Source organism: Brachyistius frenatus, unplaced genomic scaffold, assembly GCF_029030835.1.
Source record: "Brachyistius frenatus isolate BFR_SWC_R1_liver_20210118 unplaced genomic scaffold, ASM2903083v1 Contig_118, whole genome shotgun sequence".
Lineage (NCBI taxonomy): Eukaryota > Metazoa > Chordata > Actinopteri > Embiotocidae > Brachyistius > Brachyistius frenatus.
Genome location: NW_027210717.1, coordinates 142,811 through 719,526, shown reverse-complemented (window position 1 = coordinate 719,526; position 576,716 = coordinate 142,811). Strand labels below are relative to the sequence as shown.

Below are 576,716 nucleotides of genomic sequence, written 5' to 3'. Positions count from 1 at the left end.
TCTCTGCGTACAAGGTGCATTAAAAAGTTCCAACTGTGCCTGTTGCACATGAACGGAGCACATCAAAGTGATGTGCATGAAACAGGTGGAAGCTGTAGCTTTTGTGAGAAAGTATTCAAAGTAACGTTGCTTGATCACCATCAGCACCTGAGTTTAAGGTGTTTTTGTGACCAGCCATAAGTGTACATGTGGAATTTTACAATGGACCCAAAACCTGAGAAGAAAATACACATCGAATTTTATGCTAAATTTTTGAGGAACAGAAAGAAGTCTCAGGGAGCCACATCTGGTGGGTGATGGGAGGCAACAATTTTGTTGTTGCAGGCAAGAAAGTTGAGCAGACGTTTGTTTCGCCAACGCTGTCTCTGGGTTTAATTTTTTTCTTCTATTCTCATGTATTTTCTGATACATCAGATCCAAATCCAGCTGCCTCCCCTACACAGTTTATTCATCCACAGCAATAGAACTCTATGTGCTGGAACAATTGAATAAAGTGACCCAAAGTGAATGGGTCTTCAAGTTGTGAATTACAAACTCACTGAACTGTGTTCACACATTCATATGCATCATAAATTTCTAATGGACAAAGTATTAGAATGAGGCCAAAAATATTTTTTTATACTGTCAAATGATCCTCCCATTTCTGTACATGTTTATGCTCATATTCATTCATATATTTTCTTGATGTACATGTTCATTTGCATATAGAGTGGGCAAGTAAGATCTGATCACAAGGGTCAATAGAGAGACATTTGGGTCGCATGATCATGCCAGGTGTGAACTGCCGTATTTGAAGCTGGTCATTTGTGAATCAATCACCCCAGACATTTGGTGATGCCACGTGTGCTGACGCTCTTCATCTTATATTACAACTTTAAATCCATAGGATTTCATTATGTCAATTCCACTTTATTTCAGCACACTTTAACCTGTAAAAGGAAAAAACAAAAACAAGACAATTTCATCAAACCACATCACAAGACTTTTCATGAGAAATAGAGTCTTTCTTCAATAGTTTGATTGTTGTTCCTGGTTTGAATGAAATAACTTAGATACTTTGATTTCTATACGGGGCATAAATGAAACACCCCAGGGCCAGAGTCAAGTGCGGCACAACATCTCATTTCATTGTTCAAAGAATACTAACACATAAACTCAAAAAGCACCAGCTTCCATGCTTTCCATTTGCTATCTGATATACCTTGTTTTATTTTGCCTTATTTTGATTTAATGCTTTGTTGAATCAAACAGAAAATGTGTGACATTAATGTGGCGCCACTATTCATTTGGTAAATATGCCTTTTGTGCCCATCGCCCTGGTTCCATAGTTTGGGTGAGGAGCAGACCAACGTCTTCAGAGGCAGCGCCACAGTCTGTGGTTAGGTGGGTGTAGCTTCAGCATGTGAGCACCCATCTTTTTAAAATTTAAAAAGGAGGTGATTGGCAACTTTTAGTAACGGCCTGAGGGTAACATTTATTTTGACTGATTAACATGCACAGACATCCGTATCCTTCCTGAGAAAAGCTCACAATTTGTCCAGTTTTCAACAGAGGAGGAAAATGAGAGTTTCAGCATATTCTCTGTAATTCATAACAAATTCTTGGTTCCCTCTGTCAAACCATACAATCAAAGGCCCAGATTTGACTGAAACAACTGCAGCCCTTTTGTAGGAAAACCCACTTATTTGGTGATACAAGAGCCCCAGTAAAACATACTCAACCTTTAACTTCTTTAATGCTAACTTGAAAGTCTGCTATTGTCTCCCACCGGTTTCATTTTGGCGTTTGACACAGTGAGCCAGTAAAGTGATTCCCGTGCCTCTCCGCCTCGTTCCACATCTGCTGCATATCGTTAAATGGAAAAATCCAGGAAAAATATTTACTTCCAGCACAGCTCTTTGAGCTATATATACTTTTCCAGTTGTCCTCGGATTGATTGGGCTCTTAGAAATGGTGGTGGTCGTTCTTTGTGTGCAGCTGCCACAAATCAGGTGTCTGATTTTCATCAGCTGAGTCCATCCTGTGACAGATTTGTGTTGCACAGCAGCCCGTCGAAGGCACGGACCAGCGTAAAGACTGATACCTTCTGTCTTTTACCTCCACGAACACACAGACTTGAGTATTTATCTTTTAAAATGTTAACTATCATTGCTCTTTTCACCATATTACATACATGTTGGGGTTCCTATTATAATCTCCCTTTCTGCACGGACTAACATTAGATTTATCTTTCCAAACTCTGAAATGAGTATCTTAAATGAGGCATGTTATTCCTCCATCACTTTGGAAATTAAAGTTATACATTCAGCACAAATGTGTTTTTTTTGGTTTGTTTCCTCTGAATGGCCTCAGCATAATGTGTCTCCAACGTAGTGTCAATTCAATTCAGTTCAATTTTACCCATATACAACAATTCCCAGGAAAGCTAGGAAGGAAAAACTCCCCTTTAAGGGAGAAAAACCTCCGACACAGGGATAGAAAAACTCCTTTTTAACAGGAAGAAACCTCGGACAGAACCAGGCTCAGAGTTGGCCGGCCATCTGCCTCGACTGGTTGTGTCCTACTTCACAAAGAGCAAACTATGCTTAACCTATTAACCTCTTCGATATTTATTTGCTTTTTGTTTTTTCAACAACAGATAATTAGTTACAGGATTCAAAGACTTGAGTGTGGGTTTTTAGTAAATGAGAATTGCACTTTGTTGGAATGGACACTCCCAAATATCAGGAGTTGAGAGGGAAAGTGTATTAACAATATCATAAACATGGCTGGTCGAAACAATGCCTAAACTTGTGAGAAGACTCAGGTAATATTGGCATTTTTTCTGATTGTAAGTAGTTTTGGTGTCTAGACGTAACCGCAACCATGTCACATTTAATTCAAACCATATTCTTTTCCAAAGCCTCACCATTTTGTTTTTGGTGGCTAAACCTAACATAGCTGGCTTTTTAAGCCTAGGTGAGGCAAATCTAACACTGGCACGGTATCCTCTCGAGGACTGACGGGTGTAAATTCAGGCTTTCTGCATGTTTCTGGGCTGTGCTCATCCTCAGAAGCCCATTTTGGTTGAGACAAACTCCATCCAGCTAAATTAGTTTACAGCATGTTTTGATTAACCTTTGAAGCTTTAAACCTTTAGCAAGGTAGTGTATCTCATTTTGTAATTTTTCACCAAATTGTATGAAATATTATGCTACCAAAATCATTATAGGTCCAGTTTTCCAAGGAGATTTTTCTTATTCTAATCACATCCTGTACCTTTAAGTCATTGATTTACAACTCATAACCAAAACCAGCTCTTCACATCTGAAACAAGCCCGGCTTTGAATGATAGACAGTTCCTTGACCTTTGATTTAGATTACAAAATTAAATCAAAATGGATCTTTCACCAGTTAAATCCCAGATGACTTTCTTCTCCGAGGCAGGCAGTAAAAATCGGAGACTTTTGTATCAGAGCTGAATCTCTGGCAACTGCAAGTTTTACACAGAAAAACAAAGACCTCAGCCAGAACAACCCACTTAAACAATATGTCCAAGTGTGCAGGTATTTGTTTTACATTCATGCATGTTGCCATGGGTGCATGACTGTCTCTACTTCATACCATCCAGTTCTCAGCCAAGAGAAAAGAACATTGGCTGAGGACAAAAAAATCACTTGAACAAAGGCAACATAACATTTAACTACCTCCCTCAGTTGTGTCCTCGTCCTACCCTCAAGAGAATGAGTGAGGAGTTTAGCTTGATTCTAAGTGGCCTGGCTATTGCTCTGTGATTTGCATAATTTGTAAGAAGGGGACGGGGAGCCTCGGAGAGAGCTGATTAGAGAAAATGTCACAGTGGATTCACATTTCAGCAACAACTGATTGGACATGAAGCTTTCCAAATGAGCCTCAAAGATTCAGGAAAAGTCTTCAGATGATGAGCAAGAAAAGAAAAGAAATTGTAGAAGGAAGAAAAGAGGTAAAAAAAAAAAAAAAAAAAAAGGGTAAGCTGAAGAGCATTTTTATCCCGTTCTTATTTCATATAGGCATTAAATCAAAGCTCGCTGGTTTTTCAATGATCAGAAAGAATCATTCCAGGGTATTTATTACATATTATGAAGTAGAAGAGCTGCGCACCATGACTTTTATGTGTTCTTTATGTGTCTTTTTATTTTCATAGACTCTTTATGTCCCCAAGGCAAGTATTCACCCCAGTAAAAGGGTTCACACAGCTAGGCATTGGGACAAAATTTCAAGGGAATTATTGGACACGTCCAGCGTTGCCCCCCAAACTTCAAAGAGTTTCTTTTTTTATTATGGAACATTATTTCCTCTTGGAAAACATAAGTATATATTCTGCAGAGAAAGAAAGAGAGAAACTGAACAATAACAGCACACATGCTAACATTCGCTAAAACTGACAGACTCTTTGCTGGCAGGCCCTTTTTTTTATTTGTGCCCACGCTGCAACACTGGCAGTGCTTTCACACCTACTTTTTGCTCAGGACCAAAATAACCGGGCAGGCAGAAAGGTGCTTTGGACCAGTTTTGGGACCAAAGAAATCTAATTTGGTCCAACCAATAGAGGTGTTCTTAGTCCAGATCAAATAGAACCAAGGTTTGGTCTTTTGTTTTTGGATTGTTCAGACTTTCGGGCAAATCACAGGAAGGTGGGGAAGGTTATTGTCCCCCATTAAACCATAGAGGACGTAAAATCACTGGAAGACAATTAAGAATGAGTCACAGTAAGACATGCGGAGAGGAGGGGACACATTATTTAATCGTAATTTGGTCCAATATAGAAATCAAAATATAACTGGAAAATCACATTAAGATTAAAAAGCAGAAACATATTGTCTGAGAGGAAAATAACGGAAAAGGTTGCAATGGCAACACACTAATGTCAGACGCATACTCGTATGTTTATAGAAACAAACAAATGAATGGGAAGTACAGGGGGACGCTGCCCAGGTAGGTGATGATTACAGTACATAGGTACAGTATGCCGTGTAAAGGTCTTTAGTGCGCTTAAACGTGAAACCAAAACTAACTTGAGCAAATGACAAAAACATGCATCTTGGTTTGTGAAAACTCCCAAAGTTATCGTTCACCTCATTTCCAAGAGTGGTTCAATGTTTTATCAGTCACTTCACACCCAACAAATAGTAGGAAATCTCTAGATTTACTAATCAAAGACAAGAAAAGTTGCAATCTTAACAGTGTGGTGGTGGGAAAAGGAAAAATAAAAGTTGCTGCAGAAAATAACTTTTTTACATTTCTTTTCACACTACTTCATAAGCATTGATATCAGCATTATTAGGTAAACAATTCTCTGATCAAAAGATATGAAAGGTACAGTAAGCAAAGTATATTTTTTTCTTTTTTAAATCGTCTTTCATGAATTGAACAAACTCCTGCAGAAACAACCAGTAGCAGTTTCTAGCGTAAATACTTAAATAAATAAATACATGTATTTATTCAAATTTGTATAAATAATTAAAAAATAAATTTCTTCCTTATGAAATATAAAATATACATTTTGTCCACTTGAGTTCGTCATTATTGGCCCTGTCATTCAAATTGTGACCAATATCTATATGAACCATATTTGGTTTTCATCAGGACTTTAAGTACTTTCAAATCAGATGTTTGGGAGATTGATATTTATTCTTTTGGATAATGATATTTAACCTACTAAAAAAAAAATCTCTTCTGTGGCTTAATTTTATAGTTGTTATAGATAAGATTGTGTTCAGACCTCTTTCTTCTGGTTAAGATCATGTAGACATTTTCTTAAAAGGGAGTTAAGGTTGAAGGTTAAAGATCTTAAGTATTCCTCAACTGGTGTTTTACAAAACAGTGCAGAGCAAACACTTGATTGAAAAAGTATTTGAAGAAGAAAAAGGCAGAGAAAATGTCTTTCCATAATGCTGGAAGTCAAATCAAAGCACTGAAGAAATGGAGTCTTTCAGTACAACTAGCTGCGTAATAGACATACACACACACACACACACACACACACACACACACACACACACACACACACACACACACACACACACACACACACACACACACACACACACACACACACACACACACACACACACACACACATACACACACACACACATACACACACAAACACTTTCCCTCAGGCCATTTGTTTGTTCTGATGCACCAGATCAATTTCATTAATAGGAGATGACAGTAAACTGTAACAACATGGGTCAGATGCCATCCAGATTGGAAATCTGTGGCGACAGACGACCATGGTTGATGTCAAGCCTGATAAAACATTCCTCTTCTCTATATTACAAGTGTAACGGTGTGTGTATATATTCATCCAAAAACCGTGAGGTACAGGACGCTCAGCTCAGTTTTTGGTGTCCTCTGTAACCCAATTAATCAGGGCCTTTTTTTCTTCCACCATGGCGAAGCACACTAGTGCAAATTCCTTTAAATTGGTGTTTAGTTGCAGTGCAAATGACTTTTTCCACCCTTGTGGCGATTTGCAATTTTCGTAGACCACGGCGTGTGTCTTTGAAGATGCACCATGCAGTGGAATTTTCAAGTCATAGTTGCGCCTTGGCCATCCGCCACCTCAGACCCAGCAGCCCTTTTTTCATTCCCAGCCCTCCACACCTGCGGCAAGTTGTAATTTTTGTGTATCAACTTGACCCTGGCAGGCTGAACAGCGCAAAATGGGGTGTGTCTGTAAAGGTGCACCAGTGCAGTGCCATTTTGGTGTCTATTTTCTAGTGAACTTTCACTAACTTGGGCTCAGTATGGCACACATGTACAGACCTATCCAAAATCCCAGACAGGTTTGGTGCATGTCTTACGCATTTAATCTCAATTACATTATGCAAGACATGTTTGCCAACATCCAGGGTCTGTATACGATTCATTCATACGCCATAAAAAAAATGTCAGACTTTTTAAAATTTGGCTTCATTTCACCATGTACAACATAAAATACAACATTTAAAAAAAAATGAATTTTTATTAAATTATAATTTAATAATATACAATTTATAATATATTATAAACACGTTCCTCGTGTTCATTCCCAGCGGGACCACCATTGACGGGCTGGGCCTGGCTCAGGTGGGGAAGTCAAGTTGGATGCTGCTGGGTGGGAGAGAGAGGCTCTCCACCGCATCTGTCAGCCTGCCGAGGCTGGTGTCAATGGAGACCAGCAGCAGGTGGACACGACGCAGGCAGGAGTTGAGCGACCTCAGCTCCCTCTCCAGCATGTCAAACCCAGCTTGATGGAGGTCAAGGAAGGGCTGGTCCTGCTCCCTCCGCCGGCCCGGCTCGGTCGCCACCCAACTTCTGCGAGCCTCAGGCCGTCTCCCCCATACAGCACTTTGTTCACCCTGCTCCTGTGTCAAGTATCCATACTTCTCGTACTCCTCGCCCTCCTCCCGCTGCTGCTCTGCATCATCTCTTCTTCTTCTTCTTCTTCTTCTTCTTCTTCTTCTTCTTCTTCTTCTTCTTCTTCTTCTTCTTCTTCTTCTTCTTCTTCTTCTTCTTCTTCTTCTTCTTCTTCTTCTTCTTTTCTGATTACCATGGGTTGCATTCATTTTGTTTATTCCACCAATAAAAAAAAAAATGATTGTACAAGTTCTTAATATTATAGTTTCTCCAGCCTCTAAAAATCAACTTGGGTTCATCAAAATGAGTTGTAACTAAATAACGCAGAGGGGTAACAATTCAAAAGCATTGTCACCTATTCATCTTGTTTAGTAATCTACAGATGCTACGCCCTCCGCTGGGGTGAGTTTGTATCAAAATCATAGAAGGACAAAAGAATTTGAGCCAGACAAACAAAATCAAAGTTGGAAGTCACTGGAAATACTGAGAAGATAAAAAGGGCTGAAGGTAGCAACCTTTCATACCATTGCAATTAAGAAAAAGCCTTCAACTCTTCAAACACCCAATATACCCAAGTACAAAGTATAAAACACACACCAAGCATAGGGTGCAAATGACTTTGCATGCTGTAACCACAAGCTCACTCATTCCATTTGAAAGCAGAATAAAATATAAATAACATATAGAGGAATAAAGAGCTTCCACAATGTATGACAACATTAAAGATGCTGTGAAGTAGAAATGAAAATTAGTTTTAAGCTCATCACACCACACAGTTATGGGTTGTTAACTACCCATCCAAATTTGAATGGAAAAAAACACAGACAAGTTTGTTAAATTAAGGTTTGAAATGGTGAGAAAATCATCAGTCTTTTCTGCTTAGGACTGGGGGGCGTGTCTTGAAGGAGCTGAAGCTCCGCCCACTCCCTGGAAGGTGTTCAGTGTCCTGTAGGACAGTCCTGTGGCTGCAGTTCTTTTCCACACTCAGCGGTCCGTCTGACATCCAACCGCTCGGTGACTTTATGCGTGATGTCCCAATGGTCCTCTGTCTCTCTGGTGGACGGAGCAGCCTGCTTTATGAAAACAGAATCGAATTAGAATTTATTTGTCCAATGAGTGAAACATACAGATGCATATAAATCCAGCTTGTCCCCCTGAGCTGTAACACAGGAGTCAAACTGGACACCAGAGACAGAAGACAGTGAGTCTCCAACTACTTCTAACGCACCTGCATTACAATAGTGGAGATAATAAGAGAGGAGGAGTTGATTTAGTTCTGTAACGACTGTAACATGAACAACGCTGCATTACATCACATCAATTCATTACATCACATCAATTCATTACATCTCATCAATTCATTACATCACATCAATTCATTATATCACACCAATTCATTACATCACATGTTAATTCATTACATCACATCAATTCATTACATCACATCAATTCATTATATCACATCAATTCATTACATCACATCAATTCATTACATCACATCAATTCATTACATCACATCAATTCATTATATCACACCAATTCATTACATCACATCAATTCATTACATCACATCAATTCATTACATCACATCAATTCATTACATCACATCAATTCATTACATCACATCAATTCATTATATCACACCAATTCATTACATCACATCAATTCATTACATCATACCAATTCATTACATCACATCAATTCATTACATCACATCAATTCATTACATCAAATGTCAATTCATTACATCACATCAATTCATTACATCACATCAATTCATTACATCACATGTCAATTCATTACATCACATCAATTCATTACATCACACGTCAATTCATTACATCACATCAATTCATTACATCACATCAATTCATTACATCACATCAATTCATTACATCATATCAATTCATTATGTCACATCAATTCAAACTTTGAACTTGTTCAGGTCGAGCCGAAAGTCTTTCTCTTCTACTGATGTGCCTTCACCTCCACCTCCTCCACCACCTTCTCCACCTCCTCCTCCTACACCTCCTCCTCTACCTTCTCCACCTGCTCTCTGCAGCCTATCCTCTGGTCCATGTTCACCATCACCCCGACATGTAAAATACAGTTACATATATTATAGTTCCTTATCGTAGCTAGATGGACACGCATAAAAAAATCTGTCCGTCTCCGGTCCAAGTTGGTGAAACAATCCACCATGAAATGGTCCCTGAAGTGGCGTCTGTTGGTGTTAATCCTAAAGTCTCCTTTAGCTCTTCATGAAATCAATCCTCCTCTTTTTCCTTTCTTCATCAGTAGGACATTTAAACAACGATGCAGCGCTGCTTTGGAGGTTCTTGCTTCCAGCAAAGATTCACTTGCAGGTGGAGGGAGACGTCCTGTAGCAGCTAGCTGATGTACAATAACTATCTGACAAGTCAAACAGTTGTCAGTGAAATTGACATGGTGAGAACTTCATCAACAGTCCTGATGACAAATATCAAATGTAGAAAAATTAGTTTTATGTCAAACTTTTTTTTATTTTTATAAATCACATTTCAGAAAGAAAAAGAAGAAAATCAACAATGGGTCTCTAGTTGTGGTTAAAGGAAAACTATTTAGAAGTCCTTTTGGAGAGAGATTGAATAATTAAAATGTCCCCTCTCATCACAACCCCTCCTTCAATATTAGTTTTTCCTCCACCCGTTTAACCTTCTCCTGGAAAACACCGACTTGAACTCTAACTTGCATTTTCTTTTGAAGACATCAGGTCCAATTTACATAATTTCATTGGACAAAACTCCATAAATATAAATAAAGAGAACAATCTGACATTTACCACAAAAGAGTAAACCTTAAATAGACAACAAAAAGAACCAAAGAGTTGGAAGCGGAGTTGTTGTGCAGCGAAGCCTAAGTGAAAGTTAATGCTTTAAAGACGCCTGCAGAAGAGTTCTCCGCCATCCCATTCGAGTTTTCATAGATTCAAGCTCACCGAACCCTTCACACAAATCATGACATGCACCTCCCTCATTTAGGGGGAAAAACTGAGCACAAATAATACTTTCACACCGCCCCTCGGTAGATGGGAGCAAATCGTCCGCTGCCCGTGTGTATGGATTTAATCATAAGAGTCTGAGCTAGCGTGACTGCAGACTGCGAGTTATGCTCAGATCTCTTCCAAACATCAAATGCTCTGGACATCCATCACTCAGCCGCTACATGACATTTACAGCCACTGATGTGTTCGCCACTTTGCCTCCGCGTTGGCACTCTGAGCAATGTTTTCCACTGACAAACTGAGATACTGCAGCCACACTCTGGAAATACAAAGAGAAGTCTTCTGTGATAACTCTTCCAATAAAAGAAAGAATCAAAAGGATGATTTTTTTTTTTTTTTTTTTTTTTTTAAGTATTTTTCATGTAAAAGAGCCCAAACTTGTGGAAATGTTCTTACTCAGAAGTTGAAAAGACTAAAACCAATGCGGTTCATATTTGAGGTACATGTACATTTTCCTGATAATTCTTCCAACATAACACTGAATCTGACATCAAATTCAAATTAGTTTGTTTAAAGAACATTTTACAAGATGATACACAAAACAAATTGGATTTTTAGTTATTCTGTGGTTTTAGTTTGAAAGGGTGACAAATTTATTTCTTCAGTCATTTTTCTGGACTTGAAGAATCTCCTTTTTAAGCAATATTCCCACACGAACACTAAAATGGCTTTATATAACTGACTCAGTTATGACAAAAAGAAAGCTTCGACAGCTCAAATAACTCAAACACATGAAAAATAATTCCAATACCATGAAGCCTCAGCCACCAGCAATTAATTGTGTAATTTTTTTTAAGTGTTTAATTGTTTATTTTGGCATTTTCAGAGACACAATTGTAAAAATGCAGTTTTAACTTTAATTCACTCCATAACACCATTTTTGTTCTTTTAATCAAATAGTTTTTTCGCCTTTTGTTTTTAGAAAAATAAAATATTTTTATTCACATAATCACAAATTTATAGTTCATTTTAATGGGTTACTTTTGTTGTTTGTTTGTCTTGTCAAAATTATTCTGTGCTGTTTTATTGCTCCCTTGTCCGAACATTTGGAGGAAAGCAGGACACCAACAAAAATATGTCTTCTCTTCTAACTCTTTTCTCTTTTTCCAGTTCAAAATCCTGCCTGGCATGTGTGCAAAAGCTTAAAGCCGTAATGGACGCCCAGGTTGGGCCTTGCTGCAGACTCAAATGAAAGGCCGCGTGGATTTGCAACCCTTTCGGCCGACTGTTGTATTTAGTCTGACAATAAACTTGGGAGAGACAGAGGTGGAGGAGCGCCGAGCCTCACCAGGCCATGATAACACCTTGACAATTCAACACACATGTGGCGCGGCGTGCTGGGCCGCAGCCTCGGGGCAGAGACTCAGCCTGCATGTGGAAGAGGTTTTCCACTCAGCTGAACGGCCAGTACCTCCAATACGATGGCCCCGGAGCCAGATCTGACTCTGTGGTATAAGGCATCGAGGCCAGCTGTGGATTAACACAATTTGCACCTCCTCTCGGTGCAGGTAACACCCACATCTCCCCGTGGAGGTCCGACTCGTCACATTTAGCCCTTGGCTTCACCTTCACAGCCTTTTGTGTGGAAGCCAAAATAAAAAATAAAAAAAGAAGTAAATTCAGAGACATTTTGTACACAGAAAGACAGACATCTCTCAGGGAGCCAAGTTTTGTTACTGAAGATATTCCATTTACAAAGAGTAAATTCAATTCAAGCACCGTAATGTAATAAGAGCGGGAGAATCTAATTTAACTTCACTGCACCCCCACTGGTGTTTTAAAATGCTTTAACAACTTCTCGAGGCGTTTTGTTTCGTCCTGAGCGAGAGGAGACACTGTGGCATTCATACCCGTTTCTCTCACATCCTGCCATCGATCCATCACTTACGGGTGGGGACCCGAAACATAACAAGCTCATGATATCAAAGGTTGGGACATCTGTGTATTATATGTAGAGATACTTAAAACACCTGTCCAACTTTACACTCCACTTGACAAGTTTGACACGTTACAGGGGAGTTTTGACTTCCCTTTGTCTCTTATAGTTGATGATCAAGTCTATTAATTCCAGACTTCTTAATATAGTGATCAGTGAGTGCATTTCTACCAACAGCTTTAGAGGAAAGGAGGTAATGACTTGCCAAAATAAAAGCTGGTTTACTTGTGCAATGAAGATTAACAATTAACTTTGGTCAAATATATTCTTACAGACAAACACACAAAAACAGTCAGACACTGATTGACTCGCTTAGAAAAACTAATGAAAGCATACGAGCAGAGACATTAAAGAAAAAAATTTAAAGCGGAAGGGACTATTTGAAGGTGGACAACGAAACAAGGGGGGAGAGAGGGAAAGAAGTAAACGAGGAAAGGAAGGAAAAAGAGAGAAAAAGGAAGGATTGGATGAAGTGACAGAGGAAGGTAGTAAGGATGAGGAGCACAAGTGGAAGAGAAAAGAAGGAAAGATGAAGCAAAGGAGAAGGAAGGAAGGAAAAATGGAAGTAAACCAGGAGGTGTTTGTTGCTCCTACAAACAATAACCTGAGCTAGCTTTTGATGCTCTTTTTTTTTTCTTTTTTTTTTTTTGGCACAAAGAGAGAGGCCACGGCCCAGAGTGCTGACGAGAGGCTTAGCTGGTGCTGAGCCACTGTGGGCGGAGAATCCCACTGTGATGGCTGGGAGGTGTGTGTGGGAGGGGGGGGGCTGGACTGCCCTCTGACACAACAGTGTCACATGAGAGGGGAACCAACACATACAGAAAGCCTGCCAAACAGCTCAGGTGAAGGTAAGACACTGATTTTATCCACTTCATAACTATATTTATTTATACACAGTGTGTGCACTCTTTTGGTTTCTTCTTTTTCAGATGTTTACCTTTTACCCACATATAGACATCCACTGATTTTCCACCACGTATATAAATGATAGCAGCAATGTGTCAGGATTCGTTTGGACCTGCCGGTGATGAGCAGCACGGCTAACAGCTGAAAGCGTGAGCCGGCTATGTGTAACATTAACAAGTGTATAACAGAGGCTCGGTCAAATCTTCACCTTGTTTAGCATGTGCACACTAAATAGCAAACACCAGGTGTTCTAGAAAGTCACCTGGACAATGTGCTCCCAGCAGCCATTCAGCAGGTCTAAATGACTGACAGCTTTCACAGCACAGAGGCTCACATTCATCACACACACACACACACACACACACACACACACACACACACACACACACACACACACACACACACACACACACACACACACACACACACACACACACACACACACACACACACACACATACACAACCACGCTGGGGGGAAAAGACACCTGCAGTGAGAAAATAAAAAAGAAGATCCCAGTAAAAAGAGTGATAAATCATAGCAGTGCTGCCTGGTGGTAAAATCTGTGAAAAAATATATTCTTTTTTCACACTAGAAATGTTTACGCTAATTATAAATAGGTAAATGTTATTTACTAGATGCATCATTCCTATTTTGTTGTTGTTGTTATTTTGAAGTTTTTTTTTAACATCTAAATTAGAAACTTTGATTTTCAATATTACTTTAAACACCTTGTTCTTTAACTGAACTCAGGAAGCAGAGGTTTGTACAGTGTTTCTAGTGTGTAGTGCAACTTATAGTCACTCTATTCACGCGCTGTATACTGTAGTGTGTGTGCACATGCATTAAATGGGAGTCTGCTTGTGTTTTCATGCTCTACAGATGTTGAATGAAGCTTTTCATTCAGTATTGCACTGCCCTCAAGTGTTCATAGTTGAAAGCATATTGTGAGAGGAGCAGTGATGAAAAGATTTTTCCAGCTGACCGTAAAACCAGATGTACGATAAAGGATTGATAGTTTGATTGAAAAAACAAACACACACACGCAAAAATCTTTACCAATGGGTCAAATATAAACACAAGGGTTAAATTAGATTTACATGTCTCAACTAAAGTCTGATAAGGGGCTTATTTGTGACTTAAAACTCTAAAAACTGTGTCATTGCTTATATTACTATTAGTAATTGTTGTAATTCTAAGCAGTAATAATTAACACACGGTAGTAGTATTCTTTTATGTAGGTGAGTGTATTTGACACTGAATAACATGTTTATCAATTGTGGTTAAAGAGAATAAAGATGGTATAAAAGAGAGAAGTAATAGCAGTACTAGTAGTAGTAGTAGTAGTAGTAGTAGTAGACATGACTGATTGTAATACAGAATTATAAAGTCAGTTAATGTGGTGGATGTGGCACTACATCATCAGTGTTAGTAGTAGCAGTAGCTGTGGTATTGTAGCAGTTATGTCAGTATCATTATTGATGGTGGCAGCAGAATTAGTATCATTAGTAACCCCACTGCTTTCTGTTTTGGTTGTGGACTGTTCACAGGTTATGAGTGTCAGAAGAGAAGTTCTGCTGAAAGAATGAACATTTGTAATCGGTGAGTAAAACTGTGCAGAGGTCAGAAGCCGTCATCTGCTCTCTGTCTGCTGACCGTCTGTCAACACTGAAAACTTCTGTAAAGTCTTGATAGGGCTGGACATACAGCATTACTAATTTCCCTGTTATTTAAAAAAAAAAAAAAAAGTATGATTTTTAATGGACCTCATAGACCTTGTTCACAGCAGACATTTTGACTTGTTACTGTGTGGGAAGCACAGGTGTAGTAACGGTGGCTGCATTCCATTTAATTGAGGTCCTGCTGTTGTGCATGCCTGTTCACTGGCATGGCTTACTGGGACACTTAATTGAACTGAGCCATCATTAATAAACTGTGCATTACCTTCCTTTCTGTTTTTAGTAAGTCAAACATGGCTTTTAAATGACAAACTGTAAATTACATCACATCATAAACAAAATACATACAACGTACACTTGCCTTTAAAATGTATAAACACCTCAATATCTGCCAACATTGAGGGGCTTCACTGTCCTTAGCACTGCTTTTCCATGTCCATGTGAGTTTACTGGAACAAGAAAACGATGGGTGATGGGTATATATATATATTTTTTTTTTATATTTGGATTTAGCATGCAACAGGTTTGTATGGGACAAATCTGTGTTAGGCAGTGTAATTACTTGAAATGCATTCATTCAGTTTTTTACCAGTACCAAGTCATTTATATTTTCTTATTCTTTTAAAGTTTATTGGTTATTCATTTGTGAAAACTATTATAAATGATTTAATTATTAAGTGATACAGATGAGTCAATATTTCTTAATGGTGAGAATGATCACTTCAACATTATTAGTAGAAGCAAACACAGATGTAGATCTGCAGTAACACAGTGGACACTTTTTTACACACTTCTATTTTTAACTATCATATTAAAACATATTTCAGTGAAATCGAGGTTCATGAAAGAGTTTGTGTTTGTTGTTATTGGGTCCATTGCTATGTTTGTTGTTTTTCTAGTTATGCTGACATTCAATAAGAATAAGGTGCTTCTTCAGGAAATCCTCTCCACTTCTTTTACTAGTTAAGGTAGGTATTTATATAGAAGTGGAGCTTTATTTTCCATTCTAAAGGCATCATGTAGAGAACAGTCTTCATACACATATGTGCTTTCACTGAAAAAATCCTTGAGTAGCTTTTTTAGTCCAAAACTCAAGAATATTCCAAGTGCATTATTAGAAAGAGAAAATAAGAAAATTTCCACATTTAATAAACTGGAACTAAGCTGGTTTATAAGCGACTTAAATTGGCTTCATATTGTTTTTACATTTCTTTAATAGTTGTCTTTCATTTTTTTCATTCATTGGTCATTAATCATTTGTCAGTTGACCGATTGGTCGATTGAATTCAGATTTTTTTTTTTTTTTTTTGTATTGCTATAAACTTTTATTTAAAATTCTTCAAAGCATCACTGCTGTTTTCAAAAATTAATATGGTGTCTCTCACTGGCCATAATATTTATGTAATATGTCCTGTTCTTAATGCCGTAGAAAGTTGCATTAAATACACTTATTGTATTTTAACCTTCGTCAAGAAACTTGCATGGGACAAAAGAAAAACCCTTTCAAATTTGGAGCGAATCCACACATTCTTTTTTAAGTATCAAAGTAAAAGTAGGCCTACAAACTATGTAGTCGTGCTTCCTGTCAATGGTTTATTATTGTCTATTGTGTTTTCAGTTCAACTGTATTGTTGTATTTATGTGCATTTTTGTGCTGTAGTGGTTGGAGGTTTTTCTTATTTTATCTTCTTCATGTACGGTTGGTTACTGTCATTTATAGTGATGCATCATATCCCATAAGATTATCATGTGTTTGGATTGTTTCTGTTCCATAACCAAGTATCGTTAAAAAAAAAAAAAAAAAAAGGTCCACAAGCTCATAAAACAATACATTTTCAAGCCAATCCAAGTACCGTTTCAAATAGTTTATTTCACTTAAAAAGTAGGAGACTTTTTCAGACCATAAAAGAACATTTAATCCTTCAGTTTATCAGAAACATTTGAATTACAAATCCCCAAATTTGGACATTCGCGATTTTCACTGTACGTAAAGGGTATTAAAAACTGTAATCTCAAAATTAACTGGTAACTAAATCTGTCAGACAAATGTGGTGAAGTAAAAAGTTGCTTAAAATGGAAATACTCAAGTAAAGTAGAAGTAGCATCCCTCAAAATAGTTTTTCGACACAGTACTTTAATAAATGTAGTTAGTTACATTCCAAAATGTTCACGGGTACCAGTAATCCTGTGGAATCCGTTACACATTATACTGACGTTACAAATTGCTCAAACGTGCTCTGAACCGGTACGATTCCATCGCAACAATCGTGAATTCATCCAAACATACTGTAAGTAGTGGCTGCTGTGGTTGCACATTTCCATTTCATAGAGGAGTGGACTGTTGGCCAGGGGGAAGTCAGTGCTCTCTGATTGAGGGATGTGAAACGAACCAATATTTCTCCAGTTTTGTTCTGTGAGAAACTTGACGGCATTATTTGGCGTTTTGGCTACTTGCTTACGAGCTTTTAAAAACATTTGTAAAATAGAGGAGTTTTATACAGTCCCTGTATGCATGTGCTACCATGTCGGATAGTGTGTACACAGTGTGTAAATATGTATGCCCATATGTACTAATGTATGTTCCATCTGTAGCACAGAGCATTGCGTCAGACGCCTCTTGTCCTCACTATAGCTGAAGTCACCATCAGCACATTTCCAGCTTGTGTAAACACAATAAGAGCGGGGTTCGCCCCCAGGTCACGTCCACTGTCAGTGGCTTTCATCGTGGCTCCATGAAAGTTGGATTCTGATTGAAACAAAAGCAACACTGTTGACACGAGGACTGGCACAGGCGCAAGGAGGGGAAAAAAATACTCAAAGTAAAAGCGTTATTTTCCTTGCTCAGATGTCAAAGTGCGGTGGCTTAACTGGTGAGTTGTTGATTGATTGCGCTACATTTGCTGATAGGAGGGGAGTTTCAGTTTGAGCAGTGATGTCGCAACTTCAGTCCTTCATGGAGGCTGTGTCATGCGAGATGGGGGGATTTTGTTTGTGAAATATCAGTCACTTGTGGTAAGTCTTGAAGCTGTAACTTCATACATACACAGTCTTTCTTCAGTGTGTGTGCTGTTGTTGCCTCTGGCTTTGTCTCACATGAAATACAACAAACTCTTGTTTCCAGATGAAACTGGACGGGTACAAATATGAGATCTGACTGGTTGTGGTAAAGGCGGAAAAATTGATAAACATGTTCAAGAAAGTCAGCTGTGTTTTGTATTGAATGAGGAGATATTTTGGATCTAAAATGTCTTTGTTTGTACTCAGCATGTTCTTATTTATGGTCTGTCCATATGGTGAAATGTTTACCCTTACAGAAAAAAAAACACATGAACTTCACGTGTAACATTTTATGTGATCATGTGATTGTGCACATGAAACCTATATTTTGCCCATGGGAAACTTGGTTTTGGGACAATTTCATGGTGTAATGTGTTGAAATCCATGTAGCTTGTCATGAGAAAACCTTTATACATATTTTTCCCATGTTATCGTATGTTAAAACGAGTGGTAAACACGTGTCATACATGTGATCACGTGTGTCCCCTGTGGAAAAAAAATGGGAAACTTATTTTTTACAAGGGTAATCTTGATATACCATACACATGGTTGATTATCTCCTTGTGTTTTTTCTAGTATTTAATTGTAAAAGTATGACATTGAAACCTGATGAGCTCTTCTCCCACACAGAGAGGGAGGTCGCTGTGCAGAGATGGCTATGGTATGCCTGACAGACTTTGAGGAGTATGCTAAGGAGCATCTCTCAAAGGCCACCTGGGATTATTACGCAGCCGGAGCAGACGAATGCTGCACCAGGGACGACAATCTGCTGGCTTACAAAAGGTACACTGAGAAATAAATACATGTTCAAGAACATCACATGTGCACATAATTTGCCTTATATATTTAACATATTAAATATATGAGACAACACAGAAAAAAGAGAGTATTTTTGATGAAGTTACGACCACATTCGTGCAGTTATTGTTGAGTTAAATGCAGTATAAACCCTTTTGGACTCCACATTACACATCATGCCATCCTGAATAAAATAAAGTGGACACACATTGTCTGTTAGAATAGTTTTAATAGTGAGCTGCAGACTGTGTGAGGACACAGCCTGTTTTTGTGGACTTCAGACTGCTGTAATTGATTTCTGTATATGCAGCCCAGTATGTGCTGTTGTGATGCCGTATAATCACTAACAGGCTGTTCCACTTTACCCAGTGTTAATGCTGCAATGTTCCTCCAACCTCCTGTAGTGACTGAGGAAAGTTGCATGAGCACTGGGATCAATAAACAGGCTCATGATTTTTATTTTTTATTTTGTCAGGACTTTTTCTCCTGAGTCTCGTCATGCATTCCTCTCAGCTGTTGTAATATCTCCATAAAGACAGACACTTTTTTTTTCTTATGTTGATGAATCTGTACTTACTGAATGTTTTTTCTACAAGAAATCAGTTACCAGGGATTTGTTTGCTGATGTGTTTGGTTATGGTGTCAGTCTGGGTTGTGTCCTGAGAGTCTATTCACATTCAAAGATGTAGAACTTTTCCAGCAAAGCAAAGAATCTCATTACCTCAGGAAAGATTTTTCTATTTCTCAGCAGGTTAGTTTGAGTCCATGGTTCGATTAGTTTGAATCCAAATGAGAAAAAAATTTGCAGAAAATGAAACTTTTTACATTTTGTACACGACATTATACATTTTGAAGTGAAAGATTTTCGGTGGTATTTTTCAAATAGAATCAAATTGATGTGCTGTCATAGGAAACTAACAATAACTAAAAAAAAATTTAAAGTAAAATTTAAAGCAAAGCCCTAAAGTCGGGCATTGTGGCCATATACACAACAAAATAGTAAAACAACATCAATTTGTCGACTATGAGAGATATTGCCATGAGATTCATACTATAAAAGATATCCTTTCAACTTGAACTTGACTGATAAATCGGCCAGCAGAAAATTTCATAGAAGATAAAATGCTTAAAGTGTGTGTGTGTGTGTGTGTGTGTGTGTGTGTGTGTGTGTGTGTGTGTGTGTGTGTGTGTGTGTGTGTGTGTGTGTGTGTGTGTGTGTGTGTGTGTGTGTGTGTGTGTGTTTATAGTTAATAATAATTCACTTCCCAGTGAAGTTTACTTAGATTTGCTGGATAAAACAAAGACATCCCTGTCTGTTCTGTTTGTTTTATCCATAAACAGCTTCTCAGTTGTAGTGTTCATGTCAATATGGTAAAATTGCTGCTGTAATATGATCGTCACCCTCTCCTACCTTCTATATTTGTTCAGATTGTCATAACATGCCTTCCTAACAGATTGCTGCATTTTATTAGTTGTGATGTTATAGTTTCCATGTTCATCTGTACATCACACCCAGGATTCGACTGAGGCCTCGTATCCTGCGGGACGTGTCAGTGAGCGACACGCGGACCACAGTGCAGGGGACAGAAATCAGCTTCCCAGTTGGTATCGCACCGACAGCCTTTCACTGCCTGGCCTGGCATGAAGGAGAGGTGGCCACAGCTCGGGGTGAGGACTGTGTGTGTGTCTCTGTCGAAGTGTATGTTACTAGGTTTTAATCCAACAGTAATATACACAGCCAACACTAGATGGGAGCATTGCATTAATTTTGTGCTGTAAGGTGACGAATGCGGAACATCTTTTCTTTAATCTGTACAAACTAAAATCTTGTTTGTGATTCGCTTTTCATAAGACAATATTTCCTCCTTCAAATTAATTTAACCCTCAACAGGTAGGTTGCCTATTTGAATAGGCAGCCTACATAGTTACTGTTAAAGCAAAAAAAAAAAAAAGAGTCATAATTACAGTTAATTTATAAAACCATTGGCAATCCACTTCGGTGGAGCCACCTGACAACATACAATTACAGCTGAAAGGCCCTGGCGCTTACAGTTTTAATCTGCATGCATTATGCTTGATTTTAGTTTTTTTTATGATTTTCTTATTTTTATTTTATATATCCATTCTGGAAAAGTCAAACTGTGACAACAGCAGATCCTTTCTTATTTTCTGTCTGCATCTACTCAATAACATTATGATCCAAATAGGCTTATCAGAGTTTTACTGAGGTGTTGTATCATATCTTTTGAGCAAAACATCATGAATCAGTCTCTCTTGCTCTCTCACTCACTGGTGTAGCAGACTATCCACTGCAGAGTAACATAATTATCATTTGGCCCTGGTGCATATATTTTTCTTGGGTTCCTTCCCACCCATTTCCCAGCATGCCTTCTATCCTCAGTAACTTTTAAGAATAAAGAAACCACGTTAAATTGGTATTGGTGATTGGTAGAAAATATATGTAGTTTTGATAAAACATGCAGTTTTAGAATATTTCAATAAAGAAAAATGCAGATAGCTTACATAGAGGAGGCTGTGACTCAAAACCATAAGTGTACAAGGTGGGAAGGTGAAATATATACCTGTACATACACATTTCATGGCAACCATAACAAATTCAGAATTGCAAGTGACATTGCTGATTATAGTGAAGGCCTGTGGTAATTACCAACACATAGGCTACCTGAGCCCTAACTACCCTAGTTAATTGATAAGTTATATTAGTGATATATTAGTGGCATTGAGTACTATAATTAGCAAACAGCAATAGTAAAAATGTATTTACTTAGTGGATAGGTATCTCCTGTGCCATACATCAAAACTAGACTCTGTTGATGCCACTAAAAGGCACATAGGTGATCAGAAAATGTGTAGTTTACTGACACTAAAGCCCTCACATCTAGGTGTAAATCCCACCTTCAATGACCGCTGAAATAATTTCCTAACTTCCACCACACAGCCACCGAGGCCCTCAACACCTGCTACATCACCAGCACATATTCCACCTGCTCGGTGGAGGAGATCGTGGCATCAGCACCAAATGGTTACCGCTGGTTCCAGCTGTATGTGTACCGGGACAGGAAGCTGTCAGAGCAGATCGTGCATCGAGTAGAGGCTCTCGGCTACAAGGCCCTGGTCCTCACCGTCGACGTCCCCTACACGGGAAAGCGCCGCAATGACATTCGCAACCAGTTCAAGCTGCCGCCACACCTCAAGGTCAAGAACTTTGATGGCGTTTTCCAGGTAACAGTCAAAAAAAATTAAACATATTCTTCATACTTTTTAAAATCAAACAACATAGCAGAAAAGACTGAGTTAAGACAAAGACCAGCCTGAAAAGGTAAAAGGTAGAAAAGAGCAGCCGACAAACAAACAAAAAAGGTTTGGTTGATTCACCAGTTCACTGATGTAATATTGCATTCTTAAATTAGGTAACCATTTTATGTTCATACTGTTGCATCAGATGTTAAATTTTAAATGTCTTGTTCATTATTTTCAGACATTTCCTTGATATACAGTATATCCCCTGGTCTCACACCAAAACTTGTAATACACCCGCTGTCCACTAGAGGACACCATGTCAGAGTCATGTTTGCCTCACCTGGGGGGGAAATGTACATGCAAGTATTACCTGCGTGGAAGGATGTCATATGACAGTGGGCATGTGATGAAGGTCATGTGACAGAGGTCATACCAAGAAATACACAATGGTATAGTCCGTGCCAGAAGCTAGGTCGGTGGTGGTTGAAAGGATCAAACTCAGAATCGTCACTCAGGATTTGAGCTAGTGAAAAAATGATGTGGAATTTGTTTTAAGAAATCTTTTCCTAACCTGAGTAGTATTGGACCTAACCCCAAGCAAGATTTATTTTTCCTAAACCTAACCACATTATTTTTTGTTGCCGAAACCTAATGACCCTACGTTTCACGCCCAGACAAGGCAAAAAGGGAAACCGACACGATCTCCTGTAGAGGACTGATGGGTGTATTCCACGCTGTGGCATCACATTGGGCTAATCTTGTTAACTTTAGATTTCATTGTTACTCATTTCATTACCTTGGCACTAATTAAATACAAATTACTTATCACAAATTTCTGCATCAGAAATTATTTGTGTGACCTATGAAATATGGCCACACATCATACACAGTATATCTAAACACCAAGCGACTGGAAGCGTCAAAGTGTCCACAGTAGTTCAGGCATTATCAGTGACACCACCAGCTCAGTATATTTGTATACTAAGTGGACACTTACAGTTGTACTTGTACCACATGCACTATAAGCAGGAGACTGGAAGCCCAGAGGAGTACGGGATACCAGCTAATACCTTGGACCCCTCCATCAGCTGGAAGGATGTCTATTGGCTGCAGTCCATCACCCGCCTCCCCATTATCATCAAGGGCATCCTGACCAAGGAGGACGCCGAGCTGGCCGTGGAGCACAGCGTCCAGGGCATAATCGTGTCAAACCATGGAGGGAGACAGCTGGACGGAGGCCCGGCCTCGGTAGTAACTCACCACATTCATCACGACTTACTTCATACTAAGGACTATATAAAAGTATGCTTCCTGTTAGTATTATAGTGAAAGTAGTGGTAATGTTCATGGTTGTGGAAATACAATAAGAGGTAGTTGTACAATACACCAGAAAGCACCCAAATCAAAAAAATTGGAAGTGAAATAGACTTATTAAACTTATTAAAAGCAAAGTAGCAATGACGATACTGCATATTAGTGGCATTATTTCTACCTTTCTAATAAGTGTTGTAGCAGGATGAGTGCAAGTGATATTAGTACAAGGAGAAAATATATATGCTGTAAAATGAAAGTCAGTAGTTAGATTGTGAAGGTAGCACTCTTCCCTCAGAGCTGAATCAATCTTCTTTTCTAACTTGGAGAGAGAAAATTAGCGTTTTTTTAAAATGTCAAACTATTCCTCTAATGTTACATGGTTGCTCAAATAGTATTTAATTGTGATAAAACCAAGTCATGGATATCAAAGATAACTGTTTGTTTGTGAAACTTTCATACTAATAAAGCCCTTTGAACTGGATATTAAACAAAATACAATCACAAAATGTTTCTTATCCTGCAGTGCCTTACACTCAGAGATAGTCATTAGTTTTTAATTAATTTTGCCCTGGTTATATCTTCACCTGTGTTGTCAACAGATTGATGCGCTGTCAGAGATCGTGGACACGGTGCAGGGCAGGATCGAGATCTATGTGGATGGAGGAATCAGGACAGGAAGTGATGTACTGAAAGCACTGGCCTTGGGAGCCAAGTGTGTGTTCATTGGCCGCCCAGCAGTGTGGGGCCTTGCGTACAAGGTATGACTGATGACTCTGCTCTGTGTGTGTGTGTGTGTGTGTGTGTGTGTGTGTGTGTGTGTGTGTGTGTGTGTGTGTGTGTGTGTGTGTGTGTGTGTGTGTGTGTGTGTGTGTGTGTGTGTGTATACTGCGTGTTCTGATTATAACAACATATTAAGGTGTTTCTTTTCAGTGAGATGTTATTACTGAAAACCATCTGACGATCTTGACAGTTTCCTCTCCTGTCGAGCCTCAAACACACATGTACAGGCTCCACTGCGCCAGAGTCCTTAACCGTTTTCACAGTCATTCACATAGCTGTAGTTCGGGCCTCGTCATAATTTACAGAAATTAATGCCTCTGGGCCCTACTTTTGTACTTGCGCAAAACTGGTCTGAGCACGGGTCCAAGCTTAATTGCCATTCGGTACAGTGCAAAGGGCTTTTTTCATGCATCAAATTGCTATTTTCATGGATTAGCATGAACTACTCCAAAATGGGTAGAGCTGTACAACAAGGCGCGTGTCCACAAAGATTCCCTCGTGGAGTGCAATTTTGAGGTTTATTTTTTTACTTAGCTCAGGCCATTTAATTCATGTTTGTAAAGTAAATTAGGCGCACTTGACATTTCTGATGCAATTAATTTACTAACACCGCAACATCAGTTTGGAGCACATTGCTCTTTGAGTGTTGTTTATAAATGAATGACATTGGGAGCCTTGAGTCAGCGTAATTCACTTATGCTCACTTATCAACATTGTTCCAGCACTGATTTCATTATTGTGGATGAGAGTTCTTTGCTTACTTTGACATTTAATTAATAATGAAATTGCACATATAGTTTTGGGTTAAATTATCCACATTTCCCATGTGTAACCTGATATGCTGTCTCCGTTGCAGTGAGTGTCTCAGTCATTGATGATGAGTAGCTGATTAAAGTCAGTTGTGAACACCTTTTAATTCTCTATTCTTCTTATTTTACCACTGCACCTCGTTTCGCCACAGATGCACCTACATTTGTGTTAACTAAATTACCCAAAAAGTTGGCCACACCCACATGCATTCCCAGCGCACAGAACGTACACCTGCATTTGCGCTGCACCAAGATTGATGAAAATAAAGCCCTTTATCTGTCTTTGTCATTGAAAAAGTTAATCAATGACAAATGTAATCATTGTATTGCTAGATTGTTGGACTACAAATTGTATTTTGTCTTTTATATTAATCATATCCTGTGTGATCTTCCAGGGTGAGGAAGGACTGAGAGAAGTACTGCAAATCTTAAACGATGAGTTCCGTCTGTCCATGGCTTTATCAGGTATGTCTGAGATTTAACATTAAATCAGCTAAAAGGGATCAGTATAAACATGCCCATTTAATTTTGTGCCAAAAAATACAGCAATATTTAATCTCATTTTCATTCTATTTTTTCTATTTATATCTACCTATCTGATTCAGGTTGCAGGAACGTCGCTGAAATCAACAGGAACCTCATTCAGTTCTCCAAACTCTGACATGCCGGCCGAGGGCAGTACTGTGGACAATAAACAGGACTCACTGCTGAACCAAACCATTGGTTTTGAATAGAGCCTAAGATTTTATAATGACAAAAAAAATTACCTCAGAACTCATGTCTTTATCTTTCCAGCAAATACCGTGTGTCTGACATCCATGAATATGTATCCATTAAGGATTGTACGAGTGAGAGAGTGTGTTGGAAACGCTGAGGTGTCGGTGGCACATTTAGCAAGTGATTTACGAAAGTGTTTTTGCTTTTGAATTGGGAAGGATGGAGGCACTTATCAGGAAACCAACAAGTTTCTTTTGGTTTTATTGTAATGAATGCAACAGGTAATGACACACTGTACACTATGGTTTGAAATGCTGCCAGTGCTTGTCCTTGAATAAACTCCTGCTGAGATGACAATGGCCTGTTTGTGGGTTTATGAATATCAGGGGATGACAGGTGTAGCGGCAGCTGTTACTTTATGTGATTATATACTCAAGTAAAATTTTGTTTACAGTTTAATTGAAGGAAAATTCAAGTGCAATATTTATCATTTACTATCTGATCAAGAGTGTAAAGACGTTTTATTTTAAATTGCACACCTGAAAAGTGATCAGTAAATACAGTTTGAGCTACAAGTCAAATTCACACCGACATCTAGAAAATACAGTAAATTGTGCACTGCATTTTTAAAGATCAAAAGACCATTGTGTCTGTTGTCTCTGCAGAAGAGTTTGTTGTGTACGTTGCATGTTTTTAGCTTCCATTCAACACAAGGCATCATGCCATGAAACAAACACTGGACTGAATGATAACCTAATTTAGAACATACATGCCTCCTTATGTGATATCGTTCATGTGTTTTTCAGGTGATTAAATGCCTGCTGTGTGCCTGTGTGCTCAATTCAAAACTACAAAAGTAGCTTGTGAAACTTGTTGTTTCTTTCACAAGTGTTACGCTGTGCGGTGGATAGCATCAAAATGCGGAAAGAGGCAGACAGTAAGAAAGAGAAGTAGCACAGGAAGTAACTGAGGTCTCGGTTAAGCTACAGGAACAGTGATGCTCACTCAGACGCTTCAGTTCTCCGACTCCAGCTGGTGCAAGCGCGGCAGACATTTTCTACTCCATCTTCCTCTCAGGGTTCGGGGTCACTTAGACGAACAGGCTGGAGGGAGGCCTCGGGTCCAATCTGCTGAGGAGAATTTCTTCCAGGTAGGTCACCCACAGTCATCAATGTGAGGTACTTGCACAGCACATGACAATAAAGTACCTCTAATTCATATGTGCATCCTCAAGTGTGTTCTGTTTCAGCTGCACAGGAAGGTAAATACAAGCTGAATTTCAATTCTATTGTCTACCTCTGATGTCTTCTCAGCTGTCAGTTAAGATGGTGCTCGAGTCTCTATGCAATATATGTCACAATGTTTTATGTAAGAGGTGATTTAAGGTGAACAGCAGGCAAGCCCCGCTAAAACAGATTTATGTCTTTATATGCTTTATGAACATTCACTGTGAATTTGACAAATTTTATGATAAGATGCCACAAGGTTTGAGATTATATTTCATAAAAGTCCTTGACTCAGTGTGGTGGAAGGACATAAAGATGCCAAAAGTTGAACACAGTAAAACACCATTAAAGAACCCTTTTTTCCTCCGACATCTTATACGTTATCAAAGCAATCTCACAGATGTCCCACATATATGTCAACGTATTAATGTGTGAGGCAGTGAGTGACATCATTTAAGGAAGGCTGTGCTGTCGCATACATAAAATACTTTATTATCTGTGTGCAAACTAGTTTCATTATTAATTAAAACGCAAATAAGTCTAACATGCTACAATATAATGAAAGATTGCACTGCAGTTAAAGAGAAACAATAGAACATGCAACGGTGATAACAGGTGTAAAGAAAACTAGACAATGGTCTGAAAAATATGATGAAGAATGTGATGCATTTAATACTAAAGATATTTATAAATTATAAAGTGAAAGATTTTTGGTGATTATTTCTGTGATAAATGCCATTTTGCAAGGAGACATGTAAGATACTGGGAATATTGAAAAAAATAATTAAGTTCAGTAAAGTTAGTATCATCGGCCACTAAGCAAGGCCACATCAAACACACAACTTCTCAGAGTTTGAAATGCCGTCAAAAGGAGAACGCCACTGGGAAACATCGAGACAGTTCTGTCTGAATTGTTGAGTAGGACATTTGCTATATATTTGCTGATATATTTGCATTTAGTTTTTGTCTGCCATTATTGTAAAATAATTTAACACTAATGTTTTACTTTGGTGTTTATTGTTTTATCCGTTTGCTATATGTTTCAGTCTGTGTACCTTTCTGATTTCAAAGTGTATTTGGACCTTACAGTTTAGGGATTTTACACTTTGAATAAATTGATTAGTTGACTTTTTCCTCCCCATGTAGGAGGTGTCATCAGCGAAACAACAGTCGTCAACCCCAAGAGGCCAATGAAATGGGGTAAGAGACTTACAATAAGTGCATTTCAACCATGAGAGTACAAAACCCAGAACATTTCTTCTCTGAATGTTGCATATTTTCTGCCATATGTCAACACTCGTGTATATTATGTAATAGAAATGGGTTGAGGGTGACGTTATAAGCTACTGGGGCAAAATGTTGAGGTAAAGACTATTTCAGAAGATGATAGAAACAAATGCTACTTATTTAGAGATGAAATTTGTTAAGTATTTAAAACAGTTTGGGTCTCTGAATATGTACAATTGTAAAAAGTGTACAGTAATTAAAGCAAGTAGTAGCTGCCTAATACATTTGAATTGTGTCTATAATCATACTTGAAAAACTTAAAAAAAAAATAAAAAAAATAAAAATTCAGAGGTGTTCTGTAGATTATGGTTTGGTGGTGGGTTTGTCTCTGTAAAATCCATATACAAAATTTATGAGAAAATGTAATACATTTTTCTAAAAAGCTGTTTTGCGGGTGGCACCGTAGCGCAATGATTAGCGTTGTCGGCTCACAGCGAAAAGGTTCTGGGTTCTCTCCAGGTACTCCCGCTTCCTCCCACCATCCAAAAAAACAGGCATCTCAGGTTAATTGGTGATTCTACAAATTTCCCTTAGGTGTGAATGCTAGTGTGAATGATCTTTGTTTCCGTCTGTCTCTATGTGTTGGCCCTGTGATAGACTTACAACCTGTGCAGGGTGTATCCTGCCTTCGCCCAAAGTGAGCTGGGATAGGTTTCAGCCCCCCTGTGACCCTGTTCAGGATAAAGCGGTTATAGATAATGGATGGATGGAAACTGTTTTGTTTGTCAGGTCAATGGAAAAGGAAAATGTTTTGACCCACAATGCTCTACTATGAGTTTCTGAATTATTAAAATGGAAAACTTAAACACTCTTTAATCAAAAGAATTTAAAGAACTTGTTTATTTTCCTTCTCTGAGCATTTTTCTTTCTTTTTTTTACCTACCTGAGGGTGAGCACCTTTAGCAGCAAACTGTTTTAAGAGAAGTTGTGAACTTTAAAATGGTCCACTGTTTCCTTCTTTTCAGGTAACAAGACATGCAATACAAATCAGATAAGGGCCTTTTTAAAGTCTTATAGAGGAAGCAGATCTTCTTGTGGAAAAGAAGCTCCATTGACCACATCTTTTCAACTGGAGATTGTTGAGTCTAAGTCTTTGGGCCATAGACATAATTAGGGTTTGTAAATTCTACTGAAAGAAGTGGTATTTGAACACAACCTTTAAGGAAGTGCTGAGAAACAAAACATGGAGAATAAGTCTTCCATTCGAAACAATTACTGAAACTTTCAAAATAAACATTGGGGCAGTTGTTTAGTAAGTGTACTGTTACTACTCATGCACTGGTTTTGTCTTCGGTTGCTCGAAATTGATCGTACATACAAGGCTTATAGTACCAATCTAACATCCAACATCATTATTCTCCAAAGTCATATACCTTTGATCACCACTTCACAAAGTCACACAGTAAAGCACAACCTTTACTTGGTCTATGACTTGTCCTCTGCAGGGGAAACAGCGATGACACCGGACCGGGGAGGCTGAGCCGCAGACTGTCTCGTCTGGGCAGCAGGCATCAGTCCAGGGATCCTCCGAGACCTCCGGCTCAGCCAGAAAGACCTCCGGCTCCACCTCTACAACAAGGTGACTGCTTACTATGACGTTAGTGTCCAGTGTGCTCCATGCAAACACAGAAAAAATAAATGTAAACAAGTGCAGCAGTTGAGACAACAGCCAGATTCTTTATAGTTTTACTATCTTTTTACTATCTTACGTTAAAATCATATCAGTTTTGATAATTAGTTCCACCATAACCAACCAAAACACTGAAGAATTTATCATTAATAATATAATTATTTATTATAACACTGACAACGACCATTCTGCATAATAAGTATATTTAGTTTTGACACTGTAAGTAAATTGTTTAGCTAAATCTCTAATGCTTTCAATGTGAGATGTTACAGAAATAAACTGAGTTAGTTGTACGGGCATCAGGAAGAACATCAAACCAACAGCCATGAATGTTTAATTGTAGGTTTTCCAGTTCCATATACATTATACATGCAGCAGACTTTCCTCATCTCTCAGTCTCTGTTTTCCATTTGTGTTGCAGATGACAGGCCTCCTCCACCAGTCCCCGCTCCACCACAGGTTCCTGCTCCTCTCTCTCCACCCATCGAAACACCACCTAAACGCCCCGACAAAGCAACAAAGCCCAAGCTTCCTCCTCGGCCGCTGTCCAAATTTTTCAGTAGCACTGAACATGGAGCAGCTGTATTGCAGGTATGTGCAGCATTAGTTTGTGCATGGCTCATGGTTATGAGTTTATTTCCAGGCACAAACATGTAAAAAAATATATTTTTTTACATTTCAATTCAGGGTTAATTGCAAACTTGACTTCTTTCCTATTATACATTGAAAGTACTTGATGAAGCTTTTAACAGAATTTCAGCATTTTCAAATGAACCATAATTACTTTTGTCTCAAAGTAAAGACTACATTACACATACAACCCCCAATTACAAGGTGGATTTTATTTCCTTTCTTTAAAACAGTGAGTGTCATAAACCAACCTGGTATCACGCCAAAGCCTGCAATACACTCATCAGTCCACTAGATGATAATGTGTCAGTAACACGTTTTAGCATCATCCAGCCATTAAAAGTAAGGAGCCTTAGGTTTTAGGCACAAAAACCATGTGGATAGGTTGAAATTTGGTCAGTGTGGCCTCGACCCTGACCACTCCACACAGTGACACCCGACGTTGTCACTGTGTGGAGTGTTTATACACTTTCACATAACCTCCTTCTTTGGCTCAGGTGTGTAGTTTTCAAGCCCAGGCAAGTCAGAACGTGACACTGATACGGTTTCCTTTAGTGGTCTGGCCAATGCTTCGGTGTGATACCAGGCTGTAAACGTATTCTACATATTTTTCTCACAAGCTGTTCTCACTGCATTTTCACCCAAATAAAAGCGTATTTCCACCAAATCTGAACACAATTACCATAATAAAGAGACAGATAAAAATACAGTCAAGGCCACCGATTCCCTCAGCAGTTTCTCTACATTGTTATGAAATTGATTTATTCGTGTTAAAACGGAACGTAGTAATCTCTTTCTGGCATCCCATTCTCTTCTCCAAAGGGGTTTGATAGCTTTCGCGGAGATAAAACTCTCTGTGACGTCGTCTTGGTTCCTGGAGACAGCAAAGAAACGTTCCCGGTCCACAGAGTCATCATGGCTTCATCCAGCGATTACTTCAAGGCCATGTTCACAGGTTTGTTCTTCTATCTTATGTGACTAAAGGCAGACAACACAGAAAACTTAGCACCTTGAATTGAAGTCAGTGTGAAGTATTGAGTCCACTAATGTAACATAAAAATACAGAAAATTATAGTTGGTTAAAAACTCCTTTATGTAAACAGAAAGCATCGGAGAAGTGTTAAAAAGTAAAAAGCTGATTTGTGTTGTTGTTGGGTAACAGCAGGTTCCTAATGTTTGATCTGAGAGCACAACATCTATTCAATTGGAGGGAATGAAATCATTACAGCACAAAGACTAAAATTCAGCATACATATAGTATGGTACGATATTAGAGCAAAAGTATAAAACTTTGCAAAGGCCCTTGTAAGAGGGCAGAACGTGAGGAATGAAAACTGTTGTGATCTTTGTAAGGCAAAAATATGCAGTTAGTCCGTACGTTTTACATAAAAACTTAAGAACTGCCAGGCTATCGTCAGCATGCTTGAATGCTAACTTGGATAAAACTAACATCAACCCTTAATACTAGTGGTAAAAATATTTAATTTCACAACGTAATTTGTTAACATGTCTTTACCAGATGACATTGCAGCCTTGTATAATACTAAAGCATGCAATACACCACAAGAGGATATGGTTTCAGTGTCCTGTTTTAGCTCACTAAGGCGCGAAAAGTACACGCATGCATGACCATGGTCAAAGAAGGTGGTCGTGTGAGGGAGGTCATATAATGATAACATACTGACATAAGGTAACTAATTAAAGTTATATAATGTACATAACGTAATTTAGATTGAAATATAAAATGTGGTTTATGTATAATTACTCATTTGAACCCAAACCGTGACCTTTCCCTAATCCTAACTAAATAGTATTTAGCATGATACTGGGTTAAGCATTGCTACTAAAGTATTAAATATGCATTAATACACATAGATGCACATTCTACCTTGTGGACTTTTTTTTTTCAAAAAGCTATTTCATTTTAGAAAGTAAATCCAAAGTACAAACAAAATTCATGTTTTCACTGTGCCACAGCTCATACTTTCACTTTTAAATAACACAAGTAACAAAAGAAAAGAAGAAGTATGTGTGGAACTTCTGATTCACTTCTGCTTTAACTTCCTTTCAGTTGCAGCTTCAAAAACACATTTGACCACAAATAGTACCGTAATAAACTATTTGTATCATCCGCATGTTGTGCATGTCTGTCCTTGTATCTTGCTGACTGTGCACTTTAGCTTCACGCCTGCCCAAGACAAATCCTCTGAAATGATGCATATTCATGCTTTCACCTTGTCTTTGTCTCTTTGCACGTGGTTTGTCTTGTTCAGGAGGCATGAGGGAGCAGGAGATGAGAGAGATCAAGCTGCATGGGGTCACTAAGTCGGGTTTAAAGAACATTATAGACTTCATTTACACCTCCAAAGTCAGCCTGGACATGGGTAATCTCCAGGACACGCTGGAGGCTGCCAACTTCTTGCAGGTCATGCCTGTCCTGAGATTCTGCAATCAGCTTCTGAGCAGTGAGGTCAGTCTTACAAGTCGCATTAATTTATTAACTATATTCAGGTAGATTAGAGGCCTAGCTGCCCTCTGAGTGCTCTACATCCACACTGATGAGTGAGCAATGTTCATGATAGTCACAGCAAAAGAGGGAAGAAAATGTATAGCAGAGCCCTTTTTCTTATAATGTTAACAGAGAGGCTGTGGCTCAGATGGTAGAGTGGGTTGCACACTAATCAGAAGGTTGGTGGTTCAATCCCCAGTTCCTCCTGTCCACATGTCCAAGTGTCCTTGAGCAAGATACTGAACCCTAAGTTGCTCCTGATGGTGTGCTATCGGTGTGAATGTGCTCCTGATGGCAGCACCTTGCATGGTGATCTGTCTCATTAGTGTGTGAATGGAAAAAACATGTTAAAGCACTGAGACCAAAAGGTGATAAAGCGCTATACAAGTACAGACCATTTAATCTATTTTCTATGTTGTTCTTTATGCAGATCACTATTGAAAACTGTGTGGAAGTCGAGCACATCGCCACAGACTTACTTCTGGAGGATCTTCAGGATAATATAGGTGAGTGATACTCACTAGCATCATAACAGAACAATCCCTGTGATATCTGTAAAGGTACACGGACTGAGTGGAGGGTGTTATAAGTATTGAGCTTTTGTGTCCAGGTTGTTAAACTCCCTAAAACCAGACTTGCTTTTCATCCATCCATTGATCCCGAAACTATAATAAACTGTGTGTTTTTCATTATCATTGTTGACTGTCTTTTTCCTATCAAACCCAGTTGGGTTTGTGAGCCAGAACCTCTCGGCGTTGGTGCAGTGTGGTCGCTACCTGCAGCTCTCTGAGACCAGCATGGCCAACACTCTGGCCAGCAATTCACTAAAAGGTTTCTCCGAACTGGAGCTCTACCACATCGCCCGTGGATGGCTGAACCACGACCCTCCCACACGCCACTCCTCTGTACACACCCTGATGCGCCACATTCGTTTCCCGCTGATGAGCCCCTGTGAGCTGATTCAGATCTCCCAGGATGATGAAGAGGGAGGCGACTCCATGATGCGCTCTGAGACGGCTTGTGTGAACCTCCTGTTGGAGGCCAGCAACTACCAGATGATGCCCTTCATGCAGCCGTCCCTCCAAACGGAGAGGACACAGATACGTTCAGACGCCACTCACATTCTGGCACTGGGCGGTGTGATGCGGCAACAGCTGGTGGTGAGCCGAGAGTTGAGGCTGTATGATGAGCAGACAGGCCATTGGAGGGCCCTGAGGCCCATGGAGGCGCCACGCTATCAGCATGGTGTAGCTCTTCTGGGTGGCTTCCTCTTTATCGTTGGAGGTCAGAGCACCGACAGTTCACACATCACATCAAGTAGTCAGTTCAAACCACATGAGTTCATTTCACATGAGACTTTAATTTGGGATGATCCAAATCGATTCACATAAAATGTTATTGATATTGAGATATGTATAATATCAGTCCATGCATGAAACTACTTGATAACCTGAGGCATGTCTTATTTGAACAGGTGCTGTAGTCTTTAATATATCGAACAAGGCCCGCACATTTAAAATTAATAATCTAACATCGATTCTTGTTAACCTCACAGGTCAGAGCACTTACGACACAAAGGGTAAGACGGCCATCGACAGCGCCTACCGCTACGACCCACGCTTCAACAAGTGGCTTCAGATTGCTTCACTCAATGACAAAAGGACTTTTTTCCACCTCAGCGCTCTGAAGGGGAAACTGTATGCAGTCGGAGGAAGGAACACTTCAGGAGAAATTGGTGAGCTGCTCATTTGTTTTCATTATCATTTCATTTCATAAAAACTGACATACAACAAACATACGAGGTGAAACAAAAAAATAAACATATGACGCAGGATTCTTTTCTTGTCCTTGGATGAAAGAATCAGGCTAACATAAACTTAACATCCCCATGATTTCAACCAGACACGGTGGAGTGCTACGACCTGAAGAAAAACGAGTGGACTTTTGTGAGCAACATGGTGGAGCCTCACTATGGACACGCTGGGACAGTTCATGGGCACCTCATGTATATCTCAGGTAGGATCTCACCATTGGACACACAGTCAATGGTTATCTTTATAGTCTTATTAAGGTGTCTGCCATTTATGAAATAGATTCATGAATCCTTTGGATGGGTGCAAACTTTTCACTTATAATATTTTCAACTCGTGTGGATGCAGCGTGGCCTCAGTTTGTACCATCTAGACACCATATGATTGCACAGTGTCTAACTTTGTTTTATCTGAACACTCCTTTAAATGCAACTGTGGAGTTGTTTATTAAAACAGTCATAAAACACCATGATGATATGAGGTCATGTTAACACAAAGTTTCAGTGATTCAACACAAATTTTCAAAAGTTAAACAATGTTTTGTAACAGCCAACCCAATCTTATTCCAGGCATCAAATAGTCATGTCACCGCCTGCAGGCGTCTCAGATTAACAAAAGGTTCAGACTACTCTATATTTGTGTCTTTAACAATGATAACTATGACAGATTAGGCTATCAAAGTGCCATACATTTTTGCCATGTATTTGTCTGGAGACCAGCAACCCAAAAAGTATGACCCAGATCATTCCTCATTCACATTCATGAGTGAGTTTCTGTGTCATTGGTGAGGTGTTTCTGGACCCAAACACAGGCACACAGTCTCAGCTGACAGGCAGGATATAGTTCAAAAACAGTCTTTATTGTTCAAAAAAGGCTGGTACCTAAAGTCAACAAGTCAAGCGGACAGGTGACTGGCAGTGACTGGCAGTATCTAGCAGTATGGACCGACACTAGATGACTGCAGGGGCAGGGTACATATAGGTGATCAGGGAAATGAGCCACCTGCGGGTGGTGATCTGGGGAGAGTGGTGGCAGCTGTTGGGACCGGTGAGGGGCGTGGTCATGGGAGGTGAGGAGAGGAGGACACAGAACACGTGGGAAAATAATAACAAACAGACAGGGGAATGATAGAAAACATGAGGAGAGGTGATTGGGGACAAAACAGAGGAGCAAATAGTAGGAGCAGACAGGAACCCTGACATGAGGAGGTCAAGAAGTTGTCAATCATGGCTACAGAGGGACTGTATGTGATGTCATCCTATTGGTAGACAATATTAAACATGTTACATTAAATACATTATTAATTTAATACATTACGTTAAGGAAATAATTCACTTTCATTACTGAAAAGGAATCCACATTGACTTTTGCTTTCTCGTTGACTCAAACCATGAACACGACCAACCCCAACCTCCTCTCTACACTGACTTTATCACTTTTTCTACTCCATCACATGATGCCCTTCTTCAACCCAGATAGTCATGGTACCGATTCCATAGGGCACGAGGCTTAGCTCTCTGACACCAATGGCTTGTTGACAAAACAACAGGATTTGATGATCTGATAATGAGAGTGGAATGAAACTGTACACTAGCACAACATTAATGCTGCTGATTTAATAAAATACAAACAGTATTGTGAAGTCTTTGTGTCTGTATGTCAGTGCTTTCATACTCAATATGACCATTTTCTAAACTGCCGTCTCAGTTGTCAAGTTTAACTAAAACTAAATGGATCGAGAGCGATCATGATCACGGTCATGGTTTGAGCTTCATAAAGCTTGCCCTTGTGTTAAAAAGAAACCGATATCAGCTGATACTAATCATAGGCTCCATGCATGACACACAGCTGACAGTAAATGCTCTGTAGCACCTCTCAAAGGTTTCACATAGCTGTTCAACAATGCAAGGCAGCTTCTCTATTTTTTACTGACTGTTTTTTTTCACACTTCACATTAACACAACCATGCAAAAATAATTCTAGGTATTTCAACAAATGACCTTCTTTTTTTTTTGCTGCAGGCAGTCTTGTAATGGTGCAACCAGGTAATGGGAATCTGGTAAAGTCTCATAAATAAACAACTTAACCAATAAATTATGAAGGTCAATCGAGATATTTTAAAATGAGCTGGTTCTTCAGACGCAATGAATTTGTCAAACCACAAAGGATTTTATTTTTGTAGAGGATGTTCATCATGTGGCCTGGCAGACACCAATAAAATAATTGTTACTTCCCATAGAAAAATAAATCTTCCATTGTGTTTAGGACAATTTATCCTATATGCTGACAACCTACTGCCATAGACTGAGCTCTATTATTATTATTATTAAAAAACATTGGTACGTTTTACAATCAGATCCAACCAAATCCATGGGTTTGAAAGAATCACCATCAATAGTTCATAGAACAAGGACTAAGAGACTACTCTGTACATACTAATGTCAAATCATTTCTATTGGGAGGAATAAGAAGAGAGATTATACACACCTCCTATAATTATTGAGAGATACGTGAGGATAATTGTTCCACTCTGGTGCACTCAGAATGAGCAGAGCATTATCTATTCAAAATCATTGTTGAAAAACTGGCTGAAAATATTTTTGATGAAGCTTGAGGAGAACCAAAATGTTAGTGTGCAGGATTTAGATTAGACTGTAATTATTTGTTAAATTGTACATGATCACTCACAGATTTGTAATCATGTTACAAGTGTGTTTCAACTCAGCAGCTCAAAGCTGTGCACGATCTGTTGATTATAGTCACATCTCAAACGAGGTTATCTGCAGGCGAAAAGTTCCACAGGATGAGTAATAGACAAAACATGTGTTGGCTGACCCATATGAAACCATTTCCTGTTTAGATGCAGACTCTCATGAGCTGTTCTCACTCTGATGTAAGGTGAGTGTCAACCCAGGACAGAAAAAAGGCGTCTATAGTGTTGAGAGCAGAAATCTAAGTTTCACTTACAGGACTGAGAACCAGGAAACACAAAGGTCTGTGGTTGAAGCTGGCCACAGCATCTAGCAACAAAGTTAAAACCCACACTTCTCAGAAGACAGACCATGCTGGTAATTATTGTTAATTGTTCATTTGTAGAACACAGCAGATAGTAGAAAAGTACAGTAGAAACAGTATTACAGACAGTAGAAAAGACTGTATTTAAATAGTCTCCACCTGACAGTTTTTGAGCTGCAACTCAGACTCAGTGAACATATTCAATATAACTTAAATAGAAAGACAAACTCACTTAAATGTATTTGATTCTCCTCTTTCCTGTAGGTCTACATCATAAGGTAATTCAATGCGAGACTGCAAAATGCTAAATCGGAGGAAGAGTCCCATTACACAGCAATGAACTTATCGAAGTGTTGAGTCTAACATGTTAACACAAACAACTGCCTTGCATAGTTAACACATCCAGCAGAAACAGCTCAACATGAAAACTCCTGTCAAATGTTTCTGGCTTCATTGACTCATTGAAAGTCAGTCTGCCATTCAGACTGTAATATATAAGACCTGGTTTGATCTACCCACGCCTGACTGTCTCGGTGGGCTCTGTAAGAAACAGCTGCAATAAATGTAAAAAAGAAACTCCTCACGCCAATAAACTGAAAGCATGAGGACAAAACAGATGAAGATCAAAAGTCTCTCATTTTGTCTTCGGTGTGCTTTTATGGTCAAAATGTAGTCATGAATACTTGTAAAACACTCTGCAATCATATTGGAAAATATGTGCATCTCTTTTGAACATTCTTTAAAACTACATGCATGTTTCCATATTATTTGTGCCTGTTATAATTGTTTATTGATTTTTTTTATTTTTTTTTAGTTGGAATGCCCCTGTTTCCCTGGTCCTCCTGTTCCACTAACACTTGTTTCACTTAAAATAATATGCAGATAATTTCTTGACTATTAATTTAAGTCGCGAGCTACCCGGTAGCTCAAAGTAGCTCTCAAAAGAAAAAAGGTTTGAGACCCCAAATTTAAGTTTAGTAAAACAAAAGGGGTCATCACAATGTTCAAGATGTTTGCTGCTTGATCAAAATTTATTATTTGAAATTTGAAAAGACATTTAAATGTAATTTACACAGCGGGTTCAAATCCAAAAATCATTTGTACACTGACAGCATAAACAAAGAAGAGCAGATCACACCTCCTTTGATTTGTCTTGGCACCCTTTGTGCAGGTTAATCTCCAGGTTAGGAAGCCTGAGACCAAACTAGCTAAATGTATATACAGAAAAATAATTCTAACTTTCTTCACCAGCTGCTACAGCAGTTTGTACATGTATATAAAGAATCTAATAAAGTTATAATATATCAGTCACATTGGAATTTGGTATTGATATTAGTCCTTTTACGTCAATAAAATATCTTGTGTTTCTTCAACCACTGACTGTTCCCATGTCACACAGGTGGCATCACCCGGGACACCTTCCAGAAGGAGCTTTGGTGTTACGACCCAGTCGCTGATACGTGGAGTCGTCGAACCGACATGATGGAGCTCCGCGGGCTGCACTGCATGTGCACTGTGGGCGACCGACTCTACGTCATGGGCGGGAATCACTTCCGGGGCAGCAGCGACTACGACGACGTCCTGGGCTGCGAATACTACAGCCCGGACACAGACCAGTGGACGGTGGTGGCGCCGATGCCTCGGGGCCAGAGCGACGTCGGCGTGACGGTGTTTAACGGGCAGATCTACGTGGTGGGGGGGTATTCATGGAACAGCAGATGCATGGTTGACGTTGTGCAGCGTTATGACCCAGAGCAGGACGTGTGGGACAGGGTGTTCAACGTGCTGGAACCTCTGGGGGGGATTCGAGCCTGTACATTGACGGTTCATCTGCCGGAGGACTCGGTGGATGAGGCTCAGATACAGGAGTGCCCTCTTCCCACAACAAAGAACTGATCACCACAGACAAGGGGGGTTTCCAGCTTAGACCAGAACTGGCATGACAAAATGTAGCTGCAAGCTATTAAGATAGCAAAACAGGAAATAGTGAGGGATGCAAAAGTTTCATGTGTAAGCAAGGCTGGTTGTCTAACATTAGAATTCTGCAATTTGAAACTTAAACACATTTCTACCAAACACTTTTCTGCTTTTAGAGTCATTTCCTGTCCTTTTATTATCTGTCAGCCGCGTAGCATCTCTCCTGCTCTGCTGCTCGTATTCTGGCAGTCTAAAGTTTCAGTATGTAAAAGCCAACTGTCAATGTCCCCCAAATGAAAGGTCAAACCCAACCTCCCTGACGATTCATTTGACACAAGTCATGATCAATTACAAAGACCTTAAAGCCATCTCTTCACTTAAATTAAACCTCAGCATTAAAATAATGTTATAAATGGATACAGCTGGCACCATAACAAACACTGTCTTTGTGGCCTGTTACGCAGCTAATTTATTTACGCTGAAAGGGATAAATTGAATTCTCTGTTGGCGGACAAAGGAATACACAGTGTGGCTCATTCCTTGGTTTTTGGGGGGTTTTGGAAGATAGGCACAGAGTCATGAGATGGCGAACGCTGACAGTCATGCTTCCCCAAGTGTTGTAGTTGAACCAAAGAAAGCCAATGGACCGTTTATATCGGTTTTGATACCTTTAATAAAGCAAAGCGGTCATCTTAAAGTCAGCGCCCCTGCATATGGAACTGTGCCTGAGCTTGAGAGAAAATGTTGAGTCACTCCTGTTTGATACAGATCCATTCAAATGTAAGGAAAGAGAGCAAGAAGCTTCTAGATTTAGCTGCTGTACCATGTTACCATAATACAAGCTCAATCAGTCATTGGCACCAGAAGGATAAATGTTTGACTTGGTGTGTTTTGTATGTGTATACGCAGTGTTTCCAGATAAAATAAAGTATATATTTTAATCTTTATAGTACACTAAATCATGCATCATTGCCTCTCAGGCCCTACCAGCTCCTTCCAAAGCTACAAGCACATTGGCACATACATAAACACACACACACACATACACACACACACACACACACACACACACACACACACACACACACACACACACACACACACACACACACACACGCACGCACACACACACACACACACATTCTTGGGTGTCTGAGGTCAGTGAATGACGATAAAACTACCCTTGAAACGTCATCCTTCACCTCCAGATAAGACAACAAACAGCTGTGATATCAGCTGCTCAGCCAAGGCCTTCGTTCGCTGAAATTCAGACAGTTCACTACATCAGTGTGTGTGACACCTCAACTGTGGAGCTGACAAAACCTTTATCATAGAAAAGATGCCAAAAGCTATTTTGAATGCATGTGTGACATAAATGTTGCTGTCACCCTAGGCTCTTTCACCACAAACGAACAACAATCAGCCAAAGTACAATTTCTGACCTGTTTATTCAAACCCAAACAACCCCAATGACTATGTGCTCTCCTGCCCAGCATCTGAGCACCCGTCCCACGTCCAGCCAACCTGCTGCCCAGTGTCCCCAGGACCCCCCCATCCAGTGTCCTACCAGGTGCTTTTATGTGGCGAGAGAGACAGTCAGTGATTCACTGCAGCTGTGCTAATTAAGCCTCTTCCAGGCACAGTTCACTGAACCACTCCCCCAATCAGTCCCTCCTGCAGCTGAGCCAAACCATGCCCCACTACCACAGCATGTTTGCAGCACTTTTCAATGAGATGTCAGACATGAACTAATTTTACTTAATGAGTTCAAATATAGTAAATTAAAAGGTGTTAAACGTGGCTCAACATCATGATGCTTCATGTTCTAAACACTGAGGTGTAAGAAAAACATCGCCCCTATATATGATTCTATTAGTGGCTGCAACACTCAGAGTTTCCACCACACAGCCACCTGACCCAGTGTACCATTTACTGAGAAAACTGCAGCCGACTATAATTAATCACTGTGACAGAGAAAACGTGTCTGGCCATCTGTCAGACATATGTAACTTTGAATGGTCGAATTGTGTTTTATTTGGCTGACGTGGCCTTGTACCTTCCTCGGGGGTGGAAAGAATTTAAGTGCTTTTGTCATCTGCCGTATTGTAAACAAAGTCTCATAATATACTTGAATCACTAATGTTACATAGAGTGGATTCTTGGAGAGTGAAAAATCCAATGCAAAATGTAATGTGCAATAGCTGCCAAAGACGTATTTAAGTACAAAATTCAAAAGATTCAAAAATAGAATTGCTGCATTTGTGAAAGTGCCAATTTAACTACCAAATGCTCGGTTGGGTGATTTAATCCACAGAAACATCAGATATATTTGTGGATCTTGTTTGTTTTGTAAAATGTTCATCTGTACAGTTATAGCATTATAGTGTAATGATGTATGCAGCTGAAAAAATTGGAGACAGTCAAGTAAAGTAAGAGTATTATGGTAATGTTCTAGAATACAGTGTGATAAGCACAAAATACATGGACAAAAAGCAGAATAACAGCAATTTGTGGAATGTAACTAAGTTCATTAATTCAAGTATTGTACTGAAGCGAACTTAGATAGACAGACAGACAGACAGACAGACAGACAGACAGACAGACAGACAGACAGACAGACAGACAGATAGATAGATAGATAGATAGATAGATAGATAGATAGATAGATAGATAGATAGATAGATAGATAGATAGATAGATAGATAGATAGATAGATAGATAGATAGATAGATAGATAGATAGATAGATAGATAGATAGATAGATAGATAGATAGATAGATAGATAGATAGATAGATAGATAGATAGATAGATAGATAGATATAGATAGATAGATAGATAGATAGATAGATAGATAGATCGATAGATAGATAGATAGATCGATAGATAGAGGAACGAAGAGGCCAAGGTCCTTTCAGCATTTGTGTAAATGTAAACTTTCACAAACAGATATGTTTTCAATTTAGACTTGAAGATAGAGACGTTGTCTGCCTACTGATCTGACTGCTTTCACAAGAGAGGAAGCTGATAACTGAGGGTCCTGCTTTCCCTTTGTCCAAAACGAGTGTCTACAAGAAAGCGACTTAAAAAAGGAACCCTTTAACACTAAAGTCTTGCCTGATACCCATTTGCATCACATACTGAGTCTGCCCAACTCTTCATACAAAATACTCTTCACAAATAAATAACAGATGGAGGTTACATCTTCCGACAGCAGCTGTCCTTGGCATACTGTGTAAATTGTACCAGCCCCCTTTTTATCAAATTCCACAAGTCTTCTCATTCTTCCATGAAGCAGAACAGCCCATCCCCTTTTTCCACACTGCCTTGGAGCAAATAATGTTTTTTCTCGTAACTTTTGTGGGCTTACAAAAAGTAGAAGTGCTGAGGCTGAAAGGGCAGAAGGAGCTGTCACTCTTCCACAGACAGACCTCACAGAGTTGTATTTTTTTTTGTTCTCTTTTTCAGCCACTTCTCTTGAAAAGGCAGAAAGCCAGAAGAAAAGAGGGGCATTGAAAGAACCATTTGCAAAGATTTGTTTTAAAAGAGAGTATTGACCTGCGATGTCTCTGAGAGGTGATGTGTGTGTGGTGACGGGAGCCTGTGGATTCCTGGGAAAGAGGCTGGTGAGGCTGCTGCTGGAGGAAGAGAAAATGGCTGAGATCCGGCTGCTCGACAAACACGTTCAGCCCCAATTTATACAGAGTCTGGATGGTAAAACTTGTTTATTTATATATTATTCATCTATTTTTCTCACATGAAAATTTCTGAAATGATACAAAAATGTTAAAAATGCAGGAATACATTTGACTCATTTGTCCATTTGAGGAAAACACTTTGTTATACCAGCAATTAATTTAATGTATTTAATGATCTATTTATTACTATTTCCATGTTAACATCTATTAGACTCACTCAGTTTTAAAATTAATGTTAAATACTTTCTAGCCAAAACAGGCAATATGTAACAGTAAAAGTAAACATAATTCAAAATACAAGACACAATAAAAGAGTGTCAGCCTTGTTATTTTACATATCAAATAACCCTGCCTGGTGTTTTGTTTGTGACTGAGAGTTTATTCTTGATGTGTCAGATTCTAGAGGCGACACAAAGCTGAGTGTTTATGAGGGGGAAATACGAGACGCAGATTTCCTGAGGAAAGCCTGTCGAGGTGCATCAATCGTCTTCCACCTCGCATCCATCATTGACGTTACTGACAAAGTGGATTACAGTGAGATTTATGGGGTCAATGTCAAAGGTGAGGCTTTAATTTTAATCCACTGGAGCCTAGCTGAATTGTTGTAACTTATTTTTTTAATATCCAATAATTATGCATTAAAAGACATGTTATTTACAGTATATAGAACTGTATTGATTGCCTGATGCTTCATTTCTATTCACACCCTACAAATATTTAGTCCTATACTGATATTTCAAGCTACCTTCATTACTTACATTGATTGATGCATCAACTGCTGTCACCTCAACTCACTTCCAGTGACATTAACTTCATCCAGCCGACACCTGAACTACTTTCACCACTTGCACGTCATGTGAATTTTCAAACCACTTACTGCTCACATTACGACTCACACTTCAGCTGACAATAGCATTTCTCTGTAATTACACTCCAACTGACATTTCAACTCCTACAAGGACATAACTACGGTATAACTTCCATCAACTCGACTCCTATTAGTGCCCAAATCCCAACTTCCCTGTTAACAGACAGCATTTTAAGACATTTTAAGAGCAAGTTAAGCTTAAACAGCATTCAAATTTGTATCTGCCACTTCAACTTCTTTAAATGCTTACATGTAAACTTTTAACTTTATTCAGTTTGCCAATACAATGGACATTTGCATAATGGCTTTAACCCTTCCTACATACAGGTTTTAAAAAACAAAGTGAAATATTTCAGCCACAATTTGAAGGCAGCTTTGAATGAATGAATAAATAAATGAATGATATGACTGCCCAGTTTAAAAACAGTCCCCACTGAGATATCATACATAAGTAGAGATTCATTGTTAGCTGAAAAGCATCTTTGCATTGCAGGAACGCTTCTTCTTCTGGAGGCATGTATTCAAGAGAACGTGGTGTCCTTCATCTACACCAGCACCATCGAAGTGATGGGACCAAACCCCAGGGGACAACCGATAATCAATGGCACTGAGGACACCGTTTATGAGAGCTCTCTGAAGTTCAACTACAGTAAGACCAAAAAGGAGGCTGAGGAGAGAACCCTGCAGGCTCACGGTGAGGTGCTCCAAAACGGAGGCCGACTGGCCACCTGCGTCCTCAGACCGATGTACATCTACGGGGAGGGGTGCCGCTTCTTGCTGGGCCACATGTGTGATGGGATACGAAACGGGAACATTCTGTTTCGTATGTCTCGACCTGAGGCCCTAGTTAATCCCGTATATGTGGGCAACGTGGCCATTGGTCACCTCCAAGCAGCCCGCAGCCTCACAGATCCCCAAAAAAGAAACGCCATTGGAGGAAAGTTTTACTTCATTTCTGATGACACACCACACGTGAGTTATTCAGACTTCAACCATGTCATCATGTCTTCTCTTGGCTTCGACATCCAAGAGAAGACCATAGTGCCGCTCCGACTCTTCTACATATTCTGTTTCTTGATGGAGACACTGTGCATGATTGTCCGGCCTTTCATACACGTCGTCCCGCCGCTGAACCGCCAGCTCCTCACCATGTTGAACACGCCGTTCAGCTTCTCCTATCAGAAAGCCAAGAGCGATCTGGGATACATCCCCAGATACAGCTGGGAGGAAGCACGTAAACGCACCATGGAATGGCTCGCCTCACAGTTGCCGACGGAGAGAGAAAAAATATGGTCTAAATAATCCAAGAAATATTTGAGCAAAAAGTAGAAAAACTGTACAATGAGTAGGTTTCTGTATGTGCTTTTGGCCTTGTGTTTTTATTCATTAATAAAACAGGATTCAGGCAGTTAATAAAGCTTGCATGAGTCATTCAAAAACATGGCGATCATGACCGCACGGCTGCATTCACTTTAGTTTCGTCTGTACATTTTGCATATAATTACACACAACCTCATTAGAAACCATTTAAGATGGGCAGTTATCTTAAATAACTTCCCCATATGAGTGCGAAGAGGTTAGGGCATGCTAAATGCCTAAAATAATTTTGTACCAAAGGTTGTTTCTGTACTGTAGAGCAATGTGTTGTGTATACTAATAAAGTTCATAGGGAAAACATTATTGTTGATTATGTGTGTTTTCATTGTTACTTTCTTTATATGTTCCTTTACTGTCAGCTCATCAACTTATATTGCAACTTCATTGTCCCCAAAGTTAAGTGGATATGTGTGGGGTTAAAGTTATATGTTATATGTTTGTCATAATAGTTTTCACTTATTTTCAACCAAACTGTTAATTATAATTAAGCTCTGAATCATGTTAACACCAAATGATTGCCAACTGCAAGAAACATGCTTGACCTGTTTTCACAGGATTACCTTTGTGTGTTTGTGTGTGTCTTTATACGTTTATGTGTTCCAATAGTGGTTCAAAACCACTGTTATGGGGACATTTATGTATTTTGAGGACATTTATGTTGGTCGTCACAACTTTAAATGACAGTTTGAGAGTTAATAATAGTTTTAGGGTTCAGGCTCGAATTAGGTTTAGGTAAAGGTTTTGGTAACAGGATGGGTTTAGTTGTGATGGTTAAAGTTTGGGCTAGAGAATGCATTATATCAATGAGTGTCCTCGCAAACATGTGTGTGCGCACGTGCAAGTATTACTCATTTTGTGGGGACAAAACGCATGTCCTCATGATGTAAATCTTTCCATTTAAAGACTTGGTTTAGGTGTCCAGGAAATGACTGTCAACCCTTGCAATGTCCTCTGAATAGCCTGGGATGGAACAAAATTAAAGACTCTATTATTTTACAGTATATTTACAAAGGGCATTGATTATGTAAAAGAGCATTCACAGTGGAACAATCAATATTTATTGATTTACTGATTTCTCAGGGTTACTTCTCCTTACTTTCGCTACTCTCTCTCTCTCTCTAAAGCACACCCACAAAACAGTTAAGCTCACTCACACACCAACCAGCAGGCAGCCAGGCCAGAGTCCAGCATTTTAAACAAACAGCCATTGTAAACAAATGAGGTCATGGATTCATCACCAGGCAAAGACCTCCAACCACTTGTTGGTGTAGCACTAACCCAGTCTGGAAGAAAAAAAGAAAGATCACCCACTGATGAATGTGATGATTGAGTAAACAGGAGAACACAGGGAGAAGTCTGTTGTGGATACATTCAGGCTTAAGGTGGAGTTTTACAAGAAAAGAAATGCAGTGAACCCAGCAGGGTCTTTGGTTTTTGGACTGTTTTATATGGATTCCTGCATTGCTTCAAGCCTGCTGTTTCCCCGTTGAAGGCTGAATGTTTTTTCCAGAGAGCTAGGATTTACTCGAGCCAACTGCTGATCTCCATTCACCAATCTGGGGGCTAAACAGACCAGCTGAGCACCGTTAAGCACTAACTAAAACCCCCTGGCAGTTACTCTCCCCACTCCCTTCACTGGTACTAGAGAAATGCCGTGGGAGCACAAAACCATCCTCCTCTGTGTTTTGTCGATCTACATCACATCACTGGTGGCGGGTAAGTTTTCTTCTCATGAAGGAGATTTGTTCTGATGAATCACATCGCTATTTTTCATGCAATTGTTCCTTATATGTTTGCAAAGATGCTTGAGTTGAACAGAAAAACGGACTGAGCTATTGAGCTGAGCTATAACACAATACTGGTGTTACTTAACACTGCATTTTAATAATGCAGTCTTAATTAACTGCATTGCAATGATGAATCAAATATAATAAAATAAATGTTGACTGTATAAATGGATGACCTTTGCACTGCAAATATAGAAAAATACAAAGTTAAATGCTGAATTAAATACTGATGAATAAATTGAAATAAAGACCATCATATTTTTCTTGTCTTCACGGCTATGTTTGAATACTATATTACAACTGCTGTGTAAATTGTAAATAAAATAAGAATGTGATTATTTGCAAATCAAATAAACCCATATTTAATTAAAAATAGACCAAAGACAACATATTGAGGGCAAGATTAGGAGAATCTGGAGAAATCTCTGTACGCAAGGGAAAAGGATGAAAACCAGCAGTGCATGGCCGTGATCTACAGGCCCTCAGGCAGCATTGCATTAAAAACGGACACAATTTTGTAGTGGAAATCACTCCATGGGCTCAGGAACACTTCTGAAAATGATTGTCTCAGAACACAAATTTTTGCTGCATCCACAAATACAGGTTCAAACTCTACCATGCAGGTGCATTAGGGTAGCTTGCATATTTGGAAAGGTACCAATTAATGCTGAATGATAAATACAGAGGAACGCCATCCTCATTTCAGCAAAACAATGCTAAACTATGTTCTGCAGGTATTACAACATGCATGGCTACGTAGTATAAGATTCTGGGTGCTAAACTGGCCTGCCTGCAGTCCAGACCTGTCACCCATTGAAAACATTTGGCACATCATGGAACAAAAAATACAACAAAACTGCTGAAATCCAATATCAGGCAAGAATGGGACAACATTTCACTTTCAAAACTCCAGTGATTGGTCTCCTCAGTTCCCAGATGTTTACAGAGTTTTGTTAAAAGAAGAGGTGATGCAATACAGCGGTAAACATTCCTCTGTCCCAATTTGGAGAATTTGTTGCTGGCATCAAATTCAAAATGAGCATATAGTTTCAACAAAATCAAAAAGTATTTTTGCTTTAGTTATTTGTTGTAATTTGTAAATTTGTCATCTAAATGTGTTGTGATAAAGCAAAAAGGATTTCACAAATTATTCCTTTCTGTAACATTTTGCTGTGCCAATCACCACGGTGTTAAGTACACAACTTGAGAGCTTTTATTCCCTGATCTATTGCATGACTTCATCATGCGAGTGCATATTAATGATGCATGAGGGTAACCAGCCCAGTATCACACCAAAGCCGGCAGGACCGGCAGGACCGGCAGGACCGCTGGACGGACACGGAGGGGTGACAGACGGGTGACTGGCCGAATCTGGCAGAATCTGGCAGAATCTAGCAGGAACTAGCAGTATGGACCCAGACCCGATGACTGCAGGGCAGATATAGTCTGGTGAGGCGATCAGTGGAATCAGCCACCTGCAGGTGGTGATTGGGGAGAGTGGTAGCAGCTGCTGAGACTGGTGAGGGGTGTGGCCACGGGAGGTGACAGGAGGCGGGGAGACGAGGACACAGAACACATAGGGACACAATAACAAACAGACAGGGGAATGACAGAAAACATGAGGAGAGGTGATTGGGGACAAAACAGAGGAGCAGACAGTAGGAGCAGACAGGAATCCTGACAATTTAACACAAACCATGATGTTTTTCCAAAACACATTCGTCACGCCTAGGCGAAGTGAAATGTGACACTGACACAGTAACCTCTAGTGGACTGATTGAGGTGTATTACAGACTCTGGTGTGATACTGGATTTAGCTAACACAACTATCTGACCTGGTCGATATGACATTATGTCCTTCTACGCCCACCAGGTTTAGACAAGACGCAGGAAGATGATCAGTGCACCGAACTTAACAACACCACTTGGGCAGAGTACCGGCAGCTGGGAGTCAAACTGCAGGTCCTGTACTTGTTGTTAACAAGGAACAACATGGACTGCGCACACAAGTTCAATCAAGAGTCTCTAACCAGGCCGGCCTCCTACTTCAACGTCTCCCGTCCTACAAAGGTCATCATTCACGGCTACAGGCAAGGAACCAGTTTTCTAAGTCAGTTTCTGAATATGACAACAATTAAACTTCAGTTGAAAAAACATACACACTTGAAGTTTAAATGCTGTCTATTTAATCATAAATATTTAATGTCATTGGCTTGATATGGTTTTAGGCTTTTTAACATGCTTACCAAAATCAAAACTGACTGAGATGATTAATTTCTGGGGAGTCTGCTCAAACAGAAAGCTGTGTCCTTTTAATTATAGCTTTTAGTAAAGGGTGCAGTGTTGTTTACACATCTTTTAGATCTGCGTTCTCAGTTCTCAGTTTTTATTCTATAAACACTTGGCATATGCAATGTTTCCTATGTTAGGCTTTATGTTTTTGGTTTAAAATTGATTTCAACCCTTTTAAATTTAAACAGATAACAGAAAAATCAAGTTAAAAAACATTAGAAATAAATTCTGTTCAGCTTTTTTGCAGGCATCCTGAGCCCCCTGTAAGATAGTTTTTAAGCTTAATATTTAAGGGCACCAGCGTTGTCTTGTTTAGTTTTTCCAGACTTAATTGACTGTTCTGCAAACTGACTTGCAAGATTTCATATAACCTCACTATTCACTATCCCGCCCCATGCCATCATACCCACACAGGGCTCTGGGGAGCAAGCCGTCCTGGGTAAAAGAGTTAGCTCAGGCCCTGCTCAGGGCTCAGGATGTGAACGTGGTGGTGGTGGACTGGGTCTACGGCGCCTCCTTCGCCTACAACCTAGTGGTGGAGAATTACAAGGAGGTGGCTGTGCAGATCTCTGTCCTCATAAACCAACTACAGGTGAGAGAAACTTTATGAATTCACGTTTAGTTGCAGAATCTTCCTCTGTTTTACTGCTAAAAGAAATCAGCAAATTAATGTTGGATTACAGTATAAAGTCATTGACAATCTATTACAATTAGAAACCAAAATTATTGAACACAATAATGAATTTGTTCATAAAACATGAGCTTTAGAAATTAGTGTCGTATAATATTTTTAAAATACTAAATAAATAAGAGGATTTTTTTTTTTTTTTTTTTTTTTAAGTGCAGGGAATTAACAAGCTTGTATCCCTCTAGAACAACCTGAACTATCATCAACCAATCAAATTTAACTGAGACACATTTGTAATTGGTCATATACTACAAACCCCGCCTCTTTTATGTGAACAGGCTGATAGCTAGATTGAGAAGCCCTGGGTTAACTTAGAGCGTTAATAACCGCTGTATGACTACTTATTGTTTTGTTTGGTTTAGTAAAGCCAGATAACAGAATGATTTCTTGAGTATGTTGAACCTACTTGGGCCCCTGGACCCTGAAACTTAAACAAATGAATGGAATTCCACTATTTTATTATTCACACTCGTGCTTTTTTTTTTAGTGTGACACGTTAAAATGTCTCCTGTGAAAAAGATCTAAAGGGGTCAACAGTTAATTTTTGTCCGAGACAAGTCACCTAGTGCTACTGCAGCTGTAGACACTCTACAGAAGGTGCATCAGGTGAAAATAAAATTGACCAATGTTTTTGACCTGTCTATTCCTACAGGAACATGGATGCAAACTAGAGTCCTTCCACTTCATCGGGGTCAGTCTAGGGGCGCATGTTGCTGGCTTTGTGGGGACTTTGTTCGAGGGGAAGATTGGAAGAATCACAGGTGAGTCCAGAATACCTCCATTTTATTTATGTAAGTTTAATTGGAAACACTACAGAACTGATTGCAGAAAAGAATAATTTGAAAATGTTACTGACCGGATCTCAGTCCTGCTCCACCTGCGCCCACCTCAGTTTAAAAAATAATCCTCCCTTACTAGATACATGACCAAATCATAAGGGAGAACTTCTACAACACCTGGAAAACCTGGAAAATGCCAGGTGCCAATATCCTGCTGCTACGTCTACGGAAACAGAACAACAACCGTCCAGACAATGAAGGTCTCCACAGCTCAGACATCTGTCAAAGAGACTCTATGTGACCTTGGAATATTAGCAGGGTTCTTCAAAGGACAACAGCACTTTGATAAGAGGCTGTCTGAAGCAGTAGGGAGAGGCTCAGTCCCCTCATCCCACAGCACCAACACAATGCACCCACTGTTCACTTGTTTATACCAGGTCCTCTTGCCTGAGTGGGGAGGCTTGTGTTGGTTTGAAGAGGCTTCACAGATGCTGACTGAAAGAGCAGGAATAAATTTGGAAAATAATTATTGATTATTTGAAGAGTTTTCAAAAACAATCACTGAACTAAACACTCTCTTAAAGTACTTGTAGATTTCACTCGTGGTCATAAAGGGTGTAGCCGATAGATATTGCTGCAAAGAAGTTTCATATTCTGAAACGTTAATGCTTCACACACATCTGTAACCTGACCACACAGAAGACAGTCTCCATAGTTTCCAAGGTGGACAACCAAGCTCATTCTCGGACTAAAGCAAGATGTGGTACAATCTCCCCCTTATGTTCTCGAGTTGCATTATGGGGCAATGGGATGGGCATGAAGTATAAATGACTTATGGCCGCCAAAGTGCATCTATGAGTCCAACTGTGCCACATTCAAAGAAATTTCCTCAAAGAGTTCCCCAGATATTGCATTTACAATGATGGGACAGATGTGAGGTCTCAGTGACCTTTGACCAACAACATCTGTCCAGTACATTCTTGACTCCAAGTCAACATTTGTGCCAAATGTTATGTTATCTTAAGGCGTTCCTGAGATATATCAAGTTCACATGCCAAAATCATAATGTTTTCAGCCATGTCTGTTTCTGGAGTAGAGGCATAAAAATATGACTACAATGAAGAAGATTAGGTCATTAATTGGGGGAAATTGTGTATCCCTGTGGTGTCTGACTGAACCAGAAAGATTGTATTCAAAGAGTAAACCCAACCAAATTCACCATTTACTACATGAGTAATTTCTTTTATTTTTATTTATTTTTTTCCTCTTTCATGTGTCGCTGCTTTCTGAAAAAATAGGTTTTCATTCTCACAAAACAAAGTTCAGTCCTGTCAAACCTTACAGGCACAGAGAGACTCTATATAGTTCACAGCCTGTGACCATGAAACCAAAATTGGTTACCAGGCTCCTTAAATAGAAATTCTTGGGAAGTTCCCATGCCATGGGGAAACAATTCTGTAACTTTTCAAAATATAAAAGCATTATACAATTCACCAATGCTTACTTCTTTACAGTGGCCACAACTCAAGTTTCATGAAGATTTAGCTCCTTCATTGTCAAAGTCTTAAGGGGGAAGAAATCCCCTGAATTATTCCAAAGATTTTTACTATTCAAACCGAGTATTCCTCCTTGTTATACAGGCCTTGACCCAGCTGGACCCATGTTTAAAGGAGCTGACATCTTTGACCGGCTGGACCCCTCTGACGCTCAGTTTGTCGACGCCATCCACACTGACTCCGACTGTAAGACTACTTTAACTTACTATGATGCTCATTTCTTTCATTACCACCAGGTTGATGGATGAGGTTGCTAAAAGTGTTGTTGTCTACAGCAGAGGTCTTAGAAAGCATATGTTTACCCCCATGTGAGAAAGACCAACAGATCAGCTAGGCTAACAAATTATGGTGTTATTAATGGATGCTGTGGTGGAACCAAAAAGCCAGGGACACTCTAAGTATGTAATAAATGAGTGGAAAGTGTTTGGCTGTCGCGGAACTTGGTATTCATTTTGGCACACATGTTAACAGTTCAGAGCAGCCACAGACCCTCCATGAGACATGCAGTGGAAGCTAACTTGATCAACATGCTCAAGATTGTTTCATTTGTCCTCCATGTGCACGGCTCAAATGCCTTTGTAGGGAGGATTTTCTCTCTGATGATCAATGAGCCAATCAGCCTCAAGAAACTTGCAGCACAGAACTGTGAAAAAATGTAAACTTCAAATATCTGTAAACTATGACTTATCATGTAAGGACTTCTCTCTGGTTGTGCCAAGACATGCCAATTTTTGTCCCTAATTTGATAGAATTTTGGGGTATTTTAAACATCAACCATAAAATGCGCTATCAAAAATAATTTTCCACATCTCAGCTCCCGGCTCCATTTTTGCCGGCTTAGTGGGCTGATAGATATGTGTGAGTTCAAGGTTCAGACAGGATCAGTCAGGCTGAACTGATTCACACTCTTGGTAAACTGCCAGGCTTTTTATCTTCATTGGTTGGAGCACTTGTAAGAGCATTTCCCAGTATTGTCTGAAATTTTACAAACCAAGAAATCAATCAATTAACAGTGAAAATAATCGGCAGATTCATCTGTTATAAAAAAAAAATAATCATTACATAACAAAACGGTTCAAAAAGCTCTCCACCAACACAAGTGAAACAATTCCCAGCAAGTTATAATGAGGAAAGTACTTGAGTAAATGCACTCAATAACCCGCATGTGCCACAAATACACTCCAGCCTACCTGAGTAGGTTCTCCTTGTATAAAATCTGAAATACTTCATCGTTATAGTACTCCATCAACTGAAAACAATCACTTTGTCGTGACATGACTGAAAACTGATGGAGACAGAAAGAGGAGGAGTCAGTGACCACCGCAGGTAATTCAAAGACTTGTATTGACAGTGTTAACCTTAAAATATATTTCAACCTCAAAAGTACATTCACTTCATATTTTCAGAACCAAAATGATATATTTAGTTGAGCAATATAACTGAATTGATTGTATTTATTTTAAAAAAAAAAATAATCATATAAATTCCATATGATCTGTGCAGCACTTTATCTCTGTAGTGCATTAAGAAGTGACATATATTTTATAACCTGGCAAGTAGGAACAGGAGGCCGATAGCAGACAAAGGAGCCTTCTTAATGCCAAAACTGCATGAATAATTGCATTGAATCAATAAGAATGCATTTTTCTTTTTTCATTTGTATTGTTGGTCACCTATTGTTTCATGCTGTAAATATATTTACAATAAAGGTTGAATAGAAAAAATACAGGTCTAATTTCTTTAATAAAAAAAATAGGAAAATACATTCATAGCATTTTTGAGTTTTGCCTCAAAACAACTCCACAATGTCACCTCACAACAAGAAAATTCCAAGAAGAGTGATTTCACCTTTATATCCACTTCCATCATATCCAAATTAATAAAAAAATAAAATTAAAAAAATTAAAAATTGAAAAGTAAAGTTTAAATGTTAACCTGAACAAAATCTTTTCCCAACCAGACTGTGTTCATTTCTTCACCAATGTATTTCTTACTTTGGTTATTTGATTAAAGCTGTTTTCCATCAGTACGGTCACCAAGTAGAGTAGAACAATTACATGTCTATCAATAACAGTCATATCATGTGTGAAAAGACACAAACACTATAATTATATATGATAGTTCCTGATGAAAGTCACTGTGTTAAACAGATAATGATGAGCAGTGTGTCAGGCAGGCTGATAACTGACAACTTACCTTTTTCTTCTTACTTTGGTGAGAAACTAACAGAAAATTAAAGAGTTTAAATTGTCTATTTGTTTCTATTTGATTCTTTTTTTGATCTATGCATTCTGTTTACTGCAGTACTGAACTGTTCTATACTGACAGAACCAACCCGAAATATATTTCTTACAACTTGGACACCCAATGTTTGTCCTTTTAATAACATATAACTGATCTAATGAGCAAATACTAATCAATTCTATAAATTTTAATTCCATAAAGGAGAGATCATAGTAGTAGATAACAGTATATTGAAATGACAGTCTGAGTAATGAATTCAGGTGTCCAGACTCTGATGAGGAGAGGCTGCTTCATAGAGCCACGTCCCAAATGTCTGCAGGAGTCCCGCAGGATCTAGATGTTGGAGGAGCCTATGCACCAAAAAGAGAAATTCCCCTCTGTCGTTAACATACTTTGGGTGGCTCTGCATGAGAATTACACACAAATATGCTGAGACAATGAGTTTGCTCTTCCAATAATGTAAATTATCCAGTTTGCTCCAGTTTCTTGTGCTAGATAATTAAAGAACAACTGCCCACGTTGGTATTAAAACTCAGCAAATCAACACCATCTCTGAGTTCCCCCAACCCTATGAAAGGGGATTGTTGAAATTCTTGGGGGCTCTTTTCTTATGGATATAATGAACCACACTGAGGTGTAGTCTTCAAAGATAGCTAACCAGGCTGTCAGGGGTGCTATTACATATGGTTCATACATATGGTTGGAGAGGAGCCATGTAAAATGTAACTTGTTTTTCAGGCCTTAACTTGTATTTCTACTAATCATCACATTCAAAGCACCACTAACAAAATGTTATGTAGAGTATTAATGAGGTTCTCTTCCACGTCAGATTTCGGCATCTCCATCCCTGTCGGTCACGTGGACTTCTTTCTGAATGGAGGGAAGGACCAGACTGGATGTGGCCGCTCCAGGTTTGCCTCAAGTAAGTCCTGCATTAACACCTAAATAAGTGAGATCTAACAGCAAGAGAGCAGCTGTGTTTGTACTTTTGGCTGTAGTGTCCTTCATTTTTCATCACGAAGTTATGAGTGAAATGTAAATTCCTCATCAATAGATTTCCCTCCATCTGGATAGATTTTTAAATTACTACACTTTTGAAATTGACAGCCTTCAGACATCTGGGCCCCTTAGTGTTTCTGTGTTTTGTCAGTTCTTGTGTACTTTCCAGTGTACGGTTATGTGATATGTGACCACATGAGGGCCCTGCACGTCTACATGAGCGCGCTGAACAGCTCCTGCCCATTAATGGGAATCCCGTGCTCGACCTATGAGGACTTCCTGAAGGGACAGTGTGTGGACTGTGGCGTCTTCAAAGGGACATGTCCAGTGATAGGTAATAAAACACCTGGGAGTACAGCTGCAGTAGCTATGGTTTGCATTGTTATCGATTTTATGAATCATAAAGACTGTGAGTGACTATTTTGGGCAGAAGTGTTATTATAAGGCCTGACTCTGATATTAGTGACTAGTAGTGCTGTCTCATTTCTGCTGCTGTCAGTAATGCGCTGATAATAGTACTGTCACTGGTTCTATTGCTGCTATTGCAACAAATACATTTTATTCTAATAATACCATACATTTACTGTAACTATTTTTAATCTGACTCCCTGAAGCACTTCTAAAATGATCATCACATCTCATTATGTGTCTGAATTTTAATAAATGTATGAATTTATGTTTTCAATTCAGGGATTTTACATTTTTCATTCTCAGTTTAATTTGATGATATTTTAAAAACCACAATTTTGATTTTATAAAAAGTCAACAAGTCAAATAAGTTTATTTATAGGCTACAGTTCAATTAAACACAACAAAAGTTGACCAAAGTGCTGCACAGCATTAAACAAAATTAAAACAAATCAGATTGATGATCAGATAAACAAATAAGCTATTAAAAACAAAATAAGCCATAAAACAACACACAAGGATATGAGCAGTAATTAATGGACAATAAAAAAAAATAGAAATTAAATTGGGCCTAATCTGGAAATACAAGTGAGAATAAATATGTGAAAATAAACTGTACATTATTTTTTATGACACTCTGTATTTACAAGCATTGTCAGAACCGTCAGTCATATCTGAAGATGCTTATCAGTAAATGGTATCCTGTACAATATGCAGTGCTGTACAAACATGTTAGGCTTCATGCAAAGAAAAAAGTAAAGAAGCGCAGTTAAGAAGAAAATAAACAGATTAATTTGTAGCCCTGACAAAATTTGCTTTTTTACTTTTTTTATGTGTATTATGACAATACACATTTAAAAAAAAAGGAAAAAAGAAATAATAGTAACTATTAACTATTGATTATTTCTGTCTTGCTATCAGCTAGGACAACTTCTATAAGCCAGAAAGGTTTATGTAGGATATGCAGAACTCCGCAAAAGGTTTGGAAACTAAAAGTAAAGTGGGGGAGGCTTTCCAAAGATAATGCTATGAATATATTTATTTACCAATGAACTTCATACAAAATACAGTAAACAAAAAAAAAATCAGCACTAGTTCTCCATGGTTAACTTGTACATAATTTTGTTGTGATTTCAGGCTGTCTCTGTTTTAATGCTTCATGTAATCCCAGAGTGACTCCCTGATGTTGAGATCAGGGTTATGCGGGGGCCACACCATCCTGCTGCAGAGTGAATTTGAGACTGATGATGTTGTGTGGTGGATAAGATTGTAAACATCTAAAGTGCCAAAAAAAAAAATAGGAAAATGTTCCTTTAACTCCAACCAGTGACAACATAGACAGCAGACTGTATCAAAATTATTTAAAACTGAAACTTCAATGCAATAAATTAATTATTTTTCTGTATCATTCACAAATGAAAGACACATAATCTGCAGTCACAGTTATAGATGTTTCTATTAGAATAATGAGAGACAAACAGAATGATGAACACCAAACCCATGAAAGAATAAAAAAGTATAAACAAGCTTGTTTGGATCTCTGTTTAGTTCCAGTATCACCTGCAGATATGGAATCAGGCCACACTCAAGCAGCAGGTCTGCTGTCACACGGCAGCTTCTTAACATTTCAACTCTCCATTCTCCAACGCACACGTGACAGTTCATGTACATGTGACTTTTGATCTGTGACGTATGTACAGGAGGCGTGTAGTGTGACTCTCAATCAATGTGTCTGTGTGTGTGTGTTTCAGGTTTATCAGAAAACAGTGGGATAGCTATGTCTCCGATTCCCAAAGAGCAGAAACTCTTCCTCCTCACATCGTCTACGCCACCTTTTTGTGGTGAGTGTTGGAGTGTGTTTCTGCGACAACTGTTGGCTTTTTCTTTTCTTAAAGATTTGAAAAAAATCTATTTTATAGGTTTAGATTGTGCCACACTTGCTCACTCTTACCTCACAGAGAGAAATGTTGCTGCTGATATTATTCAGTCAGCCCATCTGACCATCAGAAACGGGATGCCACAGGGGTCTATTCTTGGTCCACTGTTGTTTACATTATGTATAAATAACATTATTCTTCCTAATCAACACTTCCCCACCTTTACTAGTGACTCTTACTATCCTGCCATTAAAACCTTGAATGGACCCATGTCATTCTGGCTGAGTCATATAAATACTGAGGGATCATTCAAGATTCATATTCAACACTTGATTAAAAAAATTAAAAAGGTTTTTCATACAAAATTAAAGACTGTCGGTCTCCCTGCAACTATTGTGCGGTGTGTTCTCAAAAACACTGACAGGAATTAGTTTTCTATATGGTGAAATAAAGCTTCTCACATATGTATGTAGTACCTGAAAATGCCTTTCCTGCTGTGTTGATGTTCTTCTGCTCAGCTCATCACATCCTGCTGGAGCTGGAAGTTTCTACTCTGGATAAGAGCGCCGAGGTGGAGGTGACACTGATAACTGAGAACCTGGGAACGGAGCAGAGGCTCAGGCTGTAGGTACCATGTCTCTGAGGCTTTTTTAAAGCATCTCAATGAACTCACTTTTTAATGTTCATGTATACGAAGCGTTCAGCTTATGTGTGAGGTTGTGATGTATTGAATTTAGTACAACGTGGTATAAAATGGAAAACAAATTTGAACATTACCCTCTGGTCCAAATTCGTTTTTTAAAGAGTATGCATACAGAATAGAGTTTGAACACTCACTGAGCACTTTGTTGGGAGCACCATGCTAATACTGGTTAGAGCAGGGATCTCCAACCTTTTTTTGTCTGAAAGCTACCTTGACAAAATGAAAGTGTCCGAGAGCTACTCATGTTTAGTAACATTTATTCACATAGCTGAGCTCCACCCAAATCAGATGAATTGGTACTCAACACTCATATTTTGTATCACAATCGCTTAAATTCAGAAGCATGTGGATGTTTTTTTTCTATATGCATTTCTTTATGTTGCCAAATGGTCAAAACTTAATATACACCTAGGATAGTTGTGATGTTCAGATTGCCTGCAGTGTAACTTTGGTCTCTCACTCAGTGACAGATGCTCACTTTATAGCTCTGGCCCCACTGTTGTGATCCAGCCGAAAATATTGTATTTATGTTATTTACCTAATTTATGAGCAGCTGTTTGTTTCCAGTTCAGTATGAGAGTCTCTGCTACACTTCTGTCCTCTGATCTCTGTGTGTCTCACTCCTCACCCTCAGACACAGGTGAAGGGAGAGAGGGGAGATTGTGTAATCGTTAATCAATCGTGTTGATAGCATTGTTCTCTCAAACAGTGTGTGGGAAACACTGTATGTTGTTTGAACCTTCCGCGATCTACTCAGAACCAGGTCGCAGGCTACTGGTAGTTCACGAGATATGGGTTGGAGACCCCTGGGTTAAGGCCTCCCTTTTGCTCAGTTCTTGGTATTGTGGATCCCTCCCTTTACTTAAAGCAACATTTAAACTCTCATATCAAACCAGAAGCATAAGAAGAGAAAAAATAATTGACAGCATTTTTTTCCCTATAATTTAGTTCTGGTTACATAACTCTAATGCCGCGACCTCACCCCTGAGCTTGTCAGCAGTTTCCTTGTGTGTATTTGTTTTCTCAGAAAAAGTGAATGGGCAGTTTTTATTTCAAGAGGACAGGTTCACTGATTTCAGTGAGATTCTCTCATTTGTTTTTGTTTTTTACTTCAAAGGAAGAGTGAATCCTCTATTTTCTAACTTCTATCTTGATAAGGATTCTGAAATTGAAAGACTAAAAATAAAGCCAACAATACAGCTTGTTGACTCGAAAAGAGTGAAAGCATACCAGTCTGTAGTAGTTCTATTCATCATAGGCAACAAACACAGCTGAGTAATAACTGTCCACTTTGATGAATGTTGATTATCTGAAAGCGTCTGGCTTGTCATCAGTTCTTATGACAACTTTTTTTCACTGTGTATATTGCAGTCAGACGGATATGACCGTGTACAGGACAGTGTTGGCTCACCCTGCGGCTCTGTGTGAGATCGACTCCATCTGGATGACAAACACAGGAGCCCGCTTCTACAGACAGGGAGAAATCCACGTCAAGTCTGTCTGTGTCTCCGAGTTTCCCTCTCTCAGGCACGTACAGTCTAATGTGGATAAAACATAAACACACACACTGCTCTGTTCAAGCTCCTCCTCGTAGAGTTTACTTCTCTGAGCACTGTAAAAGCTATTTGCAGATTCAGGCCAAACAGCTTCCAGGTTTCTGTTTCTGTTAAGGTAACACAAAAAAGTGAAACATACAGGCAACAGATCAGAAAGTTTGTCATTTGGGTTCTTGTCTGCATTGCTGACTGAAATACATGTAACTTAGAAAAATTATTTGAGTGCTATTTCAGTAAAAACTGTGTTTTCATGATCAAAAAGTTCAGAGTTTGCTTCTTCATGAGGGACAACAGGATTCTCTGCACCAATAGTATCGATGGATTTCAATTACTAGCAAGATTAACAGCAGGCAAAAAATATTGTTTAAATGTCCACAGAAAAATGTCAAACCTAACTTGCAGCATAATTAACTTCTCTCCTGTCCCCCGTTATGCTCAGCGTGTTACAAACACTCATACATTTGCTAAAAGATTTAACACACAGCTTCTGTTTCACTTCTTTCCTGAGTGACAAACTGAAGCAAATGTAGCTGCAGAAGTAGCTTCATCAGCTGATAATAGTTAACCACTATCAATTACATCACTATTGTTTTATATGCTACAAATAAGTATAAAGAGCCTTATCTGAATTGTATGGTTGAGGTCATTTACAAACAGTGTTGACATTACATAATTAGTGCATTGACAAGTTTGACAACTGTGAAATGTGTCTCCTGAAAACTAAACTCAAGATACCCCCTTCAAAAAATTGAACTGTAAATAATGTAAATAAACACTATGTCATACATTTCAACAGTCAAATAACAATATTCAAATGCGTGTCAAGAGTTTCATATTGGTTGGGTTATGGCAGGAAGGCTAGCTCATGTTTTTAGATTTGTAGCACAAGGTTTTACAATGAATATGGTAACCAATGAATTTAACCTTTTACTGGCAGTTTTTCCAGGAGAAGATTAAGTCAACCACTGAGTAGTAGCTTATTTAAACCATATATATTACTCTACAGTTGGTAAATGTAAGTGTTGTAATCGTGGGGTAATGAGCTCTTTGAAGTTACATATGAATTCACAGAAATCCCAGATTTCCCAGTTTTCCACCAGCGTATAATGTATTTTCAAGCATGTGTCACAGCAAAGCGTGTAATACACTTACCCGGCCACTAGAAGGATTGTGTGAGTGTCGTGTTTTTGCCTCGTAAGAGGTATCAGTATCATGTGCTTTAAGGAAACCAAACCCAGTGAAAAACCCATGTGGTTAAAAAAAAATAATAATAAAATATACTTTTAGTCTGAAGCTGTTTTGCCCAAGTTTGTCTTATTAGTTTGTTTTATTTTCCTGTTAAGTAGTATAATATTTAAATGAATGTGTGCTTATCTTTCAGGCACGAGGCGCCACTGTGTGTGAACAACATCCATATCAAACGAGGGGTTCTGTGGTCACATGACTTTGTGCAGGTGTGTAGCTTCTACTGAAGAGAAAGATCAACTCAAAAAGACACTGAAAAGACCCAACAAGTGCATCTACAATGAAATCACCCACATAGATACTGACGTGGAGTCAGATTTACATGTTCACCACCTTTGTATGATGTTTAGAAAAATGATCAGAGAGTTAAATCTCAGAGGGCGGAGCCAAAGAATCACTTTTTTTGTGAAGAGGAAGCTAATATACAGCAGACAACAATAAACTGAGAAAGTACAGTCAAGTCATGCCAGGCTAGCCCGCTAATCCATGATTGTCCAACATGACTGAAACTGGGAAAAAAGTGATTTACATTTGAATGTCTTTTTGCCAGCTTCTTTTTTTTTTTGTCATCCAATTTCTGCCTCTTAGCTCACTCCTTCCTCTGAGAAGTGTTTTCTAAAATAAAAGCTACACCTGTGATCTGGTACTTTACATCACCATGTCTGATTATGAATCTGCTCCATGTTGTCAATTTGTTTTGTATTTTCTCACAACTAGTTTTAGCAATAAACTGAGCAATAGAATGAAAACTGTACTTTGGTTTTCTCTGTCAGCGTTTGGAGGCAAAATCATTTTTTGCAACGCAAAATGGAAAACGTGCAGTACACATGGTGATGTAGTGGACTTCCTTAGTAGCTACTACTACATAAATCCATTCATAAAACAAACATGTGAAGCGTTTTTGTCTCTGAAAACCATGTGACATGACCCATGTGAACATGTGCTCTTGATACAATGGTGAACCTGGTATCACAGCAAAGCATGTAATACACCCTTCATACTGTGTCAGTGTCACATTTTGCTTTGCTTAGGCATGAAAAGTAAAGTACCTTAGGTTTAGGCACCAAAACTACTTGATTAGGGTTCGGGGAAGATCATGGTTGGGGTTAAAATAAGTAATTTTATACAAGTAAGATTACGTAAATCACATAAGTTTCTTGACGTACATTATTAAATAACATTATGTAAGCAAGTCCTGTGTTTGTTTTATCCAGCAACCCCCAACTATTGCCCTATGTGGACTTTCACACTCTTTGTATGTGTCACATGACGTCCTTCTTCGACCCAGTTCTGGCTGGTTATTCATGCATGGACTTTTCACACCTTGCCGAGGGTAAATGTGATGCTGACACAGAATCGTCTAGTGGACTCACAGGTGTATTACATGCTCTGGCACAATACCAAGCTGCAACGGTCAGCAGTCCATGTCTACAAAAAAGGTGAATGAATTTCCCTCGAGCTCATTGCCTCAAGACACAAAAGTTAAAAATCCTTTAATGCAAGGTGAAGTCAATGGGTGTCAGAAAGGCATTTTGCCTTTTGCACCATGACAAAGCAGTGTGTGCCCTGAATGTTTTTAGTTGTAGGCCTACATAATTAATCTGGAGTGTAACCAGGGGGCTGTAGACTCAGTGTTAAGTGATATTGTGACAGATATGACAGGAAGTAGACTGTCAGAAACTAAACATGTTCACTGCACGCCAAGAGCTTAATGGTGAAACTTGGGCCCCATGAAAGTACTTCATTTTAGTCTCATCCTTTGTTTTTTATGTTAATACCAGACAAACAACACAATTTAAATTATACACCTGTGTATTGAATACTCCATTAGTTACAAAAATTAAAAAACATGGTTTACAGGCATTCAATATATCACCAGAGAAGAACTAAGAGGATGTCTTGTGGATAATTTGGTGTCATGCTCTGAGAATAAGTAACAGGCTTCTTTAGACAGCAGACATCAGTGACACTAAACCAAGTCATGGTGCATTCAGATAATTAGGTTACAACAAAACATGACAGTAAAATGAAGAAAATCTACACTGCCGGCTCAAAGGTTTTGTACCATCACAACATTTTTTTAACAAAATAATTTCCAGGTCTGCAACTGATGAAGAATCGAGTATGATGATTATAGTTAATTAACAGTTCCATAACCTCTTATCAATTCATGTATTTGTTTTTGGATTGCTGCACAAGTTTTTCAAAATCATTAAAAATCAGTGTTGTAACCTTTCAAAGTTCAATAAAACACTGAGTGAGTCATTTGTGAAACAAACATCACGAGTAAAATTTTACATGAAATCAAGTGACAGTCTGAATCAAACAATTAAAGCTCCAACATCAAATATGAGCAGGATGAAACACAAATTTATCTGTTTCACTAACATACAATACATTTCTAGAACATAACATAAAATGTTAGACATTAAATTTGCTGGTAAATATCAAGGTGAAGGCTGTCTCCTGAGTCCTCCAGTGTCCGTTAATACAACAGTGTTATTATAATTTTATGATATCTGCACATTAAAAGAGGTATCAGCTGGTAGTGAAAGGTGGTCTCTCTCTATTGGCTGTTCTTTTTTAATTCACTCGGCTATTAAAGTTGAGATTTTGTAAATTATTGATTAACTGAGTCTTGTGACACGGCCTAAATGCAGCTTCAGGGACTTTAAATGTTGACAAGGAAAGTGTTCGGAAACACAAAACTATTAAAATGTCCAGATTTGGCAAGAAAATATTAAATGTTAAAAGGTATCAGTACAGACTGTCTGTACTCACTGCTAATTAAACAGTGGAGAGGAAGAACTCATGAGCTTGGTGCTCAGGACTGAAGAACAGGGACACAGAGAGAAAGGAGGAGACAGTGTCAGAGCAAGTGACGTGTGAGACATTCGTACTGCGATACTGTAGATAACATGGTGTTTCCAGAAGATACTATTCTCACAGTTTGGGGGTGTCGGTGGGAGCCAGCGGCGCTCTGCCCCTCTGAAATCGAGGTGGTAGATTCACATCACCATCCCCTCCTGCAGAATCAACATCAAAGCCGCAGTTAGGACACAAGTGTGTTCGTACTGATATCATATAACAAATGTGTTCCATAATATGTGACGAATCGGTAGATCTGTTTATCATCCAAGCAGCTTGAGCAAATTGAGCAAAAAATGGCCTTTTGCCTATTCACAGCAAACTTACTGCTATACCATATAAAGGTTAGAAACAAAGCTCAGTTAAATATATAAAAAAGACCACAAAACGCTATAGGTTTTCAAAAAAATTAATTTGATGCCTCATTAACAAAACAGACCTGCAACCAGACAGATCAAATGTTTAAAGCAGCGTGAACTTTCAAGAGAAATCCTGTGTAAACAGTTTTACATAAAAGTCCTTGTAGGTGCCGCTCTTTTCTTTTTCATATTACTTTCCATGTACTGAAAGTTTGTTTTATGTAAAAGAATCACCAAACAGCTAGCACAACTATGAACTAAGACAGGGCTGGAATAGCCATGAAAGGGGGACCTGGGGCATGAGGGCAAATGGACCCCAATTGACGTCTCCAATTATAATTTCAGTTTGGTCAAAATTTTATTCTACTTTTAATAATGATTTATTTAGGAATATTCATTGTGAAAACTACAATTTCATCTAAAATTCAAGTACTATAATAAGTCTACTTTGGCCTCAACATCAGGTACAAATGAAACAGCTGCCTTAAAGTGCTTCTCATTTAAGCTTTTGAGGCAAACTTGAGCTGGTTAGAAAAAAATCATTGATTCACACTGAACCTCTGGCTTTTGGAATCGCTGAGTGCCCATGACCCCATGGTTGTTGCCCACTTTGCCCCGTTGACTACCTGAGTGGTTTCACTATCCAACCACTACTGTAGGCTATATGCTTGCATGCAAAGAGTCAGAAACCACACACCAAATATTGACTGTTATTTTGTATATTCACATCATTAGTCTTTTCCACAAGTGTGAGTGTTGAACATAAATGCAATTGGCAGCTCATAAGAGCTCCTCCTCCTCCTCGCTCCTCCTCTCCTCTTTGATTCTGAACAACGGATTTCAGATTTTTTTAAATATGTTCTGCTGAAATTTAATTTGCAATACTTACTGAAATGCAGGGAAGATCACAAGTACTGTGTGTTTGTAAAAGAGGACTTTGACTCTGTTATCCAAGATTGAGAGTGCCGGCGGCTCCCTGCGGCGCAGACAGCAGATTTGTGAAATGTTGTGCACATCTATTCTCGCGTGTCCACTCGGTTTGAATCATTTGCCCTGTCTGAACTGACGCTGTGTGATTACTGTGGGACGGATTTGACCTGCTAGTTTACAGCCAGCCGGCTGCAATCCAATCCTGAAACTGACCCTCGTATCCAGCTATGAAATATGATCTTCCACCTGTGATTGGGTGAGGGCTGCTTTTGATATGTTAGGAAGGCAAGCGACGATGATGACGGGGGGAAAGGTAAACAGATAAGCAGACCGAAAGCCAAAGGGTGGGCACTGGACACACGGGATTAATAGCATTGAATTTATTTTAAATCCTCTAAATTTACAAACTCTAATCCACGTTAGATGAGGATACAGCTGCTGCCAGCCGACCTCCCCGCTTCTTCATCACCAGTCGCTGTTTAGAAACCCCCTAATTCACCACACACTCAGGGAAAGTAAGGCCACACACAGCGCCTGATCAAATGCCCGAAGCCGTGAAGAGTCCACACTGTGCTCATTTCCTGATAAACTGTTTTTACTGATTTATCTCCTGAGAACAAATTCAACTTTGCTTCTGTACCAAACATGTCTGTAAGCCTGGAAGCAGCAGAGCCAAAGTAAACACTAATGCAGGGCAGCTGGCACAGAGGGAATTATAATTTTAAAGCATGGTTTGAAAATAGGATCCAGAAAACCCTGAAGATGAGGAGGCCAGCGGCCAACATTTAATGTTAATCTCTGTGCGACAAATAGTTTGGTGGTTCAGTGAAATAATGCAATCGAAAGTATGACTTTTTTACTTTTACATGCAGAACACCAAGCAGCCAGAGAAATGGGATCCTCACAAGAGGAAATAAATAAGAGGAAAAGAAAAAAAAAAACTAAATCACAGCACAGGTTGCTCCTCACATCACCTATCATGATAGGGCTGGGCAATATTTCAGTGTTGATGTGTATTGATCATATGTCTAAAAACGTCTTGTTTAAATTATTGGATGCTCACTAACTAGTTTAAAATGATCAGAGTGAGTTACTGAGGTTTGTTCACTATCAAACACTGATGAAGTCACTTCAAACATCAGTTTCAGAACTTCAAATTTCCTTTTTATAAAATATTTTTTCAGATAAAGATCATGTGGTATGAGCAAAGTTTCAGAACAAGTACCCTGAAGTTGTTTTCTAAACCACTGTGGTCAACTTTTAACCTCTTTAAATTCAATTGTTTTAAGTAGTTCCTTTTTGTCAAAGAGGAACTCCAATTCTTCACTTGACTTAAAGTACCAGTAAAACCATGTAAATAATGGCCCCTTAAAAGTCATTCATTAAAAATCATACTTAAATAGAAGTACAGAAGTGTTATTTTTTACTATGTACTTCCAAAGTAAAAGTACTCCTTATGCAGAATAGACACTTTCACAGTGTTGTAAGGCTATTTTATGATTTTTCATATTGGTTTGTTAACATGTAAGCAGCATTTTAATGTTGTAGAGATGAGATGACTCAAATTCTAAGCCCTTTTAATTATATGTATATATTAATGGTTAATTTAATTAAATTTGATTTATAAAGTGCCAAATCACAACAAAAGTTATTTCAGGGCACTTATTATAGTAAAGTCCTAACAACATTATAGAAAGGAACCCCACAATGCAACAGTTCCCTCATGACAGCTGGAAGGAAAAAACTCCCCTTGACAGGAAGAAAAAACCTCGGACAGTGGTAGGAAAAACAACAGAACCAGACTCAAACTGCCTCGACATGTGCCTTTGAATGCTGTTATAATGCTTAATAGCTCTCAAATAAATGTAGTGGAATAAATGACATGTAGAGGAAAGGGAAATACTCATAATTAAGGTACAACAGAAAAGTACTGCTCAGATAAATGCATCTAGTAACGTTTCACTATTGTCATAAATCTCGAAATTGATGTCTAAAAATGACCTATAAGTATAAATAATCGCCCAGCCGTTTATCACACTGCAAAGCCGGGTTAGTAAGAGTTGTGCACCGCAGGCCTTTCATGCACGCACACCAACCCAACGCACCTCTTTGCCCAGGTGAGGTACTTACATGTAGCTTGGTGACCCAGTGTGTTAGCTCCAGCACCCTGCCCCTCTACCTCAAATAATCCCTCTCACTGCCATAATCCATTAGGGAGCCCGCCACATCAGCAAAATCCTCCAGGACCAGGCTGGCGGAGTCCTCACCAGAGGGCAGCTCCGGGTCAGATGCCCAGGGGTGGTGACAGCGGTCGTGCTGGGGAGCCTGGGGTTCATCCAGGGCCGTCTTTCGCGGTCCTTGCAGCTGGGGCTGGGCTGGGTCGGACGTCTGGTAGGCCGGCGCCGGGTCTTGGCCCTGCTGTTCAGTTTGCTGCTCCCTGGCGACGCCGCCGTCACTGCCGCTGCCGCCCTCACTGCTCTGCGAGGAGGGGACCAGCACGTGGTAGAGGCTCGGCAGGCGGATGTCCAGCAGCACGCCACTCTTGATGAAGAGCTTGTTGTTGAGGTTGTAGAGCTTTTCGGCAATGTCGTATCCAAGCATGACGGAGAAGAGGCGGGCGATGTAACGCTCCTTTGATATCAGCATGTAGAGGCGGCGGCGACGCCATGAGATGTAGCGGGAGTCTTCCTCCGCTGTCAGGGTCACCTGGGGAGTATAAATGAAAGACCTGAATATCAAGGGCTTAAAGGTACTCTTTGGGATGTTTGACCACTAGTAGCAGTATTGAGCAACATTTTTACTAGTGGGCCCTCGTTCTGTTTGTAAATATCCAGGCGACACAGCTTTGTGGTATTTTCCCGACTACCAGTCAGTTGCAATGCAGGGAAGAAGCTAATAAGTGTCGTCAATGTAAGTTTAAAAAAAAAAAAAAAAAATCAGCATTGCAAATGTTTTATGTAATAAATGCATCAACACATTTGTTAAACATCAAAGACAAACACAATGTATCTCAACAATTTCCAACATTTTTTACAAGCAAAAGTGGCGAACACTTTCTGATGCCAGCGACTCAAATTCAAGGAGATTTTGTGTAATTTATAATAGTAATATGAATATCTTTGGGTTTTACACTGTTAGTCAAGTAAAATAAAATATTTGAACACTTTTCCGCGGGCTGTGGGAAATTATACAGCTTTGTATCACTCTAAAGCGTGCAATACACCTGTCAGACCACTGGAGGATACCATGTTAATGTCACGTTTTAGCCTCGACTAAATGTGAAAAGTAAGCATGACCAGGGTCAAAGAAGGAGGTCACATGACGGAGGCCATGTGACAAAGTACAAAGAGGGATAAAGTTCGCATAAGGAGTCGGTGTGGTTGAAAGGAATCTGCCAGATTTACCACCCGGAGACGGGTGTTAGAGAAAGCATGAGAAAGCAAAAGTCTATGGATTTCTTTCTAATTAACATAAGTAAGTTCCTTACATAACGTAACGTATTTACCTTATGTAACATACACGTTACGTAACTTATGAGACTTACGTAATTTAAGAGACGCACGTAACGTTACTTACGCAAAATTACTTTTAAAACTCAAACCCTAATCTTTTCTTAAACCTAATTATATGGCTTTTGGTGGCTAAACCTAAGGCTCCCTAATTCTTATGCCTCTGCAAGGTAAAACGTGACACTGATGCAGCATCCTCTCATGGACTGATGGTGTATTACACAGTTTGCTGTAATACCAGGTTGAACTATAATGGACATTTTCACTTTTTGGGGCATTTTATACACAAAAAATGTATTTAGTTCCAGGAATACAAATAACAAAGTAGATGACAAATAGTTGCATTTCTACTTGTGTCCACCTCATCAGTCCGATACCAGGCACTGCTTTCCTGTTTGAAACCCTGTCAGCACTAGAGATAAACCTGAATGTCCAACAAGACCTCAAGACCTTTCTACTTTAACTGAACTAATCTAAGGCAACAGGATATGTGAAAGGCAATAGGACAACTGCTTTCCTTGTTCAGCTTCTCAGTCAGATGCTGAGTCCGATAAAAGGCAACAAAAGACAACTGGATCTGTGTCTGGTCTCTGTTTCCAGTTCATTCAGAGACAGCACTTCAAGTTTACTTTCACTGCCAGGCTTGGAAGTTTGAGCCTTACGTCCACACCGTTGTTAAAACACAGGTAGAAACTAGGTCAGTGTATCCTGAAGTGAACTGCATGCAGAGTCCCGTACCTGGAACTTTCCCTCCTCGTTTGGTCTGAGAGACTCCCACTCAGGAGAGTCGAGGAACTGGTGGCGGTGAATGTAATGCAGGAACTGGCCCTCCAAAGACACATTGATCCTGAGAGAGAGAGATACAAGGTTAAAAAGATGCAGGGATTAAGACATGATAATGAGTGCAGGGAGAGCAGGAGTTCACTTTGCAGGGCCGGGCTAAGACTCCTGAAGTGCATATTAGCATAAGCATTTTTCTCATGCAAACTAAAGACAGACTCTCTTCAGTTTTCTCTTCAGATAGAGAGATTATGCCAAGTTTTTTTCTTCTGCTAAGAGTATTTCTACACACCGATTAAAGCAATCAGGACCTTCAGAGTGAAGCTTTATTTTGGAGAAAAATGACTTTGTAGAATGAGATAAGCACACGAAACATGACGACTTTATTGGACTCCATCAAAAGATTTAGTTTTATTCTTCTGTCAGTGTGAGTTGAAAGTTGCCATATCAGCACTGTAAAATGTCTGCTTTGTTTCAACCACCTGACATCCACAGAGGGGAATCTCCTCCAGGAAATAATCCTTAAAACAAATCTTTGTGCGCTTCCAAACTCCGTGTGTGCCCTTGTATCGTATTAGTTGTTCATTTGGAGGGCCTCTTTCAAGGGGTAAAAGTTATATTCAATTAAAAGTCACTTTAAAGTGATACAAGTTTAAATGAAACAGGTATTTTGTATTGGAAAATCTTGAAATGCTTACTAGAGTGTCTGTTCATCACAGAGCCTGTTGTTGAGGCAGGCTAAAACTACTAGAAACCTTTATTTAGACTTTTCAAAACAGTGGGTGTTAATTAGCAGCTATTTTGCTCTGTGTTGTGGTATTAGTTGGTAGGGCACCACAGAGGGATTTCCAGTGGGGAGTCCCGAGCTAAAAATGTGACTGTACTACTGGTAGTGTACTTTTTGGCACATTCACTATATGATCAAAGTATGTGGACACATCCTTCCTTCAGTCTGGAGCTGTGATCTGTGGTTTGATTTAATTTGGATCTTGTTAATGCTCTGGTGGCTGAATAGGAAGAAATCCTTGAATCATATTTAAGGTTTTTAATTCTGGCCGAAAGTCATCTTAGATGAGTTGACACTGTTACAGCAGCAGATTAATCCCTGTTGTTTTGGAATGAAATGTTCCAACCATCGAAAAGCTAGGCGTCCACATACTTTTGGCCAGACATAGATTCATGAGGATGTCTTAGGAAGAAGCACGTTGAAACACATGTTGATTACGCAACAGTAAAACCACTTTATGAATCTGAAAAATTATACAATAAAGAACATAAAACAACAAACTTAACTGCCTTTAAAAATGAAACGTGTCCCTTGTTTGTTTGTTTGTTTGGATCGCACAGCTGTCAGCACTTTGGCCAACATTTAATTTAAGGTAAGAGGAGCGGTCAGTGTCTCCTCTCCTGTCTTGAACACAGAGATATCATTTAACCAGCTGGCAGCGAGCAGAGGGACAGCACACCAGTGAGTCACAGACAAAAATACTCTGTTTACAACATTTCTCTTGTGGAGACTCCAGGACTGTGAGATCGAATGCAGCTCTGCTTTGAGGATGTTTAGATGAAGAGGAGACATTTCCTGTCACGGCTTTATGCAGCCAAAATCTTCAACAGAGTCATTAATAGGAGATTACTATAAAATAATGGGTGTTCGTTTTTCTATATCTATAAGATAAATTGAACCCTGTAGTATAGAGGAACTGTATGCAGTGAGCACTGTCTGTTTTATGAATCCATGACTGACAATAAAAAATGCAACAACATGCTATTACTGTCCAACAAATCATATACAGTCATATACTGTAAATGAGAAGGAAGGAACTACCTTTAATCTTCTCCCACATCACACACATCACACTTCCCATACACTAGATGAACGAAATAACATGAACACCTGTACAATAATGCACACCCCTGAAGTAGCCTTTAGACTGTGTGAGTTAGGATTTTACATAGAAAACTAAAAATACCACCTTGTGGTTGTATGACTCCACTAAACCACTGAAGTTTACATCTATGTCTGTCCAGACTCATTCAGATGATCCATACAATCACCTCATTCACAAGCTGGACACCAAAGGTTAGTGTCACTAATTCAGTATCTGACCAAATGTGAAATATGGTCACAATATCGCTTTCTGTTTCTGAGTTATGGTGCTGAATGACGGCCTGAAAAGTGTTATTGCCGAATATTACGATGTCGCAGTGAAGTTGACCTTTGACCTTTTGGATATAAAATGTCACCACTTCATCATTCTGTCCAATTATACAACTGTGTAAAGATTTTGTCATAATTAGCGTATAAATTATTGAATTGAGGCCACAAAAGTGTTTTGTGAGGTCACAGCAAGCTTTGACCTTTTACCACCAACATACATTCAGTTCATCCTTGAGTCCAAGTAAACAATTGTGCCAAGTTTGAAGAAATTCCCTCAAGGTGTTCCGAAGACACCACGATGCCTCTGGCTTCAGCTACCGCCGGCACCGAGGCATAACACTGAGTAAACTACTCATTAGTGTGTCATTAGTATCTTTACACTGACCAGTTTGCGTGTGCGTAATAATCCAGGATATCATGACAGCATTCTAAAAGACAAAAGGTTGTAAAATGAGGACTTTTGGTTTTGATACTTCACAGCAAAAACAAGTCTGGTGTGTGTCGGTTCTCCCTGACGTCACTGTTGGAAGGTGCAACACACTTACAACAAGCAACCTGCTGCTAAGTTGCTCTCAAGGTAGACTTTGCTGATTATACCTCTACTTTTACTTAAAGCCGCGATAATCAATGTTCATATTAAGAAAACGTAACAGAAGGCACCCCTTGTAAAGACAAACTCAAAGGTTTATTGCCTGGCTGCAGTTTCTTTCAGTTTACCAAAACATTGTAGCCTCTTTAAGCTTGTTGTTTTGGTTTGAGAGACAGATATTTACTGTTTTGTTACCTTCTCAACACCCTCATCCGCATCATTTCCAGCTGCAACTGCTGCACCAAACAGCGGCCAGTGACTATCGCTCCATACATTAGTGGCTAAAGATTCAGATATTTCCCACATGGAGTTGGTGGAGACCAAAAACAGAGCTTAAAGGAGAGTGAATATTGAACTTGTATTAGTGTTTTCACATTATGATTTCACTTTTTGGTTGGTTCTATTGAAGCAGTTCGTTGTGGAGGTTTTCTTTTTGGTGTACAGGTATCTGGATTTGTGCACACGCAGGCACGCACGCACGCACACACACACACACACACACACACACACACACACACACACACACACACACACACACACACACACACACACTCCTCACCTCCCAGCCAGCAGAAAGGAGAGCTGGTCGATGGGCGTCTTGCCCTCCGCAGCGTACATCTGACCCGCCTTCAGCTCCACCACCTTGTTCTCAAAAGCACTTGCAATCTCTTTGAACACCTGGACAGGCACGCCCAGCGGCAGGTAGACCGCCTGGTAGAGGGAGGTCAGCTCCTCGCTGCGTATGCCCTCCCGGTGCAGACGGAAAAGGAGGTGGCAGATCTGCAGCAAGCAGGCCAGCAGCAGGAACAGGTTCCAGGTGAACACGTCCAGGCCGCACATGGTCATCCAGCCCCACAGGGTGAGGCACAGGAAGGCCGGAGACAGGAAGCCAAAGATGAAGAGGCACCCGTAGGCCCCGCTGCCCCCCATGTAGCCCAGGAACAGGATGGTGTTGCCCAAATGGTAGATGGCTCCTTCTGTGTTGTTCGTCCAGCCATCGCATAGAGGCGGAAAGAACAAGCTGTCCACCAGAGTCGAGTTGTCTGCGTTCATTTTTAAAACAAGCTCAAAGAGGCACAAAACAAAGTAAAAAGGACTCAAAAAAAATTCGAACTCACTCAAACTTGGTGCTAATTCTGTCTTATCAGCTGATACTGACTAAAAATGTCAGAGGTGAAGGTTTGTTCCCTTGGCGTGCAGCTGAATATTCTTCAATGTGAAGAAGTTCTCAAAGAAACACAGCTGGAATGGCTTCCTTCTTCTTCCTCTCCTCTCATCATGCGTCCCTTCCTCTCTCCTCTGGCTCCTTGCCCCGTCTTTCCCCCCTCCGAGTCTTCCTGTCGTCTTTCTTGCCGTTCTTTTCTGTCTGTTTCTCTTGCCCGCCGGCCTGCACTGCAGAGCCAACAGCTGGAGGAGTCAGGGATAAGGGAGGGGGGCGTTGATAGAGCCCTAGAAGGATAACCATGTTTGGAATTGAAACCCAAGGAGAGAGTGGCGGACAGAAAGCAGGCCTGCTACTTAACATAACAGAATGAGAGGGGGAGAGAGAGGGACAGGAAACAGGAGGGAGGAGAGGGACGACAGCAAGTATCTCACAGAGACTCACAATGTGTCACACACTCTTAAAAAAAAAGAAGTTCCTCAAGAGTTTCACCAAAAGTCCATGAGTCCAGTTTACTCCCAGGACTGTGGCTCCGCTGGGGCATATTTAGAGACACTGAAATAAGTAGGATGGCAGGACAGGTCAGATTTCAGGTACAGACACCCACACCCACACTCACCACCACCACCACTATTACTACTACCAGCACCACCACCACCACTACCACCAATACCACCACCACCACTACTACTACTACTACTACTACTACTACTACGACTACTACCTCATACAGTATACCACTACTACTACTACTACTAGTACTACCACCACCACCACCACCACCTCACAGATCCGAGTCTCAGTCTGGAAAAGTCAACGTTCACAGTAACATACTCATCTGAATTAGAAATTTCTGTTCTCTGCATTTTTTTTCCTGGTTTTTTTTTTTTTTTTTTTTTTACTAGTGTAATATAATAACAATACATTAAAAAAAAAAAAAATCATGTTAATTATGGCTCCAGACAAAAAAACGTAAGAACTAATGTTTTTCCTGCAGAAATAAAAGTTTGTAGATTTTATATAACTGTAAGGAAATAGCCCTCATGCAGTCTTTTATTTTAGGTTACAATCACACTTGATTTGAGAATTTTATTGTAGACATGAAAATTTAAAAGCGTGGATCTGCAAGTTACAGGAATTTGTATTATTTATTTTGGGCTTTAAATAGTATAAACATGCGCACTTCAGTTAGGATCTGGGATAGAATGTAAACCCATGCTAACTGGCCGTATACAGTCAGAAAGTTCAAAGATTGAATCATTATTTAAGCATATGATATAAATATCAAGTACAACTTAGCTGATTATGACAGGAGACAGTAGTGTGTAAATTCTGACTTAATGAAGACAGTGATGAATATTATATGATAGTTTACAGATTTACAGATTTACACACGTTCTACCACCAAGTGTTCACACAGGACCGTCTCGGTGACGCTTGAGTGTAGATACTTTAAATACTTCTCACACAACCACTGAGAGACTTTTGAAGTAATAGTATTAAGTGACTCCTCAGGCGTCCACGTTGTTGACTACTTATAGCTGCAATCACAGCAGTGCAGTCTTATTTAGCTGCATGCCACTTGTATAGTATTTATTTTAACTGTTGTATTTTTTATTTTTTTTTAAATGACACCCCTTCAGTTTAGGCAGAGGTTTGACCTCTTTGGAGTTGTACAAGCAAACCGCATGCATTAAAGTGTTGATTATAAGGTATCTTTAATACTGACAAGTCCAACTTCTCACTTGTAGCTTTGCTTGTAAAACCTGAAGTCACTTGTAACAGTGACTGTAGGTTTTATTTGCTTTTCTGCTACATGTTCACTATTTTGGCTGAAAATGAAAGAAACAGCAGCATAAATAAATTAGTTAATGTTTGTCAAAATAAAAACCCTATTAGCATTTGCATTGTAGCCGGCAGGTTTTGTGAATGTGTGAAAATAATGTCCACTGCCAGAGGCACACTTCAGCAGCAGCGACACACAGGAGACAAAGAATGCAGATATGCCAAGTATTGACTTTGCAGGGGCAGGAGTTATTTTTAAGCATAAGTGCATACCAGGGACAGCAACTGTGGCAAGCAAGTGTTTTCACTGGGAGGATAGACCTTCAGTACACTGACTACCATTAATGTCACCAAGAAAAAACCTGAACAATGAGTCTTATTGCATAGGACTTTTATTCAATTTCAGACAGCGTTGCAGACATTCACACATTTCTCAAAGTCTGCACACTTTATAAAACAATTTTCACACAGAGACAGCAAACAAAATGGAGCTAAAGAGGGTCATTATCACATTTCCCTTCCAGTGGCGGTATAAATAAGAGGTGGAAAGAAGAAAGGAATATCCAGGGTCATCTTCCACTCACAGCAACACACTGCAAGGAGATTAAAAAACACACAATGAGCATTTCACATTTCTACCACACCGTTACTCAAACAGTATTAGCTCATAGAGCAATGCTGTAGCTTATATTTTCTATCAAATTGTGTCTAAAGTGGAACAAATTCTGAAACAGATCAGACTTAAATGAGCTTTCCCCTTTTTGCAAAAATTGTATCGCAAATGAAAATTTAACGAGCCAAAAACAGATCAAAAATGTTCAGGCCTGGTTTTCCATAATCAAAAATACAACCTTCTATACAATTGTGCATTCATGTTGCCTCAGCCCGCTGTCCAAATATCGCTCCTTCACAAAGAGCAAGTGAACGCTGAGGCGATGCCGGCCGGGCCAGTCGGGCTGCTGAAACGTAAACTGAGCTGCATGGCCTCGGGCATGGTTCATGTGTAGCTATGAAGCACACAAGATACTTCTTCTTCTTCTTCCTCCTCCTCCTCCTCCTCTTCTTCTTCCTCCACCACCACCCCACTCACACATCCCATCCCATCCTGGCCCCTTGTTACATGATTTTCTAATCTGACGTTGTATTTAGAACACAACAACAAATTGAATCAACAACAGCCAAGAGACACCACTGACCCAGCAGGAGCATTTTAACCTGGCAACATAAAATACCTCCATTACTGGAAATATTTAAAACTACACCAAATACATTTTGGCATTTTAATGGCCTACAAACAGGGGAGGTGCTCATTTACACACCAGACTGACTCCATTCAGGCTGGATTTAAATAGTCAGAGCTCATTCAGCGGTGACCATGTGTCACCAGTACAAGCAAACGAGTTCTCTGCTTCTAGTATGAACAAACTTCTGTTTCTAAAACATGTCCTTTTAAACAGGTCCAGTATGTAGGATTTAGGAGGACCTATTGATAAAAAAATGTAATACAATGTTATTTTAATATTATTTATTCCCATCGGATATTTTTACTCTGGATTTATATTCTGGTAATTTCTTGTAACTAAGGAGTTTCCAGATTGATAAAGTACCGGCCAAGCTACCGAATATTCATAATTATGTTTTCATTAGTGTATAATCAAACCAAATCTACATAACGCGCCATGTTTCTACAGTAGCCCAGAACGCACCAAACAATCACTGGCTCTGGAGCACTGCAAGTTTCAAAGCCACCGTCTTGCATGCTTTAAAGGGAAGGGTACAAGGAGCGATGTTTAGTTGGATGCAAATCTGCAACCTCACCACTAGATGTCACTAAATCCTACACGTGCCCCTTTAATCTGTGTGCTCATGTGGCGCCAATTGGATATTTTTTGGTGGGCATCTGGGCGGATCAGACTTCCCCGAGCTGGTTTTCTGCTAGCTGAGGGTCAGATTAATGTCGACGCGGACAAGTACAACCTTCAGGAAATCCCTTATTAAGATAGCACGCAAGCCAACAGCTGAGGGATACAAATGGCCGTGCACAGGTGAATTAGACTTGCAAACAAGCTGGTGGGGCACTAAAAGCAAAAGTTGCCTCAGAATGTGTTCGACCTTGGAGTGGTTTTGTTTGATACTTACCACACACAAGCACAAAATGTGTAGTTAAATCTTGAACCCGAGTGCCCTCATGCAGTCTTTGTGCGCCTCAATTAGGTCTGTGCACTTTTCCTCTCCCTTTTCGATGATGCTGGTTGAAACAAACACGAGGTACGATTAAATATTTCCACACACAGCAAAGGGGGGCGGTTTCAGTCTCTCTGACCAGGCACTCACCAAACATCTCTGACCTTCTTGGTCTCGGGACAAGCGCAGCATGGCCTCAGTGGCTTCTTCTGCTCCGTGCTCTCAGTCACAGCAGCAGACTCCACGCTGGCAGCAGACAGGCTCGACATCTTCTGGCTCAACTACAGAATTGAGAAATAACGTTGAGAGAGAAAACTCATTCAGTGGGTGCATTTTCATACCAGCTGTGTTTCTAATTGTACAGAACAGGAGCCCTCATTCACACCACATGACTTCACATGGTGGGATGTGCAAAAGACCTTCTTTTCTTTTTTTTTTAGCAGAAGAGACATGACATGTAGAAGGAAGAGGACAGGTGAAACTATCCCATGAGGGCCCAGGTATTACAGTCTCACTGTGGCCATCATTAATGTAAATAAATGGTCATTTTACTTTCGTGAAAACTCAAAACATCTTTTCCGAGACAGCCAAAAGAATTTAAAAAATCAGATGTCCTGCAACTAATGTAGGAAATCTATAAAAAAAAAAAAGACACCAATCACGTATGTTAACTTCTCTTGCAGCAGAAGGTCAAACAGCTGCAGCCACAATCACACGTGGATGTTTTGGTTTGTTGATGTCCTGTTTGTGTTTAAACGTGTTCTTGTTGAATGAAGCAGTCAGATAACGAGTCCATCATGGTCAAAACACCAAACCTCCACCGGCTGCAGCTTCTCTGATGTAAAACAGCTGATTGTCCAGTTTAAACTGTGCTGATAGGATTGTTTATTACTCTGAGAACAAATCAATATGAATGTCACCAAATAGTTTGTTTTGTCCAAACAAAATCCAAGAGTTTGATTACAAGTGACATTTATGCAAAATAAAATCCTTGATTGTTGCTTCTTTCTTTTGAGGACATTCAGCTTTAAAAAAAAAAAAAAGAAGGGATTTAGTGTTTTATTTATGTTTTGTATAAAGTTGCTGTCAAATCCTCCAGTACGAGCTGAGCCCCGTTCACGGAGCGCTTCGTCAGTTTACCAGCGTTAGTTAACACGGCGGAGACGTTGCGTAACGCTCCGGTCAGCTAACGGTGGCTAACGGGGAATAAAACATCCCCGCGGATAAACGGCTCGGTTCCGTGAACCCAGGACGGAAGAGAAGCAGCTCAAACGACCCGCTGTGTCGTGTAACGCCGACTTACATGTGAGGAGGCCGACACGCGGACGCTTCACCTTCAAATGAAAACAACACGCGGAGAGTGAGCTCGCTCGTTCACTTCCTGGACCCGCTCACGTGATTATCAATGAAGGCTTCTGGGAAATGTCGTCATCGTGGCCGAGGCTGGGAGACGTCAGCTTATGTAAAAGCAGGTAACTCACGAGCCTGTGAAGCAGAGCCTGTCGGGAACCTGTGGAGGTAAGGTGAGCTGGCTAAATGAATGTCCAAGTCTTGTTTTGGGAAAAATAATCTGAAAGAGTTTTTAACCTTATTTTGACCTTTGCTAGCTCTGCTTAGGTTTTTTTTTTTTTTTTTTAGTTTTTTAACTAGTTATTATTTATCAATTAATTTATTTGGTCAGATTGGTTTATTATAAAATTCTGTCAAACCCTGTTTTCTCTTTTGAAGTAAATAATGGGTGCAAGTAACTATTCAAATTACAAATGCTGTCTCCTCCTATCCAACATGTAGTAACATCAAACCACAGACCATATAAAACAGAAAATCAGGTACAATCCTCACATTACCCACATTTCCTAATTAATTTGACATTATTATCATTATTAATGTAATTAAGTATGTTGCTTAATGTGGTGTTTAGCAAAAGCCGAACTAAAGAGGTGATATATTTTGTTTAAGAGGTAAGTTATACAGCGTTATTATAACTAAATGCACCATACTAAGATGTACCACAAGGCAATTATTTAAAGGATTATTCCATATATGATTATTGTAAAACTTTCTATACAATTCAATACAAATAAAATTAATGAAAAAATACAACTAAAATGAAAAGTATATATTCATAACAAATATCTTGTATCAAAACAGCTTAGAGAGTGCGAATACATTTTGCATCACAATAATCTTATCATAAGAGACTTAAAGCAAAACATATATATTTTCCCTTAGCTACAATTTAAAAAGCAAAGTGACTAAAAAAAAAGGTTTGAAATGTAATGCTGTTGACAGTGAGAGCATGTTCTTTTGAGCCAAAACCCAAAAGAAACTTACAAGAAAGAATTATGTTTGGATTATGCATAAGACATGACATTATCATCCCTGATATTTCTCGCGTATCTATTCGGCTGCTAGTTTGCGCACACACACACACACACACACACACACACACACACACACACACACACACACACACACACACACACACACACACACACACACACACACACAACTCACAAAATCCTCTGCAAATATTCTCTGACCTATAGAAAATGTATTTAATGAAAATGCATTGTCCTGCGGATCAGAACTAATAAATATGCCGTTACTGCATAATAAAAAAAAAATCAAATAAGCTTTTCTTAAACTGCCACTGTGTTAACAGTGAAAGTACACAGTGATGAATTATGAAACATGTTAATTCTCCTTTTTTTTTTTTTTTTTTTTTAAATGTAATTCTGTTTTGTAGACGGTTGCCACAGCCTCCTCGTTAAGTTTTCCTGCACTGTGATATTATAATCTGCAAGTAAACTTTGAATGACTGCAGATCGTTTTTGACCAGAGCCAAAAGAAATTCGGTTTACAATGATATAAAACAGAAAGGTTCTCACATTTGATGAGCTGGAACCAGGAAATATTTTCCGGTTTTGTTTGAGAAATGACTTCAATTTTTTATTTCTTTTAAAAATAGTTTTAGCATTACACTGTTTGGTCTTCCTGTGATGTATCACAGTGTTTTTACTTTGTATTGATAATTCAAAATATCTGAGCTGTAAATCAACCTCAGCCACCACACAGAACCGCTGTTGTTTGTACAGATACTTTTGTTGGGTATCATATTCTGTTATATAAGACATAGCTGCTGCTGGTGGGCACAATATACACTACAGGGGCTCGGGAGTTTTGCAATATGAAATATATTCATTTTCCATCCTACAGTACTGAAGGTGTGTGTGTGTGTGTTCACATGTCTACTGGGTCTACAGTGCGTCAGAACAGCAAAGCAATGCGTAAGCAGAAGCACTGAGTCACTTACTCTAGTTTAAGGGGCCAGCTGTGTGCTAGATAAATGAGCAAGTAAGCACATTGTTAATTTGTACTATCCTGTGTGACAGATTTGCACTTCTGTTTGAAATACGCTCCGCTGCAGTTCTTTGACATTCTTCCCACAGGATTATAATCCATATAGTGTGACACTTTAAAAAAAAATGAAAGTAAAATATACAAATGGTGTTGAAATAGCCTTTAAATTCTGCTTACTATTAAAGTCTATATTTGTTTTGGTGTTCCCTATAGAAATCTGCCCCCTGAAGGAAGAGAGGTGCTAGACTCCGGTACAAGTCGTGGCCTGTCTGCAGAGAGCTTCCAGCTGCTTCTGGAAAAGCACAAGTGTAAGCACTTTTAGTCTGTGTTTCTTTGCTCAGTAGTTGCCATGTCGTAAACAAATATTTTCTACCCATACTGTAGCATATTCCAAACAAACCATGATTTTGGATGGAAACAGAACTCGTCACCATGGACCGTACATACAAGTGAACGTAGCTGACAAGTGAGCCTCAAGCTGCAATACCACAGAGGGCCACTAGAGGTTGGTTTAAAAAAGCTTCCGGCTCCATAGACTCCCATTCAACTTGTCTCATGGAATACAAAGTTAATACACACAAGTTATTTCGGTGTTGTTAGCTAAAGTCGCTCCTCCTTATTAGTTTACTGGCAGCCCATCTGAAAATAATCACGTCATTAATCATTTCCAATCAGATCGAGTCAGATCCAACGCTTGCTTCCTCCCAGCTTGTCCAAATATGGTCACTACCGGCTCCAAGCTTCTCCGAACTAGCAAGATGGGAAAGGCCAATATCCGAACTCGAGGCTTCATAACTACCGTACATAAACAGGTGACGTCACCGTTGGTTGCCACTTGCTCATCACACAACAGTACACAAAACAAAAGAAAGTGTTTTCCAGAAATAAATTAACTAAACTTTTTTTTTTTTTTTTTTTTTTTTCATACAAAGCATAAGACCCAACCACAACAATTTCCAAACATGTATTACTTTAATGGAGGATGGTAATGATACCAGAACCCTTTACAGAGGTCCAGTGTTGAATTGGTAAAAGCAAACTATAAACACTTCCCTTTTCAAGAGCAGTTTTGGCTTCTCACTCATAGCCTTTACAATAACAGTATAGCAGGCTAATGTAAGAATACTGAAAGAAGCCAAGATGCAATACGGTAGCACACTGAAGCGTGTAATACATCTGACTGTCCGCTGCAGCAGACTGTGTCATTGTCACATTTTTGCATCACCGAGGTGTGAAATACAATGTGGTTCCATTTGGAAAAACAAACAGATTTAGCTTCTACTTTTTACGTGAAGCCAAAAATGTCTGTGTGACAGTATCCTCTAGTTGACTGGTGGGTGTATTACATGCGGTGGCCCGATACTGGGCTGCAAGAAGGATGTAGTGTGATGTTATACTGCCACAAACCCTTTGGGGAGAAGGTTGGGGTCGATGGTTTGACGTACAAAGACCATTGTTTGCATCCTGTCTCCTATCAACAGTAAATATTAGTTCCCTTAAAACAAGACCAAACAACAACAGCCATCATCAATAATCTCCTTCTTTTTTTTTTTTTTCATATACAGTACCTAACCAGACCTCAACTATCACAGTGGCAGACAAGAGAACACCCCCTGAGTCCTTGAAACAGCCATTCGAGTGGTTTTGGAAGGAAATAAATAATGACCTATTTTCATATTCAATGTTTTTCGTCTTATTTTGGAGACTTGGTCGGTTGTAAGGCCCAAGTTGACCCACATGCCCACTTTCACTCAGTCAGATCTGCTTGCCAGATCAACATTATTATATTATTTGAAAATCTAGTCTGGATTTATTGTGTAACACTTACAAGCTTCTGAAAGATAATCTACAATCAGTATGACATCCAACGATTTCCCAAAACCACTTTATTCTGTTTTGGGTCAAAATGGGGCTGAAGCCTATTTTAGGACACACTCAGAGGGAGAGATAATGTGCACCTGGACAGGTTGGCAGTCAATCACAGGGCTAACAAACAGCATATCACAATGTGTTTTCCAAAAGCCTTTCATTTGCAAACCTGCAAACTCTGAACTAAAAGATGTCACTCTTCTAGACGAATTGATCCATATATATATGTATATATAGATATATATATATAGATATATCTATATAGATATATTTATATCTATATACTGTATATACATATATATATATATATAAGTGGGAAAAAGCTTTCTTCTTGTGTTTCCTGTATCTCTCTGCTGCAAACAGTATACCACCGGGAAAGTTACAAGGATATAAGAACAACAGTAATCTCACAAAATGTCCCTGCCTTTATTAGACACATCTCATGCACTAAACTGCCCTGCCGGTAATTCATCTTCCCAACTGGCATTACCCTTAAAGTTAATCCCACTCTGCTGCCACATGCTGTAATGTCATTTTTGTTTTTCATTCATCAAACTTGCAAGCCTGCAACGTATCATCCAACGCCTTCCCAGAAAAAAAAATCCCATTGAATTTTAGACTAATTTGTTTACTTTGCATTTGTCCAAATTAAATATTTCACCCTCTGTTTTGTTTGCTGGTGCTGATGTGAAATGTGCAAACAAACAACACAGGAGCTGGCTCAGAGCTGCAAGCATATGTACAGCATCAGGTAACACAGTACAGGGTTTAATTACATCCCTGGTAGAGATGGCCCGGACTGAACTTATCCCTGCACACGCTGCCAGATGTCTACTTCACATGACAATAACTGTGATCCCGTTCACACACACGCACACACACACACACACACACACACACACACACACACACACACACACACACACACACACACACACACACACACACACACACACACACACCATTGTCTTCAGTATTAATGTGAGCTGGACCTTGCCCTCTTGACATGGCTTGATTCATGCGGGGATGAGACACAGATACTGAATAGTTGATGAGCTGGGAGAAAAAGAAAAGAAGTGCAGGGTGGGGTGGGGGCAGAAATAGCGAGAGGCAGGCGGGGAGGCAGGGAGGGAGGGAGGGAAGGATCGAGCAGAAAGGCGACTATCCACTCGTCTCGCTCCACACAGCTTCAATAAGCCCTGAGGTTGGGAGCCTTGATGGAAAATTACCTTGTGACCGAGAGGGGAGGTCAGGACTGGTAGAGCCCGACTCCACTCGTCCCAGGAAGAAAAAGAAGAAGAAGAAGAAGAAGAAGCAGCAGCAGCAGCAGCAGCAGCAGCAGGAGGAGCAGCAGCAACAGCAGCAACAGCAGCAGCAACAGCAGCAGCAGCAGCAGCAGCAGGGAGAGGATGATCTGTGCGTTCGGCTGATCAGAGGGGACTGAGCTTGGTCATGGAGAAACTAAAAGGTCCCACCACGGGATGCACTAAAGCCACCTGTGGATGGAGAGCCATGCTTCTCCCACAGCTCAACAGACAGTCCCTGTACGTGTACGGCAGCGAGATAGCCGTAGAGAAGGAGTGCATCCGGCAGCTGGAGAGCGGAGTCTTTGTCATTCACCCCTTCAGCCTCATGAGGTACTTCATATATCTGATAGATTCAGGCCAGTCCTGTCACAGCTCTTCCTCTTTTTCGGTCTGACTCTTTATTTCTGTAAATTGTTGTAGTCTTCATTGCTCTCTCACAGTCAATAAAGTGTTAACTTGTGCTTACTAAAGCTGAAACATGCCAATAAGAGATTTATCTATTATGAGAAAAAATAATGAGTCTGTTTTTTGATTCGTTGTTCAAGTTGTTTATGTAACAAACATTTTCTAGCTGCAGATTTCTCTACAGAAAATATAAGATTTTTAGGTTGCCGAGTGTAGCTCAGTTGAAAACAAAGAATTATTGTCACCTTGTGTGTTATATAATCAGAAAATTTAGTCGGTAATGAAAAAAATATCAGTTGAAGCCCTACTCTATATTACTTATATGTTGCATTGCTATTTCACATGTTTACATGCTATCATATTGTAATCTTGTTTGTCTAGACTGTAAATCTGCTGAGTGTCTTTTCTGTTCAAACATCAATTTCATGTGACGCAGACGTTTCCTGAGGAGTTCTTTATCATTTGAATCGAGGGAATATAAAGATGTGCGTTATCTACACTGATTATTAGTGCTAAACATTAGGTTTTACATTTGCTTAACAACAGCTGATTATAATTCTGATTTGTGTTTCATTTCTGGAAGCATGTTAGAAAACAGAAAAAGAGAAATTGTGTAATTAGTATAAAATAGAAAAAAAAAAACAAGTCACCTAAAAGAACAATTTACGGTTGATAAACAGTGCAGGAGAATTATAAAGTATTTTTAGTCTTGAAACTCTTGTTTTGTGAAGGGATTATTAAAATACTAGAGGATTAGGGGGAGATAAAAACAGCCGGATCAAATAACTTCTTTGAGGGGCATCTTTTCACAGCGCTCTGGTTTTGAATGATCTACGCAGTATTGTTATTATTAGACTGTAAGGTGATCAGATGGAGTGAAGACAGAGAGGGAATGAAACAATCGGGATCAGAGAGCAGAGGAATTTGAGCCTGGCAATCGGACCCCGGCTGAGAAGATGTGCAGTTACAGTATCAGAGTATTTAGTGTGCACAAATCAGCTTGCCTTACGGGCTGCTGCATGGCTGTCTTAATGAGCTCTTCTGGCAAACGAACTGACACTTTCCACTACGAACCCTCATGGAAAACGACATCTGACGCTTACTCGAAGTCACACGTGTGTGTGTTTTTTTTGTAATCATTTTCCTGTAGGAGTTACTACATCATGTGCATGATGGCAATCACATTTCTGAACCTGATCGGCATTCCCATGGAGATAGCGTTTCTAGACGGACACAGCGGGCTGGCATGGGAAGGTTTTAACGTGTTTTCAGACACGCTCTTTTTAATAGACGTGGCTCTGAATTTCCGAATGGGCATCATAGCAGAAGACGCAGAGGTGAGAGTGGCTGTACTCTATTTTCAGACACAATCTGGTGGACTATAATCCCTGCACAGACAAACGCATACAACCCATCTCTGCCCCATCTGTAATCTACTCAACACACGAAGGGCTAGATTAACAGTCTGCACACTCCGCTTCTGGACACAGGCAAAATTGGCACCTGCTGTTTGATTTTATAACAGGGATTATGATGTTTTGGATATAGAAGAAGCATGCCATTTCCAATTAAGTATAATGCAGACTTCGACCCTGTTTGTTTTCATCGGCTCATGTTTTGTGACTTCTATCTTGCCAATCACAAATGCCCCATCTGTGGTGTTTTCCTGTCCCTGGTGTTTACTCTCCACCACACAGGCATCTGGTTTCGCCAGATTTATTCTCAGTCTCATTCTCAGCCGATTCCTGCCCGCTTTAAATATGCATGCACGTGTTTCAGCAACATTTCAGCGACGCTGACAAACGAATGCGGAGCTTCTTTGAGCGGCCCGCTAATCTCATCTGACATCACTGTCTCCCTTAATTTTGGCCCAACTCCAAAAATATTGGTTCGGTTCAAACGTTAAATAATACATCTGATCGTGGCACGTGCTGCACAGCGTCTCCGTCCATCTGCTCAATCTGCTGTTCTCTTCTCTTCTGCAGGAAGCTATTCTGGATATCAAGCGGATCCGAGTCAGTTACCTGAGGACATGGTTCATACCGGATGTTATAGCAGCTTTCCCAATAGGATACATCCTGCTGTTTGCGGTAATAATGAACAGACTGTAGAAGCAGCAAAAGGCAACAGAGTTCTGCTGGATATGTCAGTTCAGGAAACAATGATGACCCGAATTTTACTTAGTGTGCCTGTGATTTATAATTAAAAGCTTCTGTAGCACTTAGAGCAGCAAGACAACTTCACACACATTAACTCAGGAGGAAGAGGTTATAAAATGAACACAAAAGATGGAAAAATTAACGAGATATTTTTAATTCACAATCAAACAGGACTTGCAGTACCAAAATGAGGACAACCCTTCCAAGACCAACAAGATGATGAGGATACTGATGTTTGTGCGGATCCTCAGCCTCATCCGGCTGGCTCGAGTGTCCCGACTGGTCAGGTTCTTCAACGAAGTGGAGAAAGTAAGTTCAAACTCCAGACAATCCTTAAAGCTCACCTCAGAAATTCAAATCAGCCAAATTTTCCTCCCTGCTGGTGCTTCACCACCTGGCTCCAATGACAAATCTGACTTCAAACGCTTTCCAATGTCATTTGTAAAACACGAGCTGACACGTAGCTCTGATGAACTCAGTCCGCCTTTTTCTAATCCGACAGTATGCAACACATTGGGCATCAAACAACAAATACCTAGGGCCATATTCATAAACATTTTACAATCCTCTTAGAGAGCAATCAATTACCTTCAGAGTGATTCAAGATTCTTCTTAGTGCAACTCTGCGCAACAAAAGGACAGAAAGCCTGATCTCCGTGAGGAGGTGCGGTGTAAACTCGTTACGAGGTTTGAAGCCTTCCCTTAGAGGACAATTGATTGATCCAAAACAATCCACTAAGTGTTATGGAGCAATGAAAATGGGAAGTGAAATGAGCCACGTCCTAATATGTCGGTTGCGTTAGTCATTGCTGCTGCACTGTTGCGTTTTCAACTTGGCTGATATATCCGTGCTGCCATCACTTTCACTCCTGGTTGTATTGTGTCGAGATGTAAGAATTTCTAATGAGATCGACCACAAACATCATCTCTGCACGATATAATTTGTAGCATTTCATAACTGTGCCTTCATTGAGCGTTAGAAGAATATTTCTCTGAACCTCGCTGTACTTCTTGCATTTTGTTTCACCGATGAAGAAATTCTTCAGCCTCTTAAAAGTCCTCCTCTCTGCTCCGAACAGTTTTTCACTTCAGGAGCTCTCTTCAGCGCTACGATGCTTTGTGAATAGCTCTTATCTTTACAAGGATCTACTCTCAACTTTAAGGGCAAATTCTTAGAAAACATCACAATTCAAAGAATCTTTGTGAATACGGCCCCTGAAGAACAGCATAGAGATAAGAAAAAACCTGAAGTCCACAGTAAGCTCATTATAAATACAATCTACAGTATCTTGGCTGTGACCTTGATTTTGCATGATGTATGTTCTCTGGACTCTGTGTGTAACTCCAGGCCATTAATAGACTACTGGTGACTGAAATAAATGCTTTCTACTGAATGTTACGGTGAAGTGCTACTTGCTCAGGATTCCTGCGAGCCCCGAGTGACCAGGACACTGTTACACTTTCTTTTAGTAGTTGTTTGCTTTTGCTGAGAGTGAACTGAAATAAGGGTTGTGCTCGGGGAGCAGATCTAGTTAGAATGACGAGGGTGAGAGTGCAACACTTCTCTTGGTCATGCTTTTGAGCGCACTCCAATTCATATCAGGTTTGTGGAGAATTTTCTGCTTTCTGAATTTAAAAAAAAAAGTTTGATAAATCACTATTAGAATTTAGTTTCTAATCCATTTAAATTGATGGACTTGACTCTGCAGTCCTATTTAGCCTTCTTGTTTTTGTCTATATTTCTTGCATTTCCAGATGCAGAGTTGGGAAATGCTGACTGGGCTAATCTTGCTCTGGTGTCCTCTGTGTCCTCGTTGATAAGGCTGCATTAGTTGCACTGGAAGTTTTGTATTATTGTACATCACTGTAGTTTTGGAGGTGTTGATGTTGAGACTTTGCAAATTTGTCAAGCTTCTCTGTCTCCTTTTTTACCCTGTGTTAGTCATTCGGGATAAAAATGTTTGTTTCGTTTCATTTAATTTGCTCTTAAATCAGGTAAAATCAGTGACATTGTTCTTAACGCATATTTGTGGTCCATTGTTCCTGTTTATGATAACAACATTGTATTACTATGTACTCATAAAGATATTGTTGAGATCTAGAAACACGGAGAAATCGCTAAACATAAGTCAAATGAAGCAGCAACAGAAGCAGAAGAATAATCAAACAAACTTTGGAGGAGAAAAAAGACAAATGGTAAAATGATTACCCCATCTGTCCATTGTAAATATCCATCAGTCCACCGATCAATGTCCCACTCTGACTTTGACAAGCTGTACTTACTGTAGATGTGTTCTTGCTGCTTTACTCTGCTAGTTGACATGTTTACCATAAATTAAAATGCTCTCACTTTCAATTTTAGCCACAAATGAAGTGGTTTAGATAATCTGGCTAAACTGCTGGCTCCCTTACCGCCTGTCTGATCGTCTGACTGCTCATGTTTCTTGCCCCATCTGACCTTGATGCATCACATTTCAATGACGTACAATGATTAGCCTGACTCCGCCAGACAATCGCTCACAGCTCCAGTTTTCTGCTGTGATTACAGTCTGAACACGCTATTCGCATTAACGTTCGCTCAGTCGCTGAAGGGTAAACCGTTCAGCGACCGGTGTCGCTGGTGAAGCGCAATGACTTTGAAGCTGAGGGTCATTTTTCTAAATGTAGTTGCAGCTGTGGTAGCGTTTAGGTGCGTAACCATTGGGTAAAGTTGCTGCAATGGTTTCAGAATAATCCAAAAGTCTGTGCACAGAAGGATGCAGCGACTGCAATCGATTTCCTGTGGAGCATATCCAGACCCATATAGTTTTAATAATGCAGTTTATTTGGGGCCTGTAACACCAGACTAACCAATGATGGTCAAAATTATGAAAATAAGACCTCTTGTACTAAACAGGAGTGATAAAAATGGTTTTAACTCTTTCTACTTTTTTTTTCTACAGCAAATCAAAGTCGAGAAAGGGACGTCAGGTTTGCGGAAAGAAATTAATAAATATATTTTTTCAGGGTCTGCACATCTTTAATCACCATGGCTGTTCAACACAAACTCTATTCATAAAGACTGGTAACAAAAACAAAACAAAAACACAAATTGCTGTAACTTAACCAGTAAGAAAATATATTAACTAGACATTTTAATGTTATTGATGAACCAGTCAGGGAGTAAGCATGTTGTTAATATACAGTATAAGTTTGGTACTGCTGACCCGGTTCAACCACAGGTTGCTGCTGTGATCTTGAACACGTCTCGGTTTAAGGATTTTCTTACCAAGTATCATGTCATCTTTTCCTGACAGGTGTCAAATGCAAACCTGGAGGTGGTCCGCCTGTTCTTCCGCATCCTGTCTCTCTTCATGATGATTTTCCTGCTTTGTCACTGGAACGGTTGCATCCAGTACTTTGTCCCCATGCTGGAGGAGTTTCCCACTGACTGCTGGGTCCGCAAAGAAAACCTGATGGTAAAACTCATATTAGAAGAGTGTGTGAATGCTGAAGGATGGCCTTTTTTTTTTTTTTTTTTTACTTTGTTCCCTCTTTCTCTTAGAATGCAGAAAATTCATTGTAAACTGTTTCACAATGGATAACACAGAACAAGTTCAAGTTCAAACCCTTTTTTCCAGAATGCCACGGTGATTGTGAAATACTCCTGGGGAGTTTTCCGAGCTCTTTCTCAGATGATTGCTCTCTCTTATGGCTCCATGGACGCTCCAACAAGTGAGAAATAATTGGTTTTGGTTTTTTTTATCTTCCAATGTTTAAAAAAATTAAAAAGAAGAGGCCCAGGTATATCACATTCTTTCTGAGATATGAACATTTCCCACTAAACCCGTCGTTGTTTTGTTCCCCAGATTATGTTGAAATGTGGATCGTCATGGTCAGCATGGTGTCCGGCTGTCTGATGTACACCGTCCTCGTGGCTAACGCCACAACCATGATCGCCAACGTCGACCCAGCCGCCAAGGAGTACAAGAGCAAGGTCCTCATGGGTGACACTTACTATCCTATAACAGCGAATTCAGCTCAGTCGTAAACAATTGATTTCACCCAGTAACACAAAAACAAGTAGAGCACATCAACCTCTTCTGTCTGTAGGTTATTCATTTGATGTTATTTTTAAGTTTATTAAAGCGCACATCAATCAACACATTTTAAAAACATTGTTCACATTAGATTATATAAATTTATAGAAAATAAACAAAAAGAGCCATTTTGAAATACTGAAATTATAAATTAAGAAACTATCTTTAAACTACTACAACAGTTCAATAAGTTTGGAGTAGGCCACTTAAAAATAGAAAGATCAGGGTGAACCAATGGCAGGGCGGTTAGGGTGTATTACACATCAAATATGTGGTAAAATGCCCCGAGGAGCCGAGTCCCCCTTGTTCAAGTGCTGGCCAGCTGGACCAAGCAGCAACCAACAGTGACATCACCCACTAATTTGTGAATGGTCGTAATAAAGCCTTGAGTTTGGATTTTGGCGGGCGCCATCTTGCTGGAGTGGTTTGGAGCCGGAAATGGCGAGTTGGGGGGGGAGCGAGCGGTGGATCTGACTCCATCTGATTGGAAACCTGCCGATACTACGTCCCGCCCACCGGTAGCTGTAACCTGACTGCACCACAGGCTTGTCAATCAAACAGACATGCCCCCAAAAACACAGGGTTTTTTTTAAGCTTATTTTCTAATTAAATTTTCTGATGGATTGCCAGAAAACTAATAAGAAGGAGCGAGTTTAGCTAATAACACCAAAATAACGTGGAAAATATGTGTATTTCATGAGAGAAGTTGAATGGGAGTCTTCGGAGCCGGAGGCTTTTTGCAGCCAACCTCTAATGGCCCTCGGCAGTATTGCAGCTTGAGGCACTTTCACATCGGCTTAATTTTTCAGAGCCAGAAGCTACGTCCACTTTTATATACAGTTGATGGGTGGGACCTTTGCAGCATGTCCTTCCTCTGCTCGCTGTCTCTCCCCACATTTCCTATATGTCTCGACCGCACCATCTGAATAAAGGCCGAATATAACTAAACCAATAATAGAAAAATATTGATTTATTCCTTTGAGTCCATACCGTAGATGTCACTTCTTGTCATATATCCTTCATTTATTATTAATCTACTCATTAAATCTGAGTTTTTGGACATACGCTTGAGGTCAAATCATTAATCCTGATTTTAAGTGCCAGCTCTAAAGTGAAAATATGCGATGATGAAACATGATTAAAAATGCAGCCCGGGTGGATCTCAGTACTTAGAAGTGTGTGTCATGAATTAAGTGAAGGCATGTGAATCAGGTCTGAAAATACTGTGACTCCTAACAGATGAGCCGTTTGGAGCACTACATGGCCTTCATGAAGCTCCCTCCGGAGCTGCAGCTTCGCATCAGCAACTACTACCAGGCCCGCTACGGAGGGAAGTGGTTTGATGAGAAGGACGTCATAAAAACAGTGTCCTCCGCTCTCAAAGAGGTACAGTAGGAAATAGACGCTAATCCTGGACTGCTTATATCTGATTTGTGTCAGTGCATTTCACATTGATAATGACTGCTGTGATGATTTAGCGTAACAGTCCAAAAGATATTCTATTAACTTTAACAAATTCTGCTCTACTGACAGAATGGTTCAAAATATACTAAGTCAGTCATGACTAATGATTGTACAAAGAATAATTTTGTCTTAGACACATTTTTTTCAGGTGCAGAACAAAATAGTGTTTCTTCAGTTCAGGATGAATTTAATTAAGAAGGTTTGTGATTCTGTGGAGCTTCAGTGAAGTCAAGTTTGAATAAAACTGATTTTAGATACAATAATGACGTGCAGTTTACTAACACAACAGACACACCGATTCAATGTTACCTGGTACCGTTGACTCATTTTGTATCTTGTTCACCTTCATATTAAAATATATGTAAATTAGCGTTTTCATTTCATTTTTTATGTCTGACCAGAGTCTGCTCGGTTCTCATCTAGTTCCTGCTGTTGTTTTTTTTAATCCGGGTCCTCGTTCATTATAATTGTGCTTCAAAATCATTTCTATTGATTTTACAGCAAATCCTGATGGTGATGTGCAGCCGGCTTCTGAGAAAAGTGCCAATGTTTCAGAACAGAGATGAAAACTTTATCAACTCCATCCTCCACAAACTGGAGTACGAGGTTTTCCTGGAGGGGGACGCCATCGTCCGGCAGAATGTCCCCGGAGACCGCATGTTCTTCATCGACCACGGCCAGGTCCTCATGGAGGCCGACTCCTACGAGAGGGAGCTGTGTGATGGAGACTTTTTTGGAGGTGGGTTGGATTCACTCTGGTTAATAACATTGTGGGAAATATCAATTTAACAGTACATGTATTATTAAAGTGTCAGTTCACCTAAATTACAAAGACCATATTTCTTCTCTTGCTTCTAAAGATTTCTGACCATGCAAAAAGTTTTAATCAATCTTTTGACTCTGCCTCCCCCAAAATACAATAAATGAATAGAATTTCATGTGGTGCTAAAAGCAATAAATAAAAAATACAATTTCTTCCAGATTAAATTTCTTATAGTGCTCACAGTTTTCACTTACCATAAAAAACTATTTTTTGGTAGAACTTCAATTCAATTCAATAAACTTGCAGAAGCATGTAGAGCAAAACTATGAGCCCCAATACAGAGAAATTGTAAAAAAATATGTGGAGATAAAAGAGAAAGTTGTTCCAGTCCAACTTGTTCAGAAGCCCTGTAAAAACCTGAAATCATTTCTTTTGTTGAACCTGAAGTTGCATATTGAAGGGATTGGACTTCATTGTGTGCCACTACAAACATCACACAAACACACATATTATACACATCCACAAGCTTTTCTTTATTTGCACATGTTCCATTTAGAAGACCATTAAATTAAAGTGAGTAAATCTATTTCTTCCAATTCGCGAGATTTATTTAATTCTCCAGCTTTAAGTGGAAGCAGGTCTTAATCTCTTTGGCAGCAAATTTCGGCAGAGTTTAGTGGTAAGCAAGCTTCCCCGAGCGAATCAGTGGATTCAGGTTATTTAGTTTAGGATTAATTGTCAGAACTCATCCCCGTCATTTGGGTTGACTCACTCATTAACCACGGTCTTGTGGTTCCTTCTGTTTGTACAGAGACATGTGTGCTGACCAAAGGCAAACATCTGGCGACAGTGAAGGCACTGACCGACTGCCAGTGCTTCTCTCTGTCTTGGGACGACTTTCACAAGACGCTGGAGGGCTTCCCAAATGTCAAGAAGGACTTAGATAAAATGTTGGAGCTCAACTCTGATGGTGGACTTGTGTAAGACCAAAAAAAGTACTCTGACTTTTTACTGTTCGAAAAGGACAGAAGCTATGCATTTCCGCTGCATTGTGGATATTTGACGGACTGAGACGTCCTCGCGTGGAGTTGGACACATATTCTCTGATGATATGGACAGTTTTAGAGCATATTTTCAGTCTAGGAATTATTCTGTCTTCTTATCCATCAGTAATCAGCAATAAAAATATAGACCTCAAAAGTAAATACTATCAAACTTTTGATCTCTTGAAGTTGCAATTTAGTATGGAAGTCAATGCATATAGTGACTAAGAAAGAATAGGCAAACCTTCCAGGGGAGTTCTGGTTTTACACTCCAAGTAGGGCAAGAAACACAGGCAGTGAAAGGGTTTAAATACACCTCCATGTTAGAGAAACTTATTTAAACAATGATATGCAGTCAAATATTACCCGTCTGTTAAAACATCCATCCCAGTGGAGACCAACCTCTGATTCAACTTAGTTTTACAGTTATTAGTGTTCCTGTGCAAAAAAAAGATTTATTTCCTGCATTTCAGGTGAACTCAGCTTCAGTTTTACCTCCAAACAGTCGTTTAGATAATCTGATTAAACAGTTTATCTGAGTGTCTGACTACTTGTGGTTCTTTTTTTTCTTTGGACAATGTTGTATCGCCCTGTTCCCACATCTTAGCAAATACTTTTAGTAGCATGCTAGTAGCTGTGTGAGGCTACAAAGCTGTGTTTTAAGCTCAAAGCTAATAACAACACACCAACCTGCCTCATTTCTGCAGGCTTACTGAAGCCTTTCAAGGGTCTCCATTGCCAATTTCAATGAGTTTGACCCAAAAATCAATGTGCGGTCTCTACTAAACTCCATGGTGACATCACAAATGTGCACATACTAGTGGTCACAAAAGCATGTGTAACTTGGACTACTTAGTCATGAGGGTCTTAGTTTTCCATACTCTGCCTTTTTACACATTCATTCTCTAATGCCAAAAACATCAAAGAGATAACAGCAGAATCTTGTCCAATTGTGAGTTTTTCTCTGAAAGGAACAAATAGTCCTGGAGAAGAGCATCATTTTGGAAATCTTTAGCACCTTAAACAGTGAGGATAAAATGTTATGCTCTGTTTTCTAATCTCGGCTGATAAAGCAGGTAGTTCAGACAACCCTGTTTCACAAAGATTTGGGATGCTTTGTAAAATGTAAATTTAAACAAAATGCTATGATTTGACAATCATCTAAACAGATATTTAATTGGAAATAGAACAAAGACAACAGATCAATTTTAATGTTTTGTGAAAAATATAATGCTATTTTAAATTTGATGACAACAAAAAGTTTCCAAAAAGGGACAGGGTCAAAAGAAGACTGGAAAGTTGTGTAACGGAAAAAAAAAAAAACATCTGGTGGAACATCTCAAAACTAATTAGGTTAATTGTTAACAGGTCAGTAACATGATTGGGTATATAGAGAGCATCCCAGAGAAGCACAGTCTCTCAGCATTAAAGGTGGGGATGGTGTTCACCACTCTGTGAAAGACTGTGTGGGAAAATAGTGCAACAATTCAGGGATAAGGTTCCTTTTTGTAAAATTGCAAAGAATTAGGGGACTTCATCATCTGTGGTTCATAATATCATTAACAGATTGAGATTATCTGGAGAAATGTCTGTACACAAGGGAAAAGCAGAAAACCAGTATTAGATGGCTGTGATATTTGGGCCCTCAGGTGGCATCAAATTAAATACAGACAACTCTGTAGAGGAAATCACTGCATGGGCTCAGGAACACTTCTGAAAACTTTGTTTGTTAACACAGTTCATTGCTGCATCTATAATTGCTGTTTAAAACTCTACAATACAAAGAAGAAACCAGATATAAACATGATCCAGAAGTGCTGCTGCCTTCTCTGGACCCGAGCTCATTTAAGATGGACTGAGGCGAAGTGGAAAACTGTCCTGTGTTCTGCTGAATTAAAATTTAAAATTAATTTTGGAATTCTGGGCTAAAGAGGAGAGGTACCCTCCAGCATTTTATCAGCGCACAGTTCAAAAGCCAGCATCTGTGAAGGTAAAGGGATGCATTACTGCACATGGCATGGGTAGCTTCCACATCTTGGAAGGCAAGATGAGCAATATGCTGAAGCAACATATGCTGCCATCCAGATAACATCTTTTTTAGGGAAGGCCTTGCCAATTTCAGCAAAACAATGCTAAACCGTGTTCTGCACGTATTATAGAGCATGGCTCTGTAGTACAAGAGTCCATTTACATTACATTTAGCTGACGCTTTTATCCAAAGCAACTTACAATAGTAAGTCCAGGTGCTAAACTGGCCTGACTGAAAGTCCAGATCTGTCTCCCATTTAAAAAATGTGGAGCATCAAGAAAAGAAAAAAATCAACAAAGGAGACCCTGAATTGTTGACCAGCTAAAATTCTGTATCAGGTAAGAGTGGGACAACGTTTCACTTTCAAAACTCCAGCAGCTTATCTCCTCCGGTCTCAAACGTTTACAGCGTATTGTAAGAATAAGAGGTAATGCAAGACAGTGTTAAACATGCCCCTGTCCCAACTTTTTTTTTAAATGTGTTGCTGACATCAAATTCAAAACGAGCATATATTTCTCATAAAACAATAAGAACTCTCAGTTTTAACATTTGATGGGTTGTCTTTGTTACATTATAATTTCATATTGGTTTAAGTGATTTGTAAATCATCAGTCTGTTTTACACAGCGTCCCAGCTTTTTTGGAAACAGTGTTGTTTTAAATTCACACTTAGCACAGCTTTAACACCTTGTTTATTCCCACGTATACAGCAGAACAGTAGCTGGATCCAGCCGTTTCACTTAATTCTCTTTGTCTGAAGAGAACAAGAGCTCTTTCCTGTCCTCAAAATAAACCATGCAGATGACCCAAACTCATGTAATGAAAGGTTGTCCAAGGTTAATGCACAGGGCACAACAGCCCAAAGCTCATTTGGTGTTTTAAATATGAAAATTAATGTTTTTATTATTCATTTTATTGTAAGATTTTGTCTGATTTACAACAACAACAAAAAACACGACTTGTGTTCTTGTTCCAGCTGGCATGACATATTAACTCATTACCAGGAACATGTTGATACATGATGTGTTATTCACAGTTAAACAAACATAACTGCGGTTCCTTTGCTTAACAAGGGCACCTGATTTACAGCAGGTTATGAGGTTATGACGGTTAAAAATATCCTTTTCTCAAATTAAAACCTACGACTGTGCACAGTTTGTAACGTGTTTATTTGACTACAGTCTGATTTACTTAAATTACGCTGTGAGGGCACATTTAGTAATTATTTGTGCCTTAGTGAAAGCACCAGGCTTTAAGTATATTTATGCAAATCAGTGCTTGAAAAGAGTAGTGCACAAACAAATCACTCCGTCAGCAGAAATTCAGCATTAAGGCTAATCTTTCGAGGTTGCCTCCCTCACACACTTAAGCCCCTTAATAAGTGGACTCTGGACAAATTTGAGATTCTAGAATGAAAACTTCATTATAGCCATGATTGACAACAAGCTTTTCAAATGGACAAACACTGTGCAAAGTCCCCTGCCCTTAAATTATCTCTCTTATTGTGTATTATAAGGGTTAAATGCTGGCACAATCCAGGTCATGCCTGCAATTATGTTTTAAAGATAATTATATAATTGCTTTTACATAACGAACAAGCCTGCTGCAGTTTCTGAGGTTCTCTCAAAGTGAACAGTCATTACGTATCAAGCTGGCTCTGTGTATCTTGCTAAGAGGAACGACAGATGGACAAATGGACACACAGTGACCATCCAGTCACTTTTTTTTTTCAGAAATAGCAGAGAGATCTAGACCTGATTTCATTCAAAAAAAGAGAAATATGTAACACTGATTGCTTCACATTTGAGTCACGTTGTTTTACAGTATTCAGACTTTCAATATCTGTTTTGATGTTAGGTTTGAAAGCCTGAGCAGCTCAGCCATCGCAGCTCCTTTCAGTGGATAAGAAACATTTACTCCTGCACTACTAGTGCAGGCAAAAAGGGGGATTTGCCGACTCAGCACACAAGAAAGACAACAGAAGGTCACAGCTCGGCTGAATTAAATATTCTGTTTATTTTCTAACCAAGAAAATAGATGCTGCATCCTTCCTTCCCCACAGGACCTTGATGTTTTTCTGTCACATTTATCTTTTTGGTCTGGAAACTGAATATTTAAACCGGTACAGCTCTGCTCCTCAATGCAGTTTTCTTATGAATTTGTCCCCTGGGGGATTGAGTTTATTTGCATTATTTTTATGATAATTTTTTTTTCTAATTCTTTGATCTGATGTCGTGTAGTCCCAGTTTTAAAAGGCGTTTGTGGGAATGTCCTTTTTACTCTTCTTAAAGAGAGAGACAAGAAAGAGAGCGAGAGAGAGAGAGAGAGAGAGAGAGAGAGTGTGTGTGTGTGTGTGTGTGTGTGTGTGTGTGTGTGTGTGTGTGTGTGTGTGTGTGTGTGTGTGTGTGTGTGTGTGTGTGTGTGTGTGTGTATTCATGTGTTTCTATAGTTGTGTGGACCAAAAAAAGCTTAAAAAACACATTTATGAGGACAAACATGTGAGGACATTTAAGATGTTCCTTATAACTTTTAAGTGCAATTTGATTGTTAAGACTTTGTTTTAGGGATCAGGTTGAGTTCGGATTAGATTCAGGTTAGGTCAAGGGTTGGGGTTAGGCACTTAGTTGTGATGTTAAAGGCTGGGATAAGGGATTAGGGGATACATTATGTCATTTTTTCTTTTCATTATAGAAAGACAATTTCTTCTGTGTGCCTCTGTGTGTGTATGTGTACTTGTATAGGTATCCTTGTGAGGACCTGTTAGACTTTTTGACCCTTGGAGCGAGGACATAGTGGCCAGTCCTCATTTTCAGTTTGTCTTTAAAAGAGCTGTTTGAGCGTTCAGATTTAATTTTATGGTTTAAGTTAGAATAAGGTTATTTTAAGGGGTTATGCATTATGCATGTCAAAGAGTGTCCTCAAATAGATGAAAGTACAAAAGTACATTTTGTGTGTGTGTTGTTAGATTGTTGTGTCACCTCGGGCTTGCATGCCGCTGCATAATGACTTTTAAAATAAGTGCAAATGAAACTTTAATGACCCCTGTAGGGAATGAGTTAATCACAAAGCCCCCTCCACCCTCCACCCCTTCACATTGTGCCCTGCACCTTCATCACCAACCTTGATGCAGGACTCCCTCAGCTGTAAGCGTTTGGGCTCGTGGCTCAGTGCGACCTCCTCCATGTATGACCTCAGCACTGACACTTTCATTAGATAATTGGAGAGCTGCCTCTCTTGCCGGTTGTCCTGCATGTACTGCAGGAACACTTCAGTATGACTGTCTCCAGAAACAAGCAGAGGAGGGAGTTTATTTTTAAGTAAAAGAGATGGGACATGTGATCAAAGGCAGGCACACTTGTAAAATAAGTCCAAATGTGGTAAGACTCACATTTAAAGCCCTGGTTCTTAAGCAATAATCTGTAATTCAGTTCAGTTTTATTGATGTGCTATATAAATAAAACTGAACTGAACAAGTCATCTCATTGCTGAGGACAGACACCCAACAACAGGAACAATTCCCACATGAGCAGCTTTTGGTGACAGTGTTAAGGAAAAATGTTATCAGGAAGAAACCTCCAACAGAACCAGGCTCAGAGGTAGGCGGCAATGGTGGCATATAAATGCATGGAGAGTGAAAGAGAGAGTAAAGGAGAGAAGCGCTGCATCATGGGAGGTCCCCCAGCAGCCTAGTCCTGTAGCATTAAGGTCCAGCACTAACTATAAACAAGGAAAGACTAATCATTTTCGTTTCTGTCTCCTTCATTTAAGCAGCTCTTTTAATTTGGAGGTTTTAATTCAATGAGAGTCAAATCAATATAAGTGTGCTTGTGTAGTTAATAGGTTGGACTTTCCATCATTAATGTCCTCTTTCCTCTATACAGTTAGCAGTTCCATTCTCTGAAACAACAAACCACATGCTCTCTTATGGTTGGGCTCCGTAGTACATTCAGTGCTTTTAAAAGGGAACTTATGGTGTGATGCAAATTTATTTGCAGTGTGAGAAGACCTGAAAATGACTTTTATCTGCCAAAGGGATGTCAAAATTCACAAAATCATCCAGACTTGAATCTTCTTGTCTATTTGCTGATGGAAATTCACATTATCTCTCATATTCTCACTCAAAAACAAACTACCCAGAAACAAACACTCTTTCCCTGAATTCTGTAGATGAATTCAGGGAAAAGTTGAGCCCTCTTAGCGAATCCAGGAAGGTCTTTTTGTTTTATCAATTTCTAATATGTGAAACCTTATGACATGAAATGGCTTCTGTGTCAGCCGTGGAAATAATCAAACAAAACAGAAAGCATAAGCCAGTTAATACAAAGTGTGGTAGCACTGAACAGATGTTTCAGCCAGATCATTTATCTGCATTTACATAATACACTTAGCATGATGAGTTCTGTTACAGTCGCGCATCTGTTTTGAAAAAACAAAGCAGAGGACTTTCTACTCTTCAGGGTTTCACTGTTTCACCTTGGACAGTTGAAGGGAAAATTAGCAGGGAAAATTTTTACCCCAGCATCGGTGTCCCTGATTTGGCAAGACACTGCTTTACTGAAGTCGCCTTAAGCAAGAAACTCACCAAACTTCTGTCAATCACAAGAGGAACCACAAGTAGGAAATGTAACTTACATTACATTACCTGTTAAAAAGACAGATAAGCAGTGGGCCCATGTACATGTACAGTGCATCCGGAAAGTATTCACAGCGCTTCACTTTTTCCACATTTTATGTTACAGCTTTGTTCCAAAATGGATTAAATTAAAAAAAAAATCCTCAAAATTCTACACACAATATCCCATAATGACAAAGTGAAAAAAGTTTGTTTAAAATTTTTGCTAATCTATTAAAAATAAAGAACAAAAATATAACACATACATAAGTATTCACAGCCTTTGCTCAATACTTTGTTGAAGCACCTTTGGAAGCAATTACAGCCTCAAGTCTTTTTGAGTATGATGTTATAAGCTTGGCACCTATTCTTGGGCAGTTTCTCCCATTCTTCTTTGCAGGACCTCTCAAGCTCCATCAGGTTGGATGGGGAGCGTCGGTGCACAGTCATTTTCAGATCTCTCCAGAGATGTTCAATTGGGTTCAAGTCTGGGCTCTGCCTGGGCCTCTCAAAGACATTCACAGAGTTGTCCCGAAGCCATTCCTTTGTTATCTTGGCTGTGTGCTTTGGGTCGTTGTCCTGTTGGAAGATGAACCTTCGCCCCAGTCTGAGGTCCAGAGCGCTCTGGAGAAGGTTTTCATCAAGGATGTCTCTGTACATTGCTGCATTCATCTTTCCCTCCATCCTGACTAGTCTCCCAGTTCCTGCCGCTGAAAAACATCCCCACAGCATGATGCTGCCACCACCATGCTTCACTGTAGAGATGGTATTGGCCAGGTGATGAGCGGTGCCTGGTTTCCTCCAAACCTTGGCAATCCGTTCAAAGAGTTCAATCTTTGTTTCATCAGACCAGAGAATTTAGTTTCTCATGGTCTGACAGTCCTTCAGGTGCCTTTTGGTAAACTCCAGGTGGGCTGTCATGAGCCTTTTACTGAGGAGTGGCTTCTGTCTGGCCACTCTACCATACAGGCCTGCTTGGTGGAGTGCTGCAGAGATGGTTGTCCTTCTGGAAGGTTCTCCTCTCTTCACAGAGCAACGTTGGAGCTCTGTCAGAGTGACCATCGGGTTCTTGGTCACCTCCCTGACTGAGGCCCTTCTCCCCCGATCGCTCAGATTGGCCGGGCGGCCGACTCTAGGAAGAGTCCTGGTGGTTCAAACTTCTTCCATTTACAGATGATGGAGGCCACTGTGCTCATTGGGACCTTCAATGCTGCAGAAATGTTTCTGTACCCTTCTCCAGATCTGAGCCTCGATACAATCCTGTCTCGGAGGTCGACAGACAATTCTTTGGACTTCATGTCTTGGTTTGTGCTCTGACATGCACTGCCAACTGTGGGACCTTATATAGACGGTGTGTGTCTTTCCACATCATGTCCAATCAACTGAATTTACCAGGTGGACTCCAATCAAGTTGTAGAAACATCTCAAGGATGATCAGTGGAAACAGGATGCACCTGAGCTCAATTTTGAGTTTAATGGCAAAGGCTGTGAATACTTATGTTCATGTGATTTGTTTCGTTTTTTATTTTTAATAGATTTGCAAAAATTTCAAAAAAACTTTTCTCACGTCATTATGGGGTATTGTGTGTAGAATTTTGAGGAACATTTTTTATTTAATTCATTTTGGAATAAAGCTGTAACATAACAAAATGTAGAAAAAGTGAAGCGCTGTGAATACTTTCCGGATGCACTGTATGCCTTCATTCACAGGGAGAACAATGATCTCACACTCGGGACACCAGATTATGAGGTCCTAAACAATAGTGTTGGCTTGTTGTCATCTGGAGTGTTAACAGGACAACTATATCTGAAATAGCATCGCTTCTTCAATACTAACAATTTTATTACGTTACAAATCTTGAGAGGAGGATGAGGAAAAAAGGATGGATGTGAATGTAAAACTAGCTTTACTCTTTCAAATGTTGATATACCTGCATAGAGAAAAATGCAGGTTCTCATGATCAGTTTTACTGTAAAATGTTCCATTTTGACACCATAGTTATATGAACTGTGCAGGTCATTTGTGTTAGTTTCTGCTGCTACAGTCCTGTTACACCTAATGGAAACTAACATAAGAATTTCAGTTTGTTCATGTTGCTCTGTCCTTGGTTCCTCCAGGTCTATACAGCTCCATCTTCTGGCAGCAGGGATTCATTATTTAATCACTCATCTAGGTTATTCCCGCATATAGAACCAATAAATACTAACCAATGCATTTAAAATAGCGACAAACATGACATAAGCTATTACTGAGGTCTATTAAAGTGTTGACATGGACCTGGAGCATAACTTTCCTTCACCATTCTGAGCAGGAGACCATTTCAATTCACACCCAAATACGCCCTCGCAAACTATTCAAAATAACATATATTGCATAGATATTGCAATTAATATGTATATTTGCCAGTAATGGGACCCTTTTCTATCCCATGTAATTATTTTTATTGACACAGAATTTTGATTTTCTGCAGATACATCCTTTTTTTTTTAGGTGGATGTCTTATTTAAAAGAATAAATCAAAGATAATTAATGGTGTATATAACCATAGTAGAAGTTGTAAGCCAAAAATAATTAGTTTATCATCTTTCAATAATGATATAATTGAAAATGATTTACAATGGCTATAAAAGTAAGACAAGATATAAACAAAATATAAAAAGATACCAGCAAGTAGTATTTAAAAGAATTAAAACAAAGTAAAACTGAATATTAAATTCAGATAAAATGGACCTAAAAAGCTTACACAATGGAATAAAAAAAACACACACACACACATTGTGGCTACAGTTTTATTCTATAAATATTAAGAAATAGTTTCATAGTAAACCAAATAAAATTAATTTTCAGATAGAAAAGTATTAATATCCCATTTCAAATAACTGGATACAAGTTTAGTTTCCAAGGGTGTGGCGCAGGCACTTTGTATGAAACGTTATTTCATCAATTGGTATTGTCTTGTTTTCCAAAACTTGTGAAAATCCCAAGTCCCAACTGTCAACACATAGAGGGCGCTAATGAGGTATTTCCAATACCGAGCACACACACAAATCCAAGAAGAAGAAGAAGAAGAAGCGCTTTCCGCTCAAAGCCGGAAGAGGCGCCAAAATCGAAAAGTTGTGTTTTTCTGCCAAAGGAGGAGTTAAACAAACGGCCTGAGAGCTGCTGACACTACAGGAATTCAAGGCATTATTACTCAGCTGAAACGCGCATCTGAAATGGACCCGACAACACGGTTCTTCTCCAAACTGAGAAAACTGGCGGTGACTGTGGATTCAGAAACGGTGAAGCTCCAACAGGCCTTTGAAAACCGCAACGACGACGGCGACGGCGGTGAGTGACGTCAAACAGGCAAACCCTCCCAAACGTGTTCAGGACATGTCCAGCTGGCTTCAGTGAAAACCAGTTTCTTCTTATTTCAGAAACCACGGCGAAAGCGATGCGAGCGTATCATGAAGTGAACTGTGACGTCGGGAAGCTGAAGGTAATGAATATGAAAACTGCACCAGACTCCGTTCATGAATCTGACGTTTTAAGGGAGCTGTGTAATGAAACATTAAAGCTGTTTCATAGCACAGCCTCTGCACTTACGTAGCTCAAATACGCCAGGACTACACTATGTTTAAGTTACTTACGCCGACAGGTTTCCAACAGTCATAGGTGCATTGTAACTAAGTTGTCTACATTTACTACTGTACTTAAGTACAGTTTAGAAATCATTTTACTTCACTTGAGTATTTATATTTGATGCTGCTATATACTTCAATACAAAAAAATAAACAATCCGTTTGTTATACTTGTTCTTATATGCAGAATAGACCACTCCGTAGTATCAGGTGCTGAAATTAGCTTTCAAAAGCCAAAAAGGGTCAAACTCACTGGTTTAATCTTATTTTTGATTTCTTTGTGTCCAAAGTTGTAAAATGTTTTAAGCAGCGTCTTTTCGCCATCTTTATGCCACATAAGGTTTGTGAAGAATATTAAATCTGTGGGCTTTTGAAAGACGCATACTGATCGGTTCTGTTCTGGCCTCATGCAGGGGCAGATCAGGGATCAGCTGGCTCAGCAGAAAGCACAGGAGAATGAGATGAGCAACTTCATTAAAGCCTGCAGAGTGATGGAGCAGAGGGTCACTAAGGACATCCAGACGCTGAAGGGACACTGGGAGAAATATGGGTACCAAGCTCCCTGCGACACCCAGAGGCCGTGCAGTAAGTAATTTGATTTTTTGATTTGATTTTATACACTTTATTAATCCCCGAGGGGAAATTTCTTCACTACAGCAGGGGGGCTCTCAGGGGGGAGATGCTGCAGCAGGCTGCCACTAGTGCGGCGCCAGGTAACCTGACCTGAGGTGCATGTTTTTGGATGATGGGAGGAAGCCGGAGAACCCGGAGAGAACCCACGCAAGCACAGGGAGAACATGCAAACTCCTCACAGAAAGGCCCAGGACCGGATTCGAACCCGGAACCTTTTTGCTGTGAGGTGACAGTGCTAACCACTGCACCACCGTGCCGCCCCTGACTGTATTTCATCAGTAATTCAATCTTTGAAAATGTTTATGAATGCGTGTTTTTGCACAATCCAGTCAAAGTGTGTTTTCTACTGTGACTTCCTTTTACACAGAGGCAAGCAGTCAGCAGTCGGAGGCTGAAGATAAAGTAGCAGATGAGGATGAAAGTGACTCCATGAAAGAAGAAAAAGAGGGAAGCCAGGAGGAGGACGGAGATAATCAATCTTCATCGCCTCCAACGGCAGAACCGCCTTTCACTGATGGGCTGCGCACCCCGCGGCTCTCTGACTTCGGTCTGTCGGGGATGCAGTTGAAAAGAACTCTGGCGCAGGGCTGCTTTGAAGCTCCCCCTATGCCTGAGATGCGCCTCCCTCTCCCCTCACTCAACACACCCGCACCGCCGCCCATGCCCATAACTCCCAAATGTGCCCTGCGGATGGATGAGGACGAGCCGCAGACACCTCAGATGCATGACTTTGGCATCTCGGAGTACACCATGTGTCTGAACAATGACTTCACTATGGATCTGTTTCGGAAGAATGCTGAAAAGAACAAAAAGTATGCATAATATAAACAATACTTAATCTATATAGACCTCTACTGGCAAAACACAGGGTTTGAGCTCTTTTAATAGTCACTGCTTTTTTTGCTTTACGAGTGTCTTCTTCTTCAACAGACCACCACAGAACATACCTGAACCCCCAGTGAACTCTGTGATGGAGAGTTTGCAGACAAAGGGTATGAAACTCTTAGAGCTTCCTCCTCTTCTGCACTCACTCAAAAGTTAAATCTATAACATTATGCTGCCTTTTATACACGTATTTTTATGTGTGAAAGCTCATTTTGTAAAGTGACTATTAGTTGTCTCTCAGGTAAATGTAGTGTATCTTGCCATCAAACAGCCCTTTCTGGCAGTAAAACTGCACCGTTACATTGCTTTCTTTAAAGAAAAAACAAGACTCCCTTGACAAAAACAGTAATTTTACCTCACAGAGCATGAGAGATAATGGTCTACCGCTGCCTCGGGTGGTTATTTTGTTTGCGTTACTGTGGGACCTTGGTGTTAGTTTTTGTCAAGGGAATCTGGTGGCTTTGAAGAGAGCAATATAACAGCTTAGTCACCTTACATTAAGCTCACATCACTATAGTTCCTAATGAACATACCTTAAAATAGGAGCTAAAAAAAAAGGCCCCAAAATAGATTTCCAAGAACTACAATGGCTCTCAGTTTCTGCAGTGCAGACTCAGGAGGAGGGAGGGTCCTTCCTACAACAGTTCTCAACCTTTCAAAGCTTTTCAGAAAACTAATAAAAGTATTTCCTTAGAAAGCAAACGTGTTTCTCTGTCCTTCTGTATGACATCATTCTTATGGCCGTCAGCTGAGGAGTTGGAGTCCCCGGAGCAGCCTGTGTTTTGTACCCCGGGGTTCAAGATCAGAAAGACAAACGGTCAGTGCTCCCCACCCGCGCAAGGCAACGGTGACCCAGAATTCCCCGGTCACCCTGGCAACCTGCTCACCACCCCTCCGGTTCCAGCGTTCAAAACCCCATACATGAACCGACTGGTCAGCACAAAGGTCAAATCAGTTACAGCTTCTAGCAGTGTGATATGAATTCATTTCCCCATCCCGACAACTTTCAGCTCAGACTTTGTGCCTTTTTTTCCTCTGTTTACAGAGTGCACGGCAGACCGAGCCCATTGCCATGCAAACTGCTGATGAAGGCCACACCTCCGACCCTACACCACCTCGTAACGTAGCAACCGGCTTCAAATGCAACCGGGAGTCCGATGTGCCGGACAAGCAGATGCCAGAGATGCCGAACCTGGAGTCCGTTTTGGGAAATTCTTTACAAAGTGTAAGACCAATGGAAAGTTTTTCTTATAGCCTCAGGTCACTCTGACTGCCGTGTCCCAGCTTTTACCCGACTATACTGTCTGAAAGATTAGTAAAGCAGAAGTGGCCTTGTGATTGAAGGCTGGTGATTTGCTGAAGTGTTCTAAGTCTCGGACAGAATTTGATGACCTTTTGGTTTGAAGGTAATATCTCAATATAGTTAAATATAATTTGAAGTACTTCTTTTTAAGGTGGAATATTCTTGATTATTGATTTGTTTTCAATCTATATTTAAAAGGTTTTTGACTCTGCTCAGTGAAAAGCTACATTAGACTCATGATGAAATGTTGCTTGATAATGATAGTGACTCTGTATAACACAGTTGTCTCAGACCATCATAATACACTCTATAGAGCAGGGGTCAACCCCCAAACTGAAAGAGAGTTGGAGCAGGGACCCCTACTATATATATTGTATAAAATGGTGTTTTATATTAAACTGGAGGAGTGCAGGAGGCTTGGCGGGACAGGTCCAAGCTAGTCTCGCGCTGTGAGTGAACCGCTGTCTAGCTTGAGAGAGCTCCTGTGTGTCGCTGAATTTATGCATTTCTGACTGAAAGATAACATCTTCTGCCTCCATTTATCCATTCGCTACAATATGTTGGATTCATGTTAATGTGTATTTAAAGACATTTAAATTTGTGGAAAAAAAATGTGAAAAAAAAATTGTTTAATCAACCAAAAATTTCACAGACCCCCTGCAGTACCTCCGCGGACCCCCTGTTGAAGACCTCTGATATAGAGGAATATATTGCCCAAATATGACACATTAATCTTTCAAAGAAACTGAAACACTTTCAGTTTCACAAAAAGCTAATAAGATTTAAAAAAAAATGGTATGAAAAGAAATCTGCAATAAGTAAAAAAATTTTTTTTTAAAGATAAGCTTTTTCCTTGTTGTTTAATCTTTGCTTGCGTTTTTACCTCTGTCATGTTCGCCTCCAGAGAAGTGCAAAAGCCCTGAAGATCAGTGAGCATGGAAAAGTGTCCAAAGACCCCTCTGTTAGCAGCCTGGAGCTGGATGGACCCACTCAGGAGTTCAGCTTGGGGACACCTCACATCAGGATGAGCTACGAAGAGCCCAGCACCCCGGAGATGCCAGACCTCAGCTCTGTCACACAAGACATCTGTAAAGTAGGTCATTACACCGCACATGCAGGTTTAATGCACCACACATCCCATCTGCTGCTGACAGTACTCTGTACCTGTATGATTAGATGCACTTTTTTTTTTTTTTTTTTTTAATTTTAAGATTTGTATTTTATTCCATTTTGTGGCATTTTTGCCTTTATTTCGATTCAGTAGTCAGGACAAAGGAAATGTGGGGAAACAGAGCAGTAAACATGCATCCGGCTTGAAATTGAAACAGAGACTCACTGCTGATGCTATTTACGCCAAAGTGGTATGCATCCTAACCACTTGGTTATGGGGTCGCCCCCAGACCGACACATTTTGAATGTAAAATTTAGAGCCTGTCTGATACTGCATGTTCAGGGCCGATACCAATATTGGGGAGTACAAAAAAAATAATCTGATATCGATATATCAGCAGATCCTTTAGACATTTACTGTATATACAGGAAACGGTAAACTTTACTGGGATTCTGATAATTATAACTATATGTAAAGTTATAAATATATAAAAACAACAAGCATTTATTTCTGCTATATGTTTGTTTAAATTTTCTTTTTTAGTTTTCATATTGGCCATTATCTGCCGTTGGCCAAATAACAGCAGATAAATTCTGGCGCCTGATAAATCGGTCAGGCTCTAGTCAAATTTAACATCCCTGTCCTACTTTTGTCATGTGCCTCTGATGTCTCTTTTATTTTGTAGCTCGTGTCCCAGGCAAAGAAGACAACCACAGTGACTGTGCAGCCGCATGTCAGACCAGAAAAAGGCAGACGCAGGTAACCTAATGTACCTCAAACCAGGGATTGATCCACTTAGAGACAGTTCTTTAGATTAAGCTGTCGATACCTTCATAAAGATTTTATGTATGAGTATCTATTCTTGAGTGGCAGACGTGACCTCTTTAGTCCACACCTAAGAGGCATAAAAGAACATTAATTTAAGATATTGAGGGATTTAGTATAATTTGTATATATTTTTAAATAGATGTGGGAATTGTGAGATGGCTATTTTTGTCTGTCCTATTTATTCCACTCATGAAGGATGTTAATTTCCTTCCATGTTGCTTTATTCATGCCGTCCTGATATAATTCATGCCTGTAGTTTTTCTGTCAAAGTCTTAACTGTAACACGTCCTCCTCCGTCCAGTCCTGTTCCCAGATATGAGGGTCTCTCTGTGGTGTCTGAGGAAGAGTTCCAGAGTTTACCGAACTACCTGAGGCAGATGACTCTGTACAACCTCAACCAGGCCGTCCACAACATCAACAGATTCATAGAAGAGCACCAAGGTCAGTGCTGCAGTCCACTGCACTGCTGAAGGAAGCTATTGTTTAAATATGTCTTGTTTAAAATAGAAGTCCCTTTGGAAGCACTGCTGGCCAATATAAAGATATTATGTCGATATTGTAATAGAAGATATGATCTTAGATTTAGAATATTGTAATATTGTGATATGACAGAGGTGTTGAATTACTGCATTACAGTAAGGAAATTAGTTTTCTGAATTTACCACACTTTTCTATTATTTACCCTCTTAATATTTAGATCCACATTACTGATGATTAATTATCAAAATTTAATTGTGTAAATATTTTGTGAAAGCAAAACTAATAATCCTCACAATATTCTGACAATATGAATGGATTTGGTCAAAAATAGTGTGATATTTGATTTCGTCCAGATCACTCAGGTCTACCAGACATTAGCCTCAGACCGCTAGTATGTAGTTAATGGCTGGCTTGGTCTAAATAAAAGTTTCAAATTACAAACGGTCACATAATGATTGTAAATGAAATAGAACCCACAGTTAATGATTCATGATGAATATAGCATTTGAAGTCAAGACAAAATATGCTTGTCATTATTCCTTTGGTCACAGATCTGTCAGCTCAGCTGTCTCTGTAGTTGTTGCTCTTAGCAACAGGATGTGCACCTGAAACTGTTTTTGGAAGATCAGTTTGAGTGTCTCATCAGTTTAACATTTATTTGGCTTGAATATGTTTGCTCTTAAAAAAATTACCATCTGTCTCTCTAAACCGAGCCAATACAGCACAGCACACCCAGTTTAAGCACATAAACCAATTCAACAAGCCAGATTTTACAGATTTACATGGATTTATTCAGGCAAACAATCAAATGAAGCAGTAAAACATGAAGTCGAATAACATTGAGCTCTTTTTGTTTATTTTTATTTTTTATCCTCTGATTGATTGTTTTGTTTTGTGGCGCCCTCTGCAGGAGAAATAACAGAACTTCAAATGGAGCCGCTGAAGAGGGTGATCAGTGTAGGGACCAAAGCTCCTATGTACATCCTCTGTCTTACGGAGCTGAAGAGGATGACGCATGTGGACGGAGTCAGGAACACCTCTGTGTACAAACTGATCACACACAACTAAAGGTTGTCCGAAGGTAGCCCGAATATCTTCTCATCTGGACTCCTGATAAACTCATTGTAGAGGTGCTCGACTCGGACTGTTGCTTTGGCTTCTATTAAGTCAAGCTGCAACAAAAAGAGGAGTCTGACGGGAAGAACTTCACCAGAGAAAGCAGGTCTGGTAGCTTTTGTATGTAAATTGTAAATAGTTGTGATGAATGGTGAGTCAGTAGTTTGTGCTTACATAATTTAGTGTATATACAATTTTAACATATTCTAAGTAACAGTGTAGTACAGTATATAAAAAGATATTTGACTTAAAAGATGTTAACTGATGATGGATAAAAGGTGAAAAAGTATAAACTCGTGGTCTGAACTCCACTTTGATTTACGACATACACACTCTTCCTCTGTGGTTGCAGCGTTAGTTGACCAGAGGAGACCCGGGCGTTAAAACATTCTCTTACATAAATCCAGAAACACACACTTGCAAGAGGCAGATATTTCACTCGTTCCCACAGTTCAACCTTGGATTTAGCCTGATTCCAGCCTTATTTTATTACCTTTTCAATAAAAAATTTTTTTTAAAAACAAACACAAAAGAGCAGTGAAACACATGTATATAAAAAGACTGAAAAAAGTGTAAATAAAGTACAACAAAACTCTCAGGACTCTTTTAATGATGTTAATATTTTATGAAAAAAATATTAAGACTATTTTATTCCTCTATTCCCCTAATAATTTGGTTGGCTTTGGATCGTCATCGCCCGATGGAGATGTCCTGGAGGGAGGGAAGTGTAGTCCCGGTGATGCCACTAAATCAGTAAATGTTTCCCGTTAATCTTCCGTCAATGACCTTGTTCATTAATCAGATTATCTGGGGGAACTGCGCTGTGTGGTGGAGGTCAGTAGGGGCCCCAAGCCAGAAACACATTTTTGTGAAAGGTTCACTCAGAAGTTCAGATCATGAAAAAAGCTCAGGAGCAAAGTCAACAGGCAGCAGGCAGGCATCATTTGGTCTTAGAGAATAGTTTGACTTTTAATAATGTGGCTGCAGAAAGGTTGTTGACCGTAGCACGCCTACTTGATGTTCATTCTTTATGCAGTATCATTGCATTGTGCTTTAATGATATGCAGTTGTCTGCTGTGAATGAAAGCCAGATGTTCCAGCTTCATGTGTACAGTGCTGAAACCATTCAGGGAGCCAAACATCTGCTAAACTCGCCACTTAACTGCTCCACTAACGTTTCCACCGGGTGTGGCTTGTTGTTTTTTTAGTTCCTCATATTCAACCACTGAAATGACTTAAGCTCCAGTTTGCATAAATTGTTAGACATCCGCGATATTTGGTCTAATTTGGTGTCATTTCATATCGCTGCTCCAGCACCGCGTGAGTAAAGATCGCATTTCAGTGACGTCGCGCTGATGTGGTCCAATCAGAGCGGCGAATGCAAACGACGGTTGATGACGGTCCTCCCTTCTTTTTCTTTTTTTTTTTGCCACCCTTTGGTCGGCCACCATTTTGGGAGTCAAAACACCCAACAAACAGCCGCGCACACCTCCACGCTTCTCCGTGGCCTTACTATGGTTCACACGTGTGTGGTGGCTGGCTGTAGGAACCGAAGGACACCAGGCACCACCTTATCTTTCTACCGCTTCCCCCGGGACCCCGAGAGGAAGCAGCGCTGGATAGCTGCTGTGAACCGGGAGGGCTGGGTGCCCAACGACGGCAGTCGGTTGTGTAGTACTCACTTCATCTCAGGTACAACTCGGAAACGAGGTCCTGATCCATGTTGACGCTCAGAGAGCTTCACCTTCGTCTTCATGTCAGCGGAGTATGATTTCTGATGGGGTTTTTTTTTAAATGTATTTATGTGCTTGAACTCGAGGCTCGGTTTCGTTTTTGGTTTAATTACAACGACGACTACACTTGATTTAGGAGTTCATTATCGATTAATTGCTTTACTATCGTTTTATGAGCCTGTTGTTAACTACTAGCTGGTCAAAACCATGTTAAAGTCTGAAAATGACTTACTCTGAATTCCAGCTAAAACCTGAAACAAATCAACTCCAGTGATAATTCATAGAAGAAATAAAAATCATTTGCTGTTGTGAGCCTTTGAATATTTAAAGAAATGTCAAACTTGCACTTAGTTTTTTACCAAATGTAAATGACCATGAATCTTCGTTTTATTAAGTTATGTCTCAATGAAATGCACCAGTTTTGATGTAAAGTTATTGTGAGGGCTGCAGTAACTAAATATTCTCCATCTAGTTGTTTTTTTATTTGTATTTTCTCCTCCAAGTCAGGATACATGATCATAGCCTGCAGAATATGATGGTGGCTTCATGGCTGCAGGTTTTTAGTGACTAAAACAGATACAAATTTAGTTTTTGTTTTTCCACGCGCAGGTAAACAGGTGAAGAATCCTCGTTCGGCAGATTATGTTCCCTCCGTGTTCACCACAGCTCCCTTATCCCCAGAGATGAAGGAGCCGGGTGCCTTAGAGGACAAGCAGGAAGCACGCGTGGAGGCGGCCAACGCCTTGTTGTTCCTCCAGGGACAGGGCAGGTCTGCGGTGGATGACCAGGGAGAGCAACAAAAGGACAGGAAGCAGGAGGCCGCTGTGGAGGAAAGCGCGTCCTCTTCACTCAGCACTGAGGAAGACGAGGATGAGGACGAATCTGTGAGTGACAGTAAGAAGGGAAAGTTCTCTCAGGCGTCGGATGCGCCCGTCAACTTCGATGACATCCTGAAAGCACTGAAGAAGGAGAACCAGGCCCTGAGGGAGTCTGTGGAGAAAATGTCCCTCTCTGAGAACTCTTTAAGGAACGATGCAGAGAAAGTCAAGTTTTACACTGGTTTACCAAACTACTTCGTCCTGGAGACGGTCATGTGGCTGCTGGCACCTCACATGGACAGCATGAAGAACGTGAAGCTCTCCAAGTTCCAGCAGCTGCTGCTGACGCTGATGCGCCTCCGTCTGGACCTCCGCAATCAAGACTTGGCCTACCGCTTTGGTGTGAAAGTCGGCACGGTAACCAGAACGGTGCACCGCATGGTCAACATCATGTCCTCCACTCTGGTGCCGACGGCTGTCTTCTGGCCCTCCAGAGCTGAGCTCCGGAAGAACCTGCCGGCAGCTCTGCGCGCCTCCCACCCTGACTGCGCTGTCATCATAGACTGTTTCACGGTGCCTTTTGAGGAGCCGGTTTCCTGGGGCAACCAGCAGCAGAGGGTGCTGCCAAGCTATCAGCGGGTGGGAACAACTTATAACGTGTTGAAATACCTGATTGGTGTGGCCCCACAAGGCGTCGTCACCTTTGTCTCCAGAGGCGTGCCGGGAAACGTCAGTGACAAGAGCCTGGCCGAGGGCTGCGGACTTCTCTGCAAGCTTCTGCCGGGCGACGTCGTGTTGGCGAGTCGAGATCTCGACATCGGCGAGTCCGTGGCCGCCCGCGGAGCCCTGTTTAGGATCGGCGGCGGCAGCTACCCGGGAGAAGAGATCGGGAGGTCAGAGGGCTCGCCGGCGGCCGACGCGTCCTCAGAGGCGGCGAGCGTGCAGAAGCATGTGGAGAGGGTGATCTGCATGGTGAAGCAGAGGTACGCCATGCTCACGGGCCCCGTCGAGAGCTCCTTCACCACCGCCCCCGAGCGCACGTCGAACCTCTCGACCTTTGATAAGATTGTGCAAGTAGCCTGTGCCTTAAACAACCTGTGCATCTCTGCTGCTCCACTGGAGTGATGTGCTCAGAAATGCCTCCTTAAAACCAGTCGGGCGCTTCGGTTCCCTTTACTCCTCTCCCACATGTCAACATCACCGCTACACAAAACCGATTCATACTTCAATTTTCACTCTCGGCGTCCGTCGCTCCCTCTTATCTGGCTCAGTTTCTACTTGGCATTAGCAGCACTCCTCCCAAATCCAGACAACACATTGCTGAGATATGATGTCATTCAGTGTCAACTGACAACGACGGGAAGACTTGCAAAGGATTTCTTTTTCTTTCTTTTTTACTTAAGCTCTGGACGACAACTGTGATCTATCTTTAAATTAGTCTTCATTAGCCCTTTGTAAACGCTGACGTATATGAACTGCAGTGTGTGTGTGTGTGTGTGTGTGTGTGTGTGTGTTCCCATTGATCCGCTCCTGTGTCGTGCAAGATTCTGCAAACATCCCCAGCAGCCAACTACTTTCATCCTCCCTCTGTTTGTGTTGAACCACAATACAATACACACAAGGCAAACATGTATGCTTCACCTCATGGGTCAGAGTTTAACCTGCTGGTTCACCGTGCAGGGACAGCTGTGCTCTCACACGGTTTTTCAACACCGAGTTGGCGGAAACATCGGGTGTCCTCTTCAGCAGAGCTTTTGTTATCTATGATTTATTTTCTACCAAACAAACAGCTCCTTCCTGCAGAAACGAAAACCTTAAAGGAGCAAAAAGGTTCCAACCGGAGCTCTGTAACTAACAATGATGTCAATATTCACCCCGCTGGCTGCACTAGTGTGAAAAGACTGCACAGTTTTTAAAAGTTAAACCTTATTTTATACAAAGCTCTTAAAATAATGTTCTTTGTGCTGGCGATTGTGGTTTTTTTCCCGCTCATGGTTCCAGATTTATTGTCCACAAGTTGATCTAATACGTCAGAAAGAAGCAGGACAATCTCATGAGATGTGGTTGCTGCTGTGTCACAGAGAAAAGCGTCATGTAAAGGCAGTTGTGTGCTGTAATTATCATCTTCACTTACATGCTTCTGCAATTCTTTACAGTCATGCAAATTATGTGATTTAAAGTTGTTCTCTGAGAGGAACGTGTCCCCGAAGGCTGGCAGTGTTTTGTTCCGAGTGCTTCTTCACACGCCGACGTGCTGATGGGGTTTAATTAACACATCGGCTCCAGCAGAGAATATCCTGATGTGTGATGGAGGAATTCTCCCCGGTTTTGTTGAGTGTGTTCTGTTCTTCGTGACGGGAACCGGTTTGGACCAACGAGCGCAGAGACGTTCCCCTTCGTTCCAGGACGCGGCTGGAGGCTGTTTTGTCGAGCGAACGTTTCGCAGCCTTTCGAATGCATCTCTGACCTTCTTTTTAATAGTTTTTTGATGCACACTATATCTGCGCCCAACAGCGGCCTGCTCATTCAGACGCCTCTTTTCATTTGTCCTGCATCGCTGGTGCCTTAGTTTGTAAAGCTGCTCCGAATCAGTTTTCTACAGATATTTATTTTTGCATCATATAGTACGCTTTAAACCTTTATTCTGGTTTAGCACCTAAACCAAATGTGTGTAAAGAGTCAGCACTCAAACATAAAGCACCCTTCTCTAAGCTTCACACGTGTACAGTAATTCATGTGCCCATTCATCTTTATGTGTTTTAACTCTCCCATTTAATGCGTATGAATTCCAAACAGTCAGTTTATCAGCGACGTGTCGAAAGGTTTAACTTTACAACAGTGTTTTTGTTGTCTTGACTGGCTCAGGGCCTAAAACTAATTGGGGAAAGGTTTTTCACACTACAGAGGCTCAGCTGAAGGTGCCGGGCTTTAAGAGGTGTGTTGCCTCGTGGTGGCGAGCAGCGCCGGGGGGAAAATGTGCCTTCTGTTCTCGGGCCTCTGGAGCTTCGGTGTGCGTCTCCTCCGACCAATAATGTTTTCACGGGCTCCTGATCTTCGCTCCTGGGCTTCCTGAAACGCATCAAACTATTTTGCTGTTGAATCGACGCTTTCCTTAGTTTTTTTTAACCAGCCACGGCTAACGTGCACCTTTCTTATTAAAATTATTAAAACCAGAAACATGAAGTTAATCAGCAATACTACGCTCGATATGTTTCTTCAGTATTTGCATGCTTTGGATGAACTTCCTTTCTGAAGTCAAGTCTCCGGCTGTTTTCCGAACGGCGTATTTACGTACTGACGCTCACTGCTTTGGGTGCATCGGTGTGCTCTCACAGACAAGTATGGACGAATGCAGTGCACCACAAGTGCCCGGATGATGGACTTCATGGACTTAAAATGGTTCAAAAATTGACGATGAAACACTGGACACTTTCCACCCTAAACGGCCGACATCTTGGCTCCGCAGAGGAAGGGGCGGGGCCACCGACGTAAAGACTTTTCACATTAAGGGTCTGAGGAAGCTGCAGCTGTTCCTGAACACTGAACAGAAGTGTTAATTTTCCACTACTGCTGCTGGACTGAAGACTCTGTGTTTATTGAGCGTGTTAAACAGAAAAACACGTTGATTTCTGACTCAAATAATGAAAGCTGCAGATACGTTGGCGGGTGATGTGTTCACATGCTGAGGTCATTTCCTGTCGGTGCAGAGCAGCAGATTGAAACAACACCGCTCAGTCAAAATTCCTGCTCTACACAAAGTACGAGTCCCAACATTGAAGAGCACTGTTTGTTAGCGTCCTACGGGACGTCTCATCTGGAACGCACCAGTACGTCCCTTAGCACCCTCACGAATACAGCTCTTCCATGTTAGGACTCTTGTGAGCGTCCTGCATGTTTCCCTACTCGAGTGTGAACGCTCTCGTGCACTCAAAATAGTGAGTGTTAGTACCGCAGTATGCCAGCAGAGTTTTACACTGAATACCACCTCGCTGCTGTTGGATAGAAGCCATTAGTGGGTTTTATTGAGTGTGTTGAGCAGAGGGCACAAAGACACGTTGATTTCTGGGTAAAATACTTAAAGCCGGCAGTTATGTTGACATGTGGTGCATTGAAATGTTATTTCAGTACGTGCAGAACAACACTACCCTGTCAGCGTTCAAGTACTACACCAGTAGGAGGACTCGCATGTAAGTCTGCATGAGTGTACTAAAATGAAGGATGTGATCCGTCTCACCGCACTGATGGCTGTAAACTGTCGCGAAAAATGTTGTTACACAGGAGAGATGCTGCTTGAGTAAATTAAGAAATGTCTTATTACAACTTCAGTTGATGTTCTCCTGCTTCTGAAAGCATGAAATGCAGCACTTTTTGTGTCCTGGAGGAGCGTTGACCAAATAGCAGTGTTAAGAATAGTTATGTGGTGAGCTGAATGTCGGTTGAATCTGTTATGTGCTTGCAAGATCACAAGTTTAATTTGTTTTTGTTTTTTACATGAGGGAGCTGATGAAACCGCCACACAGCTGCTGATTCTAAAATAAGAGCTTGGAGGTTGAGATGAATGAAATGGTAAATGTCCCTGTTTGTTCTCTGAGCTGTGTGTTTACCTTCGTGTTGCGGGTGCATGTGCTTCCATGACGTGAAACCGGGAGCGGTTGAGTTTCTTGTTTAGTTTTAATACGGCTTCTGTTCTGTGGCTGAAAAATTAAAGTTCAGGAAATGCAACAGCTTCTTCAATACTTCATAATTATGTTTACTGTTTGTGTACAGATATTTAAATGTGTGATGTCCTCTTTGTTCAACACTGTTATAACTGATAACATTGTTGGCCTTTATTCACTTCTACACTGATTTGTTGTCCTTGGCTTTCCCTCCAGGAGAGTAGTGACAGAGTAATGTAATGTACTGGTAGTTTTTAGTTTATCAAAGGCAGAAATGCTTTGGCGGAAGCTCCGCCTTGAATATGTGCGGTCAGAGAGGAGGGAAAAGGAAGATGTCTCACTCTCTTCCTTTTTAAAGTCACCGTGCAGAATTTTACAAAGTCAGTCTACCAACAAACTACTGCAGTCTTTATATATTAATTACAATTTTCACTTGACAATTAAATTTTGTTCTAAAGATTATTGTCAGGATTTGCTCTTTTAAAAACAGACAAAGCTTTATGTTGCATTTGTACAGACTCATATTTTAAGATGTGCACCACACAGCTAATGCATATCTCTTTTTCTCAAAGAACCAGTAATCCTGAGGTTTCCTTTTATTCAGAGCCGTTCTGCCTTCCCAGGTGACTGTGAAAATATTTGTTTGGTATCCAATTTTCTGATCACTCGGTTTCAATAAGGTGATTAGTTATGTTATGTGGTGTGCAAATATGCAAAAAAATTGTCCAATAAGGTATTATAAATGTTCAAATTTATAATGTGCTTAATTGAAGCTTTGACATTGCAGCTAAATAGTTCAATGATTAAAAAAAAAAAAAAAAGGTGTGGCATTTTGTGCCAGCTACAGCTTACAGTTGCTTCCCCCCCCCAAAAAAAAAACAAAACCTGCCTGCGCCGAGTTTTAATTGATTCCCTTCATGATATTCACATGACTGTTGAGTTGCATGTGTTAAAGCACTTCAATAATAGCGCCGAACTCCTAGTCGGGCGTACAAAAACAGCAAATCCACCGAAGTGACTCGTGTGTGTGTAATAGACGATCTTCGGCTCACTGCTGACGTGCGTCGGTCCGTCACGTGACCTGTGGAATGTTAACAATGCAGCGAGTGTCCAACTTTGTGCTGCATTTCTGCTCCTGCCTGGAGTCGGAGGGAGAAAATGGAGGCTCATTTCATCATATCTACCCCGCTCCTCCGTCTTCACTGAGCTCCTCCGCCGTGTCGACGCGCTCGGCAGCCGAGAAACGGACTTTAAAAGACGGAATTTACTCTCCAGATCTTGAGTTATTCTTGCTCCTTCTATCACATGGTAAGTTGAGAGTTAGTTTTTCTGGGGAGGGGAGTGGTGGGGAACTTATTTCCACGACTTGTTGCTGAGGAAAAAGCTCCGCTCAGGGTGTGTTAAAGTTGAAGGAACTGGGAAACTAAAGGGCCCCCCCCACCCCTCATAGTTTGAACCTCTTTGGGGTTAACAGGAGTACCTCATTTTTGTCTGCATAGGAATGTGTGTCCTCTCAGCCTGACAGTGAGGAAGGCCTTACAGCTACTAAACTGGGGTTTCCAAACTTCTTCTCGTCCAGGGGCCCCACTCAAAAAAAAATACACAGACACCATTTTGTAACGGTTTTAAAGCTTTGGTGTAAAAATGGAGAGTAAACTCAATCTGATTTATACATCAAACTTTGGTTCTAATTGTAAGTAATTGCAGTTTTCTGTATGGACCTCAATTTCGGGACGTCGACGGGGCCCAAGCCCCTTGCTGAGGACCACTAAAAGTTATGCAGATATAGTTTTGCTGCAAATATGTTGTGTGTCAAAACATCCTGCACTCATTTCAGTGTTTAAATGGTGTTGGACAGCATGCACAGCTGTGGAGCAACGAAACAGTTGTGACGTGTGGTTCAAAACAACCTGAAAAAAACAAACAAGCAAAATCCCTGTTTCTGTTACTGTTGAGATTTTAAAAAGGGTCCTTTGGTCTGAATTTGTTATTTTCACTTCATAGTCTGGCTCTGATGCAACCATGTGTTTCATTCAGGTGTGCTACTTACTACTACTGCTACACACACACACACACACTCCTTCTCTCTGACACACTCTTTCTGTGTTTAATAGCCAGCAGCTGTTGGTCAGATCAGTTCAGGTGTTTGATCAGTTCATCAGGGGCACATCAGTAAATCTTAACTTTTAATTAGACACTTTATGTTCCTGCCTGTTTTATTTCCTCTTGCAGGAGGTTGCTTTTTTTTTTTTCTTCTTCTTCTTTTTTTTTTTTAAACAATTGGACCCAGACTGGTGGTGCAACAGTGTGCTGTCAGGTATCAGGCCACAGCTGGATTTCATTGTCAGGCCCCTTAGAGGTATCTGTCAGGGGAAGAACCGCAGGGATGACTGCAGTGGGAAATCACCACCGGACCACAGACAGATGTGGGCAGATGTTGGCCGTTGAAGCGGTGTTGAGTGTTTAATGGTGAAGAAGCTTGGTGCGCAGTAGGATGAGAGAGTCACTGTGATGATCACGAGATGTAAGCTCAGGGATCGTAACCATGGGTTGTAATGGGATGCAGGTAGTTTTGAAAGCTAACGTTGGATCGCACATCTTTTCTGCTGAACTGTGTTTCTACAAAATGCGTTACACACAGAGATGACACATTCAGTCGCACAACTGCAGCAAGTTTCCCTCAATTGTCACTTCTACCTGCAGACATGCGATACGTCTTGGATGATATATTATCGAGGCAGTCTGTGCCGCTTGCTTTCTCTTCATCTCAGTTGCCCATCAAACTTGTCGGCAACTTTTCCGTTAGGAAGTCGTGTTCTGTCCCAAATACAACATTACCCTCCACATTCACTCAACTCTATCGGGCAGATAAGATCTTATTATCTTATTATTGATCTGCTAAGTGCTCATGTTACTGAATATTCTGTGCAGACCAAGACCGCCAATCATATTTTCTTTCCTACTCATAGTGAGAAGGGGCCATTATTGTCTTGTGGAGACAAACAGAGAAACTGCAGTACAGTCTGGTAAAAAGAGGAAGCGCAGTGATAGGATTGGAAACCTGTCACATCACGACCCAAAACACAAAACTCTCACTTAAATTAATTATCTTCAGAGTTTTTTTCCCCTTTGATTTTAGTGTAGTTGGCGTTTCCTTGAAGTCAACATCTGGTGGCCATCGGAGGAACTGCAGCTTGATTCAGATTGGCTTCGACTCAGGCTTGAATTGTTGTTTTCCTGCTAATGTAGGAAAGATTTTTGCCTCAGGACGAGATTGTTTCAAGAATTTCCTGTGCAAGTCTTGTTTTTCTTTTATATATATTTTAAATGACAGAGATGTGCTTTATTTGAAGGCCTCACTTCCAAAACAAGTGGAATTATTTTACTCACTTGCGTAATCTATTTTATAAAAATAAGATTTTAAAATAGAGTACATCTTGTTGCGTGAAGTGAAACGATTTCTGGGGAAAATTAAAGTTTCTGCTAGATTCAGGTGGCGTGTCATCCAATTCATAATCCAAACTTCGGTTTAGAGTTACCCTAGCGTTGGTATGTATTGGTAAACATTAGGGAATAAGTATGCCGTGCGTTTATGTGTCAATAAGATGTGTTTTTGGCAGAATAGTGTCATTTATACATATATTTTTCTGGTGGATTTTTAAGGTTGGACCTGTCCTAACGCATTCCCAAAGCCTATTCCCAGCTAGAGATCAGCCATATATCTTGTTTTTTGGTTTATTTTGGTGGGGGGAGACGGTCCCATGATTCAGCGGTGGCATTTTACTTGTACTTACTTGTGGAATGGAATGCTAATGCTCGGACACGGCGCCTAAAGCATCGCAGGAATGGCGACAAGAGATCCCAGAGATGGGGAAACATTTATGCAACTTGGCACCATTGGCCCTACCACCCAGAAATCTAAAAAAAACCAACATGTTTTTGTCTATACAAAGTTTTATCTGTACAAACAGTGAGGGCTGTGTCCTTCTCAGAAATGGCCCAAAGGGATGGAGACTTCCAGGGAAAAGGCAGAGGGGGTCCAGTGCAAGAGCTCTTTATGTTTGGCCGCTCTTTGCTCTGCATCGGCTGGGTTATAGCTCCTGGCGACATAGTTGACATGGTTATTCCCATAATGATATTAACATATTTTATATCTATGTATAGAATATCACAGCTTGGAGACATTTTCCACTTTAGCATTACATAAGACCAAACTCTAAGTTAACATGTTTTTTTTAATTTTTTTTATTAAAAACATGTCAACTTAAACAGTTTAGTGTAGCAATACTGTAGGACTCATCATTTTCAAGTTTTTTTAACTTCCGCTTGACACACGACATCATTTTTATGAGCATCATTCACTTCCTGATATGAAAAAGAAGCCAGTCAGAGGCGTGCGAGTCGGAGCGGATTTAAAACGCCTTATTCTGACGGCTATGAAGCTCCAGAACTTGTCCAAAATTCACAGAGAAAAGAAAAGTGAACTGATGCTGAATATTTGATTTGGTTTCTGCAAAAACTTTCTTCAGATTCAGCTCACTGCTTGCAACATTGATTGACCTGTAGTAATATGGACTCCCAAAATAACCCCTTCCCAATCGAGTAGAAAGCTGTAGTCCTGAGTGGTTCACACAAACATCTGAAAGCTGGAAACGCACGTCCCCGTTTATGATGAGGTCATAAAGCCTTACGACACCATCTTTACCACATATATCAGATTGAAACACCAGTTGTGGTGCAAAATTACATTAAGCATTAGATATTTTACAGCTGCAGTAGCAGTTTCTTTTGTGAACATTTTCAAGGTATGGTGATGCAGTTTAAGAAGTAGTTAACGCTAATTAATCAGAAAATGATTTACTCTGTCGGCATGTAATCTGATTTATTTGAAAAAATTGTGGAACAAACCAAATGAATCTCCAAATGAGTAATACTTGGTTATTTAGCATATTTTCAGCACCCACCGGCAAACAGCTCGTTCTGTTAAAATATAGTAAGAAACGCAGCAACACATTCTGCAGTCACAGTGGCTGTTGTAATAATACGATGAGGAGCCGATTTACTGCTGCTGTGGAACTTGTGATGCCGATGTCTCTCTGTACATTATGCTGTGAGAGCTCTTAGATATTAGTTAGCATGTAAACATGTGGTCATCACAAGCTGCAAACACATCTCGTTCCTACTTCCAGTGTAGATGCTGGATGTTAAACTGGCTGCAGACACGTTCTAGAAAAGACTGAATGCAGCTTCTCTTCACGCCTGCTGTGGTAGCTGGGTGCAGTACGAGACTGGAAAATGTCCAATAAGTGAAATGAGTAATGTGGTGAAGGAAATGCCTTCGACTCATCTGTTATTTTCATGCGTCAGGATAATTATCATGTGAAATTCTTGTGCTAATCTACCTGCCAACCAGCTTTTGAAATAGAACCAGGTCAATTAAAGGTTGATTGCTGAACAAAATGGTTGGAATAGTAGACGATGATTTAAAACCACAACCATGTCGAAACCTGTCAGATGGGGATCGTATCGAGCATTTTTTCAATATTGGTAACAAACCAGATCACATCACCTGCCAGCCAAGTGGAAATCTTCTCTGAACATATGTGAGGCTTGTGAGCCGCCCAGTTGGACAGGAAACAAGCTCCAGGGTCTTCTGTCAAGAGGGAAAGGTTGGCAAGTGTCGTGAGACTTTAACTAAGTGGAGTACAAAGACAAGGAAGGAAGAGATAAACATTTAAATGGAACAAAAACAAAGAAGAAAATAAATGATCCTCTGGGACGTCCCACCAGGTTTGGTTTTGTCTCTGGTACTTGAGCTCATTACCTCTTTATTATTTCATTTAACGCAAAGTCAGCGATTCAGAAGAAAGCTTGTTGATATTTCAACAGCCAAACAACTACAACCCTCCCTTCTCCCGTCCACTACCCTTTTTGTTTTTGTTCATGTATTTATTTACTTCAGTTTACGTAATGTACGTTAGAGCTGCCTTCGTGGGATTGCATCACCCGGGACACTTATTGCCGCCTGTGCGCAGCCTCGATGTTGTGGAGCTCCTGTGCATCATCCTGAGCGCCCCCAGTTGCTGATTGGTTGAAACAGTGTTGTGTTGCACAATCTGAGACATTTTTTGTACAAACATTTTTTCAGTGGCCACACAGAACAGCTGCTGCGGAGATATTTGCTAAATGAGTGGTTTGTCACACACAGCGACTCAAGTCGGGCAAATACATCTATTTTGATTGTCTAAATTAATGACCTCACAATGTCCACCTCTTTATTACAACAGAAGTTCGACCTATCGTGCCATTGCAGAGGTAATGCACTGCAATAACACTTAAACTACCTGAACCAAAATAAAGAAAGAATAAACGTATCCATATTTACATTTCTTATCTTACGAGCTACCTCATGTAGGTCTTTGTCGGTAGGTCAGTTCAAAAAGAAAAACTCAATCATTGCCATGAAATTTTGGTTCACATGTTCACGTCCCGCTTGGGATGAACATTAATACCTTTTATGATCAGTTAGTTTTTTTCATCGAGTGCATTAAACAGGGGGAATTGCTCAATCAGCAAAGGCTAGCTCCATAAAACACTAAAAAAGATGTTGACATTATTCTCATTTAACACCTCTAAGTTACCATTGTGAGCATTTTAGCATTTATCTGCTATAACTACTGGAGCCTGATGGATAAATTGGCAGATATGTTGGTGGATATGAAAACCTTTATTTACACGACTCAGTGGAAACAGTGAAGCTTGGTGTAAATTAGAAATTGTTGTTATTAGATTCCCAGTTACATTTGCAGTGTCAGGTTGGGTAATTGGGAGATTTACTGTCTCGGGTTTGTCTACAATCTTTTTCAGATACCTTTTCATCCAGTAATCAGTACATTTCTGTCAAAACACTGAATATTTTTAAGTAGTACAAATTGTAGACTTTGAAGATACTGAATGACAGAAACACTGGCATCACCACGAGCTTCGGATTCACGGATGAACTCAACTTGTCCCACAGTCTGTCCGTGTTGCTGCAAATTCTGCCTTTATAATCCTTGACATAATGCTCCCTGTCTTCTCATCATCTGTACCGAACACAGAAAAACTTTTCCAACATCCCCCTTCTCGTCGTGTCCCCTGAAGTGGAAGTGTTTCACGCTGACCTTCGTCTCCTCGCGTGAGGCTCCTGACAGAAACATGTGCATTTATTCCCCACGTCATCCCTCCTGCCCCGCAGGAGTAACGCTGCCGTGGCAGAATGTACGACATTATGTTCTTCTACATACGACCGTCAGATGGTCTTAAATGTCTGATCACAGGGGAGCATCACAGGCAGGGAGGGGCCTGACCCGCCGGCTTGTTTTGACCCCCCGCTGGAGCTCCGCGCTCTCACAAGGGTGTTTACCGATGACCACGTAGCCGAGGTATGCAGTGACAGGGGCGGACTTGTGCGACCGCAGCTCTGCATTGAGGGGGCAGGTGGTGTTTTATGACCCCTAGCGTTCCTGAATTATGCACAAGGTATGCAGCAGTGCATATGCACTACTTATACTGAATTTGACTCCCTGACTTCCAGGTAATAATAGTCTCAAAGTGATCTCATGTACTAATTGTGACATTTTGGGACCAACGGAAACATATTTAAAATTCCAATTCCTTCACCTTAAATTACAGCAGAGAGTCAAGAGGTTTTTTTTTTTTTTTTTAACCCCATGCTGAAAATTTGAACAGCCTGGGATGCATTTTGAAAAACATGAGCACTATTTATGACCGCTGTCTCCATGGTCTAACTCCATCTCTTTCTCCACAGGCGCAGAGTGGCATCATCATGGTTTGGCTCCGCGGTGCCCTCGTGACCGGCTGCATTTCCTGGAATAAGCTGGAACCCGAGCTTTGAAAAGTCACACCATGAAATGCCTGTAGTATCCCGCCTCGCCGTCATCAGCAGGAATCACAAACAACAAAAGTCAGACACAAACAAATACTGGACGTAGAGGAGGACTCCTAGAACTGTGCCTCCGACCTGTGCTCCTGAAGGCTCTTTATCTATTTAGGTCGGCCAGTGTGAAAGGGATCTTTTGGAGGGTGTAGACCAGCGAGTGCCAGAGTCTGTGTGTGTGTGTGTGTGTGTGTGTGTGTGTGTGTGTGTGTGTGTGTGTGTGTGTGTGTGTGTGTGTGTGTGTGTGTGCGTGCGTGCGTGCGTGCGTGCGTGTGTGTGTGCGTGCGTGCGTGCGTGCGTGCGTGCGCGCGTGCGTGCGTGTGAGTGTGTTTCCCTCTTATAATAGGTGCCTGCCCTGGGCACTGAGGCCATGAGGCCCAAGACTTTCCCCGCCGCCCCGTATGTGGGCAACACGAGGCAGCGGCTTCAGGAGATCAAGGAGGGCCTGAAGCAGCCGGCCAAGCTGGTGAGCCAGGCCCTGCACGGAGGCAGCTCTCGGACCGAGGGAGGCAGAGGGGCGGACTGCAAGAGCGGGAAAGACACGGCCAGCCGACAGCAGCAGCTCCGACCCCCGCAGAAGTTCAATAACTACCAGAATGCCCTGCGGGAAATCCGCAAGTCCCTCATGCCCTTCGCCAATGAGTCGGGTCCGTCCTCCGGGTCGGGACACCCAGCGGGTGCCGGGGAGGTGAATCGGCAGATGCTGCAGGAGCTGGTGAACGCCGGCTGTGACCAGGTGAGCCAGAGAGGACGAGGGTTTCACACAGCTGTGTGAGAATGCGCTTTGGTTGGGCACATTTTTTATTTTTTTTATTTACACCAAGATAACCATCTCTTTGGCATTCCTGCCTTGCAGGCAGTGTTGTAAATCAGACATAAGTCAGACTCATTTAAAGGTAATATTAAATTAACCGAATTAACTGGAAGAAAATTTATGAAAGCTGCCTTTATCCAAATCTTTTATCCCAATCAAAGTAAAATAAGAAATAAATGATTGTGAATGGGTGGGAATGTCCTCAAGACCAAATTATTTTGTGGACTAAACAAATGAGTCTTTATATTCCAGCTGTGTGGATGTTTGAAACACTCACAAGACTCATGCTGTGTTTTAAATGGTGTACTTGTGTTCCAACGGTCACCATTTTGAGTGCATCAGTGCGTTCACACTGTCAAGTACAGAAACATGCAGTGCACAACAAGGATGCACTCAAAACACACTCAAAACACCCTCAAAACGTAGTGTGAAACTCTGGACACTTTCCACCCTAAACGGTCGCCATCTTGGCTCCATAGAGAAAGGGGCGGGGTCACCAGTGCAAAGAATTTTCAAAATGACAGCTGTTGTTGAACACCACACAAAATTGTTTCTTTTTCACTACTGCTGTTGGACAGAAGAACCAGTGTGTTTATTGCGTGTGTTAAATTGAGGGCACAAAAACATTGATTTTGGGGTAAAATAATTCAAGCTGCAGATATGTTGGCGGGTGATGTGTTATGGTCATTTCCGGTCAGTGCAGATTGAAACAACACTACCCTGTCAAAACTCCTGCGCTACATAAGTAAGAGTCCGAACATGGAAGAGCACTATTTGTTGGTGTACTACGGGTGTATCGTTGCTTCAGTTACATAACACGAGGCCTCGAGTGTTGAAATGTTGAGATATCAGATGGATTTCCCAACTGGGCTGTTTGGCGTTCCCTCCTCTCTGTCCCACGAGGAATGAAAGTACACCATCAAACGTCTGTGGAGGAGGTGGAGGAGGAGGGGGAGGAGGGGGGAGAGCATTTCTTGGGAAGTGAGGGTCCGACTCACTCGACCTTCAGAAATCACTGCTTTAAGGAGTCATGTGGATGCTGTTAATCAGGGGTCACTTCACCTCCCATCAACATCAAACCACAGCATTATATCCTCAAACAATTGAAAGCATTATTATTTGACATATTTACAGCTTAAGCTTTAAAGGGTTAAATTTGTAACATGGTTTCTAAAAAACAGATGTAATGCTGTGAAATTGCAAAACGTCTTTTACACTCTTTATTAGGTTTAGTGTGAGGAAATATCAAATTCATCATATACCATGTCTTTGCATCAAAGCTGTTGCTACAATCTGCTGCTAGAGATTCATCCTGAAACAAGATCACTGAAAATGAATGAGGAAGTCTGTATTTTTGACTTCAGTGCCATCGTCACACTGAACTTACACTAGTTAAAGCATGTCTAGTCTGAACAGCAGCCAAAACACCCTCTGAGTCTTTTCTTTTTTCAGTATTATTCAGTCTCTTCTCTGCAGAAAGGTGCTGCGCTGTGAAGTGAATGAGGAACGTTCTAGGGGCGACTAAATCAAACGATTAAATCACAGCATGTCATCCCAAAATGCAGCCGGTCCAGTGACGGATCGGTAGGTGTGTTTAAAGGGCTGGAGGCCGGGCCCCGTGATGGAGGCCGAGCCCCGTGATGGAGGCCTGTCTCCGTGATGGAGGCCGAGCCCCGTGATGAAGGCCGAGCCCCGTGATGGAGGCCTGTCCCCGTGATGAAGGCCGAGCCCCGTGATGGAGGCCTGTCTCCGTGATGGAGGCCGAGCCCCGTGATGGAGGCCGGTCCCCGTGATGGAGGCCTGTCTCCGTCATGGAGGCCGAGCCCCATGATGGAGGCCGGTCCCCGTGATGGAGGCCGAGCCCCGTGATGGAGGCCGGTCCCCGTGATGGAGGCCTGTCTCCGTCATGGAGGCCGGTCCCCGTGATGGAGGCCGAGCCCCGTGATGGAGGCCTGGCCCCCGTGATGGAGGCCGAGCCCCGTGATGGAGGCCGAGCCCCGTGATGGAGGCCGAGCCCCGTGATGGAGGCCGGTCCCCGTGATGGAGGCCGGTCCCCGTGATGGAGGCCGGTCCCCGTGATGGAGGCCGAGCCCCGTGATGGAGGCCGAGCCCCGTGATGGAGGCCGGTCCCCGTGATGGAGGCCGGGCCCCCGTGATGGAGCACGGTATGTCAAGAATGCTCCGCTCAAGGCTGCAGAGCGCTGCGAGGAAGGAAAGGAGCGTTATGAGGCTGCTCCGTGCAGCTAAATCGATTGTAGCTTATCACAGCACCAAAGAGCCGCTGTTCGCTGGGTGTTTGCTGACTGTACGACCTTTGCTCTGCTTCTTGTTTCCGTGCCTGGACCGACTGCGTCCTACATTAGAGGGTCAGAGAATTACAGGTGGACACAACAGTCTTTAACTGCTGTCCCCTGGGATTCATGTTCATGTGTATTGTGATGATTGTCCTGACAAAAACTACTTTTTTTTTGTTAGCTGTGGATTTGGGCAACACACCTTCATTGTTTACCTGTGTTGAAAGACGTTTCTATTTATAACATTGACAGCAGTTATTTGCTTGTATCTTCAGTTCATACTTCTTGCTGGACTGGAATCTCGTGGCCATCGTGTTGAACCCCAAAGTCTGTCCTTGACTGAGTGATCAGAGGCTCACTATCGGTCAGCCGAATGCTGCAACTATCTGTTTCAAATGAAAAGCTCATCACATCTTCACTAAACCGTCCAGTAAAAGCAGAGAACAGAGAAGCCCAGACGTTCCTGCTCTCCACGAATTGTCCAAGCTCGTCTCAGAGGATCCGCAATTTCATTCTTTCAATCACGAGTTTTGGTGAGGGGTAGAGATGTAGACTGACAGTAAATAGAGAGCTTTAACTTATGGGTCAGCTCCCTCCTCACCACTACTGTCCGGTACAGTGACCACAGAACTGCTGCCGCTCCTCTCAGCCTAATGAAATGAAAAGCCTCCATTTGAAATGAGAAGCCCTCTGGTGTTTCATTTGAGGTCCGGACATATACTCGGTTTTGACCTAGTTTTGTTTTATTCAGTAGAAGGCCTGAGACACCAGTAAAGTCTCGTCCCTAGTGAAAAGGAGACTGCTGAACTCGGTCCATGATTTTCCCGGTAACACTTCAGCCCGGTTTCAGGTTCCCTCGTTGGTTCCCTGACAGGATGGCTGGAATTCTTTGCAAACTTTGATAGCACGGTATGTTTCTAAATGTAAACTCGAAACTTGGACGTAATGCTCATCCCAGTGACATGGCACTTTTACTCAAGTACAGTTTAGAGGTGCTCGTACTTGTTTCCATTTGTAACTAGGCAAATATTGTACTTTTTACTCCACTACTATTACTTCGCCAATTGAAAATATATAATAAAAAAAACCAAACATATGATATACTAAAGATTTAACCAGTTATTTTAATATATTCTTTGAGCTGATAGCAGTTCCACCAAAGAGAAAGGGGACTTTTACTTCAGACACCTGATGATACTTCCTAATGATCTGCCTGTTAGAGCAGTTGTGTCTAGACGGCTGCTTTATTCTTCAGACAGAATGTGCTGGCTGACACAAAGCAATGGTTGTTTTAAGAGCACTTACTGGACAACATGAGGATCAACACGCCAACAAACAGAAGTTGAAAGTTTCCAGGGTGCTTTCAGGAGCTGAGGGAAGAAACCCTCTCTGGTTGCATTGCTGAGCATTATAAAGCTTATGTAATTGTTGATGTTTTGGAAAGTGGAGGATTTTTCTGCAGCAATCCTTTGAGTGCAGCTGAAACATGAAAACCACACCTGAACGGAGCATGTTTTAATTGAACTTTCATATTCACAGCTTCCAGTCAAATCTGCTGGTTTTTTTTCTATTTATATGGTATCTACTTTTTGCTGTGAACACGCAGATATAAAACGAATAGAATAAGAAACCTACTCTTGGTCTGACAGGAGAGCATGAAAATGTATTTTGGAGGCCTCTGCTCATCCAGGGCATTTCAAACATCTGTCCAAAAAAAACTGGCAAGATGTTTGCAGGCCGCAGTGGCAGCCTCCATTCTGCGACCTCCATTGCTGCCACCATTGTGAATGAGCAGGGCAGGTCCAGTCAATACAAACAGGAAGTGAGCATTCGACAGCAGGGTGGAACAGTTCCTTCTGCTGCAGTCAAGCCACCACCCAACATGTCGCCTGTCCTCTGCTGCTTCTGCTCTGTCTGACTGACTCTGCTGCAGAGTCTTTGTCCCTGGTTGTGTCTGTACATTTGTGTTAATGTCTTTCCTCTGCTCTGACTATGAATGCTCATTCTGAATAATTTATTTCACTGGTTATGTGAAAGGACGAAGTACAGTAAATTCAGTAATGGCATACCAATCAAACTATGGATAATCTGGGCTTCAGCCAAAATAAATTCACATGTTGTACTAAAAGAAATGAGAGGATACAGAACAGCGTTTGTTCACAAGGATTTTTAAAGTGCATCATAATCAATGTTGAATTTCTGTTTTAAGCCAAACTGTTTAAAGGTTTTCATAATTTTTTTTAATAACGTACCAGTTGCACTTGTAAAGCAGACTCTTCTCAAGGGTTGTAAATTCACTGTAGACAGTGTAAGGATTTCAGCACTATTTTTATTCACATTTTAAGAGCTTCTAAGGTTGAGCAGTGACGGATCTGCTGCTTCACAAAACCCAGTGTTATCTTTTGAACCAGCATATTCTGATTCTGATACAGCTAATGGCCAAATGACTGACCACATGAGAATGAATGAAAGTCTGTTTTCTGAGTTCATTAATACAAAAGACAAACAAAATGAAGTAAGGAACCTCTAAAGGCCCTCAGTGTCCCACCAGTGCACTGTGAATCTGATTTGAGATATCCCACCCAGTCCCACTAGTCAGGTTTGCTGTCCCAGGTGCTGAAAGGTTTCCGCAGAATTCACAGGTAGCTTCATAAGGTTCTCCAGCACTCGCCTGATACTGAATGAAAAGTCACCTGCTCATCACAGAAAGCTCTGGACCTGCTGATCGGTGTTTGTTAGAGGATCTCATCCACCGTCCTGCCTCTTTTATTTGCTGATGTTTTATCATAAGCCCTTTTTTTTCTGCCTAATGTCGTGCCATCTACCCATAATTTCATCTATTGATCTTTTTGTTATTCCCACGACATTGACTACCTCGCTGATAATCTCTCATATTAATATTTATTCATTTCAATGGGATCAGATTTCTTTTGCTTTTGTGGTAGTTCTGTGTTTTTCATGGCTGGAATCACCTTAACACCTCATTTAAATACAACTATTTGTACCTGAGACACAATTACTCTCTCTCTCTCTCTCTCTCTCGCTCTCTCACTCTGTCTCTCTGTGTGTCTCTCTCGCTGTCTCTCTGTCTCTCTCTCTCTCAGCTGCCTCTGGTGTCAGTAGACCTTTTTCACAGCAGACATTTTAGTATGTCTTAGCAGGAAAAGCAGATGTCATTAATGATATGAGTGTCCTGATAAAACACGATGACACACTGGTAATATCTCACCTAATTGGTATGCAGTCATTTTTTGTTTCATGATGACACCAGAGCTTTTTCAACCAACATTTTAAACACAGACCACAGTGAGTCTTTATGCAGCTTTTTAAAAAAATCTTTTGTACACACTTCCTGCTCATGTGTGTGATAACCTATTAAAGATCTTAACTGTAATGGATTTAACCCCTGACAGACATCCTCCATGTTTTTTGGCCTCTGAGCTCTGAGTCTTTTTTTTCTCTTCTTGAGGCACATTCCAGAGAGCCATCATGGCCGCTGTATATCAGCTAGTTACCATGTCCTTGAGCCCTCCTCACCTTCTTCTTCACCTCTCCTCCAACTGTCCCCTTTTTTTTTATTTTTATTGTTTTATTCAACCTGGCTCTTATCAGCTAACCTCATATTCATCCACCTCTTTGTCTCTCCCGTCTTCTCCAGCTGTAAATTACGGAGCAATGTGGCTTGTTACATAATCTTTTTTTTTTTTTTTTTTTTATAGGAGGAAATGTTTTGGAGGGGGAGCGAGGGTGGGGGTGGCATACCAGGCGTGGAGATGACAGGGAAGGAAGTGAAGGGAAGGATTATTTATTTTTATTTTTTTAATTCCTTCCTAAGCTTTTGGGCCATCCTCACAGCAGATCTACTGTATGTGCAGGACAAACTGCAGCCGGACAGGAATCCTGTGCACATTAAAGCATTCAACGTGTGAGCAAACAAACATGGTGGTGTTTATGTAACGAGGCCAACAGGATGCGACTGTATGTGCTGCCTTCATGTGTTGTAAGCAGGGGTAGAGGACAAGGCTGTCCTCCGCCACGCTGTAATGATTTGTAAGTAAGGCGTAGCCTCACTTAAACGTGCTGGTGCACTTGTTTTACCTACAGAGGAGTTTTTGCAGCTCTCTACATGGGAAGGATGCCTGGATGTCTCTCTCTTGAACGTCCCATCTGCTTAGTGCTCCTGAGCATCCTGCATATGGCTTTGATTTGCCGGGTCGTTCAAGAATGTGTCTCAGAATTGGGTCAAAAATAAAGTAAAAAAAAAAAAAAAAAATACATTCTGGATAATATTCGCAAAGAGAAAGAGTGTGTGTTTGTGTGTGTAAGTCACATGTCAGAGCAGTTTGTGTGTCTGCGTAGAGTTTGTAGGCCGGTGATTATGTGTTTGGGAGAGCTCCGCGGCTTGCGGCCCTCGACCATTATACCATTATGACAGGAGTGCAAATGCGGCCCATGTATTTTCGACCAAGAGAGAAAGGAAGGGAGATCAGGAGTCTGTCCTGATTGCGAATAGCTTGAATTCCTGCTTCCTGGGCCGAGGAATGTGAGAGAGGAACATCTGTCGCCATGACAACCGGGGTCACCGCCCGCCTCCACACACACACAGACAGACAGCAACAGTGATCCAAGAGAGGAAGAGACTGACAGTGACAAATCCAAGATGGTTGCTGTGCTGATGGTTCAATAAATCTGAGTTTTAATGCAGCTTTGTGTCTTAGAGCTGTTTCATGTTCGCCAAGATGTTGGAAGTTGTTTTAAACAAAATAACTTGGGTTTATTACAAGTGCTGGTTTATTATTATGGGATAGAAGAAAATCCTATGACTGAGAGGAGGAGATGAGGACAGCTGTTTTGTCTTTAATGTTTCTCGTCATTATCAGTCTGATGGATTTTTTTAATTCTGTTCTGTCAGAGTTTTTGCCTTTTATTGATTACAAACTATTATACTGTGAATCAGGCAACTAAAATAATGATTCTCAAGAGTCATTGATTATGAAGCACATTCAGAATAATTAGACTGTTAGTCACAAGCAGCAACAGAGCAGTTTTAGCTGAGCACATAATTTTTTTTCTTTTAACTTCGCCACTGTCTCCATTACTTTTACATTTTAAATGCTGAACTGCATCTCCTCTTATCATGTATACACATGTTTGTATTTGTATCTATTTATTTTTCTTTCGTTATTTTATCCTGTGTTGTAATATGTTGATATTTATCGGCATATTTCCTCTCGGTCACTGAGGGTTTTAAAGGTGTATGTAGGCTCCATCTGAAGTGGTGGCACAAACGTTCATTCAAACTCTACAATGAACTGATTCGATTTTGGTGGTCAAAGCTCATTGTGACCTCGTGTCGACCCATTCTCATGTACTTGATATTTCTAAATTGTCTCGGGGGAACACCTTTACATTTGGCCGGGTACTAAACTGGTGACACTAATCTTTGGCGTCCACCTTCAAACTGTGATGACTGTATAGATCCTCTGAGCTGTTGCGTTGAAGATGCTTGTGAAGAAGCCAAACTTTAGAATAAATAGCTTATTTGCAGCAACAACCATATTTAAAGAATTGCCTCCTGTCAATCAGATTTATTAGCCACGCATGTGAACACGTATAAGGATTCCTTCAAAGTCTTTACTGCATATATTATATGAGTCTGGACAGACATGGATATAAAACTGCAACTTGACTGTTTGGCAGAGACATACAACTGTGAGGCGGTGATTATAGCTTCCCTCTCAACTCCTCTTTTTCTTTTTCTTTTTCCATGTGTTGAAATAAACGTAACACAAGAAGCTGTAGTTCATCTCCACGTCCTTTATCCGTATCACTCCACCTTCGAGTGCAGCTGTTCAGAACATCTAAAGCATGTCTGCCTTGTTCATTCCAATTCGTTTTGGGCTGAAGCTCAACTTTACTACTGGTCAGTTAACTTGGGAAACCCCACTACTTTCCCACTTCAGATAAGAGGGCTCTGTATTCGACTATTTCTGTAACTTTCTGAAACTGATGATGTCGCAATCACGCCCAGGACGGGTGGACGGGAAGGGCTGAACTTCTGTCTCTAGCTTTCCTTTTTTATTTGTCACTCAACAATTTGTGGCACTTTTCATGTGAACACAGAAAGAAAGGTGTCTGAAAATGTGCACCGTTTTACTTTCAAGGTATGCTTTCACAATACCTTTACACACCTAGGATTTCCTTTCAGCTTTCTGTTTACCATCTATTAGAGGACAAATGACAAAATAGAATACTTTTTAATGGTCTAGTAAGTGGTCTGGTAATACTATGTTCAGTTACCAAAGCAAAATTTGAAAGAAAGAGGATAGCAAACGAAGTAGAAAGACTGAAGAGAGAAGCACAAAATGTGACATTAGAGGGAGGCTCTGGCAGCCAGCACTCTGCTGGCTGCAGAGGAATGTAACAGACACACACATTTGCACTTACACACAGGAAACCCAGTATAAAAGTGTGTGTGTGTGTGTGTGTGTGTGTGTGTGTGTGTGTGTGTGTGTGTGTGTGTGTGTGTGTGTGTGTGTGTGTGTGTGTGTGTGTGTGTGTGTGGTCAGTCTTGTGTTCAGGGACATAAAATAATGTTTGTGTGTCTGAACATGCAGATGCAACAGAAGGCAATTTAAAAAAGACAGCAGGCTTGGACACAACTCTCTCACACACACACACACACACACACACACACACACACACACACACACACACACACACACACACACACACACACACACCAGGCATAGAAAGCGTGTGGCCTTGGCATTTCCTGGCTTTCAGAGCTGACTGTGCCCACAGTTGCTCTGAGTCCTGCTTTGAAACACGTTATGTTTGATTTAGTTTCCTCCTGACAAATAAAGGCAGCCAGTGTGTCTGAGAAACCGCAGAAAAAGTCGGGTCGCAAAATGGCTCCTCTGGGACGAAACTTCTCTCCAGTTGTTCTTTCATGTCCGTGCACTCTAAGGACAAAGACATATTTTGTTTCTTCTGTTGTGAGAAGACATTATAGACCTTTGTATTGTTTTATAATAGAAAATCTTTGATGTTCTTATCGAGGTATTTTGTGACCAACAATCAAGACGGTTACTGGTATCACTAATGCTGATATTAAATAAAAATGCGAGAGGGTAAATTTGTACATCACATTTTAAACAAAAATTCAACTCAAATGGCTTTAATTTAGACAAAGACAACATTTAAAACACAAGGAAGAGACAAAATAGCTCAAATGAATCAAAGTAAATATGGTAACATTTAATACAAAAAGACAAATAATACAATATTATATACAGTTTTGGTGATGTTACAGTCTAGTAATTGGCTTCACTTAATATATCACAGGAAAAATTTTACCGGAGAAAATAAAACTAAAGAAAGCAGGACAGTTGTTCTGATTTGAAAGCGTCTAAAGTTATTCTGGTTCCGCCCACCAATTTCTTACCACCTCTGTTGTCACTATGATTAAAGTCTGGAAACCCTTTTCACATGAAGGTTTTTTCAATCGCTCTTAAGAGCGGACCAATCAGTGACTGGGGCCGGTGGCTCTGTGACGCTGAAGTCGAGCTTTTGTTTCAAAAATGGCGGTGGTGGTAGAAGTAGTTGAAACAATATGAATAGTTGTAGTAAAGCCAGCGAATATCGAGGAATTGAAGCCAGAGCAAAAACAACATCTAACATGTAGTTTCCAGTATAGTTATATACACAGTGAATTTGGGTCTGATAAAACCAGGCTAATGTAAAGTTGCTGCCTGTTAAAGATTACTACAGCGTTTCTTCCATTTATGTGCAGCATTATAGTTAAAATGAAGTTATACCATTATAACTGTGACTTGAGGCACTGCTGTCTGACTGCTGGGCTGCCGAGTGATTTATAAACTTGCAGCAGCACTTAAAATCATTGAAAATGATCCTGAAGCCATTGTAAATATTTAAGAGGAGGAATAATGTGCTCAGCGCTGCTGGTTCTTGTTAGAGGTCTGTCTGCCTGCAGTGCTTGAAATGTGCTGCAGGTGTGGACAGGCGGTCACAGAAGTTAATACATCGATTTACTTATGTTTTCATAGTGGTAGACCACTGGGTTTTAATATTTAGTGTAAAACTACAGCTATATTTTCTTCTCAGGATTTAGTTATTGATCTGTAAATAAATGTTTGTGTATCTCGGTTATACATCTAAAGCAGGAGGTTTAAAACTGTCAGTTTGGTGTTTCATTTCCCTGTCACGGCCCTGTGCGTGTCTGAATTATTAAACACACCAAATATCATCTGTAAAAGGTCGAGGACTTAATCTAATTAAGTAAAGTAAAAAGAGGAATTCATTTGTTTCTGTTGTTCCTGCGTGTGGCCAGCAGGGGCGCCCGAACAGCTGTGTCAGAGCAGCTGGGCAGAGGTCTGAGTTGAAATGTCTTTGCAGTGAGGTCATATGCCATTCGAGGGGATTTCCTCATCTAGGTGTGGGTTGCTGTGTCTGAGAAGGAAGGACAGACTTTGTGTTGTGTTTGTCTCATGAGCTGATGTCCCGTTTGTTTACATGTTGACTTATGAAAAAGAAATGAAGTTCGGGAAGGTAAAGGCAGTTGTGGGTCAAATAATATCATCTACTTTGCAAAATATGCAAGACAGTGTTCCAATGGAGAACGCTAATGAGGTGAATTTAAGGAGGAGCTATTATTAGAAGAAATTGTGTTAATACATTGATATTACCTCATGATCAGCAGGTACATGAAGCCCTAAACTTTTTCACGAAAAAAGATGTCAAGTTTGGAGGCATTTTATTGGTTGGACTGTTACCGTGAAAACCGTGTGCTGCACATTGAACATGTATGTGCACATATAAACAACAGAAAAGGTACGAAACTACCGTTTCGCTGTGTACTCCTACTCATTATTACAAAGTAAACTGTTATTGATGGTATTAGTCTCTTTAGGATGGTTTCTGAATCATGAGACTTTGAGCTTTCAAACAAAGTATAATGTGATTTAGGACGGGGTTAACAGTGAGGGATACATTGCGTTTTGTTGTATAACGGAAAAACTAACAAATCAGGTCGTGTAAGTGGTGTATACAAACAGGAAAGACATTGTGCATGATATGACACGCTGTGTTAAGATCTGGGCTGATTCCCTGCGATGACCTATTTCACTTTCATATTAAGTAATGGAGCTGTGAATAGACACGAAGACAGTTTTGCTTTTGTTTCCCTCATTCTGGAGATGAAACCCAATATTTCAGATCATAAATCAAAGCCTCAGCTGATTATTGTGTCTGTGTAAAGCAGTCTGAGTGGAGTTTAAGATACTTTGCTTTAACTCAATACAAGACCCAGAAGAATGATTGATATTGTTTAATGAAAGGCCGTTAACTCCAAAGGAATGCTCTGCACGTCTGCTCCTTCACATTTTTTCCCGACCTTTCTCAACCATAAATTACACGGCGACTGATGCATAGAAAAAGGCCAGAGTGGTTAACCAACATTTTTCACATAGGTGACCTACATACCGCTGGCTTTTATAGTGACCCACCTGGAGCACAAGTCTTTGGGTTTGGGATGAGCTCCATGCGCTCCACCTGTGGGTGTGAGCATGGACGGAGAGGAGACAAATGAACTGAGATTTTACACAAACATGGAGAAGAATGCAATCGTCTTGATCTTCCGTCAAGTCTTCATCCTTTTTTTTATGGCATTTGAATGTTTTTAATGTCGTATGCAAAGAAAATCTGCCAGACTTTATTCATTGATATGGAACATTATTGATGTTATCTAAAATTTGAAATTTGGCTCCCAAAAAGAAACCTTTTAAAGAAATGTGCATCCATATTCCCATGATCCTTTGCACAACATCCATGTGTTATTGCTTGTTTGCCTGTGTTTTTAATTTCATTACCACAATTTGACAACCCAACAGTGACTCAAAATATAGGTTTCTTGATATTCACTGTGATTTTATGTCAGTTTTGAGTCTCTATTGGTTCTCAACCTCAAATTAACTAAACAAGGAAAGGAAGAACAGATGAATGCTAAAGTCTAAGATGCTCCAGTACATTTTGGAAAACGGTGCTCAGCGATTCTACGTTTCTGCAGTGAATGATAAATGGGCTAAAACTTGGACAAACTTCAATAAAGTCCATTAAAGCGATTGCTTCGTGGTCATTTTCAGCTTTCTACTTGTGTCACTGACGCCCACACTGGACCACACCCTGCTGCCAGGCTTCAGCTGAATCATTCACATGAAATAAGTGCCCCCATTACAAATGATCATGCGATGGTATTATAATTACCTCGGCTCAGAGTTTTCTTTGAATCAGGATGTGCTCACTCGTCGCCTTTACAATTTACATTTTGTGTTTTAATAATAAACCTGTCAGTCTGTTTCACTGCATATTTAATGTTTTGATCCTCGTACACTTACATTCCTCCCATGGTATGTTTTTGTGTGTTATTGTGACTGGTAGAGGAAGTCACTGGTATGTGAGCCCAAGTGGAGAGGATGCAGGTGCTGGAGCACCTACTGTTGTTTTTAATGTGTGGGTTTTTTATTGGTAGCTCCTACGTGGACACATTTAAAGCATCATTATATGTTCATGTGTGTTGAAGACATGCATATGCTAGGTTTCGTGTGTTTGGCGAGACTGTTTGCATGTGTTCAGTAATGTGTTTAAAAGGTAATAGGATTATTATTAAATTGAAAGTTAACCACTGTAACCATGTTTTTCTGGTTACTTCATCAGACAGGGATTAAAGAAAAGAGTTTGTCAAAAAAAATGTAACTGATCTTTTGTTTCTGGGTCCTTCACAGGAGATGGCTGTCCGAGCGCTGAAGCAGACAGGCAGCAGGAACATCGAAGCAGCTTTAGAGTACATCAGCAAAATGAGTTACCTCGACCCTCGCAATGAGCTCATCGTCCGAGTCATCAAGCAGACTTCACCAGGTACAAATACAACCTCGGCAGGTTGACTTTGACAAATGGATTTTAAATGCTCTTCATTTCGCTTCACTACACGTATTTATATTTATGTGCTCATAGGAAAAGCTGGCATGCCAAACACAATGGACCACCGGCCAACGTTGGAGAGTTCAGGTGAGGCCGGCGGCATGCCTCCGTATCATCAGATGGGGGCTCCCATGTACGAGGGGGCAGCAGGGTACGGCCCAGAGGGGGAGATGCCCCGAACCTACATGAGCGCTCCCCCTGTTATGAACTACATGATGCCCCCGTCTGGTGCAGCACAGGGCCCTGCAATGGGAAACCCAATGGGTCGACCTCCCAGTATGGGCACCTACCCACCAGTGATGGCCACCCAAAGCAACCCAGCCAACACCATGTACCCCCCAGGGGCTCAGCAGAAGGGCTACCCCGGCAGCATGGAGCAGCACGGGCCCATGATGAGCTACAACGTCCCTGGCCAGCCTCTGCAGCTGCAGCCACAGCCACCTGGGGGCCCCGTCCCAAGCCCGCACTATGACTACGGCCACGCCAGGGCGCACATGATGGAGCCTGCAGGCTACGGAGTCAAAAGGACCCCCTCCTTCCAGAACAAGATGGCCCCGCCTCCCATGGCACCTCCAGACAACTACGTCAACATGCAGGGGAAGGGCGGCATGGGTCAGAATGGGCCAGGAGGAGGAGGTGGAGGATACCCTGCTAATCTGTACCTCACCCCTCTCTCCCACCCTCGACAGGCCAGCCCCACCTCTCACCAGGTCCACATGATGTCCCGGTCCCCAGGTGGGGTGGCAGCCATGGGCCCTGACTTCTCAGATCTGCCGCAGGGCTTGATGACACCCTCCAGGGCCAGCCTCAACCTGGACCTGTATGAGCACCACTGGGCGGGGCCTCCAGGCCCTGAGGGGGCCCCTCCAGCCAGGCAACCCCAGCCCCAAGGTCCATTTAGAGGGGAGGTACGTGTCCCGAGCAGAACCAACTCCTTCAACAGTCGCTCTGCGGGTCCAAACGGAGTCCGGCCTGCGATGGCTGCACCCCCCACAGGTGGGAAACAAGACCCCTCGCTGGGTCCCCCCAACACCATCACGGCTGTAACATCCCCACCCATCCAACAGCCAGTCAAGAGTATCAGAGTGATGAGGCCGGAGCCCAAGACAGCTGTGGGCCCGTGTCACCCCAGCTGGCTGACTGCTCAGGCCCAGGATGCAACAGAACCTCTGGCCTACATGCCAGAGGAGACTTACTCACTGGAGCCTGCTCAGGAGCCACGCTGCCCGCCGCCGCCTTACCCCAAAAATCTGCTCATGTCCGGGGCAGCCGGTGAGCCAGGGGCCCTGGAAGGAGCCGGGGCCATGTGTGGAGCTCAGGATCTCAGCAGCACTGCTGCCAGAAGCACACGCAGCGGCAGCGGAGGGAGCGGAAAAGCCGAGGACAGCCAGCAGGTGAAGGAGAAGACAAAGATGGGGAAGGGAGAAAAAGGAGTGAAAGACAAGAAGCAAATCCAGACGTCCCCCGTTCCCGTGAGGAAGAACGGTCGAGACGAGGAGAAAAGGGAGTCACGCATCAAAACCTACTCGCCTTTCGCCTTCAAGTTCTACATGGAGCAGCACATAGAGAACGTGATGAAGACCTACCAGCAGAAACTCAACCGCAGGCTGCAGCTCGAACAAGAGATGTCCAAGGTAAGACAACACTTCACAACACAGTAAATGATTCTATGTGATGGCTATATAAGACTATACATACCTTACATAGAATTTGCATCACTGTTGCTATTGTATAGAGCCTTATAATGGACTTAAACTTTTGGCTTTACAAGGGAACATCTTTAAATTCAGTGAAACACACCAGTGATATGACGTCTCCGCCTATTGACTAGAAATTGGCAGATCATTTTTAAACGGATTCTAAAGTGTGTCTGAACACTTTTTTATTATAAATTCCAGGAAGCTGCTATGACCCATTTCAGAATAATATAAAATAACACAGTGTGTGTTTGACATCCATTAAAGTAGAAAATATGGCTTGCCCATTCTTAATGTCAGGAGTCTCCAACCTTTTTTCTTCTGAGAGCTACTTTGACAAATGAAAGTGGACACTTTAACATATTTTCACATAGCTGAGCTCCACCAAACCGGCTGAATAAACGTATTTTATGTGAACATCTTCATGATTGTCGTGACTATTTTGTAAGAAGGAACATTTGTCAAACAATCCAAGTTTAGATTAATACGTGAGGCATTTCAGCAGAGTAAACAGCCATCAGTGCACAGACATCCTGGATTCATCAGCTGAGTAAAACAATAATATAATGGCAGCAAATTATCCACTGTGAAGATGACCCTGTCTTGATTCTTGTAGTACATTTAAAGAAAACTAAACCGATGGCTAATACCAATGAAGATTCTCTTCAACATGTTTTGAAAAATGGTTGTAAAGAAAAGCAGTAAATGATGCTAAACCCTTAAAAAGCCCCGGTGCAGCTCTCAGGTCAGTACAGGAGATAAGTATGATAATGGACGGAGCAGTGACGCCTGAGAGGTTGTCATCCTGAGAATTCTCCCGCAGGACTTTGTTTTAGACAACAAGACCTTTGTCTAGGAACGAAGAGTCAGTGAGTTCCCACTTGTGTTTGCAGGGGCATGTCTTGAATTATTACTTTGGCTTCTGATCTTTTTCTTTAAAATGATTGAAAAGCGTTTTTAAGTGGAGAAACCACAGCTCGACCCAGACGCTTAAATAACAGTTCAGTTAGACAGCAAAAGGCAGAGCGTTGGGTTCAGCTCGCGCCACATTCCCGGGTCATTAATAATCATGGCAATTTGTTTCTTGATTTTAAGCCGTTTCTGCTTTCTGAAAAGGTTTGAGTTGTCATTATTTATTCTCCAACCTCTCTCCTCCCTGTGCAGGCCGGCCTATCGGAGGCAGAGCAGGAGCAGATGAGGAAGATGCTGAACCAGAAAGAGTCCAACTACAACAGGCTACGCCGCGCCAAAATGGACAAGTCCATGTTTGTCAAAATCAAGACGCTGGGTATTGGTGCTTTCGGTGAAGTGTGTCTTACACGCAAGGTGGACACTGGTGCACTTTATGCCATGAAAACATTGCGCAAGAAAGACGTGCTCAACCGCAACCAGGTGATTTTTTATTTGTATTAAAGTGTTTTGGTTTTCAGGACCAGTTAAATTGAGGCTTTTAATTATTCTTGTTAGGTTTGTACAGACAGAAAAAAGAGGCACAAACAGGCCAAACTAAGTACCTCCCTTATTGCAGGTGGCCCATGTGAAAGCGGAGCGCGACATCCTGGCGGAGGCCGACAACGAGTGGGTGGTGCGTCTCTACTATTCCTTCCAGGACCGAGACAGCCTCTACTTCGTCATGGACTACATCCCTGGAGGAGACATGATGAGCCTGCTCATCCGGATGGGGGTCTTCCCCGAGCCCCTGGCACGCTTCTACGTGGCCGAGCTGACGCTGGCCATCGAGAGTGTCCACAAGATGGGCTTCATCCACCGCGACATCAAGCCGGACAACATCCTCATCGACCTGGACGGACACATCAAGCTCACTGACTTCGGTCTGTGCACAGGCTTCCGCTGGACGCACAACTCCAAGTACTACCAGAAAGGTGAGGCGGTTGGCTTTAGTGCTCCTCTTGTGTTCCGTGGACAAACATTCTTAACATGCACCTGCACATATACAGTGCATCCGGAAAGTATTCACAGCACTTCACTTTTTCCACATTTTGTTATATTACAGCCTTATTCCAAAATGGATTAAATTCATTTTTTTCCTCAAAATTCTACACACAATACAGTGAAGCATGGTGGTGGCAGCATCATGCTGTGGGGATGTTTTTCATCTCTGATAGAGTCATATTTCATGTATATATCCTAGCATTAACCTTTAGTCTTTTTCAGGCAAAACTAAGTGAGCATGCAGGTGCAATCAGACTTACTGGTCAATCAGTGATTTGCTCAAGGGCACCTAAGAACTGCTGGTCATTGTTCAGCATCGTTTTTCACGTGAACATTGTCCCTCTTCGTCTGTGTCCAGGAAGCCACATCCGACAGGACAGCATGGAGCCCAGTGACTTCTGGGATGACGTGTCCAACTGCCGCTGCGGCGACCGGCTGATGACGCTGGAGCAACGCGCCAACCGGCAGCACCAGCGCTGCCTGGCTCACTCCCTGGTGGGAACACCCAACTACATCGCACCCGAGGTGCTGCTGCGCAAAGGTGAGCGAGAGTGAGACGGATAAGTGCTGCAGATACAGCTGCATGCAGCTATCTTAAAGTGTCTGGCCGGCAAAACTTCTAACTGGCTACTTAATCGTTACTCTTACTCTTTCCTGTTTGTTTGTTTATAAATAAACGATAAATGAAACAATGGCTGTGATGTTTAAGTGGCAACAATTACCTTTAATTAAATCCTGTTGTTTGCGCTCCTGTAGAGCTCCATTGTAGAGTTTTGTATAAATAGTTTTACACTGTTCATCAGGTCAGCACTTAAACATCAGAGTTGTTGTCTCATTATAGATCAATGAGCCTGTATAACTACTTCTGGTACTGGACTGATCTGTATGTTTGTGGTTTTACCACAATGACCTGACCTGTGTGTGTGTGTGTGTGTGTGTGTGTGTGTGTGTGTGTGTGTGTGTGTGTGTGTGTGTGTGTGTGTGTGTGTGTGTGTGCAGGTTACACTCAGCTGTGTGACTGGTGGAGCGTTGGAGTGATCCTGTTTGAGATGCTGGTGGGACAGCCACCCTTCCTTGCCCCCACACCCACCGAGACTCAGATTAAGGTCAGTGAAGAAGAACAACGTCCCTGCTGTGATGTCAAATTTAAATCACTGATTAATGGACCAATGAATGTCAGCCGTGTGTCACAGAGACGGTTTAGCTGCAGCAGCCCAGGACAGTGGAACAGGGCCACCTTATACTCTATATGCATAAACTGTTATGAGCAGGTATGACTGTGACTTCAGACATCGTGTTCACCAACAATTCATCAAACCTGGGCAGTATTTTCTCCTTTAGTTGTGTTTTTTGGGGCCACATGAGAGCAATGAAATCGGGTTGTACCAATTAATGACACAAAGTCAAATAAAAGTGAGACAGAGCAGTGTGAACCATCTGCCGGAGATGTGGTTAATGAAACAGTGAGGACATCAGGTCACAGCAAGCGCAATCATATTTTTATGTCATATCTCAAACCTGGCATGATAACAGGCTATAAAAACGATGTCCAATAAATGAGTCCGTGTGTCTTCTGGTAAACAGTCAGTCCATCCGAATCCTGGAATGCAGCCATCCTGACGGTTTAGAAAACACAAGCTGTTTCTGTAACAACGTGACAAAAAACAAGTGAAATACAAAGATGCAAAAGTCAAAGTTGTAGATGACAAGAAAACTGTCACCACAAGCTTCACTCAGAAGCTGCGCTGGATCTTTAAACTGTATCATACAGACAAATGTTCGATTATAAGTGGGGGGGGGGGAAAGTGGAAAAATGTCTCCTCACCAGAACTATATTCACGGTGTGAATAGATGGATCTGGCCATGCTTCACTGACTACTGTTTCCAGTCATTGCTTCCAAATGGGCGCAGAGCTCAGGTTTATTTTGAAACTATTGGAGCAGCCTTGAACCAAGTAGCATTTGACACATTTTATGTACCAAAACTCACCAAGATATAAACAACAGAGACCCTCCTCTAATATGAGCAGAATACTGCAACTGTTCGCATCGCTTCGTCTCAATCTGCCGCCGCCGCCATTGTTGGAACTACATTTCAAAACAAACACTCAACTTCAACGTCATTGCACATAACCAGCCCTGTGCTGAATGGTCCATCTGTCAGATCGGCTGAGCAAACGTGCAAACAGGGTTTCTAGACTATGATTCCTGCAAAGACTTAAACTGAGCAAAAGGTGGGCGGAGCCAGACTTGGATGAATAGTGGAAAGTCGCAGAAAAGTAATTGAGTGAACCTGAGAAGTTATTTCAGTCAAATACGGTTTCCGATATAAAGAATTATCTTAAAAGCTGAGAACCCTTCAGATTATTAACAGATATGTGTGATTTTGAAAGTATAACCGGCATCTGATTTTACTGTCGCTGTGGTAACCTGGTGTATCCCCCTGCAGGTGATTAACTGGGAGAGCACGCTGCAGGTGCCAGCGCAGGTCAAACTGAGCCCCGAGGCCGTCGACATCATCGGCCGTCTCTGCTGCTCTGCGGAGGATCGTCTGGGGGCCAACGGCGCCGGCGAGATCAAGGCTCACCCCTTCTTCTCCCAGACGGACTTCTCAAGCAATCTGCGGCAGCAGCCGGCGCCCTACCGCCCCAAGATCGCCCACCCAATGGACACGTCCAACTTCGACCCAGTGGAGGAGGAGGGCGGTCCCGGAGCGTGGAGCGACAGCGGCGACAGCACCCGGGCCTTGGACACGCTCTGCTCGCCGCACGGGAAGCACCCCGAGCACGCCTTCTATGAGTTCACCTTCCGCAGGTTCTTCGACGACAACGGATGTCCCTTCCGCTACCCGAAACCTCTGGAGGCCAGCGTGGGGCCGCCAGGCGTCACTGGAGCCGCCAGCGTGGGCCCAGAAGAGGACGAGGAGGAGGAGCAGCAAGACGAAGAGGAGGAGGACGATGATGATGAAGAGGAGGAGGGCGAGCAGGGGGAGGGATGTGAGCCGGTGTATGTGTAGAGCTGCACACGCATTCACTTCACGGTTCAGCTCGTGACCCTCCCGCCTCCCGCTGCTCGTCGTCTGTGTTTCTGTGTGTAGATGTGTGCATGCTACACAGGTGTGACTATCTGACATGTCTGGGTGTGATTGTTGAGCTGCGGGAGCAGGATGGGTGAACGTCGCCACCTTGTGGAATCTAAAGTGCGTCCGCGATGACTTTAAACACAAAACTCCCCTGACCCGGGACCAAGACACATTGTGTGTGACTGAATGCATCGAGGGTGAAGTGATGAAGAGCGAGACTCAGAGAGTGAACAGGTTGAATCACGGGAATGTAAGGATGTCTGGATTTCAAGTTAGAGAGCTGCTTCAGCGGTTTCCTGTCCCATTCCTTCCACCCTTGGTCTTACGGACGACTGAAACGCCTCCACGGTGACCTTTGACACAGGAGCTACTTCCTGTTCTACCTGAGCTGCTTTACACTCAAACATTGAGTGGAACCGGTTTACTCGGTGATTTCACCTCTTCAACAGCTGCTGCAAAATAAGCTACAAAGACACGCGCACGCACGTGCACACACACTCACGTCTTCCTTGCAGCTTGTGCTCAGTCATACAGGGTGAAAAGGGCGTTAGACTTCAGGTCCATGTCAGTGTCCCCATTCATTCATTCATTCAACCTTCCTCCCTCACATGTTGCTGTTACAGATATTCTTGTGTTCATAAAATTATCGATTCTGACTGTCTCAAAGCTCAGCCACAAATATCACCTACAGAGTCGGAGTACATAGTTTGGATCGGGCTCTAAAAATCCAGGACAGATTTAGTTCCCGCCTGATCGAAGACTGAACCACTGCAGCGTTTATTGAGCCCGATTCTTATTAAAGCGTCACTGTAGTTTTGACATTCAGTGAGTTTCCTCTCATAACAACAAGAGTTGGATCAGAGGATTTGAATGATACTTGTTTACTGGGAGGAGGGCAGGTTGTTAGCACAACACATACTTTCTCATTCTGTTATCTTTTTGTGGATAAAGAAGTAAAAAAAAAAAAAAAACATGAAACACAACCTGATTGGAGAAATCAGAACCGGATCTGCACAGTCCGTCGGGTCGGGTGCAGTCGAGCCGGACAGAGAATCAAAGCTTCAAATACGCACACGCACGCACACACACGCACACACACTCACGCACACACACACACACACACACACACACACACACACACACACACACACACACACACACACACACACACACACACACACCAAGATGCACAATTGTACAGCTATTTTGCAAAGATCAGTCCTGCAGTTGCTTTGTAACTTAAGCAGTCCTGAAAACAAAGCAACGTGTCCTTACAACAGCCAAACATGTGATAGTATGACTATGTGCAATACAAAAAATGACATTATATATAGTTTTCTAAACACTTAATAGCCTTTTGAAAGTTTAGTTCTGAAATGTACAAATATATTAGTATATATACATATATATGTATGTGTGTGTGTGTGTGTATGTGTGTGTGTATATAGATATATATATAGATATGTATATGTACATATATATGTATGTGTGTATATATATATATATATATATATATGTGTGTGTGTGTATATATGTATGTGTATATATATGTGTATATATGCACATGTATATATATATATATATATATGTACGTGTATGTATATATATATATATATATATGTATATATTTGTGTATATATATATATATATATATATATGTATGTATGTACATGTGTGTATGTATGTATACATGTGTATGTATGTGTATATATACATACACATATATGTGTATGTATATATATATACATATATATGTATATACATACATATATATGTGTATATATATGTATGTATGTGTATTCTCTTTTCAGTTACAACATGCTGCTTATTATTGTGGTTAATATTATTTACATTATTATTATAATTGTTGTTACATGTGTACCTGTTTGCTTTTGTCGTGAGTTCAATACGTGTCGGCTTCGAGTGTGTTTGAGTTTTGAAAGTACCGAGTGCCTTTTTCGAAGCGAATGTTGGAGCGTGTGTTGCCGCTCCATGATGAGCAAGACGACTGATGATGATGAAGATGATGATGATGATTATGCAGAACATTGGTGGTAACCTCCTCCTCACCTGCAGCCAGGCTGGCCCTTAATGCAGGGGAGAGGGGAGTGTGATTGTTTGTGGTTTCAGAAAAAGATGGAAGTCAGGAGACGAAGAGGAGTGAAGCATGTTGGCTTCAGGAAATGTTAAAGAATGAAAAGCTTTCTCTATTTTTTACAAATTTGCTAAAGTTTAAAGTTCAACAAAGAGTGTAGTGTTTGGTACATTTTCTTTTTATTTATCCAAAATGACCACAAGTTAAAGTGTTGTTTAACTCTGTGCCATGTTCTGTGTCAGAGCTCTGCTGCTCAGCTATCATCCAGAACCTTTCTGCTTCCTGACAATCAGTGGACAGTAAACGCTCTCTGTGTGTCCACCTGAACTGTTTTGGTCAAATAATACCAAACTGTTCCAGCAGTATTCTGAATTTCACTCAGTGGCCGGGGATGCTGAAGGAGTCGTCGCTTTGAGGTGACTCTCTGACAGTGATGGAAAATGTGCGGCTCCGATTCCTCACAGAAGTTTTGTTTTCGTTTTTGTTTTGCTTGACAATGTTTTGAAAATGAATATTTTCTGTAAATGTGCCTTTTTTAAACGGGAGCAGCACACGCTTCTTATTTCCATCCCTTTCATAGACCTCTTTTATCTGTTATTACTCTGGGGAAGTGGACAGAGCATACTCTGTTTCACATGCACACTGGCTTTGTTTACATGCAACAACCACTCTTATTCTGGTCAGGAACTCGCAGTAAGTAGAATTAGATATATTACATTTCATTTAGCTGATGCTTTCATCCAAAGCGACTTACAATAAGTATTCATGCAACATGCAAGATAAGGTTGAAGTTGAGGGAAAGCGGGCAGAGCGATAAATAACAAATCCTAGCATCAAAGACTGAAGAAATGTGTAATCTGAAGGAGACTTTTTTTCCCTTTAAAATCTTATAAAAACACTGTTCAGATGGCATTTTCCTGTCCATGTACTTCAGGTTGCTACATATTGTTTTAGGAAAGGGAAACGGGGTTTTCGTCTCTGTACAATGTTGCAACTCAGGTCTTGTTTAAAGTCATAAAGCTGCTTGTTTGATTTGACTGGAGGGGATTGTACAAGTTTTAAATGTCGCATCACAGACCAGCAGATTATACGGAAACTGTTTGTCATAAATGTGTTTAACGGTGGTTTAAACTGGACTAAAGCCAGCGTCCTGCATGTAAACACAGCCGGCCGTTTGCATGTGAGCTGCAGAGATAAACCTTCTGCATTGTGGGTGAAGCGCCTCAAGGCTGAGATTATTAAGAGAAGCAGGCGTCGCTCTGTCCCTCTTCCCCGTCCAGTTTTTCCCTCAGACGTCCAAACAAGACGTCTCCAGACCTCTCATTGACTGCGTTGCCAATCCACATCGACCAGGACGGACTGCTCCGTGAAACATAGCTTTATACCGAGTGTGTGAGTGCCACAAAGTGTGTGAGGTGTTTTTGTGTCTGAGGTTAGAGAGTGATGACTGACAATCTTTGACTGACTTTATGTCCTCACCTCTGATTTCCTCACTTGTATATCCTTTTCATTTTTGTATTTTTACTCTAAGGAGTCTCCGCTTGTCTTCGATACTCCTTAATGTATGATACAACTCTGTTACTCTTGAATTTATATTTATACAGATATACATATTTTTTTGTATCTTTTTTTCCCTTTTTTTTTTTTTTCAATTTCTCTCGTGCTAATGTTAAACCTCCATGTCTACGCAGTATTATAGATGATGTAATTTGGACAGCTATCTCTTTTTTTACATTTATGTATGAACTGAGAATTTGTACAAATGCTTTCACTGTCATTGTTTGTAAAATGTATGTATAAATTAAATTAACCAACTTGGACTTGAGTGCTTTCATGTGTGAAAGTAACATGACACAGCAGCTCTATTTCCATTTGAATTGTTAGTTTTGGGTCTTCTTAACATATTCAATCAGATTTTGGTCATCATTAAAATAGGGCTGAGAGTAGAATTCAGTTCTCTTAACATGTATATTAATTATGTTTAAATAGGTAAAAAAACTGTTGAGATTACATGTATTTTTCAACGATAAAAATAATCATCCCTACAATAATGCTGCTATATTGGAATCAAAGTATTTGGTCAAAGATATCCTGATGCTTTTTTTTTTTTTCTTCTTCTCCATATCACTCACTGCTAACTTGACACTTTACAGATTAAATTTGGGAAACTTGATCTAATTGAAAAGAAAAAAAAAAAAAAGGCTCTAACATTGTCACTTAAGTTCTATCAGAACATCTCTCTTTTTGACATTTTAAACAACCCATTTACTGAGCTACTTTTATATTTTTGAGCTGACATAATTCGATTTAGAGCGCGATCTTTTTAAAGATAACAAAAGCACAAGTCTTGCATTACAATTTTAGTAAAACTATCAGAACTACCTGTGATCCAGAACGGCCCCTTTCAGACTGGTATTGTTGCCATAGGATCCTGCTGTAATAATATGTCAGCTTATATTTTAATACTGCAGCTTGTGAAGAGAAGCTAATTTTAACTACATCATACAAAGTATATCAATGCATCATATTTTATGAAATCCTCATGTAAAATCTTAATTGGTCTACAAAGTCTAACTTTAATATTAATCAGACTAAAAAGTGTTGTATTGTCGGAAATAAGTCGCATCAACCAGAATAAAAGCACCAAAAAAAAGAATATTTTCCACTTCTGCTCTTTACTTAATTTCATGTTGGTGCTTCTATGACATTTATATTTTATATTTTTGAAAACAATTAAAAAAAAATCTTCCCTCACATTTAATTGAAACCTTATTTAAAGCTCAGCTTTGGATGCATGTGATTTGCTGTCGCTCGTCTTTATAATATGTGAATAAAGAGCGGGACCTCCCGTGGTTACGTAAACCGCTGAGAGCGCGCAGACGGGTTGGACCCCGCCGGGTACCAGCAGCGCCGGAATCCCACAATGCAGAGCGCATGGCGCGTCATTGGAGAGGGACGATGATGGCGGCGATCGGTGCACCAGAAGTGATCACACAGCTGGAAAGCGCTGCCAAAGTTTTAATGGTGAGGAACTCCTCGTTGTTTTGTAGCCGGGCGCGGGACGGCGGCTGCGTCCGGACTTCGTCTCGGCGGGAGTTTCGGCGGTTTCGGGGCTCGCGCGGCTGTTCGTTCGCTCCCGGTTTGTGTTGTTAAGCGTGTTCAGTTTTCACCGCGATGCGTGGCGCAGAGCCCTGCGGGCGGGGGTCCGTCTCCATCCCGCGAACGACCCGCTCTTCACCCGAACGTGTCCCCCAGCGGCTTGGGTTTTCTGTTTGTGTGTGTGTTTTTTTGGTACTGTCCCCTGTCCTCTCACCCTAAAATACGACCCCCGCCTCGGCCGCTGTCCGGTGGCGCTCAGGTTTCCAGAAACTTCAGCGGGTCGGTCTCTCTTCCAGCCGCCGCATCAGGGTCGTTGTTTTCGGCCCTCGGCAGCTCCGTGTCGTGTGTTCGGCTCTCGTTTAGATCGGTCTGGAGCTCCAGCTCCTGAAGCAGCCGGCTGACCGTGCGCCTGTCGTGGGCGAGTTGTCCGGCTGCAGCCCGCTGCTGCTCTCTGCCATCTTGTTTAAACTGCACCGCCGTGTTTTAAAAAGACAAAAGTGTGTGTGGAGGCCACAGCAGACACGCACGCGCTTTACTACGTCGCAGCGAGCAGCAGGTGTCCGTCCACCGGACAGGGAGCAGTGTGTCCGTCCACCGGACAGGGAGCAGTGCGTCCGTCCACCGGACAGGGAGCAGTGCGTCCGTCCACCGGACAGGGAGCAGTGCGTCCGTCCACCGGACAGGGAACAGTGTGTCCGTCCACCGGACAGGGAGCAGTGCGTCCCGTTGTTTCACGTGCACGTGTTGGTTGGCCACGTGAACCCGGACTTCAACAATAACTTCTATCACATTGTGTGAAATCGATTTATTGAGAGTCAGCTGAACAGGACGGTGTTGTTGTTGTTGTTGTTGTTGTTGGTGGTGGTGGTGGTGGTGGTGGTGGTGGTGGTGTTGTTGTTGTGGTTGATGTGACATCAGACCAGGTGGAGGTTGATTTCCTGCTGCTGCTCAGTGTGTCTGTGTTCACCAGGTCAACGCTGACCCAATGAGCCCATATTTTATGAAACAAAAACATGCTCAGCTTCTGTGCTAGCTGTGGGATGGAGATTAGCTGGGGTACACAGGAACCCTGGGTACACGGGAACCCTGGGTACACGGGACCCTGGGTACACAGGAACCCTGGGTACACGGGGTCCCTGGGTACACAGGAACCCTGGGTACACGGGAACCCTGGGTACACGGGGTCCCTGGGTACACAGGAACCCTGGGTACACAGGAACCCTGGGTACACGGGAACCCTGGGTACACAGGAACCCTGGAAAAGAGCACCTAAGTAGAACCTTTTTTCTTGCCCCCATTATGTGTCCTATGAACACAGGAGCCTGTGAGCGTGTGTCGGTAGATGTGGGGAGCATGGCACCCTGGGTAGCCCGTAGCCAAAGAGCCCTTTTTTTTAAAAAATTTCACTTTATTAATCCCCGAGGGGAAATGTCTTCACTACAGCAGGGGGGCTCTCAGGGGGGAGATGCTGCAGCAGGCTGCCACCAGCGCAGCGCCAGGTAACCTGACCTGAGGTGCATGTTTTTGGATGATGGGAGGAAGCCGGAGAACCCGGAGAGAACCCACGCAAGCACAGGGAGAACATGCAAACTCCGCACAGAAAGGCCCAGGACCGGATTCGAACCCTGAACCGGATTCGAACCCGGAACCTTTTTGCTGTGAGGCGACAGTGCTAACCACTGCACCACCGTGCCGCCCATAAATGTCTTAATAAGTAAAGACATTGCTCCGGGACATTATTATGTGCTCTGTGGAGCAGGAGGACATGATGTTGTGGACTAGGACTCTCTGATAGTGGAGATATCACGTTGTCAGCTACACAAGATTCTTCTCTGCTGATTTATTCATGCTTAAGATAACACTTGTAAATCTAATCACAGTCTGACTTCTCTCTGATGTGTTTTTTGTTCCTGTTTGACTTTAATTGTTGTACCCAGTGATGTTTACACACTGATAGAGCTTCCCTACATGCTTCCTTTGTTGGATAAAACACTAACTCCACCTCATTCAGCATGTTTCATGCAGTGTTGATGAGCTGTGTGAGTGGCAGCCAGTTACAGCAGCTCTCACTTTCTATTTATACTTTGTGTTTTTTCTTTGTGTGTTTTCCCACACTGGTCTCTGTTGTGCATACGCGTCTATGAATGTGCAACGAGTGAGATTAGTTTTTCTGTTTTTACTTTTTTGTGGCCATCTTACTTTATATGTACGTGTATTGTACATTTAGTCTTTTGTGTGCACCTCCTTGCGTTTCTTTGCTGCTGTAACAACTCAATTTCCCCATTGTGGGCTTAATAAAGTCCAAGTCTCAGTCTAAAGTCCATCGTTGGGAATCATAACGTGCAGAAACAAAGGGACCAACAGTTGGTTGGCTCTTGATTCGATGTGCTGTGGAGAGCTGATGTTTCTAACATTCAGCCTTCGCTCACAGATATAACTGTAATATAACATGTTACAGGCTAACTGACACATACATGACATCACTTTTCTCAACAGTTTGAACACGCACACACACACACACACACACACTTTTCTCATTCAACTTCTTTCCATTATATAATGAGGCCAAATTCAATGAGTGCAGCTTTAAAATGAATCATCAAGATAAATGTTCCATGTTATGTGATTCTATTTATCTTTTATTTCCATCATTAGAATCCGTACATACTGGTAATAGTCTTATATTTGTTGTGTGTCTGCTCTCTCATTAGTGTGTGTGTGTGTGTGTGTGTGTGTGTGTGTGTGCTCAGATAAAAAGCTCTGCTGCTTTCAGCCTCAGAGCTGCTTTTACTGCAATTAGACCTGGAATGTGACTTTCCTGCTCAGCTGTATCATGGCGACACTCCTCAATAAAAGTGTGTGCGTGTGCCTGCGTGTGCGTATTGCGCCTTCTCAGTTGTATTCATTGTGTATTTTTGTGTTGTTTGTGTTATTGTTTGTCTTGTTGGTACTTTGGAAGTTTGTCTTTGTGTTAAGAACAAACATCTTCAGGGCGATGTCGTCCAGCTGTGTGATTGATTGTGAACTAGCCAGTCATGTGCGTGTTGATACAGCAGGAGTATGAACGTGCCTGGTTTCATGGCAACATAAGAAACAAAAACAAAAAACAAGCTTTTAGATACTGAACAGTGTCGTGACTAAAATATCACTTCATTCGTTGCTAAATCTTGGTGCTGTTTCATACGTGAGGTCTTGGCTGTTCTTGTGTGACGTCGTCTGTCCTCAGCAGGAACGTTCACTCTGACAACGCATTTCCCCAAACGCCTCGCACGCATTTTACAGATGTTACAATACACGGATATGTATGTTGCTGCTCCTGCATCTTGTGGGAGTCACAACTAAGGAAGAGAAAACATTGACGAAAACGAACCCTGGCAGTGACATCCTGATATAAAATATATACCTTAATGAAAACATGCACATCTGTATTTCAAACCTTTTGCCTTTCTCATGGGTTTTCTTGGGCAACTTCACACAGCTGTGTTAGCACTATGCTAACAAGCTAAACCATACATCACAAGATTTATGTTGCTTCTAAAATGCCATATTTCAACAAGCTGAGGCTTCAAAGGAGAAGTGTTGGTTTCTAATGGGACTTTGATCAATGGAAACCTGGTCTGTAATTGTGTTTGTGTTTGACAGGCACCGCCGTCCATGGTCAGCACAGAGCAGAGGCAGCACGCTGAACACGTCTTCCTCTCCTTCAGGAAGTCCAAATCCCCTTTTGCCATTTGCAAGCACATCTTGGGTAACTATCAACTTCATCACTTGACTTTCACGGTGCTTTTTAATGTACATGATGTTCATTACCATAAATCTACTGAAGGTTTGTGCATAAATGAGAGCTGCAGAGTTGTGTGTTGCAGTACGACTTAATTATGGCGTTTATTCAAGTTTCAAATTTCAATTTCACTTTCCCTTCATGCAAGTGTTTCCTTCCAGTCTGGTCACGCACCTCCAGCTGTGATGTGTCGGTCCACCCTAACATTGTGTTGTCGTGGACCTTCAGACAGACAGAATGAGGTTCTCATCTGATGAGAGCTTCTGTCTGTGCTGTGGAAGTGGAGAGAAAACTACATGCACACTTCAGTATTTGTTTATTTATTGCAAGTCATATTGTCATCGCACATCGCAGCCTTTGCTGCTCTCGTATGATGCTATCAGACTGTAATTTGCTCCAAATCATGAAGCACATCAGCTCATTGCAGCTTAAAGCACTTTGGCCGTTTGCTTCAGTATGCTGTCAAACATCAATGTCAGTTTAAACAGTGAGTGGTTTTAAACACATTAACTCAGACAGATCTTGTGTTTAAAGGACGACCATCTGTTAACTGGAAGTAAACATAGTTTCCCCTACAACCTGTTTTGAACCATGACCTTTAAAACCAGTCAATTATTTATTCCCTCCTTATTTTTTACCTTCCTGCCCTCCCTCTCTCCCCTCTCTCCCTCCATCTCCCCTCTCTCCCTCCATCTCCCTTCCTCTCCCTCCCACTCTCTCCCCCTCCAGAAACCAGTAAGGTGGACTACGTGCTGTTCCAGGCAGCCACAGCCATCATGGAGGCGGTGGTGAGGGAGTGGATCCTGCTGGAGAAGACCAGCATCGAGTCTCTGCGGGCGTTCCTCCTCACCTACGTCCTACAGAGACCCAAGTAAGACGGAGGGGGAGGAAGGAGGCTTTAGAAACCTGTCTTAGAGAGGTTTTAAATATGTCGAACCTTTATTGATGTTCACGTGTGAGCGGTAGGATTAGCAACAACATGAATAGACTTCATCTCTTGTTATATAGGACTAAAGAAAAGACACTGCAGCAAAGTAAATCAAGAGGTTTTAATATTCATCCACAACTTTTTAAATCTGATGTATATATCGAGGACTGTTGATGAATTAAGCATAGGAATGTTTTATCAGATTTTAGCCGAGCAGATAGATTGACTATATGTTAGAAAAATGACTCAAGAGGCTCGGTTCAAAATCAAACACATCGGACATTTTGTTCTTGCAAGAAGGAACACATACATGCACCCTCAAAGAGAGGTGTCCAACAAAGAAGCCCCCCCCCCCCCCTCTGTAGGTCAGCTTTTATACAGTGGGACAAACAGTAGACCATCACACCTTTGTACCTGCTTTTGTATGGTAATACAGAGTTGGTTGTAGGTCACAAGATAGTCGTCAATTAGATGCGGAAAGAATCACTTGCAAATAAGACAGAAAACAAAGGAAACTTTTCGGGGCCTGAGACTTTCCGGAGCCACAATGCAAACAAGAGGAAGAAACAAATATTTCCTTTCCATCACTATACCAGGAGCTTTTTATATTCTGATTATTAGCCGCTGCATACAGCTAGGAAACTGAATATACGAGGGTCCATCAACATTTGTGATTTCACCAAGGACCAAATATTTAAACTTGAGCAGAGAGCAAACATCAAAGTTTGTGTTAAATATTTAGGGAACAGAAAGAAGTCTCAAGGAGTCAGAAGCAGCAGGTAGGGATGGTGGGGAGTGACCATTGTGTTGCTGGTGAGATTTTTCAATGCGCTGAGCGAGCGTGTTTTCATGTCTCTACCTGCTCCGTGCACGTCACTGGGCCACGCTCCATTTGTAGTAGCAGGAGAAACCTTGGACTTTTTGTAAGCACTTCATAGGGTTACTAACATAATACTTTTGCTTGTTTATGTACATCAGTAGTCACATTCATTACAAGCCAAAAAGGGACATATAGTCATACCGACATTAAAATATGCTCTGCATTGATTTGTGTGTGTGTGTGTTAGTTTATTGTACTTTTAAAAATTGACAAAGTAAGAATGTAATCTGGGTGGAATTACACATAACATGTGGAAGCAGCAGTTCATTTGTGTGAATGGTTGGTTCCACTGGTGGTGTTGATATTGATATATTGAAATTGGGTTTGTCCAAAGTCAGACGTTTCTCACTAAATACAAAGGCAGATGTATTTAATGTTAAATCTGTTTACAAATGTTGGAATGAGAGTGAACTACTGACGTGACATTTGTTGTGGTTTACTGGTTGGTTGGTTTGTCACGCGCACAACAATGCTGGCAGTAAACCCCCCCCCACCCCCCTCCCCTCCCTCTTTAAAAAAAAAAAAAAAAGAAATTTCACACACACATCTGCAGCCAACTCAAAATGACCACCCACTAAAGAACCACTGTTTTCTTATTGTAATAACCAAACGTGTCCGTGTTCCCTCCAGTCTGCAGAAGTACGTCCGTGAGCAGATCCTGCTGGCTGTGGCGGTCATCGTGAAGAGAGGCTCTCTCGACAAGAGCATCAACTGTAAAGGCATCTTTCATGAAGTGGGACAGCTCATCAGCAGCGGGAACCCCACAGTGGTGAGACACAGACCTGATTACAGCTTTTAGTGGTGCACATTTTACAGTACATGTTTTTTTAATGAACAAAGAATTTATCGTCATGAACATCAAGTAGGGCCAAAAGGAAGTCAGGTTTTTAATCCAGGGATTTTATATATTTGTATTTATTAATTTGGAGGTGTGTCAGTGAAATTTACGCATCTCTTTAAAGTGTGACTTTGCCTGAAAATGAACATTTAAAAAAAGTAAATCAAATCCCCGTTTTTTTTTTTTTTTTAACTCTTCCTATTTTATAAAGAATCTTAAGGTTTCAGGAAAACAAAATAAATCATCTGAAAGAAATGTACATACATTTATCTTGGCAACCATCAGAGAAGAAGAGGTTAACAGAAACGGGGTTACAGATTAATGTCAGAACTTGTGGAAAGAATGAAACTGTGTTGAAGCTGTGATCAGATTCATTAGATTTTGACCGTGATGGGCCTCATTTGTCGCCTGCTTCCAGACTTCCTGACTTGGATCTGGTTCAGATTACAGAGAGATCAGTCTAAAAAATGGCCAAAAGGCCACAGAGGCAAAAGCTCCAGGCTTATTCCTGTCATTAGAAGACGTTTAATATCGAAGGCATGCTGTCTCTGCTCAGGTCCTCGGATCAGATCTGATGTTTGTGTGACCTCATGACATAAAACAGATGATGTCACACTGTTGAGACTAAACATGTGTACTTATATGATTCAGCACATTGGTGTGACATGACAAAATGTTTGTCTCCCATGTGTAAAAATATATTCACATGATTTTGTGTCAGTGCTGCTGATCTTAATCCAGCAGGGGGCACCACTTCATCTGATTCTCAAAGCAAAAGGAAAAGTCAGCTGAGCTCCATGGAGGGAAACAAGTGCAGGTTTTTAATCACTTCACTGATGAACAAAACCAGACCGGATTAATTTATTTGATGTGGTTTCTTTGTTTAGACTGAAATCCTGAAACTATTACTTCCTAAAAGACATCCATCGTCCCTCTATTCTGTAGAATTTTGACCTAACAATAAATTTAGATCAAGTGTCTCCTGTCAGAGGAAGAAAGGAACAAGTCCTGAAACAGTCAGGGAATGAATCAACCTTTCAGTGAATCTATTTGAAAGAAAATGAAGCAGAAAATACCATGTATACGCCTGTCTTCTGTTTGTCATCGTCCATTGAATATCTAAACTTTGCACTGTTCATTCAAAACAAGTCACTGAAGGATGCAACTTAAATTAAAGTAAAGTTGGCTCAGTCAGTCCTAAAACAATTAGTATTCACAGCCCTAAAAGCTCCTTAAAAAAGTATCACCTGTTGAATGTATGTATGATTATTTAAATCTGGATTTCATCTTTGATCCTTGTAGGACTCTGTGTACCCTTCAATCAACTGACTGCCTTGTTGAAAATGGATTTGATGATAATTTATCTGTTTAATAACCAGTGGCGTGTTGACCTTCTTGTCATGTGATCATTCATTTATGGCTCGTTGCCTGAGTTATAATATTGCGTACTACCAACGTACAGCGCACAATACACACCCATAATTAACTATATATATATATTAAAAAAAACACAACAAAAATAATTTCAAATTTAACCAATCATCCATTACGAAATAATGTTCTGTTAAAAAAAAAAAAAAAGTAAGTGTACGTGTACGTTGATACCAATTTGAATACATATCTAAAAATGTATTTAAAAAAAAAAAAAAAATCAACATGTCCAAGTGTTATATCAGAAGGAAGTTTTCTCTGTGACTGAAACATCACTGCCTCATCTTCACAAGACAAAAACCAAATATTTTTCCAAAGGTTTCATTCTTATTTTCGGTTCCTCAGATCTTCCCTGAGCTGTCTCATCACCGACCACAACTTGTTCCATTGTTTTGCAGCTGCTTCATTTCATTTGTGTATTGTGGAACAAGAGTGTTGATCAAAAATCAAGCTGCTTACTGAGTGTTTATGCTTGTTTTTATAGTTCGTACACTGAGACGCACGCGTAATGAAAACAGAAGTCAGCTTGTTGGAACTGTGTTTTCTCCTTTTTTTGGTCTGGACTGACAATCGTTTAACTCTGTATGACCTTTGACCTCTGTGAACACTCGTTCCTCCTCCCTGCAGCAAAAACTGGCCTGCTCCATCCTGACCGCTCTGCTCAGCGAGTTCTCCAGCTCCAGTAAGACCAGCAGCATCGGCCTCAGCATGGAGTTTCACGGCAACTGCAAGCGTCTGTTCCAGGTTTGTTTCCCACCTCACTTTCTGTCCTGTCCTGTCTCCTCTCCTGTCCTAGACTGACAGTCTCCTGTCCTCTCTTGTCTCTAGACTCACCGTCTCCTGTCCTGTCCTGTCCAGGACTCCTCTCCTCTCCTCTCCTCTCCTCTCCTCTCCTCTCCTCTCCTCTCCTCTCCTCTCCTCTCTCTCCTCTCTTCTCCTCTCCTCTCCTCTCCTCTCCTCTCCTCTCCTCTCCTCTCCTCTCCTCTCCTCTCCAGGACCCTCTCCTCTCCTCTCCTCTCCTGGACTGTCTGTCTGTCTCCTGTCCTGGACTGTCTCCTCTCCTGTCTCTGGACCTTTCCACAGGCAGCTGCATTTTATTTCTGTCACTCACCCTTGTGTCCGTTCTTCCAGGAGGACGGCCTGCGTCAGATCTTCATGTTGACCATGGAGGTGCTGCAGGAGTTCAGCCGCAGAGAGAACCTCAGCACCCAGATGTCCTGTGTCTTCCAGCGCTACCTGACTCTGGCCAACCAGGTCCTCAGCTGGAACTTCCTGCCCCCCAATTATATCCTTTCCTTCTGAAATACCGCAGGTCTTACCTGGAAAGGTCACAGTCACACATTTGATGAAAGCTAGGTATGGAAAATATGACAGGTCAGTCTCTCACACCTACATTATTACTCTAATACAGTTTTGTGCAGTTTTATCTTCAAATTGCAGTTTTTCTACAGAGTAATGAGGCGTTGAAGGGCATCGAGTAAAATCTTAAGGCTCAGACAAATGCAGTGGTTTTATGTTTGCAGTTTCAGTCGTCACTTCTATTGGTCATGAGAATTTTACATTTTATGGCAGTTTAATCGCTGAAATCTCATGTGACATCATAATTTTCCAACATTGTCATTCAGGGTCAAATGAGCAGGTTAGAAGTTAAAACAAGGTGAACATTAAGGGCTCTTTATTTTTAAAGATTAAGGGCAGTCTAAGTGCAAAAATATGTTTCGACAGAGAGAAGTTTAGAAAAGACTTGTGCAGAGCAGGCAGGTTTACATTAAAAGAAAAAAAAAAGAGTTAGATTAGAGGTCAGGAGAGTGTAGGATGTCCTCATAAGTGTAGCACTTTGTGCGTACTGGTGTGTCTTTGCAGGCATAATTATTGCTGCATAGAGGACTATACAGTGACCCTATGATGGGTGTGTGCGTGCGTGTGTCTCTACAATGTGATGCCCAGGAATGCATATCTGTCCGTCAGTTTTACTTTGTAGTTCATCTCTTGAGCACACATCCATGTTATCTTTGCAGTTGTTGAGGGAACTTAGGAACTCTGTCTGTGTGTGTGTGTGTGTGTGTGTGTGTGTGTGTGTGTGTGTGTGTGTGTGTGTGTGTGTGTGTGTGTGTGCGCGCGCGCGCACGCGCAGCCAGGCTCATTACAGCCTAAATCCCGACAGCCTGGCATCCTCCCTGCCTGTCTGAGGGGGATCTGGAGTGGCGCTTGCTGCCAGCCAGGGCCATGTATCACTTTCAAAGAGGTGTCTGTGTGTCCATCCCCGCATCATTCCAACAGCACAGCACCCCCGCCTTGGCTTGTTGAGGCTCCCCTTGGTATTCCCGGCACGCTCGGTTCGATATGTGTGTGTTCTCAAAGACGCACCTTTAAGTCTTAAGGGCTTTTGCGATCAATTTTTAGACAACGGTTTCATTTTGTTGTAGTGTTGGGTGTCTATAGGAAGCCAGCAGAGCAGTTGGTGTGCATGTGAGGGACTTTTTAGATTGGGGTGAAAGTAGGTGACTGTGGACCTGAAAATAACTGAATATTAAATATATCATAAATTAGATTAATATAGGTCTAGTTCGCTTTGATTACACACACAATTTCCACTGTACCAAGGTGACTTTAACTTAATTATGTCAGGTGATTTTAGTGTTGAAGGTCAGTGAGCAGGTACATTTTACAGCAGGATGTTGGTGGCGGAAAAATATGAATTTGTCAAATATTTACTTCATTGGATTTTAGCCAGAACCAGATGTTTTACCAGGGTTTATTTCTACTTTTATACTGACTTTTAAACCAGATTGTAGGAGAATGTAAAGCACCACCAATTTATTGTAACCCAATACTGATATTTATACAGTAGATATTGATATATAGTGTGATTGGAGATTTTGCCATCTGTGCTCGCCGCTGCGCACATTTAATCTTCGTTTTATACAGAAGAGGTTGGTATAATCTTACTAAATGCAGCCAAAGTTCAACAGTCATTTTCTTAAATTAGCTTTTACACTTACACTTTTATTTTGTCAGGTTGACAACATCAAATATCTTTAAGTATGAATATCTGCAACCTGAAGTACATCACAAAATCATTAACTTAAAGGACTATGAAACAAAGATGGCTGAATGACTTTTAAATAAATTCAGGTCTCCTCGTGGCACCAGTTGCGTGCAGATAGAGCTGTACTTCTCCGGTTTCTCGATGTTGAGTTGTCATAAATGTTGAATGGACTGTCTCCGGGCCATAAAAATAGCAGATGAATTCCTTAAATCAAGAGGCATTCTCCTTGAGTTCGGGTGTGCATGTGAGTGTGTGTGGAGTCTCGGAGCGTCTGGGGTTGTTGTTGAAAAGGAGAACAGATTGATGAAGACCGCTGGGAAGGCTGGACGAGTGCGGCCGCCTGTCCACAAGTGTCCCAACACGCCTGAGGCGGCGCGGTGTGATGTGAACGTGTGCCAGGACGGGTGTCTGGGGAAGTGGGAAGGGAGGGGCGGGGGGTGCCCTCCTTAGTTGTGTGGCAGACAGCAGCCACCTTTCTCACAAATACACACCCACTCCTTGAGCAGCTCAAAAGACCCTTTTTAAAAAAGCTTCCTTCCCTGAGACGAGGCTCCCCGGGCATCGGTGCGACACCGTGTCACTCCACACTGGGCTTGACTCCGGTCGGGGTCGCGGTCAGGCCTCCAGGCTGTGGCGGCAGTCAGGTGCTGTAAATGGCTGTCTGAGCTGACAGACAGATAGATAACACCCCCCCCTCTCCTCCGTTTAGCTTGTTTAGATTTCTTTGTCTGTTGAGGGAATCTCTAAAGTCATCTACCAGTTATGTTGCTTTGTTTCCTCCCATCTGTCCTCCATCTCACTGGACAGGAATGTGTTGATTTCATGGTGTATCAGCTCTCTAAAAGTCAAGTTGTTTCAAATTAAAGCATGGCCTTCCCTGTGTCTTCCACGGAGGCACCGTTATGTTAAGTTATGTCTCTTCCTTGACTTGTATTTATATACTTTGCCTCATAAAAGCGGGCCGCCGCCTTTTGGATTGTTTCCATTCTTCTGGTGAGGGCGTAAGAAAAGCCCCATTAACGAGAAACAATTACCCCCCAGCAGCCTTATTCGGAGCTCTTCTTGTGCTGAAGAGACGCCTGTCAGCCCAACACTCATCTCAGAGTGGCTCAGCTTTCTCATTAGCTGCTCAGAGGTCAGTTTATATGCAGGCTGGCCCTCAGGTTAAGGTTAGGATTAGGAGTATGTAAATTCATGCTGGATGTTTGCCTTGGCCCTGACCTGTATGGAGAGTCTTTAACAACTCTCGTCCAAACAGGCCGGAGGGTGTATATTCAGATGCTTCAGATTCTGATGGACATTGAGTTAGTACATGTGTTTTCTGAGCTGAGATTTAAAGCGGATATAAGCAGGTATTTCTACTGTATTGTTGCCCTGATTTAAATCAGTTCATTAAGGCTTTTCCAAGAACTTTCTCTCGTTAAAATTATTAATCTTGTGTAATTGATTTCTGAATTTTACCGAGTACAACTTTTAGTAAAATTGGTCCTTATTAATATAACCGAGGTCCAACTTGCTGCTTTCATTCATACATTATTACTTTCTGTTTCTGAGGAAACAAACAAGCGTTGATCACCGAGGTACAATCGCTTTATCATTGGTTTCAATTCAGTAGAGGGAGAATTAATAACAATGGTGGTGGAGGGGGGGCCGTCAGTAGAGGGAAATGGGGAAAGAAGAAGGGGGGGGGGTTGAGGAGGTATTCCTGGACTGTTATTTCACATGGCGAGGCTGCAGAGGAGACTTAAGGCAGGATATATCACTTAAACCCCACCACGCGCCTTAGCATAGCGCTGCGGTCTTCGCGTGGCTGCTGGCAGACGCTCAGCCGGTCTTCCTGTGCGAACGGCTCCATCCTCGGCGAGGATCAGCCTTAATGAATAGAGGATACAGGAGAAGCTTGCTAATCCACGGTCCTCGGGCATCAAGGTTGTTCAGGCTTGCAAAATGTTCAGATTACTTGCCACGGGCTGATTGCTGGATATTTAAAACGCTCAATATCGAGTGCTTCGTCTGCAAATTGAAGTGTTAAAAATGAATCACAAACTCGCCTCTTGAGTGCAGGAAGGAAACAAAAAAGATACGACTTCATACTCACCTACATGCCAAAAGGACATGGAGTTGAATAGTCATATTGACACACTCACAAATTGAAGGCTTTAGGGCAGAGTAGCAGCCCTGAGCAGTCCCTCCTCTTCCAGGAACACCCTGATCACATTCACACCGTTCAATACATTCACACCTGGAAGCTCCCTGCTTCAACCAGCGTCTGTTCCACCGAGCTGCCGCTCCGCAGCTGTGTGGCTCTATGCTCATTGCTGTCGGTCTGTCCAGTGTTCGGTCCTCCACTTTCTTCATTTACTCTTGAATTACCATGAACTTTTCTACAAAGATCCGAGGTTTCTTCGGCAGTCCCTTAACTTTTCATCGATTCGCTTCACAAAGTTTGACTTAGCTGTGGTAGACGTATGATCTGCTAGCTTTACCGACACAGTTTGTACTGCACCTTATTTTAGTTTGTTTTTTGAAGGAGTTTGACACAGGACTTTGTGTGTAGTTTTCTTTCCATGTTTCTGCTTTTCGGGTGGTAATGTGTTCTTCTTCTGCTCCTTTTGTTGTTTAATGGCGGTTGGCGAAAAGCTTTTATGTGCATTAGTGCCCCCTGCTGGCAGTAGTAATGCATTGAAACCTGGTAAAAACTAAGGAAAATACATTTTATAAAGACATCATTAACGGAGCATAAGTTATTCATGGTTTTTGATTATTTGATGAAAAATCCTGACCCATATCTGATGCTAGCATTGTCATTGTGAGCATATTAGCATTTAGCTCAAAGCATCCTTGTGCTGAAGTCCAGCCTCAGAACGACTAACTAACTCTTGGTTTTGTTGAAAAGTTGTTGAAAGTATCATAGACTTTTCTGTTGTATTTAATTTATAGCTAGTTCACTTTGGGTCGCATGCGGTAACAAATTAAGCAAAAATTACGAGACAAAAATTCTTGCATTGATTTGACATTTGATGTGGTGGCCCACATAATTCAGCCTCTCTACGTTCAGAAAGGGCTCAGGCCACATTTTCTGTTTTGTAGTTGTGTGGTTATTTTCTGCAGAGGAGTGCACTCTGAATTACAGCCCATGAAGGAACGACTGATGGCTTTTTTATTGCAGCTACATTCCCTCATGTTTTGAAGTCGAGAGCTTTGTGCTGATGCACACTACCTGGGCTGAGGTTGACATGCGAGTCCATAAATACCGAGAGGACGTGTTTGAGCTGAAACGAGTCAGAATAAATAGAACGAGGGCAGGAAATGAAACGTATTTCTGTGACTGGAGGATCAGACAAATCTCCCAACAACACTTTTATTGCCATTTGACTATTAATTGGTGTTAATTAAGGTACTAGTGTGTGTTTATGTGTCTGCAAATTTGGCAACTGCACGTGAGAACTTTGGGTGTACGAGTCTCCTCACTTGTGTTTAATTGAAACTCTTGTGGTCGGTGGTTTACACTGGCTCTACTCTGACTCAGTCGAATGTGTTTGTGTGTGCTTGTGTGTCTGTTTGTCTGTCAGTATGTCTTATCTTCGCAGTGGAAAACTGACGTGTCACATTAGTTATTCTTGAGCCTGCTGGAACGGTTGCGGCAGTAGCAGGTGATGTCTTTTAAAAACCCACCAAACCACAGCCACATGTCCTCGTCACTCCATGTCCATTACTCATCCTGGAGGCATGTTCAACCCCCACCCCCATACACACACACACACACACACACACACACACACACACACACACACACACACACACACACACACACACACACACACACACACACACACACACACACACACACACACACACACACACACACAGACCGTCCACCTTTTAAAGAGTGGAGAGCATGGTTGAGGTTGTAAATTCACGTGTCAACTCGACAAGCAGATTTTCCTCCTACAACAGCTTGAACTTGCACTTATTCAGATGTCGCAGTTTAAACTTGCGTGTCTTTCTGCTGAAGATATTATGGCAGAAAATCTGCTCTTTATTTACGGTCAGCTTCAACCTCATTATCAAAACAAACCACATGCAGGTTACCTGGAAAAAAAATGCTGAAGAACAATTACACTCTTATAATTTTATACATATAGTATGTATTCAATTAATATTTAAAACAGCATTTAAAGGACTCTGTTCTGTATTAGTCAGATTGCTTTGTAAAGCTACGTCACTTTTTTCACTCAGGATTTTCTTTTGTAACTTCAAGCAAATAAAAATAAGATGAGAACTAAAATATTTCTGTAATCTGCACTATTCATATTTTCATAAGTGATTACATTACAACTCTAAGAGCGGATAGTTTTAAAAAGTTTTCAAATTTTTGTCCCTCTACTTTTGCCAATTCTTTAAATTTTACTGCAAAAGAAGACAACAAAAAACATAAATAACCACATTTGTCAAATTACATTGAAAACGTTGAGAAAAGCCGATACAAAATAAATATTTTTTGATTGCGAGAAGCACAAAAAAACCTGTGAAGTCCTTTAGGAACTGATACGTGTTTGGGAATCATACAGCTGATGCGTATCCTGACCAAATCATTTTTTTTCTTAATATTAAAAATGTTCTTAATCTTCTGCTCTTAATTTAAAATATTCTGGAATTCATTTTAAACTTTCTACATACAACAAGTGTTGCTGGACTTTCGGTCTCGACTGAACTCGTCCGGTTTCCCCAATGATTTTCGAGTGTTTCCGGCCTGTCAGACAGCATTACGTCTCTGTCCATCTGTGTGAAATAGCAGAAGAAGCTGTGTAGTTATCATTCCCGAGGTCTCTTGTGAGTTCAGTCTCTGTCATATGATCTTTAGGAGGGTTTGTACAACCTCGATCACTGAGGTGGTCCCTCCCCGAGGACACACACTCCACAGACACACTTGTTGTTGGACCAAATACTGTACGCACCCACGCCTTGTTTCCTTCCCTATCATGTCTGGATTCCTATTAACATTTGTTTTTTCTCTTTATGTCTGTCCTGCCCCTTTTTTTTTTTTTTTTAAATTCATGATTAACATGCAGGGATTTGATTCAGAAGGGTCAAAAGCAGAAAACTTGGTTAGTTTCATGAAAACAACATGAAGACAGTTAAGTTAAAGAAGGAAGCTTTTAATTGTGTAATTATAAACAGAAGTTTTGTAATCCAAATTAAATGGTTCAAAACTGGCATATCAAAAACAGTGGAATTAAGTCACTGCAGTCCTTCCTTATTCGATCTCCCTCTTTAGAAAGGTTCAGTTAGAGGTCTTCTGCCTCACCACAACTATTTTTAACAAGGTCTGAAAGCCAAGCATTGAATACACGCACGCACGCACGCACACACACACACACACACACAATCCCACAGACCCTTAAACAGGTGCCAACTTTTGTGCCGAAAAGTGCGGTGTGGTGTGTTGTGGCGGGGTGTGTGCATGGGGAGTGACTGCGGGCTGGTGTGTCGGAGGAATCTGTGACCTTGTCGGCCTCTGCCGCTGTTTGGCTTTGATCGAACATTCCTCTGGAAGTTTCCGCTCTCCGCTGTCACTGAGCCGCAGGGCAGGCAGACTTTTCTGTGTGTTTTTATGTGTTTTCAGTTAATGATGGGAGGAAAATGAGAGACTATGCTCTTTTTTTTTTTTTTTAGAAAATGTTTTTCGACAAACACGAGTTTACAGAATTTGAAATACGAAAACCCAAAGCAACAAAAGTTCAGATTATTATTGATGTTAGTTTACAGATATGGGTGGTTTTTTTAGAGCATTGATCTTAATCGCTTAATTCGGTTTCCAAAACGGAAAATAAAATACGTTTTCCTGTAAGTTTAACCTCACAGACCGACCAGTGGTCTGTCATTACAAACCAGATTACCACCGAAAGTTGTTGAAACCCAAATAATTGATTTCATTTGAAGTTCAAAAGTTTCCACAGATACCAGATAAATCAGATTTAAAGAAAATAATGCTGAGAATATTTTTTATTTGAAGGCCTGTTTGCATTTGAATTAGAGCTCAAACAGTAATAAGTCAATTGATACTATGAAAATGCCACAACAGCCTCCGTTTGAAGATTTGTTGCATAACTTTGCAAACCAAATACAATTTGAGTTTTGAATTTTTGGTCAGACAAAACAATATATTGAAAGCTGTCATGAGCTAAAGAAAATAATTTCAACTATTTTCTGATGTTCTCTTGACCAAACAATTATTTGGGAAAATAATCACCAGATTAGTTGATAATGAAACGAATCAATATTTGCAGCTCTGCTTTGATTATCTAAAGTTTTTGATGGTGATTATTAAGTGAGGTAAGAGTGAAGAATGTTTGTCTGCATCTCACAAAAACAGCAGAAAAAGGGCACCATTTCAGAGAAGAATCCCCTCATATAATCATCCATCAATTATTAAATGTATTTTCTGTGAGTAGACCATAGACTCTATTTAAAGGAATAGACTGATGATGAAATCTGATGATGTGCTTCAGCATGAGTCCTTCATCATCAGGAGAAGGATACAAACATTTTAATTTGATAAAGAAAAGACTCTTTATTGTGGCTAAGAGAAGCAGGAAGCCTTGGTTGGTGTGCAGAGTAGAGGCAATTTTATCAGACGTATCAGCAAATACAGAAACTTTCATGTTGGGTTTTCTAAAAGTTTATAGAATTATAGAAAAAGCTGTTTGGGGTCATTTAGAAATGCAATGTACAGTTACTTTTAATTATTATATTCCTAATGAAGTTAAATGATTTCATTTTGGACAAAGTTTATCAATAAACTGTAAAACATCCTGCCTGTATTACAGCTCTTTGTCATAATTGATTAATAACCAAAATATCATAATTCTTTTGTTCTTCCCATCTTTGGTATCAGCCCTTAAAATCCAGGATGGTTAAGGCTGTAATACCGAGTGTTGTGGCTCTGTGACATGCTTTCATTGAGGGGTGTGTGTGTGTGTGTGTGTGTGTGTGTGTGTGTGTGTGTGTGTGTGTGTGTGTGTGTGTGTGTGTGTGTGTGTGTGTGTGTGTGTGTGTGTGTGTGTGTGTGTGTGTGTGTGTGTGTGTGTGTGTGTGTGTGTGTGTGAAGAGAGTGGAAAGCAGCAGTAAAGAGGAGAGTTCCTGATGAGCTACGGAGAAAGCTGCTTGTGGGAGTGTTTTTTTTTTGGAAGCTGTGAATGAGGACAGGAAGTGTTGTGGCTGTGTAGGCAGGGAGTGTGGGTTTGTGAAAAAGCCTGTTGTGGGTGTATAGAGAGTCTTAAATGAGGAGACTGTGTGTTGTGGGGGCACGGAGAAAGAAAGACTTGTCTGGGAGAGAAGGGACAGTTGGAAAGTGATTAAGATGAAAAGTTTTTCTTGTAGTTGTTGGAACAGAGTTTGATTGTGTTGTGGGTTTAGATGCTAGTTTGTGATGAGGGCAGTGTGTGTTGTGAGGACACGCCAAGAGAGAAAGCATCATGTTAAGAGGGGAAAAAGAACTGTTTGGTTGAGAAAACAGGAAAGAGTGATCGAAGCATGTGTGATCGGGGCAAATAGAGCCCTGCTTTGGTGTTGGAAAGCAGAGCCAAAGTGATTGGCTGAGGAGGGAGAGGGAGTGTTTCAGGGGCAAGCAAGGAGTCTCGAGGAGTTCTGGCAGACGAGTGGACAGCGAAGGAGGCGAAGCAGCGCAGAGTCTCGGCAGGCTGCAGCGAGAGTGTCTTTCAAGATCCTGAGGACGCAGAGGGGAGAAAACGGAGAGGAAAAAAGAAGGGAGGGCCGATAGGAAGAAGGGGTGAACGAGAGGACAAGGAGAGAAGAGGGTGTCAGAGGGAGAAGTCAGAGAAAACGGAGGAAGGAGAAGGAGGGAAAAGTGGACAAGAGGGTGAGAAAGCAGGCGAGGTTTGCTACGTGGGGGGAAAAGCTGTGGCAAATGAAGAGCTGACGAGGGAGGAAGAAGAGAGGAAAACAAAACAGACGAGGAAGGGAGGGTGAGGTCATAAAAAACAAAAAACCTTTGTTGAATAAAGATAGACAGGCTAATGAGAGGAAGAGCTAGTTAACAAGTGACGAACAAGTTTCTGCTGCCAGCCAAACCACACACACACACACACACACACACACACACACACACACACACACACACACACACACACACACACACACACACACACACACACACACACACAGACCAAAATACCCATTGAGAGGCAGCTTAGTGACAGGAGCTGGTGTTTTTGAGTGTGAGTGTGGCACTCCTCCTCTTCCTCCTCCTCCTCCTCCTCCTCCTCAGTCATGCTGTTGTCGGCCTTAACTGACGGTGGATCACTGGGGCGCCACTACATCGCCATGTTTGAGGCCACGCAGAACGTCACGCTCAAGCCTACGGAGTCCTGGAGGGAAGCGCTGCTGGACACCCGCATCATGGACCTCTTCTTCACTGTGAGTATCCCACGCATCCTCCAGTCACTCACACCTTGGAGAGTCTCAGCAGGCTCTCAAAAGCTTTATTTAAAGATGTTTGCACCTTAAAGTCAAGTTTTTGCACTTTTTCAACTATGAAATGTTCAAAACAGGGCACTTTTGTTTTGTTGACAAAATTAGTCTCATTTAATTTAAACCACATTACAGGAAGTGATATTGAATTAACTTGTTAAAACTTGCAGAGGCCTTTGTCTGTGATTGTTTGTCTCTGTCCGTACTTCTGTTTTCTACCTATTATTCTGTCAGAAAGGTTGTTTTTCACGTTCTTCCAAAATCTTACGTCCTCCTTCCCCCTTTCTTCTTCTTGAGAGTTTTTTTTCCTGAGCTTTTGGTGGGTCTTGGTGGATTTATTTAAAACAAACAGAGACGGTTTGCCTTTTCATGTTGGGCCGAGTGATCTCGTCTGACCTCCTCTTTTTGGCGCGTCCTGAGTTTGTACTAGTTTCGTGGGTTTCTAGAATGCACCACAAAGTAGATTTATGGGCGCTTTGCAGTGTGGTCATGTTATTGTTAACCGCCCCGTGAAGTAACTGTGTATTTTTGTGTAGTGACTTGTGTGTTTGAAGAATCGGCCCACGCTGGCTAAAAGCACACGGTGTGGTAGAGACATGTGGAACAAACCGCTCGGCTCTTCTTCCATTCAGCATCTGTCTGAACTCTCTGGCTGCCCATCACCATATAAGCTGCTCCACCGCTCCACCTCTCAAATGTCTACTGCCGTATACCGCTACCTCTCTTTGGCCTCTACCTGTCCTCTTCTAAGTTCACACGCCCATCTTGTGAAGGCTTCATATTGAGTACGGTCTCAGTCCAAAATGTCAAATGTGTGTTTCCTTCCATACAATCCAAAGCAATTCATTTTCAATTTAATTCAAATTTATTTATATACCACCAGATCCCAACACAAGTAATTTCAGGGTACTTAACATAGTAAAGTCTTTACAACAGAACTGTACAACATTATACACGGGAACCCAACAATTCAAGTGTCCTGTTAAAGAGGGAAAACTCCCCTTTAACAGGAAGAAAATAGTCAGAGGAGCTCAGTGCATCGCTGGAGGTCCCCCAGCAGCCGAGACCCATAACAGCAGAACTATGGGATGGTTCGGGGTCACCTGAGCCAGCTACTATAAGCTTTATCAAAATGAAATGTTTTTAGGCCTAATTTAAAAGTGGAGACGGTGTCTGCCTCCTGAACCAGAACTGGGAGCTGGTTCCACAGGAGAGGGACCTGAAAGCTGAAAGCTCTGTCTACTATCGAACCTTTTCAAAGTCTGGGATCCACAAGCAGACAGCATGTTCTTGATTTGATTTTTAATACGTAGGTGAAAGAAAACAGTCCTGGAGACTTGCTTTGTGTGATTTGAAGGACAGATCCTCATCAGAGATGAATCCAGCATTCCTCACAGTGGTGCTGGAGACCAAGACGATGTCATCCAGAGTAACTATGATTGAATAAACAATTTCTGAGGTGTTTTGGGCCAAATACAACAACTTGTATGTACGGGTAATAAAAAGTGTAAATGCCTTTATTTGACATAGTAATATGTATTGTATTACACACACATCCTGCTGTTGTGGGTCATGTTCAAACACTTCAAATACTCCCTTTTGATTTTGTTTTTCTCTTCAGCCAAAAGATTGAAGAACTTTCTTCCTGCTTGTTTTATCTCTCTTTAGCAAAATCTCTTTGTACTACTACAGCAATTTTTTTTTTTTTTTCATTTCCCCCATAAAACACATGCATATTGCAAAACACTGACCCACTCATGGAGGCCTTTTGGGCCCTGACACACACCACCAGTCCAACAACACTGGGCATCAAACCAACTCGTGTTGCTTTCAAGCATGTTGGGAGATGTTGTTCAGCCATCAGCGATTCTTACAAGCTAAATTACATGTTACTCCCAGAGTAGTTTATTAGGAACACTTGTTCACCTGCTGGTTCATGCAACTGTCCTGTCCTGTCCTGTCCTGTCCTGTCCTGTCCTGTCCTGTCCTGTCCTCTCCTCTCCTCTCCTCTCCTCTCCTCTCCTCTCCTCTCCTCTCCTCTCCTCTCCTCTCCTCTCCTCTCCTCTCCTCTCCTCTCCTCTCCTCTCCTCTCCTCTCCTCTCCTCTCCTCTCCTCTCCTCTCCTGCTTTAGGCCATGAGCTTCAGTTAATGTTCACATCGAACATGAGAATGGGGAAAAATTTGACTGTGGCAGGATTGTTGGTGCCAGATGGGCTGGTTTGAGTATTTCTGAAAGTGCTGATCACAACAGTCTGTGGAGTTTACTCCGAGTGGTGAGAAAACCCCCAAAAAGCCCTCCAGAGAGCAGCAGCTCTGCAGACAGAAAGGTATGTTGATGAGAGAAGTCGGAGGAGAATGGACAGAAAGGCTGCAGCAACTCTGATAACCCAACTGTACAACTGGTGATGAGTCTTAATTTCTGCTGAGGCTGCAGATGGTCGGCTCAGCAGCATGGATCCATGGGCCCGATCTGATTTCTGTCAACGGTTCAGGCTGGTGGGATGAAGTGGGGAATATTTACCTGGCACCCTTTGGGCCCCAAAACACCAATCAATCATGGTTTAAACATCACAGCCTATCTTGAGTTTTGCTGCTGATCATACCTTTCTTTTTACAGTTTATACAGTTTACCATCTTCTAATGGCCACTTCCAGCAGGATAATGCAACATGTGACAAAGAAAATGTCAGCTCAAACTGGTTCAATGAACATGGCAGAGAGTTCACTGGCCTCCTCGGTGGTAGAATGGAAGCTTGTAAAACAGCAGGACAGAGTTTCTTCTTCTTTCAAACTCCAGCAACACTTGTAGTTTATAGAACAACGGAAATGGGAGACCAACTCGTTTCAGCTGGTGGCCTTCATCAGGGTCAACACCAAACAGTGCAGTTGCTGGAGTTTTCATCTTTGTAGAATGGAAGATTCGCAGCATGAAAGTGCAGCTGAAAAAAAATCTGCTGAATGATGGGACGCTGCAATGTCAGCAGAATCTCAAAGGAATGTTTCCAACGACTCGTGAGATCCACGACGCCGAGAACTGAAGCTGTCAGAACAAAGGAAGGTCCTATAACCAGTGTTAGCATGATGTACATAATAAAGTGCCTGGTGAGTGTATGTACTGGTGAGTTTTTAAGAGACTGAAACTGAGAAGTACAAAGTACAGCAGGTCATTAATTCTCCGTAAAAGTCGCTGTCAAAAGCTATTTTTTGTTATGAAATTATTTAGAGGTTTTTTTTTTAACTTTTTGCTGCATTAGAGAAACAGAAACTGGATGATTTTCTGCAGGTCGTAGTTTTAGTAATAAGTCGTGCTTCTAATGTTAGAAAATGCTTGGTGCCTGCACTAGTTCTCCTTTCTTTTGCTGCATTTAGAAAGGGATTTTGGAAAAACGGTTTCAGCTACATTATCATGAAATATTTAAGATTTCCTACATATTTTCTTCTTGTGGGCTCATGCACAGATGATACTTTAGAGTCCAGCTTTAGTGAGAGCCTTCTTCTTTTGAACGTGGTTTAAAAAGTTGCAGCAACAACACAATGATTTAGTGTTTTGATCTTTTTGTTTTCCAGTGAATCCCCCTGACATTTTAAAACACAGCTGCGTTCATTCAGTTGTCTTGTGTTCATTCTTTGTAGGTGATATTTATTCGGTGGAATAAATGTGTTCACAGGCTTGTTGGCTGCACACACTTTGTTCCCTCGCTGCCTCCGTTAGCTCCTTTTGATTTGTCTAAAGATCCCAACTGGTGCTTTTTCTCGGTGGAACAGTGATTCCTTTATGTTTTTATTTTTTAAGTCATGGCATCGGTTTGCATCTTTTCTCCAGGATTAGAGGCAGAGAAATGGTGTCTAGATCCTCGGGTGTCTCTGTTGCTGTTTGACATTGTGGTTATTTGCTTTATGCTCCCCCTCGGTTCAAAAATAAGGCTTTAGTGAAACCGAACATCTATTCAGAACCAGATTTACATGGTATTCTCTTGATTATGTGAGTGTTGGCACTCTTTGCCTTGAGCGTGTCTGCAGGCTTGTATTACTGTCTTTACTGTTAAATGGAGGAACACTAATTCTGTGTTTTCTACAAGCATCTATTTACATTCACTGTCAGTCTAAATTGAAGGCTTTTTTTTCTATCCGATCGTCACAAAGCAATCACAAATAGCTGTAATTGTCTGCGAGCAATGAATGTAATCAGAGATTTCTTATACAAAGGGACGTGATTGGCCGATCGCGGCCGTTTGCCTTGAATTAGAATGTTTGCCATTTTTCAGTCGATCCTCTTTGCTGCTGGAATCTGCAGGATGCGTTTTGTGTTGGTTTCAGTTTCCAGGCCTTCAGTCTCATCTCTCGCTCTGGTATTTCTAGTAGCTCAACTGTTTGTTATTGTAAGGCTGCTGTGGCGCTGTCAGCTGCCTGCGTGTGTGTGTGTGTGTGTGTGTGTGTGTGTGTGTGTGTGTGTGTGTGTGTGTGTGTGTGTGTGTGTGTGTGTGTGTGTGTGTGTGTGTGCGTGTGTGTGTGTGTCTGTCTCTGCGGGACGGTGTCACTTCGAGCTTGTGTGTGTGTGTCTTCAGTTTAATGGGGTCCTTTGCTGTCTCAGCTGCCGTGTCTCCTCAGCTGTGAGGGGTAACCGGCTGGCCAGGCTAAGTGTGTGTGTGTGTGTGTGTGTGTGTAGGGGATGCTCATAGACACGCGCCATCAGGGTCACAGTCCACAGCCGACCAGTGGCAGGATTAGAGCCCGGCCCCAGGATTAGGGGCCCCTGTTAACAACCACAGTAACCCAACCATAACACACACACGCACACGCACGCACACACACACACACACATCGCTCTGGGGAGTCTCCGTCCCTCTGTGAAAATCGTCTGCATTATGCAGTGTGTGGCAGCCATTTTCCCGCTCAGTCCAGAAAAGTGTTATTCTTACTCCCTGGGGTTTTTGTAGAAGAGCACTTAGCTCTTTTCCCACTTCAGCTGGTGACAGTTTATGGCTCTGAGATTCAGGGTAGGGATGATGGATGGAGAGACGAGCGTAAGAACAAGTGACGGGAGGGAAACGAAAGAAACGGGAGTGAAATGGACGAATAAGAAGGGAGAAAGTAAATCGAGGAAAACTGACAATGAATACACAAAGAAATGATCATCCCACCCTGCTGAAAGTCAGCCACCATCATCCCGTTCCCAAAAAAGCCAGCCATCAACAGTCTTAATGACTACAGGCCAATTGCACTCACATCAGTAGTGGTGAAGTGCTTTGAGAGGCTCCTCTCACCACATGGAGGCCAGCCTTCCCTCCTCCTTCGACCCTCATCAGTTCGCCACAGCTCTCCACACCGCGCTGAGTCACCTCCAACTCCCGGGAAGCTATGCAAGAATGCTCTTCATAGACTACAGCTCAGCCTTCAACACAATCACCCCTGACATACTCATCTCAGGAGGAGACGAGTCGGCCTACCGAGACGAGGTCCAGCGACTGATAGTGTGGTGTGCAGCAAACAACCCGGCGCTGAACACCACAAAAACAAAGGAAGTCATCATCGACTTCAGGGAGAGAAAAAAAGCGGACCCTGCTCCACTCGACATCAATAGGGACTGTGGAAAGAGTTCCCGACTTCAAATTCCTGGGAATCCACATCTCTGAGGAGCTCTCCTGGTCCACAAACACCACGGCGACAGTAAAGAAAGGCACAGCAGTGACTTCACTTCCTGAGACTACTCAGGAAAAACAATCTGGAAGAAAAGCTGCCGGTGGCGATGGAGAGCGTATTGATCTACGGCGTCACTGTGGCACGCCGGATGCTCCGCCTCAGACAGGAAAGCTCTGCAGAGGGTTATAAACTCAGCCCAGAAAACCATCAGCTGGCTTCTGCCTTCCCTGGAAGACATCTCCAGCTCACGCTGCATTTGCAGAACTCAAAACGTACCGAGAGACTCCGCCCACTCAGCACACCACCTGTTTGACCTGTTGCCCTCTGGCAGGTGCGACAGGTCCATCAAGGCTCGCACCACCAGACTAAAGAATAGTTTCTTTCTATCGGCCACAAGAACACCAAACAACAAAAAATAATGGGTGAGCCTTAATCCTGTTCTCTACCTCACACTCCAATTTTTATATCAGTGCAATATTCTGTTTACATATTTTTTTTACTCAATTATTTATTTATTTAAGTGCAATAAGCACATACGTAAGTGCTCCGACTTCTGCCTGAGACGTTTATGTATTCTGAATGTGTATTTTGGCTGTTGATGAATGAATGTGTATTGTGGCGCTGTTGTTTTTTATATGCACTGATCATGAGAAACACTCTTAATCTCATTGTATCCTGTACAATGACAATACAATTTTTTTATTTCTGTTCTAAAAGCAACAGACAAACAGTTTGGCGAGGGAGATTGAAAAGGAAGAAGGCCTCACTGATTGCGCCTACAAAATAAAGCTACTCTGTCTGTCGATTGAACACTTTGTGATTAGATAGCTATGAATCCCTCAAAGGGAAATGTTTACGTTACAGTAGAATATACAGGGCAAAGCAATAAAAATGACAATAAAAAATAAAGGTAGGAAAAATTATTAAATCTTTTTTTTTTGTAAGTGCACATTATATACAAATGGAAATAGAATAATATTAAACTAAACTAAGCAAAACAACAGTGCAATAAATTAAAACAAACAAACAAACAGCAGTTTAATTACAGCACACACCAAGTCGCTAAACAACAAAACAACAACAGAAACGAAAAGCGCGCATACAAACTGTAATTCTGGCCCCGGCAGGGAGTTTTGGTCTGTTTGTGTTTGTCTGGGTTTTTAGTTTCTCTGAGTGACGAGGCAGCGGCATCAGATCGGGTTTGAGTGTGCACTCGCATGCAAACGCAAATCATGCAACAGGATCAAATGCATCTGGTTTATTTCATCACGTCAGGTGGACACAGACACACTACAGTAAGACGTGCACACCAGAACACACGACATGTTCTGTAAATACTGTAACTACACATCTGTAATTATAAATCACACATTAACCCACTGACCTTTTTATGCAGACATGCTTTTGTTCTGTCAGATACACATTCAGTCTCTCATAAACAAATATTACGCACAAACACACGCACACACACAAATGTTTGTTGAATGGGAGTCAATGGAGCCGGAGCTTTTTGGAGCCAACCTCTAGTGGCACTCGGTGGTATTGCAGTTTACGGAAATTCTGCACCGTCCTCATTTTTCCGACCCAGAAGCTACGAACACTTTTATATACATGTACTATGCTCTGAACCCCAAGCTGATCCTGATGGCAGACGAGCACCTTGCATGTCAGCTCTGTCCCCATTGGTGTGTGAATGTGTGTGTAAAGTGCTTTGAGAGCGATTAGGTGAAAATGCACCATATAAGTGAGGTCCATTTACTCTTTACCATCTAATCCTGCCTCGCCCACCTTGTTGTTCTGTGTTCTCCTGATGGTGAACTCAAACATTTACATCAGAGATAAGGCCTTTATTTGCTTAGAAAAAAAACTGACTGTAGATTGGTCCAAAATCTTTAGAGATATACATTATATATGTGAGAAAACAGACATTTGTCAAATATGACAGATTTTGCTCGGCTGGTGTGTTTTGAGAAAATACACCACATAATAATAGACACTATATTGCTGTGATATAAAATTCTTTGGGATAGAAACCCTCCGCTGGTCCTCCCAAACATAGAAGTCCAAGAGCAAACACGCACTAAAGGATTACGTGTTTACCCAGTAAACACAATCAGTGTGGAGTGCAGCAACTGATGAGGCTGCAGCGGAGGCCTGCAGGCAGACAGTAACCCAATCTGAGAGAGAGTGATGGTGGAGCAGAGCGAGCAAAAGACAATAAGTTGGAAGCTCGGCGTTGATTTGAAAAAACAGAAAGATGAGCCTGTGAGCCCCCCGAGGTAACAGACACCAGGCTTTGTCTCCTTCTATAAATATCATTCCTCATTCTTGCTGCCTTCCTCCCTCTCTTTCTGTCCTCCTGCATCCTCTGGCTCTCAGTCTGTGTCTCTCTGTCTTCCTCCTTCATTTTGTGTCCCCTGTCTCTGCTGGCTCTGTCCTTCATTATCTGTCCTCTCTCCCCAGTTATATTCTGTGACTGTGATGTTCCTGTATGTTGAGTCTCCGTACAGACAAATTAGTCTTTTGTGGGGTTGGAGTTGAACCCAGTATTGAATCTGAACGTTCCTATTTAAATCAATTTAGAGTTTATAATTTAATGTGCACGTCATAATATATACCACCCGTCACTTCCTGTTTTGCCGTTTTGTTTTTTCTCTCTAGTCAGCCGGCCTGTTGTTTGTTCTGATGATGAGGAGAGGTTGAAAGGCATTGCTGACTGAAAATGAGTAGTTATTTTTGTTGAATGTTTTATTTTGAAAGGTTTCCTCAGTTCTGTTGAGTAACTTTATTGCAGAGAAATTGCACAAATTCCTGGAGGGACTGTTGTATAGTATGTCTGAAACTTTGCTCATTTTTAACAGACTGAGCGAAGACAGATAAAAGATTCAAGAAAAAAAAATTCTCGGAGCCTCGCAGCTCACTGTTTCTGCAGATTTGAGCAACCAGAAAATAAATCAGAAACAGAAATAGCTACTAGAACTCAACCCAAGTATGTGCCAGCAAATATTCATAGAAATTGTCAAGTACAGAAAAATGGGGTTTGTGGTGCTGTTGAACTGTATTTCCTTATAACGAAAAGTGTTTATTTAGCCTGCCCTCATTAATTTAGATGTCGTGGACAAAATAATGGGAACACCTGTCGATACAATTCAACCACACACTGCAACCTCCATAATGATCTCACAGTTGAAAGTTGGACTTATTGCAGGACAATTGTGTTAAACTGAGTGTACAGTATTTTTTATTTTTTATCAGTACCAGAACTTCATCTCTCCTTTATCAGCCTGATGATATCTTATTGTTGTGAAATACAGTCCAGTGCCAAAGTGAGTTGGCAGCTATGACAATGCCATAAAGAAGAGCAACTAATGCAGTGCTGATACCGAATGCATTGATTAATCAGTGGGCACAATCTGCTGTCATCTGACCTGCATGTTTAAAATGTTTCATATTCTTGTATCTTGTTCTCCCTCCTTCTATCCATCCCACACCCTGCATACTAACACACACACACACACACAACACACACACACACACACACACACACACACACACACACACACACACACACACACACACACACCGTTTATCTCCAACTATAGTCAGACTCGAGGCGACTGACATTACTCGCATGGCTCATTCGCCGGCGCAGCTGCTTTTTCAGAGCTCGCGCTGATCAGTCTTTTGGCCTTGCGCTGCCTCTCCCACCCCTCCCTCCCTCCCACCCTCCCTCTCTCTCTTCCTCTCTCTCTCACTCACCAGTTGCCCCTCTCGCCGCCTCCTCCCCCGTCCTCTCGCTCAGCTCTTCCAGAGGATGACTTCACGCTCTGGAAGAGGGCAGCAGCAGAGAGGACTGCCGTGGCTACACTACGTTAGCATCTGAGATCTCTTCCCAGCAGCGCGGCTCCCGACCAACCTGGCAGAGAGTAGTGCAGAGAGGGGAGGAGGAGAAGGGGGAGAGGCAGCGAGGAAGAATTTGGAGGGGAAGCAGGGAGAAGGGGAGAGTATTTGAGAAGAGGAAGAGGAGGAGAAGGAAGAAGCAACAAGGAGGTTGAAAGTTTAATTGCTTCAGGGATGGGGCCATGCGTTGGCTCAGTGTGCCGAGCCAGTGAAGAAGAACTCACTGTGGATTTAAGAGGATGACAGTTTTTGAGAAGAAGAAATAAGAGGAAAAGATCTCGGACCGGCTGCGAAGAGGAGCCTCGGCTCACGGCAGGAAGGCATCTGAGCTCCAGACGTGCGCATAGTGCTGTCAGTGGAAACACATGTTGCTGGGAGGCTGTGATGACTCGCAGTGTTACTGCTGCTACCTCGCTGTACGTCTGTCTGCGTCCACAGTAGAAACCAACAATGCCTCTTCTTTTGTCGGAGTGTGACAGCTCAGCGCAGACCAGCCCACCGATCCCACAACTGAGATTAGACTGAATTCGAGCGTTTCTTTCCCACCCGGAGTCGGATCTCTCCTCCGGGTTTGATTGAAGCTGTCTTGTTCGTTTGAGACTGGGGGTCACGCTGTCTGAAGACAAATCCAAATCAGTTCTCCAATTCAGGACGCCTCAGTTTGCTGGGTGGTGTGTTGCACCAGTGAGTATTAACTCTTCTGGGTATCAGCTGATGTGTTTCTGAAAGTGGTGACAGGACGATGAGGCAGGTTCACCTTTTCATTCTTGACCCCCGAGACTTTTCTATTTCGAGTTGGTATTCTTTACAGTGTAGGTTCATTTTAAGCTTCGCTGGCAAAAAGTTTAAAAATATCACCAGAGCAACGGTGCAAAATCATCATTTGTAGATTAAATTACCTTCCCACACTGAATGTAGAGGATGTAACCTGGATTACTGGGACGTAAAACAAACCGTCTCAACGTATCACCTGGAATCAGAAAGAAGGTCTTTAAAAGTTTTCAATGTTATTTACAAAACTCTTGGAATATTTGTTTCTACCTGACGGAAACTTTTGTAACCGAAGGAGGCTTGTAGGTCCTTTTTGGTAATGTTATAGTCATCGTTTGATGACATCAGACCATTAGCAAACACCGTCATTACTCAGCTACAGCAGCTAGAAAGCTCAGCAAACACTTTAATAAATGCTTTTAATTGGTTATTTATTAGTTTTCTGTCACTTATCTGAGCCCCAAGTCATGTTAATTGATCATATTTAAATGAATTCTTTTAATAGACTGTTAGGAAGGAGTGTGTGCGGTAAAAAGATTTCTTAATTAATTTTGTGAACGCCAAAGAAATTTGGGATAAATAAGGTTTGGTCATTTAAAATAAGGACAATATTACCGGTGGTGACTACAGTAGATGACCACAGTGTGCCAAACTTTCAAGATTTGTTTGTTAATTCACAAAAGAGAACAGCTCTACCTTGTGAATTAACCAAAATTGGATTGGTTCAAAGACAGTTTGACAAAAATCTCCTTATTCACCGATGCTACGTGTCCATATGTTGTCACAAACTGACTGCATGTGGACGTTCAGACTTGTGCTCCAACTTGCCCTTAAAATCCGACAATAAAACTGCTTTATTAAAATCAAGACTATGTTTTAGCACCTATACAAATGCAGTTTTTCAACATTTAGATAAAAATCATAAATTCACATTCAGTAATGTAAACATTCAGTTCAAATAGATAAACATAAAACCAAAAGCTGTTGGGACGACGTTAAAACTTGGCTCTCGCTAAATTTTCTCAATATCGGTGAAGGTAAAACATTTCGTTGCCCAGCTGTGTCACTTGATTTAGATTTTGTCTTCTCTTGTTTCTATGACTCCCTACTGCAAAAAAACAACAACCATGTAAAGAACCTGGGTGTTATCTGTGATTCCTCTTTTAAATTCGAGCTGCACATTATATATATCTGTTGTCAAAACCAGCTTCTTTCAGCTCTCTCGTGAGTTTTAGATCGGATGAAGTCCTTGCTCTCCTTTAAGTACCTTGACAAGGTCATTCATGCTGTTATTAGTTTGAGTATTGCAACTTTGTTTGTCAGGACGGGTTACACATTAATATCCTGGTTAAAGGGATGATTTTCAAATAGTATTGTTTGCATTATAAGTGTTTAAATGCAGCAGCCCGTCTGTCTGACCTGTTGCAGCTATTAGTTGTTCGTAGATCTGAACTGACTACGAGAGGCGACCGGGCTCTCTCTCTCTCTCTCTCTCTCTCTCTCTCTCTCGCTCTCTCCCTTGCAACTTCGAAACTTTGAACAACCTCCCCCATCAGATCAGATCATCAGCATGTCTACTGGTCTTCAGATCCCAGTTAAAAATCAATTCATTTTTACTTGCTTTTCCACTTTAAGTCCCATTCAGTTATTATTTATTTCTGCTTCTGTATTCTTGTGTGTTTAATTCTGTTTGATTCTGTGCAGCTCTCTGGACAGCCTCTGTTGTGTTTAAATGTGCTACATAAATATGTCTGACTTGACTAAAATGCACACAGAACATGTAACAAATTTGTGGTCCAATGACAAACAATAAAAGACCCAGACATCAACTAATTCAACAAGGATTTAGATTTTTTTTCTTAAATGTTACTAGTAGCACAGTTTAATTGGTTAAACCATTGTAAAAGATCTTATTGTCAAGAGACTTCAAGTGTTTCTGAATAGGTTGCTGCTCTGTAAGTGATCCTGACTTCCTGTGAAGCCATCATTTCTTTTTCTTTCAGACCAGATGTTTATTTATTTGTTTCCTCTTTTTTCGGGGACAATGCACATCGTCACCGTGTTAGCTAAAAGGCTAATTTTCACCTGTCCCATGTGGCAAGTTAAGAAAAGTCACCTCGTGTAATGTTTTTACTTGTTGTCCTGTAATGCTGTGACAGATTCTCTGTCTTTCAGCTGATACGGGAGTTTAGAGCTTGTACTGTTGTCCGTTATCGAAATCTTGCCCGGCGAGTATGTCAGCCAGATGTCTATCAGTCATGTCGAGTATTCAAGACACTGATTCCTCATGACTTCCTCTATATCGCCTTCCTTCTGTATTGCAAAGAGAAATAGGAAACTAGTCACCAGTCACCATCAAACAATCACCTGACAGGAACTGTGCTTTTTCAGTTAATTGTTAAAAGTCACAGTGAGCGGTAGTGTCTCCACTCATTTTACTGTTGTTCTCTTTGCAGTGCAGTGAGTCCATGGCAGTAACATTCACATACCCAAAATATTCACTGATTTATTGACGAGAGTTTCTGTCTTTCACATGGAAGGATTCCTCTTTAATACCCTGAAAACAGACTGATAAAGAAATGTTCTCCTGTCTTGCAGGTACACAGGAAGATCCGGGAAGACTCGGACATGGCCCAGGACTCCCTTCAGTGTCTGGCCCAGCTGGCCTCCATGCACGGGCCCGTCTTCCCCGACGAGAGCGCCCAGATCTCCTACCTGGCCCACCTGGTGGAGGGCCTGCTCAGCATGATCAACGGGTGAGTGTAACATGGTGTTGGAAGAATCCTGCTTAAAGTCCTTCACTGTGAACACACTTCTTGTACCAGTTTATGTGCTTGTCTTCTGGTAGTTAAGCTGGAATAAAAGCAGTCGGTCCCCTTTTTAGATTCTAGATGGTTTTTCATTTTGACTCTGACTGAGTTTCAGTCAAGTTTGGCAATAGGAGGGTGGATCAAAAAATGAGACTGCTCCTGTTGCACCGTGACAATCATGGAGCACATGGGCGCTATAACCAAGTTAGAGCGTTTGATCAACATAATGGCCTAATTTACATGTTTTTCTGTGATTTCTCTGTGGGCATTTGCATCAACTTTTGTGTCAAACTGTGGAAATCAGCAATGGAAACCCTTAAAATGCTTCAGAAAGCCTTCGGAAATGAAGCACTGAGCCTGGAGAGATTTGAAGGGGCAGTTGGTTGCTGACCAGGACCGAACAAGGTGCATCAGAACAGGCAAACAACCAGGTGTTTCCTTTCTTTTACATTCGCTAGCTTTTGTGTGTATTCATCCCTCCTAGTATCAGACTGTGGACTCTGAGTTCTGCTGTGACGTTTTGAGAGAAAACATTCAGTGCAAACGACCTGAACTGTGGCACGATGGCACTTTGGTTCTCCAATGACAACGCACCCGTGACCAGTGTGTGTTTTCCCACTTAAACACCACACTTGTCTCTTGGTACTCTGCAGATTTGGCTCTCTGTGACTTCTTTCTGTTCCCCTTTAAACTAAACTTTAATGTTTGCTTTCTGCTCGATTTGAGGTGCATGGTGTCATCACAAATACACACACGGCAACAGTCACAAGAACGTGTGTAACTCGGGTGATGTTGATCAAGCAACGTCAATTGGAAGACTTTTTTTTATACTTTCAGTCTGGTTAAAAACCTTCCTCCTGTGTGTGATTGCTGTTATCACTTCCATTGTCCATGTTGCCTGTGAAGAGAGCCTCTCCCAGCATGACAGAATCTACAATTGCAAAAGCCAATAAATTAGTGAACCAAAATCTCACTGTAGGGACGAGTAGGGAACAATTCTTTCTTTAAACAGCACTACATTTCTTCTGCTTTATGTTAGCAGTCATTTAACTGTAGTAATCAGTTACATTGATCTGTTTCTTGGTTTCCTTTGATAATGTCACATGTCTTGTGTGACATAAAGTCATTTTTTTACTACCTTGTCTTGGAAGGCTTTTATTTTTTCTTTCTTTCTTTTTTAGAAACAACCTGGTGAGATTAATTTAAGCCTGCTGATTGAAAGCAGCTCCCCTGTGGATGCAGGAAGCTATTACACGCCCAGCACGAGCTGCACCAAATTAGTTTCTCTTTGCTGAAGGATTTTTATTGTGCAGGGATATTTTGAGAAATTTAAAAACACTTTTGGGCATAATCATCAGATGAAGGCAAATGTACAAAATATCTGAGACTCTTGCTTTCTTATTGAGGCGTGCATTTGAGCTAAACGTCATTTTTCTTTACGGATTGTCATCATTTTGCTTACAACAATCAAGAGAAAGTGAAATTGTTGAAGCAGATTAGTCCAAAAAAAATGACTGTAGTGCTGCTCAGAAATTAAATGTGTAATAGAGGTTGCAACCCTGCATTTAGCACATTTAGTCTAACCTCAGTTGTTTATTTCAGTTCCATAACTTGGACTGTATTTTTTTTTTTTTTTTTTTTTTTTTTTTAAAGAGCAGTAATGTCTCTTTTCCTTGGCCGCCGTCTCAGTAGCCATTTATCTGCCTCCAGTATCGCAAGGATTTCATGTTTCTTAAATTCAGAGACTCAACAAGTGACAGAGGCCAACGTCAGCAGGAGTGTGACTCATGCTGGACCATCTCGGCTTTATTTACAGGAAGTAATTGCTTGTTGAGTCTCTTTTTTTTAATGGCATCTGCACTCTCTTTAGGAAACTGGCTTCCAGTTCGGTAACAAATCGAGTTTGTAAGTTATGTTTCCCGGCTTTCTCTAAAGCCAATCAAATTATGCCTTCGCTCGTCTGACAGAGACGCTGTTTTCAACCAGAGAGGACAAAAAAAACAACACTAGCAACCACCCAAAACACTGGTAAATACTGGGTATGGGTGTGTTTTTATGCATCCATCCTACAGTCGTTCTCTAATCTAATACAGGGCCTGTGAGCCTGTAATAAAACTGATGTGGACTGTTTCCCACTTCCAGCTGGAAGCTCAGCCTAATTCCTATTGGCATAACTGGTGTGACATAATTTGGTCTAATTTAAACCTCCTGGAGGTCTGCTTATCACTTACAAGCAGGCATCATCAGCATAATGTTATTTCAGTGTAGGGAAGAGTGACTGAGGTGTATTTGCTGTCATAGTTTTTCCAATGTGTATTACAACTTTCAGCATGAAATGAAATGAGCTCCTTTATGGCAACACAGGATTCTTTCAAAATCATTTTTAATCCGTGTGATTACGTTTCTTTTATCCATTAACACTTTCTTTATCGATGTATTCCACAAAACTATATTACTATATTATTGATATACACTGAATCCATACTGCACAGTATGAATAGAGCTCATTTAAAAACAAATCGTTGACCAAGTGCTTTACAAGTTAAAAATAAGAACATATTAAAACAAAATATAACATATTTGAAATAAAGAAGGGGAAAAAAATTGATGATCAGATGTAACAAAGTGCTTCACAATAAAAGACAACAGCAAAACACCCAGACATGAAACATACGAAAGGCAGTAAGTCCCCTAAAATAATTACACACAAAATAGAAAGATTTCTGCTCAGCACACATTTTTTTTAAAAAAAGAAGAAAATCTGAGTTAAAAAAAAAAAAAAAAGGGGGGGGGAAGAAACATCAAATTAAACCAAGTGTGAGTGAAGTGGTGTCAGAGCTTCTGTTCAGAGCTCTGTGCTCAGCATCTGTCAACGGTTTGATGCTGTGATTGATGATTGTGGTTTTTAAGGTGACGTTGTGAACTTGGCCGGGGAATTTTTGGCCTATTCCATTGTTCCAGCCTTACTGTGTCTTCATTACTCATAAAACAACAGATGCACTCAAATGCCGGTTGGTTTCTACGAGAATAAAATCTTTATATTGCTAAAAAAAAACAAAAAACTTTAGGAAGCAGTTTGATTCTGAGTTTTCTGAGAAAAGGAAATAACCTACACTTTACCGTTCGCATTTCATCCCTAAAGCTCAACTCCTTCACTACCTTCTCAGCCTTTTCACTGCGGCTGTTCTCCTTCACATCCTGCAGAGGTATAATTGCCTTTGCGTCATGGCTGTAATCAGAGCTTCTGATCTGAAGTAATGCAGCACTTTTTCTGTCCAGCAGAAATAATCTGACAATCTCACAGCAAGGAATCATTACGATACTAACTTGCAGGTTATATTTTTGCCTGGAGGGCCCCTGTAGCACCACGTAGGCTGCATTGTATTGTACAGTGGTGTGAAAAAGTGTTTGCCCCCTTCCTGATTTCTTATTTTTTTGCATGTTTGTCACACTTAAATGTTTCAGATCATCAAACAAATTTAAATATTAGTCAAAGATAACACAAGTAAACACAAAATGCAGTTTTTAAATGAAGGGTTTTATTATTAAGGGAGAAAAAAACAATCCAAACCCACATGGCCCTGTGTGAAAAAGTGTTTGCCCCCTAAACCTAATAACTGGTTGGGCCACCCTCAGCAGCAACAACTGCAATCAAGCGTTTGTGATAACTTGCAATGAGTCTTTTACAGCTGTGGGGGAATGTTGGCCGACTCATCTTTACAGAGTTGTTGTAATTCAGCCACATTGGAGGGTTTTCCAGCATGAACCTCCTTTTTAAAGTCATGCCACAGCATCTCAATAGGATTCAGGTCAGGACTTTGACTAGGCCACTCCAAAGTCTTCATTTTGTTTCTCTTCAGCCATTCAGAGGTGGACTTGCTGGTGTGTTTTGGATCATTGTCCTGCTGCAGAACCCAAGTTGGCTTCAGCTTGAGGTCACGAACAGATGGCCGGACATTCTCCTTCAGGATGTTTTGGTAGACGGTAGAATTCATGGTTCCATTTATCACAGCAAGTCTTCCAGGTCCTGAAGCAGCAAAACAGCCCCAGACCACCACACTACCACCACCATGTTTTACTGTTGGTATGAGGTTCTTCTTCTGAAATGTGGTGTTACTTTTACGCCAGATGTAACGGGACACACACCTTCCAAAAAGTTCAACTTTTGTCTCGTCAGTCCACAGAGTATTTTCCCAAAAGTCTCGGGGATCATCAAGATGTTTTCTGGTAAAAATGAGACGAGCCTTAATGTTCTTTTTGCTCAGCGGTGGTTTTGGTCTTGGAACTCTGCCATGCAGCCATTTTTGCCGAGTCTCTTTCTTATGGTGGAGTAATGAACACTGACCTTAACTGAGGCAAGTGAGGCCTGCAGTTCTTTGGATGTTGTTGTGGGGTCTTTTATGACCTCTCGGATGAGTCGTCGCTGCTCTCTTGGTGTAATTTTGGTCGGCCGGCCACTCCTGGGAAGGTTCACCACTGTTCCATGTTTTCTCCATTTGTGGATAATGATTCTCACTGTGGTTCTCTGGAGTCCCAAAGCTTTAGAAATGACTTTAGAACATTTTCCAGACTGATAAGATCTCAATTACTTTCTTTCTCATTTGTTCCTGAATTTCTTTGGATCTCGGCATGATGTCTATCTTCTGAGGATCTTTTGGTCGACTTCACTTTGTCAGGCAGGTCCTATTGAAGTGATTTCTTGATTGAGAACAGGTGTGGCAGTGATCAGGCCTGGGTGTGGCTGGAGAAATTGAACTCAGGTGTGATGAACCACAGTTAAGTTATGTTCTAACAGGAGGGGGCAAACACTTTTTCACACAGGGCCATGTGGGTTTGGATTATTTTTTTTTCTCCCTTAATAATAAAAACCTTCATTTAAAAACTGCATTTTGTGTTTACTTGTGTTATCTTTGACTAATATTTAAATGTGTTTGATGATCTGAAACATTTAAGTGACAGACATGCAAAAAAATTGGAAATCAGGAAGGGAGCAAACACGTTTTCACACCACTGTATATTCACCCAGATTATAATGTCTTCATGGCTGACATTGTTTCACTGGCATCAATTTGAATTGTTGCCGGCAGGTGTGTAGAAGCTGAACCCCAGAGGCTCCTCCTGTGATTCCTGCATCGCCTGCTTTTTAGCGCAGGCCATGAAATCAGGGTTCCCACGGGTCAGCATATTTCAGGGAACATCAGGGAATTTATAAAAACTCTTTTCCAGACAGGGAAAGTCAGGGAATTTGATTATTTTATAATAATATCAGGGAATTTAGTTTGCATGTTTAAATTTGAGTTGCCATTTATCAAAATGTAATATTTTCCATATATGTAGCTATACATTTATAACTGTAGTCAGTGTATGTTTGGTAGCATTAGTGGTCTTTGACAGAAAATTCTTTGATTTAGGTTGTGAGCTAATTACTGTAATTGTTCGATAAATCTTTTCCTTTGCAACCAGTATTTAGACACGTATATCTTTTCTCTTACTATCGGCACAAACAGACGGGCATGTGGCAGCCCGTTTTTAACAGAAATGACAGCAGCTTGTTTTTCTGTTCATTGTAGGTTGTAGAATTTCATCTTTTTAGTCAGTGAAATTCAGGTAATATGACATTTGACTTAGAGTGGTAATCACATCTTGCACTGGTTGTTCGGAGGCTGTTGATTGTTCCTGCTTCTGTTGCAGCCAGTAAATGTGTGCTGGGTTTGAGGAAGAGGCGTTGAAAGAGATTACCGCTCTGTTTTTAGCAGCAGGGAGAGGTGGCACTTACCTGAAGGTTAAGAGAGAAGCTGTATTTTAACCTGAAAGAGACAGCCGTTGTAAATCGGCTGAAATAAAAAAAGAGAAACTGTCTTCCCTTTCTCAGAAGTGATGTCCAAGTGTTCCTGTGTTTTCCACTCTTGTATAATAAATAGTGTGTCTTGTAGAGTCACAGATAATAATGGTCAATTTAATTGTTTGATCGGATATTTGAGAAAAATTCCTATCGGCAAATCTTCTGAGGTGACGTTTTTAAATGTCTCGATTTGTTCGACCAGTCAGAGAAATTCAGCTTGTTATGATATCAAACAGAGGCAGCAAACCCACTCAGTGGAGAAGATGTAAGCAGAGAATAGTCGGAGTTTCTGTGAGGAAACGTGCTATAATGATTTATTATCAGAATCATTTTCTGTTGATCAATTAATTGTTCCCGTCCTAGTCTCGACAGTAGAACCTGACTTTATACTTAATAAATATCAACCTAAGACACTGCTGAGAGAAAAGAAACATGGGTATTGGGTGGCCATTTAATGTTGCAGGACTTGCTGTGTGCATCTTTGTGATTCCTCTCCAATCTTTTGCAACAGTCAAATTTTAGTGCAGATTTTCTTAAAGTTCAGCCTCTGCTCCTGTTTTATCTCTAACTTGACCTACAACACTGTTTGATTGTGCTTTGTTTCTCAGAAATGTTGAGCTCCTCTTTACCAAATCGTAGCTGCAGTCAGTCAGTTCAGTTTCTAACGTGTCCTCACTCTGTTCACAAACACCCAGGCTGGTTCAACCTTGGATTTTGACCTCCCATCTGTTCCAATCAGTCTCTTTTTATTCAGAACTCTGAGAACTGCACGAATTAAAAAACAACAACAATATTTTCAATCAAGCCTCGTTCCTCAGGTCTTTTCTTCTAAAAGAGAGTTATGATGATTGCTAATTAGACTTTTTTTTTTTTTTAAACAGAGTCGTGTTTAGTAAACTGAAATCAAGAATATTTTCCATAGAAAAAAAAGTCATCATTCACATTTCTTAGTCAAAAGTGTCAAGGGTTTGATATCTAGATCTGAGTTATCATTGCAAAGCATGGAGACACAGGATCTATTTATATGGAATATCATTAGATAAATAGATTTTTTTTTTTTTTTTTTTTTTTTTTACTGTCAACATAATATCAGTCCAAAGTCCATTGTGAAGGAATGTTTATTCATCTTTGGGTCTCCCTGTCTCATCAGTCCAGTCTCTCTGTCTCGTCTAGTTCTCTTTGGGTCATGAGGTGTCCAATTAAACTGTGTTGCCAAAAGGCACGCTGTGTTACAGCTATAGACGGAGACAGTCTAGTGTTCCAAGGTTAACAAAGTTAGTGATGAAGCCGGCGCCTCTTCTTATCTTAAATGCAGAACATTCTGGGGGACAATATTAAGTGGACCTGGGATAAAACTCGTGTACAACTACCAAAACTACAATATATGTTTTTAGGCTGATGATACTTGACTCTACCTCCCTGTCCGTCAGTCATTTTTTCCAGTTAAGAGAAGATAAGACCCCCTCAGTTTTACAGTGGACACCGATTCAAAACGGACTTCATGCAAACCAAAACTAAGCCCTCTTTCAGAAATATTTCTGACTTGGAAAAACTAGTGAAGGAATGATCTCTTACTGGCACTGACCTTCAGAATCTCTTCGACCTTCAGAAAATTGTTTCAGACCTGTATTTTGACATTTTAATTACATTCTTTCAAGTAGCACACAGTCCAGTAGAGTTTGGAAAGCAGCTGGAATGCTTTTAATAATCACTGAGAGAAGAGGACACATTAGTCCTATTTTTTATCTCCCCACTGGCTTCCAATTGCTCCCAGAACACAGTTTATGATTTTATTGTTCAGGTATAAAGCCTGAAAGAAATTGGCCTCATTGTCTACTTTTGACCTATTTTGCCATCATGCTCTCTCTCTCTCTCTCTCTCTCTCAAAAAAAAAAAAGACTGCAACAGCCGTCCTCCTTAGAAATGCTATCTTGTTTACTGCATGCCCTACATTTATTGTGTAGATTTGATTTTATTTTTGATCAGGATGTGATTACGTTTAAAAAAAAAAAACTAAATATAAATACCTTAGTCTGGGAATGATGAACATGTTTTCTTATCTGTATTAATATTTTTGTAACGTTGTGAAAATCAAATGTGAAAATCATGTGAAAAAGGTCACTGAGTAATGAATTGAATTCATCATGTGATGCTTCACAGAGCTGTAGTGAGTTTCCGCTTGTTGTTTAGGAGTCTCACCTGCAACTTTACTGTTTCGTTCATTCTCACAGCTCTTGTAATGTCACTTTAAATTGCACCAGGAAGTTATTTTCTTAAAAACAACCTCCAAAAACTGTACCCTCTCTGCCAGTACTAATCACCAGACAAACACAGTTGGTGACTACAGTATTTAGTTGCCACAGCACCTGATAACTTCCACTGAAATTGGTAGAGACCCAAAACAGAGCTAAAAGAGTCTAAATATTTGATTTACATTGACCAGGTGGCCAGAAACACAGCTCCAAATGACTGATAATGCTTGTCTGTAACTTCAGGATGTGTAAATAAGCAACTGTTTATCTGTCAGTGTTGTGGTGACAACTTGTTACTGTTTCTCCCAACTGGTCAAAAAAAGTTGATGCAGGTTTAACAAAAAAGGCCACAATTCTTGTACTGTAAAAGTCTCAAACTTAAATCCTCATTTAAACAGCTCAAAAACTTGATGCTTCAGACACACTCCTTCTAAAAATGTAAAGTATTAAAATAAAATAAAAGTGATACAGAAAAAAGGATTCTAAGAGAATGATGGTGTTTACAGGATTTGTGTGTTAATGTGAGAAAGAGACCAGCTGAAGTATTTTCTCTTCATTTGCGGGTGTTTCCAGTCAGCATGGTTCTGATTTGAATTAAGGGGCCACACACATCATGTATAAATTACAGACACACAAAGTGCACACCAGCTCGCTGTCGGACCACATGACTAAGTGGGAAAGGGGGTCTCTATCTTTTATTTTTCTTCTCTCGCAGGCCCTCTCTCTCACTTTCTCCCCCTCTCTTCCCTCCTCTCCTGCTCCGTCTGTAATCACCTATTCTTGGAGCTTTTTTCCAGTTGCCTCATCGGAAAACCATGCGGAGCGGGATGGCCGATCTGCAGCGATTGAACAGTTCTGCTCGCAATTTAACTCCATCTGATAGGGGTTAGCTAGGCCTCACACAATGCTCGCCCCTGACAGCTCTGACCAAGGAGGGCTGTTCAAACACAAAGACAAAACAAAAAAAGGTAGAAATAGACTGAAACCATCGGAGGTGGTGTTTATTTTTTGTAGAAGATTTCTGTCATGGCTTATTTAGACCTTTATTTTAGTAGGTGAGCAGGAATGTGGCCTATATCATAGTATAAAAGAGGCATGCACTCATTTAGAGCCAGTGTGGTATTTCAGCAGGTTGATGGCATCAGTTGATCACAAATATATCGGAAAAGCTCACGTGTCTGCTGCTACATAATGAGAATCTCTTGTATGTCGAGAATATGTTTGAAGTTTGAGTTGGAAAAATGGTCGTCATACTATATCTGAGTTAATTTTAAAATGTAAGTACTAAGTTCAAACAAGGGGGCAGAATCAAAGAATACATGAGAACTCACATCAGGATCATTTATAAACAGTCTTTTCATCAGTTATATTGCCTCTAATGTTGTTAACAGTGTGTCAAGTGATGATGAACCTACATTTTTTTTTAGATATTTGTGTCAAGAGACATTTTTAAGCAGTTTTTGTGGTCTTGATAGCTTCATTAAGTGATAGTGTATTTAGTAGTAATCGTTTAGCTGATTAGAGCCACACTGCTTTGAAAGTGTGTTTTGAATCAAAGTTTTACACACATTTTCTGGGGAATATCCAAGCCCCTCCATCCTGGTTAGTTGTCATTTTTGTTGTTCATCTGTTTTTTTCCCCCCACCATGTTTCCTGTCTGTCGCTCTCACACATTCAGTTTGGACATTTGTTGCTTTGTTTTCTGCCCCTCCGTCTGTTCACAGTTTTTGTCATGTCGAATAAAACAGTCCTGTTGGTTTAATACAGATAAATATTTCAGAATAAGATTCTATAAGGGCTGAGTGGAAGTTGAGATTTTTAGTTAGATAGATGGGCAGCCTTAAGTTTGAATCTTGATCACTCATTGCATGTTTAAAAAGGAAATGTCACCTGTTGAAATGTGACATTTTTTCACACCTGATTAAATGTCAGCTATGAGCCTGAATTTTTATATATATATATATATATATATATATATATATAAAAATATGGTGTCATTTCTACCTCTTTTTATACTTTGTCTTTACATTAGCGGTACTGTCTGGATGTTGTTGAATCCAGATTACAATCCACATTAATATATTTTTTTTTAAATTCAACATCTAACTAAAATATGATTTTGTCACTTCACACTCCGATTTATTATTAAAGTCTCTTTGAAACTAGAAACCTGAATTCCAGCTGTTTTTTCTTCTATCTTGTACTTTTTGTGCTGCACTTTTAGGCAGAAACACCATAAAAATATCTTCAGATGCAGCTGCAGAAAACTGCTCAGGGGTCAAGTTGCCCACAAGTTTTGTTTAAGGATCAATTTTCATGCCTGTTTCCAAACCTCAGTCAGCAGCGGGAAAGTGACCCCAGTTTAGCGTCAGCATGGAGAGTGGGAGCTGCCCTTCCTCAGGCCAAAGCACGGGTTTGAAATCAAAGTGAAAAAAAAGGCAGTTTGAAGTTTGTTAACTGTTTCTGTCAAGAGGAGGAGGAGAGGATTTTTCTGCCGAGTGTAGTCTGACTGGCATTTTCACTGTTTTATTACCAAACTGCAGTCCATACTATATCCTGATTTCTCTTATGTCTCTTACATAAAGTATGTGGAGCTCTGGTCATTTATGTTTTAGCAGTCCTGTCTCAAGATCACATTTTATTATCTTCGTTCTCAGGATTGAGATCGAGGACTCGGAGGCGGTGGGCATCTCCAATATCATCTCCAATCTGATCACCATGTTCCCGCGGAGCACTTTAACGGCGCTGCCCAGCGACCTCTTCACATCCTTCATCAACTGCCTCACGCTGCTCACCTGCTCGTTTGGACGCAGCGCCGCTCTGGAGGAGGTGGTGAGTACGAACACACCTTCACCTGCCTCTCAAGTCAGATCCCTCCTCTCTGTCACACTGTGTGGTACATTCAGCCACAAACAATCCCAGAAGAATTTGAAGTCAAGTTTCTGTTCTGAGGTGTTGGTTGCTTGAAATACTTCATTGTTAACATTGCAGCAACTAACCAGGTTTGTCTTCCAAATGAAATTAGTGGGTTGAAATTAATGAGTGGTTCTTTTAGGCTTGTGACCCATTAAATGGATGCAATATCAACTTGGCACCTTTGGTCACCGTAGCAACAGTTAACAGGTTGTAAAAAGTCCATCCAGAGTCACTTTTTTTTTTTTTTTTAAAGATTCAAATATCTGCAGACCATAACTTTTTTTGCAGTTACTGTTTTTGTTCTGGCACACGAGTACAACGCTTTATGAAGTGCAAGAACTCTCTGGTTAAAAAAAAAAAGAAAAAAAGTCATATTTGATTATGTATTTAAATAGTTGAGTCTCGATTTGTTCAAGATTGGAAACCACCAGCCGAGCTACTGGTGTTGATGAGTCGGCTGATTTGATCACAGATGTTGGAGATGGTTATTGCAAGCTAGAGATGCAACGATTAGTTGCTTCATTGCTTAGTCAGCAGACAGAGAACTAATTGATTCATCACTTTAGATATTTTCAAGCAAAAATGCCAAAAAATATTAAATGAATATATTTTTACATGAATACAAAAAAAATGTCCAAGTTCAAGGTTTGTCTTTTCCATTTAACAATGTTTATGTTGATGATAAAAACACTTTTTTACTAATTACTCTCAAAATGATAAAATAATGCAAATTGTTGACATAATTTATTCATCATTTTCTGTTCCCTGCCTCAGCTGGATAAGGACGACATGGTTTACATGGAGGCCTACGACAAGCTGCTGGAGTCGTGGCTGACGCTCGTCCAGGACGAGGAGCATTTCCCCCGCGGCTGCTTCGTGCAGCCAGCGATGCAGGTCTTCAACTCCTACATCCAGTGTCACCTGGCTGCTCCTGACGGCACCCGCAACCTGGTGAGACTCCGCTTTTTTCCTCAGTGTACATGCGAAACACTGAACATTAGAAATTCCTGTCTGTCCTCTTCCCTCTGACATCTCACTTTTCTTTCACACTCCTTCTCTCTTTGTAAACCCTGACCCGCGCTCTCCTCAGTCGGTGAACGGCATCTCGTCTCACGATGAGGAGGAGATCAATGAGCTGCAGGAGGACGACAGGGAGCTGTTCTCAGACCAGCTGTCCAGCATTGGCATGTTGGGACGTGTGGCTGCGGACCACTGCATCCCCCTGCTCACAACGTAAACACACTGACAGCACATGAAGTCACACTTCTTTATTTAGATGATAACATTTGTTAAACCATTGGCTATAGTGTAACTATTTATGCAGTGCAATAAAAGTGCATGTAGTCGGTAACTGCAGCTAATTAGTTTCATCTCAGTTTGTTTCATCTGTATTAACATTATTTAGGATTTACAGCAGTGTGATTATACCACAGGGTGCTGTTGTGTTTCCCATTTTTCATTTGTGTTCAACCTCCTCGTGCAGCCTGCTGGAGGACCGGGTGACACGACTGCACGGCCAACTCCAGAGGACCCAGCAGCACCTCATGGCTTCGTCCGACCTCGGATCAGTGGACCGCAAAGTCCTGGACGACCTCTATGAGGACATCCACTGGATCATCCTGGTCTCAGGTCAGTAGAAAACTTGTGTCTTTGTTTTTTTGTTTTTTTTAAAGGACCCAGTGAGAACCGGGGCTCAGGCACAAACAGAGCCTGCAGTGATATTGTGCTTTTTTTTTTTTTTTTTTTCTGCTGTTTGAACCTGCAATCATTTTTATATCTAATAAAAAATGTTACCCTGAATCAGTACTCAAACTTCTGTGGAGAATTGTGTAACCAGTGTTTGTAGATTCAGTTTCCATGAAGACTTCACGAGTTTTAAAAACAAAAGACAGTTCACGAGAAGCTGTGTGATGTTCTGTTCTTTATTGTGCTCACAAAAGACTTTTCCAGAGCAGTACACTCCAATTTAATGACTTTATTTGTGAACAAGACGGAGGACGTGAACTCCACCCAGTCCTGCGGGTTTGACTCTCACTCGGCTTCATTAAAGGCGTGCACAGCCTTATGGTAGATTCCTCATCGTTAACTTCCCATATAGGCTGGTTGGACCACTTCTCTAAAATAAGACGCCTCTAAGGCCAAAATCTGTATTTTATTAACTTGGTTATTAAATGTTCTGTGTTGGAGTACACTTAAACACTAAAACTGGCACATTTATAAAAAAAAAAAAATTTAAAAAAAAGCCCGCTGCCACTGAGAAGTGTTCAGCTGTTGAGTTGCACCTGACCGTGACAAGGTTTTATAATGATAGAAAGCCAATACGAGTGCTCCATCAAGTGCTACTCTGGTATGTGAATTGTTGTCCCTCTGGTGCTCTTCAGTTTGGGGATCAAACCGTTTGAGTTGAAAACATACAGGTAGGAACCCGGCCTGATGAAGGCTGTGGAGGCTGAAACACGTTGGCTTGAGTTTTTACTGTGATTGAATAGCCATGACTGATTAAAGGCTTTTTAATCAATCACCCTCTTGAGTGCTTTAGATTTTGTTTCAAGTTTTCAACTTAATATGTTTATTGTTCATTAATCATAAAGACCCCCTCAAGGTAAAATCAAGATTTTAACCTTATTAACATCCATATAATGTTTTGTATTTGCTCGAAGACATTGAGTGAAATAAGCAGCGGATGCCATGGCTGAGCAGTTCTCCTGGGACAATCTTTAAAAACAGACAGGCGGAGTTTCACACATCACAAACCAAAGGAACCAATCAGGGTGGAGCTGTTTATGTCATCTAGCTGGAGCTGCAGGCGAGTGGCGGAGGGGTGGGTGGAGATAGAGGTGTGGACTATTTTCATTTTCATAGATCCACACATCCTGAATGGAGGCAAAGGTGCCGAGTTACATTTAACACACTTAAAGGTATTCTGGCATTTTTCTTATTTTATTTTTGATGAACAGAACTGAGTTTTTTGGACTTACATCAATGCCAGGAGATGGGCTTAAGGTGCAGTGGTTAGCATGGTCACCTCACAGCAAAAAGGTTCTGGGTTTGAGTCCGGGCCTTTCTGTGTGGAGTTTGCATGTTCTCCCTGTGCCTGCGTGGGTTCTCTCCAGGTACTCCAGCTTCCTCCCACCATCCAAAGACATGCACCTCAAGTTAATTGGTGGTTTTACAAATGTCCCTTAGGTGTGAATGAGAGCATGAATGGTCTTTGTTTTCGTCTGTCTCAATGTGGCCCTGTGATGGACTGGCGATCTGTCCAGGGTGAAACCTTTCTTCGCCCTAAGTGAGCTGGGATAGGCTCCAGCACCCCGTGACCCTGTTCAGGATAAAGCGGGTATAGATAATGGATGGATGGATGGAGATAGGCTTAAATTATTTATTTTTGTTTATTTATTGTTTAGTCTATGGTATAAAAAATGATGATGGATTTCCATCACTTTTTTTTTTTTTGACTTACCAACAGTCTAAAATTTACAAGATATCAAAGTTACTGCGATAGAAGAAAAAGAAAAGCAGGAAATATCCCAAAAGGAGAAAATAAAAAACAGAAAATTTGACAATGAAAATGACAAGTTTTTATGAAAATTGTTGCAGATTATTTTTCTCATGACTATCTTTAGCTCTACTGAAAAACTGCTATAATATATTTATATATATATATACATATATATATATATATACGCTATATATATTTATCTATTTGTTTGGCTCTCTGCAGGGTATCTATTAGCAGACGATCCTCAGGGTGAAACCCCGCTGATCCCCTCAGAGGTGATGGAGTTCTCCATCAAGCACTCAACAGAAGTGGATATCAACACGACGCTGCAGATCCTCGGATCACCGGGAGAGAAGGCGTCCTCCATACCGGGCTGCCATCGCACGGACTCCGTCATCAGGTACTGTCGCTGTGGTGTTCATATCATTGCTGGACTGAGGTGACGTGGCCTTGACAGGCTTACTGTAAAATAAAGATGTGAATTTAAGAGTCCGGTGATTCACTACTTCTCAAAGATGTGCTGTAAAATGCTGTCTGGACAATTAACCCAATCACAAGTTCCACTCAGCAGCCGTCTCAGAGCTTTCAGTCGGGTCGCCTTTGGCAGACAGAGTCGCCCACTTGTCGGGCAGTTGTAGCTTTAAAAATGTCAATGTTTTTCTGAGCACCTAAGGGAACTTAAATCAGTTATTAAATCACCAGTTCAAGTGCTGCTTCCACAGGATGGATCGTAAAGCCCACAGAGAGAGTCTGACCAGGTCACTTCAGATAATCAAAGGCATTTAAATTTACTTGTAAAACATTTTAGGTCATCAAAACCAAATTCTGTGTACATATTTAGTAGAAGTTGACTGATCAATGACACCGGTAAACTGATATTTGGAAGCGAGATATATTTGCAGTAAAAATAAAAGTCTTTGTGGCAAATTGTGAATAACAAACCCTAATGCAAAACTTAATTAAAGTGACTTTAAATAAATGAATGCCGCCACCATGTAATCTTATTATGAAGGAACATTGCACTTTGTGGTATTTATTGTAGAAACAAAAAGAATCATTTTATTGAAGCACCAGCAGAGCGTTTGATACTTGATTATAAAATGTGCTTTTCTGTGGCAGTTAAAATATACAGGCTGTGTGATATTGTGTGATGCTTAAAAAAATACCGATAATTATAAAAGTTAAATATCGGTCGGACCTTAATATTTAGTATCTTTTAAAAACTTCTCGTCTGTGAAGTTTAAAAGTTTAAGCTTTTATTATTTCACCTTTTTTTCCATTAAACAACCCAATGTGTGAGCTTGACCCTTAATTGTATGGGTGGAGGAACTTTGAAGTTTTGCACTTTGTATTTTTGCAGATATTTGTTTCAACACTTTGCTTCTTCTCTGGCTGTTAGATTATATTGCTGGTATTAAGGGCTATGATCTTTTTAGCAGTTTGCCTCCTCTGTGTGGAGTTTGAGGTCTTTGTGTGGATGGAGACTGCAGGACTGATATATTTATATATATATGACTCTCACTGGCATCGGGCACCGAGAACTGGATGGTCGACAGCTCGAGCCTCCAAACAAATTAAGAAAGTATGCGTTGAGAAGGTGAAAGAGTCCGAGCCTCACATGCTGCATACAGTAGCTGCTTCTCCGTCAACAACACAATGCTCTTGGTGAACTGTGAAGGTCTCTGCTTTGGATTTATGTAACAGGAGGACAGTTAAGCAAAGCATCCGTTTGAAAGAAATTTCTTTTTGACACTTTGTAATATCAACAAGTCAGGAACTCGCCAAACTACAGCTGTAAGTATTCCTGTGATGTAAAGAGATGGCACTTGTTTGTCTCCAGCAGTCCTTTGTTGTGACAGTTTGTCTCACTTAACCAGCCGGGCCTCCATAAAGCTCCCCAGAATAGATTTCCTTACTGTCCGACTTCCAAGTGTTGTCACAGTTATTGTCCCGTAAATCTAAAGATGGGTGAATTTCTCCATACTCACACTGCAGCCAGTAAAACACACTCACACTTATTGTGGTTGTGGTTTTAATGTGTCTTCAGCACAGCCTGCAATGCACTTAGCTCTGTATAACAAACTCTCTTAAACATGCACACACATGCACACATATAAGAAAACGCAGCTTAATAAAAGTGTCACGGCTATTACAAGGCCTCACTTACATGTAAACTGTGAGGATGAGACACAGAGGCGAGTCACTCAGACTCCTGAACCTCGTCTCACGGAGAACAAACTAAAAGTTGTTCATTCTTTATGAACTTGTGAAGTCAAATATTTCCAGATCGGACTTCAAAAAGTAATTATTTTCATTTTCATTCAATATGTTGATCAATAAAAAGCATCGGAGGGTCTGGCACTTCTGATGTTTTCTATAAAAGCAGAAATATCTATTTCTGGTTGTGGCGTTTTATTTAAACACCTGTTTGTTGTTGCTGCGTTTCACTGGGATCGTGCTGCTGCTTTGGGATGACAAGTGGCTCTTGTGAACTCTGGGTTTCTCCGTGCGCTTGTTGAACATTAGTACAAATTGATGGCAGTAAAAATACACCAAATGATAATTGAATGGACTCGAGTGTGCGCAGTGCATCTCCAGCGGCTGTTGTCAGACGGGATTTATTTTTTAACAATTAGTCGTGTGGCCTGACATGTGAGAAACCTTGTGTTGCTTGGAGCTTTTGGCTGTCACACTGGATGGTTGTGTGTTTGTGTGTGTGGGGGGATAATCACAGTGACGACAATAGGCAGTCACAGCAGCCAGAGATATTGTCTGTTGAAGGTCATTGTGCCTCTGTGTTTTCTAGATTGTTCATTATGTAGAGGTGTGTTTGTATGTGTATGTATGTGTACGTGTACGTGTGTGTGTGTGTGTGCGTGTGCGTGCGCGTTAAAGGGATGACAGCAATGGCTGAGGATTGCAGAGACGAGGGGCCGATGGCGTCGGGTTTCTTAATAGCAGGCGGACGACCCCGGCCCCGCAAATGTCAACGTGGTTTTGTTTTCTGCAAACAATGTGAAACTATGCACGGAGGGGGGCGGAGATGTAAGCTGCCGCAAGCCCGCTGTCTCTCTGTCCTTTTATATACTGTGTGTGTGTGTGTGTGTGTGTGTGTGTGTGTGTGTGTGTGTGTGTGTGTGTGTGTGTGTGTGTGTGTGTGTGTGTGTGTGTGTGTGTGTGTGTGTGTGTGAGAGACCGTCCCTCTGTCACACACAAGCAGCAGGATGATGACTATCGACTCAGATTTGATTATTGTTGGTATGGTAACATAATGAACCAATCTGGTGTTCTTATTCAGCAGTGGACAAGAGTGTGGTCATCACAGTGGAGTGATTAAATCTGTGTTTTGCTTTATATTGTGTGTAAAAAGTGGTAAGAGATATGCGTGGATGCATATTTAAACAGTGGACTTTGTTTTGGATGATGCACTGAGGTGCGTTTAATTCGCCTCCTAAAAACCTGCCTCTAAAAACGGACACTGGTGGAAGTCTGCAGCTTATTTCTGACAGAAAAGGGGAGATAATGAAGCTTGCATACACTACAGACCCCGAACAATACATCGGCTCGCCGAATTCATCAGCCAATAGTGGCCCGTCACAGATGTATCGATATAGTTGGCTTTTTGGGGGCCTTTTTACTACTGATGCATAAAAAGAGGCAGTTACAGTTACCAGTAAAGTTTGTCTCACTATCAGTTTCAATGGATCGGCCAGCCTGTTTTATTGTACATAATTTAGAGAAAGACGCTTGGGCTAAATTAGTGATTGGTCCAATTCTGATTTTCTCTCGTTATAAATTATCAGTATAGTTATTAAATTCCCAGAGAGTTTTACTGTTCAAGTACACTAATGTCAGTGTAGACAATAAACTGTAAAATATCATGCCCACATCACATTTCTTTCTCATGACATTTAAGGAATCATTGCAAAAAAAGACGTTGTGTTTATATATAGCATATATATAAAGAATATCAGCTGGTATGTCAATTAAATAATTTTTGATAATTGATATTGGCGTCAAAAAACTAGCATCAGTTGAGCTCTATACTCTATACTGTACATTATAGACACAATAACTTGAGCTTCCTATCTTGAATGAAATGTGTTTCTACCTGTTTTGTCCCATCAATCATCTCCTTTTGTCCTTTGTTTCTTCCAGTTCTAAATCCAGCTCCTCTTGTTTTTCCTGTTCTTCTGTCGCAGGCTGCTGTCGGCGGTGTTGAGGACATCGGAGGTCGAGTCCAGGGCGACCAGAGCGAGCCTGACAGAGCTGCTGAGCCCGCAGATGGGAAAAGACATCATGTGGTTCCTCAGACGATGGGCCAAGACGTATCTGCTGGTGGACGAGAAGCTCTACGAGCAGGTACGAGGCTTTCTACCCCTCTCATGTTCTCCAGAGCTGCCGTACCTCGATGGAACCGCATGCATCACGGTCAGCAGTCACCACATTACACATCCTGCTGTGTGTTGCCACTTCTTTTTCTCTCATAATATCCATAAATCAGATATTTGTCCTCCATCCGCCTCACGTTTGCCTCTGCCGCTCCACAGATCAGCATCCCCCTGAGCACAGCGTTCGGTGCCGACACAGAGGGAGCCCAGTGGATTGTGGGATATCTCCTGGAGAAGGTGATCAACAACCTGTCGGTGTGGAGCTCGGAGGCCGAGCTGGCCAACGACACCGTGGAGCTGCTGGTGACGCTGGTGGAGAAGAGGGAGAGGTGAGGCAGCGGTGGAGGGCTGCAACACAGTCCAGTGATTGATCAGCCAATTAACAAGCAATTAACTGGCACCTCCTTTATAATTGATGAAATGTTTTGATTCATTTTCTCAGGTCACAGCTGCTCTTGTGAATATTTTCTGGTTTCTTTGGTCTGTTATATTTCTAAACTGAACACATTTGGGTCAGAAGATATTAGAAGAAGCTTTAGGAAAATTGCCAATCTTAAAAAAAAACAACCTTGATCCTACTTTTCCCAAACTGCAACCTGGAGCCTGATTAATATATTGTTATGCTGATTTAATCAGCCGAAAGTGGCCCAATATACACAGTATATCGGTATCTGTGTAAATGGGATTTTACAGAACATATTGCAGAAAAAGGTGCTTATGGTAAATTAGAAATTGTTCTCTGTGTTTTTCTAAAGTTATTTATATTGATTAATCTCCTGGTGAAGTTTACTCTTTCAGTGCACTGATGTCAGTCTGCACAATAAACTAGAATATCCTGCCTTTTAATACATATTTTTGTCAAGTGTCAAAAGTGTCTGATAACCACACTGCAACAATGTGTGTATATACAATGTATATACAAAGAATATTGACCTATATATCTCTATCCAGTTTTTTGTACTCCCTAATATCAGGACCAGAAATCCAGTATCAGTCAGGCTTTACGACAACCAAAAGCATTTTTTATGGTTTCTCAAATATAATTATATTAGATTCACCGGGCTTGTTTTGTTGATCTGGTTTCTACTCATGTTGTCACTGATGCCTGAAGTCCTTCCGTCTCCAAAGCGTCAGCTGTTTTATGAATTAAGAGGTCCTGGTCTTTGGTCACATCATGGATTTGTTCTTAAAACATACTGGTTATTGCCCAGAGCTTCCATGAAAACATGGAATGGGGTGTTTACAAAAGCAACACAAAGCCTTATTATTATTAAGTGGTCAAAATGTGGATGTCTGAATCCTTTTTGTTTTAAACATGTGTAAGTACCGATGTTTTTGCAGGCTGATGCGGGTCACATGACATCATGGGACTCTCTAACAGCCTCTCTGCCTCCCCGTCCTCTCAGGGCAAACATCGTGGTGCAGTGTGAGAGCTGGTGGAACCTGGCGAAGCAGTTTGCCAGCCGCAGTCCGCCTCTCCACCTGCTGTCCAGCTCCGTGCAGAGATCCCTGATGAAAGCTCTGGTCCTGGGAGGCTTCGCACACATGGACTCTGACACCAAGCAGCAGTACTGGGCCGAGGTAACCTCTGCATACAATAAGGAGCGACAGCTGGCATTATTTGCTCAACTAATTTTCATGAAGATTCAAAAAAACATTTGTCATGTCACAATGGACCTGAAACTGGAGCAAAGAGCGCACACCAATTATTGTTTTTGGGGAACAGAAAGAAGTCCCAGGGAGTCAGATCCGGTGGGGATGGGTGGTGGTGGGGGGCGACGATGATTGTGTTGTTAAGGAACAGAAACTCGTAACATCACAGTTCAGACGCCTCAGAACATCACAGTAAACCCTCAGTGTTTACGGTCCGACCCTGGGGGATGAATTCACACTGACCAACCCCGTCAATGTCAAAGAAAAGTCACTTTGTTTCACTCTTGACCTGATGACCTTTTGCCCCTCCTGAAGTGTGAATGTCCCTCAACAAACTTCGCCTGACTCATTGCTTCAGTGCTGCAGATCTTCTGAATTATTTCAAGGTTCTGCGTCACCCATGTTTGACACAAAACTTGACGTGCACACTCTGCTGGAGTCCATGGTTAAATCTCAAATGCACCCTTACTCGTGCTCACAAAAGCACTCAAGCGATGAAACTTTAAATACGTACATACTGTGTTATTGCTTCCTCTACATTGTGCATCACTGTGCTGCACAATGTATGCAATGGGAGCCGTGTCTGAACTGTTTGGAGGCACCTCGTATTTGCACATCACAGCTAATATATAAAAGATGATTTTTGTTTGTGTCCTTTAAACTACTCCGAAAGCAGTGAGCCCTGCTGAGAGGTGTGGAGCTCCACAGACTCCAGGCAGATACCAGGATCAGGACTGATGGATGTGGTTGATAATATTCCTCCGGAGAGTCTTTCTCCCGAGTGTATAACATGATCCTCGTCGGGATCCTGGAGGTCTTTGTCTTAATAGGCTGACAGTAGTAAATGGGGGTGCAAAGCCACAATGACTCCAGAGTAATTACGGGGCTGGTGGGGGGGGGGGGGGGCGGCAGCTGTCGGTCCGTACAGCTGTTCCGTCTGGACTCTGAGAGAGAAGAGCGACAACTGATCAAACACTCCTTTGTTCCATCTCTACATCTCTGCTCTTTACTTGAGCTCCGAAAAATCACTTTCGTCCCGTTGACTCAAGTGACTCAGAGGTGGTTTGATACATTTGCCATAACTGAGTTCAGATAACAGTGATGGTCTTAAACTCACCAATGTATTCTCAAAAATCAAGTCCTTCCAGGGCTTCGCTGAGAACGTTTGTGATTGTTGCGATCAAAAATGCTGGATTTTTGCGGCGTATTATCTCCAAAATTGCGATGTAAAAAAAAATTAGTTTTTTGTGGTAAAATTGCAGAAATTAGAAATGTGTGGAGAAAAAAATTCCTGTGATAATAATCATGCTGCACATCACAGAAACAATTCAGTTCTAACTTTTTATTTAATATTTTATTGAACTTAGAGAACCACAGGGCTCAAAGTTACCAAAAAAACTCTTTACAAACTTTACAAAACACACACTCTGACTGTAATATAGAAAAGACTTGAAATTTGAAAAGACGACTTTATGTCGTAATATTTTCAGCACAGCTTCTGTTGTTAACCTTTTTTGCGGAAAAATCACGAGAATAAAAAAAAGAATTGCAAGCTCCCACAAATATTGCAAAGATTACTTGGATATACGTTAATTATTGCGACCTAATTTCAAAAGTTCTTACGAAAACAACTATTTTGTCTTTTCATTCATGCCAGAGGAGCTTAACTGTGACGTGAACACGATCCGACACATACGTTTATATTACAGATCGCATCGTCAGAGTGTCGAGCGTTTTGGGTCTTAAAATAACCCGACCAGCCTGGTTTGGTGCCACTGTAACGCCGTTGCTCTCCGTCCGTCCCTCCAGGTGCTCCACCCTCTCCAGCAGCGTTTCCTCAACCTCATCAACCAGGAGAACTTCGCCCAGATCAGCCAGGAACAAGCTGTCAAACAGGAAATCGTGGCCACGCTGGAGGCGCTGTGCGGCATCGCCGAGGCGACGCAGATAGACAACGTGGCTTCGCTCTTCTCTTTCCTCATGGACTTCCTGTCCAGCTGCATCGGCCTCATGGAGGTAAGAGAGAATCCACACCAGTGAAACGAAGCCTGTGTGGATGTTTCCGTGGATGTTAAACTGAATTATTGCAAAGAGTTTGATAAATAGCAGATAACTAAAGAAAACAAGGCGACGTGTCTGTTCACAGTTCAAAAGGATCTTTGAATTCAGTCAAATGAATCTGTTGGACAAATGTCAGTGTTTGTAATAACAAAGATGAAGTTAAAACTGAATCTTTTGTTTTTGTCGCCCAGGTTTACAGCAACACGCCCGAGACAATCAACCTGATCATCGAGGTTTTTGTGGAAGTGGCTCACAAGCAGATCTGTTACCTGGGAGAGGTGAGCGACGCTTCTCCGCCGTCTAACCTGCAAAGAGTCGAGATTAAAGTAGAAAGTCTTCTCCAACCTGAAGAGGATGGATGTTACTTTAAACATGTAACAGTGTGTGCAGGACGCAGAGTGAAGCTGCCTCTGTTCGACTTGTGGCTGTCAGTTCATTACTTATCAACAAAGGTCATCTTTCAGTTGATTTTCTGTGAAGATATGAAACTAAAAACTATCTTCAAATCAGTTGATAACTGTAATTAATGAAACATTTCATGCTTAACTTTCACCTCTGATCTTTTTCTTGTCGTCTTTTGAAAATATTTTAATTTAAGGAATCAGTGTTACGGGTTGTGAAAGTTAAACTTTGTAAAAATTTTACATTTTCCTCCTTTGGTTTGTTATTAGTGATAGAAAGTGATCTGATTCAGGGAAACTGACCTTTGGAGGAAAATGGGTGAGATGGATTCTGACTCATTTTATTGGTCAACTTTTCAGGGTAAAACCTTTGATGTCTTTCATGGAATGACTGAAAAAATGTTTGTAAAAATTTGGAAAATAATAATGTTAAAAGACTCCCAAACAATAGAGGAAGGGTTTTCATTGAAGCTTTGGGATACTCCGGCTGTTTTTAAACTTATTAATCGATTCTCTTCAGTTTAAAAGGACCTTGGGTGGCACGGTGGTGCAGTGGTTAGCACTGTCACCTCACAGCAAAAAGGTCCCGGGTTCGAATCCGGTCCTGGGCCTTTCTGTGCGGAGTTTGCATGTTCTCCCTGTGCTTGCGTGGGTTCTCTCCGGGTTCTCCGGCTTCCTCCCATCATCCAAAAACATGCACCTCAGGTCAGGTTACCTGGCGCCGCGCTAGTGGCAGCCTGCTGCAGCAGCTCCCCCCTGAGAGCCCCCCTGCTGTAGTGAAGACATTTCCCCTCGGGGATTAATAAAGTGTATAAAATTAAATTAAATTAAAAATTGTCGTTATGAGGACTGTTCAGCTTCTAAAACAAGTCGAATCTCTTCTGATGCAGCTTCGTCACGTCTGAGGAACGTTACTCAGCTGACATCACTTGTCTGCAGACAGCAGCCTGCGGACATTACAAGGCCATTTATCCGGCAGCAAGAGTCTAATGAAAAGCTTCTATCAAGGTGCATCATGAGAAATGCAGGATCCAATGTACTTGGAGCTTAAAAATAGGGTCTATGATTGAGCATATCTTCCCCTCTGCTGCATCAATATTAATTATTTGTGAATTTTGTCTCAAGCAAAAAGACAGATTTAAGAGCAACACAAATCCTCTAGAGAAATCCTTTTGCCTTAATTCAGAGAGTTCAGTCATTTGTCTGTCGGATCACCTCGGAGGACCCTTTAAACAAACTGAAAGTACATGGAAGCACAGACGCAGCAGTGGGAAGTAACATGAAAACTGAGCTGCAGTTTCTTCTCCCGTCGTTCAGACTAAATCCATGAAGCTGTACGAGGCGTGCCTGACGCTGCTGCAGGTCTACTCCAAAAACAACCAGAGCAGGAAGCGAAACGACGCCACGGCCGAGGAGGACCAGTACCAGGACCTGCTGCTCATCATGGAGCTGCTCACCAACCTGCTGTCCAAAGAGTTCATCGACTTCAGCGACACGGGTGAGTCCTCCGCATCTCTTCTGTCTCCAAGTATCAGTCAGGAGGAGAAATCCACTTGAGACTGAACTCGACCAAACTGCTGTGCGTTTCTAGACGAGGTGTTTCGGAACCAGGACCAGGGAACGCCGGCGTCCAATCGGACCGTCTCGGCGGCAGATGTGGTTCTCTACGGGGTCAATATTGTTCTTCCACTCATGTCTCAGGACCTGCTCAAGGTAAAACAACAGCAGTTAGATCTCTCCTCTCTGTGGGCTTGATAATCATCTGGGACAGTTGTGTTGTGAGCTCATCCTGATCCCGTCCTCTTTATGTCCCAGTTCCCCTCGCTGTGTAACCAGTACTACAAGCTCATCACCTTCATCTGTGAGATCTTCCCAGAGAAGATCCCACAGCTGCCGGAGGACCTCTTCAAGAGCCTCATGTTCTCCCTGGAGCTGGGCATGACCTCGTATCCTCTCGCTGTGTCAGCTGTCTTCATTTATGAGTGCAGGTTTAGTTGCTTCTTAGCTTTTATGGTTGTTCATTTAACTCGGGTATTGAGAACTGAAAGTTGGCTTCTGACGTTAGCTCAGATTCATACTTGTTTTTTTCTTTCTTTGATCAAACAAATTCAGGGTTAATTCACAAGTTAATTCAGGAGATGATGTTTATGTGTTTCTTGTTTGGAGAAAATTTTATATTTTCCCTTTTTTTTTTTTTTTTCTTTTTTTTTTTTTGAAGGAAAAAGAAAGTCCATTTTCCACTGCTGGTACCGACTTTATTCTACTCCCTTTCGTTTCAAGGATTTTATTTTCCTCTGCAAATCGTACCCCCTCAATGCGGCGTCGTTGCTATAGTAACGCTGCATGAAACTGCAGTGACATCATCCTTCATGTGACACATAAGCCAACAATGGAGAATATGGAGGGGTTGCTGCTCTTCATTCTTGTTTTGTGGCTGTTTGTCACAGTGAGGAGACACGCTTTGTTTCAGCAGAATCTGAAGGCAGAAAGATTAAAACCGCTAAAAGCAGAAAGAGAGGAAATGAGAATGTGGTTGTAATAGCAGCCTGACTGGTTATTAATGGCGGGAGAGCCTGTCGACATGGTTTGTTCTCCTTAACGTGTGTTTCCAGGATGAGTTCAGAGATCAGCCAGCTGTGTTTGGAGGCTTTGTCTCCTCTGGCTGAACAGTGCGCTAAAAACCAGGAGAAGGACTCGCCTCTCTTCATCGCCACCCGCCACTTCCTCAAGGTACGACACACAGCTGATGTCCGGGACTAAACGCCACAGAAAATACATGGGAGCAGGTGAATTGGATATGAAGGGATGAAGAAGAAATAAAAGTAAACCACAGCAGAGTCGACTTCACGAGCCCAGAACCACTAAAAACAGTCGACACACAACCTGTCTTCAAACTACACACTGTCAGTTTCACACTGTCGTTTCTCTGCGGAGTAAACAAACAAACAAACAAGATAAACAGTGTAAAATGGTAACAGGTGAGCTTACAGGTGCTGGTGTTTTCTCATCCTGAACCAGGCTGCTTCAAGTCTTTGTGCTAAGCTAAGCAGCAGCCAGCTGACTACAGCGTTGTGTTTACCACAGAAACACGATGTCACATCTGACTCGCCGCTCGAAAGCAAAGACGCGTTTTTTTTCTCCACGTGGAGCCGCTCCTCCTTCACAGAAAGGGTTGTTGGAAATGGAAACGAGAAGAGCTGGACATCCACGCCGCTTCAGCTTTTTCATAACGTTTCCTTCTGCCCCCTCAGCTGGTGTTTGACATGCTGGTCCTGCAGAAACACAACACGGAGATGACGGTGGCCGCAGGAGAAGCCCTCTACACGCTCGTCTGCCTGCACCAGGTGAGCGACCAACACGCTCCCGTCCTTCACAGACGATGGGCGACAGGTGATATCACCTACAGTTGTAGCGGGATGAATAGAGTTTATTCAACCTGATTAGTTTTTTGTTTTTTTTAATTTTATGTTCTGGCTCTTTACATCATGATTGAACTCTTAAACTCTTTTTTTTTGCTGCCGTCTCACTTATAAAAAGGTCTACTGGTTGATTGCCGAAACACTTCAGACCGACTCCCCAGTCAAGTAGTTATTAGTAGAAAAGTGGGGATGACTGTTCTCTGCCTGCGACGGGCTCACTGTGCAGCACGTTGTTTACCAAACAGAAACCAAACACAACATGCGTTTCTGCTCCGTGTTTAAATGTGACTCAACATCTTCTATCTAACATAACCTGCACCGTACAAACAGTAACATCCAACATCCGTCACAGGTCCGAGCTGCTCTCCGCCCCACTGAGGCAGACGGTTTTCACTCGTGACACGAGGCGCCCTCTAGTGGTCGGTCTGTGTAAACACAGTCCTGCACTGACTGGACGAAGTCTGTCACGTGTCTGAGCAGCCATGAAAGCTGTTTACTGCAATTAATGTCATTTATTGATCCCGACATCTCTGCGCGTGAACACTTAAAGACAGAAGTTAGAGATCAAAGTAAAGATGTGTTCATGTTTTACAGATTTTTGTTTGTTGGAGTGAAAACAGACCAATAATAAAATTAACATTTAAATAAAATCATTATTAAAATACAAACAAACCCAAATACAGTTTAAGTACAATTAGATGATACATAATATTAGCATAATAACAGTAATAATTCAGGAAATAAGAAAACCACTTAGACGTCGTGCTATAAAGGTTTGTTCCTCCAGAGACACTGAAACAACTTTTAAATCCTCTTTTTTTTTAAAAAAGTCATTTTTATTTTAATTATGAATTTTTTTCTTTGTTTTTGATGTTTTTGAGGGATTCTGATTTTGAGAATCAGAGTACATGAAAACTAAGACAGAAAAGTTCATTCCACTGAACCAAATCAACTTATTTTAATTCATCGACAGAGAAAAATCACACATCAAGAGAGATTAAAACACATTATAAGTCAAATAAGTCACATATGTCCATCTGAAAGAAATAAGGACAAATCAAATTCTCAGCTAAAGTATCCTGCACACATTGTAAAGTTAGATGAAGTCTGTCCTGAACCGCTGCCTCATGTCAGAGTGACGAAGACTGAGTCTGTAAATACGGAGTGATCGAGTGGACAAAGGGCAAAAACTAGAGCCAGTAATAAGGAAAAGAAATGAGTTCAAGGAAGTGAAAAACTGACGGAATATAGTAATTCTGATGTCTTCAAAGTCTAGAAATGGTTCATAATATTTAATCAGCACTTATAACTCTTGAAACTGCCAAACACTGAGGCTGTAATTAAGATGAGCAGGACATCTTACAGTAGGAGAAGAAACCTCTTCGTCACTGCTTCCTCAAACATGTCACCCAGCGATATCACAGCTGTGTTTAAATGGGACCTCCGCTCCTCTCCTCCGTCAGGCCGAGTACTCGGAGCTGGTGGAGACGCTGCTGTCCTCTCAGAGGGACGCCGTCATCTACCAGCGGCTGGCCGACGCCTTCAACAAGCTGACGGCGAGCAGCACGCCGCCCACCATGGACCGCAAGCAGAAGGTGGCCTTCCTCAAGAGCCTGGAGGAGTTCGTGGCCAACGTGGGGGGGCTGCTCTGCGTCAAATAACCACTGGAAGACCTTCTCGAATCACACAGCCAATCAAAGACGGCCGCTGCTTCCTCCCTGAGAACTATGGGTAGAAGAGGCGGCTGACGTCTCTGCCTGCTGGGATCATCTCACGCCTGAATGTTTGCTCCGTCTTCACCTCCTCGGATTTCTCTTCTTTTTATTTTTTTTTTAATTTTTATTTGTTTGTTTTTGTTTTCCTCTTCGTCCCACTACACCTACCTGTCCCGCTGCCCCGCCACATGATTGACAGACTTCAGAAGGATGATGTGGTGGTAACCGTGGAGACAGAACTACTAAGCAGACGGCAGTTCCTGCCCAGTTAGACTGAAGTGATGGAGCACTGACCGCCGTGGTGACGAGAGGCGGGGCAGCAGCGGACAGCTCTACGGTCCTCCTTAACCCCACCCTCCACCCCCCCTTCCTCATCATCATCATCATCATCATCATCATCATCATGTGCCTGGAGGCTTCTGGAACACACACACACACACACACATAAGTTGTCATTATTTAGGTTTTGGATGTTGTTTTTGGGTATTAGAGGGGCCATTTTGTTTCAGAATGCCATGGCAACCAACCCCCTAGTGCACGCGTGCACACGCAGACGTACACGTACAAACACACACATCACCCCGATCCTTCCCAGAGTGCCTTTGTTGTTTGTGTGTGTGCGTGAGAGAGAGAGAGAGAGAGAGAGAGAGAGAGGGTTCCTGCATAAGCTGACAATGAACGAGGACCGTGCCTGCCATTTGCCAAGAATACAACAGAGACAAACACACGTGCACACTAAGCGTTGCCATGACAACAGAGGTATGGCTGTCTTTGAGGTTGCTGAACTGAACACAGGAGGGCCTGCGACAGAAAACCAAAACAGAATTGTGTGTTGACTGTAAATATATAGATATAAATATATATAAAGTTTTCAACCGGGAACCTTCACAGAGAAAAACGACGGAAATGTTTTTATACGCCAGAAGACGGCAGGCAGAGTGTACGAGTACTAAAGAGGGAGCAACTTTATCGTGTTATCAAGTTTGATATTGTTTTTGTTTTTTTTTCTATTTGGATTGTAGTCTCCCTCACGGCCCCCCGAGACGGATCGGGCCTGGAGAGAGTTTTAGCAGGTTCATTTCAGTAGTATTTGAATTCTTCCAGCAGCACATCCACCGCATCACTCTTCATCACACACTGGATCCAAGCAGACGCTGCTGGACGTGAAGGACAGCAATAAGAAACCAAATGAAAAGGAGAAGAGCCAGACTCGTCCTCCCACGCAGCTCTACCCCGTCACTGTAGACCGCTGTTTTGTTAATGAAGTGTAAAAGTGTACATAAAGTTATTGTATAAAATCTTTTGGCCTTTTTCAGTTTCCTTTACAAACGCTGCGTCTGTTGTCAAATCTTTTATTTACTTCAGTCAGAAACAAGTCAAGGTATTGATCTTCTGTTTTATCACACAACATTCAGTCTCCCAGATGTGTTGACAGACACTCTTCAACACTCACTCAAGTTCAAGTTACTCAGCAGGTTCATTACCGTTTGATTAGTTTCATTAATTCTTACTTTTAATGCCGACAGTTCACTTTGTCGTTACACGATTCAATCATCAGGGATGTTTACACCTGCAACTGGTTTGTAGTTTACACCATTGAGCCCTCCACTATAAATTATCATGAATTGTTTTTGAAATGTACAACCATCATCATCATCATCATCATCATCATCGTGGTGCCACTTTCTGATCAAGCATCAACCCTTAAAGGGTTTTCAAGCTGTAATTGTCATATTAATGGTTAATAATCAGCTCAGCTTTGTATATATATATATATATATATATATATATATATATATATATATATATAAAGAACCTTTCATACAAACATGCAGCCACAAGTGTTTAACATTAAAACAACTTGCAGAAATCAAAGCAATAGATAAATATAACATTTTAAAAAAAAGAGGACTAAAAATTGTGGCAGTAAAGTGTTTTTATAATAAATAAAGAATCATCACCACATAACATTTTAAAAGCAAGGAGATAAACATTCTGACATTAAAACCATTAAAGAAACGGGTCTTTAGTTTCCTTTTAAAAACACGGAGGCAGTTTGGAGCATAAAAACAGAATAATTCCCTCTGTGGGACTTTTCATGGAACATAAAACTAAAGAAGATCTCTGATGTTCATAGAGCGGCGCTCAGTTATAATGATGTGCTGATCTAAAGTCATTCAAATAATTTGTATATGTCAAGCCATTGATTAATTATGGATTTTTTTTAACTTTTGGCTTTAAATTAAATTGTACATAAATGCTCATAAATCAAAATTGGCTTAATGTGATCAACCTTGGTGCACATGTTCAGATGCTCGATCGAAGCTTCGGCAAAAAGTTGATTTCTTATTATCCGCTACACAGATTCGTACGAAATTCAGGTCACACAATCGAGTGCCATGTCTCAGTTGACGCCTAAAATGTGATTAAATGATTGATTAAAGTGGTTCGTGACTTATAACAAATCTTCATTCTTAGCTATTTCATTTTCTTCATCTTGCTGACATTTTTTTCAGGGCATCCTTTGCATTGTGACAAAATTTTGGCTCACTGCAACTTGTGGTCAATTCAGAGGTCCAGTACTCTATTTTTCAAAACATGCTAAATTAATTAACACCTATATCTCTACAAATATTCATTCAAAGGCCACAAAAACTGACAGACATTCTCTGGATACTAGATAGATGTTTTCAAAGGGGTTCATTTTGGTCAAAACGGGGAGCCCGCAATGATATTAAATATCTGTGATTGAACTCTGATCATGTCATATTATTGTTAAACCTCTGACTGATGTGAATATTTACAGCTGCTGCAGCATGAATGTCCTAACATCTCACAAGTGAAGGGTCCTGGTCCAGGAGTGGGGTTTGAACCCCGGTCCTGGTCCAGGAGTGGGGTTTGAACCCACAGGGACTTGTGTCCATTGACCACTTGGCCATCCTGGTGACAGATCCAAGCGTGTCATAATTTCCCTCAGGTCACAGTAACGTGTTCAGTCTAAAATCCAAACATCCTCATATTTAAGGTTTTTTAAAACATTAATACTTGATTATCTTTAAAAAATATATATATATATATATATATATATATATATATATATATCTCATCACTATAATGGTTACCAATTACGTTTCCGTCCATCGACTGATCGATTAATCGACTAATCTTAAAACACAGATTATTATTATTTTTCCACACTCGACTGTTTTGTCCCTTTGCAGGAGCCATACTGTCTCCGTCGCGTCATCACTCCGCGACTGCTCACATGTTCACAACAGAGCCGCAGTGACGTGTGATCGGGACTTGTGGACTGAATATAACAGGATTGGGTCCAGTTCATATTCAGGTAAGTTCGCTTCTCTTCAGCATTTCAACCCACTCAGTGTTTCAGATTTGTTGATCAGACCTTTGTTTTGTTTTCCTCCACCTTGATCTGCTCCACCTTGATCAGCTCCACCTTGATCAGCTCCACCTGCAGCAGATCTTCACTATGAATGATGTAAAGGCTTCATGATTTAATGACGTGTCAGTCTGAGGGACCAAAACAGGACTTTGACCACAAAGCTTCAAACTACATTTTCGCTGCTGAGACTTCAGTACTTTTACTTCATGAATATCTTTACTTTGCTGTACTGGTACTTTTATTGAAGTAAAACATCTTCATACTTCTTCATGTCTTTTACTTGAATAAAGGCCGAATCTCCATCTTTAATCTACACAGATCAATGACACGATCATGAATGTGTTATTTCATTAAAGAGGTTTTATTAATCTGCAACACAAACAGCCTTCCTACAGCGTCTTCTTCTCGTTCAGGTGTTGACCGTCTTCTTCTCGTTCAGGTGTTGACCGTCTTCTTCTCGTTCAGGTGTTGACCATCTTCTTCTCGTTCAGGTGTTGACCGTCTTCTTCTCGTTCAGGTGTTGACCGTCTTCTCAGGTGTTGACCGTTCAGGTGTTGACCGTCTTCTTCTCGTTCAGGTGTTGACCGTCTTCTTCTCGTTCAGGTGTTGACCGTCTTCTTCTCGTTCAGGTGTTGACCGTCTTCTCGTTCAGGTGTTGAGCGTCTTCTTCTCGTTCAGGTGTTGACCGTCTTCTTCTCGTTCAGGTGTTGACCGTCTTCTTCTCGTTCAGGTGTTGAGCGTCTTCTCGTTCAGGTGTTGAGCGTCTTCTTCTCGTTCAGGTGTTGAGCGTCTTCTTCTCGTTCAGGTGTTGACCGTCTTCTTCTCGTTCAGGTGTTGACCGTCTTCTCGTTCAGGTGTTGACCGTCTTCTCGTTCAGGTGTTGACCGTCTTCTTCTCGTTCAGGTGTTGACCGTCTTCTTCTCGTTCAGGTGTTGAGCGTCTTCTTCTCGTTCAGGTGTTGACCGTCTTCTTCTCGTTCAGGTGTTGACCGTCTTCTTCAGGTGTTGACCGTTCAGGTGTTGACCGTCTTCTTCTCGTTCAGGTGTTGACCGTCTTCTTCTCGTTCAGGTGTTGACCGTCTTCTTCTCGTTCAGGTGTTGACCGTCTTCTCGTTCAGGTGTTGACCGTCTTCTTCTCGTTCAGGTGTTGAGCGTCTTCTTCTCGTTCAGGTGTTGACCGTCTTCTTCTCGTTCAGGTGTTGACCGTCTTCTTCTCGTTCAGGTGTTGACCGTCTTCTTCTCGTTCAGGTGTTGACCGTCTTCTTCTCGTTCAGGTGTTGAGCGTCTTCTTCTCGTTCAGGTGTTGACCGTCTTCTTCTCGTTCAGGTGTTGACCGTCTTCTCGTTCAGGTGTTGACCGTCTTCTTCTCGTTCAGGTGTTGACCGTCTTCTTCTCGTTCAGGTGTTGACCGTCTTCTTCTCGTTCAGGTGTTGACCGTCTTCTTCTCGTTCAGGTGTTGACCGTCTTCTTCTCGTTCAGGTGTTGAGCGTCTTCTTCTCGTTCAGGTGTTGACCGTCTTCTTCTCGTTCAGGTGTTGACCGTCTTCTTCTCGTTCAGGTGTTGACCGTCTTCTTCGTTCAGGTGTTGACCGTCTTCTTCTCGTTCAGGTGTTGACCGTCTTCTTCGTTCAGGTGTTGAGTCTTCTTCTCGTTCTTCTCGTTCAGGTGTTGACCGTCTTCTTCTCGTTCAGGTGTTGACCGTCTTCTTCTCGTTCAGGTGTTGACCGTCTTCTTCTCGTTCAGGTGTTGACCGTCTTCTCGTTCAGGTGTTGACCGTCTTCTTCTCGTTCAGGTGTTGACCGTCTTCTCGTTCAGGTGTTGACCGTCTTCTTCTCGTTCAGGTGTTGACCGTCTTCTTCTCGTTCAGGTGTTGACCGTCTTCTTCTCGTTCAGGTGTTGACCGTCTTCTTCTCGTTCAGGTGTTGACCGTCTTCTTCTCGTTCAGGTGTTGACCGTCTTCTTCTCGTTCAGGTGTTGACCGTCTTCTTCTCGTTCAGGTGTTGACCGTCTTCTTCTCGTTCAGGTGTTGACCGTCTTCTTCTCGTTCAGGTGTTGACCGTCTTCTTCTCGTTCAGGTGTTGACCGTCTTCTTCTCGTTCAGGTGTTGAGCGTCTTCTTCTCGTTCAGGTGTTGACCGTCTTCTCGTTCAGGTGTTGACCGTCTTCTTCTCGTTCAGGTGTTGACCGTCTTCTTCTCGTTCAGGTGTTGAGCGTCTTCTTCTCGTTCAGGTGTTGACCGTCTTCTTCTCGTTCAGGTGTTGACCGTCTTCTTCTCGTTCAGGTGTTGACCGTCTTCTTCTCGTTCAGGTGTTGACCGTCGTTCTTCTTCTCGTTCAGGTGTTGACCGTCTTCTTCTCGTTCAGGTGTTGACCGTCTTCTTCTCGTTCAGGTGTTGACCGTCTTCTTCTCGTTCAGGTGTTGACCGTCTTCTTCTCGTTCAGGTGTTGAGCGTCTTCTTCTCGTTCAGGTGTTGACCGTCTTCTTCTCATTCAGGTGTTGAGCTTCTTCTCGTTCAGGTGTTGACCTTCCTCTGGTGTCTGTGTGCAGATGTTACACAGCTGTTGGGACCCAGGTCACTTTTAACATGAAGACATTATTGTCTCTGTCATCTTTTCTTCTCTCTTTGAAATAAAAGAAGCTTTTCAGTCGTGCTGTGAAAAACGTGTCACCTGGAACAAAACCCACTGAAATCGATGTCTTGGTGTTCTCATACTTATAGAAGTTCAACAAAGGAAATGTAAGTCAAACAATCGAGGTGATGTCACTGCAGTCAAATGTGTAAAACTTCATCACAGACGTTTTCAGTGTTCACGTCCATCTTGTTTAGTTTGAACGTCGAAGTGCTGCTCAGCTCAGACATGACATTTATCCCCAATTCATTTATATTATATATTAGATATATATATATATATATATATATATATATCTTCAATAATCACAGTAACTCATCTTCACTGTTCTCCTCCTCCTCCTCCCCCTCCCCCTCTTCCTCCTCCTCAGCCATGAGTGACAGTGATGACGACGTTCCCTGTCTGTCAGCTCACACTCTGGCCGCCCTGCAGGAGTTCTACAACGGGACGGGGTCCGGTTCGGACCTGAGCACGCCCCCGTCGGCCCAGTTCGCTGTGGGAGCGCTGCAGGAGGACTGGGTGAGTTTACCGGATCCAGAGAGACGACGCAGAAAACAGACGCTCTGAAACTGATGGATGTTTGATTGTGTTTTCAGTGTCGTATAATCGCCTGAAACTAAGAATGATTGTTTTCGTGACCTCAGAATGACCCTTTCATATTCACGATGGGAGCCGTCATCATCCTGTCTTCACCTCCCCACTAGATGTCACTTGTCCGACTTACTGCTCCTTAAAATTCGCTGCATTACCAATAAAACAAAGATGCTCATAGTGCAGTAAGACAACATTTAACACGACATGCTCATAATATTGAAACCAGATCCTTTTAAAAATGAAATGAAATTGACTGAAAAAAGTTTGAAAACTTAAACATATAAACTGAGATGTGAACGGTTGAAGAATGTAGCACTGAATTTATGTGAAATTTTTAATGTTATTGATAAAGTCATTTATACAGTGTGTGTGTGTGTGTGTGTGTGTGTGTGTGTGTGTGTGTGTGTGTGTGTGTGTGTGTGTGTGTGTGTGTGTGTGTGTGTGTGTGTGTCCAGCGGATGAGTCAGTTCTGGTACAGTGATGAGACAGCGACTCAATTAGCTGAGGAGGTGATACGAGAAGCTGGAGAGGGAGGCAGGTAAAACCACACACACACACACACACACACACACACACACACACACACACACACACACACACACACACACACACACACACACACACACACACACACACACACACACACCACCTCTGTGTTGGGAGGCCAGCGGTCATTTTAAAACTCAGAGGCTGCGAGAAGATGAACACGCAGGGAAACAGAACACAAAACATTTCTGAAACACAACCTCAGACGAGGAGGTGATGCAAGGTGACATTTCTTGAGTTTTTAGGTGTCATGAACCCAAAAATATTTGGAAACCACAAGTAAGAGTGATACTGTTGTTCCTTTTGGAAGTAAATTTCAGCTTGTCTCGTAGCTTCACTTTGTTCTGGACTATTTTCTACTGAAGTGCACTGCATTCACGAATGTCATCTTTAATTATAAGAAATAATGAAGAGAAAAGTTTGAGGTGGTTATTAATCATCACGGTTCCTGAGAACAAGGCACCATGGGGTTTTTTGTTGTTTATATTTTGGTAAATTGAGTTTTCCAAATTCACTATTAACAGTTTGATTTTGCTTTATATAACTGAACATACTGCCAACTGTTATTCTACATAAGAAAACCTGATGAGTCTCAGTCAACTTCTGCCTCATTAGTTTATTAGTTATTATCTGCTGATTGTCAGAAAACGATCGGTGAGGATCAGGACTGAGACTCTGCACCAGGGTGTCAAACAACGAGGCTCAGTGTGTCTCCCCTAGTGGGACTCTGTATGCTCTAAATGTCGTGTGTCCTCGGCCTCTCAGGATAGCGTGTGTGAGCGCTCCCAGTGTGTACCAGAAGCTGAAGCAGGGCTCGGTGGACGGTTCCGACCGGGTGTCTGCCGTCGTGTTGGAGTACGACCGCCGCTTTGCCACCTACGGAGACGACTTCGTCTTCTACGACTACAACGAGCCGCTGTGTCTCCCGGCCCGCGTGGCTCCTCGGAGCTTCGACGTCGTCCTCGCCGACCCGCCTTACCTGTCCGAGGAGTGTCTGAGCAAAGTGGCCCAAACCATCCAGTACCTGAGCAAAGGCAAAGTGCTGTTGTGTACAGGTGAGACGAGGAGGAGCTCTGATGTCGGGACAGTCTGTGTGATTTGCGTCTCAAGAGTTCAGCATCTGGAGGTTGTATGTTCTCCTTGTGCCTGCGTGGGTTCTCTCCGGGTACTCCGGCTTCCTCCCACCATCCAAAAACAATCTGTATATCTATATATATACAGATATGTATAGATATAGATATATATATATATAATATATATATAGATGTATATATATATAGATATACATCTATATATATAAATATATATAGATATATATACAGATTTTAAAGCCTCTATATGTAGAACAAATGAGCCTCCCAGTGTATTGATAGGACATGTAGTTGCCTTAAACTAATATTTCCTGTGTTTAATTTTCGTGGAAATAATGAGCAGCAACAACTTCCTTTCCTTTCCTCGTCTCTGAGCAGCTTTTAAAGTGTTTCCGTGTCCTGTCCGTCCTACAGGAGCCATCATGGAGAATCTGGCCAAAGAACTCCTGGATTTAAAAATGTGCAGCTTTTTGCCAAAACACAACAGAAACTTGTCCAACGAGTTCCGATGTTTCGTCAACTATCCGTCGCGCCTGCTGTCCTGCTGAGAAGCCGAACCTCTATCGGGTCAGATCAGGAGGAGACGGACGGAGGCAGGACATCACAGACATTTTACTGCTGTCAACAGACATTCAGACCTGCGGGAAACTAGCAGCTTTGCAGTCAACAGAAAATTAATCACTAACTATTCTGATAATCAGATAACTGTTTGTCGTTAAGGATAAATGGTTTGAGCTTCTCTAATGAGGAGATAGATAGATAGATAGACAGACAGACAGACCGACCGACCGACCGACCGACCGACCGACCGACCGACCGACCGACCGACCGACCGACCGACCGACCGACCGACCGACCGACCGACCGACAAGATAGATAAGATATATAGATAGTTACTTACTTTATTATTGGATGCTTTTCTTTGTCACACATGAAGCTACACAGAATTATTTTTGGACAAAACAAAACATCTGAAGACATCAACGCAGGGATGTGGCAGATTCTAACGAGCACAACATTTTATAGACTAATTATTGATTAATCAAGAAGACAGTTAGCACTTTGTTGATGAACAAATGTTTGGTAACCTGCTGCCTTTCTATGAAAACATTTACTCAGTCCATGGATGAAAAAAAAAGAAAATGGTGCTTCATGGGAAATGTAGGATTACATGTTTTTGGAGCTAAAGTCATACGAGGGCCTCATCTGCTTTCATTTGGACCGCTGTTTCTAAAATCTGCTTTTTTTGTTCAGTCCCCCGGTTTTATGGAAGAACAACACTAAGTTGCTGGAGTACGTCTGAAGTTATAAACATCACAACAAAGTTTACGTTTCCTGCAGTTTACAGCAAAGCGGCGAGCTTCAGTGAGGCCCAATATTCATCATCATTTCATCTGAAGACTTGTTCTGCCGAATACACTGAAAGAGCAGCTTGAGACATGATTTGAGGGTCCATGTTAAAATCATGAGTGACCTGGTTCAGCTGAGCTCTGACTCTCATCCTGCTTAAAACTTATTAGCGTCACTGTTTAATCAGCAGCAGACGGAGGTGACCGGTGTTGACAGGAAAACAAAGTGAGTGAAGAAATGAAACAACTGAACCTTTAATGTGAACAGATCGTCATCCTTCCATCAGACACCCACAAGGATTAACAGAAAATTAAGACCTTTTTACATGTTAGATTTGATTACTCGTCAGAGAAGAAACAACTTTTTAGTGTTTATTCAGATAAGAAGCAGGAAAAATTCTTTTCTGAAAGGGATTTTTTTTTTTTGACATATAGCAGATGTGTTTATTTTCGTACCCCTTCCTTTCCTCTGAAGATCACACTGCTGATGTATAAATGGAACCAGATTCTGTCATAAAAATGCAAAATGAGAATGGAAAATGTACAAATGTTATTTGTTTTGAACAATTTCTGGAAGAGATGAGCTGGAATGTTTAATGACAAGTTGTGAATAACATAAACATGGTCTGAGACTTCTTCAGGGCCTGGTTATTGATTTAGATTTGGAAATCCTTTGTTTTGCTCTTCAAGATCAGGTAATCTTTCAAAGCAATATTAGACTGAATCACCTCGAATCAGAGACAAACGTCTCAAGATGATCAAATCTGGATCATCAGAGCTCTAAATGGGACCACAGATCTTAATATAGTGATCACTACCAGATATGTAAAACAGGTTGACTAGCCAGCATGTGGCTAGTAAAAGTATTTTAATATTTAGAGACAGGAAACAGCTCAAACATCCTCTATCCATTTTCAATTATTCGACCCAACAACAAATACATAAAAACAAATGTACGTTATTCACTAATACATTGTGGGTATTTAAAACATGGTTTTAATCATGAAAAGGTCGCTTGCCCTCAGGTCTCTTGTCTGTCTTTGGTTATCTGTAGTTTGTCGGAGTGATTTGTACCTCTGCCAGATGAATCAGTCGTTCTGAGTCATTCAGTTTCTCATTTAAAACGTGGCTCAGAGGCATCTTCATTTTTGTTTGGCAAAGAACACTTCCAGACTCTTTACTGAGCTCCTGTGCCAAGATTCAATTCTCTTTACAAAGTAGTCTAATGTCTTTATGTACTTTATCACTGTAACGGTTAAAATTATGTATGTAAATATAAATAAATGTACATAAACTACGTGATACAAATGTTGTGTTACACTTAGTCCCTGAAATCCTCCTTCGGCAGGGATGATGATAATCCAGATGTTTTTGGATCAAATGGTATCCCAGTCCTACAGATTTATACACAGACTGAAGGTTTGATGCAGATTAAAGCCAAAATTTGATTATGTCTTTTTGGATTTAATCAGATTTCAAAATCTTTTTTTTTTTTTTTTTTTTTCCATTTTCAATATTTGAGCCAATCCAATGTCTGGAATCCGATGATATCACTCATGAACACCTGGGCCGTGGTGATTTTAACATCTGCAGTTGGCAGTTTTGATCAGGTCACTGAGAAGGTGTTTTATTCTATCAGTCAACACCGTTTTATTTTCAGAGGTTTTCTTCACCCAAAATCAGAAATGCACACATTCTGGTGCATATTTAGTGGCAGCTGGTCGTGCAGGTAGTTTATGTTTAATGTGCCGAGGTTGAAATATCTCTGAAATCTCTGCCTCCGCCCCAGAACAATGGAGGGATGTGGTGCAGAAAACTTAAAGATGAATTTCTCTAAACTTGAGCAAATAAAACCAAAACTATCTGCAGAGTTAGAGTGCTCCGTGATTTTGAATGAAACAAATCTTCGACTGGCACAGTGAGCTGCAGAGTTTCATCTTGTCTAATCCAGATTTTTTTAAGCCTTTTCTTTCCAGTCCAACCAACACAACAGGTGTAGATTCAGTTTGTCTCATTGTACATCTTTTTTAAGTGTAGATATAAAAGGTACCATCACCCAAGCAAACAGGAAGTCTTATTTCAGGTCAAGATCGGTAATTAAAGGTCTCCATTAGCTTTGCATTGATCAGCCTGTCTCAATATTCAACACGCGTTAAGGCTTCTAGTTCAAAGGTCAGGTATAATCCCTTAAAATGTCACCAAGGAAAAAAAACAACAAATGTGGATCATGCGTAGACGAACTTATCTTTTGCACCACAGTCCTGCTTCCTTCAGGCCTTCTTGCCTACAGAGAAGAGCTGTCTGGCTTTGGGCCCTCGTCCCTCCAGGCTCTGGTTGCTGGTCTGTCCGTCCCGCTCCTTCTCCGGCAGCGGCACGCAGGTGCAGCCCACAGCGACCGACACGTAAATCTCAGTGTAGGAGTGTCGGCCGCCGACGCAGGAGCCCGTTCTCCTCAGGAGGACGGAGGGAGCGTAGACCGGAGCGCTGCGGTACTGGTCGCTCTCCTCCCCGTACGGTCCCACCAGGCAGCCCTTACACAAGCAGTAGGCCTCGGGGATGTAGCGGGGATATCTGGCCGGGTCGTACGAGATCCTGAAGAGAAATGAAATAACAGATGTTTCCTCAGAAAAAAGTTGATATTCTTTAAGCTGATTGCTGCATTCAATGCCAGAATTACTGGCCAAGCACACATAAACACATTAAGCTTCATCTGTAGGACCTGACCTACTGATAAAGCAAGTTTTTGTTCACCTCACCTGCCTTCAGTTGTCCCACAGTGTTTTCTTTAATGAATAGGAAACTGATACGATTTTCTTTAACCTTTTCCTGCTGCTGTTCTTTGAAATCAGAGGCCCGATTTACAAGAATAAAGCAGCTAAAAGGAGCGTTACGGCAGGAATCAAATACAAAAAAAAGTAGCATGTCATCTAATTCATATTTTTCAATGTCCCACAGCTACACTTTTGTATATTCAATATAACATGTTTTATTAAAGTGGTGCAATTCTACACAAATACACCTACACTTTTAATTACACATACTGGTTCAAAAAGCCTAAAGTCTGGCTGGCTAAGAATGCCTTTGCACAGAAATCATGTTATTGTCAAGATTTTGCATTTGTATCATCTGTAGTGTACATTTTGGGGATTTTTTTTTTCTGTTATGTCACTTCTTAACTACTTTAGAGTTCTTTAGTAGCCTGTGTGTGTTGAGACTTTCAGCTGTTGAATATACAAGGAAATGATCAAAATTAAGAGCCCTAATGTACCTGTTCTGAAAGAGCAACCCATCAAAACATGAATCACAACTTGCCTTTTCCAAGCAAGTCAGTCAGGTTTGTCAGGAACAGATATTTGAGGATACAAAATATTTTGAAGGTGTGACATTTAAAAAGGCTGATCTGCTAAGGAGGCTTTTCACATCTGAATGACAGTTTTATAATGACTCAGCCAGGGAGAGTGTTATTACATTAATAACACCTATCTGTGTATCCACAGCTGGAAAACTTTTGGAAATATTTTCATGAGCAACATGGTTGTTGAATGTTTGAAATATAAAGTATAACTGAGTGTGTAAATTATTTTTAACAGCCTATTCAACTTTCTTCCCATTTCTGGTTGAAGATAGCAGCTTTTAATGTAAATACATTAGGTGAAGTAATCTAAAGGCCTGAAATCAGAGGAGAACATAGGTAATATTGTCATTTTAATTTTGTGGTTATTAAAAAAAAAAAAAAAAAAAAAAAAAAAGCAGCCAGACAATGTAAAACCAGTCGCTGTGTTCCACCTGCTCTCACCTGTAGGCCCAGGGGGAGACGCTGAGCAGGTTGACCGGGAGGCGGGTCTTGCTGTCAGTCGGGGGCCGCACGGTGGTCGGGCAGGTCCGGTTGAGTTTGTCCTGCGGCTCCAGCTGCAGGGCGTGGTGGAAAGCACTCATCACTCCAACCGAGAGCCGTCCGAACATCTGCTCCAGGATCTCCTCCGGCAGGTCCAGACAGGGCCGGGTCCTGCTGGCCTTCTTTCGTACCTGGCCCATCCCGGCCGTCCAGACCGGCAGCAGCACAGCCAGGTGCAGCAGCAGCAGGAAGACGTGAATCCGATGAGGCATCACTGCGTTCCTCATGGTGCGGTGTTGTGCCAAAATGCGCATCCACCGCAAAATACACCGTTAGAGCCTTTGCCTCCTTTCCCTCCTTACAAAACTGACAAAAAGATTATTAAAAGACAAGTGACTTTTAAAAAGCAGCTTTGACCGATGCCAGGTTATTCTCCTCTGTTATAATCCAGTAAAGTGTTGGACGCGATGGAAATCCAGCCGCACGCAAACGGTCCACATCCTGGCGTTGAAACCGAGGAACCGGCGCGCCGCCCGGGAAATTGCGGAAACATTTTGGCACAACACATTCACAGTGTCGCCAGGTGTAATACGGGCATCAGAATTAGAAAATATTAACGAGTTGAAAGTTTTACACGACCTGCTTTCTGTTTGAGGAACGAGGAAAATGGCACCGAGAAGGTTTTCCTCTCGCTCTTCTCCGACTGTGTGTGCGTAAAATCCGAAGGGAGCGTTTGTACGCACAGGAGAAGCGTGATGCACCAGTCAGAACGAGTCTAAATCAAACTGACGGATGAAGTCTCGTCTTAGACTTCTGGTCCCGGCAGTAAAACAGAGAATGAAGTTCAATTGAGCAGCTTCTGGCAGGAGAGGGAGGTTCAGAGGGTTGCCTGTGTGCGCTCTGCTGCTGGATCCTGGCGCCACACCGGCTTCTACTTCATTCTTTTGATAAACTGGAGCCAGCAATGTAAAACCTTTAAAGTTAACTCTGTCTTCATTACAAAATAGGAAAAAAAACAACCTAAGAAGTCACGGTCAGATGACCTCGAGCGGATACAAATAATTTATTTAATAATCAAAGAACATTTTGCTGTTTTTTTGTTTGTCCGGTTGGTGTAATGCCTGCTGTGAATTTATGCCATTAAGCTTTACATTATATTAAGCATATAAAAGGCCAATTAAAGCTTCATTCAGGACAGTTCCCCCCCACCACACTTTGGTTTGATCCACTGCCTGGCCACACAACTCCCCATCAAATACTCAGATTGTCGGTGTGTTTTAGAAAAACTTCACACACTTCATGGTTTTGCTGAAACTTTCTGTGCTCAGGATGAAACTCAACTCTCATTTTGACGTATTTTGTCTTTTAATTATATAATGAACTACAAAGATATAAACAAAGAAAGAAAGAAATATTGAAAAAATAAACAAACATATGTAATATTAGAAGTGCAAAATGCCAAAGATGACTGAACAGGACCTGGAGTGGATGGGTTACATATGTTTATGTTGATGGATTTTCCAGAAGGTTCCCAGGCTCACACATTGGAAGTGCATTCAAAACTATCGGGAAAGTGATATGTTTTTTTAGTTTTCTGGCGCTGAACTCCAACACGGTGGCAGACAGAGAGGTGAGTGTTCTCAGTAACATTACGTACAAAAATGTCTGTGATATTTTACAGAATTCATCTGATATTAATGGCAAAATTAATTAAAAAACATGCACTTTAACCTCATAGTGACCATCTCAGCCAGTGTGATGGACTACAGAGCCACAACTAATCTGTCCTAATAGTTCCAGACTTCACTGAAACCAGCCTCTGGTCGGACTTCTTTGCATTTATTCCCGGTGTTCCTCTGCTACACGAGATGTATAAATATTTAACTTTACCGAGGCTGATGTGTTCACCTCACTCCTCGACTCTGAAGAGTCTGTGGACCATCATTTATATCTGAATATAAACAGTTCCAGTTCTGTGGTGAAGTCTGTGGCTCTCCTTACCACACATAACACAAGAGATAATATTTTGATAGCGCAGTGAAGGCAGACGGCGGAAGAAGCTACTCAGGCAGCAGGTCGTCTCCCAGCTCTTCGTCCGCAAAGTCATCATCCTCCACGCGCTTCTTGGCTCCTGTTTTTGGTCTCTCCACCTGAGGCCCCAGAGGGTCCACGTAGGACGCATCTACACATGACAGGAACAGAGGTGTAGCTCGTTATGAGATGTTTCAGACCACGCATACTGATAATTACTGAACTTAGGATTCACATAGCGATTCTACAAAATGCCCTTAAAATACTAAGTGCAATTAAAGTAGTATTTGAGAGTGAGTCCATGTGCACACTGTTTAGAGCTCATTGATGGCGGCTGTAGCGGTAAAGACGATTCTGATTATACTTTACAACTTTCAACCATATGAACTGTGTGACATAACACATTATTAAATTAAGGCCACTCAGGAAGCTGCAGCTGTTCCTGAACACTGAACAAAACTTTATTTTTCACTAAGAACCAGCATACAGCTGATGGACAGAAATCATCCATGTGTTTATTGTGTGTTAAAAAGAGGTACGAAATACTACAAAATGCTGCGGTTATTTCGGGTAAATGCACACAGACTCTTCAGTGTACGGTTTGAAACAACACTACCCTGTCGACATTCAAACACAACACAAGCAAGAGTACTGACATGGAAGAGCACGACTTGTTAGGGTAATTAGAGAAGTATGTCATTTGGAACACAGCCTCTGATATGTCTATGAAGAATTTTTGTCACCGCGGTAATACAAAGTCTTCAAATACTCCAGTAAATAAATGGATTTACCTTTTAATTTTTTATGTACTTATTGTTTATTGTAACACTTAAAGTTCCCCGAGTCAGCACCTATGAGGAGTCTCCAAACTGTTGATCCTCCACCATCACATCCACTGTTAATGTGAACCCCACCTCTCTCCCAGTTACTATCAACACTGAATAAATAACAGACTTTTGCCTTACAACTACATCATAGCCCATTATAAACCATTTAGCATACTTTCATATGCTGATTGCAAATATAAATAAATGAGGACTGTTCATCTCCTTCATCATCGTCTCTTAAACTTCTTGTTGTGGGAATATTTATGTAAATTACCGTATTTTAGTGGGTTAAACAGAAGCAAGAGATCCAAACTCTGTATCAACTCTATATTATGTGATTCATGTGTGAAGATGGTAAAAGAACCTCGAGAACATGAAGGGTTTAAAAATATAAGTCAGACGATCTATCATTAACTGCAGAGGAGGATATAAAAAATATGATTTCCTCACCTAGTTCTTTTGGGCTGCTGGCCTCGTAGGGCTCGTTGGAACCGGGAAGTGACTTCATCCTGGCGCTCAGGCGCTCTCCTTTGGTGCTGTTGCTGCTGTGGCCGCTGTCTGCACACAAACGCACACAAACACACACACGCATCTTGAATCGTGACCTTTTTAAAGCATCAGTCATAATCAGAATCAACTGTTCTGACAGCTGAAAGGTGTTTACATGCTCCTTAAAGCTGAACCAGTTAATGTTGCTTAAAGCTTAACAGGACAATTTTAACCTCAGCAGTGTGTGTTTGAATGTGTTTTTGCACATTTAAGATCCCGATTATAAATGTTATTGTGATGTTTTGAACAGAGTACAGAAAATGAAATAAATATAAACTGACCACTACAACTTGTCATAGTTTTACATCTATCCATAAAGTTTCTGCAGTTCTCTGTCCCTCTTCAAACTGCTGCTGTCATATTAAAATGTCAGCTATGGTGTGGTAACAATTTCAAAGCCGACTACATGGACGGTGCTTTCCAACCTTTTTTATCAGACAAACCTCCACAACACCAAACATCATGTTCCACATGCGCTGAATTAAACTCATTTTAAATTAGGCTATTTAAAAAAAAAAAAATTTTTATACATAAAAGCTGACAGTAATACAATGTTTTTCCAAACAAGAGGTCATGATCCTGGAATACTTTGGTTTGTTTTCTATTCTCCTGATTTGAAGAGCTTTGGTCCCCTGGTAGCTTTTTAACTAGTTTCACACACAATCACAGCTGGCATTGACGTGGGTTTGAAGGGGGCGTGTCCTGCACATTCCTGTAGCAACTCTGTAAATATACTGCAAATAGGCCTCACAAACGGTATGTGAATAACGTCCTACACATCACATACTCAGCTGATACTCTTCACAATATGTTGGAGTATGAGTGTGTGTGTGTGTGTGTGTGTGTGTGTGTGTGTGTGTGTGTGTGTGTGTGTGTGTGTGTGTGTGTGTGTGTGTGTGTGTGTGTGTGTGTGTGTGTGTGTGTGTGTGTGTGTGTGTGTTCCAGTGAACTGTAGGACAGACATGGTTACAGACAGCAGCAGCAGCCAACATCAGGCTGCCAGGTAGCCTTGGAAAATGAACAGATCATTGGCAGAAAGCTGAAAAACAGGAAGGAGGCCTGATATTCCACTTTCTCTCAAAGTCAATAATATCTCAAACAAGGCCTCACAGACTGAAACCTCTGCTGGAAATGTTTTTTTCTTTTCTTTGACAGTTTCAGTGGCTTTTCTCTTCTATGAAACACAACTGGGAGACACAGACAGAAGTGATGACACAACAGGTTGGAAGCTAAACTTAGAATGAATCATGAGTAACAGTTTCCACAATTAACTTTGTCATAGGTACTTTAGCACAAATAACCACAACATTTCTGCAAGGACCCTGTTGAGTATTGAATATTCTTATACTATCACTTGTTCACCTTAAATCTTTACAGATGTAACTTGCTCTAGGCTAAAATCCTCTGACATCCCATTTGTTTTAGTAAAGTGAGAGCCTGGATCACTAAATGCAATCATATATATTTCACCCTCCCACCTTGTACACTTGTGGTTTTGAGCCACAGCTTATTTCATGTTGGCTATCTGATCTTGCCTTGATTGAAATGTTCTAAACCACATGTTTTTATCAAAAATGAATACAATTTCTACCAATCACCAACATCTGTTTAACTTGGTTGATTTATTCTTAAAAGTCCTGGAGGAAACAAAGCATGCTGGGAAGTGGGAGGAGAGGAGACCAAGAAACATATCTGCACCCGGACCAAACCCCCAAAAATGTACGCTCAGTGCATGCTGGCTTTCGGACTGCCGGCACCAGCGGATGACACAACTTTCTGTCTTTCGCCACTCAATTTCCTGCTTAAGTTTATTTGAAAAACAAGATTACATGAGTACAAATTAAAACCCTCAAACCCAACATGGCTGCAACCTCAGTCTAATTTAGAAGTTAAGTGACAAAAATATAAAAGCGCTGCACAGCCTCTTTTACAAAGTGTACAAAGCAGCAAACACGAGGTTTGGGAGATCAACCCCCCCCCCCCACACACACACACACACACACACCCTCCTCCATGAGAGCGCTCAGTGCAAACACACACCACAGTGTGACATCACAGCTACCTGTCAGAAGATTTCTGGACCAGGTTCAGCTGTTTTGATCACAACACTATAGATGGATTTCTTAACTTGGGAAAACTGTTTAAAGTCACTCTCTTCTGCTGTGTCTCTTTACAATGCTTCACTCACAAGGTTGTTGGGAATCACATTAAATTCTCACAGAGTATAGGAATCTGATTTTTTTTCTTTTTTATCTATAAATATATTAAACTTTCTAATGAAACTGATAATAGTAAAATTAAAAATGAAAGTTGTAAGGTGTCACCGCTCCTGAACGCAAAATCTCCTGTATGTATAGCGACCTTGTGTGAAGGGTTGATAATTGTTAAGCTGATCACTAATAAATATTGTTAGTTGTTCAAAATGGAAACTAATGTTGAAATGGTTGTAATTAAAACAATTCCTCGTTTTTCTTCACAAATAGAAAGCAAGAAAGGAAAATAAGAGTAACAGAATTTGTTGTTTTTGTTTCTCAGCTCGTCAGCAGGTCATGTGGTTGTGCGGTCAAGGGTAAACAGTCACAGTTTAATTCTTCAGCAGTTTGTTCGACTGAAGATTTATACAGTGGATGTCTGAAATCCTCAGAGTTAACAACAACTCATGACACAAGCAAGCCCCAATCTCTTTGTCCAAGTACAAATGGCTCGAAACACAATCCTACAAGACACAGATGAGGTCTCACCTTATTATTTATGAGTCATGATCTTACATACCTCTCCCTGAGTCCAACAGTGGACTGAATTGTTTGGACTCAGGCTGAGATACTGGGCAGCAAAAAGGAAGCAGAGAGAGAATACAGATGAAGGCAGAAAGAAACGGGTAGAAAGACAAACGGAAAAGACAGATTACAGAGTCGGACTGTTGCACACAGATAGAATAAAGAAACATAAAGAGCACAGAGAGAGAGAAGAGTCTGCTTCGTGTAATGAATGCTGATGATCACAAACTTCTTTGTGTTTTATAACCGTCATTCTCTCACCTGGTTTGACATCATCTGATGTGCCATAAAACAAGAAAAGGAATGGGGGGTTTAGTTAAACAACTTATAGCTAATATTTAGGGACTGAACATGGGAGACTATGTTGTGATGGTTGTAACAGGTCTGGTTGGAGGCTCTGGGAACTACTCAGCTATGGGACAATAAAAAGCTGGCGTTTGTTTTTAAAGTAATTCATCAGGACACAGGAGTAATGGAAGTCTTGGCTGGGTGGAGCAACAAGCACATTAACAGGTGCTTTAAATAAAGATATATATCTAACTATACTACCGGAGACTACTGGAGATGTTCAGCTGCACAGCATGAGAAAAATCAGGCCGTGTTACAGTTTTTGGCAGCTCTCTAGTATGTCTGGATTGCATTCGAAATTTGCTGATGGGCCAGTTTTCCAGTGTGAGAGCCAGTCTGTGTGTGTGTATTTGTTGTGGATGTGTCGTGAAGGAGTGCTAAAACTTCAGCGTCTGCTGTTGCCTCATAGGCTCAGTGTGTTCAGGGCTCCTTATCAGACAGGATACAGACACCTGAACACACCGCCACAGTGTGGTGTGAAGAAATATACCCATAATGCTGGACTTCTTAGGAGAGGTGTGGACAGGTGTGGAGATGCGTGCTGCTGCATGTGTGAACATCAGGTGGAGGACAGAAAGAAGTGGTGACACATGACACAAAAAAGATGAATGTGTTGAGGGAAATGTTGGTAATTTGATCAACGTACAGTTCTGATTGCAGGCTTTCTAAGATCAAATCTTACAAGCTGGGCATTGTTAAGGCTCTAGTAACAAAACCAAAACAATATTTTTTCAAAATATATATATATATGATTTTATCCCTTTTTTCATATTTAACAGAAAAAACTAACTTCCTATATGTTAATTGTTGTTTCAACACAAACAGCCATAAAATAACTTCATATAATTAAATACAGTCAAAACAGCAGTGCAAGCATTCAAGTCCAACATATTTGATGCCTGTTCTTTTTCAAAACGCTATGCTACATGCATTTTTAAAGTGAATCCGAAAAGTACTGATGTTTGAATCATTGCCCTACTTATTATACAGCCGTGTATCGTGCCCATGTAGGTGATACACCCGTCAGTCCACTAGGGGGACACCGTGTGTGTCACATTTTGCCTCACGTGAAAAGGACACGCATGTTTGCCCAGGGTCCAATAAGGTCATGTAAAAAAGTATAAAGAGTGAAGCTCGCACAGAAAAGAGGTTGACACGGGACTTCCACATCAGAGACGCATATTCCAGTCAAATTCAAGCATGGATTTCTTTCAAGTAACCTAAGTTAGTTACTTCAATGGCGTAAAATATGTACACAAGGAGAGGGAGATGTGACACTGACACTACATCATGTTGTGGGCTGATAGGGGTATTACACACTTTGGTGTGATACTGGGTTGCAATATTGTATGTGCACTTATTGATGTCGGGGACTCTGTATACACAACAGGTTTCTAAGCAATTCTAACATCAATCAGGTCCACATGTTCATTTAAAATGAAGATATGAGTTTGTACTGTTTAAGGTCTTAGTGTGCATATTGTGTGGAGGTAGCTGTAGAGTGTGTTTGATGTTTTCACACCGGAAGCATGTACGTCATGATAACTAGCGACTCACCAGCGCTCCCTGCACTGCCCTCTCTGCCCTCTCTGCCTTCTCTTCGACCTCTCGCACTGCCCTCCCGTCCCGACTTCACCCTCTGCAGGAAGAAAACCAGATGCAGAAGGGTGGAGAGACAGATTAGGAAAAATACAAAGACACTGCGCTCAAGGACATAACTTCAAATGCCATATAAAGTTTTTACAAAAAAAAAACGATCTCGTAAATTAAGTCAGTTTTTTTAAACTGAATTAAAAAAAAAAACTAAAAAAACATTCAAAGAACATGTAATTTGATAATATGTGTAAAATGTTACATGTAAAGAAGTCTTACATTTCCAGTTTGTGTGAAATAAACTATAATGGGAGTACATTGCAGAAACACGACAGTCATAAACAGTTAGTAGTAAAAATGAAGACAAAATGAAAAGAAATGAAAATAAAAACAAGGGTAGTGGATATGCCACGGAAAAACAAACTTACTGAGCATAAACTCATCACCAGACAGAACCAGATCACTGATTTAAGGAGACTCCATATAATAGTTTTTGGTTCTAATTATTCATCATCTCATACACTCTACAGTTATTTTAGAAGGAGCAGCTGTTTTTCACTGTTGGTGGATCGGAGAATTTCGGGATTAATGAGTCACCCCTCTGGCTCTGTCTGTCACTTTCTGTCGGATTGTTTTTCTGGTCCAGCAGCATCTCTGATTTAAGAGCAGCTGGTTGTGATTTGAAAAAGTCATCCTCCTAATCTGTCCCTGGCTCTGGTAAATGTCTCCACAGGACCGAGGCACACGACTCCACTACTCTGAATCTGGCCTTCTTCACAACCTGACTGGCCTCACACCACCTCCAGCTGTGGGTCTCAGGCCGGTCTTTCTACGAAATCATTACATTCTTCACGATAAGACTGCATTACAGAAATAATTAGAATTCGTCAATATTTGGGACTCTAGGGGGATTTTCTTACCCAACTTTGATTTAGAGTTGGATGAAGTATAGATCATAAATCACAAATATTACAACAGAATATTCCTGGGAGTTCCTTGGAGTCCCCACTCAAAGGGGAATTCAGTCAATTGTATTCACCAGAGTGTGTTTACGGGTCTTGAGAGTATGACTGAATGTGTAAAGAAAAGTGGTTTAAAGCCTTTTGTGGCTCGGAGAGATGGATACAATTCCCCAAAAGATGTTCTTTGTCAATGTTGTTTTGTTCTAATTTAAAACTTCATCATAAGTTTGATGAAGTTAAAACCAACTCATGGTTTTCATGTCCGTGTGTGCTGACCAGTACAGACGTGGTTCCACCAATACTACAGTTGATGGTAGGCTACGTACTCGTGAGGTGGAGTTTGTTGCCTTCGTCCCGGGCACAGTGGGTAGTAACATACTGTCACAGGATTTCTAGAGAATCTGCAACTACCTACTGTTTGGACACTATCAATGAAAAGCATGTACAAATCACAGCAGCTCCAAAGTGTGGCAGCGAATACTTTAATTACAAATGGACCTACTCCGTTGTTCTACTGGCTCCATGTGATGCACATTGTCGCTTCACAATGGTGAACGGTCATGAACTTGATGGTGACCTCTTCAAGGAGGGTTTATCACTATCTGTTTGTCCTTGTACTCTCTTAGTGATTAATTAAAACATACTTTGGTTTTCATGGCGCATGCACAGGTGACGTGCTAATAGGGCCTACAGTCCATGCAGTGACAAACATGGGCTGTACTTGGCCGTTCCATCCTTGATGTCATCTGCCCAAATCTACGATGATTAAATTGATGTCACACGAACCCAAATGGCCCCTTTAGGACACACAGATGCAGGAAGTGTGAAGGGCTCTTTATTGATGTGCTCTTATGACAAAGATGAAGAAAAAGGAAAATAAAATATAAATACTGCACACAACTAATGAATGTTAGTTTGGAGTATATGGAGATTATTTAAGTAGGTTTTGTAGGATAATATTCTGGTTGTATACGAGTGTCTTAACCAATCGGCTATAAGCAACCATTGCTTGCCAAACTAACATTGCTCCACTTATTCTAGGTTTAGATTCAAAAGAAAAAACACAGGCTTCGTTTCCATCATCAGAGAATAAAGCAATAATCTCCCTGCCTGGTTATACACAAATTTATCTAAACCATTCAGATGCTTCAGGTGACACCAAACAATTGCTTCGGCACAAGACCTGAGAACAACTCTCCAAACACCAGAGCTGTTTCAAAGGACCGAGGATTAGTGTCAGCCAGGTGTTAAACAGCTGTACAACATCTGCTCTCCTAACACAGCCTGATTCATGGAAAAATCAACAGGAGAGAAAAAAACCCAGCTGTTTTCATGCCTTTCCAGCGCTCCAGTGACCACTGCACCATTTTGTAGCAAAAAACTGACACGTGCATATTTTCAATCAGCGAGCTCTCGTCCGGGAGCAGACGACAGGACGCTATGAGACCACATAGGTAACGAAAACATGATGAATGAAAGCGCCAAAAGTTCTGCAATGTACGACTGCAGAGTAAATAAGTCATTTATCAGGCGCCATAATGTTGATAATGCTCAGATGTACCTAATAAGAATAATACATTACATGAGGCTGATTGAATTGGGTTTCATTTAAGTAAATTTCTCTCTATTTGTGCCAACTCATCCATATTAATTGTTAAATAGATTTCAGCTTCGTCTTTGGGGATAAGCTTTTGTTTTTGGGAGATTTCTGTAACCTATTTATTGCATAATTGCGTAATAAAGTTACAATATAAATACGTGGGACTCTGTTCTTTGTCTGTTCGTCCTGTGTCACAGATTATATCCAGGAAAAAAACTATCAGACACCCAAGTTTGATATCAGTACTGTAAAAAACTATGAACTACCTACAGAAAGAATCACCACAAGATTGTATCAATAGGTGACAGACAGCAGAAAAAAAGGGAATTAGAAACTTCTACCTGTTCTCTGATCTCCTTCATCTTCTCTACCTTCTTCAGTTTGTTGGCATATTCTTGGACTTCCTTCAATCCCATGTCTGTGCACAGCCTCACCAGGAAACGCAGGCCTGGACACAAAGAAACATAGTTTTCTTTACACTCTGACCAGGAGATGATCTGCTGGTTGAGAGTTTTGCTGAACATTGTGTAACAAAACAGGATGAATTACATTCCACGTTTTCTGGAAACTTGCGGTGGATTTCTTTATAAGTTTCCAGAGCTTTCTGGTAGTTTCCTGCAAAGAAAAAAATTAAACAGACTTTGTAAGTTCACTTTTCAATGTTGCTTATTTAATGCAAAAAAAGGTCAAGTAAGTAAGGTGTCATACTCACCACTTCTTCTGTAGCAGCTTGCCACCATTAGCTGCCACTTCACCTGCGATGGTCTGAGGAACACAGCAGAAAGACATCCAATCAGAATGAACTCAACATCCAAGATATCAAATATTATTTACAAATTCATATCCTTTTATTCAACTAAAGACTCTGTTGTACACAATATTTTACAATTTTAAAATACTAAAAGCATTGAAGACACATAGACTGTATATAAAAGGGGAATACATTAAAATATGCATTACATTCCACTTATATGATGTGACACAACTAGTACATCTGCTACTGCTGCTTTTGCAGCATTAACACGATGCAAAACAGAAGTTCTGTATTCTGTATAAAGTGTTCCTCCACTTCTCATGTACTTGCAAATTCAAGATTTTCTTGTGTTTTTAAGAATGTACAATATTTTCTTGTTGAAAAGAGACAATTAGTAACCAAATTAAATGATCTCGCCCCTTTGTTTAAGAAAAAAAAATTGTTCCAGATACAAAGTGGTTTTGTGGCTTTTGCAACAAAATTATCATTATATAATCAAATCAGAAAAACACCAAATGACATAATTCCATAGATATTTCCCTCAGGATATAAACATGATTTAAGAACTTGTGGGGGTTGCTACAAACCTGATAATTTTACACCAGTCCATTGAATTGTTACTTATCATGCTGTTATCTTGTACACAGTTATTACTTACTGTATGAGTGTGGCTCTTTCAAAGTACTGAATGGCCTTCTCGCAGAACTGAGTCTCGATGTAGTAAGCCCCGAGCCACTCGATCACATCGATGTTGCAGGGATAGTACCTGAAGGACTGGACAGTGACACAACCCAACAACATCAGAACACTTACAGGCATCCAGCGCCGAAATGTCATGTTCAAGTAAACTTTCTGAACCTCGTAATAGTACTGGAAAGCCTGGGACTTGTCTCCCTCGCCATCATGCAGCTCTCCGAGTTTGGCCAGTGCCTGGGGGTCGGTGGGAGTTACACTGATGACCTGCATCAGCCACTCGATCGCCTGCTGTGGATCCTCCAGAAGCTCGTAGCTGAGACCAGAGCGTCAAAGACCGATAGATGCAGTTTCAATCCTGTCTGACACACAGACAAACTCGCAGCAAACCACACTTCTTATGAAGAGGATACAGTTTGGCCAGCTGGTACATGACCTGTGCACTGTTCCTCAGAATGGCGTGCAGCTTCAGGAAGCAGTCCAGAGCTTCCTCCAGGCGATTCAGTTTCTTATACGTCAGACCTGGAGGAAGGTGAAGGGGGAAAAAATGGTACATCAACTTTAGGTTTATGGCCAATTGAGCCACTTAAACAACCTACAACCAGAGATGAGAGCAAGTAGGTTTGCTTTTTACACAACGTGGGCACTAGACGAGAAAACGACAGCAGTGTCGGTCTGTAACTAACAAAAACACTTGTGTTATTTTGGCTCTGCTTAGCACCAGGTGTAAGAAAGAAATCTTATGGAGAGTTAATGTTACTGTAAATCACCTTTGTGATTATCTGCCACTTTATTATTACTGCTGCTGTGTCCTAAAAGCAGGTGTTACCCAGGTTGTAGAGGGCCTCAGTGCACGAGGAATCATTCCTTAGAGCTTCTTTGAAGAACTCTGCAGCCTTCTCATAGTCCTGTTTCACAAACACTGTGTTGCCCTTGTTAATAAGCGCTGCAGGGTTGTAGCGATCAGCGTTCATGGAGACATCAGCGTATCGTTCAGCCTGGTCGTAGTCCTTCTCCTGCAGGAGAGTCAAGGTTAGAGAGGAAGCACAAGGAAGGAAGGTTGTTGTTCAATTCCTCCAATTGAATGATGTAGCTTTCCAACCAATAACTGTTTGTTATCTGAGAGTCTAAAGTTGATGAGTAAGTAGGACACTCTTACCAGAAAATAGATGAAAGCGAGGTTAGTGGCTGCAGCGCTCTTCACTCTGCTGTCCTTCTTCTCAAATGTCTTCAGTGTTTCCACTGCCTGATAACACAAAGTAAAATGCTGTCAGGGTAAAACTCTACAGTGTGTTAGCATGTTCCCAGTAATGCTATATAACTGAATCACAAGCCAATTCCCCCAGTAAATAACACAGCTACAAATGTACACCGCCAACTTTATTATACACTTTGAACTATTAAAATGCTCCATTCATTTAATGATGTATTTAGTATGTGTATACTTTGACAAAGACATTGACAGCATTTATTGTTTAAGTTGTTGAGTATCTAAAAACTTTAACGAGAACATTTGGCAGGCTGCAACCATCTGATCTTTTGATATAAAGAGATGTTTGTCCTCAGACGTATTTCTGAAATCAAACCCTTCTCATTTCATTGGTTGTTATGTCACTGTAAGTGCATTATATGCTGGGGAAATTTTCCAACAACATCAATGTGTAAAATTCTACATTTTATCAAACCACCAGCTACACTACAGCTGCACAAATGATGCAGGTTAAACCACCACCACTGTAAACACTGTAAATGGTGAAAAAGTACCACACACATGCATCAGATGAAAAGCCTTTGAACACAAGGCAGTTAGCTACGGCAGTTATAATACTGTAACTTTAGACAGATATATATATATATATACCTTAACTTAACTTATAGTTAAGTGGTAAATTATTGTCAAAGAAGGAACCATGGTTATAATTTCTCTGCACAAAGATTTTCCTCACTGGTCTGTGGGTTTTAAACCAATAACTGCTCTTCCAACGTCTCTTGGCAGTACCGTTATTTGGAAAAAATACATGTTTAAAGGAAGAAAAATACAACCCAATTTGAACATGGAAACATAGGGCACACATACCTCAACCTTAGGCATGCAGATGGGAAGGAAACAAGACAAAAGCAAGAGAGAGTGGAGGGCAATGAGAAGGGGAAATGTTGAGTCAGATGCTGCTCTGTTCAAACAGCCTTAGCAGGAAAAAACTGACAAAAATATCTACAGCGTTGGCTAATAGTTGTATGGAACTGCAATGTTGCAAAAAAAGATGGAAACAAAAACCAAAATAAAAGAACAAATAACAGTTTTCAAATGCTCACTATTTCTCGAAGTAATTGCTACTTTAACAGATACAGCACCTCTTCAGTGTCAAATTTCTATTACAAGGTGGCAAATATTAGCAAAATCTGGCTCAAGATGTTGATGTATACATTGTAGATATCTTTATTCAATATTCAGTGTCTTCTTTTGGAGATCTGCAGTTCTGCTTCTGTTATTTTATTGTTGATTTTCTTGTAACATAATAATTTCCCTTGTGGGCTCAGTGAAGTGTATCTATGACAGATAGATACAATTACAACCATCGAGGTAAACTACAGAGGATTATTTCGGTGTCTTATTCAGTTCTACAACTTAATCTGGCAGTAAATTCTTAAGAGGGGATGATAAAGGTAGTTCTCCCTCCTCTCCTCCCACTGTAGGCCTTCACTAGACAGACCGGAGGAGAGAGATATTAAATTGAGTGGTATTGCCCTTTATGCCGTAGCGACAAGCACACTCACCTGGTTAAAGTCTTTCTGTCTGAGGTAGGTGATGGCTTTGTTGATCTCTAAATCGTTGGCGAGCTCAACGTACTGAGAACTCTTCACCATGTCCACACACCTTAAAGAACAACCACACATGTCAAACATGGTTTTATGCATCATAATGCATCATTTCCATTCAACTATTGAAGCTGCAGTTTGATTTTGGTTGCTAGTAGATTCCTCAATGTCAAGATGGGTTTTCCTGACAGTATACTGGAGTAGGACATGAAAATAAAGAACACATCTGAACTGTGGCTGTGAGGTGTGTGTGAGCTGTTTGACACTTTAATGGGTAACCAACCAGTATTAGCAGCTATTCTCATTTATTCCCCAAAATTAAATTAAAAAAAATTAAGGGACCAAAAAACTCATATTCTGCTTTTTCATTAAATGCAATGCAATCCTGAGGCTAAAGAAGGTTAATATGGATGAATACCCCCCCCCCCCCCCCCCCGTAACACTTTAACTACAGCGGTGAGAGCAACTGGAAGATGACCCTGAACTATCAAATAGCATAAAAAATATCAACTTTCTTCTTGTTTTAAGTCATGTTTTAGTGTCTCCATCTCTTTTAAAGGGCTGTCTTAGAGCTGTGTGCCTTGTGGTGGTCAAAATGTTAAGATGAAAAACTCAACAGTAACAAACCAGTCAAATCCAGTAGCAAAAGAAGTCTCAATGGCTGGAGCGATGAGCTTGGCTGCAGTCATGATGTACTTCTCGGCCTGGATTTTTCTATGAGCAACATACAGGAACAGAGAACGAGATATGAGTCCAGGAAATAAAAAGTGCTACAACCACAGATTAAATCAGCAGTAGTTTGTGTTTGGTCAAGAGGAGAGTGTGTCAGTGGTTTGATAAGGAAAGACCGTGAGCCTAACCACAAAAATAAGTGTTTGTGTTGTGTGGTGGGAAAAGTTTCTTACAGATTTCTCTCCATCTGGTGAAGCTTGTCGTTCTTTATGGCCTCAACGACCATGTTTGAATTGGCGTCATCCTGAAAGAGTTGACATGACAAGCTTTAATTCAGGATTCAACAAACACTTTCTCATGAATATTAGTATTTTATTGTGACCTACAAGGGAAAGAGGAGTAGTGACGCTGTATCTCTAGTGAACTGACAGGAGAATTGACATCATACCAGAAGAAAATATATGGAATTCAGAAAAAGGAGACGGTTTACGTAACTGCTATTTTTCAGAAAACAATAATTACAAATGAGATTATAATGACAATTATATCTGATGAGCATCTATCTGCTGTTCTTGGAATTTTATTTTTGTGCTGCTTTCACATATTACTTAATATGCGTTTAAAATTTAAAATTGTGTCACCCTGATAGTTACTCTAAATCATCTATGTTGCTTTTCTGTACACGTCACCTAGTGCCTTGTCCAACGTGGAGAAGCGATCATTCCCCAGTTTAGCTCTTGAGGTTTCTTCCATTAAGAGTCTTTTTGGGGAGTTTTTCCTCATCTGACTCAAGGGTCGGATAACACAGGATGTTGTATGCTGTACTGACTGTAAAGCCCTTTCAGATAAATATGGGGATGTACAAATAAAGTTTAAACACCTTGCCTTGACTTACTTGTTGTTAATATATGTATAAAAAAATTAATTAAAAAATAAATAAACTAAATTAGCAGCAGCCTTTTCCTTTTGATAAATTAGAAGTTGTTAGACCGCTGTATTGATCCCGTTTATAAACAGGTGATGAAAACTACTTCATTTTCTATTCTATTAATTTATTTGTCCAGTATAAAAACAACTGCAAAACCAGCGTGTGCAGTCATAATCATTAAAGTTGAATAGAATAAGAATAGAAAATAGAATAAATAGAAAAATCAAGAACTGATAGAAATCCACAGTCAAAGATGTCACTGTTGAGTAACTGACAGGTGATCCTGTCCTCCAGTGCATTTTAAATATACCAAAGCAATGACACCTTCCACCCAAAGTGAAGATCAACAAATAATCAGTTTACTACGTGCAATGAATTCATGTGTTTTTATGAATAAACAAATATGACTGCATTTGAAAACTCACATTAGATGGGATGTACTTGTCTTCCTCATCGATTCCCAGAGGAACAGAAATGAGCTTCTGAAAGGCCGTCTTCATCCTCTCCCTGTCGCCGATGGCGTAGTAGCACAAGGTGAGGTTGAGGCCCGTATTGATGTTGGGACTCTCACTCATGATGTGCTCAAAAGATGTTATGGCGTCTGAGTATTGGCCCATGCGAACAAAGACCACGCCGATATTCTGCATGATCTTTATCCTCATCTCTTTGTGAGCGTTGGAGATCTGGTCCAGGGCCATTCGGTAGAATTTGATGGCTTTAGGGTAGTTCTTCTGTTTGAAGTAGATGTTGGCCATGTTGACCTTCAGGCGGCCTGGAGGAGCAGCACATGTAGTTTGAGGACAAATCTCTGCAGGTGGATATTCACAGCATTGCACTTGGTTGTGTACATTAAAAGCAACACAAATAGTTGTATAACTAAAAAAAAAGAAAGAGAGCCTCTCCTCTGAAATTCACACAGCTGACCAATCACAAGCTGTAGCGAGTTTAAGATCAACCGTTTCGGAAAGTTACAGAAAAGGTCGGACACACCCGATACACAACGTCTGAGGGACAAGAACGTTTCAAATGTATCCAATCATCTGACATGTAGTTCGGGCAGAGCATGATAGTTTACTTATCCAGGCTGCGTGCCTCAGTTTGCCCAGAAATCTGTCCCCCATCAGATTCTGTAAGTGGAGTGTCCCACTCAGAATCTGATGGGTCACAGATTTCTGGGCAAACTGAGTCACACAGCCTGGATGCAACAGTGACTCACTATCACCTCCTAATGTACATAGTTGTATTACAAGGAGGGATTTAAACCTATTTTACAATGACTGCTCACCTGCATTACTGAATATCTTGTTCTTCACAATAACCTGGTATGTGTTCAGGGCTTCTGGGTACATTTCATTGTTTTCAAATTGGTTGGCAAGGTTGAGCAAAACCTGGTAATGACATTCAAAAACATTCAATATTTCTAAATCAAATCATAAAAAAGTCAGGCAGTGAAATCAGACAGTGATTCATGGAAACAAACTTCAAATTGAATCTGTCTTCTGTGAGCTGTGCCCACATAGATGAGTGGTTAAGTCCACTGACTCTGAGGACAAACATGGCCTCTGCTGGCTGCCAGATACGTCTTCACTGTGTCTCCCTCTTATTTAAAAACACATTCAAATCATCAAATGTGATTGACAGAAACAACGAAGACAGTTTAAAAAAACAAAACCAATAGCTAATAAAGAAAGAGCCATTTGTAATTGCATCGTAATAAGCACACAGCACATCACAGTAAAAGTTGGAAATACTTTAGTTAATGTTTTCATTAGTGATGAAAGTGAAGATAGAAGTTATTTTTATTGATGAGGCAAGCTTTGTTTAAAAAGGCTGACTTTGTACCATAATACCTTCAGAAGAGCTTCTATCGAGGAACTTTATTGCAGAGAAAATATGCATTAATTTCTGTTATTACAAGATCACTATTTCCTGGAGGGACTGATAAACACAACAGTCACTGACTTGCAGCAGCAGCTTGACTTACAGAGTAGCTCAGGTCGAAATTGATGTGCTCCGCATTGCCGGTCTGTTCCCTCTGTCTGACCAGTGCTCTCTCCTTCTTCCCAGCCTCTTTGGCTTTTTCAAGAGCCTGTAGAAACACACACACACACACACACACACACACACACACACACACACACACACACACACACACACACACACACACACACACACACACACACACACTTCATGAGCAGGGACACCAAAATGAAAAACAGTAAAAGTGAGTGAAACATGTCCTTGTCTGCTAAACGTGATCATCAGCACTGACAAATCAAGCAGTTAAATGCATCAGAATGCTTTTCATTGTCAATTACAAACTCAATTTGTTGCCGTAAATGCTGATTCAGTACGGTATCCTACATATGAACAAGCACAGAAAATAAGAAGGGGGATAAACTTTATGTAATTTCACCTACAGCTATTTGTACGTATGGAAAAAAGCAAATGAGCTAAAACTATTGAAGTTGTTAAAAAATGTATTGTCTTTCTAACACTTTAAACCTTATGCTCAGTCCAGTGTGATGGAGTACAGAGTCTAGACAATCAAAAATAAATCACTGTTTACTGCTTCACTTAGAGGCCCTTCCCTTTAAATCCAGACAGCTATTATTAGTTAAACAATGACAGAGTCTGACCAGTTGTACGGCTCCCTTGCTCTGTGCCATGCAGCTCTCTTTTATCAGGTCATTCACTTTCTTCTCCAGGATCTTGATCTTCTCCTCAGGCCTGCAACACCACAAGACAGAACCACAAGAACATAAAGAACATTAAGCACACAAGACAGAACCATACAGTGACTCTGTTGCTAGAGAGCCCAATCCTTTCTTTACCTGGTTAACAGGATGCAGCTGCTTAGAGACTGTTTAGATCCTTGTCCAAGTTTCATTTGACCAAATACTCTATACAGTTTGTAAGATGCACAGTAAAGCAAAGCTGACGCTCCAAAATAACATACTTGCAGTAAACATATTGGAATTATTAGTTACTATAAGTGAAAAATATGTTTCGACCCCAACCTGTTTATGTTATTTTTAGTTCCACTGTAAACTGTTATTTTGTCCTCTTAATTGCTTACACTTTTTCTTTGAATACAGCAATTACTCGTTATTATGGCTGAAATTTAGTTTCAATACAGCTCTACTCTATGCAGGTCTTTTCCTCACTAAAACAGACAAATGAGTTTAAAGAGTGACAACTCACGTGTCCTCGTTCTTTGATTCAAGTGGAGGTGCAGGACCTTTGGACTGGCCCAGAGGGTCAAAGTTTGAGCCTGAAAATACAAAATACATATTAAATCTTTCCTTAAAAATACTATAAAAATTTCACTTGAGCTTGTCAACATTATAACCAAATAAAAAAGGAATAACACTCCTGCTTCCCGCTGCTGCACAATGCATCCTCTCTACAACTGTGTATTCAAGAGGAACGTCAGCAACGCAGACAGAGTAATAACGAACAGATACAGGCTCTAAATTTAAACCATTAGCAAGTATGAGTCAACACAAACATAGTGAGAGTGAATCACTAAAATAGCTGTAATAGACTATTTATTTTTGTGACTCCTTTAAACTTACCACGGGTCATGGAAGAGGTGTAACCTGCTGCTCTCACAGCAGTCATTGGTCGGGCTGCTCCATCCTGTCACATTTAAAAACACGCACAACAAAAACAATATAGAAATATAGATATATAGGTTGTCATAAAGATTTGATTAAATACATGATACTGGCCAGTTGTTAACATACAAAAGTTTGTAAGACTGCCAGTAAAACTTAGTCTGGCTTCACCTGACTATTGCTCACAGCTTCAGTTTTCTTCGCTGTGGTTGTATTCTAGAAACCCTGTTTGCATTAAAGTTACTCAGCCCCGCTGACTGATATGTTATGGTGGTCAGTGGAAGTCGTTATAGGCCAATTCAAATCAACTCAAGGTCTACACTATTTAGGATGCAAAAACTGGAAACAATCTTGAAGGGAGTGTAGCCAGACCCATATATTAACAAAGACAATTTAGGTCTGGTAATGCCAGGCTAAGTAAAACCTATAAAAAAAAATATTATTATTATTAATTTTTTTTTAAAAACCCTTGTAATCAAGTAATAAAACAACATGGCAAAAAACTACGTAGGACCTGAAACGCACACTTGAATGGTCAGTCCTTCTCACCTGTACAGCTCCAGTCATCGGTCTGCCCATTGAAGAGGCCATAGGGATCCGAGACTTCATCAGAAAACAAGTGGAAGTTAGATGGGAATCATTTCGGTGCTTTCACCTGATGATGTTGTTTAACAAGCAAATATTAGATAAAAACATGTTCATCCATAATCAGTGCTCGGGATTAACTAGTTACATGTAATTAAGTTACAATCAAATGAAATTGTAATCCGTACTCAGAAAAATATGTAAATAAATTACAATTACGATTAGAAGAGGCGAGATCCAAATATATTCTTTTCAGTAAAAAGCTTATACATAATATAATATGCATTTTGTTGCTTTGCATACATTTTCCATGCAGAAATGTCGTCTACATCCAGACATGCTCCATTTATTTGACAGTATATGCGCTCGAATTTTAAGTCATATTTTTGATTCATCCTCTTGTTTGAATTTGCACCACCTCACGTGTGTCAATCAAATCAATGTGTACTAATAGTAATTAAAATAGTCACATTACTTATTACATTTTAACAGCATAAGTGGTAATCTGTAGCCTATTACATTTTAAAAGTAACCTTCCCAACACTGTTCATAACTATGAAAGTGTCCATGTGTTTTGTAGATTTGTTTTGTAGATTACAATGAAAACAATCTTCAGCTACACACCAGGGGTAAGGTTTTTTTGGTTTTTTTTTTTTTTTACTCTTCTTTACAAGATTACTTGAACAGCAAATGTTGTTTCTTTAAATCAGGTCTCATTCTTTATGATTCAATTTCATTGTACTTACTCCGAAAGAAGTTGCTAACGGCCGCACTCCAATGGCAGTGCCAGGAAATTTGGCAGTCATCTGGATGATTGAGACAGAGCATTTGTTTTAGGAGTATTTACCAGTGGTGTAGTTTTCCTCGTGCAACTTTATATTTGTCCCTCACCAATTCTTAGAGGCAAATGTTGCACTTTTTGCTCCACCTCGTTCGTCTGACAGCTTTGGTTACTTTAAAGTTTTCAGTTTTTCAAACCTTTCCTGTCCAGTGAAAAAGATAAAATGTTCTGATGAACTAAAGGCTAAAATGTTCCTTTATGGGTTGAGAACATTATCTTGCTTTTTAAATTCAATAAAAAAAAATAATAATTCTGAGTTGTTGACTTTTTAAAGATATGTGTTTCTTACAGAATAAAAAAAAAATATACAAATATGATTTTATAGAATATATTCTGTTACTGTAGATTAGTGTAATAATCATTGCATAATGTGGTTACAGCACTAAAATGCAATATTGCAGTATTTTAACAGCTGGTATTCGTACTTTTACTTAAGTAAAGTACCTGAATACTTCTTTCACCACTGGTATTAACAAATGAGAGCAAACAGGACACAAACTACTCATCTAAAGTATCTGCCTCACAACATAAACAGTCGGTACTTACCGGAGGTCTTCTTCCATGGCTTGTCCTCACTGCTTGCTGGAAGCCCGCATCATTTTCCAACTCCTTTTAAATCATTCAACAGTTAATCTATATTCTTTATAAACCCATTATCCAATGCAAATTGCAGCAGTTCATTTTCATTAGTTGGACACTTAAATGCTCCAAATACCGCCTGCAGCTAATTGATGTAACACAGGTTCGTGTCTAACTCACCTCGGAGTCAAATGTGGGATTGAAGTCATTGTAACCCGAATAAAGATCCTCCTCCTCCAAAGCCAAATGCACATTTTCCATTCCTGTCTCTGTTGTCCTTCTGTCAATACTCTTGAGTATGGGAAACAAACAATGATCTCTGCAAGGTAAAAGCAAAAAATAAAGCGGTTTGTTGTCGTTTTAAGGTCTAATCCCACAATGCAAAGCGGTGTAGGCGGGACAGTACCCCTTATGATACTTCTGATTGGTCACGTATGCGTCAGTCATCATCAAAGACTAACAGAATTGGTTGAAGCCGATTTCATTCGTTGCTAGGATACAAGCGTAAGCACCAACTTCGATTTGTTTATTTACCTCACGTTTCGTTTCTATTTGATATCAAACGATATAATAACATCAATATAACCTAAAAGCGACTAGCTAAGAGTTATTTGTGGATATTTGTAATACTTGGCGACGAATGTCCCATGTGCTCTTTTTCGCGTTCTTTGATTGGGCTTTCTAGGCCACCGTACCTCTGATATCAGCGTGACTGTGGGGGGCGGATGACACTTTTCATAGAAATACTGTAACTTCAGTCTGAGCTGGACCTCATAACATCTAGACATGAGCTCTGCTGACATGAAAACCATCACCGTGATCGGCAGGTGAGCAAGAAAAGACTGCATATAATTTTAGTTCAGCGTTTGTACTGTATTGTTTAATGCTCCAGCTCACAACATAAACAGGACTTTCTGAATGCATGTGTTGATTTCTTGCATGTCACTGGAACATCCCGGTCTCTTGTAATATATATTTGCAGCTAGACTTTTCAGTGATTTGTTATTGTAAACCTGAAACAGCCTCGCAGCTGTACAGGCTCTGTGGTTGAGCTTGTTTTGTGCAGGCTTGCATTTGGACAATCTGTTCCTGTAGGGTACCCTGTTCACTATTTCTGTTCACTCAGCTGAACCTGCCAGTCCTCTGAAGTGACCTTACTTAAACCTGAAAAGTAAACACTAAACCTCACAGTCAGATGTTCAGTCATCTTCTTATGAAGTCAGTTAATATGTGTGTTATTATGCAGGACAAAGAGGGCCATATTATCACAGCACACTGATACTGAATTTCCTCTGCAGGATTTTTCAATCTTATGCTTTTGGGGTTTAGATAAGGCAACGGCAAAATATGGAGTTGGTTCATGTGTAAAACATGTAAGGAAGACAGGAAGAGGAACTCGATCAACAGTTTGGAGCAGTGAGCAGGCAGAATGGAAAACAAGCAGACTGTGTGTGGACTGTTTAGGACTGATTGTGAAACCATGCTTTATCCATGTTAACCCTCCTGTTGTCCTCGGGTCAAAATGACCCGCAGCTGTGTTCAACCAAGTTCTATTTTATTTTCATATTTTTGGGGATCATTGGTGACAAGGAGGCTGTGAGGCTTTCTTTAAAGAATGATCACCAATGATCCCAAAAAATATAAAAATATAGAAATAAACTAGAACTTGGTTGAACACAGCTGCGGGTCATTTTGACCTGAGGACAACACGAGGGTTAAAGGGTCGTATTACAGGACCCTGAACTACAAGATTCAAAGGCTTTACTGTGGATGTGACTTCTCACCTGCCTGATTTGATTGAAAATTGTTGTTCAGAATTTTAGATTGATTGATGGGAGTCCAGTAATTTCTCTTTCTCTGTGTTTGTGTGATTTTTGTTTCTGTTTTAGTGGGCTGATTGGCCGCTCCTGGGCTATGGTGTTTGTCAGTGGAGGCTACAGTGTAAAGATCTATGACAACCAACCAGGACAGTCTGCCAAAGCCATCACAGAGATCAGGTGGGTTCTTTTGCAAATCTCATGTACTCATAATTATAATATTCGGTGTACGGTCACCTTTGTTTTGTTGTTGTTGATTAAATGATTACTTTGTTATGACCATTTGGGCTTCACAGAAAAACTTCACTTGTCTGAAACAATTTAAAATGAGTAAAATGAGGTCATATAAATGAACTAACTTGTGGTTTCTCTGTGTGATTTTTTTTTTTCTGGAGCTCTAAAAGCTCAAGAGGTGCTTAAAATAAAAATTGTCTTATTGACTTACATAAATCTTACAAGTCTATTTTTATGCCAACAGTGGATTCACCTTATTGTAAAGAAATGTATATGCTCCTATCTCCGCAGTCTATATGTTACTAATATAGCTTGACAGTATATCAGATGCAACTAGATGTTACCACACTCTCCAGCTAACACCAACTATCTACATTGTTACACCTTTTTAGTAACACCTAATATCCAAATGTTGTTTATTTATATATAATTTATTTAAAAAAAACAAAAAAAACAGGAATTCTGAATTGTTTTAGTTATAAAATGTAAAAAACTAAGTTTAAAATAGAGAAACATTTTCACAGAGACAGTATATCAATGAAAATAGATATATCTTTACAATTGAAGATTAAAACAGCCACACTATTCTCCGATCAGGTCAGTATGGCTGCTAAGCATGAAGAAAACATTAACGACAGACATAGACAGGCTTCATGCAGCATGACTCACAACGGCCCTGTCCAAAATATAACCTCTTGTTCCTTTCAGTGCTTACACAGAACATGAACACTGCAAAATCATCAGTTTCTTCTTGCAATAAGAACACATGAACCAACACATGTTCAGGCTTCAAAACTGTTTTACAGCTCAGTCATTACGAGTTAAACATTACTGTGGGATGACAAAGTGCTTTTGGTGGGAAGTGATGTGAAAAACAGCAATCTAACAAAAACTCATGTAAAGAAGTTCTTCAGAACATGAAGCTATAACACGAACTCAAACTATGTACCATTCATTTAAATCTAATTCTTCCTACAAATAGGTGCAACTGCCCATGGTATGATGGAGACTCCGCTGACTGTATGAACAGTAGAGGGTGTCATTGCATCGGTTTTTCATTGTCCTGTGTTGTTTGGGATTTCCTGCTGATCAAGCCAGACTGTTCTTGCACCCTTTTTTCATTAAGTATAATTTCCTCAACGTGACTTTGTTTTGACAAATAAAATCAGGTGTGTTGCTGAGTCATTGGATATATTATCTTTTAAGTAATAACTGCCACCACATGAAGGCCAGATGATCAAAGGGATGTTGGAGAAGCACCTCGATTAGCAAAGGTGGCATTTATTAATAAAAGGAAGCAAACAAGAAACACTGCAGTGAATGGCAGTTTATCTTCTTGGCCTCAATTAACTGGAACCTGCCACCTACTTAGGGAAGTTTGGTGAGGTAAATAAAGACATTAGAACCATACAAAACAATCAAAGAATTATTAACTGTGGATGTATCTACATGTGAGCCAAACCAAATTTTATGGAATGTCATTTACTGCGAATCTACTTTACACCTTAACAGTGCCCTTCCTGTCACTGCTAAGACAACGTAAGGAGGTTATAGAAACACTCCCATCCTATTATATCTGATTTTGATGCAATAAAATGCTATCAGACTAATCTTTTGGGTTATATGCTGTTCCCAATATTTTTTGTTTTAATAATGTTATTTTTATATAACAAGACAGTTGATGAAAATGTTAGATGAGCATTCTGATCATCATTAAATCTGTGGTTTAACCCCCTTAAGCATTAGGCTGTACTTTTTCCACCTGAAAAAAAGTCCCCCACATTGAATCAGTTTAATTTCTGCCAAATCAAAACTGTAAGTTAGAAAGTAAACAAAAGCTTTAGGTATAACTAGGATTCTCATGACGCTAATGTTATTGAACCGGCTCTAAAATGTATGACCTGCAACTCAACCAAACTGGATGCAACAGAAATGACACATGACAACAAATATTACAGTTTAGTGACAGTGGCACCAGACGGCCTCTTCAGGGAATATGCCACACTTGGCAACCTCCAAAAATTATGTGTAGTCTCAAACTACATAAATAAACTCAAAACATTAGTACATAATACAACTACATGGGGAGAAGAGAGAAAGAAAACTGTTTTGATCTGGCAAGAAGACTCTCCAAGGTTCACATCTGTACATGAGTCATTTTAAGAAAATAATAATAAAAAGTTTTTGTGACACTCCCCAGTAGGAAATTCAGAATATTTATATTGTCAACTAGAACTAAGAAATATACAGTTCCCTGAATGTCTTCTTTCTCAGTCAGTTCATGCAGGCATAAAGAATGAGTCGTGTCACATGTCTTACAGGACAGTTTGTTTCATGCAAAGTCTTCGGAGCACGCGCTCTGAAGACTTTGTTGACTGTGTTAACTGTGTCTTCTGCGCTGTGTCTGCTCAGCAAGCAGCTGGGGGAGCTGGAGGAAGCCCGCATGCTGCGAGGGAAGCTGAGCGCCACACAGCAGCTGGCCCTGCTCAGCAGCTACGATGACCTGGCTCAGGCTCTGGAGGGAGCCTTCTTTGTCCAGGTAACACAGTGGACCACTGGCACTATTTTTCACATGACAATGTGTATGTCCACCCCTTCCCAAAACCTTCCCTTGGTTTTATCAGTCCCTTGATCATCCATCACACATTTGACAGGACATATGTATCCTGTCCTCAATGGGAACTCTATATTGTTTATTTATTGATTTATCAATGCATCACAAATAAAGCAGTTAAAATCCCCTTCTGGAGTGATTAAAATAATCTCATTATTACATGAATTATCCTCAAGGGGGCGCAACATCATTGGTTAATTCGTGTCACATTTTCTATTAACTGTGTTGGGGAATACACATAACTGAATTAGACAATAAATGTTAAAAGTGTTCGAGTTACTTAGAAAAAAATATTAAAATATATGTGGAAATGTTGATGATTACAAAAGTGTTACATCTAAATTTATTCTTTTAGGTAAAAAGCTTTTATGTCGAATATAATATTCTGGTGCTCTGCATCTTTTGGCCTTACAGTGTATGTGTAGACAGACTCCATTTATCAGTATGCGCTCAAATCTTGAGCCTTGTTTTTCATTGGTTCTCTTGTTTGAATTCACACCCCCTATCGTCTGCACATCAAATCACTGTGCATTGCTCTAAGCAAACACAAGGTGGTTGGCCGTGACATTGCTAAGAGAAAGAGATATTCAAAATGAGTCATTCAGGAACCAGTGTGAAAAACAGTGAACAGCCCTGCTGATAGTTGTACCATCACTCAGCACAGAGTTGACCTGAATGTAGACCTGGTTTGAGGTTGTGGGAACATTTTTCCTTCACTGCACTCCGTTGTGATCTACCTAGAACTTTTCAGCTTTATTGCGCTGTTTAAAACATTTATTGGAAAAGTAATCATAAAGTAATTAAATAGAATAAGTTACATTACTTTGATGAATTCATTGAAATAATACCTCATTACATTTTAACAGGGTAACTAGTAATCTTTAATGTGTAATGTGTAACAAAATAACCCTTTCAACACTGTCTATGACATATTCTATAAAACTGGTCATTGATCAGATTTTGAATAAATCTTAAAAGCCATCTCACACTTGATTTTAGACATTTTACAAAGCTATAGAGATCAGTTCAGCAGAGACTAGAGAAGACACTCCTTGTAGGGTTTACTCAGCTCTCCATGACAACCCTTTGGTCACTTAATGGGAAACATATGTTATAAGGATGTACTTTTTAAATATATGTTTTATATTTAAGATTAGATACCCTCCCCTTTTATCGTCAGTTACTAATATAGGTGCACAATATACTAGTGAAAATATATTATCAGTCAAGAAAATGATCGTTATTTTTCTGATAGTGAGTTTGACAAGACTGACAGGTTCTTCTTGCTCCGTTGATCAGTGAGTCTCTGCATATCAGCAGCACAGGGAGGAGGACAGAGGAGATGAAGTACCTTACAAGGCTGTTAGCCAGTTTATTAAGTCAATGGCTTTAGGTAACCACTAGTCCAACTGTATGTGAAGTTATTCCAATGGTTTTTGTAGCCTATACATGCCTGTCAATAAGGAAGGAAAGTCTGGTCATTAATTAGTCTCCACATATAGAAAATTAAACTGAGGTTATTTCAAACAAGTTTACATTAACTTCATGTAGAAGGATGTCCAAATATTGATAAAGCCTTCAACATCCCTTATCTGTCCAGATGTTTAAGGCTTTCTAAACATCGGAATAACAATAAACATGTCAATCCTGTCAGATATCAGCCCTGAAGTTCAATACTGTGTACTAATAGTTATTGTGGGTCACTAAGGAGGAATCTAAGTTAACAATTTATCAATTCAGATCTGTGAATTATTTAGTTAGAATTTACTTGTCATTTTTCAGACAGTTATTTTTGACAAAGTAATGGATGTTATTTATGATACAACACATCTGTTTACCATGACTGGTTTTAATTGTGCCTGTCTGAACATCATTAAAGTGTTCAGGGATTTCCCTTTGGGACAAATGTTTTCTAACAAACCTGAACATTTGAAAACTTTCTGCACATACTGTCATGCATGATGAGCAGTTGTGGAATTTGCCTCTTTTCTGAACTGAACCACAAAAGTAAAGTTTTTTCTTTGGACAAAAGGCTCAGCAGCAGGTTGTTTTGACGAGTGCTGTTCTGCTGATAAAAGAAGTAGATGACATTTTAACGCCGAATCCTTCATCTTGTCTTTGTCACACTAAGAACACAAAACACATTCAATACTCAACACTTTTCTTATCTTATGAGTCGCAGTTACTTAGAATAATATATACAGTTAACTATTTTAGCCAAGAATTTGTCCACCACCCTGAAACTGCACACAATAGTGCTCTTCATCACAGTGGAGGTTATCAGAGCACAGAGACAGCTAGGGCTAAAAAAAAAAAACAACAACAACAATACACTGTAAGAGTTCACTCGAACAATGAGCACTAGTGGACTTAGCAAAATGGAAATACTAAATTTTTCCTGGATGATACTCTCAGCCACGTATTTCCTGATAACATGATGTCACCTGATTAAACTTTTACCCTTTTATCAAACGGGTTTTTCTACAGAAGTGGAAGTGCAGGTTTGTATAGTCAAACTGCTAAAAGAACAATAACTTGTACTGTTGCTCATGGTAATCAATAACAGACTGCTGACTGAAAGGTTTCCTATTTAGTGGAGGGAAACAGTAGAAGACATACCATTAGATAGCAGGTACCACTCTTCACATTCCTCTCTTCTGTCAATGTGTTTACAGACAGCTGCTTTTTATCTTTTTTACACAGTGTTTAAATCACATGCACTGTGAATCTGTTGCCTCCATCCAAATCAAATCAAATCAAATCAAATCAAATCAAATCAAATCAAATCAAAATATCCTTTTAAAAAGTCAAGTAATTCTTGAAATTGCTCATAAATAGACTGGAACACTATGATAAGAAATAGAAAATACAACTTTAGCGTTTATGAAAGGATAGTCTGTAATTTTTCCTTCAAAGTCTGATTTGAACTTGTTGCCATGGTTTTGTTTGCCTTAAAAAAAAAAGTGTGTCATCAGTGGCCACAGCGTCCTATTGTTACGCATGCATGCAGGTATGTTGCTCGCTCAGCCAGTTATTGCAATTCCACACTCACAATGAATGCCGTTTTAAGAGCATATTAACACTCCCCCAACACTTTTGACAGCCACTCCTTTCCAGTGCTGTCATGTCTGACGTACAAGCGTTCAGCGACGCCTAAGGTGGATCATTAAAACACAAACTGGTTAAATCCAGTTTTAAAAATGTGACCAACATGGCCTTTAACAGATTTGTCCTTGTAGGTTCTCTAGTTACTAGTTTCACATTCACTAACAAACAAAATACTTTTTTGCTGTGATACTTCACTGTTTGTTACGTAGACTTTGGTAGGAGATATTTACTTTCTATGTTAGAGAAAATAAAAGGATGACAGTGTTACAATTCTCTCACTGACTTCACAATCCCATTGTGTGTGTGTGTGTGTGTGTGTGTGTGTGTGTGTGTGTGTGTGTGTGTGTGTGTGTGTGTGTGTGTGTGTGTGTGTGTGTGTGTGTGTGTGTGTGTGTGTGTGTGTGTGTGTGTGTGTGTGTGTGTAAACTCTCCCTCTGTGTATGTCTGTGTTTTCCAGGAGAGCGTATTTGAGCAGCTTGAGGTCAAGCAGAGCATCTTTCAGGACATAGAGCGTCTTGTGGGAACAGACGTCATCCTGAGCAGCTCCACTTCCTGTCTGGTGCCAAGCAACGTCTTCTCGAGAGTTCAGAACAGGAGTCGCTGCCTCGTCTCCCACCCGGTTAGTGCTGCGATCAGCGAGTAGTGTGACAGGATTTTTACCTAATAACCCTGCAAACCTGGAAAGTCAGTTAATTAATCCCTCAATGATGTATTTACAGTTCCTCTACTTTCACCCTCAGCCCACAAAAACAATACTAACAAACACAAAGTCTGCACACAAAATATAACATGGCATGATCCAAAAACAGTAAGGTTTAGAGGTTGCATGAATTCAAAGTGCTGCCTGTATATTATTCATTGTCACCGTGTCACCTTACCATAATCAGCTATTTGTTTGCTCATTTACAAACTATCAGTCTTCATCTTTACTGTCTAACTTGAAAATAAAAAAATGTAACTTTTATGTTTGAATTTTACTTTTGGAAAGTGCAAAATGTTTCAGCCCTTAATCTGCTGACCCTGAAACTAAAACCTGACATGAAGCACTAGCTACAAACATTACAGCCTTATCGCAACAGCAGTGATGCATGTTGACTGTCACAAATAATTTTGCTTTTTTTTGCTAAATCTTTTTTCATAATAATACTGTTTTTTATTTACTGTGCTTTGTGTATCTGATCATGACCAATTTCAGTTGTGATTGTGAAACAGAGTTGTTAAAAGGTTGTGTACAGTGTCGTGAAAAGGTGATCCTGTAGGATAAATGGCTGTAGTGCTCTGTGACTTATTTATTGTAAGGCCAAATCAGTTTTGCCAAAAGATGGTCAAAGTTGTGATATTGATCATTTAAGGTGTATTAATTGATTTATGATGTCAACTCGAACTCTTTGTTACAGTAGACAGAAACTCTTTATTTCTTAACATGGCTTTTATTGTGCAAAATCTTCTGGAACGTGTTCTGACTGAAAATGAAATGAGTAATCCAGAACAACTGCTGATATTTGGAGGATTACATTGTTGACTTTATTTAATCAAAGCGATCAAGATATCTACAATACATTATTGATTATTGTATGTAAACTTGCTTTTACAGTGGTTATACAACCTTAGAAAGAGCCACAACTTAATAGTGTGTGTGACCTTGTGTGTGCGCGTGTAATAGGTACACTCCTGTACTTCAACAAATAGCACTATACCACTATAACAATCTGCCTAAAATATTTTGTCCAAAGAATTTAAAAAATCACATAATCTCTATGTAAATTATTTCCCTCAAATTTGGAATAAAAACAATTTTCAGACAGAAGTCTGTTTTAGTATTACTAAACTGTAGGTCGGGAGAATTTCCTTTTTGTTCTACTTGTTAGGTTGGAATTGTGGCTTTGTGCTGTTTACTGTACACAACAGGGCAGTTTAGTGCAGTATTTTGGAGGACAATGCAACATAACATCATAGAATATATGAATTAAATGTAGCATAGTGCAGAGATTAATGTAGGAATTACTGTGTAAAACTGTGTACTGTCTTATAATGTAGTTTAGTGTCCAGTGCACAGGTGGCATCAAGGTGCGTCATAGTGCGGTATGGTCTGGCTGTTAAATTACATCCAAACACAATTACATTACAGATTTCAGGTTTTTTTAAACATGCGTGACATATCAGAGGAAATGTTGCCTAATCACAGATCCTCTGCATTAGTGAAGTGAACGCTGTATGATTTGTCTCTGTCAGGTAAACCCACCCTACTATGTCAAACTGGTGGAGCTGGTACCTCACCCAGAGACAGCAGCAAATGTTATGGACAACACCCATGCCCTGATGACCAAGGTAAGGAGCAGAGACTACATAGTCCTTCGCTCTTTAGTGTCACAACTTGTAGGAGTGATGAAAACATGAGTTTGTTACTGTTAGAGATTATGACATTAAGTAAATAAGGAAACCTAATCCTACAGACCAGGACTGACATATGAGGCTAATTAAAGGAAGCTAGAACTGGACGTTTGATGTTGGTTAGAAGTCAAGCTGCTAAATTCCTTCTCACATTGCCCAGACTACAGTTGTTGGTTTGATGGTTCCTGGCCATTTTTGGCATCAGACGCACAAATCTGGGACCACAGTGTGTTGTGATACAGGTCCCTGGTGCAGCGGCCTCACCATAAAAACGACAACGAATAGTTCACTGTGAAGGATTACATACTCTGAGCAAGTCTCAGCAAGCTAAAATGTAAAACATGAAATAAATGATAACCAGCGGCTTCCTGGGAGTATTACGTAAACCTTCCCGCATGTACTAAGTTTGGCAGCACTATAAATATAGTAACTACATTTACTGTCTTTTAGGAGCCACTGTAATGCCACACTGTACTTGACTGTCTTGTCTTGATTCAGGTTGGCCAGGTACCTGTCCTTCTGAAAAAAGAGATCGATGGCTTTGCCCTCAACAGAGTCCAGGCAGCCATTATTGCAGAGTCATGGAGGCTGGTCCAGGTCAGTGTCTGGGTGGGGTAACTTGTCACAAAAGACACCGTTTAAGGCTTTGCTGTGCTTTTTTACTTACACTAGCCAGCAATTTGAAAGAAATATTATCTTGTGACATTTGTCCTAATTTCATTGAGTATCATTTATTGTTTTTTTTCCTTGTGGATGTTGCCTAAATCATTGTTACATATAACATTAACATAAGGTTTGGATTATGAAATTAAAGTGTAATTCTGAGACTAGAAAGGCACTGTTTTAAGGTTGAAATTATTGTTACTTCAGAGACGGATATGAGTTTGTGATGTCTTTTGTCAATGCAAAGTCTAACACTCAATTCTCACCAAAATACCAACAACTTGCTTTGCTCTGCCACATTTGAACAGTGTTGGAAGACATAATCAGATCCTCTATTAAAGTAAACGTATGGAAATAAAATTCCTGGTTTGGCCCCTGTAACTCAGGGGTCTCCAACTGGTAGATCGCAACCTACCCGGTAGATCAAAGGAGCCCTCAGAGTAAAAAGGTTGGAGACCCCTGCTCACTGCTATAATATTAGATATGACATCATTAGATTATTATAGTAAAGAATCAGTGTGTGAGCCCCATGTTACTGTTGTAGCTTCTGCAAGTCTGTAACTTCTGCTAGTTTGAACTACTTTATATACAGTTTTACATCTGAGGACAGCAGTTAAATGTGAGGGGTCGTCAGATGATTACTCGGAGAGAAAAGAAGAAAACACAAAGTTCTGATCCACAAATCTTCTTTCTGTTTGTAGGCTTTTTTCTGATCTTTGATTTTTGTTGAGTTGAGTTAACTCTGAATTCCCATCAAAAACTAATTTGGTGTTATTACAACATGTCCTAATGTCCTCTGACCACTAAGCACACAGGATTGTATGTGTGCACATTTGTTTTTACTTCTGGACAACAGCACCTCAGTCTCAATGGTTGAGGTGATATTAGTGCTGGACATGGTTTGTAATAGAGGCAGAGAAGAGGAAGCTCCCTGTCAGATCACCTGTAATCCCTGTGGTCTCCTTCCAAAAAGAAACACAATGAGAGTAAATGAGCTTTAGCCTCTGATGACAGGCGCCATTATGTGATCACTCACAGAAGAAATGGTTCAACTGATAATAAGTACGAAGAGGATGATGACAGTTAGCAACTGATGGTATGTTAACTTGAGACGTGTTCAGTGTTTCCTGAACTGAATTTGAATTAGGGCTTTGCAGCTTTTCATTTTTTTTTGCACATTACCACGGACATCAGAATTAATTTAAATGACCGCTAAAGAAAGATGTGACACCAGATTTGTATGCAGAGTAACTCCTGCTGTTGTGGCTAAGTTTTTCATTAAAGAGTTATTCTCTGGAGAAATGTGTTTTAATCAAGGCTCTAGTGACAAAATCCAACTGTTTTTACCATGCAGAGTAGATTATTAAGCAATATAAAAACAAATGCAGATTACATGTTTTAATAAAAATCCAACATGAACACCTTTAATAAATGATTCTAGACACGATAGTTAAATGTTTTATTAACTGGTCGTTCATGCTTATGAATATATATACTTATGCCAATAGCATCTTTATTAACTATTAAGTAATCCATACATTGATACCTCAGTTTCCATAAACATCATTAGTAAAGGATTATCTCACCATTAGTTACCAGTTAGTTAAGTGTTAGTTCATACTTATTTACAGCCCCAACTAATATTAATTAATGTACCCTTATTTAAAGTGTTACCCATTAAACTACACATGTAGAGAAGGAAACTTTTCGATGAATACTTACATAACATTATTGTGAAACTGTTATTTTGATAAACTACAGGAGGATTTTGAAATGGTTACGTAACTGCTTGCAACTGAAAAAACATCCATGGATTCACAGACCAGCAGATACACGGAAAATGGTAAAAAGAAACTGTTTGGAAAATCAGATGTTTCTTTAGAATTGTTGGACACTACGAAGATTGTTTGATAAATTGGTTTACAAACACCAGAAATCTAATCTAACTAACTCTTGTAACTTTACACGTGATTTGATTTTTTTTTATACTCAAAAAGAAGCCACTACATTACTGAAGACGAATGAATTCACAAAAGGAAACTTCCTTTAGTGGGGTTGGTCCATCACAAATATTTATGCCTCGATGGGGAAAACAAGTTGGTTAAATGTCACGGTGATGTAGATGGACATGCCTGCGCTTGTTTCTTTTGATTCTACTTTTCATTGTTTATTTCTCATCAGTCATGTTCTCCATTATTTCAACACAGACCACAAAAGTCTGTGTAAGATTGACTCCCTAATATACAAACACTTTCTTAACCTAGCATTACAAAGCTACACTTACTCTGCCTTGATGCTACCTGTATCCTATTTTACAGCATTGATCCCTGTTCTATTGTATATAGTATGATTTTCTGCTTTTATGTTATGCATGAATTGTTTCATAGATTACATTTTTTTTTATCATTAAATTTGAAATCGATGAAGAAAAAGGAAAAATTCTAAATCTGTAGCTGCAAAGTCGAAGGCTGTACTTTGTAAATGCCTTTTAAAATCCTTCACCCACAATCCATTTCTGTGGGAATTGGTATATTTCCACAATAAAATAAAAGAATTGAATGCAGCACAACCATTGTAAGATCGTCTGACTTACGCTGATGATCTGAGTGTTGTTGACTAAAGGAATGTGCAAAAACTGTCTGAACAGGCTGACCCAGTGTATTATCTCCTCACTGCACAGTAGCTTTCACATCTCCATGGCAGGTGCATTCTCTGAGGTTAATTAAGGTATCAGAGCCATTTTTAGAGTCACTTCTGGCTCATAAAAACAACAACAAATAAATGAAATGGCGACAGCCAAAATGCCAGATGGGAGGCTTCAAAAAGAGAGTTAAAAAAACAACGAGTAATGTCAGGTGGGCTGCCTTTTGGTCAAAATTGGTCACCATCATCATCATCATCATCATCATCATCCACGGCTCGAGTGTTGTGCCTGCTCATTGAGATCACTTACTGGGACACGTAATGAAATGTTCTCGTCACCATTTCTGCAGAAATCAGTTCTGTTGCAACACAAAATCACACATTAAAATAGTCGTGTATATGCATGCCTTTTTTCAAACCCTTTTTCTTTCATGAAAGCTCGCAATACAGTAGCACTAAAAAGCACTTCTCTTTAGCATTTCTGAGGTTGTATGTATTACACACTCCCAAGTAGAGAGAAATAGTTTGTGATTTGTCTTTCGACAAAGGTCCTGGACTGGTCACAGTGTAGACTTTTTAAGAAGTCCTGGATTGACCCTGGATTTTTTTTGTTTCAAGAGTAGCGTCTTAGCTCACTGAGGAGCCAAGTGGGCCAAGAAGTCAGATGAAAACACTTGTTAGTTCAGTCACAACTGAGTCAATCAAAACAACAACAGTCACATTTCTCTTCTGAGAATTAAAACCTACAAGTGTACTTCAAAGAAATGCAGCAGAGTTATACCTGTACCTCTCCCTCCTGACTGTAACGCAGCATGCATGCATCCACCATGTGCTATTTGTGATTTCACACATGACTGTGGAAGCTCGGGCTCATATCTACATGACATTCCTTATTTTGCGTGGATCACCACCTTGTGAGGGTTGTGTTGTGTTGAGGAGTATCTACCCCGAGGGCACCCTTAGGTCCTGGCTGTTAAAAGTTCCACATTGCTGTTAACGTGTCAAATTTAGCTCTGGAAGGAGCTCCAGATGAGGGCATCACAGAGCAGCCTGTTCACAGTCAACTAGAAATTAAAATTCAATGCCTACACACACTCAGAGAGGCTTTATAAGAAATAAATGACAACAAAGAAAAGAGGCAACAATAAAAACACACGATCACAAATCATATTACACAAAGTTTTGTCTATAATATTTGAGAATATCTACTCCGGACATCTTTAGTTGGTTTCTTTGAACTTGTGAAAACGTGGCCTGTTGACAGCTAAAGGTGTTCCTGCCCTCAATTTACATTGACAGAGAAATTTATAATTCCAGTCATGACCACAGATATGTAAACTGTGAAAGAATATGGACATACTGTTTCTGACATCAGTGCTTTTTAAAAATTTGGGTTAATATTTTTATGGTCATATTTGATTTAGATGTTTAATTTTCAGTTTTGCCTTAATTATGATGCCAGATATGCTGGCAAGATTTTGGCCACAATTGCAAAGGTACTTAACATTAACACATTGGTCCTCAAAACTTTAAAAGAAAATAATTAATTAATTACTTAATACTGCGATTAAGAGGAATTACACAAAAAAAAAAACAAGTAACAGTTACACAGCCAACCTGTCCAAGAACCGTAATGTGACATCGATGTCCTCCCTCAGTCTTTTCTCTACTTTCAGTGATCTCCAATGAGGAAAAAGTTTCACCAATGACTTTCCGTATTTGCACCCTTAATAGATCTCTTTCAGTTGTTTTTTTACTTTAATCCTTCCGCTGAACGCAGAGGGTTTTTAGTTTTCCACGAATCTTTGCTGCTGCCGCCTCTCTGTCGAAACCCTATCCCCCATCAACTTTGGCCAAACAATCATTGCTGGGTGATGTAAAACTTATCATCAGTACATGAGTGCAGAAATGTCTCACCAGACACTAGATTTAAAAACTCTGTACAGTGTGAGGTTTTCACTGTTTATGTCACCCATTGGTATGCCAATTGCTGTTTCGAAGTGGACCTCAGACTGCAACTTCAGCATTGGCTTTACTTTTCAGACATATAGACTATGTCCTTTTTCATATACAGTTTATGAGTTTAGTTCACTGAATCTGTTTCACAGATTTAGAAAGGTTTTTCTGTTTTGTTCATGGCAGACCACCAACAGACTTACCTCACAACTGACATCTTGACTTGTCATAGAACGAAAATCACATGTAAGAACACAAATCATGTCCCATCATTGTCTCATTTACGTTTGAAAGGCCCTGCTATGTGCACACTGGCTGCTCGCCCCTGCTTAGTGTGACTTAAATGTAACCGAACTTCTCTGACAAGTTAAAGTGTCAGCTTGAAAGCAAGACTTAGACGCTTCCCTTTATCCTTCCTTGTAATTCATCTCACTGTGTGTGTAAAAAACAACCAAACACAGCTAAAATGTAAGGGATTGATTGGTGCATAGTTAAAAATAAAAGTAGACTGTGGGGGGATTAATGCCCACAGCCCACTGCCGGTACCAGCCCAGCTTGAATCTACTCGCTTTTTTTGGTTTTCCACTGGGAAAAAGTTGTGAATAGTTCCTGGTACTTTGTACTGTTTTTGGTATCACCACTGTTGAGGTTCCAAGCGAGCTGAGCCAATACTAAAAGGTGACGTCAAAACACTGCAGACCACTGATTGGTCACAGAGAATCATCACAATTACATCTGGCACAAACCCGCCAAAGTACCTGTAGCAAGTGGAATCAAACAGAGTATAGCAGGTATCAATCAACAAGGTATTTTTAATGTCACTGTTAAATACATTTTGTACTTTCTGATAAAAACAGGTGTATTGGATTGTCAACATGGCTGCTTATGAGCTTTTTCTTGGCTGCTCCCAAAGGCAGAGTTCAACCAACAGAGGAACCATTCTATAAGTCATGCATGATAATCATAATCAACCGCATTCAAAATTGCTGGCATCCACAGTATGTGGCACTACATGAGTTATGTTGAGATGAACACGGAACAAAGAATAACACATCAGTTTAGGTTTTTTTAACCATCTACCCGCAGTACCAACAATTTCCTCTACTGCCAGTCACTGGGAAATGTCCAGTTCAGTTTTCCACTCCCACTGGGACATACTATCAATCATCTTACAGTAAGGCACTCTGTACAGTGGCACTCCCCAGTCTTTGTGGCGTGCATATTTGTTAAATGAGATGGAAAGTGTTAGAGATGAATTCCTCAGCCTTGATTTCTGAACACTCCCTGTAATCTTTAGTCTATTTAGTGTTTACAAAAACAGGTATTCTCTTGCAGGATGGATTCATTACTGCAGCATCACTTTTCACTTAAATAAAGTACCTCCCATTTTACCGTCTCATTATATTAGAAGGGTAGCAAAAGGTGATTGCAAAGATATTTGAAAAGATATCAAATATATAAACACTATATTTTGAGTTGTATTGGTATACACTTGTGAAGAGATATTTGGTGACTTGAAAATAGTGAACACTTCTGTTATTGCTACTAGCTTATATCAAACATTGTGATGCTATCACTACTGTCATACAACATAAGGAATACAACACAATGTCTACACGCACCTTATAATTAGTGACGTGATACATTTTGTATGACAAAATAATTATGACTGTGCCTCATTCACCTGAGTGTAGTTAGGTTCAGGAGGAAATCATGGTTTGGACTAAATGTGACACAGTCACAAATTTGGTTGGATTTGTTTAGGTTTATTCGCTAAAACCATGTGGTTAGGGTAAGGAAAAGGTCATGGTTTGGGTTAGAATAAATCATTTTACGTAGATAACATTTCATTTGTCATGTAAGTTAATAAACCTATGTTACCCAAGTTAAATAAGTTACATTATGTGAGTCTTACTTGCGCTACTTAAAAGAAATCCACGTCAACGTTTGCTTTCTCATGGACTCGATTACTGGACTCCCAGGTGAAAGCCATGTATTTGATCCATTCAACCACCCCTGACCTTGTTTCTACACAGAGTTTAGCATTCTTTGTATAGGCTGTCATACAAGCGTGTACTTTTTGTCACACCTAGCCGAGGCAAAACGCAACACTGACACATCCTCAAGTGCACTAACGGGTTTTTTTCACACTTTTGCACGACAGTTGAGAAAGGCTTTCTCTCATGCTCTGTGTTTAAGTAAATAATGTTTTCTTACTTTGTAAACCAGTTTTGGTTTCACCATGACTGTCTATCTGCAAAAAAACTAGCTTTTATGATAAAATCAAGTCCGGAAGACCTATTGCATTACCGAAACTCTAATTTACCACATTACCCTTCATATGTAAAGAACTACAGTCAATGGTAGCCACTGCATGACCAGCAGCTACTCACTCCATCACCAGTTATGTCCAAGACTTTCACTGGGGAGTTTGACAGAATGTGTAAAAACACTGCCTATCACGCTCCCTACTTAAACCCTTGAGGCAGAGTAAAGATCAAAACATTACATATGTGCAGCATATGTAATGTTTTGATCACAGCATCAAGGCCTGTGGTCTGAGAGTGGCCCTGTGATCCTGCTTACATAACCAATACTCTCCTTCATCCCTCGAAAACACACACACACACACACACACACACACACACACACACACACACACACACACACACACACACACACACACACACACACACACACACACACACACACACACACACACACACACACACACATCCACACAGAAAATAGTCCTTGAGTCGAGGCCAGCGTTGGAAAGCAGAGTGGCTGAGAAAGCAGCTTGTTGCCCCCAGTGATTACAGTGGAGAAAAGACCCCACCCACCATCCCGCTTTGCTCAGATAACAGGCTCGTTGTTGGACGCCGGACCCAAACAAAGACGACCCTGTCCCTCTCCTCTTGCTCACCCTACTCCCGGTATCTGAGCTTTGATTTCCTCTGTGGTCGGCCAACAGGTATCTCTAAACCAAAGATACCTGAACCACTCCCTCTGTTTCTCCTTCCATCCATCCCTCCATCCTCGGCCACTCTCCTCCATGCACATAATCCTGAGGACACAGAATTGGCTGATTAGGGAAACTCTATATGGTGGGAGTAGTCTGATGGGATCAAAGGAAATCTGGTTTGTCCAAAACACTGTGGGGGGGGGGGTAAAAAGTCATGACTTTGTGGATCTGCCAGGAAAAATATGTCCTTACATCCAGATTAAAATGTAACCTGCAGTTTGTTTGTTGGTAGCCTCATCACCATCGCATCCTGAACACAGGCAGGTCAGTGGGAAACACTTGATAGATGGCTCAACGTTGACCTGTTTGTTCTTTAAACTGTACGGACAGATAGAGTTACTGTAGGGAGATTTAGTAGTGATACGTCTACTATAACCTATTTATGTGTAATACAAAGGGAGCTACATATAAATCAGTTCAGTAAATGAGCTGAACCGTCTGCTTACAACCCTTTTGATTCTGTCTCACTCCATCAGGACGGCATTGTCTCAGTGAGGGACATCGACCTGGTGATGTCAGAGGGACTAGGAATGCGATACGCCTTCATAGGTCCCATGGAAACGATGCACCTCAATGCACCTGAAGGTAATGTGTCCCCGTTTGAACTTTTTGCTCACACATACAGGTCATTGACCAACATACCCTTTCGAAGCTCTCGTTTTGAGCAATTTTTACTTAATTTGAGTAACAAAAAAGAGAAAGAGGAGAGATGACAGCTAATGGTTTAAAATTTTCAGCAAAAATTGCTAATATGGATTTTATAGAGTCATACTAGTTTAAGTAGTAGATGATTCCAGGGCTGAAAAATGAGGCCGTGCGGAAGTGGTTTAAACTGCAATACCACCGAGGACAACTAGGGGTTGGCTCCACAAAGCCTCTTAATCAATAGATTTCCTTTCAACTTCTTTCATGAAATACAAATTTCAATGCATTTTTTTTAAGTCAATCTGGTGACGTTCACTAAAGCTACTCCTTATTAGTTTTCTGAAAATATTTCCATCATTAATTAGATATTAGCCCTCAAAAAGTGGTATTTTTGGGGACGTGTCTGTTTGATTGATGGCCCTGTGTTGCAGTTAGGTTTCCGCTATAGGTGGGTGGATCGTAGTATCCTCGGGTTTCCAATCAGATCAAGTCAGATCCATCACTTGATCATACCCAGCTCTTCCAAATATGGTCACTTCTGGCTCCAAAATAGCAAGATTGCAATGGCCAAAATCCGAACTCAAGGCTTTACAATATCAGTTCACAAACCAGTTCATTGTTGGGTGCCACTTGGTAGAGCCTCATGCACTAGGTTGGCAGGTCAATCCCCGGTTCCTCTTGTCTTTATTTAATGTTTATTTGTATGGGAAGAAGTATGGAGCATGAACTAATGCCACACACTACAGCATTTACAGCCTAAGCTTATTTACAATGGCTGTCCTCACGGTGAACCTATACGTTTTGTGATTTATGTTATAGAAAATTATAGTACCAAAGTCAAGCTATCACCTCAAAAACTACAATACATGAGCACAAAAAGTGAAAGTAATTCACCAGTTATGTCCAAGAACCAACAATGAAATATAGTTCACATGTCTCAGCATCCATGTACTGTACTGTCCTGTGGTGTTCCTGTGTGTGTCTGGGACAGAGTGAGAGTGAAACCTCATGGAGATGGAGAATATCAAAGGGGAGTGTGAAACCCAGAGTGTATCCCTGACTGTGTACACACACACTCACACACACATACCATGGCTGAACAAAGCAGTCTTTTGATGGGTAGCGATGAATGCACTCCCTCACACCAGTAATCCAAAACTCCCGGAGCCCACATCGCAGCCTTCAAACCAGGTGCCAGCTCTACCTGTAGTTACAGTGCTGGACCTTTTTACTGATTTCTTCTTTTTTTCTGCTCAGGAAGCAGTAGTATAATCATGTTCTCCAAAGACTGCTAAGACCTACTCCTGTTGTGACTTCAGATCCTTAAATCATTCCAATCAGATACTGGAGCACTCAGCCTCTCTGTCTCCCCCTGAATGACTTTTGTAACCCATGTGCCTGTACAGGACAACATTATCCATTAAAGGAATAGACCACACACACAAAAAAACTGGTCTTAAAAGAAGGTCTGGCTTTCATGTCATCAGTGACAATGGATTCAAATGCTAATTCAGATCAACAGCTAAAAAGCACCAAAATGACCTTAGACACTTTTCTAAGAAGTGTGATCGACCTTTCCAACCATTAGCTGACTATGCATTGTGTCACGAAATGGCACCTCAGACCAGAATACCCAGTTTGGTCAGTTGATTCGCTTGTATGGACAGGTTAAACTGGGAAGAAAGTCAGGTGCATTCCATTAAAGGCAACCACAAAAGTATTTTAAAGTAACAGAAAACTACACATACAACCCCATTTCCAAAACAAGGTGGGACACTGTGAAAAATGTAAATAAAAACAGAACGTGATGATTTGCAAATCATGTAAACCCATATTGAATTGAAAGTAGACCAACAACAACATATCAAAGGTTGAAACTGAGAAATCGTATTGTTTTATGAAAAATATATGCTCATTTTGAATTTGATGCCAGCAACACTTTTAAAAAGTTGGGACAGGGGCAACAAAAGACTGGAAAAGTTGTGAAGCTTAAATGGCAACAGATCAGTAACATTATTAGGTATAAAAAAGAGCATTTCATAGAGGCAGTTTTTTGGGGATTTCATCATCTACAATGCATAAAATCATTAAAAGTTTCAGAATATTTGGGAAGAATCTACGTACGTAAGGGACAAGGCTGAAAACCAATAATGGATGGCCGTGGTCATCAGGCCCTCAGGCAGCGCTGCATTTAAACCAGTTACGAATATGTAGGGAATCACTGCATGGGCTCAGGAACACTCCCGAAAACCATTGTCTGTGAACAGAGCTTGTCGCTGCATCCTCAAATTCAAGTTAAAATTCTACCATGAAAAGTAAAAATAACATATAAACATGATCCAGAAACAGCACTGCCTTCTCTGGGCCACCCAGCTTGTTATCAGTGCTCAGTTCAAAATCCAGCAACCGTGATAGTATGAGGGTGCATATATTAAAAAAAAAAAAAAAAGGTCTATTTCAACATTTGAAATGTTTTTCTTTGGTCTATTTTCAGTTAACTATAGGTTTACATGATTTGCAAATCATCACATTCTCTTTTTATTTAAAGTTCACACAGCGTCCCACCTTTTTTGAAAACGGGGTTGTACGTACACCTGTGATACAGTTGCAAGTGGAAGCACCATGTTACATATTCATCCACTTGCTTCACAAACAAAACAGGTAAAAAATGTTGCTCCTCCAAACCAAACTGACACTAAAGTTTATGCAATGACAACCTTGTCTTAGTGTGGAAGCTGAAACCTGTAATTTTCCGCTCATTCTTAACCTGTGTGGAAATGTTAAGTAAACATAACAAAATTGTTTTGGGAAGCTCTTGGGGAACCTGTCATTTGCTGAGCCATCTCCTGGTAAACTGTTTGTACCAGTTTGAAATCACTCCTCAATTTTGGATGCATGAAGTACAAACTTTTATGGGGAAAAAAGCACGACAAGGCAGCAAAATATGTAAGGAAAGAAAAAAAATGGCTGAAATGACCCATTTCTTCTTCCCACACCAAATGTTTTAGTTGAAGGTAGATGGTACTTATCACACTGCTGTGTCATACACAATGTGTTGTCCCACTAAGCTTCATGCAAACATTCAAATTTCAGCTTGAAGATGATGCGTGAGATAGCAAAATGATTTTGACAGTTTTCTAGCTCCATACTTGTCACATATTGGGTGTAAAACTTTGCCGGAATAACTGCAGTAAATGAGAAGACTTAAAGCCTTTGTGGTGTTTATCCAGTTTGTTTGATGAAATAAGGTGTACCGCTTTTAAATCTGGTGTGAAACTTCATTTCAATGTGACAGAACTATTTTAATTTGAGCCCCTCTGACCTGCCTTAATTAGAGAGTCAGTGTGAACTAGTTTGGACACACTCTCTTGCTCCATGCTGGCTTTGTAGCTTCAGAGCTCTAGTCGCCCGTTTCTTATCACAGGAATGTCAACAAACCATAACACTGACCCTCTTTATGATACGTTTTGACCAATCATTGCTTATTATGGGACTTGTGTTGCCTCATAGAATATTTGCGGTGTTTGTGTCATTTCTCTACATCCAAGCTAACAGACACAATTATGACTCGACCCATGCTAAAGGATGTTTAGATAAAGATGAACATAGTATTTTGATAAGCAATTACCAATAGCCCAGCCAGCTCATAACATGAGCTGTTATCAGATATTATTCATGTTTTAGATTTTTTTTTTTTTTTTTTTTTTTAGATAAGACCAACATTGAAGAATTACAGCAGGACAATTTGTTATATAAAAAAAATAAAAAAATACCTGTTTTAATTATTAGAAATATTAATTATTAAATGGGACACCTCTGTAGAGAGATCAGAGATTTGTATTATGCAGGATTATTGATCTTTATTCATGACGTGATATCCAAAGTGTTTTTACATTAATTGTATTTAATTTAAAGCTGCATGAATAGAACAAAGATTGCAGTAGAAATAATGGCAGAAAACCAGAGCCCCCATTTATTAATGTTTAACAGTTTGTTTAGCACCTAATAAATCAATGATCAGCCAAAATGTGCCGCCTACATCACAAATGAGTCATTGAAGATTATTAAATGAGAGAAATGCCAATGAATCACACTCCAAGTTCAAGTAAAACAAAGAAAAACGCCTCAAAGGACACCTCACAGTTATTTATGAGGAGTTTAACATTTCACTTTCAGCAAGGAGTTCTCATTTCATATTCTTATTATCTTTTTTTTTAATTACTTTTAAACCTTGAATTTCAATTAATAAACACAACAATTTTTTTTGCCAGTGGTTCTCAGTGGAGTCAACAAATTCAAAATATAGGGTCTAATCTAGAAATTAGAAATTAGAAAATTGCTTTCTTTGTACAATAAGAAATTTGCTCAAATGTATTTTACCTAGACTTAATTTATCGGTGTGCTTTACTGTTTATCTTTTATTCACTTTTTCAGAAAAGCTTTGGCATGTGCCTTACTTCATATTAATGGTGTTGAAGCTTTGAGATGCAACAAATGCAGTCCTACAGTACAAGTCTAATCTTAGTTTAATACACATACACCCTATGGAGAAGAACAGACACTTGTGGCATTGAACACAGGAATTATGTAAGTAACAATTATTTTTTTGTTTGACCTTTAGGCTTTGTAAACAATAACTCCAAGGACCGATATGAAAAATAATAATAGAAATATACAAAGAAATTACTAAAAATAACAGGTACCAAAAATAAAAAATAAACAAGCAGAAGAAATGGAGCAAGGGACAGTTAAATTTCAATCAGGAGAAATCTACATGGAAAGAGTGACGGAAATATGACGTTCCTGTTAGTTTCACCCTGCTAATTGAATACAATTGTACAAAAAGATTGCAGTCAGCTCAAATAATTGCTGTTATGTAATAATTGAGACAGCCCTACCCTGAGCTTCATTACAATCTTTTCTTGGACTGAAGCAGAATTTTCAGTTTAAGAGCCATCGACCTTCTCTGCCAGGGTTTGGGGCTGTGAGGAACATGTTATGATGCATGTGTGAAGCAGCTGCTGTAAGATTTGTCAGGTTTAATCGTTTCAGGCCTACACCCCATTCATCAGCTGTCCCTCCTCTTACAGGTTTGGAGGACTATATGAAACGATATGGGGAGGGCATCACAAGGCTCCTGAAGTCCTTTGGGCCTGTACCTGACTTCTGTGGTGAGGGAGCCAAGAGCGTCGTCAATGTAAGTACGATGGCAGCAAAGGAGATTTAAGTGAAACGTCACAGAGGAAAACTTTCTTAACATTTTTTAAAGTGAGAGATAAGTTTTGTTTAGTTTTTACTGAATATTTGACGGCACAATTTTACATTTCTGCTGACATACAAATATATAACACTTACTTTATTGAAATTGTATATTATCAAAATTAATAATCAAATATTTTTTCAGTATTTTGTTGTATCGTCAAGAATATTGTTATCACAAAAAAATCTCCAGGTATATTGTATATATTTAATACAATTCAAACACATTGAATAAATCGAACAATAAATGATTCAGGTTTGTGATCTCTTTCCACTGTTGAGAATGTTTGTTGATGGAGTCTTTAGTTCTGCATGACTGAAAGTCAAGAGTTGTTCCTCACCTCTGCACCATACACCCCTCTCATCAGTAAGCATTACTTGGTCACATGCTATCACAGGCTGTGACCCCTGTCGCCCTGATGACCACAGAAGGTCATCATGTGGGGACACCCTAAGCAAGAGCAATAAATAGTCTAAGGTGAACTAGTTTAATGGACAGCAGCAGTTGACTCTGTTTGACCTTTGTTTTCTGGTGCTTTTAGCTCTGCTTAAAAACCTCCTGTTCTCAATGAAGATTGTCCCTTTGAAAGGTGACTTTTATGCAGATTTCCACTCAGAAGTAGAATCTTCTTCTGTGATTATAAAGGTGGCGTTTCATGCAAGAACAAAAAAAAATCCCATCACATTAACTTTGGCCTTGGTGGGTTTAAATCCTTTCCACCCTGGTGGTCCCTGTATCAGGACCAGGCCGAGTCTGTGATTAAAACACAACCTGTAGCCATTTTTAGAAGGTTTCTGAGAGTGTGACTGGCTTCCAGTACAATTACGCCTGAAGTGGATGTAGCATTGTTGTGCTTCCTTCCTGATGCATCACATTTGGTGGAGTGGGGTTTGAGGTTTTTTAGAACAGGTTCAAAAGCACCACTGTTTAATGAGTCATTGTTAAAAAGACTGTTATTCAATCTGTAATTAACAACAACAAGGAGGTTGCAGTTTTGATGTTTGATTTGTTTGTCTGATTGTTTGCAGGGTTACAGAACAATTACAGTCACGATTTTAATGAAACTTGGTGGATGAGTGTAGCCTGAAGAAGAACCAAATAATTTTAGAGTAGATCGGAATCAAAGGGCTGAACCGTAAATAATTTGTCTTTAAAATCGCGTGATAGAAAATTTGGCTCTTTAAATGCCATAAATCTTAAAATCCAGTAGATGGTAGTTCAGTGGTGATAAAACATAGGCCATTCTAGGAAGAAGACTCTTTGTCTTAATTTGCACACTACCGTTTGAACTCTTACATGTAGAAGACTTTGTGCGTTCAAATTTCACGTGGCCATTGAGTATTTACCAGAAATGATGACTGTAACAATCGAATGCTTATTTGCCAACATATTTGCTTTTTACTAAAAAAGGAACACATTTTTGTTTTGAATGTTTGTTTCCCGCACACGATAAATATACTGACGGCTTCTGTCCTACAGCAGTATAGACGAGTACAACTTGAATTGTGTTTGCAGCTTCCTCGGGTGCCAATTTCAGCGTTCTGAAAAAAAGGGTGTTGGTCCCTCCTTTCCACCTCATAGCTAAGATGATGACTGTCGAGTTCCCAGCGTTTCATACTCAGCTTTCTGACCATTATGAGTAAAACCTTGCTCATAGTGCACTGCATGTTTCCATACTTGTCAGTGTGAACGCACATCGGCACTCAAAATAACAAGTGTGAGTAGGTAAGTACACAAATTGAGACACATCCACAGGTACCAGTAGTCCTATGGGATACATATTGTTCAAACTGTTTACAGCAAGCGGTTGTTGTGGAGCATTCGGGGACATCAGTTTCACTGGAAAGAGACAGAACCAGTTGAGGTAAACCAGGCTTCAGCTTGGTACAATCATACTTTGACATCATTCTAATAGTTTTGCACATATTTCCAGACACGTGTTGTTTGCAGTTGCAGATTTGCACATCATAAAGGATCATCATCCAAGTGTACAATTTTGATTAAGTGGAAGATCTTCAGATCTGACTCCGGTCTTGTGATGGGGACAGAGACTTATTGTGTATGGAAATTCTCTTGAGTGTCTCTTATCCATAGAGCCCAAGGTTGTTCAGCTTGACCTCACAGTCGTGGAGCTGTTACTGATTCAATTTAAGTGTTTTCTGGGGAAAAGTTCAGAAAATGGCTTCGGGCTGAAGGGAGTTTTGTAATGGCAACATAAAAGTTTGTCTCTTGCTCCTCCACAGCAGCTGTAGTCACCTTGATTTCAGAACAGTTGTAAAAGACTCCAATAGCAACAGTGAAGGAAACTATGAAATCATCCAGTAAACTTCTCAAACCACGACTGGAACGCCACATCTCTGCGTTCCGTTCACTTACAATCTCACCTTTAAATCTAGTATGAACTGTGAACCAATAATGAGTCTACTGTCAACTCAAGGAGAATAAATAACAGACGTGTAAGAGCTGAGGCAGCAAATGGCATTGAGTAATATCAGCTGAGTAGAAGTGAAAAGAGCTGAGTTATAATGTTTACCTGCATGAAGATAATTGGATGTTGTTTTCCACACAGCTGTGAAAGACCCAGCGATTGTGAAGCATACTGAAAATAGATGATGCCAATCTGTCATTTTAAGCAGCTCATGCTTTGATTATTGACCTGTAGAGGGCAGGACACAGATATGCTGACTTTGCAAAAAGGGTGCAACATATCAACCTTGCCATTGCAGCCTCTCCCTATGAAGGCATCCCAACCCATCAGAGGGAGTCCCTGGTGCAATGACACTGTTCAGACAAAGCTGCAACCAACCATGACGTCACCCATTGGTTTGTGAATTCCCGTCATGAAGCCCACAGTTTGGATTTTGGTCGTCGCCTATTTGTTATTTTGGGGCCAGAAGTGATATATATATTCCATCCATATTTGGAAAAGCTGGGGAGGAGATCGCAGTGGATCTGACTCAATCTCACTGGCAACCCGATGACACTACGCCCGCCCACCTATAGTGGAAATCTGATTGCACCGCAGGCATGTCAGTCAAACAGACACGCTTTTTTTTTTTTTTTTTTTTTTTTTTCAATTAATGACGGGATTATTTTCAGATGGTCCCCCAGAAAACAAATAAGAAGGAGTGACTTTAGCTTACAGCAACAAAATCACTTTATTGACTTTGTATTTCATGAGAGAAGTTGAATGGGAGTTGATGTAGACAGAGGCTTTTTGGAGTCAACCCCTGGAGGTACTCGGTGGTATTGCAGTTTAAGACAATTCTGCTTTAGCCTAATTTTTCAGACCTTAAAGCTTTGTCCACTTTTAGATACAGTCTATGTTAAGATTGCACTCATATTATACATGTTATTTTGGTGTGTAATTCGCAGGTACAGTACTAAAACTCATTTTCGAAGTCATTTCGTGAGGACTACAAAATATTTTTTTTGAAATGCAATCAGCTATATTGTAATCTGTTGTTTTCCAGCACCTGAGAAACTCCAACATGGGCACCAATGAGTGTGTCACATCATCTGAAAGCCTTCTTTAATCACATATCTTTCCCTCTCTGTTGTCCACAGGAGATGTGTGAACTGATTCCCAGCGACGAGCAGCATCTGTCAGCCAGGAAGGAGAGGAGGGACAAGCTCCTCATGTGTCTGGCCAAGCTGAAGAAGGACCACTAAGATCAGCACGCACGGCCCAAAATCAAGAACCCTTCAGACTGTGACTGCTGGCTGAGAAGAGGATTTTGTTTTTTAAATATATGTTAGTCCTATCAGAATGGCCACAACCTCTGCAAGAGAAGTTTTTAAAATTTGGTAGATAGGATTTAAGCACGCACAAATTTCACACAATACTAAAATGTAAATGGTAAGAATGAAACCTTGGAGTGACAAAAATTGTAATTTGATTTGCAAAAATCACTTTTTGTGCCTTTTATGGATAGTTCTTTCATTATTGCAGAAGAACTGTGGATCACTACCCATCAAAGATTCAATTTCAAACATTTCTTTTAAATATTAGACTACATCTTTGTAAAATGTAAAAAAATGTCATCATGTCATTCATTGCTGCAGACCATATTAATGGTCTCCTTTGTAAACAAATTCCACAAATAGCATGAAACAATGTTTTGATTAATAAAAACAATGAAATCATACATTATTGTCATTGTTTTTTTAAAACCACCTAATAAAGCGTGTTTTTATGATCCTAATCATAAGGGAAATTTAAACGATGAAGTACCCTATATTTCTGGACTGAGTACTGTAGTATTGAATGGTCACTGTTTAGACCACAACAAATCGATGATGTTCCTTGCATTAGACTGTCACGGTTGAGTTCCTGAATCACGAGAGAACAACGAAGGGAAACATGTCACGAGTGATACTCAGGCTTTCTGTGACTGTGTGTCAGATTTCATTTCACAGTCACATCTGGACAGAGTGACCATCACATGATCTCACTGTGGATCATGTGAAATGTGACGAGTCCCACTGTTACTATACTGTACATATACTGTACAGGCACTGATCAGCCACAATCTTAAAACCTTAGTGTAGACAGCAGAAATAACTCGATGTATGTCATGAGGTAGCAGACAGAGTTTTGGAGGCTTATCTGATTTTTTTGTCACATAAAACATTAGTTAAAAGAAAAGACATATTCATGCCCTCTTACTCTGTTAGAAGCCGGCTAAACATCTATTTTGGTTTTCTGGCTGATCTTCAAAATAATTGAAGTATTTAAAGTGTCTCTCCTGCCGACCAGAATGATGACTGCACTATAGAGGCTCCTTTTTTTATGTTCATGTGAGTAAAACGTCTCTCTGCTTTATTCATGAAACTCTTGTAATCACACGCAAACCAGGTGAAGGTCAGAGGCTGTCTCTTCAGTGGGTCCCCGGCTGGTCCCACCCTGACCCCCCCTCCCCCCCTCCCTCTCCCCCTCCCTCTCCCTCCCTGTCTGATGGTGGTAAACCTCCGAGGTCTCAGGTAATTCTGCCACACTGCGTCAAGACGGGGAGAGTCACGCTTCTTCTGCAACGAGCCACTAAACTCCGATTCCACCGGGACGCACGATAGAAAAGAGGATTAATTTATTTCTCCTGCCTCATGGAAGCGTATTAGTTTTGTATTTGTTTATTTATTTATTTATTTATTTGTTCGTTTATTTAGGATAAGGTCCACCGAGACAGGTGAGTTTTGTGTTTTAGATCAGCTCTGTGAACTCAGTGCACCGATCATCATTCATAGACACCACTCATAATATTCATAACAGTTGCCTAAATGTACAGTCAAACTTTTGTTTAATAAGTCTAATCACTATTTACCACGTCTTATATCTAATTCGCACATAAATTGCACATGATGTCATCAAAATGTTTGATTTACGCAAACAAAAAGAGCGATTTTTTTTTTTTTACGGTAAAATCCCTCCAAGCTTTAAATCACATTGAAAACTCCCAAATTAGTTTGTAATATACATCAAATATTCGCATATTTAAAGCAAATAATGAATGATTTTTTTTTTAAAAGATAGATTATAGTAAGATTAAAGGATGAGTTTAGGGAAAAGGCGCTCATCTTTTACTGTTCAATCCTGCTCAAGACACGGCGTCACCTTTATTTCTTTCTACTGCTGTACATTGAACATAAATCGCTGCTACTACAGTGATAAAAAGTTTATTTATTTATATATTATTTTTAAGTAGCCAGATCATAGTTTATTACATTTTAAAAGTGATTATCAAACTAATAATACAATATTCCTATTCATACCATAATAATTAGGCTATATATGATTTAAATGTAATAAAATGGCCTATATTTAAATCTCTGTTTAAGGGAGCAAGCAGTGATTTGAGACACTGATCTCTCAGACTTGGGTGCAAACATGCTCTCTAAAATGACAAATAGCTTTTCTGTGTCATTGTCTGGCTGTTAAAACACTGTAAATGGTATATAAATATAAAAACAAAAGCATAACACAAGATGCTTACTGATGATCTTGTCACGTCTGAGGCCCTTTTAGACGTAGATTTATTACTACTATTTACTATTCACTACTTACTATGTTGGACCTTGTTGTCTATGTCCAGGACTTTGGGACTGTGTTTACTTCCTTAGATGTGATTTGAAGTGTGACTCATTATCCCTGTCATGTATTTTTTTATTTTTTTTTATTTTTTAAATACTCTCTATGACTCATTGTTCAAAAACAAACTCTTCCAGCAAAGCTGTTAACTTTCTGCTGTGTCCTGCAGGTTGTCTGAGCTTCCCGAGTCCGCTTGGTCACGATGAGTTGGGGGGCCCTCTACGCCCAGCTGGGCGGCGTCAATAAACACTCTACCAGCCTGGGGAAGATCTGGCTCTCCGTCCTCTTCATCTTCCGCATCACCATCCTGGTCCTGGCTGCTGAGAGCGTCTGGGGAGACGAGCAGTCCGACTTTACCTGCAACACGCAGCAGCCCGGCTGCAAAAATGTCTGCTATGACCACTTCTTTCCCGTGTCGCACATCCGCTTGTGGTGCCTGCAGCTCATCTTCGTCTCCACACCGGCCCTGCTGGTTGCCATGCACGTGGCCTACAGAAAACGCGGGGATAAGAGGACCATGCTGGCATCCAATGGCACAGAAAAGACGACAGACACCGACCTGCAAACGCTGAAGAAGAGGCGTCTGCCCATCACGGGCCCACTGTGGTGGACCTACACCTGCAGCCTGTTTTTCCGGCTCATCTTTGAGGGCGGGTTCATGTATGCACTCTACTTCGTCTACGACGGCTTCCAGATGCCCCGGCTGGTGAAGTGCGAGCAGTGGCCCTGCCCCAACAAGGTGGACTGCTTCATCTCCAGACCCACAGAGAAGACCGTCTTCACCATCTTCATGGTGTCCTCGTCTGCCATATGTATGGTGCTTAACGTGGCAGAGCTGTGCTATCTGATCGTGAAGGCCCTCCTGAGGTGCCAGGGGTCCAACAAGAGGAAACACCCTTACACAGAGAGCACAATACGGGATAACAAGAAGAACGAGATGCTGCTGTCCTCCTCCACAGAGTCGTCCAGCAACAAGACAATGTGCTGAAGAAGAGAGAGGCATAGACTATCTAAACTCTTAGTTGGTGCCCACAATTTGGTATATTATTTGTCAGCATCCAGCAGAGTTTGAGTCTGTGGGAACTTGAAAAACAGAAATTAGTTCAGCAGTGAATCTAGTTTGGTTTGACTGTTGAGAACCTGTTTGTGTTTTCATGTAGTGTAAAAAAAAAAAAAAAAATCACAAGTTTCTCCTCACTTTTCACACACTGGATGGTTGATAAGTGTTTGATGGAGGTTTATTTTCCTGGTCTCACGGATGTGAGAGTGAGCAGTCAGGCTTTGAAGCAAAGAATGAGCGCACACTGACACCTAGTGGTGCCAGAGGGACCGAGCACAAACACCTCCCTCACCGCCAGAATGATTTTGTATTGAAGGAGATTAAATTAAGTCGAGAGAAGTGAAGCCGGAGGGTAAAAAGTGCCTCTGATTGTGTTTAGTGTGTAGTTTACAAGCGTTGACTTTTGATTTGAAATTGAACTGATTGAAGCAGATGAGTTTTATGATGCTGCTGCGTTTATTCGAAAGAGTTTTCACATGACTTTGTAGAGTTTTTAATTTGTATGTGTTTAGAGCTTATTAAGAAATAAGTCACAAAGGATGAAGATGATGCTGATGAAGAATGTAAATAATGTGATGAAAACCTTTTGAGGCTCTTTGCTGTTCAATCAAATCTGAATTTCTTTGATCTTTTACCTGAACGGAGTGTTTGTATTATGTTTCTTTACATGGGTTTGATCATTTAAACACTCTGAGAACGTGTTGCATGTTTTCATAAATGCATGCTGTTTGATAAAAATATGCAAAAATGCACATTTGGACATTCCTCCTGAACAGATTATACAGCATACATGTCAGTTATTTGCTGTGAAATTAAATTGTAGAGTGCATTTAGACTTAAAATCAAACAGGACATGGCAGGACAATAGACATATTATTTCATAAATACAGAGTGGTGCTGAATTCTTGTTCAACTTTATGAAGATACTACATTTCAGGCTTGCAGTGATTTACAAATATGACGCCATGAATATTTTAATAAATATTTTTTCAGTTCATAACATTTGTAGTTCCCTCCTGATGATGCTGTTTCCATCCAGAAAATTGCTCTGGAAAATTCTCAATTTCTACTCTTATCATTGAGTGATCACCAAAACCAATATTTATGCGTAGATTTCATAGAAACTTTAAAAAACAGGCTCTAATCCTGCTTCCTGAAACACTGACAACAAATTGTCCTGTTGAGCCCCAACCTGCTGCTGTGTTATTTGGACTTGTGTTGTTCTGTCCCAGCTGGCTGTATCAGCTTTCAGCATGTGCCTTATTTTAGCCACCACACTAATCACCGCTCCCTCTCCTAATGTGAGGAACCATGGGTTGATCTCAAAGTGAAAATATCTTGGTTCCCCCCCCTCCCCCTCCTCCCTCCCCCCTTCCCTGTCCATCCATCCGTCCAGGAATAGCTGAGTCGGATTATCTCACATCTGTTAAAAGAAAATTTGCCTCGTGTGGATGGAGAAAAGTAATTCAGTGGTTACAAAAGTCTGCTGAGGGGTGTGTGGCGATGAATTCATGAGAATTAGATGAGTCAATTATAAAATTATGAAAAGAAAAGCCTGATGAGTCCAACAGTGTGTTCATGTTACATAACTGAGTTGTGTGGAGCTTCTCAGTGGGCGAGAAAAGTTTTGTGTAAAGATTTAAAAATGTCAAGTCTTGAAAAACTATAATCACTTTGAAGGCCTCGGTATGATAGAAAAAAATATATTTTGTATGTCTGCTCTGTCTTGACCTTTGACCTCTCTCTTTCTGTAACAGCCAAATGATATTTTGATGCTATTTGTGATAGCAGCGATCTAACAGATGTGTTTTTAAAGGATTGATCCTGATCAGTCCTCAAGATGTCATAGTTTTTAACATTTTATAGTCCGATTTCTTCCACAGTTGAACTTTAATTAACATCATACTAACAGACAAACAGCTTCCTCAGCAAGATGAATAAATGAAATGTTTGTGATTGTGTTTTGTACCGAAGATGTTTTTATTACACTCGCACTATGATCTTGGTTTGCTCTTTGAGACATTTTTTCATAAATCAGTAAAAATGAAACTGTGTGGTTTGTTGTTTTGTTCGTTGTCTCTAATGTTTCTCATAAACCTACAGAAGTTTCCTAATACAATCACATAACATTAATATTGATTAGAATTGTGTGATTTATACTTTTTTTGTGTGTGTTGGCTTTGATCATTTTATCTGTAAAGCATCTTTGACTATCTTAAAAAGTGCCATATAAATAAAATTAATCCTTACTATTAAGTTTAATGCACTAAAAGTAAAGTGAGAATTTTCTAAAATAATCCTATGAATAGTTTTTATTTACCATTTGGATTCATACAAAGTGCAGTTAAAGGAAAAATAAAACATTTGACTTTGCCTTTAGGCCTCAGCACACACAGTTTTTGTGGTTTATGCTTTTTAATCACCAAATCAGGTTATCATAGTGACCAAATGACCATTTAATTTGATTTTCTATTAGAATATAGTACTCTTTTTAGGTTAAACTCATGGTAATACTTTCAAGTGTTACAGGGAAGCTTTTTTGAGAGGCTTCGTGCATGTTGAGGTTTTGGACATTTTCGGCAAACTTTTGCGCACATTTTGCGCCGGTTTTGGGGGAGAGGTTGGCAGGGGCGTGGTGTGACTCCGGACAGGCTGATGACTCTGTGGGTTCACTCATGCATGGTCACACAATGTGACAGTCCAGACATGGCTGGAAACGGGAGGCAGCTCCGTTTAATCGAGCCTCATCTCCAACTCCGAGCCGCCTCCAACAACTGAAAACAACAACAAAGGAAGACAAGTTTGACTTGTGAGCGGACCCAGGACAGACAGCGAGACAGACAGACAGAGAGCACTCCTGGAGAAGTTGGCGCATTAATGAGTTTGTGAGGCAGCTTCTTTTTTCTTTTTTTTTTGTAAGACAGAGTTTGTTGAGCTGTCAGAGAAGTCACAGGTCGCGGGTTTGGGATCAGGGAGACAGAGGGAGGGTCGCTGCAGCTGCGGGAGGTCTACACGCTCTTTGACGCACTCCAGTGATGGCACCAATGATGGCTGATGGATTTGCTTCTCGTGTTTAAGTATGACATCTCCGGTTTAAAGGTATGACGGATAGACCCTGCTGTGAACATTTCCCTGCACTTTAATGGGAGTTAAAGTAAACGAAGAGCGGCGTGTTATCATGTAATTAAAGAGTTGCTGTGGTTTTACTGAACAAGAGTGAGACAAAAGCCTGACAAAGCTTAAAGGGAGTCTGGGGACTCTGGCACACTCTGCATTGTCAGCCTGGCAGGTATGGCTTTGTATTTGAACCTGGCTCTGTCTGTTGCATTCAGCACCACCGGACTCAAATGCCACAAATACCTGTGAAACTCAGACATATTTATTTAGTTTTATAGCTTTGCCTTTTAATAAGTCATCACAAGGTCAAATGGAAAACATGACTTTCTGACTCTGGGTGGTAATTACTGCACTATCAGCAATAGTCTACTATAGCTACGGTTCCAATATTCAATCCGGTAAACTGTTTTCAGATATCAAACTGTTTCAGATTATTTTCATCTTCTTTTAACTTTCTTTAAACCAGGAAGTGCTATAATAGGCTACATTTGAATTTTTCATCAGAACTTTATATGTGCTGTTTTCAAAACCTCAAAAAAGGGAAATGACTCATTGTTTGACTTGTTTTTTTTTCTTCTCTTCCAGGTGTCATACAAATTGTGAACCCTAGTCGATGGATTTATTACCTTTAATACAAGAATATTTTAGTAAGTTTCTCCTCTGATCATGGTGCGTGTGCTGAATTTGTTGTATGATTAGTGTTTGTTTGAATCTAAAATGTCCCACCTCAATCAAACCATATTTATCACCTGTTGTTCTCATAAGAGGGAGGAATATCTGTATGTAAATCTTACTTTAACACTAAAATGTAGTTTGAAAAGATAGTTTAAATGGATTCATATTATAGCTGTGTCATCAAGTAACACATGTAGTGCTCAGATTAGTCAGTTAACAGAATCTGAAACATTTTTACATGATTATTCAAGTCATATATGAAGCGAATTTGTCAAAACTTTTAGTTTTAGCTCTTTAAATGTGACAATGTGCTCATTTTCTCAGTTTTATTTCAGTTTTATATATAGATATATATTTGGGATTTGGACCATTTCAGCAGAACAATCTTTTGGTAGAAATCAGTTTGGACCCTGAGAAATTTGAAATGCAATTTTTCTGACATTTTAAAGTAAAATAATTTCAAAAATCCAAGACAAATTCTAAAGATGAATTAATATAGGCAATAACTGTTTTCGTTTCCAAAATGAAATATCCATTTTTAGAGTTTTTGGAAGTTTATATCTCGCCAGAATGCCACAATTATATTATTATCATTCATAATTATAGTAAAAAAAAACTTCTATTGGACCCCCGTGCCTTTAGTGTTATAGCTGACAGAGAGAGATGAAGGGAGGGTGGTGTGTGTGTCACTATGTGTGTGTGAGTGTGAGTGAGTGAGTGAGTGTGTGTGTGTGTGAGTGTGTGTGTGTGTGTGTGTGTGTGTGTGTGTGCGTGCGTGCGTGCGTGTGTGCGTGCGTGCGTGCGTGCGTGCGTGCGTGCGTGCGTGCGTGCGTGCGCGTGCGTGCGCCATACCAGAGCCCCATCTCTGCTAAATGCTGTTTTCGAACATTATAATGTTGATCTCAGCACATGCCTGTTGGGCAGTGGAGCGAGCAGGTGAGAGAGAGAGAGACAGGCCTGACACACACACACAGAGAAAGAAAGGCAGTGAAGCAGGGTTCAGTCACACAGGTGGCCCATACAGTACGGGAGCTGCTAAAAAGCGACTGTGTTCGGAGCCGATGCCGGGTTTCGATTCGTTATCGATATCCGACGTCGATACGCGGCAGATTTCTACAGAGTTGTTCAGGTGTTTTATGAAAAAGATAAATATGTCGGACTCGGGTCGACGCTTCCCCTCTCAGCCACGTCCTTGTGTCTTCTTGCGTGTTTGTGTGTGCCGAGTGTTTAACCTCGGGGTAAGGCCTTACCCTCTGCACTGACAAATGTCGAGTACTTTTCGTGAACATTCCTTTAACTCTCCGTCACACTCTCCCTGTCTGTTTCTCCTCTTTTTGTTTTGTGGTTGCCTCCCTGTGTGTCCCCTCCAGCCTGTACTTTCTCCATAGGCTAGAAATCTTGAAGGATGGGCGACTGGAGCTTTCTGGGACGGCTGCTGGAGAACGCTCAGGAGCACTCAACGGTCATCGGCAAAGTCTGGCTGACTGTCCTCTTCATCTTCAGGATACTGGTGCTGGGGGCGGCGGCCGAAGAGGTATGGGGCGACGAGCAGTCCGACTTCACCTGTAACACCCAGCAGCCCGGTTGCGAGAATGTCTGCTACGACGAGGCCTTCCCCATCTCGCACATCCGCTTCTGGGTGCTGCAGATTATCTTCGTGTCCACGCCGACCCTCATCTACCTGGGCCACGTGCTGCACATCGTCCGCATGGAGGAGAAGCGGAAAGAGAAGGAGGAGGAGTTGCGCAAAGCAAACAGGTTCCAAGAGGAGAAGGAACTCCTTTATAGAAACGGTGGCAATGGCGGAGGAGGAGGAGGAGGAGGCGGCAAGAAGGAGAAGCCGCCAATCAGGGACGAACATGGCAAAATCCGTATCAGAGGCGCGTTGCTGCGTACCTATGTGTTCAACATTATTTTCAAGACCCTGTTTGAAGTGGGATTCATTTTGGGCCAGTATTTCCTCTACGGCTTCCAGCTGAGGCCCCTGTACAAGTGTGCACGTTGGCCCTGCCCCAACACCGTTGACTGCTTCATATCGAGGCCCACTGAAAAGACCATTTTTATTATATTTATGCTTGTGGTGGCTTGCGTGTCTCTTTTGCTGAATTTGTTAGAGATCTATCACCTTGGATGGAAGAAAGTTAAACAGGGCATGAGGAATGAGTTTGCCCCCGACCACGAGTCGATGCGCCACGTCAACATTGCGGAGCCCGACTGTTTGGCCTCGGCCCCCAGAACTGCCCCATCCAGCCTCAGCTACCCTCCCAACTACACGGATGTGACGGCGGGCAGCGGGGCGTTCCTGCCGCCCATGGGGCCGGCGGCCGTGCCCTCGGCGGCAGAGTTCAAGATGGACGACCTTCAGCATGAGGAGTCCGTCCGCCAGCCCTCCCCCTCGTCCCACTACTACATCAGCAACAACAACAACCACAGGCTGGCCACGCAGCAGAACTGGGCCAACCTGGCCACCGAGCAGCAGACTCGGGAGATGAAGGCCACCTCCCCCTCCCCCTCCTCCTCTTCCTCCACCAGCAACGACACCGAGCAGCAGCAGCAGCCCGTCGACGCTGCGCTGCTCCTTCCCGCCAATAACACCAACATCACCAACTCAACCGCCAACACCGCCTCCAGCGGCAGCAGCGCCGCCTCCAACACGGGCAGCTGGGGCGGGGGGAAGAGCGAGCACGAGGAGGGCCACGTCACCACCACCACAGTGGAGATGCACGAGCCTCCGGTGACGGTCAGCACAGACCCTCGGCGACTCAGTCGGGCCAGCAAGAGCAGCAGCATCAGGGCCCGGCCGAGCGACCTGGCTGTCTGAATCCACTGTCGCCTAAACCCTACTTGACCAACGCCCCGCTTCCCCCGACCCCACCCTCGAAACAGTGATTCTCCAATTTAAAAAAAAAAAATCACACACATGCAAGAAAGCAAAAATACAAAAAATACAAAAAATACAAAAAACAAAAGAAGGCAAAGCGACAGGAGACGGGGAAGCAGAGTAGCACAAAATGTGAAATGAGTCGATCAGCTGCAGTCGATGATTCAGTGCAATCGGTGAGTTGCGGGGGAACCCAGGTTCTGTTTTTGTTTTGGACGGTCTGAAATGTGATCATGCAGTTCTACAAAGTCAGACAGCTCCGCTAACAGCAGTGGACGAAGCGAAGGACGTTGTGATGTCGTAGTTTTACATCATAATGGACACATCTCACCAATGTGTTCGGCTCGGGGGGAACATCTCATGGTGTTTTTCCTTCTTTTTGTTGAGCCTGAGGGATTAATTATTATTAATGAAAGTGGTTATTTGTCCGAACATGACTGAATATTTGTTATTTTATCTGCAGGAAGCACAGGTAGCTGGCATTGTTGTACAGACTGGATATTCAGGTGTGGCCAAACAACTTCATCATTTTTATCTGGTTCAACAGTTGGCAGCACAAACACGGTGTGTTGTCAACAGCTTGTTCCAGTGTTTGACCTTTGACCTTAAAGGTCTTTTGATGCAGCACTTATGAATTTTACTGAACAAATAATTCACGAACAAACATTTCGTCTTGTGTTCCTTGTAGTTGTGCACGCCGACATGTGTCGCCCGGCTACTCATCCGATTGACTGACAAAGTTGGCGAGCTTGGTTTTACCCATGATCCATTGCAGCGCTTCCTGCAATGATAATAAATAATAGGAAAGAACTGATGTGATACTCCCAGAAGTCTCAGAATAAACAGATAGAGGTTGCAGGATATGGGTCAAAACTGCTGGTTGAAGTCATCCCTACAATACCCAGGATGCACCTGTTGTTTTTTTTCTAAACACCAGATTGTCAGTTACACAGAGATCAAATGGAGGAAAACGCCTGCCTCTGTCAGCGTTGCCTTCAGTCAACATATCTGAAAATAGAAATGCTCTCCACGAACTGCACAAATGACAAAGACATCGCCTCCAGAGATTCTTGAAAATATACACGGCAGCCCCAAAAAACAATATTCTGCTCGTTCATTGAGACAAACAACCTCTCGATGCTCCGTGGTTCGACTTGAAACTATTCTTTTAGTTAGTTGGCAGATATTTCTCCCCTTCAACCCCCTTTTTAATTCCCTCTCCTAAAGATCGAGAGCAACTTTAGGAGTTAAATTATTTTCACTGTCACGCATTTCATGTGCTTCTTTATTGGTTTTATTCTGAAAAGTGCTATTTTTTTAAACCTGAATTGAATTTTACTCATAAATTGCATACTTGTAGAAGTCAGTTTGTGAAACAGCTACGATAAAAACAAAACAAATGAAAGACAAAACGACCGGCGTTTGCGCGCGTCCAAACGCCACGGTGCGGTCGGCCTCGACTGCCTCTACTTTGTTGTGTTCATCTTGATTATTAGAGACATTTAGAAAAAAAACAGACTTTGAACTGAACTCATCAGCAGCCCGCGGTCCTCTGTCTCTGTTGTGTCACTGTGTTGTTTAGTTCAATCAGAATCACAGGCACTCGAAAGGTTTTTTAACTTTACATCAACCTTAATCTACTGTATGATCCTGTCAGTAGGTACACAGGAACAATCTGCATTGGACACATTGCACTTGCAGAGCATAACAACACCACTAAGTACTAATATGTTTGTGCACACTATTTTATAGGAAGGATCCTTTTCCAGCAGTTCATGTGCAGATTAATACACTGGAGTAAGAGCAGTGTAAAGTGATGTTTTTTTTCAGGGTGGTGGGGGGGTTACAAACTGATGTATGGTGTAACTGTGCCCATATAAGTCTAATGTTTCATACTGTATCTCACTACAGTTCCTTAAAGTGCGAACACAGACAGGAGAACATGCACCCGCAGAACCACAAAGGTAAAACGCAGCCTTTCCCCCCCGAATCCATGTTCCTTGTTCAAACTGACAAAAAAAAAAAAAAATCGTTGTTCTCTGCATTTGTTCTTGATTCCTAAAGTTTACATTTTGGTAGTTGATAAAGATTTGCACATTTAGGAAAGAAAAATTGCTGTTCTACAATGCTAATATTGGTAGTAGTAGAGGGAGAGGGAGAGAGAGAGAGAGAGAGCGTGACGCCAAACTGCCGATGATCCTCAAAGGAAAAGAAATGTCTTAAAACCCAAACGCAGCGGCTCTTCACAGGAAAGGCAGTGTTAAAAACATTTTAATGTTATTTATCTCAAGCTCAAATAATGACAAGTTTGGTAAAAAAACCCAAAAAAAACAGTTGGGGTACTTTTCTGTTCGTTCACTCAGTGTGTTCTCGCAGACCCGTCGGGACTCTGCTGAGACGTCACATCAGACGACTCCACCGTCGAGACAATCATAGCTGGGTAGCTGGTCCTTCCCTGACCCCGCGCACCAAGCCCTGACAGGATGTTGTGTTCAGAAAACCCGTCGTCCCCGTTGACTCCCTCGAACTCTCTCCTCTTACGTTTCATGCAGAGCATGATTTCTCTGGCTCGTCAGGGAGTAGGAACCATCTCACAATGCTCACAACAGCAAGCTGTTCTCGATGCTGTCTTAAAACAAGAGAAGTGCCTTGTGTATGAATGATTCTTTTGTAAGAACAAGTTGATGTAAATGTTCATTTACCTCAAATGTTTACAAAACTGTTACTAAATAAATTTTTTGTACCATATTTGTTGTTCGTGCTTTCACTTTCGCTTTGCACAGTGAATGAAATTCATCAACCTCACATGAATCGAGAGCAGAGCTGCACTGAGCCCTGACTTTAGCCAACGGTAACCTGGGTTCATAGATAAGCATTACATTTTAGGCCTTTGTATTGGAAAGACTTGGTCTGTGTAAAAACTTTCAAACATGTCCTTGTTCCTAAAAGACAAGCAGCTTGAATTGCAGTTTGCATGTGAAGACTTTGTGACTTAACTCGGACCTGTCCATAAAAAACAGACATCCTTCTGTTATCGACAGTGTTTGACTCAAACATTTTGAGGTTCAGCAACACAACTCACCCATGAATGGAGTGATGACTGAGACTGATGACTGATGACTTTTCGTTTAAGACCAACACCTGACCACTCGTGTCTGCTTTTGATAATGTACCGATGTTACGTCCAGACCTGCGAGCACGATTTTTCTGAAAGTAAAAAATCAGAGGACCATTTTTGTTACTTTATGTCACATAAGGTTGTGAATATCTGCTTGTTGTGATTCAATCACCAGAGACAGTACACTATCTTTAAAATTATTACTTACATTCTTGGAGAATACGTTTTTCTTCTTATAATAGTACAAAGGGCAAATGAACTGCCTGTGTGTTTGACTTCAGTTTGTTGGTAATGGTGTGAATGTTAAGGCTTCTTGTTAATTCACCCCATTAGATGTTTATTCAGTTGTTAAACTTCCAGGATCTTTACGTATCCCCCATTTTCTAGATCTAGAGGACAAAACTCATCTCAGAAGAAACAGAATAAGTTGATTATTTGCTGTCTGATAACAAAGAAAACTTGCAGGTTTCAGGAGTGGAAACACATACCCAAAGAAAACTTCAAACAATGTAGAAAACACAGCAATGAGTCAGAAGTTCAGCATTTTAGCTACAAAAACTTCTGAAAGTTTGTGTCTTTCCATCTTTAAACTCTGAGATGTAATAACAGCAGAGAGACAATAAGTAAAACTCACTAGGTCGACATTTTCTAAAGTTCAGGATGAAAAGTAAAACTAATAATCCAAATATATCCTAATGTTACCTTTATAAATAGTAGCTGGACAAAAAGAAAAAACAATTTAAGGTCCACCTACTTGCTTTTTCCAAAGATTTCCGTCACATCTCATCAGTGGATGGAGTCGGCTCAGTTGTCATGGAGACCGTAAACTCCTTTCTGATGTGTTATATTTTTCTCAGTTTTCTGCTGATTAATCACTTAATTTTAATTGGACGTTAATGTAAAAGCCTATACATGATAATAAGTATTAACTTTTTATTTCCCATACCGCCCTCCCCTTGTTTGTTCTTCTCTGACCATCGACCTCCTCCTCACTCCCTCGCTCCACATTCCAGCAGCAAATATTAAAATGTGACGCTGAGTCAGACCCGCTTCAAAACCACATCAAGAAATAATTAAAATAAAACGGGCGTGTCAGACTTGCACCTGAGTCAAACTTCTATCACCAGCACATTCTGCACGGTTACAAGAACGGAGAATTAACAACACTGTGTATTACATGGTAGAGATGGGTGAAAGCTGCAGCTGCCGAGAAGTTCATTTTGATCTTTGAGTATAGTTGGTATCAACAAAGCGTCAACCGAAAAAGGCGCTCGTAAAAAGAAAAATAAATATGGTCTAACAAAATGTATACTTCAAAGGTTTATGTGCCAACACACAGGAATGCACATTTGAGTAAATTCACTCTTTAACTTCTGTTCGAGTGAGATCAGACGACTGAAGTCAATCTCATGCCTGCGGGTCAATGCAATAAGTTCAAAGCAAGACGAGACTAAACAGTATGATTATCCTACAGGTATCCCTTGGATTTTTCCACAATAAGAGGCCACTTAAATGTGCAGTATTATTTTGATTTTGATTTATTTTTATAGTATCAGTCACAATTTCACATGTGGCTACAGATATGTAGGTTTTCATGTGGGGACGGGGGGCACCAAACTTGTATCTGGTCTGATCACCATTCGCGTCATGCAGTGCGACAACATCTCGTGCTGTTCTGCTGCTGTTCATGCTGCTCTTCTCCTTTGTTGTATTTTTCATTTCATGATGCACCAAATGTTTTAAATTGGAGACAGGTCTGGCCTGCAGGTAGCTCAGTTTAGCTTCCGGACTATTAGAGAGCCATGCAGTAGAAATACGTGAAGAATGTAGTTTGACATTGTTTTGCTGAAATAAGCAAAGCCTTCCCTGAAAGAGATGTTGTCTGGATGGCAGCACACGTTGCTCAAAACCTGTATATATCGTTCAGCATTAATAGTTCCTTACCAGATGTGTGAGCGACCCATGCAATGTGCAATAATGCATCCCTGTACCATCACGGATGCTGCCTTTTCAACCGAGCACTGATAACAAGCTGGATGGTCCCTCTTCTCTTTAGCCCGGAGGATGCAGCGTTCATGATCCGTGATTTACAAAAGAATCTTGAAGCACAATCAAATTGCTTGGTTCTGTACAGGTCATTGTGTCTTCATCCTTTACACGGTTAATAAGCCTCAAACCGTTTTTTTCTTTATCCTCGTCTGATTGATCTGCGAGTTAGAAAATGACAAGAGGATTACTCGTGCGGATATTTGGCAGTGAGTTGAACAGCAGAGTACAGTACATGAGTGCTGGGCTCTTGGGTCCAGTGGCTGCAGAGTGATGGGAGATAGTTCAACTGTTGGCACGACTGACTGGAGGCCTCAACCTGTCACTCAGCTTTGTTTCCACTGCACAGTCCAACAGGGACATTTTACAGACGTATTCACTTGACTAATGTTCGTCCTGCTTTTGTTTCCGATATTCTGTTATCAAATTTTTTTAATTTTTTTTTTACATATTTTCCAGAAAGATTTTTGTAATTTAGTACAAATTATATTGAAAGTATATCCCTGGTTAAAACGAATAACATTAAGGACTTCATCAGATCAAGCTGAATTGCATTAATTTAAAAAAGAATGTAAAAATATAACATGTTGGTCTCTGCAGAATATAAATACACAAAGTCCGATGGTCATGAAAGTGGCGTCAGTGTTGGTTTATTATCCAGTTTGAAACCTGTTGCCCTGTAAAGCCCCACTTGGCCCTGTAGTGGAAAAGTGACTTCTAGAGAAAGTCACCAGTCTGCAGGTCAGAGCAGACAGGAGGCTATATTTAGCCTTTAATCACCTAACAAATTCACACTCAGCCCACAGCACAAATACCTCAGGCCCTCTTTATGTATTTCAGGAGTGTGATGAATTTGTTTCTGGGAGGGCCGACCACTGGCTCATTGGAGGACGTTGGGTTTGTTTGACAGAAACATTTCTCACTTTGTACCAGAACAATTGTCTGGCTGTATTTTTTTTTTATGACTATATCACAAAAACTTAACATTACTTACAGAAAACTGCCAATAAAGAGGTCATCAAAACTAAGGTCATAAACTGAAATAATCCTATGCATTTATGTATGTTAAAAAAAATTTTTTTTTTTTTTAAATCTTCCAGGTAAACATTTTCTGGACAGATTTTCCATTGCATGATGATCTCAACACTGTTTCAACCGTAGATTATTTACACTGCATGATACAAATGTTAAAAAGATAGAATTAGCTATCAGTGGTGGGAATAAAACCCATGTTCCCATGGTGATTATTGCCACCAACAGACCTGATGTATAGATGTATAGAGGTAGTCTACATTTTTTATGTCTATCCAACTTCGAAAATAAAAACACGTTAGACAATACAGGTTAGAGGTCAGGCCTTCTGCATGAGGGACTAAACCAAGTTTCATTTGAATACAGTCAGCAACGAGGGAGGTCGAATTAGAAATCCTCTTTAGGATTATGCGGGATTGTATTAGTAGCTGCCTGTCCAGTGTCTGTCCTGCACTGTTGACTTTTGAAAACAAGAGCCAATCAAAATGTGGGACATCTACTCAGTAAGTGGGACACAGGACAATGCTTGCAGTCTTGGATAAATTGGGACACCTGGTCACATATAGATGTGAGATGATTAACAGCACATTGGTGATTTAAGAGTTGAGGCGGTCCGAGTTTTACCAGAGAGGAAGTAAAAAGACGGTTAGCGGTGTGAGAGACAGTCTGGAAGAAGCTTGTGTCCCTTTTCCCACAAACAGTCTACATTCTCAGAAGAGGACAGTAGAATTTAATCAGTGAAGAAAGCTAAGAACAGTCAAATTTAAATATGATAAACAACAACAAAAAAACAATCAGTCCACCTACTCTGTGTGTCATTACAATGTACACATCTTCACAGTTCAGTTATGTTACAAGATCCCATGCGGAGGATATTATGACCTCAGTGTTCATAAATGTAACTACTGTCCAGGCTTTTTTTGCTTTTTTAGAAGAAAATCCAATCAGCATCAATGCAAACAGATCTGAAAACTTTTTGAAATTTAAGCAGCTACTTTTTTTAAATAAATCATTAAAGGTCTGATCACTTTGTGTTGCAGGCAGGTAAACGCTGTGAAAAGTTGTTGTTTCAGCATGACTTGACAAAAGAAAACGCAAAAATTCAAAATAAGATTTTAAAAAAAGAATCTCATCCAGTCAATTATCGGTGATATACTGTAATGCAGTTCATTTAAACATGTCTGCCTTTGAGTCCGTTAATGCTGTAAATGATGTAATGTTGCACTGTTGGTAGTGTGCAGTGATGTGGGTTGGCTTGTTTTGGCTGTCTGTCCACACAAAGAGGGAGGGGAGGTCAGCTCTGCGGGGACACCTGCAGGTCAGGCAAGGGTATGGACACAATACCCACAATGCATCTGGCTGAGTCCACCTAAAGAGGTGACAACTTTCAATTCTGTCCACATATTCAGTCTTTTTAGGAAATAATTGGGGCTTTTCATACCAGGGATATTAGTCTCTAGCATTTATGTGATGTTTTCATCTCTGTATCTTGGAAATATTCCTGAACGTTTATGTAAAAGTTATGTCTATCTCTTAAGCATTTTTCACTTTTGCAAGTAACAAAATCTGCTATAAATCCTGGCTTCAACTCCAGTAATGATCTCCACACTGTGTAAAAGATGTCTCTGGCTGCAGAAGGACAACCGAGTAAAATACAGGATCAAATGGGATTTTATTTGTCTTCAACAACGGGCAACAACGCTCAAATCCCCTGTGTGATAAACTGTACTTGTGTTTTTGAGTTTGATGTTGGTTGACCTCCTATTTCTCTTCTTCTGCTTGGTAAAGTGAAAATGCTATGATGAAATCAAAGTGAAACAAAGGAGAGCAGCATCTCTTCACTTCGCTCTAAATCACAGCGACCTTATGATGCCAGGAGCTGGAAACAGATCAAAGTTTGCTTCAGGTTTTACCGTGATGTTTTCTTGATTCTCTGGTTACTTTGTTTTCTTTGAAGGTCATCGGTGATCTGTCAACACGCGGAAGTGTTTGTTCAATAACCTCAATACATCACATTTCTGAGACATTTTTTAGTTCTTACACATAATTTGAAGCAACATATTTACCAATTTTATATGTTTGTGTGTGGCTAGAAAAGCTTCCTCCCATTAATTTGTAAGGATGCCGAAGAGTGTTTATGGCGTCTTCTGATTCAATGCACTTTTTGCAGGTGATGTCGATACACTGTATCCGTGTCGGAGCTGTTTTGTGCATAAAAAGTGAGCAAAGTTGACAATTTCTGGTGCCTGATCAAAAATAGCAAAATAAAAGCGCACCACCTCTTTAGTGTTTTTACTGATACTGTCAGAAAATGTATATTGTTTATGAACAGTAAGTGTTTTTTTTTTTTTATAACCTAATGCATGTTGACTTTTAGTTAGCATTAATACAACATTAAAAAGACCATCACTGGATGTTTGAAATATTGAGGTGTGATGATGGCTTCCTGGCCAGGACAACAGTGTACTGGTGTAATACTTGATTTATGAGGACAGAAATCTGTTCACACAGCCACATTGTGGGGACTCACCTACGGCCCCCATAACGTGAATTATTAAATTCACATTGTGGGGACCAAGTTGAAAACATGGTTTGGTGGGGTCAGGGTAAGTTTCCAGGATACTAATGTAAGTCTGTGTCAAGTGATGGTGTGTGTGTGTGTGTGTGTGTGTGTGTGTGTGTGTGTGTGTGTGTGTGTGTGTGTGTGTGTGTGTGTGTGTGTGTGTGTGTGTGTGTGTGTGTGTGTGTGTGTGTGTGTGTGTGTGTGTCCAATGTATCAGCCAGTGAATGTTTTGGAAAAAGATGAGTTTGGTGACTCCGCTGAAGAGATTGCTGCAGTCACTGCTTCACTACGGCTGACCAAATAGGGTCAGGCCATCCTAAATTTAACCCACCCACACTCCCTCCCACCACCAGCCACAGCCAAGGTTACTCTACTCTGTGTATGTGTGTCTGCAGGTGTTCTCCATCACATGTAATCCAGTTGTTTTCATCCTCAGTTTGGAAGCAGCCTCAACTTTCTCTACCGAACAAGGGTCACTGCACATGTTGAACTCATGAGAAAAAACAAACGTCTCAGAGTGGATGAAAGTATTTGTGCGGCGGTCCCTGATAAACTCTTGTCCTTCCCTCGGTCGGTCCTGCGCTGCATGTTGAGGCACACAACCTGAGAAATGCAGCTGTCATCCATTCCTGCCCTCTTGTCCTCTCTGCAGCTGTACACTGCATCCACACACACACACACACACACACACACACACACACACACACACACACACACACACACACACACACACACACACACACACACACACACACACACACACACACACACACACACAGACGCCCCCCCCCCCCCACACACACACACACACACAGTAGCTTTTCCCTCCCAGGCACTGTTGTTTTATCATTAAATGGCGACATTAGTTCATATCATGTGATTCGAAGAGGATTCATTGCACATTAGAGGCCCTAATCACCACCTATAGTCTGCCCCCCGGGCCTCGCCCACATGACCCTGCTGAGCACAGCGCTTTCTTTATGCCCCCTGAAAGAGCTGGGGATTGAGCCCAAACAAAAAAAAACCTCACGAGGGTGAAAAAATGTTTTTACACCCGCCCCGCTCCCTCGCAGGCCCGGCTGTGTGGGCGCACAGGGCCGTTTTAGCTTTAGATCAATGGGACAAGTAACTGGAGTCTGGCCAACTCTGACAGATAGCACAGAAAGAAAAAAGCTTGCCTCTTCAAAAAATTGGGTTTTGTCACCGTGTTTTGTACCTCCACCCGTCCACCTCCCTCCCGAAAAAAAATGTGAGGTGAAATGAGGGGATGCTTTTCCTTTTTTTTTTTTTTCTTCCTTAAAGCTGCCAAAAAGATTTGAGTTTTCATGCATTGCTTCTTCTGTGTGGAGGGTGAGAGGGCGAAGCTGGGGGCGGGGAGGAGAAGGAGGGGGGTTGTGCACAGGCTTATGGGAGGAGAAGCGAGGGGAGGCGAGGGGAGGCCGCCTTGTGTCAGCCGCTGCAGATGAACCTCTTGTCGGACGCGGGTCCTGACACGGAAGCTCAACAAAGCATCGGCTCGTCCTGCGGCTAATGATGGGTGTTATACTTTAACAACACGCCTGCTGCTAATTACAGGGGGTGAAACCGGCCAGTCCCTGGGGAAGGGTCCACAGCGATGGTGCAGCGCCCCCCATTGGGAGAGAAAGGAAAGTGCTGGTTTCCACTCAGAGACAAAGACAGAACCGGCCTCGTCTCTGGTGGTTCTGTTTGTTTTCTGTCTGATGTCCCAGTACAGCCTGAGTAACAAGTGCTTCTCTGGGCCTCACGGTTATCCAAAAACTATTAAAACATCACTGTAACATTAGGTTACATGTTCCTGAATCACACACGGGAGTTTATTTCGGATCAAATCTCACATTCACCCTCCTGCAGACAGAAATACTCACTGCTGCTGAAAATAGTCCCCAACAAATGCAGTCTTTACTCATGTCTGTGAAGGATTTCTTTTTAAACTCAAGTCACCACGTGTTTTCTAAATTCAGTAATAGCCAAGTTTGGCAACGTTTTTCAAATGTAGCCAATGAATAATGCACTTATCCTATAAATCCTAGCTTCACTCCCTTATGTGATGTGTTTTAACAAAAAAAAAGTGTAGATGTTAGTATTGAAATTGATGATCCCAGTTTTGGGATTGGAACCAAGCAGCAACCAACCGTGATGTCACCTATTGGTTTGGGGCCTGCTGTTTTAATGTCTGAAGTCTTCCATTTTGGCCGTCGCGATCTAGGTTTATTGGAGTCAGAAGTGACCATATTGGGACGAGCTGGAGAGGAGCGAAGAGTGGATCTGACTGAGAACCAGAGGACACGATTACCCCCCCACCCACTGGGACACCTGCCAGGCATGCCAATAAAACCAGAGTTCGACCTCTCTTTGACGCCCAATATCGAATTAATGATGCAATTATTTTCAGAAGGACCACCAGAACACTGATCAGGAGGAGGGAATTTAGTGAATGAAACTATTATGACTTTGTAATTCATGAGAGAAGTTGACGCTCTTTGAGGGTTTTTTGGAGCCCGTGTGGTGTTGTACTTTTAGATATTTCCACATTGGCTTTACTTTTCAGACCTGCGAAATAAGTCTATTTTTATATACAATAGGATTTAAACAAAACCAAACTTTGTGGTATCTCCAACCCCTATTTAGATTATCTGTGCTGAATTACAAATAAACGTAGAACTATTTCAATGTTTCGGATGCTGTGAAGATGTTTAAGACTACTTTAAAGTTCTGTAATTTAAGGAGAGAACCACTACTCTGCAGCATTTCAAGGCAACATAGTAAAATAAATACGTATTTGTGAACTTTGGATGTTCAGATTCTCATTCATCATGCCATACCATCAGTGACACACATTAAAAACCATCAACAGCAAGAGGAAGAACAAGGAATCCTTCAGAGGACGATCTGGCCCCCACAGAGACCTGATCTCAACAACATGGAGTCAGTGTGGGATTACATGAAGAGACAGAAGACACTGAGATTAAAGCCATAGAAGAACTGAGGCAAGTTATTCAAGATGCTTGAAACACCGACCTGCCGCATACCTTGAAAAACAGCACAGAGAAAGCCGGGCCTCCAAAACGATGGGGAGGTTTGTGCCTCGTGACCCTGAGCCCGGCCTCCCTAGCTGCTGCATGGACCGCAGGCGTTGACAGGCCACGCCTCCTCTTGCCCTGCTGTCCGTCATCTTCCAGATAACGCTCGATGCCTCAGTGTCATGTCCGCCCGGCACCTTGTAAAAATGGGACATGATAGCAAAGAAGGTCAGAACAGAGTGAAGAGGCCCTCATGTTGTACTGCCTGCCTGCTGAGCACAAACCACATGTAGTTTTATTTTTAATGGCTTTTTTACAGATGTGGGTCTGTCAGTGACACATGTAATGCCTTACATGTTAGTTGTATGCAGAAGTTTAAGCACCTTAGGCCAATTACATATTTTGTTGAAAGTTGAATCACTGCAGCAAACAGACATTTAAAATAGGCCTTTCTTTGAAATTTTGTGTTTTTGCATAATAGGAAATAAATATTGTGAAGGATGAATCATGAACCTTTTAGATATTTCTACAAAAAAAATGACCGAAACATTTTGACTTTTACTTAAGTCCTTAAAGTAGATAAAGAAATATATATTGAGGAAAATGATCCAGTATTACATATGTCTGTGTGCAGGGCAAAAGTATCTGTGCCTCCAGGATTATCAGTTGATTTAAAAGTAAAATTAGAGACAGGTGTTTTTGCTTATCAGCTGTGAAAAGGTTACAAAACTGCCTCTAAAGAATTTGGACTCCAATCTACAGTCAGACAGATTGTGCACAAATGGAGGAAATTTAAGACCACAGTCACCCTCCCAGGAGTGGTCGACCAGCCTCCATGAACAAGGCCTGGAATAGCCCACAAGGTCACAAAGGATCTAATCTAGAATCACGAAGTCGCAATGTTAATGTTCACAAGTCCACCATCAAGAGAACAATCAGCAATAATGATATGCATGTGGGGTTTATAAGGAAAGAGTCAATTCTCTCCAAAAAAAAAACCTCTCCAATTCGCCAAACTTCATGAGGACAAGCCAGAAAGCTGTTGGAAAAATACTTTGTGGATAGATGAGTCCAAAATAGAAGTTCTTGGTTGAAGTGAGAAATGTTATGTTTGGAGAAAGGAAAACACTGCATCCCAGCAAAAGAACCTTAACCCAAACGTGAAGCATGGCGGTGGTTGTATCATCGTTTGGACCTGGTTTGCTGCACCTCTGTCAAGACAGCTTGACATCATTGATGGAGCAATGAATTCTGAAATATACCAACAAATCCGGAAGAAAAACGTCCAGATATCCGTCTGTGAACTGAATCTCAAGAGAGAGTGAGTCGTGGAGTAAAAGAGCGACCCAACGCACACAGTTGTGTTACCTGAAGATGGATAAAGAAGAATAAAGTTAATGACTTGGAGGGACCTGAAGAGAGCAGTTCATGTGATGAAACCAGCTCCGTCCCACAGTTGAAGCTGTTATATCAGGACTGATTGAGTTATCGGGAGACGTTTTGTTGCAGTTATTGCTGCACAACAGGATCACAGCAGATAGTAAAAGCAAAGATTCTTTTGGCCCACAATAAACAAATAAATAGCCAAGAATAATATTGTGGTCCCGTTTGTCCGATTTGGTTTTCTCTTTCTATTTGTAAGACTTGAGTGCAAATCTAACAGTTTAGGTCGTACTTATGCAGAAATTTAGAAAACTCGAAAGAGTTCAAAAACTCTTTAAGCGCCATTGTGTCGTGTGAAAACATTATTGGAAACTACATGAACTCCTGGTGCCTTCATGGACTCATTAGGACGTGTGAGGCAGGTCAAGACATTTCCTTAAGAGCGGTCAGCTGATGACATTCACAGAGCTTGATAAACTTAATTTTTCGCACCTTAACATTAAACAACTATAAGCTCCTCTAATTAACCGACTGATGCTCTGAGCTTTACATGTACCTAGAGAGATATCAAAGCTTGAAATATCCACTAAACGTCACCAGGGAAACATTCAGATGAAACTGCAAAGTACTAAGTCTGAAAAGCAACATCTGGATAAGTTGGTTGTTTTGGTAGCAAAAGCTGTGGACAGATGAAGTGAAAATTAAGCTCTTTGGCCAAAAGTACCAAAGGTGCATTCAGAGACAACAAGGAGGAGTTGTTGATTGAAAGAGCACATGAAGGTGGAGGTATTTCACTTAGAGGGAAGAAATACTTCCACTAAATATCAGCAGATTCTAGTTATAAATATATTCAGTCAGAAAAGAGGCCAGTTTCTACAACAGGACGACAATCCAAAGCCGAACTTAAAGTCCACCAGGAGCCACTTCAAGAAGCTCAAGTTAAAGCTTTCGGAGTGATTCGCACAGATGAACTGAAAACTTTAAGTGATCTGCAAGCTTTTCAAACTGAACACGTCAATAAATTAATTTCTCCTGTATTTTAAATATTGATCATCCTGCAGTTGTGAGGTAATTGAGGTCAGTTTCTACAAACGGTTACACGCGGTACTCCTGGTATTAGGTTCAGGATAATCACGTCTGTGTGTAACGTTCAGGTTTCCACATACTTGTGGTACAAACAAGTGTTGCCTTGTTTTTTTTTCTCTTCCCTTTTGCTCCGTCTGTCCTGCAGCCGTTTGGAGGAAACTTTCTTTAAAGGGTCAGTTTCACCAAAATCGCTGAACGTTTCTCTTCGGTTTTGATTCGTGGATTTCTGCTGTCAATCCAAAACGATGGAAGGTGGATAAAAATTCTTTCACAGAAGTGCCACCAGAAAACTACTGCTGAACTCTCTACTGATGCTTTGGGAAGAGCAGAACTGTTGTAGTATGTTGGGTTAGTAGCACAAGTTTAAAAGCGCAGGACAATTTGTCAGGTTAATACCTCGATAGGAGCAGGTAATACATGTATATATACAATTATTATAATGCAATGTTCATGTTAAAGAGTTTTAGGGCAAATCAAAACAGCATCTTGAAGGAGTCCGTTTAAAAAAATGAAATCATTTATTTAACATGACCGCATCAGGAGATCAGCCCACACACCAGCATCAGACTCAAGTCACAATCACTCACTTTCAGTATATACAGTTAGGCACATTCACATTAGGCATTAAAGCCGGCCACAGCGTCCACTGTAGGTCCAAACCTGAGGCAGGTTTGGTTGCTGCCTTTCGAGTCCAGCAGGAAAAAAAACATCTGCCGGATTAAAACGGGTCCTCTGATCCAGAGTCTGTTTTAACTCCCAAAGGTGAGGGTAAAGGTTTGGATTTTGGGATGGCTGACAGAAATCCTGACCAATGTTCTCCATCTGAATCCTCTGTCGCTGTTCCTGACATGCTGCGCTGCAGTCTCAGACCAATAAATGCAATCAGGTGTACAAAATAACAGGAACACCTGCTCTGTAGATAAAATAAAACTCTTAAGTGTACTCCCTGACCTTGTTTACCAGTTCGATCCACTTCAGTCAGGTGGATTGAGCAGAGGACACGTTGGAAATCAGTGGGACATTTTGAGATGTCTGTTGTGGTCACTGTGGGGGAGGGGGTGGGGTGCTTATATTTTGAGGACTGGTTGTAGAAACACACATTTGTAAGGTTTAATATTTTGCCCGCTTTACATCTCATAGTATTCTAACGAGAGGAGGAAGTAGAAAACAACCCCTCAAATGATCCTCGGTGGATCGATGACACTTCAACAATCAGACAGGAAATTCAAATAAAAAAACAAAACAAAGTGAGGCTTTGAACAAAATAAAAAAGTATGAAAAATAACAGTGGATAGTGTAACTCGGAAAGAAAATGCAGGTTTAGCTCATGAAAAAGGAAAAAAAACAAGTTTGACCAATTACCTTTCACAATAAAAGCTCTATAACGGCTCCAGAGAAGAACAGGACACTCATTAACAAGTGCTCCGTTGTTAAATCGAATCAAGTTGAAAGGAAACGGTACAAACCTGGTAAAAAAAAACAAAAAAAACCGCACAACTCAAAACTACATTTAGCTTTGAGTAATCCACGTCCTTCATGTTTAACTGGATCCTTTAATGGACGAGTGAGAGGTGAGAGAGAGCGCAGGCCTGCAGCAGGTTGTCAATGGCTGAGACGGGTGAGAAGGAAACGGCATCCGTGACAGTCTCATCCAAACGTAAAGAAGATGCAGTCAAACTAATAAAAAGAGAAATAAATAATGGGGTTGGTTTTGAAAAAGGCGTCTCAGGAGGCAGGTTTTCAAGCTGACGGTTTTCTACTACACAGTGTCTCTGTGTCGACTCCATCTCCAACAACCGCCTTGTTCCAGAGATATTTACATTTCGAAGCGACCCAATCTGGGCTTAGTACGCATGTAATGCTACATCGCATGAACGGAGGTTCCCCTAAAAGTCCCGTAAAGAAACGCAGCATGTCGGTAGGTAGCCTGTCTGCACCGCAGCGAGTCGGAGCTGTCCGTCACAGCCGGTCCTCTCCCGTCCTCGTGGTGCAGGGGTTTTGCCTGAGAGCAGTACTGACAGAGGAAGAGCAGCGAGGGGGATGATGGGAGGGAATGAAAGCAGCCCAGCTGACGGAGAGGTGCGATGCAACAGGTCGACCTGACGAGGAGGAAGAGGCTCCTGATCTCATGCTGCCTTCCAACACATGTTGGAAAGTCAGAAATTCCATCTTCAAATGCACCTTTTCCATTTACCCGCTGCAGCAAGCTAACTGTTAAACACACCGACAATCAAAGCACATTTAAAGCCAATTCAACTTCCAGCTTGTCATCTGGTAGTACGACGATGGACTAAATTTGCTACTGAAAACATGCTAAAATAACTCGTTTCTTTTGGCTGATTGACCTTTGACCTGTGAATCCACCGCAGCTTGTTGGAGGTCGCACCAAAACAGGAAACCAGGGTTTAGATATGTGCGCTCGTTGCAAATAGACCCACCTCTCTCACGTAACATCGAGTATTGGTTGAACTTTGCCAGTTAACCTCAGAGAGGCGGCGGGCCTGACGCACGGTGTACAAACAGCATCAAAGAAGTGCTGTTCGGCTGCAGGAGCCGTGAATGTCAGTTACAGTCAATTAAGACTTCTTTGTTGAGGTTTGTGTTTACAACCTCACTTGTGTCGTTTCCTGTCCTGCTGGCTTTCTGCTTTTTAAAGTTAATTTCAGGAGGCAAAATGTTGTCCGACTTCAGTTTAAACACCAGACGACTTTTTCATCTGCAGGTCTTAAATTCACTGAAACAAATATCTGATGAACACAAATATTAAACCTTCACTTAGTTAAAATCTTCAAATCTCCAAAGTGAAGTAGCATTTGACCAAAGTGCTCTGACGTACGTGGTTCAGGATGATCCTGCTCTGCATTATGATCTAATCAAACTATCGGCACAGATGGAAATTCAACCTACGACCTACCGGCAGCTCAGAATCAGCTCTGAGCTCTGCAGGACTCTCCTCCTTCCCCGGTTGGTGCTTCTTTTTTCTTTGTCTCCTCCTTTGCCTTTTGACTCCGTTAAAAAAAAAAATGAAGTTACTCTCTTGACCTCAAACACTCCATCTTGTCCATCGTCAGAGCGACAGAGAAGCTAACAATGCATCTTAGTAGCTTGCTGTCTCCTAGCGGCTGCGGATACTTTTGTTAAAACATGATTTCCAAATATCACGATAACCATCAAAACATTTTGTTTCTACCCGATCTTGTTTTCGGACTCTAAACGACAGCTCCACCTTCTTCATCTCTCGCTCCTCACAGCCTCCCCTTCATCCTTTCCACCTCTGCCTCCTCCTCCTTCTCCTCCTCTGCTTTATGAAATCAAAGTGTCTGTCTACCAGCTTCCTTTTTGGGCAGTTCTTCACCACGTTCATCATCCTCTACTTTCTCTGTAGTGGACGTCCCTCTCCAGGAGGAAACCGTGAGTCAGTGAAGACAGTAAAGACGAAGAGGACACCTACGACTAGACACCCTACGTATCCTCCTCCTGACTGTTCAGTCTCTGCCAGCACAAGTCCACCGCTACTCCCCCCCAACCGCTTCCCCCTCGTCCTCTTCGTCTTCCTCCAGGTGCTGTTTGTCCGTGTAAACGTCCCTGACCAGGAGGACTCTGGTGAGGAGTCTCTCCAGGATCTGTCGCTCCAGCGGCGTGGAGCTGAACCACAGCGGGTCGTCGGGGCCGCGGGCCGGATCCGGCTGAACGTAGAAGACGTCGAGGCGCTCCCGCAACGACGGCGGGCTGGAGGAGCGGAGCGACATGAGAGGGGGAGGAAACAACGGTGGGAGAAGAGAAGAAGAAAGGAGTCAACAGCAGGAACAAAGAAGGTGAAGGGGAGGAGGAGAGAATGTCAGTCTGTCGGTCTCTTGAATTACAAGAAGCTTCTAAATAGTTCATGTTAAGTCCTCATCTTTGAACAGTCAACACGGTGGTTCAGGATGTGAACAGCAAAGAGTTCTAATCACAGGACTTCTGAGAAATACAGACACCGGACTGGTTAACGGAGTTATTGATTAATAAAGCATCAATTCATGTCTGGTTTTAATCAGTGTGAAACAATTAGTTAATTGACCCATTATTTGAGTGACAAAAATAAATATTCATCAAGCAAAAATGGTAAAACATGAAATTATTTCTATTAATGTAAACTGAATATCTTTGGAAAGATCATCTTAGGCTCTGAAAACATTTGAGTGGCAGTCAGAGTCTGAAGATGTCTCACAATAATAAATGGATGAATTGATCGCAAAATAGCTTTAATGCCTTGATGATGAGATTAATGATGTGAATCATCGTATGTGTGAGCGTCGTTGTTTTTTCATAAAGCTCCTCTGAATAACACCATAACTTATATTATTGAAAGTAGCATTGCAGTAATAAGGATGGTAGGTTGGATCAAATGTATTTCAATAGTGTCAGTTGCACCAGAAAAGCTCCTGAACCCACCACTTGGACCTGTAGAGCTCGTAGAGGTGACACTCGTGCTTCTTTACCGGGCAGCAAACAGTCGATCCTCCCGAGTCGCCGTCCTGATCGACGTCCTCTAACTTACGCTTCCTCTTCCTCGACTCTGTTTGCACTGACGGTCCAAAAGAAAAAAAAAGAAAAGACTTTCAGAGCGTGTTTGTCTGAAACAACAGCACACAACATTCAATTTAACTCTGATGATATAACTGGACTAAAGTGCTGATTCAAACAAAAGTTCTGAGACATTAATACGTTTTTTTGTTTGGATCTCAACTTTTACTTATTAAATTTGAAGTCAAACACTGACTGAGATTAAAGTGCAGGATTTCAGGTTTGAGGGTGTTTGTAATATTTCACATCCACACTGGGTGAATCTTTATTCTTGGTGGTTATGAACAAAAATGCTAAAACTGCTACACATCACATCCAGTGTATAATTATGTATAAAGCGATATGTTCAAATATTTTATGTGAAACTTTACACCTTGTGACTGCAGGTTTGTACAGGTTGGAAACGCCTTCATCAGAGTTGGGTGATAATCTGGGACATATGTGTTTCCAGCCTCACCATGGTGATCCTGAGAGATGGAAGGCACGCGGATGCAGACGGTGGTCTCCTTGGTAACAGGATGGACGGTGTCGGGGCCGTAGACGTTGGCGAAGGAGAGGCGGAGGTGCTGCTCCACGGTGCGCAGGCCGAAGTATTTGGTGTTCAGGTAAACCAGAGAGCGCAGCAGCGCGGCGGGACTCTGCTCCCCGAGGTGCTGGCTGCTCCACAGGCTCTGCTCCTCCACGCGACCCCACAGCGAGCCTGCAGAGGGCAGCAAACACGCTCAAATCCACTCTACGGATTAAACAGACCATCGCCTGAAGCTCTGTGGTCACCATGCAGATTAAGAGGAAGGTAGAAGAATTCAATGTGGTTCATTTCATACCATTTACATCTAAAATGTGATTTCCAACATCGATGTTGAGTTGGTGTTGAATCAGTGTCCTCATACGACATTACAGTGCAATCACAGCGGGTCAGGATGTGAACAGCAGAAGAGTTATAATCATTGGACACAGCTCAACAACACATGTTTATTGATATCATATCATACTGTGACATGAGACTTCATATTGTCTTAGATTTTTGATATAGTAATATCGTTATATGGTATGAGTGTTGTGTCTTCTAGTTTAAAGGCTGAATTACAGCAAAGCTGTTCTTTTAATTTACCTTCAACCACGTAGTCGTTATCTCCACATTACAGCTGACTATCTTTCAAAATATCTTGTCATGGAAATATTTTGTTAAAGCAACAACAGTCCTCCCTATAATATTGCTGCAGTATCCGATATAAAGGTATTTGATCAAAAGCACGTGTTGTGTTATTAGACTTTGTCTGCATCGCCGAGCCACCAGCCGGTTGCTGAACAGCACCGGACCACCAGGTGGTGCTGACAGCACACATTCAAACACACTCCTGCTTCCTGCCATGGAGACACTTCTTCCAGTTACCAGTTCCATATCTTTTATTAATTTCCCTTTTCACACTGGCTCCACGTTCACATCTTTGTGTGCATTGCTGTTGTTGAGACATTACTCGGTCTAACATGTGGTATCACTTATCCACGAGGTATAATTTGTAGTCAACTGAAAAGACAAGTCATGTAGTGCCGGTCAGTGGGTCATATCCCACCACGCGTGTCTGCACTCACCATCAGGAAGCACGCTGGGCTGCCAATCTTTCAGGACTTTGTTCAGCTCCTCTCCGAACTGCTGGTAGCACGGGTCGCTGAACAGGTCATCCTTCCGGCCTTTTGCGTGGAGGTGCTTCAAACAAATAAAAACTTGTATTAAAAAAATAAATAAGTTGAGCAAACTTCAGTCTGGGGTTGTTTGTCGAGTTCAGAACTCGAGTGTCCTCATATTCAAGTGATCATCACTGGTTTTCAGGATGTGAACAGCAAAAAGTTATAATCAATGGACACACTAATCTGAACATTTGGACCTTTGGGGGACAAAGAAGTTACTGCTGCTCAAAGATCTGAACATTAAGAGTCCCATCCTCCACATAAACACTTTAAATCGGCATAATTATACTCTCAATGTAAAAATTCAATAAGAAAGTAAACACAATTTGGGGGGGGTTTATAAAGAGAGGGTGTTGACAGCAACAAACAGCAGGCCCAGAAAATACCCCCGACTTTTACAGATATTTATGCCACATTTACTCGATGCAACTTCACACAAACTCTTTGAATCTTTAAAAACTTGTTAATTTTCACAAACACATGAAGTCATTCTTACATTTTTCTGTCAGAAAAATCACACTCCAGTGGATTTGGGACAATCCTGCGCTCCTTTCTGCAGCCATGCTGCTGCAGCTGCTGCTCACATGTAGGAGGCGGAGGGAAAAGACTGTGCACAAGTAGTATCGGTCCTACTGGAAACACTCACTCTAAATTTAGTTCCTACCTCCAAAAGGACTACAGTTACAATGTCAATGGAACAAATAGGAAAATTAACAAGGGTAACTCTTGATTCTTAACTTTACATCCTGTTCACATGTATAGTGTTTTATTTCATTACAAATTATATAATTTTTTCATTATGTTAATATTTTGTTATTTTGCCATCAAGATATTTTAAATCTATATTGTGGTAACCGAGACGAAGGTGACAAACCAATACTGAACGTTTGGGGCCAATACCGATATTAGGGAGATATGATGGAGGCAGGATATTTTACAGTTCATTGTCCACATTGACATCACTGCACTAAAAATTCACTGGGAATTTTACTATGAATAATTATTGAAAAACAACACCAATAGAGTAATTTTTTATTTATTTCTTATTCCCAGTTTGAATAAAAGTGGAAAAATAAACGTTATATTACATACATTATAAGTATGTTCCTTCTCCAATTACCATTTCACACCTTGTGAACTCAATGCTTTAATGATGAAAAAAATACACTGATCATATTTCCTTTCAGTGTAATCGCAGGAAGTTATTAGCAGTTCTGCAAAAACTGGTGACATCACCCAGAAAATAACCGACTGTATATCCTGTGTAAGCTCGACACACTTTAATGTTTCCTATTCTGATGTAGATCTTGCTCTACTTGCTGGTGTTTCTGAAGTTTGATGTTCTTGGTACCAACCTGCTGGATCCCCAGACAGAGGTAGAGGATGCTGTCTGGAGAGTAGTGCTCCCCACTGGGCCGGCAGACCTCCCTGACAAACCGGGACAGAGCCAGGTTCAGCTCCTCTGAACTCAGAGACAGCAGGTTACTTTTAGGCCGGGCTGCAGGAGACGGAAACACACACACACAGACGGCTGTTAGAAGACATGCACTTCATGTTTTCTAATATGACAAAGCAATGCACCTGGAGTACGGCGCACGGCAGTGAATAAATGTTCGGGTTTAACTTACCTGGTTTGGACTCATCTTTTACTTTGGTGTCGTCTGATTGGTCAGAAGGAGACAGTGCCCAGCGTTTCCAGGCATTGATACCGTAGCGAGCTTTGAGAGGCAGCGATCGTCTTCCTGAGGGTTTAGTTGTTGAACGGGAGGGAGAGGATACGGCTAAATCTGAGCTCTCCTCTACCGCCCGCCTCTTGTTGCCCTGCAGCACAAACACACCCATTACTAAACACTCAAGGGAAGTTGGCCAGTGCAAAGTGTCTAATTGTTAAATATATCTATGTATTTATACATGTTCGTGCTTACTAGTATCCTGGGCTGTGGTCGAGATGGCGACTCCTCCAGCTCCTCCGCCTTCTCCGCCTCCTCCGCCTTCTCCGCCTCCTCCGCCTCCTCCGCCTTCCCCGCCTTCTCCGCCTCCTCCGCCTCCTCCGGCTTCTCCGCCTCCTCCGACTCCTCTTTTTCGTCTGTCAGGACCGGAGGTAGCGAGAAACCCATGTCCTCGTCCATTCGCTCCAGGACAGGGACAGGGTCTGAGGCTGAGACACAAAACAACATCTGCAGAGTTATTTTCAGATTTTGTTATATGGTGCGGTGTTTCTCACAGGTTGGGAAGATGGTGCAGCGTGTGACCGATGTGCATACAGAAACTCATGCAGTTTAGAGAGGGAGAGTGTAACCTACAATTTACAGATGTCCCCTAAATGCCTCGCATGCATACTATCCATGGACACCAACTTGGCACCAACTGTCGCTTAGTTATAAACATATTTACCTAAATTAATGTGTATATAATGTAGAGAGTATATACTGTGGATATAATGTGCCTCAGCCTTCAGTTTAATGCTTTCTCATTCATATATTCAGTGTCTCAGTCTTTTGGAGCCCAAAGTCTCGGTTGTACTGTCAGACATTAGAAACTTTCACAAGCGCAAGAGACAAAGTTTTCCAGAGAAACCCGGTTCCAGAGGTGATCACTCAAAATGATGAAATGGACTGCTGCTGGAAATCCATGTACTCATCTGTTTTCTCCCTGACCCCCAACCTTCGGCAGCATTACTAACTTAAACTTTAACTTTCCTTTCTGATGTTACATGCACGCCAGCAGAAAGCAGATCATAAACCTGTTCGATGTATACATGGCCAAGAACCGGACTTCCTTCAAGAAATATCTGATTTGTCTAAATCGCTAGCCTTATTGTGGAAAACTGGATTCTATTTTACATGCATGCTGCTACTACAAAAGCCGACAATAACCAACGAGTGACAGAGGTTACCAAGTAAATCACAAGACTCCTTGGCTTGTCGACAGTGTAGAGGGAAGCTCACTGTCTGACTGACTACGATGCTGAACTTTAAAAACTCGTCTGGACCTATAAAAGCAGCAATCATCTCTGGTAAATTTCAGCAGGTAAAACAAATGGGTTCAAACAGGCCTTTAAGTCCAACAGCTGAAGCTTTAGTCATAAATAAAAATAAGGAATGCCCTATGGTATCAGTCAAGTCTATTGACCACAAATATATTAAAAGATTCAATAACGCTGGTTACAGACATATTCAAACCTTCATTTTAACACTATATGATGACATCAAGATGCGTTCAAAGCTCAGCAGGCTACGGGAAAAAAGAAGAAAGCATGAAAATGACGCACTCCTCTGGACAGTACGGCCGACCTTCTACCCTGACAGGGGCGATGAAAGGAGGTCCAGAAATAATCACAGGGAGGAATTTTTGTATCTCTATTACTGTACTGATCCATTAAAACCCCGTGCAGTCAGATACTGTTATTTAACAGCTGCTTCACCAAACACAATCGTGGACAGAACGAAGATGAACAGAGAAAGCGTGGACGCTGGACACAAGAGGACTGATTTAAACTTAAGAGCATTTCTTGGCAATAAAACTTGGGTGGGACCAAAGAAATATGTCTTCAAGTTTCAGTCCTCTTTTCAGCAAAAATATGGCTCAATAGGAGTGACAAATGAATATAATAAAACAGGCATCTCAAGCTTTGACCGGCTAATATTACAAATGATTGTAAGGATTGATGTTTGCGTTCAGTTATGTTTGGTATGATGTCATCTGTTGTGCTCGGTTAATAGTGAAAAGCACAGTTAAAAGTGAAATTACACTTACTGCAATAGTTTTAATTGAAAAAAAAAAAGAGAAACACATTAAAAAGACGAAGGGCTGAATGGTGTTTTATCATGTCAGAAACTCTTTGACAGCCAAGCCTTGAATTTCAGAGCCTGTCGATACTGCAAAAACTATTATTACATAATATTACATCTCTTTTACATCATGAGTTTCCCTGACTCTGCCTCTGGCTCAGTGTCAGGTAGCGCTTTACCTTGGGGGAAGTCTGCCTCCAGGTCCAGGTCTGGCTCGTATGGCTCGTATTTCTCCTCCTTCTCCTTCTCCTCCTCCTTCTCCTTCTCCTCCTCCTTCTCCTCCTCCTCCTCCTTCTTCTCCTCCTCCTCCTCCTTCTCCTCCTCCTTCTCGTCCTCTTTCTCTTTCTCCTTCTCCTTCTCCTCCTCCTCCTCCTCCTTCTCCTCCTTCTCCTCCTCCTGCTCCTCTTCCTCAGAGCTGCTGCTGGAGGACTCCTCTCCCTCACGCTCCACCTTCACCAGCTTCACGTCTGAAACAAACAGCCATGTTGGTCCTCATTGTCATCTTTTGCTGCAGCTTTTCTTCAAATGACACTATTTTCTTTTGTTTTTTAAAGCATCCCCACTTTACTTTTGGCTCCAAAAACCTTGTGCACTGTACTGACTCTATCAAGATGCTCTGAGGAATTTCTATCATTACTGCATTCATCACATCTCCGATCTGTCAGTGCAGACATCCAGCCCTCTCATGAGTGCACCTGGCTTCTGATCCTCTGCGATCATCTCGGCCATGGACAGCAGGTCGGCCTCCAGCGGGTCTGAGGGCACCTTGCTTTTCAGTTCATTGATGGTCTGGATGATCTGCTCTGCCCCCTGCAGGGTGGTGGGCAGGAACACAGGCACAGGAACCTGGACGGAGCAGAAGACAACGTTTTTCGTTGGTAATCACGCCACTTTAGTTGGTAAATGTCTCCTTACTCATTTGAATGAGATGGTTTTTTTTCTGCATTCTAATAACTTTCATGTAATCTGTATGTTTGTCTTTTAACAAGGATAACACACGTGTTCATGAGTCCTGTCTTACCGGTAAAGGCAGAGAGACTGGAGTGGGAGTAAACTGGGAGTACATATTCATAGGCATGGGGATGAAAACGGGCACAGGTATCGGTACAGGAACATACTCTCTCTTCACGCCATCATCTACATCTGTGGACACAGATATACAAAATTATAACATTAAATATGCAAATCAGTACACCTATTTATGAGTCATGAAGTACAGATTTTAACAGTATTGTATTATTTCCATCAAGCCATTTTTCTTGGCTGTTTGACGAGCACAAAAAATATAATTCAGATGGTTACATTCTTCAAAATAAGCTGCTGCTTCTACCTGTCTGTAAAAGTTTGCTCTGCATGTGAGGTTTGCAGTACGTAGCCTTGGTCAGTGTGAGCGGCTTGCAGAGCACCGCCTTGTTCTTGACATCTCTCATCAAACCTCCACCGGTGTACGCTGCAGTACTCTGGTTCACCAGCTGACACATGGAAGAGAAGCGACATAAAATGTACACGTTTACATACAAACAGAAATGCAGCTCTCTGGTCTCCAACCAGTAGCTCGCGAGCTACTTAAGTAACATTTTTGTATTGTTCTCATGAAGAAGCTTATTCAGCTGGTTTGGTAGAGCTCATCTATGTGAATAAATGTTACAATGTCTAAAAGTTAGTCATAGCTATCTGAGGAAAAATGGTTGGAGAACCCTGTCTTACCAAATGATCATTAATTAAATACAAATTTATGAAGAAAAAAAATATTCATTTTTACAGGACAGTAGGGAGGTACTTTTTCTTTTTTAAAGAAAGAAAAATTGTGACACTAGATTTAAACAAAATAAAAATAAAATTTGATGACATCTTTTCAGTAAATTCATGAAAATTTCTTTCAACAAAGTAACAACTAAAGTTTTTATAATTTCAAAACAAATAGCAAATTCTTACTCACCCCCAGTTTTGCCCCCTGCACTTCCAACCCTGTAAGAGGGAAATGAAAAACAAACTTTTAAGTGAGTGACAAAAGGAAACAGTCGGTGATTGCTTTTTTGTTTTAATCAGATAACATTAACTCTGATTCTTGACCCTTTATAAGCAATTTCTGAAACGAGGACATACATGTTAGTAGACCTGAGATCAACCCCCCCCCCCACACACACACACACACACACACAGAGTCTGTACCTATGCTGGAGTTCTCGGGGCCTTTCTGTGTGACCATGATGGGCTCGTTCTGCTGACAGTAGAACTTCAACAGACACTCCTGGTCACAGAAATGCTTCATCTCTGCTCTCCACATCACCGACTCCGTCAGGTTACCCTGCACCTTACAGCAGTCGCACCTCGCCGCCTAGTGGCCACAAGGAGACAATTTCCGAACATTACAAAGAACTGATTTCTGCGTACATACAGATGTACATTTGTTTTAATTCATTGCGTATGAGCGGACCTTGTAGTACCAGTCGTTGAACTTCTTGGCACAGGTCTCGCTGCAGAAGTCCCGAGTCATGCCGCCGAGCTGCCGTGTCACACCTCTCTTACACAGCTGGTTACAGTGGTTACAGCTCACACATTTCAGCCCCAACCGCTTGATAAAATCCTGCTTGAATAGCAGTTTACAGCCTAGAAAACAAATAAATGGGAAAAAAAGATAAATATGCTGCAAAACAGGATATGAGACCTCATATATATGAGAAAAAAGCACACCGAGATAAAACCAGCCACCATCTCTACTTCGAAACTGTCAATGAAATTACTCGGCTTTATCAAGTGTCCCAGAGAGGAGAGGAAAATAAAGGATTAGCACCTTCGCTACAGAACGGTCTCTTGACCCCCGAGAACTTGACCATCTCGTGCAGCGTCTTCTCCTCTTGGCAGTACTCACAAAACGTCACGATGCAGTGCAGCTTCTTGTAGTCCTCACAACACGTCTTACTACAGAACTGGTAGACCTTATCCTGAGGGCACAGTTAGATAAATGTCTTGCACTCACTGTATCTTAAGATTCATTGTGTGCATGCATGACAACAGAAATAAAAAACTTCAGGTTGCAGCTGCGACTGAAAGAAGTTGGCAGACAGAGTTTGACTAAACACTGTCTCTGAGGTAAAGAACTGTCCTCTATCAAGGTAGGCGAGCGCTGCAACCACTTTCATTATTTTCCCTAATCTGACCATTATTTTATCAGTTCATCATTTTGGTCTTTAAATGTAAGAAAATAGTAAATAGCACCCAATTTGCAAGAAGCCAAGTTGACACATTGAAATTTCTTGTTTTGTGAGACCTAAACTTTTTCCTCCAAGTTTAAGAAAACCAGCAAATATTTACATTTGAGAAGCAGTTTAGCTTAAAAAGACATTGGACTGTGTCCATGTTGTGTCTGTGTGAAGATAAAAAGATGGCCGCACCTCCCACTCCAGGATTTCAGGCTTTAGGCTGAACGTTCCTCGACAGTAGTTACATTTCAGCTGGACGGTGTTGTTGGTGGTGGAGAGGGGAGTCTGTCCGTTGGTGGCCGTTTGAACAGTCGCGTTCTGTCAAAAAAAACACACAAGGTGGAAATATTTTTGACTTAAAAGTACCAAAACGCACCATCTGTTTGTTCTACCGAGATAATTAATGAGGCTAATTAACACGTCGACTTGCAAATACAGCCATGCCCACAAACTTGTCTTTGCAAGTATCACACGAACTCTGTATCATAAATCATGAAAAAGTCATGCTAGTTTCAAGAAAATCCGTTTCCTCATTAATATGTAAATTAATGCAACATCGGGCTAAAAAAAGCTAATCAGGTCAGAGACTCCACTGAGGGAACCTGTGGTGGTTTCAGCTGCTGTTGGATGTGTAGAACAGCTCAATGATAACAGTTAATCTGGGCTTCATTTCTGCAACTTTGATTATTCCTGTCAGCTGTAATAAAATCTGATGTCCATAATAATCTGTACAAATATTGGAGCGTTGAGTTTGATTATTGGTGTTGGTGTTAAGGTGTGCTCGTTTATCTCTGAACAATACAGTGCGATCCAAAAGTTCAGAGATGGTTCCTGTTGCAGGAGAACGGACCGAAGCAGTGACATGAGCTCGGTTCATGTCACTGTGGGGGAAGCTATACCTTTCATGAGGAAGTGTTCCAACAGGACTTCCAGGGAGCGGTCCAAGCGTGGCTGCACAAGCCCTGGGAGCAGTGCATCCCCTTTAAAGGGGATGGTGGCCAGATTTAAATCAGGTGTTTTGATGTTATAGGCGAGTCTCTGAACTTTCTGATCGCACCTCATACACCCTGAAAGTATTGTGGCTCTCAAACCAGAGCACTCGGATTTGTGTCCCCTGGTTTGAAACGAGCTGCGAGTCCTCACCTGGAACTTGGTGACACACTGAGAGCTGCAGAAGTTGAGGATGTTTCCCTCTGGCAGCGTGGCCTGGTACTGTGGTAATGAATTCCTTTTACAGAAGTGACACGTGGGCTCTGTGTCTGCGCACACAGACACACACACACAGACAGACAGACACACACACACACACACACACACACACACACACACACACACACACAAACATTAAAACATACAAAAATGCACTTCTTAAACATGCTTTTGTCTTTTTAAGAGTCCAACAGTTTTACCAGCTTCCAATACTGCCTTCGATGTCTACTTGTTTTTCTGGGGCCAAACAGGTTAAAAAGCAGCTTTTCTCTGCTTGTTTGTCAGCTAATAAGCATCCAGCATCCAAACTAATAGAGATTCACAGATTTAATTCCAATCACAAACAGCATTCAGCCCAGCCTTTGCTGAGCTGAATGCTCATTATCATATCTGCCACTGCCCATCTGCAGCCTGGAGAACTCAACCTTGTGTTGCTAATTTCCTTTCCACGTCTTAGGCCGGCGATATACTTGCTTTTCAACCATGCGGTTGCTTTTACAACCGTTTGCGTTGTGAGCTTTATTGATCACATCCTTGCCTCTGTACTCTGCATGTTACTGGAGGACTCCACCAGGGGGCGCACCAGAGAAACAATGACACCATTAGAGCATCTTGATTTGCCTGATGTAAACAATAAACATGGCAACAATCGAGCAGACCACTACTTTGCTGACCACTAGGTCACCATCCACACTATCAGTAGTATTTTCAGCATTACCTGCTGGCCACGGACGCATCGGACTGTTTAGTTTACAAGTCCATGATCCTTCTGCATCTCCATACTGCCCCTACAGGTCATGTGTATATTGCATATTGCCTATGTGGTGCGTTCATTTCTAAAGACGCGCAGAACCAACGATCCAAACAGACACAGGGATACGCGAGGCAGCCTTCATGCGCACGCAAATGCGTAGTTTAAAGTAGGGATTGACCGATATTGCTTTTTCAGGGCCGATACCGATTATTGGTAATCAAGCAGACTGATAAACCGATATTTGGAATCAATATACAGTTGTAATAAAAAATTTAAATCTTTGTGTCAAAATTTGGAATCACAAATTCTAACACAAAACTTAATTCAAATGACTTTAAATAAAGAAATGCTATGTAATCTTATTACGAAGGTATATTGCAATGTGGGTTATTTATTGTAATAACAAATCCTTTATTGAAGCACCAGCAGAATGTTTGATACATGATTTTAAAATGTTTTGGGGTTTGTTCATAGATTGCTAACTTTGGGTTTTTATTTTAAGTCTACGAGTGTAGTTTTTATCAACTCCAGTGACCTTCACCTGCGTCACCTCTCTGTTCTGCTGCTGTGTCTGTGTGAGCGTCGCACAACCCTTCATGAGACACAGACAGCGAACAGAAGAGAAGCAGCACAGAAATTAGCGCGACTTTCAGTGAGAGAAAAATGCAAGAGCGACTCTCAGATTGAGCTGAAATGAAGCGGGAGCACAGAGACTCGGTAAATAACATAATATGTTGTTTGGTTCTGGCCGGGCAGGAGGTCCCGTTGGCCGGGCTGCTCTCCCCAGACAGTGGTGGGAGAAACACTGGATAAAGAGTCGCTACGGTGTGAGAGGAACTTTAATGAAACACAACGTGGGTCCTTAAAACTCTTAAAAACAGCAAGAAAATATGACGTGATTGTGGTGTTTTTGCAACTTAAGCGTCGAGGACTGTGGTGTTTTTGACTTCTGCCGTGTCGACTGTCTGACCTTTGACACACGGTCCTCTGAGCTGCTGATGACTTCTCTGCCACTGAAGCGAAGTGAGCTTCTTCTGTGGCAGAGAAGTTCTCAGCGTTGATTGGCTATTACTCATGAGGTGTAACCAATCAGATAAAGTTGTGGGCACGACATTGCTCAACACCACAGAGTGGTGGCTCCAGACTGAGGGACGCTGCATCGGAGCCAAAGCAGCACATTTTTAATGAATTCATTCATATCGGCGATTCTATAAAAAAATTAAAAAATACAGATAATCGGAAAAATGCTAAATATCGGCTCTTATAACTGGCTAGGCCAATAATCGGTCGATCCCTAGTTTAGAGCAAGTATATATCCGGCTTAATGGCACATCTGTAACTGAGCAGAACTCTCCTCAAAGTGTTATTCTGGTCTAAAAACAGGTTTAAAGTAAAAGATACTTTTTGGATGGCCTTAAGGAAAAAATAAAAAAAAAAAAAAAAAAGCCAGTTCAGTTTGTGGTTCGGAAACGTGCCGTTTCACAGTTTGTTCCCCATCTTGCTCATGTATTCCTGTTACTCACTGACGAAGGAGGTTGTTGCCAGCTTGCCCTTGTTCATACAGTTAACAGAGCAGTAGGAGCCCATGGTGCCGCCCGCTCCGAGGCTGTGGAGCACCTCGCCTGTCTTGATCAGCGTTTTGCAAGTCAGGCAGCTCGCAAGTTTACTGTTGGCCTGAAGAAGAGAGGAAGGACATCAGAACAACAAGCCACTTCACAATACACTGATAATACTTCAAAAGTGTTACAAAACCCAAAATGTTCTGGTGTCAACTGATTTTAAAAGACACAAGGAGCTCCAACAGCAGAACCCTGAGCTTTTCTAAATTATCTTAGAGAGTTAGCATTTATGATTCCATCTAACACCGTTATTTCCATCACAGACACATAAGCACACGGTGGAGGAGGAGGTTTGATGGGAATCCAGGGTGGTTTCTGACTTTTACAGAGTGGACTTGTGAGATTCAGTGGAGTAAACTGAACAAACCTTTCATGAAGTGCAGCGAACAGTCAAGTGTTTGTTTTATGGTCTATTTCGCACCGATCGGCAACAAAAGTACTCAGATTATCCCCTCTGTCCTTCATTACTATCCTAACCTGCAGTAGCTGCGTCAGCCTGGGAAAACTATTATAGCATTACTCAATAAAAACCTTTTTCATATCTGCTGTAAGACAAAGTATTTTCATACTAAATACAACAAGGAAATGCAATAAAACCATAATGAGAAATTAGGTCATTTTCCTCCAGTGTGCAAAGCTGAAATTAATTAATTGATTTGACTTCTTCAGAAATTGATGAGGCATAACAAAATTCAGACTGTTATTATTTGATATTTTGCCAGTGTTGACTATTTTGTACTTTTTATGGAAATGTAGACAACACAGCTGGTCAGATTGATGGAAGATAAAATACATTTAAATGCCGAGTGGACGCAGGGAAGCAGACCAACACCAGCAACATCGCCTCAGTCGCAGAGACACCGCTGAAATGAGACAGACCAAGTGGTTTTCTTCAATTACTAGAGGAATGTTGGATAAGCTGGTGTTGCTGGGCAACAGAAACAATTTCAAACTCTAATTTTGGGCAAACATTGCTTAGCAACACAATTTAGTTTCAGCATCTTCAGTAAAAAAAAACTTGAGAGGTTTAAAAAGAGACACCGAGGCGTGCCGAACCACTGATCTGTACTGCTTGGAAACTAATAAACATTAGTGATGCTACAGGGGGATGTAAGGAGAGTGAGCGTAGTCTCTGTCCAGCGCAACTGCAGGTACAAACAGTGACGCTGGCTGAATTCTGAAACTCTACCAAACTACGAGGCAGAAAAGTAATAAAAAAAATCCTAAAAATGTTAAATTCCTGTGATGCGTTCAGTCTGTAAAAGAACTGTACTGCTTCTACAAATAAGATGGTTTTGTATAAACAATTTACAGCTCCACAACTACAAAACATCTACTTCAATTAAGTCCAAATGTTTCTAATTAGGGATGTCCCGAGTTGATGAAGGACTTTTTAACGAATTGGTTTCATCTTTTTTTAGATAAATTTAGTTCCTTTGTTTTACGTCAACGGACACAGGGGTGTCATTAACAGAGCAGTTTGTGGCAGGATGCAGGAGCGTCCTCTGACATGTGGATATGTGCGGCTAAAACGTGTGCAGCGTGGAAATGCACCGCTCAATCATCATCCGGTCGATGGATTATCTTTTCAAAAGGTGAAATGTTTCCTAACGCGCATTTTTAACAAATTTGTGAACAGAATTTTCCGAGAAATAAAACTTAAATCTTTTACTTCAACTCATGAATAATGTGAGCTAAAAACAAAAATATTGCGTCCATATTTCTGTTGACTGAATTTGACTGAGAGCAGCAAGACAGCATATATTATCTGCAATGCAGCATTTTGTGAAGCGGTATTAGCAGAGCTGTGCTCAATACTACTACTTTGATACCACACTATTGAAAAAAGAATAAAAAAAATTCAACAAAATACAGAGTTCACTCTGATAACTGTAACAAAGTCAAGTCAAGTCAAATTTATTTGTATAGTACATTTAAAACACAATGAAGGTTGACCAAAGTGCTGCACATAGAGAAACAGTCAAGCATTCAAACATGTAATTGTGTATTTTTATTTATGAGTCATTTTGCGTATCATCTCACAACAACAACGCACTAAATGGAATTGATAAGAGCTGGATATAAAGACATCTTCAGTTTCTTTACGTCCTTATTTTATAAAACCAGCTGCACTAAACAGAATTGTGATATAAAATATTTTTGTTTGTTTACTTCCTAAAAAAAATATACTTTAAGGACATTTTTCTGAATGTATTACAAACCTGTTCAATTGTCAAGCCTCGGATTGACATACATGACCTTGAGTACTGGTTCGGGACTCTGTATCTGCAGAGACGTGATATTAAATGACTCACAATGGGGGCAAAAAAAACCACTTGAACCAAACATCCCTATTTTGTAATGTCTGGATTCTCGTTTAAAGCCTCGTGCAGATCTCGGACGAAATATTCTTTCTTCGTATCTGAACACAAGTCTTCAACATTTGAGCAGCCATTTTGCTTTCTGAGCACTGGCTCATTCAAGGACCATTTTCTGTCTCATTGGACATTTATTTTCAACTACAAGTACACACTTCTGTTACTTCAAATGAAAATATTTTGCAGTTTAGCCAAGTAATCAGTTTAATCACTCTACTGTATTTGTATTTCAGCTGCAGTGGAAACACTTTCCCGGCTGTGTGGGAGAGGAAGGGTCAGCTCAGCTAAATGAACAGAAACTTTGATGAGTGAAAGCTCTGGCCGTCGAAGCAGAGCCGTTGCTGCTTTTAAAACAATACATTTGTACTATGAATAGGAGAATCACACAGGCTCCAACTGAGAACGTTTTACAGACCTGTGGCCTGCGGTTGTCGGGCATGTTACCTGCTTGAAGTCCCTGATGCAGTTCTGGCAGCAGAAGCGTTTTTGTTGGCCGTCGACCAGCAGGAAGTGGTTGGCGGACGCCCGGCTGGGCAGGTAGTCGCCACATTGCTCGCAGCAGTTCATGATGAGCCCGTTGGCCCTGCGGTAAACGTTGAAGCAGACGTCGCTGCAGATCTTATGGGTCACAGTCTTGAAGCTGACCTCGTGCCGGATCTGTAGACAGAAACAAAAGCACAAGGGGCAGATAGACCAATTAACTTAATTTAATTTGTAAATGACATCCCTCCATGTCGTAAAGCATCTCAGTTTATTTCACCTCATTAAAGTGGATTTCTAGCGTTGCAGAAAAAACTTTAAAAAAAAGGAAATCCGCCTGTGAAAATGGAGGCTGATCAACAACTCTATGACCTACTAGTCCTTAAAAGTCTATGTTGTGCTAAACAAAATTAACACAGATATAATTTGATCATGAATACATATATTAAAACATAAAGGAGGTTCAACTACCCATTTAAATATCATACACCTCTGACAACAGCCTGTGCAAAAACAAACAACAACCTGTAGATTAAAGTAAAATAAATCTAAAGGAAACAAGAGGAATGAATGTTTGTTCTGTCCGAGTTCATCTGTAAATCATCGAAGTGTGTAGAGTGACGGGGCACTGCTGCTGCTTTTATATGCAAATGAAATGAAGGAGGACACATTAATAATGTAAAGGGTTTTTAAGATGTCGCTAATGCAGACAGTTGTGGTTGCTAGGTGACAGTAGCACTGGTTAGCTGTGGCACACAGTGATGCTCCTGACAATCCCACAGCCTTGAAAAGACAGTCAAACCAAACTGACGGGTAACTGGACGGTCAGTTCCTGTATTTTATATACTTGGAGCGCTCTTGGAGCTACGGCCATGTTTTGTGTTTTCATAACCAAATTAAAGCAAGACAACCAAGAAGTAACGCTTCATGGTCGTTGCATGTGGTGGCCATTAAGACTGAGCTGAAGGTCGGCTGTAAGTGGCCCTTACGAAGCTATACTGACATGTAGGGATGGAGAAGACAAAGATGGCTAGAAAGGTAAGAAGGAGTGAAGTAGAGAGCAGCAAAGGCAGACGAGGATGAATACAGACAGGAGTTAAATATTGAATGACTGACATGAGGAGGAAGACAATGAAAAAAAAAATGGAAAAAAAAAAAAAGAGAGAAACAGATGGAGAGGCAATGAAATGGTGGTCAGACAATGTCCATTAATAGAGTAGAAACTAAGATGAAACAAAAAGAAAGGAAGTGAGAAGATGTAGATAAAATGCAACAGGACTCAAGCATGAAATATTCATTTATTCAAAACAAACATCCGAGCCGAGGATGTAAATAATGAAGGGACGGTGAAGCCCAACTACAGCCACGCTAGCAGCCCGATGTCTCTGAATATTTCACGGCGTTAAATTAAAATGTGTTTGTTATGTTTTGTGCCGCCTTGAGTGAGTATTGCAGACCCCTCTACACTGCATTAAGCTTTGATCATTATTTTGATGCAGATGTGCACAGCTGAAAATTTGCATATTATATTTTACAGTTGGTGATTCAGTTTGCTTTTCTTGCGTGTAGACAGCTGACACGCTTGTAGCGAGGACGGATCCTCACGGATCTGAGCGGATTACAACGCTGAGGTCACGTGGAGTCACGGGAACACAGAAACCAGGAAGTGACCTCCAGACGGCAGAGAGTATCCAAAACATCTGTACGTCAGTCGATACAGTTCATGCCCCTTCACCCGTTTCCCATTATTTTTACATCTACTCACCATTGTCATGAGAATATAGTGGCATGTACATTGTTCTGGTTAAGACTGTGTGTGTGTGTGTGTGTGTGTGTGTGTGTGTGTGTGTGTGTGTGTGTGTGTGTGTGTGTGTGTGTGTGTGTGTTGTGTAAAGTGTGTGAGACAGACTGACCTCTGTGAGCTTGCCACAGACTGTGCATTTGGTTTTGAGGCCTGATTTGGGCGGGTTTTGCTTGTTCTCGTATGCACCTAAGCAGCCGGTGCTGCAGAACTCCTGGAAAGACTCGCTGGAGTCCACCTGGGCCACGATGGTTCCCTTCATGTTGGTGATGTCCCTGAAAAACACAAAAACATCATAGAGCACAGATGAATAAATGCATCCACAGAAAATGTGCATCAGTCTGTAAAAATAACAACAAGCTGTCCTTGTAGGAAAATATTGTGTTTATGACTTGTAGAGTCACAAGCTAACAGTGAAATAAATGAAAAACTGGAAATTCACTTTAAAAAGAACACTTATTTTCCCTTAATTGAATTTTGAATGTACTCCAAACACCTGCAGTATAAAGCTAAATTCAACCCATAAAACGTCTCCCTCAGAGTGAGACTCACTTTTTGCACATGGTGCAGCTCTTCTTGGGGGCGGGTTTGTGTGAGAAGGCAGAGAGACAGGTGGTGGAGCAGAACAGGTGTGTGGAGCCTTTCCGTTGGTAGGCCGTCTGGCCTTTCTTCAGAGGCTTTTTACAGTTAGCACAGGTCACCTGGAATAAGCAAACACAGCAATGATTTAACGGCAGGGAAATGTCACAGTGGCAGTCACTAATCTAGGACCTGACTCTAACAGCTGCCAGTAGGACGATCATTCTGTACAACCCCTGCAGATACAGGTTAGTCAGGTAAAAACTTTTTGAGCCTTGGCTGTAAACTTTTCTTCAAAAGGTGGCTCCCACTCAACAACAAAAACACAGCCAATGAATCCAAAAAGATGGATTGGAAGAAAAAAAGGGTAAAGAAAAATCACAATCCCTAATTTTGTAAACTGCTCTTGTATTTCCTCCCAATACAGTTAAACAGCCCAACAAAACAGCAGGACTGTTTAATAATTGGCTTACACAAGAAATACACAGAAAATAAATGGAGGTAATAAATGCAGGAAATTATGAGTTGAATCTCATTTGCGGGGCAAAATAAATGTAGTCTTTCATGTTAGAATTGAACCGATCAACCGTGTGGTGGCTGTAGAGTCGCTGTGTACACAGTGTACAGATACTACAGTATTAACTGCAGTCACAGCATTTTATTACTCTCACATAGGTTGTAACAGCAGCTCTTTTGAATCTGCTCAAATGGTGTTATGTGTTTGGGGACTATTTTACATGTTTTTATTGAAAATATAAAACAGATAAAAAAAAATAAAAAAAGGCTGACATGAAAATCAGAACCTTTAGCTCTGGATTGAAGTTGTTAAACTCTCCAGTTTGCCTGCCATGTGAATGTGTTCCTGTGGACCTACAGCTGATGTAACTACAACAGGAGCTCGATGAGCAGAGTGGATCACCTTGACTGTCCGGGGCTGCGGCTGGGAGCCTGAGGAGGAAGTGGATGAGGAAGACTGGCCTGGAGGTTTGGGCAGCGAGGTGGCCGGCGACAGAGAGTCCACCCCGGTCTGTTTTTGGTTGCGGGGGACTGAAGCAGACTGAGAGATCCACGAATCTTAAAGGGGAGAAAAGAAACAAAATATGTGAGCAGTATGTGCACAACGCTGTGTATACAGCGTTGTGCACCAATATCAGAACCATCGTGGTTGTTGTAAAAGTCTTCTCAGAAGACTGGAATGTGCTCTTGAAAGTACGTCTGCATACTTTGTGCCATACCATAATACAAAAGTGAGTCGTTAAATAATCGAACCATGTCTTTCTTAAATTTCAGAGGCCTTAACATTCTCTGCATTCCTTTCACGACATGTTTTAGATGATTTATTTGGCATATTTTCACCTTTATTAGACTGATGATGGTAGAGGAGCCAACAAGAAACCAAAGATAAAAACAGAGGTATGACGAGCATTAAATGTTGAACCAGGAACAGTGTGGGCATATAAAAGAGTATCCTGACAATGAGAGAGAATACATTTTATCAGCTTCTTCATGATCCCAGTAAAACTGACAACCAGGAAGTACGATCACACCTGCTGTGAACACCACCAGTTCATCTGGGCTGAAGCAACACAGTCTCACATTTCTGCATCTTCAGTCAGATCGAGGTTTTGTGGTGGCAAGAAGTGTCTGCTCTGAACGCTGGATTAAACTGCATTAAAACAAAGATACCAGAAAGAAAAATGATCAACCAGAACAGAAGGTAGATTTAGATGAGTAACAGCACCATCTAGAGTCTAGTGTGGCGCTGGACAGAAACACATTAGTCTCAGGTCCAGTACCAGTGTCACACCTTCTCAACTCACAGGCTTCTCATGCTAATACAGCAGATTTTACTCATGGGGGTTACCCATAATTCATAGTGTTGTGACCTTAAAAACAACATGACAGGGGGAGGAGTTGCTTGGTTCTTTGACTTAATGAAGATGTGATTTGACAAGCTACTGTCCTTCTCTTCATTAAGCTCAGCATCACAAAGCATTCAAAGGAGCTGTGTTGACTGTGGTGCGTTAACCCAACCAGGAAATACATTTGGAAGATCTTTGATGGTTTATAAAGACTCTAAAACACTAAATTGTTTTATAATCTTATTAAGAAGTATCTTGCAACTCTAGAAAATCACCACAGCGGAAATCATTTCATTCTCTGTCACGGTGATGAACAAGTAAATCCACTGTGAATGTGTGTTTGCATTTGATTAACCGACTGTGTGCTCTTCTGGATGACGTTATATCGTGTTGTGGCAGAAGTTGAGCCAGGTTCAACCTTTCTGCAGGATGTCTGTGGGGTTTTTTCACACAGTGTAATATCTATGTGAACATCTTCACTGGGTTTCTGTCCGTCCCTTTCCCTAATTAGCAGAGCTTGTTACTTGCTTCCATGATGTTTATGCATGTTAACACAGCGAGTTGTTTACTTGGATACGAGTAGTTATGAGGATTGTGCCAGCTTTGATCATCGTGAAAGTGGAACACATACAGCATACACGCACGTGATAAATACTGGTATCCTGGCTACTGATTACTGCGTGCTATTCATGCAGGCATCTGGGATGTTTACAACCATAAATAGGCAATTATGAAATCGTTATTCTGACATTCACGTAACAGTTAAATCAATCAAATAAACTGTAGACGTTGACCTGACTCTTCCCGCTGTACCGGCTTCCTGCAACATGTCTACCACAGACTTCAATCATTTTCTCCCATCTAACTGTCTGACTATATTAACTTCTTTCATAACTGGGGCTTGGCATTGTTTAAAAATGTCAGATGTTGGTACTGATACCTTGACCACCAATTATTTTCTGTGGCAACAATTTAGAGTTTTTTCCTAAATGCCTCACATTCAAATTAATGCTGGATGTTACAATTTACAGATGTACCCTAAACACCTCAAACTGGAGAAAACTTTGTTTGAAAAGAGTGAAATAAGGCGTCCTAATGTACGCTTTACTTCTGTTAGTTTAAACCGAGGGACTTTATCTACCTGGGCTGGCCGCTAAAGTGGAGGATAAATATCCTAAACGCTCTATTGGTTTACTGACACTGGTGAGATTTACTCCTGCGTAAACGTAGAAAAAGTTTTGCGCTTTAAAATGAAAATGTATTTTTGTGGGTGAAGCCTTGCTATGTAACGTTTGTACAAAATGACAAGGCATATTTCAATACCAGATAGTATCCGAGTAATTTTAATTAGTAGTTTCTACATCACTTTAAAAGTCAGACACTTCCACTGCTGCCATTGTTTCTGTTATGTCACCTGACTGAAACTCTGCAGGTTGGAAGCAGCATTCAGAAACTTGAAGAAGATGCACACATGCATCAGAAAAACATAATAACCAGGATACACCCCTAAGAGAACTCTCTTAAGGATGTTTGCCAAATTCAATTGATAAACGGCGTCTGTGTTCGGTATTCTGAGGCCGAGGATCAACTCGTGAACATAACATCTCGTACTGAATTGCACCTGATCGACTGAAGCCATCTCAGACTGTATCCAGGTTAATGTGCCATCCCCCACTAATTCTCCTTCCCTCTCAGTTAGTATGAGAAGCCCTCAATTCCAAATGAGGTGGTAAATTAAGAACAGAGCTCAGCAGCAGTTTCATACGACCAAGAGTTGAAACAGGACACCGCCTGGTTCACATGAAAGCACCGAGGAGGGAAAGGGCGATTTAAGTTGAACGTCTTCTGGATAATAAGTTCAATACCTGCTCTATTGTGTGTCCCCGTGTCTCCATTCTGTACCAGCTGGTCCATGGGGCCTGAGCCCCGCCCCGGGTTGAAGGAGGCGGTCGGTCGACCAGATGGGGTGTCGGGACTCAGGCTGAACGTACTGCTGATCTGCAGCCCGTTTTCCTCTGCCTGGCCTTCACCTGCCTAGACACACAAGTTATTCAGGTTAGCGTATCTCCTTTGTGACGAAACATTAGAAAGCAAGATGATAATGAACCAAAGACACGTGGGTGTCCCATGCTGTGAACTCTACAAAACCTGCGTAGAATCCAAACTCATCTAACTCAAGTAGCTGCCAACACATCTTGGATTAAATAAACATTGGCATCAGCTCTCGGCAGCGTCAAGATATCATTATCCACTTTGCCAAGAACGAACAGGCAAAGCCAAAGAGAACACCTGCTTTCACTGATGTTTACCAGATGTTTACCAGATACATCAGAACAACAGGCTCTTTCCAAAATTAGGTACAATTAGGAAATTGGGTACAAAAAGACTAAGAAATAACTTAGAAATACTGAATGTATATCTCATGACAAGTTAAAAAAAGAATAAAATATTTTGGTGATTCTCACCACTGTGACAGCTGCTGCTTCCTGTAGAGATGTCACCGAGGTTATCATCAGGTTTATGTCCGCCTCGTCGTCCACGTCGTGTGGCGGAGTATTCACCACAGAAACGGCAGCGCTTCCTTTCTGGCTGCTGGAGCCCAGCGTGGTGACACTGGCGATCCTGATCTCCGAGTCAGGCTCAGTGCTGCTGAGAACACCTGGTGAGTGCGACGCGGAGGAGCCTCCAGGGGGCAGTGGTGAGGAGGAGGAAGTGTCCTTCTGCTCAGAGTCCTCCTCGTCGTCTATTACAATGGGCTCTGCTGCTGTGGTTGGAGGCTTTGGTGGTGGTGGTGGTGCCACCGCTGGAGAAGCTTTGGAAGACGCAAGAGGACTGGGGGTCCTGGAAGGCATCTCTGCCGTGGACATGTCTACAGTTGCCACGGCAGCAGCCGGCTCTAGGCAGTCTGTGCTAGGTGTGTCTTGGGAGAGGGTCGTGGCAGAAGGCTGGGGAGCCTCCTCCCCTACGAGAACCACATCATCATCATTGTCCTCTGTGCCACCTTCCTTTGTGGCTCCATCTTCTGTTACCATAGAAACTGCCTCCCCAGACTCCTCGGAGGGGGGCGTGGCCTGTGGTTGGGGGGAGGGAGTGGCATCCATTGGCTCCACCCGCTCCCCTGCCTCTTCGGCCACGACAGGGTTTAGTTCCGACTCCCTGTCCATCGCTAAGGCAACCACCTGGCAGCACAAACAAGAGGCCGTTAGCACACAATTAGGTGAAGCCAGCACCACTAATTGGTTTCATGATGTCTGACAGCTGTACAGGTAGCTCAGGTGTCCCCGGAGCCCAGCTTCCCCCCGCAGCCTCCTCAAAGCTGCTGTTACAGCTATCACCTTTTCTGAGCTTATGTCATCACCGGTTCATGTTTGCTAATCATATTTAACCAAAAATATTACCCCTAGACCAGGGGTGTCAAACTCATTTTAGTTAAGGGGCCACATACGGCCCACTTTGATCTCAAGTGGGCCTGACCAGTAAATTCATAGCATAATAACGCATACATAACGACAATATTTCTCTTTGTTTAAATCATTGGTGAAGGTTTTTGGATGATAAACCCTGTTTTAAGGTCTTTCTACAATAAACTAGAAACATAAAGACCAAAAATTCAGACATCAGCCCATTTACGCTGTTTTTGAAGCAATTACTGGATCGATTAAAAAAAAAATTACAAAACGTTTGTACTCATAAACCTCCATTTTCTCATAGAAATGCAATTTATGTCTTTCTGTAATTTTCACACTTAGCAAAGTCATCCGGCGGGCCGAGCTGGACCCCCTGGCGGGCCGGATCCGGCCCGCGGGCCGTATGTTTGACACCCCTGCCCTAGACTATACAGTCACGCAGATAGTTTGGGTTTAAGATGACGGGGAACTCAATGACTTCCAAAAAAAACAAAAACATCGCTCATTTCTTTTTCTTTCTGAATTTTGGGTGAACTGACCCTTTAAAACCACCCAGGCTCGTCCCCGATACGAGCCTTTCATTTCAAAGACGCAGCTGTAACCTCTGATTTCTCTGGATGTTCTGCTTAAGGTCAGAGTCAAAATGGATGCCTTGTTGGTGAAGCTACGGCAGAGATGCAGCTACTTCTGCTGCGTTACCTCATTTAGGTCATTGATGTCCGTTCAAACTTGCAACGAGCAAGATGATGCTACCGTGAGAGGGGAAAAGGGAGAGTGCTGCAAAGGCAAGGAGAAGATCCTTCAGTATTACAGCTTCAACAGACAGAAAATCATTTGATAATCAGTAATTTGTTGAGTCATCCTTTCAGGTGGTTCGTCCTCATATCTTCTTTTCGTCTTTTAAGATAGTAAACTGAATATTTGGGGGTTTAAATTCAACATTTTTCTCTGCCAGGATGAGAGTCACACCTTTCCAGAAAAAGCAGGTCAGGAGGTTCATTTCATGCCTCTTTATTTTCACCTGTTATAAACACTGAGGCTCACGGCATCTATTATTGAGTTAACAGGAACAAATAACAGCAGCAGAGACATAAAGCCTGGTGACGTCACTTCTTCTCAGCTCTAATTGGTGGAACATAAGCTGAACTACCTGGTGCATGTTTACGCATCTTTATGGAAACTTTTCTACAAATAAATCCGTTTTTCCAAACAGTGTGCTGCCAGTCTGTCTTCTAATTTGAATATTGTCTCAAAATAATCTATTACAGCTTCAGGAGAGTGTTTGTATTGATGGGCTGAAGGACGGTGGGGGGCTTTGTGCTCCACAGTTGAGCCTTCCTGATTGCATTTACCACAAGAAAGAGGGCAGCTAACGCTCAACAGATGCACAAGTAGAGGTGACGTCTCCGTGACTGAACGCAGACTCTCGAGAACTGCTACGTGCCTGCCCAGCAACGGGGGCAGCACTGCCCCTCCTCTTCCTCCTCCTCCTCCTCCTCACGCCTCTTCATCATCCTCCTCACACCTCTTCCTCTCATCATCCTCTTCCTTGCGTCCTGTTCTCAGCGCCTCCTCACCCAACTCTGCTCCTCCCTTCACCTGCTGCCTTTCCCATGTCTCCCGCCCTCCCTGCTCCCTGCGTATCGCTCTGCACAGCTACTCTCTTGTTGCCCTTGGCAACCGGCGAAGCTACACCTTGGTTGCCGCGGTGACGGTAAGGCCCACCACCAGGGGGACTTGTTCTCCGTGCTCTACATCTGGGTGCCGTTGAGTTGGCCAATACAATATTTAAATCAACCTGCGTGATGCAGAATGAATAAACGGCCATCCGGTGATGAAGTGCTCGGTGTAAAAACGAACGGACTGAAACGGAATTTCTTATCTATCTTTAAAAATCTAAAAAGAGAAACGGAAAAAAAGGAAGAAGCTGCACTCTGATGAGGTGCCACATTCAGGATCAAATACAATCCGGATCACTTTTGGGGACGTCTGCACCCTCTATATTGATCTGTTTCTGTCAAACTCTCCTTTTCATGTTACACAGCAGTGAGGGTGGCTGTACGCCACGTATCACATCACTGCTGACAGCTGCAGCACAGACACACACACACACACACACACACACACACACACACACACACACACACACACACACACACACACACACACACACAATAAGGCAGCAGATCCAAGCTCACACACACTTCTGTGCCGACAGTGATCTTTGTAGCTGTTATTCACCCCCACATCCACCCGGAGCAGGAAGAGCCTGAAAGCACCTGAGCACAGCCTTTCGAGCTGTAACGGAGCACAGGCTGCACCACAGAGGAGGCCAGGTCACCGCCTTGACATCGCTGCGGTGGCCATTTTGGTCCCAGCATGGGGAGGTGAATCCAATAAAGAAAATCCCAGCACTTCAACAGCATCTTGGAGGAGTATCTGTCTCCCATCTCTCACTCTCTCCACGTCATCCTCATGAACAAGGTGGCTTTGCTCCATTTTCAGTGAGACATTCTGGGTTTATTCAAATAGGTGCCGTGTTGGTTAGAAAGTCCTTCTTCTACTCAGACTTTCCAGACCGAGTCCAAACGGTGTCAGAGGTGCTGTGGTCACAGCTGGGTACTGAACTTCAATACTTTAATGTCATCGGAAGAGCTGCTTCGACACGATCTGGTATCGAGAAACGTCACCTGGTACAAATCTTTTTACTACGTTTAAGCAGGAACAAATCTAATCAGCATAGTGAGTCACAGTGTTTCATATACATGGGCTCCATGGCTCTACTGGAGTGGCCCGGATACATAAATAAAATGACTCAACTTAAATTAATCTTACTTTAGAATACCTTATTTCAATATTTTAAAATTGTGTGCATTGCAGTATTTAGAGGCTTCACTGTACACAGTTGGCCAGCTACCATCTACTGGTATCTACATGCGAGGCATTTAGGGAACAGTGGTGAACTGCATCTACTAATAACTTGCATGAGAGGTGTTTAGGGAACATCTTTAAAGTGTAGCACTGTGATAGTTGGCATGCAGGGCATTTACGGGACGTCTGTAAATTGAAGCATCTACCGGTACCCTGCGTGTGAGGCGTTCAGGGGACATTGGTAAATTCTAGCTTCTACAGATAGCCTGCATGCGAGAGGTTTAGGGGACTTCTGTAAATTGTCGCCACAGATTACACTGGGATACACTCTCGCCCTCTGACACCAGTCAAGGCATCGGTGACACTGACAAGAAGACCTTTGATGGGGGGGGGGGGGGGGGGGGGGGGGGGGGGGGGGGGGGGGGGGGGGGGGGGGGGGGGGGGGGGGGGGGGGGGGGGGGGGGGGGGGGGGGGGGGGGGGGGGGGGGGGGGGGGGGGGGGGGGGGGGGGGGGGGGGGGGGGGGGGGGGGGGGGGGGGGGGGGGGGGGGGGGGGGGGGGGGGGGGGGGGGGGGGGGGGGGGGGGGGGGGGGGGGGGGGGGGGGGGGGGGGGGGGGGATATTTCCTCAGAAATGCAACAAACTACACTCTCAAAGACAATTGTTGAGTTTAATCAGCACCTCTGACCGTCTCGACAAAAATCAAACATTAAATCAGCAGTGTGTCGGTCTCTTGTTTTTGTCCAACCAGCAGTCCAAATCCTAAAAATATTGAGTTTACCAGAGCAAAAGCATCAAATCCTGACATTTGTGAAGCTGGAAACAGGCATAGATTTATTGCTGTAAAAATGGCTGAAACGATTATCAAAATATTTGCAGATCGATTTAGCTTCAGCTGAATAATTGCTGCAGTTCTACTCTCAACTATGTCATGGTTTAGATGAAATTAAGAGCAAAAGAAGCTAAAATAACACGTTTGAAATATGTCGATATAACATGTTTTGCATATTTCCCCTTTTTCTGTGAAGTTACAAATATTTTTTGTGATAACTGCATGTTAGTTTAGAAATATAGGAGTTTACCTGAAATACAAGTACTATATTTATTTTAATAAAAATGCTGCATATGTTGTTAAACCTGACCACAGCTGTATATAGTATGTGTGCTGGTTATAAAGATCTGCTGCACTGTAAAACACCGAGGCTGAATGAGGAAGAGCTGCTCACTGTGTCATGTGACAGGAAGCACAAGACAAAACAGAATGACATTCAAGATCAATACGTTGTTCTCGACTGTTCAGAAACAGGATGGGATCCTAAAGCCAGTGACTGCACTGTGTCATCTAGCTTGTATTGTAGAGGGTATAACCTGAGCTGATGTCTACAGACCACGTGTGTTAAGGTCATAATAACATGTGTGTTGAACTGTGGTGGTCAAACGAGGGAGATGACCCAGAGGCCCCTTTCTCCATGTGCAACACCTCCCCAAAACCAAGCTGAGCTGCAGGAAAAGCTCCCCGGCTCTCTGGCCTGATATTCCACCAACACAGAAATCTATGTGCAAAGCAACTGAGGAGTGCACTGAGGGGAAAAATAGCCTGGTCTAGACTCAGTTCAGACTGCAATGCAGAGCTATGAGACAGCCTGCATTCACGTGGATGCGAGGAAGACGAGGACCCAGCATTAATGAGCTCTGACATGCAACCTTGCTCCCAACGTCAACACCAGGTGGCCGGAGAGGTGGGCTGGCGCTGTGCTGAGCCTGCCTCCGCGCAACGACAACACACAAATCAGCGGCTGCGCCACACCAAGCCCGGCCACATCACCACATCACATAGGTGCTCGTCCACCTTTCCAACACCGGCAGTCTGAAGCCAGGTTGACGGTTTTTTTTTTTTTTTTTTCTCCAAGCAGGTCACAAAGTGGAGACGCGCAGCTGTTTGCGCCAGTAGCGCAGATAAACACACCACTAATAACATATTCAAATTAAACGACTGAGATTTATTATATAAGTCTTATGTCACTGAGAAGTGATGCGTAATGCGCAGCCACCAGAGCATCCCCCAAACCAGCTGATGGGCTAAAAAAAAAACGGTCCACCCCGGTTACCTGGCAGCTGAATGCACAACTAAAGCCTGCTCCACAGCTCTCCTGTTTAATATGAGAACATAAGCACCGGAGGACAGCTTGTACCAAGCTGCCAGGGGCCGCTGGAGCCCCCCCTGGCTGTGCCCTTGATTAGCACCACCGTTTGGAAGGACCACCACGGCACCAAATCCGGTCCAGCCACCAGGTTACCGCGGAGACCACCGCTCGACCTGATCCCCTTCCTTTTTTCTTTTTTTTTTTTCTCTCCCCCAGCTGTAATATTTACCAAACTTGGCCATGAAGAGCAGCTCCAAAAACTTTGATCAAAGGCAATAAACAGAAGCAGCACTACCTGAGCAGCGCAACTCTCCCATAAATATCCCGGCTGAAGGAGAGGCTGGGTTTGTCTTCCAAGTTAGGGGTCCAGGAGAAACGTGGTTCAGGGTGTTCCGTTCCGTTCCCACCCCTGCCCTTCCTGGCGCAAACAGCCATTGGATTAGCGGCGGATCGAGGGGAGGAGAGCAGACACAGACTGCGCCATTGTTGAAACACCACTAAAAAAAAATGATCACAACTTATTCGCATCAAATAGATTTAAACGTTGCACAAAACGCGCAGTGTGCCACTCAAACAACACCAGCCTTTGGGCTGCGTGTTTTCACACCACACATCCCTCCTGCTCGTCCGGGCTATTTATTCTAGACGCACACGTGCCAGTGGCACCACAGCAGCCCCGCAATCCGAATAAAAAGCCCGATTTGTATGATACCTGTGACGCTGGGCTTTTAATTGGAAAGTTACCCCGCACGCAGTCCACCCTGGCGCAATCAGTGGCAAATATAGCCGGCCGCCGCTAGGGGCGCCCTTCCCTTACGTATCACATGAACTGTCTTCATTTCTGTCATGCGGTGGTAAACAACCACTCATAGGAAGCCGAGCGTCGTCTTTACGGGGGTCTCCAGAGAGTTACCGTGACCTAAAGCCGGGTAGAAACCCGCTCTTATCACATCCACATTAACATGTACCCCCCCTCCCCTTCTCCCCCCCTTCTCCCCCTCACACACCTCCCTCCTCCCCCAGCGGAAAACAGCACTGCCTGGCGTCCGCCATTAGGGAGCCAACTGAACAATACTGGAGACCAGAGGCGGCGGCAGCAGCGCGCAGCGCGCAGAGCAGGACAGAAAATCTCTTCAAATTAACTGTTTATTCAGTCCTAAACATGTCTCCTCGCCCCGGCGCGCCTCCTCCGAGACTCCCCGGACAGCCGCCCGGCGCCCCGCACAAGTTCCCCAAACTTTGACCAATTGGGCGTAAAAGTGGGATCTAAAAAGCCCTCTGTGAAATTCTCTTACCGGAGTAGAGCTGGAAACGGTGTAGCGCCACTTTTGTGCCTTGACATTAATCCCGGGGAGCGCGTGCGCACAACGCAGAACTTTCCACTTTCCGTCCGAAGATCGTCTCTTGAGCAGATGATTCCCTCCTCACGGGTACTTCTTCTGACGTGCTCACTACGGGAGAACATGTCAGCAACACTGAGAGGACATCGATTCATGTTTTGTGTCAAACTGCATTACGTGGACAGAACCAAGTCATCTCTGTTTGCGTAATTATTAGTGAGAAGTGTCGTCGTGTGATTTTAAGAGACCCCTTTGTGCACAGCAGCCGTTTTTTAAATATATGGTGGAATTAAAAATGCAGCAGGGGAGTTTGTTGTTTAGGTTTAGAAACTAGTTTGTAAGATAAATTTGATGGGTCATGAGATGAGCAGACACACATGCTGCGTTCCAGATGACATATGTCCCGTAGGACACTAACAAACAGTGCTCTTCGATGTTTGGACTCTTACTTTGTGGAGTGCAAGAATTTTGACTGAGTGGTGTTGTTTCAATCTGCACACTGCTGCTCTGCACTGACAGGAAATGACCTCAGCATGTGAACACATCACCCGCCAACATATCTGCAGCTTTAATTCTTTTACCCAGAAATTAACGAGTTATGTGGCCTCAATTTAACACACTAAAAAAAAAAAAAAACATTTTTCAGTCCAGCAGCAGTAGTGAAAAAGAAACGATTTTGTTCAGTGTTCGGGAACAGCTGCAGCTTCCTCAGACCATTGGGGGGTGGTGCGGTGCGGTGCCTCATCCTGTACTTGTAGTTTGGTGCATGTTTTGAGTGCATCATCCTGTACTTGTAGTTTGGTGCATGTTTCTGTACTTGACAGTGTGAACGCACTGATGCACTCAGAATAGCGAGTGTTAGTACACAAGTACACCATCTGGAACACAACAACAATTTTGGGTAAAAAATGAGCTCCCCTCTCTGAAGCTACGTTTAAATTGAACTTGTGGGACATTAAAAAAAAAAAAAAAAGGATTTGTTTGAGAGTTGTTTGTTTTTTTTAAACCCAAAAGGTTTTAGCTCGTTAGACATATTTTGTAGGCTACTTTGTCCTTTATAGATATCTTCACGATAAGAACAAGAAATTACTTTGACAAAACAGCTATAAAAAACACAACCACAAGAGCCACAAACACTGAACATTACAAGTCTGAAAAGTATGCACAAAAAAGCTAGAATAAATTAACTAAAGATCCTAAATTGCATTGATAAAGCTATAAAAAAAAAAAAAGACTGGTTTGTCCACCACAGTCTGGTCGAATGTGCACAGTCAGAGGCCTGCAGATGTAAAAGAGATCTCAACTTTCTTCAAAAATACAGCCAGCTCCGACCCTTTTGTAGAGCGCCTCCGTGTGGCTGGTCCGGTAGAGTTTGATGTCTAGTTGTAATCCAAGCTATCTGTAATTGGAAACAACTTCCACCTCAGGACCCAGCACAGCAACTGGAGCATGTTTGGACCTCTTCCTCCTTCAGTCCACCACCACCTCCTTCAGTCCACCACCATCTCCTTCAGTCCACCACCATCTCCTTCAGTCCACCACCACCTCCTTCAGTCCACCACCATCTCTCAGTCCACCACCATCTCCTTCAGTCCACCACCATCTCTCAGTCCACCATCATCTCCTTCAGTCCACCATCATCTCCTTCAGTCCACCACCACCTCCTTCAGTCCACCACCATCTCTCAGTCCACCACCACCTCCTTCAGTCCACCACCATCTCCTTCAGTCCACCACCACCTCCTTCAGTCCACCACCATCTCCTTCAGTCCACCACCATCTCCTTCAGTCCACCACCACCTCCTTCAGTCCACCACCACCTCCTTCAGTCCACCACCATCTCCTTCAGTCCACCACCATCTCCTTCAGTCCACCACCACCTCCTTCAGTCCACCACCATCTCTCAGTCCACCACCATCTCCTTCAGTCCACCACCACCTCCTTCAGTCCACCACCATCTCTCAGTCCACCATCATCTCCTTCAGTCCACCATCATCTCCTTCAGTCCACCACCATCTCCTTCAGTCCACCACCATCTCCTTCAGTCCACCACCACCTCCTTCAGTCCACCACCACCTCCTTCAGTCCACCACCATCTCTCAGTCCACCACCATCTCCTTCAGTCTCTGAGATGTTGAGCTGGAGGTGGTTGTGTTTGCACCAGTCCAGTCAACATCAGGCAAAAAAACACAAACAGAAAACACTGCTGACGAACTGCTAATGTAACTGAGAAACCTTTAGAGTGCACCTTTTTATCTCTGCTTGTGAAAAGCATGTTGCAGTGTAATGTGATTTTTGTTTGCCTATACCAGTCAGTTTGCACACATTTGATCAAAGCTGTTGTAAATTAAGTTCCATTGTGAGGTGATGCTGTGACGTGTGCGTCACCACTTCAAGTTTTTAAAGTCTGTGCATTGTTCAGGGTTTTGCAGAAGTGAATGGAAAGTAACGGATGGACATTTTAAGAATAAATAGGCTTTGTGAAATTAGAACATGTATTGGAAACGTAAAGCCACTAATATCCAGTTAAGGAGATAAGATTTCCTGAAAACACGTCCTCGTGCATACTCACGTTTCACGTGCGCACGTTTTTTGTAACCGGAACCTGAGGCAGAGTGAACCCTCTCTCATTTCCTATGTTCTCTGATAGGATCCATTCGTATTTCTTGATATATATATATTTTTTTTTCGCCGCGCAGGCGCAGGAGGAGCAATCAGGGGTCGCATGGCTTGGCAATTAAATTGCTCCATTAAGCTGATTGCACCTTATCGATACATATCACATCTCCCGTGACTACTGACTCCAGATCATCTGGCATCTTGCATCTTGATCTAGAAAGGCTTTTTTTTTTTTTTCCCTTTTCGAAGCTCAAACAAGCTGCACTGAAGTAGCTTCAAAGCTCGGGTCCAATCAGCTGCCAGGATCCGGGTTGAGAGAGTTCATACTCTGAGCTGTGTCCGTGCAATTTCTCGCGTAATTTCATCCAGACGCAAACTAGAAACCAAGCAGCCGGGCAAAATAGCTAATAATCACTAAAATGAATGTTGGACACACCTTTACAAGAACTCCATGTTATATTATAGGCTGTAATGGGAGCTTAAATACATTTAAGTGCCATTACATCAACGTAAAGTCACGACTGATTACAGCAGAGTAATTATGAGTCAGATGAAGGAACATCATGTGGGGTAGTCTGATGTGTTTCTGCATAGGGGAGGTAAAAAGTGGACTGAACAGATGATCACGTTGTTAATATGGCGGATCAGGTGCGTTCAAATGTCCCACTGAAACGTGCACATCGGATTCACGTGCAGGGTCGGCAGTAAGGAGAAACCAATTCCATCTATTCAGCTTCACGTGCATCTTCAAACGCACCAGATTAAAGGCAGCAGGAGACGGACGATGTCGGCTTTTATTTCTGAGTCAGTCTGATGAGGTGATTAGTCGGGTTGCCAGATCTTGTCTGCCAGATGCTGCGCAAAATGTCGGAGATTGCCATTTTCCCACATGCGCAAATTATCCTGAAATCTGGAAAAATGTGACACTGGATCCAGATTCAAGAAGTGACACAACGGTTATGAAATGACAATGTGTGTGTGTGTGTGTGTGTGTGTGTGTGTGTGTGTGTGTGTGTGTGTGTGTGTGTGTGTGTGTGTGTGTGTGTGTGTGTGTGTGTGTGTGTTTGTGTTGCTTCACAGGAGATGTGGTCTGATCAGTGTAAACAGACATTCCCAACACATCTAGCTGCCTCTCCTTCATTTGGTCCTCACAGACTTCATTTTTGTCCTGAATGTTTTGACACAGCTCTTAATCTTTCATGTGACTGTTGGCAGATATGACATCACAACAGCCGCTGTAAATATGGATTTTGTGTTACTTTACATCTCAGTGGGAATTATTTCATTATTTTAGTTCAGCACCATATTTAATGGAAAAATAACATTTATTTAGGTTTATGTTATGTTCATTCTAACATAAAAAGACAGAGGAAGTTTAAAAAATACAAGCTGTTTCAAATAGTCTATTACTCTTTAGGCTTGTGGTCTCTTTTATAAAAGCACAGTCAGGCTGGGGCTCCTTCTCACACGGTTTCACTTAAATCAAGTCCCAAAAAAGTGGAAGTCATCCAACATTTCGGTAGCAAAATGAGTTCAAACTAAATACAAATTTGCATGACTGAACTTTGCTCCCATTAATCACGAGGCTTATAAAACTAGGTAGCAAAATAAAATCCAACAAAAATCTATTTTATATTATTTCATATTTTGGCTGCACAGCGTTTAACTGGAATTATTGTCCTGTTTACTCAACAATAGTTACTTCTTTCCGGATGAAGTTGTGACTTACTAATCACATGTTATTATTCTATGAGATGGTTAAACCGGCAGCAAAGAGGGACACAAGTTAAAATAAACTTCAGCTCAACATGTTCATTCATCCTGCATGCATGTAATAATCCATTATCATAAGAGTAAATAGTGTTATATAAAAGTAGTATATAGAAATAGTAAATCGTCTACAATAAGTGTGGTAAAAAAGTTAACAGTAAATAGTTCAAATAAGCGTCAACCAGTTTCAACATTAAGATGCTACTGCAGTAATATATAGAAATTTAACACAAACTTCTCTGCTGGTAAATATGAACACTTTTACTGTTTTGTTAGTTGAGTTTGCTGATCATACTGTATTTACTTTTACTAAAATAACATTTTGAATGGTGGACTTCACCTCGTGATTGACAGTGAGCCACACGTCTTTTGTTTATAACATCTGAGGTACCATCAATAGAGTAAGTTACACTACTGTATATTTGCTGCAGAGTATTATTCATATAAATTCTGATTCCTCCATCCCCTCAATAACACTTACAAAAAAACAATCATATTTGTTTGAGCATAGTTCATATGTCATCTGATTGTTCATTCCAGTTATTATCAAAACGTCACTCATCTGCTGATCTGGAGTTTAGATTGTGTCACTAAACCTACGAGTGATACAACAAACACTGGAGAACAGCTGAGCGGAGTTCACTGTGAAATTGTTGACATAACTTCCTACACAGTGCTATACTAGAAAACAAAATGTTGATCATGTTTTAGTCCTTTATAAGCTGCTAGACAGAGAAAAGTAAATCAAGATTTAGTGGCTGCATCTTTGACCAGTCAGTAAGCATTCAGATACTATACTGAAGTAAAAACACCAGTACAACAGTGTAAAAGTACTCAGTTACAAATGGGAGGGATTCATTCAATTTATTGAGTAAAAATGTCATCAAGTTTCCTAAACGTGTGGAAAGTAAATTTAAAAAACATTTCATTTAATGTCTTTTACTGAAATACATATTTCTTTTACTTTGGTCCTCACAATGTGTTTTTTATATGTGCAAATTCCTCTAAAATCAAGTTGACTTTCTCTCATTTTAAACAACCTTTAGATACTTTGAGGTAAATTAAGTCGTTCAAACTAACCTCTCCATTTTAGAGGTTTTAAATCTACAAACAGGGAATTTCCTTGTTTATAGTCATTTGACTATACAGTTGTTTTTGTTTTTAAGTATACTGTATCTGCATACTTTCACAGTCGTTGGTGTGCAAGGTAAGGGGACTTCTTAATTTATAAAATGAAACAGGATTGAGAAAATCCTTCATTTTATTCAGTATTGTAACTGACTTGGAAACTTGGTTTATGCTGATTTATTTTTATATTTTCTGATGTTTTTAATGTACTCTGAGGGAATATTATGTTTCTATTAAGTGTTTATACATGTTGCTATCTCTGAGTGGGAATTTATCTGGCCGACCCCCCAGATCTAAGTGGCTTCAATAAAAAAATTACTTGTCAAAAAATGTAATAAATACAGTTAAAATAAAGTTAAATACAGTTCAAAACATTATGTTGCTGCAACAGTGATGATACAGTTTCGTTGCATCATATTAAAGAGTGAATTCTTACATATACAACAATGTGTCAACATTCTATATTCCTTCTTGAATTAGATGTTTGTAGAGGTTTATTTTCACTTTGACAATGAAGCCCTTTCCATCATTCCTATTATTAGCAACAAGAAGTCTCTGGAACGTCCTGCACAATATTCTCATAATCAGGAACATCCTCTCTCAGAGTGATGGATGAAAAACGAGTCCATGCATTTTTTTTTTTTACTTCCAGGCTGGACTATTGTAATTCCTTATTTTCAGGATGTCCCAGAAACTGAAAGGCCAAAGTCCAAACTGCTCCCATATTAGCTTGTCTTCATTGGCTTCCTGTAAAATCTGAAATGTTAAATCCTGTTCCTTACTTACAAAGCCACCAAATGACCACGCTCCAATCATATCCTAAAAACCTTGTGGTACCATATCATCCAAGTAGAACCGTATACTTTCAGAGTGCAGGTCTACTTGGGGTTCCTTGAGTTTCTAAAAGTAGAATCTGAGGCAGAGCCTTCAGCTTTCAGGCTCCTCTCCTGTGGAAGCAGCTCCAAGTTTCAGGAGGCAGACACCCTCTCTAGTTTTAAAATTAGGCTTAAAACTTTTCTTTCAGATAAAGTTTATAGTTAGATCTGTCTTAGGTGATCCTGAACCCTCCCTTAGTCCTGCTGCTACAGGCCTCGGCTGCTGGAGCTCCTCCCCTCACCTCGGTCTTCCACTCTCCATGCGCTTTTCATGCCACCATTGCATCTCATTAGCTTTGTGTCCTCTCTCCTTACCTCTGCAGGTATCTGTGCCTCTGGAGCAGCATGTTTCTGATCTGTGGTTACCAGCCATAGTGTCTATGGGTTGTCTTTCTATGCTGTTCTTTTCTGTCTCTGCTCTCCCTTCAGCCCGACCCGTCGAGGCAGATGACCACCCAGTTCTGAATCGGATTCTGTCGGAGAATCATTCCTGTTAAAAGTGAGTAATTTCACATAGAAATCATTTAAAACTAAAGATACATGTATTATTATCCTTACATCTATTGATTATTATTATTTATATAATGCTCACTTGTCAGGGTAAAATGAAATAACATCATGTGTTCAATCAGATAATAAACACTTCAAATACAATAGTCGTGCGCTTGATTTGGCTGTTTCACGCCTCATTTATCGTCACCTCTCTTCTGTCTTCTTCCAAATTAAAAAAAAAAAAATCAAAACATGGCGTATACGGCGTCTCGACAGAATTCAAAAGTTCCCATTTAATGAATGAACACTAGCAGAGAAACCAGAGTGCAAATATGTACACATTTTATTATGGACATAGACGCAGCCTCAGTGTTGGCGGTGAGTGTCTGCAGTTTCTCCACAGACACCACTGAACTCTCTCACACACAACATCTTTCTGCAGGAAACATTCAGAGCCAAACAAAAGCAAAGCAGGAGTCAGCAGAGGGAACCACGAGGGTTAAAACTATCACCAAACTCAGAGATTTCAGAGGAACTGCCTGTTCAGACTGCTCTTAAAGGAGCTTTTTACTGTTTCACTCTTTTGGCATTTTTTTGTGTTAATGCTGTAGTTTCTGATTTTTTTTTTTTTTTTTTCTTCCCTCCACGTTTCATTTCCACAAATTGTCACAAATCAACAAGGCAGACTCTTGAAAATGTGTAATCCATTAAAGTGGAGTTTAACAATAGAGCTTTCTGTTTCAGCCTCACCACTGTGGTGCAGCCATTTTTGTTCAAGCACCATTATGGAGGCCAGATTGATTTGAAAAGCCTGTTTTACAATAATGATAGTAGAACTTTCAATAAAAATATATTTTATGTTTCCTGTGATGGTTTCAAGAGTCTAATGTTGATTTTCTTCCCATTTGGAGATAAATAGGAATCAATCCCAGAGCGGAAGCAAGGAAACACGTGAAGCATGAAGAGAGACGGTCTGATTCGAGAGTCGTCTCTGGTTTTTAAGATCCTTCCCTGATAGCTCAGGCATGGTCATCCTCCAACCGCCCTCTAGCTCCCAAAGATTGGACATTGTTCTTCAAAGTCCATCTGACACTAATCCACTACAGAGCTACCCAGAAGACACCAAAACAACCTAACCGATTCCTCCCTCTGTAATGAGACAACACCCGGGACGCCACAGCTGAGAGGGGTGAAACATGTCAAGATTCAAGTCTCATTACAGAGTCAGCAGGGTGCGCTTCAGTTGTGAAGCATCCATATGCTGGTTAAAAGCTGTGACACCAGATAAGAAAGAGGTAAGCAGCTCTGCAGTGAGTCGATTGAGAAGAACGTGGTCAGGAAATGACAGGAAAACAGGAAGTGGGAGGAGAAAGTTTCCTATAAAGACGGGAGACTCAAACTGGAGCCAGCTGGGTGATTTGCAGGTGATGAACACGCTACTTTTCATGTTGTTTTACCACACGGAAGTTCATAAAAACAAAACCTGCCTCAGAATAATAAAGAGATCTGATTACATGTTTAATGAAACAGGCGTCCATTTTGTCTCCGCTTGCTACAACCTCAGCAGTTTGACTCTTTTTGGGACAGTTTGTGTGTCGTCAGTGAGACCGGGTCACAGAACTGAAAGCAAACTATTTCAAATCTGCGGATTCATAGCAGTCAGATTTACACGTGCTATTGTGCTGTGCGTTAAAATGCACGGTTCACATTAGACGCGTATTGCTGGCCTGATCGGGGCTCACAGGCAACATTTCACAGGGAAAATCTGTCCGTGTTCTCACAAAACTAAAGTTTTGTCTTGCTGCAGACGGGCTCCTTCAGTGTCACTTATAAAATGCGGATGAGAAAGATTGTCAGAGGAGACTGAAGGGGAGCGTTTGTTGAAATCTGATTGGCTGTCCTGCACTGACAGGCTCGTTAGTGTCCGTGTAAAAAAAACAAAAAAACAAAACCCTACCAAGCTTTTCAATGTATAAACGGTTACTAACAGAGTGGTGGGACGTGTTTTAGCCCTTCAAAGTAAATTGACATTTTTTAACTATACAAACTAAATAACTTAACTTCACTCCTACAGTGGCAACCAAACATGTGCTGTTATCACAGGTCACTTTATAACCGTATATATGTGTGTGTATATATATATATATATATATATATATATATATTTAGTATGTGATTATGTACAGACCAGAAAATATAAACAGCAACTCTGTGCGCCGAAGGATCCATTCATTAAAAACGTCTATTTCTTTAGTTACTTCACATCTAACGAGTGTGAATCAAGACAATGAGCTGGGAATGACAGCAACATGATGTGTTGTGTGTTCGCCCCGGGAGCTGAATCAGTGTTTGAACTCTGACCTTACTCTTTTAAAAGTGATATTACCGAGTTGTAAGACTAGAGAACTCGTCACTGATCGAGAGCAACCCAGAGATGTTATTAGATATTAGAGGTGTCGGCATGCAAACGAGATAAAAATATAAATGTGATTTGGGTGTAGAAATTTACACAGAAACAATTGATGATTTGTTATTTTAGCTTTTAGGAAATAGTTCGCAAAATCTGACTGACATTTCCGGAGGGGGGGGGGGGAGAGGCAACACTCACAAGTTAATACAGTGAAATAATCCATTCTAAAGTAACGTTTTACCAAAAACAACATGAGTGCTGAAGATTTAACTTGGTCCAAGTGAAATGAAGTGGAAAAAAAAAAGTAATGTTCTTTTAAACGTAACCCCCACACTCCACAAAAAAACCCCGACAATATAAACACACGTACACACACAAGCTACATCAACAATCAACACACACATCTATCATCTCCGCCCTGACAGCAGGTGGAGCTCGGAGAAAAGGCACGACACAGGAGGGCTTCAGTCCTGGAAGTTACTCCTCAGAGGGAAGAGCGAGTTTCTGGCTGCCTCCTTCCAGCCAGAAGCTGCAGAGTGACGGCATCATCAACAAAGGACGGACTGCTCGATGGTGACTCCAGCCTTTAATCGACCGATGGGCCAGCGCAGAGCTGAGGGGCCGGTCAGGAGTCAGCTGTCATCACTGACCTTCAGTCTTCCAGAACTTTACGCAACAGGAAGTCAGTTTTTAATTTCACTTCATTCACTACAAGGATCCAACAAACTCTTCACCTTCAATGAGCTCGGAGGAGCATCTTTGCTACAACTCCAAATTCAGATGTGTGTGTTTATTTGTGTGTTTTGCTGTGTTGGTCAGACTTGGCGTGACCTTTGACTTGATCAGAGGAGGCATCACTGCAGCTGGACTCTGTACGCACAGATGAGGAGCTTCACCTGAGGACAGACAAAAAAGAAACCGTTAGCAGTGTTATCCACGACTGCCTCGCTGCAAAGATAGCTTGACCTTTAACCCTCCTGTACCGACTGAGACAACAAAACAGAAATTAAGAGGTTTTGACAGTATCTTTGATTGACAGGACCAAACACTTTGTGTCTGGGAGGCTGTTTGTCTGCTGCAGAGAAACTGTTATGTTTTATATATTTTACGTGAAATATAAAAAACAACAACTTTAAGAGTAAAGCTGATTGTACTGAATATGTTTCTTATTGTGAACGAAGGCCATGAAAACCAACAATGAATGCATTCTATTACCAAGTATTGTGTGTGAATCCGAAGCCTCTTGTTATTTCTCTATGCCAGGCCCATTCAACTGGCGGTCCGTGGGCAGGATATGGCCCTATTGAATTTTTCTATGACCTGAAAGAGGCTACCTGCTAATGCCAAAGTACGTATATATTTGTAAACAAGGGGTGACCATCTTCAGTCGTAGACCATCTCTGTGAGCAACCCTGGCGACAGGAGACGGGGAGGATCAGGGAAACCCTGTGTGTGTGTGTGTGTGTGTGTGTGTGTGTGTGTGTGTGTGTGTGTGTGTGTGATTGGCTGCAACAGGCCTACACCTGTTCAAATTGTAATCTGTGCCAGAGAAACTCATGTTGGCTGAGCTAACAACAACATTGAAAGTGTCTTTTTCAAAGCAAAAATATCAACACATTGTTGGTTTTGGTCTTTTCTGATAAAAATGTGGAATCCTGATGATGTCCATTTAAATTAAGTCTCTGCCACCATCACTAAAAAGATCAATCTCACCTGGCTGCACACAGTTCCTTTTTCATTCTGGCACTTGAGGATGTTTCATTACAGACTAGAAGAACTGATGTTTCCTCAGCTGTTTTTATTCTCTTTATTAATGGAAGCTTGAGATGAAACTGTGGCTTCTGAACAACGTTTGAGTCGGAGCAGTGTTACATGATTCTGGATGCTTTGTCAACATTAACTTTGACAGAAACATGTAAACTATGTTATTTTGGGTTGATAGATAAACTTGATTGAATCCAAAAACTGCAGAAACGTTTCAACCCCTGCAGGCTTTAAAAGTCTCTGTAAACGCTTTGGAGCTTTTTCCTTTCGACTCCCTTTGAGATGAAGTTGCCATGTTTTGCTCCACGTACACGGAAGAAGATGAAACACAATCCACAGTCTTTTTTATGTAATCCACCCTTCATAGTACTATGAACCAGGATGTTATCACTATGATAAAGTAATCTACTGAAACAGGTTGCACCTTTTTGCAGGACGACCCCAGCTGAGAAAAAATAGTGGGTCTCATTGAAGTGACAGAAAAGGCTGTTGATGCAAAAAAAAAAAATTATTTTGTCTTTTCAGGGCTTTCATAAAACATGGTCAGCATTTGAATATTTTAATATTAAAAGATTTAACAAAACCTCCATTAAAAACTATTGAGCGAGAGCTACAGCATTATTTATTGGTTCACTCTGCAGTGTCGTATGCTAATATTACATAACATCAAAGCTTTCAGTACAGTTGGCTGCATACACATTTTTGTTTTGTCACTGAAGTTGCGGTGTTAAGCTCACCAGCAGTGTTGATTTGTGCACTTCTTGGTCAAGAAAGGTGCTCACTCCCAGTTTCCTTATTTATTGTTCATAATACAACTTTTAAGAATAAATCCAAATCCTGATATTACCATATCACACAACTGTAAACGTGCAGACTGAGTGACAATAAAATAAAAATTAAAAAAAAATCTGATTAAATGATAAAAAAAAGAAGACATTTCTCAATTCTAAAAACTGTCGTTAACCAGATTGCACAATGGCGTGAACAGCAGCAGAGGCTTTTATATGCATGTTTAAACATTGTGTGTGTGTGTGTGTGTGTGTGTGTGTGTGTGTGTGTGTGTGTGTGTGTGTGTGTGTGTGTGTGTGTGTGTGTGTGTGTGTGTGTGTGTGTGTGTGTGTGTGTGTGTGTGTGTGTGTGTGTGTGTGTGTGTGTGTGTGTGTGTGTGTGTGTGTGTGTGTGTGACCTTGGCTGCTGGTGCCTCTGCTAGACGAATGAAGAGTCTGTTAATGCCTGCGACCGGGCTGAAGGAGTAGATGAAGTGACTATCCTGAACGGTCGGAGAAAAAAAGAACACATTAGTAAAAACTCGTATATCCCCTCTCAATATATAGATTTAGTCAACAAAAACACATTTAATCCTGACTGTGACATTTAAGAACATGGCTGCATAGTGTCCTGTAAACTGTTTCTACAGTTGTAAGCAATTTTAGTCCCATGAACAAATGCTCCTCTGTGTCACAAGTAACAGTGAAAGTTACCATCAAGAGTTACTGAAGGTAAAAATAGTTTATGTGTGTACCACAGTCTATTGTCCATGTTAATATTTGTATTATTTTGAATATGATGAAAAAAAAGGTCATGATATATATTATACTATAACACATAATATGGTAATGATAATACTTCATACTTGTTGGTATGATGTCATAGCATGAACGAGCGGAATAGTATGACGTGAATGACAGAAGCACAGCAACAAGAAGAATGGCTGAAAGAAGCTCCACAGTGGAGACATTAGTTCGAGGAAGGGAGCAACTTCAGAAGTGTGCATGTAATATTAATGTTAATTTTTACGGAATATTTGAAGGTAAAGAATTTTGTTCTTGCAGAAATACCCTGTAATATTAATTTACGGCAACGTCGTCCACCCTTGCTCTGATCCTGCTTCTGTTTACCTATTTGTCTTTTACCTAACTTCTTTTGTATTTGTTGTGATGAACCTCGTGGTAAATGATTTTATGTACGTGCTGTCTGCCGTCTGGGAACCCACCAGGAAGATGGGCAGCTGGAACTTGTCGTTGAGCACCACAGCGTGAACGCTGCAGGATCCGCAGAGCCTGGCTGTGATCTCATTCAGGAAGTTGGCGTGGAAGATGAAGAGGAGGATGCCCGAACCTGAAAAAGTAGGAAGGGACAGCAGCGATATGGGATATGAATACAGGGAAGGATGAAATTGTAGAGACAGTTTTGAAGAGAATCCACATTAAACGTGAGACGTGAGTGGCGAGTAGCCTCTATTGAAGAGATTGTCCCGTTCAAACCACACAACCTCTGACCTCTGCTCAGCTTCCTGATGTCAGGACCAGCTGTCTGTCCTTCAGTAGCATAGAGGCGCTATGAGAACAGAGTCTTCACCAGGCTGACTCAGCAGAAATGAACTGGACAAGAATACGATTCAGGCTCAGAGGGAGGAAATCAGCATTGTTGTGATATTTTGGTTTATTATCACTGCTTTGAATGCCTTCAGTTTGTGTGTCACTGAGAGTCAGTGTTGAATGATACATTTAAAAACATGACAACTTATCTGTTTGGTGAGACAAGTGATTGACAGCGGCTTCTAAAAAGCTTTTACCTGGATTGACCTTTAGAAGTCTCTCACAATATCATGTGTATGCTCCGTGGCGTTTTGTGTAACGTGATCTTATCCCCGACAGAAAAACAGCCAACCAGCATCTCTCACGCTGTTTGCGATGGTAATATGGTACATTTAGAAATTATACCGCCAGTTAAGAACTGATGACCTTCAAACGTAAAATTTGTGTCTTACCTTCTGGTTGTGGTTGCGGTTTGAAGCCGAACTCCAGGGAGAAGTCAGGTCCCTCACAAAGCCTGTGGCAGGCCAGAGGGAAGACGGGCTCCAGCAGCACCAGCCGAGACTCAAAGTACGCTCGGATGGTGTCCTCCGCCACGCTGGACAGCCTGAGAGACGGACAGATGGGCAGGCAGTTGATTTCAAACTGCTGTGTCACCATATGTGTCTGGGACAGAGTGCTGTGTACAAACTATGGACATCACGTGAAAAGTTTCTTTAACATTGTAAAGTTCAGATTTATTTTTTCTGAGGCCTTAAGCCATCATTGAAATACGGTTATTGTCATCTCTCCTCACGGTCTGGAAGCTGTGGTTATTACTCACATGCTGATGTGGTCCTTGATGAGGTCGCACACCATGAGATTGTTGCCGAGTTTGGCGAAGTACATGGCTGTGTTCTTGTGCTTGGACAGGATGTTGCAGTCAGCTCCATTCTCCAGCAGGAGGCGTACTATGTCTGCGTTCCCTCTTTTGCATGCCTGCAGTGAAGCACAAAATATTTATCAACACAACCTCAGTATGTGTACAGAGAACACTGTGGATATGAGGCCAAAGGGTACAAATCTTCCTTTTTTTCCCCCATCTCTGCCAGTTTTGTCACCTTTTTGCTAAATTCCTGTAACATTTATTCACACTTCAATTGATGAGATAATCCAGGATAATTCACAGTTGCCACTGGTCTCAATTATAAAGGCATACAGTGCATCCGGAAAGTATTCACAGCGCTTCACTTTTTCCACATTTTGTTATGTTACAGCTTTATTCCAAAATGGATTAAATTCATTTTTTCCCTCAATATTCTACACACAATACCCCATAATGATTAAGTCACAAAGCCGGTAACCACCTGGACTATATTTTCACCAGAAACTGCTCCACATCTAACCTCACTGTAACTCCACTTCATGTCTCTGACCACTTCTTTATCTCTTACTCTCTCAAACCGACAACCCTCCCACATCAACAGACTCTGTATCTCTCTCCCTCCTCTGTTTTATCTGCCCTCCCTTCAGCTGACTCTTTCTCACTCATGCATCCTAACTCTGCCACAGACACTGTCCTTTCTACTCTGTCTTCCTCTCTTGATTCTCTCTGTCCTCTTACATTACGACAGGCCCGCAAGTCCTCCCCAGCTCCGTGGTTGTCTGACTCGGTGCTCCCAGAGAGTCACTGTGAGAGCGGCAGAAAGGAAATGGAGAAAATCTAACCACCCTGACGACCTGCTCACCTATCAATCTCTCCTCTCCTCTTTCTCTGCCTCTATCTCTGCAGCCAAAAGCTCCTTCTACCTAACCAGAATTCAATCCTCATTTTCCAATCCCAAAAAGCTATTCTCCATCTTTTCCAACCTCCTTGACTCCCCCCTCCTCCCTCCATCCTTCTGCCGAGCCACTTTGTCAACTACTTTACTAAAAAGATAGATGACATACGCTCCTCATTTTCAAACCCAGCTTCTGCAAATACATTTCCATCATCTTCATCCCCTTCGCTTTCCTCTTTCACCCCCGTCTCCCAATCAAGTTCTCACCTTGGTAACCTCCGCCCGCCCAACCACCTGCCCCCTTTGACCCCATCCCATCTCATATTCTCCAGTCTATTGCTCCTGACCTTCTTCCTTTTCTCACCCATCTCATCAACACTTCCCTGTCAACTGTCTGTTTCCTGAACTCTCTGAAGGAGAGAGTGAACCCTCTCCTGAAGAAACCCCCCCTCAACCCGGCTGAAGTAAACAACTACAGACCGTCTCTCTTCTCCCCTTTCTTTCCAAAACTCTCAAACGAGCTATCTTCAATCAACTCTCCTCCTATCTTCACCATTATAACCTTTTTGACCCTCACCAGTCTGGTTTCAACAGGCCACTCAACAGAGACGATCCTCCTTCTGTCTCTGAGCAGCTTCCCACTGCTAGAGCAGCCTCTCTCTCTTCTGTCCTCATCCTTCTAGACCTTCTGCTGCATTGGACACAGTGAACCACCAGATCCTTCTTTCCTCCTTCAGGACCTCGGTGTCTCAGGCTCTGCTCTCTCCCTGTTCTCATCCTACCTCAACGACCTCACCTACCGGGTAACTTGGAGAGGATCTGTGTCTGAACCTTGTCCTCTCACTACTGGTGTCCCTCAAGGCTCTGTCCTGGGTCCCCTCCTCTTCTCTCTGTACACCAACTCTCTCGGTTCTGTCATTCACTCGCATGGCTTTTCCTACCACAGCTATGCTGATGACACCCAACTGATGGCAGCAATTACAGCCTCAAATCTTTTTGAGTATGATGCTATAAGCTTGGCACACCTATTTCTGGGCAGTTTCTCCCATTCTTCTTTGCAGGACCTCAAGCTCCATCAGGTTGGATGGGGAGCGTCGGTGCACAGCCATTTTCAGATCTCTCCAGAGATGTTCAATCGGCTTCAAGTCTGGGCTCTGGCTGGGCCACTCAAAGACATTCACAGAGTTGTCCCGAAGCCACTCCTTTGTTATCTTGGCTGTGTGCTTCAAGTTGTTGTCCTGTTGGAAGATGAACCTTCGCCCCAGTCTGAGGTCCAGAGTGCTCTGGAGAAGGTTTTCATCAAGGATGTCTCTGTACATCGCTGCATTCATCTTTCCCTCCATCCTGACTAGTCTCCCAGTTCCTGCCGCTGAAAAACATCCCCACAGCATGATGCTGCCACCACCATGCTTCACCGTAGAGATGGTATTGGCCAGGTGATGAGCGGTGCCTGGTTTCCTCCAGACATGACGCTTGGCATTCAGGCCAAAGAGTTCAATCTTTGTTTCATCAGACCAGAGAATTTAGTTTCTCATGGTCTGACAGTCCTTCAGGTGCCTTTTGGTAAACTCCAGGTGGGCTGTCATGAGCCTTTTACTGAGGAGTGGCTTCCGTCTGGCCACTCTACCATACAGGCCTGCTTGGTGGAGTGCTGCAGAGATGGTTGTCCTTCTGGAAGGTTCTCCTCTCTTCACAGAGCAACGTTGGAGCTCTGTCAGAGTGACCATCCGGTTCTTGGTCACCTCCCTGACTAAGGTCCTTCTCCCCCAATCGCTCAGTTTGGCCGGGCGGCCGACTCTAGGAAGAGTCCTGGTGGTTCAAATGTGATTTTTTTTTTCTCGTTTTTTTTATTAGGGCCCGAGCACCGATGGTGCGAAAGCCCTATTGTTTGTTTTTTTAATAGATTTGCAAACATTTCAAAAAAACCTTTTTTTCATGTTATCATTATGGGGTATTGTGTTTAGAATTTCGAGGAAAAAAATTAATTTAATCCATTTTGGAATAAAGCTGTAACATAACAAAATGTGGAAAAAGTGAAGCGCTGTGAATACTTTCCAGATGCTCAACATGGGTATGAAAGCCTGATTTTGAGAATAACAAAAAAACTACCAGGCACACGTTTTTCAGAAATTTTCAACAGGAAAGCTGCAACCTCCAACATGAAATCATTAATCTTGCCATTTTGGACTCAAAGAAACAGCACACTTGCACAAAATGAATAAGTCCTGTAAAGGACTGCAGACCTTGTGAATTCATCTGTAATTTGTAAGTGACAATCAACAGTAAAATGGGAGGCCGGCACCATTTGTGATCTGCCAGTAAGTGCTGGCAAATTGCTTTTGTAAAGCAGCTCGCCACACATCTACAGATGATATATTGTTTGTATGTTCCACAGAAAAACCTAAGTGAAAGTTGAGGTTTGTGTATAAAATGCATCATTACCTTCATCAGTGCCGTTTCCCCTCCCAGCGTCTGAGCGTTGACGTAGGAGCCCGCCTCCAGCAGGATCGCAACAGTTGTCAAAAAATTCTGACAGAAATAAAATACAGGTTTAATACAACATGCGAGTGTCTGTATTTCAGACCACATGTCTCTCCAAAAAAACTTTGTGTGTATGATTTGTGATGCTGCATGAAAATATTTGGTTAACATCTTATGGTACCAAAGATCAATGGTCCCCAAACTATTTAAAATCATGGCAACTCTTCAAAGGAGTTTTCTTTTTAATGGCAACCCCTATTCCCGACCAGGAAGGTATTTCAATGAACTTAATGATAACTTAACATTTTTACTGGCACAAACAAACCTATTTTTACTCAGAAAAATAAATTAAAGGTTAGTGTACAGATCTTCAGATAAATATTGTGGGTAAATGGTTTTCTTTTGTTCTACAAAATGAAATTTGTCTCATCATCAAAGTTTTCAAGGGCCTCAAGTATCAATCAACCCATTCTCATTCTTTATATCAGAATTTTCTACAGTTTCTGCACTGAAGGTACTCAGGGCTTTTTAAAAGAGTTTATTACATGATTTCAATGTTTCAGCTTATTTTTTTAATTTAATTTGGATGCATTAAAAACAAAAACAAATTTATATAGAGTAAAAGGCGTCTAGTTTTTTATGTGATCAAATGTTACCGAGTGGCATATTTGGCACAACCTTATGGACTCGGTAATGCAAAGGCACCCACTATGGGAGCTACAGCTGTTGAGTGATGCTGGTGATGGTGCAAATTATCTGATTACATACAGCAGTGTTATTCTGCTGCATTTTGTTTTTTCACTGGGGATTGGAAATAAAAGCTATTAGAAACAAATCACACGTGAAGCCCCCCCTTCTCATCTTTAGGTAAGAGGCCGAGTTACCTTTTCGGCAGCATGCATCAGGGCTGTGGTGCCGTTCTTCTGTCGTCCATTCACCCTCACCCCCTTCTTTATCAGCAACCGGAGGATGTCGTCCTGCCCCCCTGCTGCTGCCAGCATGCTGAGGGACATCCCGCTGACATCCTGTGGACAAACAGACAGTCACAGTATTACAGATAAAGGAGGTAAAATGACCAGTTGTAGTTTGTACTGTATTACGGCTCAACAGGGGAAATCTCTCAACAAAACGAACAAGAACTCAAAACAAAATATTTCTCAGAGGTTTTTTGAAAACTCACCAAGCTGTAAACGACAGAGACCCTCCCTTAATGTGAGTACAGTGTAACTTCATGTTGGTAAATGACCATTGCAAACTTTGAAGAAAATTAAAAGATATTGTTCCTGCTCCAGTTTCAGTTCGCCGAGATTTGCTGGCGTTGCTACAAGTAGTCTGAACCCTATGACTGCAGAGCCCTTAGTCTTAATGATAAATACAATTGCAGATGGCTTTCTGCTAACATCGAGCACTTTGCCTAGCAAATCAGATTAGAACTCAAAACACTAAAAATTGCTAAATCAAATAAATATCTTTTACATTACAATTTCAATACATTTTCAGCCAAGAAGCACTTTATTGTACAAGCAGAAGTTATAAGTTCCTTACAATACTTAATAGGAAGCATTACCTGAAGGCAATATAATGACAGGATGAAGAGTAACACGCAACGTGTGCTTATACAACAGCAATGAAAAAATATCTATCTACTATGCAGAAAACAAAAGTCTTTGCTTTTCAACACCTAACAGCAATGGTAGTGTCTGAACAATCACTAATGATTTGTAGACCTCCAACAGATTCATGTCCCAAATACAACTGGATCTGGAACTACTGTATACAGTATATTGTTACACAGAGGTACCCCTTTTACAAGAAAGCAACGACACAGGGAAAAACCTGTTTGCCATTGGTGGAAAGGAGTAGACAAAGGTTATGTGACCTGGCTCCGCAACACTCCTTACAGTCAGGGTTTTATGCATGTCTGACACTAATGGCTTTGGTATGAAAGGGTGAACACTGGTTACTCTACACAGGTTCACTACAGCTGCTACAGAGGTAAAAACATAAAAGCTTCCATCCGTGACAAAAAAAATTGCAGCCCTGTGTAGACCTCGTAACAATAACATCCTCTCCTTTTGACTTCAAAGAAAATGATAAAAAAAAAAAAAAAATCACAGGACTTCATGTTGTGGAGTTTTCTTTTCATGTGTCCCAGTGAAGACATCTACAAACTTGACTTGCTTAACCAAACAACAGGCCATCTATATTACATGTGCCTCGTTGAATGGCCATTGTAAAACAACAACGTGGTGACTAACTTTTGAACTGAAATGTATCAACACTGTTTATCAAGGACTACAGTTGGGAGGCCAGCGACCAGCAATCTGTTAGTGAGTTTTAAAGACCCCTCCAGTCTAAAGTAGTCGAGGGGTGGGTGGAGACAGAAGTGGGAAGTATCTGCCTGTGTACTGAATGAAGGCAATAGTGACGAGTTGCATCCAAGCCACAGTATAAAAAAAAAAAAAAGAAAAAGGGATTATCGAATCATTGTTGATGGTATATGCAATCAATTGAAGCAACACATTCTTTATGAAATTCTCGGTGTCTCTGGGAAGCGGCTGCAAAACCTGTTGTTCTTCCAGCTGCAGCTACCAGTAAATATAACAGTGCAGCTGACTTAGATATTCAGCTGTTTTTATTTGAGCCCGAGTATATGGCCAAAGAAATGCAGCAGAAGGAGGCGACCCTGCAGATGCACTAGTTGTGCAAGTGGACATGGTCAATGGGAACCAACCAGAAACAGAGCTGCCAAAAGCAAACAGCTTCTGGTGGTTCATTTGCCCTCCAATGCCAACAGAAAGGGACTCATTCTGCAATGACTTTTATCGTGAGCAGTTTGGATGCTGAAGCCGACATTGACCGAGTGTGTCACCATATACTAAAGTTTTATCCTCACTTCGATGGACGTGTGCTTGAGCACTTCTTTGGTATACCGATGCTAAACTCCAAAAGACAACTGAAACCAGGAGGGTCAAGGCTTCAGTGCGCAGTGCATCCTGGTACATGTAGGCAATGCAAACACAGCTCCCCTAGCATAAATACTCAGCTTTCTCATCAATATAACACACAAAAAGAAATGAATTGCTTCAAATGACTACATTTACCATCAACACTGGGTGGAAATCCACATAAAAAAACAATGGCATATTTTCCCAAGACATCAGGGGATTTTTTTTTTTTCCCCTTGGAAAAAACAGATGAATTATTAGGGGTCTAATCAATGCCAGGGTAGGAACTTTAAATCTTCAACAAGGTTTACATGTTAAAAGATACATAATTGACATATTGCATTTTTTTTTTTTAATGTTAAAGGTAATAATACTAGAATTGGTGTCAATGTAGTCACTGGTTTATAGGTTTAAGAAAAAAAGTCCTCTTTATCCACCGTCTTTCTGGTGAAAATTTAAACTATCTATACCAAGTTCTGATTAATATATTATCTTGTGCAATAACATAAAAAACCCTGCTGGATCACTGGGAAATATGAAAAAGGATTTGGATTTTACTTGCTATGTTAGATGCAATCAAGTATGTCTAGGAAAAAACTAAAACAAAGAAAAAGATGCACATAAAAAAGGCAATCTGATCTTGGCAACTGGAGATGAATGTCACAAACATCGAGATAACAAAAGCTTGAAATGAGGCATTACAAATGAGACCAATGCAGTGTATTTGACCTAAAATTAGAGCACATCAAATACAACAAAATACTTAAATGCTCTACAGTCACTGTATGGTGATACAAAAATAAAACAAACCCTTTAGGCACCTTGTTGATACAGATGAAAAAAAAAAGAAGATAATAATGCACAATTATTAACAGGATTCTCAAAAAAATAATACCTTTTTATAATTCAGTCAGAGGTATACACAGAACTCCTAATTCTCTACCATTAGCAAGGAAGGTATGTCATTACTGCTGCAGGCTATCTACAGTATTGGCTACTGGTTCAAGCAATAATATAATAGACTTGGGCGAGGCATTTGAAAATGATGCAAAGTCAACTCACATCTACTGTATAATGTTGGAAGGGTTGGCTGCAAAGATTTGCTGGTACTGTAGGTTTTCTATTTCTTTTCTGATCATCAAAATCCATAAAAATGCTACTGAAAACAGCATGGGCAAAAGATAGATGTATAAGAAAAAAAAATCCCATTGCAACTGCACAGTCATTGAGGCTGTATTTGCTCAGGAAAAGGTTGGACAATATTGCGTTTCACCTTTTTCACAAGTATTGTATTAAAAATAGTGAAAGCATGTTTGGGTGACAACGTGGCTACTTGCCACAATCAATGACCAATGTGGAAAGCTGTGAATTCTAGCAAAGTTAGGTTCACGTTTCGAAAGTGATCACACCTCTCAATAAATGTCGGGATCTTTGAAACTGACAATATTACATATTGGATTGTATTAAATCCATATGCATTGTAACCATATTAACATTAATATATCCTTTTACTGAGCCAAAGCCACAGTACACACTTACTAAACTCACCCATTTGGTGTACTTTCATGCATTCAGCAGCTTGCTCCGGTCAACTAGATTCCGAATACTTTTTAGGATCTTTGTGAGATATGTAATTTTAAGAATGGCAGGTAAATCTGTCTGTAAATGTCAAAGCTCTGTGCAGCAACAGAGACCAGGGTTTAGTGACAGTACATTTTACAAAAATTCACATTTGCTTAATTTTTAAGCCCCATATAAATTGAGATGAAAGCCACAGCCTTCACACACACACATTTAAATTTCACTGATCACTTATTGTTTCCTTGCATGTGCATTCAAAATATTTACAGTGACAGATATACAGGACCATCCCACTCAGTGTTTGAATTATGAGTCTCTGGTTCCTGTATTTCATTTTGTTTGGATGCAACTGCGTGACCTCTTCTTTTTAGTGACTGAATTGAGTTATGTACAAAATATTTGACTTCCCTCCATGTTCGGGTGCTTAGGGCTGGTTCAGCAGCTAAACATGCATCACAATCCTTTTTGCCTGGCACTTTTACCAGTTTACAGAAGTCTCCGAGCTGACGCCTCACTGCTGCCTGTTCCTCCTCACTCCACAACCTCTTGTTTCTCTTTTGAGGCTTGACAGCAGGAGTGGCTTGTCTTCCTGCAGAAGACGCCGGTGTACTTTCCTGTACCACTGGCGCTCTGTCAGAAACACTGGGTCCGTGGATTGTTGGGACAACCTGTGCAGTTGTAAGGGCCCTGGGCGGGCTCGTGGGATAAACTGGTGCACTCGAATTGTTCAGAGGTGTGAATGAAGAAACAATAGGTCTACTTCTGTCATTTAGTGTTGAGAATGCAGAGACCATTTGTGCACTTGTAGTATTCAACTGCGTGAATGTAGGAACCATTGACGTACTTGGAGCATTAAGGGGGGTAAAAGAAGGAATCATTGGTGAACTTGTAGTGTCCTGCTGTGCATACAAAGAAGGGGGCGGCATACTTGTGGCATTCTGTGTATACGAAGGAGACATTGGCAGAACTCTGCTGTTTTCTGATGTGTATGCAGGAGGCATTAGTGTTGTAGTGTTGTGTGGAGTAAATGTAGGAACCACTTGAGTATCAGTAGCATTTAATGGTGTAAAACTAGAAATCAATGGTTGACTTGTATGGACCATATTTGTACTAGTGGAACACAAGGATGCATACGTTGAAGACATCTCTTGGGAGAATGGTGATGGGTCTCTCAAGCTGGTTGATGGTGGCATTGACATACAACAACTTTCTGTCAGGTGATCGGGATGCACTGTTGTCATATTACACATAATGCTTGTGACTTCCAAAGTTGGCTTTGTGATTTGGACTCCAGTTTTTGGACTCTTTGGATTCAAACCATTTTCATTCCCCTCAGACTTCTGTTGGTTGTTTCTCCTACGCATTGTCTGTAGTGTGTTGTGTACATAATTTTTGACATCTGTCCAAGATCTACCTCCAAGGTCTGGTTCAGCAGCTATGCAGGCATTGCACTCTTTTTTGCCAGGAACCTTCATCCTTGTAATAAATTCACTTAAATAACGCTTCACTGCAGTCTGTTCCTTCTCACTCCAAGGTATTCTCTTTAAAGCAGGCTTCTGTGCAGCAGTTCCTAAAAAGAAGTATTGAGAATCATTGTTACAGAAAATAAATAAATTCTTAATCCAATTAAGAATGCAGTAGTCTCAGTTGAAAATGATGAAAGGAATTTAATTAAAATCTTTTGTTTTCGGGACTGATGTTTTAAAAAATCTCCAGAACAAGTTAACTTTAGGTGGAGACTGTTTTGGCAAGTGCCGTTTCAGAGATTAACCTATGTCTTTGAAGCAATCTGAAAATGCCATGTTTGAACATCTCCTGCTTCATTGCAACAGAGTAAACGCCATCTTCTGATCAAAACTGTGTAATAGAGTCAAAAGATACAGAACAGGCCAATTTAACTTGGCAGAGTCTTGTCAGATGTTATCTTTACTTGGAGAATACTGGCTATTGACCATCCAATCTCTGCAATCAAACAACATATTAATGCACGAAAATCCAAAGGAGCAAAGGGTACTGACCATCTCTTGCATCACTGGGTGCACTTGACGGCAGTGTTCGATCCATCTTCAGCAGTTGTTTGCTCACTTCCTCCAGGTGGGATGCATTTTTGGGGACCATGTAAAACTCCTGGCTGGTCCATTCCAATAGTTTAGCCACTTGATCCAATTCGTGCTCACTGAGGCTCATTAGCTGCCAGCAGCAGGCAATTTGCTCTCTTAACGATGAGGACAGAAGTGCTTCTGGGTTTTTAACTCCACATTCCATTGCAGCCCTTCGGAAACAATCCAATCCTCTGATGAAGGATGGACCTTCGGTCCGTGCAAACAGGTATGGGTTCGTTTTTGACACACTTGCTTGCTCTCTATTTTCGACAAGCAAGTCGATAGAAGAAACCATCCTTTCTGTTAGGAGGACCAGCATGTTCCTTCCATACTGACCTTCGAGTTCCAACCTGGTAAAACTGGAACCAAGGACCAACTCCAATTTTGTGCTTTTTCTTACTTGATCTGCAGAGGGCATAAATATTCCTCTGCTTTTTTTGTGAGTGTAAGTTTGCAGGAGCAGTCTACCAATATTTCCGACCCTTCCTCTGTTGAACAGACACACATCTGCTAAAGTGGCTTCGCTGAGCTTTTTCCACGTTGACAAACTAGGATTTTCTTTCAGCTCCTTCCTGGCTTCATCTCCTTCCCTTGTGATAAACCCGTGAAGTTTCATCAAATCTTCTGTCACATTTGATTTGTCTACTTCCACCTTCTTGACTTCTTGCTTCAGAGATAGGGCAAGCTTTTTGCGAGAAAAACACTCACTCCATTTAGTATCAAGAAGCTGTATGAACTTTTTCACTTCACTTTCTGTTTCACTGTCCTCTGTCATGCGGCTTTCCCCAAAAGCAATCTCTGCAGCTCGTTTCAAAGAATAGCCAATCTTCGAGACAAGGGAAATGGTTTTAAATTTACTGCAACTGGGGTCAAACCCACTAAGTTTTTTGACACCATCAACAGCTAATTCAAATTTGGATGGAAGACAAATTTCGTGCAAGTACTTCACGCTGTTGTCAAGCTCATTTACAGCTAGCACAAATCTACCAAGTTCTCTCATCTTTTGTGCAATGTAAGCAAACTGAGACTTGTCATTGTCATACTTTGCAGACAATGCATTGCCATATTTACAAATAAGTGGGTCATTTCTTATATGTCTTGAGATGTCATCTTGATGCATGATGTGGATGATTTCTTCGCAGCCTCCAGTTAGGAACTCTGACATTGGGAGCAGCCGTGAGGCAGCAACGTGACTTCTGCTCCGATTTGTCCTTTCAGAGGATTTCTGATCTCCCTTTCTGGCCTTACATGACCGCTCATGCCGCCATAAATCGGTTTTACGATAAAATGCAAAACAATGCTGGCAAGGCAGGAAGTCCCGAACAGATACGGTGGGCTTCTTTACTTGTTTCTTGGTCACAATTTCCCCCTGTCCACTTTTGAGAACTTGGCAATTGTGTTCATAATCTCCTTTATTGCGAATTTGGTCAAGCAAACTCTGCCTGACTTTTGAACCTTTTGGGAAGTGTATTGCATGGGCAACATCTGTTTCTTCAGCATGTTTCCTTTCCAAATGTTTTGCAAGTTGGGCGAAAGCCATTTTGCAGTAAAAACAGAAGTGTTTTTTGTATGAGTCTCTCTTCTCTTCCCTCGCTGTGCTAGATGTTGTTTCAAGCACTTTCTTGCAGGTCCTTAGACTTGATCGTGTTGGTTGTTGCTTTTCCAGAGTCTTCCTGCGTTGCTGTCTTTGCAGTTTAACCATCTCTTCTGTGCCAGACTCAGAAAGAAGATGATCTGTCCTATCCGAGTTACCTGCCACCCCATCTTCTGCCTCATCACTGGAGTCATTTGCTTGCTCAGGGGAATTTTCATTGTCAGCTATGCCCATTTGTTCCATCTTGACATCACCCTTTGTCGCCATCCCTTCATAATTCTTGGTTGGATCTGGATTATCAATGTTCAAACTCATTTGACTTGATAAACCACCATTTGTGTCATCCAATATCTGGTCTTCCTCTACTTCCATCTGGTCTTTCTTTCCTTGGCCTTCTTGCATGGTAGCTGAACCACAAGCTCTGGATTTAGTTATATCGTCCCCACCTTTTTGGATATCGTCATGTACCCTCACTGCCACTGGTTCAGTGTTTGTATCGGCAGGGCAGCTTGGCATTTTATTGTCATTTTTTGGACCATCCAAATCTTGTGGGAGATTCTCTTTTGCATATGGAGTACCCTCTTCAATTCTTGCACTGCCAATGTTAGAAGTCAACCTAAGAGCACCACTCGAACTTCTCTCTTCAATCAAGCTCCTCTCTCCTTCAAATGACCTCTTCTCACCAATAGTACAGGCCTGTAAAAGAACAAGTATAAGTAAGACTCATTGCCAGATCAGACCAAATGTATAATTTGAGAGAACTTAAAACACAGACCTTTTAGGAAATAAATATGGGGGAGGGAAAAAAAACTAAAACCTTTTGGGGAATTTTGGTAGGAAAGTGGTGGGTATGTTTTGTTTTGTTATTCCCTTTCGAAAATCCTTTTCACCTTTTCTATATTGTTATTTAAACACATCAGCACCTTGGCAATGCCCCACCAAGATCCAGGCTCATTCAAACAAAAGTCAAAGTGATGGCCACACATCACTTTTTAGCCCAACACTGGCACAAAAACCCCTGACACCTTTCAAATGTTCAGTACAAAAACCACATGTGACCCATTCAAGAACAGTTAATGGCTTTATTGGATCAAGCAGCGTTTTGACATTGTAAATTTCTAACCAAGTATATGTAGTCATGGGGTGTTGGATGAAATGCTACATGGAAAAAACAGAATATGCACTTACACTAGACCTACATTCATGGCATTAAATCAAAATAAATAATTGGTCCTTTGATGTCATATACAAAAGACTTTGGCTTAGCATACCAGCATTTTTACAGAATAGACTGGTAATTTAACACAGCATGTCTGTAATGTGGCTAAAACATCTAACAGAGACCAGGACCGTGGCAGGTAGACATGCAACACTTTAATGGTGTCTTGACTTCCACATGCCAGCAATGACTGTTGTTTTTAATCTCTGGCTTTATATTTTTGAAAAAAAAATTAATCCTGAATACATGATGGTTACTGGTGCATGCTGCACATGTTGTGCTATGATCATGATGATGACATGTTCTGAAAGCATATACAGTATGTACCTGCTGTAAAAGGTTCATCTTGTCCAAGTGCTTCATGTTTTCAGTGTCTTCTTCTATTAGCGTATTCACTGCAAGAAAAGATGACCACAGTCTCTAATGTGCACATATTACAATACATTTGTATCGATGAATGAAAAATATTAGGTAAAAGATACGAATATAGAATTAAACATAAAGAGCCATGACATTAACATAGAAAAGGCTGGTGGCATGCAACAATCATATTAACCAGCTAAAGGCCATGAATTTAACTTTTTAGTGACTAAACTTGTGACATTGTTGGAATTTCTAAATAGCACTTTCAAATCACAATTCTGATATCACATCAATTTAATGATCAGCCCTATCTGAGCACTGCATTTATTAAAGTCTACTTAATACAAATCTGAGTTCTATCACAGAGCTCAGTGGAGATTTACATATTCATCCCATTAGAACAATACAGTTCTAAAACATGGCCCTGTAGTTCTAAATATGTTTTAAGCACAATTTAACTTTAAAACCTTGTAGAACAGCTGTTCTCCTTAGTAAAATAGAATCTGAAGTTGCAATCAAACTAAATTAGTATATATCAAAAATATTTACTTTATGGCAATACATCTTAACAAATATTACATTTTATGTTTTGATAAAAAAGAAAAAAAAAAGAAACATTTAAGATGACATTCTTACCTGAGTGTGTCGCAGAAGTAAAGGTGTTTTGGAGTTGTGAAAAACATCTTGACGCGTTGAATTATTGGTGGACATTAAACAGAAAAGTCTGTGGATGTAGATCTTGAAGAGATAGATTCTCTGGTGCACTATTTGGAAAATATATTTTTCCCCAATCTATGAGCAACGTATGAGTTACTTATTAAAATCCTTTGAATGCGATGGGATCGAGTCATCTTTGCGACCATGTAGCCAGTGAGCAATTTCCCTAATGTTAATTGTTCAGTATTTTACATTCCTGTTTATACTAATGCAAATGTGTTTAAATGTTTCCTAGGTTTTTCCAAAGAGGTTCATCGAATACCAAATTCGATAGTCAAATCACTACCAGATGATGATGTCACTGACAGAAAATAGTTGGTTTACAAGTATCAAAAGCCACCTTAATATTTTGGAAGTGTAAAGACTCTGCGTAAAACAGCTAAAATGTCTCATGAGGAGACATTTCACAAAGAATAAAAACAATTCTTGAACTACCAACATTCGTCTCCGTCTGTAGGAAGTGTAATTTTCAACGCAATGTCATTTCATCCATTTGTGATGCAGAGAACTTCTCCGGGCAAGTATTCATGTAACACACACTGCACAATGGACACCGAGGAAAATTCATTGGGAAAATTCACATTTTTAGCAGACAGCAATCACTCCCACACACACACTGGGGCAACCAAGGTGCAAGCTGTAAGATTTCTAAAACGTGCTTTTGTCTTGGAATTGAAGGCTCAGACAGCCTCGAGTTATATGTAAATTAAGAATACATTTAAAACAAAATAAAGCACAAGCTAGCCAGGAGATAAAAATTAGGTAGGACTTGTTTTTAAATTCACTAAAAAAGCTCAGGAGATAAAACATACCTCTTGGTCCAGATTGTAGTCCTCTTTGGAATTAAGTGCCAATTTTACAGCCATGTAATCTCCACTTTTCACGGCATCTCGCAATTCACCTGACGGGAACAAGGTAGAACAAAATAAAGTTTAGAGAAACTTCCCATTAAAAATCTCATGCTCAAACATGTTATGAAACATTGTAAAAAAATAAAAAAATAACACTGCTTATTTAAACACATTTTTAAAATCTTTTAAAAATGAAAATTTAAAAACCTAAATAAAGAAACAAACATCTAATTTAAGATTATGAACCAGCCATTCATCACATTAACAACTCAGACTGTCAGCCTTCGAGTGAGACAACAACTAGAGACTCTATGTATTGTGTACTTCAGGGGTCTCCAACGTTTAGCTTGCCACCTGGTTCAGAGTAGGTCGCAGATAGTTGGAAAAATATTCTGTGCTTCCCACATATAGACTTACTTCGGTGGGCTGTCCAGGTATATTGACGGCCGCTCAAGTATATTTGTTGATCCTTTTCAGCATTTTATTATTTATATATTTAAAACATCACATGTTCAATCACCTTATTTGCACTACTGTTAATCATTGCACTGTGGTTTAATGAATTTTTTTTTTTACATATTGTACATTTTTATAATTTATTACCTCTATTTTTAGTCTGTCTGTCTGTCTGAGAGAACAATGCTATCAATGCAATCGGTTAACGAGTGGACAATCTTCCCTTGCTCCCTTCAGCTGTGTCAGTGCAGCAAAGGTGGAGAAATACACAGAGATCAGAGGACAGAAACGCAGCAGACTGCCACTCTGAGCTGGAAAGAAATGGTAGCTCATAAATTAAGTTAATAACATAAATACAATATTTTTGGCTGGACCACAACAGCGGGGCCAAAAGTAGAAATTAAAAGCTGGGGTCCAGCCAGATACTAGATTTTTTTTCCTAGATGTGTGTTTCTTTCAGGAGTAGGTGCAATCGAAGGGGAAAAACTGTCTTTTTTAAAAAATTAAATCCTATATTAGAACACTTAATTTGACCCTTTTCAAACCAGTTCTGCCACACATGAGTTGGGTGCACTGAAGTAGGGCATTTAGAGAACATCTGTGTAATTGTAGATATACAGAAAATGACCTCCAATTGAAAACATACAAAAATGCATACAGACAAAAGCATGCACATGCTGTTGAATTTAAGCTGTTGTGATACAACAAAAAAATCTGTGTTATTATTCACATAAATGAAACTAATTGAGCTGGTTTGGGTGGAGCTCAGGTATGTGAATAAATGTTACTAAACACGAGTAGCTCTTTAGAGACAAAATAGATGTCCGAGGAAAGAAGGTTGGAGACTAGATTGTTAATAGCAAAAATACTCAAGAACTAAATAATCATCTAATTGTCTAATGTACAAAAGGAAACACTCACTTGGTGATAACGGTGGACCTGACAATATCTCATCCTCTCCATTCAGATGTTTCTGGAAGTCGTCCAGAGTCATCCAGTCCAGGTTGAGGTCCATTCCTAGACTTAATGTAGCTTGGCCCTTGTCTGTATAACACACAATGCAGAAATATCATTAGATGGCAGGTAGAAGTCCTGAATATTAAATTTAAATGACCTGATTCTCTCTTAAAGTAAAACACAATTCCATTTAAAAATACAAAACATCAACAGTAACATGTCAACATTATAAAGGAAAATGTATTATAAGATATTAAAAAAGGAATGTGACATCTGGAAGCAGCAAAGAGGCGACAATCAGAAACATACCAGATTTGTCAGTGCCCTCTGGTGGATCCTGGGCGTCATCACATGCCATGAAGAGCCGGGGCTCGCTGTCTTCTCTCCTCTTCTTCCTGTCATCACTTGGGGTTCTCCTCTCCCAGCTGGGACGCTGCCCTTCCTCGGGTCTCTCCCTCCGATCCCGGAAATCGTCTCCAGGCTTCGGCTTCCCTGTAGAATCCTCTTCCCTCTCCTCGCTGTCCAAACTGAAGCCGTAACTCTGGCCAGGTCTAGAGACTAAAGGGGGAGCACACAAGACATCACACTTGTTGGACCATGTGTCAAAATCCATCACAGCTGTCAGTCAAACCTATTGAAAACAGCAGCTTGTCCCTTGTTGTTTCTCAGGGAGAAGACCTGTTGCATATTGAGCATAGTGGGCATGTTCATTATACACTGAAAAATTATGCAGAGGCCTTAGTACTGAGTCTGTCAGCTGTTTGAGAGACAATTTCTCACCTGATATACCTGCAGTCCGAGTGTGTTTACAACTGTGTTTTTAGCCGTTTCTTTGCTTCTTTAATTGCTGATCTTAGCTAATCATCACAGATGCAAACTGATTTGCAAACCTTTTATTCTTTCACTGTCAGATATCACGTTTAAAGCCACGAGCATTAATTTATTTGGACAAATTAAGCTTAAAGATGTTGGTCCAACTTTGAAAACTCATTTCACCTCTTCCTACAGTTGTGGGCTTGTTTTGCACAGCTAATGGTTTAAAGTGAAAAGGACACTTATACCATTACATGTGTAAAAAAAAAAACCAATGGATTTAATCATCCATCCATCCATTATCTATACCCCCTTTATCCTGAACAGGGTCACAGGGGGGGCTGGAATCTATCCCAGCTCACTTTGGGCAAAGGCAGGGTTCACCCTGGACAGGTCACCAGTCCATCACAGGGCCAACAGGTAGAGACAGAGGATTTAATCATTTCTATGTAAATATAGGACAGTGTACACAGACTTTCAGTTGTAGGAAGCACCTGATTATTTTGGGTAGGAACTCTAAAGATGAATTTATTTGACATTTTATGGTTCCCCACTTTGTTTTCCACAAGTGTACCACCTATGTAAAATTAGCATGGTGTTCAAAATCACATCGGCACGTGTGATTTCTTCTGTGGCCTTTTACATTAAAGCACTTGTGTTTTCATGGCGAGACTGCCTTCTTCTATGGGCTTTGTTTTGTACAGTTGCTCCAGAAAGATCTCAGACTGAAACCTGGTGCAAACCAGATCCATTGTCACTACGTGATTTTCCCCCTGTGAATATATGGGTCTGGGCGCCCGCCATAGAAAATCATTTAGTTGTTCCGTTGTGCTAGGCGTAGACCTTGGATGAATTTTAACCAATCAGCATGCGCCAAAATCCACCGACACTCTGTCACTGCTGCAACTACCTACGACCCATGTCCACCGAAGTGTTTTTTCCTGAGTACAGCATATTTTTTTAAATTGTTTTAACGAAGGCCAGCACCTTAACGGGGTGCGGAGCATTTATTCTGCGCTGAATGCTGAACACTCAGCGTTTGTTTTTCCAGTCGGCGAGAGTTGAAAAACCTACAAACACTGCGCTTGTCGCTGTCACCAGCTGTGTCCAATCACAGTGAAGGAGGGGCGGGACAAAATGCGCTTAACCACCGACACTGCTCGCTGATTGGTCCGCCCTTCAGAGCGGCTGCGCAAACGCCAATACGAGCGGAGTTTCAGACGTTTATTCACAGCGAACAAAACTGAAGCTGCAAGCGAAAAACGGTGCAGCCAAGCTACTCAGACCCCTTCACTTTGTTTCACATTCAATTCTTAATGGATAAAAGTGCTATTTTAGAGATCAATAATCCATAATAACAAGAGTGGAAACATCTTTTTAGACAATTTTGCTCATTTATAAAAAAAAAATTAAAAAAAATAAATAAATAATATATATATATTTTTTTAAACCTTTATTTTAGTACTTTATAGAAACCTCAGTTAAGGCTTTGAGTCTTCTTGGGTAAGTCTCGACAGGCTTTGTCACTTTCTCTCGTTCTTCCTAGCAGGTCCTCTCCAGCTCCAGTAGTTGTTTGGGCTTTGGCTGGGCTACTCAAAGATTTGTCCTGAAGCCATTTCAGTATAATATTTGACTGTATGCTTCAGGTCATTGTCTACCGACAGGTGAACTGTGTCTCCAGCAACAGGTTAGTACACTCTGAAGAAGGGTTTCTTCAAGGACTTCTGTGTATTTGGAAGGTCCAGAAGGAAGGTCTTCCGAAAGTCTTGCTCTTCACTCTTCCCTCTCTCTGTCTTCTCAGGACTTTCCCCTCTTCTTCCTACCCACTTCAAAAAACACCAGTTTTATGCCGAGGGTTGACAAGAACATGCGCTGGCACACTTGGATCCTTCTATCATCCTCGACAAGGTGACAAAAAATGGATGCTGACCACCTCGAATTTCCCGCTCCTGCTCACCTCCACCAAAGATGACCTATCTTTCCAGTCCAATTTCTCCCAGAAATACTTGTATATCTCCTCTCTCTTTGATTTGACTACTTGGTGGACTTTTGGCAGGCTGCAGACTGGCATGCCATCCCCATTTTTCTTGCCTCCTTCAACACATTCTTCTTCCTGAGATAGGATCGCCCCCTCATTCTCCTTTTTTGGATGTTCACATTCCAGGTTTCAAGATTTGCCCTCTTCCTCTGCCTTCTCACACTATCCTCACCACCTCAGGAGTCCTCCTCAATTCCTTCTAATGAAAAGAAAAACAGAGAAAAGAAATATATGATAAATGGATTTTCTTTTCACGGTCTCAGAGCGTTGATCTTTGTGTGTGCGAGAGTGAGGTTAAACACAAACAGCAGCAAACTCACTAGCAAATATGCAGCATTCACTCTTCCATAACATTACTGCTTTAATGCATCATACACACTTTCGCTTGGGCATCAGAGTCTATTCATTAGTGTTGTTTTATTATCAATTCTTAGTCCATTATGATCTGTGAGGCACTTTGAGCTGCATTTATGCATGACAAGTTCTTTACACATTAAGGTGTTGTTAATATTAAATATGACATTAATAATACATACCTTCATTTTCAGAACCATCCTTGACAAATTCCGAACCAACCTGGTCACTTTCAAGTGATTATTAAAAAGATAAAGAAGAACACATTAAGTGCACTGGATGCAATACTGACATTATTCAATGTTTAAGAGTTTGCCTCCTTTGCTCTGGCTGACTTCGTCCTCGTCTTTTAGAAAACCTCTCCTCTCTGCTGACCTTTGCCTCTGCATCAACTGCCCTGTTGTATTGAATATTCACCAATGCACACATCTGTTCTAGTGTCAAAGACATGCTTATCCTGAAAAAGTGGGAAAAAAAAGAAAGTCCACTCAACAGTTTACATAACTGAATGTACTGATTGGAGAAATCAAACATTGATAAGTACATCTTGGTCAGTAAGCTAACGTATAAGTAATCAACACAGCCTTTATAAAGACAAAAGCTTTAGGTTGGTATCACTGAAGACGAGAATTACAATGTTAGCCCAGATGCTGCCAAATCTGTGTTTCATCGAAGTAATTACACAAGTGTCAACAAGATACTAATATTAGCTATCGAAACAGCATTTAAAAGCAAGCTAACGAGCGCTACGCGTTAGAAATCAAGTTCGAGCTGTAAATACCAAAAGTACGCCAAGTAATCCATTCAAATGACACTTGTGAATAAATGTTAACTAGTACAAACTTGAATACAGTTGTCAAACAATAAACTTATGGTGATACTTTACCTTGACGACCATATCGTAATCAAGAAGTGGCTATTTGCTTTACGACTTCCACAGCAGCCTGGCTGCGCCGACTTTGGCCCAAAGCTTCAGTTTTCTTCGCTGTCTGGTAACTCGGTCCGTACTAGTGTTTGCACAGCACCTCTGAAGGGCGGACCAATCAGCGAGCAGTGTCAGTGGTTAACCGCGTTTGTCCCGCCCCTCTTCACTGTAATTGGACGGCTGGTGACGGTGGCGAGCGCAGTGCGAATATTTTTCAACTGTCGTTGACTACAAAGTGAAATCGTGGAACTTTCAACACTTCAGCACAGAATAAATGCTCAGCACCTCGTCCTGCTGCTGGCGTTCATTCAAGCAATGGAAAAAATGTAGTGTACTGAGGAAAAAACGCTTTGGGCCGCTGGTAGGTTCAGCGGCGGCAGAGTGTCGGCCGGTTTCAGCGCATGCTGATTGGTTGAAATGAACCGGAGGTCTACGCCCAGCAGGATGGAACAACTGTAAACGATTCCCGATGGAGCGTACTCAGACCCATAAGAGTGAAATTGGGTTCTGGTTCGCACCAGGATATTTCCACAAACGCTTCCCAAACAAACGTAGGCGGGCCTGTAGAGCCTGAGGAGGGAGATACGCGGTTTGATGGACAGTTCTGATATGTAATCGAGAGACGTTAAATAGATGATGTAATAAAAATTCGTATCATTGGCAATTTAGATTTCAGGGCCTCATGGTAGAATGTGCACATTCTATTTACAGTAAGACGTCTAAATCGTCAAAAGTGTACATACATGGTTTTCATCCGACAGCGACGACATATCGGTGTGAAAATACGAGTCCTTCAGATCGACCTCATGTAAACCAGTCGCCGGGCCGCATTCTGAACTTGTATGAGCCGAGATGTCTGTTCAGAGCTCGGAGGTGGCGGATTGGATGGAGCTCTGACCCCCTTTCTGCTTTGGAGGCACAACTCGTATTGCTCCCTTTATTAACAGCGACTAGATCTCTTCCTGGAGTCTCTGTGCTGACTAGTTCGGGATCCTGACCGCCGCACAGTAAAGCCTTTTGCACAAAATACATTCGTGTGGTATCAAAACAACAACAGAAGCCTTTTCTGGACACCCTTGGCTTCAAAATTGGACAACAATTGAATTTGATAGGCGTTTGGTTGATAAAAGATCTTTTGTGTTTATCCTTTTATGAATAAATAGTTACCAACATTTTATTGACATTGTTTTTCAAGGAAAACATGTTTTTATTCTTGCTGACATGAAGCAAATGAGATTTAGGTGGTGAGAGATATTGTTGTCAGGTTTTTAAAGTTGCTTTAAATGTCTTTTTACACGGTGCACTCAGTATTAATGAAAGAGGGGCTGGAAGACACTTTTTTGAAATTACAAACCCACATTAACATATAAGGACTTGAAATTGTATATCTTAAACTGACGAATATTTTATGTTCACCCATGTTGCATTTATGTAATCTGTACTCACCTAATGCTCAGATGTTCTTTTAAATTAGGTAAATTAAAGTGGGTTAATGTGACCATATACGTCTTCAAACTAATAATATGTATGGCAGGGTGTTTTTGGTGTTCCTGTGTGTCTTGCATACCATCTGATTGCTTGGTCCTCTCTGTCTTCTCGGGCTCTGGTCTCTGCGCTGGGGACTCTTTGGATGTCTTGGGAATCTTATCAAGCTTGCCTAATGGCTAATGTTGGGACGAAACAAACAAACAAACAAACACTTAACACTTTGCAGTGTTTCAGGAAAACTGTTGAGCAGCAGAGCAAAACATTTAAGTCTGCAAAAACTGAACATGTTGATGGGATGTTGTTTTTTTGAAAAGATATTTAGCAAATTCCGAACAAATATGGTGAAAAGGAAATAAAGAATTGATTCCTACATGTTGTACCTTTGTGGGTTTGCTGATGGTCTTCTCTGGGACAGGTTGGTGAAGCGGCTGCCTGCGGGGGGCGCGATCCTTGGCTTCGCAGTTCAAAAGGAACTTTTCAAACAGGTTAGTTGAGCCTGCCGCGTCTTTTGGTCCCAGAACCTCCTCTTTAGTCAGCTCCTCCTCCCGGACCTTGGTGGTGCTCGCAGCTGTGACGGAGGACGACGATGATGACGAGGATATGGAGGAGGATGGGACTTTGGCTGGCGTCGACGTGCTCTCCTGCCCTTTGCTTTCCTGCCCTTTGCTCTCCGGCCCTTTGCTCTCCGGCCCTTTGCTCTCCTGCCCTTTGCTCTTAGCTTTCTTATGCAGGGTGGAGCTATCACTGGAGTCTGATTGTGGAGCAGCATCATCTTTGCTTTTAGAGGAATGACCCTTCACTTTTTGAAGACTGCTTTCTTTCTGGCTGCCGTCCGGCTTTTTACTCTTTTTGTCATGGATAAGGTCCTTAATGCCCTGCAGCTTCACCTCCCACTTCCCCTTCTTCTGTTTGGACTTATCACCTAAGCCTGCCCTTTCCACTGATTTTGTAAGCGTGTCAGTTGATGCAGAATCGTCCAGTTGGGACTCTGACGGGCCTTCGCTTGGGTCATCTTCCAGTGGAGCGTTGGCCTCATCTTCAGAGGTGTCAATCTTACGCTCCTTCTTCGCTTTCTTTTTCTTCCACTCGTCTCCTTTTTCTTTCTTATGTTTTCCTCCCTCTTTTCCTTTTTCCTTCTTGTGTTTTTTGGTGGGGACAGGCTCGTCGTCATCCTCCTCAGAGTCAACAACACGCTTTTTTAATTCAGTCTTTTTCTCCTTGGTAGGAGAGGTTGGGGTCAAGACTCTATCGTCTTCTTCATCTGTTTCCGGCGCCGGTAGGGGCCTGAACTCCTCCTTGCGTTTGTCTTTCTTCTTCTTCTTTTTCTCCTTTGAAGAAGGGTCGTCTTCTTCTTCTTCTTCTTCTTCTTCCCCCCGCATCATCTTCTTCTTTTTCTTCTTCTTGACTGGTGCCTCTGTTGGACGGTCTTTGTCGCTTTCGCTCTCTGAGTCGGCATCAAACACGTCGCTCTTCATAGGCAGCAGTTTCTGAGAAGAGAAAGAGACAACCAATGTCACATTTAAAAAAAAAAAAATGTTATTTTTGGCTTTCTTATTTCAAGTTTATGTGCCGATGATTATATTTAAAATGACTTTAGTCTATCTGAGCTGTTCTCAAACAGATGTTCCCTCATTTTATTGACTACAGATACTACAACCTCAATATAGAACACAATTTGAACTTTTCTGCTGTCAAACTTGTTCATCTGTCTCATAATCCAGGGAAGCAAACATCAACCACTACAGACGAGATCACCAACACTACAGTCATTTCTACAAAAATTGTGGTCATCCAAATTTCTACCACACGTATAAACATGGTATATAATCATAGACCAGGAGAGAGTTTAATAAAGTTAATTCATGCTATCCATTCACTGACCGACACAGATGCACACATGGTCCCATTCATACTATAATTCTCGGGTGTGCGCCGATCTGCTAGACCAGGGGTGTCAAACTCATTTTAGTTAAGGGGCCACATACGGCCCACTTTCACCTCAAGTGGGCCAGACCAGTAAATTCATAGCATAATAACGCATTCATAACGACAATATTTCTCTATGTTTAAATCATTGGTGAAGGTTTTTGGATGATAAATCCTATTTTAAGGTCTTTCTACAATAAACTAGAAACATAAAGACCAAAAACTCAGACATCAGCCCACTGTTTATCAGCCTGGGCTCTCCTCTGCAGATTCCCTAGCAGTGAGCGCTGCTGCCTGTGGCAATGAGCGCTGCTGCCTCCGGAGCAGAAATCGCATTTACGCTGTTTTTGAAGCAATTACTGGATCGATTAAAAAAAAAAAATTACAAAATGTTTGTACTCCATATTCTCATAGAAATGGAATTTATGTCTTTCTGTAATTTTCACACTTAGCAAAGTCATCCGGCGGGCCGAGCTGGACCCCCTGGCGGGCCGTATGTTTGACACCCCTGTGCTAGATAGACACATCCTACGCATGAGCAATACAGTACACAGGTGCAAAACACGAGAGGCATCGACAAAGACTAGCACTACGACTTTCAGTTTTACGGCCTCAAAGTTCGATGAACTAAGGAGTTGCATTGCCTCTCATATTGAACACAGAAAAACACACTGACGTCTCGTGGGTGTTCCTGAAAGGCTGAGTGTGACGGCGCACTTTTCAGAACAGGATCTTTAAAGCAAAATATGTTATCTGGTAACAGACTGGGATGTCGAACTTTCTGACGTGCTTGGGAAAGTCATTCAGCAACCACAGCATTCATCTTGTTTTCCTGAAGCATGCGCAGTCGTTGGGCTGCACAATTAATCAAATATTCATCTCGTTCGCGATCTCGGCTTCCTACAATTAAACTAAGATAATTGACTGCGATACATTTCAAATGTTTGCTGTGCTGCATATCAAACCGAGCACTTTCCTAACTAACAGTCAGCCAACCACCAGGGGCCAATTGAGATGTGTTGGCTTCACTTTTGAGGAGCTGTCATGTGCTGTCACCCAGCGGGGAGTAGGAGAGTAATATCCAACAGAAAGCAGACGAGCAAAACAAAAACTGAATGTCCGGAGCAGGATGAAAAGAACTGTGCATTTTCAGTACTGTAGCACAACATTAAAGCAGCTCTCTGTTCATATACTTGTATGTAAAACGATTTGCTTGTCAGATGAAATGTGAATAAGGACCAGTCTTAATTTGATGCAAATATTTGTACATGAAAAGGAGTGTAGCACAACATGGAAGTGAAAGCAGTGTTCTGTTTATTTAATGTGAAAGTGCAATAAAAGCATTTTGTTACTAAAGTCATAAAAAAAAAATCCTGATAAATAATTGTAATCTCTACATTCATCCAAATAACTGTGATTATCATTTTGCCCATAATTACACAACACTACGCAATCAGTGCGGTTGATGTTTGTATAGTAAACACAATTACAGATTTTGGGCTGCGCACCTTCATAATTTGAATCATGTCGACCCACAGAACCTTTGTGGACATAGAAAGCACTGATCTTTAGCTGTGACGTACTTGGTCCAGAAACAGATTTTGCTTGACATGTGACGCACCTCGGAAACTATAACATATAAATTTGTATCTCCCCCCTAAACTTTTGACACTGTGTTTTTTAGAATTCACCTGTGATCAGCTGTGACTTCTGAAACAAACCAAAAATACACGTTGCTCTTTCTAACAGGCCAAAGAGAGTAAAAGTGAACAGTTATTGTTTACAGCATCAGTGGTACTCTGGAATCATGACTCTCACTGAGACTTACCACACTCTTCTTGGCTTCTGCCTCCTTCTTGGCCTTAGCCTCAGCCCAGTGCTTCTTAAAGGTTAAAAGGACTTCTCGACAGTCCTCTAAATGGGCCTCTGGCTCCCAGGTGTCATCGTCAGAGCAGTAATTCTTCCAACGAACTCTGTAGAGCGCTTCACCCTGAAAACAGAGAGAACATGTGAAGCTCAGGCATCATATTAGCTGACATATTAGCCGTCAACTGTCACAATTTAATTACCGACTTTTTCCACCAAACAACAGAATCAAGAACAACACAAGATTTCCAGATGATGGCTGCATGTATGCAAACATGGCTGACAGACTAGATAAAATGCACAATTATAATATTTTGAAAGGTGGTTGTATATCTTTGGTGAATTGATTGCATTCATAATAGATGAAACATCGACAACAGCAAGAGTTCATTGAGAAGAAAAAGCAAAACACTTAAAGATGCAATGAAGAACAACAACAACAACAACAACAACACAGTGCCAGCACAAATATTCACTGACCTGGACCATAAAGCAAGTACATAAAAAAAGGTAAACAAACTGAACATGATTATTTTCTAATGCAATAAGTTAAATCAATTATCAAATAAAGTGAAAACTAAGTTTTCATTTGTAATTTTTTTAACATGGAGAACCACATCGAAACCACAGGACTTAATTTTGCACATGCAGCTTCAATATAATTTAATGGAAGCAACACTATCGCCATTAACTTGATTTACAGGACGAATTCGAGTTCTTTTGTTCGCCGAGAGTTTAATCAAACAGCATTTCTTTTATTGTGAAGTGACCAGAAGTCATCTTGAATGATAGTCATAGAGGCTCACTAGCTGTAAAATAAGACTTATATCTATATTTAAAAAAAAAGTGTCAGCAGTTATTTGTTGCAAAAGTTTCCATCTTCACCGTCTTAACCGAACCCAGAATTAAGGCAATTAAGTTAAACAAGGTTTTTCCTTTTAATGTATTTAAAGACCAGAGCACGTGGAGACAGCAGAGAAACTAGCAGGTAAAGCCGCCACATGTTCTCAGTCAAACATAAGTTTGTTTCTACACATGATACAAACCAGAGAGCCCCCGGAGATACAAGCTAAGTGTGTTAGTAATACCTCAGTAGGGCAAGTATTAGCTCAGTTACCTCCATAATCATGTGACTCTCATGTTGCACTTCACAGCAGTCCTTTCTTTCTCCCTAAAAACAGTCCCTTTTTAATCCTGAAGTTTCTGGAGGGCTTCAGTGCTGTGGTAGCAGTAGGGGGGAGGTGAGCATTTATTAGACTAAAAGCTTTGCATTTTCATGTAATTATAGACTATTATCATTACAATGTTTATTTTAAAAACACACTGTTTTCCAGAATTACAATAATCAACAAACATTAGTAAAACAAAGCAATAGTGGGATATGTGGTGTACACCTAAATGTTAAAATGGCAGAGAAAGCCCTGTATTTGGTCAAAGAGCCCTCATACTTATCAAGTAATACCGGCATTGTTCAAGTGCGTTCATTCCCTATTTCACTAAGTGGAAATTGTTTACTGATGCCACTTTATGACTGTTGTGATCAAATATTCTACTTTCAACAGGAAGAAATCTGAGCTTTCTTCAACAAACACAAACGGTTTGATCTCCAAACTGAAGAGCACCAGAGGGACAACCACCTGAGCACCTGAACACCACTCCACACACAGTTTGGACAGGAAGGTGTTTCAAAGTTTTGTTCAGTTGGACAAAAACACTCCCCGACTCTTAAGTTATTTTTCTTTTCTGCTACGCACTGATAATTTCATTATAAGCGTCTTTATGCAAAAAGCACATACACAAAAAGAAATCCAGCTCAGCACAATCATATTTCTCAAGCTTTCCAAAAACCTTTCAACCCATAAATTAATTCAAGACTTTTAAACTGCAGTATACAAATACAGTGAATGTGCAGGATCCTTGAACTTTTGCAGCAGCCGCTGGTACTTACGACACAAAAACAAACTCCACTCTCCCACCCATCCCCGCTCACACACAAGGACTAATCACTCAAGCCAGGCCAAGTTAATATTTACGTTGAGAAAACGTGGCACCATCTTGTAACAACGCTTGAATCTGTAAACAAAACACCAGGAATAATGGGAGGGGGGGACAACTACTGCAAAAACATAAACCAACATTGGCTTTTTACCCAGAATCAACAGAAGTCACAGAGCTTTTGTATTTCTTCTCATTGTGGTAAGTGATCCACATGTTTTTATTAAACAACTGGATGTGTTCAGACCACCTTGCACAAACGATTCCTCACAGAAATACAGCTCAACTATATCAATGAGCACACCGTACTCTCATCCTTTTGTGACATTATACTGCACTTCATTTGTGAAGACACACTTCTCAATTAGTGACACAACTAAAGTCATGTTTAAACGGTTGGCAACGAGCCAGATTTATAATAACTAACAGTGTTACATGTTGATTAAAGTCTCCATACAGCGTATTAATAGCCATCTGTTATTAATACCTTGTGTTTATACACAGAAAGTTGATGCGGGGACAAACAGGGCGGCCACGATGCTAACGTGATGTTAGCTGGCGTTACTTCATCCGACCGGACGTGTTTACCGACAACAAGTCGTTTTAACCGCGACGGCACGAGCACCGGTCCCGGTGTTTATTTATGTTTGTTTGATGCAGCTAAAAGCCGCCGGGAAGAGAGAGGACACAAACATTTGAAAAGCCCCGCAAAGCGTCCGTCCTTGTCCTCAGCGGGGGACCCGGGGAGCGGACATCACGGGAGAAGTTGTGCATGAAAACGGTGCTTGTGTTTGGACGGAACATGTAGTGAAGGACGACGCAGCGCATCGCAGCGCGCTTCAAGTGCTCGATCCGCGGGTGTTTCGTTGACATCGCGGGTCTGTCCGCCGTCGGAGGTCGGCTATGCGTCGAGGAGAGTGGAGTAGGGGGGAGAGGGGAAAAAAAAAAAAAAAAAGGACAGCCATGTTTGCTCGGCTCGCCGTCAACGTAGCAGTTAGCCTTACCTCCTCCACCCGCATGTCTATGATCCGCTCCACCTCGTACACATCTTCCTCTTCGTCCTGCTCGCTGTCCGCGGGCTCCACCTTGTCGGTTTCAGCCGCCATGGCTGCGGGGGTCGGTGCCGAATGGAGCTCGTTCCTGTTTTTTGGGTGGGGGGGGAGGCACCCGTTAAGGCCGCCGTGTTGACGGAGGTGGGACGCCCTCGTACCTGGCGGTGGGACTGCCCTCGCGCTGCAGCTCAGAGACACACGAGCACGCGAGCTACCGCCCGCTGGCACCGCGCTGCGTTCAAGTGCTGCTGCTCGCCGCCCGAGTTAACGCCTCCGAATCGCACGGACGGCAAATCAGCAATTTGAGTTTGTTTTTGTCCAGGCTTGTAAACGGTAAAACGGACACGCGCTTCACAATACTGAACAGTTTTATTTGAAATAATGCAGAAATACGCGAAACTAAGCATTCATAGGTAACCCTCGCGAGGAGTGTTTTAACCACCTGTCTGACATGAGTTACGTGCCCTTTTAAAAGTTTCCTATCAATGAATTATATACCTACATGCCTTATATAAGTAAATAGAGTGTGAAATAACTATTTTCCAACGTGTGGTATCTTTTCTGTCTACTATGTCGGTACTATTACATTTAAGGGCAAAATTCCGATGTTCCCCAAAAGCATCATGAACACTGCTGGATTATAATGTACAGTAGCAGAGCAATGGAAACATGGTGGACAGCTCAGGGCAGACCGTCAAAGGATAAATATGACATTGACATTTGTGCATATTTATACTCTAATGAAGTATAATACATCTCCTCCACATTAATATGTTTAGATACACAAACTAAAACTAATTAAAATTTTCATTCACGTTTCCATTCCTTAGTTTTCAGTGGTCTTAGAAAGTGCAATATGTGCAAAATATCTTAATCCTCAGTCAATTATAGTAAATCCTGACTGAATTTCTTTACAATTTTTTTTTAAATTGTTAAATAATTTCAATGTACACTGTAAAGGACTTTATAGGCTAAAGCAAGTGGTCACATTAACTTCCACAACTTCATTTACCTGGATTTATTTAAACACAATCATATCAACACAAATACAACCACATACTTAAAATTAATTTTAAAACATGTTTAAAGGAAATAAAAGTCCATTAGGTGACACAAATAAAAGTAAATAATATATAGACAGAGGGAAATCCTCTTTGGAGTATGTCTCTGATCAAAAATAATAACATCTCAGAAGACCAACTAAACATACGTGAAAGAAAAAAATAGTGCCATGCTTAGTGTAACATATGACAAACACAGGGGTATTTGCAGTAAAGCATCATTCTGGACTAAAAGGGAGTACAAGAACTTTTCACTGTGTCTGTCAGCTGTAGCATTTGCACTGAAATGCAAGATATATAACATTCATGATTATGTTGAAGCACAAACACATTTCCAGTTCAGCTTCTGGCTGAATGTCTTAGTATCTGCAGTTTCAGGAAACTTGTCTCTTGACAAACTCAGGAAATGTTGTATTGTGGGTTTATATCCGCCGTTTAGATTAACTCAGTGCAGCTTAGGCTACTAGAGGAAACTGCTAAACAGATCCTTGAATAATGGTTAAAATAAATTGTTGGTTACCTCGTAACCTATTTTGCCTTAAAATAACAAAATCAGCTTTCTACTATTCTAGAATTAAGTAATTTAATACCTCAGTCTTATCGGGTTATTTCAAGATCCCAGACATGCACATCAATACATCTACACGCATGAACATATGTATGAACAGCTGTGTTTGTGACAGCGTAGCAACAGTTGCAGCTTCAGTTCTCTCCCATCTCAGACACCAAAAATAACTTTGAGATCAGCCAGAGAGAGTTTGGAGAAGGTGCTTCCTGTTCCTGACAGCACATTCTGGGCCAGCTCCTTCTTCTTCATCTGCAGCGTGGAGATCTTCTCCTCCACTGTGCCTTCACACACAAACCTGGTAGCCCACACAAACACACAGCTATTAACGCAAAGACAATTAACTTTCATATCCTAATGACAAACAAGGCACATTACTGTCTTCAGTCGTGGACCCGAACAATGAAGATGCACACAAAGTTACAAAGCATGTTTTAATTGCACTGTTGCCGCCATGACAAGAACATTTGAATTTGAACTTTTCCTGTATTGATGTGCCACATCTTGACACTTTATTGATTTCTCCATATGCTGTGATAGTGAGTAATAGTTTCCACACAGTGGATGTCCAGCTGATTCGTTACCTGTGGATGGTGACATCTTTGTGTTGTCCAACCCTGTAGATCCGGTCACAGGCCTGATCCTCTAAGGCTGGGTTCCTGTCAGAGACAGTCAGAGGTTAAAAACTACACATTCTTACACTGATGTTATCAAAACGTTCTCAACTCATTGGCAGCATTACACATTCATCTGTTTGTGATGACCAAGTCTCTACAAAACAGCACCAAATTGTAGTTTATTTTTTTAATCTGATGACATTTTTTTTTTATGTTAAACCCCTCATACGAAAGGTTTCTTCAAATCTTTAAGAATTTGCTCACTCTCACTGAAATGTGCCTTTATAAAAACTTCTACACATATTTTAAAACTGAAGCACAGAAAGGATTGAGATAAAAGTAGGAGTTAAAGTTGACCTACCAGAGGAAGATCAAACTATTCACAGATCTTTCAGGTAAAAGTCACCGAGTGGTTTGTTGACATGTAATAATGAATTTTGTTTGTATAAAAAAATTCTACACAAGTAATAACAACAGGTTTATTTACTTTAAGAACAATAGTATAAAAAGAATACATAAAGCACTGATTCAGACAAAAGACATACTTCACATACAACTGGCTACATGAAGCAGAGGGAAGCTAACGGCAGTGATTCTATTCTCATGGTTTTGTGTAGGGCAGCGTGCATCTCACCAGTGCATGTCAATGAGGAAGAGGTGATTCCCACCGATGAGATTGAGTCCGACACCTCCAGCACAAAGAGAAACCAGCATCACCTTGGGCAGAAAACCAGGAATTAAAGTTCATTTTAGGAATTTTGGAAAACTTCGTCCACTTTCTTTTTAAGTTGTGTGACAAAGCGATGACCTCGAAGGCATTTTTTTCTTTTCTTTTGGCTATATACAGTGGGTACGGAAAGTATTCAGACCCCTTTACATTTTTCACTCTTTGTTTCATTGCAGCCATTTGCTAAAATCAAAAAAGTTCATTTTATTTCTCATTAATGTACACTCAGCACCCCATGTTGACAGAAAAAAACAGAAATGGAGAAATTTGTGCAAATTTATTAAAAAAGAAAAACTGAATCATAAGTATTCAGACCCTTTGCTGTGACACTCATATTTAACTCACATGCTGTCCATTTCTTCTGATCCTCCTTGAGATGGTTCTACTCCTTCATTGGAGTCCAGCTGTGTTTAATTAAACTGATTGGACTTGATTAGGAAAGGCACACACCTGTCTATATAAGACCTTACAGCTCACAGTGCATGTCAGAGCAAATGAGAATCATGAGGTTGAAGGAACTGTCCAAGGAGCTCAGAGACAGAGTTGTGGCAAGGCACAGATCTGGCCAAGGTTACAAAATAATTTCTGCAGCACTCAAGGTTCCTAAGAGCACAGTGGCCTCCATAATCCTTAAATGGAAGAAGTTTGGGACGACCAGAACTCTTCCTAGACCTGGCCGTCCAGCCAAACTGAGCAATCGTGGGAGAAGAGCCTTTGGTGAGAGAGGTAAAGAAGAACCCAAAGATCACTGTGGCTGAGCTCCAGAGATGCAGTAGGGAGATGGGAGAAAGTTCCACACAGTCAACTATCACTGCAGCCCTCCACCAGTCAGGGCTTTATGGCAGAGTGGCCCGACGGAAGCCTCTCCTCAGTGCAAGACATATGAAAGCCCGCATAGAGTTTGACAAAAAACACATGAAGGACTCCCAGACTATGAGAAATAAGATTCTCTGGTCTGATGAGACCAAGATTGAACTTTTTTTTAATTTTTTTTTTATTTTATACACTTTATTAATCCCCGAGGGGAAATGTCTTCACTACAGCAGGGGGGCTCTCAGGGGGGAGATGCTGCAGCAGGCTGCCACTAGCGCGGCGCCAGGTAACCTGACCTGAGGTGCATGTTTTTGGATGATGGGAGGAAGCCGGAGAACCCGGAGAGAACCCACGCAAGCACAGGGAGAACATGCAAACTCCGCACAGAAAGGCCCAGGACCGGATTCGAACCCGTAACCTTTTTTGCTGTGAGGTGACAGTGCTAACCACTGCACCACCGTGCCGCCCAACGCCCGTGGCGTTAATTCTAAGCGGTATGTGTGGAGAAAACCAGGCACTGCTCATCACCTGCCCAATACAATCCCAACAGTGAAACATGGTGGTGGCAGCATCATGCTATGGGGGTGTTTTTCAGCTGCAGGGACAGGACGACTGGTTGCAATTGAAGGAAAGATGAATGCGGCTAAGTACAGAGCTATCCTGGAAGAAAACCTCTTCCAGAGTGCTCTGGACCTCAGACTGGGCCGAAGGTTCACCTTCCAACAAGACAATGACCCGAAGCACACAGCTAAAATAACAAAGGAGTGGCTTCGGAACAACTCTGTGACCATTCTTGACTGGCCCAGCCAGAGCCCTGACCTAAACCCAATTGAGCATCTCTGGAGAGACCTGAAAATGGCTGTCCACCAACGTTCACCATCCAACCTGACAGAACTGGAGAGGATCTACAAGGAAGAATGGCAGAGGATCCCCAAATCCAGGTGTGAAAAGCTTGTTGCATCATTCCCAAGAAGACTCATGGCTGTACGAGCTCAAAAGGGTGCTTCTACTCAATACTGAGCAAAGGGTCTGAATACTTATGACCATGTGATATTTCAGTTTTTCTTTTTTAATAAATTTGCACAAATTTCTACATTTCTGTTTTTTTCTGTCAAGATGGGGTGCTGAGTGTACATTAATGAGAAATAAAATGAACTTTTTTGATTTTAGCAAATGGCTGCAATGAAACAAAGAGTGAAAAATGTAAAGGGGTCTGAATACTTTCCGTACCCACTGTACATCTGAAAAACAACACAAAAAACAGGTGTTTGTGAAGCAATCATTACTGAAAACACACCCCTGTTATATACATACAGTATATTAAAGGCACCATCTGGAGTTATATTGTAAGCAAGCAAAAGTTATGTTGACATTCATTATCTTTGTGGTCCTTCCTCATAAACAATGTAGAAAGCTGATTTTTGTTGACATTGTTTGATTCCATGTTTGCTGGTGTGCAGTCTTCTTCCCTGTCCTTGTTGGAACATTGCTCCATTAGCAGTGTAAGATGTCACCAACGTGCAAGCAGCTGTTGCCTAATCAGCTGTTTGGAGCGACCGGAGGCAAAAAGCTACATTTCTGATCTGTACAAACCAACAGAAAATATTGATATTCTTACCTTTAATAAAATACCATTTTAAAAGTAGTAACAGGGTCTCGCTGTGTCTTGGTTAACACGGTGGAACATTTGGAGTGAGATGTACCTGGGGTCCTTTGGGGTTAGTGTTGAATTCCTCCACCAGGTCCATGCGACGTTTCGGGTTGACAGTCCCGTCGATCACGGCGTATCTCAAGCCCATCCGCTGCAGATGAATGGCTACGATGCTGAGCATGCTGGTCCACTGAGACACGATCACACTGAACAGTACCAGACAGGAGACATCAGGGGGATTACACATTTAAAGATCATGTATACAGATGTGTACAGAGAAGGTAAATAGGCATGAAACGAACAGACAACAGCCACAACAGCTACTGACTGGACCTTTTGGTGAGATTGATTTGTCTACAGAAGGAGCTTAAGGTGTCCATGAGATGTGATTGTTTTACCTTTTCTGATCATCACTCTTCTGTCTGATCGTCTTCAGCTCAGAGACGATCGCAGAAATCTGGACATTTGAGGAAAAACCAATCAGTTCAATAAAATATCACAAGTGATACAGGAAAACATGTTTTTTTTGTTTTGTTTTTACTACTAAACACAGACTCTGACTTGAATCACATCCTGTCCTATCAAACATAGGAGAATAATTTCTTCACACTAGGCATGTTGTATATTTTCCCTGGGCTCACGACAACAACAGGTTTTAACCAAGCAAGAGCAGATCATGACATCACCTACTGGTTTGAACAGCATTTCGGCCATCACCATCTCGGATGTTTTGGTACCAAAAGTGACCATATTTATGTCCCTCGTCATCCTTTTGTGCTTTCAAAACTGTGTAGTGGGCAGAGAGAGGCTACAACCGATCTCTTTAAATAACCTGTGCCTTTAGCTTATCTCTATGGAGACCACTTAAAAATCATTTTCCTGCTATACAAGTCACCAGCTGGTCCCTGGTGAACAAAAACAACGATTGTATTCTAAACAGAGTGAGTGGTCTTTATCAGTCCAGCTTGTAACAGCAGATGTCCATCAGCCTGCAGGACATATTAAAGGGGTAATTGGGGCATTTGGGTGTTGAGCACAGTGGTTACCCACCTTTGTGCTTTCACTGGTGTTCTCAAACAGCTGTGAAGGGAAGCGGGTGCCATTAAGGGCCACAGTGTCTTTGGGGTCAGGGCACGATGAAGAGGAGCTGGAGGAGAGCGACAGAGCATTGAGCTGCTCCTCCAGAGACAAGACGATCCCATCACCCTGCAGCTCCGAGGAGTCCAGCGTCTGAGACGAAGAGGGAAATGAACGTTTGTGTATTTCACACATTGGCTCTTTGTGTGTGTGTGTGTGTGTGTGTATGTTTTCATGTACTACAAAACTGGTAAGCCTTGTCAGAGCATGTGACCTTCATACACCATACCTTCTTGAGAAGTGAGATGTGACAGCAGCACTGTCGGAGGCGCAGCAACAAGGACAGGATGTGGATGGTGCTGGATGCCTGCTGGGGCTGCTGGGAGCTCAACACAGAAGCATCAGCCTGGGACAGACCAAACTCCTGGGCCACTGGAGAGAGAGCACACACATTTCAATGAAAATCCTGGGTTATCTTATAATAGTTATTGTTTTCTACACATAATTTTACATATGATGCAGATTTTTTTTTTAAACTCTGTGCAAAACAATTTTTATTTGTGTCAAGATGTCAAACTCTGATTAAGGATGGAGACACCAGTAGAATTGCATGTAATCACAATCATATCCCAACACCTGGGACAGTGTTCATGTGCTTTGTTTAGGTTGACGAAACAACCAGCGGATATTTGACCTTTGTCGAAGGGGTTGGAACTGGAAGCGTTTCCCTTCTTCACGTCGTTTCCTTCGTGTCTCTTCAGGTAGTTCTGCAGAGTAGATCTAGAGGAAAAGATCACCATATTATTGTCATATCATATTTTTCTTTCTACTTTATATAGGAAGCACGGAGCCTCGAGGGGCCATAGTGAGAACTTTTTTGAGGACTACTTTTGCATTATATCCCAGTATGTTTTGCATGAGCTTGCGATACAATATTTTTCTTTTTCCATTCCTTCTGAGCCATATGTCCGTTTCGGATCAGCTGCTCCCATCATAACGCCCCAGCATGGATTCATTTACTCATTTAATTTCAGTATGTTGATATAGTACTGCTCAATAGACTTTGTCATGTAGATAGAGAAAATAAACTTAAACGAATAGTTAGATCAACAGGTCTCTCAAGCAGAAAGCAGTACAGTAATCTGCAGGATGCTGTTGCTTTCATTAGGGACCAGTTACTGTACTCAGTTTTGCATTAAATATACGTCACCAGCTTTCTCCCTCTCATGTGACTGCTGCGGATACAGACTTACTGAAAGGAGGCTGCAGTGACCAAAATCTCTCATCCAGTTGCTTCAACTCCTCCCCTCCTGTTTTATTTACATATAGATCCGGGAAGTGAGATCCGATTACAAAAATTCAGTCGAGACGCATGAAACACCACGTGTGAAGTGCCGTAGATGCTAGAGATGTTCACTTGTGACCCGATCACACAGGACACATAATGCAGAAAGTGAACAGGGCCAGACTATAGCTGTGATTATGACAGCAGCCTTGGGACGGCACAGCTGTCACTGCAGCTGAAGCCGTGGCTGCTGTACTCTGGTTATCACGACTACGGCTGGGATACATCAGCTTTAGTGATTGTAGCACGTACTGTCATAGAAGTACTGCAGATTCAAAAACTAACAGCTGGACGAATCCATAACACTACAGACTGATACACAGCAGCAGCTTCAGTCTGAACCATATCCAGCAGGCAGAGCAGCACCAGCTGTTCACAAGAAGAAGATGAATGGTCAGAGATTCACCGTTAAAATTAAATAACCTCTAAATGTATCATCTAAAGTGTCACGTCATCTCTCCTTCCTGTAGTACCTGCAGCGTGTTTCCTTTAATCGGCAGTGTGTTATAACTGAACTGTACCAACACACCATCTGTTCATACAGACCAGAGCAGCTGAGCAGGAATAAACATATGGCTCAGCAGGAGTGGAAGAAGAAAGTGTTGTGACGGAGTGCAGAAATAATCCGAACAGAACATCCCATTTTTTTTAGATTGTGTGTAATTTAAAGGGGAACATGAATTATGTTCCTGTCAAGTTGTGGCCCGCTGGAAGCCAAAGTCCCCTGATGAATCTTTGTTTCATATCCAGCCACTTTTCAAAGCCCTTAATGGAAAACATTGTCATGTTAAAATAGTTGAAAATAACTAAAGTTGAATGGAAAAGGCAAACATAGCACTAAAAAGTAGTTGAAGTACATAATTACAGTTCATTATAAAACTCCCAAATATTGTGTTGTCTTTAGAAATCTGGAACAATTAACTGGAGGACAGTTATTCTAACTCTTACTTTTATGAATAGTCGTGCATTTCCTAAGCTAAAGAAGGCTGGAAGTGAGAATAAGGAAAGCTTAAACACATTGAAAAAGCTTGGAAGCAGATAGAAAGGATGTTTTCTCATCAATTTTGTCTTCGATAATAAAAAACTGAAACAAAAACAAGAGACGAGTTGTTATTTTACCTGGATTGGGCGAAGACTACGTCGTACACAGCCTGCTCGTCCTCAGAGAGTTTCAGTTGATGCACTGTGCAGGTGCGATCAGGAAGATTCACCTAAAACATTCAAACACTTCACTTTAGGTCCAGAGAAAGTGTTGTATAAACTGACACACAACTTTCATGCCCTGTGACACTCTGTGTTACCGCAAATACGAGGTGTTCAAGGTGTGTGTGAGTGTGTGTCTGTACCAGCGGTTTCCCCGTGGAGTCCCGTTGGTCTTTGGTTCGTCGGAGCAGCAGGGTCCTCGTCAGGATGTTGAGTCTCTCTCGGCCTCTGTTGGAGCCGTTGTCCACCTGAGCTTTCCACAGTTTGTACTCATCAAACGGAGAGCAACGCAGAAACCTGACAGACACAGTGAAGGAACACAATCGGTTTTATGAACCTTCTTGACTTTTACTTCACTGCAGTGAAGACGCAGTGATGTTAGAGGTTTAAAAAAACACTTCAGGGTCAGAGTCATTTACAGTGCATTATTAGGGAAAAGCATAATTTAATTTATCAGTGTTTCCATGTATAAGGTGAGAAAATAAAGAGTCAGAAAAGTAAAAGGGTTGTTTATAATGCTGGTTAATAAATAAACATCTCGGTGGTTGAGCCTTTTCTTTTTCCAAATGTTAATATCATTACTACCACCAAGATGATGACTTTGCCCCTGTACATTTGTGTGATAATGAATTCAATGAATTTGTAAAACTGAGATCACTAGGTGTTAACTATCTTATAGCTATTTATAAAGCACTTTTTAGTCATAACTCCTAAACTGTGAGGAAAACAATATAGTTTCTGGAAGTCCAATTTCTACCTGAATACATTATGAATGAATTAACATGTGTCATTTGCTTCATTTTAGCCTGTCCTGCTTAAAGACTTTATTCTATCACATTTTGTTTCATACTAAACACTTCTGCTTCACTGGAAATAAAAGGGCTCTCGTTCAGAAACACGCAAAACGGAGGAAGCCTTTTGGCCAGTCAGCTTTTTTTGAAAGCTCTTGTATTCTCTGTATTTTTGTCTTACTTGAGCAGCGAGTACATGTCCAGCAGGTTGTTCTGGATGGGTGTACCGGTCACAGCCCAGCGGGCCCGGGCCCTCAGCTGACAGACCGCCATGGAGGTCTGCACTTTGGGGTTTTTGATGTTGTGGGCTTCATCGAGAACCACGCGAGCCCAGGCTACTCGCAGGAGAGGAGCCGAGTGGGACGGCTGAGGGGAGATGAAATAGTGGGAGGGAAGTTTGTGTTTGTGTAATTGTATAAGGTCACACATCACAATGATGTTTCCAAAATTGGTGTTTTTTTAAAGTTATCTTAATTAATAATCATAAAACAGTTTTAAAAATTTTTTTTTTATACATAAAACAGCTAAATATATTAGCTGCAAGCATTTTCAGTATAACTTTATATTTTCAGATACATTCTACTCTCATTGATTAGAATTGGCTTTTTGCCATAGATATAGTATTTACCACATCATCAGAATCCTTGCTGGGTTTATCAGCCTCTTCCTTCTGGACTGGAATCTCCTTAGAGACCAGAGTGTATGTGGTCACCACCACGTCGTAGTCTGCCAGGCTGAGGGACAGAAACAAAAGTCTGATTCCGTTTTTTTGTGCTTCAAATCTGCTCTGAACTGGAAGGACAGCAGGTCAGCTGTTTTAAATGTTTATTTAATTATATTAATTCAACACATACTGGATGCACAAAAACAGGCTGTTTTTAGTTACTTTTCTAACTAACAATTTTTTGTAAAATTTGAAGTATGTAGTTCTTTAAGTTTGTAAAATTAAAAAAAAAAAAGCAACTTAAAATACTTTTGGCCATTTCAGTTGTGCAGTATGTTTAATATAGGAAGTGATAGGATTCATTCTGTAAAAACAAAAACATCAACAACATACAACTTTGCAAATTACATGTTAGATTTTTAATAGAAGCACAACAGAACTCTGAACTCCTGACGGGACTGATACACTGAACACAACTCTGTTGTAAATACACGAATGATTCCCACCCAAAAACTAACAAAACGAGTTTGTGAAGTATTTATTTGCGTTGTGCAAGAAGTTTTGTCATTGTCATGCTTTGTCTAACGATGGTCCGAACTGCTTAGTGTGTAGACATGTCAGCAGTGGAGCTGTGTGAAAGATAATTATATTCCTAATGTGGTTTTGTATGGCCTCTATGAACATTTTAATTTCCAATTGGTTGATGGAGGAAATATAAATCTCTCACAAAAGCCAGAAAGTGAACAGAATGTTAGATGAGAACTCAACAGTGGTAAGTGTGTGTTTGTGTATATGAATGTGTGTGTGGTTCCCTCACACTCTGGCGCTCCTCTCGCGGTTGGGCCCGTGGTAAAGACACACAGTCAGCTTCCCCGTCTTCACATGTCTCTCAATCTCCTTCTTCCAGTGGTGAATCAGGGATGCAGGACAGATGATCAAAGTGCCTTTAGAAGCCACAATGCTGGAGTCTGCAGGATAAACAAGTAAATTAAAAAAACATTTAAAAAAGAGGTTGGATATGAACCGCATGGAAAATATCGAGCTTTACTTTAACTGACCCACTAAAACAGAGACAAAATGTAGTCACCAGTTTTGGATATCCATCTCTCTAGCTTCTTCTCTTCCTTCTTTTTATCTTCCTCTTTTTCCTTGATCTTCTTGGCCAGTATGAGAGCAATCATGGTCAGTGTCTTCCCCAGACCCATGTCGTCCGCTGAATACAAAAACAATAATAATAAAAAGTGACAAGCACAAGAAGAAATAATTTAGAAAATGCAAGGTGGTGCTCCACTGACACACCACTGAGTCGTTCTTTTCAGAAATGATTCCCTGGCTAACCGAATTAGATGTCGCTGAACTATTTTCTAATGAACCAAACTGACTGGCCTGATTTCTCTCTTTGTGTTTGACCCATTGACTGTATATAAAAGCCTTGAAAAGCAGCGGAGGACACCAGACCTTGGAGGAAAAAAAATGAACTTAGTGTGCCATAGCAATGCACCTCATAATATCTCAAAATAAATTACACTTCAGTGGCTTATTTCCAAAATGAGTCACGGGTCATTTTTGTGCCAGAAAAACAAGACAAATAAATTGAGTTTAAACTACTGCAGTATATTATCTCTATTCCACACTTATCTCTTATCAGTAAACTATTTACTAATGAATAAGTAAAAAAAAACGACCTGTCCACTTACCCAGAATTCCTCCACAAGGATTCTGCGTTTCTCTCCAGAGCAGCCAGGCCAGAGCTCCCCTCTGATGGGTCAGGAGCAACACCTGCCCAACCAATCAGAAAAAGAGCTTATATTATTGGTGGAACATAATGGTGCAATCAAACACTTCAACATTAAAACCACGGTCATAAATCTGCTGCAATAACTTTTTATTTAAATTTACTTTTCTGATTTCAGGTGTTACATCAGAGTTTTGAACCCGGCTGCAGGGATTTTCTTCCATTCAGCCACAAAAGCTTTATTGAGCTGCAACACAGATGCAGGGAGATGAGACCCGGTGACCAGTGTGCGTTTCATTTTATTCCAAATGTGGTGGATGGAGTTGAGGTCAGAGCACTGTGCAAACCATTCCTCTACGGCACTGTTATTATAGCACAGGAATAGGTCTGTGGACCAGTGTAAATCTGAATCATAGACTGGATATAAAAGAATATTAAAGACAGGCAACACTCACTGAAGTTTTGCCCAAATCTAATTGGTACAGTCGGATTTTATGAGCGAATGACCTGACGAGTGACCGAGGGAGTGTGTCACCTTGATGCCTTTGGGATCCGGGGCCTCGGCCTCCGCGTCGGGACAGGACTCCAGGGATTTGTGAAGATGGTCAATGGCCTCACAGGTGGCGTTTTTCACTGCCAGCAGACGGTTGTCTGTCATTCTGCCACCATAAAAGGCCTGTGCCTGTGGGTTTGCTGAAAACATGAGGAACTGAGGATTAGTGTATGTGACATAGTACAACTGAAGGTAGTGAAAGAAGAATTCAATCCACAGAAAACTAAACTAAATCAGGGTGAAAATAAAAGCAAATTTGAAAGGATCAATAGCCACTTTTTCTCACTAGCTTTACAAATACTGTATATTGAAATAAGTGTTTTGAGTTGCTTCAACTGATATGGCAGAACAAAAAAAAATGCTATTGTATGCTAAAAAATAAAATTGTAAAACTGTTGAAATATTTGTAACTGTTAGTAATGTCAAACTAAAGTTCATGTAATCCATCCTCAGTGTGTGTGTATTTGTTGTAATAAGAGAGCAGGCTGACTCTTCCTATGACATGAATACTCCGTTTACCCAGAACTAAAACCAACAGAGACATTGACTGAACAATTCATGTGTAGGTGACTGCTGCTCTACGGAGCCACGGTCCAAATCAGGTATAGTCATGATAAGCAAATGAAGCCAATAGTATGGGATGGGTAATAAGGTATGTTCTCTACTAAACCTTATAAAAGATGATGTATAATCAATAATTATTCAGTTACTCTGCAGACTAACTCAGATCTTTGTTGCAATAATAAAGATCCTGGTTCCTCTGAAGTCTTTGCCTCCGTGAGGTTGTTTTCCAAAACAATGCACGAATAAAGATGAACAGAAATGTCTTCGACCTCCCCATCAGGCCTACCTCCGAACATCTGGGTGCATCCCTGGCTCAGCTGAAGCCCCAGAGAGCTGCCGGAGGCCTGGTGTTGGGAGGGGCCCGCGGCTGGAGGCGCCGGGAGCAGGATGGTGCCTCCCTGCCGGCTGAATGGGTTGATCTGAGATCTGCTGATACCAGAAACACCGGTGTTACCTCCATCCTGGGGTTCTGAAAGTCATTTATATATTACAGTTAGTCAGAAGACACAGACATGAATGTAAATTCAACAATTTCATGAGACTATAGAGCTTAGGGACGAGCGAGTACCCCATTATCTGTGTCTGTAGTTCTTTAACCAATTAAAAATTTGTATCTGTACTCAGAGAGGGCGGGGCTTAATCCGGAAGTGGCTGGTGCTTGGAAGTGTGCGAGTTGTACATTTTCTCTCATATTTGTCATATCTCATCTCTGTACTGTAGAAATTGTCTAAAGAAGGATCGTCACTTTATTTGTATTTGTCACTGCATGTAAAACACAGTTAAATCTTATTTTACAGCCTGGGAAAAGAATTAGTTTTAAATGTTTTTATCAATAAATTCTGCGACAACTGTGAGACCCAAAGAATGTTAGTCCAGTTTGAAATTATGGAAAAACAGGGCCAAATGTCCACTTCAGAGTCTCAGACAATAACCCATCGAGAGTGGAATTACTGCAAAACTCTGGTGTGAAATCTTGACAAAAGAAACATGACATTATTCCTGCTAACATCTCTTACCAGGCTGAGAAGCAGCAGTGAGGTTTAGCGACTCCAGCGCCTCCTCCAGCTCGTTGATCTGTGTCTTCAGCCTGTCTCCTTTATCTGGCAGAGCTGCCACATTCACCGAGGACAGAATGGCCTAATCAGCAGAAAAGAGAAGGAGGAAGACAATCAGATACAGATACAAATGGAAACACTGGAAAATATTAACAGAGAACATCTGCCTCGACAGTTGCCCCAAATATTTGATGCTGTGTTGTGGTCGGTACTACTGAAGAATGAAGAACAGTGAAGAGGATAGCAGCAGGTGGGTGAAATCAGTTTCCCCTTTTTATATTTTGCATCAAAACATCATCATTTCCATAAATCTGCTGCAGGTAAAATATGAAATACAGAGCCAAAGTACATCTCAGAAATGAGTGTGAAGGATACTGTTACATATTAGATATTGTAGTGCAAAACAAAGCATACATTTGAGTATTGTATATAGTGTGACATTTTGCTTCCATTTAACTATAAACCACAAGTTTTATAAATCCATTTTAGTCTTAAAAAACCGGAGTGAAAACACTGACAAAATGTCTGGCTACTTTGTCTGTTGGCCCCCAATAAACTATACTGAAAAAAACCTAATTGTTGACCTCAGCTGTTGACTGTACAGTCAAAAATGTTCCGATAATAAATCAATATTCCTTGAAACACTTACACTTTAAGGCGAGTGACAGACTAAGACTTTCACTCTTTGTGCTGACCCAGCAATAATACTCTACAGGCAGCGATACGTCATGATGTACTGCATATTAATGTGTCAACAATAATACCACGATGGAGACCAAACAGTACATGTTTCTGAATAATAGAAAATTTAACCAGTGTTTGAATTACATCCATAGGTCAACTTGGATTTAAAAAGTTAGCTGTACTGTCCTTCATTAGCTTCCTCTGCAGCCTGTCTGCTTAATAAGCTTAATAGTGTTGACCTGGTGTTACCTGACCTAAATTCACTGTGTCAACATACGGGTCAGGTCAGGTCATGCCAAACCGGAAGCTTTGAGCAACAGCTGTGCAGAGCCAGGATATACTACTGTAGCAAATAGTGCTAAATGTAGGATATAAAGAGAGAGGATATTTTGAGATTTCAATCCATACTTATTATGATTATTTTAAAAGCAGTGAAAATGTTCTCTGTGTGGCTGCTGCAGTGGTTAGTGTAGTTTTCATTAGACTGCACCAGAGTGGAAACACCTACAGGACTGTTGAGGATCTGAATTAGAGCCCAACTGTTACATCAACAGGGTTGATCTTACCAGCTGATTCAATAAACCATGTTTGAGACACATGTATTGATCATAATAGTGTTTTTATTTAATTATTATAATTGGCACCAAAAATCCAGTATAGGTCAGCTATCATCTGTGCATGTATGGCCCTTTACATTGTGTCTTTCTCCTTCACTCACCTTCTTCTGTTTGAGCTGAGTGGTGAGCAGGCTCTGCAGCCCTTTGGGATCTGCCACCTGACCTTTGACCTTAGCAGTTGGCTGGAACCCAGGGAAGGTGGTCAGGGTCTTTTGGATGGTAGAAACAGGAGGAGTTTTCTGAACGGCAGGTTTCACTGACACCACCACAACATCATCATCATCATCATCATCATCATCGTCGTCTTGGTGTTTTTTTGTTTGACTGGACTCTGACTGTGTTGGTTTGTCAGATCTGGGGTTCCTGGTGTTGTCCGAGTCTCTGGACGTCTGGGTGGTGCTGCTGCTGGGTAGTTTAGAGGTGCTTTCTTTTACTTTATTGTTAGTTTGTTTTGCCAGACAGGTTTTACCATCAGCTGGCTGCAGGGATGAGTCCTTGTGAGGATCGGGGGAGGTTTGACTTGTTTTCTCAGGATGAACAGCCTTGATGCTGGAGGTGGAAATCTTCTTTTCTGCTGCTCCCTGCTTGATGTGGTTATCTTCAGCCTTGTCTTGCGTCTTTCCTGTTATTTTTTCAACACTGTTTTCTTTGGGACTGCTGCTCTCCTCATTTGATATTCTCTTCTTTACCTTCATCCCGGGTGGAAGTTGTTTGCCTTGGTAAGTATCCGATGTATTTAGCTTTCCTTCCTCCTCTTGTCCTCCCCCTCCACATGCACTTTTGTCCTCCACATTTTCTTTTTGGCACTTTTGTCCTCCTTCAGCCTTGTGACCTGCCCCGCTATCTTTGTCCTCATGTCCACGACACTGCATCCTCCTCCACTCAGAGTCCTTATCTGTCTTGCTTGGGGCCTTAAAGGGGTTTCGGACAGGTGGGAGGCAGGAGGGCTGCAGCTGTGTGTGACATAGAGGGCTTCTCTTCTCTTTCTCTGGCTGCAATGATGGAGGACGACAACGGGCATTTAGAAAATATGCAGAGGAAAGTTTTCAGGTGGGTGATGAAAAACAATATCTGAGGGATAAACATTAAAGTCAGACTTAACTCTTAATTAAAGTCAGTGCTTTATTGAGACCCTTTGTCTATATCATATATAGGACAGCAACTAATGAATGTTTCTATAATCAATTAATCTGCTGAATATTTCACATGGCACCATCAGATATTTGTAATTTTTGATTGATAAAATTGTAAACAATGAATTAATCAAACAGCAGAATACTGTAGTTCCACATTATTTTTCTATTTCCACCCATTATCTATACCCACTTTATCCTGAACAGGGGCACAGGGGGGCTGCCCACTTTGGGCAAAGGCAGGTCACCAGTCTATCACAGGGCCAACACACAGAGACAGACAGAAACAAAGACCATTCACGCTTAAGGGCCAATTAACCTGAGGTGCATGTTTTTAGATGGTCCGAGGAAGCCGGAGTACCTGGAGAGAACTCACGAACTCACTGTCAAGGAGAACATGCAAACTCCACAAAGAAAGGCCCAGGCCCAGATTTGAACCTGGAACCTTCATGCTGCGAGGTGACAACGCTAACCACTGCACCACTGCACCGCCGTATATTTTTCTATTTATTACCCTTATTTTTCAACAATGATAAAAAATATTGTTTAAATCTGTGCTTCTCAACAGTTCCAGCCTCAGGAACCACATTTATCTTCTGTCATTCAGTACTGAATCAAATTTGTAAAAATTTGGAGCGAATCGAAGTAATACAAAATGCCTTAATGTGCTGGTAAAAACATTAGGTAAACAGAAATCAACAAAAGTGCAAATAGTACTACAGACATATCATTTTTTTTTAAACTGGTAATATCTGTCAAGCTGAACTGTTTGAAATATGAAAAAAGCAGAAATATTTATACTAAACCTGTTTAAAAATGCTTGGATGAGCGCAAACAACTGATGGGTTCGTTGTTAGTTTTGAAACAAACAGCTACTGCACATGCGCTGCCTGAACAATGTGTTTCCTTCCAACTAAAAATGCAGCAGTAAATGTTCTGAAATCTTCTAAATCTAAGTGACTTTTTTTCCTTAACTTTATTTTTCTACGCACACATCTGTGACTGCGACCCAATCAAAATGCCCCTGCAACCCACTTCTGGTGACAGTTGAGAACCACTGGCGGAGAGCTAGTGAGTGCCAGATACTGATGGTGCCAAAAGTATAAAATAGGGTGTGTGTGTGGTGAAATATGTCTTACTGCAGTCCAAGGCACGTTTCCACACCACCGCTGGCCTGCTTTCTTACCCATAACACACCGGTAGAACAACCTGGAAACAGAGTCAGAGTCACAATAAAGCCAGGCTGCTGTGCGGTCCGAAATACATTGTTCAAGAGTCTAATTTCTATGTAAGGCGTCAACAGAAAAGTTTGATTATGTGTACTAGTTAAAAAAGAAAACTATAAAACAATCCCCCTCCAATCCCACCTTTGTCCCTGCTGTTGACTGTGGCTGAGAGCTTGTAGTTCCACCATTGCATCTTCATGAAGGAGGCAGTGGGAAGGTGAGATGCTGGAGGAGACGATAATGATAATCAAGATCAAAAACAGGAACATGAATCTTTGCAAAAACCCATTTGCTGCCAATTACTATGGCAACAAATATTATTTCTGAGTAGTCAAGACTCATTCAGACTCAGCATTTAAGCATTAATGTACAAGTAGAATAAAATTGGTTGTTGGTATAAATACCACAGCCATAACAGCATGTGGCTATGAGAAGCTTAGGACTTTGCCAAGTCATACACATAAAACACAATTTATTCTGTGATCAAAACAAAGAATAGAGACAATCTAAAGAGACAGTTCAGACCGGTGTAGGAGAGTAGTGTCTCTGCTACAGATTGTTGGACATTTCCTACTTTGGGACTACAACATCCCTGGAGCGTCTCTGGTTTTTCAAAAACAATAAAGATGAATAGTAAGCTTCATGTCTCTACTGTGGAGGATCTGAGGATTTCAGCCCTTTGTCGTTCTCTCAGTTGGACACAGGGACTCAGTACCTGGCGTCCTGCATGAAATCACAGCCTTGCTTGTCAACGCAGACGTAGAAGCTCTTGCCTTTGCTTGGTCCATCTCTTACGCCTGTTTTTAACAGACACACGCTGCCTGTGTGGGGACAGAGGTCGAGGGACTTAACAAACCATATGGACTTTATACTGGCATCAAGGGAAATACGTCGAGAAAATTACGCTTGCCTAAGTTAGCAGATGTCACATGTGTCATTGATATGATTGCCTTGTCATGCATATAGCAAGCAGTTTCTGGGACCAAAACATAAATGTAACTTCTGGAAACGTAACACAACGTCTACTTATCTATTCTATATCTAGATATGAATTATAAATAACTTATTACGACTTACCATGGACATTACATACGATCTTTTCCATTGTCCAAACACACAGCTCAGTATCGGTTCTGCAATTTGTCGTTACGTTTCGTTTTTTTTTGTATCGACCAATCGCAGCTGTGAGGAAGCACATCCGGTTGAATATATCAGTTTAAAAGATTGCCATTTAAATTAGTAAATTAAAATCACATATATTTGCCCGAAAAGTAATACAAACGAGACATATAAATAACACATGTTAAACTATGTTCAATGTAAAAATGTTCAAACTTTGTACTCACCAGTACGCCAGATTGTATTCATATGATCCATTATTGTGAAAAAAAAACTCGTGATTAAACCGGAAATACTACGAAGTTAGTTTTTCGTAAAATTATATTTGATAAAAACATTTCTTTCAAATCTTATGACATAGTGTAGGTTACTTATACTATACTTATTATAAGCGTTATTATAAAGCTAAAAGGCAAATTGTAAAAACATTAAGGAAGCCTAGGTGTTAAAATAAGACTACATTACCCATAATGCAACACGTGAGTTTCTTCTTCGTTGTTGTAACTCTCGCGGGCTTTGTTTTGATATGGCGGCAGACTTCGAAACTTCTGTCATGTTTGTTTGTCCGACGCCGGTTTCTCTCCGTAGGACTGCTTCTCTCCCGTGTTAAAGGTAAACCGCATGTGTTTGGACACGTTTAAAGATGTTGTTGTCATTACGGTGTAACACCTGGGGGAAAAAAAAGAAAAGAAAGAAAAGAAAAATGTTTGTGTGTCTAGTAACACGTCACTCGCCGACAACAGGTTATAAGTATAAACACGGACGTTGAAGTCTTTTAAATGAAACATTTGACCTAAATGGACGAAGAGCACTGTTGGTTAAACTGAGAGAAACATGTCGTACATGTCGTCGCCTCAATGTTTCAGGCGTTTGCTGTTAAAACCGACAGTTGTGTTGAGTTGGCTGTTAGTAACCAAACGTTTAAAGATGGCGCTTTGTGTGCAGCAACCAAGTCTGTTTAAACCGGTCGCTGTCTTCACTTTCCTTTCAATCCCGACTTTGTCTTTCGGACTGTTTATTCAAGGTGTAATTAACCCCGAACCTGTCACCGTAATCCGTTGTTCAAATCCCAGATTAGAAAACCCCGTTTTGAGGCGCTCGGGCCATCATGTCGTCTCCAGCCGGGCTCCAGTCCTCGCAGGCGGACTTCTTGACCCGGTGGATGCGAAGTAGCACCAGAGCCGGAGTGATCCTCAATCCCTCCCCGGTCCTGGCTGGCGCCTCGCCGGGCCCCTCGGCCGTGGGATCCCCGCCCCTGCTGCCAGACGACTCCTTCGCCTCCGACTTTGCCCCTCTGCCCGCCTCGGCAGACAGCAGCTGCCACGGCGCGGGTGGGTTTGCACGGCTGGAGGAGACACCTGGAGGAGACACGGCTGGGACTGACAGGTCGGTGGACGGGTTGTGCTCCGTCCCAACGAGGAACTCAGATGGACGGCTGGACAGTTTGGATCAGATGGCAGGCAAACCAGAAGAGGTGCCCCTTATGATGAAGCTTGATCAGGTGAGGACACTTTTGCTTTCCAGAGTCTGGTGTCTCCTGTCATTTATCAGCTTCTGCCAGGACTGGGACACAATAATGTTTTTTAATTGACTGGACTAGAGGGAACTATCTGGCTGGTATAGTTAACACATCCTTGACCATGCCGCTTGAAATTGACAGCTCTTCCCACTACCATACAATTTGATAAGAGGGACATCAACTAGTCAACCTAACTTCTGGGTTTCCGTTCCTAAACAGACATTGTGATATTCACACCTACAACATATTCACTACTGATGCTACTCATTGATTTGAATTTCTACATTTGATCCTAAAAATGGAAATTTCTTGTCATTCTTCATGGGCTTAACTAGGTTAAGAGTCTTTGCAGACATAAATAGTTTTGGGTGAAAAATGCTAATAATAGCAGGGAAAGGGAAAGAGGAGCATATGATGGATGTGTGGGGGTACGTTAGGTAAAAGTAAGTGTGTTGATGTTATCACTACTTACTTAAAGTAAGTGTGTTGATGTTATCACTACTTACTTTTACCTAACGTACCCCCACACATCCATCATATGCTCCTCTTTCCCTTTCCCTGCTATTATTAGCATTTTTCACCCAAAACTATTTATGTCTGCAAAGACTCTTAACCTAGTAACAGACGTGTGAGGAAGTCGGTAAGCACTTTTAATTTGTGTGAACCGAAGACACTGAGGTGGAATTAGTGGGAATTAGTCAGGTCATTTGTCGAGGACATTGTAGTCTAAGGAGTTTAGCTGAAATGCTTTTAAACCAACTGAAAAACACTGTGGGAGTTAAGATAGTTGTGTCATTACAATATATCTTATTGTGTGTTTGGGCAGTTGAGGAAATGGCAGCAGCACATGCAGGAGCAGCTGAAATCCCATCAGCTAGAGGAGCTGCTTCGCCTCCAGGAGGAGCAGCAGAGACTACTGGGAATTATGAACGGATCCCAGCACTGCACAGGAGGTGTGGAAAAGAAATGACTAGGGAAACTACAGTTGTGATCATCAGTTTCACTCAACATGCAAAATGTAGGTTGGAAAGTGACATGTATGTTCGCCCTGCTTCTTAAACTGAAGTGATTATAATGTATGTTACAGATTACGCAGAGAATTCAGTGATGTCTGATGAAGAATGGGGCGAGGACACACTCCACAGGTCCTCTCACTACAGAGAGAGGCCCAACATGAGCTGTCATGGGGTCGCGCAGGGCTCCACATGTGGCCTCCGACAGGAACAGCAGCTCTCACCAGCGAGTAGACAGGAGCAGCTATCTAATGGTCAACGCCATGAGCAGTTTCACAATGAGGAAGAGGGTGAGGATAATGTTTTTGGGGCTTAAAGTAACAAATCTGTACAGTTTTGTTTTTTGGGGCGGGGGGGCGTTTCTTTTACAGTAGCCCTCGTCTACTCTGATTTTGATGATAAATCACTGGTATGAAATTATAATACTATTTGTCTCCTACAGGCACGTGGAGCTCCAGCGAAGGTGAGCAGGAGCACAGTGTTGATGGCCGCCATTTTCCTGAGAACGATGACACGCTAATACAACGTAATGGTGTGACTGAAGATAACAGCAGAAAAGAGGATGAAGTCTTCCATGACCGGTGAATACTGATTTAACTGAGGATTGTTGAAGAGATTAAACTAAACATAGACAAGCAGCTGTGACATCAATGTGGCTCTTACTCCTGTTGTGTGTGAGTGTCTCTGTTGACAAATGTGTCTCTGTGTGTGTGTGTGTGTGTGTGTGTGTGTGTGTGTGTGTGTGTGTGTGTGTGTGTGTGTGTGTGTGTGTGTGTGTGTGTGTGTGTGTGTGTGTGTGTGTGTGTGTGTGTGTGTGTGTGTCCTCTTCAGACCTATAAGGCCGGGTATTTGGGGTCAGAAGCAGACCTTTGAGGAGTTGTTGGAGGAGCAGCTGAGGCTGGAGGAGCAGAGGATGAAGTCTGCCCAGCAACAACAGGTCAGAAGTTCTTCTTAAAAACAGTAAAATGTTGGTAAAGTCATCAGTCTGTGCTTAAAGACACTGGAACAAGTTCTTAAAAGCTCCTCAGATTGCCTTTCATTCAAGCCCCTGAGCCCATTGCTTATCGGTCTGATGACGATTTAGCAAACGGCAAATAATTGAGTGGATCGGGTGAAGCCGGTGGATATCCAGAGCCACGACTTCCTCTTCTGTGTGCTGATTGTTGTTTACAGTTCAATCAGCAACCTGAGACACAAAAACGGAGCTGGAGTTTAGAGACGACGTGTACAACCAGTTTCACAAGTCCATCAACACTAAAACCACAACAAACAAGCTAATGAAAAGATGAATCATCTTTAGATGATAGCCGATGGTCTGAGATTACTTTTCAGCCAATGTTTTAAGCTTCTTTTGCTCCCCTCATTGACTGTTTTCCTGTAAAGCCTGCCCAAACATGATTGGACTGCAAATAGACTACAAACTGAAATCCTGTCCCGTTGCCCACAAATTATCACCCGTAAATCAGATTTATAGCGCAGCGTCAGTGACGATCTTAATCCAGACTGGCTGTGTTATTGTCATATTGTAATGTGCTCCATGTTGGTGGATTCAAGGAAGCTTTGACCTCCGAGGCTTCAGAGTTGCTACAATATGATTACAATTGCAACAAAGCTTTAAATGCACATTTCCTTCACATTGTGTTTTCTCACCGTAACAGAGCCCAGATGGAGCTGGAGCCGTTCAAGCCCCTCCCAAGAGGGCCTTTCTGAAGCGAGGCCAGGGGCTCTCTAGATTTACCAACAATCGTAAAGCTACGTTAAAAAAAACGGAGGTGAAGAAGGACCCCAAACTACAACCGCGAGTAATCTCCCGCAGCAACTCGGAGCCTGCATCCATCCAGAGAAGTAGTGTCAACGGTGTCCCGCGGCCGGCCGTCCAACGTAAAACTGCCATCCTCAACAAGGAAAACCGACTGAAGGGACTCGGCTCGCCACCTCAGGACATCAGAGCGGAGAGTAAGACAGCACGGACGAAGGTTTTGGGTTGTCATCAAAGACAGAACACGGAGTCTCTTCAAAGTGACCCAGAGGGCAGACAAACCAAACAACATCAGCTGGGACAAGTAAAGGAGCCGAATAACAGGAAAGTAGGTCTGTCAGTGCAGACCCTCAGGAACCCTGGTCAGCAGCCCAACCCTGTAACCAAACAGGTGGGCATGTTAGTGGGGCCAGAGAGGGTTGAACATGACGCCGCTACAGAGAGAAGTTGTGGTTCAAAAGTGGAAGTAACAGAAAGGACAGCGAGGTCCGACGGAGGAGGCGGAGCTCCGCGGGATTCCTTCGAGCTGTCGTTCCAGGAGAAGCTCCATCACTGGGAGAGCGACCGGCAGCTGGACAACATGGAGCTGGGAGAGTTTGAGCTGCTGGAGCAGGCGGCCGAGGAGCTTTCCTTCTCGTCCAACTCCTCGTTTGTCATAAAGGTGCTGTACTTAACTCACTAGTGACCCCTGTGCTTTAATCAGGGATTTATTCTCGGATTATGAAATAATTCTTACAGTTCTGCTCATTCAAAATGAAGGCAAATGCCTTATTGTATGAAATGTTTGAATGCCTTGCCCAAGGGTTAGATTTTGTTTCCAAATCATGCTGATTTCTGAAACTAGTATGCAGTGCTCCTTAAAAGTGGCTTTAATCAATACTTTTATAATGACAAAAGATGGCATTGGATTTGCAAATAGTCTTAAGAATGAATGGCATTTTGCAGCTCCTGACAGTAACAGAGACATTTTCCTTCAACATGGGGATTGCAGAGAGCTCGGATCATTTAAAGGAATGAATGCCGACGGTGCATAATTACAGCTCCGACTTCTCCCGGTCTCATCCTATCCTGTTATTCTGAATGTTTGACTTTAAAACCGTGTGATTTGAAAGACTCTGTTCTGTACTTGCAGATTCTTCAGATGGACAAGCAGCACTGGAAGCAGCAGGCTGCCGGGGGGCTCCACCAGCGGCGGCTCTCCTCCACCCCCATCAAGTCACCTTCCAGATGTGCCCCTCAGGGGAGCAGCGGTGCCGGGAACCGTGGCGGGTCGGCATGCCAGAGCAGTTCTGTGGTGACGATAAGAGATGATACACTGAAGAGAAAAGTGAGCACTGAGGATGAGGAGGGACAGGACAGCGAGAGAGAAGACAAGCAGGACGTCTCTGACATGTCATCCTGTGCGGACTCCGAATTCGGAGACCAGGAAGTCGTGGTCAAAAGCACCCTTTTCTTCCCTGCACCAATGAACCCACCTTATGACAAGCGGTCTTATCAAGACGAGGACAGTTTCAGGGATTCAGCTTCAGATGTGACACGAGAGGACGAAGGGGACAGCGACGGCGTCCTCAGCAACGCAGACGACTCCACTCTGGTAGAGAACGGAGACGGAGGGCCGAGGAGAGTTGTGTTCGACGACGACGACACATGGAACGACCTGGAGGACGCCGTCGCAGGCACCGCCGACGACGGCGGAGGAGTCCGACCGGTTTCCAAGCCGACGGCCGATGAGGTTCCAGCACCGGACAGGACTCTGCTGAGGAAGGTGGCAGTGAGCAAAGCTGCACAGATGGAAAAGAGCTCAGTGAATCCAGAGCCTGATCCTCCTCCTGTCTCCCAGCTCATGACGAGGTTGTTCCCCTCGCTGAAGCCAAAAGCCCAGAATGCACCTCTCCCTGCTCCACCTGCAGCTCCAGTTGAGTCCAAAAAGCCAGAGGACGAGACAGGTTCGACAAATGCTCGCTGTGATTATGACTTCTATTAAAGTTATCATTTCAGCATGTCAACAACTCTGCCCTTTATCTACTTCATCTTGATGCTGTAAAACCTGACAGGGTCACTTTCCTGAGTTAGTTTGATTCGATGTGGCCAGAAATAGTCACAGATCAGCACTCAAGGTTATAAGGCAGTTAGGAATCAGATATTTCACTGCTGCTTATCATTATTACTTTTCAATGTGTGTGTGTGTGTGTGTGTGTTCTTGTCCCCAGGCCAGCAGGTCCAGTCCAGACAGCTCCGGGAGCGACTGGTGGAGCTGGAGATTGAGATCGAGAGATTTAAGAAGGAGAATGCTGCTCTCACCAAACTCAGACAGGAGAACGAGAAGAGCCAGGAGAATCTCAGGTGAGATGTCTGTCGGCACTGAAACAGTTCAGCGCAGCAAATGTATATGTAGGTTTTTAAAATACTCATGAACTGTTCCAGAAATGTCTGGGAATAAAATGTTTTGTACAAAAAGTAGAGACCCTGCGTGATCATTTCTTGAACACGGGTGTCTTTCTCTGGGTGGAAACATTTTGTGTTGCTTTGCAGGAAAGAGCGTTTGGAGTTTGAGCATACAACAACGGAGGAGCTGGCTAAGTTTGAGGAATACAAAAAAGAGGAGAACAGGAAGTTGCAGAAGGAGCGCAAACTGTTTGAGAAGCACGCGTCAGCCGCCAGAGCCATACCGGACAAGAGGGAGCGAGAGGAAATCCAGGTGGAGCTGACAAAACTACAACCACGGCTGCAATTCAAGTGCTAATACGTGGCTGTTTGTGGGCTTTACGTACTCATCCCTCAAAACATGAATTCCGATATATTTATTGTAGCTGCTGGAACTGTTCGTTACCCCGGTCTTGACCATGTTTTATCGTACATATCTAATCACTTCATGCTGTGCTCCAAAAACAAAACATGGCCACAAGAAGCGGATATTAACGTGTTAAATGTTGAAACACTCCTTTATTCTGTCCTTGTCCTTCACATCAGATGCTGAAGCAGCAGCTGAGCTCCCTGCAGGACGAGCTGAGGAGAAGAGAGAGTCGCTGGTCGTCCACTCGGATCCGGCTGAGACAGCAGATGGACTCCCTCTGCCAGGAGAACAGCTCTCTGCGGGACGAGGTGCCTCATTCAACCTCGCTTTAAAATACAATCTGTATCTGGGTACAAAACACACGTGAATGTCGGGTGCTGGGATTGTGATCAGATCTCTGTAAAGTGTGACTACATTCCTAAAACAGCAAGTTGAAAGGCCTCCTAACGGCTTCTTCCTCAGCTCGTTCTCTTCCAGTCCTTTCCTGTCTGTTGATATGAGCATGTTAGCCCCTCCTGACTAATACTGAAGTCCAATCACAATGTGGGCAAAATCCAGATGACAGAAACGTCTCTTTTTACCTCGTGGAAAGGCCTGAAGATCAGATGTCATCGTCCAGATCACTTCTTCTTGTGAATGTGGCCTTTTTCCACTGCCAGTACTGCCGTTACTCACTTTGGTGCCAAGTACTTCTCTGGATTTAGTTTTCCACTGCAGACAGTAGCATTGTTACCATAGTGACACAGCTTCAGACCGCCATGATGTCACCTTCAAGGCTACACACACACTTGCTCGATCTTCTCTCCACAGCGTGGCTTTGCTGGTTGTCCTTCCTCAAATAATCCAGTGAATTTAAAAAAAAACGACAGCCGCCATCAAAGTTTGGTTAACAGCAGCGGATTTGTGCAGAAAGTCGTGTTTTGCGCACAAAGTCAGTCAGTGATTGTGAGGATTCTCTCTGGCCAGTCAGCGGTCTGCTGTGTTGTCACGGCAATGTTCAGAACCAGCGCCTCTCGTTTGGAACCTCAACAGAGGTGGCATCAAAAATAGTACCGGGAACTATCCACAACCTTTGCCCGATAGAAATAAAAAGGCGAGTCGAGTGGGTAGTGGCAGTGAAAAAAGGTGTATTATTCAAAAACAAAAAAGTTTGTTATTACACACTGCTCAAAAAACTAAAGGGAACACTTAAACAACACAATGTAACTCCAAGTCAATCCCACTTCTGTGAAATCAACCTGTCCAGTTAGGAAGCAACACTGATTGTGAATCAACTTCACCTGCTGTTGTGCAAATGGAACAAACAACAGTTGGAAATGAGGCAATTATCAAGAAAACCCTATAAAGGAACGGTTCTGCAGGTGGTGACCACAGACCATTTCTCTGTCCTCGTCCTTTCTGGATGATTTTTGGTCCCTTTTGCATTTTGCCAGTGTCCTCACCACTAGAGGTAGCATGAGGTGTCTACAACCCACAGAAGTTGATCAGGTAGTGCAGCTCATCCAGGATGGCACATCAATGCACGCTGTGGCAAGAAGGTTTGCTGTGTCTGTCAGCACAGTGTCAAGAGCACGGAGGACATACCAGGAGACAGGCCGGTCCACCAGGAGACGTGGAGGGGGCCGTAGGAGGACAACAACCCAGCAGCAGGACCGCTATCTGCTCCTTTGTACAAGGAGGAACAGGAGGAGCACTGCCAGAGCCCTACAAAATGACCTCCAGCAGGCCACTAATGTGCATGTTTCTGCTCAAACTGTCAGAAACAGACTCCATGAGGGCGGTACGAGGGCCCGACGTCCACAAGTGGGGTCTGTGCTTACAGCCAACACCGTGAAGGGTGATCGGACTTTATCAGAGAACACCAAGATCGGCAGCTTCTCCGTCGGCGCCCTGTGGTCTTCACGGATGAGAGCAGGTTCACACTGAGCACATGTGACAGAGTCTGGAGACGCCGTGGAGAACGTTCTGCTGCCTGCAACATCCTCCAGCGGGACCGGTTTGGCGGTGGGTCAGCGACGGTCTGGGGAGGCGTTTCTTTGGAGGGCAGCACAGCCCTCCATGTGCTAGCCAGAGGTACCCTGACTGCCATTAGGTACCAGGATGAGATCCTCAGACCCATTGAAGACCATATGCTGGTGCAGTGGGCCCTGGGTTCCTTCTGATGCAGGACAATGCTCGGCCTCATGTGGCTGGAGTGTGTCAGCAGTTCCTGCATGATGAAGGCATCGATGCTACGGACCGGCCCGCCCGTTCCCCAGACCTGAATCCAATCCAGCACATCTGGGACATCGTGTCTCGTTCCGTCCACCGACACCACGTCCACCGCAGACTGTCCAGGAGTGGACTGATGCTTTGATCCAGGTCTGGGAGGAGATCCCTCAGGAGAACATCCGTGGTCTCATCAGGAGCATGCCCAGGCGTTGTAGGGAGTGATACAGGCACGTGGAGGACACACACACTACTGAGACTCATTTGGACTTGTCTTCAGGAATCTCCACAGAAGTTGGATCAACCTGTGATCTGATTTTTCCTTTTATTTTCAGTATGATTCTGAATCCAGACCTCAATGAGATAATGATTTTGATTTCCATTGATCATTCTTGTTATTTTGTTCTCAACACATTCCTCTATGTAATGAATAAAGATTTTCAACTGGAATATTTCATTCATTGAGATCTCGGATGTGTTGTTTAAGTGTTCCCTTTATTATTTTGGAGCAGTGTACTGTATATTGAGTTTTTTTTTCTTTATTTTATAAGATTCGTATGTTGGAAAAGCTGCGCCTCAGTGCCTGGAAGAAAAACACGGTGACTGCAGAGGACTCGGAAACTAAAGACGCTCCCAGAATGTTTGAGAACAACGTGTCATCTGGGACCAAAGGAGTTACGTTTGCTGTAAGCCTGTTTTTTAATTTTTTTAAATGTATTTATTTGTTATTGATTATATTTCTGTTGTTTAATATCTATAGTTCACACTATCTATCACACCTTTCCACTGGATGATCGCAAAAACACAACCTGAATTCAACACCACGTCCCAATAAGGATTTCTTTTTCCAGTGTAATTCACGTAGTCATTCATTTACTGTGCGGGACTCCGATTACCTCGGCAGATTGTTTCCTCTCAGCAGAACACGAGAACCTCTTTGTGTTTTCAGACTCCTCTGGACACCAGAGGAAGCAGCAGCAGCCCTCCACAGAGCAGCACGTCTGCAGCCACCAGAGGAAACTCCCGGGAGAGCAGTCAGAGCGCTGCACGTAAACTCAACACTTTTCATTCTCACTTCCAAAAATTATGGAGCTTTTAGAGTTGCAGGTTTTCGCTGACCTGTGACTTCATCAGGTGCTTTGTTTTGAGGAGAAAACCAAATACTGGTTTCCAGCAGGACATTTATGAAGCAACCTTTTTAAAAAAGATGATATTTTGAAGTGATTTAAAAGTGTCAGTGATTCTGTAAGTCTCAGACCGTCAGGCGGGGAGGTCCGGGCCGCGATAGTGAAAGCCTGCTCCCCTTTAGTCTTGAGCCGGGACGTAGGACGGGTCCCGCTGAAGGATCCGAGGCGGCTGTTCGACTCGTACGGAAGCGAAAACTCTGCAAAGCTGCTGCGAGCAAAAGAATGAATCTGAACCAACAGACAACTGTGCAGCTCCTCTGAAGTTTAATGTTGACTTTCAGCTCCTTATTGTTTTGAGCTCTCCAGCTCACAACTTCAGTCCTACTGTGCTCACATGGTTCATTTCCGCCTCAGCAGGCAGCTGTTCTCTGCAGGACATCTGACAGCATTAAACAGCTGTAGAGGCAGAAATCTAAAACCGTCACTGAACAGGTGGACACGAACATGACAATGTTAATGTTTGAAGAGGTTAGCGCTGAGTTTGTCATGTTTTCAGGGTCCAATAAATCAACAATAGCAGGTTTAAATGGGTCTGAGGAGCCAGTCAGAAACATTTTATAATCTCACTTTTAGAAGGGCTTTTCTTGATTTCAATAATTATGACTCTTTTTGTGCCATTGACTGCGGTTGTTTGATTCAATATTCTACAATACAAAACAGGGAAAGCAGGAGTCTCATAAAAACCCTGCAGGCTGCAAAATCTGTTGTCCCACATTCAGTTTTCATCTCGACAATCAACGTGAAAACGTTCCGATGACGACACCGACTCTGAATCTTCACACTACAAAATGACCACAAATTGTTTTGGCTCCAAGTTTTGCGTTTTGTGATTGACAGCAGGGATGAAGAGCAGCCTAAGGAGGCCGTCGGAGCCAGCCTCCTCCTCCTCCTCCTCTCCCTCGTTACTCAGCAGGAAGACAGAGGAGAGGTCAACACCTGCCAGCCAGAGTCAGGAACCCCCACCGAACCGAGAAGAATCACACCCCCGCTCTCCGGTAGGACGCAGCATGCTATCTGAAGCTAACCTCCAGCTCCAGTCCCTTTTCGGACCGTGTGCTCACCGATCCGTCCCGACGCTCACATGTCGAAGCCTCTTTCCTGTTCGGAGATGTGGACCGAGGAGGCCTATTTGAACGTCTTGCTCTGTATCACAGGGCTCAGTCTTTACCGCCCCGCTTAATCATTGACTGTTTTGTTTGTTTTCACATCTTCACATCACAGAAAAGAGATTCTCTGCCAAACGAACCGGAGCGCAGCGAGGCCGAAGAGTCGGAACCGGAATCGGCCCGGGAGGTCATCACGCATCCTGACGGCAAGGTGAGTCCGAGACCACGATGATGAGCGTCAACAGAACATCAAGTCCTGGAGAATGTGTGTTAACGTGAGCCAGCAGACAGAAGATGAACAAAGCACAAAGTAAAGCTGTCCAAGAACAACTACCAACATCTCCAACTCCTCACTGACTCTCGGTCAATTTCAAATCAAAACAGGGAGTGAAGTTATTTCATGGAAATAAGCTCTTATCATTCAAATGAGGCGACCAATCATCACGCTTGTCTGCATCAATCTAATCATAGTTTGTTGTGAAGCTGTAAGCCTGTGTGCTCCATATCACACCTTAGTAAAGCTGCATCAATTCTTTTGTAACTTAAAGTCAGCTGCTCTTTGAATGAGAACTGAATATGCTGATTATCAAAGGAAGTGATTATAAATTACTATTTGTCAGGTAGTTGTTTAAAAAAAAAAAAGAAGGTTGTTTTGAAGTTTTACCACAAAATAAAATCCCGTATTGTGATTGCAACAATCACAAAAACCCTCCAGAGAACCAGCAGGACACAGTGCTGAAGATAAAGACAGCGAGTATAAAGGAGCGGTCCACCGTGTTCACCGTGTTCACCGTGTTCACCGTGTTCACCGACCTCATAGTTCCTCTGCCAGCCTCAGTGTGTAGAAGTTGATTGCGAGTGAGCTTTGTTGTCCCGGACGTCGGCTACGAGCCGCTGACGCAGATCCCGGTTCCGACCTCGCAGGTGGAGACGGTGGCGGCTGGCGGCGATCGCCTCATCGTCTTCCCCAACGGGACCAGGAAGGAGGTGTCGGCAGACGGAGTGTCCGTCAAGGTCACCTTCTTCAACGGAGACACCAAACGGATCACGGCTGACCGGAGGGTGGTGAGATCTCAGACCGGCCTGTCATATGGAAACCGAGCAAATCACGAGTTGTAGCAGCAGAATGAGACGAAGTGACGGCCGGGTGGTTGATTGTGTGTCGTGAAGTCAAGTTGTTGGATAGAAGAGACTCATATAGTGCATAAAATGGACCATAAAATGTATATTCAGCCTTATTCTAAAATGTGAAACAGATTGCAGATCTGTTTCACATTTTAGAATAAGGCTGAATATACATTTTATGGTCCTTTCATGACTTGGTAGTATTTTGCAATGTGACTAAAGGAGAGTCGGTCTGTTTATTATTTCAAAAAAGAACAATGTTGAATTTGTATTTTCACCTTTAAGCTTGATGAACTCCACCTGCAGAGAACAGTTGAAAACAGGAAGAATCTGATTCAATTTAAGAATCACCGTTGAATGTTTCACCCTCTTTTTTTGGTTTTTTCTTGCCTCTTTTGTGACGTCGACCATCTCGCCTGACGGCTGCCGCTCCTGCTCAGATCTACCACTACGCTGACGCCCAGACGACACACATCACCTACCCGGACGGCATCGAGGTCCTTCACTTCCCCAACAGCCAGACAGGTGAGAGCGGAGGAGGAAGCGGCGACACCGCCGTCACCAGACGCCAGCGGCGAGGAGTCGACCCGCGTCTCCGTCCGGTCACATCGGTCTGAAGACGGCCTTTTTGGTTCAACCGCGCTGTCTTGTTAGAGGAGAACCACGAGGACTCGGGCTGAAACCACTCAGGACTTCCTCCGCAGCAGAGCAGCGACAACTTAACTCACCGATTCACACACTCTCAAGTCTTTTATTTTTTTGAGGGCAATAAACAGGATAAATAATATTATCTGTAATGATGGAGTTACTCTGACGGTGGATCACTTATTTAAAAGTAGTTGATACCGCACCGTGGAAATACTGCTGCCGTCGTGCTTTCGTTTCTTTTCATGTAGAAGTACATAATAAGCATTAAAATATATTTACAATATTAAAAGTACTCCGTTTGGAGACGTGGACAATTTCAAAAGACTTTACTAAATTATGATCCTATAGAGCCGTGACGAGTGATTAGTTTCATTATTGATCAGACACCAGACTGACAATTACTCCTAAAACCAAGAATATTCAGTATCATTAAGACTAAAAAAAATATACAGGTGAGGATGGAGCCACTACATTTTGCCCTTTTTTGTTTTTTAATTAAAAAAAAAGACTTTATTTTGTCATGAATCACTGCAGCTCAATATGAATAATATTATATAAACTTTATATTATGCATCAGTGTGGAATCAGTAACCAGTCGATATGCAGATGGTGAAAGTCGGGCTTCATATCTCCAGTAATGTTTCATAGACGACTATATTTTGTTGTTTTAACGTTTGGCTGCAAAGTAACAACAGCTGCTACGTAAAAGTTAGTGAGAGTCAGAAGTATAAAATCTCTCTGTAATAAAGTAAAAATAAGAAGTAACATGAAATAGAATTCCCACCAAACTGCACTCGCTTACTGAAAGTTGTCGCAGCCAAGGTCATCAAATCATCCGGCAGACAATCTGCATATTTTACAACATTATTGTCTTTTATTTCCGCTCCAGAGAAACATTTTCCAGACGGCCGTAAAGAAATCACCTTCCCAGACCAGACGGTGAAGAACATTTACCCCGGCGGCAGGGAGGAGAGCGTGCTGACCGACGGCACCGTCATACAGGTCAACCCGTAAGTACAGACACCCCTCCACCCCCCCCTCCACCCGGCCTCTGATGGTAATGTTGGTTGTAAATATGAAACATTTTGGTTCTTTTACTGGACTGCAGCTGTTATCTACTGGGGACTTCTCATCACGCAGCACATTATTATTATTATTATTATTATGATGATGATGAATTAAACCCCAACTTTTTGTGGCTTTCCGTTACAAAAGCTCGTCCGTTGTAATGTTTGATATTTTACGCCAGCAGAGAGACGCGTCTCATCTAAACATACATTTGATGCTTTTATCTTTACGAGTTCAGCTCCTCTAATATTTCACAAAAATGCAAAGAACTCCAAACTCGGTGTAGCAGGACTGTCGGTCCTTCTTTCTTTCCCGTCAGTTCGGAGGGGTCTGAGCCTTACGTTGAGAACCACTGGATCTCATGTATATTAATCTAATATTCTGTTGTTTTGGTATTTGGGCGGCGACTGCTGATTTTTGTCATGATGAGTTGTTGTGCCGATCCTTTTCTTGCTCGTCGGATGAACAATTTTGTCAAAAGAAATCTAAAAAGTACCAAACGAAAACAAATTGTTAATAAATATGAGGTGCGCGAGGACGAGGTGGAAGCAGCACGTTTGTTTCCAAAAAAAGACCAACATGATAGCAGCCAGTTCGGGTGGTGCTGTTGGACCCGTCCATCACCCGCCTCGTGGTTGGTCTCCGGAAAGAAGCGAAACATTTCCACCCGCCGAGATTGAAATGAACACTTTAACTGCGTGTGAACGTTTCCCTCAGCGACGGCACCAAAGAGATCCTTTTCAACACGGGCCAGAAGGAGATCCACACGGCCGGATACAAGAGACGGGAGTATCCGGACGGCACCGTCAAGACGGTCTACAGCGACGGCAGGCAGGAGACCCGCTACCACACCGGACGGCTCAGGATCAAAGACAGAGACGGAAACGTGATCGCGGACAACGTGGCGTAGACGCGGCGCATCGTAACCACCCGTGAACGGGTTCATTCGGGGTCCCGGGGGACACCCGCGACAGAGACTCGCGGTAATCCTTCGTGTCCCTCGGGCAGCTGTCAGGGCTCCTGTTTCACATCACTCCTTAAAGGACGTTCCACTTATTGAGGTGAGAGGATTGACACGGGACTGTCCGGCGTGGCCGCCGGCTGGACTTTGAGTCCGTAGCGTCGTTGTTCAGCTCGCAGCCGACGGTCGACTCGGCAAACTCTCGTCCAGGCGGAAGCGCGTTTCCCAAAATTTCAAAATTGATCCTGAAAAACTTGAACTTGTTGCCAAAAGTCGAAGCAAAGCAACAGAATGTCGTGAGCGTGTTTGTGACTCGTTTGTATTTTAAAGAGGGAAAGTTGAGTCGGCCGGTTGTCGGATCGACATCACGACATCACGACCAGAGCTGAACTGCAGCCAGCGTGTTGCCGACAGACAAAAGCCCTCTTTGGAGTTTCCTCGTAAACAAACCAATATTCTTTTTTTTAATTTAGTATTTTTGAACACATTTGGTTCCCCATAAAACACCTGCAAAGCTGTTTAAAAAAAAAAGAAAAAAAAAAAGTTTCCATTCTGCCTCGTTTCCTTCCACTTTGTTTTGCTGTTTGTTTGCTGTGGTGATGCGTCAGCAACACAAACAGGAACAGAAACAACGCAGGTTAAATATATGGAAGAAAAATGGCTTCACAGATGTTTCGTGAGGAAAAGTACGAAACGTATTTGTTCAGACTTCAAATGAAGTCTTAAACAGAAACTTTGTTTGCAAGCGATCCTCACAGGTCACTTTGATGTTTCAAAGGTTGTTTCAGGTCTAAAACGTTCCGTCCTTCTTCAGTCCTACAGACTCAATCTTTGTTCCCTGATATTTCTGGTTTATGATCCGAACCATAAACTGAACAGTTTTAATATTTTCAGAGGAACTCAGCCTGGAACACATTTCCATTGACTCATAAAGGACTTCAACAAATAGTCACCTGTGTGTGCAGCAGCTTCCAGTAGGACGAGTGTGTATGAAGTCTTTTGGGTTTTAAGTGTTTGCGTGAAACAATTTTAATTTGTACAACTGTGAAATACATATTTATTTAACTTGGTGTGTTATGTTTTTATAAAATAAATTTGAACTTAAAAGAAAGAAAAAAAAACAAACATGAAATGAATCATGAATCTTTGTGTCAGTGTTCTTATTGACAAGTATTAACAACAAAAGTCTGTTAAGGTTGGACATCACTTGAACACTTTAATCTGTATCTTGCAGTAAAGTCCGTCCCACATGAGTCACATGTCTAGAACACAAAGTGCTGAGTCAGCGCAGCTCACTGAAACACAAAGTCAAACTTGAGATAAATCACTGCTGAGGAGAAAATGAACGTAAAGACAAGTGGAAAGTTTCTGCGCCGTTTAAAAACTAAGAACAGAAGTCAAAACGCAACAGAAGGAACTGAAGAGGATCACAAACCACGTCGGCGAGGAAACCTGGAGAAACGCCACACGAGCAGTTCATTACTCGGCGACATTTACTGTGATATCGTTTAAATATCCTGTTTGAGGTGAAGCTGAAAACGAAGCGTACCTCGTGGGTCTTCAGCGCTTCACTCCAACTCAGCCAGTCCGCCGAGCACCAGAGGCAGATGGACCAGCTCTCCGTCCACGTTGTACAGCAGCACCGTCAGCTCGGGCTCGTCAGCCTGAAGACAGCGATCACACACTCAGAGAAAAGGAAACACGTCTCACGCTTCGGCCACAGTTATACATTTCATTTGTGCCGAAGCACTTTGAGCTGCATTTCTTGTATGAAAGGTGCCATGCAAATAAAGTTTATTATTATTATTATTATTATTATGATGTCTCTTTTGCCAGTGACGAGGATTGTCCCTTAAAGGGAAAATTCACCACTTTTTATGCAGCTGCCACAAATATGAAGCTCTTTTCGAGTGAGATCTGAAGAGCGTTGACAGACTGAACGTGAAGGTTTCCATGTAAAAGACTTGCAGGGACGAGAAGGCAAATATAAACTGCAGCTAGCGATGCACAGCCCGCTGTATCTACGCTAAAACCTTTTGCTGCAATTTATATCAAAATTCAAGTCAAATCTGACGTACAATGACAACCTGATAACATCATCAACAACCTGCAGCATTAAGGAAGAACATGTTTTGGAAATAAAAGGCCCGGGACGGAGGAGGCAACATAAACGGTGATCGACTACAATTGGTTATTCTAACTTAGAAAGCTGAATATCCTGTTTGTGTGCACGAGGACATTTATGCATTCACACTTATTATTTGCATGAAGCTACGTCATCATTTCACTGTTCCACTCATCTATATTCTCTATAACAACGTAACCCGTGGCCAGCTGGTGAACACGGATGTGAACAATGCAGGTCCCAAACTTCTAAAACGCTGAGTGAGGATTAACGAGGATGTTTTCTCCATTTCAAAAGTCACGCTGTGTTTCTGACCACAATTAACGCTGTGATGTTGCCGTGCAACAGCTTGATCATGTCCATGGTCGCCTTGACGCTCCATCCGGGGCTGTATGGCAGCACTTCCTCCTGCCTGTTGATGCTCGGAGCCTTGAAGCCGCCGACTTTGACCTTCAGCGCCTGCGTGGGAAACTGCAGCAGCTCCGCCGGCATCTGACGCAGCCTGACAGGAACAGGAAGTGACAGAAAATCAGAGGGACGCACCATCGTGTCCTCGACGTGCGGCGATAAGTGGATCTCAAGGCTAAAGAGATATTTCCCTCTACAAGAGGTTAAATATTAGACTAGTGTACCACAACTACAAATGAATGTCAATGCTGGATGTATAATTAAACAGCTAGTTACGGACAAGTTTGTCATATCAATTTCAAATATGATGATACATCAGCTTTGTGTGGGAGAGCCCCGACTTGTTCTGTCTCTCACCACCACAGTGCACTCCTCTAATAAAACTACGCTCCTGCAGTGCGTTGGGTTCCTACTTGCTGGTGGGGAGAGTGTCGTCGGAGCCGAAGTCGACGTGTTGGATCAGAACCACGACGGGCTCCACGCTGGTGAACTTCATCAGCTTGGCCCGGTAGTATTTGCCGTCACTGTACTCGGCTAGACACGGACCACCTTGAAACCACAAACAGCTCGGGTCTGACCATTTCATTTAACACAAAGTGGCGTAAAGAGATGTGGATGTACATTTAAGATGACTTTACAACACGTTACTCGTTTCAATGTTTTACAAATCTGCGTGGAAGCGTGGGGAAATGTTACCCCGAGGGAAGCTGGTGAGTGGCGGTGCAGCGCAGATGTTCGCATTGAATCTGGTCAAAGCCTCATCCAGAGTCTCTCCATCAATCTCTACATCAGCGTGTCCCTCCAAAGGCCAAAGGAACAGCTGCGGATGGACAGACGGAAAAAGACTCATCAACAGTGAAGGAAAGAACAAGTTCTCCGAGGACCAGTGAACTGGTTCCTCCACGGCAGGCGTTCGCCGAACTGACTCAGCAAACGTTTCTTTTCCAGGACCGAGCTCACCTTAAATCATTGATTTGACGGCAGTATCCCGTCATCAGTATTGACTTGGTGCAGACCTGCATGTACAGCGTGTTTTTCTCGATAGCATTACTGCTGCAGTGACTCGTTACCTCGTTGGGGGTGCACAGATGCTTGACCCTGACTTGAAAGTGCTCTCCCTCCTGTGGCAGGTTTGGGTCGACAAAGGACCCCAGCATCGGCTCTTCTGGACCGCTCAGACCCTGAAAGCAAAGCAGGTGTATCAGTCTTACGCTCTACATCCGACACACAAGCTGTAGGATGAGCAGCTCCGTGTTCAACAGGATACCTTCAGGCAAAACGGAAAGCAGAGAAAACGACCTACAGCAGAAAAACATTTCCGTAAGGACTTTTGTCAGAGAAGGCTTTCATTGCGTGAGCAGTAATTTACATTAGCGGGTATGGCTGTGCTGTGGGACCGCCCTACTCTTCCACCTGCTTATGTGGAAAGCCTACGACGGGGAGAGCACACACACGTTACCTGTTTCAATCTGTTCAAATCTGTGTAGAAACAAACAGTCAGGAAACACGTTCCAGGGGAGGAAGAGAAGGCCGCCTGAAGCGGCTTAAATAAAGCGGCGGGTTTGAGATCTGCCAGTGAATGCATCGCGGTGAATCAGCCGATGCGTGTCGGTCTCCACATCAGTTGTTGATCTGTGAAGCGCTGAGCTCGACTTGGTGCCTGAACTGACGCTGAGCTCAATGTTTGGTGTCTTCTTTAACTTGCTTTAAGTGTGAGTGTTTCAGGAGCAGTTACGCAGGATTGATTAACAGAAGTGATCTGTTCTGTCAGATATCCATCAGACAGGCAAGTGAAAAATGTAATCCAAATTTAGATTAAAAACTAAAACTTGTGCATCTAGTAAAGACAATACTCACAACCTGAAATGTTTTAGTAACTTAAGCCTCAGAAGGAAACGGAGTCTGTCTTCAAATGTCTGACATGACACTTTGTGCCTCATCTGAGTCGGTGATTTTGGCTATAAATGAACCAGCAACACATTCCAGTCCAGGACGTTCTGAGGCGGTTGTGGATGTTGTTTTGGTCTCCAACCTCTTAACTTTTCACCACCTACTTATTTCTTCAGTCCTCTGCCTTTTTTTTTTTTTTTTTTTACTGGGCAGGTAGAAAATACAGTCGGCTCCGCACGCCAAGTTTCCTCCTTCTTATTACAGGATGTTACTTTACTTTACTCAGTTGTAAATGAAATATTCTTGCTTAACACTGAAGTTTTGTTCCATTAAGTCTTCTGGATGAACTCATGTTCATTCACAATCAAATCCATGAACATGGGTCAATTCTATGGAACGGTCTGCATAAACATTAATGTTGATCTTTAGTTTTTAGTTGCAGCTAAATACAGCTCAAGTGCCTGTTTGTGATTTCAGTGTGCAGTCTTCCTGACTCTAATACCTCAGTGTTGATATCCCAGTCATCCAGAGGGGGAGCAGGACACGTCTCCGGGAGTCCCTGCAGAAACACACACACACACACACACACACACACACACACACACACACACACACACACACACACACACACACACACACACTCCTGATTAAATTCTTGCAGCACTGCTTCCTGTAGAAGTCGACAGAAACAGACACGCGCAGACCTTTTGTTCCGAGACAGTTCGGTCCACAGTGGCGTGTTGGTGGTGACACAGGATCCTGCTGAGGCTCAGACCAGCCAGGTAGATCTCCACTGTGAGGGCTCCCCTCGGGTTGGCCGGCAGCTCCTACCGCACAAAAAGAAATGCACACTGCTGGTCGGGTCCTTCTACTGTCGTCTAATATTTGACCACTACAACCACTATTCAGTGCTACGGCCAGCTGTCAACAATGTATGATACGATTACCTCCAACATCCCTGGATTAACATCAGTTAATCTGTAGAACATCACTGCCTGCAGACGTTTTCATGGTCCTACGGACATTAATTCATGTGATACGATAATAAAGTCTGAGGAGAGACAACGTGTGATTTTACCAGGACTTGCATGTCCACGCTGCGGTTCAGCAACATCTCTCTCAGCAAGGCCTCTGCATCCTGCTGCCACTTATCGCCAACCTGAAGATACACATGTATTTGGTTTACTATAAGGGTCGCGGTCATCTTAAATTAGTCCACATCTGAGTTCAGCAGACTGAAACGGGACTTTATTTGCTGCCAAAACTGTCAAAATTATTTTGTAAAGCATTCAAAACAACCGTCAAATTTATAACAAGTCCAAACTCTTACAGGGTTGATGCCACGCAGCTGACAGGGAATACAGAGCTGAGGAACATCGTCACACAGCAGGATGGGGTACGCATGGACCACTGGGATGTTCTCCACCAGGCCATGATCCACATATCGTACCTGGTAACACACACAGGACCAAAAAGACACATTACTGCACCAGCAAAGGGAAAACGTTTCATGTGCATTATGTAAATGCTATTTACCATATATTGTGACAATTTGTAAATCATTACATTACTGTTTTACTACTGGTGTTATGAGCACATACAAGTTATATAATTGAACATCATTGTACAATATAGGTAAAAATATAAAGGATAAAAGAGGAAGTGCCTGAGTAACTGTCAGTATCTGACATGAGTTCCTTCTTTGTTTGACAGGAATTTTTCAGCCACCATTTTCTTTCCAAGTCTGTCTTCTCTGTAAGTGTAACACAAACATTGTTCTTGCCTGTTTAATCTATTTCAAAATGGTTTGTGAAAATGATAAGTAAATGTTTTTGGCGCGACGTCCTCACCATAATGTTTCCTCCCAGCACCTCCAGCAGCTCTCCTCGGCACCACGACATGTCCGATCCAATCACAGCGCAGCCAAGGACCGACTTCCAAGTGTACAACTTCTGTCTGGGCAACGTCTTCATGCTCTGCTGAATCCTCTCCCTGAGCTGCTCCAGCTGATACTCTGACAGACACACAAATATACTCACGGTCTACTTCAGCTGTGTGCACTTATAAACCTAATGCAATCCAACAAAAGCAAACCGAACACGCAGTTTTCTTGAACTCTTTAATATCTGTGTTACGGCAGGGCTGCTGTATTGGACGGCATTCGACTGCAAAGGTGGACCTGAAAAAGGGCCTCAGAGTTTCATCTTGTATTTTATACTCTAAGATGAGACACAGTGTTGTAATTTGTCTGTTTAATCCCTTTATTAGGTTTTAAGATAAATGTCTCTTTGTATAGAAACACATCTCCCATGTGGACTTGACAGTGTGCTCCTGTGTTTACCTGCGTTCTGTGTTCTGGCATAAATGAGTCCGTCCGCTCCAATAGCAGAAACATGTATCTGGATATGACCGAGACTTGGCAGCTCTGGGGGGCGGTACAAGGAAGTCTTCACCTGTGTAGAGAGAGAGAGAGACACACACACACACACACACACACACACACACACACACACACACACACACACACACACACACACACACACACACACACACAGAGAATACAACCTTAACTATTGATAATATTAGTTTGGGCTTATTCTTTCTTAATAAACCACATTGATTCACATACACATTTCCATATTTATTTCCCTTCTAGACGTCCCTAAAAAATCCAATCCAATACCTGCGGACTGCTGGTCATTAAGTTTGCCTGAGTGGATTAGTCTTTTATGTTTCTTTGTATTTATATAGAATCCAGACAGATAAAAAGGGTGTGTTGCCCAGACTGTGTGTGATCACCTTCTCTGCGGTCATTATGGAGCGAGGCATGGGTTTAGGAGGACCAGGACTGGAAACGAGGGAAGATGTTGAGGTAAAAGGAATGAGAGGAAAAGATGGTGGACTGTTTTCTTTCTCGCCATCAGTTTGTCTCTCGCTCACTGGAGACTGTTTATCAGTTTCATTTGGCTGCTGAACGACAGCAACTCTGCAACAAGACAGAAACATACACACACTTTAGGATAGAAAATCAACTACTGACACAAAGTACTGTCAATCAAAAATATACTCTTTAATCTGCATTATTGTATTGAATCGGAGCTGCTGATGTTTGACCATATCTACCAGAAGAGATATATGGAGAAGGATGCTTGTTATCCAAGACTTGTATATTACAATAATCCCATACACAACGCCACACACATTTCCATGCATGTGGCACACATACACACACTGACCTTGTTTTTTTCCCCCTCAGGGCGAGGCCCTCTCTGACCAGAAAGTCTGCTATGTTGATCGACTGTCCCGTGTTGGTGGAGTGGAACAGAGTGACGGGTGCCGGTCGCTCATCTGTCTCTTCCTGGACAATAAGAGGCAAGGGAGACACAATATAGGGGGGTGGTGGGGTGGGGGTGGGGGGGGGCGTGAAATGGGTGAAGTAACTCAAAAAACAAAACACAGGTCTATCACTTCTGATGTATGTACATGAATGAAATGTTTTCACAATTAAACAAAAAGAGAAGATGAAAGAAATGGGGCCATGAGGAGAGGTAAGGAGAGGAGGACCTTAATAATCGTAAGAGTGGTCGCTGTGGTCAGATAGTGGGTGAATAAGTCGCAGGCTGTAACTGTCCAAGTAGACCGACCTCCTGCTGGCCTGAGAGAGAGAAAGGAGAGTGAAGAAGTAGTCGATGTGGGAAAAAGGAAACCATCAGTGAGAAAGAAGTGGAAATCAGTACGAATATGATATTATGATGTACAGTACATTATATTCTGTCCAATGTTCAAAACATATTGTGATAGAAATTTAAGCTGTTAATTTTTTTCTGGATGGTAACAGTCGTGGTGCCCCACAAAGTGCAGTGTGTGTGTGTGTGTGTGTAACCTGATGTCCTTCAGAGTGCACTCGAGTGTCAGGGAGCCAATCAAGGAGGATGGCAGCGGCCGCACGTTGCTGACCTGCAGCTTCACTGTGTTGCCATGGTCACACCGTCTCACCTGCCAGCAGAGAAAGTCACTTTTATCAGTCCAAGCGAGATTCAGGCCCAAATAATGTTTAAGGGGAAATTCCAGTGTGACTCAAACAGGTGTGTTTCCCTGAACTGTGGACACTCCGGCTCTGTGAGTCATGCCAAGTTTGTACTTGTAAAGATGTGGAGGGAAACGGGGACTTGTGTGAAACAATGTGCGTCGGGGGAAGCTGCACAATCCTACTACAGCCTTGCAAACAAACACGTTTACTTGAACCATTTCATTTGCTTGAGTCAGAGTCTGGCAGGAAGTAAGCAAAGAAAGTCACAACTATGGGTGTTCATAGGTGACTGCATAGAGATCTACAGACGAGAACAAAATTAAAGGGAAATGCTTGACCCACTCACTGAAGGGATCCGGTGGCTCTGTTATGCTGTGGGCAACATTTTGCTCACTGATCACTGCAAATCAATACAAAGCTGTTCAGAGCGATCACCCTTATCCTATGATGAGACCTTTCTATCTTGATGGGATTGATCTCTTCCAGGACATCATCCACAGAGCATGAAGGGTCACTGAAAAGTTTGATTCATCTGAGAATGATATGAATCATATTCTGTGGCCTTCGCAGTCACCACAACTCAAATCAATTGACGAACCGCAGGAGAATTTGGACCGACGTGTTAGACAGCGATTTCCACCACCGCCATCTTCAAAGCACTGAAGGAGGGAATATATTATGGAAGAATTGTGTTTCATCCCTCCAGTAGATTTACAGGGACTCAGATTAAATGTCATGAAGCTGTTCTGACATCATGTGGTGGCCCAACACCATACTAGGACTCTTTATGTTAAGGTTTCTTTTTATTTGTCACCTGTTTGTATATCTATGTCAACCACCTAGCATTTTCCTCAGCACAGTTTGTTTACATGTGAAGGTGAATTCACTGCATCTTCACTGACTGACAGCGTAATGACTCTAAACAGATGTAATAGAGGAAACAATGGTTTCATGCGGTCTTTTGGTAGCAACAAATTGTGTACCTCTGCAGTGCTGCTGGATGTGAAGTCCGAGCATATCTGTCCTCTCTCCCAAACTCCTTTAATGTGTGCGGCACAGTACATGTCTGCCTGCCACTCCACATCCTGGGGTCCCATTAGTGAACACTCCTCCTCCACCAGCTCACATATCCTGAAAAACACAGCGAAACCACGACATGCTTGCAACATCTAATGGCAATCAGGACCTCTGCTTGGTTGCTTCACGTGGATTCATGAAGCTTTAACAGTTAGAACCAACTGCGGCTTTTAAAAAAATCTGTATCTGTTGGACACTAGTGACAATAGTTAGTTCTTCAAATAACTCCTGCCAGTGTTGCATCACACATATAATAGTGTTTGTACAAACATAAAGTAATGCATGCTTGCGTATAGATTTCAAACATGAGAAGATATTATGTCATATATGTACACAGGGAAACTTGTGTGACAGTGATCGCTAAAAAAACAGTGTTTGTGTCTTCAATTGTCAATCTGATTGTAAGGCACCAAAACCCGAGTATGTGATTAAAAACGGAAAAAAAAATCCACTGTCTTAGTAAGTTGAAGATATGAATGTGCTATAACATTTCCTGTTTAGTAGGTGGACAGATAATCAATCAGAATAATCTAGTGGGAGGGATTAAAAAAGTCATGGCTTTGCTTTTGAACTGCTGACCTTGTGAGGTGGGAGTCGTACTGGGTTAATTGGACATAGAAGCTGCTCGGTGAGTTGACATGGCTGACTCTGACTTTCATGTCTCTGATCCGAGCAGGGAGATTCAGCAGAGGCTGAAGCACCAGTGGTTCCTCATTCTGCTCTCCGGGGATGGTTTGGTCCGGGGCCTCAACCTGCTCTGTGGTTGATCTGGGGTGACATGCAGTTTCCCATGTGGCATGATCATCATCAGAGGGGCTGGCGCTGTTGGACTTCAGTCTGGAGGAGAGGAGAGGGAATTGTATAGAAAGGGGAAATGAAGATAATTTACAACAATGAACAGGTAAGACAGGAAGAGGTGGATAGAAAGAGAGAAAAAAAAGAAGAAACATCACAATACTGTAAAATAAAGGAGAATACAAAGCAAAAATAAAATGAGAAAAACTAAAATAAAAGGATGGATGGATGCTCTTTTCCTATTTTAATTGCAATGCTTTAACACAGAGTATATTCATTTACCACACCAATCCATTATCAATTAACATCAACACTGGTGTTGTGCATATACAACATTGGTGTAAACAATTTCTTCAGATATCAATTATAAATTCTTGGGTGTATATCTTCTCTCCAGAGAAGTCTTGCCTCTCTTTGAAGCAGGCCAGCTCCTCTTTGACCAGCAGCTCAGCTATGTTGGCGAGTGGCCCGTTCAAATCACCCTCCAACAGTTTGACTGGTAAAGGCTCAGTCCTGGGGACCATTCCTGGAGGGACACAGGACAGACAAAAAGACACAGATCATAAAAATGGGTTTTGGTGACAAATGGGTGCTCTATTAAAAAGAAGAGCTTCGTATCTTACACGGCTATTGACCCAGTACCTGTAGCCATAATAGTGATCAGTTTTTGGTGAGCTAGGCTGATGAATCTGTTGATGCAGGCATCACTCCAGGACTGTCCATCCACAGGAATCACATCTGACAAACAGCAGTGGATTGCCTACACAGAAAAAGAGACACTTCCTGTTGACTAAATGAGCACTTTTCAAACGTGTTAGGTCTAAAATGTATGTAAATAAAACGTGTATATTATTAGCCGATAGAAAATCTCTACATTTTGTGTAATGTGGTGTAAACAGGCTTTTCCTTTTTTGTTAAGTGTATCCAAGTAATGTGTGTGTACAGTAACAGGAGCTCATCGGTCTGTTTTAATGCCACTGAACTGGAATCAGAGGTTAACGGGCTACGGTGTCTTTTTTCTTGACAATGTCAAAGATTTTTCCTTAATGAGTTTTAGTCTAATTACTCTTCAAAGCAAACTAATAGCTGGTGTAGATTATGCTGTTTTCATATCACAAATCAGTCATAAAAAAATCATTCTCACCATCGCAGGAAGAGCAAAGAACTCATCTTTGATCTTCCTCAAGTCGCTGACGGACACGATTTTCTGATTGCCAAAGTCAACATACTGCACCTCCACTTTTCTCCCCGCTGGATGACCTGTACACAGAAATGATGTGTGAAAAAAGAAATATTTTCACCTACTAACAGCTGAGTGTTGAAAACCCCCAACCATGACAACATGTAACACTTCATATGCAGCTGAAGTGTTTTTGTTTTCTTTACCCAGCTCACTATAATCACCTCAAACAAACAACTCCAATCACCTTTATCAAAGACCGTCTTTGTATTTCTTCAAACTGGGACATACACACAGTCTCACCTTTGACCTGAGCTCTGTACCACAACTTGTCGTCAAAGCGGGCAACACAAGCCTGTCCTATCACAGGGCAGTAGATGTGGAGCTCATCTTCTTCAGACACTTTTGTTGCATTGTAACACTCCTGAAGCTTAGCTAAGAGCAACAAGGACTCCATGTTATCAACCTGGAGGGGGACAGGGGGAACAGGGAGGGACGGGGGGACAGGGTGGTGGATGCAGACAAAGGGAACGAACGGATGGGGAAAAAAGAGGCAGACACAAAGGATTAAGTTCATATTAGTTTAAGTTTGTATATAAGATTAAGTTTAAATGTTTTTATACACTATCTTTCTTAAGTCTCCTTAAAATGTTAAACATTATAATTGCTCCAGTTTTTGCTTTTAAGTACACAAAGTTTTTTCTCTTTTTAATCTAAATTATATTCCTTGCCTCTTGTTTGTTTATGTTGATGTTCCGTACCAGCTGGATGTAGAAGTCAGCAGGGTTGATGATGTAGGACACCACAGCACTGAGCTCTGAGTTGATCCTGGGATAGACAGGAGGGTAGTACGTCAGCGGCCTCCTGCTCGGTGTCACTGGAGAGTAAAACCTTGGAACAATTTTTGAAAAAACAAAGCTAAGGTTAGGTCATTTTGGTGGTAGGGCTGACATTCAGAAAATTCTGATTCAATTTTCACTCAATTTAATTCAATTTGATTCTTAATTCAAATGCCTTGCACATGTATTTGTACCTGGCCACTTCGATGAGAACGAGGTACTCTCTGACGGAGATGGGTACGTCGCTGGATTGGTCCATGGGAGCTTTCCTCAGGTCAACTAACAAAGAATCTCTGTCTTGACCCAAAGGTCGCATCTCCACTGCTGCAGAGCCAACCACACGGCAGAACTCAGTCTGAGCCTCTGTACTCCAGCCTGTCCTCTGCACGCAGACACAGAGGGAAACCTTGTGTTGCTGTTCATGCGTTTTACAAAACATGAATTTACAATAAAACACAAAACTACTTTAAAAAAAAAAAAAAAATGCTGCATAAAAGATAAAACAAGATATACAAGATTTACACCAAAAATGTCAAAGATCAAAAATAATACAAATAAAATTTTACAACCCTGAAAATTTGCTGGTCTTTCTCAGTCGTAATTCTAGTCTTCTACATCACGGTTACATACTGTCATTACAGGACAGGGAAACTAGGCTAAGAAAATTGTTTTCCTCTCTGTATGTTGCACTGCCTGCTGAGGCAAAAATAACAGTTAGTGGATGTGACTCCAGTTCTGAGTACATGTGTGGCTCTCCTGATATAATCATCCCCCCTCCGCAAAGCAGATATTTCCTGTCCAAATGCTTTCGAACAGGTGTTAGATCATTAGCATGGGAAACACACGATGTGCGTTGTGACTGTTTAATTCACGCAGGTCCAGGATCTGCCCCCTGATATCATGGAGCGAAGCTATCTCTTCTTCCAGCACTGCTCTCTCAGCAACGCCAGGGAGGAAAAGGTTGGCAGAAAAAAAGATGCATTACGTCTGGGGGGCCCTGGCAGAAAGGAATGTCAGACGCTGCTGGGACTGAAGTCAAATTCCTTATTGGTGCGAGGCTAAATGTAGCGTATTGGCAGATTGAGAAGCTAATGGCGCCAAGTCTCCTTGAGGGACGAGAGGACAAGACAGAGGTGCTTCTGCAGAACCAGGGCTGCACACATGGAATGGCTGCCATTCAATTTGATCACAAAGGATGCAGATACTGGTAAATAACATCTCAAACTCATTTGTTTTCTCAAAAGGTTGCACTGCATTGCTCTCTCATAAACACATTTCACATAGTAATGTAATTGTGGTGGCGGGGTGTGGTTAGCTCAGCTGCAGGGGGTGGAGAGCGGGAGGAGTGGTTCAGGGAACGGTGCCGGGCAGGTGTAATGAGCACAGCTGAGCCAAATACGAATTGATGAGCACAGCTGAGCTGGAATGAACTGATGAGCTCTCCCCTATAAAGGGGAGCAGGAAGGAAGGAAAGCGGGTGCACAGAGACATTGTTGTGTGGGCCGGGCAAATAAAGGCATTTTACACCCGAACGTCTGACTGAGCGAGTCATCCGTCTCAAAGGAACCCCCGCGTTAGCTCAGAAGTGCTACAATAATATTTGTGCTCGTCTTTTCTGAAATATTAATATTTGAAACTTTAGGGAGGCCGTGTGGCTTTGTGCTTATATCTTACTTTAGAGAAGGAAACGTATTATTTTGACAAAAAAAAGATGCTATATCTATATAAACCTCAGTGTTCTTACCAGGTCATATGGGACCAGGTCCATCAGCGAACATCTGATGGCCTGAGGAGCAAAGTGACCCAGCGCCACATTCCCTGCTTCATCCACCTTCCTCAGGTGGCTGTTCACAGCCTTCAGAGCCGACTCTGTGCTCTCATTCTCCCTGGGAGAGATGTGACACAAGAGTCAGGAATGTAAAACAGTACCAGAAAATGTTTTCTCACGAAGACATTCAAAATTGATCAGTTAGATTATTTATACCGTATCTTTATGTTAGCTTACAACACCAAAATAACTTGTGGAAAAAAATGGATTGACTTTGTATTTCTTGAGAGAAGTTTAATGGGAGTCTATGGAGCCAGAGGCCACCTCTAGTGGCACCCGGTGGTATTGCAGCTTAAGGCACTTCTGCATTGGCTACATTTTCCAGACCAGGAAAGTATGTCCACTTTTATATACAGTCTATGATTACATGTTACTATAAAATGGTGTTTTGTACCTGCCTGAGCTGCAAGGCTCCATTTTCAACCTGTGGCAATCACTGATATGTTTACTTTATGTCCATTTGAGTGTGTACCTCTGTATGGGGATAGTTTTGGTGATCCCAGAGTCAAGGAGGAAAATGCGCATACTGGCCAGCTGGGTGACCGGGCAGGCTTTCACAGCCTCCACACAGCCCTTCTGAGAGACTTCAACCACACTGGCACGATACCAGTGTCCTTCCTTCCACTTCCCAAAGATCATGGAGCCTGGAGGGGAGCACAGAAACAAAGGCTGGAACACGCCAAGTAGGTTTCACTCCACTGAGAGGAGGATTGTGTGATGCATTCTCAGTAATATTTGGTGGGAAACTCAAACGTAATAGAAGTGGACTCGAAGGAATGGGAAAATGTTTTCTGGTAATCTGTTATTATTGATAAATCGATTAAACAAAGATAGCAGTAGTCAAAATATTTCAAAACTCTTCCATCAATTAACCTGTTTACTGTTAAAATAATCTGCTCAACATGTATTAGTTAACATTTGAATAACAAAAACTACAGTAATAAAATTGCTACTAAACTAAATCAATCATTTTCAGGACACACACACACACACACACACACACACACACACACACACACACACACACACACACACCAGTCTCAACTGTGTCTCTCGCAGTGAAGTGACAACTATCTTCATAACAGAGCTGGTTAATCTTCTTCGTCAGCATCCGGCTTTCCCTCCTCTCAGTCAAATAGCGGACGTAGAAGTGACCTGGATTGACCACGTGGGTTACGACCACCCAGTGGTTCACTACAAGAGAGGAGGAAAGGAGAACGAGAGATGGTGGGAAACGGGTTAGAAAGTGGGGAACAGAGAGGCGGTGGACATATGGAGGGGATGGACAATGGCGCAAGTAATGTGGAACAGAGTGAGCAAGTGTTGGATTATGGGATATTTGTAGTCTGGCTCATAATTTTCTACCTACCCATCGGTACAATATGTGTGTAAGTGATGTCTGCTGGCTGACAGGATGATCACTGCACTAAATATGAATGTGACAACACATTTGAAAGATGTCATTAACTGTGTATGTTTATTGTTTTCAAGATTTTATCTTTAAATATTTGTTAAATAATTTTTTTTTTTTTTTTAAAGGGGGGTGTCCTATAAAAAGGGCTGTCCCACATCCAGGACAATAGAACATTAAACATATATATAAGATCATATATAGAATTCCCTCTCCCTACCATTTCTATCATTGCCAGATGGATTACTTCTCCTCCTTTGGATCCTCCATTTGTCACTGGCCAGCTCAGGTCCAGTTGGAGGGTGAGCTGCAGAAAGATACAAAGCATTTAATAAAAACAGATCAAAGCTCATCTGCCCTGCCTCCATTTAGATCTGACACTATGTAAAGAAATCAGAGTCAAAACGGGACACGTGACAAAGCCCCACGCACCATGCTCCTGTCCCTCTTCAAAAAACGCCTCAATAACTACATCGGGGTCCTTGAGGTTTGAGGCTGATTTACGGAGACAAAGGTTCAATCTGCAATGAGCTCTTGGGCTCAGAGAGGAGACTCGTGATGATGGGCTGGTAGCCATCGGGATCTCCTGCCACTGTTTCAGTGGGGAGAGGCGCTTGGTGTGACTGAGTGAAACACAGCTGCTGTCTCGGCCCTCACGGTTCCAGAGGGACTTTCTGTTTGAGCTGCTCTGCTGGAAGCCTTTGGGTGGTGACTCAGACAAGCTATGGAGCAAACAGAAAAATTCAAGACTTGAGGCAAGTATAAGGGAGGTTGCCAATGCTAGTCATTTTCTACTATTCAATAATCTTTTGGGCATAAAAACTAATGACAGATTTAGATTGAGTATTAAATGAGATTTAGAACAAACAAAAAAAAGCACATTCTTCATTAAAATGGATTGAAGCATTATGATGATACACAACGTTATCAAAGTTAATCAAAATAATTATTGAAAAAGTACTTAATAATCAAAAAATAATATCTTTTAATACTTGTTTTATTTAAATGAATAATAATAAAACATGTTTAAGGCCTTCCAGTTTCTAATTTAAACTCTTCCTGTGGCCATAAAATGACATTGTAGTTGTAAGACTATAGAATTGGCCATGTAGTGAAGTTCTTGTTGAGATTTACAACTAAATGCTTAAAAAAAGAGGGAGATGCTTTTGTCAGTTTTCATCCAATCCATATGATATATACAGGACAATAAGGGTGAACTTCTCAGGGATGAGAACATTTAAGGGTTCAGGGAAGGACTCACCGCTTTGGGCTGCTGACTTCCATCTTCAGAGACATTGCCAAACTCCGGTTGACACTCTCTGACTGGAAAATACAGCTACAACACAAATATACAAGCTCAAATTTAACATCTTTAGTATAAAACAAATCAATTGTGTTTATCAGATTCCCATGTTTTATCCATATTACTGCACATTTCTGGGGGAAGATCAATATTAGCTATAGCATGAATCTATCACTACACTTGTCAGAACTTGTGGTGGACACATCGTGCTTTTTGTAAATTTATGTTGTTGCATATTGATGTCAGAAGCCGACACAAAATCCACATTCCCAAACTGAAGGTCAACAATTCAACATGCTCTAAACACTTTCTTTACAAGGTCACTTTTGTTTCCCCATCAAAATGAAGTGAAACAGCTCTCACATGCCCATAAATAACCGTCTTCCACAGCTATTGTTGCTAAGGCTGGTGGTTTTTTGGTGGGTTGTTGGCTTTGGTGACTTAAATGACTCAGATCAGAAGAAAATATTTTGATATTTATAAAAAGGTGAAAGAATAAAAAAGTAAAGAATGAAAAAAGGAGTGACCATTGAATCTCACTACAATTGTTTGTTTAGTTGCTTGCAGAGCTGGTGAGAGTTTACAGAGGGGCAGCCTCTGGAAGACAGACCTGGGAATGTGCTTTATGTCCCCCAGAAGGTTCCCAAATAAACAATGCAAACAAAAACAAGGCTGAAAAGGACAAACCTCATTCCGGAGCCCATAGTAATGCATTGCAAATCGAAGGACTGGTTATCCACAGGAGCATTCAGCGTCTCCAGAACCTATCACCCACACACAAGCAGCATAATTCAACAATCACTGTATTTGGTATTATAGTGTGAATTTTGATAATATTTTTAAAATCATAAACTTGTGGGATAATAAATAAAAAAGTGGAGGCGAGAGACTTTTCTTTGTAGTAGTATGGTACCTGAATGTGCACGGTTTGCTTATAAAGTATATGGTGGGATGTGTATAAGTATATTTCTGACCTTATCCAGGGTGCAGTACTGCTCCAGGAAGGGGACTCGGCGTACTTCTCTGGCCATCTGCATAGCAGTCTCCAAGGCCTTTATCCTCTCCTGGACAGCAGACACCAAAGCTTGGCTGGTGGAGAATGTGGCCTCCAGTTTCGTCAACTGACTCAACTGCACATCCTTCCTGTTGACAAAGAAATGACATCAAGACAGGTGACTTTCAGAGAAACTTCAAAGCGAGCCTGATACTTAATCCTGTTTGAGTTTCATCTAAATAAAGTAATCTGAAGAGAAAAAAAAGATGTGTGTGTGTGTGTGTGTGTGTGTGTGTGTGTGTGTGTGTGTGTGTGTGTGTGTGTGTGTGTGTGTGTGTGTGTGTGTGTGTGTGTGTGTGTGTGTGTGTGTGTGTGTGTGTGCAATCATTGGTTTCATATCAATATTTATGCCATTTTGGAAAAAACTGGAGCTCATCACAGATCTTTCACTACGTCAGTATATTTGGACAGTTAACATCTGTACCACTTTTGAATAGCATGCAAAGCTTTGTCTGCAGCCTGCTTGATCTCCATCTCCAGTCGAGCTCTCTCTCTCTTCATCTGTTCTGCCAGTCCAGTCATCAGAGTCTGCCCACATGAAAAACATTCAACACTCAAACACAGCTGTTGGTTGCTTTGATTGATTTCTTCCTTTATGATGTGTAAAACCTTTGTTTTTCATCTTAGGAAATAAACAATGTCAACAATCATGTGGGAGTCTGCCATTTTTTCAAAAAGTGTAGCTTTTACCTCGTTGATGTGTTCCAGCTGAGCCAGATTTTCTGCAGCCCGGGCCAAAGCCTCATCCACCGCCTTTTCAATCTTCACAATATCTGGTGGCTGAAGAAAATATTACCTCAATTTTAGTTTAAATTAGAACTATTTTAACTTTAGACATACACTTTAGCCTCGACACCCTACAGTCTACTTTTAAGTTAAGGCCCACATATACAACGTTTCCAAGCTTTTTGCAACACTACAGCACAGAGACACCTAAACCTACTTATTCATGCTGCAGCAGCGAACTGTGGGAAGTAGCCCTGTGGCAGCCTTTTGTGACAGCTCTGTTCTCTTCAGGCTGCCAGCCCAAATCAGAATTTTTTTCATGTGCTGATTGTATCTGGATTGATTTTTGAAAGTCTGAACAGCAAAAAAAAAAAAAACCTGCATGAAATGTGATTTTTGCAATCTGGATCCAAACCACATTTGAAGGTGGTTAAAATGTGATTCCAGTCAGTTTCCTGTCGAAGTGTCTCTGCGGACGCTCCTCTGGTTCAGATCGGACTCCTGGTGTCGTTCGCTTCCAGGTCGTTTTCAGAGCGACAGTGAGAAGAATCTCCGCTGCTAGCAGGGTGCGATCAGAAAGTGTAGATTTTTGGTGCTGTGGAGGACAACGACATCAACAGTCCATGGACAGACGCAAGACAAACTAACTGTCCCCTGCCACTTCTGTGCAGGCTGCACGTAGGTGTTACCATAGCAACCCATGCAGATAAATTGGAGATGTTTGGACACGCCAAGTCCGATCTGTTTACTTGCAAATACCAATGTGCACAGTCAGTCCTCAAGAAAGTCTGAAGTAAATCTGATTTGCCTGCAGTTTGAACACAGACTGAAGTCTGCCAAAAAGCAGGCAGACAGACACACAAAAGTACCAGTGAAGTACTCACACTGACAGGAGAGAGCTCCAGACAGGAGAGAGCTCCAGACAGGAGAGGGCTCCAGACAGGAGAGAGCTCCAGACAGGAGAGAGCTCCAGACAGGAGAGAGCTCCAGACAGGAGAGAGCTCCAGACAGGAGAGAGCTCCAGACAGGAGAGAGCTCCAGACAGGAGAGAGCTCCAGACAGGAGAGAGCTCCAGACAGGAGAGAGCTCCAGACAGGAGAGGGCTCCAGACAGGAGAGAGCTCCAGACAGGAGAGAGGGCTGTGCAGCACTGTCATGATACATTTAGAGGGTTTCTGCTTCATAGAATCTGATCATACAGTACAGATGTGATCTGTATATTTTAGCTAATGACGCCACACAGCCAGTATGTTCCAGGCCAAAACTACTCTTGTGGGACCAGAAGAGATTCCCCAGAAAAGCAAGAGTTTACCAATCTCTCAGGGTGTACTGCACCACACTTGTCCCCTCAGCTCTTCCCCAGGACTCTTTCTCCAAATCAGTGGGCGACGAATTAGCAATGTGTCTCTGTAATCTTATTCTTGGTCAGTACTGTTCAGTTCTGTCTTTATCCAATAGCTTGAAAAGCCGTACTTTAATGTCATGACATGACATACTATGTTAAATGTCTATGTTATAAAGAATAGGGTTCGTGGTACGATGAAATCAGCAAACATCAAATAAATTTAGACAAACAGGTTCAACATCAAAGGTGATGGCTGACAGGAAATCTTTCATTTCCCACGAGCAAATCTCTGTTATAATCACTCAAACATACCTGCTGCTTGTCCCCAGTGCTAGCGTCAATGTCTGGAGCCGTTGATAATTTGTTCTTTCTGCGATTGTTTGATCTTTCAAATCGGAGGCTTCGGGAGATGAAAACACAAACGCAATGATTAAAGTAAAAAGTCGTTCGCTAAAGTTTTCTGCACATTCTGATTACAAATGGGGGAGAGGGGGAGGGGAGAGAGGGGATGGGGGGGGGGTCCTAAAGTTGCTTCAAAGAGTTGTTAAACTACATTTGTGTCCGTGGTGATTCAGCTGCGTTTCACCTTTTCATCTTGTTCATCTTAGTGGTGTAGATGAGGCCTATGATTCTACTGTCTCCCTGCAGACCAAACACACCACCCTCAGAAAGGGTGGACTCAACCTGTGAGGAGAGATATTTGATTTGACATTATCATCCTGTCACGTTTTCAGCCGTAAAACAGTTTCATCACAATCACAAATTCAACAGCTACTTTTATTGATTTACTTGGCAAGAGAAAATATATCACCTGCTGGTTGCCAACGACAGTAGCCATCAACAACCAGGTTTAAAAAGGACAATCGGCCTGATTGAAGAGGCTAATATTTGTTACGATAGGTCAATAAAGCACTGGGAAATGTTCCAGTAGCCTTACACCAGAACCACAGCCTTTCACTTGGTGCATCTTTTTCTGCCCTTTAATCTGTTCCTATTGTAATCACAACACTGGATAAGATGCTGAGCAGCAAGAATTTCCTTCTCAAGTTTGACTTCAACACTTAAATACCAGAGATGATCAAACACTGGGCTGGAAGTAGGTGTGCAGTGAAAATCTTATTTGTTTCAATTTTAATTGAATTTGTAAATTAGTATATCACAGGTGAACAACGTATGATAAGACATCCAGTTCCAATATCCAGTTTATTAGGAGACCGGTCAGAATTCAGAATATAGATTTAAATAAACAGGGAACGACCCTGAATGAAGGAAACCCACTGAGTGGGAAGGTGTTACGTTTGCTTTGGTGTCCTTGAGTTGTGCCCTCCTCTAGTTGGAGGAGTAAGACTACTGGTCATTTTACCTCACACTCAGGACATCGGATGACGCCGTCGTATTCAATGGACTGCAGGCAGAATGTGCAGAAGATGTGGCCGCATAAAAGCACACGAGGGAGGTTGTCATCGTCTTTATCGTCTGAAAAATGGACAAGCGGGAGCAATGCAACGTTAGAATAAATGATGAATCATGAAAGAGGCTATCATATACATTTCTGTTATACTAATGAATGCTCAATGCAGAATTAGTGTTAGCATTTCATATTTAAGTATTTAAGTTTGGGTCAAAACAAATTGCTCAGTACAAAGTCACTGTATTACTATTAAAACAACTGTCACCGGTTCAGTTAAAGGTACCCGACTGCATAAATCTCCATTTTTTTTGTTTGATTATAAAGATGTAATATAAATACTGTAAAAGTGTGAAAACACTCAAACATTAAAATGCATAAAACCCGTATTCAGCAATTTAGCCGTTCAATGGAGATGTTTGGACTCACAAAGGTTTGTGATGTCACAAACTCACGCTCATGTCATTTCTCCACCTTCAGCACCACTCACTGTCCTCACTGTCCAACACAGCTCACTGTCCACCACATGTCCAACACGGCTCACTGTCCTCACTGTCCAACACGGCTCACTGTCCAACACAGCTCACTGTCCTCACTGTCCACCACAGCTCACTGTCCACCACATGTCCAACACAGCTCACTGTCCAGCACAGTTCACTGTCCACCACAGCTCACTGTCCTCACTGTCCAACATTTTTCGTGGACAGGTTTATGGTCATTGGAGAACTAACAAGCGACACGACCGAAGACAACTTGATGTTTGACATCAGTTTGTGTGGCTCAGAAAAAAAGAGTCAGTCAGTCCGAAGAAACAGTCAGTGATCTTAAAACAACCTTTTGACAGCTTCAGAAAAAAGATTACGAGATATGTGAAACAACAAAGATGATTTGGTACTTAAAAAACGTATTAATATAAACTACAACTTCCCCGATAGGACGGTAATTCAATGGTAACTTTAGAGCACAATATCACACGACGATTAACGGTCTAATAACTAATTAAATCTTTGAATAAAGTTTCCCCCTCAAACATGTTCGTGGTGGTTTAATTGAGTGTTGATGAATCTTGATCAAAGTCCTCATCAGACCTCCTGTCCTGCTCGGGGACACGTCACGTGGCCTCGTTGCACTAATTGAAGGTCAACTTTCACAACGACAGGAGAAACGCCGCCCTCGGAGGAGTTCAACACAATTCAAGGCTCTTTCAGGTTGTATTGGCCGACTTTTAATAAAAACATACAAACATCGTGTTATTTTAACGACATTTTGAACATTCACGCACCCGCGCGCGCTTTGCTACCTCAAGTTAACGTTGCTAACTTCCAGCTCGCGTCCGTTCATTTATCACAAAACACGGTGACAACAAGGGGGTTCAACTGAGGAAAGAGTTGTGTACCTGGAAGCTTGTAGGGCTCCCCACATCTTTTGCAAATTGCAGCGCTGGGGCTGTCGTCTCCGTCCATCGTCCGCGTCCTTTTTAAAAAAAACAAAAGAGCAACGCGCGCGATCGTCTCGAGCGAGCGGGCGCCGGCAGGTTGTCTCGGTCACGTGACCGCGCAGGTGCGTTCACAGGTGAGGTTCCCGTTCGCCCTTTCTGGCTCTAATAACTCTGGTTTTCTGTCTTGCCCTTGTCGCATGAGATTAACTTCGTGGAGATAATCTTGCAGCTTTTGTCAAATGCAAATGATAAGTTTGTAAGTGCGTTGTTTTTTTGTTTTTTTTTGCAGTTTCAACGGATACATTAAACTATGATTTGGTGGGAAATGGGAGTAAAAGCAGATTAAAAATTAATTTGAAAGCAGCAGAAAAGTTTCAATGGAAACAAAACATAAACAAAAAAAAAGGCATGAAACCAACATTTCCATTTACAAACTTGAACGAACCTACTCATACAAAAGACCAAATGTAAACACGAGTCCAGAATCACTGTGCCTTGTATGAAAAACACATTTTAACATCAACTTTTACTAAATTAATCATATAAAAATAATATTCAGTTTAAAGCCAATATAAAAGAACACATTGGTGGTGGTGTTAATGAAGGGCTATTTGATCTATTTGAGGGTGTCAAACAAAAAACCTTGGGAATCATTGCAATAGACCACAGAATTAACTATGAAAGCTATTTATGGTTTTCTTGTTATTTTCCACCAATTTTCATAGATTATAAGCACAGCTTGCATGAAGCACTGGCGGATGCTTAATGAATAAAACAAGAATCAGGTAAGCATGTTTGAATGTGTTTACCGTGGTAAAATGTTGACTTAATATAACCTTCATTTTGCCCAGCCTCAACAAATTTGCTTTATTACTTTATCACTAAATGTTTACAAATGACATTTTGTGTAATGATAAACTTGCTAAGACAGTAGACATAAAACAGTTTCTTTGTCCTAATTACTTTTTTCTCTGGACACTTGGGGGCGCCAAAGACTAAGGCTGAAAGATGATGTGGGCTGAAAGATGATGAGTTCACAAAGGCCAGGTGGAATAATATACAGTAGATCTCAACAAATACAAATATGGACTTTTATATTATTTTTTGACACAATGTGAAACATGTGAAAGGGTTTAGGTACCCTACATTTCACATTTATATGAATATCTCCACTTGTATGAAACACCTCGTGACCTCCCTTTGTCTTTGGGTCTCTGGATTAAGCATGTCAGGTTATTATGTAGGGATGTTTTGGACAATGTGCACACATGCAAATCTCATTTAGTACCAATGTGTATAAACTGTAGCAATAGACTGAAACAGTAACAAATCACATAATTTAGTTTTTAACCTGTTGTATACTTCGTGTGTGTTTTCTATTGTTTTACTATCTATTATTTCATTCTGTCGATGTACAGTATGCATTTATCTATATGTGTGTATTTGTCTGGGTTTTCTTTTCTCTCAGAATATATATTTTTCTTGTTATGCTGACTGATATATTCTTTTGTTTCCTTTTGAGCCAACTGCAAGGCTAACAGCAGACCTAACGGCAGTGTGTCGGTCCTCTCCTCCATCTGAGCGCAGCTGCCAGCAGCACCGCCCCCTGAGGACAATGGCCAGCCACCCAGTGAAGCAGCAGTAACCGGGAGTGACAGCCAGTACAGAGCAGAGAGGCACAGGCATCAGATGGTAAAGGTAAATCATCTACTATGCAATACAGGCCAAAACTTTAACCTTCAGAGAGTATTCATCTAAATCCCTGCAGGGAGGGGGATGAAATTGCAGCACATCAAGGTGTGTGGGGGGGGGGGGTCCTTTTTAGAGCTGGCAGGATGCAGCCCCAAAGAACAACTTGAAATACACGTTTTAATAGCACAACTCCCCCCTCTGCATAAGTGTCCAAATGAATCGAGCTCCTGGCCTTTATCTGAAGTGAAAGTTGGTGTGATGTGTTAAAATGCCTGCAGGTTTAAACTTACACCTGTCTGCTAATAGGAGGCAGCGAACACATCCAAGATCAGTTAACACATTGGCCCAAGGATGTTTAACACTACAAGTATATCCGACATACCCTCTTCATTTTTATAAATTAAGAAAACAAAAAATTCATAAACAAAGGATAGTAGAAAAGCTAGAAGTAAAAGAACACACATCTACTGTTTTCCTGTTGCTTTATTTCTTTAACGTACACAAAATCGAGACTTAAGACGCCACAGGACATTGAATTGATTTATTAATTTCCAATTAAAGTGTATAAAAAGGTCCATATTGAGCTAAGAATCTCTTAAATTAACTTAATAAATCAAATCACCATCTTCATCTGTTTCCTATCAAAAGCTAGCAGTTGGAGACCATATGGAGGGATGAGGAAGAAAGGAAAAACAGTTATATATGCCAAATTATTAATTTCCATGCAATGGTTTATGTTATGTAGTATGCTTGACAGATGGTAGTTGTCATCGCATTTTCTTTGTAGAGTTTTGCATTCATCTTTACTTCATGCCTGGCTTCTTCTTTCACTTTACAACACAGGCCAAGGAAAAAATAAGTCAATTCTTCATGTCTGAAAAAAAATGTAATCAATTAAAAACAATCATTCAATCAATCAGTCTGTTTTACATTGATTAATTGCTTTGTTGTCTGTACACAGGTTTTACTAACTTTTAGTCAAAAAATAAAATGTCCTCCTCCCTGCATTCCAGCAGATGGAGAGAGTGTGAAGCGGATCTGAGGACTGAGGGAATCTGGACCTCTGTCTTTACCAGAGCAGGATGATTATAGACAGACTGGAGGGGGGGCTGAGATGGCTACATGTGTGTGTTTGTGTGTGTACCGGGGTGGGAGGGAGGTGGAGGGGGGGGGGGTAGCTGTGTGTACTGCGGGTAATGAACCAATCAGCAGGCCGCTCAGGGTGTGTGTGTGTGTGTGTGTGTGTGTGTGTGTGTGTGGTGGTGGTGGTGGGGGGCAGCTAGAGGAGTGGGGGGGTCGCACCCCCATCTTTCCTCTTCCCAAATGTGGGTCATTTCCCATCCTCAGGGGATTTCCCCTCGTCTTTCTGCAGGAATAATAACCCACCCTCCAAAACTCTTATCGAATCACTTCCTCGTTAATGATGCTCTTAATTAATCTGCGTTGTCTCATTAGCTCTCTCCTGATGTCTCACAACCATCCGTTCACTTCATTGTTATCATCCAGCTACTTCCCAAATCACTTATTGTGGGTCATTTCATTTGACAGGAGATGATGTATATAGTAAGCCGTCTATTTGTGTGTACCTCAAAGGTCCTATTAAAATACAAAACAACCCCCTCCTGTTCCTTTCTTTCCCTCCTGCAGGTCACAGGAGTACAGGGAGGATTGAATTCATCGGATTGACAGCTCACTCTCTTGTCTTCTAGAGACCTTCGAAATACAATCAGATGAACCTTTTAAAGTACTTTAAAGGGACCATTTAAAAAAGTTGATTAACCTCGATGCTAACCTCTAACATATAGATTAGAAAGACATATTTTTCTTCTATTATCTTCCTTTGAATCACCAGATTTACAATCATGGTGTGACCGTCCTCTCCCTTTATTCAGGTCGGGTCCTGACCATCTGACCAAAATAAACAAAACAAGGAAAGGTCAGCAGACATTCAAGACACAGGAGCTTCATAGATTGGCTTTAAGTGCTTGACCCCCGCAGGCCACTTGGTCACAGCATGAAAAGAGCAAGGGGCGGTGGCAAATGACAGTTGCTTTATACCTTCCCTAATCTCTTTGTCTGGTCACCAGAAAAGACCTGCCATCACACAAAGAGGAATCATACACCAAGAGAATAGCTTTAAACACAATAGAAAACAGTGGAACAGCTAACTGCATTGCAAATCAATCTAATTTATTTAATTTGATACACATTGTTTTACACATTTAATTTTTTTTTTCAGCTTTATGCCTCTGGAGTCACCATGTGTTTTTGATTGGCAGATATCTGCCTGAAAGTGGTGGTTATAATTAGATCCAGGTCAGCTGACACAAACAGACAGATGACTGCTCTACTTTTATTATCTGAAGTAGCCGCACCAATTCACATGATGCACAACGATGATGATATTGGGGGTTTGGGATGTTTCGCATGTGTTCACAATATGCTGAAAATGGACCCATTATATCCATAGGTTACAGATTTCCAATTGAAAGCCTTGAGAGATTTATTTAGCCCTGAAGCCTTTTCAATAACCGCCTTTTCAGGTCATTTAGACTAACATACTGCAGTCAGGTTGAAGCCTGCCACAGTGCTCTCTGTCTCTTTAGCAATGCAGTTTTGATAATTTTACTTAAATAATTATGCTCCAGAATCACAGACTTGCAGATTGACTAGAAAATGTACAATAGCTGTATTGCACTGCAGTGAAACAGTCCTCCAAAAAAATACCACTTACCTCATTAACGTGTTTTAGTTGAGACTTGTATGTCTAAATTTCATGAGATATTTTGTCTTTCTTTCTTTTTATCCCAGAAGTTTAAAACCCATACAACAGTCATTGTAACAGCTAAAACTAGATTTATTGTTTATGTAAGGGGTTAATGGTAGTTCAGCCATGTCATACTATACCATACCATACCATACAATTCTATATCATATCTTATCATATCATATCATATCATATCATATCATATCATATCTTATCATATATCATATCATATCATATCATATCATATCATATCATATCATATCATATCATATCATGTCATGTCATGTCATACCATATTATACCATACCACACCATAAATTATCAGTCTGTATTGAGCATTGATTATATTCCTTTTTACATCCTTTTTTTTCTAACAGGAGCGATCGAGGGATCATTTGCCTCTTTTGTAATTTGCTGTATTTGTGTTTTGGTTTTGCAGTGGAAATGGTTTTGTTTAGTGTGTGTTATAAAAAGATATAATAACCAAGGCGATTTCATGTCGTCTTCACTCTCAGCAATCTCTCCACATAAACAGTTTTTGTATTCCCCATGTGCTATCTCTGCAGCTCTGGAGTGGAGTTGTATTTTTGAGGAGGAGCATGATAACTTTGGTGTAGATATGGTAACATGCGTGGGCTCGTTGGCGTCAAAGTACCTCCTTAATAAACAATCATAAATAAACCTTTATTGTACTGTTGGAAGAGATAGCGGGGAGACACGTGCTTCTTCCACAACATGTGGTGTTGCCAGCCAGGTGCCAACCAGCAGGAGTTACAAGTACATGGTCCCTCATTGGTTTTCTACCATTAAAATGACCTGTTACATTTATTGAATCACACAGACAGAAAAGCGTAAATACAGGTCTCTAATGTGATGGGCAAGAACTACCGCACAACTCCCCCACAACCACAACCCCATTCTTATCAACAGATGGGGGACACGGAAATGTTTCCTTTGAATTTACCAACTAATGAGGTGTGTTTCTAGAATACGAGAAGCAATGTACATTTTGAAATAGCTCCCATGACGTGCACAGAGCACGGGGAAGCTGTAACCTTCAGTAACTATTCTAAGTTTTGTCACTGGTACTGGCACATTTGTGATTTCACCATGCACCTGGAACATGAGGAGGAAACAAATTTTGTGTTAAACTTGGGAAATCAGCAACTAACACCCATGAAATGCATCAGAAAACCTGCAGCAATGAAGCAATGAGCATGGAGAGATGTTTAGAGTGACATTCTCATTTTAGAGGGGCAAACGTCACTGTCCAAGACTAAAAACGACGCATTGCGTCAGGCGTGCAACCAGGTGGGTTTTCTTTCACAGTCGCTGTGTTGCGCAGTCAATTGTCCCACAAAGTCAGACTGTCAACACCAAGTTCTACTGTGACGTTCTGAGGCGTCTGAGGGAAATAAATTGGTGCAAACAACCTGAACTGCGGCACAATGGGTTCTTCAACATGACAACGCGCCCGCTCAGTTATTGCTCCTCGCCAGCCCTCTCTTGGTTTCCCAAAAAACTGACCCAAACTTTGACGTGCGCTCTCTGCTCAAGTTTCTGCTGCATGGTGAAATAGCAGATGTGCCCAGACCAGTCGCTGATATTGATTAAGCAACTTGGAATACTTCTTTATGCAAGTTACAGGTTTCTCCTGCACTGTATACGTCATTGTGCTGCACACCATTCACGTGCAACATGAGCAGTCTCAAAACGTTTTCCACCTTTGTATGGTGTACCTTTTTTTGTGAAAAAAAACCCCAAAGGTATTACAGGACTGTTGCACTGGATCACTTCACTGTGTAGTTCTGTTTTTCTGGTGTACATTAACCTCTGTGGTGGTAATCCTACAACAGATTGGTGCCGGCAGCACACAGCCCACCTTAAATGAGTGCAGCCGGACATCATCGTTCCAACAAGCCTTCATTAAAAACAACATGTAAGGGATACTGCCTGTGAACGCCTCTCTTCCCTCCTTCCTCACATCCACCCATACCTACACACACATTCACGTACACTTGATCACTTACACTCATTCACATGTACACTCAGTCATGCTTCCTTTCACCGTTCAAGCCTTCATCCCTTCGGTTCAAAGGCATAGTTTGGAGGCGTAGGCGATAGATGACAAGGTACCAGTTGTTGGGACTTGAAAAGGCAATGTGTTTTTAAGACTGGCCTTACCGCCTCCGTGACCTAATACCCGTCGAAAATCACACGGATCCACATCAAGGAGAGGGATTGGGAGAGGGTGGGAGAGAGAGCGAGAGATCAGCTTGTTAGCCTGACTCACTAATCGGTCCTCGCTGAGCGTTTCATGACCCCATCAGCCTAAAAACAATCACCACTGCCACTCAGCCTTTTACACCGGAGGCCGCTGCCTCCAGAAAAAAGCCGGGTGTCTTAGAGTGTTGTGTCGAGTCGAGGGGAGCCGCGTCCAAAGGGAGTGGAGGATTTTGGGGGGGTTGGTGGTGGTGGGGGTGGGGGGGGTGTTTTAATAGTAAGCCGAGAGCGGTCTATGTTGCAATTATCTCACTTTGCTGCACTTACAGAATGCTTGACCTGCTTCTCAGCATCGATATGGCACATTTCTCAGGGCGAGGAGGGGGGGGGGGGGTCGGCACAGAGGGTTTGGATCTACGTGGGAGTGTGTGTGGACACTTTTGGCCATGTGTGTGAGAAGGAACATGCATAAGTGTGATTGGGTGTATGGGTGTGGGTGTGGGTGTGTGTGTTCGTTTTACCTGTCAGCTGCCCCCAGTGAGACGGAGGCCATGAGAGCCTTGGTCTTCCTGGGTGGGCGATAGAAGGGGATGAAGAGGTTGGAAAGAAGGCAAAGTGTTGGCTGATTTACTTTATCACAAGACCCAAATACAAAAAAGGAAGAAAAAAAGCATCCAATTTCATTAGAAGTAGGGATAAAGTTCTGATTTTTGGGAGGATTTTAGGTGAAGTGACCCTTTAAGTACCAGAGCACCAGGTTTCCTCTGATTTGCAGTGCTTCGTCTTATAAATCAACCAGGCTACTAGCTGTCACTGCAGTGATACGTGTAGGAGCTGCTGTCACTGCTGTTGTATGTGATGCAATAGAACTTTTTCCACAGCAGATAATTTGGTTTTGTCACAGCAGGAAAAGCACATGGGTTACTAATGACGAAAAAATGAAAAAAATGACTGCATTCCTTTCAGCTGGGTTCATTGCAGCAGTCTTGTTTTGTGCATGCGGGCTCACTGGGACACTTAATGGCATTGTTAACAAAATTGGTTTCACCTGTGCTTTTCCTGCTCTGAAAAATATAAGTGTCTGCTGTGAAAAAGATCGATCATTCAATGTGTTTAATTTGTCTGACTTTCTTTACAAAAAATAAGCCCTATTCCTACAAACAATCCAAAACTAAAAGTGTTAACCACATAATTCGTGTTGGGAAGGTTACTTTTGAAATGTAATAGATTACAGATTACTAGTTCCGTTGTTAAAATGTAAAAAGTAATGTAACTTATTTCATCTGATTACTTTTTGATTGATTTTCTGATAAATGTTTTAAACTGGGTAAAAAAGCTGAAAAGCCCTGAAAATCAAATGTTAACTATGCAGTGTAAACGTTCAGGTTGACTCCATGCTGATGATACAACTATTAACAGGGCTGGGTGCTGGTTACAATTATTTGATGCTGGTTTCTGGATGACTCTTTTAAAATATCTCTTAGTTTTATCTGACAACATGGTTAACCACCTCGGTGTGGTGGACGAGAGCAATGCACATTGATTTGATTGACAGACGAGAGGAGGTACCAATTCAAACAAGAGAACCAATCAAAAACAAGACTCAGAATTTTTACTTTCAACTGAACATCTGGACTTGGACAGAAGGAATCACTGCACTTCTCTGCAGTGAAAAGATACAAAGCAACAGAATGAATGTTATATTCTACAGATAAGCTTTTTATTTAAAAAAAAAATATATATGTAAGCACTGTTTGTAATCACAAACATTTTAAATCTCAGTAACTGGGAGTGATTACAGTTACATTTGTTTTGTAATTTCATTACTTAACTCCATTACAACACTGACCATAATATCGTTTTAAAAGAATGCAACAGGAAAAGTGTACAGCACCAAAAACTTCTCATGGACACATCGGGAACTATTATGTTTCACTTTGGGACACAAAAGAAAAACGAAAATGCCTTCACTGTGTGAGCAGAACATCTATTTCCATCGAGGCTCTGCCTTCTGGCTGATGGTAAAATGTACTGCTGACAGATTTCTGTTCGTCAAGACGTGACATCTGTCAGTAGGCATGATTCAACTGGGAGGCATTCCACCATCAGGTCGTTGGCACACACAGAGGAGCCGCTCTTCCACTGTCATTATTCCTGCGTGAATCAGATGGAGGAACAGCTGCTGTGGTGACTCAACAAGAATCTCAAACAGAAATACTAAAAGGAAAGAAGACTGACTGTGAAATGTGACATTTGATGTCAGATATGTTGAGATGCTGATGCTCTTTGTGTTTTGGTATTTCTCTTATTTACCAGGGCCAAAGAAATATGTTCTTAATTTTACATCTTAATTTGAAGCGCCAATTCACAGGGGTATTTGTACTTGTTATGTACAGATTTTTAAATTTAGTACCCTCAACTGTCCAAATTTTCTTCAATATCTATTACAAAAAGGCAAACATTTTATTATTTGAAATGACATTAGTGTCTCATCTTAATTAAAGAAGCTCCTTGACTGCATTTAGTTCATGCTGGAGCTATTGGCTTTTATTTACTTTGAATTTGTTTATGTTTTGTTTATGCATTTTTTTTCTCCAAATATGAAAAGAAGGGGAGCTCTGGTGGCCTACGAGTGTGAGTCTGGGACCTTTGTTGTCCGCTCCAGATTACATTATTTTCTGACATCTTTCAACTGTCAGCTATTAAATAAAGGCATAAATACCTAAATTATAAAGCAGGTGTGGAGCCGTAATGAATCAATTTGTACTTGTTTTTGACAGCTTAAAAAGTTTAGCGCCCTCAACAGTCCAAATTTCCTTTGATATATTAATTTTAAAGAGAAAATTAGATTAATTGATGTGACAAGCGTGTCAGATCACAAATAAAGAAACCCCTTGACCCTGTTTAATTCATGCTGGAGCTGTTGGCCTTCACTTGCACTTGTTATTCACCATCAGCCTCGGAAAATGCTGGCCACAAAAACCGAGTTAGATGCTCCCACACATCCTGATCCAAAATCAACCACATGTTCATCGGCCCTTCTTGGGAACTGGGGTAAAAGCCACACACCTGGGCTTGTTGGCAGGAACCGGCAGATGCTATTACTTTTCCTGTGAAGTGGTGAGCGGCTTCAAAGCAGTGCTTGGAAATTCAGATTCAGGTTGGAAGAGGCTGTTAAAACCACTATTTGACACTACTGTATGTGCTGTAGACTAAAAGCACAGGAGACATCAAACTGTTGCTTTAAATAACCTGGGATTTACAGTAACCACTCACACACACACACACACACAGTGACACACTCACCTGGCCCAGAGGCAGGAGTATGAGCCAGCACTGAGGAGACAAATGAAAGGAAAGTTGGCATTGTGTATGAGCAGAAAGACAAAATGCTCAAGAGGGATACTAATGCTTCATCTTCTCTGGTTCCCATGAAGGCAACATTAAAGATGTTGTGTCCAGGGTGGGGTGGGAGGTGAGGGTTAGAGGGGGGTTGTGAATGAGGCTTCTTTGTATTCATTTTTCATGTTCATAGATTAATAACTTGATTTTACCTCGATGACAGAGTTTTCTACCACAACTCCATGGTGAGACATGCAAATATTGCTTGGTGGAGACAATTCAGCACGCTCACCATGTTCAGTTTGAAATGTATTAATCTGAAAGGGATTGGTCGATGGTGTTTCTCCTGCCAGTGAATTAATATAATGTGTGTTAGACCTGTTTGAAGTCTTTTTTGGTTATTTTAAATCTTGTCAAATTAAAAGTAATGGCACAGGTCTTTATTTCTCTGAACATTTAAACACTTCTCTTTCGAAGCTATTATTATGTTTTTCCACACAGCTGAGACAGTCTGCCTTTCATAGCAAATCAGTTGAATTTAAGATACCCAAGAAGGAAACAACGTTGTGCAACAGATCAATTTTGATGTCGAATTAAAGCCTGAGTATCGATTTGATTAATAGATCTAGAGTAAATCTTTGTTGCCCACGGCAACATGGTAAGAGAATGAAATAGGGTTGTAAAAAAAAAAATCATGAAAAAATCTTTTGTTCAAGAAAAGGTTAAAAATATCCTCCTTTTTAAAAAAAAAAAATTTAATCATAGAAGGTGTTTCTGTAGAAAACATGTTTGTGTTGTTTTGTATAAATTCACACTGAATCTGGGGAGATGAGAACATGAGTGTGAATATTCTGGCTCAGCTTGTCTGAACTGTCTTGGATGGGTTTGCAGGTTTCAGGTTTCAGTGACACTAAATAAAGATTAGGTGAGACCAGTGTGGGCATGTGGTGTGACTTCCTGAGACTGAGTTTGTTCTCCCCTCCCCCCCAAAAAAGGTATGAAACATAACCCTAAGGGAGAGAAAACACACATGGTCTTGCTTTTATACATTAAGAGGACAGTACATTGACTTTTATTTATTTTCCTGCAACACCATAACTGCTACTTGCTGAACCCTAACCCTTAAACTTAACCTTAATCTGATCCTAAACTTGCCTTTACTTTATCTTCACCTTAAATATTATGATTTACAATTTGGGACTTTCTTGTCGTCCCAAAAAGGCAGACAGGACTGGCCCACACAAACATCACAGATACAGTGTTCAGCTGAAATTCTTTTGCAGACACTGCTCTCAAACATTCTTTTGTTTTCCAGTTGTCCTTCTCTCCCCTCCTCACTTTAGCAGACTTCTCTCCCTCTGTCTCTCTCTCTCTCTGTGTGTCACTGCAGACAGACAATGACAACAATGCCATCAGGTACTAAACCCCGAGTCGTAATTACACCTCTAACAGAGAGCAGGACAGCCCTCTTATCAGTCAGCGCCACAATAAACTGTGACAGCACTGCAGTGAAACACCTGGGTGGATGTCTTGGAGGTGACGAAAGGCTAATGCGGTGGTGAAGTGTGGCGCCGCTCCATGAGTGCACTCATTGCCCTGTAATCTGGGGAGGCTGAAGGAAATGGGTGGCAGAAAGACTTCCTGAAATGTCAGATTTGCGGTTAAACAGTGGTACTTAGTGTTGTCACCTTCTCAAGGGCCAAAGGGAGCATCCAACGGGGTTTGTACGGTTCTCTTGAGTAAATGATCCTTCTCTTTCTGGGGAAATTCCTTTTCTACAGAACTCAAACTGGACCCTGATTTGAATAATTTTAAACTCAAACTGAAACAGCTTTTTAAGAGGGATCAGTCATGTAGTCATGAATGATTTGATACTCCTTTTTATGATGCGTTTTCGTATTAATTTGCCTTTTATTTATCTGTCTGTATTTTCTTGTTGAGTTTTGTGGTTTGAATGTACAGACTTATTGTTGAGTTGTGCTGCCTCTTGTGTATGTGATGTGAGTTGTTGAATTTTATGTATCTTAAAGGCTCATCTAAGGATGGCCATTACAAATTAGCTTGGGCTATAAATGCTGTGGTGTGTCGCATTGGTTTATGCTACATACTTTTCCCTATACAAATAAGGCAAGGCAAGGCAATTTTACTTATATAGCACATTTCAACACCAAGACAATTCAAAGTGCTTCACATAAGACCAAATAAACATTAAATAAATAAATAAAACTGTGTAAGACAGCAGCTCCAGTCTAAAACAGTATTAAAGTATTCTAAGACGATTGTGAAGAAGCTGTTGTGTGACAGAATCAGTTGATTCAGAAAATGCCCCAAACAACCTCAATAATTATGTTCAAATGACAAACCGTGATCTTTCCTAACTTGTTTTTGTGCCTAAACCTAACCAAACCTTTTACCATCGCAATATCATAAAAAGGTTCATTTTTCAACATAGATATTTTACACAATGCTCCTATGGGTTGCATCTGAGGGTAGACAATGGAAAATTAAAAGTTCTGACTAGACAAGTCAGACACCAGAAACCATCATTACAGAAACACATTTACTAAAAGTAAAGCCAGATTTTAGACTTCAAACTCAGTTATTTTATTCCAGTAGATGCGTAGTACCATAAATCAGTGCTACAAGGAGTTCTTAAAACTGGCCTCTGATGTGATCTAATATCATGGTTATTAGCTCTGAATTTAAATGAGGCGTTAAATATGTCAACTTGAATCCAACGCCTCTCTTTTTCTTTTCTTTTCCATCTTTTTAAAGTTGCCTCTGATTTCTCCAGGCTCTCAGTTGACCTTTCTGCCCCTTGTATTTGCCTCTCTCATCCCAAAGGCAACTCTCTGCCAGTCACGTTTCATATGTTTCCATAAAAGGGCCTGCATCACCCACTGGCACTGGCGTAACCGCTAACGTGGCTAACATGACTAATGTGACTCCACTCGACGTCCCCTCGTGTTAATTTCAGTGTGTAGTTCTTCGGCTGCCAGCTTCAGGCTCTCCACTTATTTCTCTTTTTGACATTAGCTCCTTCAGCACTGAGGCACATTGCTTTGCTGTGTGACACCAATACAAGCATTACTGCACACGTGCACTCTCGCACACACACACACACACACACACACACACACACACACACACACACACACACACACACACACACACACACACACACACACACACACACACACACACACACACACACACACGGTTTAGGGATGTGTAATACTTGTGTATATGACTGAGAGGGATGGATGTCATCTTAATGAAAAGATCGGCAGCAGGCTACTTGACGGGGTAAACAGACACTCATATATGATTAAATGCAGCAAGGTCAGTAGCTGTTCATAACTCACTGGCATCATGCTGAGAACGTGTTGCTTCACATGATCTCGCTGCATGGACAGATGTGGATCTGGAAAAACATGTGACCTGGAAAATGACTTCACTGAAATTCTTTACTTTGACCATCAAACATGCCTCGAAATACCAAAAAAACTTCTCAAACAATTTCTCTCTGCCTGTCTTTGTGCTTCAAAGTGTCCAAGTATGTGCTCATATTTTCCCTTAAATAAAGGGACAGCTTCAATTTGCCTCAGTCACAAATTATCCAGTATCAATGGTGTGTTTTGCAAATGCAACTATGCTGTGAATGTGGGTCACCATTTAGCTACATTGTCGTCAATCCAGCTGAGTGCAGCTGCATGAAGGAGTATGCTACAAACAGACACACAAGCCCACACAGGGTGAGTGGCAGATACTCGGGACATAGATCAACATACTGTAGGTGGAGTGTAGGAATATCATTAAGAAGACTTCTACAGTGTCTACAACAGTAACATGCTGCTTATACACTGAAGCATCACTATTAATAATCTGATGATGTCATATGTAAAAATATATCAGTCAGAAGGACTAAACCTGGACTTTTACTTCATAACTATACTTGTATTGGAGTATTTTTACTTTTCTGTATTGGTACTGCTATTTAAGTAAAAGATGTGAATATTTCTTGCAGTGCTGCCGAGCACCACAGTTTGCAATGAAGTTCAACTCCACCCTGTTTGCTCAGTAACCACTTGTGATGAGTACAGTTGTTGAATTTGCACACCACAGGGAGCCGTGATAGCAGCTCTGTGTTATTTTTGTATTAATGGAATCCAGTGTGCAGAATCAGCTGGAATTTTTACATTAGTTAATCCTCCATGAATTCTGCCTCATTTTCCTCAAGAACCTTCACGGTCTATTAGTCTGAGGAGAAGCATGAGCCAGTCAGATCGGGCCCACGCCTTCCCTGTTTACGCTGACACTGATGACTTGTCCCTCGCTCCAGCCCCGCCACGGCCATCCACACATGGAACTAATTCTATCTGCGCACAACACTGAGACCGCCTGCCAGATTACTCCACCGGCATCATCCTGTAAAACAATCTGTTACCAAGGCAACAGGCGTCAGAGTCATCCACAATTTAACCAGGAGCAGGAGTTGATTAAAAGTGGTTATGGGCCAAGCAGAGCTTTGGAGAAACACAGTACGGATGACATCAGTGTCCGCATGTGCACATTATCTGGAAATAGAGTCAATGTGTTTGTCTTGGCAAGCCTGTCTTTAATGGCTATTATTGGTCTTTTGTTACAGACTTGTGTCAAAACGTGATGTGTTGCAGATATCATCTTGCACATGCCAGGAAAACTGTTTCAAGAAAGAATGAGAGCCTATAAGGTATTAATGCATAATAAAGCTCTATAGGCTCATTCCCGTCAGATAACATTACAAGATCACTGGACTGGCTGAGTGTATTTACCTAGCAATGACTATAAGGGGAAAAAAACCACCTTGGAAAAACACTGCGTGATAAAATCTCCTAACACTTATTTAAGGCTGTCGCTGTTTGAATAAGACTGCAAATATTTGAGCACGGTGTGGGTTTTTCCTGGTTTGTCTTTATTTTGCTTTACAGTGTGGAACGAGGGGCCGCATGAGAAACTTGCACATATAATGTAACGTCACATTTTGGTATATGGTCTTCTTAAATCTAGATCAGCGAGGCTGTCGATTTAACAGAACCCGTTTCACAGATTGTAATATAAACACTGCCCTCAGTGCCTGCGCAACCACATTCTTCAACGCCAGAGTGTCCTATGATCCCACATTTCAACCTCAAGATGACAATAAAAGATAAAATCACCCATGTGTGCCCAGCATACTTGACATGCCTTTTAAAGTAAAGGCAAAATGATATATGACTTATCCTTCCACTCTCCACATTTGGAAAAATCTCTGTTATGTTTGTACTGTAATGAGGCAATCGTGACAAGTGCTGCTGCACATTGAGGAATTTTACACACAAAAGAAGTTGACTTTGGCTTCAAGTTTTGTTGAGAACAAACATGAAGAACAGGATTTGACTGTTGATGGCATGGGATTACAACACACCTGCGCAACAGGAACACCATGGACATTCCTGAGCTGACCATTTAATGCTTAACTCTAGAAAATAGAAAGTTAAAGAAAGGGATTCTGCTGACTCATGGCACCATGTTGGAGCTGCAGTAGAGCATTGTGATGTTAAGGTGAGTTGATGGCAGAGCAATCACCGCATGATCCGGACCTCAAGATGAGGTGGAAATAAAATTCTGTCATGGATGACTCAACCCTGAGAATTGGTTGGTACCGCTGCCCAGACTTCTGGGGGTAGAAGGTGGGGAGTCAGGGGTGGACGGACCAGTGGACCAGCAAAGATTTCTTCCGGGCCTTTCTGAGTGCCAGACGGACGGATGATCATTAACTGGGTATGACGGGTGCTGGCTGGATCTGAGATCAAATCAGGTCTTGTCCAAAAGAGAACCTGACCACCTTTTTCCCCTCCAAGTCTTTTTCCCCTTAACCTCCTGTCAACTTTGCCTCTACTTTGTGCTTCCCCCCTTCCAGCTATCATTTTCATATTCCTCTCTTCCTTTTCCTTTTCTATCACCCACATGTTCTCCTTTCCTTTTTTGCTGTCCACAAGCCCCTATTTTCTATCTTTATATCTTGGGAATTTTTTTCCTCCCAAAAACAACCACGAAGCCACTGCTGCTGTGCATGACTTCCATTTTTAAACCCAACCTGACAATGCTGCATTTATTCCCAGTGTATCCTTTGCTCTGTTTCCCTCACATGGTCTGCTCTGACCTCTGGCATCATCCTGTCCAAGAAGCCTCAGTGGGTGTGAGCCCAGCATGCAACAAAGCAAGGGGAAACAAATTTATTTTTATAGCACGTCATGCAGGGTAATTTAAAGGGCTTCACATTATAAAGGAAAAAAGAAATGGATCCAACAAATGATTATACATTGGTATAACAGCAAAGTACAAGGGAAAAAAAGGAGAAAAAAGTCAAGAAAATATCATCGTTAAATAGGTGGAAGATAAAATTCTAGAATTTTGTATGTTCTTCATGAAATGAAAACCCCTTGTTCCACTGTGGCTGTCTTGTTCAAGCTACATGACATCTACACTGAGTGAAATATTAAAGCCCCAAGACAATTTGTTCAGTATTTTATACAGATTTTGACAAGACTGATAATCTTTATTTGTAAAGTAGAATGTTGAATATAGTTCTCTGGGTTTGGACAACTTCAGGTCTCTTGGTGCATTCCATTTGTGGAAATTAGTTCCCTGTTGGATATTTCAACCAGCATGCCCTGTGAAGTTGGATTTCTAACTCAGAGACAGAAGAACCTCACCAACCCCAACTTAAAAATCTATCCTGGATCAACAGTAGTGAAAGCTGCAGTCACACTGCATATTGGTACTTCTGTCTTATTTGTTTCTCATTAGATCACCCATACACACAATACTGCCCAACTTCTATCTCTCAATGTGTTGCTACAGTGTTTACATGCTTAAAATAAAGCATAATGTCTAATCATGTTATGAGGTGTGGCTGGAATGGACCCAAACGCAGACTCCAGTAAAAGTACAAAGACTGTTTTTATTTCACAGGTGCCTAATGTCTCTTTTCTCCTCCTCCCGAACCGGGAGGGAAACTCAACCAAACTCTCACCGGGGGGCGGGGCCAGCTGGTGCGACACAGACTGGATCCGCTAGCGTGGTCTCCCGAGGTCCGACACAAGAGGGCAGCAGACTGGATACATGAGGGTAGCAGGCAGGAGGAAGTGACACTTAATGACTGCAGGACTAGGGTTGATATAGTCCAGGGAGGTGATTAGTGAAATGAGCAACCTGCAGGTGGTGATCAGCTGAATTGGTGGCAGCTGCTAGGACTGATGAGGGGCGTGGCCGTGGGAGGTGACTGGAGGCGGGCAGAGGAGGACACAGAACAAAACACAAGCATATGGCCAAACACAACAAATACACAGGGGAGTGACAGGACACATGAGGAAAGGAAGTCTGGGGAAACAAAGGTTAAAACACACAGGGTCAGACAGGGATCCTGACAAATCAACTGGTATGAAAACAATAGCTTTTCCGACTTGCAGCCTACTGGAAAGCAGTCATCTCAGGTGTTATGTCATTCCCAGCCCCTAATATGGACATCCGAGGTAAATGGAGTGAACCATCAGTTCTGTATGCCACTAGTTTTGCTGTAGGGGATGTAATGTCAGCCGGTTGATTGGTCCACAACTTTGGTCCTGACTGAAACACCACCAGGTGTTGGTGGGGCCGGCAATCACAGAGCAGAGACATGCAGCTCCATGGCCGGGACATCTGCAAAAGTAAGAACTTGTTGCAGCACTGTGACTAAGTGCATCCTCTGAGAGCCCTGCATGGTGGCAGATTGTGTGCAGCATATCAAATGAAAGTAGCATCTGAAATTTTACTTTTCTCACATCCCTCACACTTCTCCGTTCTTTTCCATTTCTGTTTGCTCAAATCGAGTCTTTCCCAGTTGAACTTGGTTTGTCCTCAGCTCATGTTCTTGTAGAGGAGCAATGCTGTCAGGAAGGAGGAGGTGAAAGAAAACAAACTTGGCTCTGATTATTATAATTGAGCCAAGAAGAATGACTGGATATGTCAGCAGCACCTTCTGATGACTGAAGAGGCATACCTGCCTCTGTCATGCTCCTGACAGGAAAACAAGGCTCGGAGGGAAATGCGTGGGCACAGGACCAAACCTGAAAAAAGAAATAGGATGTTAGGATGGGTGACTCAAGGTGAAAAATTTATTGATCTGACCTACTTAGAACGGTGCAAAATACCTTTGACCCACATTACTGATGAGGGATTTGCTGAATGATTGTTCACACAAGCAATTTTGCAACAGAAACAAGCCTCAACAATTTTAAGAGCATATAGGACTTCAGTGCACTGTATTTTAACGCTAAATATCCAAATAATTACTGTTTAAGGACAGCAAAGTGTTGTTGCAGTGCTCTTAGTTCATACCAGGTCATATTACAGAATAACTATGAATGGACCAAAGGTTCCAATGTCTTGAAGCTGTGATTTTACTTCAGAGACATTTATGGGCAGTGTGTCATCTCTTGAAGTATGAATAAGTGAAGGGTGGATTTAGGGTGATTTTAGAAGACATTATTAGGTTAATTTATAGGAATTTGGTTTGACAGGGTCATGTGGTCACTTTCTAGGACAGTGGTGAAACTTCCTGCAGTTAGATAATACTGTATGTAGATCCCCAAATAACACATCCGTTTAGGGAGAGTCACATGTTGGATCAAAACAGTGATGGCCTGTGTGTTATGTCAACACACTTACAAAGTATTGTGTCCAACCCGTTTTATAAATGGTTATCTAACTTCCTATCACACAAAGTTACATCATTCTTATCTAACACCACATAATGGGACATAAACGTCAGCTGATTGTCGGTTCTCTTTATTTTGGAGGAACACAAAATCTACATTGATTTTTAACATTGTATTGCTTTGTATTATTCAGCCAAAGGTCATTAATTAGCTCCCCTTACTCTAAATTGACAAATAGATTTGATATTGTGTTGATTTTTAGTTATGAAATAATACAAATGTGCTCTGTGTCTGTGGAGATTTAGGTGAAATGGAAACTTTTCTAGAAACAGTAGTGTAATGTGTCACTGTTTGAGTTTAACATAATTCCACTTCAACACCTTGAATTGTAACTTCCATTTATATTCTAGCAAGGAAAATAAATGTACCTTTTGCTGCTTCCACTGTCAAAGTGTTTTTGCCGACCCTGCTAAGAGTGTAATTCAATGTGGTCGGGAAGAAATTATATTGATATCAGTCAGTATGTAAGTTATTTTGATCAGACCTTCACAGAGCAAGGTCTCAGTGTCTCACAAAAGCAAAATTATATAAAAACAATAAAACATAAGCCAGAAAATATCTTAAAAGTGCACAAAAGTCAACAATAAAAGACAGCACGTGGTAGGAAAAAAGCTTGTTTGAATAAAATAGTCTTCAGCTGTTCTTTAAAGGCATCAACAGAGACTGCAGATTGTGCATCTAGGAGGAGTGTTCTACAGTGTCAGAGACACAACCTCAAAGTTAGATCACATTTTGTTTGGAGTCGTGAGCGAGGGACAATTAGTGAACCCTGGTCAGAAGAACTCAGTGACTTGCTGGTGATGTAAGGACGCAGTAGGTCTCAGAGGCACACATGTGCCTGGCCATGGAGTGCTCTCTATGTACTAATACTAGGACCTAAAGGTAGCATATACAAAGCAAATAATATAGGACCAAAGACAGAAAACTGGGGCTCACCACAAGAGAAAACAACAGATTCAGACATGAAATCGACACAGAAGAACTCCTATCCAAGTGATACGAGGAGAGTCAGTCCAGTGTGCTCCCAGAGACTTCCACTCACTGCCTCAGCCTTTAAATAAGGATGCTGTGATCTACAGTTTTAAATGGAGTACTAATATCCAGCAGCACCAAAACAGATAATTCACCCACATCATCATGATTTTATTGGAGACTCTAAGAGAAGCTGTTTCAGCTGAATTCTTCTGACAGAAACCAGAATTTATCTAAAATATTTTGTCCAGTCAAAACAGCAATGAACTGTTTGGCAACAACTTTCTCTAAAATATTTTAGATAAACGCTCAGATATAGGCCTATAATTTTTGTGAAGGGATGAATCAAAGTCAGTTTTTTTCTTTTTAAGAAGAGGGTGGACACCTGCATATTTCAGAATATGTTGGGACACAATCAAATTGCAGGGAGTTATACAGACCGGGCATGGACCAATAGACCCAAGTAGCACTAGAGTTGGTAAAAGACCTTGAGGAAGGTTTCATGCTACACACCAGATAGGAGGGAAGTAGTCTTAAACTGGAGGCCAAATTGGATAAACAACAAAGGAAGTAAAAAAAATTGGCTGATTATAGCCCTGACATCTTTAACTATGGTTTGATATTATTATTTGAAAAGACAGGCACATCAGGAGGTAGGAGTTTTATTTACCCGGTTAACAAAACAAAACAAAAAAAGTATACCAGAAACAAGAAATAGTGTTATTTAACTGGAGGGATAAATTGATCCATTTTATTCAAAGCGGCAAAGCAATGTGTATCAACGGAGTTGACCAGACAAGCAATGTCACCATGAGAAGACAAGACTGTGCCCGGGTCAAAAGAATTAAAATGAAAACACAGGTTGAAAAAAATACATTCTTGGTCAGTAACAATAAGCTCTTCAGAACAAATGCAATCAATATTTAAATTAAACATAACAATAAGGTCCAGTGAGTGGCCCTCAACATGTGTGAGACCAGACATGTTGAATGAAATCAAAAGGCTCAGTAACATTCAGAACTTCAGCAGAAAGTCACAGGGAATGTTGTCAAAGTGAAGGAAATATGCTTAAATATGCAGCATAACCTTTTAAAACGAAATCAATTTACTTATATGCAGTTTACTATAAAGAAATTATTGATATCACTGCAGTTTTTTTAAGTAATGAGTAATTATTAAAGACATTCCTTTTTTGTTTCCATGAATACAGGATTGTTCTCATATCTGAAGTCCATCTGGCAGCGAAAATAGAGCAAACAAGACTTTCTCTGCAGGTAATAAATAAGACCTCACATTAAAATGTATTATAATGTATCTGGTTGCAATTTCTCTCCATGACTAATTATGCTGTGGTTGGCTGCTTTTTGTAAGTCCTTAAATATGACCAGAATCCCTGCTCTCAGCTGGACATCAGCGGGGCCAAGAAACCCGCACAGGTGCTGAATGTCCAGGCCCTTCTGCTATTTTCCACGCCCTCCCTCCCTTTTAGTGGATGCTCCAACCCTGTTATCCAAAAACAACCTCCCTCCTATTACACTCTCTCCCGCCTCCCTTTCAGGCCCTCTATGATTACTGAATAAGTTTTGTCTGTGTTTGGATGAGCTCACTGAAAAAGGATGTGCCGTAGCTCCACATCGTCTTTTATCTTCCTGCCTAGACAGAGACTTGGACAAAGAACCATGACCCATTCAAACAAAACAGGTTGGAGGTCCATGCACCAGAATTCTGTTACAGTTTGCGAAGCTTTATTTTCTGTCCATCTGTCCATCCTTGCGATAAAGTCAGCAAAGAATAGAAATACTCCACTGAGCAAGTGAACCACGTAGAAAGAACATACAATAGAAACCAACTCTACCGCAGCTGTTACTTATGTACTTTGTAAATACTGCATGCTGGCCTGATGTCACCTTAATGTTAAAAATAATCTTCATCCTCTTTGTATTCCCCAGACAGTTTAAAGGGAAGTCTATGTCGTGATGTTCATGCTCTGTAGGCTGGAGATGTATAGCTTTAAAAGTTGCCAGGCTGGATTACCAATCAGGCAGAGAGGACAACTGCTCCTCTGATCCACACAGGAGCACCACGTGTCATAATTTCACCACATGTCCAAAGGTTTTGGTATCTCAACCAATTTCAGTGTGTTTGGAAATTTGTACGACACAAGTACAACTAAGGAGGGCCAGACATTATTAGCTTCCTTTGTAGCCCCGTCCTGTAGCGGGGTCCTGCCTAAAAGACTGGATCATTACCATCCACAATTACATTGTGCCTGAGTGGTCCATATTTCTATATAAAATTAGTTTGCAGAAAACTCTGTCCCTCAGTAAAGCTACTATCAGGTATTACAGCCTCAGCAGTGCTGGGTGGTTTCTATACGCCAGGTTAAACAATGATGATACATGTGTTCGATGGGAACATTTGGACTTAACTTGGATTGTCATCAACCTATCATCAAAAAAGTATGATTTTTATGAACTATGATTCTATTACCTAAAGATGATGTGATGTGGTGCCTTTGAACTAATTAATCACAGAATCCCTTCATCAAACACTTCCCCCCCTATTTCAAAGAATATACGTTTACCGATTGTCGTGAGGACTTTGGGGTGTCTCTGACACATGTAGAGGTATCTACAAAGCTGCTTTGCTGGGGCTTGATATTTCTGGGTTGGCAAAGGCAGTTTTTTTTTTCCCCCAGTGCCAACACATGACAGGAGAGTATTGGAGATGACAGCCAAAAAGCTCTGCAGGCTGAGCAGCCAGCACACGAAAGTCCATCTGTAGCGAGAGCACTAAGCCAGAGGGCCACTGGTCTGACAACGACATGCATTTATACACCTAATGATGATGTGGAGCTTGTAAAGCAGAGATTCCCTGACACTGACTTGTCAAAATGTTTTTCAAGAAGATTGCTGAAAAGGTTAGGTAAACTTTAAAATTGTGTTAGTTTCCTCTGTACGTGGAGTTACACCCGTTCAGAATACGAGACCTCTTTACCAGACGTTTACATTCTCTTGAATTCATTTTTTACAGTAAATTGAAATCATTTTCTGCCATGAACAGCCCCTGGTAGTCCTCCTACCTAATTTGGAAACAGGGGTCCAAGACGTCACTGCAGCAGCCCCTTGTGGGCTCAAAGTCCCCGGAGTGGCTGGGAAAAATGTGTGCAGCGAAAATAAATGAGAAGTAGAGTGTAGTGGATGAAAAATAGAGTGTACTACATGCACATTAAAAAGATAACAGGCTGTATTTTGCAATGATGTTACACACTGTTTTTATATTGCAAAAAGGATTCAGGAGTCACCAAAATGATTATCTCATTTTTAATCTTTTAAACTCAAACTGAGATGAAATTAGTCTGAAAAGTATGTATTGGTTGTTGTTACAGTTAAGAAGAGAAAATCTCCATTGTCAAACTTAAACTTGATGTTGAGATTTCTGTTTAAAAAAAAAAATTCTGAGCTCTTCTCTCGTTTGACATGTGCTCCCTGCACACATGCGTTTGCATCGCTGCGACTAGGAAGATGAAAATGTTTATGACTTTGTGTTTTAGTTTAGCCTTTGCAGTTTTGAATCTTGAATATTGTTTTATGAATAATTTTTTACAAGAATATTTGAGATCTGAAATCACATTTTCATGTATTCTTTTGTTCATTCAATTATTTAGTGGCACCCTCCCTTTAAAAATATATCAAAATAAATCTGATAATTATCTATGTACATGCATACCGTGAGATTACTGTGTTGACAATTATAGAGAAGATTATAAATTATATTATATTTTTATATATATTATAAATAAATTAGAAATATGTGAGGCAGAAAAGTGACTTCATTAAAATTTCTCCTGCTTTAACCAGAATCTGAAACACAACGTATTGTTAGTTAATATCATTCATCTGTCTATTCGCTATAACCCCATTTTCTTTACATATAGAGTCAGAGAACTATTCATATTCAGAAATAAGGGAAATTTAGAGCTGGGCTTGCATTGCAGACCCCAGAAAACACTCACAAAGACACAGAGGGAGCATGTAAACCCTCTTGCTGCGAGCAGACAGTCCCGCTGTCCCAACCTGTGAGTGTGTCGGGGTCATAATAAAACATTTTCCATTTTCCGACATTTTTCACACTTGTTCAGCCTTCGAACATTTCAATCTATTTCTTGCCTGCAGGCTTTTACAGTAGAATATTTGTGGCATTTTCCCTCTCCTGTAAGAGTTGTAACAAGCATGCCCAGGAGGTCATTAGTGGACCAATGAGAGGATATTATGCTTGTTAAAGCAAATTGTGAAACATATCCCTGCAATTAACTACAGTATTTAGGTTCAACTGTGAAACGTATACCTACAATTACCTGCAAAATTTAGGTTAAAACATGAAATGTAGCCACACGGTGACTTGGGGTGAAACTGTGAAATATATCCCTGTAATTAACTTCAAATGTCGAACTAAAACACAAAAATGCATTTTTTTTTTCCACCCACCAGACTCCCTGTCACATCTGATCGAGTCAAGCCTTTGTGGATGTGTGTGTTACAGTAAGAAGAAGCACGTGAGGCTATTTGAAGACAGACGTGTGTAATCACTCGGCTGGTCTGTTATTATACTGCTCGCAACAGTAAAGACTGTGTAAAGGAGTCTGAAGACATCTGAGAGAAAAAAGACAAAAGTAAGAAAGAGGAAAAGCACAGAAATGATGCAGATGCAAATGTCTATTGACATAATGTCCATTTCTTTTGTTTGCTCACCCTTTAAACAAAGGAAGAAAGTGAGAACACAAAAGGATAAATGAGGACTGATGGTGGTGGATGGACCAATACATGCTGACACTCTGTGAAATGGCTTTAATGAAGACATCCTCCTGTATGTTTCCACACTCACACACATGTTTACACAGACAGACAGAAGTCGCTGTAGGATATCAGCACATGTAAGGGCACACACACTGCAGGGTTACCCGGTTGAAATTATGTCAACATGCATTTCATCACTGTCACACATACACACATGCTGAGGAGGACAAAACACGGACTTTCAGTAATTCCCCGGAGGACCTACATCACCTTAACTCTTATTGTAACCTTCAATGAAGCCAAGTCCTAGAATTTAATGTTTTAACCTAATTTCTAACTGACAGATAAAACCCCAGTGTAATTACGTATTTATAATATTATTTAATCATAACACATTTAATACAAGTACTGTACAGAATACATCCAGCTCTATTCATACAGCACACATATTGTGTTGTCTGGCTAAATGATCACATCTTTTTGTGCTGTGCTGCTGTATTTATTGTATTAAGTGTCATTGTAGTGCTGCGCTCCTCATTTGTTTAGCACATTTTCCTCTTTATGCACTCCTTTGTAGTGTGTTCCCCTGAATATTTGTGTTATTGGTGGAAATTTGAAGGACCTACATTAAATTTCAGCCCGCTGTTTATGTATACGTGAACTTCGGTAAAAATCAACTCGTCTTGATTCGATCTGACACACTGCGGCTTCCAAACGAAGTCGAACGTGCCGATGAGGCTTGACGCGCCTGTGAAGACAAAAACAACAAGCAGCAGAGACTTCTGGCTCAAGGGGAAAGTATCAGGTCATGTAGACGTTGGTTACTGTGAACCGATGTGTTTTACAAGCTGAACAGACAAAGAGAGAAAAGAAACAACAAAAAAAGAAGATAAAGAGGGTGAATATAACTATGGAGTATAATCCACTGCAAAGTGTTTGCAGGTTGTTATACCTCATTACAATTGGGAATGGGTCTTCCTAACGTACATTTTAGAATTCTTTGACATATATCTACCTAAAATAGTGCAAATGAATGAAATGAAAGATAAATCTTCATGCTCAAATACTCAAAGTTTCCCTTTTATGCTTCACCCACCTCCAGATTTTCTTGGTTGATCACAGAGGTGGGCTGTTACAAAATTCATCTTAATTAACAAATTAGTGGTTAAACAAGAGTCATGGGAGTGCAGCGGAGGTGTCTAAGCATCTCATGACCGCTGGGATGAGAGGTCAGAGGTGTCGGGGAGATTGTTTGTTTTGGAAAGAGACTGTCTTGATCCTCAACACCTTCAACATTTCCTGAGGGGGAAAGTTGAGGTTGTTAAAAAAGGAAAGCTGGTCTCATGGTGTAAATTTTGGGGGGCTTTCTAGACCATAAATACACGACTGCTAGCCTGTGCTTCATCATCGATTCATGTACTCACAAATTCTCTGCGTGTGAATTGAATGTTCATTTCATGAACCTAAGCCGTCTCCAACATTGTTTCAATGTCTGGTGGACATTCCTGCAGTCAGCATGACAATTATTACAAGCTCTCTGAAAACTTGTGACACCTGTCTGGCGTGATAAAACTACACATTTTAGAGTGGCCTTGCACACCTGTGAAATAATCATGCTGCTGAATCAGCATCTTAATGTGCCACACCTGACAGGTAGATGACTGCGAAGGTGACGTGATAACGTGATTTTAGCAAATTTGTGAACAAAATGTTCTAAGAAAGAAACCTTTTGATTGCGTAAAATAATTTTTTAGATCTTTTGCTTCAATTCATAAAATATTTGAGCAAAAAGAAAAGTGTCAATTTTTAAAATTTTGTTAAGCTTTTATAACAGTTTAACAGTTCCAGCGATAGACGCTCACGACCTTTGCTGTCATGGTAATGATAATAAACACGTGGTTTGTTTTTGTGTACATTACGTACATGACGTAAGCTAAACATATTATGTAAATTAACTTACAAATTAAAATAACTCAATGTTGACTGTTTTTCACACGACTCAAGCAGCTGTCTCCTGGGTGAATGTACTGTGTTATGTCTATCCAACCCGGACCTCCCTACTCAGATTATCAGCAGGTGTTGTTTGGTGAGTTTGGTCTCAACTGAACTGTTGGTGGTTGAATTGCATTGCGGGTAATTGTGGCAGCAATTTTTGGCAAAGAGGAATTTGTAGAATAAATAAGACAATACTCTTGGTTGTGCTGCATCAGTTTTGATCATTTCATGTTATTATAATATTTACTCGTTTAAATCAACCGTCTCAATATCTCCATGTAAACAGCAGTTTTAAAAGTGGTCACTGAGGCGACTTCATCTGCAGCACTGAATGGCTATTTCACTGCTTTAGAAATGTTACTGCAATTACACTTTTAAATGTACAATAAAGAACACCATTAAGGCTGATAAATAACACTTTAATAGTTTTCCTAGGCTTCAGGCTTTTTAAACACATTAATGTGAATTCCATTTCATTCAACACAGAGAGGCATCTTGTGAAAAACTTTGGACATTCTCCATCCTAACAAGGTGTGTGGTCGGGCTGCGGCTAACTCAAACAAATCCATTAAAAAGCAGAAAATCTTTACATTAATCAAATATCAGAACTGTAAAAATTAGATTTGTTGTAAATTCATAAACTGATGGATTAATTGATTCATAATTAAAGTACCAATATACAAAAGAGTTGTAATGAACTTATTAGTTTTTTAATTGATTATTAATTTATACTGGGCTTTTCATGAGTTTTAAAAATTTAACCATTTCATCTTTACGAAGTTGCAACAGTAAAGCCTTTGGAAATAAGAAAATGGCTTGGCAGCGCACATTGTTACCAAAGCAAATGTACACCATATTTGTTTATACAAAACATGCTCCAGTTAATTGTTCCATAATTCCTGGCTTCATTGTACTCATTGTTTTTAGGTCATTATGGATACAGTGTGTTTCAGGCTTTTAATCTGGATGAGCAGTGAGCGACAACACAACAGAGATGTGTCATCTGTCTTTGTGCATCCACATTTCGTTCTTCAGCACATCAAAGTAACATCAACACATCCAACTTAAAGCTTGTTAACTCAGAACATGTATGACACAGTTTAGGAGAACTGGGTAAAATTAAACTGCTTCTCCATCCACTCTTACTGAAGCAGAACACTGCTTGTTGTTGAGTTACTGAAGTTATGTAACAGAGTGTAGCATATGGCATGTGGTCATCAGGGATTAAAGTTGAAGGTTACTCAACTCCAACTTTGTTGTCCAGCAATATGGAGCGTTCAAGGGCACAACTGATTTAATATGTACTTCCACAGCTGATTTTCCTTTGTGCCATACTTTAGCATCTTTAAATTCTCATTTCACCCAAATAATATTTGCAGTAACTCTTATTTGTTTCTCCTCTGAGGTTTTAAGAAAAATGCATCCGACACTTTTGCTACCAGTAAAGGCGAAAGGGTTTTTGTTTTAGTTATACTGCACTAACACTGTAGTCTCCATGGAAATATGTGTAAAGTATGCAGAGAAGATACTCTTACAGAAAGAACACCATGTTTTCCACATGGCACACATGACACACGTTTACCCCACGTAACAACATCAGGTTTTCCACATGGGAATCTACATGGGCTTCACACGTTACACAATGAAAATGTAAAAAAACAAACACGTTTCCCATGAGCAAAACGCATGTTTCACATGCACAATTGCATGTGTTTACACGAGTTTTTGCAGATGTGAATGTTTTTTTCTGAAAGGGTCAGTTGTTTCTAGAAAGAAACAGAGAAGAAATAAAAATGCATTTGTGTCAGCAGGTGTTTAAGAAGCAGACTTGTGAAAATATTTTTCCTTACACAACAGACTAAAGATAAAATAGGTGATTTTATAATTTTGTTGAACAGAACTATAAATATCTGGCAAAAATCATGCTGAAAATATCAAGCCATTCAATCTCTCTTTCTGTCTGACACGTAAACTACAAGCTAATGAAAACAACTTAAATGGAACAATAACAGATATGTCAGTATTTTTGACATCAGGGTAGGAAATCATCAGTAGATTTCCAGCCTCTTTCATCTGTTTTTTTTTTCCAATAAATATTTTTATATTGATTGAGAGATGAAAATACATATTTTTTTTTAAATTTTAGGTGATAATAAAAGAAAATGTTTCTCTTTTGACCGACTTCGTTTATACCTATCACTTGACTTTTTCAAGCATCAGCAAATTCCTTGTTAATGTGTCACATAATACTTTTTATTTAAGTGGTACCTGGTTCCAATCTTTTCCATTTCAATTTCACGCAGCCCAAATGTTCCTCCGTTTCCATTGCAGAAAAAAAAAATACACTTTGAAACCACAGTAGCTCACAAACAGCAGCGAGGTGCAGCACATTTACTCTGACAGGGTCAGCGCTCACTCAGGCATCGTCTGCTGACAGCAGGGACCTGTCAGACAGGAATGAGCACCAGGAAGAAGCATTACCTTAAAACCTGTAAACCAATTCACTTTGAATGGCAGTGGGATATGAAATCTGGCTGCAGTGCGTCCTTTTTAGTGCCCTGCGGTGAAGTCTGTCAGAAGAATCAAGCATCAGAAACCCATTAAAAACCTCTTCTACTGTGGTGAACTTTTAACATGTTTTTTGTGGCTTAAGATGCTCTGTTAACTGATTAAAACATCTGCTACAGCTCCAGAAATGACTGCTGATTTACTTCTTCAAGAGAAACCTTTGCTCCTCAGAGAGATTGGTCATAATCTTTAAGTGATTAGTCCGTTGTTTGAGCTCAACCAAGTGGTGGTGGAGGTTTCTGTCCCCTTTCCCCATCCTCCTTCCCTTGTAGGACATCAAGGAAATGTGAAACATCACTGACCCAAATAGATGCCACATTCACCATCTGGTTGTAAGACAAACACAAACAGCAGGAAAAAGCTAACTCATCTCTCTGACTCGTTCCATTTCTCTTTCTCAGCTTTCAGTTCGCTCCTCATTTTGTACATTTGCTGCAAGTCCAAACACAAAAAGGATTCGGAGACAAAATCATGATAGTAGATTGTATTTACACCAAAGTAAAAGTTTAATAAAACATTTTTAAATCAGTCTGTGATGTCATTTGAATGACAAAATTATTTTGACTACATTCCATGTTTTGATCTGAGAAATATGTTTCTCAAAACGTTTACGGCTTAGCTACAGCTAATTCCCAACTTCCATTCAGTTTTGCACAGAGACTGTTTACTCAGCCTCACCTTCACTTAAATGACAGAAAAAAGCATGTAACACCTCTTTCGTTAAATGTTTTCGTAAAATGCTCACAAAAAAATGTATTCGTCAACTCATTGTATGTTCATGTTCACAGTAGATGCCTTGACTCGTCAAAGCAGGTAAAACTCAGGTGTAAATATTCCCACGTGTCTTTATTATTTGTACAAGGGTGGTACCAAAAGTCTATGTCTTTCCTCCCGAGTCGGGAGGGAAACTCCACCGACTCTCACCAGCTCTGGTCCGGGAGGGAGCCATAGATGCGGCTGGCAGGCTGACGACGGACAGGCAGGCACAAAGCAGCGGGGCGTGGCTCCATTGGGGGAATCCCGAGGTCTTCCACAGTGAGCAGCAACAGACTGGGTACTGGAGTGACCAGGCAGCCCAGACTGTAGCACTAACTGATAGCACTGACTGGCGCAGCGCTGATTAACAGCATTGACTGATAGCATTGACTGATAGCACTAACTGCTAGCAGAACGGGAGCAGGAACAGATACCGGTACTGGAGCAGGGACAGACAGATATGACTGGCAACAGATAGTGGATGACTGGTAGTGACAACCTCTCACTGGCAGTAACTAGCAGTACGGACCAACACCTAATGACTGACACCGGGTTCATATAGACCAGTGAGGTGATCAGTGGAATGATCCACCTGCAGGTGGTGATTGGAGAGAGTGGTGGCAGCTGCTGAGACCAGTGAGGGGCGTGGTCATGGGCGGTCACAGGAGGCGGGGAGACGAGGACACAGAACACATGGGAAAACAATAACAAACAGACAGGGGAATGACAGAAAACATGAGGAGAGGTGATTGGGGACAAAACAGAGGGAGACACACCAGGGTCAGACAGAGATCCTGACACCATGAGGGCACTGATACTTGTAAACAGGCTTTTGTATCTTTCCGTGCAAGTCGTACCCAGTCCCCTCTTGACCTGACTAATTTGAATATAACTCTCACCATTAAGCTCAGGCTGTACCATTATAACTTGTTTGTTAAATTTAGGGCGTCACAAATTAGCTGTGATTACATCACCTTTAAAGTTGATATGGAAAGCTCTTTGTAGGTTGTTGTATTTTTGCAAATCCAGCAGGAACATTATAATTCATTCGAGGTTGTGTTTCTGGCCACCTGGTGAGTATTAGTCTTACATGTATTGTCTTTTAACTTTGTCAGTTGGTTTCCACCGACTCATGAGAGAATTATCTGCTGTTTAGCTGCTAAATATTAGACTAAATTCACCAGCTATTAGCTATATGACACTACACTGTACACTTGTACAGCAGTAAATATTTTTGGCTGAAAAACTAAAGCATTATCTGAAAGTTTTTACAAAGCTCTGCAGATTTATATTGACTTCATATGACAGTGGTGCTTGAATTGAGCCGGCACCTTTTTTTTTTTTTTTCAAAGCTGCATTTCTCACAAGCTGCCATTTCTGTTTTCTGCTCTCTCCATATCAAGATATCTTAGTTCTAATTAAACTTGAAAAACAAAATTTCACGTCAAGCTCTGTATTACAGCTACTTTCAAAAGTAGTGAAGAGTTAAGGTATGTATAAACTGGTAGCGAGGAATCTGTGGTTACAACCAGTCAAGACCAATAACATTACACACCTTGTCATCATGAACTGCAACATAACTTGAAAAAATACCAGTTGTAGGAGTCAAGCAAGACATTAAACTAAACTAATGTAGCTTTTACTGTTTAATTGACATTAGCATATTGAGAAATTAATACATATCGCAATTTGGAGTATTTTTTTTGAAGGAGAGGCAAATATACAATTTAGCATTTTTATACAAATGCTAGCTAGATTGTATTAAAGTGAACTTGTATTCAATATTTTGTGATTATTTGAGGTATACCATGTTATTTAAATTTCAAAATACTGTACTTGTAATGGGCCTAACACCAGTTTCCACTAACTGTTTAGTTCTCCTCAGGTCTCACAGGTAAACCCAAAGAATGTGTTTTGTTTGCTGTCCACAAGATTTTTATATGACCATTATACAACATGAGAAACACATAACACATTCAATTTTGGGGGCACTTCTATCATCGGTGCCTAGCATGACCGCAAATGGATCCATTATTTAATATGGGCGGCCCTGGTGGGAGTCCAACTTAACCCTGGCAACATTATTGCAACAACTGCCTCTGGTCAAAATAGCTTTAACACATTAGAGCCACTGGGCTGGACCTGAAATCCATGTTTGATCGTCTCTGATCCGTAAACAAGCCTTCACAGAAGTCAATTTACCAGCAAAAGATGTTTCTCACAAATAGCCTCTTCTGAGCTTTAGTTTTGTACCAAGGGTTGCTGGTGTGAGGACAGGCGTTGCATCTGTGAACAGTCAGACATGTTTTTGGATCCTGAATGAAGAAGGAATTAGACATTTTAAGGTCAAAGCTCAACCAGGAATTGTAGCCAATACACTATATGTTAAATTCTTTCAGCATATAAAGGGTCATCAATACTATCTTACAAACACGACAAAAAAGATGGGATTTATTGAGTTGTTAGTTATTAAATTTCACCGTAATGAGAAGCTTTTTACTGTAACGGTCTCATCTTGAGGTACTTGCACAACTGCTGTCCTGTCTGTAGATTGAACCTGGAGTTGGCAAAAGACACTTCTCGTAGACTCGTAAAAGGTGAATCTATTGACAAAATGCTACAATATACGGTCCTTGGTGGTGAGGGGTTTCTGTAAGATGTGAGCCTGTTGGAGGTTTAAGGGCTGCGCTAACTCCTCTTCCCCTGAGGCCAGCTTCAGCCACTGAGCTTTGGCACTCAGATTTCATTTAGTAAAGGAAGAGTATCTTGATATGTTTGAGCCTGCCCGAGGGCGTCTCTCAGCTGCTGCTGCCAAACTGGACGGTTGTGTAACAGCAGGATGTACCTCTCAGTGCGTTCCTTGCTTGGCCAACGACGGTAGGGTTTCTTGGAGGGCACGGGGTTTATGTAACTGGGATGTGTAAGAGGGCACGGGAGGATACTGTACCCGGTCATCTGCGTCTATCTTTGGCTTTGGCTGAAAGTCCTTACTGGGACAAGAATAGACGGAGGATGTATAGATCTGCTGGGAGCTGTCCACAGTAAGGCTCTGGGAAAAACATGGCTACCACTGTCGATGCATTCGTGTGCTGCTTCTGTGTGGGGTAACTCGTACACGTGCACACAAATCCTGCACGGAGTAATTAAATGGTCACTGTGATGGCGTTCTAAGTGTTTGATAATACCATGGGAATCAGTGAAAAGCATGGAGGTTGATACAGGTAGGAGCCTTTGAGAATACACCCTGAAAAGTGTCTTCATAGTTTCATAGATAAGATCAGTTCCTCATCACAGAATAGCAAATTAGCTTCTTGCAGAACCATTATATGTGAAAGGTTAAGGCCTTCACACACTGAGAACGCAATGAATAAACAATACAGAAATGATAAATACTTAAATATTTAGCATCTAAACTCCTTCTACAGGACAAATTCCCGACAGTTGCTCAAGAAACATTTAACTAGATTCACGTCAGCTCATTCGTAAGAAAAATGATGCAAGCAACATCATCCAGGGATGAAGATCTCGTCCTGCTCCTCCTCACTTGACAGAAGAAGAGGACATTTTGGTACGTCAGACCAAACTTCTGTGACTCTGATGCTGCCGTACTACCAACTCTACTACTGTCCAAAAATAGGCTCAAAAGAATCCATAAGCTCAATTAAGGATACAGAGATGAGGTCAAAAAGTCTTTACATTTAAAAGGTCCAAGGATGCAAAAGTTCAGGCAGGCAAACATCATTTAATTCAAATATTAAATATTGGGTCAAAATACAAGATCAGATTCAAAACTAACGGGTAAGCAAAGGCTGTAAAGCTATGGGCACATGACACAAACACAAATTGGCAGAGACTAAGTGGAGCTTTGCCAATAAATTTACTAGAGGGCTAATGAGACAATGGAGAACAGGTGAGTGGAGAGAGAGAGCAGCTGAACTCTGTCGGAAAGACGGGCAGGTCGGAGTGGGCGGGTCTGGAGTCAGACCATGGACAAAGAAACAACCAACCAGAATGAATAAACAGACTGAGATACAAAACCATGACAACTACATCCAAAACTATGTGAACTACTCACTACTCTGACAGGCTGGTTGTTCAGTGATGCTACTCCATATGGTTTCCTAGCGATCAATGTAGTCTCGTGGTTAGAGACACAACAATCAACATTGTCGTTAGTAATGTGATGTGACCTCCGTTCCACTTCCACTCAATGCCTTTACAGATATATCGACCTACTTCCTGAAAAGTCACTTTTTCAGCGTGTTGTATTTGTAATGTGTGGCTAAGTAGTAATGCCAAAAACAACAGTTCGTGAAAATACAATGACGTGAATTTACCAAAACAAAATGAAAAATAAATAAATAAAAGCCCACAGTTTGTAAAAGACCTTCAGTGTGACTGGACCATCAGACTTCATGACCCTCTAAAGTTCTTGTTGTTTACCCCTATATTTGCCACATTAATTTTTAAGGCTGCTTTGAAGCTGTGTTTCAGCTACATGGTGACATGAGCGCACTGTTGTTGAAAAGATATTTCACAGACCTGAGGACATTTTCACCAGGAGCTGAAAGATATGATTGTCCTAAAATGAAACTCAACCACTCCAAACATTTGGTGTAAATGTGTCATTAACGTAATTGGTCATCACGCACAATACTAAGCTTGAAAGTTTGTGAACCTTTTAGAAATGTTTATATTTATGCATAAATATGACTTAAAACATGAACAGATTTGTAATACTGGATCATTTTCCTCAAAAAATAAAATACCAAGTCAAATATTTTTGATTTAATTGAGTTCTGTTTATTTACTTTTATGGCTTGATAATGTTTTAGGTCATATTCATACAGAGTTATAGGACATTCTATTTTTAAGCACCACTGTAATTCATTTAGCATGAAACATTTGGTGTATTGTTATGGCCTTTATTAGGCCATAATTAGTATGACATGCCACACACCTAAGCATGACTTGTTTGACCAAATGTGACCAAAGTTACAGCATTAAGATGGTAAGAGGTGTCGACTGTTGTGTTTGCTGAGTGGTCACTAATGTGACTCAGGCGATATCAATTTTTGTAATGAATTCATTTTGCACAATACATCCACAGTTTATAGGGACTCTCTTGAAAGCTGCATCAACTCACAACTCGCAAATAATTAAACAAATTAATGTGATCACAGACTGAAGCATAAAGCGTAAAAAAAAAATAGAGCAGAACACAGTTTGGGATTCATTTGTTTCATCTCACACACACACACACACACACACACACACACACACACACACACACACACACACACACACACACACACACACACACACACACACACACACACACACACACACACACACACACACACACACACACACACACAAAGCTATAGAAATGCAGAGAGGAATGCTTGGACGTCACAGCTCTTCTAATGTTATGTTATATTTGTTCAGTACACAGACAGAGGGAACATCTGCGGCACTGTGGAGAACTTGTGAAGCGAACACCTATTTCAAGATTCTCCCAGTAATTGTCACAGAAACACAAACATTTATAACCCAAACAGCACTGGAACAGCAAATGAAAGTGTTTAATGGCTCAGTGCGACTGAACTCGGAGCTCTTCTGGCCCCTTCTCTGGAAATTAAAGGTGATCTGGTGTTTGTTGCTGATAAGCAGCAGAGCAGCCTGAGCAAAACACGCTATTAAATTTAGTGACCTCTTTTACTTTCAAAGACGGTTACATTTATATAGACTAAATCATCAATGTTTAACAAACTTGTAATCTTGATTATTTCTTACTAATGTTGTTAGTTAATATTTTTTGGTGATTAATATGCAACACCTTTTCTCTATTTATGAGTCATTATTTCAGTTTCTAAATGGGCAATATGTAAGATTTAAGTTCCAGCTTGTAATACAGGTTTTTACATTAGGAGGTGATGGTGAGTCACTTTAGCGTCCAGTCTGCTCTCAATCAAGCTCCAGTTTTAGCACTTGAGTCGATTTTTGTGTATTTTTGCCTGCGTTAGTCAAGTAGTTGGCTTTTATTTGTTTTATGATTAATGTATGGACAAAAAAAAAGAAAAAAAAAGGGGGATTGGTTAAGCCTGCCGTTTACATTATAGCTTTCTTATCTCTGCTTTTTGCAAGACTATGGTAGGAAGAAAACAGCCACAGCAAAACCAAACGTGGCAGATAATATTAAAGGTATTAAAAGGTTAAAAGTATTGAAAATGTATATACTTTTAAGTACAACTCAAAATAAACTAGAGGAAATAGTCCTTCTTTGGAGAAAAAGAACCTTCCAAACCTCACGATCAATATATGAAACATTTTTTTTTATTGTTTTCTTTTATTCAGGTAATATATTCTGCTGTCATTTCATTGGTTTCACAGTCATACAAGTTGAAAGTAAATCTTCAGTGAGAAGTAGAAATAGAGCAGCGTGCAACGGCCAAGGTAGAGCTGTTCGACATCTTCATGGCCTTTAAGGAAAAAAAATACTCCCACTGACACAATGGGATTTTCCTGATGTTGTGTGGTGAGCATAACCTTTCCCAGTCATCAGAAGGTATTTAATAAAAAAAAAAAAAATATTGGAAAAGTTACAGAACTTTGACTAAAAAAGTAGCTGCGGGTCTCTGTCAGGTGATTTTATTGTCTGGAGTCCATGTGTTCAAATCTATGCAAACAATGATAGCAACCAGGTCAAGTGTTCTGCAAGAAACTTTGTCAGAAATGTAGCTTTGCTAAACAAAAAAAGATGATGCTACAAAGTGTGGTCATTAAGATAAAATAAGTTCAATTTAATTCACCAAACTTGCCCATGCACACCAGGGTTTCTTCTACACACGATGTCGAAGCTGACAGCGCGGGGTGAGTGATTTACGTGCCTGTAAACACAATAAATGTGTTGCTTTGGCATGTTTAGGAATGCGTGATTCCATCTGCTGCTAATGATGAGTGAGTCTGCCCTGAGCATAGCCTGGTAGAGAACGCCTCCCTCTTTCACCAACCCCCTTCAATAGTCAAGTTCTCTTTTGTTGTGTCTGAATGATGCGGCCGTCGATCTCATCTCCGATACATCAACACAACAGTGACACACACCAAATGAGTCACACAGTGTCACTCTGTAAATCATCCTTCACTGTTTATTCCCCTCTGTGGTCCCATCTCTGACACTGTTCACTGTGGAAGATTGTTTTAGGTCAGATGATTTCAGTGTTGTGATGGTACATTAATCATATGCCATGGCTTTATTTCTCCCACATACAATATAGTGTATATTAATATCATAAAAAAAACTTTAATTCAATCATTTAAGCTTTCTAAAATATGAAAGATCCAATCCTGTCTTGTCTTGTTTTTGTAAACATGTGAGATTCCTGACAGAATGGATGTTTGTGGTGTGCAGGGAATCTTAAAACTTTTCTGTCTTCTCCAATTGTTTGTTTTTCAGTTCCAATTTGAGCCCATAATTTTACTCAGGAGACATCTGTTCCTTCCTCAAAAAGTACCTTCATTTGACAAATCTGAAGCTTATTTTTATGCCCTTTCAACCAATGAGAGGCCTCCCTCTCGAGCTGCCACATGCTGGGTTTCCTGGAGAGGTCTGGGATTGTGGTTATGCTGATTAGTGGCTTGGAGACATATGAGGCTATATATATATATATATATATATATATATATATATATATACATGGGAAACACACCCAAAATACAGGCCACTCTAGAAGAGCGGTGGGGCTGGGATGGAGCGGGAGAAAGAATCAGAGAGAGAGAGAGCGCAGGGATAATGTCCCCAACATACCACAGATGTTTCTACAAAACACTTAATCCACAAGGAACTGAAAGAAAAAGTCACTTCATTGTGAATGATACCATATGTGACTTGTTCCTCTAGAGCCAAAGAAGAGTATCCGACTGTAAACATCTTGCATCCTGTGGGGGTGCTGGTGTCCACTTTTAAATTCTGAATTCCTGAACAGCTGGTATTCTGATCAATAACATATCATCATTAAGCATTACAAAGTTATTGGACCGCATGATGTCAACACACAGCTTTGACCTCATAGAATAGTAGCGATGTGTTTGGGTACTTCCTCTTCTTTCTACTTTACTGAAAATGAATTCAAGTCAAGTTTGAAGGTTTGACCTATTTGCAGATGAAAACTTGTGACATGACTTGTACTTGCCCTTGAGGACTTTGGCTTTTATAACCCATGCTTGAAAAACAACGTGATGAAAACCTTGAAGTTGCAATATTGTAAATGGCATACAAGACGCAGGGCTTTAAACTGTCCAGCGATCAGGTTTTGGTAAACAGAGGATTTTCGGGTCAACTCCAGTGCCAAGGAGAACCTTTGTTGAAGAGCAGACACTACACCTAACTGGATAGTGTAACAGGTCCTTGAGGTAGACTGTACAGACTAATGACTTTTGAGGGGGGATTTCCCTGTTCATGGTGGGGTAGGACAGACAACTGTACAACATACAATAATTGATCTACCAATTTGACAATTAAAGACTCTATTCAGGTTTTGTGCAGACTTAATTCATTTAATTTGTTATGTTTTTTTAAATTTATTTTCTAGTTCTTTTCCTTCTTCTATTGTTTATGAGTGATGATGTGCTACCTTGATTTCTTGTATTTAGTGCGAAAACTAAACCATAGTTCAGCTTGAGCCGGACTGAGACCACCTCTTTTGGTCGGACCAAATTTTGGAGCCTCGGTCGGGAATGTGGTCTGAGGCTCCATTCACACCTGCGATTTTGGTTCGGACTAAACTGAAAAGTCCAAAGGTCCAGACCAAACAAGATATGTGTGAAATCACCCTTTGGTTTTTGTAAACCCTAGTCATCTTTGTGGAACCAGCCTTTTGTCCCATGCCAAATCATTTTAATGCTCCGAACTCAGACACCTAAAGCACTTAAAACTGACTTCAATTTGCTTAAAAAGATTTCACTTGAACAACCCGTCAAGGACTTAAGACTGGCTTCGACTCCAGACTTATCTTGAAACAACTCTGTAAATGTGTCACTCCAAAAATACAATATTGCCTCTGATTGACTGGTAACGTGACACATTTGAAAACTGAAAACGATATCTTGGACTGTGTCATTTTAGTATATTTACTTCATCATTTTTTTATTTGGTCTGACTGGATTTATGTTTTCCAGATGTGTGTTTACTGGTAAATTCTGTGATTTTTTAAACTGGAAACATTGAAACACAGCACACAATATGTGTTAAAAGGAGGGAAAACATTTGTTTTGTTCACATTTTGACCGAAACAAAACATGTTTGATTCGAATTCAGAAATAAATTAATAAAATATGTAACCCTGGAAAACTTAATTTTCTTTATTCAAATGATTTGTTCATACAGTACACTGTAAAATGGATTAGATCTATTACAACACAGATAGAACTGCACAAGTTAGGTGAAGGTTAAATTTCACCACCATGACACGATACACTACATTTTCCTATTAATAGCATACATATCGCTTTAGTAAAAGACGTAAACTCATATTCAAACATAATAGGTTAAATATGATTGTAGTAGCTTTTTGCCATCTACAACCTTGGTTTCAGGGACTAAACGAGTTTGGTGACATTAAGAGTTAAAATATGGTTGCAAGGAAAAACAACAAGAAAAAAAAGAAACAAAACAACATAATTAATCCCCCCATTAACAAAATGTATTGTCATGAGTTGTTTAGTAAACACAGGGTTGAAGCTGTCTTTTACCTCTGGGCTGTTTTGTAATCAAAGTGTCACTGCTTTGACATGTCAAACATGTAATGCTTCATATTTACATTTTAAGAAGCCCTTCTTATTTCACTGAACATGATGACATCAGACTATGGTGGAGATGTCAATATTGTCTGTTCACGTCCAGGTGAAAACCAACAATAGGTGAAAGACAGCTTAACCAATTGAGAATAATTTCCCAAAGATGACGATCCGTGTTTGTCATTTTTGTTGTGGGATCACATCCCCCTACGGGTCATTTCCAAGCATATCTGACATGTGTTAGTCATCGCAGTCGTAACTTTGTTATTATTTTCTCAGAGCTGAATACTTCAGCAGAAACCACTCTCAAATAGAAACCATATGGGAGTATTTTTCCATCACTATTTGAGGATCAACAACTTTCTCAAGTAGTGTGAGGAAGAAAGTGACCTTGTACTAACACTCTGTATAAGATAAAAGTAAAATCACACAAAATATAGACCAGATAAAATGTAGATATCATTTCTTGTACAGATTTCTGTCATTTAGTCGCTACAGTTACTTGAGCTGGGCCAAAAATTCTGAGTTATAATTTAAAGACTTGCAGTGGAAATGTGTTGAGATGATGGGATTCTGTCATCCAAACATAAAATTAGTAAACATAATTTTGATGCAAGACAAAAAGGAACACAATTCAACGTTGTAATTGTCAGTATTTCATATTTCAACATCACTATGTTCTGATACTATAGTATTTATATTTATAAACCTCATATTGATTTCAGACATGTCACCGGGTTCATATTCCAGAAGAATAGGAGGCTCAATATCAGTCTTGTGTTTATTGTTTGTTTATCATAAAGATATACTTTTAGTTTTAGCACTATTATGCTGTATAATACATCCAGGACTAAAAATGTCTCATATTAGATGATTGACAGTTAGAGAAGTTGTATTGAGGAGGCGTCCTATCTCCTGAACTGTGTCTCGTGTCACTGCAATATCTTAAATGTCAACACCTCCCACCCAATATTAAATGTGATATTGTTTATCATATAACCCATTAATTGAATAAAATCGGACTCTACCAGGTCGCTATACAAGCAATATTAAAACTTTAAAAAATATATATCAATTACACATAACAATTTGACAGTATTTGGATTTCTCAGTTTTCTTGCTGACTGACTTATTTCCATATTCTTCACATGACAGCATCTGGTGATATGGTCCTGTTTAGGTTTGTGGGCAGCATGTTGTGTGTCAATTAAGATATTTTAACTAGTAGTTCATTGGTTATTACAACATTAATTGCGCTAAAGATCAGCCTCACTCTAAATCCTAATCCTGTTTAATTTGCTTCCAAAACACAGATATGTGGATAAACCACTGGGTGCGAATTACTGTAATACTCTAATAAAACTCTGGGAAGTGAGTTCACAACCATCAACATGAGTGTAAATGTGAACACTGGTGTTCAGCAAACAAGGCAGGAAAGTTACAAAGCCTGGAGCCAGATTTTAATGTGAGAAAATAACATGAATCTTTGCCACCTGATGCTACTATACTCTGTTGCAGCTCTGCTTTGTGATTGTGGCTTTTGATACAGTCCGTGAATACTTCATTGTGTACATTCAGCCAAACTAGTGCAGTCTAGTATAACAGTTCTTCAAAAAAAAAAAAATCTACCTTCATTGAGGTTATACAGTTTGGTTCATTCAACTTCATGTCATTTTGAAAGATCCATTTTGTGGTGCATTTTATTTTCATACTAATATTCCAACCCATTCATGGCAGTGAAGGCAGATTAAATAAAACAAACACCTCAGTATAATACAATAGTTTTACAGCACCATAAACTGGATCCACCAAAGTTAACATGGAGTCAAATGAACCCCATATTGTTGAGTTTTTGCAAACTGGTATCTCAGCAAAGCGTGAAATTGACACGCCCGTGTACTACAGCAAAATGTCAGATAGCCATGCTTGGCGATGTCAATGTGACATGAGAGTTAAATGTTTCCTGTAGTGGAAGTGCGTGTCTACACACTCTGGCCTGTACCAAATTGTAGGAAAATGAAACTGTCAGGATCCCTGTCTGACCCTGGTGTGTCTCCCTCTGTTTTGTCCCCAGTCGCTTCTCCTCGTGTGTGCAGTCATTGTTATTGTCCTCAGATGTGTTCTGTGTCCTCCTCTCCCCACCTCCTGTCACCTCCCATGGCCACACCCCTCACCGGTCTGTGCAGCCACCACCACTTTCTCTGATCACCTGCGAGTCACCCGTCCTCCTGCTCTTGCGATCAGTTGGTGCTCCTGATCTCCAAAGGTAAGCAGGGTCAGGTTTGGTTAGTACTTGGATGGGAGACCACCTGGGGGTACCAGGTGCTGCGGAGCCACCAGTAGTCTGAGCTACCAGTCGGAGCCTGTCCTACCCGTGAGAGCCTGTCCCACCAGCTCTCCGTCCGTCCCACCAGCTCTCCGTCCATCCTCCTGATTCAGCTACCAGTTGGTGGAGTTTCCCTCCCAACTAGGGAGGAGTAGAGGGAAGACTTTAGGTACCTGGTCAGTGTATAATATAGACTGTTTTGGAACTTTGACCTGTGTCTGTGTCTGCGTTTGGGTCCACTCCAACACAACATCATAACAGAAACCTATTGCATAGTTTGTACCATGTAGCTTACAGGAAAACGAACCAAGCCAATACTCTTATCTCCTAATTACGCAGAAAACATATCTACTGTACTTGGTCTCAAGACCTCTGTTGCAGTAATTTTGTCACATGATCCTCCGTCATGTGACATTTACGTGTGTGTAAGTTTCACACCTACAAAGCGTGCAATAGATGGACTGGTCCCCTACAGCAAAATGTGCAAGTGTCATGCCTAGACAGCCTTAAGCATCACTATCTCAGGTTATCTCAGGGCGTGTCTATTTCACGCTTTGCTGTGATATTGGGTTGGTTATTAATGTCCTTCATGGAGGATGTACTGCAGAACTTTTGTATTACACCAGATTAGGTGCAGTTACATAAATAATACAAAAATATTTAACTGGCACAGATTCAATGGTATTTTTGCATTCCTCATCAATATTTGTCTCCTAAATGTTTCAATCAGTTTACAGTGCTGACTCTTCTACTGCATCTATCTGCGCAGCTCCATCCTTTTTATTAATTCATTTAACATCCAGACCCACTCACTTCCATTTAGTTGAATTTCATATGTTCTATTTCACCGTTAGGATCGATTCCTTCCCCCCACAGCACTCCTGTCCCTCCCATCTGTGAATTCATGGTTGCGGTGATCTTGGAAGTCTGCTGGGTTAGGATCGACCACACAGTGCTGGCGGAGTTGAGAGAAAATACTGTTGAGATCTGTCATCCATCAGGCATTTATCTTGTTTTTATAGCCTGATAAACTGTGTAAAAGTTCAACTGATTAGAGGGAAAAGTAAAGTCCAAAAAAAATGTCTGATGAGACCTTAAGTTTTTTTTACTAAAAGTTGATGAACAGAGCAGCATCACATGATACACTGTAAAGCCATAGTAAAAAGACTAGCATTTATATTTGCACAGGACGCCAGTATAATTGTTTCCTGCAGTGGTAGAAAAAGAGGTCAAACGTGACACAGCTGGCTGGCATGTTTCTCTTCTGACTCACTCGGTAATTCATTGTCTTGTGGAGCTGCATCTCTGGACACCTGTACAACCTCCCATAAATGTCATGTTAACCTGGAGTCTGTCTCGTAAAGTTCTGTGTTATTGTCACTACTTACACTCCTTTAAAACTCATTTTAATTCAGCTCATGGACAAAATAGGCCCCTCTTCACAGAATAAGTGTAGGTTATGAGTGTTTGTGGTATTTCCTGTTTGTTTATTCGGTTGCCATCCAAAGACTCAAATGTATTTTTGCCTCCCTGATGCTACACTCACTGCAGAGTGGAGTGCTCATCCTGTTACTGTGTGTTTTATCAGATCAATTAGTTAAAAGCTGCACAACTTGCTCTGCTATTTTAGCTGACAATCTTTTGACACAGTTACCACCACTGGACAGCGCAGTTGTCTTGACGTATGACATGATTAAGGAAATGGGCTAACAATAGCAAATGTGAAGAACTTATGTGATCATGAGCCACAAAACCCTTCAGTGAAGATCGATGCAGACATGCTTGCTTCTAACTACATGATTATAGCATGCTCTGAATATTCCTTGGGAGTGTAATTTAGTCCTAGTGAGTTCAAGTTAATGTTTGTGCCAAATCTGAAGAAATTCCCTAAAAGAGTTTCTGATTTATGACGTTCATAAGAATGGGATGAACGGACAGACAAACCAAAAACATCAAACCTCCAGTCACAACTTTGAAATAATTCCTCTTGCCTAATATTTTTTTGCAATAGGCTCTCTTTTAGCTATTTTCTCATTGAAACAAGCCGGTGGGTGCAATCAAAGCTTAACCTTTGTGATCAGATGTTCTGTGGATTCAACAGTCGAAAGGAGGTGCTAGTCCTTCATGCCATTCACCCTTCATTGCAATGAATGGATTTGTTTCCATCAATCCAGTGAAGCGTGAAGTTGAGTATGTAACTCATTGGTTGATGCACTGCATGAACACAACCGATAAGACGAAAAAAAGAAGGAATGTTTGCAAAAAGGAATTTCGTCATTACACTGGCTCCCTCAGGTCTGTTGTCCAAAACAGTGGAATAAAAAAGATCTGCTATACATGAGGTGCCCTATAGTGGCCTTGTGGTTAAACTGCTACCCATGTATACCATGGACGGAGTCATTGGTTTGGCAGGACATTTGTTGGGATGCCAGTCGTGTCATCGCTCTATTGTCATGAAATGTGATGATGCAACCACACGGAATATTAAATATGTAAATAAAATAAGCACACTCTACATCTCACAGGCTCAGTTACTGCTCTGAAAATTACAAAGTCTATAAATCATGTACTGAGTATGACCACATACGTGTCAGACCTGTCAGCAAACATTGGAAACAGCATAGATTCAACATGTTAAATATATGTGTTATTCTGAATTCACATGGCTTATTTCTGATCCCAAATGGCTGACATTTCCAGGACAGCTGCCACGTCCTTTCTGTTTCAGCTTTTCCAAACATCCCCTCAACATTTACAGGGATTTCTTAAAATTGCTGGAACAAATCATCCAAAATATTTATTCACTTTCACCCTAATATTAGAGCTCAGTTAGTTGGAATACAAACTGGTAATGCAACTTCTTTTGTGAAAAACAAGGAAACTTGGGCTTCAAGTAAAATGCCAGCTTATTGTGCGCTCACAAGGTCAGCTGGCAGAGAAGCAGAGTGAGCGTGACTGATACCCAAGCGTTTTTGTTTTGGGAATTTCTTTGAAGTGGAAGGGCAGTGGAATAAAAGCACAGTGCCACCAGAGCTTTGTGCCAGTCGCAGAGGGATTTCAGATGAGTGCCCAGTGGGATTGACTCTGGTTGTTTTGCTGCCAGCAAGCTCCGTCCTTCATTCCCCTCCAAAAACTCAATCCAGATCTGAGACTTTTGATTTTCACTGCAGGATTTGGACTCTGAACGCTACAAGCACGGCAATACCACCCGAATGTGGAGTTTGTGAGGCAGCATGTGTGTTTTTGAGATACTACACATGTTAACACATCTGCTCCAGGATGAAAAGTCTGTGTTTGTGTCAGTATTTATGAGCTACAGAGCAGGGACCAAACTGCTACAGCTAAAATTGAATACTTCTTACTCTAAAAGCCTCTCGTGAGAGCTTAAACAAATACCATATTCATGAATTCTACACACCCATAGGTGTGAAATACGGATAAATAACACAGACTCACATATTAGCTGTCGGCACATTTACAGATGAGCAAGGTGACGTGTTTATGTCTATATTTGGTTTGGAATGACTCCTTCTCTTCGGTCAATAAAACAAATTAAGCGTCCTGGCTCCAGCAACGTTGTCTTCGTCACCCGTGTGAAGAGTTATTAGACGGCTCTCCCGAGGTTTCCACAGGAATGCAGCTTGTTTATCAGTTTTATTATGAACAAAGCTAATAATTTCAGGAATGTGGGGACGAATGTAAATATGTAGTTACAGTATTCATTCCTGTGGAGAACTTTTTGCTGCATCTCCGGCGGGATTAAGAGGTCAGGACAATCTGTTACCACGACTACAGGTGTTGACCCCAAACATCTTTTTTTGTTGATGCACTCTGTCCAGGTCTGACTTTTCACTGATTTGTTACTCCTGCATCATTTCTTTTACACATGCTTTTCCTGGAAAATAGCTTGCGGGAGTTAGATTTATTTTACAAGCTGATTATAAACTATAATGAATGTCGTTTTGGTATGGTCTCATGAGGTTTCTGTGAAGTGTGAGATAAAAAACATTTAATCCATGAGTCAAAGCTTCAAAAAGTTTTATGTCATAACAGCAACATCCATAACCACGCATAATTAGTTTCATCTCAGCCCGAATCATTGCATCGAAATACAGAAGTTATAAATGAATTACAGAGTAGAGTTCCAGTATCTGATACATCATTGGAGCAGTTATTGATTTTGGATGTTAGGTCTGTTTCTGGATGCATTTTAATCACTGGATATCCTGCAGAGACCTCGGCATCACTCCTCCTCTGAAGTGGAAAAGTTCACGTTGTTTGGAGGTGCCTCTAAACTACCCCCCACCCCCACCCACACCCACACCCACCCACCCACCCACACACACACACACACACACACACACACAAACTCCATGCAAATTCTGTTTTGACTGAGATTAGCTCAGTTAGTCAGATAACATCTAAGGGATGTATCACTTTACCTTGCCTCATGGGGGAAATACTCTCTCCAGCCATTTTTCACTGGGTGTGATATTCACTGCGGGCTGTCAGTGAGATTTATCAGCAGCAGGGTGTTTTGAAGGAAAGGCTTTTAATTTGTCAGGATATGGAACAAAGTAACCTACATATGAAAACCAGCCCTTTCAGTTTAAGATTTCAAAGGTTACTGCCTCTGCTTGAACATGCCACTGCTGTGGTGAAGTGACATTCAAATGTATGCATCATAAATAATTACAGAACGTTAACAGTTTTATTACCGTTTCAGACCAATCTATACCTCCTGGAAGTTTGAACTTGTTTGGGACACATGGCTGCCATACTGAGTGTTAAGATTAGGGAGTTGTAGTCACTTGCTGCTCTGTGTGTTTCTAGGCAGTTAACCAGAGCATTGTTCTCTGTAGATTCATGAACACATTTATTTTTTTCTGTATAAAACAGTAACACCGGCCTTAAGTGCAAATGCACCGACATGGTACCGGCATCAACTGATACACCATGCAGGCAAAAAGAAGTAGTCATGGTACGGGATTTGCAGATTGGTCTCACATCTAAGTGTGTAAAAACTATGCTGGTCCACAGTGCAAATTGTATTATTTTCACGATGACGCCTCACAAATCATGAGATGCCTACTTTTTTCTTGGCTCATCCTTCTCTGTTGGCCTGGATCCAGGTCATTTTGTAAATTGAATATTGTATGTAAACTTATTTACAGCACTGAAAATAGATCTGGGTTGATTTGAGCTTTCTCTTGGATTTGGTCACCACTTTCCTTGGTGAAAGTCCTGTGTTTGATTTACTTAATCAAACCAGACCTCTCCCTTCAGGATCACTGTCACATGACTCCCTTCTTCAACAATCCAGTCTCAAACTTTTAGTGTCGTTATTGTGAGACTAATACATTTTGCGCTTTGGACGAACATTGCTATTACATAGCTGCATTTGAGACTTGTTCTGTCCTGTTGGCTGTTTTTCTGGAGAGTTTGGCTTCAATTAATTTGGCAAAAACAAAAGTAAATCAGAGCCTTTGTGAGTGTGACTAGAATTGGGTGACATCATCTATTATTTTTCTGTTTCAGGACAACTTGCCATCTGTTTTTACTGACAATATTAAGGCATTAAAATGAGTGTTTTATATTTTTAAAAACCTTACTTACTCATCCTGACTATTGGTGTGCTGATCAAAACTTAGTATTGATACTTCTGATCTCAAACATTTCTGTTATCTTTTTTTTTCTCATCTTGTATTGTGTTTTGGTGGCACAGAGATGAAGTCTGAACCTCAGCAGCGACAGTGGTGTATTAATGGCAGGGGTTTAAGGACAGGCCGAATCAGCACAGAGTCAGAGGGAAAGTTGCTTTTAGTAGCTCCACTCTAACCACATCTTGTGACATCAGAAACACACAGGCACACACACACACATACTCATACATTCCCATGCAGGCAGCGTGCAGCCGAGCGGAGAGATGAGAGACGCAGAGGGGTGGCGGTAAATAAAAAGAAGAGGATGGTTGCTGACAGTCAGAGCTGAATCATCAACTTCACACCTCACTGCAAACTGTGTGTGATGTGGCATCCTCAGGCTGGTAAAGCACTCACACACATACATCATCACAAAGCTGCATTTTGTCTGCTGCAGGCGAACTCGGATCCAGGTGGGGGATTGTGAGGTCAGCACATACACCAGATTCCTGCCCCTCTTCCTCTGAGCGTAGCTTTTAATCAACAGCTTCACTTTCACCGCCTCAGGTCCACTCTCTCCTTCACTGTAAATCACAAAGGGCTTGGACACGTGGAGTTGTTAGAAATGTCTCAATGGAGTGGTCGTGGTCTCACATGAAGAACATTTGAACCTGCTTGCTGAAGTTAAGAAAAACAAATGTTAATCACAGAACCTTAAAATTCACTATCTCCAGTTGTGAGGATGTTGCTGTTGTAAAAGGGCAGTTTGAGGTATTTTTCTTTATCAATCAGCATTATAGTTCCAGTGGGTTTTAAACAAGATCAGGGAAACTGCTTTACACAAGCTTATTGTCTCGCATCTAATCAAGACTAATTAACCAAATGCCATACACCTGTGTAAGAAAAGCCTGAGTCCAACAGAAGGATTCAAAACGGCAAGCAATACATCAGAAGCGTGTAGAAATGTAGTGTATAGTGAGAGCTCTGTTTCATTCCTGTGATAGTTTATATGGAAGATGACGAGGTTGTTTGTCACTTTTCTGTATGTTCTGATAGTAAACCACATGTTCTGTTCTGCTGCCTGTTTGGGAACGTTCTCACGTGGGAACATTCTTCATTTGCAGCTGCCTGAACGAATGATAAAAACAAAACAACAACAAAAATATGCTGATTAAGTCATACATTGGGCAGCTTTAAAATTATAACAAATATCAAAAATAAATCCCACATTTAAGTTTGCATAAAGTTTTATTGTTAAGTGTAAAACTAAGTCCCTTATTTTTACTCTTTGTTTCAAATGTTGCTGTTCTTTGGGTTTGTAAGGTGTACTGGGACAATGTTACTTGGGCATCTTACACTATACATACAATTCAATTTCATACAAGTTTGTTGTGTCCAGAAGAACAGTAATTCAGAGAACATGGTTTATCATTAACACGACCAAATTAACAATTGTTTGGTTTCAATAAAAACGTTCAATAAAAGTCATATAATCAAGAATGTTTCATGCTGGTCTGTTGATTTGTTTCCTTTCTTCTCTGATTTCCTGTTTCACTCACTAACTTGAGATGCTAACCAAATAACAACTTAACAATATTTCTTCAAACAAACATCTTTTTTGGCCATCTGGATTTTAACATTTGTTCTCTACTTGAAATCTCTTTTGCGATTAAGAGTTTGATGTTTTCTCCAGCTCTCTGGTGTCTTTATCCATCAGATATGTTAAAGAAACCTGTTCACCCACTGTAAGAAGAAATAGAGGGAGAGATATTTTCGGACTCATTTGCGTTGACACTTTACTGGATGTAGCTCAGTGATAAACCAGCTGTTTATTAATGGCTGATGTGGGCGGATTACAGCAGAGCTGCCAAAAACAACTCGGGCTCCTCCCAGCTGCTAAACAGAGCTTTACTCTGAAATCAAGTTTGTTATCTTTTACATTCTTGTTCTTACAGTGTTTTTTTTTCATTTAGTCTTCACCTTGCCTTCAGCTTACAGTTAAGGCAATGGAACACTTTCCAAGAAATGCATGATAATACAAACTGTATCACAATGTGCCGAGCTCGACAAACACTGCTCAACAGAACATTTGTTAAACAAACTCTTCTCCCTTTTAATAAATATTCTGCTGTAATAACGATCAAACCTACATCATAATGACCTAAATCATAGAATACAGTTACATCAAATAAATTATAGTATCACATAGTCTTTCTCCACTGTGCTGTGCCAACATTGGAGAATGGTCTGGCTGCACCCATTTATCATTTTGATAGGGGGAAAAAAACACACACACACTTTGGCTTGTTTGTATTTCTTTAAACCAATCACAATGTTAGGTGGTGCCAAATCCAGGACGAAGCGACGGTGCCGTTTACAAAATAGTGTAGAAAGGGATTTGTTTTGGTGGATCATTTGTACCAACATTTAACATTCTCTAAGTCAGACCACATAAATTGATGATGATGATGATGATGAAAAGTGAACACTTAATTTTTTTTTTTTTAAACTTGTTGCTTTTTTTCTGTTTTTTATTTCGAAAATAATTTGAATCCATATTTGTTTTCCAGAGTCCAGTTTGACATCTCTTGCTTGCAATACAAAGCCTTAAAATGGAATAAAGTAAAAAAGGAAATTGGCACATTAAGAAGCTTTGATTAGTGAATGGTTGGGTGTTTCTTTTTATTTACTTTCTGTTGACTGATGAACTAGTATTTAAATATTTAAGAGATTTCTTGCATCATGGCTGTGGCTCGCCCACTAATCATAAGGTTAGTGGTTAATCCCCCAATTTGGCTTTTCATGATTATTTTTTTTTTAACCGTTTCTGGATTCAAACTATCATCTTTTCAGTGTTAACCTCACATCTCTGACCTCTAGACTAAAATGTTGACATCAAGTTGCTATTTTAATGAGACTGTTCCTCTTCTTTGGCTGATCTTCAGTAGCTTTACACTGAGCAGATCATGAAAGACAATATTTAGCTTTTCTCCATTGCAGAAAAATTACCCTCATTAGCACTGTGAGCAAACTGCTCTAACCTGGACTGCTAATGCTTCATTGGCAGTGAACCAAAGAGTCGGCTAATACTCACACACTCAGAGCCAAAGTTAACTTTCAGAGTGATGATGGCCGTAGTAAATTAAATTAATGAGACTCTCGATCTTCTGGCAGCTCTGTAATGTCTGGGTCCAAGAGTCGTGAATCTGCTGCTCTGAAATGCGACTCTGTGTACAATAATAACAAAACAGGACCTTGTATAAAATCATGTTCATAAAATAATAGCATTTAACGTAATGGAAACTTTGAGAAAGCTCGACGTTTGTGGATTATGTCTTGATGTATTTGCATGAAAGAGGAATTTTTTATGACTACAATTTATGAATATGGACGTTTTCCAACAAGAGGTGAAACTATAGGCAGCGTTTGAGAGGAGAGCACCCAAAGGTGGGATGAGAGAGTAAATAATGAGAAGGGAAACAAAGAATTGGACACAAGGAGACATGAGTGCTGGGCCTTCATACAGTATGTATCTACAGAAAATGCTCCTTAGAAAAACTAATTGCACACTTTACTCAACAGCAGATTCAATGATAGTTACTTTATTACTTGCTTACATTACTTCTTAACATTTATCGTTCAGCCCAGCTCTGTACAAATGTTTCCATTCCTCCTCTCTTTTGGGGTACTAAGTGTCTCCATCCCCCCCCACCTCAAGCTAATATGTGCCAGTTAAATCCCTTTTCAGTGGCTGGCATTGGTCCTCCTTGCGTTCGGTACCAATCTGATACTTTTCTTTGGTTGCCACTGAAGATTGTGCACCCCTTAATGCGACATCGTTACTGTAGCAACGCCACATGAAGCTCCATGATGTCATATTCAATGTGACATACACATGCACACCCTGAATCATCTAATTGCCTTTAATCCAATACTTTAGTATTTTACATTTCCAAAAAACAAAAAACCTGGTAAACAGGGAAACTAACAAGAAGCACTAATGAAAAAGGATCCCTTGTGTACTGGAAAAGAAGTTGTTTTGGTACAAATCCCGATAGCTGCCAACTAAGCCTATCAAAATGATAGAAAAACAAAAGTACTGGAACCAAACTAGCATAATCAGAGTTGGGAGTCTTTGGGAAGAGGAATGGAATATTAATTTGAGACAAGCTGGATGTAGTAACCTTCCACACTGTTGAACTAAAGAAAAAAAAACAATCTTCAATACCTTCACCATACTCCCCCAGATACTCAAACACACAGAAAACCACACAGTAAGCTAAATGTAGAGACCCTCTGGAGATACACACCAAACTGAGCAGCCAACCAACTTCTTTATATGAACTGTCAGTCAGGCCGATTGCCACCAGGTGAGGGAGAACATCACAGGTGTATCAAATGACTCCTTATGAGCGAGAGGGGGTGAGCCTGTAACCTGATCACAACGAGTAAAACCTCTTTACTTTAGTAGGAAATTCAGTTTGTTGTTGGGTCAAGCTGTTTTGTTGAATTCAGTCACTAACTTGGCATAAAATGTACAAGCACTGTTTGTAATGTTAACACCTGAGAACAGAGCTGAGAGCTTCACTACTATTAGTTCCTGTAATGTAATTGAATATTTAATGCTTGAGAAGTCCTGATAGCCGGTGGTTGAGATTTCAAACCATGTAAGTTCAACATCTCCTGTATTTAAGCTGCAGTAGGTACCTGTTGTTACAGGTCACCCCCTTCTCTCTCCTCACGTTTCCCACCTGTCTTTCTTTTACTGCTGCCGTCAGTAAAACAAGCTGGACTGCCCAAAAATGAAATCAAATAATAGGGAACAACCTTTCTTTCCCATTCTTTGTCAAGCATCACACTAGTGTAGCTGATTTCTAAGTTTCTGCGTCATTAAGTATTGAGTTACTGCTCTGCACTGTTGTCCCTCTGCAGCTGTCGAAAACAAATCCAGATGATTTTTCCAACTGATTAGCATCATCTGTTGCAAAATGTTCGTAAACGATGCAACAAGTCACGTTTTCAAAACAAAGTCCCCTTCCGAGTCACAGCATGGAAAGACTGATTACTGTGGCAAATTCTCTTTCATTTCCTCTATCTTTCCACCTTGATCTATTCTGGTTCCAGACATCAGCTACTAAAAGCAGTAAAACTCATGAAAGAGAGATGGAAATTGTGCATTTTTCTCAAAACAACAGGAAAATGGAACAGTATAAATCAGATATTAAGTTGAGACTCTCTTCTGGCATTTATCCTCTGCCTGTCTTGTAGCATATCACCACTTGAGAGTCACAGTAAAATAAATTCAGAGAAGAAACCTCAACTCAAACACTGGACTTATTATAAATACATTTTTACTGGGATACTTGCTTAAGTTCTGATAGCCAATGAAGATTCTCATAATCAATTCCTGCTGAAGATGCAAGTCCAAGTGCGACAGAAGCTCCACCATGTGTGAGAATTCTTGCGTAAAGTTAAAGCGCAGGACAGGTCATTGTTGTCAAAGATCAAATGTCATCTCTCACTGGATCTCAAGAAGTTATTCTTAATTTTTGACGCCCCCTCCTCCAAACGCCGGAACGTAAACACACACATTAAGAGAAAGAGACTCGTTAACTCAGACTCAACAAATGACATCCAACTTCTGATACCATCGCCTTGGACAAGTGTTGAGAAGCCTGTTTGATCTTTGAAATGAGGGCCATTGTTTGCCTCGTGTTCTTCTTCTCCTTATGTTGTTTAATAGCGGATGGTAGACAGCTTTTAGGTGCATCACCACTAACTTTGGAGTTATGCATAACATCCAACAGCTGGTGAAAACAGGCGAAATAAGGAAGGATGACAGTTGCATATACTATTGGATTTTATATATTTTAATGACTATTTAAATATTCAAAATTCTGCTGGATTGGAAGTGGAGTGGAAGTGTGAAGTTGCGTAAAATGGAAATACTCAAGTATATCTAAGTTTTATCCAATGGCAAGTAGGCCTCTTTGAGTCTGAGAAAACCTTTTGGATGAGAGGCTTCAAGAAATGAAAATGAATCCAGTTGCCTTTGGATAAAACTTAGACTGACCATGACCTGGATAAATGAGAGCCTTTGCCAACAATACTCAAGTAGGAATACCTCAAATTTATAATCAAGTAGAGTACTTCAATAAAATGTCTTAGTTACTCCATCACTGTGAGATTGGAATTTGACGGTTGTCAGTGCTTGACATCTTGGCTGTATACCTCTTGTGCGTGCTGCATGTCCTTGTTTGACCGAGGACCCACATTTCATATTTCACCTGTGACTGTTCACTCCTATTTTAAAAGGAATAAATTCAGCTCTTCATCTCCGTAATAAATATCCTGGGGATTGGAGATGACTTGGGGTTAGATTAGATGTAGGTTTTTGGAACAGTGTAAAGACAAGGGAGGTTTTATGTGCAGGTGTGTGTGTGTGTGTGTGTGTGTGTGTGTGTGTGTGTGTGTGTGTGTGTGTGTGTGTGTGTGTGTGTGTGTGTGTGTGTGTGTGTGTGTGTGTGTGCGGGGGTGTATGTGTGTTCTTTGTGCACGGACATGTCCGCTGGTGGGGATGTCAACACCACTATTTTTGAAAAGAAAACGGAAACCTGACAGTCTCAGTGTTTGCTTTCTCGCTCAAGCAAAGATGTGTGTTAAGATTAGTCTTTGTTCCTAAGATAATACTGCATGTAGGCCAACATGAGCCGAGCCAAGCCTCATTCATCTCCAAGAACAACATTGACTTTCCAATTCTCAAAAATCTGATCACGTGCTGATAAGACATGGTATTTCTGAAACACCAACCAGATGCCCCCTATCTGGTCCAATCATCACTGTGTCAACACGGTCACGGGTGGTGTGTCAGTTGAGTGGATGAACGAGGCCTTTAAACACTGAAGGTTGGGGGCTCAGTTTTCTTGTCCAGCTCAACCTCTGTATCTGTAAATATTTAGGTTAGATTCCCCTTGTCTTTCACTTGAGATCTACATTTCCTAACTCTGCAGACATAATGACAACAGGCTGAACAAATTTACTCATGTTATCAAATTATTTGCAAAATATGAAGTAATTTTTCCAGTTTGTAGTCAGGGTCACACTTACTGAGGAAAAAGCCAAAACGCTATCTGCCACCTCAGTGTCACAAATACGCACTGTAGATGTCAATTGAATCGCAAAAATTCTGTTGATTTTCTTTAAAGAAATTGGCACTGCATGTTGCATGGAAAACAAATATTAACATAATAGCCAATCAGCATCGAGCATTGGGAGAAGAAAAAACAGAAAAGTGTGAGGAAACTAACTGGCTATAAAAAATGCGAGCAACCAGTATCGTTAACCCTTAAAATATCTTCATGTGTCAAATGTTAATCAACATTCAAATAATAAATAGACACCATATAGTTCAACAGTACATTTCAGTTGTTTACATTGACTATTAACGGTTGTTTTTGAAAATGCACGAATACAATAGCAATAAATGCTTGTTATTTATTGAACCAACTTGTAAATTTACCTCAGCTGCAGCATTGCAACACCAACCACAGCCCTGGCTGCTGACTTGCTGTGGTTGGAAAGGTGCTCTGCATCAGGGAGAAGGATTATCTGGTATTTGCAAAGAGATTTATGATAATGGTGACTGGCATGAAACACAAATACTTTATACATATCACCTGTGTGTTTGACCAGGACTTCCTCTTGTTAATTCTGTCAAGTGCAAAAGAAAGCATATTTTATCCTTCTGTACTTTTTATTTTACTTCATACAGTTTATATTATTTGTCATGTTCAAGTTGGTCATTTCAGTTGTATTATATATTTGTGCATGCCAAATGTATGTAGCACTTCTGATGTGTGGTCAAAAAGTTCTTACTGTTTGTGTTGCATGCAAATGGAGCGTAGCACAGCAATGCTCTAAGTATTCCAAAGTTACATCGCTTAATCATCATCAGCACCTGAGTTACGCACATTTTTGTGACCAGATGTAATTCCATATTTGCGATTTCACCGTGGACCTGAAACTTGACTAAAGAGTGCAAAACCAATTTTCGGGGAACAGAAAGAAGTCGAGGGGAGTCAAATCCGGTGAGGGCAGTGGGGAGCGACGATTATATTGTTGTGGTTGAGAAACTCGTGCATTTTTATGGGTATGTTGTCATTTCGGAGAAGCATAGAAGAGCATAAAGGGCGCCATTGCGCCACACTTTAGGTAATTTGCATAGACTGTTTTTTCTCAGATGCTTAAGAACATCACAATAGAAGTCTTTGTTGACAATCCCGTCGAGACCGGTCTGCTTCTCTTGGAATGCCACTCAATACACCTCGCCCAGCTCATTGCTTCATTGCTTAAGGCTTTGTGAAGAATTTCAAGAGTCTCTGTGGCTGACTTTACAAGTTTGACTGAAAATGCAATGTCGTCTCTCTGCTTAAGGTTCAGGTCTATGGTAAAATCGCTATTGTGCACGTACCAGTGGTCACAAAAACGTGTAACACAGGTGCGGATGTTGATCAAGCGACGTAACTTGGAAGAGTTACTCTGGAAAGCTATTGCTTCCCACTGCTCCATGTACATAACTGTGAGGCACTTGTGTGCTCGACAACAATCTCAGAGTGTTTTGATCGCAGCTTGCCTACCTTCCACTTTATTTGATATTTAATTTAAGTTCCAGGTTTAGTGTTACAGTGATAACAAAATGATTACAGAAGAACACAAACAAATGACATGATGGTTTGCAGTTTTCTCTCAACCCTGTTTCCAAAAAAGTTGGGACGCTGTGTAAAATGTAAATTAAAAACAGAATGTGATGATTTCAAATCATGTAAATATATTACATCTAGTTGAAAATAGACCAAAGCCAACATATAAAATGTTGAATATGGGAAATTTGATTGTTTTTTGGAAAATATATGTTTATTTTGAATCTGATGCCAGAAACATGTTTCAGAAAAGTTGGGCCAGGGGCATGTTACATCACCTCTTCTTTTTACAAAACTCTGTAAACATTTTGAAACTGAGGAGACCATTTTCCGGAGATATGAATGTGAAATTTTGTCCCATTTTTTCCTGATATAGGATTTCAGTTGCTCAACAGTACAGGGTCTCCTGTGTCGTATTTTTTGTTTCATGATGTGCCAAATATTTTAAATGGGTGACTGGTCTGGACAGCAGACAGGCCAGTTTAGCACCCAGACTCTTCTTCAACGGAGCATGCTGTTGTAATACTTGCAGAATGCAGTTTGGCATTGTTGTTGTGAAATAAGTTAGGCCTTCCCTTAAAAAAAAGACATTCGTAGGATGGCAGCGTATGTTGCTCAAAACCTGTGTATATCATTCAGCATTAATGGTTCCTTCCCAGATGTGTAAGCTACCCATGCCATGTGCACTAATGTATCCTCACACCATCACCTGCTGGCTTTTCAATTTAGCGCTCATAACAAGCTGGATGGTCCCTCTCCTCTTTAGCCCGAAGGACGCAGCATCCATTATTTCCAGAAATAATGACAACATTTTGATTTGTAACACCACAAGACAGTTTTCCACTTCGCCTCAGTCCATCCTACATGAGCTCAGGCCCCGAGAAAGTGGCAGTGCTTCTGGAGTAAAGACTACATACAGCACAAGCACTCTTGCTCTCAATGTTTATTCGTACTCCACACAGGATTGAGAGTTATTTTACCTTATAAGCCAAGTGGTTAGCGGATTCCAGCTAGAATTCCGGCTCTTAACAGGTGTAATAAAACAACATTATGGAAGTATTTTACCCTACAACAACAGTATCATTCACAAATTATTTTGATGGTACACTGACTTGTAATTGGGAGAATGGATGGTGCATCTTAAATTTCCACTCTCGGTCCCAACTGCCCGTTCTTGCACTATTTAACTTGGGTTGACCGAGTACGATCACCCACGAAACGTTGGTGTTGTGTGATGTCACACATCAGCTATGGGTCTCCAGTTGCCTGGAAGAAGAAGCTAGTTCCTTATTCTCAGTACAGACATCATTGCAGAGTTAAAGAAGACTTTGACTGAGAATGACAAAGTAAGAGGCCTGACTACAGTAATTCTCAGACTAGCCTTACTGTTGGTCAAGTAAGTAACATTAGCTGGTAGGCTGTCTTGTGTTGTTACACGTGTTTGGTGTTTGGCTGTTTGCAAATTTATTGGTTTTAGATCATAAACTAAGGCGTCCCATTTGGAGGTGAATTACCTAGATGCCCTGAGGTGAAGCTGGCAAACGTGCTAGAAAAAAAACTTGGACATCAGGACTGGCATCCCAGCCAACACTCCTGGTTTTTCCTTAATTCTCCCGTATTTTAAGGTCATCCGCCAGCGCCCTTCCATTTTATAGTTTCTCTTTGGAAAGCTCCCATACCCCTCAAACTTTTTTTATGAATTATCATCATGCACTGAACCAAGTTTGTCTGACATCACTCAAGTTGCCAAATCTTTTGTAACACAATCCACACACTACATACAATTTCACCCCAAATATTAATGAAACCTGGCAACTCACAACTCAGTTTGAGCATGCAGCTGCTCTGTGTAGGCAGCCAGTTGTCAGGGGTTTGTAACCCAGATGGAGGCTGTGTGTGAGAAAGATGTTTTATCGCTTCTAATTTTTTCTCTCAGTGATCATTTTACATGGAAATATAACAAAATCACCGCACAGCTGTTGTTTTTAAGTTATGTGTGGGGTCATTTAGTTAGATGACGTCAGAGTTATCAAATCATGATTTTGGCAGTGCAGAGCTCCAGCTTGGAAATGGCTTGGAAGTGACTGCTGGTTAACATGTACTCTGAATGGGCTGCGTTTAAGTTATTATTTCATACTTGTACTGTTGTCTGACAACAGAAAGAAAACAAAATGTAAATGAGAACACCTCTTTTGGGAATTCAGCTTGTACTGTACAAGAGAATAGAAGTCAGACAACCGGATTTAAAGGGCTGAAACCACCATCTGACACTAGGCAGAATGTAAATGTGGCACGATGATGTAAGTGTGCTAATTTACACATGCTGCCATGTACCAACATTTAGCGACCTTTGGAGCATTCTTTAATAGCTACTGTCCTGAATGACGTGTTCCATCTAAAAAAGCCAAATACACCTGCAAGTTCCCCCAACCCCCAATCCCTCCACTTAAAAAAACATCAGGTAAACAAATGTGGCAGGTAATGGTGTCATCATAAGTGCTCACTGCTTTTCAGCTCGAGCGGCAACCAACCATAGTGTCACACATTGGTTTATGAAGCCTTAAGTATGGCATTTAGACCGTTGCCATCTTGGTATTTTGGAGACAGAAGTGACCATTTTTGAATGAGCTGGAGAGGAGTTAATAATGAATCTGACTCTATCTAATTGGTAATCCAAGGACACTATCCTTTGCCCACCTATAGCAGAAACCTGACTGCACCAAAAGCCTGTCAATCAAACAGACACACCGCTCAAACATAAAAACATACTCATACCGCTTTTTGAGGCATGATATCTAATTAATGAAGGGATTATTTTCAGATAGACCACCAGAAAACTAATAAGAAGGAGCGACTTTAGCAAAATACCCTATAATGACTTGTGGATAAACACATTTTGACTTTGTATTTCACGAGACAATACAAGTCTATGGAATCAGAGGCTTTTTTTTTAAAGCAACCCCTAGCGGCCCTGGTTGGTATTGCAGCTTAAAGCATTGACCTCACTTTCCAGACCAGGAAGCAACCTTCCCTTTTATATACAGTCTATGGTTCAGCTACACTGTCAAGCTTCCCACCCAAGTTTGCATCTATTTATGTCTTTCTCTGATAGCATCCATTGTATTCTGATTTGACATGAGTGTACAGTGATGGCTGTTGCTGCTGATCAGCAAATGTCACATCCTCTTGCTTCATGCTGTAGCAGGAAGTTATTTGATAGACAGTTATTTTTGCCTTGAGGTGTTGATGATGGAAAGCATTTAGTTAGTGAAAAATAAAATTAATTCAAAACTCTGTTATCCAACAAATGTGCCGTGGTCTGCAATCTCAGGTGTCCTCTCCCTCTTACTCACACACAAACACAATTGATTACCTCTCAGCAGTCTTCATCCCTCGCTGCGTTGCTGTCCGCCCTTGTCTGTTGTATACGCTGGGTGATTGACCTTTAACCTTTTGTCCTCTGTCTTACTAAACAGCCCCCTCCTTTGACAGTGACACACGTGATGCATTTGTACAGCACAGTCGTCCCAGCACTAAACAATTATCATCCGGTCCTCCTTTCACCCACACATCCGGCTGTGCCATTTGTCACTGACTAAATAATTGCGTGTTTGCAAGACGTCAAGGGAAAAATTAGATGTCAAGAGGAGGAAAACAAAAAGATTAGCTGACATCTATATTGCATCCTCTGTGGCATCTTAAACAAAAGTTAATGAATAAGATGGAGAGTAGAGATCAGGTGATGGAGTGTCAGTAGTGACAGGCCAGACTGATGAGCTGAAGATGGAGCTGATCCTAAAAGCAATTTATCAATTGATCTGCACTGCCATAGCTGTCTCATGACTTTCAGGAAAAGCAAATCACTGCAATATTTATTGACTCTGGATTTGAATGAAATTTCATAATTTGTGTTTAGAAGAATAACTTAAAAACCTCCCAAAATTGTGTTTTTATTGGTATCCAGTAGTTCAACTTCTCTCTTTGTTGCAGTGATGTAGAAGGGCACTGTCGCTAAACTGAGATCAAATATATTGAAAACATTCAATCAAATGAGACAGGGGAGCACTGCTTTAAAACTTGGTGTTGGGTTACTCTTTCAATGATAAAATGAATATTTTAAAATCTAACAATGATAAAACGAAGATGCCCTCGGTAGCTTTCGCAAATATTTTACAGTAAATCTGACAAGAATTTGACAGAAAAACTGCTTCCCGCAGCTCCGTGCACATCACTGTGCTCTGTTTGTGTGGTAACACTCTTCAAACCTTTTATCACATCTCAGGAACTTTCTGCAATTATGCCTTTGTTTTAAATACTGATTCATCCAATAGCTTTTTTTTTTAATTGCGAAAACAACCTATTTGTCCTCGAACCTGGAAATCTGTTCTCTGACACATCAACCACAATACTCATTGTTAATTTTGGAATGATGTCACACATTTTTTTTTAAGTCATGTTTGGTTTATGAGAGTGAGTTGTACTGTAAGGTTAATAATTCTGATGAGTGTGACACGTTGCAGTGCACCACCAGCTGTTCATCAGAAAAACAAACATGAGCACTGATATTTATTCTTTCAAACTGACTTATCCAAAAAAATTTATCATGGGAGTATCTGTCTGCATTTGTGTGTGTGTGTGTGTGTGTGTGTGTGGGCTACTGCCAGTTCAGGTTATAGAGTGGATCTGGTCAATGTTTAAAGCCCATATTTCTCCTGCATATAATTTGAAATGATTCAGAACAGTGGTAAAATATAATGAGAGGTCAGTGGACAGAAACCATCACTCCCTGCAGAAAGTCAATCCCACTGGGAGAGTGATTTACATTTCTCATTAGATTGGATATGAAACATCTCTGATGGTTAAACACTCTTAGCACTGGAGACGGGAATGAAAAAAATGGAGAATTGACCCAGGCTTCACACACAGCAGAAAGAGAAAATAGATGAAGAGGGTGAAAAGATCTGAAGAGGCAGAGCAAGGGAGATGAAGAGGGTGCGATGAGAGGGCAGGAGACGGTGCGAGAGGAGGAATCAGACTCCCGAGGCTTTGTGCCAGATGGCCAATTACTCATTTTACTCCTTGGCAGAGCCTGGAGCTGTCAGTCAGCTCTGTCATCTGCACACACACTCAAGACCAATACATTTTCATCATTTTGGAGATTCTTGCCTTAAAAGGACAGAGCATCTTGGTTGATGAGTCGATGCGCCTCACTGGTGATTTGTCCAAATCTAATAAGAAAAGGTGGTTATGGGAGGAGAGGTTTATGAATCTTATATGTTTTTCCTGGAAATTTGTGCTTACAGGGGGAAATACTACATGACTGAGATGCACTTAAAACATTCACAGTTTTTAACTTTCTGTGTTTGGAGGAGATGGAGTATACAAGGGTTGATCAAAAGGGTCTGAGGCTGCTTCTGTTGCATGCAAACGGCTCGCCGCACCGAGACGTGCACAGAGAAGTTTCGTCAATTGATCAACATCAGCACCTGAGTTACACATGTTTTGTCTGCAATTTCTCCGTGGACATGAGCACACATCGAATTCTGTCAAACTCAGGAAATCAGTCACTGCTCCAGAAAGCCTATGTCAATGAAGAACACTTTTGTGTGTTAACTGTTCAGGCAAAGCTCATGAGCAAATGTTCATTAATGTAGTTTGGAGATGTTCAACTGGACAAGCTTCATGTCTTCTACTTTTTTTTGTATCAAATCTGGCTACTAATATGGGGTTTGATCAACCAATCAACGTGTTTGTTGTGCAGATCTTCATGGTGTATTGCTCTTATCTCGGAGTTGTTCTCGGACTCCTTCATTAGCTCTACCAATATGGTTACACTTAAAAGAGTTGTCTGCAAGAACAGGGCACAGATATTTATGTGTTTTCACTGCAATTCCCAACAAGTCGTCCGATCCATACGACCATATAGGTTGTTCGTTCCGACCCTTAAATACAACCCACAGGAATGTTTCCTAAATTAGCCCCCCTGGTCAGGTTTAGGCACAGAAGCCATGGTTGGGAAAAATAATTGTTCGGGTAAAATTGTTGATATAAACCCATGTTCTGCATTAAAGTTACCACTTTCTTGAAGTTATACAACCTGTGTTGTCACGGCAACCGTACACACTGTTTCAGAAACCGTGGTTAGAAATGGGATACACCGGTCTCCTGCATCCAAGTCCACTGTTATCTAATCAGCCTCCTCCAAACAAAGATGCCATTATTGTTGTTTATATATGACTGATAGAGGTCACTTTACTGCGAAATGTGTATTGTATTAAGTTGCTTCATCAAAAGAGCAATGGGGTCATTTCATGGAGGAGGACTGTCTTGTAATTACAGCCTAATTTATGACAAATGATACAAATGAGGGCAACAACAGCAGCTGCACATGTCCAGTTCTCTTGAAGTTAGAATCACACTTCACAGGAAGTTTTGAGTCCTTTACTATCTGATCTATCTACAATCTACTTTTCATCAAGTGATAACAATAATTATTTCCTTAAGAAAAAAAAAAAATGTTAATCGAGATTTGACTTAACACAAGAAACAGATGTTTTGTCTCCTTAAAGTTGAATGGGGATCATCTCAGATTGTTCTGATTCTCGTCAGAGATCATAAAAATCATCTCACTGCTTTATCTTATAATAATACACAGATATAGGGAAGATATTCACTCAGTGTAAAAGTGTGGGGACCATATCTCCAATAGTCATCCATCAGTTTGCTTGAACTAAGACACTGTTTTGTGGGCTGAGCAGAGCAGATGCTAATCAAACATTTTATATCGCTCTGTGCTATTTGAAAAAAAAAAAAAAACTCCTTGTCTGCTCGTCTTCATCAGCTGTCTGTCGCGCATTACGAAAGCTTGAGTGAGCCATAATCCAATCAGTTAAATCTAGACTCAGACCAAAGATTGTCAGGTCACTAAGACGTCGGGCTAATGCAAGATTGTCATCTTCGCACGGAGTCTGGCTGTTGGATGTTTTGATTGGATAACCTGATGTGTTTATCACAAGGACCAGGTGTAAATATGTATGATCCTCAAGTGTACCACTCATGCTTTGTGGGTACGTGTGCATGTATCTGATGTGTGTCTATAGGATTTTTTTCTTGCATCTGACTTCATTTAATCTAAAGATTTGTAAAATATTATCTTAATTGCTTTTTGGGCATTAATGGGGCAACAGTAAATACGTATGTGTTTACATTTTACAATAAATGTCTCTGGGTTTTATGGCCAAACCTTTCTTCCGTCATGACATCAGCAGGAGAATAATCTTTACATATACGTACACGATGCTTCTATAAACTCCTAAAACTGGAGCACAAGGCAAACCTAAACACACCGAGGGAGAGAGTCCAGAGAAGGCATTAGGCTGGAGTTTGACAAAGACTCCAAACAAGCCATCATGTGCTGTCAAAACATCTTACCTTATCTTAATGCCTGATTCCTGCAGTTTGCAGCTCGTCATAACAAGAGGGATGATTTCGGAGAGTGAGAAGGGCCACAGGGTCAGCACAGGATTTATAGAATGGTAATGTTTCGGGTATCTGGAGTAAATGGGAGGGTGTATTGTCCTCAGCGTAGACTGTATGTAAAAGTGGACAAAGCTTCCCGGGTCTGGAAAGTGAGGTGAATGCGGAAATGCTTTAACATGCAATATCACCAAAGGTAACCTGGGGTTGGCTCAAAAAAGGCTCTGGCTCCATAGACTCCCATTCAACTTCTCATTAAAAACAAAGTGAGAAAACTTTTTCCACAAGTCATAATAATGTCATTTACTGAAGTCATTCCTTCTTATTAGTTTTATTGCAGTCCATCTGAAAATAATTCCATCACTAATTCCATAATAGGCCTCAAAAAGTGATAATTTTGATTTTGTCTGTTTGACTGACAGGCCTGTGGTGCAGTCAGGTTTCTGCAATAGGAGATTGAGTCAGATTCACCATTCGCTCCTCCCAAGCTCGTCCAAATATGGTCACTTCTGGCTCGAAAATAGCAAGATGGCGACGGCCGAAATACCGAACTTGAAGCTACATAATGGAAATTCACAAGCCAATGGGTGATGTCATGATGGGTTGCTACTCAGTCAAGACCAAAGTGGTGTACTGACTGACCAACAGATTGATGTTCTCAATTGTTTGATGTTGGCTGTTTAGGATGATTGGTTATTATCCTGACATATCAACCAATCAAATGAGACCTCCTCCTGCAACAGGACTGAGAGACACTGAGATGATCAGTGCCTCTATTACCCATATGAAGTCAAAACTGTGCTGAATTTCATTCACCAAGATTTTAGGTCACTTCTGTGGCTGTTATAATAAGCAAAGTGAGCAAATACTACTGGAGGCGTGCTGAAGTCATGTCTGAATGATGGAAGCCACAGATGGAAGAAAAAACTGTAACTGAAGCCTGATAATCCCTCACCTGGTCTGGCTTTTACAACTGTTATGGTTTGCCATGCTGTTCATCCCATCTGTCTCTCTTTCTGCAGGATTTCTTTACCCTTCACACGTGACTGAAGTAATTAAAACAGTCTCAGACTGGAAGCTATAATCCTTTCAACTGTGTCTTTACCAGCAACAGTATCTCATGTCCTCAGCTTCCAGAAGTGGTGGAAAGATTTTCTCTGTGTCTGGCCTACTTCTGTTTTGGTTTTCATGGACCAAAACCTCTGTAACCATTGCTAAATTGTCATGGTGTCAGTGATTGGGATACTGCTCTGACATACACTGACACACTGACACACAGATAGCTTTGCTGTGTATGATACATGCTTAATGGCTTCGTCCAACAATATCTGGAACTTTCTGAAAAATAACATTTATACTCACTTTAAGGAAGTTTGTCAGGATGCAACATCTCGCTCATACTCTTTTTTTTTTTTTTTTTTTCATTATACACAAGTATTTCTGACTTTATTCATGTGAAGCCAGAAAGTGGGACACCAAGTCATTTGGTCTTAGGACGTAGTTCTTCTGCCTTAACCCTGACCTCAGCTCATACCCTCTGTACCTTATCACACAAACAAACACCTTATAGTTAAAAGATTTACATTGCAAAGTAACTGGGGTCAGATTTATGTCCCAACAAGATTAATACAATAATTTGAATATAGGATTAAATAGAGCACACATGCGCACACAGGTTTGTATTTGTATATTTCGACCTTTACTCAAACCTCACCATTACAACTACATAGATAACCTCAACCTTTACCATATCATTAACCTTCTAACCTGAGGAGATGACAGAACACGGACAAAGCTCCTCCCCCTATTTAAACATGTGTGTGTGTGTGTGTGTGTATCCCTCCACACAAGGTTAAACAGCCGAGCACAATGGTGCCTATTCTTACTCTGGCATAGTGCATTTGAATAGCAAAGGCTACTGGGGCAGTGGCGGGTGGAAGTGAACAACGCCGGCGTAGTACAGTATCTGCCTACGGGATAAGCACAGGGTGACACTGACATTCACACAAACGCACATAGACCATAGCTGCTCTCAGTTTCTTTGGCTTGTTGGCTCATTTGTGTTTTCTATGTCTCTGTCTTGTTTTTGTTGTTTTCATTCACTCCAGTTTAGCATCTTTTAAGCTCGAGGATCCCCTCCCCTCTCTCTGTCTTTGACTGCTGTTCTCTTAAGTCTCAGGATCCATGAAGAAGCTTATTGTGATCTGCCACCACCTCTGCCCCCCCCACCCCTCCTTCTCTAGTTGACCTCTCAACCTTGGAGCGGTCATAAGGGGCAGGTGGTGAAAATCAACCCCATTTAAAGTTTCACAGGAAAAACTTTTTTCAAACAGAAAAATGGAAATCTCAGATGAGCACCCCACCCCCCCCAACCCTCCCATTGTGTGACAGTTTGGAGGACGCTGTCGGCCCTCCTTATGATCTCCCCCATCATCCGTCTCTCCCACACCTCCTCCTCTTGCCCTCAGGCCCTCCCTGTGTTTGCCCCCTTCCACCTGACTAGCCAATGGGACCAGACGGGCTTGTCTGGGCATGGAATGAACGGGGAGTGGGAGGGGGTTGGGGATGACCAACTGGACAGGACCGAACACCCTGCCAGCCAGACAGCCAGGAGCAGAGAGGCTGAGAGTACAAGAGTAAAGATTTAGTTCAGGAAACTCTGCTAATGGACAGTTTGTGAATGACAGTTTGTTGGTTCCTCTCAATGGATCCTCATAGCTGCAGGTGTGGAGGAGGGGATTTCTGAACCATAGACTTCAGAGGAAGACCAGAAGAAGAAGAGGAGGTGATACTCAGGAGGAGGAGGCAAATCACACTGAGCTGGTGTCAATTTACCCGGCTCAGGCTGGTAACACAGACACACGATGCCAGCAGGAGGACGGAGGTTTTCTGACATGGAGATGTTAGTAGGGATGGAGGACGAGCAAGTTGACACGGCCAGGAGCAGGGCTGGGAGCTGTGTGGAGTTTCACAGCATCAAAGTAAGTTTTCTTTTGCTCTGTAGCTTTCTATAAAGTGGAGTAAGAGGAGATCAGTAGCATGGTCACTGGTGATAACATTTCTGGAGTTTGGTGGAACTGTCAGTGTGATTTCACAGGAAAACACCAGAATGGGTTTCCCCACTTGTTGCATTCACTTGTTGCATTTCTGAGTGGACAAGCTGCTGTTGAAATAATATGCAATTCTGACTCCTAGAAAATCTGGGAAAAATTTGGGAAAAATCTTGAAATGTAATATCAGAGCCTATGCTAACACTGGCACATTCACAGGGATGTTGATTAATTAGCATTTCCCCTGAAATAAATAAACTGTGGGAACATTTTAGGATGGCAACTACAATGTGTGTGAGCTAGCAAGTGTCTTTGTATGTTAGGAAGCGTGTGTGTGTGTGTGTGTGTGTGTGTGTGTGTGTGTGTGTGTGTGTGTGTGTGTGTGTGTGTGTGTGTGTGTGTGTGTGTGTGTGTGTGTGTGTGTGTGTGTGTGTGTGTGTGTGTGTGTGTGTGTGTGTGTGTGTGTGTGTGTGTGTGTGACAAAGGCATGTACCTATGAATATGTCAGATCATCTGCAGATTATACATTTGACTCTGGAATATGGGTAAAGTAAACATTACAAATGTCATAATGCATCAAATATATGCAAAATATCTGATAAAAAAAAAAAATCGAATTGATGTTCAGTGCAATAAACAAAAACCTCTAACTTATTTTGTCAGTTTTTTCTGGTTAGATTTTGCTTGGACTCATTAATTTTCTGCTTGAAGTGTATAATATTGAGCGACTCAGCCAAGCAACCAACCAAACACGCTTTATTTACACTGTACCTTTTTAAAAAACAAAATTACTGCATGCTTTACAAAAAAAGATAAATATATGCAGTACACTGTGAACCGCAGGTTGTCTAGCTGCTCAACATGTGCTTTGTTTCATAACCTTGGACTCTGTGTTTTTCTGCTGATACAAATCGCCGTAATTCGTTAAAGTACACATAATGTCAGTAGTATTTGGAAAGATAGGTTCAGTGGTTATTACAGCCACTTCTCTGTGCCTGTTTTAAAGCCAGCAGACCATGAGAGATGTGTGTGTGATTGGAGAGAGCGAAGTTGTTCGGGGAGGGTCTGGACTGTTTTGCCAGATGCTCAAACTGCTACAGCAGAGGACACAGTTGAACCTGATTTTTTTTTTTTTTCACTTCTCCTAGTTGTGGTCTGACATAATGACCTCAAAGTCTTGCAACATATCTGTGCTCTTGGTAAAGAGGAAATCCTGCATGTAGTGGGTGACACCTTTGAGTGGGGTGTGACTTATCTGCAGCTTAAATCCACATCTGATTCTTTGTTGAAAAACAGTCATTCAAATTCAGATTTGACACAGTTGAGCCTCAAATCTAAAAGTTAAAGCAGATGACTTTGTACACCAAGGACAGTCTAGGTGTGACAGTTACACGTTTTCCTCTAATGGATAAAAATTAAACCTACTGCATGCTTTGAGGGCTGTGATTTATGGGAAAATGAAACTTATCACAGTCCTCCTACCTTCTAATACCGCTGAAAAATGTCCTTTCTACCTGGTCTCAATACCTCTGTTGCCGGACCTTGGTTACATGATCCTTCGTCATGTGACATTAACATAGTCAGTTTCATGCTTACAAAACGTGTAACTTTCATGCATCGACAGACCAAAGCGTGGTTATCTTACACTTTGCCGTAATACTGGGTTGGGACATCATTCTCCTCTTCGTCCTTTTTATTGGGTAAATATACCCTCAGAAGTTTGCCATAAAAGACAGAAGGGTAAATGAAGGAGTGTTTTTTATTGTATATTTAGGTAAAACTATTGACAGTCAACCAAAGGTCTACCAACTGAGTATCTGACAGCTGACTAAAAATATGTAACTACCTGACATCAGATACACTCTGAAGCTGTCCACTGTTAAACCTCAACCCTGGACTATCAAAATAAAATACCTGCTTTAGTTTATGGAATTTTTTTTGGCAAATGTGGAAGAGATTGTGAATTTATGGAGAGCTTGAGGCCTGTTTTAAATCAGCTCTGCCTGCAGTTAACCAAACTTTACAGCATGTGTCAGTCTGAATCTCTTTAGAAAGAAACAGCAGCTACCAAAATGTTTCTGTTTTATTATTGCGTTCAAATGTTATTTATGACGGCACTTTCCCTTTCATAAATCATACACATGGAATACATCCAAAGTGGATGGCCTGCAAGCTTCCTAAATGATTTATACAGGTGTAAGCATTTATCAAGTTATATATAGACATACAGTTATCCCACTGCTGAAAGTTATTTGACCTAATTTGTTCGACCTTCTCTTCCCTGAGTCAACAGTAGGTCAGCTACATACCTAGTAATCTCCACCTGACCTACTCTTCATTTTATTGCTATTCAGCATGTACAGTTGACTCACAATTTTATAAGTTTCATGTGTAGTGTTTAAACAGGGCCAGAAATGTTACAACATGGATTTTATTTTCTCTCTTTGTCTATGCTGTGAAATACAAAGTCTATATTTTCTATGTCTTTTTATACTGGTTAAACAGGTTCTGTCTGACTGTGTTATGCACACACACATTATAACATTTTGGTTTAAGGGGTGGTGTAACTGAGTCAGTGCGTACAGTAGGAAGTCAGGTGGCATCACGTGAGATGGCCCACAGACTGGACAGACTTAGTGGAATGCTGTTTTTGTGTGCTATGAGACCACCAGCTCTTTGTTCACAGACATGGCTGAGGGGCTGCTGTTGTACTGAACATCCAGACTGTAACCACACTGTAAAAAAACATGGATTAGAAATGTCAAATTAAATGATTACAAATTAGTTTAGTAGATTTTTAAAATAATTCTTATGACAATGTATAGCATATGATACATTTTATATTGTAGGTCTATATTAGACATTTGAGGTGCAGCATTACTTCTCTGTCAATGTCTATAAATATAACTTTTTGAAACTGTCTCAAAAGTGAGTGGATTATCCTTCCTATAATTTGGTGCTTGCCAGGAATCAAAATCAAAGTAAACATACATGTGGCAATAGGGAATTAAATATTACGTTGTAAGCTCAAGCATTTACCACTCTGTCAAGCAGGAGAAACTGTAGCCCAGTGATATTCAAAATCCACAATGTTATAAAGTGCAAAAAAGGTATAAAAATCATGCTTTAGTACAAAACTAAGTACTAAGTACTAAACAAAATTGAAAATGAACATAATCATAATAATTTATTCTATAAAGCCTCGGTAGAATATGATGATAAATAATTAGAAGAACAAGCCAGCATGTACGCATTTCCAGTGCGTCAAACACCGCTGTTTTGTAAAGAACATTGGGGTCAAGAGACATATGCACAAGGTCCCTTTCACATCGGCACCATGGCTGCCAGCACCGAAGAAGGTCATGTGACAGTAGAAAAAGTCTGTTGTTGGATGGAACAAACACAGGACTTGCACCTGGGAGACGGGTTCGGATCTGTGACAAAACAAAAGTCAATATGGCTTTCTTTCAAGTAATGAAAGTATGTTACTTCATAACGAAATAAATTTAACTGATGTGCACAAAGTAAGGAGCATTAACCATGGTTGTTTTGGTGACTTAACATAACCAACCTGTAACTGAGTCACATTTAAGCCAAACCATGATGCTCTCCTTATACCTAACCATACCTGTATTTTGTGCCTAAAGCTCACACACCTTGGTTGCATGTCTGAAATGCCAAAGGACACCTTGAGAGTATCTCTGAGACGAAATAGCAGCATTTGACGCTTTGGAATGAGAACAGGTTGGACATGCAGGCACATTTAAGTGGCATGTTGATGTTGCAGTATACAGTATACTGAATGTGCCCTTTATATAATCATTTTTAAGTTTACACAGCATATGTATGTATGGTAAATGTGCTCAGTGCTAGCAAGTGCTTAAAGGCCCATAGCAACGGTTTGTAATATTTTTGCGTAATTACCAAAAGTCACATACAGTTTACATGACAGCTAACAGATGTATAAACAATGTCACCATATTTCAGTGTAGTAGTTCAGTACAACACGAGAAACAATTAGCATGCTCTTGAAACTTATTTGAGTTGTGTAAACCATTACAGTGAACATCCAGTCTGCATTGTGTCAAATCTAATGTGTGTTATTATAAAAGAGCCAACTTCCATGCACACACAGCATTAGCATGTAACAGTAGTGTTAACATTGGCAAAAAGGAAGCACAGACTTAATGCATATGATTTCAAAACACATGGAAGTCTGGTAATTGATGTTAAAACTAGACATAAATTATAGAAACCAACTGTTTCCTGAACCTTTTTGTAAACAAAACTATACAAAACAGAGCAGCAAAACAGTAAAGAATACACAATTTCTTCTTAAAGAGATAAGTCTTGCAAACACGTGGCCCTCCACGAGGATGGTTAAACAGATTTATAAGATGTGCTTCAAAACAGCATCGTATTTGAGCAGGTGGAGGAGGAAAGCTATGGAGAAAGCGGTGTGACTCAGGTCAGCGAGGGAATGATGGTCTGTTTGTGTTCAACACAACCCACTCATACTGTGAGCCATGTGTCCGATGCTATATCAATTATACAGCCATCAACAAACACACATACATACACAAACAAACGCACACATACAGTGAGAGTTTGAAGTTCAGAAGCCATGAAGTTCAGTGTATCATTAAAGTTATCTCCCGACTCGTCCAGGTATATCATTACTGCCCCCAAGTCATAACAAATCAGGTCATACTGATGCACTGTATATGCATTTAGACATGTATTGTGCCTGTGTATATATTCAGCCCTCGGAGAGTGTGTGAGTGTGTGAGGGTTCAGAGGGGTTAGCAATCAGGCTATATGAAGGAATGCAATTATTCTCACCTGACGGATTCAATGCATATACAGTGTGTGTGTGTTTTAGACTTTAGGGGTGAGGACCTTTTGTTTGGTCTTCAGTTTGGAGCTGACCTTCAAAGCGCTTCTTGAGGGTTAAGCCTTGGTTTTAAGGTCAGATTTGGACATAGTGTGGGGTTAGTTTAAAAGCTTAGGGTCAGGCATTTAGTTGTGATTGTCAAGGTAAAGGTGAGGAGCTAGGAAATGAATTATGTCGAGGGTTCTCAAAGATAGAAGTACAAATGTGTGTGTGTGTGAGAAAGATTCCTGTGGGGATTTGCTGCTTTATCTCAATGTGTCTTTGTTTGAAGAGGAATACCTCCAAAGATTTATAAAGACCGAACAAATTGAGAAACTAAAAGATCAAGTCACATCCTTTGAAATTGAGATATTCTGGTCTTACAGAGTAAAGCTCTGTAACTGTTAGTGGATGAAGGAAGTGGGAATGTATTTGATTTATTTTGCATCAAAGCTATAGTAGACTTGATACTTATCTTATCATATCTTTTGGCAGTATTGTGCATGGAAAAGACAAGCTTTTACGATACATGTGCAGTTGGAATATGAGTGTATCTTTTCTGTCAGATGTGCATGACGCAAATGGACGACTGAAAAATGGTTAAAAAGCTTTCTGTGTCGATGAAGTTGGAACCTATCTTGATGTCACCCACTGGTTTGTGAGCTTCGGTTTTGAAGCCACTCGTCTGGCATTTTGTCTGTTGCCATCTTGCTATTTTGGAGCCAGAACTGACCATATTTGGACAAGGACAATTAACCTGAGGACACAATGCCCCACCCACCTATACTGGAAACCTCACTGCATCCAAGGCATGTCGGTCAAACCAGGCACAAACCCTAACATAGCTCTCTTTGGGGCCAAATATCTAATCAATGACGGAATTATTTTCAGAAGGACCACCAGGTCACTGATCAAAATGAGTTAATTTAGCTAATGGCACCATAATGACTTGTGTGGAAAATGTATTGACTTTCTATTTAATGAGAGAAGTTGTACCTTTTTAAGTTGGAGTATATTGGAGCCAGATTTGTTGGGGGCCAGCCCCAGTAGCACTTAGTTGTATTGCACTTTAAGGGACCTCTATGTTGGCTTCACTTTTCAGGTTTGGAGACTACATCCATTTGAATTTACAGACTATGATGTAGACGCAGCTAAAGCAGAATGTGTCATTGTGTTTACTAGAGCTGCAGAGTTCAGACTTTAGACATGGACTCAATTTAGACTGTAGCAATGAAAATGAGCGCTTAAGACTTGACTTGTACTTGACTGCTGTAGGGCTTCTGAGGATTTGACTCCTTGAAGACTTAAAAGTAGAGACATTCGAGAGTCAATATTTAATCTGGAAACATTCAAACAATAATAAATTAAACATCAGGCAGCTAACCCAGCAGCTGACTACATTTAGGATCTACAAGGATCTGCCCTTAAATACTTTTCTTGACTGACTAGATTGGACTTGATACTGGCTTGGCAAGGCGTGGGACTAGTCTTGGACTTACCCTGGATGACATTAGACTTGATTTCCTTAAGAATTGAATTGTGCTCTCCAAGATTTAGGACTTGAGCGTGTTACTATTTCCCCCAAGGACCAAAATGCTGTTTGAGAATTGGTTGAACTTGTACTTGCTCTTGAGGACTTTAGGCTTGACATGAGACTTGACTTTGACTTTATTTAAGACAAGGTTGGACTTGATTTTCCCTAAAAAATGTGCTGCTCTGGTGTTCACTCTCTTGCTACTGTGAATTTCTCTGTTGTGATCCAAGAGGAACCCACCTGCTTATATCATATCGGATCTATTTCCGATCGAAGGAAATGTCTCTTTCCTGACCAACAAGTATTTCTTGTTGGAATTTATTTTGAGCTTCCCCCTTTCATGGGTGGCCACTGTGGTTTGGTGAGCCCTCATCATGAGAGCTTTGCTTCTCCAAAGACAGCAAGAGCTGGGGATTCAATGTCAGTTTGCATTACCTCTCCTTTGCTTCAGACAGTGGTTGTGACACGGCAGTTTGTGAAGTCTGAGACGTCAAGGTGGCGGCAGGAGGTATTAGGGCAGCTTGTAAGAGGGGGTGGGTTATGTCCCATTGACCCTGAATTCCCAGGTCAGAGAGCAGGAGGAGGTGGAGGAAGATGGGGATCAGGGTGGAGGGGCAGAGACGTGTTGGTCATTAGGGAGGGAAAGGAGAGAAGATGAAAGGGAGGAAGGAGAGGATACAAGGAGAAAAGGGGCTAAAGTTTTTGATGCGATGGCGTCTGGCAGGTGTTTGCAGCCCCTCAGATAACTTTCACTACTACAGTGAGAGAGGTAGCTCCCTCTGCTGCCACGTCTTTGAATACACTGAGAACAGCCACACCAAAATAGATAGACAGCACCTTTACTTGCTGGAAACTGACCTCCTACCATAAGATCACAAGGTCAGTGGCTGTTAGACAACAGATTCTGCACTTATTTCACTTTGTGAAAGCATCTGATAACTTTTATACTTTTAATGGAAAGCATTAATTTAGGAAATTCAGCAAAGAACAAAGACTTAACTTTTGGCTTAGTGATTTGTCGTTGTCGTCGTCGTCGTTGTTCTACTCATATCTGAGTATTCGTGACCTTTTTGATGAAGTTTCTCCATTCATAGCGATTTTGAGCTTTGATGTAGCAGCTGTAAATTGATTTCTTTGTGAGAGTTGTAATTCCATCTGTCCAGCGCAGTTTCTGTCTTCCTCTGCTTCTTTTCCCTTCCACTTTACCAAACATAATCAGCTTTTCCAGATTGCCTCCTTCACGCATGGCAATGTGACCAAAATATTGCAGTTTTTGTTTTGCAACCACTGTGAAGAGATTATTTTTTTCTCCGATTTCAAGCAGGACACTCTCATTGGTCCTTTTGGCTGTCCAAGAAATACACAGAAGCTTTCTCCAACACTACATCTCAAATGCTTCAATTTTTCTCTGATCTGCAGCATTAATAGTCCAAGTTTTGCATGCCTATGTTGCAATCAGGATAATCAAGGTGGAGACCAGTCTGATCTTTGTTCTTTTGTCCTTCTGTCCTTCCATATTTTGTTCATAGCAGACATTGATGATTTTGCCATTGTGAGTCTGCGTTTTATCTCAGTGGAACAATCACCTTGCTTCGATATCATTGACCCAAGGTACTTGAAATGGTCGATTACTTCAATTGCGTAGTTTCCTGCATGAATGGATGGGTTCTCTTCGCATTGGTTAACAGTCATCACCTTTGTCTTGCTTACATTTAGAAAGAAGCCAAACTTTTCACTCTCTACTCTTACTCTTTCAATCAAATTCTCCAGTTCAATTGCACTGCCTGCTAATAGAGTAGTGTCATCAGCATATCGCAAGTTGTTAATTGTTCTGCCTCCGACTGATATTCCACCATCATAGTTTTCAAAGGCCAGTCGCATGATGTATTCGGTGTAGGCATTGAACAGATGAGGAGACAGTATACAACCTTGTCGTACCCCTTGCTCGATGTTAAACCAATCAGTGTCACTGTTTATTGATTAGGGCACTACAGTGAGATGCAGCGATGAATTATCTACTGTCTAACCAGTAACTGCAGTATACTGTAGCATGGATTGATGTGTGGGTAAATAATAAGTTTCCATTGAAACTACTAAAGGTGTAGACAGAGATAGGTCACCCATTAGCTCCATGATTAATTACTGGTATTTGGACAGCAACCAGTAAGGGGCACTTTCTTTTCTGTCAGTGTGTCTGTTTCAGATACCAGTCATGTTTAATGGTATGTACACTGAGCCTCGAACATCTTCCACTGTGTGTTAAAGCATCTGTGATGACAGATTATATCTGTTTCAGTGGGTGTGTGGGGACTAAATGATGGGTTCATCATTGGAAATGTTAATTACTAATAAAACAACATGCATGAAGTAGGTGCCAATTCACTACTAATTTATGACCAAATAGTTGCAAATTTAATCCCACCTTTTGGGCTGCTAATTTAGTCATTTTGACAAATATAAAAACCTGCTCCTGGAGGGACTGGTTACTACATTTTTAACTGATGGCATTCAAACTGAGAACCTCTCTGTTTACTATCTCATGTATCTCTCATGTATCTCATGTGACTTATCTGCCCCCAAATTAACACGTTGTAAAAATGTCATAGATGCTAAGGAAGGGACGGTGACTAAGGAATGTGTACATGCAGGCCCACAATGGGTTTCTATGGCAACAACATGAAACACAACTGTCGTCCTATCGTCCTATCAGCACTCAATCACTCAAGAGAGAGAGAGAGCCTGAGAGGTCTGCAGCACATGAGCTTCTCCAGATGGGCCTTCAGAGCTTTAGAGCAGATGGAGGAGCAGATTGTGTCTTCACCTTTGTTGGTGTGAGCAAATGTGTGTGTGTGTGTGTGTGTGTGTGTGTGTGTGTGTGTGTGTGTGTGTGTGTGTGTGTGTGTGTGTGTGTGTGTGTGTGTAAAGCAATTTGGTCATTAGTTTGGGTTATTATTATGGGATTCTTAGGGGGCCCTAGTATAAAATGATGCATGGGTCTATTTTCATCAGTTCACACACATATACAGTGTGAACACAGTTTGTGAATAAAGATAGCATTGCTTGAGTAAGACAGCTTATATCAGAGCAGCCTAAATTTAGGGTAAAGTTTGGCCCAAACCTTCTTTGTATTAGCTCATAGCGCATTTGGAAAGTGTTTATTTTCCTGATACTTAAGTTTTGTAAAATCCTAAATATAATGACTATGGACTGTACATTTTGTGCTGCTAAAAAATACTTAGTATGACTTTGAGCTGCCAGTCAAGATGAGAGATCAAGGCAGTGACACGCTGACAACAAGAAACCTTAGATAAAATTAGCAAGAGGACTGTTTCTGGCAATAACTTCTGCAAAATAAGAGAATTACTATTACATAGATTAAAGAGTAGTGTTTTACCCATGGGCACCCCTGGTTTATGTGAATTTTGTCCATAGGAAGCAGGAGAGGGTCCACAACAGACAAGGGTGACCAGGTGTCCCACTTTGTGTGGGACTGCACAGCATTTTCGTTCCTTTTTCCGCATCCCACTTCACACAATGTCCTGCATTTTGATTGGCTTCTCTAAAATCTGTCTTTTATCCAATGGCTCTGAATAAAGCAGGGAGAGCTGTCATGATGGGACTGTGACTGATGTAAATCAAACTGCGCTCGCAGGTGAAGTACAGATTAGTCTGTCACCGCTATGACCAAAGTGGAAGATAGCAAATCAAAAAGTCACAAGCTGCGCAAATGTCAGCAGAATATGATGAAAACTACCCCAAAGAAAAGGAAACGGCTTTTAACTGGGTGAAACCGGTAGAAGGTGATTCTCAGAGTTTTTTGCCTTTTTGGCTAAACTTATTTTCAACTTCACACGGGGGAGAATACTCTGCCTGAAACGACACAGTACATGTAAGTCTCACATGAAACGTGTTGCTCAAAAAGAGATGTGCCAATCTGTGGATGCATTTCCTACTGAAACCTAAAGATGACTGCCTGACAAATAAAGTAACAGCAGCTGAAATAACCACTGTTTACCACACTATGCACCCAGTCATACAAGTCAGCTGACTGTGGTAGGAAGCTGAAACCTCATTTTTTCACAGAGATTGCAAAGCAAAAGTTATGTGGACGGACAAAAGTAACGGCTGTAATTACAGATGTGCTGGCACATCTAAAATTGATTTTAAATTCAGTTTGTGTCTAATGTTTGATGAAATGCAGTATTTGGAGTTGGAATACAAGGATGAACAGTGAATGATGCTTCTGATTTGGTTCATATGGTCCTACTTCAGTATGTGGTTCTACTGGAAAAGTCTGAATAACTTTAATTTGAAGGTGTTTGAAAGGCACACTGGTGCCATGTGTTCATATCTGTTGTTGTAGAAAATATAGGCAGGGTCACTTAAAGTATAAGAGCAGGAAAAACATTGAGTGAAATTCTGTTATATTTAAAGTGTATGTGACCCCATTTAATGTGTTCTGTTTCAACATACACAGTTAAGTCAGATTTACTGTTGATGAGAGAAAACACTGTACTTCTTGATAGTTATTATGATAGAAAAAGAGAATACATGAGTGCAAGCAGACACATAACACCATAAAAACTGTGATACTTTAGCTTTCTTTTATGCTAATTATATTTATTGGCGTTGCAGTTGGAAAAATTGCATTCGAAAAGGCCCAATCTGTAACCTGCATTGTCTTTTGTGCGTGTTTATTTTTGACATTGAATAAAGTAATACAAATTTCAGACTACCTCCCAGCATTAGTAATGTGTGCCACACTGTCCCACCTAAATGTAGTGTATGTCCCGCATTTAGCTTGTTGAGACCTGGTCACCCTGTGACAGACACAAAGATGGAATAATATTTTGGGGAAAACACCTAGCAAAAGAGTGATGTGGATGCAGTGACAAAAACAGACAGAAACAAAAAAGGAAAAGATCATTTATGTTATCTGGCAGAGGAAATCTCAAGGATGTAATAGAGGGGAAAAAATGATGGAAAAAATGGGATCAGTGGATGGAGATATATTTTATTGCTTGCAGGAAAATGTGGTGGGATGCAGCAGGAAAAATATTTTGTATTGCAGAGCAGGGTTTAGGTCAGCTTTAGGTCACACTATTATGAAAACCTCCAAACATCTCCCTGCTACCACATGAAAGTGCTCAGACTTTGACATTGACGCGTTGTTACTATTGCAAATTGTACAGATTTGTAATGTTTACAGGACAATCAGCTGCACAAATATGTGTTATAATGGCCATATGCAAAGGGGAAACAGCTGCAGCTGTTTAGGAAACATTTTGAGGACCTATTACTGTATGTTAGGCTGTTTTTATTCGGTTAAATCGGTAATGATTACACGGGCAGTACGCTGACATGTCTGGCTTATAGACCTTACTTTCTAGCCCAGCAGTCAAATGATGTTCCAGTAATGTTCCATTGTTCAGAAAAGCAAGATACAACCTCTCTCAGTAGATGTTTTTGTTGGATTGCTGCTCTAATTAGTTTTTTTGCTTCACTTATTTGTGAGAACATCTCTGTTATGTACTTTACAAATGTCACAGGATTCACTAAAGCAGATTACAGGGTGAAGATGTTATCCGATATCACATACAGCTTCTTTCAAAGCAGTCTTCGTCTTGGTTTGATGAAACCAAATGGATACCACTAATCGTTATCGGCCATCGATTTGCTGAGTTCAGTCTCTTCTAGCAGACGCTTTCTTTGTCACTATCAGACAGATAAACATCTCTAGCTCCTCCGGTCTCATCAGAGTGTCACCAACACACAACACTCAAAGCTGTGAAGACCCAGAGAACAGTGGCTGCTGATATGAGTTGTGGTTGATGGTTGGGCCCTGTTGTTGCTGCAGATATATCTTGTGGCTAGATGTTCTGCTAACAGGATGGCATCAGAGGACACTGATAACTTTTGCAAAGGGATGTGCTGCAAAGCTGTTGCAAAGAAAAACATGAAAGTTGAAAAACCTTTGTTGTGCGGAACATGTGTACCAATTTTCTCTGCTTTTAAACGGGGTTTATTCAGCCCAAATCCCTCCCGGTCACCGTTCCCCCGAGTGCTGGTCACGTCCCGCTGTCTTTACTCTCCTCCAGCCTCCTTCTCCCTGCTCACTTTATAGGAGAGATCTCATCAGTCCACATCCAGCTCAGCTGTGCTCATTACTCCACATTCGGTTCAGCTGGGCTCATTACACCTTCCCGGCACCATTTCCTGAACCACTCCCCCACTCTCTCCCTTCTGCAGCTGAGCTAAAACCACACCCCGCCACCACAATAAATAACTATGAAAAAAACAATTTAGATATTACCCTAAACATTGTTTTCTGCATTATGTGCTGTAAAAAAAAAGTTTTCATTCGGAACCAAGTGGCAACCATTAGTGATGTCATCCATTGGTTTGTGAATGGCCGTTTTGAAGACTCGTGTTCAGATTTTGGCCGGCGCCATCTTGCTAGTTCGGAGTGTTTTTTTAAGTTTATCGTGCAGAACACTTTTCTGCAGATTAGGTTTTCATACATGGAGACGGAATGAGAGAAGATTGTTGCTCTCCACGTGTTGATAGAGAGATGAGGTGACTTTCTGAGAAACAACAGTGCAAGAGATGGAAAGAGAGGATGAAAACAGCTGTTCTGATCTAATTTTAGCCCGGGGCTTGTTATGCGATGCCACTGTTTCTTGTCCACGGTAGCTGGAGTTCTGCTGTGGCAACAAAGGCTTTAATGACTTATGTGAGTGCTTACACTTGCCTCTAAGTGTGCATGTGTGTGTATGTGTTCACCTTTGCCCCTTCATGGAGCACTGCCAAGAAATAAACAGAGTTATCCATTAGTCTCTACTGTATGACCATCTTCAAAGAATCACACACAAACTTTCTTTGTCGTACACACACACACACACACACACACACACACACACACACACACACACACACACACACACACACACACAGGTATCTGCTAATCATTGTTCTGTTGATCTTTTTTTAATCTAATAATCATAAAAAATGCCCCAACTTTAATTCCAGGAACACTGCTTGAATAGAATTAAATAAAAATTAAAAACCCCAAAACGTTATACTTTAATGAGGCAAAACATTATGACCACTCTCAGTTTAAACAAGTAACTTCATTATGTTCTAACAACAGCACATTAAGAACTGGGATATTTGAGTCAATGTATTGGATGTGGAAAGAATAAGCAGGTGTAAAGACTCCAAAACAGCAATAATTATCGAAACTAATTCAACTAATGTCTTGATAATTGTTAAACTGCAGTAAATTTACAAGGTCTCGTTGAGTCCTCAGCTTGTCAAAACTGTGATGACGACATACGAAGGACCAACAGCATCAAGCAGAGTCGGTCAAAATAGTCCACAAAAAAGCACAATGCATATCAACACAAGCCAGTTGTTTAATTAGCAGTAGTACATAAGGCATTGGAAAGTGTCATTTCCACTGTTGATACCAGCTTTACTCGAATTTAGTCACTTTTGGTATTAATTACTCTATGGATTTGGTAGACGCATGAAACTGTGACATCATCTTCAAAATGAACAACAACAAAATTGTCTTTCACATCGACAAGAAACATCCAACAGGCAAAACTTCCTAAGGTTAAGTTTGGTCTTCATCAGAGTAACACAAGCACAACATCTTGCAAGCGAGCTATTTGCTCTGAATATCGTTTAATGTTTTGTTTTCAGTTGGTCAGTGCTCGGAGAAAGACATCAGTCTGGGAAAAAGTCCCACGCAAGACCGGTTTCTTATGACCCGAGGGATCCTCTGATCCAGGTTACAGATTCATTCACTTTGCTTGTTAGGAGTCATTTGTTGCACCTGTGATGTTTTCCCTCACCTTGTGACAATCAGCCTGATGGGGAGGTTGGGCTGTTTGACTGTGGTTTGCTGTGTGTTTGAAGACCTTGAGCCCACCCCAACTTCATCTTCTCTTCCATTTTTTTTTTTTTTAAAGGAAAAAAAGGAAAGTGGCTGTCGCACTGAGGAAGCTGGTGGTCTGCAGCGTTTTCATGTCACCTTTTTGGACATGACGCCTCAGCTGGCTCAGAACGGAGGTGATTTTAAGAATTGTACCAGATATCAGATACCATCCACAGACGATGGAAGAACAAAAAAATAAAGCAAGTAGTCGAGCCAAGCCGGAGCTGTCAGTGGAGAAGGGGCTAAAGTAAAGTTTTAGCAAATCGTCTTATCTTTATGTTTGAAGTGACGTGACGACTGAAGCTTTTTAATTAAAAAAACAACAACTTGTTTTTCCAATTGAAGAAAAACAGAAGGACTGTGTGTAGTTAGAGTAGCACTAGCAGTTATTGATGTCACGGTTGACTGGGGAAAAAAACACTCACAAAACTGAACCTTTTTCCAAAGTACATTTTTCTTACCAATTCAGCTGTTCACTGTGGACAAGTGAAAAACCTTTGAATTGTTGTCATACTTCCAGATCTCAGTGAGTAAAACATTATCAAATGTGAAAGACATAAAGGCTAAAGCTACAAAAAATAGATGCAAAATGTAATTAAGAAGAATTATCTGTTTACAAATATGGAAATGCAAAAAAAGAACCCTTGTAACTCCAAATTTACAACCTTAGGGACAATGTGCATGGCTCATGTGACCAACCGGACTTTACAAGCTCTACATACCTCGTTGTGGCAGAGTGTCTTCAGCAGACAGTCCATGATGACCAGAGTTGTTCAGTATATCATGTGACTCACACCTGTTTCTGTCAGTGTAATGCATTTTAAATCCTACAGCTAAAATGTTGACAGTTAAAAAAAGACACGAGGAAGATTTATTAACAGGGAAGTAACATAAAGTTCTCCACGCAGGCTGGTGATAATGACACCAGACAAAACACCTTTGGCCTATTGTAAATAATACAACTTGAGCCTGAGGAGTTCCTTGGACATCCTCGCTGAGTCAGTACACAAATCAAATTTTAGCAGCTTTGGCTAAAACAAAGGTTCATTTTTTCCATTAGTAACCTTGACCTATTGCTCTTTCTCTGGGACCCTCTCACTTTTTTATACTGACATTTTACTATTAAAAAATAAATAAATCCTGTTTGATTAACCAGAAAGTGGTGTATTTTCTTTTTTTGTTTGTTTTGTTATTCTTTATTTGTTGTACCATTTGATAATACTTTTATTTAAAAAAAAAAATATTGCACTAGTCCACTGGTACTGAAAATACAAAACCATATAGTTTCTCTGAGGTGGAAAACAGTACAATACCAACTGGGCAGAATATGTTGTGGTAGTGGTAGTAGTAGTCGTAGTAGTACATGAGCTGTGGTTTGGGAGAGTGCAAGGCTCAATTTCAGTGCCAATCTGAGGTAACGGTGGAGTTTTATATGAACATAGATATTATGCCAAAACACGTAATGCACTTGACCGTCTACTAGAGAATACCGTGTCAGTGTCCTAACCAAGTTGCAACTCACATTTTTACCAAATACACACTGCACTGTAACTTTTATCCTATTTGTTGAGCTTGCTTAGTGTTTTAATCAATGTTCTTAATTGTTTTTAAATGTCCTTTTCTTTTGCCTCATGTTTTGATGCTTTTAATGGTTTTATGTGAAGCCCTTTTGAATTGCCTTGTTGTTGAAATATGCTATACAATTGAACTTGCCTTGCCTTGCCAAATCCATGATCTTTCCTAAACTTAAGCATGTGGTTTTTGGTGCCTAACACCACTTATTTTACACTTTTGTGAAACAAAACCTGACACTGACACTGATCCTCTGTTGGACTGACGGGTGCATTACACTTTTGTTTGATATCAGCTATAGTGTTATGGCTTTCTTTTTATTCCACAAACGTTTGCCACATTGGGTAACTACAAGCTGAGAATTACAGTAGCATTTATGATTTGAAGAAAGTTTTGTTTCTGCACATCTCGACATCTTTGTTTTTAATGGACACACTAAAAATCCCAGGTCGCCACAGTTACCATCAAAGAAATCTTTACTGTCTCTAAGTTCAGATGGAAATATTTCCTCTGAGTGAGTGTAGGGCATCAGTGAGGAGGAGGTCGGTGTTTATCATACATCAAACCCTCTACATATTTAAACATGCACACAGATGTTGACACAGCAGGATGGTTGTGTTTTAGGGCGGCGAGCCAAAAGTCCGATCTGCAACTGGCTCCCGGCCGCAGCTGCACGTTTTTCTGCCGCTTTGTTTTGACAGAGCACATGACTGAATGTGCAGCTAAAAGTGATCACAGCACTCACGGCTCCACAGCCGTTATAAATAGCAACAGGCGTTCCCTGGGAGCAGAAACAGAGAGCTGGGTTTGCGTTTCTGTGTGCAACATTTTCACGAGTGTGTGTAAGTTACAAGGAGATTACTGGGTTTGTGTGTGTGTGTCATGACACACACACACACACACACACACACACACACACACACACACACACACACACACACACACTCAGTTTGTGTATGTGTTCTTAAATTAAAGCGGGTTAATTGTGGCTAGAAACTCGGAAAAAAAACTTCAACATTGCCATTCTGGTCCAGATCCTGGTTTATTTCTGGCACCGAACTGCTAAGACGTGCCATCTAGTCTCATTAAGACACAAACACACACACAACCACACACGCATACCCTTGCCTTCTAATACAATCCAGACCATGCCTTGCCGGTTTCTGCAGGGTGAGAGAAGCCGCAGCGGGACGAGATCCTGTCAAATTACAACTCTACAGAGCCGCTCCCTCGCCCTCCAATCAGCTTTTCTCTTCCTGTTTCATACGAGCTCTCACACAGCATGTCGAACATTTATGTTTTATTTCATAATGAAATAACCCAAACAGAGAAAAATTGTATCAATAAATACTTACTTGAGTAATTTTCTTGAGTATTTCTATTTTATTATACTTCATACCAGTGGTGGTTTGTTAATACGGGCACCAACGTCAAGAAAAAAAGAATACTACTTTATGTAAAACACAAATTGATTATATAATCATAGTTTGCTCATAAAATGCACCTGATAGTCTGTCAGCGCCTGTAAGCATTCAATAAAAATTATTTACAAATTGTATTTAGTTCAATTCTGTGTAAATACTTCCTGGTGAGGGGGGGCCGGCCAAATAAAAGTGAATGCAAGTCCTTCAACTTTTGGCAACCACGTGACCTGAGGCTGCTCTTCAATTGGTTGTTTCAGATTTTCCACGGGGCACAGAGACAGAGAGACCGTCCTTCTTTTTATTGATTTATTAGTCCGAGTATCATCGACTAAATGGGTCAATATACGTGTTGATGAAAGCTTCAAACAGACACTATCCGTGTGCACACATCGGGGCAGCTACACACAGAGCTCCGTCTCCTCGTCTACACAGACTGCTGCAGTTTGAGACTCACTGGCTGTCAATAGAAAAGAATCTGGTGACGGAGGTGACTGACTTCATCCAGAGAGTCACTTAGAAATTGACAGGCCAGAAGGAGAGGAAGGCAAAATTCATATTCAAGTACTGCTACTGCCAGGCAACATAAATTGTTGTGTTGTTTTGGGATTTTGTTGGGTTTAGCTGAAGTTTATTTGCCCCGCCCCCCTAAAAACAACAACAACAACAACAACAAAAACAACAACAGCGCTGCGCCCCCCCAAAATTGCTTTTAACAGGGTAACTGGTAATCTGTAATTTATGAGATTTCAACAGTAACATTCCGAACACTGGTAATAATCCACATATACAAGATATCATATTAATATTTATATTGTGTATAATAGATGTAACACTGAACTTTTTATGATAAGTAATTTAACCATTGATACTTTAAGTATATTTTTCTGCTAATACTTTTACTTGCAGTAAAAATATATTAAGACTTAGGTACTTTACCACTAAATCATATTAGTAAAGGATTTCCATCTTCCTTCCATAAATGACTGTCTGTATCTTCACTCTTGAGGGCCCTGCATCACATTCATGCTCAGACCTCTGATGGTCACTGACCTTTGACCTATTGATTATTGCCTGTGATGTGTTCTTCATGCTTTCTTCTGTTGGACTTTTAGGCTCACACAAAACTTACCTGTGAAATTTAAAATGCAAAACATAACTCTGCTCTGATTAGATTCTTCATGATGAGTTCAGGCCCCACTAATGATTCTGACCCCTGGTGGAATGTCGGCTATGACCTCTTGACCTTTAACCCCCGCTGGGCTGATAAGACTCGGCTGGCAGTGATAGCAGCTCACACACACACACACACACACACACACACACACACACACACACACACACACACACACACACACACACACACACACACACACACACACACACACACACACACACACACACACACCTAGGCCGCGAGTGATAAAAGAATGAGGCTGCCGACTGAAGTGTACATAAACACACTTATCACCTCCTCCAAAAGTTCCTGATTGATTAGCTTTTCTCTCGGCTGCCCGTCTGACTCCTCCTGTAGTGTTGTGATTCCAGGGACTCTCTCTCTTCCTTTGTCCCTGCTGAGCTGTCAGATGCATTATTGACATGACAATCTAATACAAGTCAAAACTGTTGAACGGCCTATTAAAGGGGGTGCTCAAAGAAAGTTTCCTTTATACAAACAAATGTCTATTTGGCTACACATCATTGTTATTGTTGTTAAAATATTTTAAGTGACTCAACAAACTGCCATTTCATGAAGGTTTTTCTTTTTGTTTTTGAGATATATATCTGTTCAAACACTAGCAATTTAAATGACTTTACGTAAGGGCAGGAAAAAAGGACATCTTTAAAGGGAAAGTCGCTGAAGTTTAAGTGAAATTGAGATAATAAGGAAGTTCATTGCGGTTGCTAAATGCAGCAGACTCACAGCTCCCACTTCTTTGAACATCTAAGTGACCTTCCAGGTTTATACTGTTGCTGCATATTAGTTAAGGGTTTTCAGTGACGGTCACCAGGATAAACACACACACACACACACACACACACACACACACACACACACACACACACACACACACACACACACACACACACACACACACACACACACACACACACACACACACACACACACACACACACACACACACACACACACACACACACACACACACACACACACACACACACACACACACACACACACACACACACACACACACACACACACACACACAGGATGACTGAGGCAAGGAATAGAAGAATATATGTTTTTGAATCATCAGAGGTGGAAGATGGGGGACTAACACGTGACCTCTGGTAAATTCTGAATCAGCAATGTGGTTGTGGAATGAATTGGATGGAGGCTAAATATGAAGTAGACAAAGTTATAAGCTGAAACATAATCCATTATGATTGAAAAACAACATCGGGTATTTCACTCAACAAACTGTTCTTGGCATTCAGATAAGATTGGAAAAGAAACCACTATGACGCTGAAGGAAGTGCTACTTTCTGACCTTGTCGAGCTGTCAGATGTGTCGCTGGCGGGTCTGATGGGGTCAGATGGGGTCAGATGGGGTCTGATGGGGTCAGATGGGGTCTGATGGGGTCAGCAGTTTAAAGCCCCCTTCAGAGGGCTTAGCCGATGGACCGGATATGAGCATATATATTAAATGGCTTTGTCTGGTTAGTGACATTATTGCATTGGCAAACTGTTAGCAGGGAGGCCGACGAAAGACTAACGATTACTATTTGTTCCAACGATAACTGACATGGTAACAAATCCTTAAATCCTGAGTTATAGCATCATTAAAGGAGTGATACAAAGAGTGTGGGCTTCTTTTAAGGTGGCCAGTAGGAAGTGATGAAGTGAAATGATTGGATTATCATTATCGAATGTCAGCAGCTCAGTGACATTGAAAATAGCTTGTTTTGTCTGATCTACAGTCTAGAATACAAAGACCTAACATTTTCGAAAGACATTAAACAGAGAAAAGCAGCAAAATTTTCACATTTGACACAATGGAACCAGCAAATGTTCAGCATTTCTCCAAATGGCAATAATAACCAATTGACTCGAGAATGGTCGTCGTGGTTATTTGGACCGTTTTGCAATTCTACTAACTTTGGTGAGTAAAAAAAGTTCTGCTGCTATCTGTCTTTTCTGTTTTTTGTATAAATTACACAAAAGGCAAAGAAATTATTCCGCTCATACTCATACGCTCAATAGGAATTTAGCTATTTTTGATTCTTTACTCTCTTTTAATCATTCTCGCAGTTGATGTTGCATCTTGCTGCTTAGCTAGCGTCTTAAGCTGTCTTCAGTGTTGTTTGTTTTGGTTATGCTAATTTGCTTACGAATAATAAAATTGGCAAATTAAGAATCTGACATTTTTTTAACTACCAATATGTTGGAGTCCATCAGTAGCCTAATAAATGGATAATAAAACTTATACGTGTTATTTAGGTTATTTTCAAAGACGTCCTATCACAATAAATGCACTGATATCTAAATTGGGTATTTATCATGAGAGATCGTAGAGTTTGAAATCAAAATGACGACGTAAGGCAAATTCTAGTTAAGGAATCCCGGTTCTTCTAGTGATACGCAATAAAAAGTCTCATGTTGGAACTACCAGTAGACTTTTTTTCAGGACAACTCCATGCACTAGTCTGCCCAGCAGATCTGCCCAAAATCTGTCTCTGTTTCACTGCCATTCATCATTCAAAAGTCTAATGCAAACATCCAGCAACCTTGTGCACACGTTCTCTAAGTGGCGAGCTGATCCTCAGCACAGAGGTCAAACTGCTTGAGAGAAATCCTGTCACATTTCAGGTCTGCCCAGAGACTCTGCTGCTCTCTTTGGCTGTAAATCGTGATCTTTTTCCTTTCAGTAGTTTTTGTTGCTGTGCATGCAGTAAAAGGGTCAAGCATGACCGCGTTTACTTTGGCGAAGAATGCGACTTGGCTAATTTAAGGACGATCTTTGTACGTCCTTGTCGTACCACTGCCCAAAGGGATTTCTTCTCCAAAACTTTATTTAAGCATACATAAAAAAAAAACTTCTGGATGCTGATGTGATGTGTTTCCTGTTTGGATGAAGGCGTCTTAAATCATCCGTCAAATAAATCAGACGCAGCACTGAAGATGGACGTAAACACTTCCGGTTGATGATGTCGTTATTTACACTTTTTGATGGCTGAAAGAGGAAGTGTTTATGTACACTTCAGAGGTATAATTTTGCAACAAGCAATTATTTTTTTTATGGGTTTCAAGAAAATATCCACATGTTGCATTTATTGTATCGTTTATTTAACAATATAGCTGCACAGTGCTGTTACAGGGTTGTGCAACCACTGTTTGATAATTATAAGGTGACCTTTGTTTGAACATGTCATTGTTGGGCTGATGGGGTCATCAAGGTCAACCTGCAGGACTGTGAGCCTGTTTTTCCATTATGTGCTTCAGATACAGGCAGTTGGAATTCAGAGTAGTTTTAGTCTTAAAGCCAGAGAGATAACTGATATTTTAGTAACGGCTATAATTGTTAACATTATTGTATATCAGTGTGTTTTATAATATCTATTTCTAGTGTACTCAGCAGGTACAATATGTTAAAGGCATGAATAAGGTTCGAGAAAGAGTGTGATGTTGTATGTGACCATACATGTGCAGTGATATTGAGCTGACCAGAACAATGCAATTTTCATTAGGGGCCTGTTTCTTCATGTTATTGACATGTTAATTTAGAGACACTGGGAGCAGCAGTCAGGTGAGGTTTACATGCTACGTGACAGTTGTCATGTAGCATCTCACTCACCTATATATCTTGAACAACTTGCTTTACAGAATGTTACTGTCACCCCGGAGACGTGCAAAACAGGCTTTTTCTCACATTTAGAGTTTTGAGGAATGTAGTGGTGCGAGGATGTAAATGAAAAAACACCAACAACTCCTCTCCTGCAGTTTAACATATATATTATATCTGAATGTGTGAATAATTTTCTAGAAGCAGATATTAACAATCTCTGACATTATGTGCATATGTGCCTCAGAAAATCCCAGTACCGTGTCATTTACCGTTTGATTGGTGGATCTAATCTCCCCTGTACACACAACAAACGAAGCGACATACTGCTGCATGTGACACAGTGACACACAGTCAGGATAACACATCACAACAACAACGATAAAGCACAAACACATACATTGCAGTGTGTCATAGCATCCGTCACTCTGTAGGGACTCTGTGCTAATCAGATTAGCAGGGTTAGAGGGTCTGGAAAAAGGAGGTGGTCTGTGTGTGTGTGTGTGTGTGTGTGTGTGTGTGTGTGTGTGTGTGTGTGTGTGTGTGTGTGTGTGTGTGTGTGTGTGTGTGTGTGTGTGTGTGTGTGTGTGTGTGTGTGTGCACCAAACAAGAGAGCAGATGTAACGGCCAACAGCCAGGCTTAGACCGTCTGTTTCTCTGATTTCTGTCTCGGTATCTGTGACTGAGTGAATGATAGTGTGTATGTCTCTCAGATTGGCGAAGTCTCAGACAACACAGCGGTGTTACAAATTATAAGGCAAACACTTTCTCTAACCTTACAAAATTCAAAAGGTCATCAAAATTATTTTTTTTTTTCCCCATTGACGATGCAGGGTTATATTTTCTTTGCTAAGGATATGAGATATCTGTTTTTGAGTTTTCTGTCTTCACCCTAATAGGTTGAAAGATTGGTATTTGTTATGAAATATTGGTCCCTATTCAACTGATGGCCGTTGGGTTTGTGGACACACAAGAGATAGGCTTGTGAATCAACATAATCAGATGCAAGTACTGGTCAGTGCTTCAGATGTATTTATTAGTGTCACTTGGAATAATAGTTTCTTAGTCATATTGTTAAATGTAAATGAAAGAATGATCATTTTTGTTGTTGTATGTGAACGTATGAAATTACCATTACCAGGGACAATGGATGGAAATTAGCAATGTGCTATAACTGGCCCCATTCATTTACTGTGCACGGTCTCCATTTTAAATAAATCAAACACATGAAAAATACCATGAGAAGAAAGTCAAATGTTTTGTTGCAGTTTGTTTAACTGGCCCTTTAAAGTGCATTTACAGTTGTTTCAGTTTAGGATTTATTCACTCGTCTGCTTCATCCTTTTGTTTTTCTCATTTGTTTCCCAGAACAATCCTATTTGCAACTCTGGAGACCGTATGGCATTGATTGATTGTTGACTTTATTGAAAACTACAGACTTTCTCTTGGCTTTCCTGGTTGTTTTAGTAGATTAGGGCAGTCAAACTTTACATCTTTGCAGTCAAGCCAATTCAGTTTTATTTACATATCGTCCAATATCACAAACATGAACCACATTGGCCTTAAAAGGTTTTACAATCAATGTGACACACAACACCTTCTGTCTGTAGAGTATTGATTCAAAAAACACTCCCACAAAACTCTCAAGCCGGAAAAGAAAATTTAAGCTATGAGAAAATAAACAAGTCCGTTAATTACTGAGACTGTAAATAACTTTGGTTAAACTTTGTAATATGACAGGATGACGGATTGACATAAACTGTCCAATAAAACAGCTGCTTTTAGGTCACAATGGACAATACCTGTAATCAACAAAAGCTGCTTGTGATTTAGTAGTTTGAATCTGAAACAATAAAACAGAAAAACCAAAGAAGACTTTCTCAATTTGGTTCAAAACAAAGAAAACAAATTGTAGGTTAGTATACATATTACAACTTGTATGGGGCATTATCTGGGTTGAAGTGGCCTTAATGTGATGAAAACCCAGCTGTTGGGTGATTTCAAGAGACCAGAAAACGGCATACAGTTTGAGCCAGATTTGTTGCCAGCTAACCAACAATTTCCATCTCCAGCAAAATATTGTTTAAACGTCCTTCCCTTGCTTTCCTCCACCTGAGTCACTCCTTCTCACCGCAGGCTTTTGTCTCAGTCTGGTGCACCCGGGCTGCCTCCGTCTGTCTCCTCCACATTGTCTCCAAGGCCTGCTATGCCTCGGCCTCCCCACGCCACAATGTTTAGACAAAGTAAAAGAGACAGAGACACGCTGACTGTGGCACACAGTGATGCTGAGATTCCTGCCTTCTCATTCTCGGTAACCAACCCTGATGTTTGTCTCACAGGCTTTAAAGGCAGGATCTGTAAAATCCCAGGGGAGTAAACAGATGATGGACTCAGCATGTGAAGACCAAAACACTAGAAATGAAAACGAGCCTTCGCTCCTCATCGGCTCCTCATTAATGCAACGTTATACTCTAAACAGTAAAAAGATCTTTTTGTGCAATAATTTTCAGCCTGATCACACCACAAAACAACAACACTGGTCGATTGTTTACAGGAGTTAAAACAACCATTGTGTACGTAGGTGACCTCTAGTAGCTGTTTATAATTATGACGGGAACATAGGGGGAAGTCAGGTAACATAGTGTAAGGAGAGGCAAAGTTGGCATAGGCCAACCCAGTATCATCGCAAAGCGTGAAATAGATGCGACCGTCCAGTAAGGCAAAATGTGAGATAGCCACGCTTTGGGCTGTTTTAGCGTGAAAGTTACACATTTTATAAGCGTGAAACTTACGTGGATCATGTGATCCATAGAGCACTATTTACAGTTGCATGTTTCAGATTGTTTTTACTGCAGCTAAAAATTACAATTTAAAATTAAATTCCAAATTTGATAATTGTTATAGTTACTTATCCCAGTAATGCTCTGTTAATGTTACTTTGATGTTTTGGGTGTGGGTTTGTTGGTTTTCTTACGGGGCTTTGATGAAGAGTTGATCAGTTTTGTGATTTAGGAACATATTAGCTGAGTACAAGGGTTTGGGGAGGGAGTGGTTCCTGGCATCGCCCCAAAGTTGTCTTATTTAAATGTTCTTAGTTGATTTACTAACCTCAGCCACTGGACATTCAGAATCACCTTTTCAGTAAATACTTCCAAAATATATACAGTCTAAATGTTGAAACATAATATGTCTGTGTGTTGTTAAAGAAATGTTGAATTACATGTTTTTGAGCTGAGTAACAAGCAATGGAACAAGTTACTTAGCTCAGTATGTAAAAACCTTTTCCAGCTAATATAGAACAAACAGTTACGTAAATGATGTGTAATGTGTGATGTGTTCTGAAGGTGACCAGAAAGAGTCTTACACAGCACTGTAGGGAAATTTAGTTCAAAGTTATCCCCCACCCAGTTGTCATTTTTTCCAGAATTTGTGCAGCCATACCTCAAACATTTGTCACCCAGAAACCTCTGGATTATGCTGTTCAGGGCAAAAAGGAAACAGTGGGTCTTTATTTTTGGCAGGCAACGTGGAAGTCTGGCTTCTTAAAGTAGCAGCAGCAACAGCGGCGGCAGTGGTGGTGTTCGTGGAGTCATCTCTGCCGTGGTGGCAGATGCTGTTTTGGGTCACAGAAACTCCGTCTGCTTGAAGCATCGCTGTCATCTGTCACGCATCCATCCTTTCCTCCATCCATCTATAAAAAACACTCATCACATCCCTGTGGCTTCTCATCAGCCTCCCTGTACATGTGTGCGCTTTAAATAGACAATCTCCCGTGCAAAGTGAGCGTGTGTGTGAAGATACATCTCTTCCTGTGTTTATAGTGCAAAGTGCAGCTCTAACCCTTCGCAGACAAGAATAAATCTTTCATGCACAGCTCCCGTCAGAGCTCTGGACTTCCTCCAGCTCATTTTCTCCCTCTGGAATTGACTGTTTGCCATCCAAGTTGAGGCTCTCCTCTTCGGCTTCAGGTTTTTCAATAGCCTGACTCCCCAGGCGTGACGGAGACATTCCCTTTCATACGCACTGCAAAGGAAATGTCAGATGATATTCACAAGGGCACATATTGATTCTGTGTCTTTCATTCAAGGGGAGAATCACCCGCTCAGATTAGGCTTCCAGTGTCTCCCTGACCTGAAGTCACTTGGCCGAGCTTCCTTCAGGCATGAAGAGAATCTTGGAGTTTTTGGCTGCCGTCTAGCATTGAGGTGTGTGTGTGTGTGTGTGTGTGTGTGTGTGTGTGTGTGTGTGTGTGTGTGTGTGTGTGTGTGTGTGTGTGTGTGTGTGTGTGTGTGTGTGTGTGACCCACATTGGGTTTCTGGTCTGAATAAAAATGTGTTTCTATCTTGTGTAAAAATGTGTTGCTTTTACCATGGATACTGACAGAAAACCCACTTTTTATTGTTGCAACTCTGTGTTTTAGCAGAGTGGAACATTGAAGGAGGTAGAAACAAAACAGTCCAGTGCAGAGGCACTCATGGTCAACCAATGGCGTTTCCAACCACATTTCTGACACACCCTCAATTTAGTCTCACTTTTTTTCTTTTTTGTTGCTTTGAATCCCTCTAAACAGCAGGAAACAAAAGCAGTCATTTAACCCCTTAAAACCTGGGACACGTGAAGTGCAGTTTAAGTTCAAGAACAAATATGACTTGGCCGCACTCTGCCCCCTGATGAAAAGATGATTTAGCTGCCGAGTAAAGGAATGCAGTTTTTTTTTGTGCATCAAGAGTTGGAGTCGTGTGTCTCTGCCTTTTGTTCCATGCAGCTCGTGTCGTGATCAAAGAGGATGGCCGAGCTCTATCAATGTTCTTATCATCCGATGCATGCCACTTTTCAGAGGACAGATAAGATGGAACAATTGTTGCATACCTCTGCGATCATGCACAGGAAACAATGGCAGGCTGAGGTTGGAAACACTGTCAGTCAGACATAATCATTAGATCTTTTTTTTTGCAGTCACAGCCTCACAGATGTAGCCTCATTTCTGTGCCAAAATAGTTTTGCTTTTCTGTTAAAAGGAAATTACAAAAACGCACATGTATTTCAGATGAACTGTTGGTTTTTATCCACTTGCAGGTTTCTTTCTATTATGTAAGTCCTAACTGTGAAACTTGTTGTCATAGAGATTAAATGCAAAACCCTACCACTCACTTACTAAATCAGTTTGTCTTTGATGGAGGTGTTACCTTCAGACTTTTGAAAGTAAACACTCCCACCCACTCAGGCTGGTATCCCACGGTGAGGCGTACTGTAGCTGCAGCTGTAAGGTAAATGTGTCATGCGTCATGCCACATATAGAAAAAAAAATATGTGAACATTCCTCCTCATCAGTTTTTCTTGGCCATGGCAGTGCATTCTTACACCTGGACTGGACCCTCTGCAAACCGCGTTCCTGTACAGCAACAGTCAGCTTCTATATGGCGCTGACTGCCAGACAAAGAAAACATGTGATGGGTCCTTCAAATGAAAACACACAGTATATATAAAGCTTGAACCAAAGAGGGCTTTCAGGTACATGAGCTGCATCAAGACACATAGATAAGGTCAGGATATGACCAGAAGTTGGTTTTCTTTTCACAATAAAAGAGATACATTTGGCACTAAAAAAGGATAAAATGACGTGTGTACAAATCAAAAACAAAGAGTTTTTTTCTTTTATAAAAAAAAGAGTGATGAGTAAAATAGATTCCTAAAGAATCTGAAAAACTGTCCATCCATCCATCCATCCATCATCTTCCACTTATCCGGGGTCGGGTCGCGGTGGCAGCAGGCCAAGCAAGATGACCCAGACTTCCCTCTCCCCCGCAACATTTTCCAGCTCATGCTGGCGGATCCCGAGGCGTTCCCAGGCCAGCCGGGAGATATAATCCCTCCAGAGTGTCCTGGGTCTTCCGGGGTCTTCCGGGGTCTCCTGCCAGTTGGGCGTGCCCGGAAAACCTCCAGAGTGAGGCGCCCAGGAGGCATCCTAATCAGATGCCCGAACCACCTCAGCTGACTCCTTTCGATGTGAAGGAGTAGCGCCTCAACTCCAAGTTCCCTCCTAATGTCCGAGCTCCTTACCCGATCTCTAAGGCTGAGCCCGGCCACCCTACTGAGGAAACTCATTTCGGCCGATTGTAGCTGCGACCTCGTTCTTTCGGTCACGACCCAGAGCTCGTGACCATCGGTGAGAGTCGGAACGTAGATCGCCCGGTAAACTGAGAGCTTCGGCTTCCGACTCAGTTCCCTTTTCACCAACACGGTCCGGTGCAGCGACTGTTTTACTGCTGCAGCCGCACCGATTCGCCTGTCGATCTCCCGTTCCATCCTCCCCTCACTCGTGAACAAGACCCCGAGATACTTAAACTCCTTCGCTTGAGGCAGGCACTCCATCCCCACCTGGAGGGAGAAATCCACTGGTTTCCGGCAGAGAACCATGGCCTCAGATTTGGAGGTGCTAACCTTCATCCCCGCTGCTTCACACTCGGCTGCAAACCGCCCCAGTGAGTGCTGCAGGTCGCGGTCTGAAGAGACCAACAGGACCAAATCGTCTGCAAACAGCAGAGATGTGATCCGGAGACCCCCGAACCTGACGTGCTCCTCCCCCCAGCTGCACCTGGATATCCTGTCCATGAAGGTCACAAACAGGATCGGTGACAAAGGACAGCCCTGGCAGAGGCCAACGCCCACTGGAAACGAGTCTGACTTATTGTCGAGTATGCGAACACAGCTCCTACTGCGGTCGTACAGAGTCCGGATGGCCCGTTGCAACGGGTCCGGCACCCCGTACTCCCGCAGCACCCCCCACAGAAACCCCTGGGGGACCCGATCGAAAGTCTTCTCCAAGTCCACGAAACACATGTAGACTGGATGGGCAAACTCCCAGGACCCCTCCAGTAGTCTTGCGAGGGTAAAGATCTGGTCCACTGTTCCACGACGAGGACGGAATCCGCACTGCTCCTCTTGAATCTGAGGTTCGACAAGCGGTCAGAGCCTCCTTTCCAGCACTCTGGCATAAGCTTTGCCCAGGAGGCTGAGTAGTGTGATACCCCGATAGTTGGAGCACACTCTCCAGTCCCCCTTTTTGAAAATGGGAACCACCACCCCGGTCTGCCAGTCCATGGGTACTGTTCCCGACCCCCATGTGACATTGAAGAGGCGTGTCAGCCAAGACGGCCCAGGGATGTCCAGCGCCTTCAGCATCTCAGGGCGGATCTCATCCACCCCAGGCGCCTTGCCAGCGAGGAGCTTTTTGACTACCTCAGAGACCTCTGCCAGGGATATAGATTCGACCCTCCCCAAATCTTCTGAAAAACTGTAATATACATTATTAAAACATTATGCAAGACCCTTCCCCCCCTCCAACCCCCAATAAATGGGCAGGAAATTACAAAATAAATGTGTTCGGATGTGCAGAATGGAGCTCAGTCTAAATGTAATTTCATCATGATACAAATATTCAAGCAGAATATTTCCTTGTTGTCATTGTTGTTATTGATACACATTTTTGGAACACAAATACCAGGCAATAACTTACTTTTTCTCCTTTTTTTTCTGGGCTTAAATTAAATTACTGCAGTTACTTGACATTGTATTTTAATTATGCAAATCCCTCAACAAATTGAATTTATAAAACAACCACGATACAGCGAACATTGGACATGGACTCAGCTTTGCTCTTATGCCTTGGTCATTTCATTTCATTTTTTGTAGTTTAAAAAAGCACTGATAACATTTGTAAAAACTTTTCTTCAATTTCTAATTGAAAGCCTTTATTTTAATGTTGGTTCAGTAAATCACACTGAATAACCGCGGAAGACATCACGGTATTGTATATTTTGAAACGACAGGGCGGAAGTTGGGTGCTTCATCGCCTCCATCTTTACTACATAGAAGTCAGATGAGGCGGGCGGACGACTCCGCGCTCAGAGCAGACAAGCGCGTAGACTGAGAGACACCGAGAAACAAACAGCGCGCACGTTCAACGTCTTCTTCCTTTGGATCGACTCCTCTCCATCATGGGTTCTCCTCGGACTTGCGCCCCGCTCTCCCCCGGATAAACTGTGGACTTTACACTCGTATCATGGGAATACTCTGTCGGTGCGCTCTGCCCCGTGGATCTATACAGCTTTGATGGAAACAATGTCACCTCAGCAGGGGACCATGGGACAGAACAGGTCCGAGTCTCTGACGGGAGAGAGCAAGGCGCTCTCCGACAACAAAAAGGTACCAGTGACGCTTCTGTGTTCGTGCAGATAGGGAGACTCTTGGATCTGTTGTGTGCGCGTTTTTGCGCACGGGTGAAGTTTCCCTCTGGCTAAATAAGTGTCAGATAAACATTAAGATTACACTTTTAGGAAATTAAGGGTAACATCGCTCCAAGATGTCCCAGTGTGTGTTCATTTTCCAGAGTGAGATGAATTATTGAATAGATTTTTTTCCCCTCATGTTCATATTTGGTTGCATTATTTTCTGCTGTTTATCATTGGATGCATCTGTTTTTTGAATAATCTTGTAAATCGGGGTTGTTTGTTCTGTTTCAAGGAGAGATCAGTTATTTGAACTGGATCATGATTAAGTTATTGTTGAGGTGAGTTCCTGTGTCACATGTTTGTGTAAATAGTCCTTTCTGCATCGTCTTTACGTTTGTTTAAATGTACCTTAATCCCAAAGTTTATCAGATTTCATTGGCTTGATGAATGTTTCTTTATAAAGACTCATTTGGAGCCACGAAGTGCACATTGAATAATACAGTCCAGTGTATGAAGAAGAAAACAGTTTTTTACATTTCGATTTTTTTTTTTTTGCAGTATTGTCACAGATTGGACTTAATTAAACAATTTAACAGCCAAGAAAAACAACCAATCCCCATCGTTTTTATTGACAGGTCTCCAGTTTGTTTGTGTTATGCTGAATGAAATATCTGACTGAGCTGAGGAAGCAAAAAAGGAGCCAAACAACAAAACAAAATCAATTGATAGGAGTCAAGACTCATAATTCTTGCACTTTAAAGACATCACTTGCTGGGCTTCACTAAATTCAGACTCTCCATTAATTAATCGAGAGACATATAAAAGACACTATTTTGCATTTGATTCCTGATCACTGACTTTTCTCTCAGTAAAATCCTCTACATGTCAGTTATTTTTCCTCTGGTTTGTTGCTGCTGAAAGACAGAGGAGGTGAATCCGCAACAGCTGCTCGATGAACTTGTAGTGAACAGCGCCCCCCTCCAGCGTGCGGTAGAAACCCTTTACTGCATCTCTGAGCAGGCTGAAGATGAGCGTGTATATCTGCGAAAATGCTGCAAATAACTCCGATTTGGGAACAAAAATTGAGCACCGGTTTGGGAGGTCATGACTTACAACACAAACAACACGTGTGATTAAACTAAAATCTGCCTTTTGTGGGGAATTTAAAACCCCGAAAAGTAGCCAGAGTAGAATTTATTTCGGGTAATAGTCCAAATCTATTGTCAACTACAGGGGAATCAGTGCATGCAGATTGTGCAGCAGTACAGCTCCAAGTACTGTGCCATCATAACGTCATCCTCCAACCTAGTGCATCACTGTTTGGTAGCAGAATACACTTACTTGTGCTTTCGTATTAAAAATATGTCATGTTTTTGTACATATTTCACCACTTCGCTGGCATGGGCTTATGGATCTGCAATTGATGTTGCTGTAGCCTCCTTTTTTTTTCATTGAGCTCCTGCTGCTCTCTGGCCTGGTGTGGCACAGTTTGTGTTCAGCTTTGGAAAGTTGTGAGGAATTAAGTGTCAGCCGGAAGCAGAGAAACTGGAGCTTTGGAAACACTCCTGAATGCAGAGTTTCCATATGCTCCTCTTCTCTTTAGGAGTTGTTTGTGTCAAAATATTCATCTTGGCCTGCATAACAGGTATACATAACATGCCTGACTGCTGTTTTTTTCTTTTAAAGTACTGCCTACATTCCAGGCTTCCTGTTTGTCATAAGTTGAGACATCAGGGCTGGTTTTTTTTTTTTTATAACTCCACCACATGTTTCTCCCTTGTTTAATGTACCATGAGTGTTTTCTTGTCCGTGTGTCGCACGTCCTGTCAATCATCTCTCAGTTGCAGGAAAGGTAGGCTGTCACCTCTGGAATGTCACTATCAGCTTCAAGCCTCATTCACTGATGTTACTTCTGATATTTGTGTTGAAACTTGCTGACTTTACGACTTGATCAGGCCAAATCTGACATTTGTAAAAATGTAGCTGCATTTGTCTTTTCTATCTCATACCAATGTCTCGTGATGCGCACCGTGTTGCACTTTAAGCTGCCCTCTATGTCTAAACATGAGTTTGCTGAGAGAGGAATGTCATCCATTCTTTGCTAAATGAGTTCAGGAAGCAACGTCTTATTTAATTTGCTGCTTCAGACTTTTTTTTCCGACCTTTTTTTCTGATTGAATAACAGTAGTGTATGTCGGTGGGGGAGTTTTGTGCTCACAAGGTTTTGGTATGTAGTAAAAAGATTAGGTTTAATTCAAATAACTTTGGCAGCCACAAGGATGCCTGTCATAGTTTTCTGTGTAAACTTACAACTGATCATGTTACAGCCAGAATAGACGAGTGATCATAAACATTGCACAACTCTAAGGTGATATATATCGCTTATTTTCCTGTCTGCCTCCATCTTCAGCTTACTTCCTCTTCTCCCTCTTCACTGCTGTCACTTCTCCTTTTCTGTGGGTCACCGTTCTCCTCTTTCTCTTAAACTATGTATTTCCTGCATCGACAACAGCCGACAAACCAGCCTCAAGCAGAGCTGACCGTGTACATTGCAACCCTTTCTGTAACACGTGCATTATGGGATGCAAACCAGAAAGAGCGGTGCACACCAACACCTTCAGTCACTGCTTGCATTGACCCATCTCCTTTCTCTTTCTCTCTCTGACTGTGCAGAAGATGAAGACTTTGGCCCAGAGGCGGCAGTCGGCTCCCTCGCTGGTCATCAGCAAAGCACTCACCAGATCGAGAAGCACATCCAGGTACGAACAAAACACACATACAAGCTGCTTCTGTGATAAAAGAGCTGCTGTGGTGCTGATTATTGTTGGCCTGGGGTTCTTCAACATGATATCTCTCAGTCGATGATGCTACATAGATGAACTTTGAGTTTTATTACAAACTTAAATGGAACACTTTTATGATTTCATATGATGTTTATAATTTCCATAAATTGTCATTAGTGTAAAATAATAATTTTTTTAAAGGTCTTGCTGGTCAGATTTCAGTATCAACACTTATTTCTTTAAAAACTCTTAATGTCTGTACCAAGAACCATTTACCACCAACTTATTAATGTATTTATAGATGCTAAAGGATACCTTCATTAATAAACTTTAACCATTTGCAGTTACAGATTCCTCTCCTTTATAAATTGCTTCACAGCATTTGTCATTACCTACTTAATGCCTTTTTCTGGATGCATGCATTAACTCACAAACTTTTCATGTTTCTCATTTAATCTTCCCAGAAAGCACTGACCCAGAGATTCAAAGGTCTGACAGCTGAGAGATTAGAAAGGAAAAAACCCAGTGAGGGCTTCAGATACAAACTTCACCACAAACAGATTGTATTTGTGGTGGCAGATCTGAGGTGTATAGTCTCTCTAATGCAGATTATAAATTGTAAAAAGTTTCAAAGTCACCGAGATGTTCTCACAAGATTCATATATTCCCCCCTCTTGTCCTGAATTTGCCTCAAACATCAGAGTTCAGAGGTTTCCGACTCGGTCACTGAGGAGGTTTTGATGCTTACTTCTCCCGGAGCTATCTGGCTTTTCATCACCCTCGTATCACACAAACCCCTTCCTCTTCCTTTAACAGCTCGGAAATAAGTAATTACCAACCCTTTGAGGATGGTATTTATTTACTAGAAAGTTTGTTTGTCATACTTTCTGGGCTCAGCTCTTTCTCAGCAGAAGCTTTTCGGGAGATTTAGAAAAAACTTTAGACAGGCTGGTGTGAGGCTTTAAAATATAATGTGGGTTTTTATGCCATTGTAATTTGTCCAATGAGTCACCGCCTGGTGATGATATTTAATGTGTCGCGGCTGCCTGACAGGTTTGGGGTGTATTTGCATGCTAGTGGCAATTTTTAGGGATTTCAGAGGGCGATCAGGACGGAAGTGTGAAACTCCAACATTTAGACCGATCCTGAGGGAAACGCTGCACGCTGTTAAATAGGTCAGTGCTGTTGGGGTACTGTGTGTGTGTGTGTGTGTGTGTGTGTGTGTGTGTGTGTGTGTGTGTGTGTGTGTGTGTGTGTGTGTGTGTGTGTGTGTGTGTGTGTGTTTGTATGTACTAAAGAAAGTTACACAGACAACTCACATATTCTGCTTGCAGACACAGTGAGAGGGTGAGACAGGCAGACTATTGAGTGAAAGACAAACAAAGGCTCACTGACAGAGTCACTTAGTCTGTCCAAGCCTGACCTGTGTGTGTGTGTGTGTGTGTGTGTGTGTGTGTGTGTGTGTGTGTGTGTGTGTGTGTGTGTGTGTGTGTGTGTGTGTGTGTGTGTGTGTGTGTGTGTGTGTGTGTGTGTGTGTGCGTCGAGTAAGAGAAGGAATGGAGCCAGGACTTGACACTCTCAGCTGTCACCCTTAACCTTTGACCTCACATCAGGAGGTGTAGGGGGCAGCAGAGGTCACCTGGGTCAACACCTCCCATGGCGGGGAGTGTGTGAGGTGTTCATTAATATCCGGATGTGTGTGTGTGCGTGCGTGCGTGTGTGCGTGTGCGTGTGTGTGTGTGTGTGTGTGTGTGCGTGCGTGCGTGCGTGTGTGTGTGCGTGTGTGTGTGTGTGCGTGTGTGTGTGTGTGTATGTGCGTGTTTGTGTGTGAAATTATAGTGCTTGGATGACTCAGTAGGTGAAGTTCATGAGATGATTTTCAACAGGTGTTTTTATTTATTTCCATCTGTGTTGGAAAACTGAGTTTTTATTATGAATGCATATTTGTTGCGTGATTTTTAAGAGCATATGTATGCTGTGGAATCTGTTTTATGAAAGCTATAAATCTCTGAAGCCTCAGTGATGCAGTTAACGTGGTTATGTCAGTCGTACCAACAGTACTTGGCAGTGATTTTCTCTTCATCTGCGTAAATCGCTCAGGTCTTAGTTAGTTTTCCTAACTAATGTAGTAAACTATCTGTCAGTCTAACTGAGCAGCTCTTGAAGTTTGGACTTTCTACACTCTTAAATTGCCATGCTCGTACTGAGAGCTTCCTGATGAAGATACAGAGAACAGATCTGACTTGCAGAGCAGCTGGTCAATTTGACGGATTCATATTGAAATGGTGACAACAACCACAAAGCCACACCCTTTTTTTTTTAATCTTCACCATGTGGAACTAAGTAGCTGTTATAATGGTCAGGGGCTTTTGGCCTCTCTCCATAGACTGGGATATGATGTATCAATGTAAGAAATACGATCTGAGCCAGAGGAGCACCAGGACTGAGACACATCTGTATAAATCTGTTTGGAGTCACATTTCAAATCACAAGACCTAACACTACAGAGCTGCTACATTCAAAGTGAAACACTCTAAAGACTGTGATTTGAGTTCCTGGTGTTTTTTTCCTTCCTTCACATTTAACTGGTGCAGTCAATTGACAACATTACTACTTGTTCACTTTCTATAGTAATCCTAACATGAAGGACATTGAAGGATTTATTTTTTTTAAAGATATTCTCTGTATGATAACATTCTGTGGTTTATATGCATATGGACTTTTCCTCTTTGCAAAGAGGGAGTTTTATTTCACAGCTTCTTTTTTCTTTCCCTCTATCTCTGACATCACTCTTTCTTTCACTCCCTCTGCTCTGCCTTTCCCATCAGAGGCGCCATTCACATCAGCTACACACACACACACACACACACACACACACACACACACACACACACACACACACACACACACACACACACACACACACACACACACACACACACACACACACACACACACACACACACACACACACTTCATCCAGAAGTATAACCTCATCCCTCAGCTTCCAGGCCTCCAGTGCAGCAGGGTATTAGTGGTCCTCCTCCTCCTTCTCCTTCTCCTCTGACAATGAAATCTATACATCACGCAGGAAGGTGGCTGAACTGTAAAGTTTAAAAACACATGACTGTCTGACAGCTCTGACTTCACACTCTCACTGGCTACTAACCACAGTGTCACCATAAAGTGTCACACACAAGCTAAGTCCTATAAAACACACCTGATGGAAAACACACTAAGATCACAGACATATATGCACACACACACACACACACACACACACACACACACACACACACACACACACACACACACACACACACACACACACACACACACACACACACACACACACACACACACACACACACACACACACACACCATGCAAAAGACATTTGCTGGTTTAAATAATGAACTCTGCTAAGGAGATCATGGCTGACAGCCCCGATTCACTTCTCCTCCACTGCCTGAAAAAAGGGAAGCATTTCATTATTCTGACTCATCCTCTATGTGCGTGTGTGCATGTTTCCTCCTGCTGTATAGAGAGCGTTGTGTGTCAGCCAGGATGACATTATAGTTTGCCTATGGAAATTATCTGGTGCAGGCAGTTCATGTTGAGGTGAGTCAGGTGGAAACAGGAAACATAGTGGAAAAAAGACATGAAGCAGTTTGATCATCAAAAAGCTGAAAGTCTGCTCAATGTTATTTTTTCCTTTTCAACAGACCTCGTGTTAATGTAGCACTGTGGACAGGACGATGAAGTCCTCACTGGATTGAGAAAGTTGAGTTTCTGGACGTGGGATTATTTTACCTGTTTAGTCTTTGTAGCTAACTCGTGGTTACTACAAACAAAGATGAAGTCCAAGCGTGGTGGAGGTCTGAGGTGGTTGGATGGAGCGAACAGAGGACTTTCACCCGAGAGGCCGGTGTTCAAGTCTGTGAGGAAGCAGAAGTCAATGCAGATTTCTTTTGAGTAACGAAGTAAATAACATGACATATTTAACTTTCATGACGTACAAAATCTTACTTACATGAAATTACTTTTTCTAAACGAAACCGTGAGGTTTTCTTAAAGCTAGTTTCTGGTGTCAAAACATAAAGCTCCTTACTTTTCAGGCCAAGGTAAGGCTAAACATGACACTGACATGGTATCTTCTAGTGGACTGATGGGTGAATTACATGTTTTGGAGTGATACCTCATGATACTGTTTGATTTTTTTTCCCGTTTTTAGCTGTAGAAATTGTTGTTCTGTAAAAAGCTCCACATACAATTAAACCAGCTTTGAGGAACAAAATATCAGCATAAGTTAGTTATTCATTAATGAAGAGAGAACCACAGCTCATTCATTGTTTCTTTTCCAAGGACATACAGTATATATACATACAGTATATATATATATATATATGTATATATACATATATAGATACCAAACTTTTGATCTAGTTGTAAGTTTAGTTGGAGTTGATTAACAAATGTAATGTGAGTGAGAAATGTCTTTATTGTCACGTGTTCTGCAGTTTTGTTGCAGCAGTGAACAAAAGCTTCGACTGTGTGGATTTAGATGGTACAGATTGGTGTGTGTGTGTGTGTGTGTGTGTGTGTGTGTGTGTGTGTGTGTGTGTGTGTGTGTGTGTGTGTGTGTGTGTTTGTTTAAAATGACGTCTTCTTGAATCTACATGTTAACAGACACTCTCTCTTTTCTCTCTCTCTGACACGCACACATTGAGTTGTCAGTTGCTGCTTGTCTACACACACACAAGTTCAATGGGTGACACACACACAGACACACTTCCTTCTGACTTATTCTCTTTTATTGTTTCATCCCGTTCAGAGGTTACATGTTGCATAAAGAAACAAGGCACCAATATGAAGCATAATCCTTTTTTTCATTCATTTCTTCATGGTTGATCTCAGATTGATGCCATAAAATCTTAAAAACGTATTAGTCAGATTTCCTACCAGAGGCAGATCAGCTGCAGACAAGCTGATGAAACAGAGACACATGAATGCACACAGTGCTTCTCTGGGTTATTGACAAAGCTGAGCAGATGGACAGAGTTACATAAGTGTGTTTCATTTGTGTCCTGAGGCTGTGAGTCTGTTCCATCACAGTCTGTTATTTGACAGCTCACGTGGGGTTTGTCTGTTGTACAGCGACACTCAAAAACACACGACTGACATGAATGAGGAGGAATGTAAAATATTACACTCAAGTATACTAAAAAGGCCAACTTATAAAGCTGTTGAGATAGAAAGATGAAATTGAAACTGAATGAGAAAAAGAAAGTGAAAAAATGTGTCAAATGAAGAAACTGGAAGAGAGAGAAAGTTACATCTGTTTATCCAGCTGTGGTCCTCTGAGTGTGTCGTACTTACACCTGTTGGATCGGGGTTGTGCCCATGACTCAGACTTCACTTATCCTCCCCATCCCAGCCTCCATGTTTTCAGTGAATCAGAATGTTTGCCGCCTGAAACAGGAGTGATGCAACAGCGGCAGGTCCGTTGGTCCACATGAAAAATGCAGCTCACTGCTGCGTCTGGTTTCCTTCCACTTCTTTCTGTCGCTGGTTTTTCATTCGGTCAGTGTCTGACTCAGAGATGATGTGCTTTTTGTTGGTCCAATTGGGTCGTAATATGGCCATGTATCCTTAAATTATAAAATTCTATCAGTGTTTAGTTTTATAACTTTACAGGTCTCAGTTTTATATGGTGATTTTCCTTATTCTATGATTTTTCTCCATAAAGTGTCAAAGAACGTTTTCTTGGACACATTTGTCATTTAAGACTGCGCAAAAAAATGACATGTAACATTTGTAGGTTGTGATTTATGCTGATAGGATATATCGACCTTTACATGCACTTGCCCAGTTCTACTTAGATATTCCTGCTGGGTCATTAGTATGTGTTGTTGTCCAGTTCATTGTACGCCGGCTTCTTATTGTGTTCCAAAAAGTCAACAGTTCTCCCCGCGGAGCCGTGCCTCAACAAAGGTGGCCATGTATGTGCGGGCGGGGCGGGTACTCAATTTATCAACATCACATGATGTACAATGGAGCCATTAGCTGTTCATCCATCAGATTCAAAGGGGTGACCGGCTCAGCTGTCAATCTCACATTTAGGAGGCAGGGATGTGCGGTGAATACGGACGACGTTGTCTTTTCTCGGGGCAGCGAGATGTGAAAGGGGCTTTTACCAGGAGGTTTCCCTCAGTGTGTGTGTGTCTGTGTGTGTGTGTGGGCTCTTTTGACATGGACCATTTCCCGGATCTGCATTGAGCACAAGAACAGAGAAGAATCTGTTGATAAACTCAAATTTTTTGAGACTTTTGCTCTGAAATGGTGTTAATGCTGCTGCAACTTAATTAAGAAACCACAAGAATCCTCCCAATGTCCCCCTGCAGTGGTACTTTATAACCCTGAGCCGTCCCCCTGCAGCAGCATATGACACAACATTTAGACACAACATTTACTACAATGTAGAAAGATCCAGCTTTGATGCTGATTTTGTATTTCTTTGAAGAAATTTGGACAAAAAGGAAGTGAAAAATGTGGAGGCTTATCTGAGGTGGCTGAAGTAGTTGACACCAAAAATAAAGATTTACTTGTTGTTGCCTTTACGTCCCTGAAAAAGAAAAAAAGAAAAGCCTTGTTTATATCATTGGAAGGGTGCATAATTTATGTAAACGTTTTCAAAGGAAAGAAAGATACATAAAACAATATTACATGCAAAAATCGGATAGTTTTGCAACAGCATCTGATAGTTTTGCAATGGTTGAATTTTGTCATCTTTATAGCTCCTCGTACCCTACGAATTTTTATGTTTTACTTGACTTTAAAAAATTTCAGTGAGTTTTTAAACCCTGGTTTTGCAGGTCAGCGTCCCTCCAACCGTCAATGTTTAATTGGCCACATTTGTCGAATGTAATCGAATTCACTCAGCCCCCTTTTGGATTTATTTTTGGATGACACACAAAGACATACAAAGACAAAGGAAGCACTCCAGCGTGGCCGTCTGGTCTTCATTAATTAATCATGTAACCAATCACTTACGCAATGGAGCTGGAATGATTTGTGGAGCTTCTCTGGTCTCCCAATAAAAACTGGACAACCACTCGGTGCTTTGCTGCAGGGCATACAAACTGGATTGTGTGTGTTTTTGTGCATCCTTGTAAGAAAGTAATGAGAAGTAGAAAGCAGAGGGTGTGTACATGTTTGTGCAAGACAGAGATAGAAAATGTACACGTAAGTGGAGACTTAGATCTTTTATCTGGTGCTGAAAAATAAACAGGAAAGGATGGAGCTCTCAAAATGTTTCCTCTTCCTCTAAAAAGTCCCCTCTGTTTACATCTGTCCATCAGTGAGACATATTGACAGCAGACTGTGGACAATTTTAATGAAAACTAAATTATATCTTGCATTAGCAACCAGGCATTTTACATTTTACAGATCAGTAAATAAAAAGTGCTTCTTTTAAAAAGGAAAAAAGAAAAACAAAAGAGTCTGACTGGGAAACAAACTGTTCACTAATGCTGGCAGCAGCCTCCGTTAGCTTTAACAATCAGAGAAGAGTGATATGGAAATACAGTCATCTTTGTGTGGATCTAAAACATGCAAATCATGTGTAACGGATTTCTCCAACTGGCTTGTGCAATGTGATGTGTTGCCCAACAACTGTACAGCAGGTCTAAAAGTCCCACAGGGAAGGAATCAGGGAACAAAATGCAGGACACCAGGTCAATATTCAACTCATATGCTTTAATTAATTAATAATTCAGATGTTTAAGCTTTTCACCGATTACATGGGCCTGTTGTTTTAAGTTACATGATTGATCCTTATTTCATACTTTGGTTGAGTTTAGAAAAAAAAAACCGGGCTTGATTGCGCCCACATGGTTGATTCTTGAGGCTTCATGAGGCTCATGATAGGAAGCTCAGCAGTTGGAGCAATCTAGTCTAACTAAAAGTGTTGCTCAAGTGTCCTGATCAAATGACTCCTATTCCCTCTTTCTATCCTGAAGGAAATATTTTGCTGAAAGTGTATAGTTGTACAGATTTTATGGCTATAATCATGCTTCTTCAGCAATTTCATACCCACACAGTTCATGTCCTTTCACTCAACTTCTGTTGGGTAAGAAGCAGCTGCTTGAACCATTCAGGAGCTCAGTGCTTTGCTCTTTTCAACATTTTCAGGTAGTTGTTGAGGGAGGTCAGAAGAATTTGAACCCAACCACATCCAATTGCTCCAAACACACATTCAGACCTCAAATTCCTCCTCAGGGGATCAATCGTATATTTTACTTTGTGTGTTTGTCTCTCTTTTGTCCCCCTCTAGGGACAGCTGCTTGACGCCAGTCAGCCCAGAGTCATGTCCCCTCGTCCAGGCCTTCCTGGCCGAGTGTCCAGGCCGCGTATTCCTGGGTCACGTCCAGACGCAGCTGAAGACCGGCCTGCAGATCCAGGAGAGACACCTCTTCCTCTTCAGCGACGCGCTGCTCGTCGCCAAGGCCAAGTGAGCTTCCTTCTGCGCTTCTCGTGAAATGACAGGGAGAGTGAAGTGGTGTGTGTTTATGTGGTCGTGTGTGTGAGAGGGACACAGGAAATGGAGACAGAGGGACATAAACAGGAAAAAATAGAAGGGAAACAAATTTGGAGTAACATTTCATCTCTTTCACTGATAGCAAAGAAGAAAACGATGGATTTACATCCAATCTTTACATCCATTCTCCTTTACTTTCTTCCCTTACTCTTTGGCTTCTGGGTCTCTCATTTTTCCACAGTGTATAATTATTTCCCAGCCAATTAAATCCATATGAAGCCTGCCTCAGATCAAAGCCCCATTGGCCTGCCTTGGGCCTTAAGTATGGGGCTCCCCACCCACAAACTGCAACACACAAGCACATGCAAAAATAGAAGTTTAAAGAGCACATAGCATATTTTTGGAGTGTCCACACACACACACACACACACACACACACACACACACACACACACACACACACACACACACACACACACACACACACACACACACACACACACACACACACACACACACACACACACACACACACACACACACACACACACACACGCAGAGACTGAAACAGTCTTTTGCTCTGTGTACTTATGTACTTAGTACACACACAAACCCCTCAGTGCAGACACAGCAGGATGTCTGTGGTCCGTTCTGGGAGTCATGTGCCAGTGGGTGGAGCTGACCCTTCCAGTGCATCGAGTCTATGCTATAATTGGCTTTCATACATTGTGGCTGAACACAGGGTTGAGTTAGAGGAATGTGAGTTTTATGTACATGTTTGAAAGAGCGCAACAGCAAGAAGGAAAAGAAGTTAAAGATGTGTGTTTGTACGTCTTTATATCCTTTTAATAGCAGAGAGTGTGTTTGTTTGCCAAATGGGTGCATTTGGATCTTTCCCGTCGCAATTACAGATGTTGTGGCGAATAAATACATGTCTACCGAGCGTGCCTGTGTTTAACCTCTAGAAATGGCTGAATTTATTAATATTTTACTTCTATGTTAAGTGTTAAGATTGCCATATGTTAGAGGTTTATGGAAGTATGTTAGATTTACAACTTTGAGGTGATCCCAAAAGTTTCCTTGTGGAATGAAACCATTAAAAAGATCCATTTATTGTAGGGTTTGGTTCAGAGCTAAAATGAGAAGTCAATAAGTTGATTAGTGGATGGAAAACAAACCAACAACAATTTTGATAATTATTTCACAATTTAAGTTTATTAAACAAAAATGTTTGCTGAGTTTTATACTGTTGGTTCAAGAAAAAAAAAGGATTTCGAGACTTGGTATAGGAACATAGGAAATCATAATAAACCCAAGCAGCAACCAGCGGTGATGTCACCGCTCACCCATAGTAAAAAAACCCGACTGCACCGCAGGGCTGTCAATCAAACAGACACTCCCCCAGACATACCACTTTTTCAGGGCTAATATCTAATTAATAATGGGATTATTCTTAGACGAACCGCCAGAAAACCAATAACAAGGAGTGACACCATAATTAATTGTGTAAAAACTCTATTGAATTAATATTACATGAGCGAAATTGAATGGGAGTCTATGGAGCCAGAGGCTTTTTGTAGCCAACCCCTAAAGGCCCTTGATGGTATTGCAGTTCAAGGCACATTTGCATTGCTCTCACTTTTCAGAGCCAAAAGCTACGCCCACTTTTAAATACAGTATATAACAAACATCTTTGTATTTAAAAAAAAAATTTTTTGCAGGTCTCCTACTCATTTCAAAGTGAAGGCCCAAGTAAGAGTGTGTGAGATGTGGACAGCGAACTGCATGGAAGAGGTGTGTGAAGGAAGCACAAACCCAGAGAGAAGCTTCGTTATGGGTTGGCCCACCTGCAACTGTGTGGCCACCTTCAGGTACACACACTCGAACACACAGTACAGTGTACGTTGTTCACACTTAAGCCATACACATTTAAGAAGAAGAATGGCTCGTGGGTGGAATGCAGTTATGTTCTTCTTCGAGTAATTTAATTTGGTCCAACAGGAGCAGTTTAATGTAACTTTGGGTCTTCTTACATAACTTTGTTCATCTACTAGCCTGGCATGACAATTATTTATGGCCAGCCCAATAAACATATTTTCAAAATGCGTCTCTGAGTCACTCCAGTTTATTTCTGACAGAGTACACAGTGTCCTATTGTGCAGATGTACATTATAGACGGAGACTGAAAACTGAGCATGCGGCCACAAAATCCATAAACCCTTAAGTGCAAAGACAGTTCACAATTATAAAGCTTCTCAACTGAACCTCAGCTTAACTCGGGTAGATAACCACGTACACACAGCAGGCACGAATATGCTCCACATACGGATGCATTCATACAGTACACGCGGTGCTGTATATTTGCACCTGCCTCAGTGGCATATACGCACATTTGTTCTGATTTATACACATCCATTATGTTCTCCATCACCAGGAATCCAGTCATAGCTCAAGGGGAAGTCTGTGGGTTTATCCAGCAGGCGTTACATGACAGACTGTTGCTTCACCTCTGATTATGTTTGATCACTTTCTTTATGACTCTTCAGCTCTGAGGAACACAAGTACAAGTGGCTGGCGCTCATCAACAGGTAACTTATTGCTCATACTTCCAAAACTTCCAAACTTTGTCTGCAATGCTTCATTTAGCTAATAGCTAATCTTGAGACAGGATTTGATGTGCATCAATTAATCAGAAGCCAGCTCAACATGAATGACAGTGAGAGTAAAATATTAACAAATAAAAAATAACTGGTCAGAACTGATTAATTTAGAAGATCTGAACTACCATCACTGTGTTCCAGATGGCGTACTTACCTATTTTGAGTGCATGAGTGCGTTCACACTGACAAGTATGGAAACATGCAGTACACTACCTGGATGATGCACTTAAAACGGTTCATAAATTGAGTGTGAAACAATCAACACTTTACACCCTCAATGGTCGCCACTTGGCTACTTAGAGGAAAAGGAGGGACCACAGATCTAAAGTGTTTTTAAATTGCGGGTTTAAGAAAGCCCCATACTGCTGTTGTATGGAAGCCATCAGTGTGTTTATTGTGTGCGTAAACAGAGGACATAAAAACACGTTCATTTCCGATGTTAATTATTAAAGCCAGCAGATATGTTGGCAGGTGATGCATATAAATACTATGGTTATTCACAGTAAGTGCAGAATGGCAGTGTTCGATTTTAGACAAACTACGCTGTCAAAATTAAAGTACTACAGAAGTCAGGATAGTAACATGTAAGAGTACTAGTGTACTAAGGGAAGTACGCCATTTGGAACATAGTCTACAACTTCCCAGCACTTTACTACATACTGCATATAATTTATTAACAGCTCAATGAATTACTTCATTGTCATAAGTACTTAAACAATGCATTAACTCGAACTCCAATGTTTCCTATATCACAAAGCTGGATTTGCCAAATAAACAGTATGGTGTTCTTTTTTTAACAGTAACCCCCTTCCTTTGTTTTTACCCCCACTCAGTCGGATAGATGAGGGCAAAGAGAAGGACGACCCCAAGACCATTCCTCTGAAGATATTTGCAAAGGACATTGGAAACTGTGCATATGTAAGATGGGTAATTAATAACAACACTGGCAGTGCAATAATTTGTATGACACATAAACACGTATAATTTCCACAATGTTTCCACATTGTTCAGGCCAAGACACTTGCGGTGAGCAACACTGACAGCACCACTGATGTCATCCGAATGGCTCTGCTGCAGTTTGGCATATCAGTAAGTAACCAAAGACCGCTTTTGATACTCAGTTTAATATCTTGTGACAACACTTTGAATTTCAGGCCAATTGGTCATTTTGAGTAAGCTTTTTTTGTGAGTGCAAGAATCAGTTGGTCAAAGTGGAGCTGCTTTGCACAACACTTTCTGTAGTTGTCAAACCAATCTCTGCCGTAACAATAATTGTAGAGCTTTCTTTACACCTCAGACATGCTTTCACAAAAGGGCCTTGGAAGGTAAAACCAGGCCATAAATGGAAAAGAAGAAGAATTCTTAATTTAAATGTAAATTCAACTTAAATCTTATTCTCTTTGTCTCTGTCCAGGGTTGTGTTAAGGACCACCGGTTGTGGGTGAGCTCCAGTAAGGATGACTCTCCATACCCACTCATTGGTGAGCTCTCACAGTATTTACTGTATAAAACCATATTGTTAAACTGCATCATAAAAAATAGGCATTTTAAGGTACTCTTAGGAAGTGTGGTTTAGGATTCAGGATAACTTCAAAACTCAATGTTTACATGTGAAAAACAAACAATATGATACTGGTGATTTATAAAGTCCCCTCCCAATGACAATGAAGGTTTAACTCTGTTCACATGTCCATGTTGGGCTTTTTATGTTGCATATCAGTAGTAAAATAAGCAGCCATGGCTGAGCATTTCTGTTTTGGCACTGCAATTACAGCCAGACAGACTCACAAACACAACCCAGCCAAGGTTTCATTCATCACATAGGAATCAATCCCGTTAATTTGTGGGGTGGGGCTTTATATATCATTGAGTTGCCAGCTCGAGCTTCAGGCTATCAGCGGAGGGGAGAGTGGAGATGGAGGTGGCTACTGCTTGCACAGTCATAGATCCACACAAAATGATTAATGGCAGAAGTTTAGGAGTTGGTAATATTTTTGAATCCTTAACACATTAGGTGATTTTTTTTTTTTTTATTCTAGGAAAAAGTCATTTTGATCAACAGAGGTTTTAGGAATTTATGCCAGGAGAGGAAAGTTGAAAATTCTGCACAAATGCTTGCAATTACCTCTTTCATAAATAGAAAAAAAAAAAACTGTTTAACAAATATTTCTCCCATTTAATTCCTCCCATGATGGATATTTTGAAAAAACTAGGCAGTACTAATGCAAAGAACAACCACAGCCAGGCGTCGCTTCTGTTCAAGCAACAGTGGTACATCAAAAACTCAGCATCTGGGAACATTTCAGAGCAGTTAGGTTCTTTTGTGTCAAAGTGGTTTTTTTCATGACAGTCTGTTACTATAATCTTTTGTTCTGCTGTTCACACTGAATTCCTAACATCATAACTCTGTATTTATGATTTGTTGTTGCACAATGCCAGCTCTGCCTTAAATTTTTTTCACAGTTTTTGCTTTGGCTCAATGTCAGACTGCACATACCAGACTGTCAACCTCTAACTTCTGCACTATGACCTTTCATTCAGGCCACGAGTTTCCCTTCAGCATTAAGATGAGCCACATTCGGGATGGTGGGAGCAGTGGTGGAGGAGTAGGAAGGGATCCAATGAGTCCCACAGACTGCCCAGGGGTTCTGCTGCTGGACCAGTGCCTCCCTCCGGACACCCAGTGCCAGTTTATCCTCAAACCCAGCAAGGTTGTCCCTGGACAGGCTCAGCTCATAGGTGAGGTGTATTTCATTGTTCAAGACAACTTCAAATAGCTAGTCTATGTTGTTACCCTAGCTCAATCAAATATCACATTTATTAAGACAAATGATTTAAAAGATTAGGTAATTTGGTGTGGGGAGACTCTGATCCTGAAGAGTCTGCTGGAAGAGAGTTGGAGGCTTTTTAAACCATTGTCAGGAGCCACTGATTGGACAGGAGCAGTTAATTGTTGGTTAGACTTTACTGAAATTAAAAAATTTGAGCCTTCGGGTACACAGAAACACCAATGGTTGTAAAGTGACACATCACAATTTTATAGGGTAAGCCTGGTATTTCAATTTTTAATATTTTTTTTAACACAAACATGTGCCAACATAAAGCCATCATTGCATTTTTTGGTCTGGTTTGGATAAAAAAAAAATTGTCTTATGGCCTTAGTAACATCACAGTCTTCATTAGGTGAAGAATTTGGGTTCAAACCTGCAACAAGACAGCAGACATGTAACCACTGTCAACGGTTGGCTAAAAATGTTGGACGTTTATGCACTTTGAGGAAGATTAATGAATTAGGAACAGTCAACTATGTGCTGTGAAAAAGAGCGCCAAAGAATGAGTTTTTCTTTTTATCAACATGACAGTTGAGGTTTCGAAATACATGGTTGGTCAGTGTCAAGAATCCGTCAATAAATCAAATTGTCTATGAAACCACAAGAAGAAATACACACAGAAGTGCTAATGCAGAACAGAAAGTACCTTCTGGAATTTGCTTCACTTACATAAACCATTTCACTCTGTTTGTGTTCATTCTTAACAGTCATAGGCTTACAGTCCTGTTGTTGGTCCTGAGGATGAATCAATAGGTGAAGGAGAAGAAAAGGAGTCACTGAGAATGGTGGGAAAGGAGATTCTAACGGACAAGAGGTTACAGCGGGGGTCAAGACAGACACAGTGTGAAAATAAGAAAAACATCAGACAGACAAAGAGGAAGAAACCCCAGAAGGGACGGATGAGTGTGAGAATAGGAAGATGGAAAGTGAAAAGCGATGACACAGCTATTGAGTAAGCCTGAAGGCCAGCAGAGGTGAAGGAAAAAGAAACAACCGACTGTGGCAGATAGAGGAAGAGGAATTTACAGAGGGAGACTCAAAGAAAAGGGGACCTCAGAAGTGAGAGGGGCAGTGAAATGAGCAGGAGAAAGAAAAACAAAGATGACAGAGGACAGCAGTGGGGACGGACTGTGGGCACAAATGGAAAAAGGAGGAGATGAGGTTTCGAGGGAAACAAGTTGAGGAGAAAAAGTGTGTTTTTTCCAGTCAAGGAGGCTCCAGTTTGCCAACCGCAAACTTTGCCTCAGATTCCTTTGCTTCAAGCATAACAGCGTCTTACATAATCACTCGGTACCAGCCCCGCCACCATACAGGCCTAATTGCTCACACCCAACCCGAAAACTAACAAACGTATGTGTTTAATGGGAGGTAGCCATGACAGAAACCCCTTTTCAGGCATTTATTCTCAAACAATCCTTCCGACATATCTGCCCTGACTGTTACAAACGATGTGGTGTCGGTAAAATAAAGCTTCAGTAAGTTTTCCCGCAACATTTTCCAAACTGCACTTGTCCATTGCATAATGCTGCATGTGCTGTATCTGTAGCTAAGAAACCATGATTTTGGCTGTATGGTTCATAATCGTGGAAGTTCTCTTAACATGCAAGCCCTGATTATTGGAAAAAGGTTTGTGGAACACAAATTTAACTACACAGCTTTATTTCTTGCCCGTCTTCCTTCTCCAGTTTTCAGTACATGAGAGGTTATTGAACATTAAGACATTTCAGCTGGTACCAAAAAATACTGCGCTTCAATACCAGACCTGATCATAGCCTGTAATTATGCCAGATATTCAAAGCGAACTTGGCAGGGTCTTGTATGTCCCTTAAGTATTAGCCATAATACTGGCTTGTCCACCCCTGGCAGTGACCAAGACGTTTTTGCGTCCTACACATCACCACCACTTGCCTTATCCTCCACATAAATAAAGCTCATCCTGTTTAGCTGACTGCACCGCAGAGTTGATTCATTACATGTGGTTAAACTGGAAGAAATGAGAATCAAACAGAGTTGCTTTATTTATGAGATGATGGTCTTGACTTTTGTAATAACATCAAGAAGTAGGGGGCTAGCTGCCATATATCACTCGCTTTCAAAATAAAATTATCTGATGTCTATAATCAGGACATTCTTTATTATTTTGTTCTAAAATACTTATTAGAAAAAGTGTTTCTAATGACTTGGTCTGTTTGTGGTTAAAACTCAGTTAAGGCTACAGAAAGATGGTGGCTTTGGTTAAAAAAATAAACTACGTATCTGCTCAAGGTTAAGGTGAAAAAATAACCGGTTCATTTTATTGACTAAGGAGAAACACTGCATCTTGCACCTGATAGTAATAATTGTACGATGACCAACCCTGTCTCGGTTTCCTCATTCCTTCTTTGTTAAACTGCTGCCAGCGTATAGAGCTGTAATGATGTAACACCTGATTTACAGCCAGGTCGTGGTTTTTTCGACAATGGTGACGCCTGCTGAGAAGTGCCAGAGCTCGCCTGTAATGCTGTTGCCGCTGAACTTTGTTCCAGGGTGTATTTGGGCATGACGCCACAGCTGATTGTTAAATAATGAATTCTATGTGAGGTATTTTGTGGGGCCTTTTGGGGCCATGGGGTCCTCCACCCTCCGAAAGAATCTCTTGCTTGTTAGGAGAGTCCCACCCTTGGATACAAATCACAATAACATAAATGTTATCATTTCAAGATTGTTGGCAGTCCAGTGTTGCTACAATTACATATCACTACAGTGGCCCTCTGAAAGATGTACTGCAGGGTTGGTGGGTTTGACCAGTTTACAGATGTCACCAGGAAATCTGAAAGGCGGGAATGCAGCAAGTAGTGATTATTTTCAGTTCATGTATTGAATAACTCTCAGATCTGAATCCTGATTATTTTTTAATTGATCCATCATTTGTGTCCATTACGACTTTCCAAAGTTTTTTCCGATGCCCATTCAAAAACCCAAAGATATGTTTACAAGGAGAGAAGCAGAGAGAAGCAGCAAAGCATAACTGAAACGAGCAAAAGTTTGGCAGTAAATTACCTTAATTATTAATCAGTCAGTTGATTTAGTTTCCTTTCCATCAGTTTATCTGGTAATCTACCAATCTTTCTCGAGCATCACTCCAGGTTTGGAGTTCTCAATGGCTTTTGGGTGAGCCCTGTATCCCAGTGCACACCGCTACTATACATGTCACATGCACGTACACATGGAAGCAGTGCAGTCAATCGCAGAGTTACTGCAAGAAACATTCTCTCTCCTGTTGGCTGTGTCTACATTTCCCTTAAAACAACACGAGCTTCAGTTGTGTTTGTCCTCTTGCTTGTTTTCACTGACTTTCGAGCATTTTTTACAGTCATTAGAAAGCAGAAATGTTTGCTGTACGTCCTTATTAACAGGCACTTTGATGCACACGCAGTATGCAGTTTCATAACAGCAGAAACACGCTGAGCTGTTATGTCACAGAGAACATGTGGACGCAGTGAGGGCAGACCTGCAGACAGGCACTTAAACAACTCAGGTAGACTCTGTCACTTTGAGCAAACGCTCAGCAAAGGGACACAGTCACAAGCCTGAAGACACACACACACACACACACACACACACACACACACACACACACACACACACACACACACACACACACACACACACACACACACACACACACACACACACAAAGGTCCCTATACATACATATGTTCTTTCACATGCGGGCATGGATAAACAGAGACATGTACACACACAATCCCCAAATTGAACGGTGTTCTCAAACATTAGTACACGTCTGCATACATTCCCCTCAAAAACTCAGTCAATGTTTCTTTCTTCATCTGTCTCTCTGTCAGTGACTCATTGGTGTCTTTAACTTAATTATCTCTTTGTGTTAATATCCCTCAAACTTTTTAAACATGTCATTATTTGTTGGACAGACCGATACTTGAAACTGCTAAACAATCCCCTATATATTTTGTTTGCAAAAGATAAATATCGTGAAGTAATTTCTGAGGCTGCAGTTTTGCAGTTTGGTGAATGAAATTATTTGGTTTCTTTGACGTGTAATTCATTACTAAATGCCTTCCGATTAATTCAGCATCCATTGCTCAAGCAGCAACAGTGTGATTATATGGAAAACCACAGCTCACTTCTTATTTCTCTTTGCTCCCCACAGAGCCCGGTCAGCAGAAGTCCTTCAAGAGGAAGAGGTCTCTGATCAACTGGCCGTTCTGGAGAGGGTCCAGCTCACAGCTGGACGGCCTGCCCCTGTCCCCGACCTCGCTCTCCCCGACTCAGGGGCAGCTGTTCGGACGACGCCTGAGCTCTGTGTGCTCTCCAGAGAACGGCCTGCCCAAGCCAGTCATGGTGAGCCGGGTGGAGGTCACGCAGACCAGTAGGAGGGGCCAGGACCCCGTCTGGAGGGGGGTCACGGGAGGGTTTTTATAGATGTGGTGGTCAAATAGATTTATTTTTAGAAAGAAAACGTGTCTGATATAACTATGACTTCTTACTTTACTTTGAATTAATGACACTCACCAACTACTATACTGCCTCAGATAAATGTTTTAAGTTATAAATTACAAAGTAAAACTAAAACTAAAACTAAAAAACTGGGGACATGATAGGATTACAAGAGACGTGAAATTGCATCTGTTGAATAAGAAATCCAGATTTGATGCTGGGCTGCTTGTTAAACTGATGCAATAAACCAAATGATTGAATATTTCTTATTCCTAATTATCTTGCTAATTTGACAGCTTTGTTTTCCAGTTTGGTTTTAACCACTGAATTTACTTTTGGAGTCAAAGTACATATTAATGTACATATTATTTACATTTTAATAACCACCCCTTCTTTATGGCATTCGCTAAGTGAGACCCATTTCAAGGTGGAGAAAGTAATTCAGGTTCATCCTGTTGGGTAAAATGAAAATCTGGCTAGGGGATGGTTAATTAAAAATAACAGTAAAGCGGGAGAAAGATTAATTCATTTTATCCTTGCCGCTTTCATTTCTTTTGATTTGCAACATCACTGAAATCCTGTATGTTTTTTTGAGCATTTGGTGTGAATTAATGTGTATCATTCAAAAATATTGATAAGAACAACATTTAAAGAGATTTTATGTTGGTAACCTTCTTATTTCCGCTTCCCTAAAGGACATGTTGGTATTCCTGTACCTGGAGGGGCCGTACACTCGAGGCGTCTTCAGGCGGTCAGCCGGGGCTAAAGCCTGCCGGGAGCTCCGAGACAGACTGGACAGCGGGACGGAGGACCCGGAGATCGCACACCAGTCCGTGTTTGTCATCGCTGCCGTCCTCAAGGTAACACGCTCACACACTCGCAGCGCTGCCGCGTTTCACTCGTTTGAAAATGAGACAACAGAGAAGCAGGCGCGACTGATGTGGGTCCAAAGTCGCCTAAGTCCAGACAGGATAATCTGTCTGTGCACAGCCAGGCAGGCGGCCAGTCGCACACACAAGGTGCTGCTTTGTTCAGGATCCAGGCCAAACGGCGGCTGCAGCGTCGGGCGTCCAGGGAGCAGCTCAGGAGTTTTTACACAGTGGACTCATCTCACTCTCTGCTTGTGCTTCACCTGTTTTCTGCACAATGGACAAGGAATGTACATCACTTGTTGATCAGTTAGTCCAGTAACAGAAAAAATGGCTGTCTAATAATAATAATAATAATTGCAAAAGAAATGCAGCTCATAGTGCTTTACAGCAAGAAAATTGCATATTGATATAAAGGAACATTTAAAAATAGAGAAAAAAAATTAAATGCATAAGAACAGATAAAATGCATACAAGTAAACACACCTAAAAACAGTAACATGAATGGATTCCTTGAAAGATAAACCTGGGTCTTTACTGTCTTTTTCTAATTATTTTATACAGTGTGAGGCTGTTATATGTTGTTCAAGGTTTCTTTTATGCATCAGGAAAAAAAAAATCCCTTTTACTGCTTTTACTCCAACTTAATGTCTTTAAATGCTTGTGAAAGTGCCGTATTTGTGCTTATTCCTCAAGATGTTTCATGTACCAGATAACATCATTTATGTGAACTAATCATCTATAATCTAGATAAGACAGATGTTGGCCATTAGGACTAAAATGATGCAGTAAATATGTATGAAATGACGCAGCAGCGAGACCGTCTAAAGACATAGATATAAACCATGATAAAGACATTGCTTTGTATGTTGGGAATTGACATTATTTTTGCATTTTCAGAACTAAATGAGTAACTTAAATCTTTATCACTGACCTCAAGATCTCCTTTTCAAGAGAGTACAAAAGACATTTGCTGTCACACTTAAATACAACACAAATCTACTCATCAGTCACTCAGTTAACAGAAACAAACATTACCAGTAAATAATAATTATTTGATCGAGAAAATAATCATTAGTTTGACTTTATTTGTGTCCAGGACTTCCTGAGAAACGTCCCGGGCAGCATACTGGGTGTGGATCTGTATGATCAGTGGATGGACGTGATGGAAGGGGAAGCAGGGGAGGAGAGGCTGCCGGCCGTCCAGAGGTAGGTACTCTCTCTACTTCACATTTAAGGTCAAAACCCCTCTGCTAATTCAACAGTCTAGAAGGCACAAACACACACACATAACACGTCATATGGACGTTTGTTATACAGACGGGTGAAAAATTAAAGGAACGACTCGAATAAATAAGTGTACTTCGTGGTTTATGGTTGACCAACACCTTACAAACTGTCGGTTTTCCCCCTTAATTACACCCTGTTTATGTCTAGAGAGAGGAAGAAAGACAGAGCATCACTTTAGGTCCAGAGACAGCAAGCTAAATTCTTTCTGCTTTGGAAAAAAAAAAAAAAAAAAAGTTATATAAGAGAAACAGTGGAAACTTTTGTGGAGAAATTCTTGTGGAGTCAGAAATCAGCAGACAACATGACAACACACACACACACATACACACCTAAACACGCACAGTGTTTTATGATGTGTTTTATGGTCCTTGTCCTTACTTAATCTGTCGCAGGTTACTCCACCATCTGCCTCCGGAGAACCTGCTTCTGCTGCGACATGTGGTCGCCGTGCTGCACTGCATACAAGGCAAGGCCCACGACAACCAGATGAACGCCTTCAACCTGTCTGTCTGCATTGCTCCCAGCATGCTTTGGGCTCCAGCGCCAAGCACTCCTGAGATGGAGGGGGAGGCCACTAAAAAGGTGAGAAAGAAAACACACAGACAGATGTTCTCAAGTGTTCTGGGTGATAAAAGCTCGGGTTCGGCAGATCATGATATCTCAGAATAATTTGACACATTGTGAAATGTGCTTATTTGCTTACTGAGATGAGATGTCTGTGAGTTCTTCATGAAGCTTATCTTATCTTATAGACTGGTAACATGGGGGATATTAACCTGGCTCTAACAGTAAAAAGATCTACCTATCAGCATTTCTAAAGCTCACTTATTATTATTATTATTATTCATTTTTTTCAATACCTTTATTACCATCAGTACACAATACAAAACATATAAAGACACACAACACTACAACAATTCATGTCGCAGGGGTACAGGCAAACATCCTTGAAAGTCCAACAAGGCTCTTCACTCAAAAGTACACTTGCTGCTGTATTTTTTGCACTTAGGCTGAACATGACTCCTTGTTAAACTATACATGTCTACTTTGACTCTGTTTTTTTGGACAGATTAAACACACTTAATAGCCTACAACATTCAAATGATTGAGCTTTGGAGGTGCTGGCAGGCAGCTTTAGTTCCCTTCTGACAGCTAATCTCTTACGCTAAGCTAACCGACTGCTGCCTCCAGCTCCGTGTTGAATGTGTCGTGTGTGTGTGTGTGTGTGTGTGTGTGTGTGTGTGTGTGTGTGTGTGTGTGTGTGTGTGTGTGTGTGTGTGTGTGTGTGTGTGCTGCCATGTTGTATGAAACACCTTACCTAACAGACAGACCAGAGTTTGATTGACAGGTAAGATATCAAGGTTTCACTGTCGCGGGTATACAAACACAGTCCGTGTTCACATGCACATGAAATCTCCATGTGTCAGCAGACTGAAGGTTTCCCTTGTGGATGAGTGTGTGCTGACCTCCGAGCAGGAGCTGACCCACTAACACGCAACAGTAACTAACACACACACACACACACACACACACACACACACACACACACACACACACACACACACACACACACACACACACACACACACACACACACACACACACACACACACACACACACACACTCAGTCACGTTTGCATGTCACCACTGGTAATTACTCATAAGTTCAAATTGCAACCTTGTTACATTTGGCTTGAAACCCGCAAGCTGCGAGCAAGACCTGACAGGAAAGAGGAAAGCTTCACAGTTCAATGCCGACTCACAGAAAAATATATATAAAGTTTAAAGAGTTACATCATCATAAGCTTTCCAACATGACAGAAAAACACATACTTTTCCAGACCGCTCTGGTAGTATTCAAGCGGCAATCAACCGAGACGTCACTCGTTGTTTTTTAAAACTGCCTTTCTGAAACAATTTTGGCCGTTGACATCTTTACTGTTTCAATCCAAAAGTGACCGTATTTGGAGCCAGCGGGAAATCTAACTCATTCTCCGAGGACACTAAGCCCCGCCCACCTGTAGTGGAAACCTGACTGCACCACAGGCCTGTCAATCAAACAGATGCATCTAACTAACAATTGAATTGTTTTTAGACACACTGCCAGAAAATTAATAAGAAGGAGGGGCTTAAGCAAATGACAGTTTAAAAACTTGTGGAAAAAAACTATTGACTTTGAATTTCATGTGAGAAGTTGAATGGGAGTCTATGGAGCCAGAGCCTTGTAGAGGCAACCCCTAGTGGCCCATAGTAGTATTGCAGTTTGAGGCACTTCCGCAATGGCTTTATTTTTCAGACCCGGAAGTTTTGTCCACTTTTATGTACAGTCTACGGGCAGTATCTATACAAATGGCTTCAGTTTTATTCACTTTGCTTTTCAGACTATTTCTAAAATTAAGATGTATTGTGATATTTGAGTATATTAAGCGCTTCCCAACCGTTCAGAAATGAGTTGACTTGGGGATAAAATAGTAACAGTTTTTGCTAGGTTTCCACTGATCTTCTTGTGGACACTAAATTTAAAAAAATATATTTTTCTGAATCTAACGTTGACACAACAGTGAAGCGATTTGCTCTTTCTCCCTCTTATCTTGGCCAGCAAGACCTGAAAGGTCTTAATTCTGGAGCAGTAGCTGCAGCCAGAGCCCACAGAGGAAGCAACCCTCCCTCCCCCTCCCACCCTCCCTCCAGACCCCCAGAGCCCCAGAGCCCATCATGTACGCACTAAAAAATAAATCACACAAAGCTTTTTGATTTGTGGTCTGTTTGGAAAGTTACAGTTACACACAAGCTCTGTGGGTGGCTGGCCGGTTTGCTTATCTTTTCAAAAGTGTGTGTGTGTGTGTGTGTGTGTGTGTGTGTGTGTGTGTGTGTGTGTGTGTGTGTGTGTGTGTGTGTGTGTGTGTGTGTGTGTGTGTGTGTGTGTGTGTGTGTGTCTTGACATGGTTGAGGTTCATTGAGAAAACATGCAAAGAATTTCCTACAGAATCCTGAAGCCAAGAGTGTGTTTTAATGGAAAAATGTGTTGCTGAAACACTCTCTCTCTCTCTCTCTCTCTCTCTCTCTCTCTCTCTCTCTCTCTCTCTCTCTCTCTCTCTCTCTCTCTCTCTCTCTCTCTCTCTCTCTCTCTCTCTCACAGGCACATGCAAACACACACGCGCACACACACACACACACACACACACACACACACACACACACACACACACACACACACACACACACACACACACACACACACACACACTTGTCAGCACAAATACCCGCAAAACCCACAAATACCTAAATATCTGTTTCCCAAATACTCCCCTGATAAAACTTCCCCTCACACACACTGCATGTTTGTGAGCTCACGCTGAACACAGGCGGCCTTTTTCTGGGGAAAAAAAAAAAAAAAAACGTTTAAAGAAAAACAAAGTGATATTTCGACATTTCCCACCTTACAGTCGGAGCCAGGGGCCAATTTATAGTGTGGGCCGCAGGCTGTGTAATGGCTGGTCTCCAACCTCGTCTGGAGACACGTGAATATTCAGTTTTTGCCAATTTAGTTTCGTCTCAGTGTTCCTCTCTCTTTCAAGCAGCATATAATTTAAATATTTTTGGCTGGACGTAGCTGTTTAAGAATTTCTGGGTAAAAGCAGCTTTACGTTGTGCAAAATGGAGACAAGGAGAAGTGCGTTTTTTTTTTTTTTTTATCTCAAGCTCAGTCGCTGAAATGTGGACCAAACTTTTTCTTTTCTTTTGCTTTGTTTTCTTTCTTAAATTACATTCACAGAAAACCTGTCAACGCACAGCTGCGGCATCTCTCAATGATCTATACACATTGACACATATGTGCAGATAGTGTATTCGCTTCAGGTCCTCTGACAGTATCAAGCTGCGATCATGCAGAAGACAAATCTTCTGTGAATGATATCTGGCATTCGTTTGATTTAGTTCCTGTTTTCCTGAATGGTTGAGGGAGTTTAAGATAGCATCCCTCTGAGGTAAAGAAGAGGGAGAAGAAGAAGCAGCTCTGAATTGGCTGCTGACGGATGGATGGGTGGAAAGTGTCGTGGATGCCCAAGAGGTATCTGAGGAGCAGTGGAGTACATGAAGAGATAAAACCAGGAGAGAAATGGTGCATTTGCTCACTACTAAGAACTGCGAGGGATCAGCTATTTAGAACGGCTTGAATGAAAATACTGTGGAGCTCATTAAGTTTATCACGCTCATCATGTGCCAGGTAAAACATGGATAAATGGACCTGAACTTTTAGCTTTGAAAACAAATATTTCATATTTCTGAATGTTGTAAAATCACAAATCCAATTGATTTGGCTCAAAACAAATTAAAATGATCTCTGCACTGTCAGATACTTAAAAAAAATAGTTTTAGGTTGCTTTTACAATTACAAAAATGACTTATAGCGTTGCCTGATGGAGCACTGTTTAGACCAATAGACTCTTCTTCTGAGTGCTTAGTCATTAAGTGTGTATGGACACCATACAGTCATATGAACAGACAACATCTGGCCACCAAACAAACAGAGTGTGTTTATATCCGCCGTGTTTCCATCGTGTCACAGAGGCACAGCGGCAGCAGGAAAAAACATCTCATTTATAAACACAAGCGGCACATTTTTACTGGAAACTTTTCCACAGTTGGGGAGCCTCCAAGGTTTCCAAGTGGCCGACGATCTGTGTCACGGGACGTCATATGTGTTTCGTAAATTTTGTCTGTTTAGTTTAAGAGGCGGTGGTTTGAGCCAAGTAGTGTGAATTGTTTGAGGACGGATTCCAACTGGGTTGATAATGTTGACTCAGACAGCCTTTAACAAAATATGATTCCCTCTATGGCATTTGTAGCTGTTATTTTGTATAGTTCAACGGTGAACATGATGGGTGGCATTACGCTGGATTTGTCCGTCGTTCTCAGCGGTGGTCTTTCAACCAGCATTTGAAGGAGTGATAATCAAAAGTAAATACATGAAGTCACACGCAGTATTATCATCAGGATGTTATCCAGGACCGGATAGTGAAATATCTCGGATAGTGAGAGAGTTGACGGAGACAAAGGAGTTGATGTTTTCTCGGCCATTGTGGAATGCAAATAGTCTTGTAGGACTTCAGAGCAAACAAACAGAAACAAACGTTTCTGCGGGTGATAATGTGGGACACCTGCAAAATACAACTTCTGACAGCTGTTTGCAACTCCTGTCATAAAGTTATTTAGGTCACGATTACGCCAAATTAAAGCAGGCAGTAGTTACAGTACAAGAAGCTACACTCTAGTTGTCAAAATGTAAACTCGGCAGTACTGATATTTTAGTGTGTATGTGTGTGAAATTGAATGACGGGAGAAAGATCGAACTCAGTGGCAAGAAATGACTTTATTAGCTAAATACAAAATATAAGCATCGTATTAGCATTACAATAAAGGAAATCACATCACTGGTAGGGAGACATTTCATTTGAGTTTGGACATGAATTGAAGAGCTTAAGTACCTTATTGAAAGGTATTTAATTGAAAAGAATGCCTCTGGCGATGTACCCTTAAAACTTAACCCCCAAATAACCCCCAAGAGTCAAGCAGTCTGGGTGTATTTCTATGTAGTTCGGTTCTCTTGGTTGTGACCAAAGCAGAAAATGACACGCGGTCGCATTTTAGTTCTGGTTTGCTTAGTGTTCACTGTAGCATTCATGAACCAAATGAACCAAAAGATGTAAACAAAAGGAATGTAGATGAGGTCACAACCTGATTGGACATATTTTATGAAGTATATTTTGTGACTGAACTTTCCAGAACAATGCTGTGTGCTGAGAATTCATGAAAAGCTTAAAAGCGTGATTAAAGGAGTAAAACAGCACCAGGAATTCCTCCGTTTCACACTCCAACAAAGATATGCTGCAAGGAGACGGCGGTTCTGATGCCTGTACTGAACTATAATTTGCAACATATCTCCTATGGTTTGTTTAGATGTCTTCGGTCTTGGCTGCTTCCATACTTCATTCAAAACACTCCAGAGGTAGTTTGGTGCTCAAAGTTGTTTTTACGATCTTCCAGATAATTACACTCACTCTTCCCTCCTTTGCTGCTTTAGCTGCGTAGCAATTTTTTCTCGTGATTAATGGAAGGCCTGTTAACATTTGATATGCAAAAAGATAGATGGCATATCCATTGAATGTAGCCTGACATTATCTGTTGAACCTGTTTCTACTTTGCTTCTGAATGCTCATTGATTGTTATGTATCTAATTGCCTCTGCCAGGTGTAACAGTAATGACCTTAATGAAGATCACCTGAGATTTTCCTGTTAAAAGGACATGTTAACACTGATGAGGGCCAGCCGGTCAACAAGGTTTTGTCATTTGGGATTTCTTGTCATTGAATGTGATACTCCTTTGTCAGAATACAGAAAGCTAACACATTGTTCCTTCTGAATGTGGTGGAAATGCTACATCGAAGTTTCACTTTGCAATTATTGAGTTTACTCAACTTGTGCTGACACAGACACTTGGAAACTGCATGTTTGCTGCATTACGGCTGAACTTTGGCTGCTTCCCTGAGGAGCTGCTTCAACAAAAGAATCTGCATAATGTGTATAATGTTAATGACTCTATGATGGAACCGGGTGGTGTTTCTCTCCACAGGTGTGCGAGCTTGTCCGCTTCCTCATCGAGAACTGCAGCAGCATCCTGGGAGACGTGACCTTGCTTTTCAGAGCCTTCAGCCAGAAGAGCAGCAGCAGCGACCACGGATCTGGTAAGAACTGACAGTCAGCAGAACAGCGTAGAATCGAGAGAGAAAAGGGCATGAGTGGAAAAGAGATGAAAGATGATTAGAGGCTGGTAGAATTGTTTTTAAAGCGGAGGCCAAGTCTGTGGACTGGATTCGTAGCCAGGATTCCCAGCTCTGTTGCTTGATTGAAACCACTGAAATGGCATTCACAGTCTCCATCACATAATTTCTATCGGCTCATAATCAGTCTCATTTTGTACTTCAGCTTGTATAAATTTGTTGAGATAAATGGTTGAAAAAGGCTGAGTCAGTAACACAATAAAACGCCGTATCTTGTGTCCAAAATCTTTTTTTTTTTTTTTCAAATAAACCAAAAGGAAATGCTTAAATCGTTCTCTCCGATTCACAACTGGATGTTTAGACTTGATTTTCAAGAGAATGATTTCAGTCCTACAATACTGGCCAAATGTTTGAAATGTCAAGATTGTACATAAAAACTGCAAGTACGCTGCTTTTTTTGTGCTTTCTGTTTTCTGTCATGCAATGAAAGTGCACAGTTAAGTGTATAAAGTCAACATGTGGACACAGAATATATTCTTGTGACCCTCAAATGTGCCATGAAGGTCCGTGTGTGTGTGAATATCTTTCTATAGTTGTGTGGCTCAACTTTGGTTAAAAACAATATTTGAGGACAAACACACGTGAGTATATTTAGATTGGTTCTCACAACTTTAAAATGCAATTTGAGGGTCAAGACTTGGGGTTCAGGTTAGGACTAGGGGTAGACTACGCTTTGGGGTAAGGGTTGGGCTTAGGCAGTTAGTTGTGATGGGTAAGGTTAGGGTAATGGTCTAGGGAAGCATGATTGAAGTTTCAGGCACAACTTTACCCTTTGCCAAGGTGCACAGAAAAGGAAAAAGGATCTACAAGCAACACTTGCAGTATGTAGAACAATTTTGATATTAGACCAACGCTATTCGGCTTGTGGCCTTCATCAGGGTCAAAATGAAACAGTGCAACAAACACTTAGATAGGGTTTGAAACAAATGGAAAAAAAGATCAAATGGGGAGAAAAAAAAAATGAAAGACAACCAATCACATACACATAACAGCCAATGGGGTGCCAGAGGTGGGTTGGGTTTATATGGTCAAGTGACTCCAGGTCAAGTTTTACTCCACAGTAAGAGAGGCGAGGGGAGTGTCCATTGAGGGGCATAGTTGGCAACATTTTTTGGTCCCGATAAAGGCCACAAACCGAAACACGTTGGTCAAATATTAAAGTTGTTGTACATACTGCAAGTTTTGACCACTTAAGGAACCAGGAATGCAGAATGTCAACGAATGGTAGGTAGGTAGGTAGGTAGATAGGTATATACTTTATTAATCCCCGAGGGGAAATTTTTTTGCCACAGCAGCATACATACAGGAGCAATAATAGAAACAATAGAATAAAATAATAATAGAATAGAATAATATAATAGAAAAGCAATAAAATAAAAAATAAAATGCACATAATGCAAATGCAAATGCAATAAAAATATAAAATATAAAATGCACAGTACATACAGTATATATACAGTACATTAAATATCTTTGTTGTATATAATATATATAGATATATGCACAGTATATGTATGTATAAAAAATATAAATATAAAATATAAAATGCACAGTACATACAGTATATATACAGTACATTAAATATATATATATATTATATACAACAAATATATTTAATGTACTGTATATATACTGTATGTACTGTGCATTTTATATTTTATATTTATATTTTTTATTTTATTGCTTTTCTATTATATTATTCTATTCTATTATTATTTTATTCTATTGTTTCTATTATTGCTCCTGTATGTATGCTGCTGTGGCGAAAAAAATTTCCCCTCGGGGATTAATAAAGTATATACCTACCTACCTACCTACCTACCATTTGTTGACATTCTGCATTCCTGGTTCCTTAAGTGGTCAAAACTTGCAGTATGTACAACAACTTTAATATTTGACCAACGTCGAATGTCCTCACAACGATAGGAGGACACATTGTGTGTGTGTCTGAAAAGGCCCTTTGTATGCTCTCTGAAAGTGCACTAATAAAGCCTCACTGTGTTGGACTTAAACAAGGTGCTTTGGGACTGACTCGCTCTGTGTGTGCTTGTGCTGCCGAGGCTCTTTCAGTCCTATTGATTGGGGTCGACAACTTGACCTGCAGTAATTTCAGTGATTGCCGGGGTTACAAGTGCTGATTAAGATGCCACTGAATGTCCTCATTCATGTATACCACCTAACTTTTCCTCCTGATGCTGTAAATAACCAGCAGAGGTCAAAGAGCAACACGGCAGGATGACACTTTGTCATCTGTCCTCCTCAGTAAACTGTGACTTTGTTCATTCAGCTCAGGGAGTAAAGAATCTTATTTACTCCCAAAATGCGAGTATAGATGATGGATGCTCTCCCTTTTATTTTATTTTACTTTGTAGGTAAAATTTAAAACGTAATATTCTTTCTCTCCTCTTCCTCTTCTCTCATCTGCGCTTTCCATCCTCTCCATCTCTCTCTTCCAAGATGTGTCGTCCTTCCAGATGAACGACTCGTCCTACGACAGTCTGGAGAACGAGCTGAATGATGACCCCGAGTCTCCGTACCAGGAGCAGCTGCTGCTTCGCGACAAAGACAAGCCGGACAGCCGCAGCCGAGACTCCGTCATCACGCTCAGCGACGGCGACCCCGACCCTGAGGCCGACCTCCTGCTGCAGCTCCCCCCTCTGGCCAGACCCAGGAGGTTCAGCCCCGCAGTGCGACAACCTCGCACCCGCCAGGCCAACGGCTCATCGCAGGGTCCCAGACGGCTGAGGAGGAGCTCAGAGCCCGCCTTGACCCTGGCAAGCACGCCGCCTTCAAGCGTAGTGTTGGTTCATGCCAATAACCGCCACCTACCGGTGAGGAAGGCGAGCTATGATGCGGCCATGGAGGGGGAAGACGAGGTGTTTCTGGAGCAGGGGCTGAACTCGCTGCAGCTGAAAGAGGAGGGCGAGAACGAGTGTGAGAAAAGAGAAACCAAAATCCAGAATGGCGGGCGGAGGAAGATGAAGCATGCCCCACCGCCTCCGTTGCGACTGGACGCCAGCTGTTCCAGTCTTTCTTCACCGGCAACCTCACCAACAGGCTCCTCCCTCAGCTCTTTAGACTCCGCCTTCTCACAGTACTCCACTGACTATGCCACAAATGGGGCGATTCCATTAGCGGAGCCGCCACCTCTCTCCCCTCTTTTTCCTGGACGGCCGCTGAGGTCACCTCGTGGTTCCCCCCCTCAGAGGGAATCCTTGCCTCATTGGCCACCGTCCACCCAGAACTTTCGGACTGGTCAAACCACCTCCAACTCGCACGGCCTCCACCCTAACACGTGGCTTAAGAAGGACCGGTGCCTGTCACTAAAGCAGCCTGAGAGTGGACACACAGAGGAGGACTTGCCTTTGGTAAATGGGAAATCTTACCCGACCAGTAATGGACACTCTGTCGGTGCCCAAGAGGCCGTGGGAACAAATCAAAACCGCCAACGGAGGTCCAGCAGCCCTCCGTCCTACCAGCAGGCTCTACTGCAGCTGCAGCGCAGCCGCTCACCGTTCTACAGGGGGACGGAGAAACCTCTGACGGTCCGAGAGGTGAGGCAACTCCACGACCAGGCCTGCACCTTCAGACCCCCGATCCAAAACACCTCCGGCAACTTAAAACCCCAAACAGGAAGTGAGGTCACACCGAGGCCGACGGGAAATGAGTGTGTGCAGCCCCCACAGGGGGTTTTCTATGGACAGAGCGCCACCACTCTGGTCCTCCAGAGGCAAAAGTCCCATTCTCCGTCCACGGAAGTCCATAAAGGGAGCAAGACGCTTCCCCGCCTAGCATTCGAACCTGCCAAGGTCACCGTGAACTGTAACCCCTCCACCAGCCTTACCTTGGACAGACCTCGCACTTCTAAAGCTAAGCCCCAAGACGGCGGCCTGAGGGTGTCGGACGTGGAGCCCAACCACGCCAAGCCGAACTTCTGCCTGTCTCCCTCCGCCTCCCAGGCTGTAAGGGACTACTTTTCCTCGCAGGGTCAGGAGGACACAGATGCCTGCTTGCGGAGGAGTCAGGAGGTGGCGCTAGCTATCGTGCAGGGTCAGAAGGACTGGCAGAACAGGCGGTGCAGCGACCCGCAACTGGAGGACTTCGAACAGCTTTTTTTTGCAGAAGAGTCCTACGTGTAAATAAGAACTTTGCATAGACAAACTGCACATGGGAGACTTGTTTTTATATATGTTCACTTGTATACAACTGTCTTTATTATTGATGTGATTATATTCCTCCATATATATATATACCTGTTTCCTGTTGCAGATTACTGTAATGGTACCGCCAAGGTTTAAGATGTTAAACGGTACAGAAGCTCGTCCTGCTTCAGTGTTTCACCTCTTCGATGGCAGGTAATCTATATATTGTGACAGATATCTGGCAAAACATTAGACTGGCTATACTCCACTACGTTTTAGAAATAAAGTGCCATCATGAATTTGAAAGTTGCATTGCTTTGTTGAAAGCAGCTGTGGTCGCCAAATGATTTATTGAGCGATGATGCAGTGAATTCAAAACGATTAGATATCTGGATCCATAAACAAGCATTAAAGCTACTTTCAAAATGGGTCAGTGTTACAGCTCAGAGTGCCAAAATCTACTTTCCCTCTGAACTTTATTCCTCCGTGTCCTTGTTTTGCCTGCAGAATGCATTGTTGGTTTTTCAGCACATTAAGAAATACTGGAGGAATTTGTCAGAAACTGAGGAAACAGAAGGAAATCATTTGATTCCCCGGGCAATGACACATTTTTGGAGCCTGCAGTTGTTAAACACCAAAACATGCCATATGAAATTGAAAACTCTGACTTTTACTGTGCATAATCATACGCCTCAAAGTTTTTTTTGTGCGGAATGACATTTTTGTACGGGACACAAAAATTGGTATTTAACTCTACCCACAACATGTGATGTTTTTTGGGTGCCAGAGGAGGAAAGTTTTAACACAGACACCCTCGCTGTACATACTTAAAAAAAAATATATCTAACAATTTGTACGTTTTCTGACTAATTGCATCTATTAAGTGAACTATTACTTTTCCAGAGAGTGAAGTGTTTGTCTTGTTGAATGGGGCCGGTATTTATTCATATAAGCAGAGTTTCCAAGTCACACAGCACACAGTGTTGTCCTCGGCAGCTCTGGATTATATCTCTGTGACCTATGAGGGAAGGAGGGAAGGGAAGGAGGGAGAGGAGTCTGGGGGGGAGAAGACAATTTGTGTGTGTGTGTGAAAGAAAGTCCAAAATATTGTGGAGTTTGATGTCGTGTCCTGAGCCAAAATGTGAGAAAATCTGTGCCACTAAGGGAGACATCTCTTTTATTCCTGCGTAGCACTTCAATATTCTCATCAAGAAACAAGGACACAGCTTGTCGTGTGTGTGTGTGTGTGTGTGTGTGTGTGTGTGTGTGTGTGTGTGTGTGTGTGTGTGTGTGTGTGTGTGTGTGTGTGTGAGTTGAATGCACCATATTTTGTCCATTAATAATATGATCTTTTTACTCCAGGGCTGCAATAATGCAGTGTTGATTTCTTTGGTGACACTCTACAATAACTGACCTTATTTGTTCATGTAAATACATACTTACAGATAATATATTTGTAGCTCAGTGTAGGATCAGTTTTCATGAGTATTAAACAGTGTTATTATTAGCATTACTTTTTCACCGGACCACACACAGGAATAAGGTCATTGTTGTTAAGTGTTGCCTTTTAAATGATCTCAAAAAGTACTTTATCCTGTATTATTAATGTTATAATTGTCATCTTCATTACAGTCAATCGTGTCAATCTGTACAGTTCTGCATATTTATGATACATATATATATATATAAATATATTATCTTGTTACTTTGGTATGTTGAGTTGTGTGAGAAAATCAAATGTGTATTTTTGTACATGCCAATTCTGCTGCTGCTGTCACTATAGAAAGTATATTTGCTACAAAACGCACCATTTGTATATTGTGTACATCTGATGTCCAGTACTCACGAGAACAAAATTATCTTTGATTTTAATAAATGTTGCTCTTGTGAAACTACTTTGCAGATCATATGAGTTTGTTCACACCGGTGGTTACTTTAAGGGTGACACTTTTGTTGTCTCTGGAAAATATCTGCAGCATTTGATATAAGAGGAGAGATTAAGATCACCGTTTACATTAATAACCATTGATGGGGAGTAAATAGTTACATGTAATTAAATTACAAAATTAATTCTAATCATTTAAATTAGAAAAAATATGTAATTGAATCACAGTTAGTATTTAAAATGTTGGTGCTTACAAAGTATTAACATTTAAATATATTCTTTTTAGTAGGAAGCTTATACCGAGCTATAACCTCTAATAATGTTTTAAAGAAAACATTTAGATCTAATGGTCAAAGAATACTTGAAGAATTTAATTAAAATAATGTTCCTTCCAGGTTAAATGTTAACAAAGACCTAATGTTTTAACTGTTTAGGGGATTATTTGAGGATATTGTTGAGGTCACAGATTATAAAATGTTCTTTATTAAATGTTCCCATAATGTTATACCATAACAAACAAATAACATTCAAGAACAGTCTGGAAACCTTGTTCACATTAAGGTCTGCTCAGCCACTCTGAAGGGTTGAACAATCAGTGACCAGTTGTGGTGGATAAGTGAGATGACGTTGAAGTAGTTCCAACAATGGAGTTGGTGTTAGAGTTTCAGCGCACAACATACGGCAGGGGTGTCAAACATACGGCCCGCGGTCCAGCTCGGCCCGCCGGATGACTTTGCTAAGTGTGAAAATTACAGAAAGACATAAATTGCATTTCTATGAGAATATGGAGGTTTATGAGTACAAACGTTTTGTAATTTTTTTTAATCGATCCAGTAATTGCTTCAAAAACAGCGTAAATGCGACGTCTGCTCCGGAGGCAGCAGCGCTCGCTGCTCGCTTTGTGACGCGTTTGACGTCAAACGCGTCACAAAGCGAGGGAATCTGTAGAGGAGAGCCCAGGCTGATAAACAGTGGGCTGATGTCTGAGTTTTTGGTCTTCATGTTTCTAGTTTATTGTAGAAAGACCTTAAAACAGGGCTTATCATCCAAAAACCTTCACCAATGATTTAAACATAGAGAAATGTTGTCGTTATGTATGTGTTATTATGCTATGATTTTACTGGTCTGGCCCACTTGAGATCAAAGTGGGCAGTATGTGGCCCCTTAACTAAAATGAGTTTGACACCCCTGACATATGGTGTATGGTGGCTAATGCCAATTGGTTTTAGGCTGATACAATATTTTTTTAAATAAACCTAAGTTCTACACACATTGGGATGCAACAACTGGAAACAATCCCAAATTGATATGGTATTAATATGCTCAAATTATAAAAGGGAGACCTGGCATATGGCAGCATACAAGAGTCAGATTTGTGATCTGTATCAATTAAAAAAAGTCGCAGTGAACAGAACAGGTACTTCCATCAGGCATTTTTATTCAAATTATTTTCAGAGTTTTTATGTATTTGGATACACTTTATGATTTTCCTGTACTCTTCTGTCTTCAACACAAAAAAGAAGTGGCAGGTTTATATTCTAAAATGAAATATTCATTTTCTCACTAAAGTCACTTGGAAACCTTTAGAACTGGTAAACATCTGCGACGGCCTACCCCTTCCTGTTTTCTTCTCATAGGATCCCAAATGGTTCGTCAGAGCAACTGACTGCACCTGAGAGAGGGGCGGGGCCTAACATATATAAGGGTTGCTCTCCAGTTTGTGCTCTTTTGGCCTGGTCACATTTTCTTTTTAGTTTGGTTTGGGCTTGCATATTACAACACTCACACACTTTCACTCATCCATACATGCCACACACTAATGACTATATCCATATCATCATACTCTGCATTATACTCTTACTAATAAAATAAAATAACTTGGTGGCACTTTGGCATTACAAGCCTGAGCCAAGTTTGTAACATCATCATTTACTTTATTGACTAAAATATCACTCCAAAAACATCCATCTATACAGATAGTTTTAACATGCATTTTTCTGTTTGTACTGACATTTCCACTATTAAAAGGGTTCACTGAAAGTTGTATTCATTTCTTTATACATGTTTCCTTTTAACTCATCCAGTGTTTATGTTTTGACCTATGTAACTAAATGTATTTGATGAATTATGCCTGGCTGCGTGATTGCATAATCAACATCAAGGTTCATAAAATAATTCATGGAGCGATTCTTGAAGGATTCCCACACACCGACACAATGCAGGACTCAACTGTGGCTTTGTAATTGTTACTTTAGCCTTTATTTACAACCTGTTGTGAAAGCTGTTACTGCATATTTTAACAAGAAACAGAGCTTCAGACATCAGGCTTAACTCAGACGTTTACAAAAATCCATCTGAGATGTCATAACCAGCAGAATTATGGAGGGGATCATCAAAAACCTTCAGACATGTACCCTCATATTTTCCACCAGTGCATGACATGAAGATACACAGGTAGGAATTGATGTGGCTCCACTGGCCTGATGTTCCTCAGGGAGGCAGGTTACTCAGCACTGTAGGTGATGTCATCGAAATACAGTTTTGTTGCATAACAGGAGTGTGACCCATAAAACCCAGAATTCCCATTTCACAAGTTTCTTTACACAGCTGTGTTTTGGAGTTTCGGACTGGTTGAATTCAATGGAGTATTACAGGAAGGGTGTGTATTAGAGCAACTGCACGAGTGAGTTTTCCCTTCGTAAAGAGTCGTTAAAGAGTCACTGTGTTTATTCAACTTTGTTTAGACATGTTTGTAATACAACTCACATACTGAGCCAGAGTTACACAAATCTGACATTGATGCAGACCTAATTTCATCACAGGAAAGAGTGAGGTACCAAATTGAAGCAAAAAAAAAAATTCAATAATGATGTCATGCACAACCTGCTTTCCCCTTTAGAAGCTTTGGCGGCTGAAATGGTATCTTAATCCGAGCGTCAAGGATCACAGCATTGTTGGAAAAAAGTTGGGGAAGGTGAGGGTTCAAAGAGGAGGGGTTGAAATCTCAAAATTGTAGCGGCTAGTCAAGAAATTGACTATTGGTTAGTTTGATGTGCAAGCAAAATCTGATGTTACAGTGGTTAAGTGCCTTAATACACACATTTGTTGTAATATAATAAACTATTGAATGATGTAGCTTGTATTGAGGTGAGTTGGCAGTAGCAGAGTGTATCCTCAAGGGAGCAGAGGGATACGTTAGTTTTAGAGAGGAGTCAAATATAACCAGCTGAAAATAACAATAGATTTATGGCAACACTAGCACTTTAGTAGCGCTTAAAATGGCACTTACTTTTAACACTTTGTAGTTTGGCTTTCTTGAAGAAAACTGTATTTTCTTGATTCTTGTTCTGGATTTTATACCCTCATGGTTGAAATGCACTTATTGTAAGTCGCTTTGGATAAAAGCGTCAGCTAAATGAAATGTAATGTAACACTTATTGGTTAAGCATTAGGACTTATGCATTACTTCATGCCTTAATATCTCACAAATCTAATGAATCAATACCATGAGTTCAAAGTCTTTCATTCATGACCTCATGCATGAACAATATGTTAATTAGAGCATTTAATAAGGTGAGTACATCATTATGAATTAACTAAGTATGATCACAATGTATTCTCAACCAATTAAACAGTTACTCAGTTTATCATGTTGTGACCTTTAACATAAAGTCATGAACATTCTGATCTTTACTATCCATTGCTGGTAAAACTACAGTAAGTACATGCATTATCATGAGTTTGTAAATTACTTCCTGGGTGAAGAAAAAAAATAAATGTTGTTGTTAATTCATGCACCCTTATGTTACTCTTAAGTGTTACCAGAATTATCAACAAAAATAAGAGACACATAATATATATAGTGCACCAATGTTATCAATAACATCACTATCAGAGAACTATCAGCTATCAGAATCGATCAGTCAATACGTCACGCCAACATGTACAGCAGGTGACCACATTCAATCCAAACAGGCCAAAAACTGATGTGACAAAGAACCTTACATACCTGTAATGCCACCACTATGAGGAGTTAAGATAGAAACAACTGTAAGTTATGTATGTAATGAATACAGAGAGCCTTGCAAGATAATGAGCTCTTTGTTTAGCTGTATCGTAATGCAGTACAAGTTATACAAATAAGATTTATCTTATTTTGGAGTGTAGATTTGAAGAAGAAACAGAAGATTGTCAGCTTCTATTTTTGAGTGGAAAGTCCCCATAAACCTGTTATTTAGACCTCTTCAACTGTCAATCAAGTACATTCAGGTCTGTTTCGACCCAAGGCTGGGTTGTGAAATGACCGAGATCAAAAGCATCATTTGTCTGAGTGTGCCTGGAGAAGTGCCACCAAAATCACAACTTGAGACAAATCAAAAGAAATGTCATGCACCGACACATGCGCCTCAGGTCTAACAACCTGTGTGGCTGAAGTCAGAAGAAAGACAGCAGATATGTTATAGCTCATGGCGTGCAACAACCAGCTGTAAAACAGCACTGAGGTAACAGCCATCAGACGGTAAAAGGAATCCTTTGAAAAGTACAAAATGTACCACAAATATCAACACGGCTTGTTTTTTGCTGGCAGTTGTGTAAGAGCTGAGTTTCTGCCATTCTTCTGGGACCTGAAAGATGACAAGAATTGTTTCCCCCCCCCCCCCCACCCAGTGGCCATTGTATTTGTGCTCAACATACCTGTCACGTATTTTACCACCAGCCTACAGTCCTACAAGAGTCACTGCTCAAGAGAAAATGTATGGTTTGCTTGCTCTGTGTCTCATTCTGATGTCTGTGCATCGTTTATACATCTAAATACAACAAATTACAGGCACATCTCAGAATAATTTAATAATAATAGACCTCCACCTAAATTCAGTTACATAACAGGAAAGAAGATTTATGTGTCCGACACACGGAGAAAATCTGTCAAAGAGAGACGAAAACACCTGTTAAAGGCTCAGTGAAGAAGAAAGGCCGTGCCGGTTCAGCAGGAAGCACAGGAAATCATACAAGAGTGAAGAGTTCAGTTCCCCACTTGGAGAACTCAAACCAAAGGCAACAGCGCTGAACATGAATACCATGTGCTTTTGATAAACTGCAAAGTTCGGACATTCACGTGTCTCTTATTATGAGCTCAGTTTGTGGAGTAGGTCAGAAGATGAACCTTCAACATTAAAAACACAAATTCCATCTGGAGGAGGTTAGTTTGGGCTCTTTTCTACTTTTACACACTAACTTTATATTTTGAGTATGAAACTGTTACTGCCCTAACCTCTAAAAAGTTTGGAGGTTTCTTCTTTGAAAAGGAGAGAGGCAGTAGTATTAAACTCTCAACAGTAGCACAAATTGCCCCGATAACATCTTTTTTGCTCTGTTGCTGTTGTTTATTGTTAGCATAGTTAGGTGTTTTGTTTTCAGCTCAGTATCACACCAAAGTTGCTCCATTCAAATGGGATCATATTTACCGTGTATATGAGAAGAGTCCATATGAACGACCCCCTTATGGGGTATTCACAAAGTCAGAACTCCAAATTTTCTGTAAGCCTCGAGTTCACAAGTTGTGAACCCAACCGCATGTGTAAACCTGAAGCTGTTATGATATGGCAGTGTTTTAACAGACCCAGACACAGTAGGATAGCTGTTTTTACGAACCGGGGAGTCTTTATTTTCTCCAAACAACTGACACACAGTAAGCAGAGATAAACAATGTTCAAGTCCATAAGAGGCCAGAGGCCAATTGTTCAGGAGAAATCTCCTCTTCTCTCTTCCCTGATCCTGAACCGGAAACTGGCTCCACAGGCTGGCAGGCAGGCAGGCAGTAGGCAGAGTGGGCGTGGCTTCGCTGTGGGGAATCCCGAGGTCCTCCACCAGCACAGCAGATTGGCAGGATTGACTGTGCCACGTCTGTGACTCTACACATGATGGCCAAACCTTCGACAGCTGATCTCCGAGGAACGAACTGGAAGGTTTCTCAGTGCAGGTGATACCCGTGGCTCGACACCGGACGGACTGTGTGACGCTCGAAGCTCGACACAGGATTGCCAAGATTGCAGCAGATGATCTCCGAGGAACGATCTGTAATCTTCTTCGTTCTGGTGAACGGCAGGTAGACAGGAAACAAAATGGGAGTCAGAACCGGAAACTCTCAATGATGAGACAGACGGACTTACGGGACGTGCTACTGTGCAGGTAAATGGACGGACTGACGACAAGCAGACGGGAGACCCGGGTATTTGTATCCAGCGGGGTGATCATGGAGATGAGGCACAGCTGTGATGACGGAGAACGGTGAGTCAGAGGGTGGAGCTCGGAGGAGGGTACTGCAGGAACACAAAACAAAACACAAGCACGTGGCATACAATAACAAACAGACAGGTAAATGACAACACACATGAGGAGAGGTGATCGGGGACACAAATAGAGGGAAACACACTAAGATCAGACAGGAATCCTCACAGAAGCGCCTTCATTTTAACGTTGTTATGTGAGGCACAACATGACACTTACACAGTATCATGCTTTGGTGTGAGCCTGGATTCGATTTTGAGTATGCTATTCCCAAATGTCTGGACAGACATGGTGGGAGTATTTCTTTTTTTTAGTTTGTTTTGTTCATTGTCTATGCAGCTCACACTTTCAGGCCCTCAGCTGCCATGCTGGCAAATGAAACGTTTTCTTTTATAACTAGGGGTGACAAGGGAGTTTTAAGGCAGCTTGGCTCCATGGCCAGATTTCTCAGCCAACACGTAACTCGCTGTGCAATGAGGTCACACCTGATAAGATCTATCCCACTCGTGAATTTCAGTCAAAACAGCAATTAGTAGTGTTTTCCTCCCTTTGCTATGCTGTTGACCCACTCCGAAAAGCACTGGACAGGAACTCTGGTGATATTAACTTACATTGTTTTTCTGACACACATTCTGCAGCTTTGTTTGAAACACTGATGTTACAGAGAAAAACAGGCATGAGTAACCTCCCCCTCTGAGCCCCATGGGACCCACCATCTGATGTCGATTAGGTTTCTACATGAAAAATACGGTATCACAAAATAACTAACAGAGGAATATATTCGTGCCAACTTGTATTATATTTTACAATCTTATCCCATGTGATGGAAGTAGCTGCTGTAAAAGAACCAGCCGCATTATAGCAGTGGTTCTTCCAAGCTGAAACCCACAAAATATGATCGTGTGGTAGTTTATGGGACCCTGTAGAGGTACACAACCACAGAAAAACATGTCCGTTTTTTGTTTGACATTTTTATATCTAAACACCACAAATTGCAGGCTGAGCTGGGAAGAATTTAAGACCTCCAACAAAGTTCAGTTGCATAACAGGAGAGAAGATTTATGTGTCAGCACACCAAGGACTGGAGGAAATCTGACGCAGCGAGATGATGACAACACCTGTTAGAGACTCTGTGAAGGAGAAAGACTGGATTTGTGGGTGTGAGCATATCGGTGTGTGAAGTTACAGTCAAATTAAAACAATTAAAACTCTCCAACAACAAAAACTGCACACTTTTCAGAGTAGCTGCTACGTGCTATTTCATGCAGTCAGTGTTGGCCAGATTCACAGTATCCGCTGCAAATGAAACCCTCTTCCTGCTGTCTTTCTGGACTTTTATTCTGTTGCTCTGCTGCAGCTGGTGAGGTTGACTGCATCTGATTTGATTTTCAGAAAATTGTGATTTGAGTAAAGCCCAATTATGAAACAAAACATCAAGTTCGTTCCCTCAATGTTGGCATGTGCTCAGACTGTAACGGCCCACACTGCTGTTAAAAAGCGTCTATTATAAAACAACCCATTATCATGCCAATGTGAATAACAAAATATCCACGAGAGGATACCATGGCCATGTAAATGGGACACAATCAATATTTAGTTTGTTTACTTGGTTAGGATTAGGAGAAGGTCATGGTTTGGGTTAAAATAAGTAATTGAGTAATGAGTCATGTTATGCAAGTTAAATACTTTACATTTTTGTTCCAGGTGAGGAAATAAAATGTTCACAGCTCTCTTGAGGTTGAAATGTATTTAGATTTTACATCCAATCATCTCTAAAGCATTTTTGATGCAAAACAAACGATTAAAATG

The 576,716-nt window shown here is 41.2% G+C and overlaps 23 protein-coding genes and 2 long non-coding RNA genes across 44 annotated transcripts; 16 read left to right on the top strand and 9 right to left on the bottom strand.

Annotated features, from left to right (window-relative positions):
- The first annotated feature begins 14,830 nt into the window (after positions 1–14,830).
- Positions 14,831–26,019, top strand: hao2 (hydroxyacid oxidase 2 (long chain)). 3 transcript variants are annotated; one of them, XM_069713381.1, is made up of 8 exons: positions 14,831–14,849; positions 18,614–18,766; positions 20,298–20,449; positions 21,741–22,024; positions 23,072–23,290; positions 23,956–24,114; positions 25,341–25,410; positions 25,551–26,019. In XM_069713381.1, exons 1-8 carry the CDS (start codon positions 14,833–14,835, stop codon positions 25,604–25,606), a joined length of 1,110 nt encoding a protein of 369 aa, XP_069569482.1. In that variant the 5' UTR covers positions 14,831–14,832; the 3' UTR covers positions 25,607–26,019. The 3 variants fall into 3 exon arrangements, with proteins under 3 accessions (XP_069569482.1, XP_069569481.1, XP_069569483.1); XM_069713380.1 differs by having other exon boundaries at positions 23,069–23,290; XM_069713382.1 differs by lacking the exon at positions 14,831–14,849 and adding an exon at positions 17,770–17,938 and having other exon boundaries at positions 23,069–23,290.
- A 695-nt stretch (positions 26,020–26,714) lies between these two features.
- On the top strand, positions 26,715–40,632 carry LOC138629596 (kelch-like protein 9). Its single transcript, XM_069713405.1, has 11 exons — positions 26,715–26,812; positions 28,035–28,088; positions 29,621–29,754; positions 30,227–30,396; positions 31,258–31,390; positions 32,709–32,905; positions 33,375–33,450; positions 33,671–34,228; positions 34,500–34,679; positions 34,847–34,960; positions 39,170–40,632. Exons 2-11 carry the CDS (start codon positions 28,084–28,086, stop codon positions 39,664–39,666), a joined length of 2,064 nt encoding a protein of 687 aa, XP_069569506.1. The 5' UTR covers positions 26,715–26,812; positions 28,035–28,083; the 3' UTR covers positions 39,667–40,632.
- Positions 40,633–43,014: 2,382 nt separating this feature from the next.
- Positions 43,015–45,920, top strand: hsd3b1 (hydroxy-delta-5-steroid dehydrogenase, 3 beta- and steroid delta-isomerase 1). Its single transcript, XM_069713379.1, has 3 exons — positions 43,015–43,399; positions 43,780–43,944; positions 44,745–45,920. The coding sequence occupies exons 1-3, from the start codon at positions 43,249–43,251 to the stop codon at positions 45,551–45,553; spliced, it is 1,125 nt and encodes a 374-aa protein (XP_069569480.1). The 5' UTR covers positions 43,015–43,248; the 3' UTR covers positions 45,554–45,920.
- A 964-nt stretch (positions 45,921–46,884) lies between these two features.
- On the top strand, positions 46,885–62,511 carry pla1a (phospholipase A1 member A). 2 transcript variants are annotated; one of them, XM_069713425.1, is made up of 11 exons: positions 46,885–47,344; positions 49,289–49,505; positions 50,122–50,299; positions 51,048–51,156; positions 52,815–52,916; positions 55,804–55,896; positions 56,143–56,307; positions 58,133–58,222; positions 58,777–58,882; positions 60,333–60,488; positions 61,899–62,511. In XM_069713425.1, the coding sequence occupies exons 1-11, from the start codon at positions 47,278–47,280 to the stop codon at positions 61,987–61,989; spliced, it is 1,374 nt and encodes a 457-aa protein (XP_069569526.1). In that variant the 5' UTR covers positions 46,885–47,277; the 3' UTR covers positions 61,990–62,511. The 2 variants fall into 2 exon arrangements, with proteins under 2 accessions (XP_069569526.1, XP_069569525.1); XM_069713424.1 differs by having other exon boundaries at positions 56,125–56,307.
- Positions 62,512–62,660: 149 nt separating this feature from the next.
- On the bottom strand, positions 62,661–74,337 carry popdc2 (popeye domain cAMP effector 2). Of its 2 annotated transcripts, none has more exons than XM_069713427.1 (4): positions 73,518–74,337; positions 70,167–70,275; positions 68,187–68,625; positions 62,661–64,788 (listed from the first exon to the last, which is right to left on the bottom strand). In XM_069713427.1, the coding sequence occupies exons 1-4, from the start codon at positions 74,009–74,011 to the stop codon at positions 64,706–64,708; spliced, it is 1,125 nt and encodes a 374-aa protein (XP_069569528.1). In that variant the 5' UTR covers positions 74,012–74,337; the 3' UTR covers positions 62,661–64,705. The 2 variants fall into 2 exon arrangements, with proteins under 2 accessions (XP_069569528.1, XP_069569527.1); XM_069713426.1 differs by having other exon boundaries at positions 64,702–64,788; positions 68,050–68,625.
- Positions 74,338–76,279: 1,942 nt separating this feature from the next.
- On the bottom strand, positions 76,280–79,490 carry cox17 (cytochrome c oxidase copper chaperone COX17). Its single transcript, XM_069713374.1, has 4 exons — positions 79,393–79,490; positions 78,240–78,370; positions 78,045–78,153; positions 76,280–76,498 (listed from the first exon to the last, which is right to left on the bottom strand). The coding sequence occupies exons 2-3, from the start codon at positions 78,356–78,358 to the stop codon at positions 78,069–78,071; spliced, it is 204 nt and encodes a 67-aa protein (XP_069569475.1). The 5' UTR covers positions 78,359–78,370; positions 79,393–79,490; the 3' UTR covers positions 76,280–76,498; positions 78,045–78,068.
- Positions 79,491–79,515: 25 nt separating this feature from the next.
- Positions 79,516–83,091, top strand: LOC138629580 (uncharacterized). Its single transcript, XR_011311565.1, has 4 exons — positions 79,516–79,607; positions 81,666–81,760; positions 81,837–81,957; positions 83,018–83,091. It is a non-coding gene; the product is annotated as an uncharacterized lncRNA (long non-coding RNA).
- Positions 83,092–84,469: 1,378 nt separating this feature from the next.
- Positions 84,470–95,081, top strand: hcn5 (hyperpolarization activated cyclic nucleotide-gated potassium channel 5). Its single transcript, XM_069713373.1, has 10 exons — positions 84,470–84,958; positions 86,184–86,370; positions 87,019–87,123; positions 87,364–87,501; positions 90,489–90,650; positions 90,813–90,906; positions 91,041–91,168; positions 92,511–92,657; positions 93,237–93,474; positions 94,310–95,081. The coding sequence occupies exons 1-10, from the start codon at positions 84,774–84,776 to the stop codon at positions 94,480–94,482; spliced, it is 1,557 nt and encodes a 518-aa protein (XP_069569474.1). The 5' UTR covers positions 84,470–84,773; the 3' UTR covers positions 94,483–95,081.
- A 9,222-nt stretch (positions 95,082–104,303) lies between these two features.
- On the top strand, positions 104,304–111,836 carry ska3 (spindle and kinetochore associated complex subunit 3). Its single transcript, XM_069713383.1, has 11 exons — positions 104,304–104,512; positions 104,602–104,663; positions 105,219–105,390; positions 105,806–106,250; positions 106,369–106,430; positions 107,072–107,268; positions 107,369–107,548; positions 108,531–108,719; positions 109,423–109,496; positions 109,867–110,006; positions 110,956–111,836. Exons 1-11 carry the CDS (start codon positions 104,398–104,400, stop codon positions 111,111–111,113), a joined length of 1,794 nt encoding a protein of 597 aa, XP_069569484.1. The 5' UTR covers positions 104,304–104,397; the 3' UTR covers positions 111,114–111,836.
- A 795-nt stretch (positions 111,837–112,631) lies between these two features.
- LOC138629609 (uncharacterized) lies at positions 112,632–115,311 on the top strand. Its single transcript, XM_069713423.1, has 2 exons — positions 112,632–112,853; positions 113,504–115,311. The coding sequence occupies exons 1-2, from the start codon at positions 112,676–112,678 to the stop codon at positions 114,835–114,837; spliced, it is 1,512 nt and encodes a 503-aa protein (XP_069569524.1). The 5' UTR covers positions 112,632–112,675; the 3' UTR covers positions 114,838–115,311.
- A 10,943-nt stretch (positions 115,312–126,254) lies between these two features.
- On the top strand, positions 126,255–148,209 carry lats2 (large tumor suppressor kinase 2). The gene is made up of 8 exons (XM_069713421.1): positions 126,255–127,045; positions 140,220–140,352; positions 140,449–142,049; positions 143,277–143,504; positions 143,641–143,995; positions 144,424–144,606; positions 145,065–145,171; positions 146,514–148,209. The coding sequence occupies exons 1-8, from the start codon at positions 126,680–126,682 to the stop codon at positions 147,078–147,080; spliced, it is 3,540 nt and encodes a 1,179-aa protein (XP_069569522.1). The 5' UTR covers positions 126,255–126,679; the 3' UTR covers positions 147,081–148,209.
- Positions 148,210–152,062: 3,853 nt separating this feature from the next.
- On the top strand, positions 152,063–213,562 carry xpo4 (exportin 4). The gene is made up of 24 exons (XM_069713385.1): positions 152,063–152,265; positions 155,983–156,088; positions 156,851–156,992; positions 158,560–158,698; positions 160,826–160,942; positions 161,330–161,483; positions 171,574–171,686; positions 184,649–184,806; positions 195,612–195,786; positions 196,645–196,821; positions 196,961–197,103; positions 197,354–197,499; positions 199,592–199,769; positions 203,572–203,731; positions 203,920–204,089; positions 205,167–205,341; positions 207,223–207,429; positions 207,666–207,752; positions 209,193–209,373; positions 209,467–209,588; positions 209,691–209,821; positions 210,488–210,605; positions 211,127–211,219; positions 212,758–213,562. Exons 1-24 carry the CDS (start codon positions 152,176–152,178, stop codon positions 212,953–212,955), a joined length of 3,480 nt encoding a protein of 1,159 aa, XP_069569486.1. The 5' UTR covers positions 152,063–152,175; the 3' UTR covers positions 212,956–213,562.
- Positions 213,563–216,276: 2,714 nt separating this feature from the next.
- eef1akmt1 (EEF1A lysine methyltransferase 1) lies at positions 216,277–222,136 on the top strand. Of its 6 annotated transcripts, none has more exons than XM_069713390.1 (6): positions 216,284–216,355; positions 219,045–219,146; positions 219,410–219,558; positions 220,089–220,171; positions 220,945–221,234; positions 221,685–222,136. In XM_069713390.1, the coding sequence occupies exons 3-6, from the start codon at positions 219,412–219,414 to the stop codon at positions 221,816–221,818; spliced, it is 654 nt and encodes a 217-aa protein (XP_069569491.1). In that variant the 5' UTR covers positions 216,284–216,355; positions 219,045–219,146; positions 219,410–219,411; the 3' UTR covers positions 221,819–222,136. The 6 variants fall into 6 exon arrangements, with proteins under 6 accessions (XP_069569492.1, XP_069569491.1, XP_069569494.1 ...); XM_069713393.1 differs by having other exon boundaries at positions 216,333–216,355; positions 219,048–219,146; XM_069713392.1 differs by lacking the exon at positions 216,284–216,355 and adding an exon at positions 217,195–217,289.
- A 30-nt stretch (positions 222,137–222,166) lies between these two features.
- il17d (interleukin 17d) lies at positions 222,167–227,352 on the bottom strand. Its single transcript, XM_069713386.1, has 2 exons — positions 226,416–227,352; positions 222,167–225,211 (listed from the first exon to the last, which is right to left on the bottom strand). The coding sequence occupies exons 1-2, from the start codon at positions 226,766–226,768 to the stop codon at positions 224,890–224,892; spliced, it is 675 nt and encodes a 224-aa protein (XP_069569487.1). The 5' UTR covers positions 226,769–227,352; the 3' UTR covers positions 222,167–224,889.
- Positions 227,353–227,563: 211 nt separating this feature from the next.
- ift88 (intraflagellar transport 88 homolog) lies at positions 227,564–248,959 on the bottom strand. 5 transcript variants are annotated; one of them, XM_069713400.1, is made up of 26 exons: positions 248,811–248,959; positions 248,598–248,660; positions 247,957–248,016; positions 247,175–247,228; positions 246,584–246,647; positions 246,210–246,279; positions 245,645–245,735; positions 244,990–245,094; positions 244,291–244,393; positions 243,431–243,777; positions 242,311–242,381; positions 242,033–242,119; positions 241,364–241,463; positions 239,748–239,834; positions 239,418–239,604; positions 239,002–239,110; positions 238,754–238,904; positions 238,554–238,669; positions 237,854–237,906; positions 237,691–237,756; positions 237,483–237,589; positions 234,544–234,625; positions 232,900–232,914; positions 232,634–232,684; positions 229,763–229,870; positions 227,564–228,636 (listed from the first exon to the last, which is right to left on the bottom strand). In XM_069713400.1, the coding sequence occupies exons 1-26, from the start codon at positions 248,889–248,891 to the stop codon at positions 228,515–228,517; spliced, it is 2,550 nt and encodes an 849-aa protein (XP_069569501.1). In that variant the 5' UTR covers positions 248,892–248,959; the 3' UTR covers positions 227,564–228,514. The 5 variants fall into 5 exon arrangements, with proteins under 5 accessions (XP_069569501.1, XP_069569502.1, XP_069569503.1 ...); XM_069713401.1 differs by lacking the exon at positions 232,900–232,914 and having other exon boundaries at positions 241,358–241,463; XM_069713402.1 differs by lacking the exon at positions 232,900–232,914.
- A 386-nt stretch (positions 248,960–249,345) lies between these two features.
- cryl1 (crystallin, lambda 1) lies at positions 249,346–277,134 on the top strand. Its single transcript, XM_069713377.1, has 9 exons — positions 249,346–249,457; positions 250,520–250,627; positions 253,094–253,220; positions 256,861–257,022; positions 258,636–258,731; positions 259,293–259,391; positions 267,558–267,666; positions 272,817–272,923; positions 276,554–277,134. Exons 1-9 carry the CDS (start codon positions 249,417–249,419, stop codon positions 276,656–276,658), a joined length of 954 nt encoding a protein of 317 aa, XP_069569478.1. The 5' UTR covers positions 249,346–249,416; the 3' UTR covers positions 276,659–277,134.
- An 869-nt stretch (positions 277,135–278,003) lies between these two features.
- On the top strand, positions 278,004–282,169 carry gjb8 (gap junction protein beta 8). The gene is made up of 2 exons (XM_069713415.1): positions 278,004–278,172; positions 279,241–282,169. Exon 2 carries the CDS (start codon positions 279,274–279,276, stop codon positions 280,057–280,059), a length of 786 nt encoding a protein of 261 aa, XP_069569516.1. The 5' UTR covers positions 278,004–278,172; positions 279,241–279,273; the 3' UTR covers positions 280,060–282,169.
- A 3,159-nt stretch (positions 282,170–285,328) lies between these two features.
- On the top strand, positions 285,329–286,744 carry LOC138629568 (gap junction alpha-3 protein-like). 3 transcript variants are annotated; one of them, XM_069713357.1, is made up of 2 exons: positions 285,329–286,494; positions 286,561–286,744. In XM_069713357.1, the coding sequence occupies exons 1-2, from the start codon at positions 285,329–285,331 to the stop codon at positions 286,742–286,744; spliced, it is 1,350 nt and encodes a 449-aa protein (XP_069569458.1). The 3 variants fall into 3 exon arrangements, with proteins under 3 accessions (XP_069569458.1, XP_069569459.1, XP_069569457.1); XM_069713358.1 differs by having other exon boundaries at positions 285,329–286,562; positions 286,638–286,744; XM_069713356.1 differs by having other exon boundaries at positions 285,329–286,744.
- A 14,824-nt stretch (positions 286,745–301,568) lies between these two features.
- Positions 301,569–334,759, bottom strand: zmym2 (zinc finger, MYM-type 2). 3 transcript variants are annotated; one of them, XM_069713371.1, is made up of 25 exons: positions 334,719–334,759; positions 327,470–328,183; positions 326,870–327,038; positions 324,062–324,216; positions 323,116–323,264; positions 322,676–322,838; positions 320,727–320,939; positions 317,809–317,959; positions 315,466–315,581; positions 314,515–314,640; positions 313,914–314,064; positions 313,557–313,729; positions 313,292–313,457; positions 313,059–313,087; positions 312,450–312,591; positions 312,141–312,262; positions 311,815–311,965; positions 311,299–311,586; positions 309,254–309,486; positions 308,957–309,149; positions 308,684–308,826; positions 307,233–307,347; positions 306,097–306,339; positions 305,508–305,640; positions 301,569–304,802 (listed from the first exon to the last, which is right to left on the bottom strand). In XM_069713371.1, exons 2-25 carry the CDS (start codon positions 328,166–328,168, stop codon positions 304,586–304,588), a joined length of 4,440 nt encoding a protein of 1,479 aa, XP_069569472.1. In that variant the 5' UTR covers positions 328,169–328,183; positions 334,719–334,759; the 3' UTR covers positions 301,569–304,585. The 3 variants fall into 3 exon arrangements, with proteins under 3 accessions (XP_069569472.1, XP_069569473.1, XP_069569471.1); XM_069713372.1 differs by lacking the exon at positions 334,719–334,759 and adding an exon at positions 333,719–333,919 and having other exon boundaries at positions 313,992–314,064; XM_069713370.1 differs by lacking the exon at positions 334,719–334,759 and adding an exon at positions 333,719–333,918.
- A 7,156-nt stretch (positions 334,760–341,915) lies between these two features.
- mphosph8 (M-phase phosphoprotein 8) lies at positions 341,916–377,845 on the bottom strand. Of its 2 annotated transcripts, XM_069713360.1 has the most exons (14): positions 377,574–377,832; positions 374,537–374,698; positions 371,163–372,269; positions 370,862–370,958; positions 365,474–365,722; positions 365,129–365,251; positions 363,713–363,801; positions 353,261–353,401; positions 352,338–352,424; positions 348,959–349,113; positions 348,591–348,742; positions 347,814–347,938; positions 347,007–347,090; positions 341,916–344,952 (listed from the first exon to the last, which is right to left on the bottom strand). In XM_069713360.1, exons 1-14 carry the CDS (start codon positions 377,673–377,675, stop codon positions 344,911–344,913), a joined length of 2,715 nt encoding a protein of 904 aa, XP_069569461.1. In that variant the 5' UTR covers positions 377,676–377,832; the 3' UTR covers positions 341,916–344,910. The 2 variants fall into 2 exon arrangements, with proteins under 2 accessions (XP_069569461.1, XP_069569460.1); XM_069713359.1 differs by lacking the exons at positions 341,916–344,952; positions 347,007–347,090; positions 347,814–347,938; ... (2 more) ...; positions 352,338–352,424; positions 353,261–353,401 and adding exons at positions 353,866–358,475; positions 358,924–361,297 and having other exon boundaries at positions 377,574–377,845.
- Positions 367,933–370,851, bottom strand: LOC138629575 (uncharacterized). Its single transcript, XR_011311564.1, has 3 exons — positions 369,256–370,851; positions 368,552–368,598; positions 367,933–368,214 (listed from the first exon to the last, which is right to left on the bottom strand). It is a non-coding gene; the product is annotated as an uncharacterized lncRNA (long non-coding RNA).
- Positions 377,846–378,624: 779 nt separating the features above from the next.
- On the bottom strand, positions 378,625–397,923 carry ttf2 (transcription termination factor, RNA polymerase II). Its single transcript, XM_069713362.1, has 25 exons — positions 397,665–397,923; positions 397,287–397,490; positions 396,780–396,835; positions 396,418–396,523; positions 395,844–395,927; positions 395,616–395,685; positions 393,445–394,335; positions 392,004–392,124; positions 391,274–391,456; positions 390,406–390,563; positions 389,833–389,914; positions 389,223–389,348; positions 388,953–389,103; positions 388,100–388,205; positions 387,653–387,837; positions 386,824–386,977; positions 386,597–386,688; positions 384,827–384,912; positions 384,422–384,564; positions 384,106–384,285; positions 383,454–383,512; positions 383,108–383,261; positions 380,499–380,581; positions 379,832–379,906; positions 378,625–379,545 (listed from the first exon to the last, which is right to left on the bottom strand). The coding sequence occupies exons 3-25, from the start codon at positions 396,805–396,807 to the stop codon at positions 379,401–379,403; spliced, it is 3,462 nt and encodes a 1,153-aa protein (XP_069569463.1). The 5' UTR covers positions 396,808–396,835; positions 397,287–397,490; positions 397,665–397,923; the 3' UTR covers positions 378,625–379,400.
- cpap (centrosome assembly and centriole elongation protein) lies at positions 397,899–413,309 on the top strand. Its single transcript, XM_069713361.1, has 18 exons — positions 397,899–398,322; positions 399,167–399,293; positions 399,428–399,643; positions 399,796–399,934; positions 400,185–400,290; positions 401,012–401,773; positions 402,245–403,058; positions 403,323–403,455; positions 403,645–403,810; positions 404,083–404,214; positions 406,666–406,800; positions 407,064–407,163; positions 408,139–408,296; positions 408,523–408,618; positions 409,332–409,472; positions 409,973–410,057; positions 411,070–411,190; positions 411,966–413,309. Exons 1-18 carry the CDS (start codon positions 397,930–397,932, stop codon positions 412,156–412,158), a joined length of 4,017 nt encoding a protein of 1,338 aa, XP_069569462.1. The 5' UTR covers positions 397,899–397,929; the 3' UTR covers positions 412,159–413,309.
- A 171-nt stretch (positions 413,310–413,480) lies between these two features.
- rnf17 (ring finger protein 17) lies at positions 413,481–435,090 on the bottom strand. The gene is made up of 38 exons (XM_069713418.1): positions 435,024–435,090; positions 433,583–433,695; positions 432,806–432,861; positions 432,532–432,619; positions 430,840–430,929; positions 430,574–430,677; positions 430,070–430,238; positions 429,783–429,859; positions 429,054–429,128; positions 428,225–428,514; positions 428,013–428,099; positions 427,417–427,575; positions 426,854–427,025; positions 426,298–426,439; positions 424,748–424,935; positions 424,476–424,605; positions 424,018–424,180; positions 423,679–423,794; positions 423,177–423,294; positions 422,943–423,060; positions 422,319–422,576; positions 421,646–421,793; positions 420,516–420,628; positions 420,197–420,287; positions 419,869–419,990; positions 419,432–419,618; positions 418,974–419,085; positions 418,483–418,646; positions 417,963–418,082; positions 417,711–417,791; positions 417,337–417,459; positions 417,135–417,191; positions 415,813–415,923; positions 415,439–415,562; positions 415,156–415,291; positions 414,650–414,836; positions 413,759–413,873; positions 413,481–413,661 (listed from the first exon to the last, which is right to left on the bottom strand). Exons 1-37 carry the CDS (start codon positions 435,088–435,090, stop codon positions 413,778–413,780), a joined length of 4,752 nt encoding a protein of 1,583 aa, XP_069569519.1. The 3' UTR covers positions 413,481–413,661; positions 413,759–413,777.
- A 96,933-nt stretch (positions 435,091–532,023) lies between these two features.
- arhgap20 (Rho GTPase activating protein 20) lies at positions 532,024–568,626 on the top strand. Of its 2 annotated transcripts, none has more exons than XM_069713365.1 (16): positions 532,024–532,299; positions 534,999–535,084; positions 543,444–543,620; positions 545,369–545,518; positions 546,194–546,235; positions 547,141–547,225; positions 547,319–547,396; positions 547,722–547,788; positions 548,849–549,046; positions 553,307–553,497; positions 554,289–554,453; positions 555,562–555,671; positions 556,145–556,334; positions 562,385–562,496; positions 565,050–568,006; positions 568,048–568,626. In XM_069713365.1, exons 1-15 carry the CDS (start codon positions 532,207–532,209, stop codon positions 566,729–566,731), a joined length of 3,426 nt encoding a protein of 1,141 aa, XP_069569466.1. In that variant the 5' UTR covers positions 532,024–532,206; the 3' UTR covers positions 566,732–568,006; positions 568,048–568,626. The 2 variants fall into 2 exon arrangements, with proteins under 2 accessions (XP_069569466.1, XP_069569465.1); XM_069713364.1 differs by having other exon boundaries at positions 532,121–532,299; positions 565,050–568,016.
- The last annotated feature ends 8,090 nt before the right edge of the window (positions 568,627–576,716 follow it).

What these genes read in the sequence shown, in the direction of transcription:
- hao2 (XM_069713380.1), top strand. An exon ending in AGAGGTGGCCACAGCTCGGG is followed by an intron (nt 20,450 to 21,740) that starts GTGAGGACTGTG and finishes TCCACCACACAG; the next exon opens with CCACCGAGGCCCTCAACACC. An exon ending in TGGACGGAGGCCCGGCCTCG is followed by an intron (nt 23,291 to 23,955) that starts GTAGTAACTCAC and finishes TGTTGTCAACAG; the next exon opens with ATTGATGCGCTGTCAGAGAT.
- LOC138629596 (XM_069713405.1), top strand. An exon ending in ATCAGCTTCTGAGCAGTGAG is followed by an intron (nt 32,906 to 33,374) that starts GTCAGTCTTACA and finishes TTCTTTATGCAG; the next exon opens with ATCACTATTGAAAACTGTGT. An exon ending in CTTCCTCTTTATCGTTGGAG is followed by an intron (nt 34,229 to 34,499) that starts GTCAGAGCACCG and finishes TTAACCTCACAG; the next exon opens with GTCAGAGCACTTACGACACA.
- hsd3b1 (XM_069713379.1), top strand. Translation starts at nt 43,249, where the DNA reads ATGTCTCTGAGAGGTGATGTGTGTGTGGTGACGGGAGCCTGTGGATTC. An exon ending in ATTTATACAGAGTCTGGATG is followed by an intron (nt 43,400 to 43,779) that starts GTAAAACTTGTT and finishes TTGATGTGTCAG; the next exon opens with ATTCTAGAGGCGACACAAAG. An exon ending in TTATGGGGTCAATGTCAAAG is followed by an intron (nt 43,945 to 44,744) that starts GTGAGGCTTTAA and finishes TTTGCATTGCAG; the next exon opens with GAACGCTTCTTCTTCTGGAG.
- pla1a (XM_069713424.1), top strand. Translation starts at nt 47,278, where the DNA reads ATGCCGTGGGAGCACAAAACCATCCTCCTCTGTGTTTTGTCGATCTAC. An exon ending in GTCTACGCCACCTTTTTGTG is followed by an intron (nt 58,223 to 58,776) that starts GTGAGTGTTGGA and finishes TCTTCTGCTCAG; the next exon opens with CTCATCACATCCTGCTGGAG. An exon ending in TCCGAGTTTCCCTCTCTCAG is followed by an intron (nt 60,489 to 61,898) that starts GCACGTACAGTC and finishes CTTATCTTTCAG; the next exon opens with GCACGAGGCGCCACTGTGTG.
- popdc2 (XM_069713426.1), bottom strand. Translation starts at nt 74,011, where the DNA reads ATGAACGCAGACAACTCGACTCTGGTGGACAGCTTGTTCTTTCCGCCT. An exon ending in TCCTTTCTGCTGGCTGGGAG is followed by an intron (nt 70,276 to 73,517) that starts GTGAGGAGTGTG and finishes TCTCTCTCTCAG; the next exon opens with GATCAATGTGTCTTTGGAGG. An exon ending in ACGAGGAGGGAAAGTTCCAG is followed by an intron (nt 68,626 to 70,166) that starts GTACGGGACTCT and finishes TATACTCCCCAG; the next exon opens with GTGACCCTGACAGCGGAGGA.
- cox17 (XM_069713374.1), bottom strand. Translation starts at nt 78,358, where the DNA reads ATGTCGAGCCTGTCTGCTGCCAGCGTGGAGTCTGCTGCTGTGACTGAG. An exon ending in AAGAAGGTCAGAGATGTTTG is followed by an intron (nt 78,154 to 78,239) that starts GTGAGTGCCTGG and finishes TGTTTCAACCAG; the next exon opens with CATCATCGAAAAGGGAGAGG.
- hcn5 (XM_069713373.1), top strand. Translation starts at nt 84,774, where the DNA reads ATGGAGAAACTAAAAGGTCCCACCACGGGATGCACTAAAGCCACCTGT. An exon ending in TCTTCAACGAAGTGGAGAAA is followed by an intron (nt 87,502 to 90,488) that starts GTAAGTTCAAAC and finishes TTTTCCTGACAG; the next exon opens with GTGTCAAATGCAAACCTGGA. An exon ending in CTCCATGGACGCTCCAACAA is followed by an intron (nt 90,907 to 91,040) that starts GTGAGAAATAAT and finishes TTTGTTCCCCAG; the next exon opens with ATTATGTTGAAATGTGGATC.
- ska3 (XM_069713383.1), top strand. Translation starts at nt 104,398, where the DNA reads ATGGACCCGACAACACGGTTCTTCTCCAAACTGAGAAAACTGGCGGTG. An exon ending in CAACGACGACGGCGACGGCG is followed by an intron (nt 104,513 to 104,601) that starts GTGAGTGACGTC and finishes TTCTTATTTCAG; the next exon opens with AAACCACGGCGAAAGCGATG. An exon ending in TGGGAAATTCTTTACAAAGT is followed by an intron (nt 107,549 to 108,530) that starts GTAAGACCAATG and finishes GTTCGCCTCCAG; the next exon opens with AGAAGTGCAAAAGCCCTGAA.
- LOC138629609 (XM_069713423.1), top strand. Translation starts at nt 112,676, where the DNA reads ATGGTTCACACGTGTGTGGTGGCTGGCTGTAGGAACCGAAGGACACCA. An exon ending in TAGTACTCACTTCATCTCAG is followed by an intron (nt 112,854 to 113,503) that starts GTACAACTCGGA and finishes TTCCACGCGCAG; the next exon opens with GTAAACAGGTGAAGAATCCT.
- lats2 (XM_069713421.1), top strand. Translation starts at nt 126,680, where the DNA reads ATGAGGCCCAAGACTTTCCCCGCCGCCCCGTATGTGGGCAACACGAGG. An exon ending in TGAACGCCGGCTGTGACCAG is followed by an intron (nt 127,046 to 140,219) that starts GTGAGCCAGAGA and finishes GGTCCTTCACAG; the next exon opens with GAGATGGCTGTCCGAGCGCT. An exon ending in TCGAACAAGAGATGTCCAAG is followed by an intron (nt 142,050 to 143,276) that starts GTAAGACAACAC and finishes CTCCCTGTGCAG; the next exon opens with GCCGGCCTATCGGAGGCAGA.
- xpo4 (XM_069713385.1), top strand. Translation starts at nt 152,176, where the DNA reads ATGGCGCGTCATTGGAGAGGGACGATGATGGCGGCGATCGGTGCACCA. An exon ending in CTGACGGCACCCGCAACCTG is followed by an intron (nt 196,822 to 196,960) that starts GTGAGACTCCGC and finishes CGCTCTCCTCAG; the next exon opens with TCGGTGAACGGCATCTCGTC. An exon ending in CTGGAGCTGGGCATGACCTC is followed by an intron (nt 209,822 to 210,487) that starts GTATCCTCTCGC and finishes GTGTGTTTCCAG; the next exon opens with GATGAGTTCAGAGATCAGCC.
- eef1akmt1 (XM_069713391.1), top strand. Translation starts at nt 219,412, where the DNA reads ATGAGTGACAGTGATGACGACGTTCCCTGTCTGTCAGCTCACACTCTG. An exon ending in GAGCGCTGCAGGAGGACTGG is followed by an intron (nt 219,559 to 220,088) that starts GTGAGTTTACCG and finishes GTGTGTGTCCAG; the next exon opens with CGGATGAGTCAGTTCTGGTA. An exon ending in CAAAGTGCTGTTGTGTACAG is followed by an intron (nt 221,235 to 221,684) that starts GTGAGACGAGGA and finishes TCCGTCCTACAG; the next exon opens with GAGCCATCATGGAGAATCTG.
- il17d (XM_069713386.1), bottom strand. Translation starts at nt 226,768, where the DNA reads ATGCGCATTTTGGCACAACACCGCACCATGAGGAACGCAGTGATGCCT. An exon ending in GTCTCCCCCTGGGCCTACAG is followed by an intron (nt 225,212 to 226,415) that starts GTGAGAGCAGGT and finishes ATTTCTCTTCAG; the next exon opens with GATCTCGTACGACCCGGCCA.
- ift88 (XM_069713400.1), bottom strand. Translation starts at nt 248,891, where the DNA reads ATGGAAAATGTGCATTTGGCTTTGGAGGAGGAGGATCTTTATTCGGGT. An exon ending in CAAGATATTCAGTAATGCAG is followed by an intron (nt 243,778 to 244,290) that starts GTGAGCAGTCAT and finishes CTGCTCCTCCAG; the next exon opens with GCCGCCTGAAGGTCAACATG. An exon ending in GACAGAAAGACTTTAACCAG is followed by an intron (nt 239,835 to 241,363) that starts GTGAGTGTGCTT and finishes TTGTGTTATCAG; the next exon opens with GCAGTGGAAACACTGAAGAC.
- cryl1 (XM_069713377.1), top strand. Translation starts at nt 249,417, where the DNA reads ATGAGCTCTGCTGACATGAAAACCATCACCGTGATCGGCAG. An exon ending in CCCATGCCCTGATGACCAAG is followed by an intron (nt 258,732 to 259,292) that starts GTAAGGAGCAGA and finishes GTCTTGATTCAG; the next exon opens with GTTGGCCAGGTACCTGTCCT. An exon ending in GAGCCAAGAGCGTCGTCAAT is followed by an intron (nt 272,924 to 276,553) that starts GTAAGTACGATG and finishes TGTTGTCCACAG; the next exon opens with GAGATGTGTGAACTGATTCC.
- gjb8 (XM_069713415.1), top strand. Translation starts at nt 279,274, where the DNA reads ATGAGTTGGGGGGCCCTCTACGCCCAGCTGGGCGGCGTCAATAAACAC.
- LOC138629568 (XM_069713356.1), top strand. Translation starts at nt 285,329, where the DNA reads ATGGGCGACTGGAGCTTTCTGGGACGGCTGCTGGAGAACGCTCAGGAG.
- zmym2 (XM_069713371.1), bottom strand. Translation starts at nt 328,168, where the DNA reads ATGGACAGGGAGTCGGAACTAAACCCTGTCGTGGCCGAAGAGGCAGGG. An exon ending in GGAGGCAGACTTCCCCCAAG is followed by an intron (nt 309,487 to 311,298) that starts GTAAAGCGCTAC and finishes TTTGTGTCTCAG; the next exon opens with CCTCAGACCCTGTCCCTGTC. An exon ending in AAAAGATGAGTCCAAACCAG is followed by an intron (nt 308,827 to 308,956) that starts GTAAGTTAAACC and finishes CGTCTCCTGCAG; the next exon opens with CCCGGCCTAAAAGTAACCTG.
- mphosph8 (XM_069713359.1), bottom strand. Translation starts at nt 377,675, where the DNA reads ATGGCGGCTGAAACCGACAAGGTGGAGCCCGCGGACAGCGAGCAGGAC. An exon ending in TAGACATGCGGGTGGAGGAG is followed by an intron (nt 374,699 to 377,573) that starts GTAAGGCTAACT and finishes CTCTGTTTTCAG; the next exon opens with GGTGAAGCGCTCTACAGAGT. An exon ending in CAGAAGCCAAGAAGAGTGTG is followed by an intron (nt 372,270 to 374,536) that starts GTAAGTCTCAGT and finishes TTCTCTTCTCAG; the next exon opens with AAACTGCTGCCTATGAAGAG.
- ttf2 (XM_069713362.1), bottom strand. Translation starts at nt 396,807, where the DNA reads ATGGAAAAGATCGTATGTAATGTCCATG. An exon ending in AGTCAACAGCAGGGACAAAG is followed by an intron (nt 395,686 to 395,843) that starts GTGGGATTGGAG and finishes CTCTGTTTCCAG; the next exon opens with GTTGTTCTACCGGTGTGTTA. An exon ending in ATGCACCCAGATGTTCGGAG is followed by an intron (nt 390,564 to 391,273) that starts GTAGGCCTGATG and finishes TCATGTTTTCAG; the next exon opens with CAAACCCACAGGCACAGGCC.
- cpap (XM_069713361.1), top strand. Translation starts at nt 397,930, where the DNA reads ATGTCGTCTCCAGCCGGGCTCCAGTCCTCGCAGGCGGACTTCTTGACC. An exon ending in GATGAAGTCTTCCATGACCG is followed by an intron (nt 399,935 to 400,184) that starts GTGAATACTGAT and finishes TGTCCTCTTCAG; the next exon opens with ACCTATAAGGCCGGGTATTT. An exon ending in AAAGCCAGAGGACGAGACAG is followed by an intron (nt 403,059 to 403,322) that starts GTTCGACAAATG and finishes TCTTGTCCCCAG; the next exon opens with GCCAGCAGGTCCAGTCCAGA.
- rnf17 (XM_069713418.1), bottom strand. Translation starts at nt 435,090, where the DNA reads ATGGACGGAGACGACAGCCCCAGCGCTGCAATTTGCAAAAGATGTGGG. An exon ending in GCACTGGGGACAAGCAGCAG is followed by an intron (nt 430,930 to 432,531) that starts GTATGTTTGAGT and finishes TATTTTCTTCAG; the next exon opens with CCACCAGATATTGTGAAGAT. An exon ending in ACATCACAGCGTTAATTGTG is followed by an intron (nt 413,874 to 414,649) that starts GTCAGAAACACA and finishes CGCTGTCTTCAG; the next exon opens with GCTGACGAGCCCGAGCTGAC.
- arhgap20 (XM_069713365.1), top strand. Translation starts at nt 532,207, where the DNA reads ATGGAAACAATGTCACCTCAGCAGGGGACCATGGGACAGAACAGGTCC. An exon ending in CTGCTCGTCGCCAAGGCCAA is followed by an intron (nt 543,621 to 545,368) that starts GTGAGCTTCCTT and finishes AATTTTTTGCAG; the next exon opens with GTCTCCTACTCATTTCAAAG. An exon ending in CTCTCCATACCCACTCATTG is followed by an intron (nt 547,789 to 548,848) that starts GTGAGCTCTCAC and finishes CCTTTCATTCAG; the next exon opens with GCCACGAGTTTCCCTTCAGC.